Source organism: Scatophagus argus, chromosome 6 (assembly GCF_020382885.2).
Source record: "Scatophagus argus isolate fScaArg1 chromosome 6, fScaArg1.pri, whole genome shotgun sequence".
Classification (NCBI taxonomy): Eukaryota; Metazoa; Chordata; class Actinopteri; family Scatophagidae; genus Scatophagus; species Scatophagus argus.
Genome location: NC_058498.1, coordinates 11952733 through 12522189, shown reverse-complemented (window position 1 = coordinate 12522189; position 569457 = coordinate 11952733). Strand labels below are relative to the sequence as shown.

The 569457-nt window shown below is 40.4% G+C and overlaps 38 protein-coding genes, 1 long non-coding RNA gene and 1 other non-coding gene across 75 annotated transcripts; 22 read left to right on the top strand and 18 right to left on the bottom strand.

The window, feature by feature from the left end:
• The first annotated feature begins 2847 nt into the window (after positions 1 to 2847).
• prrg1 (proline rich Gla (G-carboxyglutamic acid) 1) lies at positions 2848 to 8110 on the top strand. The gene is made up of 4 exons (XM_046391821.1): positions 2848 to 2979; positions 3914 to 3954; positions 4817 to 4977; positions 5876 to 8110. The coding sequence occupies exons 2-4, from the start codon at positions 3945 to 3947 to the stop codon at positions 6338 to 6340; spliced, it is 636 nt and encodes a 211-aa protein (XP_046247777.1). The 5' UTR covers positions 2848 to 2979; positions 3914 to 3944; the 3' UTR covers positions 6341 to 8110.
• A 1620-nt stretch (positions 8111 to 9730) lies between these two features.
• On the bottom strand, positions 9731 to 12915 carry cpox (coproporphyrinogen oxidase). Its single transcript, XM_046391820.1, has 7 exons — positions 12216 to 12915; positions 11935 to 12078; positions 11702 to 11812; positions 11457 to 11598; positions 10339 to 10557; positions 9991 to 10095; positions 9731 to 9912 (listed from the first exon to the last, which is right to left on the bottom strand). The coding sequence occupies exons 1-7, from the start codon at positions 12781 to 12783 to the stop codon at positions 9828 to 9830; spliced, it is 1374 nt and encodes a 457-aa protein (XP_046247776.1). The 5' UTR covers positions 12784 to 12915; the 3' UTR covers positions 9731 to 9827.
• Positions 12916 to 13911: 996 nt separating this feature from the next.
• On the top strand, positions 13912 to 18756 carry ccdc181 (coiled-coil domain containing 181). Its single transcript, XM_046392849.1, has 6 exons — positions 13912 to 14125; positions 15404 to 15513; positions 15937 to 16953; positions 17085 to 17231; positions 17464 to 17621; positions 17897 to 18756. The coding sequence occupies exons 2-6, from the start codon at positions 15412 to 15414 to the stop codon at positions 18066 to 18068; spliced, it is 1596 nt and encodes a 531-aa protein (XP_046248805.1). The 5' UTR covers positions 13912 to 14125; positions 15404 to 15411; the 3' UTR covers positions 18069 to 18756.
• A 153-nt stretch (positions 18757 to 18909) lies between these two features.
• Positions 18910 to 72453, bottom strand: p3h2 (prolyl 3-hydroxylase 2). The gene is made up of 15 exons (XM_046391498.1): positions 71688 to 72453; positions 35329 to 35481; positions 34125 to 34314; positions 28454 to 28585; positions 26126 to 26253; positions 23763 to 23852; positions 23340 to 23380; positions 22626 to 22714; positions 22393 to 22520; positions 22093 to 22188; positions 21693 to 21843; positions 21235 to 21352; positions 21010 to 21085; positions 20557 to 20697; positions 18910 to 20250 (listed from the first exon to the last, which is right to left on the bottom strand). The coding sequence occupies exons 1-15, from the start codon at positions 72102 to 72104 to the stop codon at positions 20158 to 20160; spliced, it is 2043 nt and encodes a 680-aa protein (XP_046247454.1). The 5' UTR covers positions 72105 to 72453; the 3' UTR covers positions 18910 to 20157.
• A 2435-nt stretch (positions 72454 to 74888) lies between these two features.
• On the bottom strand, positions 74889 to 78695 carry LOC124061203 (claudin-7). Its single transcript, XM_046392840.1, has 4 exons — positions 78389 to 78695; positions 77657 to 77821; positions 76981 to 77059; positions 74889 to 76880 (listed from the first exon to the last, which is right to left on the bottom strand). The coding sequence occupies exons 1-4, from the start codon at positions 78588 to 78590 to the stop codon at positions 76718 to 76720; spliced, it is 609 nt and encodes a 202-aa protein (XP_046248796.1). The 5' UTR covers positions 78591 to 78695; the 3' UTR covers positions 74889 to 76717.
• Positions 78696 to 89593: 10898 nt separating this feature from the next.
• Positions 89594 to 108210, bottom strand: ccdc50a (coiled-coil domain containing 50a). Of its 6 annotated transcripts, none has more exons than XM_046391715.1 (12): positions 107888 to 108210; positions 104465 to 104527; positions 101972 to 102101; positions 99584 to 99674; positions 98741 to 98861; positions 95142 to 95966; positions 94314 to 94465; positions 93620 to 93664; positions 93108 to 93269; positions 92878 to 92960; positions 92665 to 92774; positions 89594 to 91908 (listed from the first exon to the last, which is right to left on the bottom strand). In XM_046391715.1, exons 1-12 carry the CDS (start codon positions 107940 to 107942, stop codon positions 91889 to 91891), a joined length of 1857 nt encoding a protein of 618 aa, XP_046247671.1. In that variant the 5' UTR covers positions 107943 to 108210; the 3' UTR covers positions 89594 to 91888. The 6 variants fall into 6 exon arrangements, with proteins under 6 accessions (XP_046247671.1, XP_046247668.1, XP_046247669.1 ...); XM_046391712.1 differs by having other exon boundaries at positions 95094 to 95966; positions 107888 to 108209; XM_046391713.1 differs by having other exon boundaries at positions 95094 to 95966; positions 98759 to 98861; positions 107888 to 108209.
• A 2501-nt stretch (positions 108211 to 110711) lies between these two features.
• On the top strand, positions 110712 to 112225 carry uts2d (urotensin 2 domain containing). Its single transcript, XM_046391719.1, has 5 exons — positions 110712 to 110811; positions 111050 to 111154; positions 111243 to 111280; positions 111556 to 111646; positions 111767 to 112225. Exons 1-5 carry the CDS (start codon positions 110712 to 110714, stop codon positions 111790 to 111792), a joined length of 360 nt encoding a protein of 119 aa, XP_046247675.1. The 3' UTR covers positions 111793 to 112225.
• Positions 112226 to 114467: 2242 nt separating this feature from the next.
• On the top strand, positions 114468 to 117935 carry LOC124061155 (platelet glycoprotein V). The gene is made up of 2 exons (XM_046392740.1): positions 114468 to 114565; positions 114867 to 117935. The coding sequence occupies exons 1-2, from the start codon at positions 114544 to 114546 to the stop codon at positions 116813 to 116815; spliced, it is 1971 nt and encodes a 656-aa protein (XP_046248696.1). The 5' UTR covers positions 114468 to 114543; the 3' UTR covers positions 116816 to 117935.
• Positions 117936 to 120746: 2811 nt separating this feature from the next.
• lrrc15 (leucine rich repeat containing 15) lies at positions 120747 to 125028 on the top strand. Its single transcript, XM_046391557.1, has 2 exons — positions 120747 to 121056; positions 122724 to 125028. The coding sequence occupies exon 2, from the start codon at positions 122732 to 122734 to the stop codon at positions 124442 to 124444; it is 1713 nt and encodes a 570-aa protein (XP_046247513.1). The 5' UTR covers positions 120747 to 121056; positions 122724 to 122731; the 3' UTR covers positions 124445 to 125028.
• Positions 125029 to 125378: 350 nt separating this feature from the next.
• LOC124060498 (carboxypeptidase N subunit 2-like) lies at positions 125379 to 132323 on the top strand. Its single transcript, XM_046391556.1, has 2 exons — positions 125379 to 126161; positions 126338 to 132323. The coding sequence occupies exon 2, from the start codon at positions 126347 to 126349 to the stop codon at positions 128987 to 128989; it is 2643 nt and encodes an 880-aa protein (XP_046247512.1). The 5' UTR covers positions 125379 to 126161; positions 126338 to 126346; the 3' UTR covers positions 128990 to 132323.
• Positions 132324 to 132551: 228 nt separating this feature from the next.
• Positions 132552 to 135659, top strand: LOC124060500 (carboxypeptidase N subunit 2-like). Its single transcript, XM_046391558.1, has 2 exons — positions 132552 to 132753; positions 132954 to 135659. Exon 2 carries the CDS (start codon positions 132963 to 132965, stop codon positions 134292 to 134294), a length of 1332 nt encoding a protein of 443 aa, XP_046247514.1. The 5' UTR covers positions 132552 to 132753; positions 132954 to 132962; the 3' UTR covers positions 134295 to 135659.
• Positions 135660 to 164702: 29043 nt separating this feature from the next.
• LOC124061276 lies at positions 164703 to 164865 on the bottom strand. The gene has a single exon (XR_006843722.1). It is a non-coding gene; the product is annotated as a U1 spliceosomal RNA (small nuclear RNA).
• A 5101-nt stretch (positions 164866 to 169966) lies between these two features.
• Positions 169967 to 250416, top strand: pex5la (peroxisomal biogenesis factor 5-like a). 3 transcript variants are annotated; one of them, XM_046391539.1, is made up of 14 exons: positions 169967 to 170723; positions 218182 to 218293; positions 223267 to 223476; positions 224633 to 224756; positions 225511 to 225604; positions 225887 to 225916; positions 228720 to 228815; positions 237939 to 238055; positions 239279 to 239422; positions 241154 to 241224; positions 242974 to 243192; positions 245182 to 245347; positions 246786 to 246943; positions 247732 to 250416. In XM_046391539.1, the coding sequence occupies exons 1-14, from the start codon at positions 170703 to 170705 to the stop codon at positions 247931 to 247933; spliced, it is 1764 nt and encodes a 587-aa protein (XP_046247495.1). In that variant the 5' UTR covers positions 169967 to 170702; the 3' UTR covers positions 247934 to 250416. The 3 variants fall into 3 exon arrangements, with proteins under 3 accessions (XP_046247495.1, XP_046247493.1, XP_046247494.1); XM_046391537.1 differs by lacking the exon at positions 169967 to 170723 and adding an exon at positions 207203 to 207303; XM_046391538.1 differs by lacking the exons at positions 169967 to 170723; positions 225887 to 225916 and adding an exon at positions 207203 to 207303.
• Positions 250417 to 253151: 2735 nt separating this feature from the next.
• usp13 (ubiquitin specific peptidase 13) lies at positions 253152 to 281998 on the bottom strand. Of its 6 annotated transcripts, none has more exons than XM_046391532.1 (21): positions 281574 to 281998; positions 279471 to 279596; positions 277451 to 277511; positions 275005 to 275126; positions 274024 to 274166; positions 273013 to 273197; positions 272656 to 272753; positions 272370 to 272560; positions 271652 to 271723; positions 270049 to 270142; positions 268367 to 268492; positions 266846 to 266999; positions 266251 to 266425; positions 266059 to 266147; positions 265378 to 265500; positions 262128 to 262151; positions 261638 to 261781; positions 258899 to 259068; positions 256866 to 257055; positions 256426 to 256510; positions 253152 to 256108 (listed from the first exon to the last, which is right to left on the bottom strand). In XM_046391532.1, exons 1-21 carry the CDS (start codon positions 281682 to 281684, stop codon positions 256012 to 256014), a joined length of 2580 nt encoding a protein of 859 aa, XP_046247488.1. In that variant the 5' UTR covers positions 281685 to 281998; the 3' UTR covers positions 253152 to 256011. The 6 variants fall into 6 exon arrangements, with proteins under 6 accessions (XP_046247488.1, XP_046247489.1, XP_046247486.1 ...); XM_046391533.1 differs by having other exon boundaries at positions 270070 to 270142; XM_046391530.1 differs by having other exon boundaries at positions 270037 to 270142; positions 281574 to 281997.
• A 1086-nt stretch (positions 281999 to 283084) lies between these two features.
• ndufb5 (NADH:ubiquinone oxidoreductase subunit B5) lies at positions 283085 to 286162 on the bottom strand. The gene is made up of 6 exons (XM_046392752.1): positions 286005 to 286162; positions 285519 to 285601; positions 284848 to 284914; positions 284656 to 284717; positions 284146 to 284252; positions 283085 to 283303 (listed from the first exon to the last, which is right to left on the bottom strand). Exons 1-6 carry the CDS (start codon positions 286120 to 286122, stop codon positions 283183 to 283185), a joined length of 558 nt encoding a protein of 185 aa, XP_046248708.1. The 5' UTR covers positions 286123 to 286162; the 3' UTR covers positions 283085 to 283182.
• A 199-nt stretch (positions 286163 to 286361) lies between these two features.
• mrpl47 (mitochondrial ribosomal protein L47) lies at positions 286362 to 289351 on the top strand. Its single transcript, XM_046392839.1, has 7 exons — positions 286362 to 286518; positions 287466 to 287614; positions 287744 to 287804; positions 287878 to 287974; positions 288069 to 288199; positions 288802 to 288897; positions 289025 to 289351. Exons 1-7 carry the CDS (start codon positions 286376 to 286378, stop codon positions 289134 to 289136), a joined length of 789 nt encoding a protein of 262 aa, XP_046248795.1. The 5' UTR covers positions 286362 to 286375; the 3' UTR covers positions 289137 to 289351.
• Positions 289352 to 289483: 132 nt separating this feature from the next.
• actl6a (actin-like 6A) lies at positions 289484 to 298464 on the bottom strand. The gene is made up of 14 exons (XM_046392837.1): positions 298296 to 298464; positions 297073 to 297149; positions 296019 to 296193; positions 294141 to 294241; positions 293712 to 293809; positions 293431 to 293525; positions 292862 to 292968; positions 292111 to 292200; positions 291964 to 292025; positions 291501 to 291615; positions 291265 to 291345; positions 291057 to 291152; positions 290747 to 290833; positions 289484 to 290311 (listed from the first exon to the last, which is right to left on the bottom strand). Exons 1-14 carry the CDS (start codon positions 298318 to 298320, stop codon positions 290231 to 290233), a joined length of 1290 nt encoding a protein of 429 aa, XP_046248793.1. The 5' UTR covers positions 298321 to 298464; the 3' UTR covers positions 289484 to 290230.
• aldh7a1 (aldehyde dehydrogenase 7 family, member A1) lies at positions 298446 to 302010 on the top strand. The gene is made up of 2 exons (XM_046392836.1): positions 298446 to 298582; positions 299980 to 302010. The coding sequence occupies exon 2, from the start codon at positions 299985 to 299987 to the stop codon at positions 301611 to 301613; it is 1629 nt and encodes a 542-aa protein (XP_046248792.1). The 5' UTR covers positions 298446 to 298582; positions 299980 to 299984; the 3' UTR covers positions 301614 to 302010.
• Positions 302011 to 308282: 6272 nt separating this feature from the next.
• On the top strand, positions 308283 to 326099 carry LOC124061201 (guanine nucleotide-binding protein subunit beta-4). The gene is made up of 10 exons (XM_046392838.1): positions 308283 to 308507; positions 314219 to 314433; positions 314857 to 314895; positions 315484 to 315590; positions 318268 to 318331; positions 318823 to 318985; positions 319534 to 319600; positions 320166 to 320367; positions 320938 to 321154; positions 321719 to 326099. The coding sequence occupies exons 2-10, from the start codon at positions 314377 to 314379 to the stop codon at positions 321823 to 321825; spliced, it is 1023 nt and encodes a 340-aa protein (XP_046248794.1). The 5' UTR covers positions 308283 to 308507; positions 314219 to 314376; the 3' UTR covers positions 321826 to 326099.
• An 801-nt stretch (positions 326100 to 326900) lies between these two features.
• Positions 326901 to 339422, bottom strand: mfn1b (mitofusin 1b). Of its 2 annotated transcripts, none has more exons than XM_046392148.1 (18): positions 339291 to 339422; positions 338576 to 338733; positions 338239 to 338374; positions 337491 to 337653; positions 336116 to 336240; positions 335819 to 335927; positions 334944 to 335051; positions 334586 to 334739; positions 334334 to 334401; positions 332388 to 332509; positions 331593 to 331719; positions 331188 to 331292; positions 330899 to 331001; positions 329851 to 330077; positions 329540 to 329719; positions 329199 to 329395; positions 328465 to 328599; positions 326901 to 327999 (listed from the first exon to the last, which is right to left on the bottom strand). In XM_046392148.1, the coding sequence occupies exons 2-18, from the start codon at positions 338721 to 338723 to the stop codon at positions 327930 to 327932; spliced, it is 2277 nt and encodes a 758-aa protein (XP_046248104.1). In that variant the 5' UTR covers positions 338724 to 338733; positions 339291 to 339422; the 3' UTR covers positions 326901 to 327929. The 2 variants fall into 2 exon arrangements, with proteins under 2 accessions (XP_046248104.1, XP_046248103.1); XM_046392147.1 differs by having other exon boundaries at positions 339215 to 339372.
• Positions 338855 to 343753, top strand: plaat1 (phospholipase A and acyltransferase 1). 2 transcript variants are annotated; one of them, XM_046392150.1, is made up of 6 exons: positions 338855 to 339013; positions 340630 to 340691; positions 341539 to 341588; positions 342037 to 342175; positions 342565 to 342833; positions 343585 to 343753. In XM_046392150.1, the coding sequence occupies exons 3-6, from the start codon at positions 341562 to 341564 to the stop codon at positions 343684 to 343686; spliced, it is 537 nt and encodes a 178-aa protein (XP_046248106.1). In that variant the 5' UTR covers positions 338855 to 339013; positions 340630 to 340691; positions 341539 to 341561; the 3' UTR covers positions 343687 to 343753. The 2 variants fall into 2 exon arrangements, with proteins under 2 accessions (XP_046248106.1, XP_046248105.1); XM_046392149.1 differs by lacking the exon at positions 338855 to 339013 and having other exon boundaries at positions 340287 to 340691.
• A 696-nt stretch (positions 343754 to 344449) lies between these two features.
• ftsj3 (FtsJ RNA 2'-O-methyltransferase 3) lies at positions 344450 to 351541 on the top strand. The gene is made up of 21 exons (XM_046392440.1): positions 344450 to 344678; positions 344822 to 344927; positions 345427 to 345473; positions 345667 to 345746; positions 345959 to 346058; positions 346352 to 346546; positions 346635 to 346750; positions 346980 to 347084; positions 347264 to 347364; positions 347490 to 347576; positions 347683 to 347826; positions 348169 to 348304; positions 348493 to 348686; positions 348807 to 348921; positions 349056 to 349137; positions 349266 to 349425; positions 349548 to 349642; positions 349869 to 349971; positions 350338 to 350521; positions 350671 to 350765; positions 350877 to 351541. The coding sequence occupies exons 1-21, from the start codon at positions 344612 to 344614 to the stop codon at positions 351139 to 351141; spliced, it is 2577 nt and encodes an 858-aa protein (XP_046248396.1). The 5' UTR covers positions 344450 to 344611; the 3' UTR covers positions 351142 to 351541.
• Positions 351542 to 352653: 1112 nt separating this feature from the next.
• On the top strand, positions 352654 to 358498 carry clcc1 (chloride channel CLIC-like 1). Of its 3 annotated transcripts, none has more exons than XM_046390961.1 (10): positions 352654 to 353117; positions 353238 to 353311; positions 354008 to 354118; positions 354378 to 354599; positions 355099 to 355239; positions 355354 to 355453; positions 355667 to 355764; positions 355942 to 356100; positions 356747 to 357298; positions 357502 to 358498. In XM_046390961.1, exons 1-10 carry the CDS (start codon positions 353006 to 353008, stop codon positions 357598 to 357600), a joined length of 1668 nt encoding a protein of 555 aa, XP_046246917.1. In that variant the 5' UTR covers positions 352654 to 353005; the 3' UTR covers positions 357601 to 358498. The 3 variants fall into 3 exon arrangements, with proteins under 3 accessions (XP_046246917.1, XP_046246916.1, XP_046246915.1); XM_046390960.1 differs by having other exon boundaries at positions 352654 to 353136; XM_046390959.1 differs by having other exon boundaries at positions 352656 to 353117; positions 353210 to 353311.
• Positions 358499 to 360033: 1535 nt separating this feature from the next.
• Positions 360034 to 374159, top strand: mcoln2 (mucolipin TRP cation channel 2). The gene is made up of 14 exons (XM_046390962.1): positions 360034 to 360185; positions 360824 to 360977; positions 361581 to 361754; positions 362208 to 362364; positions 362873 to 362951; positions 363051 to 363147; positions 363365 to 363464; positions 363865 to 363977; positions 364298 to 364447; positions 365923 to 366024; positions 366381 to 366503; positions 368932 to 369138; positions 370215 to 370348; positions 373694 to 374159. Exons 1-14 carry the CDS (start codon positions 360142 to 360144, stop codon positions 373728 to 373730), a joined length of 1671 nt encoding a protein of 556 aa, XP_046246918.1. The 5' UTR covers positions 360034 to 360141; the 3' UTR covers positions 373731 to 374159.
• Positions 374160 to 375998: 1839 nt separating this feature from the next.
• lpar3 (lysophosphatidic acid receptor 3) lies at positions 375999 to 385469 on the top strand. The gene is made up of 3 exons (XM_046390958.1): positions 375999 to 376268; positions 377385 to 378145; positions 381422 to 385469. The coding sequence occupies exons 2-3, from the start codon at positions 377398 to 377400 to the stop codon at positions 381748 to 381750; spliced, it is 1077 nt and encodes a 358-aa protein (XP_046246914.1). The 5' UTR covers positions 375999 to 376268; positions 377385 to 377397; the 3' UTR covers positions 381751 to 385469.
• A 1402-nt stretch (positions 385470 to 386871) lies between these two features.
• LOC124060413 (atrial natriuretic peptide receptor 2-like) lies at positions 386872 to 399861 on the top strand. Of its 4 annotated transcripts, XM_046391347.1 has the most exons (22): positions 386875 to 387173; positions 387449 to 387581; positions 388141 to 388264; positions 389284 to 389388; positions 390116 to 390218; positions 391168 to 391313; positions 391406 to 391478; positions 392067 to 392211; positions 392613 to 392699; positions 392819 to 392962; positions 393377 to 393498; positions 393662 to 393806; positions 393968 to 394016; positions 394101 to 394208; positions 394352 to 394471; positions 394664 to 394757; positions 395228 to 395315; positions 395499 to 395638; positions 395920 to 396072; positions 396700 to 396798; positions 397753 to 397844; positions 398734 to 399861. In XM_046391347.1, the coding sequence occupies exons 1-22, from the start codon at positions 387158 to 387160 to the stop codon at positions 398842 to 398844; spliced, it is 2397 nt and encodes a 798-aa protein (XP_046247303.1). In that variant the 5' UTR covers positions 386875 to 387157; the 3' UTR covers positions 398845 to 399861. The 4 variants fall into 4 exon arrangements, 3 of the variants coding, with proteins under 3 accessions (XP_046247304.1, XP_046247305.1, XP_046247303.1); XM_046391348.1 differs by lacking the exons at positions 397753 to 397844; positions 398734 to 399861 and adding an exon at positions 396924 to 397543 and having other exon boundaries at positions 386872 to 387173; XR_006843566.1 differs by lacking the exon at positions 398734 to 399861 and having other exon boundaries at positions 386873 to 387173; positions 395920 to 395996; positions 397753 to 397795.
• A 576-nt stretch (positions 399862 to 400437) lies between these two features.
• On the top strand, positions 400438 to 407860 carry LOC124060414 (afadin- and alpha-actinin-binding protein-like). 8 transcript variants are annotated; one of them, XM_046391354.1, is made up of 14 exons: positions 400438 to 400562; positions 402265 to 402379; positions 402846 to 402997; positions 403132 to 403335; positions 403501 to 403611; positions 403711 to 403846; positions 403988 to 404063; positions 404370 to 404550; positions 405203 to 405350; positions 405611 to 405747; positions 406006 to 406179; positions 406331 to 406448; positions 406664 to 406811; positions 406929 to 407860. In XM_046391354.1, exons 2-14 carry the CDS (start codon positions 402361 to 402363, stop codon positions 407074 to 407076), a joined length of 1752 nt encoding a protein of 583 aa, XP_046247310.1. In that variant the 5' UTR covers positions 400438 to 400562; positions 402265 to 402360; the 3' UTR covers positions 407077 to 407860. The 8 variants fall into 8 exon arrangements, with proteins under 8 accessions (XP_046247310.1, XP_046247313.1, XP_046247314.1 ...); XM_046391357.1 differs by having other exon boundaries at positions 402843 to 402997; positions 406009 to 406179; XM_046391358.1 differs by having other exon boundaries at positions 402843 to 402997; positions 406664 to 406742.
• Positions 407861 to 408223: 363 nt separating this feature from the next.
• LOC124060411 (vitellogenin-1-like) lies at positions 408224 to 417812 on the bottom strand. Its single transcript, XM_046391345.1, has 34 exons — positions 417673 to 417812; positions 417102 to 417122; positions 416714 to 416865; positions 416371 to 416622; positions 416134 to 416295; positions 415882 to 416030; positions 415644 to 415794; positions 415398 to 415555; positions 415170 to 415335; positions 414963 to 415088; positions 414650 to 414868; positions 414345 to 414562; positions 414163 to 414260; positions 413954 to 414078; positions 413776 to 413877; positions 413541 to 413660; positions 413237 to 413423; positions 412908 to 413001; positions 412645 to 412830; positions 412409 to 412550; positions 412110 to 412326; positions 411565 to 412034; positions 411433 to 411477; positions 411253 to 411333; positions 410942 to 411148; positions 410703 to 410845; positions 410483 to 410618; positions 410260 to 410383; positions 409645 to 409825; positions 409470 to 409564; positions 409198 to 409292; positions 408908 to 409073; positions 408570 to 408731; positions 408224 to 408479 (listed from the first exon to the last, which is right to left on the bottom strand). The coding sequence occupies exons 1-34, from the start codon at positions 417710 to 417712 to the stop codon at positions 408367 to 408369; spliced, it is 5103 nt and encodes a 1700-aa protein (XP_046247301.1). The 5' UTR covers positions 417713 to 417812; the 3' UTR covers positions 408224 to 408366.
• Positions 417813 to 421037: 3225 nt separating this feature from the next.
• Positions 421038 to 430768, bottom strand: LOC124060507 (vitellogenin-2-like). Its single transcript, XM_046391570.1, has 34 exons — positions 430635 to 430768; positions 430156 to 430176; positions 429856 to 430007; positions 429489 to 429740; positions 429239 to 429400; positions 428999 to 429147; positions 428740 to 428890; positions 428488 to 428645; positions 428240 to 428405; positions 428024 to 428149; positions 427712 to 427930; positions 427399 to 427616; positions 427211 to 427308; positions 426998 to 427122; positions 426595 to 426696; positions 426352 to 426471; positions 426068 to 426254; positions 425769 to 425862; positions 425469 to 425654; positions 425252 to 425387; positions 424941 to 425157; positions 424349 to 424830; positions 424226 to 424261; positions 424066 to 424134; positions 423766 to 423972; positions 423533 to 423675; positions 423195 to 423333; positions 422974 to 423103; positions 422701 to 422884; positions 422493 to 422587; positions 422277 to 422371; positions 421749 to 421914; positions 421358 to 421519; positions 421038 to 421250 (listed from the first exon to the last, which is right to left on the bottom strand). Exons 1-34 carry the CDS (start codon positions 430672 to 430674, stop codon positions 421138 to 421140), a joined length of 5100 nt encoding a protein of 1699 aa, XP_046247526.1. The 5' UTR covers positions 430675 to 430768; the 3' UTR covers positions 421038 to 421137.
• Positions 430769 to 433349: 2581 nt separating this feature from the next.
• Positions 433350 to 437887, top strand: ctbs (chitobiase, di-N-acetyl-). Its single transcript, XM_046391657.1, has 7 exons — positions 433350 to 433558; positions 435139 to 435277; positions 435521 to 435729; positions 435948 to 436119; positions 436218 to 436315; positions 436866 to 437027; positions 437347 to 437887. The coding sequence occupies exons 1-7, from the start codon at positions 433445 to 433447 to the stop codon at positions 437533 to 437535; spliced, it is 1083 nt and encodes a 360-aa protein (XP_046247613.1). The 5' UTR covers positions 433350 to 433444; the 3' UTR covers positions 437536 to 437887.
• spata1 (spermatogenesis associated 1) lies at positions 437664 to 443314 on the bottom strand. Of its 2 annotated transcripts, none has more exons than XM_046391654.1 (12): positions 443128 to 443314; positions 442949 to 443055; positions 442165 to 442270; positions 441892 to 441945; positions 441239 to 441641; positions 440760 to 440925; positions 440586 to 440646; positions 440183 to 440300; positions 439983 to 440108; positions 439604 to 439779; positions 439019 to 439117; positions 437664 to 438348 (listed from the first exon to the last, which is right to left on the bottom strand). In XM_046391654.1, the coding sequence occupies exons 1-12, from the start codon at positions 443185 to 443187 to the stop codon at positions 438199 to 438201; spliced, it is 1626 nt and encodes a 541-aa protein (XP_046247610.1). In that variant the 5' UTR covers positions 443188 to 443314; the 3' UTR covers positions 437664 to 438198. The 2 variants fall into 2 exon arrangements, with proteins under 2 accessions (XP_046247610.1, XP_046247611.1); XM_046391655.1 differs by having other exon boundaries at positions 438231 to 438362; positions 443128 to 443296.
• An 804-nt stretch (positions 443315 to 444118) lies between these two features.
• On the top strand, positions 444119 to 445570 carry LOC124060552 (guanine nucleotide-binding protein G(I)/G(S)/G(O) subunit gamma-5). Its single transcript, XM_046391659.1, has 3 exons — positions 444119 to 444339; positions 444543 to 444694; positions 445236 to 445570. Exons 1-2 carry the CDS (start codon positions 444259 to 444261, stop codon positions 444666 to 444668), a joined length of 207 nt encoding a protein of 68 aa, XP_046247615.1. The 5' UTR covers positions 444119 to 444258; the 3' UTR covers positions 444669 to 444694; positions 445236 to 445570.
• Positions 445564 to 448850, bottom strand: rpf1 (ribosome production factor 1 homolog). Its single transcript, XM_046391658.1, has 9 exons — positions 448481 to 448850; positions 447952 to 448008; positions 447774 to 447854; positions 447590 to 447685; positions 447134 to 447287; positions 446895 to 446977; positions 446600 to 446781; positions 446372 to 446498; positions 445564 to 446263 (listed from the first exon to the last, which is right to left on the bottom strand). Exons 1-9 carry the CDS (start codon positions 448736 to 448738, stop codon positions 446222 to 446224), a joined length of 1080 nt encoding a protein of 359 aa, XP_046247614.1. The 5' UTR covers positions 448739 to 448850; the 3' UTR covers positions 445564 to 446221.
• Positions 448851 to 451127: 2277 nt separating this feature from the next.
• Positions 451128 to 453832, bottom strand: LOC124060734 (deoxyribonuclease-2-alpha-like). Of its 2 annotated transcripts, none has more exons than XM_046391990.1 (7): positions 453733 to 453832; positions 453002 to 453099; positions 452684 to 452846; positions 452516 to 452594; positions 452251 to 452409; positions 451950 to 452141; positions 451128 to 451691 (listed from the first exon to the last, which is right to left on the bottom strand). In XM_046391990.1, the coding sequence occupies exons 1-7, from the start codon at positions 453748 to 453750 to the stop codon at positions 451351 to 451353; spliced, it is 1050 nt and encodes a 349-aa protein (XP_046247946.1). In that variant the 5' UTR covers positions 453751 to 453832; the 3' UTR covers positions 451128 to 451350. The 2 variants fall into 2 exon arrangements, with proteins under 2 accessions (XP_046247946.1, XP_046247947.1); XM_046391991.1 differs by having other exon boundaries at positions 452684 to 452823.
• Positions 453833 to 455067: 1235 nt separating this feature from the next.
• Positions 455068 to 459849, bottom strand: dnase2b (deoxyribonuclease II beta). The gene is made up of 6 exons (XM_046392668.1): positions 459691 to 459849; positions 459330 to 459504; positions 458775 to 458853; positions 458125 to 458286; positions 456935 to 457132; positions 455068 to 456092 (listed from the first exon to the last, which is right to left on the bottom strand). Exons 1-6 carry the CDS (start codon positions 459795 to 459797, stop codon positions 455758 to 455760), a joined length of 1056 nt encoding a protein of 351 aa, XP_046248624.1. The 5' UTR covers positions 459798 to 459849; the 3' UTR covers positions 455068 to 455757.
• A 905-nt stretch (positions 459850 to 460754) lies between these two features.
• Positions 460755 to 463975, top strand: uox (urate oxidase). The gene is made up of 8 exons (XM_046391666.1): positions 460755 to 460912; positions 461536 to 461748; positions 462253 to 462369; positions 462708 to 462786; positions 462868 to 463054; positions 463213 to 463336; positions 463597 to 463680; positions 463772 to 463975. Exons 1-8 carry the CDS (start codon positions 460892 to 460894, stop codon positions 463844 to 463846), a joined length of 900 nt encoding a protein of 299 aa, XP_046247622.1. The 5' UTR covers positions 460755 to 460891; the 3' UTR covers positions 463847 to 463975.
• On the bottom strand, positions 463973 to 468852 carry samd13 (sterile alpha motif domain containing 13). The gene is made up of 5 exons (XM_046391667.1): positions 468637 to 468852; positions 468104 to 468226; positions 466221 to 466263; positions 465013 to 465124; positions 463973 to 464924 (listed from the first exon to the last, which is right to left on the bottom strand). Exons 3-5 carry the CDS (start codon positions 466256 to 466258, stop codon positions 464781 to 464783), a joined length of 294 nt encoding a protein of 97 aa, XP_046247623.1. The 5' UTR covers positions 466259 to 466263; positions 468104 to 468226; positions 468637 to 468852; the 3' UTR covers positions 463973 to 464780.
• A 105-nt stretch (positions 468853 to 468957) lies between these two features.
• On the bottom strand, positions 468958 to 480799 carry prkacba (protein kinase, cAMP-dependent, catalytic, beta a). Of its 3 annotated transcripts, XM_046391663.1 has the most exons (11): positions 480455 to 480799; positions 477619 to 477627; positions 476315 to 476376; positions 475902 to 476030; positions 474688 to 474786; positions 474420 to 474502; positions 474090 to 474216; positions 473866 to 473961; positions 473066 to 473188; positions 472717 to 472881; positions 468958 to 472383 (listed from the first exon to the last, which is right to left on the bottom strand). In XM_046391663.1, exons 1-11 carry the CDS (start codon positions 480498 to 480500, stop codon positions 472258 to 472260), a joined length of 1065 nt encoding a protein of 354 aa, XP_046247619.1. In that variant the 5' UTR covers positions 480501 to 480799; the 3' UTR covers positions 468958 to 472257. The 3 variants fall into 3 exon arrangements, with proteins under 3 accessions (XP_046247619.1, XP_046247620.1, XP_046247618.1); XM_046391664.1 differs by lacking the exon at positions 477619 to 477627; XM_046391662.1 differs by lacking the exons at positions 477619 to 477627; positions 480455 to 480799 and adding an exon at positions 478593 to 479301.
• Positions 480800 to 482003: 1204 nt separating this feature from the next.
• On the top strand, positions 482004 to 546714 carry ttll7 (tubulin tyrosine ligase-like family, member 7). Of its 6 annotated transcripts, none has more exons than XM_046390757.1 (22): positions 482129 to 482520; positions 488130 to 488529; positions 488933 to 489064; positions 491027 to 491148; positions 493583 to 493650; positions 493935 to 494093; positions 497925 to 498141; positions 499939 to 500103; positions 503085 to 503243; positions 513259 to 513353; positions 515322 to 515469; positions 516605 to 516678; positions 519533 to 519668; positions 524709 to 524795; positions 527544 to 527772; positions 529806 to 530101; positions 531320 to 531454; positions 534848 to 534928; positions 536819 to 536979; positions 539261 to 539434; positions 544100 to 544204; positions 544811 to 545180. In XM_046390757.1, the coding sequence occupies exons 2-21, from the start codon at positions 488505 to 488507 to the stop codon at positions 544158 to 544160; spliced, it is 2724 nt and encodes a 907-aa protein (XP_046246713.1). In that variant the 5' UTR covers positions 482129 to 482520; positions 488130 to 488504; the 3' UTR covers positions 544161 to 544204; positions 544811 to 545180. The 6 variants fall into 6 exon arrangements, with proteins under 6 accessions (XP_046246711.1, XP_046246713.1, XP_046246712.1 ...); XM_046390756.1 differs by having other exon boundaries at positions 545038 to 545174; XM_046390758.1 differs by having other exon boundaries at positions 544100 to 544175; positions 545038 to 545157.
• LOC124060155 lies at positions 531354 to 532557 on the bottom strand. Its single transcript, XR_006843525.1, has 3 exons — positions 532440 to 532557; positions 532095 to 532274; positions 531354 to 531470 (listed from the first exon to the last, which is right to left on the bottom strand). It is a non-coding gene; the product is annotated as an uncharacterized LOC124060155 (long non-coding RNA).
• Positions 546715 to 569457: the final 22743 nt, after the last annotated feature.

The window sequence follows — 569457 nt, the reverse complement described above, 5'->3', positions numbered from 1 at the left end:
GCAGCAAGAGCTAAGGAGTGCAGCAGAGCATCATATCTGACCTGTTTAACAGACAGACGGGGAGGAAGGCCCATCCCTGATACACTCACAATTTGACTCCTGGGTCTCAGTTCAGGTTAGTGCACCCCCCCCCCCCCAAAAGACAACACGTGTTCTCTTCTGAATGGGAGATGAGGTAGTGAGGCGTGAGGCTATTCACGTACCTGAGTGTGTGATGTAGCTGTGATGATATTTTGGTTCATGGAGATGATGCTATTTATTTAAGTTTGCTTGTAATTTTTAAAGGTTTATGTGTCTGCGGCTTGTACACTGTGTACGGTGGACAATTGTGACTGCTGCTGTTGGACTTCTAGAGTCTACAAAACCTGCATGATAACTCTGTCAGCGACTGTATCTATCAACCTTATTAAAACTCAGTTTTGACTTCAAGGTTCAATGTAGACTTTGAGTCTCTGTCAGAGGAAGCTGTTGTGTGCTAATGTCTTTAAATAGTGCTGCTGCAAATGCTGTTTTAGAGGGTTTGCTGCTGCACTGAGGGGGGGGGAGAGAGGAAGCAAAATATAACTGCTAAATACAGCTGTCATGAGGCTAAACATCCAGAATTTATAGCATCGTTTATTTTTCTCATTTACCTTGCATCCACTGTGGGTAAACATTATATAGTGAGCTCACCTTTTGACTAAATTCTTGCTTTTCTCTTGTAGCACACTTCACCCTACTTCCCCTTCTCTCATCTGTCTCTTCAGGTAACAATTTGTTTAACACTGCATTTTCTTGTCAGTCAGTCACACACACACACACACACACTAAGGGAGGCTTACACTGCTCATTTTTTCCCTAATTGAACTGAGCAAATCCTCTGTCCTTAGGGAAGAATTTCAGAATTAATTAATTAATTCACATTGATTAACACACACACACTCTCTCTCTCTCACACACACACACACAGAGTTGTGTTTCCATCACTTTTGGGGACTTTACATAGACTTACATTCATTTCCTAGAGGCTTAACCATCACTTAACCATAACAATAAACTTACTTGCTTAATCCTACCCCTTACCTTAACCTGAGCCTAACATCAAGCCAAGCTAACCTTAAAGCAACTCTTCACTCGAATATTTAATGATTTATCTTGCGGAGACTAGGCTTCAGCTGCCCCGCGACTCTGACGGATAAGCGGTATAGAAAATGGATGGATGGATGGATGTTGTGGAGACTTGCGTTTTGTCCCCATTTGTACATTTGTCTCTACTATTTTCTACAGACCTGCTGCACTACTTACTGAATGACCAGTGAGAGACAGAGAGAGCGAGAGAGAGAGAGTGTGTGTGTATGTGTGTGGGTTTGTGTGTTTGTACCCACCGAGTCTATACTGATTACAATCTGTAATCATCAGTATAATGATGTTCAAAGACTTTGCCGCCAGGAAGAGTTGACCTACACTCCTGTAACTCAAAGACACACACACACACACACACACACACACACACACACACACACACACACACAGAGAGAGAGAGAGAGTCCTGGTCTAAACTCATCAGTGTTAATATAACAAAATGTTGTTGCTCAGACTGAAATGTTTGAATGGACTGACAGACGGAACCGTAAGTCAAAGTTTAAGTGCGGAAACAAACAACCGTCTCCTCCTTTGCCAGCAGTGACAGGCCGACAGAGCACCACAGCTGATTAGTTGATATGAACAAAATACAAAAATAAAAAAACCCAGCTTGATTGTGAGGAATTGGATTTTTTTATTTCTTCTCCAGGGCCTTGAAAATGTCAGTGGTTACATAAGCTCAACATAATGGTAGGTGATAAACTGTTGTCATGCCTTTTTAAGCCACCCAACTAAATGAGATTAGAGACTAAAGTAAATGTCAAAACATACAACTTGTCACCCTAAATAACACTGTGGCTGATTTCTACATGCCTAATATTGACATTTATTCACAGAGCATTCATAAAAGCCTTTCTGTACTTTACTAACAACAACAACATAATAAAAACATAACAGAATTTCTTTTATAATCTAACACAATCAAATGTAATATGAAATGTGTAAAATATAAAATATGCACACTATAGATTTAACTTAGTTTATATTATTGAGGATATCAACCTCACATGCTTATATTATTCCCTCTAAGGTGCCCTTCCAGTGGAAGAAATGTGATGCAGTGCCATATAGGATGCAATACAGACCATATAGGATATAATACATCCATGTGCCTCTAAATAAATGGTGCCAGATTTTTGCTTTTTTTTAAAGAGGCGTAGGAGTTGCATACTGGCCACCCCCCCACTGCATCAAGCTGGTGACTTTTTTTTAAAAAATCCTGCTCCTCAGACAGCCACTGGTGCCCTGAGGAAGACTGGCTCAAGTAATGTGAGTGAGGAAATTACCTGCACTGACCACACCCGGCTCAGCTGCCTGTACAGTTACATAACTCGAGGTAAAGTTCAAACCGTAAAAACTATGGTCTGTTATTTCAAAAAAAAAAAAAAAAAGTACAATTAAAATGCTTAATGTCCACATCCAGCAAAAGAATAAGCAAAATATGTATTTATCGTAGCTCTAAATTCTAATTAATCGAAATTACAACCCCGATTTCAAAAAAGTTGGAACGCTGTATGAAACGTAAATGAAGTCCATGCAGTAATATCTTTAATACAATGCTGTGTTTCAAGCGGTGATCCTCGCTTCATCTTAACTTGTGAACTACAAAGTCCGATCATGATACTCCCACCGGGCCAACCTCCCTCATAAAATCTGACAAATAACCCAACTGTAATACGCGTGGTCAGATTAAGCCGTGCTGATTGCTGGACTGTCCCTTTAACTCGGGGAAAAGGGGCAGCTCGTGGGACCGCTGTACGCAAACAGGATTGTGCGCCTGCGCACAGAGCATAGCAACGCTCAGGGAGAGCAGAGAAGACGAGGGATCGTTGATGCGCATTTTGGGGAAGAAAAGAGGTGAGCCGAATCAATTGAGTTTATTTCTGCACCGCCATATCGAAGTAAAACCCTGTGGTATTTATCTGAAGTCATTCTGTCCTCCTCTTTGACTGGTTATCGGCCCATTTGAATCAAGTGTGCCGCTCAGTAAACCGCATCCGACGCTGAAGGCGCACTCATCCTACAAATCATCCCCGCTTGTCAATACACTGGGCACTGACCGACACATAACGCTGCTCATACGAGACGACGAGAATAGAGCTTTAACGGTATCAACGAAGCCTAGCTAACGTCGCGGTTTTCCGTCGTCCTCCCGTTTCTCGTGATTTGTGTAACGGGGCGCTGGCGCTTTGTTTGGGATGTTTCCGGTGCTGGTAATCTATTTCGGGTAGCTGCGAGCAGGATTCCCGTAACACCTCCATGTGTAACAGTGACCAGCAGCCGCCATTGGTTACTGTCACTTTGGTCAAGGATGTCTCATGTTCACAACACAGCAACGCCCTTCAACGCTTAGTTGGTGAAATAATACTTGTATTCATTTGTTTTGTTATTATATTGAAGTTTCCCCAAAGCATGTAGAAAGATTGTCATTTTTTAAGGGACATGATGTTTTGATATGACTGCGCTACTGTCATCCTACTGTTGTTAATAGTTGGATTTTTAAATAAACTTTGTACTAGGAAAGTGAGAAATGTTGACAGAGAAAAGATATTCTGTCCTATATTAGGGGGTCATAGCTCTTAAAAGTGCGTGACACTACCTCCTCTCTCTCATTCTCTCGTTATTAGGACATTGTTGCTGTATAGGAATCCAACATTTTTTATTTGTGTTATTTCTAAGAAAGAAACAAAAAAAAGATGTAGTTTTGGGAGGGAAGTGTTGGTTCATTATTGTCTGACTCATGCTACAAGTTCAAGGCTGTACGTAAATGTGTGTTTGTTTCCTTTTACAGATAAAACACTCTGAACCGATTCACAGGAACCATGGGGAGTGGTAAGTTTACTGACACTATATTTGTGTCTTAGAAACACATGACCTTCATCACTTACAGACTTCAGAAACTCTCCTCCAGTTTCTTGTTTTTTTCTTTTCTATTGTGCTGATTTTCAGCATTGTTTGTTAAACACAAGGTGGAATGTGATTCTTCAGGTGTTTTGTTGTCTTTAGCGGACAATTCCCACTCTTTCCAAGTACAGTTTCCTGCTTTTCTGCTGTTTGCCCATTATTTTCTTTTGCTTTGCAAGTCTTGTGCTGATCACATCTCTGAATTTATGAGTCATGCAGACGCCATTACTCGTTAATTCGGCAGCACATCACACATTTCTGGACATGTTGTGACAACATGTGTGCAGTTTTTGTTTGAGAGTTTATGTTCTTGTCCTGGATGTGTGAGACAGAGGGCCAATCTGTCTCTCCAAGTTCATTCTTCCAGTTTCTCCTATGTAGCCCAGGGATGGATGCCTAAATCAAAGGAGCTTTTGTTTTTATGCAGAAATGTGTGGGCACTGGACAGCGCTTAGTTCTGCTCTACAGCCTTTGTTTTGGTCCCCTCCTCTCTCCCTCTTCCGTTTTTTCAGAATCTGCCCTCTTTTCCTCCTTCTGCCTCACTCGTCTTTCTTTCAATACTCTTCTCTTTGCTTATCCCTCCCCTTCGCTTCCCTCCCCCCATGCTATTCCACTTACTGACTCACCCTTACTTTCCTCTTTTCTCTCCCATTTACTCGTCTCTTCTTGTTACCTTAATTCATGCAAATGTTTTTCTCACACATCTCTCAATGTAACATCCTTTTCCCCTCTCTGCTCTGGTGTTCGTCCTCCCTCCACCCCACTCCTTCTCCTACCGCCCACCTCTCAGTGTTCCTGCCGGCAGACGCGGCCCACTCGGTGCTGCGACGGCTGCGCAGGGCCAACTTCATGCTCGAAGAGATGAAGCAAGGTAACATCCAGCGGGAGTGCCGTGAGGAGATCTGCACGTATGAGGAGGCCCGCGAGGCTTTCGAGAACGATGAGAAGACGGTGAGGGGATCAGAGACTAATCACATCAGACCTGCAATTCTTTGTTTCTTCAAGACTAAATAAATGTACAGATAAAAAAGTAGAACACATGAAAATACCTGCTGCGCACATGGCTACATATGGCCTCCCACACAAACCATATAAAAGGATAGTCATCTTTTTGTAGGTGATTTGAGTTACACGACAGTTTCAATGCCTATACAGGAATATTAGCTCCAGCAGCTTTGTGTTCAGAGATTTTCTTGCCAGCCTGTGACTGATTCAGCTCATAGGGGTAACTTAAACCAAAATAACAAGCAACAACCCAATAAGAAAAAAAACACACAATTATCCACAAGGTAGTAAAGAAACGTCATTATCTTTCTGCTACTTAATTCTCCCAGTTCTTATAGGTGTTAAACAACAAAATCCACAAATCATTATTACTGCTGCAGAATAACTCGTATCAACTGCACTATGTAAAAATGTACAACATATAACAGATATGTTGCACATACTATTTTGTATCCAGTAACCGTACACCAAGAATGGTAGCTTGTGGAATGTGGGTGTTTTTTCAGGAAGTGATGATTATCAGCAGGAAGAACAGCCGAGTGTACGCTAGAGAAGTACAACTATTGAGAGAAGCCAGAGAGCAAAGTCACATTGATGGACATGCACAGTCATGTGGTCACTCTTTGTTCGGGTGTTGTTGTCTGTTCCCTTTGTGTTGTTCTAATCCATATGAAAAGTATTTGTACAGTGAGTGTCCTGTGACCCTGTGTTTTGGAAACACTTTCGTGCTGCCATGTTTACACTGTAGCCTGTATGAATGTACCAGAGTCTTGTCCTGAAGAAAATGTTTTCGATCTTGTATTGATTTTGACAACATGCATGTCTGTCTTTTGATTGGCCGCAGAGACGGTTCTGGGAGGAGTATGTCCGGGAGAGCAGCCCATCTGGAGGACTGGAGACAGTGGTTGGAGGAGTCCACTCCCTCTACTTGATCGTGCCATTGCTGCTGGTTGTGTTCATCATCGCTGCCGTCGCCATCACTGTGTGGCGCTGCCACTCCCGCAAGCGCTCACAACGCAGCCCCAGCCTGGGACACTCTCATCACGATCATGTCCTGTCAGTGGTCTCTATGGACCACTGGGGGAGGGATTATCACCATGGTGACCAATCAGAACTCAGTGTCCACAGCAGTCCAGCTTATCCAGGCTCAGAGCTCACATCAGGGAGAGGAAGCGCTGGAGATCCGCCACCATCTTATGAGGAGGCTGTGGGCCATACAGACGTCCAAATCGAGACGGAGCCTCCTCCTCAGTATGACGATATAGTCAACACCAGCTCTACTAATGTCAACAGTGGCCATGGGAAGTAAACCTGTTTCTCATTACCAACTCAAGAAAAGTCCTGACCTACACGAAGACCTTCTTATCATTCAGCAAAGCCACTGATGTGGTACCACCAGCCTTGCCCATTCCACACACAGAAACACTAATAACTGTTTGATCAATAGACTAATGCAATCTTTGCTGAGCCAGCGCTGTTAAAAGTTTGCACTAACCTTTCTCCAGTGAGGTGAAGTGGTAGCAGGAAGGAGCAAATGATATTGCCATACCAAAACCAAACAACACCTCTGCTGATATTCCTGGAGTTGCTGTCCCACTGTAGCAAATTATTTAACTCAGCAGGCATAACAAATGATGCATGTAGCGTAAAGAAAAAAAGGGCTCCAATTGCCATAATGAAGGACGACTTCTGAAAGTGTATATGTGGTTGGACCGATGCTTTATTGAAGATTGGTGCAAATGTTTTTAATCTTAAGTTGTTAGTAGTGGATATTTTGAATCCTGTCTGTTAAATTGGACCTCCTTGGTGCCAAAATGGGTTGTTTCACCCAGATTTTTGTATATTGAAGAGTTTTGCAAAACATTTTTGTGTTGTGAGATTTAAAAGCAGCATTTGCTGTGCGCCACAAAATAACGGAATTGAAACCCAGTCAGATTAAAGTTGGCCTAAGCAATTTTGACCACCAGGGGAAAGAAAGAATCACAAACAAACTCAAAATCAAGCTTATCCCTTCTGGCTAACCTGTAAGAATATTATTAACTACTCACACACCTAGCAGACAGAGCGACACAAGGATCCCAAATGTTTAGGACAAGTTGAGTCCAGTATTTACTGGTGAATTTAGGTTTGGTTGACAAATAATTTTGTTTTTTTCCCCCCATGAAATTGAAAACATTTTTACCAGTCACTCTGTCACTTCAGCTTTTTGCAGTTTCGTACTGGGCAAGGAGGGGATGTTTATCACGCCTGGGCTTGGTAACTGTAAATCGTATATGAAAAGGAAGCTTTGAGAACCAAACATTTAGTAAACTTTCAGGATACAGATTTAAAACAAATCAACACTGACACAGCTGCGGAGTTCTGCTGTGCTGTTAACTCTCAGTGGGCACTACTGTCAGGTTTAAATAGTCAAGTTGCTAAATTAATGCATCAGTCCAACTTCAGTCTACACTTGTGAATGTTTTAAATTTAAAATATGTAAATTTCAATCAGTCATAAGGGGAGTGCTGAAAATTGTATTTTGTGTATGGGTGTCAGAAGTGTGTTTATTTTGGTAATGCATGCAGCTTGGTCTGTAATGTGAGGTCTGTACACCTGAGGCTGGAGCTGGCTCTGCACTGTTTGTTGACAGTTAGGGCTTCGATGGCCCATGTCCACCTCTGGGCCGTTGATAGTTGCTGAGAGTCCGCTTTAACTGTGAAAACCATTCTGTAACCTTTACCCTAAAGGAAAAAAAAAAGTAACCATGTTGGATATGATTGCAGAGTCTTCTGCTGTGCCACTTTTCACTAACAGTACATTGAGGATTCTTCAAATAAGTTTGCAGCCACACCATAAATGTGCATTGTGGAGTGACTTTCACAGGAATGTGGGACAGAAAGCAATAGAAACAGAAGCTGTGAGAATAGTTATCAGAAGGGAGAGATTCTGTATTTAACATAACTACAAACAGAGTTTATGTTTCGCATGTGTAATGTACCTGTATATAAATATGTATAGTGTGGAAGTAAGTTACAGTGAGATTGTTTTTACTGCATAGGAATGTGGTGAATGCATTGATTCTAGTGCAACTATTATACAGTAAGTTGTGAATAAATGAAGGCACTTTGTGTTTAAGCTCAAAATGAGCTGTATGGAAATTAGGACAGGTTTAGTTTGATTTGTTCAGCGTCTCTCAGCTGTAACGATGTCACTGCAGTCCTCTGGAAAAAAAAGTGCTCATACTCTATATGCAAAGTTACTGCGTACACTAAAAACCAAATATGTATGTCTGATATTCACAGACACTGATAAATGTCACATTTCTTGTCCACGCCTCACAGACTCTGAGCACTGATTATTACTGTTCTACTTTTTTGTGAGTTGACCTGTGAACTTCAGCACTTGCTATGACCGTGAACGGAGTTGTGCTGATGAGGGTAGCCATTTTGGTTAGGTCAGTTATTGTTATTTGGAGAGCCCTTTTTTTTTTTTTTTTTTCTTTTTTACAATGCCTTATCAAACAAACATAATGTTATATAACATTAAATGCAAGGGAACTTGTTATAAATCCTTTATGTGCAGAAGCTTGAATTAATTTGTAATAAAACATTAAAAATTTGCTGTGTTTCCTTGATTTCATTCAGTGTCTCGTGAACGCGATCCAGCGAGTGAATAGGGCTTAATTTTGCAGGTGTTCTGTGAACTTTTAAACTTGAGCTTTCATTGTTCTCACCTTCCTGCCAAATGCATAATACACTGCTCAGCCTTACTCAGTTCTCAGTTACTTGTTCTTGCTAAAGGACACTGAAGATTCAAAAGATATGTTAAAGGGTTAATTACAGTTAAAATGTGTCAAATGAAATTGAAAATGAAACCATTAAAATTGGGTCTTGGATTTGAGTATTTGACTCCAGTTCTGGAACAAACAGGATAAAATGTGATTCAGATTGGGGAAAAAAATTAAAGCAAATGTTATGTGAAATATTAAGGTCAAACTGTATTATGACCAGTATCTATTAATTATTTTTATTTATTTCAAATGGACATTTTGCTTTACAAACATCCTTCCTTCTTCAAATGAACCTTTTGGCTTGTGACCCACATTTATATTCTTGGTGAAACATGATACAAAATCCAAGTAATGTTCCTGCTCTCCTAATCAACCCATAAGTGAATCATTAACTACAAAAAAATGATGAAACCACAATGTAAACAGGGCTCAGGAGGGATCTGCCCATTCTTACTGTTTAGCTTTGACTGCGAGCAGATGCACAGTATCATCAGAGAACATGAACATCTGACGTGATTGGTGGCATATGCATGCATACAGTGGCTCAGTTTGTCCCTATTTTCCCCTTCAGGGCTTTCTTAAACAGGAATAGGAGAGTAGAGCTTTGACGGCTTCAAGCAGAGCAAGCCACATTTGGCCCAGGCACGGGAAAAAAAACACAGCTAGTGTTTGACACAAACACTTCTTAAAAGAGACCACATGATCAGTGTGAGAGGAGCTAAAAGCTGGTACACTGGCCATCAGTGAAGTTCCATTATTTGGTCTCCCTTTAGTTTGCCAGGCAGTAAACAATGGCAAAAGGCTTAAAAATACAGCATCTCATAATGAGTAGTAATGTAATCCAAATGTTATCAAGTGTTAATGCGACAAAATATAGCAAATAGGAAAGAGAGAAAAATACCAACACTGATTAAAAAACTCTTCAGACAAGTGCAAAGCAATTTCATGAAGTTTTGGTAAAGACAACATTAACTGCTGCTGATAATAAACAGGTCGCACCATTAGAAAACACTCAATACCCCAGTCACACCCACTCCTTGGGGTTTCGTAACACCTCCAGCATCTCCGCCTCCCGGGAACCTTTGGCAGGCTCATGCATGTATTCCCATCTGAGGATGAAGGGTGAGATCATTACCAGCTGCTCATTGCTATTATACAAGAGGCTCTTCACACCAGTGTTACCTTACCTGGCAGTGAGGGGAAGGGACATGAGAATGCTCTCAATTCTGGAACCAGGCGTGGCCAAGCCAAACTTCACTCCTCGGTCATACACCAGGTTAAACTCCACATATCTACGACATACACATCCGCTTTAGACACACAGCTAAATATTAACTGCGATGAACACAAGCAAATTTATTTAGTGTTTGTCTGAGAATATTTCTAGCTGAATATGTCAGGTAATTTGCGTGCAGAAGTCAAATGTGGCCTTTATTTATGAATAAATCCAAATTTTATCAATCTCCTTTTTTAAAAAGTATATAATACTCTAATGAATAGCCATGGTTTGTGCATCTTTTTTCCTTTTTACTCACCTGCCTCGTCGTACCTGCTGCCAGTCCTTCTCCTCATCAGTAAAGGAGTCATTAAGGTGTTTGTAGACAATAGGCAGGTAACAGGGTACCACAGTGCGGGCACAACTCTTGACGAAGTTGAATGCCTGTTCCTGGCTCGGGGGGGCCAGGTCGTCGAAGAAGATCCCCCCTATACCCCGAGTCTCTGCTCTGTGCCGGACATAGAAGTATCTGTCACACCTAAAAGTCAGGGGAGTGGAATAGGAAAATCATTCGGTTTCCATGTCAGGCTGTAGATTTATCTGTGAAAACAGTGGATAGAACAATCCACACGGATGTATCGCTACTTTAATTAAGAGAAAATAATAAAAAAAAAGAAACTGTAAAAGTGGATCCAAATGCCGGAGGGATGTTCTAATTTTTGTCTTCTTTATTTTTAGAACAGGGATGGACCTGAAAATTTTACGTAGATCTGGATAGATTCATAATATACGTCATATTATATAAAGACGATCATAACTAAGTTAAAGTACAGTTATGAAAAAAGGAATTGAAAATGAGTCAGAGGACAGAACATCTATAGTAACACTTTATAAAGAAATTTAAACGAGAGTTAAAATGCACTTCGCCCATTAAATATGAAGCTAAAGCCAGGAGAGTTAGCTTAGCTTAGCATAAACACTAGAAGCAGGTGGAAACAATTAGCCTGGCTCTGTTTGTGGGTTAAAAATCTGACAGATACGGGAGTGATAGCAGCCGTCTTGTCTGGCAAGAAGGCAAATATATTTTCTATTTTCTATTTGATTAAAATTTGATTTCAAATTAACGCAAAACTTGACAAAACTTACTTATTATAAGCCCCACCAGATAAACCACACCCATCCTTCTCATATCCCCAGTGGTCATTCACTGGCTAACGTCCACAACCGCTCAACGGTTTTTCCTCCAACTGCAGATTTTAGGCAGAGACTTCCTCTTATCATCATCTGACAGTGAGGATACACCCATTGTAATCCACACGTACTGACACACAGAAATCAGGCTCACAGATGCGTACGTGCTGAAGTACACATAAACACACACAAGCACACATGAGTGGGGTTTCAAAGATGCCAAACTAATATTCGGTCCATATGTACCATTTCTTAAAGTCGGGGTAGTACTGCGGGTGGTGCTTGTCACAGGCCTCCTTCAGGACGCTGTGGAAGTGAAAGGCATCTTCTTTATTGATATAAACTGGAGTCAGGTCTGTGCCTCCACCAAACCACCACTGCTTAGAGCCTGAAACACAAGGAAGAAGGAAACAAGGCTTATCATTCATTCAACAGTTCTGCTCAATAGTGTCACTGACACCATGACACCGCTGCTGATGTCACACGCTCACCATCTTCCTCTTCGACCTCGAAGTATCTGTAGTTGAAGTGAACTGTGGGGATGTGAGGGTTCTTGGGGTGGATAACAGAGCTCACACCCATGGCACAGAATGGCAGCTTACCTGAGAGAAAACCAAACATGAAACTTGATCCATTACAAATTACTTTGAATGTGGGGTTAAACACACCTCTTGCCAGAAGCTGAATCAAGCCTGCACACAAATATGAAGTTAACAGAACTTACCATCTTTCCCTTTGAGGACTTTCCCTCTGCTCCTCATCTGCTTGGCCGCCTCCTCTGTCAGGTATCCAGACACCACGGACACGTTGACCCCTGCCTTCTCAAACACCTTTCCATCTTGCATCACACAGCTGATTCCTCCGCCGCCTGACACACACACACCACCACCACAACACACACTATCTCGTTAACTCCTTATGTATTATGATCAGGGTGAACGTGGATCTGTTCTGCTCCACGTTGAGCTCTACAGTTTCAGTGTGATCAGGTGAGCTCCATCTCACCTTCCTTCCTCTGCCACTTGTCCACCTTGAAGGTCCCACCGTCCACCTCTTGCAGGGCTTTGCAAAACGCGGCCTGCGTCTCCATGATCAGCATCTCCATCCGAGTACTCATCTCTCCCTTCCTCTCCTGCAGCACACGGACGTCGGTCACCGGAGCAGACATGAAGCCCCGACATCTCTCCAAGATATCCCCCTCTTCCTCCTTCTCCTCAATGGGTTGGAATACTTTCGTTGCCATTTCAGCACGCTGGAGGTGGTGAGCGTTGGCTAAAAAGCCTGCTACTGCCGCCGCTGCCGTCACTGCTGCGGCTCCGCTGAGCGCCAGGGCTCCCCTTCTGGTTCGCCCGGCTTGTGATCTGCCTGCGGTCCCTTGGGACATGAACCGTACGCCGGAACCCTTGGAAAACCATCTCCTTCCCGGAAGCAAAGACGGCGAAAGGCTGTGAGTGGAGGGTAGCGACAAGTGCAGCTCTCTTGCACTAGCATGACTCTTTAAATGTGAAATCAAACATTGTCTCACGGTAGTTCCGGCCGTTTTACTTAAAGAGCAAAAGACGATGGTGGCCATCTTGGAAAAAAAACCCAGCTCTGTTCTCGGTGACAAGCAGCCGTTGACAGTTGTGAAGTCTTTACTCAAAACATTATCAGAAGTTGTGTCACCGTGCTATCAGTCACACTCCAAATGATGCACGTACATCATGGTGAAGGGGCGTGTATTTCCTCGGTAGTGACAGAGGCAACATGGGAAATGTTGTTCTTCGTCTTTTTGCTGTGCATGCTTGTCCGAGTAATGAAAATCTCCAGTGAACTTCAAGATCCAGACTGCCAAACTTCGCTTTTTGAACCCCAGTATTAAAGAGGGCGTATTTACCCTAAACATGCAGAACTTCAATTTTACTTTCGACAAGAATTTTCTTTAGCACATTTATTGCCTATACTTACAATATTAAACAACATTGTGGAACCTGACACTACTAGCTTGGTGTGGATGTCTTTTGTTGAACTTAAATGTTATATCGTATCTGTGTCATTTTCTTTAATGGACTAAAGGCCGAAATAAAGTCATTGTGGCCATGTGCTGTTAGGTACATTAAACATTAACCAGCAGGATTCAAACCAATAATATTGTGATAACGGTTAACATGAATTGATTAACATACTATTATTTATTTAAAGCTTTTGTTAATTAAATGGCAATGCATTCATTGTCTCTATTTTAAGCTTCTGTCAGCCTCCTTTGTATTTGTCTTTAATATTATTTTATCTGTTGCCTTAGTTTGTATTTGTCTGCATCTGGGCTGCAAGAGAAAAAGTAATGCAAAAACTCTTTGTTGAACTTCATTATTTCAGTTGATATTGTGCTTTAGTGATGCTCTTCCAAACATAGAAAACCACTTTTGCGGCTATACTTTGACCACCGAGTATCTTCAGCGAGCGAAGAAAACACTGGTCTAATATGAATGTCATTTCAAACCTGCCTCTAATGAAGCTACAACTGGCGAGTCGTGTTAAAATAACACAAAATGAAGGGGGTTTTTATATAGTGGGTATAACCTAAATTTTACGAGATTACAGTCGCTCTGTTTTCAGGTGAAATTTGGATGTTTCCTGTTGTTTACAGTGTTTACATGGAGATTTTGTTAGTCGTGAGCGTGTTTTGCCGCGCATGTGACCTTTGTGCGCATGCGCATGGAGTAAAGCGTGTTGTAGGTCTCTATGGCGACGGCCCTATTAAACCTTTTAGTGCTGTAGAGGGACCAGAAGCAGATTATGTGCACAGGTGTAGCTCCGCAAACCACCAGACATTATGTGGGCCGGTAAGATGGAGTGATAAGAACAAACAACCCGGCTGGATGTGCTCTATCACCCCTTTTAATTCAACAAGAATACTACGCAAGAACCTGCTGGTGGTGAGTTTACTAACAAACATTATTCCAGTGTAGCCCAAAATTTTGATTTATATTATTCCCAAGGGTGTGAGTTGTGCACCACAACTCATTCTCTTAGCTCTCCGTCTCCGTCAGGCTTTTTTAATAGCCTGCAGTTATAAAAACAAACTGGATAATATTCTGTGTGTGTTAAACTTTGTCTTGTAGCCGGTGAAACTGGCTCCGAGTAACAGCAGAGCCATAGCTACAGTAAACATAACCTACATATGAGCTGACATTGTATATCTGTGACCAAAAAAGACAAACAAGAAAAATAGTTTAGTGGTAACCCTGTAGTACAGATTTCTGTCCAGCAGGTGACGACCAATCCCAAACACAAGGACAGTACAGTTTGGTGTAACCCATATATCCACTGGACATTCAATATAGTGATGTAATGATGGCTGAGTAGGTATTAATAGGGAGGATTTGTGGACCCAGGTGCTCTTCATTCCATGTGACATAAAAACTATGGTGAATGTGTAAATTAGAATCGTTTGCATTTAATTTGGCTTACAATGTTCCTTTGACTATTAAGATAGATAGATGGAACCAATTTCATCTGGATTGTCCTGTAGACTATGTACTGTGTGTGTGTGTTAACATCCTCACACACCCAGTTCATATGATGTCTCGCCTAGCCACTCATCCAGTCTCTAACCTGCATATGTACATAATCAGCTACCTGTGTATGTATTATAATACAATACAGAACTGCATTTATATGGCTATATCCATAGTTATATGTTGGCCCTCATGCAGAAATGCAATCAGATATAGATGAACCAAGCACTTTGTACTAAATATTTGTGATTCTTCGATATAAGAGTGGGAAGAAAACTGCATGGGTGTCTCTCAATCCATAAATTTGAGATTAAAAAAGCCTCGTAGGCACAGGTCAACGTGTTTTGTACAAGACAACATGTTTCTGGGGGGCATTAAAAAAAATTGGATTTATCCCCTGCGTATCACATCACACTTATCCAAATTAGTTTTTGATAGATATTTTTAGTGAGCAAGTGTAGGTCAAGAGGATATTTTGACCTAATAGTGGAATCATAAACATCAAAATCATAAGGATACTCCCCAAAATATAATATATGTAATGAATGACTATTCCACAATCAATTCTCTTTTTTCTATTCAGTAGATGCTGAGTTATTTGCTCAGGACTGACCGACTGGTATCACTTTCCTTAAGTGTTGCTGCTGGTGTGGCAAGAATCATGATATCTGAAATCTGTCTCTTTTCTTCTTCAAGAGAAGATCATGAGTGAGGTGGTTTGCACAAAGTCCCAGGAGGAATATGAGGATGACTTTGAGAAGGATCTGGACTGGCTGATCAGTGAGGAAAGCCGGAGTGAGGATCAGGCAAGTCGAGCAGCACAACATGCAATTTATATAACATCACTGGACAGACTGATTGCATTTGCTATTTCTACTTTTGTACTTTTGTTTTTCTATCACCACTTTGTATTTTTGTATGAAACTAAGTTTAGAGTGCTGCTCTCCTTACTGCAGACTGGGTGCTTCATCTGTCTTTGACCCTGCACTGTGAAAGTCTAACAGTGAATAGTGTTGAGTTACCCAAGCTGGCACATCTCCCTGCTTGCATGTGAAACCTGTTCTCTTGACATACATTGACATACTTTCGCTGTGCTTTTGCTGAATGCAATATTGATGAACACACTTACACATATCTGTTATCACACCAGCATGCCATTGACATTGCGTATTCAGTTCCATTTACACCTGGTTAAATGAATGTAGAGTGTATGCCTTTCCACCCCACAGGGACCTGATTATGGGGACATAGAAGCAGAAATTGACAAAGAACTGGAGGAGGATGAGAAACAGCAAGAAATGAAACGAAAACTGAAAAGCCAGAAGGGAGATAAGAGAGGCAACAAAACAGAGGAAGATGAAGACAGGTGGCCCTCCCCTATGGAGCCAATAGAGTATGATTCAGACAGAGACAGCCCGATTAAGTCCACACCTTTAGTCCCACCTCCTCCAGAGATGGACGACCAGACAGATGAGGAGAAGAAGTACATTTTGGAGAAGATCCAGCAGGCTAATCGGGAACTGGAGGACCAGGAGGCTCCAGATATGACAAGGCGCAGGCGGCTGCATTTTAAAGAGAAGCTGGTGGATCTGGTGGTGCCTCCATTGCAGTTTGAGAAAGATGGCAACAGTGGTGAGCTGGAAAGGGGGAAGGGCAGCAAGGACAGAGCCAAGGATTCAGAGGCAGAGACTGAAGTTTCGGGGAAGCTTTCCGAATTAAAACTTTCCCCTCGGAATGAAAGTGCAGGATCTGGAAGGTTTGGCAGAACTGGGGAGCGTGATGAGGGAGGGCAGGGGGTAAAGGAGGGCAGAGTCCTTGTAGAAAAGGATGGCAAGTTTGACCTGGTTAGCCTGAACGAGGTGGAGAGTCAAGGATTTCTCCCTCCTATCGCAAACAACAGCGACTACTCACACTCCCTCCCGCATCCCCAGGAACAGACTGTGAGCTCCAAAAAGATCCACAAACCCTCCTCCTCCTCCTCCTCCTCCTCGTCTCCTCGTCTCCATGCTGGCTCTTCCCCCTTCCAGCAAGGCATTGATCACCTCCGTGCCCCCAGACCTCCAGCTCAGCCCAGGAGCAGGCCCAGCTCAGCCAGCCACAGCCAGAGAGGCAGCCAGAGACATGGAAGCAAGCGGCGGGTGCAGTCAGCCACCGGGACAACCTGCCAGGCCACCTACACCCTCTCCCCCCAGCAGAAACAACTGCTGCAGAGGATACAGGAGAGGAAGGAGAGGGTGGCCAGAGAGGTAGGAGGGAAGTACCAGTACAAGGAGATACTGGTCAGATAGAGGGCAATACATGCATTATATTTATGTTCTTATTTTAAGGCTTGTTGTTTGTGACTCACTACTTCAGTCACTCTTGTTTCCCATGTCAGGCAGAGGAGAGGAAATGTGAGGAAGAAGAGCAGAAGAGGCAGGAGAATGAATTGGCATTTAAGGCCTGGCTGATGAGGAAGAGAGAGCAGTTTCGGGAGGAGAAAAGAGTCCACCGAGCTCAGGAGATGGAGAGGATGAGTTCCAAGGTATGACCACAAGGGGGCACACCTAACAAAGATTGGATGTACAACAGTGGTGTACTGTACAGTAGCCCTTTTATTTAAGTTTTGATCAGACGCTAATATTGATTTTAGTGAGTGGTGTGCCACTTTCCAGTTTCTCGACACATTCTCTTCTGTTAAGGAAACTTCACACAACATCACTGTAATAAATGTTTTCCATTTTATTTCTGGATGTATTTCTGCGTTCCTCATGCAGAGAGACACCAGCGACCCAGAGGAGTCCTTCAGGCTGTGGCTTCAGAGGAAGCAAGAGCAGCAGCAGAAACAGAGACAACTGGAGGAGCTGAAGAGGCTCGAGGAGGACAGTAGCTACCTCTTACGTAGCCGCGAGGAGTGTGAACATGCCTTCAAACTGTGAGTTCAGTTTCAGCCTTTCATTCATTTCCAGGCCTGCAGCACCATAAGTGCTAGATAACTGCATAGCTACTCACAGTGCATCAAATGTTTTTAAATACATTCATATTTCAGTTAAATGCTGGGTGATGCCATAACATTACATGGAAATGATGACATTACAAGAAGTGACATTTTAACTGATAATGTAACTGGTATATAGCCTCTTGCATGCTGTACAAAAATGGGTATTTTGTCAAATGGCATCTCCATTTCCATCCTCCTCCCGCCCTCAGGTGGCTGAAGCGGAAACGGGAAGAGAAGCGAGTGGAGCAGCAGGCGGCTCGAGAGCGCTCCCGTAGGTTGGTGCTGGAGGAGCGAAGAGCGCGACGCATGAGGGACCTGCTGTGTACTGTCAATGAAACCAAGCCATTCAGATTCACCGAACAGCTGTCGTACCGCTTCTGAACCCAACAAATCCAACATGCCCGTTGAATTCACTCAACTCAGTCACCTCATATGACCCTCTTCAAACAAGCTGGTTTAGCTTCTATGTTGATGCAACTGTTAACCACAGACTGGATGAGAGAAAACTTGGTGTGGAGCATAAGAAAGAGTTTATTCTATGTTCAGTTGTGGCTACAGTTTTATCATGTGTTAAAAAAAAGTTTACCGCAGTGACCTCTACTCAGCGTGAGCACACCTGGGTAAATAATTCATCCACATTAACTTAAGGCGTGATAAAATGTATTTAATACATGATTTTATATTGTGTTTACTTTGAGTAGTGGCAGATGCACTTTAAACGGACTCTTCTTAAATACAAGAGCTGAATCACGCGTTACTGTATGCCTTTTGTCAGGGTGTTTGGTTCCATAGATATAGAAGGATATGTTCAGTTTTGAAACAGATAACTTGAATGGATGAAACTGTAAATGAATTAAACTATATATCTGTAAGAGAAAACAATTATTAGTAAGTATACCTGGCTGTTTGAGAGACATGAAACTGTTTCTTAAAAAAGCCATTTTTCTTTGAATCAAATGAATGACTGATATTTTATCTCATCCTGAATAAGATCCATCCATCCATCCATCCTTTTCTATTGAACTCTTGAACCCTATCCCAGCTGACTACAGGCGAGAGGTGGGGTACACACTGGACTAGTCGCCAGTCAGTCACAGGGCTGACACACAAAGACAGACAACCACACACGCACACACTCACACGTAGGGACAATGTAGAGTAGCCAATTAACTAAATTCAAGTTCAAAAGATGACAAGAATAAATAACACAAAAATGCACAGCTGAATATATATACTATTTTTAATTTATAGGCATGTACACATACATTTTTGTGTGCTACAGCATTTCAGAATTAAATATCAGTGAAACAGAAGTGGAGTGGCCAACCTCATAAATGACAGGATTAAGTTTCTGTTTAGCAGTTTGGATCTATCTTAAAAAAGGCTACTCTTTGTATGTTTCTTTACAATGGATTTACAGTGCACGACTCGGCCTATTATCTGTATTATCATTAATACAAAGATAAAGACATAAAAGACCGAACAAATATGTATTCCTTGAAACAGGAATGACTGACATCTTTTATGAATAAAAGCTCCTCATATTAAATGCAGACAGTTACAACAGCAGCTGTCTATTATTACAAACACATAAATAAAAGTACACCACACACACATACACCATGTTCTCATGTCAGTGAACACATAAACCAGTATTCTGCTCTGTGTGCCCAGAAGGGAGGGGAGTGATTCCTCGTGCCAACAACATGAGGAAAAGTGGACAAAAGCAGTGACAGTAGACATTTTCATTTCCAGGCTTGACAGACAGAGAAGGACAGAGTGCATGATCTCTAAGTATTCAGCATATTAGAACACATCTCTTTCTTAAAGTCTTTGTATGAGTTCCATTTGAATATCAGATACCCAATTAGAAAAGCAGTGCACTGCCTACATTTATTAAATTATTACTGGCACTGAAAAAAAATACTGAAAAACACAAAGTTGTTAGTAATAGCATATGTAACAGTACCATTTGTGAAGACTGAATGTAATATTATCTTATAAATAATGACCACTGAAAATAATATCTGTAAATAGTGTTTTTGTTGAATGAATTGAACATGTTGTCCAGAACAAGAACAAACATAAGTTAAAGTGAGAATGAAAATTGCCAGCCACCGTTCTTCTCTATGGCTTCTTCACAGTTTAGGGAAATTACAGGTCCAAGCAGTCTTACATGAAACTTTGCCAACTCACCAAGAAAAAGAGAACAAAGAGAACAAGTGAAACGGACAATTTCCTCTACCGGAGGCTGTCACTGGGAGGACAGACAAAGAACCGAAAACTCAAGTACTGGTATGTAGAGAAGCATGGAACAAAAACACAGGACCAACAACACAAAAATGACAATATTGTTAATCTTGCACTTCAAACAGTACAAAAATAGAAACGTTCTGATCCAAATGTCAATTCAATAAATAGTTAAAATATATAGAAGGACTTGATAGGAGGGGATGGGGTTTTTCCGCTTCTACAGTTCATCTTTAGGGTTGATGTTGAGGCCCTGACCCCACACAGACTGTGTGTCCAACGCCTGGATCACCTCATCTGCCTGCAGTCTCTCCTGGGAGAGGACAATGAGGAGGTTCAGAGTGGTGGAAGAAGATTTAGAAAGAAAACAAGAAACAGCTACAGTAAAGTCCTTTTAACGCAAAGTTCAAGTTCATATGACCTGCCTCTACCATTTTGGATTTTTAACGGTGGACAACATTGCCATCGTAAAAGCCACACAACTAGCATAGCTAATGATAACACATCTTCCCTGACTTCTTTAGCAAATTAGAATATCCTGTCACAACTACATGTCATTTCCTTTTAAAGAATAAAAACTTGTTGTGTTTCAGCTGAACTAACTGCAACACCAGTTTACCAGTTCTCTGAAGAGCGGGTCCAGGGTGAACCACAAAGCGACAGCACACCTCTGCCCGCTGGTGACGGCCTTCACTCCATGTGGATTTTCCCCCCCTGATGAGAAACCCACCATCCTGCCACACTTAGGCTTCACTGATGCCTGGAGAGGACAGAAGACACCAACACTTTACAAAACGTAACTATTTTACTGAATTCAGGCTGTTTCTTAAAGCAGGTAATTCTCCCCCCTGGAGGGTCAGAATTATCATAAACTGCTACTGTCAATATATCATTTAACCATCTCTAAACCTTCTATAACAGGAGAGCATGTGTGGTTATTTCAGCCAAATGTGGGGATCAGAAAAGGTTTTGTGCTTGGTTAAATGTTGGGAGAATACCAACTCTCAACAACCAGACCCAGGTCAGTTTTGTAGAAATAAATACATCTCACATCTCAGGAGAAACATATTACCGTGACTGTTTTGGCATCCATTTCTGTGAATATGAACTCCCCTCCTTCAAAATCTCCATTTAGATATAACAGTGCACTGAAAATAGGAAAAGTAAAGAGAAGAACAGCAACATTGTTATTGTTCATCTTTCACTGTGTAAAAGCTCCAGAAGCTGTGTGCAAGTTGCAGAAAAACAGGTTGCAGGTTTATCATTCCTAATTGTGTTGACGATGGTAGCCTCATACCTGTAGTCTCTGTATGTATATGCTGGTGGTTCCTTCCAGCACTCATTGGCCTCAGGGTCCAGCAGACAGTTGTCAGCATGGATGGGATGGCTCAGGTCATTCCTGTGATCTTGCTGGCCTGTGAATAGACAACCAACACACATAAAGTCCAAATATCTATCAACACAGCCTTTCAAATTCTATTGTAAATCAATAGAAGCTTTGTACTTTTCCAGGTTCTAGAGTGCTATGCCTATACTCATAGAATCTGGGGTTACGATACGTAACCAATGTTTTTCTTTCTGGGTGTTTTAATTTGAACCACCACCCTATCACGCAGTATGTGAACCATCACATTTATTAAAACCACAGTTAGTTGCAGTACTAAGGCTGATAGTAATTATGAAAGCACAGCCACTGAAGCTTATTCTGTGCCCAGTCTGTGTCATATGTGAAATATGTTTCTGTGTGTGAGTGACCTGTGATGGCTGTCCGGCACACCAGGTGCGTGTAGGAGAAGTGCAAGGTAGAGTTGAGCAGGAAGTAAGACTCAATAATCCTTCTGGCTCGTTCACTGATATCATAGAACAGGCGAGCGCTCCTCATCGGCACTCTGCCCTCGTAGCCATACTGCAGGGAAGAAAAAGATTAGCATGTATACCAATAAAAACAATAATTTTAATGAACAATGTATATGATGAAGATATTGACCTTGTAATCCTTATGCCCTGGTTTGAATTTTGACTTTTCAATTTCAATTTCAACTGCTTGTTTAGATGAAATATCAGTTTCTTGCAACCTTGACAACTACTGAGCAGAGGCAATCTTTGAAAATCATACAGCAAAACTGCATTTACTTATGGTCATTGGTTGGTGTACCTGCAGGGTTTTGAGTACAGTGGCTCCTTCAAACTTCTCATTGGGAGTGTGTGGAGACATTCTCCCTCTGTAACCATCCCCTGCCATGGTAACAGCCTGGGAGACAAGAACAAAGGACACAACTGATGTCGAAGTAAAGGCTCACACACATGAATAAACACTCATTTATCATCAATCAATTGTAGTTTTCAAATCTGACAGCTAAGAGTAAACCTTCATGATAAGATTTATTGCTGTCCCTGTTGATTCTAGTGATTTGATTTTGATCCTTCCTCCATCAGTGTTGTGCAGTGTCCTTACATGTGCCAGGTGTCTCAGGTCTGAACACTCCTCCTCAGTTATAACATGATCCAGCAGCACCCGCTGGCTCCCATTCAAGGCCACAGAGTTCTGCACCAGCTGCACGTTGTCATACAGCAAAGGGCCACCTACACAGATCACACAACACTGTTTAAAGAATGCACTGATGACTTTCTCTTAACACTCTAATTCTGCTCTGTTCTGTTTCACACCTGGTTGCAGTGAAAGTTTACCTTCTTTGAGTTGCGGAGCAGCGACAGCAACGTTCTTCTTCTCTGAGATGGGAACATAATCCATCCAGCCGTCGGTACCAGAGGGAATCCTGGGAGAAAGAAGATAAGGTGATTTGGTTATGAGGTGTAACATTCCGATTTTAAACTTGCAGTAACTACTTAGAGATGTAGTTATCTACACAACCAGCACAAAGCAACATAATCAATTATTTAGATTTACGTTTCTGGCCACCTGAGAAATTTAGGTCCAGTGTTGGCTCTTCTTTTAGCTGTTTTGATCTCCCCCAAACCAATATTTGGCACTTTAGCTGTTAAATGCTCCACTGTGTTTACCAGCTAGCTGCTAAATGCTGTGTGTTTCCTGTTTGGTGCTGAGGAGATAGCACACAATTAGTGTTGAGAGCTCTGATTTACAGCTGAAAAAGTTACAAGAGCTACGTGAATGAACTCAAACAGTTAAATTGCAGCTAAACGGTGAACCAAATATGCTCTAAATCTCTATGAAGTTCAGAGAAATGGCAGAGTAGGTGATTTGCAAAAATACAAAATATAATACAATACAAAAATACTGGTTATAACTACTTCAAATTTTTACCATCTGCATGAGCAACTTTTGCTACTACAGTGAAAGACACCTCAGGTAATCGGAAGACAAACTGTAATGTATTATATGAAAGAGTGCACTTTATGTTACAGATGCAGAGATCTCTTTACCTGTTTGAGTCATCTCTTCCACCTGTGCTGCTCCAGTAATTCTGCAACAAAGACAAGGGGAAATCTATCACCTATATGTGAAATATGACATCAGTTTGGACAGCAGGTGTCGCTCTTGCTTGGGACGATGTAGAGCTTGGTGCCGGTGCCAGACACCTGTTACCCTGCTTCGAGTCAGCCAGGCAGCAGGGGCACATTAATGGATTACACACCCAGTAGAAGATCTGCTCTGCATCAGAGACATATGGACTGGCTTATGCATAACCCATACCCATTAAATTACACTTTTTTTTCATTTCTGAACAAAACTGAGAATTAAAGGGCACTGGTCTGCAAATAAGTACTTACAGTCTGCTTTGAGTTTGTAGCTACACATAAAAAAATGATTAGGATTTGGGATAATGTTGTATTCTATCAACTCACCCCTTCAATAAATTCCACACCCATGGTTTTACTGCCAATCAGTAGGAGCTCCAGTTCCTGTTTGTGTCTCCTCAGGTACCAGGCAACTTCCTGTGAACCCAGACACAGCAAAGGTTTATCGTAAACAGTTTCCTGACGTTTTAAAGTGAATGTAAATGCATGCTTTTCATAGAAGGACAATACATTAGATATTTCACAGTTCCACAATAAACATAATATATTCATGACAATGTCTTTTAAATCTTTTCTTTCTTTATGGAGCTTTGGTTTGTGAGTAGTCAAAAAATGTTCTCATTCTCTGCATTTCTTTGCATAATTCTACAAAGGGAAGATATAAGGGAAATCTTTTTGTTTGCATGTTACGGTATTGTTTTCAAGCTCACACTTGCAGTAGAGTAAAAATAGTTTAATATTATCGTTCATGCATCAGAGTTAATCTCCATAACTTTTCACAACTCTAAAAGTGACACTGCGCTCCTGTCCTGACTCAGAAAGAGTTTCTCCTTCCTTCAGCTCTCCTTGTCTCAGTGCCAGGACTGAAGAGTGCGATGGCTGGCTTAAGTCTTTCTTTGTGTCCTCTCAGATTTGTGACAGTAAAAAAGATTTTTAAGACCCATGCTGATTATGAAATACTTAAGTTCAGAAAATATGACAATGATATTGGTTGTTTCATATATAAATACATGAATGTTTTTAACAAAGTTGTAAAGTTTTGTTTCCCAGATATGTAATGGGGAGGACACTTTATAGTGGAAAATTGAACTGGTCTCTGGGAGACGAGTTTAATTTTCCTTGTGTTTAATTTTTCTCTAGTGTGAGAGGGGGAGAGACAGTTGGAGGTGGGGCTCCCAGAGGGGGTGAGGCCGGTGATGGTGAGTGTTATGAAACCTGACCATCCAGTAGCATTTTTCTTGTAGTGGTTAAAAAAGAGAAGCCCTTTCCCCAGCACCCTTAATATAAACAGCCCCCAAATTGTTCCAGAGACTTCTGTGGGCACTCTGACATGACTTCTCTTTCTCCTCCTCCTCCACAGTTCCTGAAAGGCCGGATTCTTTGGCAAGGAGGCAGGTCGGGCCTGGCTCTGAGATCTAGTGCTCTGTAAATGAGCTCCCCGAGGCTGGAGGGAGAGGGGATTCAGAAAGGAGAGGCGATCTATCGGCCAATGACTCCACTGTAAACTGACGGGACTGGAAAGACTTGAGGGCAAGAAAAATGTAAGCTATGAGTAGAAAAACATAAGAGTGAGCTGCAACATGTCGGCTCTCAGTCACTCTTTATCTCTCCCTCTCTCTCTCTCTCACACACACACACACACAATGTCCGCCACAGGCGCTCACACATTCACTCGGTCCTGCTGGGAGCCTCGCTCACTCTAATGGGTACCAGGCTTTCCAGGAAAAAGAGGCTGTGTAATTGGGGACTTAAACAAGGAGCTGCTTGACTTTTCCAAGCAGCTGATCAGAGTTTAGGAAGGACAATTTCTCAATGCTGAAGTGGCTGACGAGCAGCCAGACTTAACAAATTTAATTTTCGATAGTGGGCAGAGATTCAGACTTTAAATATGAATAGCAGGGAAATATTAAAGAGCAGGACCAGAAAAAACTATATGTTGTCGTAAACACACTGACATAGCAAAAATTACTTAATACTTCCAGCTGGAATGAGAACATATACAAGTGAAAAGCAAACTTTAAGAGCTGCGAGTAGCATGTTCATCCAAGAAATACAGCAAACTGCCAACCTATTCCTGCTTTTCACTCAAATCCACACTTTTCCTCTCCTGTCTCTTTCCCTGCATGTGCTCTTCCGCTGCCTCCCCACATTTTCTTAATGCTTTTTCCAAAGAGTTTTCTCAGTCTTAAATCGATAGCCCACAACTCATTCAAATGTGTCATGCCAGACTTTAAACACTAAATGTTTTCCTCACATCACTGCAGTTTGTCATGTTTTTAATTACCTACAGAAGCAAAGTTACAAAGTATATCGTTGATGTTTAAAGTTCTCCAAACCTACCTTTAATGTGTGTGACTTAAATTATTCTTTTCCAATTCCCCTCCACCTGCGTTTTGTGGTTCTTTAAGTTCTTCTGTCTTACTGTGTTACTTTGTTTTTTTCTCTTTTTTGAACCAATCACACTTCCAGTTTCTTTCTCATTATAAACTTCTGCTTCATTCAGTCGGCCAAACAATTATTGATAACAGTAATGATGATACACAGACACAATGATCCATCCATCAAAATATCCTCATGATAAGATTGCCCCTCTAAGTGTATAAAACATCAGTAAAAACAAAAATCCATCCATTCCTCCATCCTTGTGTCCATCCACTCATCCCCAACCCATGACAACAGCAGATCCTGACCTCTCTCGGCTTGCCATCGTGTCCCAGCATCTCTCTGTAGTAATCCACATTTTCCATAACAAATTCTTCTCCCTCGTGGAATAACAAGTAGGTCAGAGCACACTCTAGCGCCTCCTCCAGCTTGTCCACTGCAGACAGAGACACAGAGAGACAGAAAGTAGTTAAAGCGGTTTAAAAATGGACACAATTAAAGGTAACCCATGGTGTTTTTGACTTTTAAAAGCTCAATGCACCTGTTCATTTATGAACAGGTATCCACCTTTCAAAGGATGGTGTTATTGGACCAAGAAGGATCAGGGATGTAAAGAATACAATATCTAAAAGGTTCATAAAACCAGCTTTTCAGAAAGAAATGTATCCAAGATATTTGTTCGACATGACTAACACACACGGTGCAGATGACCTGCCTTGGATTTCTCCTGTTTTCTACAGAGCTACAGGGCTATCTTACTGAATGCTGGAAGTGTGTGTGTGTGTGTGTGTGTGTGTGAGAGAGAGAGAGAGAGAGAGAGTGGAAATGTATCTATCACGGATAACATTCCAACACCATTACTACAATGGAGCAAAAGCTGCACTCTAGTTGACAGTGGAAAAACACACACACGCACACACAAACACACACACACACACACACACAGGGTCAGGATGTTAGTGATGAAGTGAGAGATTTGTACAGCAGGACCATCCTGTACTGTCTTCCTTCTTCCTCCACTGACAATTTCCACAAAATTGGCAGAGATTGCGATATTTATTGTCCTCTTACATCTGCTTCCAGACTTCACATAACCTCACAGACTAGCAGAGCCATGAACAAACCAACAGACAGCTGTAGACCACTAGATGGCTATGCTGATTCGACACATTACTTCATATGGCTCTTCTCTTGCAATGTGAGTGATAGGTAGCAATGTGGCAACTGATAATTCTGTGCTACAAATTAACTCTCTTTAATGAAATATTGTGTGAAATCGGATGGAAAAAAAATGGAGAAATTCATACGTTAAGTCTGGCTTAAGTCTAAAGGGCTTTTTGAAATTAAGAACAAAATTTGATGGTGCATCGTGACTGTTTTTAAACAGATCAAAATAAGCATGATTTGCACAAAACACACTATAAGATTATTACTTCAAACACAGATACACAAAAACACCTGATACACACTTTATGCCCTACACTGTTTCTACCAAGTGCACGCACATGTGCGCGCACACACACACACACACACACACACATTCTTTGCTCGCTTGTAAAGGCACAGGGTTAACCAAAGACTTCCTGTCTTGGCTGAAGCTGACAACATATCTGCTGCTGTCAGTTGTTCCCAAGTCAATATGAGTCTGGAGGTTTGAGCGCAGTCAGAGAGTAAAATGTCACTGGGGATTTATTTAGGAAACTTGAGCAGCTAAAGCACAATGAGAGGCTGCTGAGCGATGGCAAACGTCCACTGCAGCAGTGTGGTGTGACCCTGAAACCCTAATCATTTTATTTACTGATACATTTGTAAGCATCATTCCCCCACAGGGATACCAAGTATTTTTCACAATTAAATATAAGACAAAAATGTTAAGCAATGTCAAGTCAAGATGAGTAACAGTATAAAAACATGGATTTTCTGAGAGCACCCAGGTAGCATGTCACCTGATTTTACTTTATATCATAATGATACATACTTCACAATGCAGCAGAAAAACTAACTCGCGGAGACACTTTGTATAAACTCAAGTAAAAACAAGTAAAAAGAAGCTTTTATGGCTTCCACAGACTTGCAAACACACCCATCAGTGGCTGTTATGAATCAGCCTTCTCAGTGTGTTTGCACAGACCAAATGATCCACTTTGCTTTTTATTAGAGCCACATGCTTATGGGTCATTAAGTATAATCTGGTGATCTCACACCCATTCAACACACTGTCACACATTTTTCCCAACTAGGCTTTGTTGTTGTGCCAAAGCTCTTGTCTAGAAGAGCTCTTCACTACTTCATCAACAGCAGAAGACTTAAGGCTATCCATTCACACACACTCATGCACAGACACCCGAGAGTCCCGACTTCAGGCTGGATACACCTGTGTAAAGTCCCCCCCCCCGCGGCCACATTAATACTTGCGAGACAATGTGAATCTCCAAACAGGGTGCGGCCATCTGTTGACTCTGAGCTCTTTGTCGTAACTACGAGTTCTTGCGCATGCATGTGCGTTTGCGTATGTGTGTGTGCATGTTTGGGTGTATGACCTATGGGTGTAAGCATCTTCTTTTGTTTATTGCTACACCAAGCATACTCAGTCAGATGCCATGTTTGTTCCCTGCACTACACAGTGAATAACTTACCCTGAAAGTAAGCAAACTGAAGGTAGTCGTAGTGCAGAGGCAGGTAGTTCTCCATGGGTGAGAGGCGGCCTGGTCGGGTGGCCAAGTCTCGAACACACTCATGCTCACAGTGCAGCACCTGAGTGAAGTGATCTGCAACAAAATGGTTTCAGGTCAGCTTTCAGATTGTTAACATAACTCTAAGATAATAAACCACTTCTTCAATTTGGCATTTGTCTTCTTATTTAGTATAAGCTGAGAGATGGTTTATGAACTGGAAACCAGTGATACCATTACTGATACAACTGAGGTGAGGATACGATTTTACACACAACATATGTCTATTATTAAACTCGTCAAAAAAAACAAAAAAAATATTAGTACGCTGTAGTCTAAATGCTAAATCTAATCAATTTTTAGCATGATTATTGCCAGAATATTAGCAATCTTTCAGTCCAAAGAAACTGATACCAATATCCACCTACAGTAAAGTGATTACATCAAAAATGCTTAAGTTTCACTATTGTGTGTTTCAAAGCTGGAGCCAAAAAATAATCTTTGTATTTTGTTATCAAAGGCCGTATTACAGTAACTAATAGACTTCCAAAACTGTATATATTCTTATAAATAATAACAATTAGGCCTACGTATCTGAAATGGTTATTTAAGGTGAAATCAACAAATCTGAAACAGCATTCACCCGTTTAAACACTTTAACCTGTCATTTAAGTCAAGAAAAAAAAACCCTGCCAAAACAAACTGTCTGCTCTGTATTGTGCACAAAATAGACAGAAAACATTTTGTATTGCTTGATTAAAGTAAAACAATGGTTTGGTTTAAATCAAAAAATGATTTTCATCAAAAGAACAGTTACCGACTCCTATTACAGAGTAATTATACCCCCCTTTCAGTTTATTATATGTCCACAGTGCAGAGGCTGTTGATTCAGTTATAAGACTTTGTGTGGTCTGTTGCAAATTTAATGCACTGATGCATTATGGTCCTCACGCCCACAACCATTAACTCTACTGAGATCATCAGTGTGACCTCAGCTCAAAGTTAAAGCATCGCTCTGATTTACACGCTAATGAATTACTTGTTAGCATGACAGGCGATCAAATGGAAACAAACAGCAGCTGATCTCAGCTCAGGGCGGATACAGAATCATTTCCTTCGACTGTGGACAAGCTTGTTAGGACTCTAGGACTCAAGGCAACAGATACTCACAAAGCTACTTCGGTTGGCTGATGAAGTTAAATAAAATCCCCGTTACAAGTGAGAGCATATCATAATGTGTCCCAGTACTGTCAATAATAAAAACTGCATAAACCAGATGTTGAAAATGGCTCTGAAGGTGTATCACTGTTGGTAAAGGTCTCTTACTCCCCGTTGTTCAGTTGTTGAACACGTATTTACGGGGACTGAGTTTGACTTGATGAGCTGTAACAAATCAAATACAGCCAGTCCAACGTGATGTCGTTCCCTGGCGCTGTAAAGTACGTAGATCAAATACATGTTGTTTTGTTTTTCAACAGCTCATTGCTATTGTATCTTTGTTGTTCCTCAGGTGCTGATGAATTGTGTTTGTTTACTCTTCAGGGAAGACAGATTTCACAGGGTGTTACATATCATTTCCTTATGTCGATCCAGCAGAGTGGGTGATTGCTTGTGTGTTTGTGTGTGCGTTGTGAGCGTGAATGTACAATGAGGTCACTGTTGAGCAGCTGCATCACTACTTTCCTCACCCTGAGCCAGCGGAGTTGTGGTCTGTTTCAGGCTCTTCAAGAGTCTCAGAGGAGCAGAGGTCAGAAACATACTGTAATGCACAGGGATGCACTTTGTGGGTCAAAACGTATTTTCTTCTGAAAATTAAACCGCAGCATGACTCTTTGAGATTTTTTCCATTTTATTAAACTCATGTGACAGATTATATTACCCTCAAAAACTACACAAATACATCTTAACACATATAAACATCATAATCACAGGCTCTCCCATAGTGGGGCTATGGAAACTAATCCTCTGATTGTAATCAAAACAAAGCACAGCCAAAGCTAATTAGCAATCTTTTCTGCTGTGTTTGTGCAACCGGGTCATACATATTTGAGACAAAGCACACTTGTCAGCAATTAAGTTGTGGCTACTGCACAAAACACCCCTGAATTTCCAGAGAGAGAAGCCTGATTTGTATCAACAAAAGCACGACTGACCAAAGTTGATGTATATGTGTAACAATATAATGATATAATTATGATCCAGTGTGAGAGTTTTGTTGTGGATGCACACATCCCTCCACATCAAACATACTCGTATAGACTTCAAATGCCCTAAAGGCACGCTGTAAACAAAATAAAATCATAACACAGTGCAGAAAATGTGAGCTTATTTTTCAAGCTGTATGAGTAACGCTTGTGAAATGGCTGCTGGGCCAAGCTGTCTTATAGTGACATCTGCTGTTGAACTCCTCTGTCCTGTTTAGGACAAATACAGCAGCCATCTTTCCCACAGTTAACAATTAGTTATCTACCTTGGTTGGATTTGTGTTACCTTAATATTGTTAACACATTCTGTAAACTGTAACTGAAGGGCTGTTTTGAAAAAGTTGCCAGGTGATGTCTTCAAGAGCTCTAAATCCTGAAACAATCAATTTTAAGATTTTAAACAGATTTCTATTAATAAGCCATACGGCAATAAATAAATAAAGAAGAAAATACAGAGACTGCAAATAATAACATACTTATTAGTATGTTATTATTTGCAGTCTCTGTATTTTCTTCTTATCAGGTCTTATGTAAAGAAGCCTCTGAACCAGAAGTTGGGCCTACCCAACCAGAATGAAAAACATTTTAAACTTGAATTCCAAAATATTAATAAATTACTATTTATTAATAAATAATTTAAGAAGATGCGACAAGAAAAAGCTCTCAAGTTGCAGTAAAAAAAAATAAAAAAATAAAACAAAGTCAAGAGGAAGAAGAGGAGCCAGCCGGTGGTCTTGCTGTGACTAACTGGAGTTTCAGCTGCACTCAGACTGCTTTCCTGGCCTCGATTCAGGCTGTTTTCCTGCACTGTTGGAGATACTAATTGGCCACATCCACCAAATATCCTAAAACTGGAGCTGAACAAAGTCCAGCTCTCCGATTACAGCAGTAGAGAACATCACTCTGTACACCGATACATGGTACAGAGCCTGAGTCTGCAAGCAAGAGTCCAGTGTACTGATTCAGTTGACAGCTAATGTTACTTTCTTATCTGGTGAAGAGTGTTTGCTAAAGCACAAAGTGTTGATGAGAAGAGTTGGAGCAAGGAAGATTTCAAGAGATTAGATGATGTCTTACTGCACAGGTTACTCATTGAACAACTGGAATCAGATCAACGCAAGGCAACAGGTGCAATGCCATCTGGTTCTGCTTTTTTCCCTTCACGAGGATGTATAAAAGTTTGGAGATTTCTCCAGTTATGGCCATGACCTTTGTGTTGTTAAATGACTGGAATATGAGCCTAAACATTACTTTCATATCTCAAGTTTCTCACGGTGCATCCTTTCCATACAAGGACGCCTTGTCTCCTTCGCTGGTGACTGTCTACTCCTTATCTCCTCTAAGCCTCCTGACCCAGAGCATACAGATAACTAGCAAGTGAATGTAAACTGACACTCTTTGCCAAAAGGTTTGGCTGAGAGAAGAGACTATAAAATAAGTAAGAAGAAAAATTCCATCTCAAGTGGAACCTCAGTAATCCCAAAATCAATATATTGATTTGGTCAGTTTAGGTAAGCAGGTTCTGGTATGTGTCAGTTCCACAACATGGGATAACACATGTAAATGTTATGTGGTATAATGTGGTCTGTCCTAATAATGTAAACAATGAAATTTGTAATGTGTAGTGAATTCAACAGAGCCGATGCATTGTTTTTTCAGCCAATTTAATGATTCAAGATTACATTCAACAATGATAAACTCATGGAAGACAAAACCGTGCAAAATCTGTGTAGGGGTCCTGATATTTATGTTCCCTGCTCCGATTTGTACCAGTGAATCTGCTCTGACGCCTTTGCAGTTCAATATTTATTGACACCTTTCTACCTCCAAGAAATTCAAGCCAGTGCACTGACATATAAATCTTTGTATTTCAGCATGTGGAGTGCCAAGGAAAGCTTGGCAACTGAAAATAAAATACTGATGAATTAATTTGAAGCATGAGTGTAACTATATTTGCTTTCTTTTTTCAGTACGTTTTGGCATTTTTGAGCCCTTTTCTCAAGAAATGAAGGGGGGATGAGGAGGAATGATATGCAACAAATTTCCAACCAATATCAAACTGGGGAAAATGTGATGCACTGCTTTGAACGTGTTGCACTGATGTAAAAGTATACAAGTACAATCAGGTATTAAAAGTACTCAATTCAGAAAAATGTGCTCATTTTGCCCAAACAAATGGTATAATCCTCAACATGATCAAAAATAATATAAAACAGATGGGATATTTGATAAAGCAAGCAGGATAAAACAGGAAATCCTTTTGAATCTGGAACTATGAAATGCATGAAAAATGACAAAACAATTATCAAAATGGTTGTCGGTTAATTCACTAATTGTTTCAGCTGTTAATATGCGTTGTGCGCAAAAAATCTCAATCTGTAGAGCAACTGGCAAAGGACTGGGACAAAAACTACAATATTTTAACTAACTCATATTTTAAATTTACTTTGTTACATTCCACCCCTGGTTTTAAATGTGTTTTTTCAACAACATTATGGTCATGGACAGAACTCTAGAAAACCTACAGTACTACGGCTGTTATCACTCATCTGCTCTTTGACCCAGTGCCAACTTCCATCCAGCGCCAAGCCGCTGCCAGGGAGATTTGATCACCCAGTGGGCATGAAGGGTGTTGTTTGGCCTTGTTTAAGCCTCCCCAGGCTCTCTCAGCACAACAAAGTCCAGCTCGGGCTCAGGGCCCTGCAGGCCATTCAGATGTGTTGGTGGAACAGTCACGATCAGTTGACAACATGCTCCACACACCAAATAAACAGTCTCATTTCTTTCATCTAAGACTGTAATTGACCTCTGAGACTTGTCAGGATTTGTGAAACCATTGTCAGAGGGGATGCGTGTCTCAAAAATCATTTTAACGCGCCGAATCATGCAGGAGGTCGTTCACTGGATAGACATCAGTTCTCACAAGGTCTAAAATGTCACAATATGCTATCAGGCTACAGTAAAATTCACACTACGGCAAATCCCACTTGAGCCCGTGTCACGTCATCTTCGGTTTACTTTGCAACTGCACGTACATGAGCTTCTATATTAGTGCCAGCTGTCTTCTCAGCATCTCGTCAACATCAACAAGAGGGTCGAAATCATTTAAAACACACCCTAAACAAGAAAGTCCTGGTTCTAATTAAAAACATTCAGTGTAAATACTGAATAAATGATGAAATAAATGATTTTTCCATTTGTGAAGAACAGCTGATTACACCAAGAAATCACATCCAAAATCCACATACTTTTGATGTTGAAGCTACACTTTTAAAGGAGTATTTATTATTACTCTGGCTCTTACCAATGACCCACCTCGGACATTTAAGGTTACTTACATTACAAACACAACTCAGGGACAGGTTTTGTGCTGGTTGAGGATAAATGCAGGAGAAATGTTCAAGTAAATCTATGTAGATGCTGACTCTTACCTGATATGACTTCATGAAGGCTGTAGCGGTAGCGGAGGTAGTCGTAGCCCTCAAACCTCTGCGGCCATTGACACAGGACTCGACACTCCACGTCTGCCTTAAAGTACTCGACCAGAGCATCTTCAAACAGAGCGATGGCTCCCTCGTAGTCGCCTTGGTCGTATACCCTGACTGCTGCTGTGAAGGAGCGCTGAGATGGAGAAGAGATGGAAACATGAGAGAGAAAAATTATGGGATGAAAATTTTATGATGATAGTGTCAGGAAGGCTTTTTATGATTTGCTGGTGTATTCAGGTGTTTGACATTTTTATATAACAAACGTTTGTCATGCACCTTTAGGGTTAAAAACACAGCACCATAAGTAAGCCTGTAGTCAGTTCATTAAAGTTTTTTTTACATGTCCTCTCCCAAGCCTGTTTTATTAGTCAGACAGTTGCTAAAAAAGATTCCTGCTGTCACGTCTTTAAAAAAGATGTAATACTCCAGAGTCAAAGCCAAAAAACACATTAATTCAAAGGTATGTGTTTACACTAACAGAGTTCAGCGCTAACTAATGATAACTAGAGTGAAGTCCCAGAGATAATCCCATAAATTAACAGTCATACTTAAAGTTTAGGTGTGCTATAGCCGGCATGAGGGAGAGATTAAGATTTGTACTGAGTAGGCACTGCTGAAACTTGCATATGCTTAACTTGAAGAGAAAGAGAAAATGGATGGGTGGAGAGGGGAATGAAAGATGTGAGAATGGGTCAAAAACTATAAATAAATCAGCATAGAAAGGATCTTTGACATTCAGGGTTTAACCACAGCCTAAAAGGCCTAAATGAGTTTCCGGTTGTTAAACTGCAAGGGCCATTAACATAAAGCTTTCTTCTTACAGCTTTACTTTTCCCTTTGGAAAAGAAGTAAAGTAGACAACGGAGCCAAGTGGCAAGGACTGAAAAAAATGGCTGAACAACAGTTCACATTCATTACATCAAGGAGCATCAACAGGGATATTTTTTTTTCATTCTACCACATAACATATAGGATGCTGGCATATGCGCACTCATGTATCTAGGGGTCATATATCATGGCCAGACCATCACCTGGCCCCTAATCCATACCTACTATGGAAATAAACACATCATATCCAAAGAACTGGCACCGCACAGGCTCACTCATGGCCCCTCTGCAGCCTGCATATTAACATATTTTAAATCACCTGGTGAGGCCGGGCTTCTCGGTCCACAAAGTGGTCCTCTTCAACGCCCTGCAGGTCTTTGTACTGCTCCAGGTTCTGACCCATCTCCACATGTTCAGGGTTGGCCTGGAAATAGGTGTGAGCTGCTGCAGCTGCTTTGTCGGGCTGCTTCAGCTAAAGAAGGACACAGAGAGATGATATTAAAGTCTGTAAGAGTCTGTGTAGTTGATGAAATGTGTTATAGTCAGTCGTACGATTTCAAATCAGGGAATCTGGAGCTGCAAAAAGAAGGTGCTTGCTAATTAATCTTTCCGAAATACTGAAATAAGTGAAACTAGATCCTGAAAATTTAAACAGACACAAATGGACAGGTTTCCCTCATTAAAAATGGCAATAAAATGAACAAAGTTCATATTTAACTCTGAATCTTTACAAGTGTTTTTATGAGGGAAGGAAAAATCTGGAAAAGTTTTTCTAAAGCCGCTCCCGCAGGAGGAACTGACCACTCGCCAAAATGTGAAGGTGCATTCAGATAACTTCTGTACAAATTGATTTTTGGCAAGTAACTTGCAATCCACTTGAACTAATTAATACATCATGGTTCTTCTGAGCAGAGAGGAACTGAGCAGATTTACAGGGAATAACTGTTTCCATCCACATCTTCGGAAAAGAGACAGTTTAAAGTTGATAGCTGCGGGCCAAGAAGTGTTTGTTAATGAGTGATGGAGACAGAAAGATCTTTCTGAGGTTTCTAGCTGTAGTTTCTGAAAAGACTCTATTCTTTTCTTTTCGTCGTTACAGTTGCCGCATGGAGGCAGCACAGATGACAAGCAGGAAAGTGAGAATAGTTAGTTCCTCACCATGACCATCGCATCACACTAGACAGTACATGAGTTAAGATGCTTTCTTTAACATCGAAGGTAAACATGTGCTCTGGTATTACTCAAAGCCCAGCTGTCGTGAATCAGCAGAAAAACACAAAGCTCAATTCAGAGAGGAAGATCCCAGAAGTCTGGTGCCAACTAGTTTGTTGTTTCTTCCGGATGCTCTTTTATCCTTTAAAAACACGCCACTTTGGAAGAAGTCGACCATTAGTATCTGGCTCCAATCAGATAAGATCGTGCTCAAGCCTCGACATGGGTTTGGTTTCTCCCAGCTGTACTCTCACAGGAACAGAGCCACCTTGCACAATGGAACATCATCGTGTTTGGTTTACCGCAGAGGTCCATCAAGTCAACACAACAGTTAAGATAAAAACAGATGAATATATATATGCTGCATGTCAGTGCACTCTTTCCTTTTTTTTCATTAATTCGCTGTAGCATCAAGTACTAACTAACAAAGCACAGTACCGGCAAGCATTTATAATTTATAAACAGAACGATGTTGTGCTTAACGGTGACTGAGATGGGTAAAAAGTAGGATAGAGAGGAGAATTTTAAATGGAAGGAAACAGAAGGAAGATGAGAATATAAAAAACACATACAGGGAGGTGAGAGTAGAGGATGGAAAAGCAGCCTGCTCCCTTGTGAAGGATGAGATATCTCATGCAGCAACATTAACTCTGTCACAGTATAGCGCAGGCATCAGACTGCACTTGCGTAATTTCTTCATGATCCCAACAGGTGCAAACATAAAGCAGAACCCAGTGTTTCACAGCTTCTCTTCTGACAGTTGTGAAGGTCAGCCTTGCCTGGCTGCCAAAAACGTGACTGACAGAGCTTCTCAACACTCTTACCCCTCTGTTTTGCCACCCAGCACCGCTTTATGTTTGCCAGGAAAGACATTTTTATTACAACCAAAAGTGTAACTTGTGCTTCTTGTACAGTTTTTGTGAATTAGCAAGAAAAAGCTCAGAATTTCCCACATTTACCCAAGATTGAAGAAATATGTAGCTCAAGAGCAGAATGACTCCGATACAAAAACAAAGCAGTTTTCTGTGGAGGAAGCAAACAACTTCCACTAAGCCTGCATCAGTAATACATCACAAAACACAAGCAGAACTACACTGATAGAAGAAACAGAAATTCCCTTTTCTAGAAACAACTCACTTATTTATAAAGAATGATTCTCCTATCAGGCAAAATCATGTCTCCTCCATGTGGTGGCAGAAGAGACAGGAAAGAAAAGCCCAGCTGGACATGCTTGGTTACCCCTGAAAGGCCTGAAAAGACTGAAGTGGCACCGAGTGCATTCCTGGTCAGAGCACCAGACTGGAGCCACACACAACTTGACCAACCAACCAAGGGAGAAAGATTGTTACGAGCAGGTGAGTGGCACCTGTTAGGTCTTATATTAGGTTACTTATGTAACAACTGAGGAAAGACTCTAATTCTACATAAGAGCACAGAGTTTAGATAAAAAAGAAAAACATTTCTTCTGAGAATGATGCACTAAAGTACAGATGTAAATAAAAAAAAAGTGTGTCCTACAGGTAAAATCATTCCTGCTTTGCATTAAATACTTGCACTTGGTCTTCTTGGATCAATCGTGTTGCTTCATAGTGACATTTTTATTAATCACGTGTAAAATGTGATTCCATGCATCTATATTTACAGTGCAGAAGCAGATCAACGTTCAGCTTTCCTACACTCATGTTATTTGTTGGATTTTGAGGTCTTTCTCATAATATTCTGACAAACTGACGACAGAAAATGAAGAGAACAACTAAGTGCATTTGGAGACATGACCAAGTAACTTCGGCAACTAACTTCAGCAAGTTAAAATCAATCTGCTGGCAGGTGTCATCAGAGTTCACATGAAACATGTAGATATGAGTCACAGTCAAGTAAAGTGGAAATGGAATGAACAATGAGAAAACGTGAATACACCGAAACTCAACTGCAACACTCGAGCACGCAGTTAAACATGGAGTGCATTAAACACTGATGAAATCAGTGTATGTGTAACCAGGGGTGGATTCCACTGCTGCATTCCTGACAAAGTATCCCCAAGATATTTCAAGGAGAACATCCACCTTAAAGACACCATTGTTGACTTGGCCTTAAAGGATTTGATGATTATCTGTTGATATGTTTCAACTGGATTCCCAAGACTAAACAGCTAAGATGACAGTGGGTGTGATGTACAAAGGAGGGAGGAGGTGAGAGGAAAGTTTGCCTACTCACCTCCTCTTGCCCCGGCCACCCTCAGGCTCTTGGCGACAACCTGGCTCAGGCCAGAGGGTCAACTGGAGGAAGGGGGAATTCCTTCAATATGCCATCCCAGCATAAACACAGCTGTGGTGAGCCGCTGCCAGACCTATTGTCCTGAGTCTACACACCCCAAAGCCCAGGGAAGCCTTAACCATGGGAGAATCACTGCTTTTTTACTCTTCTATTATGGGGTTTTAGTGTCATGACTAACATTTTTAAAAGATGGAAAAAAGGTTAAGTAATGTTTCAGTAAGAATTCTTTGTTTAAAAGGTGAAAAAAATATTAAATGTGCTATAGCCAAAACCTTCAATTTCCATTTGAGAAGTAAAAAAAATCCTCTCCAGGAGTTATCTGGAACAGTTAAGACAGAAGAAAAAAGAATAACACGTGGGTGAAAATGGATTTGTTTTCATTTTTAACAGCACCTGAGTACACACACACAAAATGGTCATTACGACTTTATGGAGACAGATAACCCAGCATGGAGGATTTCTAGGAGTCTGAGTATTGTATCAAACTGCTAAAAACCCAAAAGGGTCCAAGCTAGTAGATTCTGAAATGAAAACACATGCTCATATATCAAACTGAGCCAAGTGAAAGGTTCAAACACCCCCTCAGGATGACAGAGTCAAATCAATCATGGGTTTAAAGTAAGATTGCCATGGTACTGAATAGTGTAATGGAAAACAATAAAGCTTAGAAAAGTAAGTCCTTTTCTTTAGCCTTTGGTAACCACTGTGCTTCTTTTCTCCCAAGGGCTTGAGATCAATGCACTTATTGATACAGTTCTGGAAAATGATGGTTAAAATAATCAGACAGGGATATCTGTTTGTGGCTAAATTCAACAACTGACAAACGAAGGTTCCATATCACATTGACGGACAAGTCCAACACAAATCCATTCACTGTTTGCTATAAAAGACAGTCCTGTCTAAAATGGTCCAATACAATCAGATTGTCCAGGAATGAAAGAGCAGGCAAACTGGCTGCTGGTGGTACCTTCCCTTTCACCATAAAGCGACTGAAAATGTTTAATCATTCCTTTACAGGGAAACTATCAAGTATATTAGTATGAATAATATAGAAATATCTTGGCTGACAAATTTACATTGTCTCATGGTATGGATCGTTATATCCTCCAGTCCTGTCTCTCCCGTTAACTAATAACTTTTTGGAAACTGTGTACACAGGAAGGACCTGGCTAGAAAATGTAACAGTTCTTGCATAAAATTAACACAGATTAAATGTTAGGTAACTTTTTGGAAAACTGTGGTTTCTAGCAGTTTTAATTGCTTTCAAAATGCAAGTAACTGCCCCAAACACAGACCCTGAAAAATGTTTATTACTGAGTACGACACACCCAAAATATTTAATCTATCAGTTAACTTTATCAGTTAAACAGACATTAAACTGTACAAGATTAAAATCACAGCAACACTAAGACTCTGCCATTAAAAGCAAATGCTTTGAACACATTCAGAAGTGTATATCTTGTAGTGCATGAGTGCATTTTTTCTCTCACATGAATTTCAAAGGAGCACCTGTTGAGGTAAATAGCTACCACTCAGTCTAAGCCCTCCGTTTGCCCTCCTCACCAAAGAGCAACCTGTGTTCAAGCTGCTGGACAGCGCTGCCAATCTGGGAGAACTGCTCTTGATGTGGGCACCGAGTAGTGCCAAGGCAAACCTACATATGCATGCCTTTCTCCTCTGGGCCTCCTGCTGGATTCATAGGTATGTAAATAGGCTTGGACTGGGGTCACAGACACAGAGATGATGTTGTGACAAAAAGCACGTATTCCAATGCCACAAACAAGCTTGGAAACAGTTAACACAGATGGCTTGTCAGAGGCAGAACTGCCACCCAAAAAATGTGAGAGAAGCTGGCAACAAGTGACCAGCAAGTGGTCTAATCTGCCAGCTGCCATCCTGTATACTTGAGAGACAAGATGTTAGTTTCTGCAATTCCTGAGAGGATAGGAAACTCTAGTGAAGTGGACAGAGGTCGATGTTCAGGTTAACACCAGATCTAAGAAAGGCTGTAACTGATCAGAGAGAGTCCACATGTGGTGAGGATTTCAAGGTTAAAGAGAGAGTCCTTCAGACCTCCTGGTGCCCCTCTAAAGGTGTCAGTACACTCCAACCAAAGTGCTGGTCGCATGGTTGAACAGTGTCTGGACCCAGATTTGGAGGGTCAGGCTAGCAATCTGACATTCACACCAACTTCATGGTGGAAGTGGTCCCATTCAAAGTAGCCCACTGCTTTGACACAGTGTGGGTGTAAGTAGATAGTTGAACATGGAACAACTTAGCTGAAAGGCAGTTCAAAACATCTGACAATATAAGGCAATGGTCAATCAAACGTGTACAATTACACATCCCTGGAAAATGATTTGTAAAGTAAAAAGTGAAATGCGATGTTTACCTCATGATCATCAAGACAGAGGATAAAATGAGAGTTCTGGCATCTTATAAGGCTTAAGACAGATCGACTTATTACTCAAATTGAACTTCTGCGATCTCATTTCGTATTCTCACTGGTGCCTGTAACAATATATCCTCATCATTCCAGCCATTTTCACTCCAAGTGTTAAATAATCATTTGGCCTGTTAAATCCTGACCTTTCCAGGAAAGGTGGATTAAATCAGTTACCTACAGTACAGTATGTTCTCATGTCACTTTGCATTGGGCATATTCCAGCTGAAACATCTGTGGAGGTGATAACAGTGTCCTTATACAGCCAATAATTGTTTTAAGGCCAGTGAAGAAGAAAGTGGTGCCTGCCTTGGAAAGGTTGAAGTGATATAGCTGTTTAGGAATGTACTGCAGGCGGAACTGTCACAAACAATATACAATGCAAACCTATCCATTACTGCAGGAGATGTTGAGGAAGGCATAAACAACTGTGTGTTAAGGATAAGTGGGCCAAAAGGTCTCTTCTTTCTGGTGATGTCTAAGGTAATACAAACAAAAAATGTCTTCAGTTAATCCTGAGCTTGGAACAACTCCTGAAGGAATAGTAAGGTGAAAAAAAGCTTGTCCTTAGATCAAATTACAGCAGAACTCTCCTTTGTATTGAAAAGTAGACAGACAATATTTAACTGCCAAGCGGGTTTACCTATCCACTTCTGGAACTATCAAGTAACACAAGGAAAGATATCTTAGCTGCACAACAGTACTCTAAATATTCCAGGCATCTGTTAGGGGAGCAGGGACTTTGTTTGCGGCTATCCGGGAAATATTTTAATGGGAAGAATATTTACTCCGCTGTAAACACAGTAGTCATTTTTCTGACCAGACCATTAGCAAGTTTACGGTCACTAAACCAATATTTGTGTCATGAGGCGGGGGATTTCGGGCAGTCGTCACAAGGTATTTATCCCCAAATGAGAAAGTAAACCACATAATCATCTGCCTTTGGTTCTGCGACAAAAAGTGCAGATGTTTTCGAAGAAGACCAAACCAAACATTTCATCAGTTCAGACACAACATTTAAGATTAGAGAGTTTATCAACTGGACTATGGGAAGAAACATCTTGAGTGAAGGGTTGTTGGGTTTGCTTGGCTCTACGTTTATTAGAACAGCTGGGTATCAAAACTCAACACTTCATTTGTACTGAGTAAGGTTCTTGTACAGCTGCTTATATTTAGACAGCATTTTAAATTTGAGAATCCTGCATTTGTTGAATAAAGAATGTTCTCAAAGTAAGGTATCAAAAAGGACTGTTTTATTTAAGCATCATTCTACTGAAAGAAAATGGATCAGCTGCTAACATTTTGAAGTTATTTTTCATGCAAAAATGATTCTCAAGATTCTCAAATGTGAGTCAGTGGTTTTCTTGGTCTTACACTGTGGTAAATATAATAATTTAGGGATTTTGACTGTTGGTTTAGAATAATTTGATGAGCATTTTCCACTTTTTTCTGATGTTTTACAGACCAAACAATTGATCAATTAACTGAATATCTGGCAGAATAACTGATTGTGAAAATCCTGAGTTGTAACACTAGTACCGGTAAATATTTTAAAAAGTCACTATCCAGCCCTTTTAAATAGAAAACTGACTGGAAATGCACAGTAGTCTTCTATTTGTTAAATTAACAATGGGGTCTTTACAGTTTCCCCTGCTGAGGTCCATTTAGTTAATGAGTTTCAATCTTGAGAAAACGTGGCAATTCAAAAAGTTGGCACATGGATGTGAGTATCTGGTTGTACAGAAGATTGAGACTATTGCACAACAGATGTAAATCATTAACAAATGGGAGTAGGATTGGGATTATATTTGTCTGGCGGGGAAGGCTGCATAACGCCACTAACAGAGCTTTTTACTGACAGTTATAGCTGCAGCAGCCATGCCTGAGGGAAGGTATTGGCACCAGTGTCTGGCACATGGAACTAGCAACAGGAAAGTTTATCTAAATGGCTGATTACCTCCCCATAAGGCAAGCGCCCCACTTCCTTCCATTCTGGACCATTTCAAAGGCTCACAGCGAATATTGTGATTGATGATTCAGTGAACCTCAGAGATTCTTGGAAGTCTGGAAAACAACTTATGTCTGTTTTTGAGTTGCTGACACTCGAAGATCTGCTGCAATATGTAGACCCCCTGTCCAACCAGGCTGAGGGGGTTTTGACAAGATGTGGACAAAACATTTTATTGGACACACATACTTGCACACGTGTCCAAACACAGGCTAAAACAGTTATACACAGAGGAAAATGGTACTTGTGATGTATGTGGAACGCTAATTGGACAAGAAAACATCACAGACTCTACAAATTAACCTCTCCATCATGAACCCTTAAGTCTTTCCTTTCATTAACTCGGCAGCTTCACACACTTACTATACACACAGGCCACATAATGTCTTTACAGTACACCGAAGGTGTGAATTAGTCACTTGATAATCTCGGCTAAATGAACCAGACAAGGGTTTGTTTTTGCTGTGCTGCTAAAATCAAATAACACCTTAACACAAGATCTGGACTGTAACTCGTATTTGTGCTGTACTAGTCAGGAAATCAGCCAGTTGGTCAAGGTGTACATTACATGGCTAACGCGTTAAACACATGCTGTGGAAAAAAAAAAAAATCTGTGCATATGGAGGAGCTTTTTCTCTTAGTGATGTCATGGGTAAAAGATGTCCACCTTGATGTCCTCCCTCCTTCTCATCTTTGCTCTCTCCATCACACCACCCTTCATCTGTCCATTATGCTGACAGCTCTACACAGTGGCCTCTTTCTGCCTGTCCTTGCCCCACCCAGGGCCAGAGCGTGTTCCTCCTATAAGGTCATGTCAAAGGAATGCCTGAAAAAGCCTCACCGCTGTCGCTGCTAAAAAGCCTCATTCATTACCCCATGAAGACACAAGAAGACATGACGAGCTGAGAAAACTGGCCTTCGCTCCTGCCTTTGCCAGCCTCCACCCATCATCTTTCTAAAATATTCAGACAGGGTAGCTTAAACGGTGGTAGAGTAATAATAATGCCACTGTATACAGGGGAAAACCCTGGCTTTGGATTAAACTTGTCCGAACTGGCTTTGATTAAGAGGGAAACAAAGTGGACATAATTGATCACAGTTGAGCTCAGAAAGAACCTGAATTAAAAACACAATTCATGGCCTTTATGACTAAACCCAGATCTTGACCTGAGGTGGTTCTGTCTGCCCTGTGGCTGACATCATTTGGCTGCTGAGGGAATTGGCTGTTTCCATTATCCTCTCCATCTCCAGTGACGGCCCAGTCAAGCTGTAACACTGAGAGACTACACAACCTTTTTCTCTAAGCTATCTTGAGGCCACCCGATACCACATCAGCTACTGTATCCTCAACCATCACACTCTTTCCCACGTCTGATCTTGCTTCCTGGGCAGTTTCTGGACACACAAGGCCAGCATTGTGTAGAAACTTCTAAAACACAAGGCGTGTATGTTTTAGGTAGTGCAGACTGAGTGGAAAATCACCTTTAATGTCTTCCTCCTCCCCTGCTGCCTTCATCCCCTCCTCCCAACAAGTCTCTCACGTTCCCTCTTGTCCAAAGTACAGTAACTTCACACACACACACACACACACACACACACACACACACACTCTCTCTCTCCCTCTCTCTTTCCTCCCAGGAACTTCTAAAAACAGGCATGGTTAAGCTACGTCTTATTTTTAAGTTACAATCCCATGATTTCACACTCCACCAGTTTCCATTCACATAAAGGTGCCTTTCTTAAGACTGGAAAAACACACTCTGAGTGGTCCCAAAAAATCTGAAATGTGGCTAACAGTTGTGTTTTGTCTCTTTGTGTTTGGCTGAGGATGTGGTGTGTGTATTGAAGGTGTATACAGACTGGAACTGGAGCCCACACATGGGATACCACAGATACTAGCAGTCAGGACTTTCCTCAGCAACGTCTACTGCTGTATTAGGTTAAGGAATAATTGGTCTTTTTGGGAAAAGCACATATTTACTTTCTTGCAAATAAGTCATGCTATGGCATGTCTACACAACATGAGCTTCAACTGTGTTTTTCAGCTGTTCTTCTCACGTGTCTGATGGAACAGACACGTTTCACATATCCAGCTGCAGGATGTGTGATGGTGCTTTATTTGTGCTACAAAAGACCACTAACGCAACCCAGACTGTATTTTTACACCTCAAGTCTATTTACTTCTGTTTTACGCACATAACCACAGTGATTACTGTGTATTTGAATGCTGCTAAAACCTACAACTCAAAACTGTGCCTGAATGCATGCTGCCCATTCTACACCGCCTGTGCAGACACAATCTTAGATGAGAAGATCAATACCACATTCTTGTCTTACTTCAGCTAAAAGACACGAGAAAAACATGCTGTAAGTGTGACAACCACAATTTGTGGTTTTATGGAGAATATGGGCTGCACTTGGGTACTGGTAGGTAGATTTTTTGTTCGTTTTCAGACAGTCAGGCTAGCTGGTTTCCCCCACTTTTAGTCATTACATTAAGCTAAACTAAGCTGATTGGCTGTAGCTTCATATCTACAAAAAGAAAAACCACAGAGAAGTATATTTAAAGTTAACTTGTGGATCTGCACTTCAAACAAACCGTTTTCTTTTTTTTCAGCCTGGGTGTACATTTCAGACGAGTACTGCCACATGTTATCAAGCAGAATATGGGAAACTGAGCTCCCTATATTGTCATTACTAAATTTGAATTCTTGCATGCTTGTTTCACAGATGGAGAAGTTTGTTTTCACTGCCACCACAATGAAACTGATGGTCTTTTTTTTTATTTGATGAGTTTTCACATGTCTGGATGACACTTATGTGCAGCCAGGAGAAGCATAATCCCATCTTAACTCTCAGCGAGAAAACAAATTCCCAAAATGTCAAACTCTTCTTTTAACAGGTTTGTCTCAGGAGTGACCACTATCACAGAGGAGATAACATGACACTAAACCACTTCAGAAATTTTGTAGACCTTTCTCTCTGTTTCCCCATAAAGCTCCAGAGACGAGGAGATTTCCCATCTGGGAGGCACATTACGAGGAACAGCACATTTGAAGGAAACATTTACGGGCACGCCACTCATGTCCAGGGGTCAAAGTTCACCCTCTCACATGAGCGTGGGCGAGTTCTGCTTTTCCACCCTGACTGTAGCGACTGGCTGAAAAAGTAAGAATGCATGAGCATGACCTGGTGTTTAAGTGTTAAATCTAAAGTGGACAAATGTTTTGTGCGAACACAACAGGGTCCTCAAAAAAGTACAGGGGAGGATGCTAAGGAAAGCTATGTGTGTGTGTGTGTGTGTGTGTGTGTGTGTGTGTGTGTGTGTGTGAGAGGCAGTAAGTATGTGTGTCCCAGCAGACAATGCCAGCATTCATCCAGCTACTCAGTTCTCACCCTGTCCGGCCCCCACATACCCCAGAGAAATACAAAATATATTTGTTCATGTTGAAATCAATCTGGTGTTGTAGCAATGAGCTGCCTTTAAAAGACAAAGGACATCACACAAAGCCCACAACTTCAGCTTTGTTGAGAGACTGAAATGCAACTGAGAGCCAAAGATGGACGCAAAGCTCACTAAAATGTAAAACTTTAAGAGGACAGTCATTAGGAAACTATTGGAAGCCATCAAACATGTGGCCTTTAAATATGACACAAATTTAAAGGACAAAAACTTCCCATGTCACTAAAGAATGTTAATTTGTAAAATTGACAATGAGAGTCAGCTGCCATGACAGAAACATCATCTCAAGGACTCTTTAACTGCTGAGTTATTTACCCCCCCATTAGAGTATGAAAGGTGCCCTGAAGGAGTATTTCCTGGTTCAAACTTCAAACAAAAACATAGATCAGCTTGACTCTGTGATGAGGTAATGGATACACCTTCAGTGACAGAGTAGTCCTGTCCATTGGTTTCATCACAAAATCAGCCCAATCAATCAAAGCATCACCTCCTGTGCCCCTGGAGAAAGACAACCTCCCCAGGCACATTTCAGACAATTGAATGGAGAAGGTCAAGCATTGGCCAAGAAAATAAGTGAAGAAAAAAAGAACAGAAAACAGTCGTGTGATTTAAGGATTACCTAAAGCAGCGAAGAATGCACCCCTTTAGTTTAAGCCGCTGGTGGTATGCAAGCTAAGCTAATAAGCTACCAGAGCCACAGCGGAGCATGAAGGCCAAAATGACAACCTGCTAGCTGCCAGTAGTCCACTACATGAAGATCATGTGTTCATTAATGATAAAGTGTTGCTGTAACAGGTTCCTGATGATAAATAAGTTTCATCGTTCTGTGCCCTAAACAGATGAAAAAGAAAGGAAAGAATTTACACTAAGTGTCTTTTCATTCTCCCCATGGTGCTATACAGTTTAGTTCACCACTACAGAGGATGCAACTGGATCCTTGTTTTCTCCCTCCGGGGCTAAACAGGCAGACTTTCAGGGGGGGAGACAAGCTTAGGGCTCAGCTGAAAAAGGCAGGTAATAAATGCAGAAGTTGTTCATGTAAACACTTGGGAGCCAAAAGGGAGATTCCAGTTCATGAAATTTAAGAGGTGTGACTTTAGGCTGTAGTGGTGAGAGATAAACTTCATAGTTCTTTAAATTGGATGGGTTTTTTTTTTTTTTTGCCCAAACAGTCTTGTTCTACAGCAAAATAGAGAACACCTGTTGTCTTCACCTTTTTTTTTTTCCAATCATCCCAACTTTATGAAGTTCAAGCCCCACTCAGACTCGACAGCTGGTCATCTGCATTGTTTCACAGATGAAGAGGGAGGAATGCATCATCAGGTGAGATTATTAAGGTTGTTTTTTCAATTACAGGGCAAACATAAAATTCGATTTTAGAATGGCCTCCACTGGTTTTCATAAATCTGTCACAATAGTGGGAAATTTCTGTTTCTAAAAAAAAATATCAATAACTATAACAAAAAAGACCCGTTTCAAGCGAATTGAGAAACAGTCTCTACTGTGATGGTAAACAAATTATTGCGCAGTAAACCCACTGAGAATGTAAGCATGAAACCCCTGATATAAAAGAACAAAGTGTCGGGTGTAAATTGCACTGACAGGCTGGGACTGTTATTGTGGATAGAAGAAATTTTTTGCATAGTTGGAAACCCAACTAACAACTGAGAAATGAGTCAAGGTCCAGCAGCAGATCTGCGCAAACACTCACACACACCCAACACACATTTATACATTCACCTCCTGGGAGATCTTGACAGACTGCACGCATTTGACAGCATCAATAACTCAAATTTATTGTAAGATCATTTTAACAGTCAAAATACACTCTGCACATAATGAGATGACACAGAAAGCAAATAATACATCTTCATTGTGAGTGCTGGGAGAAAAGACTGACAAGACCTCATTTCAGACATTTTCTCAGCCCATCGCCACTTCCCTCTGGGGTGCCGTTTCAAAATCCCGGCTACGCTGCTGTGTCACGAGGTCGACACACGGCTGCATTTCATCTGGCTTTCTGCACACACTCGGTGTGAGTCAGAGTGTATGGACGCATGTGTGAGAAAAAACTCCAGACTTGTGAATTTGTTTGCATATGTGAGAGGCCGTGTCTGTCAGCTGGGGTGTGAGCGAGCGGCCGTAACTCTTCTATATGAACAGACACACATACACACACGAGGAGGTGAGTTATTTACTGCAGAGGGGCTAATTGATGTCACTGTTCCCTTGGAGGGAGAAAAGTGAAATGTGAGAAAAAAAGAAGAAAGGGGAAGAGTATAAAGTAAATTGGACAACACTGCACAATATTTAGATTTTCCCAAAAATCATAATTATAAATATATAATTATACACACACACACACACACACACACACACACACACACAAGATGTCCTTAAATAAGCACGGCTTGAAGAGTGCAGATCTCAAGCTCAGGTTATCAGGTTAAACCATGTTTGTTGTGGAAAATTAAATCTGAAGAGAAAGAAAATTAAATTCTAAATTAATTTTATATTTATGGCACATACACATAAAACTTATCTTATAGGGATTTACATAGTGAACCCATCTTACTTCATCTCAGATGTGTAAGCACAAAAAGCAAGCTTCAGACCAGGCGTACACAGATTTGTGAAATGATAAGCTAGAAAGAACATACAAGCTGAGAAGATACCTTACAGCGAAAGAGTATTTCTTTTGGTTGTTTGCCAGTTGTTCCTGTGTTAATGCTCTTTTCATTTTCTCCCCAGTTATGAAACACTGGCTGTTATTAGCACCATGAATTAATCGTGGCTCATGTTTCTGACATTTAACAATGATGATGTCTTAGCACATACAGAAAAAGAAGTCAAATCTGCAGAGGAATAGTTCTTTGCCAGTAAATACATAACTGTTGGCTGAAACCCAGATATCTACAGCAATCAACCCACATTTTTAATGACTTTCTCTTTACCACCCGACATCCGATACGTTTATTACTTAATCTTACTTCCAAGTAATGTAACCTTCTCTTTAGCTTAACCGGCGAATGTAATTAAGAGGCCGTCACAGGGTGATGGAGGTAAATCTCTCCAAAGGCCTCTAAAAGTGATTTGTACTCGTTACATAAACATGACATGTTCCTGTTGCTGCTGTCACATTACACAAACCTACCACTCTTGACACACAGCATGCTGACAGTAATTCCAAATCCGAAAATACATCACATACACACACATACACGCTTCAGATCACATGATATTGATTAACAGATAATTTTCTAAGATCTAATAAGGTCTGAGGATTTGGGAACTTGGAGCATGTGTATGAGTGTGTGAACAAATGTGTGCAGATCTATTTAAACGCCATATTTGTAAGAGCAGATGTTTTCCACCACAGTAAAATCCAAATGATCTGTTTGTGCCGCGTTTGCTTTGGGGAGAAATGTTATTTGCACTTGGTTTAAGAGATAAACAAGTGCTATGTGAAATAAGTAAGTGTGTTAGCAAGCAAGTCTGTGCCTGTCCACCTCCTCTTGTCCATGGGCTATACCCTCTGCAGAGACAAGGACCCCCACCCCTCAGCCTTTTCTTTGATGTGACTGGTTGTGAGTGGCTGGACAAGGCTGACTGAGGCCAGGGGTCATGTGGGTGCCAGGCTGATGACTTAGCAGCGAGACTTCCCAGGAAACAGCATGACTCACATTCTCAAGCAGTGACGGAGGAGTGGTGGTGTCCAGACAAGACACAGTGCTGGAGGCAAACTCTGATGTGTCAGTTCAGCCGTCGTGGCTCCAGTCAAGTTTAGGCAATGTTGGTCAACACACCTCTTTGGTGCGGACTGCATATTTTGACAACCACAAGATGGATTGTCATGAAATTTTGTGCAGACATTCATGATCCCAACAAGACAAAACATAATGACTTGACTGATCTCTCGATCTCTGGACTTTTCCCCTGAAATGTCTCAAAAACTACTGGATGGATTTTCATAGAATTTGGTCCATTCTCTACTGACTCTAATTTCTAGAACCATCATAAAGTCAAACTTTCAATTCTTCCAGCACTTTGGTTTATGAACAAATACTGAGCTTTTCAGCTGTACTTTGTATCTGCTGATTAGCAAACATTAAAATGCTAACACACTAAACTGAAATGGTAAAAATATTAAACCGTACGCTAGCTTTACTTGTTAGCATTGACAAGGTTAGTAGTTTATAATGGCACACATGACTGTGGGGTCCAGGCAAAGCTTCAGAGATGTTAACATGGCTGTAGACTCTTATTGTTCTTATCTCATGTTTAAAAGACACTAAAGAAGCCTTACAGCCTTACAGCCTCACCTTGCAAGAGCTACAGACAGCTTGGATCTCTGCTGTGGAAAACTCAGCTCAGGACTTTCTTTCCTTCCTTTACTGTTGAAAATTTGGTGTGTTTTACTATACAACTAGAACCCTGGATGCAAAATAGATGTTATCAAAAGCCGTGGTTAAGTGTGGTTAAGAGGTGAGTAGTGACAGTGGTGCAGCCCAGTGCTGTCTCGCTCCATAAAAGAGACTGTTGGTTGTGCTGATCACAGGGTTGCTTGACTGCACCGTGTAATCTAGGCGGTGGTTTTGTACAACATGAATGAAACAGTAAGGACTTGGATCCTGCTTGTAATTTTGTTGCTGCTGGCTCGTCTGCAGCCCAGCCCATGCATCATTTTATGTAAAAGTCACTATGATGCAGAAGCAGAGGACACTGCAGTCATAGTCTTACCTCAAAAGACAAACATACAACACTCAAGCCCTGCTAATCTCTTACAATCATGAATTTTGACCTGGCAATAATGTGCTCCGTGTGTTTCTCCCTAGAGGCCTTAAATATGGTTTCAGCGAGGATTTCCATCCTTAATTATGAAAAGCTGCTTCCACTTTACTTCTGCCCTCTATTGTTCTTTGTTATAAGGGCAACCCTCGCATGCCTTGAGGTACTGGGACCACTCGCAATGTGGGTGAAGGCTAATGGAAACCAATTAACCCCAGCTGAGTCCAAGTCTGTTCATTCAGTTTTTATTCCATGCCAAATTAAAGACGGAGTAGAAGCCCATGTCTCCATGATTGGGCCTATTTAGAGAAACTGGATTCTCACAAGCCGCAGAAACTAAATCCAGACCTGAATTCTCCACAGTGTGATAGGTAGAAAAAAAGAGGGACAGAGCTGGTCCAGATGTGGGCAGCATGTTTACAATCTTACACTATTTGCTTGTCTGCCGATAACATCGTTTGGATTTTATTTCCTGTTGTAGAAAATCCAGCGAGGCCACACACTGAGGGGCCCAGTGTCCATGTGTATCTCTGTGTGTGTCAGTTAATGTGTTCATGTGATGGAAAAAATGTACATACTCTGCACTGTAGACTCAACAAGTTGCATTTTACCAAAGAAAATGTTGTCTGAAGATGAAGCAAAATATGCATGCAATCAGAACAGATTTCGATATAAGAATTTATCAGTAAAAAAAGGGAGCGACGGTCTCTAAACAAATAGACTTTACCCTAACGTTAAACATACACCAGCAGCTGAGCCCACTATCAGAGGATAGCGCTGGGGGAGATGAAAATAATCCCCTCCATCTCTCTGAAAAATATCTCATATCCTGCAGAGATGGAGCCTTGAACATGTCTGGACAAAAATGTTTAGGTAAATGAGGTATATGACTGACTTCAGATAGAATCAAACTCTTATGTGTCCTAATTTGGATGTTTTCACACACAGATCTGATATGTACTTTCTATTGCCAAGAACAGCAAAAACATGCAGTCCAAGACAATATTCTTCAAAAGACACAACATGTACTGGCAACCATGGCAGAAATCATTAACTTGAAGTGCAACAAGACAAAGGAAGGGAGGGCAAATAAACGGCATTTAGGAAAAAGGGTCAACAGGCTGATGTTATCATGTAACATTAACAACCTTCACCACCTTGTTTTAGCATCTTTGCATGGCAACATTTGCTTATGTGCACAAAATAGGAAGAACAGCTGTGAGTGTCTTCAAGTTGGGAAATATTTGGACAATTGAAATTTTTTCCTGATGATGCTGGTGAAATTTTAAGTGCTTGTTTGATCATCATCCTAAGGGCGACATATTTGACCAAACCCTTTTAACAGCTTTCAAGGCTTTTTTGCTCAAAACCACAAAGTCATGGTGGCACAAGAGTAAGTCAGGGGATCACCATACTCTGTAGGTTTCAATCCCCGATGACCAAGAATTTCTGTACAACATTTGATATAAATCCATCCAATACCTGAGCTGAGATGTTTCAGTCTGGACCACAGTGGTGGACCACCTTGAAAATTAGTCTTTTTAATTGTTATTCCTTATTGTTTTTGGTCCACACTGTTACCAGATGGATTTTAAATTTTGGGGTGAATATAAACTGTTTAAAAACAGCAAAAACAGTTTTAGTCTTAAAGGCTTGTTTTTTTTAAACCAACAGCATCACTGACTGATGAACGGGCCGTCAGACTGCATACCTACGGTGACTGAATGACAGCAGGCAATTCATCCTGACACTGTCTCGACAACAAAACCAGCAGCAGCACCCGACTCTATTTGAAATAAGCGTTTCTATATGTGTCGCCCCTGACAGTGAATAACTGAGAACATGCCTTTGTACCAGCCATCCTGAAACACTTAAAGACAGAGATAGATATACATCGGCATTCCCTCTTTCGGCATGGTGGAGTGGTCCACCTGGCAATGGTTTCTGTCACGGTCATGCTGGGTCACAAGCAATAAAATCGACACACTTTCTGCTGTACGATCGAACAGTGGCACCTTCCTCCAAACAGCACTTCAGGAAACAAAAACATGTGCTGAGATTCCCTTTCGAGGTTATACAGGAGTCACTATGAGCCCAGCGTGGGTTGGAAAGAGATGTGTGTGGGCAGGAAGATGTGTGTGTTATTGCATATTGATGTGTCCCACCTGCATCGGCTTCCCGGTCCGCGTGTGCAGTCGTGCATGCGTACACCTCAGGCAGAGGTTTGTTTGAGCATCTGTGTGCCCATGCATGAATGTGTGTATCCGCATGTCCAGCCATGTGAGCTCCAGTTTCCCTGCTGGGTTTGAGAGTCTACAGACTCTCCGGTCTAATTGAGCAGGGAAAATAAATAATGATGAGCACTGACCCTCGAAAAGTACACAAACTTTCTCTAAATTTTTTACACATTCTTCCTTCGAACATCTCGACCTCCCCAGCAGCACTCAAAGGCAGACAGGGACAAACTGTCTCTGGTTTTCTTCTGCCAAACACCACAACACAGGCACAAGCGGTTTTCTCCCTGCAAGAATCTCGAACATTCAGACTCTGGCAGCTCAGAAACTCTCCAATGCACTTGAAAACTTATTTTCAGGGCTGTGACACTGGCACGAAACAATGCCAGCTGCCACTTAAAATAGTTACCAGAAAGGCTTCTGGACCTCAGCAACTATTAAACCGTGTTGAGTATTTTGAGATGTTTGTTGGATGGGTGTCACTTGAAACTACAGAAGTGAGAAGCAAAAGGTCTGAAGTTTCAGGTCTGCGCTCTGCACTGTTAAACTACTGTGAGGAAGTGGTTTGGCAAAGAGGGACACGCAGGAGGTCTGGAATTAGACATCTGTTCATTATAAGAAGTCTGCTTCTCTTCTGCAGAGAAATCCTGGTAGCAGCCAGCAGACTGCGGTCAACAGAACCACCTTAACATCTGACTTTGTTTCACAAACACCTCTGTCCTGAAAACAGATCATGAAATAATCTATATAACGTTTAAAAACACAGGTGATCTGATTAGGAAAACATAAAACAGATGAATATCTCAAATGGTCTATAAAGACATTAAACAGATTAAAGGAGCTACATGTGCCACACATTGAAATCCACATGGAAATTAATTCATCAATACATCCACAAGAACGGTATTAATGTAGATAACTTTATGTTAAATATTGGTTACAAAGACTTTCAGAAACTAAAATTGGGGTCCAGAGTCCCCAAAAAATCAGTTGTCCTTTCAGGCCGAGGTGATAACAACTGTGGATGAACTGCATGCTGACATAATATTTCAAAAATGATTGCCCTGAAGTCAGTCTTCGTGATTTCCGCAAATTCAGGCTGAAGAATAAATATGTGTCTCTAGGAGTCTGATACGGATTAATTTCTAAATTCAAAACTCAGAGTCCTCACACACACATGCTGATCCCAACATCCCGGTCCAAACCTTAAAGTGAAGGAGGAAATGAAGAGAGGAAAATATCTGATACTAAACTTGAACGAGATTCAAACTATGAGTCAGAAGGCACAGAAACACAAGTTTAGTCATTAAACTGGAGTCTTTGGATAAGAAGATGGCAAACAAGGTGCAACCAGCCGTAACATTGATGTTGGCATCAAAATGTTTGTGCTCTGCTCTGCTTAACTCAAACGCATGTTTTTTTCTTTCAGCTTGTACTGGAAGCAAGAATTTCTGAACTTTATGTTTCACAGCATCGTTCACTACTGCATGAAAGCACATTTTGGGTGTGACTCTGCAGAGATAGTGTTAATAACAACCTTTCTAGGGAGGGATGGACTGATTAACTGACATGTTAACCCGTGTGGGCCAGAGAGGGCAAAGTTCACTCCGCCCAGCTGTTTACCAAGAGGCCCTTGGGTCTAATTTATATGTCGTCTTTTTTTGTGTTTGATGAGCCGAATTTACACCCGAGTGAATAAAGATATATTCTAGTTTACGGGATGTAGTCATGTTAACAAGTCTTTGGAGACTGTGTCTAATTTATCGGGATGGGGTATATGCTGAGAGCAAACAGGGATTAACTCCTCACAAAGGTCAATCCCAGGGACGATTTTGGTTTAGCGTCTCTAATTCACAACTAGCAAACAAGATTCATTAAGACAACAATGGGAGTATTTACCGTTTCTTCCTGACGAAACAGAAATCCACATAGATATACTGGGTACGATCAAGCTGAGCAGCTAACAGTTTTGACACAAGACTTTTGGCAGCAAATCAAAGTTTAAACATTGTAAGCACAGTATGAGCTTGTTAGTATCTAACCAGCTAATGAACAGCCCAGCCTACAGTATGTGGTTATCTCAAAGTACAGCCAAGGCTGACAGGATTTCATTTGCAAAGAATTAATTTTGGAAGTATACAGCTGCACACTGAGGGTTTGAACAAGAGGTTATTTTAGCTTGTTGATGTCACAAGATAAAAAAAAAAAAATACCAATTTCATTAGTAGTCATCCTCTGGGGAGCAAGAATGTTTTTATCTCAATTATTCCATGAATTTTCAAGATATTTCAGTGTGGATCAAATGACAGCATCAGTCATTTCACCAAGTGTCCCCAAAGGACATATTTTTTAGTGGTAGTAGAACTTATGACAGGAACAAAGAAGGAAGTCAGGTGTCCTAATTATAGAGAGATAAAGTTTTGGAGGGATTGATGTCATCCTACTGATATACAGAAAATGGTTCTCTGTGTAAACAAGTAAACTTGCCTACGTATTCTTTCACTACTGCCCATTGAGCAGGAGACATTAGTTGTAGTGTTGTAAAAAGACTTGTTCAGCTGTTTAGTGTCTAATCCTTAAGATTACATCTGACTTTAATTCCTTTAATTTCCTTGATATGTCCGTGAAGAGTATTTGCTCTGAACAAATGAACTATGATGAACTTCCAGTCCTCTGAACCTCTTGAACTGTAGAGATTGGTTTCAATTTTTCCATCCTCAAAAAGACATCTTAGAGCTGGTATATTAATTTCCCCTCGAAAAAGCTTTTCCTTTTGTCCAGACCCGAGTCATCCCACACACAGCTGCTAAAGTTATAGGAGAGAATGACTGATCCATATTTCATTTCCATTGAAGAATCTCAAATGAATAACTTAATGGTGATATTTCCTAACCTGATTAAATACAAGTGCAATGCTGCAAAACGGAACCAAGATATTTAGTGTGGGGTTTTGGATTAGAAAAATGCCTGCATCAATCAAATGTGGTCATTTAGAGAAAAGAAAAAGTCTAGTCACTGGAAGGAGCTCTTTCCACTGAGTCACAGCTCAGATAACAGGATATCCCCAGGGGAGCAGAGGAAATCCCCCACAACCAGGGAAAAACTCCAAAGACCTCCCAAAATAAAAGCTTTCTGGAGCGCTTGACCACCACCACTGCCGCTGCCATCAGGACTTGAATGAGGTGGGATTCCTGCTCAAGAAGTTTAAAAATGTATTTTTATATGGGCAGATGATGAAATGAGCTGAAGCAAAGAATGATTATTACTGGTGATGAATACGTGTGGGGGCGGTTCCAAAAATGTGACTCCCTAAGTGGGAACTGACCTCATTTCCTCCCTGTTCACAGCTGGCTCATACTGAGCCCTTGAGAATGAAACAAGCCATATCTTCCGTCGTACTGTCTTCCTGCCTCCGTTCACCCCGAGTGGATGAGTGACACAGCATCCGACCATATGACTCCTGTTTCCACTAGCTTCATTAGCTTGCAGAACTCCATCCACAGACACAATATTCCAATGACAGCTCTTTTGTTTCAGGTTTTGTTATAGGGCTGCGATGCCAGGAACAGCTGGGATCTAAATTACCTGTGGCACTGTGGGGAAGAGTAATAGCTGGAAACAGGCAGAAAATTAAATAATCATGATCATAAACCTGAACATTCTTCACCATCACGTCACTGGAAAAAGCGACTCACTGGATGGTTCTAATAATTCGAGGAGGCACATAGACTACTGAATGAACATGTCGGCAACTGAAAATGTCATAATAACACGCTTACGAAACAGGGGTAATTCCCAAAACAGTAAATTACAAAGCAAGAGATGTGCCTAAACTTTCTCTGAACAACCCACAGAGGATATGTACTGGCATTTGCATGCCACAAGTGTTGGAATAAGCTGCTTGTAAGACAGTTAATAATACCTACTGCAGTCTGTCCAAGACCCGCACGGTAAGTGAGGATGAAGTGTTGTTTTGAATGTAAATTTCTACACTAAGCCATGGCAGTTCTAAGCGGTGGGACTGACAAAAACAAACCAGGCATTTCCAAAGACCATAGGTAAGTCATGGAAAGAAAGAACACTTCTAACTATTCTTACATAAAGGAATGAGGCACAGAACCAGAAAGCCATGAAGGCCACTGTTCTCTTGATATGGGGATCTTGACGCGTGCCTGTTTGCCTGAGTGCAGATGACAGCTTGAAGCAAAGGCCAGAGTGATTTAAAGACAGGGCCACCATGAGTGAAAACACACAGCAGAGGGGTTCACTGGCAGACCACTTTAACCAAGGAGACAATAGCAGATCTGTACCAATATGCACAGAAGTGTTTTCCATTCCACTACTAATACCTCATATTCAGGCTCTGTCAGATCGTCGAGTGTCACCCATTACACAACACCAGAAGACATAGAATATGAATATGTCACGAGCACACCTCACATACAGCCTCTACAATTTCACCTGAAACTCCCAAACAGCGAGTATGTTGAGTCTGTTTTTCTCTGCTGTTGTTTTTCACATAAGGTCCATGTAGGTTTAAGTTGATTAAAGTTATGCTGGACAAGCAGCGCTCCACTGAAATAAGTTCTAACGTTAGCTAATGTCAGCTATCACGGCTAACATTATGTTTTATGTGAAAAATAAAAGCAGAATGAAACAGACTCAACTTGTACTTACAGTCTGGTAGTTTCAGGAGAACAAGCCTTTGCTGTATTGTAAGAGTGTGGTCATGTCAGATGTTCAACGCGGTCAAGCCATCAGCAGTTTGGATTTTGATGCGTGTCTATTCATGTGGTTACAGAACAGCTGCAGGTGCTGCCAAAAAGGTTGAACACTTCTACTATTGTTCCCTTTTATATCCCAAGTTAAGCATTATATTACACGTCATATAATGTTATACAAATCTTGTTGATGTGACCCAGTTCAAGTCCTGTAATGATAAAATTGTTTCCATATTTGGCTTCCTGAAAAGAGCCATGGATTTCTGATCAAATGACCATGCCTGCATGACAAGCATCATCCATTCCACATTTAAAGTCTACTGTAGCACCTCCAGCTGACATGAGCTCATGCTGTCCTGGCAGTGATACGATGTCTGAGGCAAAGCTATGCCTCTCGCACCGCACACGCAGCCTGAGCTGAGGCCTCTCGCAAGCTGACGGCGCACTAAAACCTCACCATCGGCCTCGGTCATAAACCACAATGGGGCTGTACAGTAGATGCAGAGCAGCTTCATGGAACACGGAAGCCTCACTGTAAGTACGACATGCCTACACGTTGCTGAAAACCGCACTGCAGCCGGCAAGTAAGAGCACATAAAGGGCTGTGTTATTGTTGGCTGCGATGGAGCCACTATGAGCACAGGCCCACACAAAGTGAGCAGGCAGAGGGAAAACCTGCTTCAAATGTACAGCATCTTTAGTGAAAAAGTTAATTAAAACACGCTCTTTACAAAAAAAAAAAAAAAAGCCCAGGATCCCTCCATGAAGATGTCCTGGTGTCTGTTTTTCATAACAGCAGACCAAACTAGTGCCAGCTGTGGCTTCATGTATATTAAAAGCTGTCAAGATAATGCAACACACTGCCAGTAGTAAAACCAATGAGACTTCAGAGACACTACACTATGGAATTCTAATAAGCCGTAGCAAGACTCTCCCCCTCAAACTGTGTATAACAAAGAATAGTTGTTTACTGTCCAACAACTACATGATGTCATGAAGCAATTTTCAGTACAGTACTACAGTGACTGTACTGTACAGAAAGTCATATTCCTTCACTCCCAATCTGAGTCCATATTACAGACTCTCTTGGGAAATTAATCACTCATTTCCTTAGAATGACACAGTCTCCAAGATTCAGCTTTCGGCCAAAACCATGTAAAAATTCCTCTTTGATGAAGAGATGCGATTGACCACCAAACCACAGAGCGGCAAGTCTCTCATTGGTTCTGTTTGTATCCCTGCTGTTGCTTAGAAACCAGCCCACAAGGTGAGCTCCTATGTTGCTTTTTTTTTAAATTAATAAGTAGCTTCTTTCCTGTGACGAAGCAGTAACAAAAGAATGGCAGACATGTTTCTCAACACTTTTGCCCAGATGACATTCAGCATTTTAATTCAGTGTGGGTCTGTTTGTGTGTGTTGCAGTAAAAGTGAGGAATTTACTTAATTACAGTACACAGTTTATGATTTATTTCAGCTGTGCCAAGACTCAAAACATCACACTCTGGCAAAAATATGCCATAAACATGTGAGATATTCTTAGACCTTACCTATAATTAACCAAAACCACTTTAACGACCAGGCACAGCCTGATTTAGACCATTAGAAGCAAACATTTGGGCCTTTCTTTACAAGAGCTTGGGGTTTGCTGGTAAAGCAACATGAAAGGAAGTATCTGAGTCCTAATACGTCAGCTCTGTAAACCTTCCACGGAAAACTGTATACTCCTCTGGGGAAGCCGGCTTGAGCTAAATGAGTATCAGCGATCTGAAAAGTACAGTATACTGAAGAGAGGTAGCCGTTTCATTGTCTGGTTAAATTTCAGAGCCATGAGGGCCCATCCACGAGTCAAGAGACAGCAGGACGTCTTACACAGAGTGACTGTTAGATTTACTTTACACATGTTCTGACAGAGATGCGCCACAGACGTGAATCTGCCTGTGCAAAACAGACGCATTGTTGTCAAAGAGCACAAACTCCCTCAGCACCACATTGCTGTCTGCTGCAACACTTAACAACACTATTGCGCAACAGTGCAACCATTTTACACAATAATGCTCTGATGGATGTTGCCAGTAGCATTTTGTTATGAATCCTCTGCCAGTATAGATAATTAAAAGTTCATCATCAGTTCTGAATGCAGAGTTGTAAATATTATTATTGAAAGATAACAGTTTTTCTGTCTGTCAAACAGAGCAAGTTTCTTAACTCTGTGTTTTGGCATCAATTTAGCCAGTGTTAAGATGATTCACTTGGCATCACAGTACTGCTACACCTACTTCAAAATACAAACGTCACCTCACATGAACTGACAATGTGGTTCTATAATGCTGAATTTGACAAACTAAGGAAATATTAACGCAGATTCAACTCTAAAACTAAGTGAAAGTCATGTCTGATCAGGTCGGTCCTATTTACCCCACAAAGGAATGAACTGCCAGGTTTAATATCATTTCAAGCAGTATGTCAACAGTTAAACAAGCACAAGTACACAAAACTGTAAGCAGGAAAAATCCAAAATTAGCAAAGAAGATCAAAAGCGAGGAAAAAAGCAAATGCCCAAACAAGTGGAAGTTTCACAGAGCAGAGGGAGGAAAAGAGGGCAGCATTTAATGTGCAGTAAGCTCTGCCATGTTGAGCATTACTTGGCCATGCATACAAAAGCATCCTGCAGTCCTTTTGTCCCCCTAGCATGCACTCCACTGCAAAGTCCTGATGGCAGGAGTTCAGACTCTTTGTGCAGGTCAGGAGAGTCTATGATGGCCAAAGGACTGGCATTCTGTAAATGCTTGGAGCTTCAGCTGAAGCACCCCAAGTATTTTGCTGCTAAAATTAAGAGGCCTGTCAAGTCTATTTTGCTGGCCAGTGGAAAATCTTCCCATACTAGACAACAATAAAAGAGGGTAATCCTATTTCTATTAAATTCTAATGAACCAGAGCTGTCACAGCAGACAAAAATGCTGGTTTTCCTCCAAAAGAAAAGACACAGCTGCCCTTGTTTAAATGGCATCTATATTAAAATCAAAATACTTTTCCTTAAGAGCCGCCACATATTTGTAGTGTGTTCCCACAGCTTGGTTTTCCTCACCCTCAGTTATTGTAGGGCTGGGAGACAGCTTTCTATAATCATCATGTGCTACCTTAAGCTCGACACAAGACTCAACTCAACATGACACAAAATTACAAAAACTTATATATATACAAATGGTCACTAGACACAAAAGCTGAAAATAGGGATTGAGTAAAACAAGAAATTCTGTTCCTTTTTCTTTATATTTTGCACAGTCTACACTATGAAGTACATTTCCCACCCTTTTCTTACTAATATCTACCATATTTATGACAACAGCACTCAAAAGTGTTAGCAAATGTGAACCAGACATGGAACAACAAAAGAGCATCAAGTAGAAAACAATAAATGTTTGTGACTGTGCCACACCATTATACAAAGCAGACATATTCAGGATGACATTTGATACACTTTGCATAATACCAAACAGTCTGTGAACTTTCTGCAAGTCTCCTTTGTCCAGAAGTGCACGGATCTCTGGCCTTGGTCATGTCTTAATGTTTATGATAACAGCGGGGGGAAGTGTTTATTTTCCTGTATTCCTCTGTCTCCACAAGTGAAATAATTACTTCTGCATGTAGACAACCAGAAAGACTGATGCTTTTCCCGTCTTTATTGAGCACATGTGGTCATAGAGTAATACATCGTCTTGAAGTGGCAGCGCTGAGGTTGTTTTCTCTCAAAATCGCAACTCAAGCCAAAGAGTTTACATTCTTTGTGGGGGCTCTCCCACTGGATGACATCACACTGCTCTCGACGCTTTTCACAAACTAAACTTCCAAATTTTCACTTTAATCATTCATTACCGAATTGGCAAACAGAGCTGAACATAAACACCGAGCCAACCGTTAAAAGCAGCTGTAAAATAAACTGCAATTTGGACATGAGGTGTTAGCTGACGGCAGGCATCAGGGATTTAATCAGACCTTACAGAGTTCAAGGTGAACCTTTATGAGTAAATTATTTCACATCAACCAGAACGTCTTAAGGTGTGTTTTTTACTTTAACATGCTGGTTTAAATATTTTTTACTACAGAGAAGCCATGAAGCCCTGATTTGCTTGTGTATCGTGTAGTTGTGGTTGATGCCTATCAGGGCTGTTGCTGCAGGCTTGTTTTCGTTCGGCAATGTACTCTGACAAACATTTTAAAACACCCATAGCATTCTTGAAACTGTGCTGTCAGTAACCGTTGAAAATCTGGGCAGGATACACAGCACAAACTAATAATCTAACAAAAATAATGTGAGTTTAACCGTACATGTACTGTACATTACTTAGCATTTGTTCCTATGATGCTTTCTGATCTTTCTGAAATTTTAAAGACATCTTATTGGCCAATCGTTGGCTAACATCACACTATAAATGCTGTATGTGCACACAGGCAACAGTATTCCAAGTTCACATATGAGAGGTGCCGACAGTGTTGTGTTACCACAGCCAGCTGTGTTAGCAAGTTATGGCGGGTTTAAGTTGGCACAGCAATCAGTTACTATATTAAACAGAATCACTGATTTGTCATGGTAGAAATTTGCTGCAGCTCTGCTTTGAGCAGATGGGTACGAACTTAACAGAAGTAATTTGTTTTTAAATGATTTATTTTCCAAGCCAGAGAACCGTCAGGGATTTTCAGTTCTGAAAAACTCCTCCTGTCTCACTTTTTGCCCTATTAATCAGTTCAACTAATCTTTAAAACGTGCTGCAGGAGGAGGATGGAAACTTTTTGTAGATGATATACTCCTGCTGCTCAGGGAAAAGTCCTACATTTACAGCAAAGGTTCTTTTAGGACATTTGGCTCAGGATGCATATGAGGCAACATCAACACATACAATCTCTCTGTTTTACATCCCATTTAATCACTTCACTCTCTCACATTCCTGACACACTGCTTGGATAAAGACCTGACTCCTTGTGTCTAATGCTGTTTAGCACTGTTATTAGCTGCAATTCACAGAGATCTGAACCAGATGTGGAGACGCTGCAAGGTCAGTGTCTACCATGGGGTCAGGTCAACATGGGATTGTGAAAATTACTTTCTCCTGTCCCCTAAATGGATGTAATACTACCTGTTTCCCTGCAGGGAACAACCTCTCGATGCGAGAAGATGCTGAGCTCTAGCGACAAAGATAAGCAGGTCACAGAACAGCAGGGGATAATAATTGGATATCCTGGGGTTACGCACTGCTAAGATGAATTATTCTTTGGCAGTTGGAGGGAGGATGGGGGGCGAGCTGTCATACTTTGTGATGTGCAGAGTTTGATGCATTCAGAGAGCTGTAATGTTGTCTTTTCATGGTGTGAAATAAAGACATCTGCACTGGAGTGTTTGCAGCACAAGACAGGCAGGACATGGCTGAAGAACATCTCAGAGCTGACCTGGCAGACCTTTCGATGTAAGACACATTCTGATATCAAACCACATGGTTTAGCTTCACACACACAGAGTACACACATAAAAAGTGCCACAAATGCACACGTTTACTACGAAGGCACCATGGGACCATCGTCCCGCAGGCTGACGACAGCAGACTGGGCCTGGATAAACAATCAACACTGCTAATGGAATTTTACAGGAAACAGCTGTGGGGTCAAAAAGGCAAACAAACCCCCCTGAAAATATGAATGATTCACACTTCTGAGGAGGATACTGGAGGATTTGGCACAGGATCTATGATTACAATTTTTCAATTTGATTGATAATCTTGTGCTGTCTAAAGAATATGTAGTAGGTTTGACTTTATCCTTTTATTTCTCAAAGACAACACACATTAATTAGCATCAATATGATGCAAATGTGCCAGATTCAGCTAAAAGGACAATTTTCATCTACAAAACACAAAATGTGAAGTTTACACAGTTTAACGTGACATAAGTCTGGCGCTGTGAGCAGTGGTTATCCATGTTATCAATAAGTCTGCTGATTATTTTCTTGTTATTCAGTCTGTCATGTCTGATTCATTGTTTGGGCCATAAATTGTCAGGACTGTAATGAATTCCCTCCACAGCTTCCTAAAGCAAGGACGATGTCTTCAAACAGCTCATTTTGCCAAATCAGCAGCCCAAAACAGCCTCGGACATATCTGATTTACTGGCATAGATAACCTACAATAAATCATAGTTAAGAAGCTATAACCAGGGAATGTCTGGCATTTAAAGCCTGAAAATGACTTTAACCATTTAAAGATGTTCTGACAATCAACTTATCGTTTATTCTACTAAGCATTACGGCTGTCATGTATTCCCTTCTAAATATGTTGTAATACCTTCTGCAGTATATTCTAAATTAGAGTAATTGCAGTCTAGGCTCATGATAATGCATGAGTTAATTTACCTTACTTAATCATAGTTTATATTTTATGTTTACTTTTCCTCTCAAATTGAATATTTTGTTAAATTATTCCATTCTTTCAGTATTCCTTAACTTTTAACGGCATTCAGTGTGGACAGCAAAGTAAGATCATCGTAAAGGGAAACCTGCTTCTTTACTGTGCATATGACAATAAACACTTTGAATCTTTGAGTATTGAATCTTGAATATCTGAACATCCTGCTGCGACGTGTCAGAATGTCCTCTTGTGAGGGTGCAGTGGAAATGATGATCACACGATGCCATGCTATGGCAACTGTGTGCTGGTTAAAAAAAAAAAAAGGACACAGGAGTCATGTGACTCTGACGTGGCTCTGAATAGGCTCCCTGCTAATGTGACCATAGCACAGCAGCCACATATCACATCAATGTGACCAGTCCGAGCTCTCAGTTCCATATATGATATACTGACCTTCTACACTTAAACTTGAAATGAAGCTACTAACTTAGAAAACTAAAACATTTTCCAGAGTTTTCCACAACAGATTTGACTTCCTGTTCCCCTCTCTTCTTCTTTTCTTTTTGTGTTTTCCCCCCTGAAGCATAGAAATGAGAAATGATCTGCCGGGGACAGAGGCAACTTGAGACATTAGGACAATTTATTGCTGACAGTTGTGCAGAACAAGTTGTGAGGTGGATATAGGACACCTCAGAAAACCTGAGGAACATTTCAGTCTTTGTGTGGACTAAAAGGTTGGCTTAAATCTGCCAGCACCTCGGTCAAAGCCAAATATGTTTAGCTACAGCACATTAAGATCCTGAACTGGCTGTTGGCTTTGGGTGAATAAACATTTTGTTTTAAATAACAATAACAACAACAACAACACAAGTCAGTGTACACCAGTCCTTTCCATCTACCCTGTTTTAACAGCTATGTATACTGCCACACACCCATGAGAGTGTGAATAAGTAAACATCAGAGCACAATGTATGTTTTTTTTTCTCTTAAGCATCGGCAGTACATCCTGACAACAGTCCACAGTCAACTTAGGTATATTTCTCTGAAAGGTGTAACAATTCATGCAAGCTCATTTCTACTCTGTTTGTGGGTGTCAGACTTTACAGTGAAATAAAGATACGACTTGATGACGCGATAACAAAAAAAGGGATTCTGTTTGCCGCGTAGAAGTTAACATGACACGCAACTTTCTCTGCCAACACGTAGTCCAGATCTACAGTGAAGCTGAACAGATCCCTGGCAAACTCTGTTTTTTCCATCCCAGGCCTGATTTCTTCATGCAGACACCCAGGAGTCTTTGGCCACTGATAATCACCAAACACAAAAAACAATAAACACACAACCACACTTTGTACACATAGATACACAATAAGTCATTGGTAGCAACAGCTGTCGTTGCTGCCAACCTTTCAGTTACTGAAATACAGAAATCCACATCCACACAAGTATCTAAATGCTGCTGTCCAGCTGGTTGGATCTGAACAGTGAATCCTGGTCCAGATCTTTCCTTTTGAGACAAGGGGTATTGTGATCTTCCATAAATTGAGAACACACGCTGGTCAGAACGCAGTCACTGTGAAAAATGGCTCAATTAATCAAGAGTGAACACTTAGGCCTTGAATGAAAAACGTTCCTGATTGATGATCCTCCCTCTGGCCGGTCTTGTGTCTGGTTTGGCCTCAGCCACACATTAACAGATGCCATTGCAGAGTCACCTCAGAGCCAAGTTTGAGTCCCCTCCACAACCTGCCTTGTCTCATCCCAGCCCACAATACACTGCTGACTTTTCAGCCATTTCAGTGATTGTTTAGCAGCCTCTTGACTCCCCCCCCTCGCAGCCATTTAATTGTTTATCAAGAAAAGCACAATATTGGTGAGTTACGCCACAGCTTGCCCCCGCATTCCTGTGGCCCATTTTCCGCTTAAATCCAGTCATGCAGAAGACCTCTGGCACAGCTAAGTGCCACAGCGTCTGGCTGTCTGGGCAAAGCAGGCCAGGCGAGGGAAGCCAGGAGAGTAGCACAGTGGCACTCCAGGTGTGTGCAAAGGAGAGGGTGAAGGTGATCATTCACATTTATTAAAAGACAGTATCCAGTGAGGCATCTGTTTACTTCATTTATCAATATGATTTAAGGCTGTGACACGCCAAGTGACGATTTTCTTGTCACGCCACGCTCCGTCTCGCTGAGCAACTTTATGTACCACAGACTCTTAACTGAGCTTTTCAGTGAGTCATGGTCTTCATTTCCTGCAGGCGAACGCACACAGAATCAGAGTATTTTGCAAGCTGGAGAGTCAGTTTCTATTGTCATCTACTACTACTACTGGGCTACTTCTCTCCCCTCTCTCAGGCTCCCGGTCCCTTTGCAAAACGGATAACCGCAGAACGACCCCACGGAAACATCAGACACATAAATCTCACTTGGCTGAGCACAACCTGCTTGCTTCTGAGCAAATGGCAGTGTTACTTCTTGCTTTCACCAACGCAAAGACAGAGCTCACTCCTACTCTGTCTAAACCTTTCGATCCCCTGCAGATGACAATAATATCATCTGTCATTCAAATCTAGCTTTGTCAGTACAAAATCATGCTGATTTTTCCCTCAAATGTTGGCTATGTTCAACATTCCTCACTGAGGTTCAAGCTGATGTGGGAGCTGGAAAGACATTTCCCCCCATGGTGCAGCCCAATTCTGTCAATGTCTCTCAATAAGCGGAAAAGCGAAGATGAAACAAATCAGAGAAGGAATGCACGATCATTACCGGACCCTCATACACACACACACGCTCAACTCTAGTCACAACCAAGGCTGCGGATTTCATCTAAGAAGGACTGTCCCTGAGCCACGAGCTGCCTGCTGTGTTTTAATCAAACCATTGTGTTCACAGTGGAATCCCGAATGCGTCGGACTTTAAAGAGAAAATTCCAGAGGAGCCTCACATCAGCAGGCTTCAGAGACTGTTCAGACCTCCTGTCACTTTAGACATCATGCTGGGCAATTCTCCAAACAAAATGACAATGAGATGGTTACTGAGTTATGTGTCCCCAGTTCCCAAGACAAATGAACTTAATCAGCTCATGAGAAAGCTGCGTCCTCCTCCTCCTCCTCTACTATGTCACTGCAGTTTGAAGGAGTGCCCTGTGTGTGTGTGAAATCATAGTCAGCTTACATTTTGGAGTTTGTAAATCTCAAAATCAGTCGCTCCAAATGGCCTTTGAACTGGGGTTAACCTGGGCACACAGGAAGAGCAAGTAAACAGGGTCACTACGAAGCATCACCAACCCCCTAAATTACAAAACCTGCCATCCCAAGCTCCCCTGGGAGACGGAGAATCATTATCTAAAAGGATATATTTGTTGGCAGCCTTGCAAAGCGAGCTGTCAAACAAACCCCATTATGGTCTGGTTATATGAGACGTAATGTCGTGTGAGATGAGAGAAAATACACAAACTAGATGACAGGAGGGTGTGTCTGTTTGTCCCTGGGCACTGCATTTCTCCACAGGGATTAATAATGGATAATTATCTGTGAAGAATATTTGTCATACCCTCAGCAAGAATTTGATTTTGGCAAACAGGGTGATGGATCAGAAGAGATGACACAGTGTTTGCAAGCCTCACCTTGTGATTTTCAGATTGTATCCTTCTCATGCTGTTCCAGCTCTTCATTTGAACTATACACAACTGTACTACACTAGTGTTTACATTGAGTAAAACATTCAAACCCAGGACTCCATGTTGTGGCCATATGTAGCCACATTGTTTAATCAAATGTAAATACTTCAGATGCTTTCTTCATCACTTCACACACTTTTCATAAACAAGGAAAATGTATACGTACATATTTTTTATCTTTGGAAACTTCAGTATCTCCACTACAAAGTTATGTGGGTTTGAAGAATGTGCGTCTGCACAGCACGAGTCTGCAGCGAGCGGCTCATGAGTGAGTCGTGGGACTGAAGATCGTATGTCTATGCATTGTCTTCCTTAGGCTCACAATGATAAACTGATTTTCAGGGATAAGACAGTTTAAACACTTGGATTTTATGTCGACATGTACCTAAAATAGGAAAAAATAGGGGAAATGCAAATCAGCTACTACTTATTTGCAAGTTCACACAAGTAAAATGAGAATAAAAAACCACAGCTTCCAACTTATCCAGTATTTTTCATCCTGCATATTTGTTTTATGATATTTTTTTACTCTGTGTATCATAGTTAAAATAAACACTGACAAATATAAAATAAAAATAAAATACAATAATAGCAGCGCTGAGTGAATGATCAGATTAAGGACACAGCGGCTGGAGAAACAACTTCTTCTGGCCCCTTGAGGGCAGTTCAGGCCCTTTGATCACAAACGTATAGCGAAAGCTGTGGCCAGCGGCAGGGATCACAGGAGGCCATTGGGGTGCAGCCCAGTGGCAGCTACAGAAGTCTCCCTTTAATACCTGCAGAAGGTAGCGTGTCTCTCTCTTTTTTTAGAAAAGCAAACAGCCCACAACAGGAAAATAAAATATTTGCCAGGCTAAACGATGGGCGAGCTAAGGACATATGGCCTGAGTGAGGAGTACAGTTGGTGACTGTGGCGCCTCTTTTGACAGGCCCAATGGCAGCATTATGCCAGAAGCTGTCAGGAGGTGGGTGTGTGACGCTGGAATGTTAAATACTGCAGGAATGTTATTTATTTTCACAAACACCACGGAGCACCCCCATACAGTCACACATGTGAGGGTGCCCGCAGAAGATTCAGACACTAATGTGCATATATACACACTGACTGCTGTGATGTGCTCTGATCAGCCTGGCCAATAGGATCGCCCCGGCTCTGCCTCTCCTTACCTGTAGAGTAAGATCAACATGAGAGCTCTCAGCCTTGATGTGCTGCCATGTAGTCAGTTCATAAAGACGTCAACACGCTATGAGACACGGAGCATCACAGGGAAATAAAGACCTGCTAGAACATTCACGAGAGCTTCAGTTTTCTGCTTTGTTCCTGTTTTTGCTCTGGGCAGATGTTAAATAAATCATAATTCTTTTCACAGAAGATTAGTAATGTTTATACAGCTGGGCACAGATCTGCGTATGAGGCCGTGTCTATGCTCAGTCTAGACAGGAGTGTGTGTTTTTATGAGAGGATCACATCAGTTCTTGGTCTTCCTCTGCTGATTCAGAGAAAAAGGGAGAAACCATTTGCCCACAGACAGTGACGGGACCGATTAACTTCCCACCACTTCTGAGCGGTGGAAGCTGTGTGTCATCACCCTGGCATTTTAGAGCTGGTCCGCAGTCAGCCGCAGTGGAAGTCGGCTGGGTCTCAGGTTCACGTGAGGAAATAGCGCCAGCTTCCCAAATGAGCTCCAACTGGGTCGAAATTTCACTCACATGAAGATAAAAAAGTCGAACAAGAACCAAACACAGCCTGAGGTAATTCTTTGTAAATGCCAACATGTACAATAGCTACACATGAAGTACCCGCCCCCTGAAGTGTCCTGAAGTTCACCTTGACCATGATGTTGAGGGACAGATACAGGATTTCCCTTCAAGAATCAATGTGTCACTGTTGCAGTCACATCTTAGCCCATGCATGCGTGTTTAAAGTGTTTGTGACGCTCATGTTCAATTCTTTCCATCTGTCGGAAGTCCAGTTTGGAACAGTCAGTCAGAGACATTTGTAATGTTCCACTTTCAGTTTTTCTTCCACATAAAACATGCAAACAAAAAAACTGCAGCATACTGAAGAGACACATTCAGCTTCCCTGCTCTTTCCATATAAAGAGTGTTGGATAAAATACACGTTTTTCCACATCGTGTCCTGCTCCACTTACAAAACATATGAGCAAAAATTCTTAGAAGACAACACAGTCAAACTTATTTGCTGTATTTGGGGACAAATACAGCTGACTCACAGTCTCACACAGTCTTGTCCCCTGCTCTCCTGTCTGATGTGTCTCACTTTGTTCCCACGCCCAGCAGGGCTCAACATCATCGCAGCCAAAAGATGGACCTCTTGGGAAATGTTGATCTGGACAATTGTATGAATGTAGACCACAGAACTAAGATTTCTAATGTGTAGAGACTGAGGAACAGTGGCAGTTTAGGATTGTTATGTGACTGCATGTTTGGGCTACACAGCGTCCTGTAGCATGCGAGTTGCCACCACTGTGATGAAGCAGGAAAAGGGAAAGAAAAAGTTGGAGTTGCCAAAGCAGAAAAACCCACAAACACTGGTTCAAAAATAACACAGTGAGCAGAGGAGCCATAAAAAAAAACAAAAACAAAACAAAAAAACAAAGCTCGGTTGTAAACATAGGACTGAAGCAAGTGCACACACATCTGTGGAGTCGACGTGCTGTGATGGAGCTGGTGTGCCTTTATCTACCTGCTGATAAAACAGTATGTGTGTGAGGGACAGAGACACAGCATGTGGTGTGTGTTACATCATGTGACTTCACTGCTCCATATGCAGCTTTAGCTTTACACAGATCTGGTGCGTGTGGTAGATTAGTTTAGTACATTCATGTTTATCCTGAATATAATATTTTAATGTTTGTTGTACATTTAGGTTTATATTACACACATTATAATATATTTTTTGCTCGGTATTTGTTTTTATGAGCTATTTACAGAAAATGTCCAGTTAAAAGCTCAACATGTTTAACTCTTACTCCAGAGTTTGAGAACAGAATTTGCTGTTCAACTTCAACATCCTGCTAAAAAAAAAAACATAGCTGAATTATAGCCAATATCCCCTGCAAGTATCCTTCAAATATATTACTACAAAAAGCAACTATTGGCAGATATATCAGTTTTTAAAAAGACTTAATTATCAGTATCAGGGCTTGAAAAAACACTGCACTTCTCCAATGAATCTAATTTTCAGAGGCGACAAAGACAGCCCCTAAGTCCCATATACCATACGCATGTATATTGCACATGAGTGCAGCTTTGTATGTACAAATCCTTCTCAAGTGGCAGTGTAGTCCCCAGACTCAGCTGTTTTCTGTCCTGTCCGGCCTGCCTGTGTGCTGTGCAGCCCCCCTGTCGCCGCCCTGCATCACCTTGCTGAGCAGCGGCTCATGCACCCTGCAGCAGGTAACTGCTGGCAGTGATTCACATGCAGATGCCCCCTCCCCCTCCTACCTTCTGATAAGCAAGCTGAAGATAGTTGTAGGGGATCCTCCTGTTGAAGTCCTGCACTACATCCTCGCTGACTTTATGCACGGACTGCGAGCCAAGTTTCTCCTCGCAGCATCTGTTCATACACGCTGCTCTCCGGAGGACCACGTCGAAGAAGCGCAGGTCCGAGAAGGTCTCATCAAACGGATGCTGGTCCTGGCACCTCAGCCGGCACCGGACTCTGGTGCGCCGGACTTCTTTGTAGCTGCTGAGCGCTCCCTCCATGTAGCGCACCACATTATTATAGTCTCCGTTGTAAAACGCCTGCACCGCGTTGTCATATAAGAGGTCGTAGGGCTTCAGAAAAGCTGTAGAGGTTGACCACACGACGGTTAGCAGGACTGCTGACAAGATCGCAGCCGGCGAAAAGTTCGTATCCATCCTCAGCCTCGGTTCAGACAGTGAGGAGCGACAGACGGAGAGCGGACTGTCAGTCACAACCACTATCAGCTCAGCCTCGTTTTAGAGTCCATTTAAAAGCTCCTCGCAAAGATAGGATACTCAGGACGGCAAAGGACAAGGGCGGAAATAGTGTTGCTTTTAGTCGGGGACACACATTTTGTTATGACCCCCTCTCTTGCTCCGCTAACTCCTCCCCTCCGAGAAATGAATGGGCAGAGAACAATCACAGCTCGAGCTCCTTACAGGCTCCTGGAGCGGCCGAGCCAAGGCCCACGGGGGGTCCTGATGGGGGGGTTGTGGGGGACACATCCCCTCCTGGATTCAAATATGCTCAAAGCTGTTACCCCAGCAGAAGTCATTGCTCGGCTGCTGTGGGTCTGTGCAATCACTGTCAAATTAACGCCCCTCTGTTTGAGTACTTTTCAAACACATCGAGAAAGTGGAAAACCAGAATGTAATGTGAGAGTTTTTATAGACTTCAGAATAGCAATGCCCCAGTGTTGACTCCACGACTGTGGTTTCCCTCCTCGAGATGTGCTTTTCTTTAAAAGTTGTTGACAAATTTTCATCTGCAAAGACTCTTCTGTATCTTCTAGCGACTACAAAAGGAACTTTGTTAAAACATTGACACCAAACACACAAAAAAGATTTTACTTTGCAGAACTGGCAGCAACAGATTAGGGCTAAATTTAAATGTGGTAGTTTGATTAAACAAGCCATTTCTTATTAATACAACAATTAACTGTGATGAGCTATGTCGGCCTACATGTGCAAATACGTGCTGTTTTGTCCTCCAGAAGGTCTGAGAGGTTCAGAGTGAGCAGCCTGTCAGGACAGATACGATCCACTAAAAGGAGACTGTCGCCCTCTGGTGGCGTGTCCATTTATAACAAGCTTCATCGCTTTACTGTTGTAAAATTCAGGACATAAATAAGGACTGAAATAAATGAATAGATAAACCACACTACATGTATATACACTTTAAACTGTGTACTTGAGCTTCTGTTGACTTTGTGAACAAAATCCCAGGTGTTTAATCTTTATTTTTTTTATTGGAAAGTTTATAGTTTGAGGACAAATAGTTATTTTCCCAACAGAAATATGTTTGGGTGACTGTCTTAGTCATCATGTCAAACAAAATCTTTTTTCAGTTGTGATTTAATATAGAAAATATAGAAGAAAATATAGAAGCTGCTACACTTAAAATGAGCCACTAGAGGGCAGTAAGTACAGTATTTTTACATGCAGATGAAATTATACACACAGACTTGCAGGGAAACCACTTAAACTTTATGGGCATCCTGAATAGTTGGCTGAGCTTTTACCAAAATCTAGTTTGTGTTGTGCACCATTTTGAAACGAGTAAGAGAATGTGTGGAATCACAAAAGACGATGTTTAATGTTCATATTTGTAAAAACTGTTTTTGTATCTGCTTTAATAGCAATGCACTAAAAGGATGAAAGTATTTTTGTGCAAAGCACACATAAAGAAGTTATGCTTCTTCACAATCAAATGTGGACGGATATGAGTTAACTGCATTTGTTCACAGCCAGGTTTGATTCAGTGGAAAAAACACAGGATTTAATGGACACAAAGGAAACATTTACTTGCGGTTCTTTGAGAGCTCAGGAAGGTTTGGCTGCAGTTTGTTGGTCTCATGAGAGACTGCCACATTAATTTACATCTGCTGAGAATGACAACACGGTCTCCTGCAAATTGTTTTGACTGAAAAACAAGGTCACTTTTTTCAGCAGTTTGGTGTTCAGGAAAACACAGATGATGGCAGCCTTTCCGGGAAGCCTGATAGGTATAACAAAGTCTTCTGCATTGCAAGATATTTAAAAGATTGAGTGATTTTATCAGAGTCACAGTTGTTGATTCCACCCACACACTTTAACCCAATTGTATGTTATGATTTGTGGTGATCTGAGCAAACTATTGCTGCCTCAGGGATGTGGAGGTCTTGGTGCCAAGATCTGTTGTCCTCTTCTGTTAGTCAGGTCAGAAAACACTGAAGCATGTTTTACATTTTTCATTTATTTATTATTATTTACTTGAACTTTACGTTTATCTTTCCTTTTGTTTGTTGTCTTCTTTCTTTTGTATTCTTCTTATCAAAATGGGAAAGGTATCAGTCAATTAGTCGATTCTAGGAACTGGCGTTACTTATTCAAAATGGTTTAATGCACTTGTTACTTTTCAGCAGTGTATGTGTCCACACTCCCCTTCCAGTCAGTTCTCTTCTCTACCCAGTTCACTATGGCAGCAGCAGCAATAACAGATGCCAGTAAACAGAGTATTTAGGGTAAAACGTCAACAGATATGAGAGGAAGGAAACTCTTTCAGTTTCAGGAAAACCCTAATTACTGCAGCACTGTTGGCCGTTTTAAGGCAACACAATCCTCTTTGTCACATAATCGGAAAATGAAGTCACTCCCTGTGTCATTCCGTTTTGATTCTGCACTTGAAACAGTAACAAGTACTGTACTTAAAGTATTCTGGAGTACTTATGCTGGAGTGTTTATTTACTTGCTTAATTAATTACTTTACTTTAAGTCACTTAGTTACTTTTCGGGGTCAGATTATTACTGCCAAATATAATAAATAAATCGTGGCGTATCAGTATATAAAGTTAAGATTAGCCCCATCATTAAAGCGATGCTTGCACATCAATCAATAATCACAAGCCGTTAATATATATTGTTCTGAAATAATGAAGTAACGTGCTTTTACAAGTACTTTGGAGAAATTCTGATGCTAATGCTGCTTTAGTTTTACTTTTGAAATTTGAATGAAGACAGTATACTTGCAACAGATTATTTATACACTTACAGTTTCAGTATCGAGAGTAATTTAAGTGGGAAGGGGTCATGAAAGCTGGGTACTCACAAGATAAGTTTACAGAGAAAACATCAGGATTTATCATATTATACATAAGTTGTCTAAAACCTTCACTTGCACCAAAAGCAAACATGGACTGAGTGGTTAAAACTTAATTCATAACATTTTGAATTTCCCTCGGGAGCAATAAAATATCTATCTATCTATCTTCAATGTTTCAAATGAGGACCGACTACACTGATATGACTGAAATGAATGCTGGAATATTAATGAGATCAGTTATTGTCAAATGTAATGCAACAGCATTTGACTGTTGCGTTACATCTGGCACATATTTATTTTATTCACATATTTAGAACCAAAACCATAGCTTAACACATAATCATAAAAAATTTGTACAACAGAGTTTACATGTCAAACAAACATGCTATGACTACATCATGGCAATATGATTACATAAATTGGATTGATAACATTTAATATTTTTTTAACATGTCAGCAATGATTTTCTTTGTTGCACACACACACAAAAAAAATAAGTTCAGTACTGTAGAATGTAAAAATGAATTTCATTTTTCTTTTCAAAATGTACATGCATCTTTCGCAACTTCCACATAACAATGAAAACAACCACACTGCATGAAAATATCACAAGAAAATATAAAACTTTAGTCATATATTCAAAAACATACACAAAAAACCTGTATGAACCCCAGTGTGAAACTGAGGAGGCAAAGGGAGTGATTTGTGTGTCACGAGTACAATGTACAGAATCTTTACTGTAAACTATTAATACAGAACAAATGTTCTTAAAGGTTCTTTGTGCAGGATTGATCTGAGGGCACAAAGTGAATATAATCATGTAATCACCTGAAACTGGAAAGTGTTGTGGTTTTGTTACCTTAGAATAAGGTTTTCATATGAGCAGAGGGGGATCTGAGTCATATGGGTTTTACCACCACCCTGCTCTTCTAGGAGACTCGCAAGAGGTCTCCGTTCCAATGGGAGCAGTGAATATGATGTGATTATGACCAAAGCACAGTCAGACCCATTTTTCACAAACCACACGTTCTGACATTAACATGGTACTTTTCAGCCGGGCAGTTCAGGAGGAACAACACACTCCTGTGAGATCTGGATATGCGTAGTGGGCGTATTAACAGATAAAAACTAAATTTAGTGTTGCATTGTTTTAAAATGCAACAGTAATATCCTTCAGTAATGTGTTCAGTTTTTAAGTGGCCAGTGGGGACAGGGGTGGGGGAGGGTTAGGGCGACTTTGGCCTTCCTCCACAGAGTCCACCATGTTGCACCGCCAAGTTTTCTACTGTAGCCCAGAAAGTATAAACCACAAACTGGGTCTAGAGAGGCTATTTCACTTTTTTCACGTTTATTGTTCTCACCCTCCCTTCTGTGGGGCAGGTTATTCACTCGGTTGCAATCTACATCCACACAGCTAGATGGCACTAAATCTTACACAATGGACCTTTAATTGCTACATGTGAAGAGAAAATTCAGAATTTCATTCTGATACAAACAACCTGACAGAGTTCCTTGTGTGTAAACTGAATCCTTAGTTGTATTTCTCTGAATGGAAGAAAACTGCTGAGCAGCAGCAGAAACAGCCACAGTGACTGATGGCACCTGGTATTAATAATCCAGCAGTGGAACATTTCCTCATAGTAGAAACAACAATCTGCTCCAGTTTGTTGCTTACTGACTGCATCAAATCCTCCCCTGTGATCCTCCTCTAGACATAGTTGGATGTTTGGTGGGTGTTGGGGAAGAGGTGGTTTCCACTTATGGACTCCGATTCCGACCGTGAACATCTCCGACAGCTCAGGAAAGCACCGCCAGCCATAGTGAGGAGGCCACCAGCCCAGCTGACAAACACCGCATTACCAAACTCAAAGCTGCACAGGAAAAGAGACGGATTTAAATGCAGATGCATGTACAGAATCAACCTTTTTCATATTAATGGCTGTGTGTGTGTGTGTGTGTGTGTGTGTGTACCTTTCCAGACGATGAGACTTATTAAATGTCTGAACAATCATCGTGACATACCAGGAGGTTATTATGATGGTCAATAAACCTGAACAAAGAAAGCACATGTTAATCATCAGAGAATTTAGAGTTCATTTAAATCCTGTTAATCTAATCTAAAGGCAAAAATTTGACTAACTTTATAGCGCTTCATGAAGTTTATGGAGAGACTGAGAAACTGGTTGCTTCCCCTTGCAGCTGTTCATGCCACATTTGAGGATCTTGATATGTTCATCTCTTTAAGTAATTGGTTGGTGTATCGTTTTGGATCGTCAGATTGTTGGATTCGGGTTGTCAGGCTGGTTTAAAGTGCCATTTCGATTGTTTTTAGGATTAAATATTTTACATGATCACATTAGAAATGTTATTCATGATTTTGTAATTGCATCTCTGTTCAATTCTGTTTTTTGTGTCGTATACCCTTTGCTGTTTGCCTGCAACTCTTTGTTACTGCAGCCCGTGTTGGCCACGACAAAGAGATTGAAAAGGGCTCTTAATCCCCAATAAGGCTTTTATTGTTAAATGTTAACGGTCAAAGTAAAAATGCAATCAAAGATAAAGACCGGGGACATTGTTAGTATATTATGTTTGACATTTTTCCAGTCTGAATGCCTGTGCAAGCCTGTCAGATTCTGCTGCGACTGACCTGCAATCATGAACATGATTCCTCCAATCATGGCGGTCGTGGATTTGCTCTCCGACCTGCCATCCATGAAGCGTGTGCACTTCATTCCCAGTGTGGAGACCAACACCGCCAGGGTGGAGAGCAAGATGCTGAGCAACATCACGGCCCTGGTAGCCTGGACCTCAGCTGGAGGAGCAGAAGTGGAAATGTTGGCACATCCAGTAAACTTCTCAATGACACAGTCAGACTGTTGGACATGAGCACCATGTTAGAAAACACTGTATTACTCATGTTGCTCCTCTCTATAAACTAAATATATTGCAGTTGTCTCTTTCTGGTTTACCCATGTTTACCCTGTAGGCTTAACCTCTGGACAGATGATAATGAAAAACAAAGCTCAAATAAAAGTTTTAATCATTGTGTGTTATAATAATTGTGGATGAATGAACAGTGTGTGAATGAGCAAAGCTGTAGCACCATGCCCAAGACAAATTTCCTCTAGGGGACAATAAAGTTTTTTATCTGTCTAGCTATAATCTACAAAATATATGCTACTACTAACCCTACGCCTAAAAAGATCAGGAAATTAAACCTCTATATGAACCTATATGAATATCAGACTGATGCCATAAAGTCAGCTGAGGTCAATCCAAAGATCTTTAGGTTAATTATAGCAACTTACTGTCACTGGAAGGTATCTCAACAAGCAGTGCCTGGTGTTTTAGAAGAGATGCAGATGCGATAAAAACTTACTTGGCAGCTTCAGGACGGACTGGTGAAATTCACAGGTTGTTCTCTCCCAGCCGCTGCAGGCCATCCACAAGCCCTCGTAGATGCGGTGCGTCTTTCCCTGTGACTGTTTCTTCCATTCAACCATGAACGTAGCGGCAACAGTGGCTGCGAGACCGACCAGTGACAGGAGGAATCCGAGGAGCTGCAGACCCGAGCTGGCCATCGTTTCCAGATGAGAGTTCAGTCAAAGTCAGAAGAAGCAGCTGAAGCTGGTATCGCTGCCTCCTTGCAGATCCTCAGACCGTTATGCGCGCGCTCAGCCGCGGTCTCTATTTAAAGGCGCGTGACGCACGTCAGTGTGAGTATGTGAGGTCTGTACTCCACCTGCAGCGGATGATGGGAAAAATATTCGTATGGGACGTGTTATCAGGAGGAGTTAATAAAGTGCCGTAGGTGAACACCATTTTCAAGAAAAACATCTGATGTATCATCAGGAAGATATGTGGTATTTAAAAATAAAACTTTGCTTTTGGTCGATTGTGAAAAAAAAGTGATAGTGTGGAGTTATGCCCACAGGATGCATTAACCCAAACAATACACGCTTGTTGCTGCACATGTGTTAGTAATGGGCTGACAGAGAAAAAGGTACTCAACTAAAGTTTTTTTATCTGCTGGAGTGAGCGTGGACTGACTGGTGAGAAGCACGGGGCAAATAATAGATGATAAATTTGTAGAAAGGGGACCCACTCATCATGCAACCAACCTACAAACACATGTAGGACCCACAGTCCCTCGTGGACTTGACGTGTTTGCCTGAAATTGCAATAATGTAAATATGCAGTGAAACATGCAGAATCAGTCCTGACAGTTACTTCATACAGGACGACTGCAAAATAACTCATTCGAGTCAGTTTCATTGGCATTTCTGATACAATATCAAATGCTTAGTGTAGCCACTATCATTCTTGAACATATTAGTCAACAATGTGCAGGACAAAACATATTACCCATGAAATGACTGATAAATTCATGAAAAAAGTTCCACATCATGATAGATTCACTTCATTATCAGCTTCTCCAGCAGCATAATGTTTTTCTGTGGCCTGCATGTGTGCAGTATGTTATGTCGAATCCCTCATTGTGGACACAGCTTGATGCAGCAGCGTCAGCCACTGCATATCGACTTTAACGTACATGTGAGCAACAACAGCAAACGACTAGAAACAAAACATCAAGAACGGCAGTGAGAGAGGAGGTCTCTCACCGAGCGTGAGAAGCTTCGCACGCTCAATTGTCATTCCTTTTCTCAGTAATTAGCAGCAGTGAGCTTGTGTTTATGTGACTAAACAGTCTTCATTTTACCCAGACAATTAACAAATTATTTGACCTTATTTGGTGAAGGGGATGCCAGTTTGTAAACAATCTGCATTCATCTGTTAGATTGGATCAGTGTCCGCCCTTTCCTTAAAGTAAGCCTCCATCAAAACATTTTGCAGTGCAGCTCCCTTCTGCATTTGCCCACAGCAGATCATCTGTATCCCTCCCTTACAAGCATTTGGTTTTTCACTGCTATTGTTTAGTATCACATTAAAGGGCTGCCTGGGTCAAACATTATTTTCAAGGAATTCCTGTTGTGTGTTTGAGGCTGCAGGCAGACCCAGATGGTTGGTGACAATATCAGGAAAAGCGCACAAATTTCCCTGTGATTCTGTAATGCTTCTGTTTCTTATGAAGCCAAAACCATCAAGCGTTAAAACAGAATATGAAGACTTCCTCTAGCTGTATGGTCAGGGTCAGAGGGCTGAGTAGGAGAGGTTAAGATAGAAAGGACATGTCATCTCCCGTCCCACCAATCTGTCCTCCCACATGGGCATGATGTTTGTAAATTAGCTCTTCTTCATGAGCGAGAGCGGGAGTTCTCTCCCCTCCACATGTGCAACGACTGAGTCACATCCCAGGAGGATTTCGTGAGAATAGTATAATATTGACGGTAAATTGATTTGAGTCGAGTAGCACATGTAACAGGTGCTGCTTTGTGTTGTGTGTGTGTGTAACAACTTTTACTCTTTTACTCTTTTGGATTTGATATGTACTTCCTGTTGGGACTTAATGTTGATCTTTCACTTGTGATAATTTGTTCTCTTTTCCTCTTGCTTTTGCTTTCGTTTCTTCTCAGCATGAGGGACAGTATAAATATGACAACGTTGGCCCACTTTATTTCATACTTTCGTGCCTCTTAATTTCACAGCAAATAAAACTTCAGGGGCTAATTTTTGTCTTCGTGCTTTATTTGATTTGCGTTTAGCTCCTCTGCCTTTATGTGACAGTGAGTGTAGAGACGGATGAAGGAAATGCAGGCGGGTGGGTGCGGTGGGTGGCGGGTTGACGTTATTGTTACATGTTTAAATATGTCTTTTATATTTCTTTGTTACAAAAAGAATGTGGAAAAGAACAGGAACAAAAACTAAGTCACAGTGAGCAGACTCAACTTTTTCACTTTTATTAATTGTCATTTATTATCAGTTCCCACTCACACCTATGGGACATTTATTTATTTAATTCACCAATCTTGCATGTCTTTGTGCTGTGAGAGGAAACTAATTACACTAAAGCACCAGAATTCCTCCTTTCTTGTATTCTTCATCTATATCCTGTGCTCCTGTACTGAATCAAGTCATTTGCTGTCACTGAAACAACCAGATTTCATGGCAAAAAACTCAACCGTTATATGCTATTTAATAAACCTTACGATTAACGATGTATGTCGATCTGTTGTTGTCGCATGTCTTTTCTGCAGGCAGTTGACAAGCACATCAGCGGTCACCAGCGTTAGTTGGAAAGTGGGATTATTTTGGAACATCATGCTAACGACTGCATCTATATTATCGGTTTGATTTTAATAATGCAGTACTTTGAATCACCATGACTGTGAATAATCTTGAACCATCATGTTGTGGGCTTTATGCGTTTCACAATCTGCATCCAAAATTAGGCCTTCACACTTCCCTTTCAGCTGCCAAAATCAGCTGTTTCCAATGATCCTCAGAGCAGAAGTTATGTGTTAGCAAACAGGGAGGAGGTCATGGAGTGTGTGTGGATGTACAAATTAGTCTGTAACATTACGTATGACACTTTTTATGGTGTGATTCAAAACAGGGAGGGTGGGCTCTGTGTATTTCTGCTCAGATGATGGACAAGTTGGTCATCGTGACTACGATTCAGATCAGCAGATACACCCACTCCCTATAGACAGTCATACAAGGTCAGAGTCTATCTGCCTAAAATGAAGACTAAAGAGACACACGCACAAAAAGGACCTCAGATAGCAATTAGAGGTGCCATGATCCACTTCTAATGATAAATCGGATTGTTAGAGTTTTATGAAACACATCAAACATGTTGGTAGTCTGCTACAAACACAGAAATCCTAACAAATTCTCTTGGTAGTAAACATCTTGGGTGAAAAAAGACATACAAATTGTCGGTCAGTCCATCACTTTAGTCCAAACCGAAATATTTCAATAACTACTGGATGGATTGCTATGACATTTTGGACAGGCGTTCATGTTCCCCTGAGTCATGACTCTTAATTACTTTGGGGATCCTCTGTTATTTCCTCTAATGCCACCAAAGAGGAAATCATTTGGCCTGCACATGGCTCCCTAAATGAACAATTAACAAACATTAGCCACTGTAAAGGTCTGAGATGACAACACATTATAACCCTTAAATTTGGAAAAAGCTACTCTAGGTCACTTAGGGAAAATAACAAAACCTTATCAAGCACACAACGACATTTCCCGAATTGACCTTCCAGACAAAGAAAGAGGCAGTTTTTTCTGTCTTTATCAAAAATCAACAGGCTGAGATGGTTTCCTCTTACAAACGATCGTCTGGGTTTTTAGGTGGATATAAAATATGAAATGGTCCAAAAGTTTAAATGTGATTTTTTTTGTTTTTTTTTCTCAGGGAACAAGTCCTTTGAGAGCTGTAAGCTCGTGCTTTCTATCAGAGTCCTGTGGCCGGAGTCAGAGTCCTGTGGCCAGTGCTGTTCCCCTAACATAACACCACAGCATACAGCTGTGGTGTTATGTTAGGGGAACAGCACTACTTTCAGTGGCACAGGAGCAGGATTGTTGAGCTGCAGGTCTTTTCGGACGTTTTTATGCACCACGCTGCACATTTCGACATCTTGTGTGGAATGTTTTTCATGTGTGATTCTGTGTATTCTGTCTCATTTTTTTTTCTTATGCATTAGTCACCAAACCAGTTATCCCTCTTTTGTTATCTATTCTATCACATGCACACAGTGAGGTGTCACAGGTTTGCCAGGAAATGAAGAGATCAACAACAACACACCTAACACGCACACACACACACACACACAAACATACACACACTCCGATTTTTAGATCCTTCTTGCAAGGTTGACGTTCTGGGGCCAAAAAGCGAAGCGCTAACAGAAAACTGATTTGATTGTTCGAACTGGGGAACAAAGCACATGTTCCCTGGAAGATCCAATCTAATTTACAATAAACCATCATAATTAATTCACTGTTATGTGAATTTTCCCGCCACTGCAGAAGAGGGGAGAGGTCTCGTCCTTCCCAGTGGTTGATGTTCCAGGATATCTGTGGGCTGATGTCAAAGTGTGAGTCTCAGCAACTGCTGTCTAATACTCTCCATCATCACACAAAAGGAGGAAACCGATCATGGGAAGGAGCTGTTTTACAGCATAATCTCAGTTCTGGGAATAGCGTTGAGCCATTGGAGTTAATTACAAAGATAAATGGTGCTTAATAGCATTAAAAGTGGTTCTTTGGCTCATACTCAACCTCTTTTTGGGGCTATATAAACACCTCCTGTTGTCGAGCGTCCTGTCAACTTACACTCATTCAAAGACTATAGCCAATCACCATGTCTCACCTTTTTCTCAACCTCCAATCATATTCCTTCTCCTCCCATAGAATTCATACTGGCACTGACATACATAGTTGAGCTTTAAAATGTAAAAAAGTATGGAAGTACTTGATCAGATGCAGTGATGTAACTGTGGCTTTTAGAAGTAGTACAACAAAATAGACAAAATGAGTGTGCAGAGCAGAGAATATCAGCCAGCTCATCACCACAGTGGTGACTGGAGACATGCTCCCTTTTAGCTTTGTGGAAAAAGGAGGAGGTCTCCACAAGCTGATGTCCTTTTGTTTTGTTGAGCTGGAGTGCAAACAGCTAACTACAAGAGCGGAGAAGAGTAATGTTATGAAGGAAGTGAGGGCTGATCTGCAAAGTAGGTAGCTAACAGGCTGCAACTGATGGCAGTGATGCTAGTGTTGCTATCGCTAACCCTTACCTGCATTTTTGCTTGGCTGGCTGTTCATTTCAGACTGTATCCTCACTTTATGTTTTTTTTTTAATGATAATTTTATGCAAATGCCCAAATGTGGAAATGACTCAAAATGCCCATCCTATTACTCTCATACAGGTTTTCTGTGAATGTGAAAGTTGCAGTGATGATCTTCAGGACATACACTTTATTTTAATGTAGTTTTAATGTAGTCACATGCCTTTTTCTGATGTCTGCATGCATGCAAGGATGTAAGGAGCTGGTTTCTCAGAGAGGACAGCTGCCCACACCCACTAATGGCAGCAAACTGCTGGTGAAGATGAATCCTACACTGGAAAATGTGTGAGGAAGATGCCATCTAGTGGCTCCTCTGAGCAGGACAACTGCCAGTGTCTGTACTTGTTTTCACACCAGTCATTTCTTTACACCTGCTCCATTGTTAATCTGCTACTTTAGTGCAGTCAATAACGTAGAAGATTGACCTGCAGATTTTAAAGTAAGTCACTTGGGAATTACAGAAAAATTAGCTGTTATATAGTGTTTTACATAATATTTGCATCTATTCTTCTGGATTTATTTGCAATACTAAACTGCTGCACAGACAAAAAGTCAGTTGATCAGTGTGTAACCACCAAACACACCTGAGCAGACCTGCTGTCAGAAAAGCTTTGACTCTAACTGTCGTTCTTAGCTCAGAAAAGTTCTTTTTCTTTTACTCTGATATAATGTCATAAGGAAATTAGTGTCACAACATTTCCACCCTACCTCCTGCAAGGAACTCCCACAAGTGTGTGACTGCTATGTACAAGGCAGAGTGAGGTGTAAAGTGCTTTAACTTTATGTGAATAGTTTTTAATTTACTGTGCAGAATATCTTTCTCCTTATTAAGTTCACCAGAGAGCACTATCAATCAATCAATCAAACTTTATTTGTACAGCACCTATCAAACAGGTTAGTGCAGTTGAATGTGCTTCACAGATGACTGTCACACATGACACAGTGAGACCGAGCAAGTTTAGACCACAAATAAAAACCACATTACAATAAAAAACTAGATGAAATTTAAAAGACAAAACAAAGCTATCATTATGATGATGACATTCAATAAAATAGATTGTAGTCATAGTAATAATAATAGACTTAGTGAAATAGAGAAAAGTCAGATAAAATAGATTCAAGACAAACAAAGCAAAACAAGTGAATTTGATGGATGGATGGATTAAAAAAAACTAAAATAATAAAATAAAGAAATGAATGCAATAAAGCAATGTCTTAAAACTACTGTTAAGTTAACAGGAAAGTTTTGTGGTTCAGATGCTGTCAGATCCTCAGGCGGACTCTTTCTGCGGCTCGGAGCACAGGAGCAAAAGGCTTTAGTCCTGCGCTTTGGAGCAGCTAACAGAGACAGAGAGAAGTAAGAACGCTTTTCGAGTAGACCAGCATGATACTCCAGCCTGCTCGCTATAAAGGCGTACATTACTCTCTCAGAGAGGGCAATCGTTACACGTCGGCACATTAGGTGACAAACCCCTCATGAGATTTAAAGTTCAGGTCTGAATCAACGGCCACGCCAATATTTCCTGCTCGTTGGCTTACAGTAAATCCAGGGGATTTTAATGTTGTGACCAGTTTCTCTCTCAGAGCTTAAGAAGCTATGACTAAAATTTCAGTTCCATGATGGTTGAGCTGTAAAAGGTTTTGTCACATCCAGACTTTCATGTCTAGAACTCATTTAACAAGTCAGTCACACAAGTAATCGTAGCCATTGTTTGAAGATAGTTTGCCTCTTCCTCTCTGATTTATCCATGCAACTCTGATGCTTGCTGGTGATTTCAGCCACTCGGGACAGGCGCTGATAAAACTTTTCTGTTCAAAAATATTGAAAACTCTGCAATGTTTTTTTAGAGACATTTTGGGCAGAAAAGAAATGACACGAAGCTCACGGAACGTTCCAAAAAACATTACTAATGCTGACAGAGGGAGGTGTTTAGTGGGACACCTGAGTGTCCTCTAAAGGACGGAGGTAAGGAAGGAGTGCCTTTAAAGCCAGCAGAACATCTGTACAGTACTGCATGTTCTGTTAACAAAGTGTTCTGGTAAGCCATGACATTGGAACAGCTACATACAACACCAGGGCCGTGTAACTGAAGCAACTAAATGAAATTCAGCCAAGTCATCCTTTTCATTGTTTAAGTTTGTGCTTTTCCTGCAGTGACTTGTCTTCTGTTTTACTCGCACAGCCGATCCAAGTGTAGATGACTGAAAGGCGACCAAAGTGTCCCTGAGACGTCTGAAACGTTGCACATTTTTACTGCAAACAAAATTAAACTCAATGTTACATTTAGTCTTTCATTGTTTTACTGCAACTGTTCCAGGAGAGTCAGGTCCGAAAATAAATTATGTAGTACTCTGTTCTTTGGTGCAAGCTTGAACAAAGCACCTGAGGATCACCTTGGCATGCGTACAAGGGTGACTCCCTACACAGATCGGTCTAGGTGGTGCTACAAACCAGTCAGATGTCATTCCTGCATCAGGCACAGCAGCAGAGCGCCTCGGGCCAAACGGCCTGCTTCATTTTTACACCTCACTATGAGAATGTTTGCTTTTGTCCTTATGCCAGCGTTCAGAAGCCGTCACCCTCTGCAGCCCCATTTCAACCTGTGAAGTATGACACACTTCTCAGAGGCTCACTCCATCAGGTTCATGAGGGAAGTTTTGAGCCATGAGTTAGTAAAAAATAAAATAGTGAATAGATGACTTGACCAGTGTGATTATGAATACAAACTGAACAAAATACGTTTGGTACCACAGGGCTCCCTGCGTTATCAGTGAGCTTAGTGAGCAATAATATTGGACTATGAGCTCTGTTCTGCGACGGCATCAGCGGTTGTTACTGATTTTGAAAAAGGCAGTTTGTGGGTGAAGGTGTGGCTCTGCTGATGCAACCCTGTCTGAGTCAAATTAATAGGTGAGCTGACACTTAAAGAGCGGCTTAGTGGCAACAAAGTGCTCCTTTTAAGAAACTAAACACGAAAATGCAATGTTTAAATACCTCACAGGCTGAACTCTGGCATAGGAAGCATAGTATTACGCTGCATATTCTTTGATTTTCCCATTTGAATGTGTGAATGAGTCCGTCACATTGAAACTACAGATGAAGGCTTTCCTCCGTTGAGGGTTGGATCAGTTTAAAGCCTGACAAAATAGTTCTCTGACCACCTCTACCGGTTTTTCCTGAAGATGCGCCCTGGGCTTCATTATGCAGACTGAGAGAGAGAGAGAGAGAGAAAGAGAAAAGAAACTAAGACAACAAAAATTTAAAATGACTGAAGCTTTTTGCTTCATATCAAAGGGTTTGGAGGGAGCTTTTCATGTTTTTATGTTCTCTCTCAGCATGATTTACATTTTGATAAAGATCATGATAGACAGAAACCTACTGTGTGCAGAGTTTTCCTGGCAGTCCCTCTCTCTCTAATAAGTGGGTGTGTCTTCGTGTCTCAACACGGCGTGCTTCAGTTGATAGACAGCTGCACTCACCTTTTTTACCTGCCAGGTGACACGCAGAGCAACATTCAGTCCTCAGAGCTAATTTCACTCACTGCGCCGAGCACAGCACCTTGGTCATCATTCTCTGTGACTGATTGGATGGCACGGTGGGCCCCGGACAGGTGAGTTAGGCTATACCTGAAAATACAAATCGGTCTGTTTTGTTTGCGCACTTATGCAACACTGTGAACAGGCAGCCTTGTTGTTATGATGGCATGTCAATGAGATCTTGTCAGTTTTCAGTGTAAACACCTGTTGGGCCTGACTGGTGCCTACTGCAGCACGCAGAGATGAGTCGAATTACAAGCCCTGATAAAGGGCCATAATTTGCTAATCCTTTTTTATACCTACACTGCTTTCAGTGCAGTGTAGGCATATCTACTGTATAAATTTATATTGTATAATGTATATTTGTATATTTAACCTCATTAACTTCTTTAGCTTTTACAAATATATGCTGATTCTGAATCTGATGCCAGCAAAACAATTTCAGACCGGTAGGGACAGGAGCAACAAAAGACTGAAAGTTGTGGACTGCTGAAAGTTTTCAACATCCCGCAGGTGAACAGGTGAACTGGTAACAGGTGATAGTATCATGAATGGATATGAAAGGGGGCATCCTCTAAAAGGCCCAGTCGATCACAGGCAAGGATGGGGTGAGGTTCAGCACTTTGTGAAACAGATGATGAAGGATAACATATGAACACTTTGTAAATCTGCTAAATCTAAATTTAAATTCTAAATTTAAATCTGGGTTGTAATAAGACGACATAGCAAATGACTTTGAGTCTGAACATAAGCAAAATTTCCTTATATTTGCAATAGTACAGGAAGAGAATGAGCACACATGCAGGCCCACTACACATTTCCATATTGTTAGAATGTAAAAAAATAACTCGTTGGTTCTCTTTGCAGGATTATTTTACAGATTTTATTTCTGTTACCCGCTCAGCTGGAAACTTTGCCTGGGAATTTGTGTGATCAAAAATTTCAGTCATTGTTTCTGGTCGTGTGTGTAATATGCACCCAAGGTCAAGAGGAGGTACCACAGTGGGGTTTTCAATGGAGACACTTAAAAGACTGGCTGCAACTTTCAGGCTGAGGTGCAGAGTTGAACTTTATTTCACCTCTAACAGCCTAAAACACTGTCGAACTCTGCTGTCTGGAAAACAAAGCCAAAAACTGCATCACTGTTGTAGATGTGGATGTACTGTCACTAGACTATCTGTTGGAAATGATAAGATGTCAGCCACGTTTGTGGGCTTCATGTCTAATCCTCTCAGTTTCAGCTGATGAGAATCTCAGCGGATGATTTTTAAAATTCACCAGACATTAAAGCCTTCATTCTCCCAACAACAGCAGCAGGCACTTGCATGGCTATGGAGGTATATCTTACTTTGGTTGTGACATATCCCACTGAGGCAGTGGTGTTACCACATGCAGATGAAGCATCAGTATGTCAGGTATGTCGGTGAACCAGCTCCACTTAGCAGTTCACAGATTATGGGTGTAACTCTGTACTTTTCTTGAGAGTGGTATGATTTATTAAATATGTTGACAATAAAAGACAGCCGCCACTGACAGTAAGCATTACACACAAGGAAATGGTTGTACAATGAGTACACCGAGCACATGACTGACAGTAAGAGACCAAGATAAAGATAAAATTAGCAATGGATCAAAGTATGTGTGTTGCACAAATCAGTTTGATTTCTGTGAATATGCAGGCGTGGTCATGTGTCTATTCCAACAAAAATAAAGATAAGCAACAAATGCTTGCATTGTGTATGGAGGTTTTTGTCAAACAGCTGGAGGTCTGCACATACTTCAGGTTTTCAGGTTCAGGTTTCTTCAAACTTTGTTCCGTTCATTTGGTACTTGGAGTTCACATGTGTGAATATTGTCTGACAGGTGAGTTACACATTTTTGGGAAATTCAGAAGAAATGTTACATGAAACTGGGTGTCAGCAAATTCTGCCACAATGTAAAATATGTCTTTTGTTACTTTTGCTATGCGAATTTTCCTCTGGGCCAAACATTTCAGCAGCAGGTCAGTAGCTACAGGGGGAGAGTTTGGAGCTGAAGACAACCCGTAAATTGTCTTTTTATTGGCTGCTGTGGGCAGTTCTTTTGTCTGTGGGAAACCTGAAACCTGTAGTGCAGGTAGAAAACGTTTCATCTTTGTGGTTAGGCGGCCTTCTAATGATAGAAAAGGTGGTAAAACCTAAAGAAACCCTAGGGTTATTTGAGGCCTGAAACTGTTTTCCTGACTGTTTCCGCCCTGATCGGCCTTATGCGTTTCATTTAACAAATGAGTCGTATTCCTAAACAGTGGAAATTGTTGATACAGTTTATTACCTTTCGTGATGCTATAGGTAAAAGCAACTTGTAATTTTACTTAAAAAAGTTCAGTTACAGCAAGTGCCAACACACATGTGCTGAATCATGATTGGTACATTGCATACAAGCCCTGGATCAAAGAAAAATAAAAAACAAAACACTTGATGTTCAATGTAGACAGCACTCGAATCCAAAGTCATGTCTGATGCACAACATCTAAATACACAAAGATGCATACTGACCAGATCATTTTTTATACATTTTCTTTCAATTCTCAACATGTCCACAAGATGGTGCTCTCACCAAAGAATAAATTACGAGTACCACCCTACTGGGTGTGGTAGCTCTGCTACATCCACAACCCTTAAGCTTTTCTCATTTTGAAATCCCTGATAAAATGACAAACATATGGCACAAATCTCATTCTGTCAACAGCAATTAGCACATCTTATAATTCAATAACACCTGCATGTTTGTCCTTAGCAATACAAAAATTTCACACTTGGGTGAAGAAAAGGGATCATTTTCTCCGAACGGTGGGGAATTATTTTTGGAGAGTGATTAATAATTTCAGTAACATTTATTACAACATAACGACCTGGAAAGCAGCTCTCAACATTCATTAAATAAATCACTCGGTGGCCATCACAAACATTTCAATAAACTCAAAAGCCCTAATGGTCCTTATCATCCTTATTCAATATGAACAAAAGTAATCCTGGAAGGGAAAAAACACTAATAGGTCCCTTTGAGCGATGATGCATATTTTACGTCCTGTGATTTCCCTCCATCCAGATGCATGTCCATTGTGGAGATATTTGCCTTTTGCTGCAGACAGGAAGTGCTATCTGCCTTTGAGTTTGAGACAAAGAGAAAACTGGAAGTAGAGGCAGGAAAGCTCAGGGGAATGGAAATTATAGGAACAATCTGAGGAAAGACCAACAAAATGTTGTATAAAAATAAAATATACAGCTCCCTTTCTGAACAAAGATGACTAGTGGAACACAAGATAAAAAGACTGGGGAGAAAAGCCTTGTATTTTGCACGATGGGGAACATGATTTGAAAGCACAAATTAAGAAAAAGGGATATTTACATTTAAATAAAACAAAGACATACTCAATCTCAATCTTTGTGCCATAAGCACAAGCATGAACACAGACAAGCAAATGTGCATGCATTTCATTTTGGTACTGGTTCTTTTATGGGCCAGTTTTGGTTTGTAAATGACAAGCCAATATGAAAGAGAAAGTGACGTATTGTACAGTAGTATATGAGTTGACACATTTTGTTCATTCATTAAAGAGAAAATTATTAGCTTTATGTGACTTTCTGACAATAAACAGTGAGCCGCATAATTTGATATAGAGCTGAAATGCATGTACACGGCTGTACACTTTCAGTAAGCATGCACGTAGAAACAGTGAGTCTAACACAGAACATTATCCATCTGTTTTCACTTTAAGGATGATGGTATTAGAAAGTGCCTCCCTCACAAGCAGAAAAAGACAGAGCCTACAGCTAATTAAATGTCCATGGATCATCACAAAGCTCCACCTCCTCCGCACTGGAACAAGGTGGTAAACATGTCAGAGCCAAAACTACCGGCGTCTTCATAAAGGCTTATCTTTTTTTTTTTGTTTGTTTTCTCGGAATACACCAGGCTACACAGACTGGGCCTGTGTAGCCTGGTTGGACAGCATGACAAGAGAACAGAACTGCGGCATGGGTGTACAAAGCAGCTGCCATGTTGGTATCTAAGACACTGTAGCAGCCATGTTGGAGCAGACAGGCACATCCCATGAGGAGTCATGAGGAAATCTGAGATTGCATGTTTATATCCAGCGGAGGCCTTGAGCCCTTGTGACGGCAGGGTCCACAGATGGGACGAACGTCGGCACATGATCACCACAGCAGGTGAGGAGGCGGTTCCTCGATTTCAACAGCTCAGGAATCAGGACACTTTATGTTACAAGGCTGATATTTTGGCTTGTCTTCATGTTGAGTCAGTTAAAGAAATAAATCATTTGAGATCACAATTTACAAATTAAAAAAAAAAAAATGATGATGATGATGAGTGGATTTCCGGCACTCAGACCCACTTCCTTAACTCTGGGCCCAAATTCAGAGGGTATTAAAAAACATCCCTTTTCCAACTCGTAAGACTGTCCCGAGGTTTTTGGTCAACAGAGTGCGAATGGTTGAAAACAAAAAGATAAATTATATATATATATATAAAAAAAAGGACGAAGGAGGACTGACAGCATGTCTGGACATGGTTCAGAGCCTGAGTCACCGCTTGTAATAGGCACCTGGAAAAGATGGACGAGACAGAGCGATCCATCAGCAGCTTGATAGACCACACTGCAGTTTACATTGTATTGTATTTGTTGTGTTTTTGCACAGCACTTTTCAGACAGATAGGACCGTTTATCCTTGAGTCTACATGGTTGTTTGTGCCAAATTTGAAGAAATTCCCTCAAGGTGTTCTTGAGATATTGTGTTTACGAGAATGGGATGTACAGACAACCTGAACACATACTGCCTCTGGCCACTGGTACAGAGGCATAAAAACCCAGAAAGTCCCGAGTGACTGGTGTTTATTCAAGGAAAATCTACCAAATACTGCGTGTTAAAACTGATATGAAAGGGTGTATTAACTAAATATAGGCTGATTATGTACGTATCTTAAGCAGTCATGAGGACATTAGTGTTGCAAAAATAAATCTGCTATTTTTATGAAACATAACTTGTTTCAAGCAAACATGCAAAAACAATTGTTTGTTGCATCCTAAGTACATCAAAAGAATGAGGATTTCCCTTTTAACACCAGACTCCTAAATAATGCCATTATCTGAAAGGCACAACTCACAAACCGAGATATTACTGTCAGTTATTGATACATTAAAATGAATGGTGTGTGAGCTGAGCAAATCTATTTGAAGATTTCTAGCTTTAGTAAATTCTTAATTACTAAACTTTCAGAAGTCAGGACAGTCATTCTGTCTGAATGCACACAGAGAAGAGTATTAAGTAAATACAGCCACGCTGTCACATGGACTTCATACCTTTGTAGGCAGCCTCAGGTCTGGTGGGAGCACGAGGGGGAACAGGGTGGTCCGAGTAGCCATAGCCAGAGTTCACATTCTCGTAGTCATGGGCACGAGGCTGAGGAGGCCTGATACAAAAACAGAGAGAAAAAAAAAATTTATGACATTTCTAATGTTTCTGCTTCTTGACTGACTGGAAATATCTGGAAACAGTCTCGCACAGTCGAGTACCTGGCAGGCTTGTTGTGGTTCTTCTGCCTCTGGTATTCATACTCATCTCGTGTTCTCGGCCGGACGACGTCCTCAGAATGTGGCTGGAAACCAACAACAATTATAGTTCCTACAATTATGGTTCTATTACCACAGTGGAAATACACTTTTTCTAAAATAAAGTCACAGACTGCAAAAACATTTCACTCCAAAGAACACATTTTAAAATGAGTATGGTTACAGAAAATTACCCTGTAGTCTCCTTCTTGCCGCCTCCTTTCCATTGCCATCTTCTCCATGGCCAACCTCTCTCTCTCCCGCTCCTTCTCTTTTTCCCGCTCTCTTTCATGCTCCCGCTCTCGAATCTTCCTGTACTCCCGTTTCTCTTGTTCCATCATCAGTCGGGCGATTTCCTGCAAAGGCGGGACATCACATTCACATTCCCACCTCTAAGCAATCCAAATCCACCATGATTCAGTGTGTGGGCGACACACTGATGGCGTTAATGTAAATACATATCTGTACACAGACACCAGATACTTAATATGTATCTAAAACAGCATTAAACAACCTTGATGTTACTTGTACAGTAGTAGATTACTTTTTACACAGTCTCGGGCCATAAGGATGGTTTAGAAGCGGCTTCATACACTCAGGGTTATATGACAATAAAAAGGATTCAATTGGCTGAGCTTAGGAAAAAAACGATATAAAAATGGGACAGACGCCATAAGAAAAGTTTCCAGACCTCATCCCCACTCACCTCATCTTGCGCCACTTGGGCCGTACGCACATGCATCTTACTTGCCTGAAACCAGAAAACAATGAAAAAGTCACCATTTCCCCCGAGTGGAACACATTGTTCCAACATTATATAACATAGGAAATGGCTGAGATTGAGGCCTTTCTGTATGTTAGTTTGATACTCAGGCTTCAAGTCACTTAAAACAGAGATGTTAAGAGTGGCTTTATGGGATCGTTTTCCAATGCGTCTGTCATACGAAATTAACTCCAGATACTGAAGCTGTGGTGACAGTACAGCTGCAATGCTGATGCTACAAGTTTTACTGTATATTGTTTTACTAAATCCTTTCATCTTATTATCATTAGTCCAACGGTGTGACTAACTGATATTGTACTTTTTACAATGAGCCTATTTTGGTATCTGACCTGACATTCAAACATCATCCAGAAGTTTGGTGTTAGCATTTGCTCTCTGTAACCTTCAGTGATACTAAGTTTAAGTGCTTAAGGTTGGGGTTTTGCTTAAAGTAGTTATGACCAAGTTTTAATGTCTGCATTTTTAACATGCACAACAGGAAATTCTGAGATACCTCAGCAGAAGTTAAGAGAGTTAAATAAAAGAAGATTGGTTTGATTTGATTTTAAACTAAATTGTTCACCTTTTATATTCACAAACAAACAAAATCTAACACATCTATTGTCTCCTTCCTCACTTTGATTTCCTCCTCTTGCAGTCTCCTGGCCACCTCCATGTCTTTCAGCTCCTGCTCACGGAGATCAAGCTTCGTCAACCCCTTGGTGGCCTCGCTCAGTCCATACTCAGTTTCTGCTACAACAGCTCCGCTCCCTCTGTGCACGATACGACCTGTGGCACATTATAGTGACAACAGATGAGGACTGCAACTGATGGCCACTTTCTTTATCAAATTCTCTTCATTTAAGAACCCAGGCTGACGTCCTCAAATTCCTTGATTTGTCTGATTGGTGTTTTTTTCCTTGATAAATGACCAAATTAATGATCAAATAATTTTCTTACTGATGAAGTCATTGACAAATTGTAGTTGAATCAAAGCCATAAGGCATCCTCAAAGGGCTGCAGTGCATCGGCAATGACTTAACACCATGTTTTGTTTAATGCCTTAGACACCAGCCCTGAAGCCCTTTGTGAATGCCAAAAATTTAACTCTGTTACACAAAATTCATGAAACTATTCTACAACAGAGAACACATTTCAGTGTCAGCACAGTGTATCCACTTCCTTGCTCAATGCAACAAGCAGGCGACAGACAATGCAAGAACGAGCGATCCCCACAGCAACAAATACAGCCATTTCAAACTATCGAGATCACATCAGTCATCAGAAAAAAATTTCTGTCTTCATTAGTGATTGCAATGTTAGATCAACCCACCACCTGAGATTGCCACAGCAAAAGAAGCAACACCACACCACACAAACGCCTCCGCAGAGCCCAGAGGGGGGCTCAGGGTGGTACCTGTCTCTTCGCGGGGGTGAGTTTGATAACGTTTCCTGCCTCTCTCACCCTGTTGGGTGTCCCACAACTCTCTGGGGTCCCCTCTCCAATCGTCGCTCCTGAGCTCATCAAACACCTCTTCAGGGCCGGAGTGGACCCGATGCCGGCCCATGGCCCTCCTCTCCCTCTCGCCATAATCCCTGTCCTCCTCCCAGGAGGCCCTGTCCTCCCTCAGATATTCCCTGCTGTGCCCTGGGTCCTCTTCGAGACCCCTCTCCCAGCTCCTGGTCCTCGTACGTTGTTTGTCTTTGTCTTTTTGTCTCTGCCTGTCTCTCTCTCTTTGTCTATCCCCACTCTGTACTCTATCTCTGGATCTTTCCCCATCTCTTCTGCCAGCTCTCACCCTCATGAGGTCCTGCTCTTTGTCTCTTCTTTGGTCTTTTCCGATACCCCTCTCCAACTCCAGGTCTCTGTCTCGGTCACGTTGCCTGTCCCTCTCTCTGCCCCCGGCCTTGTCTCTCTCTATGGGGCTCCGTGGTGGAGGTGGTCTGGCTGGTCTCTCCTTCCTTCTCACCACTCTCTCTGTGTCCTCCCCTGCTGGCCCTTCTGGGTATCTGTCCCCATGTTTGCCTCTGGAGGGCAGCAGGTGCTCTGGGTATGGATCTGCATGCCTGCTCCACCCTCCTTCTGCTGCTAAGTAGTGCTCAGGGTATCTGGACTGGCTGTGGGGGGCAGCAGGGTCCTGTCTTGGGTACCTGCTCCTTTTGGGCTCTGTTGAGCTATATTCTGGGGAGCAGTCACGATGAGAGCTCACTGGAGCGTATAAATCATATCGACTTGGGGATGCCGATTTGTGTCGGGTGTGTTTGTCCAGGTCAAGGGGTCTTCTTGCAGCTGAACAGGGCAGAGATGATGGAGTGAGGGTGGGACGTGGCCAGCATGGTGAGAATGATGAAGATGATGGTTGATGAGAACATGGAAACGTGAAAAATAACACAGACAGGCATTATATAATCTAAGATGGTTAGTAAGCACTCAGTTGTACAACACCTGTGACAAGGGTGATGGTCAAAAGTCAAAGGACATGCAGCAGATGCAAAGAGTGCACAGAGTGTTAGTTAGGGATGAGCATGTAGAACATCATCCTTATCTGTTCAGTCAACCATTTGAATCTCTATGGACACTTAGAGTGGGAGGGGCTTAAACCAGAAGCCACTCCCACTTGCAGTCCCATCTCAATTTCAGGCTTTAATCGAGTAAACACAGGTTAAGTCTCAGTCAACCCTAGTGTTAGCTGCACTCAAAATGAGTTGATGTTATTACCGTGGGAAAAATCAAAATAAGGTTAGGACAGTGGCTGGAATAAATAAATAAAATGTAATATCAATGCAGAACAGCCCTAAGAATAGAAAAGCTCCCAAACTTCAGACTTTTGATGGTGACATAGTGACCAAAGAGTATGTGCTGTCAATACTGTATAATAAACAGTACAAATTAAAAAGGGGATTAAATGAATGTGAGAATGAGAACAACATGTTCTTCTCAAAGAAAGCCGTCCTGCTGGGAGTTGGCCTCTGACTGCCAAAGTTTGAATGAAAACAAATGAGTTGAAAAGTACATAGAGGAAGCACACAGCAGAGACCAGAGGTCTGCATACTGAGAGTCAGCTCAATGGAATTCAGTTATCTAACCGGCAGCTTAAAATCTAATTGACAGCTCTTTGTGAACGTCTGGGAAAAAAAAAAGGAGGCAGGTAGAAAGAATGGTACCTGCTCAGACTGGGCTAATTTGAGTATTTGCTCTCTTCCGCACCATTTTACTTTCTTTCATGCTTTACGCAATTAATTATTAATTAATAGAGATTAATTTAATAATTAATTAAGACAAACACAGCCAGAAGCACCTCATTTCCTGTGAGGAAAGGCTAATTACAAGACCTGATGAAAAGAAACATGATTTCACAAAAGTGTTTATGTGCACATATGCAAAAGAAGCCTGTAAAAAAAATGTGACATGAAGATTAAAAAGGGAAGAAGAATGCTATGAAGAATATCCACAAGATGGTGAGAAATTTTTGCAGTCTCAAAGCTAAACACATCTGTGCACAGTGACAGTCTTCTACCCTGCATAAAATGTATCTGGCTACTCACTGGGATGTCAGTCCCTTACAACATTAACTGCAGGGTAAACAAAAGTGCTCTATCTTTGTTCTGCTGTGTGTACATTCACACTGCCACAGTTACACACACATACTGACAACAGGGACATGACAGGTGAGTGGTTACGAAACTCGCAAGACAGTATTGCAAACAAAGTGAGCCTTATAGTGGCTCAAATATTTTAGCATAAAGAGAGCAGTCAACAAGGACCGCACCTCACGCCGACCACCTGTAATGTGTCACATCTTAAGAGAGAGTTAATGCACTGCTGTAGATGGTGATCCTTACAGAGACAACAGGACAGGTAGACAGACAGCTGGAGACACTCACTCTTAAGTGTTTATGTCAACAAAGTGTAGGCACTAAACCCTGCCTCTATAGCAACAACCCTCTGTTCACAACTGAGCCTCTGTCCTATTTTGCGGCCCATGTTTAAGTTACGCACACATCCAGATAAAATAAAGGAGTGACCACAATATCCCTGTGGTTCAACAGAACAGTGCCCTGACGGTGAAAGTAAATATGGATTACTGCACTGCAGAGAATGGAAAGATAAGATGAAAGAAAGAAAGCTGCAAACATAAAAATAAAAGGCAGAGTGATTATTTTTGTGTTATACAGTTAACTAACCCCCCCCCCCCCCCCCCCCGAGAGGGGAAACTGAGAGTCAATCTGCATGGTTAGATTCAGCAGGCTGAGGAAGCTGTGCAATTAAAGAGCTGAGCTGGAGAAGGAACTCTAAATAAAAATGTGTGAAATGTACTTCCCCCTTATAGTTAAAGTCACACCTCAAAAACTATAACTGCATCGGAGCCACATCACTGAAAGACAGCCGGTACATTTCGGAAGATGCAACACTTCTCAAGTTGACAAACCGATACTGTTAAACCCGCAATTCTCATTCTCATCTGCACAAGTTACTTGACACGGGGCAAGAATTTACAAACATACAAACAGGTCACAGAAGGATGAGCCTCTGTTTCTTTGTCAGTAAAAACCGAATAGACCTCCAGTGGGATGAATCATACATGAAAAGACAGATTCCAATACGTCACACTGGTAATGCTCACCAAGCATAACAAATACAGATTTGTGGACAAAGATGGTTTACGTGGGCATGTGGTGTCAGCTGATAAATCTGATTACTTTTCATCAACTGGAGATTCGCGTAACATCTGAGTTAAACCCCGATATCAAAGCACATTTAAGATGTATATTGAAACTGGAGCAGTGCTAAACCCATTTACAGTGGTGTTTGTTCTTGAATGGAAGTGAAATTAGATGTTGTGTCTCTGTAGGAACATGTAAGCCTCGCTTCAAGGTTAATTAAGAGCTTATGAACGCATTCCAAAATCTTTGACTCACATCAGCAGCCATCTCCAATGCTGTGCGGTGTCAAATGCACACCCTCACACATCCAGAGATGGGAAAAAAAATAAAATCCCAGTCTACAGAAGAAGCAGCATATCTGTGTCATGTTTACACACACACACACACATTAACACGAACCAGTGGTGCTCTGCCCACCTCCGCGATCCTCAAAGTACTCCTCCTCAAAGTTTGCTTCAAGCTGCTTCTGTCTCCTCCTTTCCTCTTTCATCTCCTTCTCCTGCAGCTTACGAGCTATGGCCTACGAACAAAGAAAGCTTCATTAAACACATTGTTCCACGTTATTATGAACAAGTCTCAAGTTTAGGGCCGCTCTGAAACAAATATGTCACTTTGATTTGAGATGCAGTTTTTTTTCTTCTGCCAGTCAGCAGAAAACATGCAAACATATTAGATTATAGTGGTGAGATACATCTTTCCCTCATGTTTTAAGTTAAGTGTGTGGTGCTCTCATTCAGGCCAATTACTGCATACCATCACACAACTCCGGAGCAAAGAGACCAGTGACTCCCTCAAGTTAAGAGGCAAGAAATAATGGCAAATGGGATATTTTGAAAGATTTACTGGCAATTTACCATTTAGGGCGATTTGTGTAAACACTGGGTAGCTGGTAGATGGACCAAAACTGATCCAGGAAAACGCTAATCACCTGAAATTATTATCAGCAATATCATGGGAAAAACTTTTACAAAAACACCCTGATACTGTGCCATCAGAATATATTTGAATCTCTACTCCTGTAGAGCATAAACAATGTGATCATGATCGAGAGAAAAATACAGGTTAGGTCATTACGGCAGTTACTCCATTATTACAATGAGGAGGCACAAAAAAGGTGGTGATTCAAGTGGAATGACCCACCCATTACAATACATCAATACCAGAAGTCAAATCAGTGATGGGCGGATGTAACTAGCATTGTGCTTGAATAGGCAGAAATGTGTGAGTGTGTGTGTTTCTTACTGCATCCTTCTCTTCTTGCTGTCGCTGTTGCTCAGCCTGTCGAACCAGCTGATCCTGAATCTCCTGGGCGATCTCATTATCTTGGCGCTCACTGAGGTCCCCGTCGGTTGATGTGTGTTTGTGTGTATATGGGGAGGGGTTTGGAGAACATTAAACATGAATGAGGGATAGGAAACATACATGAAATATACTGTACAACTAAGGAGGAGTATGATGATACAGTCTCCATCCAGAATGGATTAACATAGCAGACTTAAGTCTTTCAAGGAAAATGAAGCAGACAGACTTTCACAGAAAAGTCAACGCCCCAATACTGCCAAACTTCCCAATTATAAATCATGAAAATGTTACAAATAAACAAACCAAGAGCTGCGCAACAGTTGGTATAATCATATTGTCACCAGAGAAACACAATCAGCAGTGAAGTCCTAATTTAACACTTCAAGCAGGAGCACGAATATCTTGCCTGTTGTGATGTTGATCTCAACAGCTTGCTTTGGCTCACCCACATCTTTAAACGACGTGATTTTGACAACAACACCATCTGCCTGGAGGGCTGTTATGCAAAGATTATTTCTCTGTTTGTGTGTAGACAAACATGAGTGTCACACTTTACTTAAAAAGGCACATCAGCAGCTTAACTACACTGCGCTGCACCTGTAATTGACCTGAGCATCTGACAGCTCAGGCAGACTTAAGTTGACAAATAAAACAGACTGTAGCACCCTCACCCATATGTACTAAGAAACAAGTGGTGCATTCTCCTGGATGTGTATGTGTGTATGTTTAATTAGATATCTGAGAGTGGGTGTATGTGCAGTGACTTCGGCAAGGTCAGGGTGGATGGCAGCGTGAGCTCCCAGCATGAGAAGAGGCAATGGTCTGCCTGCATAGATGGTGGAGCATCTGGTCTCTCCCTGGGGGTACGATCTTACTACTGGAGTTTTCTATGACTGTGTGGGTTTGAAACAGTGATCTCACTAAGCTGTGAGTGAGCAATTTTACTTGAAGAAAAACTGCAGAGGGAAGAGGGGTGGGCTTCTGTTGCAGCTCCTGGTATGAAGCGAAGCAGAGTCAACAGAACAGCTATGTTTGGGAGCCTTCACTGTAAGCTGCATAGCTTTTGATATGCAGCTGCAGTCAACCCAAACTCCTTAAAAAATATAATTATGCATCAAACTATGGAGATACCACAAACAGACCACAAGAACTGTGAAGGGTCTGTTTGTGTTTTCACCTACATGTCTATGATGCCAGTAGCAGCTGCAGATAGTGAAGATGACATATCAAACTGTTGAGAAGGTTCATATTCTGGTCTTTTTCAAAAAAGGTGGATGAATTTAAATCTTGCCTTTACTAGCACAAACCTTCTCCACACTGCAAAAGCTGCTCTGTATCACAAACTGAGCGCATAAATATAAAATCAATTAGATATTACACTGACTGTAGGACTAAGCAATCCTCCCCCCTTCGGGAATCAAAAAAACATGTTTTACTACTTAGTCAAGAAAGCCAAACCTTCACATTCATTGCTCTCTAGCATGAACTGAATGAAGAATCGTTTACAAGCTTATTTCTGGTTATGAAAACAAGGCCTGACCTACTAATTCACAACATTAAAAGCTACACTGAACGATAAATTAGATCAGTTGTCTGTGGGTTGACTGCTGGATCACCTCACTGGTGAAGGACAAATCTTAGGTATAAGGTAATTACACTAATCTAAAACAGATGCTATCGACACACGTTAGTGCAAGCTATTCTGTTGACTCGTTGAGGTGTTCAGGGGCCAGTGGGTATGGAGCTTCTTCCTCATCTTTATTCAAGCGAGGTCTTTCAATCCGAGAGGATGACTCATTTATTTCATGTTCAGACTTTGTAATGCTTTCCCTCAAAACCCTGCCCTCGCACTCAAATAGCCCCTGCTTGCACTTAGATTTGCTCTGCTTCTGCTCAGGCATTTCACTCAGATATCTTGCTGCTTACACAGATTTCCTGCACTCCAGCTTCGCCCTTCTCCTCTCACTCACGCTACTGTTGTGTTCTTGTGAAATGTCTTGTGAAATGTCTATTCTCAACTTCTACTCTCAGATTCTCTGCATAGTAACCTGGTAAATGTTCCCCAACTAGTAGAATGCTAGTTTGACTGATCCAATAGACTCCTGAGTCATGAAGGTGATGTTGTGTTCTAGAATAGCAACAGGAGGGTGCTATAGCTATTATAGTACAGTACAGGTTACGTTCTATATTCCCTTTATTCCTAAAATGGTAAAGAAATCAAGGGAAGTAGACATAAAAAAGCACTGGGGGTGATGTTGTTCTGATAGACACGTGTATAAAACATGTAAAGTGCGTGTGTGTGACTGCTTGTGTGGAAGAGATACCTACAGATCAACATGCCGTTTCTGGTTCTGGACCTTGGCCCAGTGATCCTCCTCCTCCTGCAGCTTCTTGGCCACCTGCAGGTCCTTCTGCACCAGACGGCTCTTATTGACATTGGATGCCAAGTGGCTCTCAACTGTAGACACAAACAGATAAGCACTTAAAGACGTGGAGTAGGTCAGTCAGCAATGAAGCCAGAGGACTGGGAAGTTTATTTACAGATCCATACTTTGTTGATGTTTTCCTCTCTGAGAAGCAGTGGTATTGTTTGTGCACAGAACATGATTAACGTTGAGAACACTTCGTGTCTGTGTTCTGGTCATAAACAGAGAGTGCTCTTAGTCACTGAGAAATTAATGTTCGCAGCTGAGGTGGCGTTCCAAGGTTGCGTGACGGCACATTGTGGGCCATAACAGATGACAGAGCTTGCTTGCTGACGCACTCGCCGTCACTTTGTGAGCAGGGAGAGCATCACTCACTCCCTCAGCTCTCTTTCAATGGGCTATTGATCTGTTCCCAGCTTTCGTGTGAAAAGAACCAAATTACGTTTGGCAATTTACCTGTGACAGGCTCCATAAAGTTTCTGTTTTCTGACAGGAAACTGAGAGTCACAGCTGTGGTAACTTGATAAAAAGTCAAGGGGTTGACATTGATTTTTTTTTTTTTTTTTTAGATGGCATTGATCAATTATTGAAGTTTATGACACCGTACAAAAAAATATGTGGAGGCACAACTGATGTCACAGCCCAAGATACGGCTATCATTTATCCACTACCACATTTTTCAATGATTCATCTTTCAACAGGTTGAAAAAAAAAAACACAACAACAAAAAAAAAATGAGTGGACATTGTGATGTTCATTCACTGAACAAACTCAGCCTTGAAGAGGTCTCACGTCATTCAGAAAAAGTGCAGTTAGGAAGAGACAGCTGGACAATCTGGACCTCAGACATATCAGTGTGACAGAGACAGAGAAATCACATTGCAGAAACAAAGACAACAAGCGCTGACACAGTCAAAAATAAAATAAATGTTTTCCATGCAGCAATTGGAAGCTTCACTGTTCTGCATGCTCAACAGTTTGAATGGAAATAAAAGCCAGCTGTAACTCAACATTAACTTCAAGTGAATGTGATAAAAAGCCTTTTTTTTTTTGGTTTGGCCATCTGTTGATGGGATCCAGGGAAAAATGGGAAGCTGTCAGGAGGCTGTGTCAGCCAGCATTCGCCCCACTGACCTCCAGGGTCAAAGGTGAAACAAACATTTTACCAGCTCAAATAAGATCAGTAAGTGATGCAACAAATGGAGCAAATGGAAATGAGCTTTAGTTATGGATCACTAAGGCTTTGAAAAAGGTTGACGACAACACAAGGACAGGCCTGCCAAAAACAAATTAATCACAAATCACCTTCAGTTCAGGTTTGGCTGGGAGACATCTGGCCTTTCTTGTTAAAGATAGCACCCTTTGACGGTGCCACAAAAACAAAAAAACAAACTACTGTGCAGAGGTAAAACAGGCTATGTTTCTTCATTTGTAAACTGAGCCGTCTTTTAAAAACAAACGTTCACCAAAGATATTTGAACTGCAACCCACTGATTTCCTGCATTCCTCTAAAAGCAGTCGCCTCTTTCTGTTGGTTCCTGTCATTTCTTTATGAATGAGTGCAGGTGGAGGACATGACGAGATGTGGTGGCCACTGACCATAAGTCATTTGTGTCTGATGAAAGGAAGGCCTTGTTATGTCTGGGTCTGTGTTTGTCAGCATCCCTTGGCAGAAAATGTCCTTCCAACCAAATTCAGCAGGAGGGGCCAGTCCTTCCTGAGAGCATTTCTACTTAAAATCATGAGATCATGTCATTTCAACAAATCATCTGTATGCACTTAATGCAAAAAAATGTAAAAAAAAAAAAAAAAAATATCAGATCAACAATAAGGGCTTCTCTGTGCTGCAGCTGCAGAACACACAAATTCAGTGCGATCCAGCCAAATCACACACTTCAGTCCAATGGAGTCTCCAGCAGCCCTGCCCTTATACAGTGTTGTTGTGGCATCCTGCATCATTCACACGGTGAACAGCGTGGCCGAAGCAGGGTTTAAGTAGGCTTAATCAGAATGCAGCCACTGACGCTGCAGTTTACCCTGTCGGCCTTGTGCAAAACAAGAATGAAGTGACCTACTACAGGAATGCAGCAGAGCAACTTGGCAACAACAACAAAAAAAAAAACGGTCCACAGTGACGAAATCTAGAAAGCATTCCAACGATAAATGACTTGAGTGTTTAAGCAGACTGTCTGGGAAAAGTGAATGGTACTATTTATTTGAACAGGACTCAAAGACAGCCAAGCTTTTCTCTTGGCCAAATCAGAATTGTGATAGTAGAAAAGCAGGACATTTCCCCCCCTTTAAAAAAAAAACAAGTAGGAGTTATCTCTCAAGGTGAAGATATGTGGGTTGGATGGAAAAAATAAATAATAATAATAAAAAAAAAACCACTTACTTTCTTGTTCCTGGAGGTTGTAAGCCAGGCTGTGGTCCTCCAGCACAGCAAAGTCTCGGCACACTGGAAAAAAAAAAAGAAAACAAAAAAAGTACTGAAATTAAAGAATACAGCCTTCTATTAGAAAGAACTTTTTACACTTTCAACTACTGTATCCATGTTGAATGAAACTCCAGTTTTACTTGAAGCAAATGAGAGGTTAGATCTCAATCTGAATTTCATGGTTTCAGATGTTTAACATCCGGCCCATCTGCCTCCACGCACCAATAAATAGAAAAATGTTTTAGAAACTGAACCACAATCTAGGACAGTTGGCCAAGTTTGATTGGTTAACTAGAAAGCACAAGCAGGGGATCGAGTGTGTCATCAATGCAACTTAGAGATTTAACTGATGATTTCAACGTATTTAAGCATGACTACTTTTCTCAGTCTACAATGCTTAGTGAGCTGGATGACAGCTGGGCGAGATACCAGAGCTGTTAAGCACTTGGGGCCAACTTATTAACATGATACAAGACCTTTAAAAAACTGTCCTTCCGTATTTTTTTTTTATCTCAGCCTTATTAAGGGTTGGACCACCTGGCATGTGGTTTGGTTATTTTCTGACTGCAGAGATGTGAAGTGAAATTGAGAATGAGGAAGTGTAATTCACCCTCAGCCTGAAGAAATTATGTTAGGGCAGCTTTTGAGCTTTTTGTTTTTTTTTTCTAAAGTTATTTAGAGGTGGAACAGGCCTTAAGAAGTGAGAAGTGAGTTTATTATTGACAAGCTTCCGTTTTAAGCCTTGACAACAAAATGTGATGAGCTGATAGTTACAGCGCACATGTGAAAGTAATCAATGTATAAGTAAAGAAATCATTTAGACAACTTAAAAAAAAGAATGTATGTCGATCAGCAATGATGGATTGATGTAGTTAAAACGCATTATCCAGCCACAAATTATCTTGTCACCACTTTAAATTCACTGAGGAGATTTTGACGGCATTTATTCAGTCTTTTCTCTTTTCAGCTCTAAGTTTGATGACTAAGACTGCACGTTTGGCTTAAATAATAGAAGACGATCATCATTTTTTTTTTTTTTAGAGAGTATTTTTAAACGGAAAAATCAATACTGCTCGTTTACCATCTCAGACGTACATCTTCACAACAAATCCAAACCACAGCAAACTTTCCATTTACGGTTTCAAGATTAGAGATACTGCCAAAATGCTGTGAACTTTCATTCTGGAAACAATTCTGCAAACTGCTGTAGGAGGGTAGTTTTACCGTTGCCACACATCCATCTGAACTGTTCTGAAATGAGGCAAATAGTTTTCCTTCCATTTTTTTTAGGAACCCCCACTCTTCAAACGCTGACACTTTCAGGACACACTCAAAGCTAAGGCAACACTTTATAACGGAGCATGTGTGTTGTGTGTCTGTTCTGCTGCATAGTGACCAGTCGCAGAAAAATATTCTTCTGCTGTAGAAAAAAAACTTGTGCACACATCAATGCATCAAATATAGAAGAATAAAAGTTAAGTCACGATCTCATCTAGAAAGAAGCCATTTTTAGTAAAGGCCAAACTAAAGAATAATTCAACCTACACAGTATTTCTTTCACCTACTCTTGTTATGGGTTGAGAATTACTCATATCATACATCATATATATTTAGCCCTTTTTATTTTTGACCCTGATCTTGTATGTTAAGCTCTCCTCCTCCCAGCCTTCATTACGGAAGCCAAGCCAAACTCGATGACCTCACACCGCCGGGCTCACGGCCCATCATCCGCTCTCACAAAGATTACCACATCCACATAAAAAAAACTTAACAACAAGCAACAGTCTATGACTATGTTTATCATGCATTAAAGTTAGCTCTGAGAAAACAAATGATTTGCCAATATTACAGATAAGCACAAAAACGCCTGGGACTTAAACAAAACTGATGATCGAGCCAGACTGTCTGGTTGTATTAGAAGGAGGGTGACTGGATGACTGGTCGGGTTTGAACAGATGCTGTGAAGAGGAGGGTGAGACCTCCTCAAAGTCCCCCGCACTGCCATGAAGCAATATGGGATTTGATTAACACAGACCATTTTTCAACCATATGCTTAATCTTCTTAGCCAAGAAACATGAGATTAACTCTTGCTGGTATAGCAGTACACACTGGTCGTTTTAACTATTCTAACAATTTATATTTGTGCTGCAGTTCCTTAAAAGGTTTCTAACAGTTTACATTTAGCAAAGTGCAGTATCAAACCGGGTAGTTTTCCTGACAACACCAAGCAACAAATGACATAATAATTACAACGGCAAAAGTTCTCACACAATCATTTGATCATTTTGAGCTTAACACCATGGTGATGAAGGCTGTGCTTCATGTGCAGTGGAAAATACCAACTCAGCTCATCTGTGAGTTAAAGCACAGTGAAACTAGACAGCTCATTATTTACCCATTTTTTCCCAACACATGAGAGATGAAGTTAAAACTTTTCCAGCATTTCTCTCAGTGTTTTCCTCTGCAGGCAAGCCAAGTAGTGGGAATGCACGTTCCCTCTCTCTGACCAGAATAACAAGCATCCTGCTGAGCAGCTGCTTCACACGAACAGGACGGGGTCCTTTCCACCAGCACAGCATCCCATCCAAAACCTGTTTCAGTGTAAAAGTCTCACTCTTCACCTGCTTTTCACCTTGACATCAGCAATACTAACAGACAAAGCTAAAGGTGTGTATAAAAGTCATATGGAAAGGATTTGGTGTTGGCTCTTTTTTTAAAAAAGTTCTTTCTTCATGGTCACAAAACATTTAAGAATGTTATTACAAAGTATAACCAGATATATCAGCTATGAAATTCAAAAGGAAGAGGCCAGTGGACACTTTATGTTCACTGTCTATGTTGCTTTCATCACAAAAACAAATGCATTTCGCCCTCAAAGCTCTATCTTACAGCAGGTAAACACGTTTAAGTGGTCAATTCTAAGGCTTACAAGTTATTTGACTCTGTTGTTAGCCACAGTTGGTGTACTGCCAGATTGTGTACATCCATTACAGTATTTACCCCGTTGTCCAATAAGCATTTCGCCATAAACCAGACACCAACGAATGTGAAAGGGGGCACAATGTGCCAACATCTATTCTCTCGGATAAAAAAAAAGGTTTCCCCTTCTAACCTTGAATGGAAACTTGTTTGGACAGGGATACAAAATCTGGCACGACGAGTCAGAAGAGTAATGAGTGCTGGCTACCTGACTTCAGAACCTGCTAGCATCCACTAGCAAGCTATGCTAACAACCATAATAACAGTGTGTGAAACCAATGAGAAACACCTGTGTTCAGGTGATTGACAACAGCCTCGCTAGAGCCATCTAGCTGGAAACGTGTGCTGCTAAACAGCTAGCTTGCTTCATATATAGCCGGTAAATATCTTATAGACGTTACCCTCTTTCACTCCAGGTAGGTTATTCTTGTCGATGCTAACGTTACATTCAGCCATGTTGTCACCGATAATAAGTCAAAAAAACCCGTTGACGTTGAATTACACTTCAGCGTTTCTTCCGAAGGTTACCCGCAGGCTGATTGATCGCCTTTACTCGTAAACCCGATTGATGGTTCAGGTGCTGGGCACGGCCCTTTTCATTAGTTTCGGTAGCTTCCCTCCCTCGATACGTCGCTGCTGTAATTGCTTGGCAGCTACTCTGCTGAAGCTAGTGTGTCGGGATTTCCACGACCGTCCCTCCCTCCCGATCCTTCCTACAACTCGCCAAGCAAGAATACATTAACACATATGTTCCTCTTACAAATTTCAAAATAAAAGACCTGGAAATTTCGCTGACATTAAAAAATTTCAAAAAATCATGGCAAAAGAAATGACAGAATAAAAAGTAAAAAAAAAAAAAAGAAAGAAAAAATTGTAGTCATTACTTGCTGAGAATTTCAATGAAAATAAAAAAATGCAGGACGGTGTGGGTGCGGTTTAATTTGATGTGATTGACTGTGAATGAATAATCCATGCGTGTGTGATGTTATCATGAATAAAGAAAATAGTTTATTCGTGTCAGAGCTTATTGAGGAAATCTTCATTCAAAATTGTCCAATTAATCATTTCATAATGTTACACCCTACATTTCAAATGTTCATATTGTATACAAGTCACATGAAAACGCTCATATAATGTGAAATAAGTGCACATTGGCTTTTGACTTTATTTTTTTTACTGAATGTTATTAGTTGACATTTAGCTGGGTGTTGACAGGAAAATGCAAATAGGGGTGTTTGTTTAAAACAAGAGTTGATAAAAGACAAAATTATCTCAAGATTAATTGCTTTTACAGTATTCATATCATCCAAAATAACAAAAGGTACAATAATAATTCACAATAACTGCAGCTATAACATTTATTACACTCACGGAAAATTCTAAGGATAGTCACAAAAAGATTACAGAAATCTATCGCCTGCCGTGAGCTTAACTTTCGATTTAAGTTTGAAGACTACATTATCATACTTCCGGTGTTACTCTGTCTTCCTTTGATCGACTTGGCGCACCACCTTCAAGGTTTAGTGACTGTTGACATCTGCAGCTGCAGCTGTAAGGAGGCTTCAGCACGAAGCTAAAGGGAACACACCTCCTTGAGCCAAAACTATGGTCCACATGAATAATAACGCCTCGAGGCTGTCTGATATGCGGGCTCACATTTCTAAACAGACAAAGTAGACTGAATACACACTTGCTTGTCTGAATGAAGATGACATGCATTTTTTAAGTTTCGGTGTGTTACAAGCTTTTTTATCCGCGCTGTTCTTCATTTACATGAACAAATGCACACATTTGTCACGTGATCTGTCAGCAGCTGGCATTGTAATCATGAGACGGTAGCCTAACTGCGCCCTCTAGTGTTCAGCAGCTCAAATTGAGAGCGTTTAACCTACCACAATTTTCTTTACTGACTGAATGCGGCAGTTATAATGAACTGGTAATAGTGGTCAATTTACTGACCAATCAATAACAACATTAATAGGCATTAAAAGACTGTGTACTTAATAAATTCTGGATTAAACTTGCTGATTGTTTTTCAGTTACATTTTATGAAGTCAACATGGCCCTGACCTTGTTCACTGATGATGCAGTGGACTGGCTGGGAGCAGAAACAGGACTGCGTGGCTTTGGCTCACAGCTCACACACATTTCTTACATTAGTAAAACTAGTTCAACCTTTTGCAAAACCACTGAACTATACTGCTTTTTCAAAGCAATGCAGCATGCAGCTGCCATTTATTTGACACAAGCAATTAGGGAATGCCTCCCTCGTTATTGTTTCCCTTTATGATTATATCTACTTTCCCTGTATACCTTATCGATACATTTATTTTTACTTTTATAGGATTAAAACTACAAAATAGTGAATGATCTGATCTTTCAGGTTGTTCCATGTTGCTAGTTTCATCCTCCATTCTTAAGCCCCTATGTTTTCAAAAGCTGAATGACTAGAGTAATGGATTCATGAAAGATTTTTGGATGCAATACCCCAGGCTCCTAAGTCAAGTCTGAAGAGGTGAAAGACAGCCTTTTTATGAGTCCCTCACCAGCCAAATTCAGTAGGTGACATCCAGCTCATTTCCCTAAAACTGCACAAGCACAATGGCTGCTCCTCTGGCAGAGGGTATGAGATTTGATTTCCTTGATGCACAAAATAGACCACAGTGACTTAACAGGTGTTGGGTAGTTGGCTTGGCGGAAATGATGGATGTTCCTTCAGCTCCAAATCAGTCCCGAAGCCAAGAGTCAAGAGCTCATCTCAGGCTATGATGCACTTAGAGACTGAATCAATTTACTTTCCCGCTCCTTCCACAGAGCAACATGCTCCCGTGTACTTATTTAAGGAAGCAATTAATGTAAAAGAAAAAGACTTGCAAGTGCCAAGAACATCTGATTCAGGACTCTCATAACCAACAGGCTGATTGATAACTTCCTCTCTCTGTTTGATTTGCCCCTGTCAGAGTGATGTAGGGTTACTGGCCTCGCCTACAACGTCAGATCACCGTTTTTCACTCAGAGGCTCCGTGGTCCATGCGAAAAGGTAGCCTATTGATGAAACCCACGTTGACTAGCTATTGATTTAGTACTCAAGGGGCTGACTGGCCCCTCCTCTTGGCCCCTAAGAGGATAAATATATTGACGGGATGGACCCAAGGCAGTGGATTGCTTGCCTTGCTTGAGATAGGGCTCAAAGTGCGGCATTAGTTTGGGACCATAATGAGTGCTATGAATAGAGTTACAGTTTTGAACTATTGCTTAGGTCTCCTGGGTTTGTTCCTGTTGCAGGGAGCGCTAAATGCAGAGGGAAGGAGCATATTAAACCCTGGTGAGTGTGCAAAACTTTTACTGATTTAGGTCTATTTCCAATCAAAATGCAGAGGAGGTTGCATACAAGTTCTGCCTCCTTTAAATTGGTTATCATTGCTGGTTTAAGGGCCAAAATGCAACAAGTTAGGAGAAGATGTGTGACTATGATATGGGGTGGATGTAACCTAATTTTCTGTTCATGTTTTATGATACTTTTGGTACTTTAAGTTGCATTTGTATTTACTTTGTGCATATAGGAAACGATGTTTTGAATCCAAAAGAAGACACAGAAACCCAGAGCAAGATTCTAGCACTGTTACTACACAAGAGCTTGGTTCCTGTTGAAAAGGATGATCCTCTCGGTAAGATATAGAAATAAAATAGTGGCAACTAATATAAATAACACACATGTATTCTCGCTGTGATGATGACTGGTTTTCCTGTCTGCAGGTCTTGAGCTGGCCAATAAATTAGCTGAATTAGAGGAGGTAAGGAGATATTTACAGATTCACCTTGAAGCAGCTTTGGAAAAAAATGTTGATTAGGCAGAAAAGCTGTCATGATTTACAACAATGCTGTGTTGGCATATAAATCGACTGTGGCCGTCTTGTCACAATTTCTCAAAGAAATGTGAATCAGTTCTCGGTAGACGGGAGGCTCTGCACGAAAAGCTGTTACACTTCCACCCGAACGGATGGTGTATTAATACTGAAGGCTACATATGCGTCTTGCTGTGTTTAATCACTCTGATCTCTGCTTGTAGCTGCGGGCTCTCAGGGAGGACCTGGAGCTGGAGAGGGAGATCACAGCCAATTTGGCAGAGGGCAAATCCATAACTAGGAAGAGGGGTGAACGTGAGTTAATTCTTGATTTTGATTAATATGTATCACACACAATTAATATTTGTAGTTCATCATATAATTTGCTGTATTAATATTCTAAGATGTGAAGACTTTATCTCCTTTGGCATGCAGCTTGCTTCTGGAAGTACTGTGTCTGACGCCGATGCAAAAGGAGAAGGAGCACTGTGAAATCTTGCTGCAAAGCCCAACTTAGCCTTAAGACCCAAAACACCAGTAATATAATCACACTGTATTTATCCCAGCAATATGGAGTTGTACCATAATCAAAGTCATCAATAAATGTTTCATTTCCACTGCACCGTGGTGCTCTCATGAGAGATGTAAAGAGTGTGGCTGTACACATTTAATCTGTAAATAATGAGCTACTCACTGGAAATACTTGAGGTTCAGATATGACAAAATGTACTTGATTGCAAAGACGTTTTATTATTTCAGCAGGGATTTTATTTGCTTGATTATGGCGCTCTCTTGTGGCAGAATTGGGAAAAACAATTTTTTTTTGTACCACTGCCAACAAACATCCCATATGCCTCTGCTGTTCATTTTACAAAAATAAATAAAACTATGATGTGAATCTGTACTTTTTGTTTTGTTTTTTGATTTTTAAAAAATCTAAAAAGAGAAACTGACTGAAGATGACTCAGTCAGTGAATAAATTTGTGATGTTTTTGAATAAAGATGTTTGAGGAAAAAGAGAACAAAAAATAGACAAAATATTCCTGACCACCCAAAAAAACAACGTTTATTCTTTATTTGCTTTGTCTGTCAAATAATTTAAACAGTGGGCACAGTATTTAAGTGAAGGAATGTGGCATGTGGTGCATTTCTGTGGTGTCAGGTGAATTACTGTCTATTGAGGGCGTTTGACTCAATCTTTTGGAGGTCTGTGACAAAGCTGAGTCACAGGCTTAGTCTGAATGAGACAGCCATTGTGAAAAGATCTGAATTACGTGGAGCACAATGAACACAGAAGGATTCAGGGAAACCAAACTGAATGTGAGTCTGAGCTGCTTTCACAGCAACATTTGAGAAAGTGTTGACTTTTGCTTTTGAGTCTTCTGCACTGATGTTTTCAGTGATTTCAGTGATGCACTTGCACACAGAAATAGCCACATACACATGACTTGTACAAATACGTAAACCTGGGCATTACGGCATAAGTCTTACAGTAATATCTAAGTATGACACATTCATAACACGTTCTTCTATGTAAGGAGGAATAGAATGTGCATTTTTTTTCCTCTTAAATTTTAATTATGAAAGGAAATACATGAAGAACAAGTTCCATACAGCAACAGACTGCTTTGTGGTGGTACATTACATACAGGCACACAGAAATAATTACATTTTCCCACTTAATTAATTAGTTACTCGTTCCTTGTCGGATCATTAATATGTCATATGAAGAAGTCATGAACAATTAACTTTTTTTTTTTCTTTTGAATACAGGATCAGGCTTAATTCAATCCCGATTTTACTACTACAGTTCAGTAGCTTACAGCACCGCACACTCATTCTTCACCCCCCTCTCAGGGAACTTTAAAGAGACGGAAATGAAAGAAATACTAGAAAAACATAAATGTATAAAACTAATCAGCAATGATTAGTTTTATACATATATATATTATAGTTTTATTACATGATTGTTTTGCTGCTAAATTAAGGGGGTTGTAAGCTGACTCAACATGCATCATTCATCCATTATTGCTGCACAAACATGACTAAATGCTCCAGTAAACCTGTTGGAATCATCACTGTCTGGTATTCAGTTTTAACTGAGTGAGAGGCCAGCGAGTCTTAAACATGAGTAGACGACTTTGGCTCAGTGTCAAATACATGTTCAGAGATGACACACTGAAGAAGTGCTGCCAAATATATTCAGATCTGAAACAAAGTGATAGCTGTACTAATTTTATTTTATTTATTTTTTCTAGCAGTGTGTTGTCAAGTTAACACATTCGTCCTATGGCTCTGTCACATGACAGCCTCCGGCACAACATAACACCACGACTGACTGGGCACAAAAGTGGCTGTTATCTGTTTCAGCTCAGTCCACAAACTGGCGGACATCCTGTCAAGATAAGTTGACAGGAAATCTTCTGTGTCACTCATATAATAGTAGTAAAACATCATGTCAAATAGTTTTGAATTTGGTTTAAAGACTGAAGAAACCATGTGAAAAGCAATTGAAAAGGTCAAAGAAGACATTAACATTTTAACATTAAGATGTCCCATAAAATAAGTTAAAGGAATTTGTCCAGTGAAAAAAGCAGAACAAAATAAATCGTCACATCAGTCCTCAATTGTCTTATTTTGTTGAGCTACAGAGTTAAAGATGTAATATGTAAAATTTCTGCGTTAAAAGATTTAAAAATGACTAGACCTTTGTTAAATATTTTGTTTAGGTGTATATTTACATCTTACCAGCTGTTTCCAACAATGTTGGAACCCAGAGAAATCCGAATTTTTTTTCAAGGTAAGAGTGTGTTTCATTTGTTCACTTGTCACTCTACTTGTCTTCCAGGAGAGAATCAGAAGAGAAAAAAGTGAATAAAACTAAAAAACAATTGCATAGTAAGTTTTTCATTTGCAATGGTGGTGGTGGTTTAACAAGATGGCAACTACCATGATCCTGTGCTGCTTCATTATGTAATCAAACTACATCTTTTGCTTCATTGTTTTGAATGAGAGAGCCCAAGCAGTAAAAATTACATATTGTACATTTAAGGTCACTGGGCGGGCAGGATGAAGGATGAGTTTGGGGTGGGCATTGAGCAGAGGGGGGCGGGTTACTTGGTAGAAAGACAGTGTGCCCTGCTCTTCAACACAGATTCAGAGAGAAGAGCAGCACACAGCGCATCAACATTATCGAAACATCAAACAATCCAATGATGGATTCTAACAACAGAGGTTGGTAGAAAATTTGACTTGTTTTGGTTGTTGCTTTTTACAAGTCAGATTTAGTCTTTCAAGTGTTCTTTAAGAGAAAAAAAAATCTTAAATGTTTCTACTTTGTTATTGTTTGAGAACTACAGTATTTCCTAAAGTAAATTCTAGATGAGCATTAAATGCTTTGATAAAATCTGAGTATAAAAACGTTGGCCTTTTGGAATAAACAGTGAAATATCATTACTATAAATTGCTTTTTGGGTGATATTAATGAGAAATATTTAATCTCATGTGTAAAAATGGATATTTATTTCAACTGCAGGCACCTTGTGGATGATGCTCATTCTCTTCCTACTGCCACACCCCACCTGCAGCATGTCCTGCCCCAGCAGCTGCCTGTGTAATTTTAAAGGTGCTGTGAAGTGTGTTGGCGCGACCATCACAGATATACCAAAGCAGCTGCCTGGCCACACATACATGCTGCAACTTGATGGCACAAACATGACCGTCATAAATGAGCAGAGCTTGGCGAACAAGGACCTCCTGCTGCGTTTCAGTCTGACTCGCAGCCATCTACACTCTATCCATCCCAGGGCCTTTCACATTGCTCCGCAGCTCAAGTCTGTCAAGCTGTCATCCAATGATCTCTCTAGCCTTCCCCCTGGGGTTTTCAGTTCACTGACCACACTGGAACAGCTGCATTTAGATGGGAACCAATTGGAGACCATAGCTCCGGATATGCTCGAAGGACTTGTTGGGTTGAGGGATCTGGATCTGAGCAAGAACAAACTGCAAAATCTTTCTTCAACAGTTTTTGATGGACTGAGCAAACTCCACTTTCTGAACCTTGGCAGGAACTTCATAAAGAGGCTTCCGCCTACCATCTTTCAGTCCTTGACTGAACTTCAAGAGCTTGTGATCTATAATAATGACCTACAGGTGCTAGAAGCTGGAATCTTTGATGGACTTGTCAACCTTGAGGAGCTGAAACTACATCACAACCAGATTACCAGCATTCCTCCTCAGGTGTTCTTGCCTCTGAGGAACCTTATGATCCTCACCTTGTCCTCCAACCAACTTGAGGCAATCCCCGAAAAGAGTTTCTATAACATGCCCATGCTGAAAAAGCTTACGCTCTACAACAACCCACTATTGTCTCTGCCAGACCAGCTAATGGGTTACATGCCTGACATGAGAGAATTTTACTTGTATTCCACTAACCTCACCACTGTTCCTGGAAATTTGTTTGCAAACATGTCTGGATTGCTGACCCTTAATTTCCACTTAAATGATTGGCTTCATGAGTTGCCTTCAGATCTCTTCTGCTGCCTTCCCAACCTTAACAAGCTCTCACTGAAATCTAACAATCTTGTTTATTTACATCCTCAACTGTTTTACAGACTAACTACACTGGGTATGCTGGTCCTTAATGACAATAAGCTGCAAAGCCTACCAGAAAATATCTTTCAGAACCTAAGAAAGGTTCGGTCAATTGACTTGAAGAATAACAACCTCAAGACTCTCCCAGGAGATATTTTCTTGTCAAATTCAAATTTAAGTTCCCTTACTCTGAGTGGTAACCCGTGGGACTGTACATGCAGTATTAGACATATTGCAAAATGGATAAAGCATAATGAGCATGTGGTCCTTGACAGGGATGATGTGATGTGTCATAGTCCAATGTACCAAATGCTTCGTACCGTTGGCTCTCTGTCTGATGAGGAGTTCAGCTCTTGCGATGCTGCAAATCTTTTTCCTATGCAAACTGGCTTGCATAAGCCAACAAAACCATCCCACTCCATTTTAACCAGTGGACAAACACCCTTTGCTTCAACAAGCGCACCACCCACAACAACATCAGCCATTACTCAAGCAGATACCCAACAAGTCATCATTCCAACTATGAAACCATCTGTCTTACATACCACAATCCCATCAACATCTCTCCAAACCCAGAGAGCCAGCTTACATAACAAGGAGCTTATTCTCAACACTCAGACTTCATCTCTACCAGCTGACATGTCAGTTCCTTTCTATGATAAATTGGTGGTTGAACAGGGACCCGAGTTTGTGCACCACAGCTTTCACAAGGGCTGGATCTATGTATGGGTTCTTCCCTCGAATACGGCCTTGGTCGGGTTCCTCATGTTTTGTCACATTCTTCTTGTGACCACAGGCTTGTTCCTCATTCTTGCTGCCATGTATCAAATGTATCGCCTCACGAAGATCACGAATGAGCTAGAGGCTGAGTGTGCACATATTCCAGGGTAACAAAACACGTTATCAGGCAGTGGTGCACAGGAGACCAAGATAAACTGTCCTTTTCTAGGGGCTGCAGTTTCTAAAAGATTATCTTCAAATGTTACTTTAGGCCAGTCAGACTTGGAATATGGAACCAAAAATGCTGTGATAAAATGAAAGCTAGAATTATTTTAAAATACAGTATTTATGTTATATAATACAGTACAGTAAATAATACAGTATGTAAATAAAATGTGAGCTATATTGATGTATGTTTTTTAACATTGTTTGCAACTGTTTGATCATAATTTTATATAATTTGATGTAAACTGATAAAGATGACTCATTGGGCTCCGGGAGGTGGTGATGGGTGTTCATGGGTGTTTCATTTCACTTCTTTTTCACTGCAGTTAATGGTCCAAGCAATTAATCAATTAATCAGGAACAAATTTGGAAGATCAATAATAGAAAAACTCACAAGAATGTCAGCTTTAGTTTTAAGTTTTGAACTAAACATGTATACATTTTCTTCCTTTGCTATCTCCTTTCCTAAGTTGCACAATAAATGCTATACATACCAATGTCCAACAGTATGTGTGTGTGTGTGTAAGTTTTTCATGTTCTGTTTAGTGTGCATTGTCACTGGTAAATAAATATATCAATAAATCTGCTTTTCTCTTACGAAAGCAAACCTTACATAGAGTGCAATGTTACACTTCATAAATCAAAGTCAGGCGAATCGAGTGGTTTGCTTCTCTCTCGTGGTGAAAACTGCACACTGCATGAAGAGACATCACAACATTGTCTAGTTAGATATTCCTGACTGTATGACTCATAAACCATCTTTATTATGATACTGATCCCGTAAGGTCTTGGATCCAATTGCTACAATGTAAGGTGTGGCCTTGATAGGATGCAGGCAGATAACAGATGTGGAAAAATAACCTTGTAATCACCAGAAAAGGCAGGAATACCATCATTGTGACATAGCTTGAGGGAATTTCTTTATTTTCATATATTGACGGATTACACAAAAGTTACAGCTTTTGCGTAATTGGTCAAAATGTCTCTCTTTCAGTGTTGGCCTATAAACAATGCTTGTTTGTTGAATACTTTATTTTCACACAGCTGAGGTATTTAAAAATAACTAGGTCATGATGATGTTTTTTCTGCCTCTCCCATCAGTAATTATAAGGTTATTTTTCTGCATCTGTTATTTGTTTGCTTCTGATCAAGGCTAAACCTCATATTGCAGTGATTAAATCCAAGACCTACAGTATCAGCATCACAATACAAGTAGTTTATTTATTTTTAGTTTATTTACAATTTTATTCTTTACTTTTTCCACACTTGTACACTTGCATTTTGTAAAGAGAGCTCAGTTGTTTGTTGAGATTTGGTCTTTTCAAGTCAGTATCATAAGTACATAAAAGAAACCTTACAGCCTTATTTTATGTAGCCTTGTTCAGCATTGCAGTGTTCCTCTGTGCAACAGTCAGCTGATGTCCACACATATCAGTGCTCTGTGCCAGTGAACCAGTGGTGTTTGAGAGGACTCGTTCTGTAAACATCTTTCATTTCTTATGTGAGCTTCTTATCTGCATTCATATGCTCTCTGTACGGGCAAGTGGGAAAACTGTAAATTCCCAGACTGAATCACATCTCTGATTCCCAGAATGAATCACATCTCTGACTCTGGGACAATTACACACAGTCTTGAAAACAGGAAGGTCAGACTCAGTCATCCTTCAGATTTCAAAAGGTCATGGAGCAAAATAACGTTTGTGATGGCTCTTTCTGCAAAACACTCACCCTATAATTTCACAACTTTCCATTATGAAACAAAACTGGAACGCTTTGTACCCAATAGTGATTCCCTTTTTTGAAGTGTTTCAGGATCACTTATAACATGACTTACAACATAGAAAACTCTTTATTTTTATTTTTAAGTTGTCAAACAAGTGTTTTTACATGAGCTCTTTGGAGAGGATTTTTAATGAAGCTCACACTGAAAACCAGCGGTATTGATAATTACAAACTTGACTAATAACACCATTAAATATTGCTCTTTGGAAGTGAAACAATAGAGAATATTCAACTGCTGGTAAAAAAAAACAAAGCTTTTAAAGATTTTAAACCTTCACAAAATGACCGCGGATGCCATAAATTCCATGAGAAGTGATTGGACTTAAAAATAAAAGGCAAACAAAAGAGGGTGAACTGATGAACAGCTCCCAAGTTCATTGCTATGACAACAGGTGATTAGGCCTTTCCAGTACACTGAGCTCACACAACAGTGGGCTCTGTCACACACACACACACACACACACACACACACACACACACACACACACACACACACACAGGGTGAGAGACAGGGTGAGCGTAGGGAGAGGAAATCCTACAGCAGAAAACAATTGGAAAGACAAAGACACTTTTACCTGTCTGTGATAACCTTATTTTAACCTGATGTTCAATGGGAATTTCCACAGCACATGTCCTACTCTGGTCTTAGCAGACTCCGGCTGAGCAATAATCCTCTTACTGCAAGTCCAGTAATGAACTGTTAGACATCATTTTGCCCAAGACAGCCACAACAGTGTCACTGGAAATGTGTTTCTCTTTTGTCTCTAACTGGTTTCTACATAAATGGAAGTTTTCTCAAAGATTTTGGCATGCCTAATTTAGCTATATGAGTGTTAATTTAGCACCACCACTTTTTAAAGTATGTTATTCTTACCCATCTAGTTGCAGCATAGCCAGAGAAAAGATTAAAAGCTACTCAAAGTTACTCAAAATGTGTGTTTATGTACACAGAAAAACCTGCTCCGGCTTGCTGAAAGAGAAGCTTCATGATATTTTAGTCAGCTGAAGAGAAGCTGTGCCTGTTATGAGACCCTGGCAGGTCCTGCAGCAGTTATTTCTCTGTATATTAATCTTTCAGTATCTTTGCAGTAATAACAAAAACATTTCATTTCAAGCCTGGATTTGGTGTGCGGCAGTAACTGACTAGTCTATATATTAACTCCACCCTCACTATCTGTTTTCTGTGGCGAGGAGGGAGTTCTTCATGTTACAGAACAGATGGATTTACTAACGGCAGCACAGGAATGTGAAGAACGCTCCCTGCTCATCCTTTTCCTCATTAATTTATTGAAGAATGAGACACATTTTCATACCAAAACTAAACCACACTGACAAACAAACTCAAACAAACTCTCTTTATAAATAAAGACCTTTTTCTAGACAATGTGGCGTTGTGTGTCATACTACTTGACTACTTGAATGATTTTTGTGATTCTAATATTGAAAAGTGTCATACATAAACATGCTGTGTATGTACACATACAGAATCTCTCTGCAACAGCAGAGAAAACCTCATCAAATCATTTCATCCAGAGTTATTCAATATTAACTGTTTTATTTTCCTCGATAGTGTGAAGCATAGTAAACAGAAAATACATTATTTCTGCATCACAAGTGAGGCTGAAAAGACATTTGCAGGTTGTTCAGTTGTTTTTGATCATTTTGCAGTATTTAATCCCATAGCACTGGATTACAGTGTGAAATTCCAAGGCCGCCAAGTGCACAAACAATTTACAGGCAAATCAAAGACATAATACCACAGATATGTTCAGCTGAGGCTTACATTTGCACACCCAAAGGAAAGGGACATACACACAAAACAATGTCACGAAACAAGATACAAACTCCATTGTCTGTAATCAAACTAAATTCTAGCCATCACTGTAAGCCATATTCAACACAAATATATTTCCTTTTTCTGAAAGGAAAACATGTAGTTACACCATTGTTGAAAACATATGTTAGTCCTGCACAGCTCACGCATTCCCTAACATGCATTCAGACAAGCACAGAAACTCATATAAACACAATTCACCAGAGGGAGGGACTTCCCTTTTATGATCACCCCACCACCACATTTAGCAAAAAAATGTGAGCGTGAGTGTGTGAGAGGAACAGAGGGGGCAGGGATGCTGAACATTTCCACTGAAACCTCAGAAACAAAACCTGTGGATTTCATGAGCTCAGGACACAAATTTACAAAAAAGAAAAGCCTGGCGAAAGGGAACTGAAGGGCAATGTTGACAAAGTGATGACGTAGAGCAGGAAAATGTGATGGTGTGAGAGTACAGTGCTGGAAACTTTCATCAGACAATTTGTGAAGCTGTGGAGGGAGGGAGGACGCACATAAAAGATAACCACACCAACTCGCTGTCTCTGTTCACTCGATCGTCTGCCACAACAGGGTAAGAATGTTTAATTCTAATTACTTGTAACATACTTGTCAAGGATAGTTTGACTGGAAGATTTCATAGTGAAATAAACCAGTTATCCAGTTATCCAGGCATAAATCTTAAATGAATCAAAAATAGATAAGGTAAGTAGGTAGGTAAGGATTATGATCAAGTTATAACAGCAATAAGTGTTATCTTAAAAATACAACTCTCTATACCTAAATCAGTCCTTGATTTTGTTTAATATGTGTATCCATCTACAATACTGTCTATAGGATACTGACTTACACAGGGTTTTGGGAATAAGTACATTTTTCTGTCAGAAAATGTGGTTTATTTTTGATAGCTTGTCTTAACACTATATCAGAGAGTGGTCACCAAAAACCTTTAATATAAAACTTCAGATAACTTCTGTGGCTCGACTCCTGGTGTCTTGCAGTACAGTTCCCCACTTTGTTTGTTCAGTCTTTTCATAACAGAAAAAGTGCTGATCCTCCAGCTATGGCAAGGGGAAAGAAAAATCAAAGCAATTAATGGTGAACTGGAAATGCCTTAGCCATTACACTGTACTGCAGAAATCCAGGCTGTCCCAGGCAAGAGCAGACAGTGGTTTTTGGTTGGATTGGGTTGTTCTAATATACACCACAGAGGAAACATGGTTTAGCTGTCAGATCTTGCAAAAACAGGAACATCATTGGCTTCATGAGGAGTTACAAAAGGCACATAGGTTGCACAATGTGCCTCTTGACAAATAATTTTGTGTTAAGAGGCAGTGCTCTTTGAATGTGTCATATGTCTACTAAAACTGCTCATGTCAACTGCAGATGCACGTCTCAGTAGATATCTGAACTTTATTTTTTTTATGGATATGCAACTAGAAACACATATTTTACTTAAATGTGAACTGATGTTAAATGTTCACATTCACAGCAGTCAAGAAAGGGGAAGTGGTGATAATGATGTAACAACAACAAAACAAAAAGGAAAGTTAAATCTAATATTACTAATGGAGAGAGTTAGTGATAGTAGTAAAGTGAAATAAAGTAGTGTTAGTAGTAAAGTAAGGAGTGCTGATGAAGTAGGAATACTGGGAGAGTTAGGAATAAAGAATACAGAAGAAAGCATATGTTTAACATGGCACAGTAACATGTATGAAAACATTCCTTTTTCTCACAGTCTTTAAGAGTTAAGAGTTTGTTTTTTCTTAAAAGGCAAGCATGCTGGTACACCAGTCAATACATCACTGGATAAATTTATGCAGATGTATCCTTTTTGGTTACAAGAATGCTGAAGCTGCAACATGCAGCGGCTGTTAATAATTACAGTTGTCCTCAATATAACTGCCCTGTTATGGTAAAAGTTTAAGTGCAGAGAATCCCCTCTGTGGCTGTTCTCTCAATGAAAGGAAAAAAAACAGACTACAGACTCTTCTTTTACTGGTCTGGAAGCAAACAACTATTGTACATTAAACTATTGTACATCATGTGCAAGAGCAGACCCTATTATTGTATGTACACAGTCAACAATTTCAATTTTTTTGTAAAATGACTGACATGTAACATTGTCCCTTTAAGAGTATAAAGTATGTAATGACCATGACCTCTTCACAAATCCATGTAAATCTGAAACAAGATTCATGACCAACCTTCACTGTAACATAGATGTTTCTACTGTTCTAGGGGAAATAATGGATCTGTGCCTGACCCTTCATGTGCTCCTACTTCTCTGTTCCCTCACCGCTGTGGTTTGGGCGTGTCCAGATGGATGCAAATGTCAAGGAACCAAGATCCTCTGCAGTGGCCTCTCAGACTTCCCCACAGCTGTGCCCTCATCTACTACCGCCCTTTACTTCTCCAATTGCAGTATACACTTTCTAAAACCAGAGGACCTGACTAATTTCTCTAATGCCCTGGGAATCTTTGTGATTAAAGACACTGTTTTGAGAGAAGTGCGTCTTGGCACATTTGATTCCACTACAAATATAGGTGCCTTAGGGCTTACAGGCAATGAACTGCAAGATCTCCCTGAGACTTTGTTTCAAAATCTTCAGAAGCTGGAGTCTCTGAATCTGAAGAGCAACAAACTCCTGGTGCTCCGCCCTAATTGGTTTTCCGGGTTGAAAGATCTGAAACTTCTTGACCTCAGCATGAACCTTTTCACTTTTGTACCTGTGGAAACTTTTCACCCTGTTGTTGAGCTTCAGTACCTTTTTCTTTCTGCAAACAATATCAGTCAACTATCTAAAGAGACATTCAAGGGTCTCTCTAAGCTGAAAATCTTACGGCTTAACAAAAACTCACTACAGGAACTCCCCATTGGCAGTTTTGATGACCTTGTAAACCTGGAGGAACTGTCCCTTCATGACAATCGAATCATTCATCTCCACCATGACCTGTTCTCCAAAACTGTGAAACTCCAGAAGTTGTTCCTTTCCAACAACAGGATAACATCTCTTCCACAAGGGCTCTTCTTAAACCTCCCCCTCCTTTCCCAACTCTCTCTGTATAAAAACCAGCTGGATACTCTGGAACCAGGGCTGTTTGGGCCCATGGCTCTGCAGGACTTGTGGCTGTATGACAATAGACTGACCCGTGTTGAGGATGATACATTCAAGAACCTTACTCAGCTGCGTCTCTTGGTGCTCAGTCGCAACCAGATCAGCTATGTATCACCCATGGCATTTAGAGGGTTAGTGCAGCTGGGAGAGGTATCACTTCACACCAATCTACTCACAACGCTACAAGCTGGGACTTTCCAAGGTCTGCCCAATCTGGTCAACATTTCCTTGGAGCACAACTCCATCAGCTCCCTCCCTTTGGGTTTTCTCCAGGGCGTGAGCCACCTGGGACAGATAGACCTGCGAAATAACTCTCTTCCCAACCTGTCACAGAAGAGTCTAGATGCCCTCACTGTAGCAACAGAAGTACTCCTGCAGCAGAACCCCTGGAGATGTGATAAAGACATTCTGCCACTTAGAGAGTGGTTGCGACAGCACCCATCTAAGGCTAATCAAACTCTTTTGGTCTGTGAAACACCCTTCAGTCTGAATGGTGAGGTAATTGCTCTGCTGACAGATGAGAACTTGATTCCTCTCAGCTCTACCAAGGAGCCTGTATTGACCTCAACGGAGAAGAGGAGAAAACCCAATACTCCTTCAACCAGACAAAGCACTTCCTCACCTGCTGTCAAGACCACCTCCACCTCAGAGTATGAGGAAGTCACCAGTGGTGGACAAAGGGAGAAGGAAATGTTTTCTCATGACACTTCGATCATTCTCATCATCATTGCAGTGGTGTCCACTGTCTTCATCAGCACTGTCATCATATGCTGTATTTGCTGGAGGAGGAAAAAGAGAGGCAGAGGAAACATAGGCCACAGAAATAAGAATTCCGTGCTGTAGACTAGATCACCAACATCCCAGTAACCCAAGAACTTTTAAAGTTAAGGGAAAATGCTCAATAATTACTATGGCTTACCTGGAAAATGTGGAGACTAGAGTTGTGAGCATCAACGGCAACAGAAATAATCATTTCAGCTCCATTAGAACAGACAACTTTTTAGTTCATTAGATATAAATTTTTAATGATGAAATTTACCAGCCAACATTGCTTACATATATGCTGTAAAAAGAGAATAGACCTTGTATGTACTAACTGTAAAAGCACCCACTTGGCCATTTTGAGGGAAATCAGGGTTTGGTGAATGTAACCTATGTAACTAAAACACATTTCTTATTGTGCAATCAAGACTGCTCTGTATTTTCTTTAAACTATTTTCTGTTTTCATCACTAATAATTGGAGTTTGACAATGGCTTTTGTGCTAACAACAATACATTTAGGAGACTATTGTACTTTTTTGCAAAATGGTGATTAAAAAAACAACTTTGATTCCACTGTAACAGAATTCATCTCATGGTTTCCACACTTACAATGCAAAATGCTATACATTCAATAAATGCTCTACTTTTCATGGGAGCAATCTTATATTGTGTCCATTTACTGAACTTTGTGGTCTTACAACTTCATCATGAAGCATTTTATGCTTTACCTACACATTGTTCAGGAGAGTAGAGGAGGAAAAAACTTAAAACATTTTAAGTACTTGTGAAAAGGAATTTATCCACAAATAAAGGTTAAGTGAGAGAAAAGGGAAGTAGCATTACACTGACATATTGTATTATACATTATATGAAAGAAAATAAAAATGAAAATAAAAATACATTAACACATCCAAAAGTACTGAGATTTTGTTACTTAAACAGCATATTGTGGCCTGTTTATCCAGGATGGTAATCGTACTGTGATCACTAAATAGTCTGTGAACATGATTTGTAATCCTAAAGGAACAAATCCAGTCCAGACTGAGGTAAGTTTGAAATTGGTCAACTGTGGACAACAAATATTTAGGGTTGCATCGACAGCCATCTGCATTTTTTTGAAAAATAAAAACACAGTAATGGAGCACAACTTCAGCCACTTATCTAGCCTATGCCTACTTTCATATTGATTAAAAACTGTAAATTATATACAGTCAAAAAGACTGCCATCTAATGGAAGGAAGCCAGAATAATGTTTGAAAACTTTGGCTGAAATCCAGAAATTCCAGATCTTGCTTTGCCTGTCATTACAAATATCAGAAAAAAATAATTTAGTCACAAATAATAAAGCAAGTCTTTTTGCATGAAAATAAGTTAAGACATAACATAATCAACAAAGCAGAACTAGAGACAAGTGAAATAGAAGAAAATTGTGGGTAAGTCTAACTTTGTTTCTGCTTTGATATGATATTTTCAAAATGACAAAATGTTTACATATTACACTATGTTCATGTTTATAGTGTGTGCATGAATGATGAATATTAAACCTTAAATAAATCTATTGTTTACATAATAGGTGAAGAATATAACATACCCATCCAGTAGCAACACTGAAAGCTTTCCATCCTTGCTCTTATCTCAGGCTGCAGACGTGTGTTACACCCCCCTCACATGTGATGCAACACACTTGAGGGGTGCTGGCTGCTGGCCTACACTGATACATAAGATAACCAACTGAGCTTATTCGTGTCTCCTCACTGTTGTAGCAACCGGCTTCATCCTGGGACAGGAAATAACAAGGTAAGCAAATGATCTCTTATCTCTTAGGATAAGTTGACATAGCAAAACTTTGTATGATGCTATTGATATGTGAGCACTCATATATTATCACCAGAAAGGCAAAAAGTCATATACCTTTTAAACTGTATTTGCTATTTGAAATGATATCTTCTATATATTTCTTTTTCTTTTTATAGTGAAAAAACATGTCGAGAGGACTCAGTTTTCTTTTTCTGTCTTTGCTGTTTGAGACTTCACTGACTCAAGACCAACAATGTCTAAAGGAGACAGACTGCTTGAAAGATGTTTTCAGTGGAACCGTAACAGAAATACCCCGTGTCTTGAGACCAGGTGTGACACAGGTTTACTTTCTGAGTAGCCAGATTAAAACAATTCCAAAAGCAGCCTTTGCTGAAAACCCACAACTTAAGAAGGTGGAATTCATGAACACTAATACAACATCTATTGAGCCGGGAGCTTTTGAAGGTTTGGTGGACCTCATTCAAATTGAGATCTCCAACACTCCATTATCATCAATCCCAGTGGGAGTCTTTAAAAACCTCAGCAACCTGCAGGTTATTATACTTAAGTCTAACAAGCTCCGTGGTCTAGAAGAAGGCTTATTCGAAGGCCTTAAAAAAGTAAAAGAGCTCCAGTTACATGGGAACGAGATTGAATCGATTGAAGATGGGACCTTTGATGATCTTGAGAACCTTTCACTCCTCCATTTAGCTAGAAACAATCTCTCCTCTGTATCCTCCAGCTGGTTCTCGAACCTAAACAAACTGCAGACACTGCGACTTTACGAGAATCAGCTGACCACCATTCCTGAAGAAATTTTTCAAAATTTTCCTAACTTGAAGGAAATTGCTTTGCAAGGAAACAAAATAGCAGAATTATCACCTAATCTATTTCCACATAAAGACAAACTATTTAAACTATATCTGGACAGTAATCTTCTGACTGGTTTACCTCAAGAATTTTTTGTCGGCTTTCCTCAGCTTAAATCACTGACCCTACAGAATAACAAATTAACTAGTCTACCACCAGTGCTCTTTGGAGAAATGCCTAAATTGACTGAGTTAAGCCTCAGTCAAAACAACCTCAGTGCTCTTCCTAAAGGAATATTCAACCCACTGAAGAAGCTCAAGAAGCTAGATCTGTCTAAAAATCACTTTTTCACCTTGCATGCTGAGTTCTTTGAAGGCCTTGAGAAGCTCACAGAGCTGAATCTACAGAGCAACAAGATAAATTCACTGGATGCAGATGTGTTTGAAAAGCTACAGTCACTGACCACACTCAAGCTAGCTCACAATGGCCTCCGGGGGCTTCCTCAGGATATTTTTCAGCCTTTAACAAAACTCACTAAACTTTACCTCAATGATAACCCCTGGGACTGTGACTGCAATCTGATATATCTTCACCTGTGGATGAAAGCAAACTCTGGCAAGATTTTGTCGTCTGTGGTCTGTGAGTATCCGGAAAATCTAAAAGGCCAGGAAATCCGATCATTGACAGAGGACCAACTTATTTGTCCAACCCCTCCCTTCACAACTACTCTTCTGACCTCTACCATAACTTCCACAACTACCACAACACTTCCGACTACAGAACCAACCACTATCATGCTCACCACTACAACACAAACCACCACTGTTCCAACCACCACACCCACCACTGCTCGTCCAACCACAGAGCCTAGTACCACAACACCAACAATCACTTTGTTGGCTACAACTCGAACAACCACTACTGTCTCCACCACAGCACTTGCCACAACCACAATGACAATACCAACAACCACTATAACAACAGCTGCACCAACCACCACTTTAACAACAACTGCACCAACACCAACAACCACCACTTTGACAACAACTTCACCAACCACCACTTTAATGACAACGACTTCACCAACCACCACTATGATAACAACTGCACCAACCACCACTTTAACAACAACTGTGCCAACCACCACTATGACAACAACTGCACCAACCACCACTTTAACAACAACATCACCGACCACCACTTTAACAACAACTGTGCCAACCACCACTTTAATGACAACAACTGCACCAACCACCACTTTAACAACAACACCACCGACCACCACTTTAACAACGACTGTGCCAACCACCACTTTAATGACAACAACTGCACCAACCACCACTTTAACAACAACACCACCGACCACCACTTTAACAACGACTGTGCCAACCACCACTCTAACAACAACACCACCGACCACCACTTTAATAACGACTGTGCCAACCACCACTATGACAACAATTGCACCAACCACCACTTTAACAACAACACCACCGACCACCACTTTAACAACGACTGTGCCAACCACCACTATTGCAACAACTGCACCAACCACCACTTTAACAACAACAACAACACCAGCCACCACCGCTATGACAACATCTGCACTTAGAACCACCACAACTATACCTACAACAGTCAGGCCCATAACCACGACTCTCAGAACTATCCAACCAGCCACCACCCAAAGAACATCATCTTCTCCACAAATCACTCCAGTGATCTTCACTTGCCCCACAGCTCCACAGATCCACACTGCCGTTCAGCAGTCATCGCCTTCCCTTCTGTGTCCGTGCAGAAACAAAGTTCAGCTGTGCAAAACTCAGATGATGATCTATACTGCATTGCTGGTCGTGGAGATCACATGTACACTGGCGCTGGCTAAGTTCACCCTGTCTCTTTACCACTTGCTGCAGCACAGAGAGAAGATATACCATAGGGTCAAACTTACCCATTTCTCTTACAGGAGAGAGGTCATCCTCCAGCCTCTACTAGAGGCAGAGACTCACAGACTTTAAAACAACATAACTGTCGGCATTGTTCACTTGTTCAATGCCATTCATGGTGAATCAATAGATTAGCAGCCATATTACTTGGCGAGTAATTTGACATTGTCACTTTGAACACCTGTTCAAATCAAACACTTCCCCTCAGTAGCCGGTGAGGATGGATCTAGTGTAGCTCCTTTTAGCCGGCCCCTGGTAACTCCCGAGCAGGCGGGAAACCGTGGAGGCTGGGTAACTGTACGAAGGAGGCATAGTCCTAACAACAAGCCCAGGGTTCACCCCCTACCTTTCCAACAGGTTCTCCCCACTCAGTGACACACCACACTGAGAAACCAACTCTTGTAATTGGCAGCTCTTTAGTCAGAAACATGACAATAGCGACAACAGTGAAAAACTGTACAGACTGCGCTGAGACTGGAGTAGGAGAAGAACTGGATCATTGAACCTCTAAGTGGTGGGCACATTCAAACACCATAAACCAAGAGCCATTCATCCTTTTATTTAGTACAGGGGGTGAGCAGGAATGGATGGATGGATGGATGTTTTTTTCCTTTTTCTGTATACAGAAATACAAACATAAATCATTATGTTGCCATGCCTGGCCTAACTAATAACAATGAATAAATCAAATGGGTGGGTGGGAGATTGGGCGGAAGGTTAAACAATGTATTACAAAGTTTAATTAAAGAGTTTGGTCTCTCTAATTGGAAAGTGTAATGAGATAACTTTTGTCATGAATTGCCACTATATAAATAAACTGAATTGAATTGAAAACATCCTTAAGTAAGATATTGAACCACTATTTACTCATTAATGCTAACATGTACATCTACTTAAGGCGCCTATGATGATTGTTGTTGATGATGATTGTTTTTATAATAACAATGTATAGATGACAGTGTGAAAAAAAGATGTGACAATGTGATTTTACAGAGAATTACGACCTGAATCAGCAGTTTCCTTCTGCTTTTCAGAGCTTAAGGGCACAGTCACACCAACATGAAGGTAACACTGGTGAACCACCTCCCATTCACTTCTGTTCTATCTGAGCAAAGAGGTGAAAAAAATGGAAGCTGTTATAGCTGCAAAAGCCATCTATGAATTTAGAATGTGATGTCATTAAAGTTCTAGTTGGTGTAATGTTTAGGTGCCCCAATACTTTTACCTATATAGTTTATTATCATCTTATAAAGTTTATACAAACTTGATTGGAAAATAGCTTCCTGTTTAAACATCCAGCAGCAATTAAGTCAGGTTGTAATTCTCTGTGGGTCTATCACAATGAACCACCCCTTTCACATACATGTTGTTATGTGTTCCACTATTAATGTAAAAATACTAATTTTGGTAACTTCAATAAAAATGTGAATAAAATATTAATTAAAGTAATGTTATATATTACTAATATTATGTTGATGATGACATGATTTAGCAGGTTGTACATATGCTGTAGAAATGTCTCATTCTGGTGCACAGTATTTCTAAAAACTAATAATTTGTTATAAAAAATAATGGGTTGTACAGTTATTTTAAAAACAATGTTTTCCTGGACATCTGTTCTGTGATGACAGAAATGCGACTTTTGGCGGGCACAGACATGCTTTTACAGCAAGGGGAGACAGAGATCCAAGAGGCCTAATTTTCTGTCTCAGTCATGGAAAACAAGAAAAGCTTAAGCTTTATCTAACACAACCTAGAAATGGTATGCATATGTCTGCAATTTAGATGACAACTGAGCAGACTAAATTAAAATGTTCTTTCTTGTGCAGTGACGAATTATAGATTTATTTTTTATTATTATATAATTTGTTTTTTATTTATTTTTTTATTTTTATGGGGCAGAGTGGAAACCATTGAGCAGCTGTCTGAGATTGGGATTTATGTTTGATAGGGTCATCTGCCCAATAACTAAAGGTTAAAAAAATTAATTATACCTTAATTAGATAGTAGCACAGGAAAGGAACAGTAGGTCAGATTCATTAACCCAGTCTGTGTGGACACGTGTGTGAGATTGCGCATGTGTAAGAGAGATAATAACAGAAAAACTAAAATTCATCTTAGACAGAACTGATGGCCTGTTGTCTGCTCTTACAGTACAGCACAAATAATGACTATGACACGGAACAATAACTCTAGGTCACATGTAAGCACCAGCTTCAGTTTTAGGGTTTTCATACCTTATATGTATATCCTGTATATCCCTAAACCATCCACATTCTGACTACTTTAAAACAGCTCATGTGTTTACTCATATCTGATGCCCATGTTATGGCTAACTAGGGTTCCCTGTCAGAGAACTTCTAACAGCCAACATTTTAGTTGTTTTATTTTTCTTTTATTAACCTCTCAGGTCAAAGCATATGCATAATGATTATGTTTCCACCTGAAAGAGTACCAGTCTGTACTCTCACAGGCCACTATATTTTCTTTATTAATGAGATAACGTTTGCTTACTGAACTTGTAATAAACTGTCCTGTTTTCATCTTCTGTGGACAAATAGTTTGGTTCTCATCTTTGCCTTTTACTAATTTTTGTTGTTGATGTGAATACATTTCCTTGTCTCTTGCTGTGCCAAGAGGAAACTCAGCAAATGCAGAGATGTAGAGATTTTAATCTGTTCCACCAGAGGGCACTTTTGTATTGAATAAAACTGCACAAAGACGATAGAAAAAGATTCAAGTGTTTCACTTGATTAAGTGACACAGATAAGAGAGTCTAGTTTATTTTTTCTTTCTTTTCTCTTTACACCTTTCTATTGATTTTTAGGAGAGTTATATAAATATGATAAAATAAACAAACAAATCTGCGTCGCTCAAACAAACCACATAGAATCACTGCAGTTAAAGGGGAAACTCCATGTAAAAGCCCTGGCAAAAATGAAAAATTAAATAAAATAAAATAAAGTTTGAAGTGATGACACTGTATTTATGAGTTCCATGATCTATTTCAAATTTCATGCAGAGGGATGAAGTGTGTATTTTTGGTAACAGATGTAAGAGATTCCACTATAGCACATTTTATCTCAAGGTTTCCACACTTGCAATGCAAAGCGCTATACATTTAATAAATGCACTAATTTTAATGGGAGCAATCCTATATTGTGTCCATTTACTGAACTTTGTGGTTGTACAACTTCATTCATCATGAATCTGTTAGGATTTTATCCTGTACCTAGACATTGTTCAGGACTGTAGCGGAGGAAACAAGTTTTTAAAAAACATTTTAAATGCTTTTGAAAAGGAATTTACCCACAAGTAAGGTTAAGGTTAAGTGATAGAAATAGGAAGTAGCTTTACACTGACATATTGTGTCATACATAAACTGAAAGGAAAAGGAAGAAGAAAAACACGAATGTATCTAAAAGTATTGAGATTTTGTTACTTAAACAGCATCTCATGACCTGTTTTCCAGGATGGTGATCCTACTGTGATCACTAAATAGTCAATAGATGGGATTTTTAATCCCTATTATTTACATACCTTACAGTATGTTCATGTTTAGAGTGTGTGCATGAATGATGAATATTAAACTTTTTAAAAAAACATCTGTTGTTTACATAAGTAGTTGAAGAATATAACATATCTAACTGAAAGCTTTCCATCCTTGCTCTTATCTCAGGCTGCAGAAGTGTGTTACACCCCGCCTCACATGTCATGCAATGCACATGAGGGCTGCTGGCCAGCACCGATACATAAGATAACCAGTGAGACTGAGCTTATTCGCGTTTCCTCACTGCTGTAGCAACCAGCTTCATCCTGGGACAGGAAATAATAAGGTAAGCAAATTATCTCTTTGGCATTTGAACCTAACAGCATAGAGATTTAAGGATAAATTAACATAGCAAAACTTTGTATGATGCTACTGATATGTGAGCACTCATATATTATCACCAGAAAGGCAAAAAGTCATATACCTTCTAAACTGTATTTGCTGTTTGAAATGATATCTTCTATATATTTCTTTTTCTTTTTATAGTGAAAAAACATGTCAAGAGGACTCATTTTTCTTTTTCTGTCTTTGCTGTTTGAGGAGACAGACTGCTTGAAAGATGTTTTCAGTGCAGCCACAACAGAAATACCCCGTGTCTTTACACCAGGTGTGACACAGGTTTTCTTTCTGAGTAGCCAGATTAAAACAATTCCAAAAGCAGCTTTTGCTGAAAACCCACAACTTAACAAGGTGGAATTCATGAACACTAATACAACATCTATTGAGCCGGGAGCTTTTGAAGGTTTGGTGGACCTCATTCAAATTGAGATCTCCAACACTCCATTATCATCAATCCCAGTGGGAGTCTTTAAAAACCTCAGCAACCTGCAGGTTATTATACTTAAGTCTAACAAGCTCCGTGGTCTAGAAGAAGGCTTATTCGAAGGCCTTAAAAAGGTAAAAGAGCTCCAGTTACATGGGAACGAGATTGAATCGATTGAAGATGGGACCTTTGATGATCTTGAGAACCTTTCACTCCTCCATTTAGCTAGAAACAATCTCTCCTCTGTATCCTCCAGCTGGTTCTCGAACCTAAACAAACTGCAGATACTGCGACTTTACGAGAATCAGCTGACCACCATTCCTGAAGAAATTTTTCAAAATTTTCCTGACTTGAAGGAAATTGCTTTGCAAGGAAACAAAATAGCAGAATTATCACCTAATCTATTTCCACATAAAGACAAACTATCTAAACTATATCTGGACAGTAATCTTCTGACTGGTTTACCTCAAGAATTTTTTGTCGGCTTTCCTCAGCTTAAATCACTGACCCTACAGAATAACAAATTAACTAGTCTACCACCAGTGCTCTTTGGAGAAATGCCTAAATTGACTGAGTTAAGCCTCAGTCAAAACAACCTCAGTGCTCTTCCTAAAGGAATATTCAACCCACTGAAGAAGCTCAAGAAGCTAGATCTGTCTAAAAATCACTTTTTCACCTTGCATGCTGAGTTCTTTGAAGGCCTTGAGAAGCTCACAGAGCTGAATCTACAGAGCAACAAGATAAATTCACTGGATGCAGATGTGTTTGAAAAGCTACAGTCACTGACCACACTCAAGCTAGCTAACAATGGCCTCCGGGTGCTTCCTTGGGATATTTTTCAGCCTTTAACAAAACTCACTAAACTTTACCTCAATGATAACCCCTGGGACTGTGACTGCAATCTGATATATCTTCACCTGTGGATGAAAGCAAACTCTGGCAAGATTTTGTCGTCTGTGGTCTGTGAGTATCCGGAAAATCTAAAAGGCCAGGAAATCCGATCATTAACAGAGGACCAACTTATTTGCCCAACCCCTCCCTTCACAACCACAGTTTTATCCTAAAACAATTCCTGCAACTCCCACACCTGTGATCTTCACTTGTCCCACAAAGCCTGCCATTCTGGAGTCATCACCTTCCATGCACAAACAAAGTTCAGTGGTGCAAACCTCAGATGATGATCTACACTGCACTGCTGGTGGTGGAGCTCATCAAACTCACCCATTTTTTCTACAGGAGATAGATCATCCTCAGGCCATTAGTAGAGATACACAGACTTCAAAACAATGTGGTAAAAAACAAACAAACAACAAGAAAAACATTTGGGAAGGAAATTTGCATCTTGGCCTCACGTGGTGTTGAGATTTGGTGAACTTTGACTGGTGAAGTTGCATCCCCAACAGAAAACAAAGATGTGTGTGTGGCTGACCTGTGAAATGGACTACAACCCAACACACATTGATTTCTGATTTGAATTGATTGATTTGAATTGGTGACATATATATATATGTCACCAATTCATAAAATTTATAAATGCTTGATTTGGAAAATAGTTGCCTCTTTACACATCCAGCAGCAACTAGGTGTGTTATGATTCACTATGTTCACCAGATAACTGCTGATTTTATTCATCTGTTGTTTGGAGCCACTAGCATACAGTGATGCTTTTTATTTTATTTTGTTTGATTTTTTTGTTGAGTGGTGTGAGTAAGTCAAAACAGTAAAGTTGAGTGTCCAAAACAATGATACTTTTCACATAGAAATTGTTACGTGTTCCACTATTAATGTAACAATACCCTTATGGTAACTTCAATAAAATATTCATCTAAATAATGCTGTACCTTACTATTAGTTAAAAGACTACTTTAAAGCAGCATTTCTGCTCATATAGTGAAACATAAACCTAGAAGTGTCACAACTATCAGAAAGGGAAGAAATGTGTCTGCTGCAGTTAAAGAAGAGAGGTGAAATGCTTGTTAATACAGACGTTTATGTTTAGGTCTTAGAGGTTGTCCAGCCCTCGCCTAAAAGTATGGCTGGAGCATGTAAGAGTCCTCATAATAATCACTCATGATGCAACACAGATTATTATTGAATACATTCATTCACCTTTTAAGTTATACAACCTTGTAAGTCATAAGTTATAATATTGCACAGACTGCTAGAGCAGAGAAGTCCTTCATACTATTGATTGTTAAGGTACATACAGGTGAGAATAGGCAGTCAAAATGTGTTGTAAACCTCATCAGTCAGCCTCTGTTTTGTAACTAGTCAGGAGGATCCATAACATACTTAAACTTGTAAACTTGTAACTTGTCATAGCTATAATTCTTTATTACTATTGATATAGTGCATTATGAAGCATTGTGTGTGTTTGTGAGTGCAGTCATAAAGCTTTATGAATGCATTAAAATGCATTATGAAAACCACTCTGTTACAGTACTCTTTATCCAGTTTATCTTATATCCCAAGAATGAGCCAAATTTGTTTATGAGATCCAGCTGGGGGGCCATAGAAAGGCCAAAGGATCCAAAACGAATAAAACTACATCATCGTTGAAGGCCAAGATCTTACGTGAAGTACCCAGAGATCTTACTGGCCGTATCTCAGAACTCATGCTTTTATGTTAAGCCAGGGGTGACAGCACTAAAGGAAAGATAAACAGCAAAGTAGGACTGCCAATAGAACATAAGTCCATTCAGTCTGGTCAAAATTCTGTTTGACATCAATGGAAATTACAATTTCCATGCTACAGCCAGGACTGTATATACATTATGTTGAAAAGTTACATGCGTGTATAATTTTAACAATGCAACTTTGGAGAGATGATCTGATTACATTTTGCTGAGTATTTTGGTTTCAAATGCAAGGACAGAAATACAGGAGGAGACAAAAAAAGGAAGAGAATCCAGTTTCAAGTCAGCCATGTGTTCATATTTAATCAAATGGACTCCAAACAGAGACTACTCCAGACAAGCAACTTACATAAATCCCTTTGGAGGAGTATTTTGTGAAGGAAAAAATGTTAAGAAGTTGTACCAGACAGCAAGAATAGTGAATGAAGAACCTGAATGAGGGTAGCATAAGTTTAAGCTTTATCATATTTACCTCAAGGCCACTCACACACACACAGCTAGAGACAGAGATGACACAATTACATCAGATACTGTAAGAGGGAAAATGATAAATAAGCAGCCACATGAGAAAGGTCAGAATATAAACCAAAGTTCAATATATTTGTTAATATCAGTGCTTTAATCAAATAAAAAGCATTGAGTACAAAATCAAACCTGCCCTAAATCAATGTGCAAGTAGATGACACCAACATCTTACAAAACTCAGCTGAAAGAACACAAGAAGCCCAAAGAGTTGTGTTACTAAATAATTCATCCTACTCTGAACTGCAGCAAAGTCTAAAGTACTGTTGGCTTTTGTTAAGTTCCCTCCTGTGATGTTGCATCACAAAGCTATTCTTGTCTTTGCATGAAGTAACCAGGCTGATGTTTTTATTATTTATCCAGATTTGTGTGAATGATATATTTTGGGCCACTCTACTTCTCCACTCTACTTGGTTTCTGCGTTCACAAACTGATGCAGTTTTGGAGATTTTGTGATTTTCTAAAAGTGCAGTCACAGTTGAAATCATCCAGCTTATTAACACTGCCATGAATACAATTCTGGGTGGGTGGGGGGTTGGAGCGGTGGAGGTATACTGAAGTTTATTCATTTGGTTTGGCATTAAAATGGTTTGTTGGTCTAAAACAAGTGAAATTTAATTACAGGAACCTGCTCACAAATACCCAGGTACCTAAAATGGAATGAAAATCGTAACTACTCAGTTGTAGTCTAACAATGATGGCTATGCTCTATGTCACTCTATGTCATTGAGCCCAAGATGATTAGTGCAATGAATAAGAAACATTACCTGTATCTTTTCTGACATCCCTCTAATTTATATGAGTTTTACTTTGGAAACACTAGATCACTTCTTTTTTGGCCTCAAATGAAAGAATATGATCAGAAAACTCTTTCTTTGCTGCTCACAGGTCATGTCCACAATAAGGCAGAATCTGTGATGAAGGGTCATGAGACTAGCTCAAAAGACAAAACGTTTTGGATCCACTTATGTACATCATGTTAGGTTCTTTAAATACAAGGACCCCAAAGCAGAGACTACTCACTGGTGAGAGGGAACAAAGGTTCTTTTAATAAACTCCACAAACTAAATACAGAAAACTAAGCAGGCTGTGGAAGCAAGGTGCTGGCTGACTGAAAAATAACCTCTATAGGAGGATCCAGGGTAACCTCTGATGCACTGCGTGCATAGGTAGAGCGAGCAATAATCTGGCAGCAAGCAGGAGTGGAGGCCAGGCTTAAGTAGAGGAGAGAATGAGCAGATACAACTCAGGTGTGTCTAAGCTGCCAACAGGAGGAGTCAGCCACTACCCCTGCCACCACAGACTCTGCCAAAGGAAGAGAGCACAAAGAGAAAAGCACAACAGAAAACACACAATGCCAAACCATAACACATCAGTTGTTCAGATGTTGTGGCATATCCTGAACAACTTTCCAAGATGAGCGTAAAAAGCATCACATCATCATCTTTCCTTTTATCTTCTGCCATTATATTTTAATCTTCTCCATTCCATAGTTCTGACACCACCGTTATTCACCAAGTTAAGTCATTCACTCTGTAAGTAAACATTATGATACACTTCCATTTAAGGTCTGCTTACAGAAGTGGTTTTAGTGTACTGGCAGCTCCAGTTGTGCATTCAAAATTATGTGCACCCACCATATCCACCCAAACCCCCAGGACAAAGCTCCAAATGTGACCCCCCTGGGCGCTTCAAACTCTCTGCACTTTCTAAACATTTCTTCAAAGAACACCAGGTCGCTGCAGCCAATTTAGTGTTTGATATTAAATTTACTGTCTCATTTACTTTTGATTTAAAAATTTCCTTGAGAATACCCTTCCAGGGATTTTCTGAAAATGATACCACATATAACTTAATATTACATTTCCCCCCTCCCCCTTAAACCTCATAGTGCAGATGTAATCAACGTTCCTGAGATTTGGAAGCCAGAACAACACAATTTATTTGTAAATGGGCCAACGAGAACTGACATGAAAAGGTCAGTTACATAAAGAGATGACCTTGCCATGAGGTAATGTGACTATAATGACTGGCTGGAGCGATTTGCTGACTATAAAGTTTTATGCCCTGCTTTGAAGGTTATCTACATTTAAATGTGTCTAGATGAATGTGATTGAGCCCCTGTCACACGTGTTTACATTTAACAATAAGCAGCTCACCTCTTTTATCCACAGAAACACGCAAAGACAAAGGGCAGAGGATTACTTGCTCATAAACACCTTGGAAAGGTTACATGCTTGTTTTCAAACCTCTAAAAGCTCTCATCTCATTTTATAAATATAGAGGAATCTGCAGGAAAAACCTTTAGTGCTACTATAATGCAGCATCAGCAGCCAAAATATGAAACCATGAGTTGATATAATAACTTGAAACCCTCAGTGATCGCTTCTGTTGGCACAAAGGTCTACCGTAAGGAAATGCACTCAGTTCAGCTCATTTTAACTTCCCATTTTGAAATTCAATGGTCTCACAGTTCTACGGTTTAGATGAGCCAAACAATCCTCTTCCAGAAGGAGAAGAACTTGTCATATCCCTTGAAGTCTCTGCTTTTGGGGAAGCATAAGCCTGCAGGTCCTGCTAATGAGCCTGAAATGGAGATGAGAAGGTAATTGTGTGTGAAAAGGGCAATGTGCTGAAGAACATGGGAGGCCATAAAATGAGGAGGAGCCCATTACAGCCAAACTAAGACATTTCAGCTGGAAAATAGTTTGCGGTAAGCTGGAGGATTTTCAGCTTGGGTGGTACAGCTGATTACCTGGGGTTAATGACCAACAGAGGCCTATTATAGAGAATATGTGGGACATATGATAGAGATGTGGCTCACTGATCTTTGAGCACTGTATCTCCCATTCTTCACTGTATTTACTTACTTTGAGAAGTCATAAGTAAAACTGAGAGAAAGTTCTGGAGGAGATTCAGCTCTTGGTCACATGGGGCTCCAGAATGGGTGAAAAAATCTGAGGCAAAAAGTAAATTTGAAAAGTGCTCAAAGTGTAGACCCACAATTGGGGTACTCAAAGGTTATCAAGGAATAATCAATTTCTGATTCTGATTTCCCCTCCGTAACTGTTATAAAACTGTTGTCTGGGAAATAGCCAAGTAGAAGTGAACAACAAAGGAAAATTGCTAACAACAAAACGTAACAATAAACGTCTATAACCAGATGCTCCAATAGCAGCGTTACAATTTGATAGCATATTGTGTAGTTGTGTATCGTGGAATTTTTACTTTTAAGCTTATAATATGAAGCATTTCCTTATTAAAATGTCCACAATTGACTGGACAATTGGTATGTTTTGAGGAGCTGTGTACTGACATTTTTACTTTAAGCTTATAATATGAAGCATTTCCTTATTAAAATGTCCACAATTGACTGGACAATTGGTATGTTTTGAGGAGCTGTGTACTGACATTATCTCAAATGTTTTCAACAATCTTCAAACCCAGAGAAATTATTTTATTCAAGGTCAAAGTGCCTTTGGTTGCCTGTCGCCTACAACTTCCAAAGAGAGTCAGAGAGTGAGGAAGACCACAAAAGGAACTAAACATAACCTTTTCATCGGCAATGGTGGTTGTTTAACAATGAAGACAACCAGGAAATGATTCCTCACCACCCAAGTCTTTTGGTTTATTTTTAGTACTAAATATCTAATCTCATGGGGAAATACTTAAGATTTTAAATCAGGTTTTCGGGAACAATAAAAGTACCACACAATCAAACACAAACAGCAAACTGTAGCTGTGTGCTGTTTTCACAGCATGGTTTTGGTTGATCTCTCTGTATGGTTGCCTACCAATGACTCATTCACTGCTCCATAAAAAACTGTCACTCTCAGCAAATAATACAACAAGGAGACTGTTGACTGTGAACTTTTGAAGAGAAATTTGACCCTGACATTTTTCTCAGTGTGCTGAGGATCAGATTGGACTTATTTGAAAGGCTGTGGGAAAGAGGACTCTGGCGAGGTGCCCGTGTTGCTCTGTTGCTTTGTTACCACCAGCCTTTAGTGATCAAATGCAGACATCACCTGAGCATAAAAAAAATCAACGTGATTTCTTTCCTATTTACCTTCATTTTTAGCTTTATTTCCAGTTAGTAGATACATTGCGCTGTTATTCCTGCTTTAAGCTTTAAATGACTCCTCAGCTAGTCGTGTCTAACACACAGACTGACAATCATCTTCTCGTAGCTCAGTGGACTCAGTCCTACAGCTGCCCTCCAGCCTCCAGAAACCCCCTGAGGGTACATCTGCAACCTGCACACAGATAAAAATGTGAGCAGACAGATACACACTGAAAAACAACACATTTTCAATAAATAGATAAATAAATAAATAGAGTATGTTGTCATGTTAGTGCCCTAAAAGCACAGATAAGATAAAATCAAGTACAATATTCAGGACAATCATTTAAACTGCAAATTGTTAATGTTCCCCCAACAGCTCTCTTTAGTAACAGGCAACAACCCCCACTGATTTGTTGTGTTCCTGTATACAGTGGGAACAAGGAGAGCCTGGAACAAATTGTCCAGTCATGAGGTCTGTCAGAGATTTTAAATTACTCTCTACCTGATATTGTCAGCATTATTTTTTTTATCTGTAAGGACTTAATTTGCATACAAAAAGTGTTCCATAAAGACAGTGAACACCTCTTAAATCAGCTTCTGGGCTTTTTGCTTTGACTTTTAATCTTGATTTTTCATATGCAAAGCCTCATTTTTCATTTTAGAAAAAGAGTGAGGGTATTGTTTCCACTTGCGGAGCAGCTTCCTAATCCATGTACAGTATTGTTTTGAGGTCTTCTGAAGCATAGTATAACACAAGAGCACATAAGCACAAGCCGTCTCACACAGGCAGACTGTGCTGATGAGCAGGCTTGGCCCCTGGTGCTGGAAAACACAGCCGCCTTGGCTCTGGTGTCTCACGCATCCATTCCCCCAACCAAACCTCCCACCCAAAGAGTCTCCAGCAATGCCAGCTGAGTCCAATCTCTCCCAGCCAGCTGCACCCCCCAGGCACACTGCAGCAACATGGAGGAGCCGGGATCACTATGACACCTTCTGTCTTGCTACTAAAAATAGAAACTGTCAGGTACTGAAACTTGTTATGCTACATGGTGGCACAGTGAACACAGAGCATACAAAATATTTTTAAAACTACTAATTTCCATCAACTAACTTCTACCAAATGATTTGGTTGCTCAGAGGCCGAACAGACTGTTAAATTGCCTCCAGAGATAATAGATAAAGTAGCAGTCAAATTTTTCCAGGCAGAATTTTTAACACCCTACTGTGCATGAAAGCTTGTAAATTTACAGATTTGAGTCTTTTGTCCAGTAGTTAGTTGGTGTGATCACCATGGGCAGGAGAATCATGGACCCACAAACAAGACATAGACTACAGTGGGACTCAATGCCTTAGTGTGAGTGTAATGTTGGCCACGTTCACTATCTTAGTTTACGCTGTTAGAATGCTAACATTTACTAATTAGCACTAGACACAGCACTGCAAGCATTTAGTTAAACTGAAAGTACTGGACAAATTCTAATGTTGACCAGATGGTGGCACCACATTAGTTCACCTCGTCTATATGCTGGAACCTGGGCTCAAGACCCTGTGCCCCCTTCTCTCTCTCCCCTGCCCCTCATGTCTCTCTCCATCATCACTATCTAATAAAAAATAATATAAAATAATACTTTATGATTAAGACATAATTAAGACTCCTTGAAAAGTCATGAAATTAAGTTTCAACCTTTAACTACAGCTTTCTCAGCATTAGTAACTACGGTATAGATTAACAGTCCCTGGAGAAAATTTCAAAAAGAGGAAGTGAAGAGAGTGATGAGAAGATGAATCTTGGATGATACTTTGAATAACGAGGGCAACGACCCAGCTGCCAAAACAAGGAGAAATAATGGCTTCAAATAATGACTTGTCGGGATTTGTATGAGGAAATGAGACAGAAATAGCCCTACTTGAAAAAAAAAAAAGACAGGCCTATTTTTAGCCTGTCCTCTTCTCCTTTGTCTAATTTTAGTTAAGAATTACTCTTCCTGGCTACCCTGGCAGGGGTTTCATCTATCTGCACCAGGGTGTTTCAAATATTAGAGACGCAGCTTTGAGAATGATGAAAGTCTCTGGCAATCACATTTAAACACCTGGATACACACACACACACACACACAAATGCTTAGCTGTCAAAGTCACATAATTGTGCTCTTGTCGAGGTCAATTTGAGACACTACATTGGAGAGAAGTTTGAGATATTTTGGGATCTTTTGGACTATGATGTCATTCTAACACACACATAATAGTGTCATTGACTTAATGAGATGTTTCACCTTTGCTATACCCCAACTAGATGGTGAGGCATTAGCCCAACATACAGGACACAAGAGAACACTTTGCCATTCAACTTCAAGATTCATGGGCGAAGCATTTGGCTCTTAATTGGCCGTTTGCAATTAGAGCAATTCTTCCTCCTCTCTTCTCCTACCCCACAGGACTGCTCTGTGGGTTGAAAACTGAACAAAGGTTTGGGGTTTAATGAGAAGAAAATTAAGTATAGTGCAGTTTTCAACATGACCTGTAGATATGCAACCATCCAGCAATTTCAAAGTGTGATAAGACAGACTGGCCAATGCATGACTGGATCATTTCATGCTGTCATACACCAGCACTTAGAAACACTCACTTTTAAAAAATAAACAACTCAAAAATGAATACCCATCATTTTTATTTATAGCAGGTAAAATGTCTGGTGTGTCACATTCAGTATAACAAAGAAAGCAGCAGACCATCACATTCCTGCTACAAGGGACTGAAAACATCTGACCGCATGCCTGCACTGACTAGATGAAACAGCAACAGAGGGAGTAAAACAAACAATTATCTACCTAAATTAAAAGATGTTGGACTCAGCAGTGATCCTGACAACTAAACAAAGAACCAGTGGTCAGTGGACTTAAGGGGTGTAAGAGAACAGTCGGGGGCTTTGAACTGAGGAACAAACAGGAGCAACAATGAAAAGCTGATTTCATGTTTGTAGTGCCTTTTATATACTTGTTTATATAAATGTATAGAAATGAATGTATACATCTATTACTCTGCTTGCTGATAATAAAGTACATATAAATAATTAACAGCTCTATTAATAAGGGTAATGCTACATCAACCAGCACTTATGATAATAATAACAATAATAATAATAATAATAATAATAATAATAATAATAATAATAATAATAATAATAATAATAATAATAATAATAATAATATCATTATGCATTCTATCAAACATGATAATGCGGCCTTAGAAGCCTTGCAACAGTCTGCGTTTGTCCTTATTTGCACTGTCCTTGTTCCATGTCTAAACTGAAAGCTGCATATTTTTAGATAAGAGTATCACCATTCTGTCAAATTAGAGTCAAACGTTATGAAACAGCAAATGAACTCTTACAAGCAATCCCACAACAAAGTCACATCAAACGAACTGCCTCGGATAGGACAGCCAATGCAGCTGATTATATCACCACAAACATGTAGTGGAGTTCAAAATCCCCATTCTCGTGTCTCACAACAGCAGTCTGGGGAAAATGGGAAGTTGGAAATATATATCAGTAGAATTTCTCAAATCTGTTAAATTTTTTAAATAGCAAAGAAAGCAGAGATTCTCACTTTGCAGGAACAAGAAGGAGGTTGCTTTATTTAGCAAAGGCAGCCAAACAAACTCAACTTAAATGAATGCTTGCGAGTTAATGTGAGTCAGTGGCCAAACTAACATGTGACTGCTGCAACACCCGCAACAACACCTTCATTTCTCATACCTGAAGTTCTGAAAATTTCATATTTGCATTTAGCCTGCTCACCAAAGTGCAGCAAAGTTAAGCTAAAGGTGGAACCTTTCTCTAGCTAAAAAAATACAAAAGCCATTTCATACCAAGAGCTGAGTGATGTTGAGCAGGTCTCAACTCCATCTTTTATAACGATAAGACTGCTCAAAGCTCATTTGTGACAATGCGACAAAGACATTTTTATTTTCATGATCTGTTAATATGATGCTTAATCTGAACCTGGAACAAGTCAATGTTTGACATCTTGGCTCAGAAATAGTAGTGGATTCATTTCCTGTCAATGGACTCAATCATTTTTAACATAATAATTTCACACAGCACCAACGGGCTTCCTCTACCTCTTCCTCTACAGCTTCATGTTATGGTTTTGATTCAAGTTGCACAGCTTGTATTGAACTCACGATGAAGCCATTTATCTGGAAAATGCAAGATTTGTTTTCAGGTACTTGTTTTTCTTTTATTGAATGAATCCACCTTTAGGCACGTATAAATCACCCAGAGCAAGCATCTTGGACAAACAATGGCGAGCAGTACAATACAGAGAGAGCCTTTAAGGTTATACAGGAAAGGAATAGATGACGCAGCAGCCTGAATCACAGCCTGTGTAGATGTGGTGAAGCGGCACTTCAGTCAGAAATAATTCGCAGTCGCCCTTCACTCTAGTCTTCCTGGTTGCTGCTCCCGCCTGCAGTCCCATAAACTGTGCAAGGACACAAAATGAGTTTCTGTCGGATACATGCCTGTAAATAATGACCAGATGATGATTATCCACAACATGATGCTTTTTAGTGATGGTACACAGAATATAAACTTATATAAAGGTATATAATCTTATACAGTAGTGTTGTGTGAAAAGCATGTGTAATGATGGAGACATCCTGTTTCCTGTGTGCGTTTCTCAGTGTCTCTCAGTCGCTGTGAGGTGATACTGCAGAGTGAGGTGGAACAGCAGGTGATTTAGAGCCCAGCATGCAGCCATCATCAAACTGATTTACACTTTGGACAATAACAGCAACCACATGATTTGTCTCTGCACACCAAATTCTCTGTCAAGGTCCCAGTAAATTGAGTGTGAATGTCAGATTAGCTTTGAGCTTTGTTTGAGGTCTCATTTCACATGTCAAAACATAAAACATCTGATCGAGCAATGTTCCAGTTCAGCTAAATTTTCAAGTTAAGTTGAAGAAAAACACAGTCAGCAGTAAATCTTGTTAGAACTTCCTTACTTAGTGTAATGTTAAGTAGTACTTTGATTTAGTTTTTGGAACAAAATTCAACTCGGCATTTGGAGAGATTCAGCCAGCATTTCACAGGAACCCACTCTATTAAAGACAAGTTAGTTAAAGATTTTTCCCCTCAGGGATAAATAAAGGAATTCTGATTCTGATTCTGATTTTAAAAACAGCATTGATGTGATGTGACAGTATAAACTGCATGTATTAGACATGAAAAAAGAAATAATAATACAGAATTCATAAACTTTTCATGTACTCTTTTTAATGTCAAATTTAATTTTTGCAGTGTAATTTTTGTTTAACCCCTGCAAAGTTTGAAGAATGATGATAGCGTTTCATGAAACTTGTTTTGACATGGTATTCACATGGCACGGACCGTAAATGGACCATATTTACTTAGTGCTCCTCTAGTCTCACTGACCACTGAGAGCCAGTATTTCACACACACACACATTAGCACAAACAGATGATAGATCAGATTTGGTTGCGGTGATCAAGAACACTGAGTACCATATTCCTTTTCTATTAAATGTACTGTATATCCAACATCATCAAGTGTTTATTTGAGTGGTATTTTTACTGTAGCATCTTACATGAGAAGGCAACATTTGATTAAATCAAGAAAGAACTGGGGAAACAGAAAAATGTTTCATTACTCATTGATTTCTGGTGCCAAATGTCAGCTCAGGAAACTGTGAAAAAGTCTGATAACAAGTGTCAACGCTGACTTGATGTCCTTTACACAAATGCTGTGGTAATCTGTTATCCTGAACTTACATGAAAACAAACTGAAAGGAGCCTCATCATTAAGCTTTCGATTTGTTTTGATCTCATAAATTCAGTTAGTAGCACATGGCTATCAGTTAGATCAATTAGTATCACATTTAAATATTGACAGCATGCCATTCAGTTTATTAACATATGAACTCAGTAGTCAGGCACCTATTTTACTCCTAAACGCTGCTAAAGTAAACAGACAATTGAGAGAATTAAAAAACAGCAGAACTTTGATTTAGTTCCTGATGTTAGTCGACAAGTGACAGCAGATTCAAATGAGATGATTTCAGTTTGATGATGATTTTCTGCTTTTAAATGAACAACATGTCAGGCATTTTAGTGGTAACATGATCACATCTGACTGTTTGTTACTTGTGCAACTTTCTTTTGTTTTGTTTGTTTATTACATCCGACTGAAGGGGAAGATGATATAAATAATTCTTGCCTCACTGCAAAAATTGACATATTAAAATTAAAAAAATAAATAAGCTGTGCTTAATGACCAGCTGCTTTTCAGTCTGTTGTTTCAAGAGTTGTCAACCAATCACTTCTGCCAGTAAATTAAACATGCACATATTAAAATCTAGTCCTGAAATATCCATTCTCTGTCCTCTGCCACCTTTGAGGACACACTGACACACACACACTTTTTACTTGACCCTTTCTTCTTCCTGACATTCAGGAGTCATCTCAGTGCACATATCAGCTGTGTCGACCCGACGAGGGGCCTGTCTGCTGTGTCAGGATGCTCCCCGAGTTAACTACACAATAAGCCACTGTGAGCATTAAGTAGCAATATAAATGGAAATTAGTCCGTTCATTGTGGAGAAGATAGAGCGCAAGGAAACAATATATGTTTTCCAGTTAAGTAAGAATGATAAAGATGCTACAGACATCACTGTTTGTTGTGAGGACATAATCCTCAGAGTGAACTCCTCATTTGAAACCTGTGCAGACATTTCTCGATTTATATGTCTATTTAAAGAACTCTATACTTTGTACTGTAGTGACTGATTAAGTTTTGTTTTTTTTGTTAAACCAGAGGTTGCTGCAAACTCACTCAATCACAGAAACATGTTTTTTCCCTTTGCTCAATTTCCAATCCTGATTCAATAAACCTATGAAGAAAAAAGTTTTTCCTTGATGTCAATTATCTAAATCAAAATCTAAAGGGAAAGTTCACCTCAAAATCGAAAATGCATATTTTCATCCTTTCCTGTTGTGCTATTTATTCATCTACATTTTTGGAGATATCACATATCTGACAATAGCTTTAGTTTTAATTAATGATTTATTATAAGTTAATCAATTATGTGTCTTATTTGTTGTCAGTAAATTGATGTGTTTTTTTTCTGACAGAAAAAACATGATATTGATATTGGATATGGGTATTACACGCCAGCCAGCAGCTGTACTGCTCTTTAAATGTGCGCATTGGTCATTGAAAATCATTCATTTGTCAACCACTACTTACAGTCCCGACAAAGCTTTGCACAATGCAAATCTGAGTAGGTAAAACGAACAAAATAATTAAAAACATGTGTGGTCATGTGGAGCCTTTAAACTCATATTTACTGACTTGATCTTTTGTTTTGTATGTGACATTAAAGTAAATAATAATAATAACTGCAATAGTTAAATAAATGTAATGAAGTAAAATGTACATTTTTCTCTGAAATGTAGTAGAGTATGAGCTTTTTTCCTGACCTTAAATAGCTCCTGGGTGTAAATATGTCTTGTGATAGACTGTCGACCTGTCAAGATTGAAACTTGCCTCTCACACAGTGTGTGCTGGGATATGCTCCAGCCCTCTGTGACCCTCTGGTAGAGAAACCTGGCAGATATGTTCGCTCCTATTTGTGTGTGTGTGTGTGTGTGTGTGTGTGTGTGTGTGTGTGTGTGTGCGTGTGCGTGCATGTGAGTGTGTGTGCTGGGGAAAGAAAGGGTGGGGGCCGGACAGCACTGGAACCAGCAGTTTTATCAGAGCTCTCAAACGTCACATAACAATCTCACATCTCAGCTCGCCTGAACCTGCCATATTTCATTTGATGTTTGTTTATCAGACTGGGGTCATACACCTCCTCCTCCTCAATCAAAACAACAAGACTTGTATTTTTCAAGACAAGGTACTTTGAACGATAAAGTTTCAACAAATGTCTTGCAACTGCTGCTTGCTGAATTGTGCAAATCATTCATCTCAGCAAGAACCAGGAACACAAGATGCATATAAATAGAACAAAACTGCTGATAGACTGAAAGAGGTTTAGATGTGAATAAACAAAATGGCTGTGTTTAAACAATACCCCAACAATTCCATCAACCAAAGTGGAGTTGTACACAATAGAAAAATAGTAATAATTTTCAAAGAAATATCGATCATCCTGAGTGCACTGAATGTACATTACCAAATGTGCCTAAAGATTTAGATGCATCAGTGTCCAGATGTGGTAACTGGCTTAAGAAGAGTCCACTAGGGATCACTAAATCAGTCACATGCCAGCCATTCACCCTTCACCCTCAACACTCATTTCCATCACACTCATGTTAGATTTCCACATCAGCAACTCCCTCATGTGACCAATTACCTGAGATGGTTAACAAGCTAGAATTATTGTCTCTACCAGTGAGACAAGTTGCAGCTTTCATCCATGTCTGTTCAGACCATTGACGTACACTGCATAAAGATGGAAGACGCATCTCCACGTCCTCCCACCGCCTGATCCAAGCGGAGCTCAGCTGTTAATCATGACGTTTCACCCACTTTTTATAACATCAAACAACAAATTAAAACCAGACATCAGAAAAATGAATGGTTTATGACCTGTACTGGAGTCTGACACCAGGGGGCGATCAAGATATTTTGTCTTCATTTTAGGGGAGCTCACTTATATACAGTCAATTGGCCAGACTCGTATCTGCTTCAGTGAAGAGGGTGATCAATAAAAAAATTTTAAGTCTAGTTCTTAGCAAAATAGAAATTATCACTGTAGTAACTGATTTGATTCCAGCAAATAAATCCTTGAGAGAAACATTCTATCTTCTCTTAGGGGCTGTTTTTACAGATGAGTAAGAATGATGAGTAAAGCACAAATGGAAACAGAGGTTACATACAGCAATGTAACAGAGAATACTTCAAAAATGTATTATCCATATTAATGCAGAAAAGTACAACACAAACAGCCTGATTGTATTAAAATTCGGTTTGAACTCCTCAAACATTATACTCTACCATCATCCTGCAGCTCAGGCACTGTGGGTCACGCCCATGCAGGAGTGATTACCCTGCTTCAAATGATCATACTGGACACCAAATTTCAGTCATTTTTAGTTCTACTCCATAACAATTTCTGATTGAGACACTTGCATCATAACCAGTAGCATAAGTGGCGAAGGTTTCATTGTGTGGGTTGCACTCATTTCCAGAGGAAAGAAAATGTAAATGAAGTGCAGCAACATCTTGAGACCTTTCAGGCAAGTGGCTACAAGGTCACACCTGCTGGAGGTAAGTGGCCTTCTTGAATTACCATGAAGTGAACTCATTTCATCCAGACTGAAAACAATAAGTACATGTGGGCACGCATAAGCTGCTTTCTGCTGCCTGTAAAACCTTTACAGATTACATAAATTCAGTTCAGTGGCAGAGAGAAGACCTGACTGTGCCCAGATAAACCGTTTTTTATCTGCATAGAATAGCTGTGTGGATGTTTGTTGTTGCTCACACACAGGAGACTTGCTCAAAATGAAGAAGAGAAGAACTGTGAACTCCCTTGGAAGTAATATAGTGGGACTGGCCGGTGTTACGTAAAGCAGCAATTGCTCCTTTAAAAGACACTGGACCCTCTGTATTGGCATTTTCCTGTATTGGCTGTGACTTGAAATACTATAAAACAACGGAATGAACAAGCCAAATTTGTCACAGATTTTCTCAGTTCTTAATAAAAGAACAAAAGAAGGACATTTGCTTTTAATCTTTAAGAGGCTCAACCCTCCTGCTGTGAGAGGAAGTAATGTTTAGAATCCATAATGACACAAGTTTATCAACGTTACGGATTAACCAGTGAAACATCCTCCCAACACTGTGCTTCATCAGAATCAATTCAGAATAAACGACACTAAACATGATGATGATGTAATGCAAATATGAAATTAAATGATACAATTAAATCAATCAGTGATGTTCAGTCCAGTGGTTGTTTTTAGGATGTCCGTCTCGATTTGTCTCATCTGTTTGAACTTATTCTTCCATTTTCTTAATTTCTAGTATTTCCCAGTATGTGATTAATGTGATAGTGGTTATGTACTATGCATGTAATAAAACAATTGCTATGAATAATTTTTTTCTGCCTGGCTCCAGGGTGAGGCCCCGGTAACGCCAATCCGGGCGACGTACACATCCTTGTTGTTTTATCATCCAGTCAGCTAGTTGAGGTGGCTCGGGCATCTGTTTCGGATGTCCACTGGACGCCTTCCTGGGGAGGTGTTCTGGGCATGCCCCACCAGGAGGAGGCCCCGAGGAAGACCCAGGACTCACTGGAGGGACTATGTCACTCGGCTGGCCTGGGAACGCCTTGGGATCTTCCCAGAAGAACTGGAGAAAGTGTCTGGGGAGAGGGAAGTCTGGATGGATGGATGGATGGATTGATGGAGTTTTTTCTGTTTTCCTGTGGATTCCACTGCTGTGAGAAGAGAAAGTCCAAGTCCTTCGAGATTCATATCTGACTACACCAAATCCCAAACATACTGAACCACAATAAAAAGATAATTATCCTCAACTCAGACCTGATTGTTGAAATAATGACTGGTCATTCAGAGTGTTTCTTCTCATGATCCTGCCTGGATTTATTCAAAGGGGACAGAAAAGTGTGTGCTGCAGTGTGTGTGAAGCCTTCACTATGAGGGTAATGTGTTTCACATGTTATCAGTGACAGATCTGAAATCATCTGCTTGGGCTGCGCATCTTTTCTGTGTTGACCTCCTCAGCACTGTCTCGATATACGCTTTGCCATTTGCGACATCGTCCTAAACGTACTCAGATATGCTCTGCTGAGACTGACACGTCCAATGCTGTTGGCTCAAGCTGAGTTCTTAAGAATCCAATTTGCTGACATTTGGCAGCAGCACTAACTTTTTTTGAACAATGGGTCTGGATAAGTGAAATGTTAAGCACAATACAATAACACACTTCACACTTTATATTGAGCCCTTCTGACCTATAATTTATAAAGTCATGCATTATATCAGTTTAAAGCAATTTGATGTAGGTGAAAAGCTTAAATAAAAGATGACTTTTATTAAATAAAATTGCTGATATTGTGTTCTTGTACTCAGCAGGTTTGCCCTTGACTTGTACTTGTATCCCCTCCAACCTCAGGGATTCCCGTCCATACTGCGATGTACCTTGCAGAATGAACTCACTACAGGCTTATGACCTGCAGAAATGAGGAAAATCTAATTTGACTCAGCTTGGCAGAGGTGCTAAACGCTGGGGGTACAGCTTGTCTCAGTGTGTGCTGCTGTTTGAACAATTCGTTCGGGTGCGCAAAACCATCATGGTCAATGCTCATCTTGTGACATCCTGCAGATATTTGCTGAGGTATACTGCTGGTTGTTGGTCAGACTACTTCTTATATGTACTGGTATAAACATAATGAAATATTTAACACTTGGGATGAACTTTGTATTTATTTTTTTACAAAGATGCTTGTCTTTTTTATTGTTACCTTTCCTTGTTTCGTTGAATGCACTGCAGGTGAATAAAGCACAGCCATAACCGTAATAATATATACAGAATTGTATCCATTTCTTCATAAAACATGCTCAAATATTTCCGCCAAGGTTCAGCAAATTTTTATTTCATTCATTTGTGCTTTTTTGTTTATTTCTTTAGAAGCAAACAGGGTGTTCGCTGTGCTCTGCTTTCCTTTTATTTTTAATGTCAGTTTTCAAAGATTAGCTGAGGTTACATTTGCCAATAATTATTTTTTACAGTGGGGTTTCGCTGTCCTGGCAAAGCAATTTGTTCAGTTTATATTTTTTATAACAATATATATATGGACGCTCATTTGTCCCACCTATATATATTATAATTACTGTCTTTGTTTGAGTTTTGAGTCATTTGTTACTTCTCCATCAGATTCAATATGTATTACATGTGAAACTAAAGCAACTGGAATCTAATAAAAAGCTACATAATTCATGCTCACCAACTCCATTCCTCATTGGTAATAAATGATAATAATAAATTAAATGAATAAATCAGACAAACAGAACATATTTCTCATATTCATTCCCTGCCCTCCACAGCCCAGCCCATGATAAGCTGCCTACAGGCCCAGATCGTACAGGTACAATGATGATTTCTTTTTGTATTGCTTTTTGCAACAGCTTTCTGCACCACTGTTCACGTGGCTCGGTCAGACCGTTATGCAACACAGTCCTTTTAAGAAGCAAACAGGGTGATCGCAATTTGTTCCTTTAAAAAACACAAATAGAAGAGAAAAAAAGCCTTATTCATCTAGTGTCTCCACACTTGTTCAACACAGTGATGACTGTAAGCTTTCAATATAGAGAAGAAGGCACAGCGAATGAGAATGTAATTTAAAGTAAGCAAATTTTTATTTCTAAAGAGTTAGTTTACTCACTGGAGCTGCACAAGGACAGAGGATTGAGTCACTGATGGACTCAAGGGGGACCAGGGGGCCATGTTTTAAAAAAACAAAACACGAGTGACCTTTTAGATGCTCTTGCAGTGGAGAAAACCTGATGCATTGCTGTATGTTCTGCATGCTAGAAAATCAGTTGGCCTCCATGTGCCTCTAACTGGTTAAATAATTAATCATTTCCGGTGTGCTTTTATTGCAGAAATTATTATTTTAATCTTAAACACAGTTTATAACTGCTTCATCATACATGTGTCATGACTTTCTGCACACTGGTGTCACACTGCAGAAATCTGGTGCCCTTTTCATTTTATTTTCCCTTGCCCCTCAAACAAACTGAGTCTGCCACTGGACTGAGTAGTTCAGCCTCACCTCATAGCATGAGACAAAGGGCAAAATCCTCCTACCTGAGATAGCTCTGATGTCAAGTTGAGAGGTCACTAAAGGTCACCACTAATTAGCCACTGATGAATTAAATGTTTTCAGACAGGTAGAGACACCAGCTAATCGGCATGTAACCTGTGAGTTTACTCAAGGAAGCAATCTAATTTTCTGACTGTGCTATAGTGGAATAAGATGTTGGTGGCATATAAATTAGCACCTGCATTGCTGAGTCACCTGGTGTGCAGACAATACAATGTAAAATGACTAGACTCATTTAAATAATGTTGTGCTATTTTTAACTTTTTCAAAAGGGGCAGCTCACTGAAATCTGAGAATTTTGTCTCTCCGGTAAATCACACGTAGCAAAAATTGTTCACAAAATGTGTGCGCTTGTGTGTGTGTGTGACACAAAGCCTTAAATGTTTATGAAGAAGGAAACAGGCAAAGTAAACACGACTACAAAAGAGTGAGAGGAAACAATATCTGCCCCTTTCCCTCTAGACTGTCACCTCATCTGTTTCCTAAAAGCAACAAGCACAAAAAATATCTCTGCCTCTATACCTTCTGCTTTTCCTTCTGCTCACCTGTCACGATGGTGACAAGAGTGGGCTCAGACAGGAGAAGACAGACAGCCGAGAGAGAGAGAGAGACTAAATAGAGAGAGCAGGTCTTTGCTACTGTGTTGGGCTTGCGCCCCATCATTTCTCCATTTCATTTAGTTCATCAGATATAGCCTGGCAGAATCACCCAACCTTGGCAGTGATTATGCTCACCTTGTCAGTCATTTTATTAGGATGTGTCTGAGGAATCACGTAAGAGTTTCAGCAACGCTAAGTATGGCACACTGCAAAGTCAGGCAGCAACAAATGGAGCTACATATAATATATATAATTCAAGATAATATAGCAGGGGATTCATTTGCAGGTGAAAATAATGTGTGTTCAGATATAGATGCAGCATGTCAGCGAAATAATCTCTGCTTTTCGGCATTAGGCCTGAAAAACATTGCACAGAATTGTTATTCCAAAAATATTCTGTGCGTGCAAATGATTTCCAAAACTGATGGAGCATTAAAATTTTGGGATACCATATGGTGAGGTGATTAGCACATGCTTAAGTGCATGTTGAAGTCCCCAGTGTCAATTTGTCCAAACAGCAGCCAGCTGTTCTATGTGGGAGGTCAGCACAGGATTGTCTCGACTGTGACACCACACAGCCGCAGAGTGCCAGAGTGGGTGACATAATGACACAGTTGGGATATGGTTTCCATCAGTGACTATAATGTCAAGATGCCCTTGAGAAATTATGAAATTCCCAGCAGACTTGCTCAACAGCCAATAGCAGCTGTGGATGCATGTAGACTATTGCATCTCCCAGCTGTGAATGTGTACCCTATGTGAAATAATGTAGACTAATGTGAAATAGTGTAGACCGAGATATGATTAATTTCTAAGATGATGAGCTACACATTCACAGTACGCAAATTTAATGATTAGTGATTTAGAGTGTCCTCTTTACAGCTTTACATGATGAGAAGCCAGTGTGTGTGTGTGTGTGTGTGTGTGTGAGCTGTTTGATTCTGAAAGAAACCAGGACGTTACATTGCAAACAATAAAACAATAAAGTTCTTTCAGATTTTTATCAGCACAAGTACATTTTAGACTCGACTGATGCAAAGCTTTTATTTGTTTTAAATAAGCAGAACTTTGTATATTGGTGTTAAAAAATCCACATTTCTATCTGGTACAACTTATCTCATTTAAGTCTATTTTTTTCATTTCACCGGTTACAACTTGTTAAATCATTTGTTGTCTTCTAATTTTTTCTTAAACTAATTGTTGAAAATGTAGGTGAAAATGAGAGATTAATAACTGCTACACGGTTCATAGTCAGTTCCAGCATAAAACTGATGGCTGGTTATTTGTGTGTGTGTGTGTGTGTGTGTGTGTGTGTGTGTGTGTGTGTGTGTGTGTGTGTTGGGGTGTGGCCTCCTTATTCCAGATACCTGCCTCCCTTCAACTCATCAGCCTTCACTCCATAAACAGCAGCTTAGTCTTTGCCCGATTGTTTTGTCGGCTAAGTGGTAGCTTTCAGTCCTTTACTCGGAATGTTTTGTACTTGGGTTATTTTCTGTGTGATTATCCAGTGTATTTGTTAACTTGTCTTTGTTGTCTGTAGAAACGGAGCCTGCTTTCATCGCCCACTCCACTTCCAGCCTGCAATCTCTGTCAGCCTGATCCATCCTCCATACCTCACAACCTGTCGGCCCTTGTCTCAGTTTGCCTGCACTCTGCCATCATATCTGTCTCTTACAATAAATGCTTCACTTACACTGATTGCCCCATGTCTGCTTCAAACCAAATCTTAACAGATTTGTAATCTGTTTACAAAAAAAATAGCAATTACAAAGGCAGACATAAAGATAACAAAGGATAGAATACAATGATACATTTTTACATATCACAAACAAATATAAAAAGATTATAAGAAGGCCTAAATACAACTGGATGTCAACATTAGTGAGCCAGAGAAGTGGATTATATTCAGTCCAAAAATTCCATAGGTTATAACTTTTGTCACATAAAATAAGACCTATTAGAAGAATATCACAATTGTTTGGAAATAAGTCTAATGAAGTCTTTCATTGAAGGAAACTTCAATGTCATAATTTTCCTTCCTATGTACACTATATAGACAAAAGTATTGTGATGGGGCTGCTTCTCAGAGGATGTGTGAAGGAAAATCTTAATGCTTCAGCATGCCAAGACATTTTGGACAAGCCTATGCTTCCAACTTTGTGGCAACAGTTTGGTGAAGACCCTTTTCTATTCCAGCATGACTGTGCCCCAGTGCACAAAGCGAAGTCCATAAAGACATGGTTGAATGAGTTTGGTGTGGAAGCACTTGACTGGCCCACACAGAGTCCTGACCTCAACCCCACCCAACACCTTTGGGATGAACTGACAGAAGATGTGAGCCACATCAGTGCCTGACCTCACAAATGCTCTACTGCATGAATGGGCAACAATTTCCAAATCTTGTGGAAAGCCTTCACAGAAGACTGGAAGCTGTATATAAGCTGTCACTATTGTCCATGTTGGTGTAATGGCTGTTGTCCCAATACTTTTGTCCATATATATGTAGCTGTGTGACTGTTTGCACTCTGGATTCAAGTTGTTCAGTTTCTTGAATTTAGGGTCATATAATTACATTTCAGCTAACTTCTCCCATGATTTCAGAGTGAGATTTCTCCATGAGCAAGACTGGTTTTTCACTTCAGCTGACCCTAACAAAAGGAGACATCTTTTTTTTCACCTAGTCAAGAATTCTGTGAATTTGCGTGTGGACATATTGAAATTTTACAAGACAAAGAGGATTATTAATTTGACTTTTTCTTTGCATATTAACCCACACAAACGCCTCATAAATCATCACACTAAAGAAATCTGTCTTTAAAAGTCACTCCTATTGATTGACGAGCACAAGAGCCGCCTGTAATAAGCGAACAACTGACAGAGCGTGGGGAGATGTGACCCTATTTCTGGTCTTAATGTGTAAGAGTGTGTGTGTGTGTGTGTGTGTGTGTGAGAGAGAGAGAGAGAGGAATGAGGAAATTAATGAGGCTTACCGTGGGTGGACATGTGTGGAATGATGTGGAATAGTGTGTGTAAAACAGGTTTGTGTGTGTAAAACACTTTAAAGCAGCACAACCTCCAAGTTCCTTCATTGACAGGTGGCACTGCCTGACACAAGGCGTTAGTGTTGAAGTGCTTAAGATGTTTTACCAGTCATTTAGTTCAGTTTTTTTTTTTAACAACTCTGAAGAGACTTTAAGTTTTCAACTTGTCAGGATCAAAGAAAAGAAGACTTGTTCTTACCGTAGCCATGTATTTATCTGAAGTGGTTTCCGTAAGATTTAGTGAAAACAAATCTTGACATGAAGTTTTCACGCAGCAACTGTGTGTGTGTGTGTGTGTGTGTGTGTGTGTCACTGTAAATCTATCCAGCTAATTATCCCATTGTGCTGTTGTGTACTGGGAGGTCACAGAAGTGTTATTGGCTGTCACCACTGACAGGCGGCACAGAGATGATCACACCATCTCTGTGTCAACCTAAAAGCCTGAACACACTGCAGCCAGTCAAAACACACACCGGGCATACAGCCAGCTCTGATGGGATTTACACAAGAGTAAATAAAAAACAAAAAAAAACACTGATGTCTAATCCTTTGTGAGCTGAATGTAATCATTTTTTGTCATGTAGCTTCAATATGAAGATATTTGTGTCACACTTTGCACAAATGTCACTTCTTTTTTTTTTTTTTAATCTAAATCCAGCTCAAAACGCAAAATGCTTGGTTATATAATGTTGTCATACTAATACACTTTGAAATAATTCAGTAAAATGACATTGGTTTTAATCTTGGTCACAATTTCTCTCAGATTTCTCTCTCCTATAATTCAGCTCTTCTGACTGACAGGCAAAAACAATAATGTCAAGCCGTGACTTTGGCCTATGTTTTTGACATAATTTACAAGGTCCTGCTATTAAAAAAGAACGTCTTTATTCAGAGCTGTAGTCGAAAAGGCTGCATCACTGTGTTGGCATCCTCTCTGACTAGGGGAGTGGACAGAGCAGACATTTTCCTAGGAACCCAGGACAGCACACTAGTGACGGATATGCATTAAAGGGGATTTGGAAGAGGATATACACAATGCCAACAGAAAAATGATTAGGTATATGCGGTAAAGACTCTATGGTTTAGCTCACATATAGCTCACACATCGAAACCAGCTGCAAATTGTTTTACTAATCAAAAGCTGTGTAGAACATCCAGTGTCCACTGTGGAACTTACATCTTCTCACATTATTGTTGCTCTAAACAAAACCCAGGTCATTCTTGGATGCACTGATGACTTGCATGATAGCAAACAAGATACAAATCACAGGTACTGATTTGAAGTAGTATTTGTCCTTTTTTGGTGGAGGCTAGCTTGCTTCCTGTTAAGGCAGGCTATGAACACATCTTGGACCAATCTACGAGAAGGCACAGAGATGAAACAGGTATTGATCACATCATCTAATTCCTGGAAAGAAAATAAAGAGGCATAGTTCCTAAAATGTTCTTTCATGTAGAACATCATATTATTTTACAAACTTGATTCCTGAAACTCGTGACATTAATTTGACACTTAGTCTTTGTTGTGATTCCTAAACTAACAGGGAAGCAGCATGTGACCAAAGGGTCACCAGTTCGATTCCCCTCAGACCAACAGGAAAAAATTTGGGGGTGTGCAGTGATTAATCAATGTTCTACCCCTCCATTAGTAACTGCTGACTTGCCCTTGAGCAAGGCACATAACCCCCCAACTGCTCCACCTGACATGGCAGCTCCTGTAGGTTTCACTGCATGTGATGGGTTAAATGCAGAGAAAAATTTTGGTGTATGTAAAAATATACTGATATACAATAAAGTGTGAAGTTTGAAGTTTAAACTATCACCAAATGAACTTTGCACCTGCATAAACGCCGCAGTATGTGGGAGTATGGATGTCTAATTAGAATCTGTGTGAAATTTATACAGTTATCATCCTAATGCAACAATTAACTGGCCTTAGGCTACACGCTCTGGATCCCTCCATTTGTCTCATATCTAATCTCATTATATCTCCATCCCTTTGTTCTGAAGGTGTCAGGTTTCTATTCATTGGTGTGAGCAAGCAGAGACTGGAAGGAGAGACAGAGATCAGATACAGGGATGACTAACTGCCCATTGTTTTGAACAGGGAGTTTGTTCACATGTGAGTCAACCTGTTTGACATAATAATGCCAAACTGCCGTGACAGCTTTCAAGTACAAATACTCAACGTGGTGCAGGAGTGATGGTACAATGTCACTGGAAAAAAAGGATGGATTCATTACTGACAGATTCCTTAAGCACATCATCTATCAACTTTTCAGATTCATTTAAGAGACTGAACAAAAGAACACACCATGTTTTTGATAAGCAGACCGATATATAACTTGTGGTTGCGGTGAATTTAAGTTTCCTCTGTCCTCAAGAAAGAGAGGCTTATGCTGAGAGAGGAAACAGCAGACAAGTCCTGTGATGTTTTGGCCACGAGACAAGTCAACCAACTTACTGGCATCATTTCCAATTTTTTTAATTAACACTCTGCATAAAAAACAGCCAAGGTGTTTGTAAGGAGTCAGCAACAACTGTCACGGGTGGCTAAATCACTACATAAAATATCAATACTACTATTATCAGCACTGAAGCCTTGTTTTGAATTTTTATTGTAGAGTCAATGGGTTTCATGGAAAAAAAACCAAAAGGAAAACTCTTCTGTGAGCATACACTCTTTGCTTCACTGCTAATGTTGTGTGCATGAGTATTGACATCTCCTTGTTATTTTAGATAATTCATACAATAAACATTTTTATTATGTATCATTAAAACTGTCCTGTGTTTCAACACGTGTATAATCAAGTCTGAGAATAGTATAAAGAAACAGTAAATGTCTGGCAGATCATTTGTTAATAGTGAAAAGTTAGCCAGAAGTGGCTCCAATGTCCTCATAAATCACAAAATATTGCTCTCCCTTGCATAATAGTACATAATAGTATAACATAATAGTACATTAGCTACTTTTAATAAAAAAAAAAACCTCAAAATCAATACTGGTGATTCTCTCCTTGAATTACTTGACATTGGAGTGAAACCAAATTATGTAGCAATTTCACTGCTTCACTGCAATTTCTTCTCTTGTTCTAAATAGCTTATCCTGTTCGAGGTCACAGGGGACTGGAATCTATCCCAGCATGCCCTAGGTGAGAGGCAGGATGCACCCTGTAGAGGTTGCCAGAACAGTATCAGAGGACTATCACACATTCACACGCACACTGGATGGTGGGATGAAACCAGAGCACCTGTACAATATGCAGCATGCTGACACGACAGGAACATGACCTCACATGCTGCTTAGCAAGAAGCACAAAAATAAGCATGAAAACAACTGTGTTTCAATCACAGTACAAAACACTTTGTACTTTCTATTTATATTGCCTTGCTGTAAAAATCATTAGTGCTACATGGTCTTCAGATACTGTTTTCTGCCACGCTGGAAGGAATAGAGCTCACCTTCGGCATTAGTTAAAGAGGATCCTTAATAAAGTACAAATAATCTCTATTGCTGCAGTAACTGACCTTATCACAAACAGTAAAGTGTATAGATAAAAGGAGAGCCACTGAGGGGTCAACATTGTTTGAAGGTGCTCACCACTCAGCGGGCTTGTGAACGCAACCTGCTTTTATCGGCCACCAAACAACTAAATGCCGCAAAAGCAGGCAGCTGTATTTGCATTCTAAACACTAACAATCAGTGGATAGTGATATCAAAGCACTGCAGACCCCTTGATCTACTTTTGTATTCATCAAGAAAATCCTGCATTTACTGATAAATATAAATACTTCTACATGAATATTCCTATTTTGGTTAATCTGGAGCACTTCAGCTGACATACAAGTATGTGTTTGCATTGGAGAAGAATGGGATTTCTGTGTACGCCTCTACTCATCTGAGGGAATATTTGAGAAACATAAATTATGAATCCCATGCCGTGCACAGATAACCGTGGTAATGAAGCCAGCACAACAACTGGATAGGCTACATATTTAAAGAGGCTACTTCCTTTGTGGACATGTCATCTGGGCATTAAAGATTCAGACATTGTGATAGTCCAACATTAGAGAGGACTGCAGGGTGAGTGGTTTGGAGACGAAAGCATTATCTGGAAATTACTGTGGGATTGATGCTTGGAAGAAACCAGAGCTTCACAGGCAAGGCGGACGTAACAAGACACAGCTTTAGACTTAAGTCTCCATAAAACCTCAGCAAACACTTTAAAATGCTAATGTTGCTCATTTAAGATGCTCATATGCTACATAAATTCAGCATTAGACAATATAGCCTACAGAGGCGCACATGTGGGGATTATTTATTGCTTCCCTTCACAGCATCTACAAACAACCTCTTTAATCACACCAGAAACAGCATTTAGGACATTCTCATACAAGCCACACAACCTTGACTCAGTTAGAATTAACCACAACAAATAACAAACTGCAGTTTCGGTGAGAGAGCTGAAAAATATTTATTTTCTCCAAATTAGTTTGTGTGTAATTAGCCTTTCTGCTACAATGGGACACGTCTCTGCCCACACTATCCAGTTTCTCTGCAACATTAGTCTCATTTGATCCTTATCCTGTCTATGATACCAGGCTACAGACGTGCATCAGGCTATAATTTACCATGGGAGAGAACAAGGCCTACGCATTCTGGTTAATCCTCAAATCCACCATAGTTGACCAAGACCATTTGTTTAATCAAACTCCAACTGGAGTCAGTTCACTGAAGACACTGATAAAGAAACAGTATACAACAGAGGTCCTGACTGTCATTAAAGCACTGAAAGAGTACGTCAGCAAAGTGAGCTCTTAGATCCACTCACTGCTAGGTGCTAATAGATGATTAGTAGCAACTTCAACTCTTTGTGTTGAGTAAATGTTTAAGGTACTGTTACATGGTGAGATGTAGTCCCAGTTTGTGCCACTGTGCTTTATCACAATGAATGTATTATTTAGGATACAATGGCAACACTCAGTCATGCATACAATTTTGCCTGGTGGTATTGTAGCAAAAAACTCCCCTGTGGTCCAAAAAAGTAATTTTTCCCATAGACCGCTATTACAAAAGAGACATCTGTAAAACTCTTGACAGGACACTTCAAACTGCAAACAAGGTCAATTATGACTCTTTCTGAAGGTTTCTTGTTTGTAAAACTTTCCTTGAGTTGAGAAAAGTGGTTTTAAAAATTGTGAGATCATCACAATGAATATTTGTTCAAGTGGGAACTCATAGGCAGGGCCTGTGGGACATAAATTAGTGAGCTTCAAAACCAGGAAGTAAAACCCAAAAGCCAGTAAACTTTTTTGTGTATACGTCAGCCAAATAGTTCTCATTGGACTGAATAGGTGCTAAGTTTGCATCTTGATTTGTGGACATCACTGCAATGCAACCGAACATCATTTTTCTTCCAAACAAATAAACACTTGGTGTTGTTTGAAACAAACCAAGATAGTCGTTTAACAACACTTCCAACTGTTCTGATGTATTTCCAGAATTTTCAAAGCTCTAATCATCTAATCATCTAAGCTCTAATCATCAGGATTCCATTCCAGTATTTTTTATCCAGTTTACTTCATACAGTCTCTTTCTGTATGTTTGGATGAGGAAAAAAATTGAATTCTAGAAATCCCTGACTGATGACTACGGTAATCAAATGACAGTTTATTATGCTAACAGAATGGTTCGAGATAAATTCTGCTGCTTTAATGATTCTCCATCTTTTCCACTACCACTACCATGAGGTTGACATTCATACTCCAGAATGAAATATGTCATCAACTTTTACAAAGGATGCCAAGAAATGTTTCTAAAGATATTCCAGGTCCCTATTGAGGACTCATTTTCTTAAAGACTTTGGTGATGCTCTGATTATGCCACCAGCAGCTCAGTGTTTTCACTTCTGAACAATCTCACATCCATACTTAATTTGGTTTATGACAAAATACCTATAAGTCTAGAGCTTTTTAGAAAATGTTAGTATGCACGCTTAACTAACACAGTAAGCATGGTCACCATTATGCTGAACACCAACATCCTAGCATTAGCACTGTGAGCATGTTAGCATCGAGCAGCTACAGCAACAAACAGCTGCTAGCATGTCTGTAGACTCTAACAGTAATCAAACTGTGGCAAAATGAAATCATGTAAATATAGAAATATGTCTGATTTTGAACATTTGTAAATTCAGTAATGTTATTATTATCACACTGTTTGATTACAAAATGGCTGGTGTAGACAACCCAAAGGACAGTGGAGGCTCAGCTGGTAAGATGTTTGTGTAAGTGTAAACTGGTACAAAGTATCTGCCACTGCAGATCATCTGACATAATTTGTTTGCTCTATTAACTTTTTGTCAGTCTCCTCCTCAGCGCTGTGTTTTGTTGGCTCACCGCTAATGACTTGTCCTCCACACAGCAGATTAGGTGTTAGTGTGGTAGTTACACTGTGTGCTGAATCAAAATAAACAACATTTTGTCTGAGGTGACCTGATGGCGCATGTAGTTTCCAGTAACTGGTTTTGTTGTCAAAAAAAAGGGAGGATATCACATAAAATTGCACTGTGACCGAACAGATGGAAGTACTAGAATCTGCTTTGTGATGCACAAGTCATTTGTATGGTTGATAAAGCAGAAAGATCTCTAAATATTACTGTGAAAACAACAATACTGAGGTCTGTGCAGGTACAGAACAAACAAACAATGCTCACCTTCTCTAATAGGTTTGCGAAAATACACACTGTTTCAGATTACTGAGTGACAGAGTCAAGGTCAGACTCCTCTCAAGTAAACAAAGCATGATGGTGACATCATCTCGGTCTTTTGCACCTCAAAAACAAACACACAAAGCCCAGACCAACAAATGGAAAGAACATAAGATGACAATGTGCTCAATCATTCATTGACGCATTGTGAGACCCGTCGCTGTTGGTTGTGCAACAACTGGCTGTCTGCAAATCACTTGTGAAAAAAAATGTCAGTTAGAGACTGAGCAGTATGTTTTCCCGTGAGAAATATGTGACTGAATTTATCTGACAAGGTGCTTATATATTCATGTTCAGCTGCATAACATTTTACAGCGTCTAGTCTTACCTCAGCCTGAACTGAACCAGCTGTGACGTTACATGATATACCTAACAGCTAATAGATGATACATGAGATAAAAGGGAGATTTTAATTTTTAATTAGCAGATTTGTCAGGTGACTTTAGTGTGTCTCTAATCATAATGGGCTCCAAAAATGTGCTACCTGCATTTTTTTTTTTCGTTCATCATAATCGGGCAGGCATTACTTCATTTAAAGTGCTTTGAAGCCAGAGATCACCTCATTTTGACATAGTTTTGAGATTTTTGGATTCCAAGGGCTTGTCCTGATAGACTGTTTCAGTAATGGGTATTACCATCTGTGATCCAGTTTTGAATGCTGACAGGTCATGGTCGTCATACATTGCTTGTATGGCAAAAGTACTAGATCTCATCACAAATTTTTTATTGCATCAGAAACAGAACTGCGGCTTATGATCGAAAAATAATTAGCATGAATACTCATTTGAGGTGGCACTTTGGTTGTCTCCTGAGGTGACTCTCTTGTCAAAGTAATTAAGTGAAGCCTGAGTGTCTTTATGCAAAAACTGTTCACGCATACTATAGTATTCCTGCTTTCATCTCTCTTGGACAAAAACCTCCCATGTCAAGATTTGGTTATTTTTAATGTTTTCAGACAAGTTAGCAGACACGAACGCAGTCCCCCATTACCAGATATTATGCAGTCGAGATTCCCACATTTGGGGAATTTGCAGGGGTCAGCACAACTGGAGTACAATGGCCGAGCCTCGCCCTGGGTGAACCACCTTCTTGTTTTATGCATGTGTTTCTTAAGCCACAGTGTGTCAAGCTCTGTCAGCCACCATAAGTTGGCCATCTTGTTTCCCCAACTGCAGAACCAATAAAGGCCCATCTTATCTTATCATACTGTACTAAATGTCGCACTGATTTTCAAACTTGGACATTTCACTGAGTGGAGTGGTGACTGAAAATAAGAGAAGATGGTTGTTTCTCAAGTAAACAGAAATTATGTTTGATAATTCACCAGATGTCTCACACACAAGAAGAATCTCTCGATTTCTGACAAACCATGACAGTATTAAAGTGCCCAAAAACCAAATGTCATGGTCCTTTTTACCTTTCTAATATGTTCAGCCTTGAAATCCATCATTGGCATGACAGATTTGGCACTTTTATTCTAGTTCTTTTCTTTCTCCACCGCTGGGGTAAACACAGCTTTACATAAAACAAACAAAAATAGATTCCGAGCTGTCTTGTACACGTTATAGATATGGCATAATATACACATGCAATTTGTGCCCACTGACTACAATTGTATGATTTTTCTCAATTTCCTGCTCAGCACTGATGAAAACTCTGTGCCTCTCTCATTCAGCTGGTACACTTCAGAGGCTGATAAAACATTTCAATTTGACAGAAATAATTTGTCCGTCAGAGAGCGCTGGCTGTCTGGTCCCTTGTACAGAGAGTAATTCCCATCATCTTAACATTAATTATGTTCTCCTCGTGTCTGTCAACACAGGAGATTGATGGCTGAGGGAGGAAGAAAAACACAGAACCATAGTCGGATGAATTCCAAAAATAGACTCAGAGGCCAGCATGGACATGTCTGTCATTTCACATCATCACGTGTGCATGAATGTGTAATTATTATTCATTGATAAAACACGGAGGTTCTGAATATGAAAGAATGAGGACCCATTGAAACCTGTCAAATTTGGGTCTGTGTATTTCTGGTAAACAATATATGTAAAAACACCTGGCCTAATAATCATGCTGACCTTTCATGCCTGTGGGCTGGGTTTGTTTCCATCTGGTGAGGACGAAAAATATGAAAACACAGCAGAGGGAGGGAAGAACTGCTGAACAGAATATAATGTTGACTACAGCAACAGATTGAAATCATTTACAACAGCAGTGCTTTAATTATATATTAGTATATATAGTATTTTTTCATGTCCACTAAGGTCTAAATACCATTAACAGTTAAAAGCTTCACTGATATTTTTTGTTAGAATGTGGCTTTAGGCCAAAAACATAAAGATGCTTTGCACTGTGTACAATTACATCACTTAATATGTTTTCTGGGCAACGAAGTTGGCATCATCAGTTGCCATGTGGTGCTGCTGGTGTGAGAAGTTGCCTAGTGCAGCTTTAATTCACACCCCCCTGTTTAGTGGTAACATCTGACCTGAGTACAGTGCCTCCTAGTAGCTGTCCAGATGGTGGTATATTGTGATCCTTTGCCACTCGGCTACACCTAACGAGCAGCTGAAAAGGGTTTGCATGAAACACATATGGTGAACTTGTGAAATTATGCATCGTTTTTACTGAGCAGAGGTAATACAAAAAGAAAGCGTGAAAGGATCATCACACATTCAGTGAGGAAAATAATAGGTGCAGGCCTGGATATATAATGTACAGGCTGAACAGCACATTATAAGCTCCATGCCAAATTAAAAGTGTCCTTAGAACAGCTATAGTTCATATTTTTTACAGTAACAATGTCAAATCATGATGTGAAAATAATGTGATGGGGAAAGGAGTTCTTCATAGGAATGAATCTACAGAAAAGCAGCTTTACAGCGCTTCAGGGAGTTTAATCTCTTTGTTTAACTTTACTGTTTTGGTTCACTCCCCAAGTGTCATTTTCTCCCAAAGCATTTTTTTTGTCTCATCAATTGCTGAATTACAATATGTCAGGCTGGTGCAATAAGGCCTTCCCATTTTGACAATGAGTCTTTCACCATGTGATGTATTTTTGCACTGTGTGATGCCATCCACCTTTGATCAGCTTTGCTACACTTTTCAGCTGTTCATTCCTCTAGGATCTGTCATGTCCAGCTTGTGCTGTGATACTGGCCAGCTGTGATAGCATTTACATGACATCTGTCTCTGTGTTGTTGTCTCTGTTCTTTATTGGGCTGCATGACATCCACAATGGGCAGTGTTTTTCCTGCTTCGTGTTCTGTTTTGCCATTTTAATCATATCAGCTGCAATGTGGAGTCAGTGACATCACACCAAATCTTTACTTTTAATTTATGAGACAAGAGTTTTGTGATCAGTGATGGCCCAGAATTGGTCCATGTCTACGAGGTACTTGAGGAAACTCTCAGAGGCCCATACTCCTGCTAAAGTTTTCTTCTCAGTTTGCACATGCATGGTTTCCATGTCAGTCTCCTGGAGCAATACGCAAGTAGCGTATATAATCTAATCCTTCCAGCACTTCATTAATTTTGCACTGGAACATCTTTGGAGTGGTGTTTATTCCAAAAGCCAGGAGCATGAGTTAATACCTCCCAAAATGGTGAGATAAACATTGTGAGGAGTCTGCTCTCTTCCTGAGACTGTGTCCAAAGATGTGAAGACAGTGGAGGCTTACGACTTGACCAGTGTTTCCTCTGTTATTAGCGATTCTCTTCTCATTCTATTGATATTCAGCTTTAGAGCCCTATAAAGACACACAGCATCTGTTGGCTTCATGATTGACAATAGGTCTGTCTCCGACGTGTTCTTTTTATCTGTAAAGTCACAATTCCGATAATTCTGCTTTTTCAGAAAGCAGAATTATGGGCTTCTGGCTTCTGGGCTAACTGTTGGAGAGACACTCTCTCATGCAGAGTTTTTCTTTGGTATGAACTATTCATTGCACTCAGCTAATGCCGTGTCATAGTCATCGTCTTCCTTGACCCCTTCCAAAGGCTACATCTCCAAGATGACCATTTTAGGCATGCTGTTGAAATATCAACTGCCAGACATGGAGGAGATGATAGCTGGCCAGTGTGCTGGAAAGGGTAAGTTATCAAGGCTGTCAGTGCATACCTCAAACATAAGAAAAAATGTTGTCTTTCAGATGGCTTAAGCCCCAGACACACCACAAAGACTAGAGCCAACAATGAACTAGCAAATGGGCTCAAAGTAGTCTGTATCTGTCTTTCAAAAAGGGAAAGTGGAAGAGCAAGGACTGCAGTTATACAAACTGTTGGTTTGATGATTAGCATCTGCCTACCATTTCCACACTCTCATTCACTACTTAAAAAGTTTCAGTTGGTCTTCAGTTGTTTTATTCTAGACGGCCATGTTGTTGTGAAGGTATTGGAATGATCTGTGTGTATCCCTGTGACTTTAGCAATGTGCTTATTCTCCTCACTTCTGTTTCTCTGCTTGTGTATTGAACAACCAATCTGCAATTTGGCTGAAAAGCTGCTGGCAAGGGTGGACTACTGTTGAGTCACAAAAACTTGGTCCATAGTAGCTCACAACCCACTTTGGTTGAGTTGGTTGTTATTTGTGTTTGACTCTCTCTGTATTTTGTTGTGTTGCATGTCTAGTCTCTGTTAAGTGCAATTGTTGTACCTCCAATGTTTGTAAAGACTTGTTTCAGTAGTTAGACTGTTCAGAAATTATCCTCGCTAACTAATTAGCTAGCCTAGCTAGCTTGTCTGTATTTCTGTACAGATATGCAGCCTTGAAGTGAGGATGGGGCGGCCGTGGCCTGGGGGTTTGGGAGGCGGCTTGTGGTCGGGGGGTCGCTGGTTCGGTTCCCCCACCGGATAGGCAGGAAAAATTTGGGTGTGGTGGGGTGATTAATGCGAAAAAAATTGCCCCCCCCCCTCCATTAGCCGGTTGATGTGCCCTTGAGCAAGGCACTTAACCCCCAATATGCTCCCCGGGCGCTTGATGCAGCCCACTGCTCCTGTGTGTGTTTCACTGCATGGAATTTGCCGGGTGTTGCATGTGTGTTCAAATGCAGAAGACAAATTCAGTGTGTGTATGTAAAAATATATATGCTGCCAATAAAGTGATTCTTCTTCTTCTTCTAGATTCTTGAGCTGATGACAGCTCAGGTGTTACTGTAAACCTTCCAAACAAGAGTTAATTATGAATGCAATCCATCTAAAACCAAAGATGCACAGAAGTCAACACCAAAGAAGTCAGATATCGATCCCCCTGCCCTCCGTCGCAAGGCCAAAGCAGTCAGCCTGTGGAAAATCATTGTGTTGGTCTTCAGGTGTTTCTCTCAGAACACTTCTCTCACCATGTCAAACAAACTGCAAGAGGACATAGCGTATTTATACTCAGAACATGTTTTATCAACTCAACAAAACAGCATCTCAGCATGAATGGTATATGAAGTGCAATTTAGCATTGTTGCTACTTCTAGCTTTCTGATCGGCCTGAGTGACCGTCTACATGTAGGTTTACCCGACATGTGCCTTCATGTTCATCTGAAAAGGAAAGTGAAAATGAGTTAAAATACTTTAGAGAAAAACACTGCCTTCCATTTTGCAAACTTAAAACATTTTAATCACAGTTTGCATTTCGTTCTCACAGCTGATGGTCATGATTTTTTAAGAGGAAAGTATTTCACCAGTTGATACGGTTTAATTTATTCTAGTTATTCAACACATTCACCTGGAAACTAAATGACTTCCATATAGTTTCAGTTATATACTGTAATTGTTTCTTCCACTAATTGGACAGCTGGGAACAACAGCTAATTTATTCATCACTTTTAGATATCACACCTTTTCCACACATAATATGTGCTGTGCGTAGTCTGTTTTTAGTATTTTTTAGTATTATGCAAGAGATTGCACAGTTATCTCAACACTGAAAAGCCACAAAAATATATATAAGGACATACAAAACATATATCCAAAATATATGAGATGTATATAAACATAACATAACAATAATAACATTGTTTTTTTTTGTGTTTTTTGTTTTGTTTTGTTTTGGTTTTTTTTGCTCATACTCATAAATACCTGCACCTTTATTTTTGCTATCTTTGTGCTGCTGTGACAATGTGAATTTTCCCAGTGTGGAACCAATAAAGGTCTAAATCTTATCTTATCTTATCTTATCTTATCTTATCTTATCTTAATGAAAGACACTTCTAAATAAATACAAATTTACTATGTGTTGTTTACAGGACAAAATGGAAAAAGATGCTTCTGGCATATCTACAGATGGATGAATGGACAGGCTAATATCAAAAATAAATCTATGATAAATAGGAAATAATGGACATACTCTGAAGTGCGAAATGTTCTTTCGTGCCTCCTTGTGGAGTACGTCAGCATTGGAGGAGGCACCAGAGGGCCGGGTCAGAGGGAATAGTTGGCAAATAGGAAAGAGGAGCGCACTATAAGTAGAGGTTGGACGCCGAGGAGCATCAAAACATTCTAACCACAGCCGAGAGAGAAGAGGGAGACAGAGGCGAGGTGAGAGTCACAGAGAGAATGAGAGAGACGTGGAGAACGACAACGCGTTCAGAATGAAGACTTAAGTCACCGTGATTGTATTCCTACATGGACACAAGGTTGCCTTGTAACAACCTGAAACGGTACGTGTAACAATCCGGCGTCAGCACGCGGCAAGGGAAAGGTAAAAGTGCGGTCCGACGTCGCACTCCTTTTGCGCCCGGCGCGCCTCGGTGTCACCGCGCAGAGAAATCCTGGACCAGCGCAAAGTGTCAGCTTCAGCACCTGAGGAGAGGACAGCTCCGCTCTGTGTGCCCCTCCGGACTTCCTATCCAACAAACTCTCTCCCAGCTTTCCGTGTTAACACTTAAAGGCTGACAGTCCGCTTCACAAGTCTGGAAAAAGTCTAAAGATCCACTGACGGAGAGATCCGCGACTGACTGTGTGCTCAATATGTACCAGGGGCATTTACAGGTAAGGAGGCATCTGCTTGTCTGTTGCTCATTTGTCCATGAAACGGAACTGTTTTAGTTGTTAAAGAATGGACTGGGGTGAAAGGGGCGCACGTCCACATGCACCCGAGTTCATGTCAAGGGCATTGTTTTACCCCAGGGCTATGAGGTAATCACGGTCAGTACTGAGGTAAGTAGAGATTTCTGCCATCAGACAACTGTACGCTGACAACAGAGACAAGCATGATGTCTTTGACAATGTGAAACAAAGGTGCTCATTTTCACTTCTTACCTAAGCGAGCTACGTTTGATCTGATTAACTAGAGCTGGGGCTTTTGGGGGGGGTTGAAAAAGACTGTTTAAATTGATGGGGAAGGGGTGACCTAGGGACTATATATGCACATAATGGTGTATAATATGCATTGAGTAAACGGAGGAAGAGGCGCTGTAGCGCGCCTGTCGCACGTGCAGTTGCATGACAAATGTAAACAGGAGGTAAGCCCTTATCGCTTAAGCAATGCAGCCGTGGGACACTGGGAACAACAAATGATCAGTTTCTCGACATGCATGCTTATGCACACGTGACGTCATGCAACCTGACGTCGCTTTTCATACAGCTAACTACAGTACTAACACTGTACTTGTAATGTTGCATCACCAGAAGAGACTGAAACTCAACTCAGACGTCACAGACAGGGACGAGAAAAGGGGCACAAAATAATCCAAACCTGCTGGAATAATGAACGGCATGATCACACCTCCACTGTTTTCCTCCTGCAGAAACCACAGGACTACAGTGTAGTGTGAAACGCTGCATGTTTGATGTACAGTATAATCACATGCTCTCGTTTCAGTTTTTAATCACAGCTAATAGCTTAGATGCATCAAGTGAAATGAATACTGTTTGTTGACAGAAATACTACGGTTGACAGAGATACTTCGGCTCCCAGACAGTTGATTATGTAATAAAATGCAACTCCTGACTCAGTGCTTGGGAACACTTAAGACCAAAATTTAATATTTCATGATATATTACTCAAGCAGCAGTATTCATTGGACATGCATGAAAAGGCGGTCAGCAGTCTGGATTGTGTTTACTGAATGAAAAGCCAGTGATACTGAGTTATGGTATGTGAAATAATCAGTCCTCTCTTTTCCATCTTTCATTCCATTATGTTTCCATTACCTCACACTTTTCATGTTTCTCATCTCATCATTGCACTGTGACTCATTAAGATCATAACTGAAACACAATACTCCTCTCTCTCAGTCGTTCTACTGGGCTAATTTAGCAGCTAATGTCCAGTAAATGGTGAAGCAGACGTTCTGTCTGTCGGTGTTGGATCGCTCACCGTGATGCTTGCTTGTGTTACTGATGCATTCATCTTAATGCTGACAACACTTTCTCCTTTAAGTGAAGTGTGTGTGTGTGTGCATGTGGAATCCGAGCTACGTGAGTTTGGGAAATACAGCAGGACCTTGGTCCCACTGAGAGTGGAAATCATGCATTGTCTGTATGTGAATGGGTGGGGTTTGTTACATCATGACAGCTACAGACAAATACACAAAATTTCCAAAATGTTCTGGGAGTGACTGATCACCATGTAGTTGTTTCTTTTAATATGAATGCTTAGAACACATGTTCAAACTGTTTCATAATTTACATATTATTGCGATGTTGGTGCACAGTTTTCTTTTTGAAAAGCCAATTTTATACTTTCAGAACAAGGGAACTTCCTCAAATTAGTGCCAGTTAGTTACAATTTGAATGCATTTTATTCAAGTCACTGTATATGATGCTGTAAAACACAGTAAAATCTAACACAAATGTTAAACATGTCATCTTAAAAAATTATTTCTACATAATTCATGGTGTGTGTGAATGCAGGCTTGGGGCATAAATCATTGAGAGTCTCCATAGCTTGGAATTTTAAATGAAGCTCATCCTTGTGCACGCTTCTTGATCTAACAGCAACGCAGCAGCCGTCAGTCACTCATAATCAGAGCTATCAGATTTCCTTCCACATAGCAGATACACTTGTAAGTCCTTCTTTATTACACGATTGTCAGTCAGAAAGATTTGTCAGCTTATGCTGCTGCAGCTCAGCCAGCTTGACTGTTGGAACAAGATAAGGACGTCCCATCTTTTCCTATTTTATTTTTTCCATTGTGTTTTTTGACCTTCTAATTTCTCTTCAGCTTGATGTATCTATACATGTGGGATGATGTGGAAGTATAATCCATGGGCCTTAAGGTATATCCGTAGACACACTAACATTTTTTGCAAAAAAATTAATTGCTGTGAATCGGCACAAGGTGCTACAGTATTGGGTGGATCAAATTTCTCGGCTTGAGTTTCACGAACAACGCTGCATCTCGTCCTCATGGTTGCCATGTGTAGATTGGGCTCTGCATGGATAATATGTGAGTTTGCTGTACCCAGTGCTGCCTGGCAGAAACATAATGAGAGACTCAATTAGTCTAATCATGCTTGATGTATCATAAAGATGTGAGTAAAGGTATTGTCAGCATCTTGCAGAAGATACCAATTTCTGTTGTGCATGAAACAAAGATTGTGCTCCTTTTGTTTGTGAGCAGAGGATCACTGTACTGTATGAAGTGCTGGGAAAGATTGATGCAGTTAAAACAAAGCAATTTAAAGGCGTGGACGTCAGCAGCATTGCTCTCTCTGTGAGGTGCGACTGAAGATGCTGCGAGTGGAGCTGATTCAGCACAACTGCTCATCTTTATCAAACAGAAAGCCAGAAGAGTTATTGCTTACGGCCAATGTACTGTATATTTTTGCTTTGATGTACTACATATAAGAGAGATTTTGAGCGTGTCTCTATCCTATACTCCCTCAGAAGGTGCTTTCCTGTAACATTTTGACATCACAGATTGCAGTGTAATTGCTGTAGTGGTTTCCCTGCTTTGGTATTCATGTTTACAGTGAATCTAATTACAGGAGTGGTTGTACTGTGTGTATAAAATACATCTTGGCTTAATGGAAGTGATGCTTCAAGGCCTTTGGATATTTGCTCTGTTAAGCACAACATGATTACATAATTTGATTACCATATTCCAAGTCCCCCAGGGGAAAACCTGGATGGATGCTATTGTTGATTAGAAGCAGATCAAGTCTGTTAAGATCTCCATCGTTCACACCATCTTTTTGTTAAGCTTTATTTATCCAGTTTGGTTTGTTGGGTGAGAGATTATTTGTTTAGAGGTGGTCCTCCAGCACTCTGCAAGAGTAAATAGGCCACTGATACAATATGAAAATCGCTGAGTTGTTCAGAAACAGTTTTCTGTATTTGCATTTCCTGTTTTCTTTTTTGTTTTGGCAGTGTGGATATTTGTGACAACCTAATACATCTCTTTTTGTGTTTCTCCTGTTTGTAGCCAAGGTTTGTCCAAAAACCTTTGCTCAAGGGACACTAAAGCCCTGACAGACCCAGTCTCCTCTTAATGTGACTTCACAGTTAGACTTGACACTGACACATTAAAATGCAGCTAACAAGCACAATCAGATCTGTTTTATGAAATGCAAACTAAAATGTTACGAGTCCTAATGATTTAAAATATGCTAATCAATGCCGAAGTAAATCATGTAGTGTTTAATGGAGGAAAACCTCTTGAAGAGATGTTGCAGAATAAACACAGGAAAAACAGAGCAGAGCAATCAATCAAACCATTAAGTTGACCGACAAGTCGACAGGGCACCACATCGCCAGTAGGAGTCTGCAAGCATGCACTCATCAATCACAGCTGCACAGTCCATCAGGCCGTCATTCTTGGATGTTCACTTCTAGTTCAAGTCCTCTAAAACTCTGCCTTTTATTCACTTCACCCACAGCTGTGGTGGTCAGCCACTGCCATGACTAAGGGGTCCTGAACACGTTTTTCCACCGAGACTGTTTTAAAGTCTCCTTGATTTAATGAACCGTGGTCTTGATTAAGAGTGATTTAATAGGCTTGACTATTTCAGGAGACAGGATAATGAGTGAAATCAGGTGGTATCCGGCTGGAACAAAAGCTCCACAGGCACCACTGCTCTGTTTGGTGGAGACGTGTGGTAGGGCAGGAAACGAATCGTCTGCAAGAAACGTAGTCTAAAGCTGTTCAGTGACTGTACTTTGGAGCCTAGAGTGAGGAAATTGTGAGAAATTAGAAACTATTTAAAATGCAAAATAGATTTACACACCAAATGATAATTAGAAGGAGAGGAGCCAAATTAAACATGCCATTGTTTGACAGCTGAGCTGAAAGGGATGTTTGTGGTTTTTATTGATGTTGGTATTATTTCCAAAGAAAATATCAAGTGTTGGCAAAAAGAAGAAGAGAAATTTCCTTTTTAATCTTCTTACTCAACAGGAACAAAATTCAAATTGAGAGAGTATGTTTACCTTTTGCTTTTTACTTCCAGTGAAGGGAAATCTTGATGCTTCAGCATACCAAGACATTTTGGACAATGCTATGCTTCCAACTTTGTGTCAATAATTTGGCGAAGACCCTTTTCTATTCCAGCATGACTGAGACCCAGTACACAGAGCAAGGTCCGGAAAGACGTGGTTGGATGAGTTTAGTGTTGAAGAACTTGACTGGCCCACACGGAGCCCTGACCTCAACCTCATCCAACACCTTTGGGATGAACTATAACAGATGTTGTGAGCCAGGCCTTTTGGTCCAACACCAGTGTCTGACCTCACAAATGCTCTACTGCATGAATGGGCAAAAATTCCCTCAGAAACACTCCAAAATCTTGTGGAAAGCCTTCACAGAAGAGTGGAAGCTGTTACAGCAGAATGTGATGTCATTTAAGTCCCTGTTAGTGTGATGATCAGCTGTCCCAATGCTTTAGTCTGTATAGTGTATATTATGAAAGTACACGTTCAGCACGCATTATCTCTGTTTGCCCTCATGTCACAAAAGTTTGTGATAATACAGTACATTTTGTTTTAAGTATTTACATAAGTGTGTCGTAGATTTTGAAGTTCTTGCAACCTTATGGCCTCGCTGGACTTAACATCAAAAGCAAAAGTTTAACATTGTGCAAAGGCCATTAATTCACTGAAGCAATCATACTGATTTTCTTTTGTAAATGAAGTTCGGCTTTGACCTTCACAATGTGCATCCAATGAGATTCTGGTATTGACAGGAGGCGGCAGTCATGACTGATTTTGCTGGAGAGAAGAATGTTTGAAAAGTTTTAAATCAGTGGAGAGGAGGAGTAAAGTGTGTTTTTAAGAATTGATTTGATTCTTTGGAATTAGATTTTCAGGAGATTTGATTCCCTGCATTAAAAAAGTGACAGAAGGAAGTGATGTGAGTGTTGTCTTCTACTCATCCTTGTGTATCTCTGAGTGAAGTTATGTACCAGGACTTCGGTAAAAGAAATCTCAAGCATGAAAAAGATGAGGGAAACTAGGTGAGAAAATGAATACTGTGATCATTTACATTCAGATGTTGAATGTAATTTCATGCAGATGGCTGCTTTGGAAAATTATGTGCTGCTCTACGTTTTGCAAACACCTTCGCACAAACCGTTTGACTGTTTGCCCTTATGAAATTTCATCAGAAATTGCTCTTCGAGTAACTCTCTCTCATTCTGTATTGTAGTAAATTACTCCCATCTACAAAACGTCTCTTTGTGCTCACTGAAGTTTGATGAGAAGAATAATCCAAACAATAAAGGATTTGTATTGTGTCACCATGTTCAGCAAAGTGTGTGTCATCCAGTCCTCGGCCACTGGCGGCTGGTGGTGGTGTGGTGTGGTGTGGTGGTCCTCCCTGGCTGTCGGGTCATTGAGGCTCTATGGAGGCGCTGAGCAGCTTGTGGAGCTTGTAAAGCGGACTAGAGGGAGACTAAGAGGGACTCAAGCGTACATCAGCAGCAGTTGTGCTATAAGCTGATTGAGGTTTTTGTTCTTGCCCACGTAGCATGAGAATTTGGTCATTTTGACATTCACTGTCATTTGTGCTTTGTGCTCTCCCAACACACACCCATCCAAATAAAAAAATGTGAACTTTAGGGACAGATGTGGATGTGACTGATGAAAGGAAACATGAGTCATGTGGGGCATAATTTATTGTCATGGTGCTCAGTCATTTTTTTAATGTTCATTTTTATATAATAATAATTTACATAATCTAATCTGTCCATCAGAGTCATAATTTCATATGATGTATTCCTGCAATCTGACTTTGATAAAATCTGGACCTCCAGGCTCCCCATCATCATGATACACATCATTATAGTCAAAGTTTGAGAGCAGGAGTGTGTGTCAGTCACTCTCCCCTGTTTGAGATTGTAATCCAGGGTTAATATCCTGATTCAGCCCTGGCAAAATAGAGCTATGAGGGGATTGAAATGATGAGATTGGGCTTCCTGAGCATCCCTGTACACTGTATCCCTCACAAAGCAAACTGTCCAATACAAAGTGTTTCTAGGCTGACTGTACAGACTTGTTTACATCTTCAAAGTTTTGACTGGGATTCATAAACACAAATTGAAGCCTTTAATCATTAATGTGAAAGGGAAACCAAATATTTTTCACCGAAATGTTGATGTTGTGTTGTCTATCTAATCTTTATAGTTTATGTCCACATGATTTAAGACCTACAATATAATTGCCTATTTGCCCTGTTTATTGTCAGTTCACTGATGCTCTGTTAAAGGTTAGCACCGTTCAATGGAGAAAGCAAATCTTAGCACGTACTTGATAGAGCAACTCCATTCTATTATTGATTTATTATGGTTTGTGTCAGATTATAGATTCTTTTCACTGCAATTCATCACCAACAGACAGAAGCCTTCAGGATTACAAAACATATATTCCAACACAATCCGAGCTATAGTAAATATTAAGGAAATTTGAAGCTCATCTCTTAAGTGTATGTAAATCAGTTGTTTGATAAATGACTGCTGCTGAAATGGCCTTGGGATTGTGATTCAAGTTTGCTGCATTTCTGTAGAGGAGGAATTTTATGTCAGGAGGGAGTTGATATGAACATGGATGAGTATTACTGGAGCTTCATAAAGAGAGTCACCAACCATAACTGCGGCACTTTAGGAAATGGTGTCAGCGTCTCTGAAACTAACGAACCAAGATCACAATGATGTAAACAAACACAAAAGTGATCATTTTCAGAGGATGTACCATATCTTAAAAAGTTGACTTACTTAATTTTGAAATGAAAATGTTTTCACCAGTGACAAGGTAGATCGCCAGTCTGTAAAAACCCTATAAAAAAGTTGATGGAGTACACAGAGAAAGTCTTTTCTGTATCTGTGTGGGGTTTGCCGAAACTCTATAAAAATCACACTTTTAATGATCTTTCTTCTTTGTAGTGTCATTAACGTCTGATATGTTGACACCAGATACCAGAGGTAGATTGTGAGACAGATGTGCAGCTCTAGCTCTAGACATTCCCATACCTGCTCGAAAAGTAAATGATGATGTGGTGCTCTAAGTAAGACTTGTGTTGCTTATTTTATGCTCAAATAAACTCGTGATTTTGACTTTTGGCAGAAAGGATGACAGAGAATAAGCGTTGTAGCAGCTCACAACGCTTGCACAACATTATCAGACTGACACATGCAACATGCACATAGAAAATGTCAACACATGGTGTAGCAGGCTTTTCCTCAAACAAGAAGCCAGTGTCTGAGAAAGTATATTATCGATGTAAAGCACCCAAATTCACCGCTCTACGTCATTCTCGCTGTTTGTAGATTTCCTCTGGGCATCTTTCCTGCTCCAAGTCGGTTAACACAGCAGCTCTGCCAGCCCCACGTGAAGAGTCCCCTGAGCTACTGTACAAAGCCACATTCTTCCTCCCACAAAAGTAGGACAAGCCCCAGCATCTTTGTTACTGGGAGCAGAGGGCTGTGGAGAAGAATGGGCAGCCCATCCATCTCTCTCGCCCAGCCCATTCATAACAGTCATTCTCCAACTGGGAATTAATTTGTTCTAGAAACCAGGAGTCTCGGCGTCAGAGTAGAGAGAGCATGTGTTTAGTCCTCCAGGGAGATGTGAATTATCGTGGATGAGAGCTGCTGATAAACAAATATGCACTTTGCTGTGGCAGATGTGAGCAGGATTTTCACCTAGGTATTTAAAGGGATTGCCCAGTGATGAATTAGTGCCACCTCCTTCTGGAAGTTTACAAAACACACGCATTGCGCTCTACATTGGTGTTTAATCAGGCTATTTCTTCTTGAACTGTACTTTTATGCAACATTCATCACTCACACATCTGTAATTAAAGCAATAAATGATGATTAATCTGCCTTTTTCATTTAAGTGATTAAACATTTGGTCTATAAAATGTCAGAAAACTAAAAAGTGTGAGGAACAAGCCCATTGCAATTTCCCAGAATACACTTGTAAAGCCTTCAGTTTCTTGTTTTGTCCAGCCAACAATCAACCACAGAATACACTGGATTTACAAAGAAGTTTTTTTTGTTTTTAAAAAAACAACAACAACAAAAAAAGCATTAAAACAGAAAAGCAGAACGAACCAGGCAGAAAGTCACATAATAAATTTTAAAAATGGGCAAGAAATATAGTACAGAGACAAGAGTCCAATGAAACAAGTGTCCAGTTTACTTTTCAGACACACTTGCAGTTAATTCATGATGATTTTTCTAATAATTGACAATTCATCTGCTAATTACTTAATAAAAATATTTATTAAAACTGTCGAATTCATGTCATCATTTGCTGTCTAATCACTCCTGTTTTTGAGCCAGTTCTGAATGTATTTCTCAAACCTCATGTAATGAATAAACTTAAAAACAGACAGACTTAATGTGTGTCATGTTTGTCTCTCTCTCTCTGTGCTTTTAAGAAAACCGAACCAACAGTAAACTAAGAAGTGATAGTGAGGGCAGATTCACGCACTAAAGTGAGGTATATCCAAAGGCTGTTCCTACATAGGGAACACATGAAACACAGCTTTCGTTCTCATCATGGCTCATTCTCATCTCTGCTTAGCTGTGAGAATCTGTTTTCATGCCTCAAGGAAACTCATCTTTTGATTTGCCGAATCCCGACATCCTGCCTCTGGATTTGAACCTAGCAACTCTGTCTTCACCGTCAGTCCTACACAATAGCTCTTCCACTCTGAACCAGTGATCTTGTCAGATAATTGCATAGAACGTTATGCAAAAAAAGGTCTGCATATTACCACAGCAATTAGTGTGTACCCACAAATACCAATTACCTCCCTCTCATGATGACCACTAATGACAATTCCAACGCTCTCCGTCACAGCCCTGTACTTACAAGTGAGCACTAACCAGCGGTTTACAGCAGGGGAAAGAAAGCTGTTTGCAGAGAAGTCAAAATAATGAAACGTAAACTGAAGCTGCTCTCATTTCCCTTAAATTAATTTCAAGAGCTTTTTGCCGCTTGAGCCGATCATTTGTCTCTCCAAAGCTCTCTTGCGAAAGGCTGGAATGGAAATAGGAATCTTTGATGTTATTTGTACACACTGAATGAAGGATGAAGCATGGAGGATAATGATACTGTAGCTGGAAAATGTGTCAACATTTTTTGCAAAGAGAGACAAAAATGTGTATATGAAATTTGTTTAGTGTTTTGAGGTGGATGGGTTTTCGACAGTTGTGCCTCTAAGAAAAGACAGGAGGAAGGAGGCAAGAGGCAAGACAAAAGGTCAAATTATACCTCTTTTCCTTCAGTTCTCCACTAAGTGTATCTTAAATCCAGTCTACTTGCATTTCAGTGTCTATGCACCATATTCTTTCTGTATGAATTTGTCTGTGAGAAGCGGCTAAGGGTGCCTTGCATTTCTATAAATACCTGAGAGACATGCAGTTAATGAATTCCCTGGCAGAAGTTGAGGGCTGGGCTGCAGAACGGAGCATAGAGAGGAGCAAGGCGTACAGATGGGATGTATGCAGAGTTCAAGGGTACGCCAGCTGAGAGGTCTAAAGGCACATAGGTTTCGTTAGCAGAGCAGGAACGACTGCTCGCCTGCAGCGGTCCCACAGGCCTCATCCTGACTTTGCATACACAGTTCATGCCTGTATGTGTGTGTGCACGTATGTTTTCCAGATGCACATAAAATACCTGCGTGCTGCTGTGAGCTTGTGTACATCTGAATGCCTGCGAGCATACGGCCGTGTTCACACAAGCACTGATAATGAGGCAAGGCATCGATGTGTGATTCATATTTCTTCACATGACAGGGGCTGTAGCAGGGTGTCAGGGAAGTGGTCAAAGGCCCTGCCCTCCCGACTTCTCTCCATACATGCAGGGAATGAACACTGCCATACATGTCCATATGACAAGGCAAGCTCCTGGGGTCAGTTGACCACCTCAAAACACATACATGTTCTATATGGACAGGAAAATACTGAAAAATGTCGGTCTTTTGCAGATGTGGAAGCCCTCAGCTAATCATGCCTATGATATACATTGCATTAGCTGGAAACAGAAGATACAAAGAAGAGCCTTTCAGTTCATTGAGATTTGTTAGTTATTTAAGATTTTTTCTTTTTAAAGAATCTCATGAGATCAAGATCTCTTTTACAAGGCAGACCTGAACACAAGTTTTATATGTACAACATCACATCAGGACCATCCCTTCCACACAGGTTTAGTAGAAGGGAAAAATAATCTGCTATGACTAATAATGTGTTTAACGTGGTTTTTCAGCATTAAAAGTGAGAGGGCACATATCTCCTCCTGCTCCTTTATGAAGAAATGGCTGATGTTTAAAACACAGGCCTTGCTCCCTGACCAATGCCGCTGCTTGCACTAGGTCGACTGATGAAGCAGCATGCATCGAGATGGCTACTTAGAGGAGACATCACTAGAGATTCAGCCATAACGGTTCATTAAAGTTCACAATCAAAATAACTGGTGTCCTTTCTTGGCAAAACTCTTCTGTGAAAAAAAACACAATCTTATATTCCACTTAGTAAAGTTATTGTTTTATTACCATTCGAAGAGTTCAATCAGAAACATACAAACAGCTGCTGGAGTTTCACAGCAATGTGGAGAGTGAGTGGGGATACAAAGGAGAAGAAACAATGTGACTGGATTGAAAGAGGTAAACAAATTCTTCAATATCATGTGACATTTAAGTTATTTGGGAACAAGACAGAGTATATATGTCAATGCCAAAGACAGGAAGACAGCAATGCAGACATCTCACTAGATATCCCTGAGTAAAAAGCCCTTCTACAGCCCTCATCTCTTGTGGCAAGATAAACGTTGTGTTCTTGTATCCTCCAATTCATTCCTCTTTCAGTGTAATCCATCACTGACAGAAGCAATGACAGTGTAGGGTTTTTTTTCTGTGACTGTCCGAGGAAAGAGTCGTGTGTGTCAGTTAGGGGTCTGTTAGCTATGGCGGCGTCGAGTTCAAGTCATATAGATACCATACTTTGTTGCTATTTTGGGCTGTTCAAGCTTTCTATCTGTATGTGTGGCATGTTTATGTTGGACCATCACACACTCTTAAGAGAAAGTGATTAGATCGATGAAGTTCGATGATGTCTCTTTGCCCAACATAGAAGCATGCAGATATTTCCGTATACCATGTACGTTCTCGGTATCTTTGTTTCCCAAGCTGTCGTCACAGCTGACATTATTCCCTCAGGGACCACTTTGTGTTGACTGGTCTGAAATTTTGTGAGTAAGGTGTCTTAAAATGCAAAGTAAACATTGTTCTACAGGCAAAATAAAGAGGGATAAGCTCTAAGACAGTGTGGTTCGATACATTTATTCAGGATTTATACTTCTGCGTTTAGGGGCTTATGTTCAGAGTGAATACAACATGAAGCCAGCACTGCTGTCTAACACAATGAACACACAGAATAGTCTCAGATTCAATTATCAAACAGGGTAGATGTTCATAAGATAAGATAAGATAATCCTTTAAGTTAACAATATGAATGAAATAATGTAAATTTGTTTACTGTGGGGAATCTAATTTAATCACATGCAAGTGTTGCAGTGGTGCTATCAATGGGTAAAATCAAAAACAGAGCTATAAATCCAAATCGACATTGCCGGTGTCTACAGGACAAGTGTTAGCCCAGATTTACCCTCACCTCAAATTCATAGCAACATTTCTCTGAGGTTTTATTGATGATAAACAACAGGAAACATGCAGGAAGCTGAGGTTCTGAGGTGTATACATCAGTCCAAGTTAAAAGGAAAACACTGCAGTGCACTCTTATCAAAAAAAGATGTTGCCTAAATCTATTGCACTCATTTGGGAGATTCACAGTATAACCACTGTCCTCCCCTGTGCAGTTTGGCTGAACCAGAGGGGAATTAAGTGCCTTGCTCATGTTGAAAGTGTTTTTAGACGTGAGGAAAACTTTATTCAGGCCCGACGCATTACTGTTAGAACCAGTGACTTTCTAATGAAAACAAAATGTCCTCTCCCCACACGAAGAGAAGCAGATGTTACCTGGGCGCTCCACTGAGAGTTTAATGTGTTATAATCTTTAGCATACATCTAATTAGTAACACATTAGGAAGCCATAAACATGTTCACGGGAAACAAAAGATGAAGCCATAAAATAAGACAAACCAGCACAAGGTACACACTGCTCCACAGCCAGCAGAGAGAGAGAGAATTAGCAGGTGGAACTGAAGGTGGTGCTAATATGGACACTTAATGCTGATATCAATACAGTTGGATGTAAACTTGAATGTCTTAAGAAAACTGCAGTCTGCAGTGATTTCACAGATTCTTCCCTCAGATCAATAAAGTTGATTATTTGTCTATCTAGAAACCTAATTGATTTATTTATGTTTTTTAATAATCAGGTTTTAGTTCGCACATCTTTATTTGGCCACTACGACCTTCTTTGTGACTAAATCTGCTCTGCCTCTGTTGCAAAGACAGAGATTTTTCCCTCTAAAATAGCCTGACCTCAGTAAGGCCTCAGCAGAACATCTAATCATCCTCTGTTAAAATGTCTCCTCGTGTTATTTGCTTGTTCCTCCCTTAAATGCACTCAAACGACACGCAAAACTGCAACTCCAGCCTGGTGGGTCTGTTTGATGAGTGCACTGCATCTGTTTGGGGTACACATAAAAAGCCTTAGTAAATCTGTCCCACAATGTTTAATCCTATTAACTTTCACAGTTAAAACTGCCTGCATCATCCCACACGCAGTCGCGTTTCCATCACTTTTGGGGACATTACATAGACTTACATACATATCCTGGAGGCTTAACCACCACCTAACCATAACAATAAACATTACTTGCCTAATCCTAACCCTGACCTTAACCTGACTCTAACCTCAGCCTAACCTTAAAACAACTCTTCACCCTAATATTTAATGGTTAATAATTAAGGCAGGCCCTCACAATGTGACTGTAAACAGATTTTTGTCCCCACAACTACAGGAATACACATCCACACACACACACACACACACACCTTCTCTGTTTTACTCAAATGTTAATATGCTTTATCATTCTCCAGTTTATTGTAGCATTAAGAGCAGGAGGATGTTCCAATTTAATTGAAAAGTTTCATAACACAGTTCCTGTTTTTCGTTATATCACTAACCCCCCCAGCATCCTTAAGAAGTGCAATTTTGACCTCTCTAACCTTAAAAAAGGGTTGGCAGTAACATTAATGTCAGACATAACCCACAGGGTCTGTTTGATGTAGTTGCCACATTCCCTTCAATAAAGTTCAACAGGAGTCATAAAAACATTTTAATGTTTACAAAAAAGAGAGGAATTTTTGACACTGACATTTGTTTTTTGACATATTTAAAAATTACCACCTGGACACAAAAATTCAAACACTGAACATTTTTTTTTATTTCACCATTAGTTATCCAACCAATTTTCTGCTAACTTCACTAACATGAATGTTGCTTTGTTGCTTAAAATTCTGCAGTGTGTGAAACAAATCTGATCTGACAAATTTTGGGATTGACAAATGCAACCATCTGTAAACAACCAGAGATCCTCTCCTGCTGTTTCAGCTTTCGTTAAAGTCTTGCACTGTAAGAAATTGACGTGACTCAATCATGTGGGCCTGGAAAAATAACTAAAACACATCAGTGCACACCATGGGCTGCACTACCTGGATGGATGGAAATAAACTTCCAGTAAAGATAATGAATCACAATCTGCTGCTATTTCTGGTCTGCCGGAAACTCTGCTATGATTCATCTCCCTGAACGATTGCTTTTGACTATAATCTTATGATGTATAGAAATTCATACACTGTATTTTTTTGGAAAAAAAAAACAGATTGCATGTATTTTGCAAATTCATGTAAGGAAGCGAAGTAACATTCACTCAAGTCCATTTGAAGTCCAGACAAGCCTAAAAAAGGTTTATCGTGTTCCTGTTTATGAATGATAAGTGAGGAGTTGAGATAAGAGTTGCATGTCTGGTACTTAAAGCATACCAACAGCCAGTGGAGTATTTTCTCAGACTTGTTTTTAACAGCTCAACAAGAGAAGAATAAAGTCCGAGGAAAAGGTCACAGAAAAGACTCGGGCTCAACTGGGTGCAGTCAGGCAGTGAAACACGGCTCTGCTGAATACATACAGAATTACCATCCCAAACTGACTGTACAACTACTCTCAAGTGGTCTTAGACCGCAGGCAGTGCAGCATCTCGCTGGGCAAGATTTTTTAAAAAATTCATACACAGCCTCATTTAAAAGTAAAAACAATGACCACATGACGCTGTAGTGGCACTGCTGGAAAAAAAGAGGAATGTTTTAATTTAGGGAGAAAAACTGGGGTGTCTCCTTTCACATCATTGTCATCATGAAGAGACCTTTCCAACCTTGAGCAAAGACCACTCAGTAGTGTAACCTTTCTGCTTTCAATGTTTCCCTCTACCTGCTCATCTCCCTCACCTCGCCCAACCTCAAGAATGCTATCGCGTCAATTAAAGCCTATCCTCCGGCTATCATATACCCCAGGGTAGTTAGACAGGCTGCCACAGAAAAGGTCAGTCACAGCTTTAACAGTGTTGCTGAGAGATATAAAGACACAGAGACGCTAGAGGAGTGTTGTTATTGGGAATGATGGACGGATCTGACAAAACAACAGCTTGTCGAACTGCTATTTCAGCAGGAGTTTTGCAAAAATTTTGCGATATTGTAACAAAGAATGTTAAATTGGTTGGGTCTGCTTTGTACCGTAAAAGGTTTGTAGTACAAATGAAAAAAACCCACTTTCAGTAAAGGTAAGATGGACGACCCAAGCTTGATTTGTTTGTTTGTTGTTTGCTGGTTTAAGGCTTGAGTGAGGTTTTGAGCTAAATTAATGTAGTTGATGAGAAAACAATTATTTTCTCTACTGATTAATCTTCCAATTATTTTTTCCATCAGTTGAATTATTTTTTGTCTGTAGGGGAAAAAGCTTTACATTTCTATGTTTACATGACCAGCAGAACTCAAAGATATTACGCTTACTATAAGAGAAAACCAGCATATATTAACATCTGCACTACACATACAGCACAGCAGAGGTGACAGTAGTTTATAGTTTTTTTCTTAAAAGCCAAAGTATTGGGGAAACTGTGGTGGCACTACAGGAAAAGTCTGTCGAAAATTTCATGGTAATTCATCAAATTTTGAATACATCTAAAAATACAGTTAAAATAACATGAGCATAACTTCTAGTATCAGAAATTTTTGGTGGACTAATCAGTGAATTGACTAATCTTTTCAAGAGAATATGTCCACTCATCTGTCCGCTCTCTCGTGTTGTGTGCACATCCTGTAACTTGTATTAAGAAGACACGGGTCATCTCTCAAAATTTGAAAATGCTGCATGTTCATGAGCTCAAATCCATCTTTCTAATAACAAAATTCATGCTTGGGTATTATACCTTATATCCATGAAAGACAGCAGCAAAACACTGTAAATTCAAATTAGCAACTCAGAGGTAAGACGTGCATAATGTAAATGAAAACACCAGAGGGGTCCAGCTCCATCAATCCCATTAGAGCATTATCATATAGAATCAGCTATTTTTTTGTTCATGTAAATGAGTCAGTTGTGCACTACAGAGGATGTGTTCATGCTTTGAAGGGCGAGATAATGCGTGGTATTTTCACCGCGCCGTTGGCAGCCTCCTTTATGGCCAACAGCATTAACTCCAATAACAGACGGAGACTGTAAGAGAAAAATCATATATTGAAACTATCAGAGATGAGATGGCTGCCTCTTCACAGCGTGTTCATTATCACAGTTTGTTCCTCTCTGCATTCATTTGCTGCGCAAAGTTTTCAAAAGGCAGTCAGACAGAGCGGAGATGGAAACTCTCCAGGCTGGCAGAGGTTAAGAGGTGGTCACAAACTAAGCTGTGTGACGTGATTACGTGCGCCTCACAGACCCTTGTGTAATCAGGCACCACTGCCCACATCTAATCTTGTGTGAAGAGCTCCCTGCCCACCACGCCACATCCCCGACACACACACACACACACACACAGACACGCATGCACATGCACTTATACATACATCAGCCCATTCTTCATTCCGAATTCCGAACTCTGTGGTGATTTGAGCCGGAAGTCTGATATTTATGAGGAAAGCTACAACAGCAGCTTCCATCCCTCATCACAAATAACAACTTGAGCCTACTTGAGTGACCTCACATTAGAAAATCACACTTCTTTTCTGCTTTGATGAAGGCAGCTCTGCACACTGATTGGTAGGTCACGTGATGTTTCCAGTCTGTTATTACCAAAAGTGCTTGGTCGATGTTTAAGGGTCCGAAAGCCAGATCAAGCAGGTCTTCTCACTGTGGCTGATGAAATAATGACACCAATGAAAAAAAAAGGATAGAGCCGCTTTGATCTTCGGTTGTAAAAATAGGAACTTAAATTGGCCACATACTTGGAAGCTATTGTGAAATCTAAACTCTCCCAACCAATCGATCATCTGGAACAATGCCGGCCTCTGTTCCAATGTTGTGGATGTTGTGCTGAGGAATCCCTGCCTTGTTCCCTCAGTGATTATCAGTTTCCATGCAGAAAACATCCTTCTCATTCTGATATCATTTGGGCAAGCGCCTAATAATTACAAATTACAAAGCCTTTAGGTTAACGGACATCTTTTGACTGAAAATAACTTCTCCTGCCATGTTCCTCTTCTATTTTAGCAGCCAAAGAGGAAGGTGTTGAAATAGCAAGTTCGACGTTACAACTCCTTTGTAGAAGGCTATGCAGCGGCTCAGTGAGACAGCCTGTCATTGTGATGCTTTTATCCTTAACTTTGTGGATTTTACTGCACAAGCACATCACCCTGGCTTAATCTGACATGGAAGGGCATCTGTTAAAGTAGGATTGTGTGTGTATGTGTGTGTGTGTTTACTAAAGGGTGAGACGATAATAGATTAGCCTAATTACATGTGATGCTAATGGGCTGACTTGCGCTGATTCACTGCTTGATGATGAATGAAACTAACGCTATCTTGGTGTGCTGGTGTGACAGTTCCGTTGTTTAGTTTTAAAAGTGACAAAGAGAAACGTCTCGAGGGAAAAGACAAAAAAGCACATGGTGTCTAAATCTGCTTTAAAAGCCATCAGGACAACAGCAAATGAAACCCCAGTGAGCCAGTGTGCAGGGAATTAGAACTAACTGGCAATAAAGCTGCCATTGATATCTCACCTTGCACAGCCACTCTGCATGAATGGCCATGGTCTCCCAAAAATCTGTTTTTTATGACACTTGGCTTAGTGCAAGCAGTCATATCAGGACATCAGCTTTCTTCCGATAAAGGGCTCAGGGGGGAAATCCAGCCTGGTCCGAGTTTTGCCAACGATAGAAGTCGTAACCCTGGCGCTGCTTTTTCATGCCTTTCATGCCCAGTAAATGGCATGAGGCCTCAGTGGCCCTTGATCAGAGCTTGATTTACTGTCACAAATTTCAAATGGGATCAGTGCTGATTTTAAGCAAAGACCCTTTAAAAGTGAGAATCCAAGACTGAACCCTGCATGGTAGTCAGTGATCTCTTGCCGCGTTGAGTTAAACGACATCCTGCTTCCAATGAGATCAATTGCACTGTGAGAGGGCATTTATCTTGTGACGGATTCCTTTTGAGTGGCGTGGGCTTGTAATGAGCTGTCTGTAGGTGTCTCTGTCTCTCTCTCTCTCTCTCACACACACACACAGGTGCATCAACATTAATCCACACAGCCCCTCCACTACCTTCAAACACACGCACACACACAAATACCCAAACACAAATATGTTGAAAGAGAAGAAATTCTTGCCCATTGCAAAACATTTCCACTATAGAGAACCATCTATAATAGCTGACAGTTCCCATTTAAGGCATGCTACTCTCTATGGATCATGCTTCAGTTTGATAGATATGCACTATTACAATATGATGATCACATTTGGACCATTAGGTGGTTGACCGCACCCTTTCTCAAAATGAAATGACTTTGCATGCCTTGCAGATACAGTCAATTCCGCAAATTCATTCAGTTCATTGTGTCCAGTGAAACAAGCTAGAAGTGATGAGCAGCTCTTCATTAAAAAACCCGAAATTTTCCTATTAAAATAGGATGTGAGGTCACCCGCTTCACTCAGCTGAACAACTTGCATTGACTGGCCTCAACGAACTTGTCTAGGAAATGCTTTTAAAACATCAGCAACCACAAATGATTTGTTAAGTGCACAGTGGATGCTTAATGGTGTCCCTGGATGTGACTTTACATTAAGTTTGCATAACGTTTGGGGCTTTCATGTCTTCTTGAAACTCAGTGATTATAAACTTAATTATAATTCCTCAAAGTTAATAAAGTGTTGTTCTTCTCTGAATTTTACTGGAAATATCTTCCATGAAACCTCATATTCGGTATTCAGCTCAGGTCAAATCTAGCTGGATCAAGAGTATATATCACTGTATATGTAAATGTGGCCACAGTCACCACCAGCCCATTAATTTTGTGCTCAAACACAAAGCACTGCTAAAAACAGAAACACTGTCCGACAGTGGCTTTCTAAAACATGTAATTCTTCACTTTATTGGAGTTAAAAGAGCCGCTTTTTATTTTAGTATCAAGAACTTGTATTTCAGAAAGGACAGTCAATTTGTGTGTGGAGAGGAGAGTGTGTGCTAGAAAGAAAAATGTAAAGAAGACGAAAGGAAAATTTTGAAAAAAGAGAGACAGAGAAGCCAATGCTAGCAGCTTGAAGTGTAATTCTGTCTTGTGTTTCTGTGGATTAGCTAATAGCTTTTTAAAATGTTTACTTAATCACTTGGATCTGTCTGTAAACTAGAAGTCCAAAAAGCTTCCTGGCTCTGTTTTACTGATAACAGTATCGGCCAAAATAGGCCCTGGTCCAGATGGTGTTCTTTAGACAATTCCTGACTCGAACAATCCATGTTAGAGTAGAATTACTTGCGATGCAAAAAACAACCTGAAATTAAGGATACTTTTTTAAGGTGCCAAATTTTATGTTTCATGTCATTTCAAGGAATTACATAAATGCTGCAATCAATGCAGAAAATGCAGACAGAACCACAAGAATCCTACCGCTATAACAGAAGCAGATCATGATAGAAAAAATCCTCCATGAATGACTGATGAATGATTACTGTCACATCTTAAAATCCTTTTATGACGTGTAAATGGCTGCATCTAAAGAGTATTCATTTCCTCTCACAGCATGGGTGAGCATCCTCAAACAATAAGCCATTACTGGCAGCCTATCTTGTTTGCACAGCGGGACCTCGATCCGTTCCAGTGAGGGACTGGTTAACGAGAGGCAGCCTGGATGACACCCAGGAGGTGGGGTTGGGTGTCTTCAGAGAGGCAGTGTGATGCTCTACTAATCAGGGTGGGGGTGGGCAAGTGTAACATCATTTCAGGGGACCTACACTTGACCTAGGTTTTCTCACTAGTGCAGCACACTGATTCCTGCTTTTACACTTTTTTCCTTCTGGCATATGGATCAAATTCAACCACAGGGCATTCATGCAATACCTCATACATGGAAACTTATGCAGCTCTAATGAAGAGCTTTGGAGCCCTTTTGGATTGTCCCTTGGCCTTCTAGTACTGTAATGCATGGCAAACGGCTAATTAACTCAGTGATGAGTATGTTGATGGGATATTGATCATTGCTGACTGACATGTAAAACAAATGTCTTAAAAGGGGGGATCTGGATAAACGTTGGTTATGATCAGCCAGCTGTAAGGTTGATGTGGTGCTGATGCTTGCACATAATGACCCGTTCCCTCCTCCTCGTCCTCCTCCTCCTCCTCCTCCTCCTCCTCCTCCCCCTCTTCCCAACAATTCTTTTTTCCTGCAGCTGCTGTTTTCAAAGGCTTTAATTGGCCAAAGTCACTCAAGGTAACAAGGGCCTCATGGGCCCGTGTCTGGGCAACCTGATTACTGTGGATGTGTTTGTCAGTGTGCGTGTGTATGTGTGTGTGTGTGTGTGTGCACTGGTTGGCTAAAGGTACCACCACAGGGGCACTAAGGATGACATGTAATTGCCTGTGGTGGTAAAAAGACCGACATAAGCCAACAGTTTGCTTTGATTTAAATCTGGTTTCACTGCCAAAATTGAAAAACTGATGTTGGATAAAATTCTACCCAGAACCAGCAAAGTATGTAAATCCAAGCATAGTAAAGAATGAAATTATCCTCAGATGATCAACAGTGGGAAAACAATTACATATGGTACTGCTCTGTGGCAGTTGGTCTGTCCATCAGTTGGTCCCTGACTGTTCTTTTAGCGCCACCATGAGGTTCACGTTTCTGTTTTTAACCGAAATGTGTCGACATTGGATTACCATAATTTTTGTTCATGTCCCAACTGATGCTGGACTGTTGTAACTTTCTGAATCCCAAACTTTTAATCTAGCAGCACCATCTTTGGTTTATGCACAAATATCTGCAAATCCAGTGACGTTCCCATCAGTCATTCTTTGCGTTTTGTGCTAATTAGCATATGCTAGCATGTCTACTAAGCCAGCTAAATGAAGATGGTGAACATGCAAACTATTGTGCCTGCTAAACCTCAGCACATTAGAATTGGGATTAGGAGCATGTTAGTATGCTTTAACTTAAAACATGAATGTGAATGAGTACATCCTCATAGAGCTATAGACTCTACAGCCCTGTTTTTGCTGAATGTCTGGCAGGCTCTCTGTCTCTCTCTCTGTCTGTCTCTCTCTCTCTCCATAAATAGCTCTGGGTCTATTTCAGTACCACAGATACTTGAGACAGAACAGACAAATGAGTGGGCCTGGATTGAGTTGCAGGTATCCAAATAATATGTTTAAGTCAACTCATTAAAAGGTCGCCCTGTGAAGAATATGCTCAGTTTTTTCTGCTGTTCGCATCTCAGCTGTAATTTCCAGTGGCATACTGTACTCAGCAACATCTTCTACATCATGCAGCTGGACCTACATCCCTTACTGCAGGCGGATAATTAAATCAAAACACATCTTGATCGACTGGAATAGTAATGCATGAAGAAGACAGAAAGCCACATTTTGCAATCAAAGCACTCAGGGGCAGACAGCTGCCCTGTGGTCGTGAGTTCGACAGCTCCTTACAAAGCACAATGATAAACTCATCCACAGAGAGTGCGCAGCCGCCGGGATCTAGGACAGTCAGAGGCTCAAAGTAAGAGACAGATCTGCAGCAAGAATGTAATGCCATTTTCCAGGCAGCCACTAGTAATCAGGTTACTGTACCCTCCTGCTCAATGCACAGAGGGGATCTTCTTCCTTTTGCTGCTATCGCTCATCATTAGCAGCTGCAGGACAAGCTGCAAGTAGCAACACAACTATAGTGTAAGTAATGGGGCTGATTCTGCAAGAGGGGCTCAGTATTCTCTTTCTGCACAGTTTTTTTTAATGGGAAGGTATAGGAAAGAGAAAATTGGCCATCGGTCCTGTCGAGGGCTTTCATTCTGCCAGGATATGCCTCCATCTTTCATTCAGTCGTCTTGCCATTGTGGCCAGTCCTGTCACCTGTCAAATTCACTCTCAGACGTGTATGTGTGATGTCTGCAAGAAGGGAGGATCTGAAATGACTTTGACATATCAGACTGTGTTGGTTTTGTTTTGAGATATTTATAAGGATTTTGACATCATACAGCAGGCAGAACCCTAACACTGAATGGGCTGACTGAAGCTAAAAAGTCTCCTACGAACTTTGTTTGTTTACTATTAAATTGAAACAGAAGCACGTTGTGTATTATGTCATCCAAATTATGTCTTTTATCAGTGTAATGAGGGAAGGTTTTTATTGACCATACAGTATCTGCCACATCGCAAAATGTTCTTTCTAAACGTTTTTGCAAATGTTGACGAACTGCCCATTTCAACTGTTGTTCTGACTGCATCCACTCATAACAATACAACATCCAACTACAACAACTAAGGCACAATTCATATTTTTTTTATATGTAGGTCCTTAAAGCATTTGGTTAAGAAACTGAAATCTATCCACAATCAGTTAATCAGTGGACAATCTCCCTTTGCTAAACCCCTTCCATCTGACAGCTGCACATGTTGTGCAGAGAAACACGTAGCAGAGAGCCATTTCCTGGTACTACACCCCTTCTATAAATGCATGATTGTGTCCTGTTCTGTCCTTTTTAATTGTTTTGAGCTCGTAACACCTGGTTGGTATGAGGGCACATGTGGGGACTGGCACACTGGTTTCGATTCTTTTGATCGCTACGTCATTAACAACCATCCATACATGTATGATCTATTACGTAACACCACATAATAAAATACATAAAAACAACACACCTGCTCTTTGAGGCTTTCAGAGCAGGTGTTTGTTTAAAATAAAACAAGCCGACACTGCATATCATTAGTCTTCGCCGACAGAGTGCACTGAGGAGCAAAATGAGGAATTGCTGAATCGCTGGTATTTAGTTCACCACTTCCTTCAGTAGCTCACAGAAGGCTTATGTGTTTCTGAGCACTGGTCTGCAACCCCTATTCAAAGAATGATTAAGGACAGAACCAACTCACTGATATTTATTTCACAGCTGAAATATAGACTCTGCTTCACGTTCAGTTGTGTCAGGCCTTGCTGCTGGGTCATTTGGGCTTCTGGGAAATGCACAATAAACTCAATATAATAACACTGCCTAAGCCAACGCACCTTTTAGAAGGGTTTCATTAAGTACTGCGATGATGCAGGAGAGGAAATAAGCATTATATAAAAAACTATTTTTGCTTGATCTTATTTGTGGCAGTACTGCAATTTTCCAGGGAAAATCATTTTACTATATACTTGCCATGATGCTAACCCGAGCCCTTTCAGAGTAGATTGCACACTAACCGAACAGGTTCTAGTTTTCGCAGCTCCATCCTGTCACCACAAAAGGTCTGTAGTCCTGGTTTGTGTAGCTAAGTTTTGTACCTCATCAACACGCACAGCAACATGTAAGAGCATTTATGGTGGAGGGAATTAATACTGTGTTGATCTGAGTGTAGTTTTCAATGAATAGTCTTTTTTTGTAGGGGTATCATATTTCAATTTGATTAAAGATTTAAACACTTTCTTTCAGCACTGCCTGCTATGTCATTGTTAGACTATTATATCTGGATTTGTAAAGATCAACAGATTTTTTTTTCCATGTTTTCCCCAAGACCATTGTTTTTTCCCCCTTGAGTCCAGGTTTCCTTTTAATCAACTAATGAATTTCCTTGTATTCTTTTCAAAAATGTATTTTAAAACTCTATAACAGCCTTACATCAATCAGCTAAACCTATAAAACACTGTATACTCTATACTTCAGTTGCCTTTCATTTGTTGTCCAGCTCTGCTTGTCCAGGTCAGTGTCTAAAATCCGCTGGAAACAGTAGCTGAATTAAAACTAAAACACACTAAAATATGTTACAGCTTAAACTATACAAATTTCCTCATGATTCACGATTAAGAGCACTATGGTCTGCACAGGTTACCTTTGCAAGCCCTTCATCAACTTTAAAGTGACACGTTTACCGTGATAATTTCTGACCCTTCCCATACTGGTGATACAAATGTGACATTAAGGCTTGGCTCTGGCCTTGACCGTAACCATAAACATGTTGATGACTGGATGCACACTACCATGAAGCTGCAGCAGCCTAATAGCAGAGAAAGGTCAGGTTGTAGGACATTAGCTTGAAGAGTCCAGATGGCAGCAAGGAGAGACCAGAGGCCAAATAAGCATTGTTTTGTTAAGAACAAACCTTAAAGCTGTTTGGCTACACTGGTTGTCATATGTTGGAAAGTAGCATAGTCTTGTCAGCAAGAAAGGAGCATTCATCAAGTACTGATCTGAGGCTAATGTGAACTATTTTTGTCTGGCATAAAATAAGCATTATATATTTTTTTTAAATATCCCTCTCATTGCTGCACATGTTCAGCATTCTCTCAGCTTTAAATGAGCTTGTCAATCAAAAGGAGCAGTAGCCACTGTCTAGAAGCTGTTCCTGATGTGTTGTTTGCAGCCATTGAACACAGGCAAAACAACAGCAAGGACACACTGAGAAGTTTTGAATTTATGTAGCTAACGGCAAGGTGACACAAGTAGCTGCTGCATACTATAACTGCAAATTCAAGAAGTATCCTATGGCTTTAATGATGAATAGCAGGGCTTACAAGGTTGATTTGTTTTTTGTGTTGACTATATGATCATGGCCTCTTGCATGAAAGCCTGTTCCCTGTCCTTGTGGTTGACATGACCATAAAGAACCATCACTGGGTTCTCCCATAGCAGGACCAGTGCTGTGAGCTGTGGATGGAGTTCACTTTTAGGCTTTACAGTTTAATCTCACTCCTTTAAAGACTCCAAGTTCTGCTAAGAAGTCAAAGCAAAGCTCATGGTGGAGTCGTCTCATAAGAATACATACAGCTTTGGATGGAGAAGAGGAAGGAAGAGCATGTTGAGAGAAGTGTAAACACAGCATAGTGAATCAAGGGTGCAAAACGCAAGCTTGAAAATATGAGTACCATGGCACTTGCGTTGCAAATAATGAGACAAAAGCAAGCAAGTGCATCTAAAACAATTGAAGCCATATGGATTCAAAGAATGTTGCTTATATCTGAAATGTTATTATTATTTAACATAAATAAGGATGCTACTAACCCACAAATGCTTGTCATGAAAAGACACATCATAAATGACATTTTAATTAGTTTTATATCTCATTATCTTCTCCATAAATGCCCCTCATGTAGTGTACCTCCAGCCAGATCTGTGTATGCTCTCTATATTAGTAGCCTGAATTACACAGTATAAAAAATGTTAATATATGCAGTTATAATGAGAAGCAAGAATGCATTATCCTGTACTCAGAGCGCTCAACCAAGCACACCAGAAACCTCAGCAAAATTCTCATGTTTTTCCTGCCAAATCGGATTCTGGTTAATGAAAATTTTAACTGCCAAAAAAAAATATCTCATTGGGAGGGACCTAGAGCTGTCTGTAATGAATATCACAGGCCGCTTTTTACCGATGCTTCCTCAGCTGTCCCTGTCACTGGTTCACAAGTGTCTTCAGACAAGTGGATACAGTGTCCAGTGTGCACACATATTAATGATTAAAACATACATCCACTGGTGTAGGGTGTCAGTTGCCCCTAGATTCAGGTCTTTGTATAACCTAAGTTGAAACTGACATGCTTTTTACATGCTCTGTGATCCTGTGTTAATATTTTATAAACTGCAGCCTGTGTTTCATGTTCATGTTTCAACATGAGCTTACGGTATCCGCAGGGATTACACACAATTCGCTCCCATCCCTGGAAGGGTTAGTACGAGTATCATGTCGTGGTCTGTCAGCTGGCTGTTTTTTGGTTCAGCTCATGTCACTTGGTGGGAGTTTGTATGAGACAGGGGATCTTCTTGCGGTGTCCTCCTGACCCTCTGACCTCTGACCTGCAGTAATATCTCAGCCAAAGAGCAAAGATGACTGTGCCTCTGAAATGTTAACTCCAGCATGAACAGCCCTATTGATTGGTACAGTTAAGAAATAACTACAACACCACCAACTAGTGATGGTAGTAGAATAATTATGTTGATATTTTGTTGCTTCGCAATAAAACTGCTTCGTGTGTTCATCAGTTTTCACACTGGCTGACAGCCATTTTTACATCCATTGGATGCAAAAACAACATCAGAACAGATTAATCTTTTTTTGCTCTTGTTACAGAATATATGCTGTCTAGATTTACAAATATGAGCTGGGCTCATAAATCTGCAGTATTGCATTAAAATTTTGTAGTTGAATGAAAAATGTAGTTGAATGCTACACATCATACAATTTATGGAAACTAATCAATAGAGGATGATTAATAGTGAAAAGTGACTAATGGAGAGATTATTGCAAATGAACAGTGATGGCATTAATCAAGCATAAGTCTTATATTACACTGGGACAAATGGATGAAGGTTTTCACGACCAGGCAGCTTCTCTTTGCATTCATTTGTCATCTTGAGTTCAGTGGCTCAGCATTCAATCAGACAGTTTTCAGGTTTGGAAAATGGCTGAAATCATTCATTTCTTTTAAGGGGCATGCTGTTGAATTTCTTGTCAGACTTAGCACAAAATTTTGTTTGAACCACGTCTATTTCAAGTGGCATTTTCAATGCTTTTCAGGGGTAAAAAGCAAAGAAAAAGAAAAATTATTATCATTATTATTATTTCACATAGTTACATTTTGAAGAGTGTTAAATCTTCATGGCATATAAAAAAAATGCAACATCAGTAACTTAAAATGTTTTTTAACCTACTGAAGGGGCCCAAGGTCTATAAAAAACAGCGGATTGTACTTTTACACAATGGGTTTTATAATCCCTCCTTTTTTTAATGGGCACGCTGAGGATTATTTAATATCTTTGGTTTTAATAAAAGCATGAATAGTTGGGCAACAACAGCGTATGCTCAGACTTAGCAGTGGTGATGGCAGAAGTCCAGGTGTTCGTGTGCACCAAACTTACAATGAAGTGCTCAGCACACTGCATTGCTCCACAGTATGTAATGTCAGCTCTTCTGGGACGCATTCATATTTTTCAAATATAACTGCTTTTAAAAAGGTCAGAATTGCCCTTGGCTGGTGTACTTTCCTATGTTGATCAGTGCTTCCTTTATGGCTTCTTCTCTTTTTTTTAACACAGTGAAAAATCAATTAAGTATCTTAAGAAGTTATTAGCCATTAAGACAGTTGACTATTTTTTTAAAAGAAAACAACAGATGTTCAACGCTTCTATTAAGGTTTTTTGTTGCTGTTGTATGTGAGAAATTTTCTACTTGCAAATTTTCTTCTGATGGCCTGAGGTTCAAACAGGCAGCCAGGTAGAATAACACCAATATACCTATGCTCAAGGCTACTACACCCTCTGTGTGCTCCAGCCTTACATCCTTCCATATCACATCTGTTGTAGCACAGTTTTCCCTGAGAGTAAGTGTTTTGTAAACGATAAAATTTGTAAGCCATTTTTATCATGGGTTCCAGTTCTCATAACCTGAAGATGGCTTCTAACTGAATCTCCAGTATCTCCAAGAGTCACAGCCTGTAAAACAGCACATGTTCACCAATGATGTGTTACAATTTAAGATCCATATTGTGCTGAAAATTAAGTTCAAATTAAATTAAACTAATATTAATTATTTGCCATGTTGGTGTGAGCACTGAAAGCATAGTGAAAATATTTGACTTTGTGTTGCTGTCTGTACTAGACTTTCTGTTACCCAAATATACCATGAGAATTAAACTACAACACACAACCAAAGAAATGCAAACACCGATCAGCCACAACGTTAAAATCACTGACAGACAGGAAGTGAATAACATGAATCATATGTTTTCAATGGGATGGAGATCTTGGGTTGTGGCAGTTATGTCGATGTTCTTTGTCACACACCACCTGCCTAAACATTGCAGACCAAATATACTTCATCCCATGGCTCTTTCCATCAGCATCTCAGGAATGTCTCAAGGACCACAACAGCATCCTGCAGACTCCCCAGATCCCAGCCTGTTCGAGAATCTATGAGATGCACCGGATTAGGCCGAATCCACCATCCCTCTTGGTCAATGCATGGGACCCAAAGGATCCAACATTCTGATGCCAGTGACCACAAAATACCCCCTTAGGTCCTGTGTCCCTTCCCCTAACAGGTCAGACTAGGGCCTCCAGGTTGGAGACATTCCTGAATTGTCGTTTGCTTTCTTTTGGTTCCCGCCTCCCCTTGAAATGGTGCAACATCCATACACATCCATTCACATGTTGCAACAATTATCCTTAAAGCAGACAAAGCAGCTCAACACTCATTGTCATTAAAAAATAATAATTAAAAAAAAAACTTCTGCAGGTGTGCAGAACAGTTATATGAAGTTTTTGCAGTACATGTACATTCATATTGCTTTACATGGTTTGTACTCACTCACCTACTTGCTGTAGTTCTCCCACAAGCCTATAAGGTTAGGGGTATTCAGTATTTTGACATAATTGATAAATCTGATGGATTATTGTCATTCCCACTCTTTTTGAGTGATGAACTGAGTGGTTTACCACATGTCTCACAGATCAGATCATTAAGTATGTGGGTGTGGTGACCACTTTTAAACCTTTGGTCTGGCGGGGAAATGATTGCGATTGAAATGTTGTCTTTTCAAATCCATTGATAGACTCAGTACCAATTTCCAACGAGTCTTGCACCTACCAATGATGTGTACATATCCCCATCCCTAATCAGAAATGTCAGTTGTTGATCATGGCCCCCATCCAGGTTTCCAGCATGAAAACAGCAGCAGCCAGTGGTGTCCTATCACTGCTATACGTCCTGCCAATCACTGCACTGGAACCTGAGCTAAAGCAAGCAGTACATCAGTGAGGTGAATCTTAATGGTGTGAACTCAGAGGTGGGTTCGTGAGTGTTTGGGCCATAATAGGTTATCACACATTAGGCTGCCTGATGCCTCTGCGTTGATTTCTTTTTAAGCCGTATTTGCTCAGCTGTCCTACGGAGATGCAGCCTGTAAACCCTGAGGGACAGTTTTTTGCCATCTATCCTCATTATAAGGCATTACAGTCCTCTGTCGCTTCATTTTTGTGAAAGCTCTGCCATGGCACATCCTCTCTGGAGTGAAATATATTCAGTTTTGCTGTGTTGAAATTAGGTTTACAGGGAATCAGTGGAATAATTATTTCCCTGTATATAAATCTACAAGCAGACAGTTACTGTGGTTCTTTGTTGATGAAAATCTGGTTAATTAAGTCTTGGTTAATAAATCGAGGAACGTAAGTAAGATTACTACTGTCTGATTCTTCATAAGTTATGAAAAGTTGTTTACTGCAGATAATACCGTAATCTTTTTGCAGCTGTGTGCACAATACCATTTTGTCCGTGGATTTTGTTCCTATGCATCCTGCTGACATCCACGACAGAGCAACGTTGAGCAGTATTTTAACATAATCCTTAATGTTTGTTTTAAGCTGTGGTATGGAACACCAGGAAGTCAAGGTTTTCACTTGCAGACAATTCAGAAGGTGTTAGTATTAATGGCAGTAAAGACACTCAAAAGCTAAAACTCAACAGACTTGCATCTGAGTCACACTTCACCTAATGAATCAATGCTGAATGTACTGACATGACACACAGATGGTTAGACGTAGCTAATCGTAGCTGGAAGCTAATAAAAAGAATACAGTTTTACGGGATCTCTACCCAATCATTAATCAGGTGAGTTAATCAAACAAATTAATTAAATGGTTGTTGAGAAGTGGACTATTATGAGTTCATGGTATATAGTCAACAAAATGTTAACAGAGCTGATAAACGCTGGCAGATAATTAATGTTGCTATTGCTTTCATGAGATATTCATTATAGTGGGTATACGATCAGTATGCTGCCTGGAGAATGTGATACCATGGACACTGAGTTCAGTCAAAACAATCTCAAAAGAAGAAAGTTTCATCACTTAATTTCAATTTAAGAGCTGCTCTAAATCATAACATGAAGGGCGAAAACAGCTTTGGGTTCAACTTTTTCAATACTGATTGTCTCATCAATTCTACAAGGCCAATCTCACCTATGTGACACCTGAGTAAGCTGAAGTAAACTCTGAGAAGTATTTGTCTTGGGTCTGATTCACAGCATAAGCCTGACCTGGCCTCCAGTAGTTTAAATGCTGCGGGTGCAGAAATGCTGCCACAGGGTGGCTTTCAGCAAATCGCCTGAAACCTCTTTTGTTGACTGAGGGATTTAAAGCGTCACCAAAGCTTAAATCCATACAGACTTGTCTGTCACAGTACTATGGTAGACATTCCTGACAGGCAAACACTTTTACACAGATCACCGGCTAAGCGCTGCAGTCCAAACAATCTGTTTGTGAAAATCTGAGCAAATGAAATAAGCTGATTCACTTTAAAGTGGCTCAAGAGCTGACAACAAAGTGGATGCAGATGTGATTGGAGAGCTTTTGGTCAGATAGATTTCATGCATTTACATTGTGCTTCTAAAGGTATTTATTTGATTAAAAGCCACAACCACGTTAGTGTAATCTCAGTTTTGAGTAAATCAGGCCCTTCATGATATTTGAATTCAGAGGAGGAAATTCAGCATCAGAGAATCTTTTATTTGCTGTTCTGCTATTTTGCAAAATTGTGGTTAGCCACTGTTAAAAGAAGCAATATCAATTGCAATATCTCTTTCAGTTCAGTTCAGCCTTTTTTGAAATATTCTGGTTGCTTTTGTTCTTAGTAAATGCAACTGTGCTTCACTTGTTTGAATATTTCTCGAAAACAATCCCAATAATAATAAAGTACTAACTTTGGCCTAACTTTGCCTCGAGCACTGTGGTAAATATTTCCCTGTGCTGCATTATGCTGCATTCGACGATATTATATGCACACCAGAGACAATTAAAAACAGACAAGTTAGCTGCAGCTTCCGATGCCTCTAATTAGTTCTGTGGCCTTAATTGCACTTTTATTATGTAGAAAATAAGGTAACCAAGGAGTCAAAAAACTGATTAGAGATGAGAAATAAATCCACCGTGCTGTTTTTCAGGGTTATAATTATATTCACATTAGAGTAATTGCAATCAAATAAGATAATTTGCCACGAGCAAAAAGGAAACTTGCTTCACAAACAAAAATGTTCCTGTAATCTTGAATGTGCTTTTAAACTGTTTTAGGCTTTGGGAGTTAGATCATGTCTAGTGCTCAGGCATTTTTATTTGGCTGGCAATGACTTATTGTCACATTTTTCATGTCTTTGTAAACCGCTCTGGGAGTGAGTGGGTACTAAATGTATCCTCAGGAGAAAGGACTTGTTGTAGAGGGCAGTTATTTGTACTGCAATGTAAATTTCCCTTGGCTGCACTGCAGGCTGTAATTCCCAACATGATTTGTATTAGCCATCATCGACCAAGAAATCTCTCATCTTTGACATGACACTGTTGCAAAAACTATCAGAGTACAGGCCAATAGTTTTGGACAGTGATGTATGAGCAGCAGTAAGCACAATAAATTCTTCTAATAGTTTTTCAAGACCACATCAGGTTGTGGTTTTTCTGCAACATATTACGTGAGCTGTCACCATACTGCACTCATTATAAGAGGTAATCGCTATAAAGTGTATGAAAGCCAATAAACAGTGGCAGAAAATGTCACTCTGACAGGAAATCTCCCTCAGTTGAAATGGCAGCAATAAAACTGAAGACCCGGCGGTAACATTTATAGGTATTAACCTAGCTTATCCTGCGTATTAGCACTATTGGAAGTCAGTTATTGGCTTTAATATCTGCAGAGTTCAGGAGCCTATAACACACTGAGCCTCAGCACCAGAGTCATCCATCGTGTGTGTGTGTGTGTATGTCCACTGTGATTAAAAATGTCACAGTGCGTAATTCTCTCTGCCTTTCACAATTTCCATGTGAATGCACAATGTGTTAGAAATCGCAGTGGCCCGTAATTTCCTACCAGCAAAGCCAGCAGAAACAGTAACTGAGCCTTTTTTGTGCCTTTTTGTAGCTACAAACAAATCTGCTTGCTTCCCAGGCTGTAATTAAAGAGATCTGGTGCCACACTGAAACTCTGTCACTTGTCTTTGAGCACAAACTTCCCCGCTTGTTTCTGAACTTTGCACCTCGGGATCCCATAAAAAGCACGACTTACTTGCATATCTAACAACTAGGAACAGACTCATCAAAGACCAATTTTTTTCCAAGGGTTTTGTTTTGATCATGGCCCTGAAAACACATAAAATTATCCATTAAGTTACCCAAAAAAATCATGAGTCTGTGTCAGTAATTTCTATTTAAAGACAACAAAATGCTCCATCATCATTTAATTGTCATATTTAAAAACATTATGTGTCCCTGTCTTGATCAAATCCAGAGGGAACAATGTACTTCTTTTATTGATACAAGTATAGAATAATAACTGGAGCGTTTTACTGAGTCTTTAGGAAACTCTCTTTTTCCAGTTTGAGTTTCACCATGACTGTCACAAAAGTGTTCAGTAACTGCCAAAAATCATCTTTGAGTGAAGCCACAGTGAAACATCAGAGCACATCACTGCCAGACGATTACTGACTGAGAGGTTCGTATGAAACTCTGTTTGGTAACTACAACTTTGGCCTCTGTTGAGGCCTCTGTACAGAGGACCTCTCTTATCAGGACTCTTTTTTCACACAAGCTCCCTCAGTCCCACTTAGGATGTCTCATTATTAGCCACTGTCTATCAGCTCACTGTGGCCAGTAGTATGTGCCACACAGAGTATGTGCTCATCCCTGACTGTGATAAATTTTCCATCTGTAGAGGGGCACCCCAACTATTGTTTGTGGCATCCTTTTGAAGCCAAGAGCCCATCATACAAGAGGTGAGAGGTCTGCAAGGAGTGCTGAGAGAGATACATCAATAACAGCTCTGGGTTATCATGGGCAGCTGAAGCTGTAGCAGTGTAGCACACATTTCTGGCTCTGAAACAGATCTTGTAGGAAAGGATCTCATGTTATAAAATGCAAGACTTAAAAATCACCAGTTTAACAGCATAAAACAGATCACCAGAAAGGTGTTCTCATTTTGAGCAGCAGCAGGTATCCCCTCATGAAAGTCATCTTTTGCATGGACAATGAAGAATAGGGGGTTGATGTCCACTGAGAAGAGGACATTATGTGTTGTCCTCACTGAGATAAGACACAGTACAGGAAGAGGAAGCATTCATTCATTCAGCGTAACCCCTTCCCACTGAGGCCCTGACATGTGCCAACATATAATAAGGACGGTCCCATATACAGCTACCTGTTTTGACCCTTGGACTTATAAAAATGTTGACTCTCCTTAACAAACTGACTTGCTGAATGACGATGATTTGCTACAGATTATTTCATTACTTGTGAATGTCACAAAAGATAGTCCAATATAGGTGGTCTGCATTAAAAATGTAATTTTACTCCTCATTAGTCAGAGCCATCACGCCTCCATTGTTTGGGATGCATTACAACACAGAAGGGATTTTTACGCCTGTTACTAATAGGCTGTAGATGGTTTCAGTCTCTTTTTCAATGGAAAAAAAAATCAGTGCAGGCGTTGCAGTGTGGTGTAATATGATCTTACAAAGATTTCCAATTCATGGTCTTTTTGACCTTCATCATATACAAACTGCTTGGTGTGGATACCACAGATCATCAGATTTAGTCTTACACAGCTGCATAGTCTGTGATACCAGAACCCCGTTAAAACCAGGTCACGAGAAAAGCCGCCATCTTGGTCAGACATGACAAAAGTCATTACTTTGACGGACAGATGAAGCCAGCAGAGTTACTTTTTCTGAGTCTGAAAAGGGCTGTAAAAAGTTTAGAGGTTCATTTGAATTTGCTTCGAAATAGATAAACCCAGGCCTGTTAGACAGAAAAATGGCTGAAACATTCTTTTAGCATTTCAAAAACAGTCTGTCATTAGCTTCTTAGCTCACAGATTTATCATTGTTACTTCTTAAGGACTCTTGACAGAAACTTTGAAAACAGCAACTCAGACAGGAGCAGAATGGAATAGCTGACCAATGAGACCATCCATCTAGTAAGGCTGAAGTCACCTTCAGACAACAACAAACACACGTGTGTATGTCTCTCTCTCTTTTTCTGCTACAGCATGAAAGCCAAATTGCCATATTTTGACTCCTCTTCACTTGTCATTCCTCTTCTTGAGAAGCCTGTCTAGAACAACAGCCTCCCAGCAAAGGAATTAGTTTAGAGTGATGAACATGCTGTGGTGGTTGGGAGATTGTAAACTGATTTTTTGAGCCTTGAGACAAACAGCAACATCTATGTCTTCTCCCACCAAAAGCACCTATTTGATTAAACTGTTTGCATGATGCCGCAGTTAATAACATCTGCTAAGAATAATTTGTTCCAGAACAGGCCCATGGTGATCAAATCTTTAGTCAGAGGCTGATTTTCCAGGGAAGAATACTCAAGACGCTTAAATCAGATGCTTTTAAACAAAACAATTAATAATTCGTATCTCTGCCAGTTTGCATGCTCAAAAAATGCCTTTGTCATTTTTTGCCAACATATAATTAACAGCTGTGTTGCTCAGGAAAACAAAGTTTTAGAAGACTAAGACTCGAGTTTCTTCACAGCTACCCACCGCAGTATGCTGCCAAGCATGTCTTTCATTTATTTATAGAAAAATAAAAGCCACTTAAGCAAAAGTTGAGAAAACAGCACAGCAGGCCAGCAAAGACTTGTAAACCAGTACAAACTGACTGGTTCCCTGGTGGAAGATCCTCGACACTGTTGGCTCGCACAGTACCTGCACATACGGCACAGAAGGAACACTTAGCGCTTTTCAAACTGCATCATCTTCCATTCAGAAAAACAACTAAATAATAATGTTTGGAGCTTTTCTGAGCAAAAGCCACTTCGTGCTTGGCATTGTGTTCGCAGTGGGTGCTGTTCATTTATACTGACTGAATCTGAGCCAGAGAGACAGAGCAGTCGCAGGTGGCTTCTGGGACTTCATTAGGAGCATTAGGCTTGCAAGGAAGCTCTCCCTCAAGGCCAAGCACCTGCATTTTTGTGATATGATCAGTTGAGGAAATCCTTGGGAGAAATGCCCAATTCATTTTTCTGGCAAATGGAAATATGAAAAGCCCTAATAAGATCCAGCTAAAAGGCTTCCAGGCTGCTTCGTGCTCAGTCTGAATAGGCAGCTTCACTGAGTCTACAAAATGTAAAGAGGTCTCTCTATGGTCAGCAAATTTGATTGCAGGAGGATGAGCTCTTCTCTGAGATGAAATGTGTAGTCTTCTGTGACAGTTTTAACTCTGCGACATCTTTGTGTCCTAAAATAATTAATTAGTGCACAACACGATGTATCTTGTGGCTGTTGGTAAAATGTGAAGTGAATGAATGCTTTAGGGAAAGCCGATGGTTTCTGCTGTCCAGCCTCTGCCATAAAGTCAAGGTGAAAATGATGACAATAGGCTGGAGTCATCAATTTGACCTCTTACATAATCAATTTTTACTGTTATGTAATGTCGACTTGGCAATTATCAGACAGGCTCGGCACCATTTTCTTCCTCTGAGTGGCTGTGGGTGGTAGATGGAGGGAGGAGCAGTTTGTGTGTGCTCAGAGGGTAAGTTTTGGTATCGTGAAGGTCACATTACAGTGCATACATACTGTATCACTTTTGTTGACCATAAACCTTGTACAATATCTGCAATATAGCTGACCATTTAGTTTACTGATGTTAGTTTGACCAGCAAACATGTAGGATTATTTCTCAAAAAGTACAATGTATTACTTAAAATGACTTCTTTATTTATTTAGTTCACAAGTTGGTGATAATTTTGATTAGCATTATTAGCTGCCTTTGCCTGTGCTTGTCTGTATTTGTTCAGAGGAAAAACACATTTATCAAACACACATTTATCTTTACAAAACTCTCATTGTTTACACCACTCACAAGTGAACGCACACCAGTGTTAGCTTATTTTCTTTGGTCTTCCTTGCCGTGAAGCTTCACAGATCCGCCGAGTCCGACATCATGAGAAGTTTACACATGACGTTGCATTGCAATAAGTACTGAAATTTGAGGCTTTTAATAATATTGTGATTCCAACATACATAATGTTGTTTCACAGTCACCACAACCAGAGGTACATTAAAACTGTCAGCTGTCCAGTAGACGTGAACATTCATCCATACATAATTTTTGGTAAATAACATGGTCTGTGTAATGAGCTCTGTACAAAATTCTGTCATAAGTAACTGCTGTAGACAACCGTGCCCATCACTGTCTACAATCAACCCTCCACATTGTGCAGTGACCCTCTTTTCATTGCCATAGTCTTGTGGAAATGTCTTCAGTCGATGTTGTGTTATCGTAGACAGTCCCACCTAGTATTTCCATCATCATAAGGTAAAGTCTTTTCTGTAAGATGCCCTGGATGAGGGCAAAAAGCACTAAGTTGTCAAACTGTCCTGACACAAGTCATTGTTGATCTTACTGTTGTAGGGGAAAGACTCTAGGGCTGCAGATAAGACTGTTGCCATGGTCCTGAAGGAGATACCAAGTAAGGCGTCATCAGAAGGGAAGCCCCTCCTCACAGTGACTACCAAGGTGGGCAGAACCATTTCAGAACACCCCCCCAACTCCCCTCGCCTTCCCCCTTCCCACCTCCAGGTGGGACGTCCTGCTGTGTTGGTCGTACTGAACAATAGCAAAGCTTTGAGTGTCCTATAACTGATCTCCACTGCCTACAAACTCATTACTTAAGCTTTATGACTGTTGTGTCTGACACAGAGGTAACAACAATTCATTTGGAGCTGCTTTATGGGGTATAAAACCCTTCTATTACATCACCATATTTACAGATACGGTAAATAATATCTTACAGTCAATAGTGGCAGACTCAAAGTGCTGCAATTATGGGCTACTTTTTTATCTGTTCAGATTAGCCTCTGAAAGACTCACATTGCTCTTCTAGTTCACATTTGTTGTGCATGTAGCCTGTGTATCACGGGGATTAACCAGAGGGTCACACAAATTTCCTAATCAGGTCAGAAAAACTTTTTACACCTCATAAGCAGCTAATCCTCTGCACACACAGTGTATGAATGCTTCTCGAAAATGCTATGCCACCCAGCATGGCATTGACTGAGCTCTCTGTGTGCAAAACACTGCAGCAAATTACTGTTTACCCGCTGCTCAGCTTTTCATTTCTCTTTTGCTTTTTAAGTGTTATAGCGGGATAGAGCTGGTGCTCCAGATGCCAGTATGACTTTTCCTGCTCTGTACTTGATTGCTTCTGTACAGTTTGTGTGTGTGTGTGTGTGTGTGTGTGTATGTGCACTCGTGCGTGAGTGTGTGCATGTGTGCCCTCTTGTATATATCTGTCTGTGCTATAATAACCTGTAGCATGCTTTAGTTTGACTTTCTAATACAATGTCTGGTTTGATAAGCTGTCATATAACCAAGATAATGCCTCCACTCAAGTGGAAGGGACTTAATTATGCCTCAGCATATGTGCTGACAGATGGAAGCTGTTGAATTCACACTAACAAGATATGACTTGTATATTTTTTATAAATGTGTAGTTCATTTTGTTGTAATGTTTGATTTGTGATTTCTCATAATTCAAATAACCATATACAATGGCAAGTCAGAACAAATTTCCTCTACAACAACTTAACTGGTTAATTCCCTGCATGTCAATAAAGCTGCTTATTACATACAATGTATTGAATAGATGCAATAGTTTATATTCCCTTAAAAATGCTGCAGTTTCACCGAAATCAATATCATGCAGACAACAGGTTGACATCCTTGACCTGTTTGTAACCTTTTATTCACTGCAAATATCGATACCTTCATCCTCCAAAGAACACAGTGACAGGATAAGCTAAGAAAACACACACAGGTAGTAAATGTGTTCACTTTACCGTACTGTGTGTGATTCTTACAACACTTACAATAGTGACTGAACCATTATCCAGATCACGAAAGGTTTTCATCAGGGTGTTTTCCCAGGAAAAACCCTTTTGTTCACAGGACTTACATTAATGAATTTCATTTTTTAATTATGAAACAATGGTTTGTTCAAAATGAATACATTTATTAGACACAGACTATCCTGACAGACATAGAGAAGTAATAATACCACCGAACATAAAAGTTAAAGTGACATATTTTGTCATTGGAGGGAACTCACTCCAACGAAATTTGTTCTCTGCATTTAACCCACCCAAGTGACGTGCACACACACACAGCAAACCCGGGGCAGTGGGCGACCGCGTGCAGCGCCCGAGGAGCAGTGGGGGTTAGGTACCTTGCTCAAGGGTACCTCAGCCATGGACACCGGGACGGGGAATCGAACCAGCGATCCACCGGTTACGGGTCCGACACCCTAACCGCTGATCCACGACTGCCCCAAAGTCCAGATTCGAACGTGCAACCCTGTTGCTATGAGGCGACAGCGCTAACCACTGCACCACCGTGCCGAACAAAAATTTGCGCCCAACGTGGGGATAAACAGTGTTTTATGGGGCATGTCAGACATTTATATATTGTATGTTAAGATGATATACCACTAGGGCTGTTAGAAATCACATCTATCAGATTGTTAACATTTTGAATTTGCTCACCAACTCATATCTGCTTAATTTTCTCCAACCATGCTGTAATCAAACAGCCAACATCACAAAGGTTTAAAAACAATAATTGTTATATTTCATCATTATCAAATCTGATCATTTTTCTTTATAGAGCCTTTAGATCACATAAGACAGGGGACTGTTGGGGCTCTGTACATTAAAGACTGTAATTGTACAGTAAAACAGCACTACCAGTTTAAAAATGTGTCTACAAAGGTCAGTATTTTAGAAATGAAGAAAATCAGTCTTTTTTTAAGACTGCTAACAAGCCTTTTGACATTGTTAAATAGGCTTCAAGAGTTTCACTACTCTGTAGACTTTATGAAATCCTTGAGTCTGAACACATGGAAATTAATGGCAGCTGCTGTTGCGTGATTACTCAAAGCAAACTAAGGAAGCCTCCATAAAACCATTTTTCAGAAAAACCAAACAACAAATCGAAATAACTGCTGTCAAGCTGATGACTTGACGTTGTGTCTTTTGGCCGGACACAGCTCATGATTGCTGTGCTCTCCAGCGGTCGAGGCTGAGAGTCATCGTGTCCCAGCTTGATGTCACTTTGCGAGTGACAGAGGCTAAGTGACAGACTGTGGCTCCTCATGCCACATGTCAAGTCAAGCCAAGTCTGTTTTATAATGTCCAACATAACATACAATGTCTCAAGGGGCTTCACAGCATCATGGGTCCCAGGTCAGTCCAGGATCTCTGAGAAGATAGAAAGATATTAGTGTGTATAAAGCTGATCTGCTGCTTGAATGACAACACTGGTGATATTCTGTATTTTTCTTTTTGTCAACAAATCTCATAAAAAGCTAACAAATTCATTCTACCAGCTGTGCAATCAAAACCTGATATAGCTTTTTTTCCTCTAAGCTCAGAAGGTGTCCAAAACCTATTTAAAGCACACCTTTACACACAGTCACATGTTTCTTAATTACAATGTCTCACCACATCGTTCTGGTACTACAAAAGCACCAAATATGTCTTTACCCACTGCTGAAAAGTCCCCAGCAAAGACACCATTTACTCCTGTCTGAGTAAGGTTTGCAAAAAGCTGTATTACCCAGCTGTTTCAGAAAACTACTGAGCACTTTTTTTAAAATTAAACTATGTATTTGAAACCTGATATTAAAAACTGACTTCTTAAAAAAAACAGAAAAAACTTCACTGGGAGTGAATGAGCTTCATCTAAATGAGATGAACTATTGCTTTCTTGGTTTTGGTCTTTTCGTTAAACAATACAGTCTAAGAACAGTCTTGTCTTTTTATAAATAAAATGGTCGGTAGAAGAATTTGCCTTAGCTACACGTTTTCACAATGTTTTTCCAATTTTGTAGCCTATGGCGAATCGTGTAAAACCATTATGATGAGTCATAAAAACCCCACTAAGTAAACTCCAGTGTGCAGGCCTGTGGGAGTACATGGAATAGTTTGTTGCCACCCACAATAACAGCTTCAGCACAACTGTAATGAGTAAACAACCTGATGCATTTAGAGATTTACAAAAGTATATCAGAATCACAAAAGCACAGTTTAATATTGAAGAAAACAGTTGCTGAACAGTTGAACAACATGATTTGTTATCACAACAAAATCTATATGTGAGCTGAACATACTGAAAGATGTTGGCTGTAATTATTTTTTCAAGACAACCATCCTTAAGATTGCCTCCAGGCTTTATCTAACAACTGCTCTTTTTATTCATTCTTTTCTTTATGTTTTCCATCCTCTCCACCTCCTCCTGTCCTCCCCTCAACCTCCCCACCTTCAAGGTTCAAGTTTAACTGGTACACAGTTCCCTTAACAGCAACATCTGAGAGATCTCTTGGAGTCAAGCCCAAGCGGCACAATTAGCTGAAGTTTTCCATTACATAATTTTCTAGATTACTCCTCGCAGCACTTGTAAACAAAGTGCCAAAGTACTTTGCATAGGAGAGGAGCAAAAAGGTATAACAAGAAGGAAAAAAGGCAGTGAGGGAAATGGTAACCTCCAGATAGTGAGAGTAATGGGCAAACAGCACAGAGAGCTGCTCTCCTGGGTTAAGAGTGTACCTATAATTGGGGTCTGAATGTAACCTGCTACGAAAGTGCCTGCACATCTCCTCGGATAAATGCGGTGAAGCTTCTGTCCCCATTTTCTGGATGATTAGAGGAGGAAAATGCAGCGGTCTCATCGTCTCAAAACCATTATTTAAAATTGGCCCCAATGGCAATCACAGGAAGTGCTTTGAAGAACATCTACAACGGTCATGTTGTCTGTAGTGCATTAGCTTAGTGTTCTCCATTTGACTGCAAGCAGTGATGTACAGCCGCATCCTTCAGCTCCAGTTTTTTCTTGAACTTTCAGGTGTATCTGCTCAAAACTGAAAGAGAAATGTGAGCTTAAAAATCAGGCTGTCAGTTTTGACATTGTAAGGCCAATAGTGAGTACAAGTCACTCATTTATTCAGTCGCTCAGTCTGTCATGTATGATGTTAACCATTTACTGTGTAGCATGTTGCCATGCTAACATTTGTAAATTAGCACTAAACAGAGAGTCATTATGGCATGAGCATAGTGTCGCAGGTATTTGGTTATGAATAAGTGTCAGAAGTTAAATTTTGAACACGAACATCTAAACCAAATTCAATTCCATATTCCATCTAACAATCGTGCACAAATGTCAGCCTCATGATGGCGCAGGAGCAAAATTCTGGGCATCAAGAATGAAAGGACAGGTTTACAGGACAGCGTTGAGACCAGCGATGCTGTATGGTCTAGAGACAGTGGCTTTGAAGAAAAGACATGGGGAAGAGCTGGAGGTAGCAGAGCCGAAGATCTTGAGGTTTTCTTTGGGCACGGCCAGGATGGATAGGATCAGGAGTGAGTACATTAAAGGGACCACTCGTGTGAGATGTTTAAGAGATAAAGTCAGAGAAGCCAAGTTGAGATGGTTTGGATATGTTCAAAGGAGGGATAGTGAAAGATGCTGATGGCAGGGGCTCTAGAGGAAGACCAAAGAGGAGGTTTATGGATGTAGTGAAGGAGGACATGAAGGCAGTTGGTGTTAGAGAAGAGGATATACAGAGGATAGGGTGAGATGGAAGCAGATGATTTGCTGTGGCGACCCCTGAAAGGAACAGCTGAAAGGAAAAGAAGATCAACAGCACTGAGTGAGAAGAAGAATCACTTTATTGACAGTATATATATTTTTACATACACACACTGAATTTGTCCTCTGCATTTAACCCATCCTTAGTTGAACACACAACACCCAGCAAACTACATGCAGTGAAACACACAGAGGAGCAGTGGGCTGCATCAAGTGCCCAGGGAGCAAATTCGGGGGTTAAGTGCCTTGCTCAAGGGTACATCAGCCCACTAATGGAGGGGGAGAACATTTTCCCCATTAATTACTACACCACACCCAAATTTTTCCTGCCCATCCGGCGGGGGAAGCGCACCGACAACCCTCCGATCATAAGCCGCTTCTCCAGCCTCTAGGCCACGGCTGTGTGGTGCACTGAGGAGCTGAGTGTCACCGCCATAGAGCAGCTAGAGTGGCTAACACCTGCCAAAACTGTTGTATCTAAAAGTTATTTGGTAAAGCAGAGCTGTATGAGAGAATCCTCACTGAGTCAAGTGAAGGCCAAGCCAGTTTCAGTTTTATCACGAACAGTGTTTTTGTTTTACAAGGAAATGTCATATTTTCTGAGCAAAGTTGCCGACTGTCAGTAGTGAACATGACTCAGCAGGACTGTCAACATCTCTCATTATTCTCTGAAAACATGAAGACTATTTAATGAATCAAATGTATCTCTTAAACATTATGGTATGTTATAAATGTCCAGCTGCTCCTTTGACAGCACTGACCTTCAATCAGTCACAAAACAGTGCTTCAGCCTGCAACCAGAGTATGCTTTTATTGTTTAAAAAAAAATACAGAATGGAGTAATCCAAGGTCATCTATTGTTAGGGAAATCTTCACGCAGACTACAGAGGATTTATCAGAGCATCTCTGTTTAATGCAGACGGTAACTCTCGGATATCCCCAGTAGTTGCTTTGCAGGCATCGTGAAAGTTGTTATTCACTGACAGATGTTTCTCTGGTTATTGTCCACTCAGCCACTGCGAGCTTGTGCATTTATGAATGTCATTTCCATTGTTAAGCCCCCCCACGTCCTCAGGTCCCATGTCTCCTCTGAGTTAAAGAGTGCACTACATTTATACAGTGCAGCTGGCATTTATGTTGAATACCTGAAAAACAGCTTTACAAAGAATCCTTAACAACAAAACAGAGGGATTTCTTAATAATCCGTCGTTTACAATATCACTGATGTTCTGTAGATATTCATCGCATTTAAACATTATCTCTCTGTGCTAACTAATACAGCTGCAATAATTAGCCAATGAATCCAATAATAGCCAGTGATAACCCATTCAGTTACCAGTTATGACTAATATGCAATGCACTAATTGGTAAATGATAAAAATGCATGATATATAAATAGATGCATGACTGATAGAACTGAATACACTAATAAAGCTTAATAAGCTCACACCTTTTCTTTGTTAAATCATTCTTTCATGATCATGCTGTAAGGGAAACTATTGACTATTTTTTATCTAAAGGGCTCCAATAGTAGTTACTTTCACCACTGAATAATTTAGTGATTATTTATTTGATCCTTTATTGACAATATAAAATGCCCTAATGATCTTAATTGTTTTAGTGAACCAGATCTATATTGTGAGATTTGATAGTTAAAATATGTGAAAAAAGAAAGAAAAAGAAAACATAAATAAATTTAAAAAATCTCAAAAATATACATATTACCTTAAACATAACATAGTAAACCAGACCACTTTTCCTTCTCCCACCAACAACAAACACACACAGGCTAAAAGGGGAAAATGTTTTGATGTGGTAAATAATAACAGCAGAGTGGATGGATGCTGTTTTTGTGTTCTCTGAATGACAAGCAGAGCTTCTCTCTTCTCTCTGCCAGGGCTGAGTCTGTCAGTTTAATAATTACCACATATGTTTCATGTGGTATTTTAATCAGGTAGCGTTTCAGTTGAATATGCCTAAAAATCATCTAATTAAACCAGCAGAAGCCATTTGAGATGATTTGTTTCATCTATTAAAGGCCAATGGTTGAGCGGTTATTATTTCAGGTTTATGACATTTTGAAGACAAGTTGAAACGAGGCATCTACTTTCTCTCACAACACTCAGCTGTAACTGAGTCAGCGGTTGCTCAGCCTTCACTTAGACTCACTTCAACTTTTTCTCAACAAGCACAAATCACTGAATAAATTCCACCTTTTAAAACAAGTCTGCCCCTGTCTATTCTCATCCTATGATTTGTTGTTGTAAACCAAAATTGAGGGGAAATGCATGGGCTGGCAGCAGCACAGGATGAAATCAGGTTACTTCACACTGTGAGGCTTCCCATGAACCAAAGCTTTATTCTGACACCAGAACTGCACAAACTCTAATTACCTGTGCTGGGTCAGCGTTCTTGCAGTGCAGCACAAACTCTCAGCCCACAAAGTAATGACCCCTTCCTCTGGATATTATTTATGTAGTTTTTTCAGAGATTTCTGTTTGCTGTGGTGTCTCTTACTTTTGTGCAACGACTATTAATTCCTATTCCACATTAGTTGAATGACAAACTGCTTGTAAAAATAATATATACAATATATACAAATATAACATCTGTGTGTTGGATGTCATTATTAATCACCAACTGAGACATGTATGCATGAAGCAAAATTCAGAATATTGACCTCATAAATTATCACTTTTCTCTTTTATTGTGGCTTATCATGCTCTTTGTACATAAGAGGTTTAGCAGGTAGTCAGACCTTACTGGTTGATCCCAAACATAAGTAACATCACCATGTAGGATGTTCTGCATTGCTTTGTCTGCAAATGACTAAACAGGTTTATTGGGTACACCTGGCTAAAATAAATGTAGTCTAATACGCCTGTGAATATTCTCATTCATCCAGGTCATGGTCATCTCAAGGAAATTCAATCGAATGCAACTGGACTTAGTTATTTGTCTTTGAAGACGTTTCACCTCTCATCCAAGAGGCTTCATCAGTTCATGCTCGCTTGACTAGGCTGGGACTAGTCCCAGCCTAGTCAAGCGAGCCTAGTCATTCGATTGAATTTCCTTGAGGTAGTCTAATACAACAATTCTACAAAAAAATCACACATGCAGTATAACAATACAATAAAAATAATGAGGGTTATAAAGTTTAGTTTTTGTTGAAACTGTTTCAGGGAGGTTATGGTCATTTTAGAGGCTGCAGTCTGTACTGCATTATGCTGAAAGATGTTTCGGTCATTTTGCCTGCCCCATTTCTATCAATGAGAAAATGGGAAGGATTCCCCTTTGCCAATACTTCAATACTTTCAGTATAGAATATACTTTACAGAATATACTATACAAGTTGGGTTTTAGGAAGGTCAGATTTCACACAAACTGTACACTTACAGCAGTGAGGTCTGTGAAATCCCAAACAATGAGGGTATAAAGCCAGTGTCATTGGAAGATGGCTCCTAAAACGCCAGTGTAATAAGGGAAGCACATACTGTACATGTATAGTTGTAAGAGTAGGTACGGTGAAGATATGCAATAAAAATACCCCATCAGGACCTTTGATATGAAGCATATGGCAGGTTGTATGTCGCCCATTCTTGCTTGGTAATTAAACTTTTAGCATCTTCATTAAAATTCCACTTGCGATCACAGCCTGAAGAGCAACAATAGCAAATGTCATGTTTCCTCACTGCCAGCATTAAACACTGCACACTGGTAGCTTACCCTTTCTATTGGACGAAACTGATTTTCGTCTCCAAATTATGTAGCGCTGGTCAGCAAATTGCAGCCAGCTGCACCTGGTGTATGGAGGCTTCAGGGTACCAATAATGAATTGGATGTAACCTATTCTGCAGCTGCACTGGCAGGCCTACAAATTGGCTCATCACAGGCAAGGTGATTTGCATTTTCATGGTTTGGAAGGTGAGATAAGCAATAATGGTTAAGCAATTATTTTTTGGGACACATCCATTGAGTTTCCCTCAGCCCAGCTCATCTCAGTGATGATTAAAGGACTCATTCAATGAGAATACATGCACCGTAGTAACCTGGTCATTTTCTGTACTAATTTGATTTCTTAAATACAATGCGAATGAGACATCCAGTTTCCCTAATTGAGTACAATTACCCCTGTTTGTAATGGAAGGTTTTACACTACATGACAAAAACTAACAGTAGTGCAGAGGGTTTGTAGCCATACACATCTATGTTTTCACTTATCATGCCCGACCAGACCTCTTCTGAGGGTGTGGTCACACCACATTTCACTTCCCATTCATTTCAATGATGAACAGGGAGAGAAGTATCTGCCTCCCATCCTGAACACAGACTGACTGAAATTGCTCTCCACCATCCAGTCAGCTAGAAGGATGGTGTGGTATTGACCTCTCATTTGGAAAATATTGATTGTTTGTATTCTCATTTGTATTAATAGACAGCAAACTGAAACAAGCAGTAGAGAAGGATGGATGCTGCTTGGCTGTAGTAAACAAAAGGGCAGTAAAGGAGGTTAACGACAATAAATTGTTTGATGAGACATTTATGTTCACAACTCTGCCCATACTATTTCCTGTCCCGCATGCTTTTTTGCCACACCTCATGAAAAAACTTTAATGAGCTTGTGTAGTTTTTCCAATGTGTTGTGTGTGCATGCAAACATCATAATGTGACTGTGTGATGAATATGATTCTCCATCAGCCAGTGGTCAAACATCAGCTGTGTTTTTCTGTCAGTTGGGTTGGGCAGTTGGGTTCATCATCTACCACTGAAAAGTACCAATTCTGCACCAGTAGCAGCAATAAAATCATATGCCAGTTGCAAAACATCACTGACACAAGTAGCTGGGAATAAATCTGCAAAGAGCAGCCACTGGGCTCAAAATATACAGTACATGATTGAATGTTTTTCAAGAGAGTGTATTGTAGGATTTCTGTTGCATATCAATATATTTCTGTCCCAAGCTGAATGACACATTTGGAACCAGAAGCAGGAAATGATGAAGAGAATAAAAAAATAACAAGAAGAAAAAAACAGAACCACAATAAGAGGTAAATAGCTCAACAAAGAACTGAACTCAAACTGGACTAAAATACACTCTAAACTGATGAGAGAATGAGGTGCAGGTGCAGAGATGGGCGGAGTCACACAGGTGAGGGCAATGAGATAAGAAAGAAAGAGAAGCTGATAGAAAGAGGAAGACACTGGAGTTAGAACAGAGCTAAGGAGGCTGATGCAGTGCAGGTGTGCAGTAAGAAGGAGCGTGAAGGAAGGAGGCCACGCCCACAGAGAGAGACAAACAAGCGCTGGGAAACACAGGAAACGCAAAGAAAAGCACTTCAGGCACAAATGTGACCGTGACAATCTCATAAAAATAAAGTTCAAATACTTAAAGTTTCTCCTTCTCTCCACTTGTACATAACCCAAGTACAAACTCTTAAAAAGGTTGAAACATCTATTACCATTTGAGTGGATCAGCACACATTCGAATCACTTCAGTGTATCTATGTCGACCTGCTGTGAATAAATGATGAGCTGCGAAGGAGCACCAAAGTGTGTTATCTTCCTGAAATGACACACAGACATGTCGAACCCCTTTTGAAATGCAGGGATGAGTCAGTATGAGACCACACCAGTGTCATGACCAAAGGGCTGAACTTCACTTAATGCTGACATACCAGGGACTCTTGTAGGCATTGTGATAGGAGTTTCAAGCCAAGTTTGAGCCTGAACTGTCGTGTCTGTTTGCCCTTACAGCTGGTGAGTGAGCAACAAGAGAGCCGACCGCTTCTAAGCCCTTCCATCGACGATTTCCTCTGCGAGACAAAGTGTGATGGGCTTTCCCGCCCAGTGACTTCCAACACAGCTGGTACGGTAAAGTAATTTTCCACTCAGCAAAAATCTGTTTAACTGATGACATGCAAGCATACATAAATTACTCTATAAATGAAGTAATATAAAACCAGGTTAAAATAAAATTATAGAATACAAATGTAAATTATCCTGCAGTATACAGAGGAAAGGCTCACTGACACCACATTGTGAAAAGACGCATTAGATGCTGTCTCATGCTAGCATATTTTTATCAGCCATGGCAACAGTACAGGACAGGATGGTTTTTTTTTTGGTTTTTGGTTTTTTTTTTGTTAATTCGGTTGCTGTATCCATTAAATCAACATCATAGCCATGACCACTAGCGACACAAAGATTGTTTCAACTGAGGTTTAGAGGCAGAAAAAAGCTCCGCATTAACAACCTAAGTTTGATATGAAAGCAATAATGCATGACCGCCTGCACAATAATTCACTTCTGAAGTACATATTTAAACAGGTGTCCTGCCATTTATGTACTCAGTTTTAAAAGGGGTCATCAGTGGATAATGCAATACCAATTCTAATGGAGGTTTCTTCTTGTTTCCTGTTTGTCAGCTACTAAGTGACTCTGGGTCTGCATGCTCTCTCTCTTTCTCTCTCTCTCTCTCTCTCTCTCTCTCTCTCTCTCTCTCTCGCTGTGTGTGTGTGTGTGTGTGTGTGTGTGCGTGCGCGTTTGGTTATATACTAATGAAAGATTCAAAGATTTCAAGTAAATGTGGAAGTGAACTGGAGCATTTGAGCAACTAAAAATCAACTAGGTCAAAGTAGGTGTTGAGAAATTGAATGTGCTGTCTTTAACAGATGCATAACTAAAGCATCTTGATTTCCACATGGATGGGACCTTGATTGCTGAGCTCTACTGTCTTTTGAATGATGATTTGCACAAGCAGATTGCACAGCTGACATGTGTCATCTCCATAGCGGCCACTGACTGTGCTGATTCAGCTGGGCAAAGTCTGGGGCTGTTGTAAGAAACCCTCCCCCCCTTCTGTCTCCGAAATGCCTCCTGCTGCTCCAGCTGACAGCAACGTTTGCCTGATATAATTGGTCATAAATCTCAAAATTCCCAAAGCGGTCAGATTGTGTGCAAAATGTGCAATATTTTAAAGTCACATGTCCTTTAAAGATTTTGGATGTGTTTTTTTTTTTGCACACATGAAATGATCAGTGCCAGTTGAAAGTCTTTGGTCATTGGTCCTCTCCACACGTTCAGTTGCGTTTCCTCCATCTGCCCTGATTACCTTCTGCAATCTATGGACATGCAGGTGAAGTGAATTTCAGATGTGATTGTCTGCCAATCTGTTTTCACACTACGTTGGACTGACAAAGATTCCAGCACTGAATAACTGAACAGGACTAAACATGCAAAGAAAATCAAGGATGAACCATAATTGCCAGCTCAAATATGCTGATCCACATGAGACCTGCATCATGTTGTGCTTTTGCATGCAGTTTTACAGTGTCTGATTATAATGTTTATGTTTTGACTGTTTATGTAAGTTTAAAAACCATTACAAAATATAAATTGGTTACATGGGTATCTGGGGTTTGGAAACACTAGTAGTCATGTGTCTGTGTAAATTTTCAGTCTAAATAAGAAATTGGAGGAAGTCTGAAGCTATAAAGAAACCCAATCAGCTGGACCGTGCAGAGAAAACATCAGTCTATCACTATTCATTTTTCTATGAAAGCCTTGCTGCATAAAATCCCCTCTCTTCAGTACTCACATTCTTTCATTTCTTTTGCCAGCACTTTGCTGTAACATGCTGGTCCAATTGTCAGAGGAAAAGTTATAACATTTCTCACCTCTGAACTCTTCACAACTAATTGATTGAAACATTGGTGATAGACCATCACTTCTCTCTTGAAATGTATTATTTGCTAAATGTAAAATTGTAAATCTAAATCTTTTTGTATTAGGAAAAGAATATTAGGTACACCCTTTCCAAGAACAACAATGATCCAATAATAGCTTCGTGACCATGGCTAGAAAACTTTGATTTTCAGTTTCAGGCTGCTGATCTAGTAAGCATGATAAAACAGTCTTTTTATCACTTAACCAAACCAAAAAGACAAAAGAAAAATTGTAAGCTTTACACTGTGTTTATCTGTTTCATGACAAGCAAATGTTAGCATGCCTGTCCAATTTACTTACTATTTAGTAGTAGTATCTAGAGTTCCAATGTGAAGGAACATCTTGTGACTAACTACATCAAAAGAAGTCCTCTTTAGGACTGGTATCTCTCGTGGGAAATACCATGAGAGCTGGTTCTGTTCTGGTCTATTTTAGGGGGATTTATGGGGATTTAACACAGTAACATCAGCTGAGTTTGTTAACAAGATAGCTTTACTTCTGTCAAACTTACTTCCTCATTCTCTAACCCTTTTTCTCTGTAAAAGTGAAGCATACAGTTTTAAAATAAAAGTAGAATAGATTATATGTAACTTGTATAGTTAGCATCCAAGCAAGAATATGTTAGAATGAATTTACGTTTTCATTTTTCTTTAATTCTGCTACTGGGCTAATCGGGGGTTTCAGGGTTCATGGTTTTAAACAAGTAAACCAGAGATAGCATTATAAACAAATTCTAACTTTAAGGGGCAAGCTATTAAGCTAGTTGGAGCTGATGAGCAGTGTTTTCCACTGGTGCATAAGCAGACAGGGGAGGAGGAGACACAAGGGAGACTCGGTGACAGGATCCCCCCGTCATCGTGTGCCTCCTGGCACCTTACCAGGCTTATCAGGGAATTCACGTTAAAAAAACTCAGATGCAGGTGTCCTCGATGGGAAATAAGAAGGAGAGAACACTTATTTTTAACCTATTATGACGTTGAGACTGCGATACTCTATGCAGGGACAGAGGGAGTGATCAAAGAATCTCAACAGAAGAAGAGGAAGGACAGATTAACCCAAGTGCCAGAAAGTCGTAAATATATTTTTTTCATGGCCTCTTTTTCAGAATGGGAAAAGTTATACAGATGAGGGACACCAGGGAGGAGATCAATAGCACAATCATAAGGCTTATGCGGATATAGGGAGAGACCTGCTGCTTACTGAAGACCTCACCTCGGTCATGGTAGACGGGAGGCACGGAGGAGTCCAACTTAAACTTGTCTGAAGATTTCTTGCTGACTCAGTAATGCATCTAATCTGATGGGTTTGACTTTCAGGTTATATTCGTATCATTTCGCCTCTCACTACCACATATTTTATGTCCGTCTTCATTATGTTGTAAAGCTAGGAAGCTCAAGACTCCAGTAAAATGGTCAGGGATCAAATTGATTTGCTCAATATCAGTCCATTGACCACCACAGAGCAAATCATTATCCATTAGACAACTATACAGTATACAAGCATCTGGTTATAATATCCAGATGAGCAGGAAGTCTTACTTGTCTGCAATTGCAATTGTCTTCACAGTCTCATCATTTCAAGTAGACTCCAGGGTGCCAAAACATTTTTGACATCATTGCCTTTTCATGAACAGCGTGCATTTCTTTTTGATGCCGAAAATGCTTCAGGCAACTTTCCCCAAGAGTGTGTCTCCCTTGATTTGTAATTGTACTTGTCATCTAAAGAGCGCAAGGCATGGAAGACAAGCATACTCTCTAATTATGCAGAGATTTCAGTCAACAAAGGCTCTCAGTTGGTTGTCATGAAACAGCAGCACGCCAATTATGCAGTTATGTGTCTCTAGTTTTGAGTTTGCATCGCACAAAAGACAGTCAGGGTCCTTGGAAAAAAGTGAAAAACTTTGTAGGTTCATCAAATAACCAGTGCATAAAAAGTCTTTTTTTTGGTAAGTGGGGTTATGAAGCTCTTTCCTTACCATGTGCTTGGTTTCTTCAGACCTGTCATCACAAACATTATTGCGTGATAACACAGAAAATATTGTATACAATATGTGCATTACACTGACAATGTAATGTGACACTAAAATTGATTTAAAATGCATTTAATTAGGAACCTTTGTATGCATTTGACACTATCTGATTTTACTGTTTTTTTACTCATTTTTTATTTACAGTAATACAACTGGGAAAACCAGGCAGCATCACATCGTCCCGTTGTCTGCTGCACAAAATGATTCAATGCACCAAATGGGAAATAAAAGCTGCTGTAAATAGAAACTAAAAAAATCAGAAGTGGAAAGTTTGATTTACAACGAATGTCACTTAGTACACACAACAGGCTCCAGGAAAAGAATTCCCAACACACAAATCAATACTCTATGGAGCTTTAATGAAACCTAGCACAAAGTTTTAACCTTGTCACATAGTCTTTAACCATGAAGCTGGACGACAGCACAGACAAAAGTTGAGCCCCTTGACAGAAGGCTCTGTCCTTCTTTGCCGCTCTACCAACCAGAGATTGAATTACTTAATTGACCAAACTGGGGCTCCTTCAGGGGTTTCCTAATCCTTATCAAACTATGCAGTGGCCTGTAGTATATTTAGATTCTCTAAAAAAGAGCAGTGGCAAATTATTAGATGTCCACCCAGGAGGCAATACGTGACCGCTTAAGTACCCTTGACAGCTCAACTGGCCATGTCAGAAAATGTGTAGCTCAGAATCAAAGCTTCATGCAGTACAATAAGTGAAACCTGTCATTTTATCTTATTACAAACAGAACCTCAAAAATAAAGCAGAACTATTGAGATTTAAGAATACATTATTACTAATATTAATGTCTCTAAATTTAAAGCAACAAAAGAATAGAGAAGAACAGACTGAAATCATGTTTTTTGGGCTGAATACTGAATATTGCAATGCGATACAGTGCATAAGTCAGTCATTCATGCTGGATATTGGTAATAATTTTAACTAAAGATTTTAGAAAGAACTTTCTTCATGTGTAGCTGATTTAGTCTTGAGCTGAGTATCTATGCATTGCATAATTTTTCTGCTCTTCCATGCATGCAGAAGATGTGAGAGCGCAGTTATGCAATGCTTCTGTGTCCCTTCCAGTTCTATCTTCAACACTGGACCTCTTGGATCTCAGTGAACCTGGCGATAGGAGGAACGGCAAGGACAGGAAGAGTCCTTTGTCGTCCCTGGGAAATAGCCAGAAGAACAACCCTCACAGGAAGAAGACGGATGAGACGGAGCTGATCCAGGTGGAAGTTGAACAGACGGGAACAAGTATGAGAACCCCAGAGAGGGCATCGCTAGACTCAGGTAGGCACTGATTTTTTTTGAATTTTTTTTTTTTAAGTATTTTCCATCTGTAAATTGTATTTGAAATGTGATTGTATTTTGAATAAAGAAGAACAAAGGAAAAGCAACCTATACACAGAGATTATAATCTGCATTAACTGGTATGAATTGTGTCTGTCACCAAGAACTCAATACTGTCAAACACTTAAAAGATGTAAATATTTGGTCAGAGTCTTGTTTACTTTTCTTTTTTCAGCTCTTGATTTCAACCAAAATTTTCTTATTTGGGGCCAAGTGCCTTGCTCAAGGGCACATCGGTGGGCTAATGAGGGTTGTTAGAAAAGTACTGTGAGTTATAATTCGGTGTATGAGTATCATAGACTAGCATACACAGTGTTTCATACACAGAAATGTTTACCTTTATTTTCTCTCACTTCTCACCTAATCTGTTCTGTAATGTCATAGACATAGCCTGCTCTACCTGCTACCTCACCTAGTTTCTCAACATCCATAAAACTTCCACCACTCCGCAACCGCTCACAACTGACCTTGCGCATGTTCAAGATAGGCCAAAGAAGGATCAAGCCAATTTACTGTAATGAAAGGGATCATGTTAAAAGACATTAAGACGAAGCAGCCAATTGCTGTCGTATTTGCCAGTTGAAAAGGTTAAAGACTTCAGTGAGAATTAATTATACAGAGTGAGTCAAACTGCAGTGTGGTGAATAATTCATGGGAGTGAGATTTACTATAACTCTAACATTAATGACCAGCAAAACTTTATTTCTGTTTTTTTTAGTTTAGGCACCCACAGAACTAATCTGTTTTTAGCTCACCTTTCAGACTATCAGAGATCTTCCATTAGTTTTTTGTTTTGTTTGTTTTTTTTTATTTGTTTGTTTTTCAATGAGGGCAAAACAAAACTATTTAATTTTTAAAATATTGGTAATGACCTTGCAAAACTGAAGTGTACCTGCATATGTTTTTTACAAAGTTAAAAAATGTACGCATTTGTGCTAACAGTAACAGATTGTGAATCATAGATTCACTCATTTGATCATTCATTTGATCAAAGTTGAAAGCGTTTCAGTGTGCAACAAATCTACTTCTCTTGATTCAGTCTTTGATTTTATTATTCTTATTATTTTATTCTTAACTGTTTCATCACTGTCACTAGTCACCATTGGTTCACCGCTGGATAAATGGGAAGAGCTGAACCCCAACCCTGAGAGGAATGGCAACAGAAAATGGAAGTTGGAGAGACGGCGTTCTTCAAAAAATTCATCCAATGAGTTTTTGTGGTGGGTAGCGTTAACATTTAGTACCGGTATATTTTGTAGGGGTATACATAGTAATTTTATCCATATTGGACAATTCGAGATGTCATAATTTACATCCTGTACAAATAAGGAAGTTGTGTACCGTACCCTGTGTAGTAAAATACACATTGGTGAAGGAGGTTAGGGTGTTTGATAAAGGTGCAAAGTATCAGAGTCAGTCAGACAAAAGTAAGCATCTTGCTGGTGAACATACTGGAGCATATAGCAGCTAAAGAGTCAGATATTTCTTGAGTTGAAAATGAAAGTGAATGTTGGACCATAAATCATCAGAATCACATCTCTAAATGACACTGATGTTGCTCCAAAAATTTGAAAAATGATAGCTAAATCAGCTTTCTAAGAAAGTTGTGTTTACAGCTTGGTGTGCTGCCTCCATGTGGCCAAAGATACTAGAGGTTTAAACAAGTGTTTTTGTTGCCTGGTCTTGTTCCTGTTCTAAGGATAGTTAATTACCACTGTCTACCCCAACATTTACTATAAAACAGTCACCGGTTACCTGGAGGCTATGATTGTCTGTACTCATGTGGAAGCCCCTGGATTTGGGGTCAGAAAAGCCAATAAAATGTCTTTGAAAATCGGTTGACAGACATCGAAATGTTTTGTGCATACATTTGAGATACTTTAACTCCTAGATTATAAAAAGTACCACAAATGTTTCATTCATATCAAATTGAGTCCGCATCATGTAAATCACCTGTTTCTTTTTTTACTTTAGGTCCATAGACTGTAAAACTCAAATAGAGCCATCGAATAAAAACTCCATGGAAGTAAATACCAAAGTCGAGCCTGAGTCTGCCCTAGCATCTCAAGTAAGTGCTCAGTATGACACGAGCAGGCAGTAATCATCATTATTGTATGTGCTGTCTGCACTTGAAATCAACATTCTTTTCAAGTTGGAAAGCTTCACAGATCTCTTCTGATGACTAGGTTTTCATGATAATTTCATGAAAATGAATTTAACGTATTCAGTAACTGCATATTAATGCATGACTATGTCGCCTGAATATTAAATTTTGTTTTTTATCAGACACCTTGTTGTGCTATTGTTTACCCGCCATTTTGTCCTAATACCTACAATTCTTCCGTTTCAGCTCAACAGGCAGTATATTAGTGGAAGACATGTAAGCCTCCCTATGCATCCTTTCATATAATGCTGAAAGACTTCTACATTTGCACCGGGGAAAAAAAGCATCACATCATCTCTTAAAATTTAACTTACAAAAACAAAAAGAGGAGATTACATTGATGCCATATGGCACCTTTAAGGAAATCTAGATATACTGTTGGCCTTGAGATTGTTCCTTTGTGGTGCTACAAGGTCCAAATGTCAAGCGCTTTCCTCCTGAGTTGATGTCTTTGTTTAGGTCTGAATAAGGGGTCTTGTTTCCAGACGCCATTATTAGATTAATAGCCTATGAATTATTCAGCAGCCTTACTCTGAGCCCATTAGTGCTGATCTCACCAAGCTAGCTAAACATACATTACCTTTTCAGCACTGTGATAAATAATAGATTTGGGATTAAAGATAACTGTCTGAGATGGAGGAACATTATTGGCAAAACACACTATATATGTTTTGCTCAGGAGTTACATAATAGCTGACAGAGATACTGTAAAGACTGATTTTAGTTTCCTACTTGGCAGGCACCATACACACACAGATGAGCTGAAAATGCATGCAGTGAATGGAGAAGTGTGTTGTTGCGAGTTTTAGATACATTAAAACAACATGAGAAAATGATCCAAAAGGAGGAGCGACTAATTGCTGCATATTAATTGATCATGGAAGTGGATTCTAGACTTCCAGATGAATCTATGATGTGACAAAACAATCTCAACTCAAGGTCCACTAGCTTCAGCTTTTTGTGATCTATCTACTGCATCTTATTAGCACTTGAAATTGGTGTAAATTTAACTGTATATGGCAATATTTGGTCCACACGGTCAACAGTTTACTAAACTGTAATACACTTCTATATACACATTGCTACATGTAACACCTCTGACACGCCCACCAAGTGAGAGAGGACACACCTTAAAGCTCACATCACTGCACACTATTATGAGAACACATAGTTCAACCTGGAAACCCTGGCAAAACAGTCCGAACTGTCTTCGGGGTGAATGTGCACCAGGCGTGTCAAGCTTTGGATTTTTGTTTTTTTTACAAATGTTCACGCAATGTGTATGGAGCTGCAGTGTAAGGAATTGATTAAGTGGTGTGTTTATCTCCACTAACATTACCTGCAAATGTTAGCATACCCAGCAATTTAGCAGGTTACAGTAGTAGGTCTACTTCCAAGGTTCCAGGTTTGTTGGGGTCACAGTTAAGACAAAAAAAGCCCTTTTCACAACAGAAAGTTTAAAAATAAACATACGATGTTTGAAACACAATCAAATATGTAAACTAAACAGTTAAATATATTTATGTTGAAACCAAACAACAACTATGAGCTAACTAGTTCATCAATGCAATACAAGGACAATGAACTGCTTTTTTTTCTGTTTTTTTGCATTTTGCATTTTGCATCTTAATATCTTCCAGCTACATGAATCATCAACTGGTCAAAATGCTAACTTTTTTCCAGGGACATGCAACTTTGGTTTCAGTCTTTTAGTCTGATATCATATATGTCACCATCAAGTGCATATTTGAATTTTTTACAGAATTCTTATTCTAAAACAAGCCAGATGAACAAGTCAGCTAGAGAGAGTACCAATTCATCTAGCTAGCGTTAGCTTCATTAGGTAGCCAGCAATTGTTATAAAAATTATGCCTGCCAGTTTGTTTATCTCTGTATGAAATCCGGGATCCATTGTTTCAAAATAGCAAATTGTTATTTTTTGTTACTGCCATTGTAGCTTCAATTTGTGATTTCCTTCTTTCTTCATTCCACTACAAAGAGACCAGACCTGAACCAGGTGCTATAAATCAAAGGTGGATATACACATATACAGTACAGTGTTATTTATTTTATGATCAAAGCAAATGTCCCTGATTCAAAACACATTAGGCTGCTTTAGGGCAAATTGGTGTCACTGCCTCTTTTACATTGGTTTTCTTCCTGTAATTAACTGAAAATTAAAAACAAAGTTGTCTGGAAAGAAGCCCTCTTTGTTTCTGAAACACTGGCACCGGAGCCTGATATCAAGCACTGACATTTTCTGATATACTGCAGTTTCTTCACACAGCACAGCAAAGACTATTGTTAATGTGGTGTGATGTTCTTAACACTGCATGAATTTTGTGCTTGTAAATAAAAAGTGGTTATCTACAATAAATGGAAGAGGCAGTTTCCATTAAGACTGAGATCAAGTAACCTCAGTTAATCTTGTGTAATGGCTGTCTTCAGAGATATGAATTACACAGGTACTGAGTGACCTCACAGCCCTTTCTGGGGGAAACCCTGGGATACATATAGTCATTATACACAGTAAGTCTCTTCCTATACTATATCTGAGCTTGAAAGGTTATGTCAAAAACATTTCCCCCTCACAGTTGAACGTATAGGTGTAATGTGAACCATGTAAATTTCACCACGCTCTCATAATGGTTTACACGGCGGAACAAGGCTTTATGTGCAACTCTGAGAGACTACAAGCGTATTTCAGAGTTTGATATTGCATGTCCAGGTGCACAAGAGGGGGTGTGAAACTGAGAGAGACTGGATGAATGGCATGGCATTCAAATGAGGGGTGGGGCGAGATGCTGACAGTAGTGATACTGCTGGCCTTCCTAAGCATGTCAGAGGCTTTGTCAAGGCAGGGATATTTACTCGTCCCTGAAAGAGCAGAGACGGCTGACCCTGCACACTCTCCCTGCCTGTCTCTCCCTCTGGTTGATGGCGTGTGTGTGTGTGTGTATTGTGATGTGCTACGAATTTCTGTTTTTGCATATATGTATATGTTATGTGTGTGTGACAGGCTCATCTGAGCAAGGAGCAGCGGTGGGGCAGCGCCCTCCTGTCCAGACATCAGTCCCTGGAGGAGGAGTTTGAGCGAGCCAAGGCTGCTGTTGAGGTAAGCAGAGTGCTGCTTAGTATACCTTACATCTGTCTCTTGTCAGCTGAGAGCCATCTCCACCGTACACTTTTGATAAGATTTAGCAGGAAAGTTGATTTTTGAGTATTAAACAGCAGAACTTTGTGCACTGTCCTTGTCAGCTTTGTCTGGGTTTCTGAACTTTTTTGGAGCAGGATACCAAATCCCAGGGAGCTCATGTGTTCTTATACAGATCGTCCAGACTCTAGTCCTACTTGCTTAAGGAAGCAGCTGTGAACTGCTCCTTAAGTTAACGGCACGTACATTTTTTTAGCCTTACCTTTTCGTTTTAATCCATGAAGACTTTTCTCTTTAGATAACGCATAAATCTGACCTTTATGTGAGTCTAGTATCTACTTTGCTTATATCTGATGTACCAAGCTTAAATAGACCCATTACTGTCCCCTGTATCAGACAGGGTTTGAAAGAAAAACCACCGTTATAACTACCATGTTTAGGGAGTTATTTTGATAATCCGCCACAAGGAGCAGCAAGGACCACATTCTGGCCACACCCAAAAATAAACATGGGTAAGCCAAATAAAGCTGACATTTGTGCTGCTGAAATAGTATGTTTCAATTTTACAATAAAAAAAAGCTTGGACGATAAAGACTTATTGGTTGGTTTGGTGAATGCACATGCACTTAACATCCCCACCACCAATAAAGTGCATCGTACAGCCTTGTTTCCTCTTGTCTTGTTTTGTTTTCTACCGCTTATTCGGGTCCAGGTCACAGGGGCAACAGTCTCAGGGGGGAATTCCAGACCGTCCTCTCCAAATAAGTGGCATCCTACAGCCACTTATGCTGTCACTAAACATCCATCATTCAGAACTGTCTCCCCTTGGACTGTCCCAAATGGGGATACCTCATTCCAAAGGCCTCAGAATCAATGTTTTGTCAATAATCTTCTGTATCTCATACATATGAGCAAGGTACCCTTTAGTGTATGGATGAAATGTCGGGTCGCACTGGGCTTTAATATACTTCTTATGCAAACAAATCTGGATCAGTATGAGATAATCAAAGTAACTGCACAAAGTAGTGGGGTTTAAAAAGTGATTAAGTCCCAAGAGACCAAGTAGTCTGTGCCTAAACTTAACCAAAGTGGTGTTAATCTCATGTTAGAAAGGCTTTGGGCATCACACACAGATGCCAAAGGCAATGCTTTGCCCATCTGGCAGTGACACTCAAGGGTGCCTTGTGAGATATGATGGCTGAATGACAGAGCGACAATATCTGGCGAGCTGGGATGACAAAGCATTGGGATACCTGGGAGACCAACCAATGTTGATCAGAAAATCTTTACAGAAAGAAATTGGTAATATAAGATTTTTTAATTCTTTCCTTTAGTAAAGCAGTTTAGTTTCTTTCCCTCAGAAGAAACTCCAGACTTGCCATTAATCCTGGACTTTATGAGAAAAACTTGAATTCTATGAAAATTAAACTGAGGTAACTTCTACAACAGCACATTTCTAACGTCATTGTCTGTGTTGCCTCATAATCATTCTAGCAATTTAAATACCTGAAGCCCTGTGGAGCTGATTGGCACTTGACTCCTGTAGCCCTTTCATCTCTTTATAAAATGGTCATTTTTGTGCTTCCTGCTATGTATTTGCCCCCGTGGTGCTTTCGGACATTTTAATAATTGATGCTTTATTCGCACACTCAAGTTCATGGGGTGAGTGGGTTCACATATAAAGATATTCATGTCTCTTTGCTGACTAACAATAGAAAGGTAAACTGCTTTTTGTATTTTATTTCAGATATATCAGATATCACAGAAAATGGTGAAGTTACAGTAATTAGAATTCTTTTGAAGAATGGCTGAATTCTTTCTAGGACTATGTATCAACACACTGCATGTGTTGTGAAGTATGCCTGACATTTTTATGCTGTTGGTAAAGTGTTAGGGTTTGCCACAATGACAACATGGAAAATTACTTGAAAACTTCCTACACCCAACAGTAGATACCTGGGTGACTAGCGAAGTTTCTATACTGCACAGGGGTTAGATAACCAGGAAACTTTTGTTTTTAAACCACTACCATCACTCAGTGGGCATGTCCCTTCGCAGATAATAGGAGTGAACTTTGCAGTATTGAGTTGAGTTACACAGGTTTACCGTAGGATACAGTAGACTGTTGCACAGTGAGCTTTGTGTAATGGTCAGTAAATAATAGAGCAGGGACAGGAAGACGGGAGAAAGTGAGATAAGCATCTTCAGAGGAGTGGACCGCCCACCTGGGGATTCCTTCCCGAAGTTAGCTATGATGTCACATGTTGTTGTATAAGCCCTGAGCTCCATCCTCCCAAATAATTACACAGTTTGAGTATATGCGTCAGCCAGAGGGCAGGTAAGTGATGAGATTCTGAGATGCTCCCAGGCAAGCATCTGAGCATGGAGCATTGATTGGTAACAGTATCTCACAACTTCGATCGAGCAGTTTGAGTGCCGGCGTCCACTCTGGAGGAGCTCTGATGCGAGTGGTCAGCCATTTTGGCTTCAGCTGCCAATGTCAATGTCCACAATCAGATAATTTCCATTTAAGTAGCTGTGCAAATGCATGCTTTTTCATACTTATAAAGACACGGAGGTAGAGACGGCTCAGATGGCAGAGAGAGAACATTAAATCAGCACACCGCCTTTCTGCCAATTCATTCAATTACACGAAGCAGCCAAATGTAAGAAAATCAGGACCAACAGAGGGAGTAGACAAGGAATTAGACTCCCAAATATAATCCATTTTACAAAGCTGGCACTGATGAGAAAGTGTAGGTTTTATTCCTTTACATGTAAAAATCCTTGAAAAGAGAAGATTAAATACCAGTGGGCCAAGAGAAGGAATTCATTTAGAAAGAGACCAATAAAGAGATATTTTCTAAGCAGGTAAGTGACTTCCTATGTCACATGAGGATACCGTCAATTACTCTGAGCTGATGACAATGTAATACTTTTATTAAACAGAGAAACACTGGAACAGCTGCAGGGTAAATTGTGACTTCAGGGAGCAGTGTTTTTGTGATGGGACATGAGAAAGCACTCCCATAGTAGCAATAAAGACAAGATAAGGTGACTGCGGACTGTTATTTGATTAAAACAGCAGCAGGACAGGTTTTGTTTTATCTTGCAGTATGTTGGTCTGAGGCACTTCTGCTTTAGTGAGAGATTGCAGAGGCAGTGCAGATGCCTAGAGGTTACAGATGCAGACTTGTGATCAAAAGGTCAGTGGTTTTAATCCATAGACCTGCTGGGAAAATGCGGATGGGGAAAGTAAATGAGCAATGCTGTCACTTCTTTCAGCAGCCTCTATCAGTGTTCCCCCAAGCAGACCACAAGGCATTTTTTTTCCAGTGGAATTTCAAAGTTTTCAACACTGGAACAAGGACGTACAAACTCTGCAAGTGTATTTTCAATCTAAACTTTATTATCCAGACAAGGAAATTTATTTGGTCGGCGATGCATACAAGGGTGAATACTGTGCAAAATGGTGCCAGTGCAGAAAACGCATACAAACATCTTAAAGTAAACAAAAGCCATCCATACAAGAAATGAAATCAGAGAAAAGATGCATCCAGTCTTCTCAGGATTTGGTGTCTGGTGTGTTGCAAAGCCCTTGCTTTTGGGTGCTTTCATAGCTAAGTTGTTAAATTGGGCTCAGAGGAACTCTGGTGTGTTTGCTCGTTTGGATCAGTACGCCTGGACTGTTGAAAAAGCTGTCAATTGAACTCTGTTACAGACCAAACAATTGCACAGAGTTAAGACATCAGTGCTCAGCTGTGTCCTCTTTGTATTTTGGCAGTTCCTCATTAAAAAGTAGTGAAACACTGTTCATTTGTCATAAATTCACAGTCGATTGTAATTTTTGTGCTATAAAGGAGTAATGCCTCAGCCACAGTAGCTCTGATACAGAGCTACTGCTAATGCACTTTGTCCGCCAAAGTGCATTCATAGCATAACACTTTATTCTTCTCTGAGTGACATTATCGGGACTCCAGTTTCCTACTTTCATCCTGCTGACCAAGGACTTGGTCTGCACTGCAGAGCAACGGGTAAGCCATTAACAGAAGAGATGAAGTTGCTCAGTGTCACTTGTAAATAATGAGACTTTTTTTTAATCTAGGACCCCTGGTCAAACTGACATAAACAGAAAAGATAAGTCCACATGAGAAGCACTCACACACATGGAAAATTATTTTAAATATTTTTTACTGAACACCTTGCTATAGTATCTTATTCTGGAAGCACCAATAATTTAAAGCCTTACTAAAGCAACAAATTAATCGAAATTCTTATATCCCTAGCAATTTACTAATTCAACAAAAGAGAGCAGCTTTAATTTTGAGATCTTAACAATGTTCATTTCAGCCATACAAACACAGAATAAGCGGATCATGAAACATTAGTCACTTTACTTGCCTGAAATAGCATCTTTGATGCTGCCAAAAGCTTCAAACCCTATAGACCTACATTTCCCTTTATATTTATTCATGTGCAGAATGGTCCACAGATTTTCATAACAGAGTGCTGTTTGACTGACAGATTTCTACAAATGGAGATATGGTTGTCAACTCAAGAAAACACAGGATAAAGCATGATGTTGCTGATATTTTATGTGGGTAAACTGAACATCAGAGAGGCCTTCTGAGTGCCATTAATTACAATCCTTATTTTTAACAAAACATGTCTATTATTAGAGTAAAAAAATACATGTGTGTTTTTTACAATCCATTGTGATTTTGTTTTTCCAGTCAGGGTACAATTTTCACCACTCTTTTTAGGAACATCAGTGTCTGTGTTTTAGCAGACCTAGCATGAATTGTTACTCTGCAAATTACATTCCCAGCAGTGTAGATATATTTTCACTTTGTCTGTTTCCTCGGTCCAGCTGTCAAAGAAGCACTAACTGGATTCTACAGGCGAAATATGAATATGCCTTTTCTAAAAGAGAGCAACACCAGTAGCAGAGGGTATGTGTAACCTCTGTAGGTGTTACCATTATTATCTACATTGTCAATAATGTGTTCAGGAAGTAACTAATGAATCCCCAACCCTCCTTCAACCCCCGGCTCCAAACAGTGGTGACACATTTGGCGGCAGGAAGCGCTCTGGATTCAATCCATTTCACGTAACACTTCATCAGAGCTGCTGAAATTAGAGTCACAGCTATGGGTTCGCTGCGGTGATACACAGGATATAAATTACCTTACTGTATCTTTGCCTTGTTCCACGTAATTAAACTGCCAATGTCATTGTAAAATATGTCCTTTACAGTGTTACAAAGAAATACTGTATGAGTAAATTTCTGAAAATTTAAAAACACACACGTCTCTTTACTCCATTTCAATTCTGCAAATAATTTGTTGTCACCCTTGGTGCAATAAGGGGGAGAATATGTTAGACACACAGATGGGATGTCACAGTGTAAATAACTGACTGTCTATGAGACCTAAATAATGAGATGACGGACTGGGTCACATACAGGCCCACGACACAATGACAAATAATGAGATTTTCGATGATATTATGTAAATGAGCATAAAGGCTGTATCATGAGAGCCATTCACATAAGCATAAAGCTGAAGATTGCATTAGGCCAGGAGCAGTGCTGGGATGTACAGCAATTTTGCCACAAGGATAATAGTGGGGACTGCGGGTCACATGACTGCTCTGCTTATATTCATGCTTACATGGTTACTTTAAGCATGTATACTTACCATACACTTACCATTCCCATCTACTCATTTGTATCTCATACATCATTAAAAAAAGATTACATTTACAGTATACAGGGCTGCTAAAAACAGATAAAAATGATACTAATTTTCTATTTCTCCCAGATACCACACAGACACAAGTTTTTTTCTTCCTAAGGAATACAGCAAGTTGATTCAATGTAAAGAGGAAGTATGACAGCTCCAAACTGAGCACACATCAATAGATCATTAAGAACAAATTTTTCATAAATGCATTAGTAATAATCCAATAAAATTATATTGGTAAAAAGCTTCAAAACTATTACTTTAAAATGGTTATTCTGCACATGGTGTACTTTTACCTGGACACTTTGGGTACATTTTGCCTTTGGAGTATTTTTACATTGTAGTGTTGATACTTTAAATCACTACCTCAAAAGCAATACCACTTGTATCACATACACTGCAAAATTTGAATTGTCACAGATTGAATTATGAGAGCCACTGTTTATTAAAAATCATGACACAATCTTCATGACATTCATCTGTGCAGTTAATAGATGTTGCCTGTAAATTTATAATTGAAACCTGAAAGATTACCATCAGAACCAATCAATACCACATCATGACTATTGGACGTTTAACTTCACTTCAAGTTCTTTTCATGTGTGACTTTTCCAGCCGCACCGCGACCTCCCTCCATGTATTTCCTCCACCTCAGGAACTCTGATTGTGCTTTTCCTCCCAGAGCTAGCAGTAGAGACTCAACTTCAAGCAATTTGTTTGAGAGCCAGCAGTCAGCAATTACCCACCATCCTTCACCGTCAGGGGCCACAGTGTGGCCTCCATGTCAATCACAAGTCTCTAAGATGGGGAGATGAGAAGGCCTTAGACACAGATGCACACATTCTTACAGCAGATCTTCTTACTTTCTGACCCCTGTGCACACACTTACTGTATACAGTGTTGTCGTATATTGATTAGTTTCTGGCTGTAGAGGACTCAATAATAGGTTGTTCTGCTCTTTTTGGCATCATTCTTCCCTGTTTGCTCTGCCTATGACAGAAAGACGAAGAAACATGCTCATCCCACTCCACTATGAATGAATACTAAATTTTACATGAAAAACAGATATGACTTCACTGCATCTGTGGAATAAAGCTGTATGGTAGTAGTGGCAAAGGCATAAGTTATGAAGAACTGTATGTACATATCTACCACTTTAGGCAGAAATGAAGGGGGCACACCCCTCTATCATCACGGACACTGGCGGTGGTAACAATCTGGATGGTCCTTTTCCTCTTTATCCCAGAGCACACAACGTCCATGATTTGCAAGAACTATTTTCCTTTTACACTTCGTAGCAACTTTTTGGAATCAGAGTTCTAAATATCTATGTTTATAGAAATAACCATTAATCAACCTTTGAATCAACTCTAAAACAACCAGATATTGTACAATGAGAAGATGGAAAAACAGTGTTGAAGAGTTTTAGTTAAATCCCTTGATGAAGCTTTTTGAACCAACTGAAGCTGTTTCAGCTGCTCTTGGCTAAGGCAGATAAACAGAGTGTTGCACTAGTCAAAGTGAGAAGAGATAAAGGCACATATAATCCCCTCTGTATCGCTAAAATTCATGACGGTTCTAATTTTAGCTGTGCTCTCAAGATGGAAAAAACACAGTTGAGCACATTATTAGCATTTCTTTTAAATCTACTGCATGAGTCTCATCAGACACCTTCACCTTTTAGAGGCAGAACGGGATATGCATTTACTAAGCAGCAACAACTGGACTCTGTTTGGAGGCAAAACAAAAAAAAGTTTTCTCAAAACACATGGATATTTATAATCATTTTAGTTAAGCAGGGTGTCATCTGCATAACAATGAGAGCACATTTCATGTTATGTGATTAAATGAACTAAAAGAGTACCTAAACTATCGTCACTGGGGCATAAGATAAAAGAGCAGTAATTTCCTCTCAGGTCAGTATAAAAATAAAATTTTGATATAATCAATATGCCATATTTGCTGAAAATAAGAATTAGGAATGTGTTAATTGCAATTGTGTTAATTATTGTGTTAATTTTGATGTTGGTGTATTTTCAAACCTTTCAAAAAAGTGCAAATGAGTTGTAATATAAGCCACTTCATCATATAAGTTTTTCCACAAAACTCCTGTGCCATCTCAATAAACAAGTATATTATATAAGTTGCTCTTCACTGTTTTTGCTTTTGAATGTACCTACTCATCCAGTCTGATCTGGATTTCAGTACTGCATCTCTCTCACTAGTATTAAGTATTGAATTACATGCACAAGCCTCCCTTACATCTAACTGAATGTTGGGTTTGAGGCAGTGTACAAATGAATAATTTTCTCAATGTTCATAAGTACTGAAATGTCAAGTGGTGCAATTTTTTCTATGCTGGTGATCATCATACAAACATTTTTTAAATCAAGTGTAAATGATGTTTCTTTGTCAGGAATTGAAGCCCCTTTTTAATGGGAGGAAGCAGTTCGTTTCAGCCGTTTGTTAATTATTAGAAGTAGTATGTTGTTTCATTATATCATATTCCGATGTTTTATACTTTACAGGAATTTGAGACTCATTCAAACCTTAATGGGTGTTGTTCTTAAATAAAAAAATAAATGGAAGATGCTTCTTTCTAAGGTTCAATATGCAGGCTTTAGGTTTTCTCATGGACAGAGAAAGAAAAGCTGCTCCAGGAGGTAGATTAGCATATTTAACTGTTTGGTTATCCATCTATGAAAATCTTCCAAAGATTCAGTCAGCTAACTGAAATGCCAACAAATAGCAGTTCAAATGTCAAACTAACAGAGAGGTTTAAGCCCCAGCTGACCCCAAAAATGTGTCGATAAATGCATGATTAAAATCTTCTGTCTGATCTTCTGTCTAATATTCTGTTTTTGTGCATTTCTGAACTGATCATATATGAAATCACAAGCCTGTTCTCCTACAAACATTACCAACAATGTGGTTAAAATTTACCTTTTGGACATCAGAAAATGTTAATACTTCAGATTTAATTACTGTTAAGTATTAATTAGCATTTTAAAAGACCTGTCAATCAATCTAAATGTGGAAGTAGGCTCTAATCTTGTGTATTGATTTTCTGTGGTGAAGCCACCCTTATGTTTCCATGCAAAGTGTGGATAGCTCCTTTTGGCTCTGATTTGACTTGCAAATGCAATGAGTCATCAGAAGTGTGAAGTCCATACATTACAGCCAGCTAGTGAGCCGGACAGATGTGACATTTCCAACAGTAGGATGATGGGAAATTACAAGAGCTGTTGTTCTACCATGCATTAATCACTCAATTTCTCCTCTGCCCCTTCCCCATCTATCTATCTATCTAACCCCCCCACCCACCCACCCACGTCTGTAGTCAGATACCGAGTTCTGGGATAAGATGCAGGCAGAGTGGGAAGAGCTTGCCCGTCGCAACTGGCTGACAGAAAACGAGCAGGCCCAGATTCCCTCAACTGTCTCTCCACATGAGAAGGTCACTATGATTAAAATTTTGCAATCGTCATGTGATCATCGATTATCAAATTGTGATATGAAGCATGTTTACTGTGCTTATGACTTTAAGATTTTCTGTCAAAATAGTAGAGCAAAATGCAAAGTAAAAACGGAAGCTGCTGTGGTATTCCTTGATCAAAAGCATGATAGAGCATTCTGGGTTTTCACCATGATTCAGACCCTAATATATTAAAGGCATAACATGTAGAATATTTTGGTTGCTGTGAGTGAGTGAGGGACAGAGAGAGAGAAAGAGAGCAACCTCTCAGATTTTGTGTGAATACAGTCAAAGCGCAAGTTTAATCATTTCCCTGTGTGCCTCTGCTCAGCCTGCCTGCCTTTATGTAGGTCATACAGATCTGCATCTCATCATGACAGATGGAGGGACAGAGACACTAAATTTGGTTGCTAAATTTCTATACTGTCCTGACCTCATGCCATAATGCATGGGGTCTAAACAGCGCAGCACGAAGGAAGAAAATAGGAAGAAAATAACGAGATACAAGCAGAGGAAAGAATCCCTGCAGATACAAACAGGACCACACACTTACAGGGTCATAAATGACGACTGAGAGAGATTACTTTTGTTTCAGTATAAATTACTGCATATTATTCCTTTCACAAAATCACTTTCAAAATTGGCAACTATTTTTGAATATTAAAATTTCCATTTTCCTCAATTCAAAACATTTTAAAACATTTTGGAATGGCACACAATATAGTTTATATTTTATCCTATGTGTACAGCATCACCAAGATGTGAAGGTTTTCCTATATAGAATATTTATGGGTTTCAGAGGGCATTTCAAAGCATATGGCTGAGCAGTATAATTTACATATTAGATTACCTTCTTCTATAAGGAAATCATACAAGATCAGACTGCTGGGCTTCCTGATTGATCCCAGTGCAGAGCTAAAAACAGTTTCAAAGTCATCATGCTCAGAAGCTGTCAACAACACACCAGGGTAATCGCACTTTGAAAATGCAAAGTTTAACATTTAAAGAGAACAGATAAACCCCACGGCACTCAGCCCAGGTTTGATGTGAAGCAGAAAAGATCAATTCCTGCTGCTGGAGCTTTGCTTAAATATACAACTGCACAGGGCAGCTGCCCTGATTTGCATTTAAATATGGAAGAGAGAAACTGACATTGTTACTGTTCCTATTCCTTTCTTCTTCTTTTTTTTTTTTTTCGCTGACAGGGTTACTACTTCCACACAGATAATCCTTATAAGGACTTGCCTAACGCATTTGAAGAGGGACTAAAGAAGTCTCGAGAGGGAGACCTGCCAAACGCTGTGCTTTTGCTGGAAGCAGCTGTCCTGCAAGACCCTCATGATTCAGAGGTGAATTCATTTAGTCGGCACATGCACATACGTGTTAACACACACATTGTATTTTTTTTCAGTTAGCCATAGAGATTCTTGTGTTTACAGCTGAAGATGCATTTTCAATAAGAAGCTAGAGAGGAAGAATGCCTCGCTGACCACAGGCTCTGTGAAGCCGATGTAGTAGGCAGCACCCATAGGCAAGACACTGATTGCCTATAGAGGACAGAGAATTTTTTTTGTTTGTTTGTTAAAAAGGTTGTTTACTGTAGCAAAAATACTCAACTTGTTCATACTCTTGATGAAAATTTCCATTTGCCCAGTGAGCTGAATAATAGCTCATTCCGCAGGTTTTTCGTCTTTTTTGTACTCTCCCCGCCTCAAAAGAAGTGACCTCTTTGCAGGCTGAAAGCGCAAAGCCCTCATACAAAGTACTTGAGTCCCCTGGAATATACAGAAATGTGCCAGTTTTTCTGAGGAGAGGATTATCCCGCGGTGTATGGAACTAATACGATTCCTAAATTCCTCCGAGGATGCTTAGTGGCTTATTGCCCCACTGTGAAGACCTCTGAATCATTCAGAAATAATTTCGTCCCTCATTTCACAGAGTGCAACAAAAAAGTATCTACAAAGATTAGCTTTAGTACAGGTTATTAAGCGTGCCCTTACAGGCACAAAATACAGAAGAGTAATTTCATAATCTCTTTTTGATTTGAGGTTAGGTGTCTCATTGTCTGCCTTCTTGTGCTGATCAAGGGCTCTTTCCATTTGTGTGTCCCTGCTGAGAACCAACAGAAGATCAGCTGCAGAGCGAGGCTCAAGAACTCAGCAAACATATTGTTGATTTAACTACTATAACTATGGCAACCATTTGGATGAACGGTTAATCATTTAAGTTGTGTTTCAAGCAAAAATGCCAAACAATCATTTTTGGGCTCTGGGAAACTTTTGTAGACAAAACAGTTAATCAGTTAACTGAGTACATTACCATTAATGAACGTAATCATTTGTTGAAGCTCCAGTATTCACGTGTGGTTGCCTAAACGTATTTTCCGATAAATGTAAGACTGCAACTAATGATTATTTTCATCAGTTATCAAATTCCTCTGACAATTAATGAATGGTTTTGTCCATAAAATGTCTGAAGATTGTGAAAAATGCCCACCACTTCAGAGACCATGATGACTTCTTCAGTGTTTTGTTTTGATCTGGGTAACAGTCCACAACACAAGAAATTTCAGCGCAAATTATCTCAAACAATACGTCCATTAGCAGAATACTACCTGATTCATTTTCTATTGACCAACTAATCAACTGTCAGGCCTACATAAATAAGTCCTCACCTTAATCATTGCCGCACTTTTTCAGAAAGTCATATCTGAACTTCTTTGAATAATAAATGACTTCCTAATGCTTGAATGATTTATTGAAGTATCTGAGAGTATCTAAGGACAACCACAAGGCTGAACACTTTGCCAATTTTTAATCATAATTGCATGCACCCCTATTTGACCTTGTGAAGGTTTTATATCCTGTTGAGGTCTGACTGTTTAAATGCAAGGCAGCTCCTCTGTCGGCATGAGTCTGAAACACTGGCATCATTGACTGTGCTGAATCCCACTCATTGTACCTGACAGAAAATACTGAGCCACTGTAACTGTTTCAGCCCCTGGAGAATACCAGCTATGGAGTCCAGGTTTCCACCCTGCTGTTTACTGTTACCTGTATTTTGTCTGCTTTTGTCTGCAGGCTTGGCAAGTGTTAGGGACCACGCAGGCTGAAAATGAGAACGAGCAGGCTGCTATTGTCTCCCTCCAGAGGTAAGGAGAAACAACTGCATCAAAATCCCCATTTAAAATCAAAAACCGCTCTCAGACTTGGTGACGCTGACAGCTGTTACTGCTCGGGGACACCATATGTTTGTGCAAGTGGGATTCTGTGGAAATATCATGTCAGAAGATGAAGCCCGGTGAATGAAATTTGCCTAAGAGGTTTCAAGTTTCAAGTTTTTGTCAGCAGTCTTTTCAGCAAGTCAACTCAAAACGGCCGTTTTACTTTACCTACCAGTGACTGGAAAAAGAAATTCTGTGATTTTTATTCTTAAAATAGAGACACCCCACATGGGTGGTGATTGCACAGAACCGGAATATCAACAGTCCTCATTGGGAGGTGGCCCACTTTCATTCATAACACTGCTGAAGCCAAAAATTGCACCTATCTAGGAGTGTGAATACTGACAAATCAACTGAAAACGAAAGACACAGCCAGTCTAGCAAAAAGCTTCCCAACTTTTTAAAGTGTAACACATGGTCCATTCTGTGAAATAAAATAAGAAAATTTAAAAAGATGAAAACATTTAATTGCTGCTCTATGTAGATGGGATTAAAAAGGATGTGAAGAACTGACTTTTCAATTCCTACTAGAATCTCACTTAATCCAGTATGCATATTCAGAAACACCATTCAGACCTCGTGTAGTTTGCGTGGTGCACACTTTAGTTTGTTTGTTATGTAATAGCTCCATCTGTGAGGGTGAGTGTCTGAGTATGAAGTGAGATTAGATGTTTACCTGGCATTAGTCCTGTAGTTGCTACACTGGCAACACTTCAGTTGGCACCATGTTATCCTGCTCTATTCTGGGTTTCTTCACCACTTCACTGAATAATGCCATAGAGAATTTGACTTTTAAAAAAGCATCATATAATATTGAAATGTTTGGCCAAAATCTTTTTTTTTTTTTTTTTTTTACAAAGGACTGTCTATCTTGTTTTTTCTTTTTTATTCACCTTTGATGCTAAAATGAGTCCAACAACAAATGGTGGCTATTTTATGTTGTGACTCTGTCCTTGAGAAAAATATGGATTTGTTGTATTTCTCTTTTCAATGTTACACGTTGCGCCCATGGGAAGCAAAACATCTTGTAAAAAGAACACATCCTTGTACGTGCAGGATGGATTTGAGTGACCTTAACTTTATGTAATCTTCACCTATAGCACACTGAAGTGAGGAACTGAAATAATTTGGTTCGACTGAGATTATGAGGGTTTTAAGGAAGTTGGAACATCAACTGTAGCAAATCTGGTCAGAAAATTATCTTGATGAAAGCTAAATCTTGGTTTGGCCTCTCCTCCAGTCTCTTAACTAATCCAAGTTGTTTGTCACAGTGCTGCTCTTCTCCTTTTTTCAGTTACAGAGGCCAGCATAGATCTTAGAGGCAGTGGTTCCAGTGATATAACCAGTGATGTAACTTACTAGCATGCAGTACAAATACACTTTCCATCTCTAGCACTGGGACAATTGCCAAGGGCATTTTTTCTCAACCAAATACAAACCCAATGCAAATCACCTAATCCGGCTGCTGAAGGCAGCATGCAAACCTGCTCCTCTGCAGCAGTTGCAGAGCAAGAAAGGTGCAACTCATCCATACTGACCAAGAAATCATTAGCCTCCACCTGATGTTCCCTTGCCTTGGCCTGTCCTAATTAATGCCTGTCAAGTCTAGATTTCCCTTTGAAGTGCACACCTTATACCATCTCTTCTCTCCCATGCCCGGGTCCTGTCTCCATCCAGATGTTTGGAGCTCCACCCAAACAACCTCGCGGCCCTCATGGCTCTGGCAGTGAGCCTGACCAACACTGGTATGCGACATGATGCCTGTGAAGCCCTGCTCCGCTGGCTGCGACACAATCCAAAGTACAAGCACCTGCTGAAGGGCAAAACCCACCTGATGGGATCCCCAAACTCCCAGCGCAGGATGTCTCATGCTCCCAACATGGGCCGACATGAAAGGTGGAGTACTTAGACTGAATAGGCAGACAGTTTAACAGTACCTTAAGAAAACAAAAGAATGGAGCATTTAGATGTTTTTAGGTCATTCAGATGTCAATAACTGAGAGAAAATATTATAGAATTTGTCACTATCTGTGAGTTTTAATACTTGTAAACTAACATTAAAATGCCAGAACTGAATTTCAACCTTGTACCCAGCCCAGGGTCATTAAGTAACTGACAAACATATGATATATCATGCGCTGCATGTTGCACACTCAAAAACAAGATCTTACCAGCTATTTCAGACTCTCATCCATTTTACTTAAACTGCTATTAGCTTGTCAGGGAGGGCAAAAGCTTGTTTCAAGGTCTCTCAACCACAGCTGGTATTGGTGTAATTTCACTGGCGAGACATCATTTACATGGGACTACACATATCAGTCTTGTCAAACACTCACACTGCTGTAGAATGTCGACCATCTGAGTTATCTTAAGCCAGAATGATGATGAAATGAGATTGTTAGGTATATCGGATTGAAAGGACCTAATTCTGCTCATGATAAAGCAGCACTTTACACCGTCAGTGTGAAGAGATACAGGTACATCCCAATTACTGTGGTCTCCCCTCTAATCCATGCAATATCATCTTTCATTTCTGCTGATTACTCCATCACTCTCTCTTTGCACTCCTCTCTACAGCTCTCCTGACTCATTTTTCTCTCTCTGCTCTCTTGGTTAGGACAGGTCTAGTGGAAACTAAGATGTAAAATGAAGTGCAGTGCCTGTCTTTGTCCAAAAGCGCAGCAACAAATGACCACTGAGGGAAAAGTAGCTGTCCAGCAGTCACTTATTTAATTTTTCATTTTAGAGCATTGGTTCTCAAGCTGTGGGTGTAGACCCTCTGGGGGGGGACGTAGAGCCATTCCAGAGTGGACATGAGAGAGGACAAAAATGTTGAGTGGAACATTAGACAATTGACATTGATTATTCTGTACTATTCCCCCTAGAAATATTAAAAAATAATACAACATGTCAATTAGACCTGTTTTTAAATTAATATTAACACCACTAATGAAGCTTTACTAACTTGGTGACAAAGATGAAAGTATCCCACCCAAGTGTTTAATGTGAAACAGTAGGAAAGGTTACAGTTTTTGCAATAGCAGTCAACTAACGCAGCTCCAACACAACTGAAAGCAATCAGTGAATGTACAAACAGGAACACAGAAGTGGAACTGAACTCCCGGCCACAGAGATTCAGATAGAAGCTACAAATGTACTGAGAGGTGAACACAAAGAGACTCCAAAGAGCTTTCCCTCTAGTCTCAAGCAGACACGTGAGTTTAGTTGCCAAATATAAAGCTGAGGGAGGAATACCACCACGGGCCGACTCTAGTTGACCCTGCTATCAAGCAGGACCACAGCAGTGTGGCTCGCAGCAGATATCGACCCTCTGAGTGACTGTAGTGGAGACATATGTCATCGTGGCTTGATGTGACTAAAGTGGACCAAACTAGGCCCATGAAAAAATGTTTATTATATTACTGTATACTTGGTCTGTTTTGGTACTCAATCATGGAGTACCCTAATGGGTTAAAGTGTTGACATTTGTCTATGGATCCATGCTTCATGTCGCTCCTTTCATGGCTCTGCTGCTCCATAAAGTTCCAGTGCTTTAGTAGTGGTTGTACAAAATTCAAACAAAATACAAAATGAAAAACAAATGAAACAAATGAAAAAGACCCCCAAACACTGTAAACCACGTCTTTCTGTCACAACCAATGAACAAAAACAAAAGTGAATACTACTGACCTTTCATAAACTGAACTCTCTTTGCATTGTCCCTCTTTGTTATACTTTACATTCTCTCATTTTTTTTACACTCTGAATAAGTGTTGACATGCAGTACAGTACACATCATAGCTGTGTGATCCTAAGAGTGCTCATTCAGTAGCCTAGTGTCTCACCAATTCTTATGTGTGTGTTTGTCTCTGTGTGTGTCCACAGCTCCCTGCAACCCGAGGTCAAGGAGCTCTTCTTGGAAGCAGTTCAGCAAAACTCTGACAGTATTGACCCGGATTTGCAAACGGGCCTCGGGGTGCTTTACAACCTCAGCGGAGAGTTCAACAAAGCTGTGGAGGCTTTCAATACGGCCCTGTCAGTGCGGCCCGAGGTAGGAACACACACACACACACACACAGTTGTGTTTCTGTCACTTTTGGGGACATTACATAGACTTACATTAATTTCCTGGAGGCTTAACCACCATCTAACCATAACAATAAACATTACTTGCCCAACCCTAACCCTTACCTTAACCTAACCCTAACATCAAGCTAAAATGCCAGTAATTAAAAATATATATATACTAGCTACCTTCTACAGCTGGTCTGTTGGATATTTACCTGGTTTCACACACGCACACGCGCGCACACACATACAAAACTAAAGTTCACGCTTGAAAACCACGATCTGTCACGCACCACACGTTCTCATGCAAACACATTCAGCAGACATGAAGCCCTCAAGCTGGCACACATCCTTAGAGAGATGGAACCGCAATTATCGAGGGGGAGCTCATACAAACAGATGCAGTGAAGCACATCAGACTGTCGCAGCAATATGTGAAGCAAGGAGCTGGCGAATCTGGTCTCATGAACTCTTGACTGGCACACATAACGGTCCTCCTCATGAGCAGAGTGAGATCTAGCGCACACACATTTACGTAGAAAACTAAACTTTGACGCATATTTCATACTCTGGAATGCATCCATTTACACAACAAACAAAATAAACACACAATTATAACCACAAACCTTTTCTCCATCCCTGCATCTCCTGCATGCAAATCAATCTCTGTCCTCCGAGCGCTGTCCCAGGCCGGCAGGAATAGTACTCACTGTTAAATCCAGCCTCCCCCATTTGACTTGGTAATATCTGCTCCCCTGCTGGAAAAATAGCTCAGAACACAAAGCCAGATAATTATATCCCGCTGCCAGGCTTAGCTAAAGATGAAGGACCCCTACACTGTAGCAGACCATGACCTCTGTGTGTGTCTGTCTACCTGCAGGTGGGAAACAACGACAAGGGCATCCTGTGTGATGTAACTCAGCTCTTCTTAAATTACCCTTGTTAGCTTACTTCATAGCAGGGAGTTGTGTAGCTCTCCAAACACTTCCTTGTTTTTTTGTGCATCGAAGAAGAAAAAAAACAGCGAGTTCTAGCTCTAACACTGCTTTGTCATGCTGTCACAGCAGACACGGGGCTCAATGTTGTGTCGCAGCCCACATTATTCAACTCTATTTCACGTGCTTTTTTTCCGCTAAGGACATTGTCAGCCACTTGATGAGGTCTTTCAAAACATTTAAGACTTAATGCTGTAACTGAAGAGCTGCTGCTGATGAGTTTTTAATTCAAGCTAAAAGGAACTCTCCAGTGTGTTTACTAATTAAATACATCCAGAAGTACAGTATATTTGCGAGACACATTATTAAGGCTGGCAGCATCTGACAACCCACATCTCAGTGAACTTCACTAATAACAGATCATTCATCTTCATCCTCTGAAACTGCTTATCCCTCAACCATCCCCACCTCTCACCCTCCATCCAGGACTACTTGCTGTGGAATCGCCTGGGGGCCACGTTGGCTAACGGGGACCGGAGTGAGGAGGCTGTGGAGGCTTACACGCGAGCTTTAGAGTTGCAGCCAGGGTTTATTAGGTCCCGTTACAACCTGGGCATCAGCTGTATTAACCTGGGGGCACACAGGTGAGTGACCGGCAGTCAAGTCAATTACTTAGGGTTGCGCCAATGAGGAAACATCAGTATTGATAATTTACAGTTATTTCTTTGAATGTTGTCACGGTATGCAGATAAATGTCAGGTTTATTTTTGTCAGGCCAAGTATTCAGATGCTTGACCTATTCAAAAGTCCAAGAAGTGGAACAGCTCTATTAACCATCACATATGACAGGGAAAAGCATTAACTCCTCACATTAAAGAGGCTGCAACCAGAGAATGTTTGGCGGTTTTTCTTAATGATTAGCTGAAAGAATCAATCTATTACTAGTCAAAAACAAAACTTTGGATTAATTAATGTTGGGTAATTTGGAGCAGGCTTTCTCTGTGCCTTTAATGTGATATTTTCACATGCTTGGCTGATTCTAGAAAGGCGTAAAGAAGATGTTAAAAACCTAACTAAAAACATCCTTAACCTATGGTTAGCACACAGCCCAGCCTGAAAAAAGCAAGTGCCAGTCAGTTGCAATTTTGAGCTTGTTCGCATACTGTCATTCACTTAGACTCCAGACTCTGAGTTCAGATGCTTGGAAAATTAGTCAGCGGGCTAAAAGAGATTCAAATAAAATCAAGTCAAATTCTCACTTTGTTGTTAACAGAACAATAAGTTCACATTATTTGAAACAGTGATAGCTCTGCAAGAGAAATGTAAGAGGATGACTAATCAGTCCAATTAAATGAAAGCATCTTCCTCAACCCAACATAGCATGTCCTAAACCGAATTCTGATTCTGATTCTTATCATTCTTTCTTTCCCAGAGAGGCAGCCAGTAACTTTCTGACAGCCTTAAGCCTTCAGCGGAAAAGCCGAAGTCGTCAGCAGTCCCACCAGGTGATGTCTGGAAACATCTGGGCTGCTCTGAGGATAGCTTTGTCCATGATGGACCAGCCCGAACTCTTCCAGGCTGCAAATATCGGCGATCTGGACCTTCTCATGCGGGCCTTCAACCTAGACATTTGAGGAATAGGAGTTTTAGTGACAATAGCATCTTCTCCTTCGATTTATACGCAACAGCCAAAAGCCCAAAGTGCACACATCAGAATGGATTGGATCTGATGTTAGAGACAATTGTGTGGTTTTATGCACGTCAAAATAAACTGCAGTCATCAAAACTGTCGCATTTTTCGCCGCGTACCTTGGAGCAGTTCTGAGGACAGGTTCTTCCAAGTGCTTGAAGTGACTGCTTTGTGATGGATTTGCACTGCAATTTGTGTTTTCCCTGAAGAGCACAAGGACGGGGCAAAGATTGTACGAGTAATGCCTTAGAGAATACATCAATTAAAAACTGACTCATCCAGTGGAACAGAGCTAAGCCAGGAGAGGCAGGCAGACAGACAGTTTGAGAATCTCGCAGAGGAACTTTCACATGGTGTTTTGCAGAGAAAAGACGAGGTCTTGAGGAAAAAAAGGGGGGTTTCATCATCCAATTACTTTCAAAGACTCAAGACTGCCTCACCCTTCTGAAGGATGGGTTTAGTGAAAATGATAAAGACTGTACCATATGACCTGGAACTCCAAATTGTGTTCCTGGCTTGTTTTCATCCTCTGTCAATGGAGAATAATACTTACTGCATGACTAAGCATTTTCATAAATGGATTCTCATTTAAAACTGACTTACTTTTAGAAGTTTTCCCTTTGCACTTCAGAAAAACAAATAACTTCCTCAACCCAAGTGGAATGTGCAAGCCAGGTTGTAAAGCCTTACTCAAACGCATGCGAACAACATTTATTTATACTATTTTTATGGCAACACAAAAACACTAAGCCATTTTCAGACTGGTTTTGATTTCTTTAAATAACTGCCATCTTCTGAACTTGAAAGCTTTCTGAGCCATTCATTTTTATTTTGTTGGGTTTATCCTTTTTGGTCTTGGCTCCTAGCGTTTCTTTGTTCCCTTTATGCTGACTGGTTTGAGAGATACACACAAAAGCTGGGCAACACTGATTTTTGAAACCATCATTAGTGTGGAATCTTTCAAACTTTCTCATAAGAAAAACAGCCTTTTTCAGATCTACAAATGACTCTTACGTCTTAAGCTCCTGGGATGGTTTCAGTAGCCCCCACATTCAATGTACCCACCATACTCTAATTTTCCTGACTGTATTCATTTCAGTACAGTCTAATAACATTACAGAAGAAATATGTGTAGCTGCAAGCCATCACCTAAGCGAGCTTGGGGTATTTCCTAATGCAGTCATTTGTATCTTTTCTGAACCTCCACAGGCAGCGAAGCTCATGCATTTAATTTGTTTGTCTCAGCCATCATTTAAATATTTAGGTAAGCTTGGGCAGAACGCTGCACCTATTTGAAAAGCTGTTTGTTGTACCATTTGCATATTTTGAATCCCGTCACCATAATACAACACATGAGGTCATCCACTAAACACATGACTATAAGGAGCGAGCTATTCCAGATAATTCACCTCAGAAGCAAAGCATAACATGCTTTTTGACGAAGAGTTTTGTTTGTATCACTGTTGCTAGTTTGAAAGTCACTTTGTGACATGAACACTACGCTCCTCGCCATGCAGCGCAGTAAATGATAGATAATCTGCTGTACTGTATGGCTCAGCACCTTGGTGTTTAACAGGAGTGTCCGTTGTTTGGCCGTGCTGTAGAAAGCAGGTTTTTATTCTCAGATCCTATGCAAAAGGTCGTGTTTTATGTTGCTATTCTCAATTGTCAGTTTGTCCCTTTCTGCCTCAGTTTACCAAAATGAAGTGATGATTCTGTGCTTTGAGAGAATGCTATCAGGGGAAAGCAGAGGCCAGTCGGAGAACCATTCATCTTCCAAACTGTACAGCTTTGATGTCATGGTCTGTATGAGAAGAAGTATTCCATTAAGAAACCGGGGGAGAACAAAAACAAGTGTTCTTGTCCAAGACAGGAACATACAGACACACACACACGAACACCATCCACCTATTGTGTAGCCTTCAGGATTTATAACCCTTTGTCTTTGACCTCAGTTGCACGCCCCGAATTCACTGCCGTACGTTAAGCTTTGCTATCTGATACATATTTTACTTCACCGGTCTGTTGCATATGTCAGATGAACTTGAAAAGAAATCTCTCATGTTTAAGTGCACAGCTAGAAAACTGTAACTGTTGTCGAACCAGTTACATCAATATGTTCTCCACTAATACTTTGAACATAACTGGTACATTGATATTTCAGGCTGAAGCAGATGACCAGCTACTCCAGTCAGATGCTTAAAAATTGTTGGCATAGAGTCTCTGTGGCCAACTGTGATGTTTAATAGATCAAGGAGCTGGAGGAACCCAGAGAGACACAGCACATATATGCATGTAACAATCTGCAGCAGAGTGGGGGTAGACAGTGGACTGCACAATGGCAAAGGCAATGAGGCCAAAGCAGAGGTGGACGACCAAATGTATTCACTGTCCTAGAGATTTTATTGTGCTTTTAAAAAACAAAACAAAAAACTGGCAGCATAGCCTATAATCAGGATGATAGATATCAGTGCTACCTTGTTGAATATTTCATTATTGCTGAATTACTAAATAAGTTATTTTCAGCCGTGCTGACACCATAGCTTTACAGATGGAAATATCTGTTTGTCTGTTGGTCTGACACGTTGGTTAATACTGGAATATCTCAGCAGCTGTTGAATGAATTGCCATGAAATTTGATACAGATATTCAGCCCAGGGGAGGGGATCAGGGTGAACAGAAATCACTTTAATGATCCCCTTACTTGTCACCTGGTGTGATAAAGGATAAATTTGTCCAATAATTTGGTTTCTGACTGAATACATGCAAAAATGACTGTAATTCTCAATATCTTCAGTTTTTAGACCCCTAGACGTGTTTGCGTGCTAGAGCAGGACAACTATATCTGTTTCAGCCAAGTGTTTGTTTCTGTTGACATCCACCTCACTAAGTTATGCTGCACATGCTCATACTGCCAGCCAGAAACTCACTGGGCCAGCATGTTGGCCGCCATCCCTGTGGGTTTTTCAATTGTATCAGTTCAGAGTCTTAGCACATCCAAGACAAACTTCCATTCCCTTTTCTTTCCATAAACCATAAACCCAATGCATTTGTAACCGAGAGAGACTGAAGAGACATGAGAGTTATTCTTCAGGCCAGTATTTCTCCATTTTCAATACAAACATGTTTTGTCCTTGGTCCTCCCAGTTGTCTTTTGTGTCAACAGTGAACTATAGAAACTCAAAACATGATGTCTGTTGAATTGTGATTACCAAATCAACTCTAGTTTTCTTATGAGGTTGTAGGCCTTTGCTTTTTTTGCATTTCAAGATACTGTAGTTATTAAAAATGAAAAACTTATTTTTTTAAAGAGACCCTAAATTGCTGGCTTAATGTCTAAACTTCAACTGTGTATATCATACTGCAATGCGTTGAGATAGGATGCCTGGTGACACTTTTCTTTTCATAGAACCTATTTACTACTTTACCTTCTCAGGTGAACTGACCCAGTTTAACGCATGCTCCTGAGGAACAGATCAAGGTTGATCGCATGCTAGATCCTACATTTATTTTCGTGAATGTTGTTTTCATTCGTATGCATGAAATACATGGAAATGCTTTCTTTCTCTCCCACTAACATATAAAAATAAAATACATCATGAAGTTTCCTTGCAATATTTCTACAATGCACTTTTAAAATCTGTAACCTTGACAAAAAGTGATGTATATATTCAGTATATATTCTACACAAGATGCTTTTTCTTGCATAGATCTAGCGAGTGCGCAGAGCTCGAGCAGAGATACTTGAGCTTGAATACTGGCACATTGCTACAACTGGCTAACGATAGATATATTCCGTAGAAATTTTGTAATTGTGACTTCTGCAAATTATAAATGTACTGAAAACACTTATGAAGCCATCTATCAAATGCTTTTTAGTGTTGAAACTTGATCATGGTTAATGTTATAACAGTAAATCATTAAACTGTTTAGCACACACTCATGAAGCTGTAAATCTATATCTTAAAAGCTTTACTCAAAATGCTTTATAGAGGGAGGCCCAAGGTGTTAAGAATTAGATAGATAAATATTATTGCAAATAGCATGGCAGGTTTGTGTCTGTTTATAGTCCACTCTGAGGGACTAGAACGATGAATGAAATTTAGTGCAACTGGTCGTCTCAAAAGCCACGATTTTGGAATGATGCAGAGTTTTAAAAATTAAAAATTAATTGATTTATATTTATATATGTTTTATGGTATTTTGACTGTATTTATTCACAATATTGTTTATTTCACATCTTTCTGAGCTTCTGCAAGGCTGACTGTGTTAAATTTAATACAGATTCACAATCATTCCGATCAAAATGTCAAAGTTTGATGGGAAGCCACTTCAGAACAATACGGTGTGGACTTATTATATGATATTTTATGTCAGATGTTTGTGTGTCCACCGTTAGCAGTAGTGACAGTTTTTATCGTGTTTGGAGTGGCTCTGTTGTTGCTGCCTAAAACAATATCTCTGTCACAACAGTCCCACTTTTAATTTCTAAGTGGATAACATCTCCTGACACCCCGCGATCTGAAACAGAAACATTTCATAATTAACATAACTGAATACAGCAGGCAAGAAAAACTACTTTAGACTATTTAAGCAAATTAAATATAAGACTTTTTAATTAAAAGGTGCTTTTCATGACCTGCACATATCCTGCGTTTATGTATTCACTCTGGAACACTTTGGTTCTTCCTGTTTATAAAGCATTTGCTGTTGCTTGGTGAGTGTGGCGATAACACTTTAAATATGTGTTTGGTCTTCTTTAAGGTTCTGACACTAACAAGCATTTGTAAGAGATTATTAATGGCATCACTGGGGCTCATAAAGGTTATCAGAACATGTTGTGTTAAGTTTCTTTCTTCACTCCTTTAATTCAACATGTGTACAAAGGCAGTTTGTTCTGGTTTATTCATCAATGCATCAGACATGTATGAATTAAATATTTTGATGAATTAACTTATTAAATTATATACTTTATATACAGTAGGTCTTATTCATTTATTGAAACCTACTATAATGCATATTACTCCACCTGTGTAACCACAAGGAAAACATTAGCACCTTTGAAACGTACAACATGAAAGTAATCTTTTAAAATAAACTGTTGTTATATATTCTATGTGCTTGTGTCTTTATTTTTGTAGAAGAAAAAGCCACACTTGAAATGCAGTTTGTTGTCCCTTCTCAAAGAAACCCGGTCTCAACAAAGGTGTAGTTTATTAAATTATCCAAACCTCTTAAGTAAACAGTGCCATTGAGTATACTGTCATTACTCTATTCACATACACCTAAGCCATATTTGGATAAATACATTACAAAAGTCAACTTAAAATCATCCCTTCAGGAAAGCTATGTAATGAAAACTACAGGACTGGCACAAACTTGTTTGCAAAAAAGGCAACAGAGTAAAAACAAGTGAAAAACCTTTTTGACATTTAGTTAAATGAAATAAAAAGGAGAATAAAACTCACAAAAGTACAACTGTACCATCCAAATGACTAAATGTCAACGTCTAGCACACATGCTGACAGTGAAAAAGGTTGTTTTTTTTTTTTTGTTTTGTTTTTTTGGTGACAAACTGAACCATTAAGGTTTAACAATGTAGAGGAGAAAGAATGGAAGAGACCAAACTGGAGGGAAAGCAGAAACAAAAAGACAAAAATACAAAGAAGCAAGGTGTGGAAGAACAAAAGGTGCTGAGGAACAAAATGAATTACACAGAATACCTGAAGACATTTATGACTAAACATCTTAAGTTTATCACCCATTTCCTGATGACGAAGAGCAGAAAAACAGATTTTTCGACCACAGTTTTACATGAGGACACATTTAGTGTCTAACAAAACACTTTTTATGGGAAGAACAGCAGAAACACAAGACTTGCATAGAGAGACCTTTTAAATTCCCCGCTGCATAGACAATGATCACTGCAGCAGTTTATCAAGTAGTATCTGATGAAGCCGAGGGGTCGAGATTGAATAAAACTTAGTGATGTCTAGGCACAGTGTCGTTAAAGGGGAGCATCACTCAAAGATGGACACTTCCATATAGATATTTTTCTGGAGACATCAGCTTGCATTTCAATAAAGACACTATGACTTTCCTGAAATGCAAATGTCGAAGGACATTTTTAAGGACAATCATTTTCCTTCACCATCTTCCACAGTTTTTGATGTTTAATAGAGATGCAATAAAATATACCATCTCTTTTCTTTCAGCCCTCTCACAAATATCCATTTATTGTCAAAGTATTCCCCTTGAACATCACATTTATGACTTTGCAGAACACTGTAAACTTCAGAAAGTCCTTTTAGCAGCAGAACTCCCCTTTAAAATATGCACCCAAAAGTGCAAAATTGAGTGAAAGACAGTTTCACAGCATGCTAGAGTCACCAAACTGGAAATTAAAGTTTGTGTCATTGAAATGCCAACACTTTGTAATATTATGCAGCAGATTCAAACCCGGTTCTACGTCGCGTACAAGTAGCTTCAGTTTTAAAGAGAGAACCTCAACAAGAATGATGAGATGTTTGTGACGATGTGTCCGACACATTATGAACGCAGGGAGGAGATAAATGAGTATGGAGTTGATGGATAATCCAGCATGAGGTTACAGTGACCAAACAGCACAGGGCCGGTCTCCTCGTTCACCGCGGTTTCTGAGTATTAAAACTGAACAGGAGGTTTTGGTTGCAGTGAGCACCGTGAAGCTGTACAATCACCACTGCAACATGTCTGATAGTTCAAGAATGCACATTTTAGAGAAGAAGCAGCTCATTGTACACTGTTTATCATACAGCAGGTTCAAGAGTAGATTTGGTTGTGATGCATATATTGCTTTACGTGATGCATAACTGAATTAACTGACCTGTTTTTGTTTTTTGTTTTTTTTAAAGTGACAACAGGTCAAAGAAAACATTCATCCTAAGTTTTAGGTCATAGTCTGAATCTGTCAACGTGATAAAGGGACCAAACTGGACCATCTGCAGCTGAGGGGAAAAGTCCTGCCTACTTTGCAATTATTTTGCAATTCAGGCATTCATAATTAATGAAAGAATTTCACAGCAGGATTAAGGACTCCTATATAACTTATGTGTACACTGGTGATTTGATGGCCATCTTACAGTAAACACAGCTTTGTCTGCAATAGGCATCATTAATACTGTGATGTTTTTGGACTAATGACCAGCTCAGCTGTACTGAAGATGGAGTTTAAGATATCACATTCAATTGCTTACAGCTGGTGAATAAAATGTCCACATCAGCCGCATCAAGTGCAAAACATGAACTGGATTTAGTCAAAAAGTGCTTTCAGGGAACGAAAAATACTTGTTTCGCGACAACTCGGACAGTAAAGTTGGAGGTCGTCGCCAGGTAAAACTGGGACATGTCTGAGCCACTGTATTTTAACACCAACTCGTAGCTTTCCTGGTGCGCTCCTTCAAGAATGTTGGTGTCCTATCAATTTCCTCTGCATGAGAAACATTCTTTTGCATTTCAATGTAAAATGCAAAACCACCAGCAGCACAGTCATTTCTTGTTTGTTTGTTGCAATTTCAAAGCATTTAAGGGCTGGCAGTGAAACACTCCTGTTTCGATATGAATTTATAAAAAGTACCACTTTGAAAATCCTGGCACAGTGGCTGAAGGCATAGAGAAGGAACAATGAGAGTTGATATGCAACATTATTTTGTGTACAGAGCACTCCAGAAGTAGAAATTGCACACATCCCTCTGAATCTCCACAATCCAGAAAATGTCTTTTCTTAAACATAAATACTGAAATATACATTTAAAGCATGACATAACATAAATGCACAAAAAAGCACATCGCTTTCCCTTTCTGACCAGTGATCCCGGCTGCTCACTGAATGACGTCACGGTAAGGCGAGCAGCCGGTCTGAGAGGTTCTTTCCATCATTTCCGCTGTGGCTGTTATTACACTTGTCTGCCAGTCTTCGGAGTGAAAGACTGCGGTTCTTTAAAAGGTTGCACTGTGGAGGTGGTGGTGGGGGGTAACTTTAGTTTAACTGCTAGACAGTCGATGGTAAAAGTAGATGTAGCCCAAGTCTTTTGGAGGCCTTTCTGACAAACACACTTTGTGGTCGTTGTAGATCACCCACCTACAAAATAAATAAATTAAAAAATATATATTTTTATTGTAGAGTGAGACAGAGACAGAGGAAATAGTTCAATTTTTTTCTATTGTGTCTAAAAAAAAATAGATTTACTCAAGCATTTTTGGTGGTAAAAGCTTAATAATGATAGTAAAATAATTGATTTTTATTCATCACATGCATTTCCTAAGACGACTGATGGTAAAGTACATTAAAATCAGACATTTCTGTGACTAACAGAAATTGTAATCTACAATATGCTGTCAGTTTTGTACTGCAATGAACTGAATGAATAAGGTGCAATTACACTTTGTGCAACTCACCTTCCCTCCTTTTTGATGTGACAAACATAATGACCAGACATTGTTGATGCTCCCATGTGGCTGATGAAAGCAAAGAGCTCATAACCTGAAAAAGCAAACCGATTTTCACCAACAATGTTGTATGGTGGTTCATCACATAAATATACTGTGCATATTACCTGTGAGGAGCATTAAGAGTTAAAAAGCATCCGGCAGCACCAGAGTACACCATGTATCAGCATCAGACATTGATTGGTAAGGTAGGGGTCAGTCTTTTAAAAAATATGTATTAATCTCCTGGATCTTCCCATTACGAAGCTTACTATAAACTGTAAAAACGTGACTTGTAATTCTACTGATTACCAAAAGAGGCTGATAAGTCAGTTACTAAATATTTAATGCACTATTGAGGACCAACAGTAAATAACGTAAAGACAAAAATGGCAGCAGGAGTCACTCACGTCCTGGTCCGTCTTTGATCCGCGGACCCGTCGTGTCTCTGTCTGGGGACAGCGTGGAGTCGCTGTGTGAGTTTGCGTTGGAGAAGGCGTTGTCGTTGGGCTCCGTGTCAGCCATGTCTGACAGGGCGTCACTCTCCTCCTCCTCTGGGTGGGTGAAAATCCAGTCGAGTGCTCGTTCGAGGTTATTGTTCTGGAAGAAAGTTAACAACTATAACCAAACCAAATAACCAAAATGCCTTTAATGTGCTAATATTTAAAATGTTCATATTTGCCACTTTCAGATATGTTGTACAAATACACAATATACAATTTCTTTCTACTGCTGGAAATAAATCAGGTTCCAGCCAGGCCACAAAACTGTTTTGAGGATATACTGTGGGAGGATTTCAGCTTTTCCAGAGAAAATCCCCTGCTGTGATACTAGTAGTAACAGGAAGTATCAGCACTTAGAAAACATATGGCCAACAGGTGCAGTGCATACGAAGACAAAATCACGGCTGAGGAGAAGAAATTTCCATGTCCTATCTTGTTTTCCCTCTCATTTCCTTGTTTTGGTATATTTAGGTAGCTTATTAAAAAAACATTCAGTGCCACAAATAAGCAATCATTTATCTGGGAGGTGGCAGGTGTCCATCTGTGCAAAATTCCCCCTGAGGATGTTTACTTTTAATCCAAAATAGAGGTGTGATTTCTGGAGAATGTGTGTCTTGGTTGGCAAGTGAAGCTGCCTGCTTTTTCTGTCTCTCCCAGGTCAGTGAGGCTGAAAAAAAAAAAAAAGTCGTTCCTGCTAATTTTGGGCTAATAATAAGCCAGTCGTGAGACCCCACTCTGCTTCACACCTCTGGCTTCCCCTCATGAGGAATACGTGTTCATTTTTCTTCACTTCAGTATGGTGGCACTGAGGAAGGTAAACAAGAAAGCTTGGCGTCGCTCTCTGTGTCTTAATAACAGTCTGCTGGGCTATTTTTACTGAAAGGGGCAGTTTGAAATATGAAACATGCAACGTGAGAACCAGGGGCCATTTCAAAACAGGGGAGCTCACACAAATGCTGCAGCTGCGTTCCTTTTGATTCACATTAAAAATCAACTCTTTTCTACTGTGCATTTAAAAGTCATTGGTGAGATGTGATGATAAAATGGCCTGACATGTCACTGAGGTGGATCCTGTTCCTAAAGCTGAGCAGTGTACTGTTTGTAAACACCACGAGGAGCAGACATCTTTAATCACTCCGACATGTAGGACCTATTAAATTTGCAGTTTGGAAAGCAAACAAGTAGGACAGCCAAGCCAGTTTCTGATTGATAGAGCTTGGATTTGACCGTCTCACCCACCTGTCTCATGTTTGCTGTCTTTTCAAACGCCACATCACTTCAAACCTCCTCCTTTGTCGTGAACTTGCGACGCTTTTGTTTCTGTTGACCACAACTGTCTACCTATTTCTGTGTCTGCGTCAGGTGGTCCCAGAGTCACTTATCAAACTGTGTGGGTGTTTTTTTTTATTTCCAACTACAGATTTTCTCATGTCTGTCTTTGTTTTTCATACATTGCTTTATTGTCTCTGTGAGTCACAGGCTAACGATTATGCACCACCTACATAAGTCTGACTTTCTTTAAGTGGTGAACTTTGCTTTGTCACTTCAGTTATGGCGAGCATCACTGCACAGAGCAGCTACCCTTATATTTTCAAGACATTCAAAACAAATCATCGTTATGACAAAATCAATAAATCACTTTGTACGCTGCAAAGGATGTTAGTCTCAGAGGCAGAAGACGTATTAGACCCGCGGTGTCTGAGTGGATCTGCAGCGTCTGACTAACAAATGCAGAAGCTCATAAACTGAGGGTGACAAACAATAAACCCACAGCTCGATATGAACTGACATTGAAAAACACTCATCTGAATTATCAGCTGGCTGAAACTTATTAGCAGATGAAAAAAAGGTGCGTGGAAAAGAAGTCTTGGTGTCAGCTATTGGGGGGGAAAAAGTATTTATTAGTATACAAACATGAAGAGTGTGGGCAGAAGACTGACCGTGGCTTTGAGTGCCTGGATGCTGTGAGTGCGGGGGAAGCCCATGGATGTGAGGATGGCGATGCTCTCCTCAGGGGGTGAGCTGCCAAACGGGGTGGCACCCATGGGGCTGTCGCTGGTGGAGGGACCAGGATCAATCATAGAGGGCAGAGTGAGAGGTTCTGCAAAGTCTGAGAAAATAGAAACGAGAGCCAGAACAACCATGAGATGCTAAACAACAGCTTTTGTGTTGACAATTAAAGTTTAAATGTGAACACTGAGACCAAAGCAATAAAACACACAACTCCTACATGTGATCTGATATGCACAGGTTTGAGGATGGTTTGAGGGAGTAAACAAAACATCTGGACAGATGTAACACTGGTCCCTGATATTACTCTTGTTCAGAGAATACATAAAGCAAGAACACTGCATGAATTTAAATCAATTCAGGAAGCATCCTCGAGTAAGAACACAACTAAGAAAATAAAGTTTTTCTACTTTCCAAGAGAAGTGCAATGCTTTGTGAACTTTCAACAGATTCAAATGAAAGTGAAGTGACCCTCAACCTGGGAACAAGGACACTCCTACTTTAATTACTCTACTGTTGGCAATAAACAGAGCCCTCATTACTGTGATAGCCATAAATGAAAATGCGTACCACTTATTTCCCACTGCCGTCTCTATCTCAGCCTCCTTGTCTTGTGTCCTTTAGATGGCCCAAAGCGCAGCTGTTTTTATGTGACAGGAAGAAGGCTGTCTGAACAGCGCATGCTTGCACGTTGAGTTAAATTACTGTTAAACGGGTTGTTATTGCTTAACTTCTAACATGAACTTTGACAGATCTCATTATAGCCTTCATTAAGGATGTTTATAAAGTTTGCATGAACTCTGGCCTTGCGCAGTAAGTCTCTTTTTTCTTTAGCTTTTACCAAAGTCATTGTAAAATAATTACAACAAACCAGTTTCCCCGCTTGCTTTGAAAATCCATTTTACTTTTGAAAATGCAGCTCTCTAAGGTTCATCCCAAAGACATGTTCTGATTAAGTGAAAAGTTTAGTTGTTAAAAAAAAAAGAGAGAGAGAGAGAGAAGAAGACAACAAAGTGATGCTAATGGGAAAGTAATGAAAGCAAACAATTGTGGGGGAGGCGGATGAAGAAGTAACCTTTGCGCAGCAGGCAGGAGCCATTCTGTTTAAAATGATCTTATTGAACGCAGCCCATTCTGCAGATACATTAGACCCATTTCAAAACTAACAGGCTCGGCAGGCTGCTCTAATTTCCCTCCACTGTAGAGGCCCTTTAACAGCCAACCAGGGAAATAAAAGTGACACGAGTCAGCACCCCAGGGGAACATCTCTACTGCTGAGAGGCTCCACAAGAGACGAAGTCAGCTCTGTTAAAAGTTTCTGGTGAAGATCGCACACGCAGACGTGCGAAGATAAACACCTGCGACACACAAAGCCATGAGAAGCCTGACACATGACTCAGACTTCTCTCTGGATTTTCGCATCACATCTCCACTTCGTCTCTCACTTTGAATCACCTTTGTGTTTTAAGGGTCTCATACAAATACACTTGGCTTGGTTTGGCTTGGCTCTGCACACTTGCTACAGAAATGTGTTCTGACAGATTTGCAGAGACACAGACAAAAAAAAGAAAAGCACAACACAAGCTTTCCATGCGAGTCGACTGACTTGCCAAAAAAAGCAGCGTGTCTGTTTGTTTTCCTCATTCACTGCTTCGAACTTAATGTCCATATCTCACGCTCAACTCCTGAAGTCTGCAGACTCAGCTTACTGAAATTAATGGTGAACTGTGGCTCTTCCAGTGCACCTGTTTCTCTGAGTATTTGTCACCTGTATTTTTGGTTTCTCTGTGTTACAGCTGCCTCTTTAACCCCAAACGTTCATTCAACACACACACCCAAAGCCCTATTTCTTACCATGACTATTTAGTCACCATATATTTTTTTGCTATGAATTTAGAGATAGTTTAAATTGAATACTGAAATACAGTTACAGTTACAACCTTTTTAACACTACTGTCATTCACACTATATAGACAAAAGTATGAGAAAACACCTCTTTATTATTGGATTCAGGTGTGGTATGGGACTGTTTCTCAGGGGTTACTTCCAGTGAAGAAAAATCTTAATGCTTCAGCATACCAAGACATTTTGGACAATGCTATGCTTCCAACTTTGTGACAACAGTTTAGTGCATGTCCTTTCCTATTCCAGCACGACTGGGCCCCAGTACACAAAGCAAAGTCCATAAAGACATGGTTGGATGAGTTTGGTGTGGAAGAACTTCAGGGCTCTGTGCAAAAAAATTCCCACAGAAACATTTGGGGAAAGCCTTTGCAGAAGGAGTGAAGCTGTTATAGCTGCAAAGCTGATGTGTTTAGAATGCAACGTCATTAAAGTCCCTGTTGGTGTAATGGTCAGGTGTCTTTCTGTTGTATTGTCATCCTGATATCTGCCCTATCTGTGTATGACTATTTATGTTCATTTTCACTGTACAAGCTGTCCATGAAAGGTCTTTATAAAGTTAGCATCCTACAGGCTGAACAGTGGGTGTTCAAAAGTACTTTTCGTGTCCCTCTCTCTTTGGACTGTCAGTAAACTCAGTATCAACAAATGTGGGTATTGTGACTTGGTAATCTTTCTGTTGCAGTAAAGCTGTGGCCTTGCTGCAAAGGTGCTCTTGTATATTTCTCCACTCTTTTGTTCCACTGAATGCAGAGATGCTCTCTTACCCGGCTCCTCCATGTGGGCTATGATCCAGTTGAAGGCCATTTCGGGGCCCATGTTTCCTGTGTAGTAGACCGCCTTCCTACAGGCCTCCAGCGGGAAGCCCATCTCTGCCAGCTGCATTACTGCCGTCTCGTCTATTTCTGGAGCTGGGGACACGTCAAGCCGACATCAATAACTTAAACACAGCAGTTGCTGATTCCACACTACTGGTAGCCTTCTAGTTTAAACGACCAAACAAGACTGTGCGATGGCTCTCTCTTTGGGCTTCATTAAACAGAGAGACCAGAAGCGAATCGGCCCTGGGGAGATTTCTTTATCAAAGGATGATTTATCAGGGAACGAAAGGAGTCAGCCTAAAATTAATGGAAGTATAGAGCAGCTGCAGCACCTGCTCAGGTATACGTGGTATCCATCATCAACGCTTTGTTCCTCAAATACATTTTCTTGCAACAACTTATACATGCAGTAGTGAGTAGAAAATGAAATACTTACAGTCGATGGAGCTCATGGAGTTATCTGAAAGAGGAGAAGAAACTTTTTTTCAGGTGAAGGCACATAATGAGATCACAGACTGTAAAATGTTTCACATACTTTCACTTTTAAGGATGTAACAGATAGAATTTACAGATAATAAGAAAACCAAACTATAGAAAATCTTCCAAACATTTTACAAACAAATAAACCACAAACATTAGCTGCTGGGTCCATATTAACTTCCCATACTTCCCTCCTCTCTGTGTATTTTGTTCATCATTCCTATGCTGAAATATTACTATTAATTAACTGAGGAATATGGGAATATGTAAGCACAAGATCAGCTGAAATAATGAAGGGCTTAAAAGTAGATTCTGACCAAACTTAAAATGAGACTATGTAACTTCTGAAGGAAGGAACTGATTCTTCTTCTTACAAATGTAAAGTTGAATTCGTAAGTAATAAAACTCACTCTTGCTTAATTCAGTCGATGCTGCAGCTTTATGTGATGCTTTAATGTTAACACACTTTGAACAGATACGTCTATAAAATGGACACTCCTGAATCAGTACTTTGGATCAGGACTTTGACTCGTCTCTACTTATGCCGTAGTTGCTGCACTCTGTTTGAACATTTATCATCATCCTGTAATCGCCACAGGGGCTGCTGTTAGTCAGAATTTATATGGCTGCACTTTATTGTGCAACGCTGATCATGATAGGGATGTCCTTTCAAAGACGGGGCCAGTTTTAAGTTAGCTGCTAAAAAATGTCAAGTTTTCAAACACTTCCTGGGGGCTTTGTCACTGCCTGCAGTGAGGAGACTGTCCCCCTCACCGTTCCCAAGTGCCGCAATCAAAAGGAGTCCTGCTCCTGGTTCAGTTTTTGAGATGCTTTTCCAATTAAGTTATCCTAGACAGTGAAATCTTAGCAACGTCAGTAATACCCACCAGGAGGAACGTCCATAAATTATCTGAAGGTGTTGGGTTAATAGTTTTTTGCACTGCTTTCTCATTCCCAATCTACTTTTACTCTGTGTGGACATGACATAGTTTTTTGCTTTTCATGTTTTTTTTGTCTTTATCTGAGGCCATTTTTAGGCACTTATGTTTAAAAAAAAATGACTCATTAAAGTCAGTTGGTGTTTATTTAATTTCACAGTCTTGTCCCTTCCTCCCTTTTATAGATCATTGATTCTACATACACAGTTTCTTCAGACTTTCAGGTTAATCGTGAAGGAGACCAAAATCATAAATCTCTATCTGTATGGTTTGAGCAGTTTTTAATTGGTTGTTTTGTGCTTACAAATGTCAGAAAATGGAAATAACAACAAAAAAAGTGTTTTGTTTTTTTTTGTAGTCAATTTTCTTAATGGCCTGAAATGACTGAATGCATGCACAATACACACAGACCAATGAGAAATAATGTGTTTCAAGTTGGATACAGGAAAAGACATTTGTGCTCTGCTGTGTAATCAGTGAGAAGCACTGAAGCCTTCTGGAGGCACAAGGGTGACCAATGATTAATCACTGCCGATACCAGCTGGGGGATAATGGGCCAGTGGTTCATTTGCAACCGACAAAACTCATCATATTAATGTGAAATAAATAAATAAATCGCAAAATGGAGTGAAAGCAGCACATTTCACAGCTTAAACTGCATGATTTACACACTGGTACTTGTTTTAACCAATCTGTAGAAAGAGAAGCTCTGACATGGGACAAGAATAAAATAAGTCTTCTAAGATAGCTGCGTAGTTTGCTGCTGTCAGACGCAGATACGCAATCCCACCTAAGCAAGCTAGTTTCAGCTCAAAGAAAGGAAGTTTTTAATGTGTGAGACTGAAGAATTCTGAGTGGAATCTGCACTCTTCCAAGAAGCCAATTTCATGTTTTTGTAGGTCTGAGATAGCAGGTACAGCACATAACATTCAGTCCTGAAATATTAAGACACACTCAGACAAACATGTTCAGATCCTCCGTTTCGCTTCCTGTCCTAAAAAGCAGCTGGTTAAACGATTCTGTAAAGCTCTCAACAAAAAAAACCCCAAAAAAAATGTCTGAGTTTGTCAATGTATGAAGCACAGCAGCAGATGTTACTGTGCTCCTTGGACCCCTTTATGTGTTTGGAGCTTGAGATGGCACAGAACACTTTGTGCTTCACGCCTGCTAAAATATTAAGGAGGACACTGATAACTTGATGTAGCTGAACTTTGTGTAGGAGGAACAGAGGAATAAGAATTACAGACACAGAAAGACAAATATCACTAAGCAAACAGCCCGATGTAACTACATTTTGAGAGGCAAAAATCCTGCCTGTATTCTAAAACACACTCTCTAACTTCTAGTAGGTTAATACCAGAGCTCCAGGAAGTGCATTACAAGGGGATCTCATAAAATCATTATAACTTATTAGGCTCAGCCACACTGTGAACACAACAACCTTTCAGTAATTGATTGAGAATGCCTTTCCCGTGGGATTCCATTCAATATGCCCCGAAGAGAAAACTTAGGTGGCTCTGAGCAGAACATCATATTACAGACAATTTCACGGATCATTTGTCTCTGTCACAAAAACACCACACACCTCCCGAAAAGGATGTTAGGTGGCCGCTCTGGAACAACACACACATATGAGTCAGTTCTTATCAAAGCAACTCACCAGTTTGTTAGGGGCAAGATGGCATAAGCTGTTACATATTTTGAGAGGTTTTTCTAATATTCTGAATGCTTAATTTATATCAGAGTGGACAAATTTTGTTTGGTTATGTGGATAAAAACACAAAAAAAATAAAAGTGCTCACGGAAAACAGTGACCTTTAAAATTAATAAGAGGACTGTGAAGCTGAACATGAACGGCCAAAAATGCCCCCAGTGGTTAAGAGTGCCAGTGGTATTTATATTCATGCATGCATACAAATACCCCCGTAGGCAAGTGTAGGTGAGTCATGAGAGTTTAGGACCAGCGGATCGTTCTTACTGAATTCTGGGTGAGAAAAACTAATCACTCTCTGATCTGATCTGAACCGAATGTTGGCACTAATGTTTATATGTAAATATGCAGGAGAAATTAATAACAAAATGTCATATCAGATCATCTTTTTTTATTATCCTCGTTGCAGTCACAGCGTTCTGCCTTGTTGAAAAGTATCACAAAAGTGTGTTGTAAGCTGCAAGCCTGCATGCAAACACACACACACACACACACACACACAGCGGAATAATTTCCCTGTTAAACCACTCTTGGCATAAAATGGACCTGCTCTGTACCTCTGGTGTCTTCTGGCAGCACAATGGGAGGCATGAGATCAGGCAGCTCCTCTTCACCCAGCTGCAGCCCTGTGGCCCGCATCCGGCTCAGATCCAGAAAGTCTGGGACATCTATGGCCAAGTCTGTGCACGAAGAAGCAAATATAAAACTCCAATGAGAAATTTATCCACACACAAAACACTTTGCTGTAAGGGAGATACAATGATTTTAGCCTAAAGACTTAGGGCGGGTAGCAAATCCAAAGAAGTACCCCTTTTCCTTATAAAACCTCTTATGAAGACAAACATTTCTTAATGTTTCTTTTATCCATAGGTTGCCTATTGTTGTGTTTTAAATGTTGGAGTTTTTCATCAAATCTAGGTCTGCCATTGTGTTTTTGAGCATAGGTGGTGCCACACCATGCCACCATTTTTGAGTCTCAAAGTTCCCACTGAGGAGTGAAAAGATATGTGGGGACAACTTGACTAGATAATAAGTAGGGACTCAGGCCTATGAAGATGCTACCAAACTTAATACACTGACACTGTTATGAGGAGTGAGTTGGAACTGAACTGCAGTTTGATGGTGCCCTCTGCTGGGCATTTAGAGCTCTACACTGAGTCATACTCACAATAACTGAGTAACAACATTGATGGGACATTTTAAATCCCATTCACCAGTGAAGGGTGAAAGACAGTTACCTAATTTCTTTGGCACCCAGTCAACCCCGAATGTGAATTTCTTGATCTGCACAACCAAATACTCTGGGAAGGAGGCAAAACGGGACGTTCTGTGGAGGAAAATGACAATTTTGAATAAAGTGGGATTTAACAGAAGCTGGTTTTAATTTAAAGGTGCGAGGCTGAGGTGTAAACGGGTGGCCCTATGCTTACTTGACTCCAGCTGACTTGGCCTGCAGCGCTGAGCTCCAGAAGTCGGGGACGTTTTCCGGCTCTGTGAAGGCCTGCACACATGCGGTGAAGGGGATCCGGGCCCTCACTGGCTCAGGAGGAGCCCGCATGTTCTCCTCAGCATCCTTCCGCTTGGCCTCGTACGCAAGCAGCTCCTCTGGTACAAACAAAGACATTTTGAGCAAATCTCTTCAACAGCCAAATCAAGGGTGAAACAATTAGTTATTTAACATGTTCATGTACCATTTAAGATGGATGCTGACAACACTGACATCATATTGATATTGACCGTGTGTGTTTTGTCACGGTTAATATATGTCACTGTTGTTAGCTATATCTTTTAAAGAGTGTGAAATCACATAAGCAGTCGTTTTTCACTCTAAACTACACTGCTCACAGTCAGGACCTTCTGTGTCACATCCAATGAGTGTGTTCCGTGAAGGACCTGCTGATTCTCCGAGTCGCTGGTGCCACCTGAGCCCAGCGTCATGCCAGCTGCACCAACCAGAGGCGGCTGTGGCTCCTCAATGACAACAGTAAGCACAGAACATTTTTGTATGCGTGCATACTCCTTTACCGCGATTGGTGGCCGCCTCTATGGGGGCTGGCAGCTGGATGCAGTAGTCCACCCGCTGAGTGTAACGAACCCGACGTGTCTGGCAGCACTGAACTCGCTCCTCCACCAGGAAGCGGAAGACATCGCTTGGATTCTCGGAGCCCGCGCTGTTCCTCTGTGAACACAACAACATACAGGGAAGATGAGAGGGTGAGTTCAGATATTAATCTCAACCTCACACCACGTGATTAAGCACATATTTCATCTTGATAACATACGCTTTAAATATAGACCAGAGATTAGATCCAACCTTGATAAAATATGATATTTTCTTCATCTTTAATGGATTCTTTGCACATACCATTTTTTTTTATTTCATTTTTATCACAAATTTATTTTAGTCTACTATCAGTTAATTTTTCTTTACATGAGTCAAATGAAATCTTACAGGCAGACATGTTGTTGTTGCTTGAGGTCTGAAATGTAACTCTATCTATAAGCTATTCTTTGCTGTGGTCTATTGCAGTCTCCTGGCATGACTTTGACACAACTCGTGTTTGGCCCAGATCTCTTAATACAGTCATTCATAATGTAGACGCATCTCCTTAATATAGGAACCGCCTCAGTTGACCGTATGCTCCACAATGGAAAGGTGTTGCATCTTTTCAGAATCATAGGCACATTAATCATCATCACTGATCACTGCCTCTGTTTCTGCTATGAACAGAAGGGGTCGCTGAAGTTTAGACTGTGTTTATTTGAAGACTGTGATGAAGGATTGTCTCACAACTTAACACACTTTGCACTGTAGCCTTTCTGCAACCCAGCCCTTCTATTCTAAGGAGCAACAGAAATACACAAGTTATAATTTTACGCAGTCCAAGTATGCAGCCTGACATCGACAGAGGAAAATGTTGCTGATGGTGGTGGCTTCAGTCACGTTGTCTATGTCTGGATAACTAAATCAGTATCTAGTTCACAGACAGCTGTAGAGGTGAGTAGAGTAAAGGACAAGAGGACAGTACAAATCAGGTTCGAGCACAAGGCCTTCCATAGATTATACAGTGAATATGGTGAAAGTGAGGCTCAGAGAATCTCAGCTGAATGTTATGTTGATCAACCCAAGATGAGGCAAAGGAAGTGTCGGGTCCAAGTCAGGTCATGAATCACGGCTGGCGCAGAATAAGAAGCATTATCTCCCCTCCCTGTGTAACAGATAGCACTGAGCTATATTTACCCTGGTTGAGAGAGAGACATGTCAGAGCACCCCATTGCATATGTACCAACCGAGGAGATTGGTCCTCCCCTTCTGTCTGTCCATGTGTGTCATGGGTCAGGTGCAACACACCCATTTTGTAAAAATATTATTATTTAATACTATGATACTATGGATAAAATTCTATTTTACAAGGTACAGTCAGTTCTGTGAAAGGCAGTATCCATTTCTTTTGTGTGCTGATTCATCTGTGAAGGTATATTCACTTACAATCACCTGTTTGTACATTTGAATATATTTTAAGCCAGAGGTTTAGCTTCACTCACCTCCACCAGGTTGATCATGTGCAGGAAGAGCTCGTGGGCATCTTGTTGTCTGTTAGAGGAAAACTCTGGATGTCCCCTGCTGACCAGGGCCTTCAACATGCGTGGAGAGATGCCCTTCTGCTGGTGCTGGAATGAAAACATTTGGGCATGAAACACGCGGACTGTGCATGGGCACTCACCTGACTCAAAGGGAAGCGTAAGATAAGACATCGGACCAGAGTTGAATGTTACAGATACACACTTGAAGCAGCACCAGGGTGGACTCTCAGTGCCAGGATCTCTACAGGTGAATTACCAGTGACAGTACAAGTTTTGCATGTAGAAACAGATACAATAATGAATAATCAATCAATCATTCACTGCCTCGCAAACGGCTGCTACAAGTTAAGCTACAAATGTCTTCAAAAAAAAAAAAAGATGCAATCCTTCCCTGGTAAATGGCTTTGAGGTACAGAGCCTGCTAAACACAGACAAAATATTAAAAACATAAACAAAAATGTGTCTGGCTTATTGGTCTGCCACTGAAAGTAATCTTTATTATGTCACCAAACGGTGGAAATGATACTCTGCACCCCAGTGGTGTGAAAGATGCACAACACGCAACACGCAACTATTCGAAACAAAGATCCCCACAAAAGAAATCTTAATGCAGTCGTGATACTGGCAGCCTGTCACAATAACAACAGTTTTTGTAGTGTAAACTGAAGGTTTTTTTTTTTTTTCAAAAAAGGCATGACATTTTTGGAAATACATTCTCTGGTGGACTCAGTGGATCAGTGGATGATAGATAAGTCCAATGTGGAGCAATTCCTACAACATCATGCCAGTATGCAGGCCAACGTCTTGGCAAACAAAGTATCCAAATTATTTGCAGGGGATTAAACTTAAAAAGCCATTTTAATGAGAGCATGCACTGGGTAATATAATGACCTAAGCATGCCAACTCAGGTCCTCCAATATCTTCCCACCCGTCAACATATATCCAAACCTGACTCCACCATCACATGTGCAGGAAATGCAGGATCACAGCTCTGCCCTATCAATTACTGTGGCTGCTGAGGCTTAAAAGAACCATGGAGCTTGCAGACCTAGTGCTGCGTCCCATTATGCTTTAATGGTTTTCCTCTCCTGGTTTCCAGGCAGCTGTGTACTGTGTGGTTGGAAAAGGCAATGATTTCATATCATGTGCATACACTCCCTGTTATTTTAATTACCCTGTTCAAGAACCTGAGAGATTGCAGGAATCGCAAGACAATCATTAAGCACAGCTAATAACTGTGAAGATATTAAGCAGCAACGTGGGGATTTCAAAGCTAAACGCAGAACTAAAGTTGTGCCTGGAGCTGCGTTCATAAACAATCTGAGCCGCACATTTAGGACTGCAGCCAGCAGCTATTTTCAGACTAAGCGACAAAGGTCAGAGCACTACAAAACTAAAAATCACGTCCTTTTCTTTTTGTTTCAATCAAAATCTCTCCAGCTGTCACAGTCACAAAAAAACCCTCAAGTGTTATACTGCATTACAGGCGGTGTTTCATGTTTAAATTGGGAAAACGTCAAACAAGGAGCTTAAACTTGAACCTGACAACCATAACAGTTTGGTCACTAAATGAACTCAGTTATTAACATGCTTCTGTCGGTTATGGACCCAGTTTGGGAGCTGGACATACCCAGTTTAATACCTTCTGTTCTTCTTTCATCACCTGTTCAATGAGCTCAGATTTCATGGGTGGTTTGGCGTACTGGCCTGAGAGCAGTCCATGTCCCAGTTTAGCCCTGTGGGACGAAAACAAAGGCATAAACACTACAGCGTTTCATCAGGTTTTCAGTATTCTTGGGGCAGTTTCTTGGAAGACAGACCCTGAGGGCACGTCGGTCTTTACTCATCAGAGCAAACGTTTCAAAACCGTCACACACCTGGGGCCTGTTTCACTATTCTGTTTCACAAAGCTGACTCCAGTAACAGACCTTTCAGGAATACATCAAGTTTTATTCTCTGTCTTATCCTAAATCCTTCCTATTCTTCACATTCTTACAATTTTGTTCATCATTGGTTGCTCCTGCAGATGTGGTATCTCAAATCCATGTTTCTCCTTAACTGATAACAAAAATGTTTGTTATTTAGTCAGATTACATACAGTATAGCCTGTATAGAAAAATCACTTTTAATTCACCATACCACACATTAACCGTAGAGGGCAGTATCTCAACCCATTTCAGTACCATGAGTTTCAAGTGTCACTTGTGTCAGGGTCTACAAAAGCTTATATTAACATTCATATATATTTTGTATTCTTTTACACATTTTAAGAATGTATGAAAACAAAATATAAGCAAACTGGGCATTGTGTTGATTTTCACTGTAAAACACACACAGCATAAAAGGCTCTCTAAATATCATGATCCCTTTCATTATATTTTTTCAAGATACCCTGGTCAAGAAACCTGCCATTTTATATTATTTGACATTTATTTAACCAGGAAGACCTCGTTGAGATTAATCTCATTTTACTGGCCAAGACAGACCTTTAGATAGTGTCAGCTGTCTATGTAAAATTATTATACAAGAACTACAACAAAGAAGACCAACTTAAACAATATGTGTGAACAGGGGGTTGCATCAATTAAAACAATTAAAGTTTTAAAAAGGATAATCAAATTATTAGGATGATTGGGATGATTTTCACAATCATAACTGTGAGTGTGGCCTTTATAGTATATTTTCTGAATCTCTCTCAGCATTTTCTTATTTATCCACTGTGGTATCAACTGCGTTAACTACAGGCCACAGGGCAATATATTTATTTCATTAGTTTAATCCCACTCTGCCTTCAGTGCTTTTAAGGGAGGGGTCATATTTAATCAATAAGGGCCCAATGCATTAGCACATGCAGATTTTCATTCTTAATGACTGGATTTGTACTGACAGGCTAAATTATAAACACTAACAGTGATGAATACAAACACATTTTTCTGACAATTTGAAACATTTGTTGCTTCACATAACTGATGCTCATCGCCTGCCTGGCTAAGACTTGACTCACCTTTCAGCATGTCCACTGGCCTGTTGCAACACACCGGCTTACATGACAAAATGCACCAAGTATTTACCACAACATATGGGGAAAAAAAAGGCTTTCAACCCAACAAAATATATATTATTTATTACCATTGCCATTGATAAGATACAACATAATCTCCCCACAGGGACAGCAGGAGTTGGAGAACACCTTAACTTGTCTTGTGTACTTGAACACTGCATTAGATAACACTGGAGTCACTTACATTTGTGTGGCAAAGTCCTGGCTGGGGTCAAGTGGTGAATAGTCAAATATCCTCTGAAGATTTCCCACATACCTAAAGATCAAAATACATGTCACCCACACAGACACAAGACCCTTGGGAACACATGATGTTGTACTGAGAAGACACTAACACCTTCCACAGGAGGCCATGTCAGTTATTTAAATACCCAAACATGTTTCCAGAGAAGTATCCGTTCTGTGTTACTCTGCATTTCAGCCAAAAGTGTAAGACAGTCAAAAAAAACAAACAAAAAAATACAGACTGCCTTCAGTAATTATTGAGTATTGAGTTGACAGAATAATTAATAACTGACTTTAACTTGAAGTTAGTGACTAAAACTGACTAAAAATGTGGGTCACATAAGGATGTCCATCATGTTCATATGAACTACTTTGCTTTGCCAGCGATTGCTGTACTTTGTCATTATGTGATATTTACAAATTGCAATCATTTGAACCACTGCAACTCCTTTCCTATGCTGCATACGGACTATAATCTGCTTATCTCTGATTATTACAACACTGACGGCCAAAGACACAGTATTCAGTATTAAATTAAAAAAGCCCATGAAATCATGTTGTGTTCTTTCTTAATGACACCCAAAGTCATTAAGATGCCCATTTTGCGCTAAAAGTGCTATGATGTATAGAATATGAATAATAAAAAAGTGAGTGAAGTGTTGTCACAGTATACTCACGTTCTCTGGAAATCTGGGATGCTGAAGAGGACCTGCATCACTGTGCTGAGGTAGCAGCTGTTTCCCAGGTTTTTGATGCCCGTGTACCCAGAACCAAACACCGCCTTCAGCTTCATGCCCGACTCCTGGATCACCTCCCATTCACTGACCCGCAGCTGGGAGCTGTTGTCTGTGTGGTGGCCATTCTCTGTCTGAAGGCAGGGAGAGAGCTCAGTGTGAAAGCTGTAGCTGCAGTAGCTTCACACTTTGGTTGTTGTTTGGATCGTTCACAGCCAGGACAACTTACTCTTTTCTGCATCTGCAGCATGTCTATTCCAAAGTGTGACAAGTGCTCTGATATGTGGGGGTCCAAAACAGCTTCCTCCTCCTCAAACGAGTAGACATCTGAAACCAAATGATCGGAGATAGGCCTGATTTTTAATCTGACATAAGATATTTATTACATTACAAGCACCACCACGTTATTAGGTAAAAACGCGCAATCTAATGCAAGCCAAAGGTGGTGCCATCCTTGCAGACTTAAGTGAGATAAAGGTTTATAATCACCTCTGAGTACAATGTGATTAATACAATAAATATGATCATATAAATATGACTACAGATTCATGTGGCAGTTTAGATAATCACGTCATGTGTCTCAAACCTGCTCCATCTGGTGTGATGGTGTCCAGTTTGACAGCCAGGGGGTAGTTGGTCTCTTTGTAGTGCTCCAGAGCATGGCCGTTGCCTCCGCTCCCATCAAAGAACCACTTCCCACAGAGCACTGCACCATCCGTCAGGTTCAGCCACAGGTTTTCTCTCATCTCGCACTTCTGACACTTCCAGCCGCTGAAAGCAAAAAAAAAAAAAAAAACAAAGACAGAGACTTTTGTTATTGTTGTGTTGTTTTCATTTTTTATTGTTTTGTTTTTTTTAATCCTGCCGTCATTCAAAGATTCGGTGAAGGACTGAAAAAATGTGTTCTGCCCCTCACAAGCAGGTGCAAAGGATAAGACTGGCAGTTTGAGTGTTGACTGGATGGAAAAAGACAAAGACACAAAGTACTGCAGTTATCTCTTGAGTTGCGTATCTTAAAACGTATCATGCGTATCATGCCAAGACAAAAATTTAAGCCTTGTAGGAAAATGTAGTACACTGCATTATTCTTGACTGTTAGGCTCCAATGACAGATGGGCACTTCAAGGTGACAGGCAGTGATGAATAGCGGAGGTGTTTTAAGTATCCTGATGGTTTGCTTAAATTAAATAAAGGTGTTAAAATCATGATTCCTTCTTGCATCATCCAATATCATCATTTTGTAACAGATTACCACTGTGTTTGCTGTCAATTAATCTCCATAGGTTTGGACACACAAGCACAAGTGCTGCATGGCTCTCCAAAAATGTAACTTTTGCATACAAACAGAAACCAACTTTGACAATTATTTGAATATTCTTTCTTACTGCCTCTGCTTTCCTGCTTTGGAGTAGATATAATTTAATTTCTAATTTTTGTGTTTTAACATTAACAAACACACTGCTTAGAAGGCTAAACCTGCTGAACAAGTAACATAACCTATCGCTGTCTCTAAAGTGGCTTGTGGTTACTCAGAAATTTAAGGCTTATTGTATAAATGACACAGCGTTTTATCAGTGTGGCTTGGTGCCTTTCATACCTGGGAGGGATCCTGACCCCATTATCCAGCTGTCTGAGGCTCCTGGCATGTCTGGACACCTGGATCTCCTCCTCCCAGGATTCAAGCTCCTGTTTCTTGTAAGCTGATGGTGCATTGAGCACTGCGTCACAGGCGATGGTCACCTGAACATCACATGAAAGAGCAGAGACAGAATTAACTTCTGTGAAGCAGATGCGACTGAAGTCACCCTGAAAATATATCAAGGACCTTTTGGTGCATTTGTCATATATATAAATATGTTTTTATTACCGTAGAGACATTTGTCTTCTATCAGTGAGTCTTAAACGTCGTCAGTAACAGGAAATAGAACGGACAGTTGTGGACATGCAGGATCTATGCAAGACGCTGTGAAGTTGTGCCACATAAAGCAACTGATACAGCAGAGGAAGAACGGCAGTATGTTGCTGCTGTAGTGCAAAAACAAACCATGCAAAACAAGAAGTAACACCACAATTTGTACATTCACAACATTCAATGACTCATGCATAAAATAATTAGAAAATGCAAGCCCCTACGACGTGCCAAAACCAAGCCTTATCTAGTGTAGCAGCTCATATGGCTCTAAAATCTAAACAAACAGAAGTGAAATGTCAACTCTGCACTCCTTGCAAGCAAATGACACACGAAGTACATGTCTCACAACTGACATGCACACCTTCACAGAAAGTGCATCTAGTGATTCCCCGGAAGCTTTTCTTTGCACCTTCAGTAACTTTTAGATCAGTTAAGAGCTACCAGAGGCGAGGGGAAACCCCGAGCCTCCACAAATGATATTCTTGAGTGCAGAGTTTAAAATGTGTGACCATAAAACTCTCACTGAAACCCAAACAAATTATGGGATTCAGGCTTTTAAGAAAAGAATGAGCAGCATGTGTGTTCAGTGACAGGGAACCACTGAGAGCACCCTCCCATTGACATGCATGGATACACACAGAGCCCGTGCAGCAGCGACTCACTGACCAGAGCGGGCAACTCCTCAATATTTGGCAAGGGGATCTCGAAGTGGTCTGGAAAAATGACAAGCTTGGCCTCGTCCTCATATTCATAGTCCTCTCCATTAAAATCACGGTTGAGCTCTAAGTCTACAGAGCAGGAAGTAAACATCCAATGAGCTGTTGTTAGACAGTGACTGCTGGCTGACGTTAGCCGATAGTCGTGTTGGTTCTTGGTTATTTTTATTACATGTTTGAGTGTGTGAGGTCTGTTCTTTTTAAAAATCCTGCAGTCATTCAAAGACTCACTAAAGAATACCACAACAGTTTGATGATGGTGATGAATCCTTGAGCAGGAAAACCATCAATGGCATCTTTTCTTTCTTTTTTTTTTTTTTTGACAGTGACAGGATGACTTAATACAACGCTGATGCCTTTTTTGCACAGACACAATACATGTGAAGTTATAATTAGAAATTCATCACACCCTATTATCACCAGCAACTAATACTGAGGAGTCCTATGGATGGTGTAGCTGTGCAGCTACTACATGCTCATTTCTTTATTCATCACATTATCTGAACTAAAAGATGCTGCTTGGCATTGGTTTGACTACGGTAACTGTCTGGTCTATGAAATGCAAGAAAATGGTGATATAGTGCCCAGCAAAATGTTTCTAAACCCCACAATGACATCTTATTTTGCCCAGTACCAAAGACATTTCGTAGATTAAAGAAAATGCTCAACTTTTTTCAGAACTGATTCAAAATTTCAGTCTTTCATTTCTCCTCCTCCTTTTTCTCTTTAAAGCATTGTAAATGTATTAGCACAAGGTATGTGAAGACATCACTCTGGGCTATGGGAACTTTCAGTGGTTATTTTTCACAAAATTTTAGACCAAATAACAAAATCAGTGAACAAAAAAAATAACCTCCTGATGAATCGAAAATGAAAATAATTAGTTTCAGGCATTGATTACAGTCAAGTAAGACAAAGAGAGGTGTCAAATTCTCATAAAGAAGAAGTTGGAACCAGAATAACCAGATAATCAATTCTAGATAGTCAATCAGCTAGAGGATTAATCAACTAATAATTTCCGATCTAATGAAAATGTCCAGTCCAGAGAGAGCTTCTCCATATAGAGCTGTCCGTTCTGCACTCCAGCTTAAAGTCGTGTCATGACTCACGAGAAACACGATCAGGTTATCCCTGACATTGTTATTGTGTCCACTGGTTTCATGGTAACATCTGACATCACAGCCTAGCAGCCTGATTACATCATCGGTCTGGTATGGAGATGATGGCGGACACATACATGCCCTCTTTTACTTCAAAGATCCAAAATGGACAACAACAAGAGCCATCCCAGAGAACAAACAAACAAATTTCTGTTAGGAGTCAGACGTTGGCTAGAAGGGAGATCGAACGTACATCAGTCAGATTGAGGGCAGTGGATAGGAAAGCCAGTTGAACTCTGGATGATAAGGAAAACGGAACATCAATTAGACAGAGGCTGAGTGGAAGGAATTCCTCCCCCGCCGGGCCAGCCGCGACCGAGAGACACCTGGTCCTCTCCGAACAGCGTCATAGCTGCAGTAGAAGTGTGTCGGCGTAGAAGGGAGGTTGACAGGTGGCGGCAGCTGAGAAGCCAGAGACCAACCACCCCCTCCCCACACAGAGGAGGAGGCCGGGGTTTTATTTCAAACAGTTACCAACCACATATACAAATAAATGGGCTATATTTGGCGCACGGGGGGAGGAGGAGGAGGAGGAGGAGATGGGAATCATCATGGGAAATATCTGACGCTTTGGGTAAAGGCCGGCTCAGGGGGAAGCTGGCAGGTCACCACAGTGTAACAAACAATAGCACCAGCTTGTACTACAAGGGGTCCTCTCACTGGAGAGAGGTGTTTCTGACAACACAAATCACACTTACTTTGATATTTAAAACACCGGCTTAATGCAAATAATCAGTTTGATGCACCCCTGGCTATAGTTAGTACTTACTTGTCATATTAACATTTTAATTTAGAAAAAAAATGCTAATTGTTGGCTTCATTTAAATAACATTTGCAGGCCAAAAGAGGTAAAACGTTCCAATATTGTCCCCCGCGTTGTGTAGCAGAATTTGTTTTTTTTCATCCTTTGTGCACCAGATTATTTAACACAAACTCAGATTTATCTTGTTGGAAGTAGATACATTTAACTCCACGTCGACCAGCTACAACACGGAATGTTAACTAATTACACATTGTTGTATCAATGTTAATCTAATGATGTTCTACATAAACAGTAACATATAATCATATATTTTACTTTTTGATACTTCTGGTATATTGTTTCTAATAATACTTGAATGCAGAATTTTTACTTGCAAGTGTTGCAGTGTAGCTATAGTGGAACCGCTGCTTTTACTGAAGCAAAGGAGCACTTCTTTCACCACTGCCTCTCACTGACAGTCAAGCCCAACTTACCAAGAAACACTTTTCCATTTCTTCGTCTGGGGATGGCGCCTCCTGCAGCTCCTGTGGCTTTCTGTGGGGAAACAGGAAGAAAGAGATTAAACTGGATCAAAGAGCCTTCATCACATTAAAAACACCTCACATGATTCTCTTTGTAAAATGCTGGAAAAAAAGAATGTTGTGCTTTGCTGTGACAGCAGGTCCACATGGCTGTCATTTTGTTAGAAATAGATGCTGGATGTTGCAGTTGCCAGGTCAGGTTACAAGGCGAGGGGAAAATCCCCTCCATGTCATGGTCAAAATTAAAGAATGACAAATGAAACTGCTTCACTTGTACACTTTGATTTGTGGACTTGGAGAGATATCATTTACAGTATGTTAACCGTCGTGTCTGGGCCTGTTTTGGGCTTGCAGAGTGTGCCAGCATCTTTCTTTTCTATACTACACACTTAAGAGTTATAGAAGCCTTGGATAAAAACAATCTTGAATGGACTGGTAGATCAACATTTTTCAATCACCAAACAAAAGTAAAGCGAATCCACTAAAATGTCAATCTACCGGCAGTAAAACAACCAAGTGCCACCAACTGGTTTCCTGTTAATCCTCTCAAGTTCAGGTGACTGCTTCCCGTTCACTCAGCAGGCAGACAGACAGAAAGACAGAGAATGCTGACACACTCACGACCAAGTGGACTCATGAGAAAATAAAAAAAAAACAGCAGACACAGGAGCCTGCAGAATGTGAGCAGCTGTTTCTGACCACATCCAGGCATGGAAATAGCAGCTCTTTACAAAGCAGAGCTTATCTGAGGGCAATTAGAGCCAGAGAGAAAACATGGCAGCAGCTAAGACCTTTGTTGTTTACCATCAGCTTTTTAAAATGGGTTTGTCTGGGGTCCTGCGTTGAATTATTATTTTTTTATTCATACAGGGATGGACAAAATAACAGAAACGCTTTACAATATAATGCAATCCAACATACCGTAACACTATCAAAAACTTCAGAAGTTACTACCGAGTTCAAAGTTTGCTTTATAATTTCCCAGCTGCAATTTCCCAGCCTGGGATCAATAAAGTATATCTATCTATCTATCTATAATTTCCAAAAATGTCTCTTAGAAATAACTATATATGGGTGGTATTTCTAGCGAAAATAAGAATTTCCTTAAGAAAAACACTAAATATGCTTTCATTATCATTGGTTATCTGAAACTGTCTTTATATTAAATTGCACACTTGAAAACAAATTTTATATTTTTGCATGTCCAGTTGACCTGGTTTTGGGGTTTTGCTGGAAAATAATTTTAATTAATGATTTAGAGGCGTTCTATGTTAAAACTATCTCTAATTTCCACATAATCAGTACCAATTCACCAGGTTATTTCAGGGTAACAATTCAGAAACAATTAGGAAATGAGGCAGGAGAAAGCATTACCAATACAGCCACAAAGAAACAGTACGAAAGGTTATGGTTGTGATATGGAGAGTACAGAGAGACAGATACAGAGCTGAAAACACGCAGGTCCAACGAAAAGGCTTTTCATCTTTCAAAATTAAATGTCGATGGCCAACAATCTTAACTCCAAGCATATGCAGGGCACACAGCGTAATTCAGTCAGCGATATTCAAAATCAGGTCACGCAGTGTACTTTGTTATCTAACGCTCCTCACTGTATCGCACACTTACGCAGCATTTAACCTGTAATCCTGACAGCGAAAATGACATGGTCTAATTACTGAAAGACACACAGGACAAGTGGTTCTTTAATAGTGGAACGGGCAGCACTTTACTTTCAGTCTTGTTATTTAGCTTTTAGTTTAAATTTTGTTTTTTGTTTTTTTTAAATGTATTGTATCTGACTTTCCTGTTCTATTCTTGAATCGTATAATCTCATATTAGTTCTCTTTTGCGTATGATTTTTTTAATTGATTACAAAGCCCTTTAAAACTATAATTAATAAAAGCAATATATAAACTGCGGTGCCACTAAAAATAAGTACTAAACACAAATACAGTGCAGGCGTAAAACGTACCTCTTTGACATGTCGTTTGAGGTGCATGTAAACGCTCTGTCCTGTTTTGCGATAATGTCTCTCCACGTGTTCTCGTCCAAAGCCCAGGAATGTGTTCATACACACATACAGGCCTCCCTCTGACTCCTGCACGCAAAAACAAACAGCAACAGTGAACAGGAGCACGAGATGAACAAGCATCAACACAACAGCTCATTTCACACATTGAAAAGTGCACATTACACAGAAATTCTCTTATATCACACAGGTCTGAGTCTCTATTTTGTCTAATTTCAGAGTAGCTACAAGGCAGGTTTATTCTACTTCCAGTGGCTCCTATCTCCACATATCTATCCTAATCCTTCTACTACCTGGCTCTCTAACGCTAAACATTTAACGCAACATGTACAACAGCAATACAAGAGAGAGATGTGTGCTGAAGACTCTGTGAACACATTTTCAAAAAGACCATCTTGCATCCTGTCAAACAGCCAAAAGTATGTTGCAGCACTCTTTCACAGAAAAAAATAAATCTCACTTTTATGGAGAAAACGCCTGCTGCTGAAAAGCTTGGATTTCACTGTAAATCCATGAAATCACAGTCACATTTTACATGTTATTTTAGCTGAAGAATGGCACAAAAATGGGATTAATCTGTGATATCTGGCTTCATACAAGGAATTTGATAGATTAATTTGGCTGCTCCTGTTGTGTGACATTGTGACAAAATACTTTTAGTTATCTTTTAGGGGCACTGGGGACCTGCAGGTTTTACTGAGGTTTAAAAACTCACTAATCTTATTCCTCATAAAACTGTTGGTGAGAGTCTGTGGACTGAGGCCCACACATGTCACATCTGGGTTGGCTTACTGTATCTAAAGCAGCTTGCTACAAGACATAAAGGCACATTCAAAAAATATCTGCACGTGACCAGTGATGCACATTTAAGGTGTTTTAAACACTTCAACTTGAGGACTGTCAGACACCAAATATACCAAGAACACCATTGACAACTAACCTAAATCTGCGATCAGTGGAGGCCTTATAGACCCCTGTGATAAACCTTTAAGTGGCCCAGGGTGACACATGAGCTTCAACAGCGCAAGGATAAAAATAAACCAGTCCTGGAGCTAACATGATAAACTCCAGACAGCTGAGTCACCTTTAAAAACGGTTTCAGCCAAGAAAGTAGGGTTTTTTTGTTAGCTGCTGAATGTGTTAAAAGCCGAGAACTCTTTTCAATTTCTGTTTGCCTTTAATACAAGTGCAGGAAAGGTTGAACTGTGCGTCAAATGTAAAAGCTGTAAAAGTTTTGAAAAAAGTAATACACCTAAATAGTCACTGTTTTGACACTCTATCACTATTAATGGTGGTCATGGGGTCATGATAACTCTCTGGGGAACAAAGAAGACAAAATCAAACTTATGTTTGTTTGCTCATTGTGAACTCACTACTGGGCACAGCAATGAATTTTAACTGCATAAATAACATAAACTGATTATTATAGGCTATCACAGACTAAAAATAAAAACAACACAAAATTAAAAATACTATAAATTAACTTTTGTGAGCATAAAATGATGGGTATATCGTATGTACGCGACAAAGACACTCTTTAAGTTCATTTTTAAGACAAATTATAAATTGCAGAAACACCATGAGGTGAATGCAAAAGCCTCGCCGAGCGGCACACAACAGCTGCTTCCTACCACACCGCGGCCACAACCTGACATGGCTGACAAAGCAACGCAAATTAATTCAAGGTCCACGGCAGGTGCGTTAGCTTGTCTCGTTTATGAGCGTTAATGTGGCCTGAACTCCCCGCACAAAGGGGAGTCCCCCCTCCTCCTCCTCCTCTTCCTCCATCCCTCTCGCCTGAGATGTAAACAACATTTAATTATTTATTTTCTTTCAAGTTGACGGCCGCGGACACGTAACACACATTACAGCAAGATTCGTGTGGGTCCGTGCCAGGCTGTCAGCCCGCTTCCGACGCACATCAGCCCCGCAAACATCCAGCTCGTGTCTCGGCGCGTGTGTGTGTGTGTGTGTGTGTGTGTGAGGGAGAGAGAGAGTGAGAGAGAGAGAGAGAGCGAGGGCGGAGGAGGGAAGGCAGACACTTACTGGAGAGTCGAAGGAAAAGGTGCACTCGCTTTTGAAAACCCTGTCTCCTGTCCTGGGCACCCTGATGGTGGGCATGAACGGGACCAGCAGCTCTCCTAGGTCTGCAGCCATCTTCGCATTCCTGCTTCTCGCACCACAGTGCTGCGGAGCCACCGGAGCAGCGCTGTCAGAGGAGAGGATGCTATTTTTAAAGCGCTCCGTCTCTACATTCCTCCAGCCAGCGGGATGTGACGCTGAAAAACATAAAAATAAAATGACAGAGGGGTGGAGGGCTGGCTGCTACACAGCCTGCAAAGCTAAGGCCATGAAAGCTAATCTTGCTCGTTTGTTTTGGTTTTTCTTCTTCTCCTTCTTCTTCTTCTTCTTGTAGAAAGCAGCTATGCCCTGCGCAGATATTTCAAGTCTAATGTTGACTGTGGCGACGCTCTGTGCACACTGGGATATTTTACCAGAAGTGCCCCTCCCACCTCTGAGGATGATTCATAAAGCCACCCACACTTACTACAGCACGTTTCCCCTTCAGGGATTCAGGGAAAAGCATGATTGTGAGGTGCGCTTTGAGTTTTAATTAATAGCTGCTGATTGCAGTGTCCTTCAAGCACAACAAAAGACTGTATTTACCTGCAGAAGCTTTAAGATTAGGACTCGTTTAAAAAATGTCTCGGAACGTTTTTTGGTTTGTAGTAAATAAATGGGTGGAGGTTACGTTTACCAAGAGACACAGCAAAGGGCAAATTTCGGGTACCGTACAATATATGATCAGTATGTTATTTCCATAAGGCCCTTTGTCCATCCGACAACATAATCCTGTCTGCACAACGCTGCCACCTGGTGGGCATTCTCATTAACTGCAAAAAATGTATACAATTAAAACTGATTTGCCAATATTGTACCGATTAAATGCTTATTTTACAGTATAGATAAAGAATGTTGTATAGAAAACAGAGACAGATGTAATGTATCTGGGACAGCTGCGCTTAGGCTCTTACATAGAGAGGAAATGAACAGAGCAAAGCACGATCACCCAAACTCATGGGCCTGTGTGTGTATGTATTGTACATTACAGTTACTGGCATAAAGTGTGTACATGTGTACAACTGGCTGACCCATTTCAAATTCAAATTGTTGTTTCAGTACTTGGAGAGGAAAGGAACCCATCCATTATCTGCGCCTCTTAATCCATTGCAGGCTGGAGAACATCCCTGCAAATACTGCAGGGATAAGGTAAGTAGCCAGTCTGTCACATGGCTGACAAATGTAGACAGATGAACAATTAGGCAATCTACAATCTCCAATTCACCCAATGTGGATACTATTGGACTGTGAGAGGACACAGCACCCAGAGGAAATCCATGCAAACACACAGAGAACATGCAGACTCTACAAAGAAAGACCTTGAACCATTTCTATAGGCAGCAATGTAACCTAATCCACAAAGATTTCACTAATTGTACTCACTCAAAACATTCCTTACAGCATGATACCAATAAAGATACTGGAAGCCAAAAACATCAGAGTACATATAGATACTTTATTTACGCAGGGAGGGAAAAAATGTACAAACAGTGAGATTGCCCAGGATGATGGACCAATGGCAGACGTGTCTGGATTAATTGTCAGGTGTTGACTTGATGCTGTTGTCAATTAGCTCCTTGTTGAGACTTTCTACCTGGAACCAGGGGCCGTCTCCCCTCATCCTCATCTGTCTCCGCGCCTCCATCTGCAGCAGTCTGTTGATGACAATCAGGCAGCAAATTAATAAAATCATAATTCAGAAATGGAAAAAAAGAGAGTGACTTGTGGATCCCAGAGTAATGAAAACAACTCCCTTCACTCACTTTTCACAAAGCCTAGAGAAAGAAAAAATCACGACATCTTTCTTCAGAAATATCCAAATTTCCTTCCTGCTTCTTCTGATTCTCATTAAACGCCCTTGTGTGACTGAACTAGACTTAGTCCAAACAGAATCTAAAAATAAGTGTGTTGTGTATGTCTCTGCAGCCCATATTTATGTCAATCCTGCTTCGTGTTCAGGTGTCTAGAGACAGGACTTGAGGGATTTCTTTTTTTTTCCTGCACCATCAGAGTCCCAAAATTAAGGGTTAAAGGAAAACAAACAGAGAGCAGGTGCTGATTAATTTGAGATTTGTTTCCATCATGACAAGAGTTATGGAGAGAATTTAATTTTCCTCAGTGATGCATCAACAGGCCGACGCTCTTTTTTTTGCATGGTCAAATATCGAACAACAAAAACTGTTGTGTGGAGTCAGATGACTAGATCAAATTCAATCAAACATGCACAAGAATCTGGTATGGTAAGGTGTTCAAAGAATTCAAACCTTCAAATTAAGCAGTTCAGTAGTGTTGAAAGAAATATCACAAAATTATTGAACTGATCTCTTAAAACACATAAAAGCTTAAAGCAAAGGCATGACTGACTGTGTTAATAAAGTACCAAACTGCTAGCTGTAGAGCCATACTGCTGCTGCTGAAGTTTAAAGACAGTTAGAAATCGTATTGTACCATAACTATTTTCTGTCCTACGACATTACATACCAGAACTAACACTCACCTGGCATCTTCCTTCTCTTTCTCTATTTGGAGTGCAGCCATCACCTTTTCATAGTCCTTTGCAGGATCATCATAGATGTTTCGTGCAATCCACCTGCTGATGGGGTGCTGCAATGACACACAAGACAGAAGTCATTTTTAATTACTTCAGGTATTTGAGCCAAATGAACAATCATTTCTTTTAACTGTAGTCATCCTTCAGTTGTCACTATTATAACACTAGATTTCATCCTTTTACAATTCTCTACATACTACAACATGAATGAGAACTGTACTCAGATTCTTCACTGAAACATATATAATCATAAAACTGTTTGGGTCCAAATAATACTTAAAACCGTGGTCTGAAAATTCCACATAAAACATTTACTTGTATGTGGTTGCAAGCATTCTGGTATGCACACACTGAGCTACTCAATCCCAAATTTAATACATGCAGCCCATCTTTCCCTGAATCAGGGTTCAGATCAGTGACACAAAAGTACACTGAGACAAGATATGAGGTATATACCTTGTAGTACTCCCAGTACTCAGGTTCATAGCCGTCTGGAATTTCAACCAGTTCTGCCTCACCTTCACAACACAATCACATTCAAGGTGAATTCAAAGTAACATGTTTTTTTCTTTACTCATTAAATCATGTATTTAATTGACAAAATAAAGTATTAAAAACAAAAACACTTTAAAATCTATGGTGACTTACCAATGAAGAGATTCACACATGTGACAACGATAACCACAGGAATGCCAGTCAGCAGGACATAAAATCTCTGAGGAAAAAAAATGAGAGGACAAAAGGAAATACTTAAAATTGTAACGTTGTTCTGCATGAGGACTGATCAAAACTGGAGGTCTCACCAAGCCACCAATAGTAATTGCTGACATTTTAAACGTGACTTTTATTTCATTATGTCGCACCTCTATATCACAGAAACTACAAGCACAGAAATAAGAGATTCTGTCCACGTCGGTTTGAGGCGTGCTATTGGCTCAATGTGATATTAATGGCTCAACTGTCTAATCCTGAGCTAAATGCAAGGCCTTCTGAATCAGTGCATTTTCATTTATGAAATCTAAATATTAATATGACATGAGAATGTCCAAACATCCTCTGAAATAAGGGCCATAATGAGCATGGTTATTTATTAGGTTTGAGTAACCTGAGTAGCATTACATTCTAGTGTTTTAGTATATTTTTTTCAAAATTCAAAAGTGCCACTCAAATGCCTTGGCTATTCAAATCCAGCTCCTTAGAAAAACTGACTGCTGCTGGCATCAACCCTGTTACCTATTTAATGCAGCTCCCAAATTTGGCTTTGGACAACCCCTTCAATTGCCATGATCACAGACATGAGACAATCTTACAGTACTCACCAGTAAGTTCAGAAATCGCTTGTCATAGAATTGAGGGGGGTTGATGACAAACATTTTCTTTCCATGACCCCAACGAACTGCCACTGCAAGACAAGACAGGGGATCATGAAAATCGTGTGAAAAAATGTTTAACGTGCAACTTGCCAACTAAATAAAAATATAACATTTATGGGTCATTTTGTCGTGGTTAAATGGGGAAAAATTATAAATTTCCATCCAAATGCAACAATAAATCTATTATGCCGACAACCAAATACTATTTGCGCCACTGTTTAGAGTTTATACTGTCACTGGCTGACAAAGAAAAGCGAGCAACTATTTGAAACTATTGAAGTGCTAACATATCTTTTTTTGTTGACAGCAGGACAAACGTTACTAGCAAGCTAGTGTTAGCCAGCTAACAAGTTCCAGCGCAAGGTCAAGAGAAGAGATGTCCACCTTTATGGTCAACTTTCTCAATCTTTAAACGACCAGGATGTTTCTTACCTTTATCGGTCCGCGGGATTGTGCGGGTGAGTAAATTTGCCACATTATTTCCACATTTCAGAGGACCAAGTCTGGCTGCTAAAGCAGCAGCAGACCTGAGAACACTCATTCCCACCATCGCTACTGTGGGAGGACGTTCCAATAACACGATCTGTGATTCGTTGATGAAAGACTGAAGCGCAAATCGCCATATTTGAAAAGGGCAGATATGTTCATTTATATTTTAGTTGAGTAATGTCATATACAAGTATATGATACTATTAACTATATATACCATATAGGTTTATATATGTCATACATAAATATTTTGGCTATACATAAAATATATATTTGCTTCAGAAAAATGCATGACGGGTAATGTGGGGAGGTCCATGACAAAAATGGCGGCGTCCTCATCAGCAGGACGCGTTTTGACTCTTTGCAAACAGTTTCAAAATGTATTTAGGATATCTTCAGCAATAAATACTCCGCATTGTACTGCTAATGTAACCAGGTTCCAGCCTTGTCTTTACAGGTAAGAAGCTTTGCAGTGTATAAAACATGATATATAAGCGACATTAAAATCAACGTGTTCATAGCTGACACTGCTCCTCATTGACGGGTTGGTGTAAAAGAGTCATTTGTGCTCGTTGACTACGAATATAATAGTGTTTCGTTTAAATTATGATTTTTAGAGTTATAGGTTGGACTTTTTTCAATAAATGACCCTTTATTAACTTTATTTATAGACAGGAAATCAGCAAAGGCTACAGGTAAAACACTAATCTGGCAGATCAACAATGCAGCTCCCAGGTCCTTTTTCAGGACAAATCTTTCTCAGATTACTTCTGATGGTATCGACTGGTAAGATGGCAGTACCAGCTTCAGGCTCATTTATCAGATATTAAAATGTTCAGTTCAGATTGTCTTACAGAGTCCAATGTTTACTCTATAATCTGTAAACGTTTCCATAAAATTGAAACTCCCAGTTTCCGACTGTTAGTACAGTAACGGAATAGTATTAGTAATAGTAGCATTGGATTAGCACAACTAATTGCATAGTTGATGTCTGCTGTTTGTTCACCTCATAATAAGCATCTTAAGTTTTTGCCTGTTCAAGGTCAATGTTTTTGTATTGTCTGTACAACCATGTATGTGTGGTAGATAGAGCAATGAAACAGCCTTCTTCCAGGATGCTACTCCATGATTCTCCATGATCCTTCGCCTATGTTTTAAATTGTCATAACTGTTGCAAGGATTGTTGTTTTATCTTCTGTTTGGTGTTGTGTACATAAATGAGTAGTTAAGAATTCTCTAAAATCAAAGATGCACACAGCACTTCTTTTAGGATTATCTCGGCTGCTCACTGAAGGAGAAACTTGCTGAAATTCCCATGAGGTGCAGTCCGAAGGAAGGAAAATTACATTTAAAGTAAATTATGCATTAAAGTCTTACTATGTGAATTTATTTTGCAATCACTAGGGAAAAGTCTCCACTTGCTGCCCTGTCTTGCTACGCCTCCAACAGCACTGTGGGTCAGTTTCGTGCCCTTCACACAACCATCAGCAGAAGAGGGCTGGAGGAGTTTTTTGACTACCCTGAGAACTGGGGACTGACCACCGTAAAGTCAGGTAAAACACCCAAGTATTTCACATATTATGTAGCCAAAGAGCTGTGCAAAAGAACCCGCCAGGCACCATGACAAGCATTTCACACTCATATTTTGTACTTACATTCTATATATTGTTATAATTTTGTAGGTGCACCGTGGACCGCAAAACAGCTGAGAACAAAGAGCAATGAAGATTTACACAAACTGTGGTAAGCGCTGTGAACGCTGGTTCTTCACGATGTAGTAACACTTGCTGTGTGTGACGCTCTCATTCTGTCTCAGGTATGTGCTGTTGAAAGAAAAGAACATGCTGCTCACACTAGAGCAGGAAGCAAGAAGGCAAAGGCTTCAGATGCCAAGTCCAGAAAGAATAAAGAAGGTCACTTTTACTGTTAAATGAATTACATTTACTTGTACATTTGTGGGTGTTGTTTATGTTAAATTATGTAAATCGCCCTGTCGTCCTCCTCCAGGTTGACCGTTCGCTTGTCAGACTGGAGACAGTGGTGAAGGAGAGAGAGACTGCACTGCGTCTGCTGCAGACAGGACAGGAGAAAGGCAGACCAGGAGCCTGGAGGAGCAACACATTGGGATATGTCTACTGGTGAGGGCAGAGCTTCTGTATACATTATGTCACACATACACGGCTCTTAATTAACACTTTGCTTGTTTGCACGAGAGCGCAGGTGACATTCTACTGATGTACAGGTGATGGCGGTGACACACTATGATATGCTGAAATGTACCAGCAAAGGTGGGCTGGAAGAAGCCTGCAACTAGCAACCGCTGATGTAAACAATGCTGAATTTAAAATACCTTTACAAAAGCGGCGTTGTGTATGATTTGTGAGGGCTCAGTTGTATTCAACAAGTTTGTTTAAACCCATGGATAAAAACAATGTATTTTGGTGAATAACAGTAAATGTGAACATATTTTTTGTTTATTTTTAATGAACTTGACCAGGATACTTTTAACTCAACCAGTATAATGGCTCATGCAATAGGGATCATTCTTAATGCAGATTTGAGTCAAATTAGTTAAAAAAATAATTAAACCCAAAATTAGATCTGGTAATATTCAAAAGCTCCACAGCCCCACATGCTGATTTGGCTTGCTTGTAGTATCTCTTAAAGAAGAAATGAAATGAAAATGAAATGAAAATGAAATTTGGCACGACACCACTCACATTCGTTTTCTCTCTGTCAGGTATCGATTCAAAGAGTATGCTATTCCTTGGTACATGAACAGAAGATACAAGCGAAAGAAGTTCTTCACACCCAAATTTGTCAAAGAACACATCAGGTAAGATAAGGACATTCGGCACACACAGTATTGTGCTGTTTTACTATATGTAAAAGATTCACATGTAGAGAGAGACGTTTCAGAAATCTAAAAGTCCTTGTTTTTCACATATTTTTCCGTCTTGCAGGCTGCGCATAGAGAAGCATCTTCGAGAGAAGGCCAGGAAAGCCAATTTAGAGAAGGAAACTGTGGCCAAACTGAAGGAGAAGATTCTTGAAATGAAAGTTCCCGCATCATGAAATTTCAAATGCATGTTTTACAGATGTTCTTGCCAGCTGTCAGCCAGGCGTCTGTCCAGACACAACGTCCTTTCCAATTTTATCAGAGTCAAAACATCTGAATCAGCTCATATTAATTACAGGAAGACTGTCTGAAACTGTTGTCCTATGTGGAGTATGACTGTACTTGTCCAGCTGTTATTTGATCTTATAAATTATGCTACATCAACTTGAAATGTTTTGGTTGTTGTTTTCATACGTAATATTAAAACACATCTCATGAATGGTGTTTTCCTCATGTTTTACAAGGACATAAGATGAAGTTTTTGACATTGTGTGACTGGAATCACAAACATTTAAAGAAATCATTTAACAAAAAAGGGCTTTATTTTTAAAAGACTGCATATAGCCAATTACAAGCAAAGTGAAAATTAAATACAGGTTAATTTGAGCGGACACTCACACCGATGAGCATAGGCAACCACTGACTGGCCTATGAGTTTACTTACTACACAGAAGAGAGAAAGGCTTATAGACAAAAGACATTCACCTCAAATTGTTCAGGTTCCAAATACACATAACCCATATTTGACCTTTTCAGTATTCTACAGAAACCTTGCAGAAAAAACTGGTTTTTACATTGTGTTTTTCCCCAAGTCTGATCACAAACTTTAGGACCAACATGCTGATATTTAATTGCCTTGAGACAATGCCAGACTCTGTCCAAAGTGGGAGAAAAGGCATGGACAACAGGAAGCAAGCTCACGCTTTTGTCAATCCCAGAAAAACTTTTTTTTTTTTTTTAAAGATGTAGGTTTTCAACTAAACGCCAACAATCCTAACGATAAGGCAGCAGACTGATGGTTATGATATACAAGAAAATTAAACCTCATTTCATCATGATGCGGTTTCCTTTGTAGATGTTTGTGTGATTTTCACTAAAAAAAAATCATAGACAGGTGGCACATGGACAAACTAATTTTTTAAAACAAATCATACAAAAGAGCAATCATCTGTAAGTGTTCCTGAGTCCAGGGTCAGAGGTGAACGACTCGTGATGTTGAGCTTCTGTCTGTGACAGTGACAAGGAGGGTAGCGGTGGCTGGGTGTTGAAATCAAGGGCACTTCCTGTCCACACACTGCTTTCCACCCTCTTCGTACTCCTGTTTGGAGATCCACATCTGCTGGAAGGTTCCCTGGCAGACAGAGAAAACATTCTTGGTTTGAATACATCAGGAAACAAATTGCTTTGGAATAAATAAGACATAGATATACAACGTCAGACAGCTGTCATCAAAATGGATGTGTACATGAAAACAGTCAACCTGCACGTATCGTAAGTTTCAATATTTTATCCTGACTGAAAACACAAATACATTTATGTAATATATCACAGAGGTAAAATACAAAATATCCCTTTAAATCTTCGGGAATCACTGCCATAGTGCTACTGTGCAGATCCCTCATTATGAAAAATATCAGCGATGAATAACAAGATGATCCAGCTCTGCTTGTTGCTTTAAATCCCATCATTGTGTGAGACATAGTTTCCTGTCAGAAAGTTTTTTGGTTTTTTTTAAGGTTTTAAAATATATTCCAAGGGCACAATTTTTGCTGCTGTGTGTTCTTACAAGTGAAGCCAGGATGGAGCCTCCTATCCAGGCACTGAACCGACGCTCTACGGTCGTGTTGTTGGCTATCAGCTTCAGCCTCATGCTCTGCAAATCGGGAACAAACATCAAAGTCAGGCAACAGATCAACGTTCACTAGTGTCAGAAGACAACACCATGTAAGAAATTAATAATTTTGTGAGCAATGCCTTTCTAAGATGATAACAGCAAGCAAGCAGCACTATATTCTGAATTTGCAGCCTGTTGTCAGCTAAAGCCTAATATAGTAATGCCAACCAGAACAGGTGAAGATGTAGTGGGATTAACTCACTGGAGGGGTTTTCTGGGAGAGTTCTCTGTTCAGTCGGTCTGTGAAGCCCTGAATGAGTGTGTTTCCTCCAGTCACCACCACACTGCCATACAGACCCTGAAACACAAGCAACGCTGAAGATTTAGGGGCAATTTGAACTCAACGGTCTCAAAGAATAGGCAAGATTTTTTAACCGCCAAAAAAACTGAAACAATTAATAGATAATCACCGGCCGGATGTCGATGTCACACATTCCCACGCTAGTTGTCACCACATGGCCAACTCCCAACATGGTGTTTCCAGACAGGCCCTGAAGTAACCAGAACAAAAAAATATTCATTTATGTCAGTATTCAGCCATGGAGTATGTTTAGCAATCTTTGCTGCCCAGTTACCCAGTTAAACTAATGGTCCATTAGAGTGCACCCCCCACACCCCACACACACACACACACACACACACACACCTTGGCATTCGAGGGGTCAAACAGCCCCTCTGGGATCTTCAGCCTCTCGGCCCCAAAGTCACAGTTGTAGCCGTTGGGCAGCTCATAGTGTACAGTGGGCATCTGCGCAGCAACCCTGATGAAAGACAAGGAGGCTATCGGTTAGTTTATTTTGTGATGAAACTGACATTTTAACCTTTCAGATGATGCATACTTTTAGCATTTAAACCTCCACGGAAGAAGAGCGTTAAAGTAAAGGATCATGTACATCAAGTTGTACCACACACGCTTACGTTTATGTGCACACCAAACTGTAAGTTTTTTTTGCATAAACTGAAATCCATGTGGAAGGAAATGTTTGTTGTAGGAACCCACGACTCAAATAACTGCAGGTTTCAATACTACACACCATACTGCTGTAATCCCAGACATACAGAAGTTGAATTCAGACAGATTCACATTAAATTGCAAATAATGCTCTTACTGTTCATCATATGGCGAGTCTGACACCTGCAGCACAGATGCCTGGAAGTCCTGGATCACACACTGGAGACAGAAAAGAAAAGCTGGAACACATGCAACAAAAAGATCATGCATAACAACTAAATCAAAGCAAGAGTTTCCTGCTTACATTACACATGTAGTTGTGCCATGAGCGAGTCACTTGAGGTAGTTTCTCCTTTTTCTTCCAGCTGGCTGGAGATCCCTCCCGCACAGCATCCTGTAACGACAAACACTGTGGTTCACATTTTCTGCTGTGAAGGAATACGACAGTTAAGACCAATACAGTCCGTGTAGGTACATAATGTAAATAAAACACTCCAGGGTACACACACTGAAGAGTAAAGTTAAACCCCCAGGTCAGCTGTACTCCAGGCTACAGGCTGATTCTTTATGATCGGTCAGTCCTGACTGTTTCACATGCACGTAAACGCATGAGTCAGTAAGCTAACATTCTGAGCAACCGGTTTTAAAAATGGCTAATAGCTGAATTGGTTATAACAGTGATAACATAACAGGGAAAAAAATGTCTACAGTATGAATGTTTTTAGCGTAACATTCAAAACACACCTTGAGTTAAAAACCGCATTAGCACATACATGTTCATCCAAGAGTATTTTAAGACATCATCGTCACCTGTCCTGCATGACGGGTGACAGGTATCTTTGTCCACATACTGTTTAATAGCATGAAAAAGCTGACTTGAATTCCACATGCATGTGCCATAAATAAAATATGAAGAAACTCATTCAGATTGTAGGTTTCACGCTCTAGTCAGATGTGCCAAATACAAGATACTCGAATATTGAAAATATACAATTTCACCTGTGAAACACCAAAAGGAAATTCTTTAACATGAGGTTTCCACACAAAGCTCTTACCTTTGATGCAATCATGTAAGGGGGGATTATTTCACAATTTAATTCTTGAAAAAGCTCCCTACACTGCATGCTCATGAAGTCTCCAGCCAGGGGTGATTTGACAATGCCTGTCAGAGAGAATATATAACAAATGTCTTGAAGGAGCGCAGTAGATTTGGACCATGTTTACATGAAAGTATACAAACTCCCTCAACTTGATAAATCACTATGACCACAAAGTGCCCTTACTGACCCCTAATTCCTCAAATTAGCAATTTGCTGACTCACTCACCTGCAGAAAGTACTATATTAGTGTTCTACAACATGATTTTGTCTGATCCTGAAAAGCAATTTAAATCAGGTACTTTTTAAACATACAGTGTAGTACAGCTGTCTTGATTGCCAAAGCTGAAGTGCACTCGCCAACCAGCAGATGGCACCGTAAACAGCAGAGGACAGGAGGATTTTGGATAATAAATTTACACGAATCTCCTCAGGTGATGAATCCCCTCCCTGGTTTATATGTAGACCAAGTAAACTCTGCAGGTAGATTGTCAGCTTATGATGAATGATTTATGGCAATTGGTCACCTTGCTGCAGGACGTAGCCATCATGCACTGGAATCGCTGTGGTGTGTGTGGCTCCACTGTCCAGAACCAAGCCTGTAGACCTCCCATTTGCAAAGCTTAGATACTCAGAGTAAAGGAAATGTAATATAATTCAACATATAACAGATACAATATCAGATCAACGGACTTGACTGAAGAGAAATGATACTCTAAGACCATTATCAAACAGTAAAGGGGCAATTAAATGACCCCTTCGGCTCTGTCCCACCCTTTTCTGCATGAAGCGACGTAATAAAGGATACGCAGAAAGCACGGCAGATTTGCAGAGAAAGAAGGCAGGAATGTTGTAATGTTCAAACATCAGCTCTGTTAGTTTCTCTCGTTTCGCTCGTGTGTTCCACTGCCAAAACAAAACAGAAAATAGGCCCTTTAAATCAGATTACTGTCAGCGCAACACAAACTATGAAGTTTCTCAGTGAGGACCAGCAGAGGAAACAATCTTTACTACAAATCCTCACTTCACAATACCTTAAACAAACAGTATCTCCAAAGGTTACCTGCTACTATGAGTAATTAGCAAGTTATTATTTTAAGTGAGAACAAGATCTGAAAATACAAACTTATAGAGAACTCAAATCTTATAGCATTTCAAATTATATATGAATGTCATTTGGCCTTAGTACAATCACAGTACCCTGTGTTTTTCAGACTCAAAACAAATGCTAACTCACCGATGCCTCTGACATGAGCACTGGGTGCAGGCTGGGTTCAGACTTGAAGTGCATCTTGTAGGTGTGATCCAAAATGGCCTGGAAACTGTCCCAATCCTCAACTGTAAACAGAGCAGAAGAGCAATCAGGGGCAGGGCTTGTTAAATGTCAAACCACAGTCAAATTACTGCTGATTAACAATATTTGGCTATTACAAATATGAGAATAAAGGACAAGATCAACTATTTGTGCTTAACATTAGATGGCCAAAGATGTTCAAGCTGCTCATGTAGTTTTCAGAAATAGTGTGTACTTATAGGTGTTTTTAAAATGGAAAAAATGTTGATTTTTATCACAGAGAACAATCCAAATGCATAGCAGCTATATTCTCAAGGTATGTCTTTATTCTCCACAGGCCTACAAAAAAAAAAAAGAAAAAAATGTGCATCTTTCATCATCACCATTGCTGGGTCAGATGGAGGAGAAAATAGAGCGATGATGAGCTTTTTTAGATAATAATTTGAGCACTAGGCACCAATGTTCCAGGTCAGCCCTCTGAGGGAGCCTGTGGTCCCATGGTGCTGTTCTGCTGCAATTAAGATTGGTGTCACACTCGTCTCTAAATAGCCTCACAGCCAAACTCCAATGGACCAGATTCTGACAAGAATCATCAGCTAGGTCAGTTCACCGGAGCGCTTCTTTCATATCCGTCATCACTGATTTTACCGAGGCGACGGAAACCAAACACACCTACAAAATGTAGCGGCTTTAGCCGAGAATTCAGACTTGGCAATAAATCCTTTGGACAAAGTGATGCAATTACCTGACTGGTCAATAGTCAGGAATCAATTGACAATAATTTCTTTGAAGCATTTAAGACAAAGGTCAACATTCACTGGTTCCAGCTTCACCAATGAGGATTTTAATATCACTGTAAAATTTAAATTATTTGGATTTAAATTATTTGAAAATAGTAATGAGCATTTTCACAATTTTCTTTGACATTTTAGGCTAAACAAATAATTTATTACTAAAAAAAAAAAGAATAAAATAAAAATATAAAAAATAGCCTATCAATCAATAGTTGTTGTTCTGTTTTGGATAATAGTTGTCAATTTAAGAAACAATATAGTTTTAGTTAAATAATGTTGAATAAATGTGAGGAAAAACCACACAAAATTTACAGGAAACAGAGCAATAAAAAAAATTGGGAAATCTGAGGGCAAAACTGAGCTTCAGACCAAAACAGGGGAAAGACAATGACTTATTTCTAGTTCAGCACCAAGAACAGCTGTGGACACGCGACACACATCAGTTCGAATGTTCAACAGATCCACGATTTAGGCACAAACCAATCATAAGAGGAAAATATGATCAGTGTCAGCCAGACATGGCGGTAAGCCAAGGACGGAAAGGGGTTTGCCTTCCATCAGAAGGACACTAGACATTCTTCAAATAATCTCATTAATATTCAGGATGAACAGCAGTTATCTGTATGTCAGTAAGGGCTGTGAGAAGTTCATCTACAAATTAGGGTGTCAGACCAAACCAGTCTAATTATGGACATGGATCAAGCAGACAGGATGATAAATATTCACTGATGAGTCTACGTCACAGACCATGACAAAAAGAAAGTGGAGTGGTCTCACACACCATGCTCTCTCTCTCTCTCCTCTCTCTCTCACACACACACAATGCATGTTCAAACAGGCTGGAAATTGCATCATTTCTCTGAAGATTTTTAAAACAACCCGGTCGATCAATTACATTTGGATTACAAACTGTATTGTGCCTGTATGTGATATTAATGTCCTCTCATCCTCAAAGAAATAAAACAAAATGTTCTTTGGATTTTAATACATGAAGAAGTAAAGGAAAAAAAAATCGGTTGCCACTTACTCATGCCATTCTTGAGTGGGGACATGACCTCCATGTTCTCTCTGGGTACCCTCAGTTGGTTGGTATCAATATAGTAGGTAGTGCCACTCTGCTTGCTCTTGTCACCGTCTGTCTCCATAGGCGTACTGCCATCCTCTCGGTCAAGGGTCACACCGATCACCGTGGGGAAGTCCGCCTGATCCAACAAAATAGGTCAAAACATTAAAACATTCTCGCACACTACTTGAAAAATATCAATCAAAAGAACAAATGAGAAGATCAACCCCATCCTAACACTGAATTTAAAAAAAAATCCCATTTTTGTGAAACTGTGAAGGTGAAGCAATGCTCTGTTGACTTCTAAAGACAAAGATTAGAACTATTTTGAAATGCTCAAAAGTACCTGATTTCATTTTGACTTGATTGTACTGACTCATTCATTACCTCAACAATGTTTGTACATTGAAACTCAAAGCCAGAAGGACTTGAGTTATCCAATAGGCTTCTTTCACATCAGTGAATTGTCATAGCAGGAAAAGAACAGATGGTACTAATAACATCAACAATAACTGTTCTATTCAAGTGTTCCAGTGTCACAGTTACATCATGACAATGAGCCAGCATGCACAGCACCTCGACCTGAAACAGATACAGCTAAATGATTGTGCATGATGTATACGGACAACATCTTATTTTTGAAAACAAACAGGAAAGTAGAAGTATGGGAGGTTGTGTGGCAAGATTTACCAAAAAATATTTTTACTACAGATGACCAGAATTCTTTAACATTTGCATGAGGCCATGATTACATAGATCAATGAGAGTACAGAAAATCAGTGTCCATCTCTGACACTTCTCTTATTGAACTCATATTTACACAATAAAGAACTCCAACTAAAGCACAAATACATCAAAACCAAGCAAGCACTCCAGAATGATCTGAACTCAATTTATGCTTTCTGTCTCCAGGGCGACGGCCCTCATTTCCTGATACTGACGTACCCCCAGAGGGAAGATGAAGATGACAGAAGAAGAAAAGACACATAGTTAATCAGGTCATGAGTGATCCACTTACCTTGGGGCAGTCTTCTCCTGCATAGCCAGCTCTTACAGAGTATGAGCCAATGTCAAACACCAAAGCTCCCACCTCATCTGCAGAAATGAGATGACTTCAAATTTGATTTAAATTCAAAATGTAAGAGTAATTTTAAAAAGATGATTAAGCTAGGGATGCAATGCCATCACACATTTTTAGTCATATTTGCACTCAATGTACTTGCTTGTACTCCATGTATTTGCACTCATCTGCTTTCTTTGGTAGTAACTGATCTCAGTGCTTTATCAATTAAGACTTCTTAAAATAAAAAAGCTTAATAGTAACTTGTAGTGCTAAATTAATTTGTGAAAGCAGACACAAATGAAAAAAACAAAGTTAATCAATTATGACTTTAATTATACATTTATAAAGTACAAAATTCCAACATACTGCTCAAGATTGGAGTGGATGCCAAACTACTTATTTATTTATAAAAACTCCTCTGCTGATACTTTAAATTGATATGTCCATTGTACAATATCCATTTGAAAATAAAAAGTTGAGAACAAGGCATGTAGTGTAAAGGTGCAAAGATGCTACACAGGTTGTTGTACAGCATTTGTGGTGTTTCAGTGACATCAACTGTGTTATAACGTTATGATATTGTAATAAAGGTCACTTATGGCTTGCACAAGGATCCCGTTGCTAAATTTAACTGACACAAATATTATCGTAAATGTCAATTGCCAGGAGGAAGTTATCCAGATCTAATTAATAAAGCAGTTATCTCAATTGTGAAAACCATTTACAGTTTTTCTTAGCTGTGGGAATATCAACAGAGTAAAAAAATAGCAGGTTATGTTTAATATAATGTTCTCTATTTTCGCTAAATCACGTAAGAAAACTATACTTAAGGTTAAAGTTACACAAACATAACGGGATGTGTTCATGAGTTCGGCAAACCCCCCTTTCATTCATTTCCTTGCTAGCTAGCTAGGCAGTGCCGGGGTTGGTTTACATGGTCGTTACATTAGCAAACTGCGCGTAGGCAACTGCACGACGCATTTAATATGATACCAAGCGGATGGATTATTAAATTCATGACGACTGATAATGCTAGGAAAAATACAACTTTAATTTTTATGGAGACGTTAGAGGTTAGCACAGCTAGCACAGGCAGCTAACTGCAAAGCTGGCTAAAGCTACAGAACGGGACAACGTGGATAAGTTTTGCATTATTTGAATCATAAGATCTCACTCACCGCCTCCATACACTCCGCCACTCATCGTCTAAATAATCTCAACACCAACTTTCTTGATATAAGTTACTATTGCAGAATCACAACCGCTAAACGGTTAATCACAACAAAGGAATTTCGTTAGCATGGATCAATCTAACAAAGCAGGCGCCACACTGCGCAGAGCCAACTGTCCAATCAGAACGTAGCACTGCATTAGTACTTCCGTTTTCAGCTGTGACGGAAACATAAGCAACTGCAAGTACTTCCATGCTCTGGAGTGGACGTGGCCCTACGAACTTGATATCGACGTGAGTGAAAAATTGATTGCAAGTAACAGAAATGTACTTTTACTCATTAAAAGCTGACGCACTGCGAGTGTAAGTGCAGGCTTTATAACAGCACGGTAATGTTAACAAGTGCAAACTATTGGACCTTGAGTCACGGTCGTTTAGACTCAGCAAACTCGGCGACCATGTCATGTCATGCTGCAGAAGTGGCAGCACCGACTTTATGACATGCAGAATTTGGGATTTGAAAATGCAAACGTAATTATTTATGGCTTTACTTTCAGCGTTATATTATAGCGTTAATTGTCTAATTTCTTCAAGAAAATCGTGATTAAGTTCTAGTTTCGTCAGCCTCGTGGTTTTGCAAAGGTGGATTAATGGCGCAAGCGCATAGAGTGGATCTGTTTGACTAACTGCAGGTTTAGTTTAGGTATGATAAGGTATATGGTTGCCCAATCCATAAAATATTTTGAATGAAACACCCACAAATGCCATTAGGTATAATGAGCAGTGGTTATCTAATTGTAACTAAGTACATTTATTTGAGAACTGTACTTAAGTACAAATTCGAGGTACTTGTACTTTACTTGAGTGTTTTCATTTTATACATCTTTACACTATTACTCCAAACATAATTAATTTTTTATCCACAACATTTGCATTGTATTGTTACTTTCACTCAAGTAGATAATTAGTGTACTTCTTCCACCACTGCAAACCATTGTTTAACTTGTGGCTTCTGCTCTATTGACTTTATGCTTCTGTCACAATTGGTTTATTGAATTTCTTAAAAACAGGAAAAGCCCAGTGAGACATCTTCAAATTACTTGTTTTATGCTAACACACACCCAAAGCAATTCAGCTTCATATCATAGAGGAGGAAGAAAACCCTCACTCGTCAGGAGATAGAACCAGATAATTTGGCCATTTTTGCTTATTAAGATAATAAACAGTTAATAGACTGTCAAAATTAATCGTTCTTACAAAATATTTACTTCAGGCATTCATAGAGACAAAGTTGGAACAAAAAGCTCCTATTTTTATACCAGCATTCTCTGGTCAACAGCTGTTGACTGTCACATTGCCTGTAGCACATGTTCACTGTATGCTGCATTGTAACGCAACTCGACTGACGCAGCTTTTTCAAGTTATTTATTGATCTTGAAATTCAGAGTTCATTTTTGACCTTTGAAACAGCAGAACAAGACCTTATAGTTTGGAGAATCAGTTAAACTGCTGAGGAAAATTAAACATTGTCTGGTTCAAATGTGAGGATTTTTATTTTGTTGATTTTAAACTATTGTAAACCAAATATCTTTGAACTGTAGATTCAAGAGAAAACATTTGAAGACAGTTATTTAATGTTCTTCCAAAATTTTTAACTTGTGAAATTAATTTTTAACTTGGTTTGCTTCCAGCACTCATGCAGCGCTGCCTTACTCTGACCCTTGCCCAGCACAGCAGGCTCCTATTGAGAAATAATTTAGGATCTGTCCGCTGCCAGCAGTCAGCAGCCATGTCAGGTCTTCTCATCAACCAGGCCAAATACTCCTGGCTGAAAGAGCTGGGTCTGTCTGAAGACAACCCTGGTGTTTACAATGGGAGCTGGGGAGGCAGCGGAGAGGTCATCACATCATACTGTCCTGCCAATAATGAGCCGATTGCCAGAGTAACTCAGGCAACTTTGGCGGAGTATGAAGAAACTGTACAGAAGACAAGGGAGGCTTGGAAGATGTGGGCAGATGTTCCAGCTCCCAAAAGAGGGGAGATTGTGAGGCAGATTGGAGATGCACTTAGAAAGAAGATTAAAGACCTTGGGAGCCTGGTGTCTCTGGAAATGGGAAAGATCTATGTTGAAGGAGTGGGAGAGGTTCAAGAATACATTGATGTCTGTGATTATGCCGTTGGTCTGTCTAGAATGATTGGTGGTCCTGTCCTGCCATCAGAAAGACCAGGCCACGCCCTGATTGAACAGTGGAATCCAGTTGGTCTTGTTGGTATCATCACTGCCTTTAACTTCCCCGTGGCTGTTTACGGCTGGAATAATGCCATCGCTCTAACCTGTGGCAATGTCTGCCTGTGGAAAGGAGCTCCAACCACACCTCTCACAAGTGTTGCAGTTACCAAGATTGTGGCTGAGGTGCTAGAGCAGAACAACCTGCCTGGCGCCATCTGCTCCATGACCTGTGGAGGCGCTGATATCGGCACAGCCATGGCGAAGGATGAGCGTGTGGATCTGCTGTCGTTCACAGGCAGCACCCACGTCGGGAAGATGGTGGCCATGATGGTGCAGGAAAGGTTTGGCCGTAAGCTGCTGGAGCTTGGTGGAAACAATGCCATCATCGTGTTTGAGGATGCTGACCTGAATCTTGTGGTACCCTCTGCTGTCTTTGCATCTGTGGGAACTGCTGGCCAGCGCTGCACCACGACCAGGAGGCTGATGCTGCATGAGAGTGTCCACGACGCAGTGGTCGAGAGGATTGCCAAGGCCTACAAACAAGTCCGCATCGGAGACCCCTGGGATCCCAACACCCTGTATGGGCCTCTGCACACCAAACAAGCTGTGGAGCAGTATCTGGCAGCTATTGAGCAGGCCAAGCAGCAGGGTGGCACTCTTGTCTGTGGGGGCAAGGTAATGGACCGCCCTGGAAATTACGTGGAGCCTACCATCATCACAGGGCTGGCTCACGACGCTCCCATTGTCCAGACCGAAACCTTTGTCCCCATATTGTACGTCCTCAAGTTCAAGACAGAAGAGGAGGCGTTTGCCTGGAACAACGAGGTCAAACAGGGCCTGTCCAGCAGCATCTTTACCAAAGATATGGGCCGGGTTTTCCGCTGGCTGGGGCCTAAAGGATCAGATTGCGGCATTGTGAACGTCAACATTCCTACAAGCGGAGCTGAGATCGGAGGAGCCTTTGGTGGAGAGAAACACACAGGAGGCGGAAGAGAGTCAGGCAGTGACTCGTGGAAGCAGTACATGAGGCGTTCAACCTGCACAATAAACTACAGCAAGGATCTTCCTCTGGCCCAGGGAATCAAGTTTGAGTGAAGCCTTCAAGTGGTTTGTTGTTCAAAGCATTTGATGAAGCAGAAAGGACAACACTAAATGGTTTAGAGGCAGAGTGTTGTTGTCTCACAAATTTTAGACATGTGTCATTGCATTTTTACAAACAGTTCAGTTTGAATTCTAGCAAAAAAAAAGAAATAAATTTTGGTTTGGTTTAATTTTTCCTGTATCATATCTACATACTTCTGGTTATTGCTTTAGTTGTTATTCTTGGTTTTGAAATAACTCTTTGAAATTAGTTTGTGAAAGGTCAAATACTGTTTCTTCAAATGGCTGGTTTGCACTTTTCAAGCACTTAAGAAAGTGAGTTTGAGCGCTGAATAACTGTACCAGATACTTTGTACTTTATAAAAAAATAAACCTTACATTTATTGTGAAAGAAAAACTTGAGTGGACGTTATTACCGTGTAGATCAAATCATTGCAGTGCAAAAAGAATTTCAAACAGACACTCTTAAGATGTCATCAAGTTTGTTTTTTCTTTTTCTTTATGTTTTTTAAATTAATAGATTCAAGTCCTGGATGTTTGCATCTCCTTTACAGCATTGATTATATGGTGCTTTCCATCTAAAGACCAAAAGAGTTACACATAAAACAACAAATAAAAGGCTTTATGCTTGTGTGGACTGCCTGTGCTATTTTTTCAAAAAATTTTACAGAGAAGGGAAGATGAAGCAACAACAGTCCCTAAAGACCAGTAAAACTCAAAAACTTAAGAACAGTCAGACATGCCAACTGTTTCATTGCAGGCTGGTCATCTTTATAATGTTCAGTTGTTCTGTGTGTCATTTAAATATCACAAGCCACAGATTGAGGCAAACTGAAAATTCCATGTACCATGTACTCTAGGTTAATATGAAGACAGCATTACAATATGTACAGGACAGAGTCTATATTTTATCTTTCACTTTAATTCTGAAGAAATAAACTCTGTCCCTTTAATAGAAATACTACTCCATCTCCCATCCTGCATGCCCCCCATATGCTCACCCTCCCACTCAGCAACTCTCTACCTCATACTCCAGTTCTGTCTCCCCCTCCATTTACTGCTCCTCCCAGCAGCATCTACGCTCTCGGCTGAGAGGAAGAACTGAAACGACAGCGCTCGGTAGTACGACTCTCAATCAGTGCCATTTCGGACGTATGCAGAAAACGTCTGCTTCCTCTGCTATTCATCTGCACTGGACAAAGGTAGAAAAGCTTTAACTGTTTTTGGTGTACATTAGTGTGTACATTGTCTGGTGCTTCCTCTAGATTCTTTTATCTTGAGATTTATTGTTACAGTGTGTTACTGCCAGGCTAATTCTTATATTATATAGTTTGGTAAAATGTCCACAGAGAGATATCCCTACAGTTTTTTGTTTTTTTTGTTTTTTTTTTAAAAAAGTGCCTAAAGAAGATTTTAAATCTGCACTAAAAGCTTAATTTGAATTAAAATGGAGATGGTTATGGAGCCAGGACTAACAGAGGGAGCACTGGTGACTGTTGTGTTTTGGTTGTGGGCTCATCAAATCGATCTATATTTCTGCCATCAGGGATTCTGTCTGGGTTTTAGGCAACCAAGAAGTCATACCGCTGGCTCATTTTGTGTTCGAGACCTGTGGTGCCCCAAAATGTCAAGTCAAAAATAAATGAGGGCTCTTGGTAATAAATTAATAATTATCTGGTGTCATGGTGTTGCAGCTGTAACTGGAGTCATTTGAAAAGGATTGCATTAGCACATCAGGGTTGTTCCTCACTTCCTTTAAATCTTTTACCCCCCATACATGACTTGTGTGATTCACTTCTTTGGAAACTCAGAGCATGTTAGTTCATGCTTTGTGTTGCTTGTTGCACCCCTGATTTACAGAAGTGTCTGGGATTCCCCTGGACTGAAACGCTCTCACTTCTTCTCGTTGCACATTTCCTCTGCAGTTTCTCCCTGAAACAAAAGTTACAAGCTTCAGGCCAACTTTTCTGGTGTTCATTAACCCCTCTATGTTCATTGCAGACATGTAACGTGCGGTTACTTGGAGCAACTTACAGTATATATAATATATATGTTAATATTTATTTTTAACATACATGTCATCAACAAATAACTTGTTTCTAAAATGACCAAGTAATCAGTGTTGTTGCATCTATCTCCACCTCTGCCCCAAAATTAATACCTTGTCAATTCTCCATTGCATGTACATGACTCTGTCCTAATGTATTCATTTGGATAGCAACCAGATTATTAACTAATCAACAACAACAACAAAAAAAAAACCCATTGCCCATTATTTTAATTATTGACTAATTGTTTCATCAATTTTCCAAGAAAAAAGTCAAATATTTGCTGGTTCTGACATAGTGAATGAAGAGTCTTTGGATTTTTGATTTTTAGATGAAAAAAAGAAGCAATCTGAACACATCACTTTAGGCTCTCAGAAATTGTGATGAGCTTCTTTTTTTTTTAATCTTTGGACTAATTGAACCTAATTTGTAAATTTTGAAATGAACCATCCGATTAATCATTGATGAAAACAATTGGCAGTGGCAATCCTACTGGCAATAGTACCTGGCCTTTACCATCAGGCAACCTGACTTCACAATCGGTGTCTTGACTGTTGATAGTGTGACTCCAACACAATGCGAGAAGCATTATCAGAGAAACAATGAGGGCTCTTCACTGAGCTGCCGCTGTGGCAGTCTCTCATGGGCAAACAACAGCACTGAGATTAGACAAGAACCCAACACAAGGACAGAGTATGCTGCTGGTAGTTATGCTCTGGACTGACACACGATCTGAAGTGATCACTTCTGAGAACCTATGCATGAATGTGGTTGTGTATCCTTCTTACACAACCAACCTGCTGCAGATGGTAATGTTCCTAATCTCTCTTGCTTTGGTTTAGATGGGTTAGATGAAGTGCAGTTAGTCACACATTCTGATTTAAGTACAGCAGAGGAAGGTTTTGCTTTCACATTGACACACAGCAGTACATATACTCCAGCCTACGGGACAAGAGTACTAAATATTGCCAAATGGCATTATAATGATCCAACCCAGGGAAAAGGACCATAATGTGAGTAGATAGTTCATCAGCAGTGTTTGACACAAGATGGATCATTTAAATTGGGCCAGTCAAGCCCAAGCTGTGGCAGTCAGCAAGTAAAACCCTGAAACTGTCAACAGCTATTTTCCTCATCACACTGAAAAAGAGAGAGAGAGTGAGTGAAGTGTGGCGAGCTCAGCAAGGCACGCATATTTTAAGTCACTTTGCACTCTTCAAGAGGGCCCTTTTTTCAATAATCCATTATGCATAGCAGCTCTGGCTCTCCCTGGTATTTCTCCTACCTTCTTGACGTCAGTTGCCATTTGTGAGGGTTACCCTGGCAACGGCCAGCCTCCCTGGGAGATGTCTGGTGGATAAGACAGCCCTGATAAAGCCTTTTAAGGTTCTACTGTTGCTACACCTTTTAATTGCCTTTGATACAGTGGAAGTATTACATGGAGGTTGTTGGGGCGCTTCGCCACATGTGGGCAAAAAATGGGAACGTGCAGATAAAAATAGACATTGAGAAGCTACTTCAGATTGATGTCCCATTATCTCTACTTGATTTGATCACCCACGTATTGGGCTCATTTTTGAGCGGTCCTGTGATCCATCATATTAATTCAGTTTCACAGAACTGCTCATTTTTGAGAGGTTCTCTGAAACTGAATTGATGTGATGTGATGGCTCTATTCTTGGCCATGTTGTGCTCTACTCCTACGTTACAAGAAAGACGTGTGCAACCCATTTTAACAATGTTCCATTGTAGTGATGAGGCAGTATGTTAAAACTATATACAGCACACAGCTTATCATTTTGCTTCTGAAAAATAAGCAGATGTAATCATGAGATAATATCAAAAGATCAGTTATCATATAAGCTACTCATGTAAGCCATTAAATCCCAAATCCTCTCAAGCATGGAAACTTCCCCATGCAAACTATTGATTGTCACAGTACATTCAAATGCATTATTCCATTGTAACTTTGCATCTTTCCAAAACATCACATAGCCAACACTGCCTACATGTACCAACCTGTTGTTAGTTTAGAGCCTTTCCTGACACAGTCATAAAGGGATAGTGCAGTCAGCTCTTGTTACTCCTCCCTAAGAGCTGACACCACCCTCACATTCAAATGATTTTATCCAGTTGTCTGACTGTTACCTTAAACTCTGATTGTTGTGCACAACCCATGCCAAATTTGCACTGAAACAAATATGCCTCATTTGTAGGCAACAATAAAGTTGAGATGTACACGATCCTCGCTCCAGGCTCCAGGAGGCTATTTATAGCCTCAACAACATGTGTGTCTTTCTTTTTTCTAGCCTACTGATGTGCTATTTTTACAGTGTCAATTTGCTCCCTCCCTCTCCTTTCAGTTGCCAAGCAATAGGCCAAGGAACCTGATTGGCCAAGGATGTGCTTTTGGACACCTTGACTCTGATTCTCAGCTGGCTAATGAATTCTATCTCTTCAGTGAAGGCACAGGGCAGTGGAGTTGACTATTTCTTATAGTCTTGTGTAAAAGTCAATCTTTGACCCAAAAATGACAAAAGAAATATTATCAAAATGAGCTGACCGTTTGTGACTGAAGTTGAATTGTAGTTGCACTGGACTAGCACGATTTATATCAACCTTTGAGCAATCATTTATGAATTTGTTGAGTAACTTCAGACATGACAAGACAGAAATCCTGAGATGACGTGAGATTATGTCATCATCTAAGTTATGGCAAAAACCTGTTATTGTGTACATTTTGCAATAAAACTGTTCAGGATTTTCAGTACTGATTACAGTGATTATTGTATGTAGTTGTCTCAGATATAGGAGCAGATTTGTGGTTATGATTTTGTACGTATGATCCAACTTCTCGAAATCATATGTGAGGACATTCAGACCTATGCAGTGAGTTATAAACTAGTATAGAAGAATTACCTAGTTCTCATTTTGAGTACAATTGTCCAGAAACATGAATAACACATACATACCTGCATTTGCTAATGTCTTATATTTTAAGGATAGTCTACCTCTAGGCTGCACTTACAACAAACCAGCAGCAGTATACAGAATGCTTCTGTTAACAAGCTAATCTTGAACTTCATCATGTGTTTAGTGGGAAATTGGTCTGACACACCTTAACTGCTACTGTGTGTGTCTTGGCTGTCAGTTAGACTTAATCTGACCCCATGCCACTCCAAAAGGAAACCAAGGGCTGGGCAACTTTCATCTTGCCTCATTGATTGCAGCTCGTGCAGAGATATGGAAAAGCCTATCCCACTGCTCCCTTTCATTGGCCCCATTAAAAATTCATCCTGTCCTAATGGAGAGAGATCCTTTTCAATGAGCCCACTGCAGGCCAACTGTGGTGTGCCGGGATGAGACTTGGCACAGCTGTCTCCTGGCCCTATCCAGACCTTGCACCTAATTTGGATTTTTATGCTTTTTTTGTGGGAGCAAAAAAAAAAAACAAAAAAACCCCCCCAAAAAAACAGATTTATCTTCACTGTTCTGTATTCTAAACTTCAGCTGTGTTATATATAGAAAAAATATTTCTGTAGTAAATTGCATCTTTGTGTCATTTGTTATTTATCTTGATGTAAATAATCAGTTTTCAGAACCCATGATAACATCAGCAAATATTTTGCAAATGTAGTTGATTTCAACAACTCAAAGACATTCAGTTTACCATCACAAAAGACAAAAAACAGAAAACATTTAGTTATTTTTGCTTACAAAATAACTTCAAAATGAAATGATTATCAAAATAGTTGTTGATTAACTATTTATTGCGAAATTACATAATTTCTTGACTAATCTTTGCAGCTGTATATTTGTTCCATACCGAATTATTTGAAGACTGTGACTAAAAATGTCTATACTTTCTTTACATAATGTCAGAAAACAGCTAAATTGCCCATCATAATATCACAGAGCCCAAGGTGATTGTTTTAAATCACTTACTTACAGTCCAAAGCCCAAAGTTAATTAATTTAGAATTATCTAAAACATAGAAAAGAGGGAAAACACACATATCTGAGAAGCAGGAATATTTTCATACTTACGAACTGTTTCATATATGCAAAATAAACAAAGAAAGAAAACATAACTTTAGAATAACGCCCACAGTTCACAAAGTAAAGTCACAAATACTAATAGGTTATATTTATGGAGTAAATTTAAATAATACTGTACTTCCCTCACCTCCAGTTGTCATGCTAATACTTAAGATGCACGACTCTCCTGTTTTTTTTCAGTGTATTGTTATGTGAGCAAGTCAGAAAATGGAATTTTTAAGCAAAAAGTGATTTTAGGTGAAAGTTCATTCAAATCACAACTACAACTACTACTACTAAAGGCTTTATAGGTCTAATATTTTCCTGTATCCCATTCGGTTCCTTTTTGTCGAGGGGGTTGACAGACGGTACCATTTTTCACGTAGGTTACACAACTCATTTCAGGCATTTTCCCAAGCTTAAGTTAAGCGTTATTACCGATTGTTTTAAGTATTTCCTGTAACAAAACGAAATTTTGTAAGGTTTAGATATTTTATAGCTTGGTATATCGATTGAAATCTATAAATATCAATAAATTCAACTCCGCGCACCCCTCAGCGTAGGTTGTTGCCATGTTCCCACTTTCATGGGTGTGGTGATTAGCTTGCTTGGTGAAAATTTTAGTCTAATCCGACCTGAGTTGCGCTCGCTTCTGCCCCTTTAAACCCATTAAATTGTCTTAAAATTAACTAGACTCCCTTTACCATTTCTGTCACAGCTGGGACCATGGTTGTCGTGTGAAAACGGACCGGTGTGACTTGTATAACAAGGACGGACAGAGCCAAAAAAAAAGCCTGTTTCAGGTAAGGACGTGTAGTCTTGTGTTGATATTTTGGTGCTTTTATGCTATTTCCTGCTTTGCTCACGGCGGTTGTAATTTGTTTTCTACTGAGGCTGAGACGCCAAAAATATACGTGGGCTTTATTACTGTCGGTGCTGTGGGTAGCAGTGTAGCTCTCTTGACATAACTGTTCCCTGGCTGCTATTGCCTCAATGCTGTTTTTTTTTTCCTCTAAACCAAGCTTTCCACTGCTGAAAATTCACTGCTATCCAAACGCGGCCTTTTTACAGGCTGTCAAATGACTCTCAGGCGGAACTCTGGAGGAGGGTGGGGGTTTCACTAGAGGGCACATATTCATCTCTTCTCATTTCATACATCCGTTTTCTCATTTGTGGTTGCACGACACCCTGCGTATATTTTTCTTTGCTATTAAATATGCATGCCAGTCTGCCCTCATCTGAGCGGCAACTGGTAGCGTGACGGGGCGCGCGGCTTATACAATTTGTTGCTCGTGACAGAAATGTATTTCCACTTAGATCAGTTAATGAAGATGGTTAATATAGGTTAATTTCATTTAGAGTCTGTACGTGTCCTTAGGATGTAGCCTAGCTAATGGTTTCCTGGCTTGGTTGTTGTTGACTGACGCTCAGTACGTCAGGACACTGGATTCCTGCTGATGTACGATATGCAGTATGAAGTTATAGTTTATACATAAAATGGGCAAGCAGAGAAATATACAGTAATCATTTAGAATATTTATATTACTTAACTGTAATAAACCCTTTAATGCCAGGTAAGGCTGAACGGGTTAATGATAAGTTGATCGACAGAAAATTAATTTGCAAGAATTTTGGTAGTTGCTTAATCATTTAAGCCGGTTATCAAGCTAAAATGCCCAAAACTCTTTGGTGTCAGCCTCTCAAGTGTGAAGATTGTATATGTCCTTTTCGGAGTGCTGCTCAGATAAAACAAGCAGTTTGTAATCGTCACCTTGGGTTCTGTGAATTTGTGGCAGCCTATTTCACATTTTTTTTGTTGTTCATCCAATAGATGAACAGATAATAAAAATAATTGTTAGTTGTTGTCCCACAGCTAGGAAAAGCGAACACTGGAAACATTTTACAACGATTTGGAAGATGAAAGACAATAAATAGTCCTCACAGAAATACTGTTGTGTATGGGCTCGTAGGACTGGGCTGCTAAAGTAATGGTTGTGTGAATATAATGCTTTATTGACTTCCATTTAAATTGTATTGCACCGAGAAACACAAGTTTACGAAATGATAACACGATGTGTGACATTCATATCTTGTTATTGTTTTGTAAAATTCGGTTCGGAACAAACTAATCGAAAATTAACAGAAGGAGATAATGAAGCTTCTGTTTTACGCATATCGAGAGCTAAAAAGTGCATCACAAAAATATTCACGTATTATTGTGACACGTATCGCCCCAGTGCCCTCAAAATCTTGAAATTTCGTGTAACAGGATCATGGTTTGCAACATGGACTAAAAGTGTCTAATTAGGTTCTTGTAGTTTTGTTAGGAATTATGTGTGACTGTGTTATGTGTAATTCTGCAACTGTCTGGTCAAGGTGGGGTAAACCTGTGATCAAATAGGTCATACAGTCATCACACATTCATTCACTGTGTTCATGTCAGTTCTCTGTAATAGCAAGCAAAGTCAAACTTGTTATAATATTGCTGACAAGTAGCGCCATGATTTGTCTCTCATCCTAAGCTTTATCTAAGCCGTTTTGTTATTTAAATGTAATAAGATTTATGTTATTATTCTGTTGTCAGTACTTTCATTACTCACACAGGCCTGAAATGCACATTTGGCCCATTCACATTTGTTGTAATGGAGAGATGTCAAAGTGACGGGGCTGCCACATAGTCGGTTTTCAAAGCAGTTGTGGGGTTAGTGCTTTGCTCTAGGGCACCTGGGCCGTGTCCAGAAGGTACAGTACAATATACAAACATGTATCAGGTGTCAGAAGGAAGATATGTGGACTCTTACCTTACCGGCATCTCAGCAGGTAGTTCCTCCATTCTCCAGATGTTTGGAATAGTCACTGGGTTATCTGAACACGTTTACACCTGGTGGAGCTGCCCTGTTGCATTGAACTTTCACTTTAACACTCTAAACCATAGTGAGCTTCCAGCTATTTGTCAGTGGAGCCTATCGGTACAGGAACTCAAAGGGCAAAATTGGACATAGGTATAGGCTTTTCTTTTCTTTTTTTCTTCCTTTTCTTTTGCACAAGATGTATAGCATTTTTTAAATTTAATCTAATGAGCACATACAACATCCTCCAGCAGTTTATATCATAAATCAAAAATGTGTACAATTGATGATGAATTGTGTAGAAACTGATTTTTGTTCAAGAAAACGACTCAGTGTTGGTTACTTAAGCCTTTACATTGTATTTATTATAAATTGAACACGTTGACAGCAGAGCTGATGAAATATTCCGATCAGCAAAATATATTAAAGGAGCAAAGTGTATAAATATGTCCATCCATCCATCCATTGTCTATACCGCTTATTCGTCAGGGTCACGGAGGTGTATAAATATGTGCATAAGGTAAATCGATTGCGACAATTACATTTTTTAATTCTGAAAATCATAAAAACATAAAAAAAATACTTGTCTGACAAAAACAACATTATTTAGATATTGATAAATATTAAAATTTTACTGTAAACACTGGTGCTCACAGTTGTTTTGATCCGGCTGTTCATAATGTTAATTCCTTACCTTCCTGACCAGTTTGTGTTGTTGGGCCCCTGTGGCTCTGGGTGCAGCTGCACTGCTTGCACCTCCTGCTGCTCTGTTCACCAGTATTTGTCATAATTGAGGCAGATGTGACTGACCTTCTACTTATTTCTACTGTGACCCAGAAGGAGCAGAAAGTCTTATTGACAAATTTAAGGTAAATACACAATATGTTAATAGGAGTTAGGGCAGCATAAGATTTCCATCTAATATGAATCTTCTTCAGGTTTGATGAATCAAAACACTTAGATCTGCTTCTGGACTTAACATGTCCTCTGGAGGCACCTGCTGACATATGGTTGTAGATTTCCTGATGAACGTGAACTTTGACTGAGTCATTTGGGTAGCACAGTGAAGGGACAGTCCCCTGTAAGGATTATATTGTCACAAAACTTTGACAGCTGAGCCAGGTGTGAAACATTGCTTGCATAAAATAAAACAAACTAACAATTTAATAAATCATTTATTATTTTTCATTTAATTGATTAATGAATTCAATTCAGTAATCTCAAAAATTTTCTCTATTATTTGTATGGTCTGTGGATGCTTGGTGGATAAAATAGCAGTGAGTTAATAGTAAAAATAAAGTGATCACTTGAAACCACTTGGGTTTTCAGATCATTTGTCCAAAACCCCAAAATATTCAGATAATTTCAGAGAAAGCCAGAAAATATTCAATTGTGAGAAGCTATAGGCTGCAAATTTTTACAATTACTCAGTTATTAAAAAAAAAAAAACATTTTCATTTAATCAGTCATTTCAGCCCTACCTCAGACTGCATATATTTTTTTCTTAATATGTGAGTGAAGGGATTTTGTGTACGCAATATGATTGTTTTTATTATGGTTACTTAAAAATCATTTAAGTCACGGTTTCAGTTCTCAGTTTGTTCTGTGTATTTTATCTGTTTTAGTGAAGCATTTTGTAATTTTTTTGATGAGAGCTTTACTTGCTGCTTTAATTACTCTGCGAAGATGCCTATTTCTGCCTTTGCGTATTTGTCTTGAACGTACAGTTCAGATTGTGCAGACGTACGTGCAGATTGCAGCTATTTGGTCACATTTCAGACATTCAAGTCTGTTGATAATTGCTGGGATCTTTCAGCTTCAAGCTGACCAAGTTGGATGGGTGGTTGGGTGGCTGGTTGGTGTCAGAGGGCCAATAGCGATAATAGCCTCCCGTCGACAGTCTCAGAGCCCCAACTGTGGTGGTGCCAAGCAGCACTATCTACTGTAGCTGGCAGCCACATACTAAACAATGGGCAGCTCCGACACACAGCTCCGTCTTTGTCGTCCTGATACTGTGCCATCCTCTCAGCCTCCTTGCTGACTTCATGACTCCAGCCACAACTGGAGGAAACACACACAAGTGTGCACTTGAGGTTTACGACTATAAATTGTTAAAGGTAAACTTTAGCCAGTCTTCTTTAAAGGACGATTGATCTGAATGACGGCTTCTTTTAGCTGCAGTTGAATTCATTTAACACAGTCAGGAGTGGCTGTTTTGGTTTCTAAATGACTTCTATTTAATATCTGTGTGTGAACAAGATAATTCATGTGGCACTTTGGCAAATCACTACTATGGTATGTCTGAAATCAGAGCTGCAGGTCTTATCCAGACTTGCGGGGAAAACACAATGACACATCACGTTTCTCTGCATCATCTTCCATTATACCTGCATTATTTTTCACCTCATCTCTCTTTTGTGTTCAGTTGCCTTTCACGTCACAAGCCTCAGGCTGAAAACATTGAAAATATATATTTAGCCGAGTGTAGAAGGTCATATCGTGTGTATTGGTAGTCCACAAGGCGCTTTGTGTGACGTGGCCGATTTTGGAGGCGTACAGTATAATGGATCTATGGCAGTCATAGAGCAGTACCACATCGCAGGCGAGCTGACGCTGAGAGCCTCTCTTCAGGGGAATTGCGTCAGCCGGAGGAGAGAGTGACGTCTCTCCTGGGCAGCTGAAAACATTGCAACGCTCACCATCCCTGATGCCTCGTTAGTGTCAAAGGCTTCTTTGGCTGAGACCAGAGTTCATGATGTGCTGTTAGAGGCATCCTCTCCTGTGTTAGCAGACCAGACCAGAGTCCAGAATAGCTTTACACACACAGTATCTTTGAAAGGCAATCTCGGTGGATGGATATCAAATTGTCTTAGATATGTATTTGCTGAGAATAATGACAGGGTTTTATTTTGCAGTGTAACTGTGCCCCAATAGTTTTAAAGGCTCTGCAAAATTAAAGATAAAGCATTAACAACCTCTTCTTCACATTAACATGTTTGTTGTGGAGAGGAAGAAATGGACTGAAAAGGGAAGTGAAATTTTAATCTCTGAGGGTTACATTTCTGGACAGCACACTGTAAAATGAGGGGTGAGTAGGGGATTGAGGTGTGGGGGGGGTGGTCCAAACATTTATAAGGAGTGTCTAAGTGCTTTGTGACCCACATTCAGGCTCCGCAAGGTAAAGGAAGTGGAAACTTGCTCACGCATACCCGCACACACCAGCATGCACATACACTTATCCCAAACACACATTTAACTAAATGCTCACATAATGTACACTCAGATAAATAGACTGTATTTCTCCTTTGGCCATATTGTCTAATAAACTATCCATATCTGCCTACAGTATACAACACACACACAAGTACACACAATTTCAGGGCATTTTGGGGTGGGCTGAGCAAACAGCACAGCTCAACAACACAAAAGGCTGATTGAGTCAGGAAAGGTCAGAGCCTGGCTCAGATGGCTTTTTGAACCAGACTGGGGGTGTTTGAAGAGCCAGGCCACCCTCCAGGCCCCCACCCTGCCCCACCCTTTGCAGCACCCTCCTTTGGTCTGAACCCATACACACAGGATACCTGTGTTTGTATGATGGTACTTCCCATTTGTCGTTCTCTGTTTGCCTGTTATACTCATAGTATTTCTGTCTCTCTCTTTTGCAGGTGTCAGCTGTGTGAGTGTGTGGTTGTGAGAGTGTGTGTGTGTGTGTGTGCGGGCGTGTGTGTGAGTGCGTGAGCGCGTGCGTGTGCAGGCACGTGTGTTTTCCCAGCTCAGTCAGTATTTGGAGCGGAGTGTGGCCTGAACACATCACAGCGGGACAATGAGTGAGCTAGAACAGTTGCGGCAGGAAGCTGAGCAACTACGCAATCAGATCCGGGTACGGCAACATTTTGTGTCCACGTTTTGTTTATATTTGTGTGCATGTGTGTGTGTTGTACATGTGTTTGCACATCACACGTGTGCCACTTTTATTCACTGCAAACTGTGACTCACGCAGTTTCAGAGAAGACAGTGACGTATTCAGAATATAACTTGTCAGTCAGCAACTTCCATTCTTGCGCACAAATTGGAAATTGATCTTTAAATGTCAGTTGCTGCTCAGTGATTATTCTGTTTCCACTGAGATATTCAGCTTTTGTGATTGGCAATAACTTATGACACATGTTTAAGCACTTATTTAGAAGCAGTTTTTGTTATTTATTTGTTTTAGGTTTATTGTTACTTTTAGCAGTTCAGCAACTCAATAAGCTGTAATTATTCGGTAACCAAGGTGTTTATTAAGATTTTTGTCGTGTTTCAGGATGCCAGGAAAGCCTGCAGTGACTCGACTCTGTCACAGGTAAGATTTATACACAGAACGTTGTGTAAACAATTCATAGTGTATGTTCCTGTGTAACGGTACAAATTTTCATACTCACAATCAAGACTTTCAAATTAAAAACAACATGTCTTAATAACAAGCTGAGGTTTTCCACACAAAAAAGCATTCACTTGACTGAGCTGATCATATACCTATTAATTAATAGTAAAGTCTCTTCTGTTCTGTAATACTTTTAGCCACATGTGGACAATTTTCAGTCTGGATAAGACAGTCTCACTTGGGAATGCCTGCTTTTTTTTTTTTTTTGAGAAAAATACGCTCAATGCCTTCAGTGTAAGTTAACTAATCAAAGTAAAAATGTCAAAACAGACAATAGGATTCTTGCTCGGGTGGCCATCAACCTGTCAGTATATAGAAACACAAATATTACAAAGACATTATATACCAGTAAAAGCTCCACTGTTGGACGGCATTGTCCATTGTTGAGAGATTCTGGCCTATTTTTGCTGCCTCAGCTAGAGTCCACTGTCCAGTGATGTGTGTGTTTGTGATGATAAGGTAAGTGTGTGAGTGTCACTGCTAACGCTTCTTCCTGTGTTTTGGCAGATCACAGCTGGTCTGGACTCAGTGGGCCGGATACAGATGCGGACTCGACGCACTCTCAGGGGCCACCTGGCCAAGATCTATGCAATGCACTGGGGGAGCGACTCCAGGTAGTGTACTTAATCTATAGACAACACAATTACTAGTGAAGAGGACAATAACAAATTAATCTTTTTTTTATTCTGCCACTGTTTTTGTCTTTTATTTTTTAAATCTCTTTATTGTCCTTTATTTTTTTAATTGGCATTTTTTATAAGTTAAGAGGGTACTGAAGTTGTAGTTTTATACCGTCATCAACATAATGTTTTTGAGGCAGTGGTTGGTCCAGGTTTGGTGTTTTCTTCTGCTGGTTATGTAATGTAGGTTTCTGCTGATTTAGTTTGCTTGCTGGGTTGTTTCTATTCAAAAAAGGCTTTTTTACCCCCTGGACACAATGGAGCAAAATTATAAGTGGTCTGTAGCTTACATTCATTATCTATGGTGACCCATTGGGGAGAAGAGTCATAAAAATTGCTAACAGCTTTAAACAGTTGACCACAGTTGAGTCCATTTTCTTTTTTGTGTGAAATTTGTGATTTTTCTCCTAAGCCAGTGTTCATTTTTGATGCCTCTCGGAGACTGTTGAATTTCTAGACTACCAGTGACAGCACAGTGACTGTTGACACTAGTTTAGATTAGTTTATTACTAAACAGCTTGTATCACTGTTATTAAACTTTGAATTCTGTGTTTAATATGTCTGTGTCACTGTACCTTTTTCTCTGTCCATCTCTCTCCCAATGCAATGCACTGGGACAGTGACGGCAGTCCCAGGTGTGGGGCTATACTACTACTAGTACCACCACTGCTACTACTGCTACTACAACTACTACTACTACTAATATGACTAATACCACCATAACTGACTGTCACTACTGCCACCTCCACTACTACTGTACAACTGTCTAAGTGCTAACCCTCACTAAGAGCACAGTAATGATATTCACTGGGCACAGAGACAGACAGCTTATTTAATATTTCTTTAAAGATGCAGTTTGTAAGATCTGAAAATTGTCGACGGTTTCCGAAATCATTATGATTTAAAACTAATCTGTTTTTCTTTCTCCAGACTGTACTAAAACTGTGGCTGCACAAGTTAAATTTTCCCCAAATTAAAACTTACAAACTGCTTTTTTAACTGTTTGCTGCAATCATGAGCACCAAGAACTATTAGTCAAGATTGTGTTTTTCCAATAGTATGCATGCAGCACACTGATCTTTATCCATAGAATATGAGCTGGGAGATGATGCTTCAATAATTAGTTATGTTTTTCTGGTAGTTTTTGTAGTTTTTAGATAACATATAAACCTCTGAAGAGTGTACTACGAAACAAGTTCAACATAGCCAGGCTTTCTTTGTGTCAGCAATAATGAGAATCATGATGGTGGTTATCAGATTTCTTCATTAGCTCCAGCTTCCTGCCTCTCAATCACGAGCTGCCCACTTCAGTCAAGGGGAACAGGTTGTTATAATGTAGAGCTATGAAGAATATGAAAGAAGTATTACAGCAAAAAGCGGCACTGTTTCTGGCAGACAATTGTCGATCAAATTTGTAAGTCAGTGTACTACTTTTACCACAAAATGCACTCTCAGTACCTCCTGTTTATTTCTTATTTTTTTACCATTCAACTTGATGCTGCATAAATGATAAATACCAATCGGTATACCAATACCAATAAGTGATAAATACCAATAGCCTAAGAGATTTTCTAATTGCTGTTCTACCTATATTAATGTACATCTCAGAAATTTTGTGTATAGAATGTATTCCCTTAGCTAAGAATCCAGATTGCTCATAGGGAATATCAACAGGAAAAGAAATGATAGAATTGCTGCTTATAGCCGAATCTCATCTGAACCTCGGAACATAACCTCCTCCAGACCAGTTTGGGTGTGCAGGTGACACTGAAAACTCTGGCTTTAGACTCAGCACACCTCACTAACCCATTAATCTTGTTTCGTAGGACACTCCTCTACATCCATCTTCTATTTAAGCAAATTAGTTTTATCTTTTTTCACCACTAAAACCAGCATTTGAGTTTAACTATGTTTGATTACAAAGCTAAGTAGTGGTATTACCTGCAATTGATGATGCTGTGTGTGTGTGTACTTTTGCACCCTCTGGGTGACCCAGCAGGAGGCCCAGTGTTTATTTTGTATACAGCCACTGACATTTCAGCGTGATGGCTCTCCTCTTGATTGTAGCATAGCACCAACAAACTATTTCCTGTCCCCGGAGAGATGGAAACACCCAGTCAGGATGGGAGGGGAGGGGTTCCAGCTGTTCCTGCATCTGTACGACCTATAACTCTCGCACTTCACTGACTGTTTCTACTTCCTCTTTTCTGCCTCTGTCGTTTTACTGTCTTTTCTTGGTGCCACGCCTCAGCTTTTATTCTTGTGCTTTCCCAACCCCTCAGGCCTCCACCTCCCAGCTGACAGCAGGGACTTTTACATAACTGGGCTAATGAATATTAGATGGAGTGGGACATTAAAAGTGGCTTCGCTGGATAAGAAGACTTCCACTAGGATGGGGAAGATGGAGGGAAATGGGCATAGGGAGAGATTTGACAGAGCTCTTTATACTCATTTAGAAAGCATAGGACAGTAGTCTTCAAGACGGCCAGCTCTCATTGCTTTTAAAGATTCAACTGCATGTACCTTAGATCCTGTTTGTTTGGTTTTTTTTTTGGTTTTTTTTTATGTGTGTGAGCCTAATTCGATGCTGATGTTTTTAATTTGTTTTCAGGTTACTTGTCAGTGCCTCGCAAGATGGAAAGCTAATCATTTGGGACAGCTACACGACAAATAAGGTGAGATCATTGATAATCAATCACAGAATGTAAAATATGTTCAAGAACAGTTGCATTAAAATCCAGCCAAGTTACTTCCCTGCCATCAGATTTCATTTCTCCTTGAGGAAGCTTGACAAGCTGATATCAGCTATCCAGATGCTCCTTTTTACAAGCTGTAATTTATGAATTTGCTTTCTTAAACACAATGCTGTTGTAAATGTGTTGGAAACTGCAAAAAGTCACCTCTCAAATGGCTGCTTTGTGGTTTCCTGGAGGTTCTTTAAAATTTATAATATAATCTGGCTTAGAAAACAGTAAAAGTAATCGCTGTATTTCAAAATCAGTTTACCAAAGAGTACCACTCAGCAGACGTACTGAGGAAATGGCAGAATTTTGTCAACTGATGACTTTTTGGTTAAAATTCATCAGTTTATCTTGAAAGCCTTTGCCTTAACCTCAAAACATTCCTTTATTGTATTCAACAAAGAAACGAGTCTCCTCTTCCTCAGATGCATGCCATCCCACTACGCTCTTCCTGGGTGATGACATGCGCCTACGCCCCCTCTGGGAACTATGTGGCCTGCGGAGGCCTGGACAACATCTGCTCCATATACAGTCTGAAGACCCGTGAGGGCAACGTGCGCGTCACCAGAGAGTTACCCGGACACACAGGTGGGCACGCGGCCAGCCGAGAAATAATGCAAATATAATAAAAATATGATATGGAGACAAATGCCTGAATGTGGAGGGAAATGCTGTGTGTTTTCAACCCCAGGGCTACAGTGTTGAATGAACATGCCCAATACATACATTTTTTTTTTTTTTTAAACAAGTTTTTATTGTGAATATGTAAATTATAGATGCACTCAGCTTTTTGGGCACAAACAAACAAGAAAAAACCCTGAAAGCCACAGGCGTCCAGGAAATGATATTGCTTCTGTTTAGACTTAGACTTAGACTTAGACTTTCTTTATTTGTCATTTGGATTTTCATCACAAACGAAATTTCGGTACAGTGGCTCAAGCATAGCAGGAATTACCGACATATTCTTTTTAAAAGAAAAAAAAATAAAAAAAGTAAAAAATATAATATATACTGCCTTGTTTAAAACGTAAACAAGGCAGCACTGTGAAGGATTGGCACAGTGGTTTAAAAAAAAAAAAAAAAATTGACATGGCAGAGCTTTTGTTATCTGACGTTAAACTTCTGCTTATCTCCAGGTTACTTGTCTTGCTGTCGTTTCCTGGATGACAACCAGATACTGACCAGCTCCGGAGACACCACCTGGTGAGCGACGACACTCAGCTTCCGTCTGCACACTTTAAAGAATTAAACTCTTTACTTGATAGAAATATTGTGCTGATATTATTGTTTCCACACCAACACGGTAGACTGAAGACGCTCCTCCACATTATATAAACATTGCAAGGGTTTCTCGCCAGTATCCCTCCTCTTACTCCTATGATCTTAGACTTGTGCTGTTACTTTTAAAAGCCCTTTATTTGTATTTTACCAAAACCCTTTGCGTTGTCTCTGTGCTACACTTTATAGCTCTGATACATTAGATACACATGACAAAGCAGCCATTGTCAGTCATACACGGGCATAATTCTTCTGGAGTGTTTAGAGATACAAATGGAAAAAGGCTTGTAATAACCCCACTGAAAAAAATTATTAATCCACATAAATTAATGTATATTAATACTGTAAAGTGGTTGTTCAAATAAAAGCATTTGTTGTCTCTCACACACACACACAACCTCCCTGCACTCTCAATGTCCCATCTGTGCCTTCATAAAAACTCAGGGGTCACTTTGTACCTCATACCTCACAAACACCTCCTTTCTTGCAGTGCATTGTGGGACATAGAGACAGGCCAGCAGGCTACCACGTTCACTGGCCACACAGGGGACGTGATGAGTTTGTCTCTAAGCCCGGACTACAAGACCTTTGTGTCAGGAGCCTGTGATGCCACCTCCAAGCTGTGGGACATCCGCGATGGCATGTGCAGGCAGTCCTTCACGGGACATGTGTCCGACATCAATGCTGTCAGCGTGAGTACTTAGCTCACACGCTGCAGAAAGGACGAGCATAAAGGATTAATGGATGGACAACTGCTTATTGATGATGACTCTTGGAATTTAAAAATCTTTGATGAGATAGAAAACTATACTATTAAGAGTTTCATTTGTGTTTCTTTAGAACCCAATAAAATTACTACGTTGTTAGAGGATTTTATTTTTATCTGATTGTAGCAGCATCTTGAAAAAAGTTAAATTATAAAGTACAAAATGATTGAAACCCACTGTACCTTATTTTGAAGGGAGGACTTCTGACTTTTTAGGTCCATAGTTGTCAGATGATGTGAGTAGAGTCAGTGATAGAAAATTTAAAAATCTCTTTGGTGTTTGTTTTGTTGTTTGTTTGTTTTATTGCTTTGTTAGCTTGATATTTGGGCGATTTAAACTGGTGAATGCGTGATAACATCTGTTTCATGTAGCTACACCTTTAGCTTCATTGTCCTCCCACAGGAACAAGTAACACAACTTCTTCAGGCCTGTATTTAAGAAACATGATGATTTCACAATACTTTCCTTACTTCTGCTTGCTTTTGTCTCCTGCAGTTTTTTCCCAATGGAAATGCCTTTGGCACTGGCTCAGATGATGCCACCTGCAGGCTGTTTGACCTGCGTGCTGACCAGGAGCTGATGATGTACAGCCACGACAACATCATCTGCGGCATCACCTCCGTGGCTTTCTCCAAGAGCGGCCGACTGCTCCTCGCCGGCTACGATGACTTCAACTGCAATGTATGGGACACTCTGAAAGGCGAGCGTGCAGGTAAGAGATGTCCGAAGTTGAGTAATTTGTTATTTTATTCTTTTTGTTTGTTTGATTTAAGTGTCAGATGAGGAGGATGTTTTTATTTAAAGAATAGATTAGTTTATGTTAGCTTGTGGATGTGATTATCAGTCATTTTAAATATCAGAACTATGCACTTTAAGACTTGATTTCTTAACCTACATTTACATCTTTGGACATTTGGTATTTCCTTATTCTGTGAGGAGCAAAATCTTTCTTTTTTCTCTCTCTTTAATGTGGATTTGGACCACATGTACCTTGAGGTATAAAACTTGACACAATTTGCATTTGACCACTTTGTTTTCCAAAGTTTGTATTCAAGAAAAGGTGTGTTGTCTTTGTTTGCTTATCTACTCACTGCTGCGAGCGAATTTCACCTACACTTGATTGTGACTCCATTTCAATTCAGTGAGGAAACAATGAAATCATTTAGCCAGTTTCTTCTCAGATATAAAATCAGGATGAGGTTTGGCAGAACTTACACACACTATACGCTGTTGTTTAAGGTATCTTTGACTCTGGTTTATTTTCCTTGACGTCCAGGCGTGCTAGCGGGCCACGACAACAGAGTGAGTTGCTTAGGGGTGACAGAAGACGGCATGGCTGTGGCCACCGGCTCCTGGGACAGTTTCCTCCGGATCTGGAACTAAACAAACCACTTCCCTCTTGTACTCAATCACTGCCCGCCAACTTCCTCCCCGCAACCCCACCCTGCATATCCCAACTCATCTGCTGGGCTGGACCTGCGGGGTGCGCACTATGTCAGGCAAAATCCTCTCACATCATCCCCAGTTCTCCTCTCCGCTGGCGATCTGCCACCTGTGGGAAAGTACTAACTCTTTCTACTTTTCCAAGTTTTTTTTTTTTCTTCACCCAGCTATTTCACAGAAACAGAAATAAGAACCTTCCGGTAGAGTTGTTCATCCAAAAGAATAAAAAAAAAAAAGAGATGAGCTATGAAAACATAAAAGATTTCGCCCAATTATACCAATTCTTTTGAAGGTGATAAACAGTGTCTGTTACATGACTAACAACAAGCAACATGAGCATTATTGTGTAATATGTAAATGTATATATAAAGACAGTATATATATATGTATAGCATTATGTGTGTATATATGCATCATATATGCATATATAATGTGTATGTATATATTTTTGTAGTTCATTTCCCACCCTTGCATTTTTTTTTTAATGATTTTGGGGGTTTTAGGTTTCATTTGAAATGTACATATTCACATTACTACACAACATAATGCCAGAAACACTTATTATATCCTGTGTGGGTACCAGATTTAGTGTGAGACAGTTAAGACACAGCAATGCGACATGACTTTATCTGAAAACGTACTGATTTAGTCAGACCCACTCATCCAGCAGCAAAAGAGGATATAAAACAGTTTTCAACATTATAATTTGGCCCAGTTAAATTCACTTTTCCCATGTGTATGTGTTTGTGTGTGTATCATGGTTACATGCAGTGGGAATATTTCATGCATCTTGTATCTGCACACATTGTGTTCATGTGAATGATGGCTATGATGGTATTTTCCTTTTTATTTTTAACAGCGTGACCCCTGGCATTCCTCACCACAGTCTTTTTATTTTTGAAAGAAACTGTCGCACTGCCAAGGTAGTTATTAGAGAGAGCGCTTCAGAACCAACATGCAGTGTTTTTAAGTCTTTTTTTTTTTGTCTGGATTCAGCTTTAGCTCCAAAGTAGAAACCAGTGAATTTTAGGCTAGGATAATAAAAAAGAAACAGACTTTACTGGAGGCGCTGCCTTTGCCTCTAGTCACATGGATTGTGGTTTCAAATCATCGCCTGCTGAGTATCTGAAGACCACATCCATTCCATGCATATCAACAGATGTGTAATACGATCAATAACCCAATAAAGGTCCTAAACAGAGGCTTTGCATCATAATATTCTCAAGGCCCAGAGAATCTACACTTTTCCTTAAAGTCGAGACGAGCATCTTCAGTTGCCCATACAAAATGAGGCTGATGGAGAGAAGGGCATTGCAAAGAAAGACACATTCTCTGCGAGCAGAAGCCGTTTACGACCGATGAGCCCGTAACGGTGCCGAGGCCTGCATGGACAAATGGTAGAGTGATCATGCGCTATGTGAGGATATTAAAGGACCATAAGGGACAGCAGTGACTGTGTCAGTGGCCTCTGAGGACTAGAGAAGAGATGAAGAGAGACAGAAATGTCTGTCAGAGCTTGCCATGTCATTTTTATCTCTTTTTTTTGTGAAAAGAAGGATCAACAAGTCCTTTCCATCATCAGCACGTTGTGAACTGAGTGTTCGCATTGAACTGAAATCATGTCGTCCACTCAAAAATCACACCAGTGCCACTGCAAGCCTGTTTAAAAAAAAAAAAAAAAAAGAAGGAAAGAAAAAAATGATTTTTTTTTTTTTTTTTTAAGGGTTTAACACTTTCAAAGATTTTTTTTTCTTCACCAAAAACATGTTATGAACTGTTAAATAATGCTAGAGAAGAAAGTACACTCAGTAGAGAACTAGAAACGCACTCACAAGCTGTAGTACAAACTTAAACCATCAAGCACATGTGACTTATTTAGCCCTAGAAGTCGTATCTCTGATTTTGAGTACTTTCTAGTTATGCATCTTCAATTATCTTGGTTCCTCTTAAGGCTTAATTTAAGAAAAAAAAAAAACATAAAACAAATACACACAATGTATGTGAGTTGGACCTATCCATCAGCTGTCTCAGGTGCCTATCTCTAAATATATATAGATATATATTTGACCCACATGGGCTGGATAAAGGAGGGTTTGTGCTCCTGTGAGATGTGGCACTATTGTGATTCCATTCTGCCTTACGATACCATTCATGATAGAAGCTAATGCTAGCATCAACTACAGTAACGTTTTCCTCTTGCTATTCCTTTTTAAACACCGATCAGTAAGAAAGATTGATAATTATTTTTTTCTTTTTTCGTATAGAAGCACATTCTGATACTAGTGAACACTAAAAAAAAAGAAAAAAGCATGCTTACGGGAAAAAAAACACCACGACCACATGCAGCTCCACACTGCTTCTGAAAGCAAGTCTTTTACATCACTTTTTATACAATTCTACTTTCTACTACTACCGTACAGTTTGTAGTATTTATTTAGGTTCAATCAGCTATCGATGAAACCCGTCTTTGGCATACCGTGATTCTCGTGACCTTTACTCTCTTAATGTTTTAGCTGCTTCTACCTGAATTTGCATTAATGAATCCATTTTTTGAGAGAATGTTAAAATTAACAGTTATCGTTTTTAGCCTGAGAATAACTTTGGGGTGTGTAGGATGCGATATGTGTTGCATATCAGTGTTGAGGCGTGTGTGTAGGGGGGAGGGATGGGAATGGTAGGGGAAGGGAATGGGAGGGAGGGAGGGAGGGTGATTTGCTTATGTATGTGGATAACATATAGATAAGTGTTACTTCCTCATTTGTGCCAATGTTATCCGCAGACCCTGAGCTGTGAACTGAAAACTAGTCAATGTGACAAAAAAAAGTTTGCTCACTTTACTCAAGTGCCACTGCCAGCCTTCTCCAATTCCATCCAGTCACATCTGTATCTGATTTCATACCCAAACAGGTGTTTGCTTATATCTGAAGACGGACTTTTGTATCCCAAAGTGTTTTTAAGTTGACAGTGCTTATTAGGCTTAATTTTGTTTTTCAGTCAGTAGACTTTAGACATTCAAGTGTACCCCGTACAAAATATATTAAACTTTTTAGTTTGATGTTTTGGATGAAGATAGGTGGACATTGTTACCATTTGATAGAGCCAAGGTAGCCTTTTCCTCCCATTACCCATCTATGAGCTAAGCTAAAATAGCTGGAAGCTAGTGGTAGCCTTCTAAGCTAACATAAAAGGTATTTTTACTTTCCCACAGTGTCTAATTGTTCCAATAAACCCACCCTGTTCTTTCATTCAGTTGTGAGCTTAAATTAAAAAACTAAAAAAAACACCAAAGCCCTTAACAGCTGAAAAGGGGACTGTGTGTATTACCGACAGTGATATTCAGCAGGCAACCATTTCCTCGCTGTAATTCAGCAGTATTAGCTGCTGGAACCTGGAGTAGTAACACTTCTACGTGCCTGTGCAGTTCACTCATCTAAGTAGTGCTATAGACTCACTAATCCAAAAAGGTGCTTGACTTCATTTAATTTCACATTATTGTTGTGTTTACCTGAAGTCTCCTCCAGTTTATTCTCTCAACTACATGACTGATTGAATCAGCGGTTACAAAAAGAAAAAGAAAAAAAGAAGTCAACATTTTATGAATTTTCCAGTACCAAACTCACAGTCGTAGATACTCAGTTTTTGAATAATTGGAGTGCTTTGTTTGGCGCCATTTTGACAGTCAATCTAAGTTGCCACTGTCACCACAAGTAACAGCTACTAACTTCAAGGAGCAGATGCAAGAATTTCCTCATCTGCACCAGTTCAGGCAGTATCTTCAGGATCGCATTTGCACGACTGTCCAATTCAATATCAGAATATGAGGAGCTGTTTTAAGTTTGTGATAAACATTCAACATGGAGTATAAAAATTTAAATGACACCCCACGACTTGAATTGATTATGTTGCATGATCACCACCACCACCACAGCACCATCACAAAATCAATGCACTGCCCTGTGACTCTACAACCTACTGTTCTGACCGTATGTTTCATTTCAGTTTTATTTATTATGTTTTAAGCCAGTAAAGACCAGGGACTTGGTGCCATGATAATTCTCTTACAGTGCTATTGTGTGAAATTATAATCACTTGTTATGGAATAATTTTTATAGTCTTTTTCACACCAGACCTTTTTTTGTATTTGTACAGTGGCTTGGTGATACTGATATGTTGCCATGAGTTATTGTAACCAATAAAAAGCTTCTAACCAAGAATACACATCCCGGCTGATTTCCTTATACTACATATAAGTGTGTAAAGGACTCAAGCTCTTTTTCAAGTTCATTTAATAACTGTGGAAGACATTCAAAATCACCCATTTGATGAGAAAATGGACTCACTGGCACCAAATAAGACAAAACTGGTTATGGTGTAAGTTCTCCTGTTGGCTCTTAATATTTAAAGAGTAAAAAAAAATAAATAAATTGTTACTGTTCTGGACAAAATACTATGTTTGCGGTTATTTGTCTCAGAGTTTTGACAGCAAAGATTTTTTGACCGATGTGTAGAAAGAAAAAAGAAAACCAAACATTTGTTTGTTTTTAAATCAAAAGTTGATTTATTAGTATTATCTACTGATGCTCCATTTGATCAATTTGAAAAACAATCAAAATAAATTAGATGTTTAATGTTAGAGCTGTAGCAGTATTTATTTTGTTCATTTGTTCTATTAGAAGGCCTACTTTCCTTTCCCACAGGTGGAACATTCAGGCAGATACATGACCTGAAAAAAGACAAAAACCCAAACAGCTCATCACTGATGATGAGGTGGAGAGCTAAAGATTTACACGCTTTTACATGAGGTCACTTTAATGATCAAAAGACATATTTCTGTGATGAGACTAAACCACATTCTGGGTTATTATGCAAGTCATAAAGAGAGACTTTAACTTATAAACTATTTTGGATGCCCCACATTATTATTCAATTACCTGAAGCAGCATTTTAAAGTCTTTAGAAATGTGGAAAAAAGTCACATTTACACTCAGTGTCTTTCAAATAAATGCGCAAGTCTGTTTTAGATTGTAGCAGATTTAATACAATCGGGCAAATCTGGAGGTATTTCAACACAGGAAAAAGATGACAATTTTTGTGACAAGTCTTGTGGGTATAAATAAAACAGTATATTATAAAATATACGAGGATTTTCAAAGCCTTTGAGTTATACAGTTTGAATTCTTAGAAAATAGAACATGAACGTTGAGTATGTTGCAGACATGCATTCCCTTTCTACTCAAATGATTTCTCTCAGTGCACTAACTAGGTCCTTATAATTCAGAAAAAAACTAACCTGTTTTCTTTCAACACTAAATATATTTATTTTTTGTTGCTAACATACAGTAGATCATCTGTCTGGACAGATACATGTACAGACACACAAAACTTCATTTGCTCCACAAAAGTTCATCCAAAAAAGGCATATTCACAGTTAGCGTCAAGTAATGTGGTGTTGAAACTTAGCACCCGACCGGTAGCCTTCACGCCGACAGAGATCATATCGCCACCTTGTGGAGTGTCTTTGCACATCGTGAGTGCACTTTTTTGTTTTATAGTTTCGTTGCTGTTTCTCGCGTGGCTGAATGGCTGAAGAGGTGGAGGGGAAATACTGACATGTCCGGGCCTTCATGCTCCTTTGTCCACAAGGAGTGAGACTAAAGATTTTTTTCTATATAAATTAATCTTTTTTATTTTTTTTTAAGTAATCAATCAGTAAGCAAAATGTTTTAAAAAAAATACAAGCAGTCGTTAAGTCTTCAAAATGACTTTTTGATGTGGAAAAAAATCCAAACAAAAACATACAATTTTCAAAAATTTTCAAAATTTCCCCTTTGAGAGGCTTCAGGAGTTTGTTAACTCTTGCCTGATGTATGACTAACATTTCGTAGATTATCAAAATACATTTCTATTCAGCTGGCAGACTAATTCAATTGATCTTTTCAGCTTTACCGTCCACACAGAAACTGCGATGGTGGTAGTAGTAGTGAGGCGGTGCCTGGCTGAGGAATGACTGGTTCAACAAGAACCAAACTGTGGGGAAAAGCAGCTCACTGCTGAGGCTGCAGGTACTGGTCTGTGAACGCCTCCAACTGCTTCTCCAACTCTGTCGCTTTATGTCTGCAGAGGAAACACACACACACACAAACACACACATCATGATCTGGACCATGATCTGGATCAACTAAACCACTTGTCAAGTAACACTTCTTGTAACTTAATTTATTTCCAGTTCTGTAACTTGTGAAGTGACATCTAATCTCTGTCTGTCTGGTGCAGTTGTTTGTATAACATGACCAAACAGATGATTTTTTTTGGGCCACACGTGTCCAATATGAGCAGTTTCCGAACCTTTCAGGAACAGGAAATAGAAACATAAAGGCTGCATACAGGGGTTCAGCACTGCACTACATTCTGGCCCAATCGATGCTCTGAGAGGAAGCTGGTTTTGCTTTGCAGTATCATTCATATCATCCAGGATATTCATTTTCCCCAAATTCCCAAACCATTCTACTATCTACTCCCTCCCCTACATCTCCACTTTTCATAACAGTCCCAGTAAGAGAAGACCGTTGGAGGACTGACCGCAGGCTCTTGGAGCGGCTCTGGACCGTCTCCAGCTGATCAATCTTGGCTGTCAGTCGGCGGATTTCAGCCTCCAGCTCCTTCTGCGTCTGGTCCACCTGCTGACAGAGCCGAGCAAAGGTCGTAGCCATCTCCCTGGCAACACAGAGGGCACAGCGTCTCAGTGCTTATTTATTTAGCCCTGCTACAGAGGGGAAGGCTGGGTGGGGCACGGAGGAGGGTGGGGCAGGACAGGGCTGTGTGGGTGTGTGTGTGTTTGTGTAAATTAGGAACATTATGGGGAGTCTGGCTTTGTCAGTAGGTTAAATACCACCCACAGGAAAGAAGGAAGGGTGCAGAGAAATGAGCATTTTAATGTCAGCACAAACATTGTCAGATTGATTGTGCTGCACACCACCCACAGTTAATCAAACAATAAAGCTGTAAAACACACACCCCATAAGAATACCTGTAAGCATCACGTTAATTTAGTGGCACACACACATGTAGTTACTGTCAGTGCTCCTATGATGGGGCAGTGGTGGCCTTATTAATTTCCACACTCAGAAAGTGATGTGTTGCTTTTAGCCTGGATTACGAGTTTAACTTCTTCTTCAGCCAGCAAACTTGTTACTTTGTAACTGTCACATACTATATGGAGTATTTGTGAAAATACAGTTCAAAACACACTTCACACACACACACTACTTTGTTCTACTATCAGAAGACAGAAACAATACTGTGTCAGGACTTACTGCTGGACCTGGTGGCTACAGTTTGCACTGGTGAAGCTGACGATGAGCTGCAGCTTCTCTGTGGCGTAGTCCACAAACTGCCGCTTCAGACTTCGCTCCTTTGCCTTCGTGGTCCAGGTGAGTCTCTCGTACAGGTACAGCAACCCGTACAGTGAGGCTGACAGGGCAATCAACCTCCAGCCAACTGCTTTATACACCTTAGAAAGAATTCAATCAAACAGAAGCTGATTTAGCACCCTCACAGTTAAACTGGCCTTAGAAGGAAAACATATTCAACAACAAAAAGAAATCCAGGATGCACGTTCATCCTGGATACAGAAACATGTTGGAGAACGACATACCACTCCTCCAACGACGACAATACTCATTGAGGTGCGGGAAGTGAGGGATGCCACATTGGTTGCCATGGCTACCATCAGGTCCTCCTGGGTCATCAGGGCCATCTCCTTGTTGGGTGGAGCTACCATGGAGGAGGGTCCTGAAGAGGGCGTGGGTGCCAGGGGCAGCGCCGGTCGAGAGGCCTGAGTAACAACAGCAGAGGTTTTAAAATCCTTTTTCATTTTATACGTTTATATTGCATCTATTATTACTTTTATTGCCATTAAATACCACAATGTGAATCAAAGAAGTTGGCCATCTTTCCAGTCTGTACCTGCAAGTTCTGGTCCACCAGTTTGAGAGCTCTTTGTGCGTTGACGGATCCCAGAAAGCGGTGGACTAACGCTGTCCAGCCCAATGAAAACTGAAACTCAATGTTCTCCTGGAAGTCACTGCAAAGTGTGGCGCAGTTTAGGTCGTAACTCAGGTCAAACTTCCTGCTGGGAACCAGCATGTGGACTTGACTCTGGACCGAAGAGGGGAGCAGGGGGAGCATACTCTCTGGGAAGAGATAAAACATAAGAGTGTGAGACTTACAGTGAGACAGATGGAATTCAACAGCAGTCATGGGATGGTTTGTAGGTACATTTGTACTGTAAACATGCACTGATGCAGAAAGGAAAATATGTCTAACCCTTTAAGAGACTGTTATTCAAAATGAGCACTTGGACTTTTTTTTGTTAAATGGCAAATATTCTTTTTTGTCACTAGAGGGCATAAAATAACAAGATGACAGAAGCAAACAATACCCCCACATTGTTACAAAAGGCCAAATTTGATGTGAATTTCCCCGTTTTTTGTTTTCTCTCCTTAGGGGAGGAAAAAAATAAAAGGAAATCAGACCACATTTTCATAACATCAGCACCTGAGTCCTTTTCATCATAGGGCACATTAACACCTTTCCAACGTCACTGTCACCGAGGACAGCTTGCCCGCGTGGATGACACAGTGACGCACTTGTAGCATAATGGGGCATGGGATGATGGCATTCAGCGAGGAGGGTAAATATAGCAGAGCTCAGGGTGTTGCAGACCATAGCCCAAGTGCCCAGCAGGAGTTGACTAAGTTTAGCAACATTGTCTAAATGAGAATCTGACTGAGGTATTTGTTCTTTATTAAGAGGAAGCTCTAATCCCTCACTATGTCATTTAAATTCACTTTGATTATGATGAGGTAAATAACTGGGTGCATATTCAAAAGTACTGAAGTGTACCTGATACTAATACCAATATTAAGTATCCATCTTATCGGTTTGTTCCTGGCAAATCAGTACCATAAAGGTCATCTCATTATTTGCACAGTAATGTCTGCAGTTTAAGTACCCATCATGTATCTCTGAGAGGACTGGACAGAAGCGTTGACAGCGCTGGAGCAGCGGTAGGCCAGGTTCTTGCCCATCCCCTCCTCCACATGAGCCAGCAGCTCCTGCCAACGGCAACAGCGGTCAGAGGAGAGTCACACGGAAAGCAGTCAATAAAAACAGAGACCAGATATGTCACTCTGACATCTAGTTTAAGAGCTGTCAGCTGGCACCGCTGTTTTGTAATCGCATCAGACCGTTGCCTAGGAAAGCTGTGATCACAAAACAATTTCAGCTGTGCTTCAACTTACAGACTTGTAGATCTTTAGGACATGTGGAGAGGGGTGGAAGTCGGCATGGAACTCGTCGATGATTACGTGGAGGCGGCAGATCTCTTCTTCCATAGCGCTGGATACCTGTAGGAAACATAACTTATCAGTCAGCTACTCATGTGTCACATCAAATAGCATATTTTAGCTTTCTGATGAAACACAACTACTGTGAGACTACTTATGTTGTACTTAGTGCATGTCTTGTTTTCTGTCTACCAGTACCAGAGGTATTTACATGGGGGTTTTTATGGTCTTCTCCGATGATTAAATGACTATCTAAGGATTTCGGGTTATGTGAAGATGTCCGCATGGGGTTCTAAAATACTGCAATAAAACCAAGAAAATAATCAATGTAATGAAATTCATCAGTGATGAAAACATTACCTTGGACGCCACGTCCTCACTGATGGCCTTGATCTTCTTCTTGATATCGTCAATCAGCAAATTGAGCTGATTCTTGACAAACTCCAGCCGGTCAATCTGATACTCTCTGTCCTCCAGTGCTGCAACTCTGAAGTCCCACCCCACCAACAGGAAATAAAGTCACAAGCGCAAACTGGCAGCTAAATGTTTTCTCACCAAGAAAGAATCATGCAAACACACACAAAGTGAAACACAGTAAAGGGCAGAAAAAAAATCTCCTCAAAAGTTTCATAAACCCCTTTTCTATAAAAATGCATCTCCATTACAACAGGGATACCTGCTTGAAGGTGTGTCTAACTGAGGGCATTTAGAAGCAGCGCCCTCTGTAGTGCGGTTTACTAATGCGTGTAACTGTGCAAAGGCTGTAGGTAAGCAACTACTTATCATCATGAATGTTCAGGCTGTTAAAAGCTTGACAGCTACCACTTGTTGCTTGAAAAATGCAGAAGGGCTGACACATTGTTTCAGGAAGAGGAAGGTACCATTTGGGCGCATGCTTTGACACAACTCCAGAAATGGTCTGTCTTGGGCGCAATTTGCACAATTTGTGGGTTTAAGTTGGTAATGGAAATGCAAATCAATGCGGCAAGAGTGCCAATGGAAAAGTTCTAACAGATTACCTCTATTAGCCCTTCATGGCACTGGCAAAAGGAGACAACATCACTCTGACAATATCAGACTTTTATCTCTATTAACATACTCCAACTAACAGAGCAGGAGGAGAAAAAAGGGAAATAGATGGAGCGAGATTCTCACCTCTTTTCCGCCGCCTCGATGTTGATGGCGTCCATGATGCTCTTGACTTTTTCTGTGATCTGCTTGGCCCTGATAGTGTGCTGCTCAAACTTTGTTTTCACTGCTGACTGCGAGATACACTCCTGCGAGGCCATAACACACCAGTTACTGTGACAGATACGGGGGCTGCTGCTGGATAGGGTGCAAGAACTCGCACGCTACCAGGGATAAACACATTACAAGATAGACACCTGCTACTGTAACGTAAGAGAAGAAAAGCAAGGGAAACACAGGTGTGAAAATGACAGCAGCAGAGTGTGTATCTTGCATCCCACAGCCCACATATTGGAAAGTCACAGTAATGTGTTGGTGAAGCCTCAGCAAAATTATAAAAACACATCATACAATCAAGAAAGCAAGTGAAAGAAACACACACACACAAAAAATACTGCAGCATGTAGGAATTTTGTGTTGTTTTGGGATAAATTATATTATCGCATGTTTGATTACAACACGTCTCTAGTTTGACTTTATTTAAACCAAACTAACAGCAGCCCCATTATTAGTTCCAGTTTTATTCCATTCAACTCTTCACTTTCAGTAATAACATCCCTATATAGTTTTGATTGTTGGTGGAGGGGTCCGTCCACCATTCACAATCACGAACTCGATTCAAATTGCTGTTGCCGTGATGCATGCAAGAAATTCACTGTAGTTCTGTCTCATCAGTAACAGGCTCAATAATTACTCTTCAAAAGCACAAATTACTGCTCAAACTCAACATTTCCTACCTCCACTGCCTCACATTAAAAGTTTTCAACAGGGGAAACCCGAGGTGGTTTTCAACTGTAGCAAGCAGCAAGCAGCAGAAAACAGGATAGTGCAACCATGATAGTTAAAAAAATAAACCAATACACAAAGCAACAGTCATTTCTAGCACTTCTTCGTCAGTGTCTGATGGTCACCACTACGCTAACTGTGCCACGGGCGTTCGGCGTGGCACGAGCGTGTGTTTCCTTCCTTTATATTGTCCTTGTTCTGTTGTATTTCTAAATAAGTAGCTGCCGTTTGCTGCTCCAGGAATTATCAGATGTGTAGTATTAAACCGCATCAGCAGTTACCATGGTAACCACAGGTGTCGCAAAATCAAAGCCTTTTGGATTAAAATGATAATTTGCTCCCAGCGCAACACATTTCCTGCTAGTTAAAATGAAAACATCTGATGATGCAACAGAACACAACAAATGCAAAGAAAACTCAACAATCAAAACCGTCAAAACAAAACAAATTCAACGTCGAATGGAAACAAACGGGTGCCCTCGCTTAAGTGAATCTAGACTTCAGCAATGAAGACGCAGGTTGAATGAAAAGGCACAGTGATCGGGTCTAGACGGTCCCGGGGCCGCCAGCTTCACGTCACACGGCTGGCGGTGAAACCTATCCTCCGTGTCCGTTTCGACAAGTTGACTGCTCAGGCTAACTGTTACCGTTAGGAGAAGGACTCCGGTGGTTTCATGTTTTATTCAATTTCTTTCACCATGTAATAATCCCAAACACATGCACGTACGCACCCACACACACACACACAAGGTAACTGAATGTCTCAAAGCAGTATCTGCCCAAGCAGTCTGTGTAACTGGAACAATAAACTAAGCTCTGGTTCACGGGCTGATAAAGCAGCCGCGGTCTGCATTTCCTGGCCTAAATTCATGAAAAGATATTCTCACTTCTCCGAATAATGATCCCCTCTCCAGTAAGAACCCGCAGCAGCCAGACAAAAGCATCTGCTTAGCCCCGACCGCAGCTTTATCGGCATCTGTCTAACCTGCTGTTCTCGGCTTGCTATGACTCGACGCTGATTTCACCTCAGAGGTTTACGTGTTGAGATGAAATGAAGGAAGAGTGGCGAGGACTCACACACACACACACACACACACACACACACACACACACACACACACACATACCTCAAACCTCCTCTCAAAATTCTGAAACTCTTTCAGTCTCTCCTGGAAACCCTCAGCCAGAGCTCCACCTGTTGAACCAAATGATCACGTTGTGAGTAAAACACTTCCTATTATCGCACAAATGCGCAACTTGGACCATCAGAGAGACCCTGTTCTACACCAGGTGTGCAACACATGAATGTTTACTGAATGTATGAACACCGTTTCTCCACCCTCCACAAAAGCACCAGCAGCCATAATGTGAAGCCCCACCTGTTTCCGGCATGCCCTGTGCACGCTGCATGCGGGAGTTGAGCACCTCTTTGGCGGAGACGAAGAAGATACGATTGGGCGCCTGATCGCGGTCCACAACCTTCAGCTCCTCTACCAGGAAGTTCACACAGCGGTCTGTGTGCTGCTTCCTCACCTGGAGGAACAGGTGTAACTTATTAGTGTACAATAGTTTTTATTTTATTTTGTATTAAGGAAATCTATTTTTTTTAAATAAAAATACTGTTTTTATTTCAAACACTGCAATTTAGTATGTTCAGTTAAACAAAATATTAAAAAAGAATGCGCTTTCTTAAGTGCTGAGGTCAAAAACATTAAAACGTCACGACGGTTGACTCACATCCTCCATGTATTCTGGTTCATTTGCTGAGGCGTCCCAGCGGTTGTTGAGGATGAAGATGTTGGGCTTTGACAGACGTTCATTCACTTTGTGGAAAAAGTGTTTTTCCTACATGGTGGAGGAGTGAAGACAGATTGGCAAAAGTGATGTTAAAGTTTGCTCAAATCTGTGAAATAACAAAAAACAACATTTAATACCTCCGTTTTCCCTCAAACAGCTGAAATTAAAAAACTTTTTTTTTCCTTTCTCTGCTTCAGTCGGCAAAGTTGCTGATCCAACATGGATAAAACTGTTCACTTTTTGCACAAGCAGCCAGATTTCAGGCTTTCACTGACACATGGCACATTTTTTGCTACTAGATAATCTCACATTATTTACATAATGCCTGGGTTCATTTCCATTGAATAGCACAGAGGGGGAACGTGTGTTTGCTTTCCCTTTAAGAGCTGCTGCCGGGTTAAGGAGCTCTGCGACTGACTGCGTCCAGCTTCACATTACACGAATGCCTGAGCCAAGAGAAAAAAAGAGTGGGGCCCTCAGTGGCTGGATACAAACACAAGCAGCCACGTTCTCCAGTCTGTCATCAGCTCAGCAAAATAACATTCACACCGACCCTCATTCAGTACACATCAAGGGCCGACATAACTAAAAACTTACTTTGCTGCTGTAGTGACTTATTATTAGTTCTAACCATTTAAATGAGTAACTCATGTTGTACTCATGCTTTCATACAACTCATGTTGTATGAAAGCGCGGCATCAGATAATCCCTGATGCAGAATAACAATCAGGGCCAAACCTAACTACAAACGTGAACATAAATCCCACAGGATATCGGCCAGACGTGAGCTTTGTGAGGCTCAGAGGCATTTTTACCGTGTTCATGAGTGTGGATTCAGAGTTGGCCACCAGCACAAAGACGTCAGCATCCAGGCAAAACTTGTCAATCCAGCTGTCCAGCTGTGTTGTGACATCTGTCCCCGGGCTACAGAGTGGAAGACAGGTCAACAGATCATATGCATGACGACTAAAAAAATATGCAAAATAATATGAACATTTGAACTTGATTTTTCCTCTGCTGGCCTGAATTGCATAAATCCCACTTTTTAATGTCCCAACTGGTGTTTACAAATTTGGCCAGAATCTCCAGATGGGTTTGACAGATCTTGTTACCTGTCTACAAGCACCAGGTCATCTCGAAGCAGAGCACACTTGGTCTTCGGCCAAAACACACGGACGAGACAGCCAGCGTCCAGACTCTGATCCATGTGGAGCGCATGAGCCAGCTGGTTTACAGTCTGCAGAAGAGACATAAACACACTGAAGTTTCAGTTGTTAATGTGATAACCTCCTTGTGTCAGTTCATCAGCTCATCTGCTTGCCTTTTCACTATTCATTGAGTGTAATTGTCCTTTTTGCCCACTTACAGACAGACAGACTTTCTCTCCACCTACATACACTCGTATTCTGAGTGTAATTCAATTGGCAAAAAAAGACAATACACAACAAAGTTAAAGATGAATTTGACTGATAGAATTTAATTATTTATTTTCGAATTTTCTATAAATGTTTCTTTTCGTCGTATAGTGAAAACCTGATATCCTGACAGCCCCATTACGATACCGGGATTTCCTATACTATCAATACTATATACTATATCAATAGTATATAGTATTACTATATCAATACTATACTATCAACTTTTCCTTCACTTTAACAGCTTTTAAAGCTCACGACGAATCTGCTTCTTGTCTTCAGTGAGTTTAAGTTAAGAGCGTGTGAAGTCTCCCACATTTCTGATACCTGACACCACCAAGAATAACCTGCATACCTGTGTCTGTTTACATGACCGTAGGTTCAGGTAGCATTCGCTTGGTTTGGGTTTGGGGAAAAAGATGAGCCAACAGCTGAATGGAAACTAATTTTGTGCATTTCGGTCTATTTGTAGATTTTTGGTAAAAGTACTCATTTCATATCTGTCTGTTCTCATCCCTCTTCTTTATCACTTTTTCAATACACCTTACCTAACGACATAACCACCTTGAAACAGGCATTGAATGAATAGATTTGATTTACCGGTACTGTTATTATCAAAAACAAACCGCTGCTGATAAAAGTATTTAATGCTACCTGTAGATGAATCAGTACAAAGATATGCTTGGCTTGGCTTGGCTTGGCTTGGCTTGGCATGGCAAGCTCTTTCACAAAGCTTGGCTCAGTTATCAGAATAAGGTAAACCTTAAACAATGTGACCCAGTCAGTCAACAGGGGAATGTGACAAAATGCATCGTCACTGCTTCGATTTCCAGACATGCATTTCCAGTGTCATTGGGTGACATCTGATTGAAGGCAACAGATGGTCTGATAAGTGAACACGGCCAGATTCTATCATGTGTTGTTGTTGTTTGTCCACATTTACTCAAGGAGAAGCAACAAGTAGCTCTCAGTACTTTCCCAACAAGCTTCCCAAAGGAAATCCCACATATCAACATGTGTGCAGACAAATCGTGCTGACCAAACTTGACTTATGAAATGCAGTACGTTTTACCTTGATGCTCTTCTCCTCATCAGAGCCCTCCGTCTTCAGGTAGGCCTTGTCATCATCGGTGCCCTCCACACTCAGGAAGCAGTTAGTTGTGTGGCCGATCCCGCTGGGCAACACGCGGTCCCTCAGCATGGCATTGACCACTGTGCTTTTACCGTTACTGGTCCTAAAAACAAACAAAACAGACACCCTAATGTGGAACCACATAATTTACTTCAAAAATGTAAAGGCCCAAGATGTCATATCTGAATCTACTCTTAACTGTTAATTCAGCACAAATATGTGGCTACAAGTGGGTCAGACTAAGCAGATTATTTACTTGCCGGCAACAGGTAATGATTTCTTTGTAAAGGAGGTTCAAGAAGCTGCAGTGAATCTCAGTGCTGAATCAAACATACAAAATGTCTGGGTTTTTCCTTTCTGACACATCCCCCTGTTGTGTTTGGGATTTAATGTCTTTTCATTCCATCAGTTCAGAGCACAACATGGTTCAATTAACATCCATTAGAACTCAATCATGCTGAATGGATTTTAACAATAGAAATGAGTGAGGTGATTAAACAAAGTCACTTCAAGGATACTCATCAAATTAAAAGAAAATAAAAGTGAACGCAAAAGTGTCACATGAACTATTTGGTGAAATACCAGTTTCCTTGCACATCAAAACAATTACGACAGTAAAGGACGCTCTACGGCAAAACAGAGACAGAATCGGAATGTAAAATTCAGGTGTTTGTATTGCTGTTCTTACCTGCCGAAAAAGGCAACTTTCATGTGTCTGCGTGCCAGCACCTCCTTAATGACAGCAAGTTTTTCAGCGTACGTCTGAATCTCCAACTTCTGATCCTGACTGGCGATGTTCTCCAACGCTTTATTCCCACAGGTTTCTGTCCAACCCACAAAGACCACACAACACCGACTTCATAAGCCAGAGAGCACTGACTGGAGATGATGCACATGATGTTAATGTAGTAACTCCTCTTCAGCATCAAATGATCCTGCAGCTCCTGGTGTTATAAACCTGTTCAGACAACTGAATTGCAGTATAATAAATATTACCTGCAGGAGCTGACTGTCATACATCTCACCTTCGACAAACTCTGAAGTCTCTTTGACATAGTTCAGTAGTTGATCAAACACATCGCTTATCTTCTTCTTGGCTACAACAAAGTGCTTCAGAGGAGAGAAATCCCCCCGGGCAGAGTCTGACCGTATGAGCGGAGGGGCAGCAGCCATGGTGTTCCGTCTAAACACAGAGAGGGGTCAAAGGGGGCAAACACTGTCACGTTGGTGGACATGAATATTGGTGGTTAACTGGATGGTCATAATATCATGTTTAGAACAAGTTAGAGTTGGTCATAACAACTTTTCTCGAGACGTTAACTGAAACACCGCAGACTAGCAGAAGAAGCACGTTAGCTAGGTTAACGCCAGCTCCTAGTGAAGACATAGAAGTTAGCTGTGACACCGCGCAACTTTAATACACCACGTGACACGCGAGAATAACCGGCAATATCTGAATTACGGTAAATTATGTAGAGATGTATACACACGTCTGGCTGCTCCTAAGTATTTATGACTTATGTTTGAAAATCTTATGTTAAATGAGCGGATGCGCGTGGCTGCCAAACAGGCAAACAGACTGAGCTATGTTAGCTAACGTTACAAGACGCAACGCGGTGGTCAACTAGCAATAAAACAGCTGACTAGCGGCGTTGTTTCCTTACCACCGTCCTAAGACAGCCAGTGTCCTCTTCTCATAACACAAACAGTGTTGATCCGCGGTAACAATACAAACAATACCTTTCCTCGCTCAAGGATTACTTGCTGTCAAGCTGGCTAACCTTCTGTTTGTATCGTCTGTAAAGTTAGCTGCAATATGACATAGGCCTCCGGAACAAAGTTCAAAGTAAGAGTCCAGTTGACTTGAGTTTCTGGGTGTAACATTGTGCCACATGCATAAATGTTAGAATGTGATCGGATAAGATTTTAGTTTAGTTCCACCTGACTTTCATATACTTTAAATTGCTTTAGCAGTTATCTTTAAGACTCATCTGTTTGTTTGTTTTTTGAAATAGCCTACGCAATTTGACTTCAGCAATTTTTACCGTTCTTACCACATTAACAACAACATGTCACTCAGGTAGTACATTTTCAGAATTGTTCATCAAACTATTAACACTGTTTTTAACTCACAAGTTTGTTACATGTGATCCATTCCACCAGTCACTCCTGACCCCTCGGTTTCATTTACTATTATTATTTTATTTTGAAATTAAAAGTGTGTAACTTCCTGTTCTTTTCAGTCCTACTGTCATAACTTTGCGTAAAGAGGGGGCGGAGACAAGTGACTGAAAGGTTGGCGTTCAGCAGCCAATCACCAAGCAGAGAAATCATCCAATCCCTGGGATCTCCTCTACTGTAGCTGACACTCAAGTGTATTTCGCAACCATCAAGGGCATATTTTATTTCACACACACACACACATTTATTGCATGAAAAATAATGTCAGAAGTTATTGTAAATATAGTAATGTTGCATATAATAATTATGTATGATGGGAAAGGAAGGGAAAAGAGTTTTTATTTTACAGATTTTTACTTTCTTCTCTTGGAAAAGTTTAAGAAGTTTCCAGTAAAATAATCTCAGGGTTAACAGCTCCTCAAGCTTGAAATCGTTAGTAGACAACTTTTGCCAAGCCAGACTGGAGTTGTGCACACTGTATGAAAAATAATTACATTCATTGGTTATATTTTGAAGAAACAGCAGACACATTATAAGTCACATTAAGGAATATATGGGGATATGCATGAGCTGCTGCACTAATGTCACCTCTCAGAGATGAGACACCATTTAAATGAAACTGTTGCCTTGGCATGTCCACAATACATGTTATTCAGAAGAGCAGCCTGTGGATGGGACACAGTAAGAGGAAACGCCCCTTTCTGTGTGTATGTGTGTGTGTGTGACCTTAGCAACTGTGGCACACTGTCATCATTCACAGCAGCGCACACTGAAATACCTCCACCAGGACCTCTTGCGTCTGGTTTGTCTTTGGGATCTTCGGGAACCCTTTTTTTCATTGCAGAAACTTGGACTCGATCTCTTACTGCCTCTCTTTTCTTGTCGGATTTTTTCACAGTTATGTACAGAGTTATGATGGAGAATTAAAATGGTGAGGAAGAAAAAGCTGCTGGTGTTTGAGTAAGTATCACACTCGCTCTCATTGTCACTATAATAATGCCATAACATAACACATAGCACTTTAAAGGTGTCTCTGGCTCTTTTCAATTTTTATATTTTATGTGGTATTTCTACAGAATGTTTTGAATATCTCTTAAGAGAAAATATTTAGACATAATTTCTATATATGAGAAAAACAAATTACAACTAATTACATAATGTCTACGCAGAGCTGTCAGAGTTTTGTTTTATTGACAATGCTGATGGAGTTTTGGTTTGGTGACCCTGTGGCTTTCTTTTATTCAGCTTGGCTTCGACGTCATACATTAATGATGACATAGAAATGTTCATTGCTCTCCTGGGCAGATATAGATTTCATCCTGTCCACGTGCCAAACTCTTGCCTCTGTGGAATTGACAGAAAATCTTAATTCATTATTATCTCATGTGACCCAAAGCGCTTTTTAAAAATCACTATGTAGAAGTCATGAAAGTGGTGTAAAATCCCATTTTATGAGTGATTATTTCTGGGCTCCAACTATTTTTTTTTTTTTTTTTTTTCTGTCAGCTTCCCCATTGTGTTGATGCTATTGTGGCAGGTGACACAAGAGCTTGTGTGGTGTATTGTCTGTGTGTGAGCTGGTGTGTATTGTCAGTGTATGTATGTAGGGGCACTCTTTACATTGTACCATCCTATCTAGCATTCTCTTTCTCTGGGAATTTAGTTTGGACTCTTGCCTTACTATATAGTAAGTCAAAAAAAATCAATGTGCGTATTCGACTTCTCCGTTCTTAGGTTAACGTTCAGTGATCTGTCAGTGGGCTAAAAACTAGTTTTGCTGCTTCTGTCTGTTTTCTTTCCCTTTTAGAATTTGTGGAAGCATGATGTGGGATGGATAAACAACAACAAAACTCTACTGTGAGTCGACTGTGTTTGTGTGTGTGTGTTTTTATGATGGCCGAAAGCGGACGCCTAATGGTGGCGTGCGAATGACCCTGTTGACCTGTGTGTGAGTCAGTGGTCAAGAGTCTGATTATAACTGAAGTTTTCTGTCATTCTGACGAGCAATCCGGCAGCCATGTTTGATTTAAAAAGGATTATTAGTAAAGTCAAATTTGAATTTATTAATGTGTGTGAGTTTTCAGGGCTTGTCATGCTGTATTAGAAGTTTTTTGACTATAGCATGGAATAATTTGAATTCCTAACTTTTAATATTTCCAAAATGCCAGTTATTCTATCAACCAAATATCTTTAAATATCTTAAGCAATGTCATTTTTTATATTTGAAGCACAAAGACCACTTCAATTCACTTCATTGTGGAACAGTTAGATGGATTTGTATCTCTTGTTCTGTGTGTGCGTGCAGATGGCCTCTAATGACCCTGACCCTCCTGACCTCTCTGCTGACCCCCAGCCTGGTGACCTCATTGAGATCTTCAGACCGGCCTATCAGCACTGGGCTCTCTACCTGGGAGACGGCTACATCATCAACTTAACTCCCGTCGGTCAGTCCCAAGCGACGAGCGTAACATGTCGAGCTCACTTTGACTGGGTGATGCGTTTAATGAGTCTGCACATGAAATACACCGACTGGCCTTAGGGGAGGGCTACAATAACACAGCAGTCAGATGCAGATGAATTTGAAGCACTGTGACATCTTAATGCAGGTTGTCCTCCACCCCTTTGAACACAGTAATGATTTGTCTGCCCAGCATCAGCCCAGCAATCGTCCTCATATCCTCCTATGAAATCTGATTGTTGCAGGTTTGCATTGGGCCTTGTGGTCGGTTTTAAACTTGTACTAGGATCATATGACTTGACATTTGATTTCTTATTGGCTATTTAGAAAAATAATCTTCTTGTTGCATGCTGAAGCTCCCCTCTTTCTCTCCAGACGAGAGCCCGGCAGCCGCCGTGTCCAGTGTGAAGTCCGTCTTCAGCCGGAAGGCGGTGGTGCGCATGCAGCTGCTGAAGGAGGTGGTGGGAAGCGACTCGTACCGTGTCAACAACAAGTACGACCACAACCACACACCTCTGCCCGTCTGTGAAATCATCCAGCGAGCGCAGGTCCTCATTGGACAGGAGGTGTCTTACGACCTGCTGGGGAGCAACTGCGAGCACTTTGTCACCCTTCTGCGCTATGGGGAAGGGGTGTCCGAGCAGGTCTCTCGCGCCGTTTATGTTGTCTCATGTCTCACGTGTTATCAGGACAAAATAGTACAACATACCACAGAGAAGGAATGGTGACTCCCAAATGTCACCACTACTGTCTCGCTGCCTGTGAAGTACATTTTGAGAACATTTAAAAGTGAAATCTTCTGACACAGTGGAGTGGTGAACCTTAACATAAAATAAATCTGCGTTACTTTAAGAGTTGTTTCAAGTTGTAAATTTCAGCCTGTGCAGTTCCTAGGCGACCTCTGGTCTGTGTTTAGGTTAAAAATAGTGTACTAACCCTGTGGACTAGAACCTGAACGTTGTCATGACTGCACACACGATACCTCAGATTCTGGTGTTGGCTGTGCTTTCTCTTCTTCTTCATTAAACTGGGATGAGTTTTACTTCTGCCCATAGCTTTGGCAAAATTAGAGTAAAGGACTATTCCACCCAAAATCTATTTTCAATGTCATCCACTTTGAAACAAGCCTTAAAATATTTGAAAAATCTTGAACTGTCTCTCTTCAATCACAGTAGCTTTCTTATGCTCTTATACTTTCATAGATGTTACACAATTTTTGATGTTGTTCACCATTTGAGAGCTGATGACTTGTACAATAATGCATTTTGTCTTTTATCTTCAATATTATGCAGGATCGTAGAAAACCATAAAGATCCTCTGTGCTTTGTTCTAACTTCTCCTGTTCCTTTGCTATGATCCTCAGTCCACCTCCTCCTCTCCCCCTTGTCTCCACAGGCCACACGGGCCATTGGGGCCATCAGTTTGATGACGGCAGCAGCCAGCGCCTTCTCCGTCCTGGGACTGATCAACACCAGATCCAGAAACAGGCCTTTCTAACAGCTGTGGTGTTCACTGAAGAGTGTTGTCTCCCAGCATTCATGCGGCTGTGATTAAAAAACATCAATAAAGTATTCATGAAAAAATACAAATAAGTGTGTTTCTTTTTTAACAGCTATTCTCATGTAGCTTACAACATATGGTTTGCGTTTGCGTGTTCTCCCTGTGCCTGCGTCGATTTTCTCTGGGTACTCCGGCTTCCTCCCACAATACCAAAAACATGCACATTAGGTTAATTGGCTACTCTAAATTGCCCCTAGGTGAGAGTGTGTGGTTGTTTCTCTTTCTGTGATTGACTGGCGACCAGTCCAGGGTGTACCCCGCCTCTCGCTTGTAGTCAGCTGGGATAGGCTCCAGCTCCTCCGTGACCCTGACGGATAAGTGGTATAGAAAATGGATGGATGGATGTTAGGAAAATTTAAGGACCCCATGATTAATAATTTTGAAGCTTTGCCCCATCTTCAGTGGCATTTACTCATGACTAATACGAGGATTATCTTATCTTATTTACTTCCTACTGTACTGGGGTGTTAGCAAAAGTCTCGCAGATAGATATCTCAATATCTACACAAATGCAAAAAAACTTGCATGGCTAGATACCACTGGGCAAGAGAAAGTAGGACCTTTTTTTTTTATCTTTGATTGTGATGAACAGCCCTTTAACTCTCCCTGAAGGGCTGTGGCTAATTAAATAGCTTCTATACAATTTAAGACGCTCTGCATTCTGTGGTCTTGACAGCAGGTGGCAGCAACGATCCCTTAAACACCGGAAAGACATTCAGCAGAAGAAGACCTGGAATGTGACGCTGAATCTCTGTGCCGAGACAGTCGCACGTGTTGTTTTCATGGACGTTTAAGTGATTCAGTTTCTGTCGTAGTGTGATATTTCTGTATTCGAGTAAGGCGTAAAAGTGTACCGACAAATATGGGGAAGAAAGTCAAAGTCGGAAAGACCAGAAAAGATAAATTCTACCACCTGGCCAAAGAAACAGGTAGCGTAACCCTCTTAGAAAAGTGAAGTTTGAGACTGTATTGAGCTATAGATATTAGCATTAGCAGGTTTGCTAGCTGTCTCGCAAACGCAGATGTGTAGATAGGGATTTTCGAGTGTTTAATAGGGTCTTGTCTTTTTCAGGTTATCGCTCTCGTTCTTCCTTCAAACTCATCCAGCTCAACCGTAAATTTCAGTTTCTGCAGAAAGCCAGAGCTCTGGTCGACCTGTGTGCTGCGCCTGGTGGATGGTGAGCTGCCTGTCATTGCCCCACGCTCATATTATGTCGAGGGCTAAAAGCAACTGTTTTCCATAGAGAGTTACAAATTTAACCTCATTTGGGGACCCTAGTCGGTGGAATAATTTTATATTGTATGTGTATTCCATCCTTTGAAACATACATCGTAGATGTTCATTTATGTGTGTATAAACATCATTAATCGCGTTCTAAATGTGTTCCTCGGACACTTGGATAAAGATGAACAAAAGTACAGTACTATCACTGGACAACATAACAGTAGCAGGAACTTTCCAAACAGATTAGGTGTGATACTGGTATTAGTCCAAAATGGCACTTAACACCTTGTACTGCAACCCTGGCACAACAATATCCTGCGGGGAGATCAATAAAGTTCTTATCTTATCTTTTGATTATGTACTTGTATGCTCTTCCCAAAGAGACAAATTTGCTGTCATGCGTAGAATTAGTAGCCCAGTACATACACTCATGATGCAAAAACTCCTTGCAGGTTGCAGGTGGCGTCCAAGTTTATGCCTGTATCAAGTCTCATTATTGGTGAGTGTAAAGTCATCTGTTAAAAATTCATTTCAAAAGTTGTCAGTTATCTAGGAAACTTGGAAAACTGGCTTTTAAATTCATCAGGTTTTTTCTCATCTGTGAGATTGGAGAAGCCAGTTTTTCAGGTGCTAATTTTGATTACTGAACTGCTGTGAGAAAAGTTCTTTCAGTAAGTGTTTCCTCCTGTCAGGTGTTGACCTGGTGCCCATCAAGCCCATCCCCAATGTGGTGACACTGCAAGAAGACATCACCACTGAGAAATGCAGACAGGTGAGTAAGCTGCTGCAGAGTTTAGTGCTGCATATACTGATACACACACAAAATAAATAGCTCAATAAATAATTTGTCATTAGAGTCATAGATGGTTTTATCATGGCGTTAGACAGCTGCACTGTTTAGCAATCAACATATTTCTCTAATAAACTACAGGACATTTCTTAAGATGTTTTTTTAAAGTGAAACACTGTCTGTCCCTTGTGAAGGCTTTACGAAAAGAACTGCAGACTTGGAAGGCTGACGTTGTGTTAAACGATGGAGCCCCCAATGTGGGAGCCAACTGGCAACATGATGCTTTCTCACAAGGTAGGTGTCACTTGAGGACAAATTTCAAGATATTAGACTGAAATTTTAAACACACTCAGTCAGTATTAAGCAATTTTGTCCCTTAATATAGCAGTAAGTAATATGATTATTAACAAGTTCCGTGTGTCCAAAATTATTCATGCATAAAATCCCATCTTGGTACAATGTTTGCATCTAGTTTGAAAGGAAAATGAGATTTGTGTCCCAGTCACATATGTGTGTATTTTATAAGGGGCACAGCCACCTGTTGTAATGTCCCAAAAATCTCACTTTGTTCTCCACTTCATCCCCAGCTCATTTGACCCTCATGGCCCTGAAGTTGGCCTGTGAGTTTCTGACCAAAGGTGGCACTTTTGTCACCAAGGTCTTCCGCTCCAAAGACTACCAGCCGCTGCTCTGGATCTTCCAGCAGTTCTTCAAGAAGGTGCAGGCCACCAAGCCGCAAGCGTCTAGGAACGAGTCAGCTGAGATCTTTGTTGTCTGTCATGGTCAGTGGCAGCTACACATAGCCATTTGTGTCGAAAAGGGAAAAAAGCACCCTGACATCTGAAGCAAAGTTTTTTCTTTCCTCTCCAGGTTTTGTTGCTCCAGACAAAATCGACAGTAAGTTCTTTGACCCCAAGCATGCGTTCAAAGAGGTGGAGGTGCAGGCCAAAACTGTCAAGGAGCTGATTCCTGTCAAGAAACCAAAGGCATGTACACTGTATGGTGGAATTCTATATGAAGTGTTTAGTATATCATTTCATGTCAGCTGTTTAGTCACAATAGGAACACCAAACTCAGCTCCCTCTTGATTCCCTGTAATTACTGCCATGGTGTGATAATTCTCACTCTCAAATATTATGATGTTTGCTTTGGACTCAACATTTGACTCCAGATATTGCACGCATTGCTGACTGAGCAGCTGCTCCTCTTTTCCAGGCGGAGGGATACGCAGATGGCGATCTGACACTCTTCCACAGTTTCACAGTGACACAGTTTCTGAAAGCTGAAAACCCTGTAGACTTCCTGAGCAAAACCAGTGAGGTGAGATTTCTGCTGCTTCAACCTGTCAAAGATGTTGAGGAAAGTAAAAGAAGGATCAGGATCAATCATCCTGGGCCCCATTAGTTGACATTACAGTTAACGGTACAATGTGCAAATATCAAAATACACAAAAGCATTCCTGATTTATTTATTTATTTTAATTTGTCCTCTTCATTCAGATCACCTTTGACAACAAAGACCTCGAGTCTCACTCGGCCACGAGCGCTGAGATAAAGGAGTGCTGTAGTGACATCAAAGTCTTGGGCCGCAAAGACCTGCGGTAGGTCTTTTCCATCGCTCACTGCTGAGGTTTAGGCATAGTGTGAACAAGTGTTGGTTCGAACAACAAACATACATGATGAGTGATTCTAGCATGATTCAAGCACTCCATCCTCATATCTGCAGCCTGCTGCTGAACTGGAGGTCCAAGCTGAGGAGATATTTGGCAAAAAAACTGAAGACGGAGGCCAAACAGCTCGACCAGGAGATCAAGTAAGTTCTTTACAGCAAATCGACAAATAGCCACTGAAATAATTTTTGTCTTTGCAAGACAGCAGATTTTTTTTCTAAAAAATCCTGCCTTTTTTTTCTTTTTAAGCTTAAGTTCTGATGAAGAAGAGGGTGGTTCAGAGGACGAAGCAGACCATAAGAAAGAACAGAAGCAGGAAGAGGAGGACGAGGAGGCAGAAATGGAGAAGAAACTGGCCGAACTGAAAGCCGAGGAGGTGGCTGAGCTCAAACGGTGCGTCGCAGGATTAGTTTTCTTTGTACTGAGGATTTTATTTTCTTCTGTAATTTCATGTGTACATTTGTTGCTTGCTTTATGAGTTATGGTGCCTTCTTGTCTTGTGCTTTTTGTCCTGAATTTCCTTGAAAACCTCTCCATGCTCACATTAAAGAGCATCATTGTAGTTTTATGTTAGTAGTATAAAGTTGCTACATCCCACGCAGACAGCTTTAATAAGTATTATTGCTGACAACCTGTCAACCTGTTTCTCTTCATGTGGCTTTAGTGGGAGCTGGGACTCGTTGTTTTCACACTTTTTAGGAAAACAGAGTTTGTGTAACTGTGGTGCTCCATCAGGAAGAAGAGGAAGCTGCTGAAGGAGCGGAGGAAGCAGAGGGAGAGGGTGGAGCTGAAGATGGACCTACCCGGCGTCTCCATAGCAGATACAAACGACTCATCCTTGTTCTCCCTCGGCACCGTCAATAAGCAAAAGGTGAAAATGACAGACAAGCAGATATCAATCACTCACTTGGTCTGGGCTGGCAAACATTTGCATATGTAGATGTATTTCTGTAGGATACTTAAAGCTGTTAGCTGAAATTAGTTTGCAGTTTCTGGGCTGATCAATGTTTATATTAAGGCCAATTTGATGTTCCTTTGATACTCATCTCCCTCCATCAGGTGCTGGCTGATATTTCCAAGGGGGACATGCAGGCAGCAGACACCCTGGTTGATGGAGACGACGACCTCCACCTATCTGACGAAGAGGACGACGATTCAGATAAAATGTCCCTGGCCTCCGATTTAGATGATGAAGACATGGAAGAGGTGGAGGAGAGACAGAAAGAGCTGGACAGGAAAGCACCAAAGAAGAAGTAAGTGGCCATTCAGACCAAGAAGCATCCTGCTGTTCAAAAATGTGGCTGGGGTTGGGGACATCTTTTTCAAATTGTCTTTTTGAGTTCTTGATTATCTACTTATTTGTGTTATTCCAGAGTAAAATTCACTGTTGAAGAGGAGCAGGGTGAAGGGGAGGAAAGTGGCCTGCTGGTGGAACTGGAGGGAAAAGATGAGAAGAAAGAACGGGAGACCAACCTGTGGTTCAGCAAGGTATATCATACAATGTTCAGGTTGACAGTTAACACAAACTGGTTTCATTGCTGATCTCCCTCATGCCTTATTACAAGTGAGTTTATATCTGTGCCACCTCTGACCTTTGATCCCACCGTCCTTTGCCTCTGCAGAGCATCTTCTCTGAAATCAACCTGGAAGGAGACGCCGACAGCGAGCTTCGACAGACCGAGTGGCTTCAGAATAAACAAACCGGTAACCGTCTGCTCTGTTTCTCATTCATCTGTTCACGCATTTTCATCTTAAAAAGACACTTTAAAAAGGATAGTAGCTCTCCTAAAACTGGGACTAACAGAAAATGGCAAATTTGGACCCTTTTGTAGAAAAAGGCAAAAAGAGGAAAGCTGAAGAGAAAGAGGAGGAGGAGGAGGAGGTGGAAGGCCAGGAGGAGTCTGCCTCACCAGAGGAAGGGAAGGCGGGACCCTCACAGGAAGCTGCAAAGGAGAGTGACAGCGACTCGGACGACAGCAGCGATGATGAGAAGTAAAACCTCATTCACTCTTTCCTTCAAAATATCATATAATGAATCTGCTTTGATTCACATTATTGACAGCTAAACAAGTCTGTAAGTAAACGCTCAGTCAGTATTATGGTGCTTGTTCCAGTGAGATCACGAGGATGAAGCAGGCCAAAGGGGCTGGTGGGATGTTGGGAGCAGCTGATGACGATGACTTCCAGGTTGTTCCTGTTGAAAGTACCAGTGAGTATGAGAGACATTTTAAATTTCAGGTGTTTAGTTGGTGATCTCCATCCTGAAGAGGTCTTAACATGTGCAAGCTGCTGAACTCATAACACCAGGGTTAACCATCTCAAAAGCAGATTAAAACTCTTGCGTGTGTGGAAATGCAGCCAGTAGAGGTACTTCAGCTTTGTGTTTTTGCCTAACTTTGTGGACATTTGTGGTGTGTGTGTGTGTGTGCGCTCAGGTAAGAAAGCCAGGATCCTGGATGCAGAAGGCCTGGCCCTGGGCTGTCAGATCGCCACATCCAAGAAGACAGCCAGGGACCTGTTGGACGGCTCCTTCCACAGGTTTGTTTGTGTGTCTCAGTTATAGTCATTAGAGGGTGAAGTGGTGGTGAAATTTTCTTAGTGTCAGTAAATTCAGTGAGGATGAATCATGTATTGATCCTACTTAAAAGCATTGCCTGTGTTGCCTAAACCTGATGTTCAGCTCAGTCTGTGCCAGTGAGCTCCACTGTTGTCAAAAACTAAGCAAAAATCATACCATAAATGAGCCACACAGTTGGACTGAGTCGCGTGTTCCTTTATTACAATGAACAGTGAAAGAAGGTTTTTTCATATTTTTGCTGTTGTGCAGGTTAGTCAAAATACTTTCCACAAGAAGTAAAAATGCATTATGTGCGTGTGCCGTATGCTGACTGGATGCTCCTGCAGGTTTGCGAGCTCGGAGCAGCCGTGGGAGGTACCGGAGTGGTTTCTGGACGACGAACGGAAACACCGGAAGAAGCCGGTGCCGGTCACCAGGGAGATGGTGGAGGAGTACAAAGAGAAGTGGAAGGAGATCGACGCTCGACCCATCAAACGAGTTGCTGAGGCCAAAGCCAGGAAGAAGAGGAGGGTAAGAACAGAGAAAAGTGTAGTGGTGATGAAGAGTTTAAGGTGATCCGACGTTAAACTGAACTGGATTGTGATTGGAATCATTGCAGCTGTTTTTAAGACCAACAAAATGTTTTTGTGAATTTCTTGGTTTCTCTGTGACTTTTCCAGATGCTGAAGAAGATGGAGCAGGCTAAAAAGAAAGCAGAGGCGGTCGTCAACACAGTGGACATCTCAGAGAGGGAGAAAATGGCCCAGCTGAAGAGGTATGACGTCACATCTGTAGGAAATGCTTTGCATCGTATCGGCTGACTGACGTACCAGCAATAATACAATTTCAATCACTTTGTCTTGTCCCCCCCCCCCAATTCCTTCAGTATCTACAAGAAAGCAGGTCTTGGGAAGGAGAAGAGAGAAGTGACATACGTTGTGTCCAAAAGGGGAGCTGGCAAGAAGGTGCGACGGCCCCCTGGCGTCAAGGGAGCCTTCAAAGTGGTGGACAGTCGCATGAAGAAAGACATGCGGGGAATGCAGAGGAAAGAACAGCGTGCTAAAGGGGGCAAGGGAAAAGGCGGCAAAGGAAAAACAGGACAGTCGAGGGGTGGAAAAGGAGGGCTGAAGAGTGGTAAAGGACGGAAATGAAGATATTTCTGAATCCACAAAAGTATCACAATCCTGCATTTCTAACGTTATTACACATTGCCCGGTCTCAAGTTGCAGGCGAGCATTTATTCAGCTTGGTGAGCTGAGATTCCTGCCGCTGTTCAGGCTCCTGTGCCACGTACACGAGCCAAGATGAACTTTCACAGGGATGCTCTCTTTTTAGCAGCCTTTGGTGAGGTTCCTTAAACTCCAGGACACTTGAGACATCTTCTGGAGGTATTTAAATGACAGTGAACGAAGAGTTATTGAACGGATGAATTGCAAATTGCGGTAAATCAAGTGAAACATAATAACAAAACATTGTGTTTTCTAGAAACGTTGGTATCAATATTGTAAATATTATATACACATCTTTGCAATAAATGTTTTGTTTGAATGAGTTGTTGAATCAGTACTTGTCTGTTTTAGTGATGGAGGTGCAGGTTAGTTTTTGAGAAGCTTAATTTCCTGCCAGAGGATATTGATTATGCTTTGTGACTGAAGTGTCTGAGTCAAGTGATGTGAGTTCTGAACTGCAAAAGTCACTTTATATCTGGAAAAGAAAATGAGCAGTGAAAAATAATGGTTTACTCTATGAGACTCATTGTCCAGATGCAGCAGTCATGAGGCAAATTGTATGGCTCCAAATGTGCAAATCGTCACTTTTCATCTTGTCAGGTTTCAGAGTAAAGAGGATACAGGGTGCATATATTTACTGTTACATATTTCTACGTTGAATCTATAGTTATCTGTAATCTTGATGTTAGTAAATTAGGATTGTGGTTGTTTGTGATCGTGGTAGTTTTAGCAGTTTAGGCTGATCCTGGAATGCAAAAGTCAAATTCAAAATTGTTAAATTAAAAGGCCAAAAAATATTGATCTCACAATCAGACCAGGTTGACAGCAAACAACTGAATCAAAGCGTGGCATTAAGCATTTAGAAATTATAGCTATTTTTATACACTCTCTCATTTTTGGTGATTCATAAATGATATAACAAACAAACATAATTACAAATATTAGATGAACAAAACAAAACTTGTTGCCTAACTATTTAGCTGAGTGACCTACAGTTCTTAGGTATTTGCATTATGCTCGTGTATTTTCGTTGCTATTCTATTTGCAGATTAACATTTTACTCCCAAACATATGATGAGCTCCTAAAATACGATGCACTGATTAAACTACAAATTCCTACTACTACGAGTCAGAAAAAACAAATAACACATTGATACGGTGAGTTTTTCTCTAATTCTTTAGCAGCTACTATAATATTTAGGATGCTTACTTTTCTTGGGTACCGAGTATTGTACTTGTACTGGCTAGAGTCTGTACCGTTGGTTGAAGGGAGAACAGACTTTGGCTGCCGCTTCTGTGCGCCTCTTTCTCTAAAAACTACATTTCCCATGAGGCTTTACGGAACGTTAGGTTGCAGGTCGTGTCGTAAAGCGGCACATTTTAGGTACGTTCGATTTAAGACAGATCTGCGCAGGCGCGGTCATCGCATATGATGCCGATTATGCTTCTGTCAGACCCGATCTCGCCTTGCTCTGATGTTATGCTACGGGCAACGATAATCCGGCGAGGTCGAGACGCAGCGTGCGACGCGTACGAATCGAAAGAGTGCAACATTCATCGTATAATTCTCATCTCACAGAATCCAAAAGCTAGGTTTGAGTTGGTGGGTTTGAGGTGATAGCACAGCAGCTGACGTTAGCTGCATTTCAGTATTTGCTTCACTCGTCCGGTGCTCTTCTTGTTGTGGGAGTCCACCGCTCCAGCTAGCTAACTAACTTGAGCGCTGGACGGTTAGTCGGATGAAGTGCCCTCCTCTCCCCGCTGGGATGCTCCTCACTGTGCTGGTATGCTACTTGTCGCTGGCTGCCACGGAACAGCAAGTGGAAGACGACTGGATAGACCCTTACGACATGCTCAACTACGACGCAAGCACCAAGACGATGAGGAAGCCCGCAGAGGTTCGACGTTACCCTGACCGTATGGCTTTTACTAACAGCGCTGTCGTCCTGTATGTCCCGAGGTAAAAACATGTGTATTGTATGCCTTACAGCCAGCAAACTACCCCAATGTGCCAACAGTAAGAAGAGCGTATAATGAGGACTCCAGCCAGCAGACGCCTTGTGAGAAAGAAATAGTGGATCTACATAAAAAGGTTAGAGGTTAAAGGGTATATTTAGCATTTGTTAGAAGTTCTTCTGAGGAAAGCAGGTATCGGAATACAGTGTATGTATAGCTATACCACACGGTGTCCTGAGTAGATAATGGCAATTAAATCCTTAAAATCTTTCATTTCTGGCTGATTCAAACCGTAATGAATAAATGTAATTTTCCTCGCCTGACCTTGTAAGTGGTGATGCATCAGTGGAAGTCACTGAATTGACTCAGTTTTTTAAACAAATGTTTATGCCATTGATTTTACTGCATACATTTATCACCCGATTTTGGACAATTTTATCTTGAAACATTCAGGAGTCATAACACCAGATATGAGCAGATGGCAAAACTGACAGCATTTAAGAGAACATTCAAAAAATAAAACGAACAACACTCACAGAAACACAACATTTAGGAACATTTCTCATCCAACGCATCTCATTGTATTGTTTACCCGTGTTGACTTAACCATATGACAAATAAAGTCGAGTTGGCATTGCAAACAAGACGTCTGAAAGACAGTTTGTTCTTCATCCTTCTGTCAGAAAGTCCAAGCTCGAGTCCTCTTGAAAACAAACACGTGCTCTGCTTATTGCACTTTAGCAATGTGCTGAATCCCTGCACGGCAAATGAGAAAACCGCCCTTCACAGCGTCAGTTAAGCATCATGGATGTTGTGCTTTGCTTTCGTTCAGATTGAAGAACAAAATGAGAGAATCAAGCTCATCTCACAGCAGCCTACGTGCTCTCCGGTGTTCAAGCGATTTCTTAGCAGACTCCTGAAGGAAATACAAAGAGTTGGTTTGGTACGTGATCATTTCACATGTATTATGCTGTGTTGTCCCTTCTTTGAACACATCTTTACTAATCTTAAACGTACTTTACTAAATCTTTTATATAGTCGTCATGTGGCCTTGCTTTGACATAGGCAACATGCTCTGTTTTAAATGTGATATCCCCATTGTTTCAAGCTCTGTGTAAGCTTACAGAATTGTGGTTCAGTGTTAAGACAGGACTCAGGTGCACTGAACACCATTATAGTGCGGCTTTCCTTTTCCTCCCCAGCCCAGTGACTCTGCGGACGTCTTCTATGATGCTAAAGTCAAACTGTCCAAACAGTCCACGACGGAGATTCAGACCCTCCTGGATGGTGAGGAGAGCTGGCGAACTGGTGCTCTGGACAACGCCATCAGTCAGATACTGGTGGATCTCAGACCACATGACTATGTAGCGTGGAAGTGGCGTTTTGAAGACACCTTTGGCGTGGAGCTTGACACAATATTAAAAGTAAGCTCATTTATCAGTCTGCAAAAGTAATTTCTCTCAGTCAACACTTATGAGGCTCTAGAAGTGTGTGGTGGTGTTGGTATCCACAGTGAGCCTGCCCTCTGCCAGTATTTCCTTATTTTCTTAGTACTTTGCTGTGTTGGGATGTTCCAACCTTTGTGCAGCACCTCAGCTACCTGTCTAGCTCACTTGACCGGTTCTCACTCTTGTGTTGAGCTGCACACTGAACTGGGTTACAGTCTCAAACATCATGTAAAAGATCATTTTAGGCTCCGTAGGTGTTAGGATTGGAGATAAACAAGCTACTTATTTTTAACACCTTTTTTATATTTGTTTTTATATTTTAGACATATTCTAATTTCTATTTTTATTATAATTCTTTGGCCCACAGACTTCTTATTACCATAAAAAAAATGCTTTTTCTGTGGATTTTGTGTTCCAGGTGCTTTTCTTTCTTGTGTAAGCAGTCAAGTTATACTCTGTTCTCGCTCTGCTCCAGATGGGGATCTTTGTTCTGGTCGTAGTGGCTATTGTATGCACTCAGCTCTGGTCAGTGGTGTCCTGGTTCGTGCAGATCAAGAGACTGTTAATTGTTGCCTTTTTGACCAGTATTCTGTGGAACTGGTTCTACTTGTACAAGGTGAAGAACAGTTCCTTCATTCCCCTTGTTCTTGTTTTGCTGTTATTCTAAGCTTTTTTTTTTTTTTAAAGACCAGTAGTATGTTAAACCATTATATTGTTTTTTTTTGTCCAGCTTGCCTTTGCTGAACACCAAAAAAAGATGGTGGAGCTGGATGGCATCAGTGAAAAATGCACTGGAGTGAAGAAAATTGACTGGAGTGATAGCTTGAAAGGTGAGTATAATGCACATCATCGCTCCTCCTGTATCTGCTCTAAATGTCAGCTTTGCGAAAAAGAAAAACCTCTTGTGGTCTTTGAGGTTTTCTTTGTTGTTTCTGTGTGTCTGTATGAAGTCATTATGTGCTAGTTGTTAGAATACTGACATTATTGCATTTTTTTGTGAACAACATGATGTGATTCTCACCTACTACTGTCTTATCTTGCAGAGTGGATCAGGGTCACCTGGACTCTTAGAGATGACCCTTGTCAGAAATACTATGAAGTCCTCTTTGTCAACCCCTTTCTGCTGGTACCTCCAACCAAGGTATGATGGCATCTGTGTGTTTTGAGTTTATATTGTGCTTTGTATTAATTAATTTTCCTTTTTTTCCTTCCCATTCATTGTCAACGGTCTTCCTTAACTGCACTACTTTAAAACCGGTTTTTAATATCTGTATGGGTGTGGTGTTGGCACACATTTTAATCATTCCTCCCTGTGCAGGCGATCTCGGTTACCATCGTCACCTTCATCACAGAGCCAATGAAGCACATTGGTGAGGGGATCAGTGATTTCATCCGAGCTCTTCTTAAAGATCTGCCAGCAACCCTTCAGATCCCAGTGTTTGCCACTATTGTGCTCTGCATTGTGCTCTTCATTGTGGTAAGGATCCTACATGAATGTGGTTTTCTTTGTGTACCAGTGAACCTCTTCTGAATGCTCTTTTTTCACAGATAGTGCGATTACTTTTTAGAATCTTGTTAAGCTTTTAGTTTTAACCATCAGGTTGTTTTATGAGTCACTTTTGGACTAAATTCAGCTGCATCGGCTCTGTGTGTGTGTGTGTGTGTGTGTGGGGGGGGGGGGGGGGGGGGGGGGGGGGTGTGTGTGGGAACTGGAGACTTCGGTATTCACAGTTAAGGGAGGACATTCACTGCTTGAAATCAAAACTTTGGGAAAAAGATCAGCTGAACTAAAACAGTGGCTTCGTACCATGAAAGCAGATTTTCTATTTGTGTTCCTCTGATATTACTTGCGAGACGTTTTCTCATTCATCATTCCATCACACCCAAATTTTTCCTGCCTGTCCGGTGGGGGAATCGAGGCGGCAACGCTCCGATCTCAAGCCGCTTCTCCAACCTTTTTTTTTTTAAATGTTTCCACCTCAGAGCATCTCATAACTGAGGTTTATAAAGACGCTTTATAAATAAAGTTTACATATTTGATAAATTGTCAGTGACACTCATTCCAATAAATAAAATCAGATCATGTTTCACTGTAACACCATATTAATTTCACTCTTCTACAGGTTTTCACTTATGGAAGTGTGCAGGCAGCATTCCAACATGGCATCACCGCTCCTTTCCGCCGCCCTCGAAGGGATCCACCTCCTCGCCAGCTACCGCAACCACAGCGTCGCCTCCAAGAGATCGAGGACTATGGCCATGTGGGGGAGGGGGACGCACCGCGGTACCTAAACCAAGGCAATGGTGGCAGAGGGAACAGAAACCTGGTTCATCAGAGGCCACTCAGGAGAGAGCCACCCCAGATGAACAGGGGGACATTACACACTGGCGAGCGTCCCTTCAGCGAGGACGAGGCGGATGCTCCGCAATGTATGGCAGTGCAGAATCTCTCTGCTCAAAATGAAAATGTGCAAGACACAGAAGAGGAGCCAGCAGGAGCAAGTGCAAGCAGTGCTGCTGCTAACACAGCCCAGTCAACAAGTAAAACCAAGAAATCCGATTCATCTCAGTCAAAGACTGAACCTCTGAAAGAGAGTAAAAACCTTCCTAAGGATGATGGCAGAGCCTCGAAATCTCAGCAAGCAAAAGGGGGACCATCAGAAACTGGTGTTCAGGTGAGTTCCTTTTAAAATGCATCAAACCTAAATGAGATTCATTTTACCGATGCACAACTTTAGACATATATGTATATATTCATAACACATCTTAAGCCTGTTAGATTTCAAGATGTGTGGACATGATGATGTATGATTTATGATTAGTTTGAGACGTATTTGAGTGGTTTTGTGTAATTCTGATGTAAACCCTCTCACTGCAGGACCCCAATGCCTCAGCGGAAGACGCAACCTCCTCTCATTCAATGACACGTGTTGAAACCTTAGGAGTTCCCGTTCAGGAGACACAGTTACTGGAGTAGCAGGAAGATCATCAATGTTTGGTGCTCTTGTTTTTGCCACAGAGGCAGTGTTGCCAGGGGGAGTTAATGGCCCCACCTACCAGACTTATGTTGTTTAAATGTGACTCTGTCTTGCTGCTGGGCTGTCGGTGTGAGTGTGCCTTTTCCTGGGCGGAGCAACTAGCACAAGCTTCGCTGTATTTTCTGTATTTAAGAGCAAGGCTAAAATGGGTGTCAGGGAAACTGGATTATTTATCTGATCTGGTGTTTGGTGTCTTGCCCATCGGTAAGAATCATGATCTTACAGTTTGACTGTAACAGTATTGAAATACTTTTTAATTATTACAATGAGCACATTATGATGTTTTCACAATTAGAAATATAAATTTAGATTTTGTAATTTTGTAAACAGTTTCTCTTTTCTGCTTTTTTTTTTTTAATACAGTAAACTATTTTTGTGGCTACGAAGGGTTTGTATGTGGGGGGATTTAAAATAGTGATGCTAAAGTAAATTTGGCTGTGCAGCAGTACTTCCATTTTTCCCTGAAAGGGCCAAAGTACTTGTAAATAGCACAATGGGATTCCCGAGAGTATCGTGGGAAAAACTGTAATTAGTGAATTTCATAAAGTTTTGAATCGCTACATCAAAAAATCATTGATTTAGTCTTAAATCACTAAGAAAGAAAAAGAAAGGGGTGGCCTCGTCAGGTCAGAATAACAGGTTAAGAGCCAGATGTTTTCCTCTGAATTTGTTGAGAGATAATTTGGACTTGTACTCATCATCATCATCATCATCTCAGTGTGAAGGACAGAAACATGGCGCCAGATGAGACACTGTTGCTTCATGCCTGTTGAATGTGTAAACAAACAAATGTTTTACTCAGGCTTAAAACAATAATAAAGTGGTCATACAATTTTATTTTGTATGGACATCTTATTCTCATTGCCCCTTGTGCCAATTCCACTATATAGACAAAAGTATCCAGACACATCTCTTTATGGGGAAATCTTAATGCTTCAGCATACCAAGATATTTTGGACAATGCTATGCTTCCAACTTTGTGGCAACAGTTTGGGGAAGACCCTTTTCTATTCCAGCATGATTGGGCCCCAGTGCACACAGCAAAACTCCATGACGACATGGTTGGATGAGGAAGAAGTTGACTGGCCCACACAGAGTCCTGAACTCAACCCCATCAAACACCTTTGGGATGAACTGGAATGGAGATTGTGAGCCAGACCTTTTGGTCATCAGTGTCTGACCTCACAAATGCTCTGCAGCATTAATAGTCAAAAACCCACACAGAAACACTCCAAAATGTCGTGGAAAACCTTTGCAGAAGACTGGAAGCTGTTATAGCTGCTGTGTTGATTTAGAATGAGATGTTATTAGAGTCCCTGTTAGTGTAACAGTAAGGTGTCCCAATACTTTTGTCCTTTTGGTTAATCAGTGTTTGGAAGTATTTCACAAGTTACTACAAACTGTGACCCTTGGAAGAAAATTGTTTTTGTCATTGAAATAACATTTTGTTGTAAATTTGTTGTCTGTCCAGCATGAAGTCATTCAGCTAAAATCAAACATCCACCCTGATTTGGTTTTTACGTCTAATAAAAATGTCATGTTTATCAGGCACAACTCAGAAAATATTCATTCCAAATTTACAACTGCATTAAACCTGAGCCTACTGTTGAGTATCTGTGACAACTTTTGAGTGTTTTGACACAAAGCTTATTTACACAACCAGCAGAGCCTACAGGGAGTGTTTGTTGACTGTGGCCAGGATGAAAACTGTGAGAAAAAAAAAAATGATTGGGAGATGAAATGAAAGCCATAACTTGTTTTAAGAAGGGCTGAAATGAAAGCACTCCATGATGTTGATGTTTATGCTCTTTATTATGTAACCACCGACTGAGTGTCCTACTTAACCTTTGGTCAGTTGTATCATTACATGTGATTGAAGTCTGGTCCCTTAAAGAAAACCCTACGTGCTTGTCAACGCAAGTCACAGGCCGCATTTCCTCTAAAACAAAAATGAAAGGTTGATTTTGACGTATCAGCCCATCTGAGGGTTTTTTTTTTTGTGTAAATATGGTGCTGGATTACATCTGATGGTGCAAATATTGCGGGAGTTGTTGCTAACGCAGATGAGTTTACATTCCACAGTTAAAGACAAACACTTGATGAATATAAAAGGCAGATTCCAGTATGTCTGAGTGTATTTGAACACAACTTTTTATAGGCTAACGAAATTAAAGCGTTTGGGGAATTAATAAAAAAGTCAAATAATAACAGTAAAGAAACTGAATCTGTATGTTTCATCTGCAGGACATATGGATGAGTCAAGGTGTAATCTTAACTATAATCGAAGAGCCTGTTGGCCCGCGGACCGTGGATTGGGAACCTGTGCGCCGCCCAAAACTCATTTCCTGATTGGCTGTCCGCGCGCTGCGTGCTGACAAAACCCCGCTGAACGGACTTGCGTTTGCTGTCTGTCTGTCTGTCAGCCTTGTTAACAGCCACATAGTCCATTAACCGGTGGATCTCCACGTGGATAATCAATCATGGAATTACTGGGTCGATATCTGGAAAGGAGCAACTCAATCAGGTGAGTTGGAATTGAAATGACGGGCGTTTTAAAGCTTGTTTCCGACGTTTTAAAACTTGCTTCAGTGTTCAATAATTTAAAAAAATGTATAGGCTACAAACTGCAAACACCGGCTGATGTTGCTAAAATAACCCAAAGCGAATTTACTAAATATATTGTTGTCAACAACAGCACCACTCATTTGAATTCATTCAGCTGAAAATAAATGTGTCATTCAACAAAACTCCTTATAGTTTACTTAAACTGTGCAGTAGTTTAAAAAAAAAAGAAAAGAAGGAGGGGAAAGAAGAAAGATCCTTTCAGGAAACTGTTGGGGAAATATTGAAGGAGCCCTGAGCCAACCTTTGGACTTAAACTCAGGTAGCAGCATGAATACAGGCAGTGTGCTCAGTACATGGAGTTCTTCCTGTAAGAGATGACCCATCTGGTGCACTGAAAGACACAGCTATTGCTCAAGTATCATGAAATAACTGCTCTCACTTCTGTTTTCCTTTTTCTCATCCTGTTGGAATCAACTCAAAACTGAGGGCAACTTTTTACAGTTGTTTTGGTTTTTTCTTTGTTGTTGTTGTTGTTGTTTTATTTGTTTTTCATTTAGGTATCCCAGCTCTTGCATGATGCTTCAATTTTTGTTTCAGCTCGGTCATGACTCAAGATGTTATCAAAGAGGAGAACCTGAGAGATGACCTGAAGTATTACTTCATGAGCCCGTGTGAGAAGTACCGAGCCAGGCGACACATACCCTGGAAACTCGGGGTGCAGATTCTGAAAATCGTCATGATCACAACACAAGTATGTGGTCTGGGTTTAAAGTGGATTAGGAAAGACCTGGAAAGAAGATCCACCCATATAATAGTTCCTGGAACAATAATCCACCCAAGGCATATAGCCAAGAGCAGTAAATGTATGTGTATGAGCGGTGATATTCATGTGGATTACGACACAGTGTCCTACAAAACATCTGAGTGTGTCAGCTTATGTCAGACGGAAGATGATTGTTTTAAAAAAAGAGAAGTACACCTATTTATCTGAACCTTCGTTTCTGTGCTGCTCGTTGCTTGCTGACAGTGAAGGAATTTCTAATGATTTTCTTATGTTGCAAAAACCAGACCTTTTCAGTACATATAATTAACCCGAGAAGTACACTGACCACTTTAAGTCCATTGTTATATGTGATCTTTAAATAGCTGTGAGGAAAAAATATCACCTCAGTGTTGTAAATTAAGCGAAATGCCATTTGATGCAGTCCATAATTATTTCACCTTTAGTGAACAATATTATATATTACTGTTACTATTGTGATACTGCTGTTTCCAATTGAAACTGAAACTGAATCACTGCAAGCATTGACGTTAAATACAAACGTTCCCCTTTTCTCTGTTCTTTCCTCCATAGCTCATCCTGTTCGGCCTTAACAACCAGCTGGTGGTGTCCTACAAGGAGGAGAACACGATGGCTCTCAAAAACCTCTTCCTGAAGGACTACAGTGGGGTGGACGAGGACGACTACAGCATTGCTGTGTACACGCAGCGCGGCGTCTATGACAGTCTGTTTTATGTCCTGGATCAGGCAAGTTCAACTCTCTGAGAAAGTATGAAGAGCAGTAATTGTAATGTGGAGTTTATGGCACTATAATCATTAAATTTAGGCTTGATTAGTCTCGAGAACATGCTTGCTGACCTAAGGCATCCCCACTCTTACTTTGATGTTGATATAAATGCTATTTACAGGTTGGAAACTGGTATTTACGATAACTTATCTCTAATCTCTTGAATGCAACCTTGAGATCTGAGTTGAGATTTTCCCTTTTCTTGTGTTATTGGGGTAGAAACTTTGAAAACGTGCTGAGTTCTTCTGGCTATCTTGTGAAGCGGGCTGCTGCATTTTCATAAAGCACTTTATGTTTTACCAGACTTTGCATTTGTGTGTGTAATATGGTGGCTTGCAGGGTCTTTCCAACACAATGGAAACAAGCTTGGGATGGTGTGTTTTTTTTACCTGAGGCTTCTGATATATTTATAGTACAGCCAGTTGAGCCAGCTCTCTGTGGGTCCCATCAGCTATGCTGAGGATGAGGACGGCAAGCTGCTGCCTCTCGTCATCTGTAAAGAGTACTACAAGAGGGGCAGCGTGGAGCCCTCAGACGAGGCCTTTGACATAGACGCTCAGCTGGAGACGGGTGAGAGCCACCGTTTACATTTTTCCTTAAATTATCAGCTGACCAGTAAAATCTCTGCTTATTTAGACAATCAACATCTCAGTCACACTTTGTTGTTGATCTGCTCTGAATCTTTCTCTGTTTTAAAACATCTCTGTAGTTTTAAGCTACGTTGCAAACTCAGTGGCCTTTAAATATAAATGTGTATATGCAGTATGTATAAAACAACCAAAAGTTCTCGTCACATGATGCATTCAAGGATTCAGATTCACAATGTTACATGTGAAGGTTTTCGCAGTCTTTGCAATAGTAGAACATGAATCACCAGTATTATGAGAAGTAAGATTACACACTAGTAATTCTGTTCCTCACTGCATGGTTATGGGCATGCAAGCCTGAGTCTGCACTTTACTGCAAAGCAGAAGTAACCTACAGAGGCAGCTTTCCTGTCGAACATATTGAACAGTACTCATGTAAAAAGAAGATCTAAATGTTCATTTTCTCACTCTGTTCATCTCCTCTCGCTCAGATTGTAAGTCACATGACCCAAAGACTGCAAACCAATGGAAAACCCAGAATTCATCCTTTTTTGACCTGGACTTCTACAGGTAGCCGTCATCCGTCAACATGTTGCACAGGACTGCAGCTGACATGCGTGGTTTTAATTTTCTCTGAAGTGCATGAAAATCCTCTGCTTCCCTCCTCAGGCTTGTTGACATCAAAGTCACCTTCCAGCTGAAGGGAGTCAACCTTCAGACGGTGCGTTCCCGAGAGCTACCCGACTGCTACTCTTTCCACGTTACGGTATGGTTCAGCCAGATTTTCTGTCGTTATGAAATGAAGTGTACGCAAGCAGGTGAAATCCAGATGAACATTTTGATAGCGAAAACAAAGTCAGAAAAACCGACTGCTCTTCCATATGTTCTGCTGTTAAAATGTGTCGCTCGCACAGCACTTAAAAATAAGACAATTACTACTTTCATCGTTCTACTCGTCTGCTATCCTTTCTTCCTGTCTCCAGATAACATTTGACAACCAGTGTCACAGTGGAAAGGTGAAAATATTCCTGGACATTGATACTGAGAGTACTGCATGTCGAGACTTGAAGATATCCGGAACTGGTAAGGTATAATTATCTAACCTGATGGAGAAATTAATTAATTGATTAAAAGCAAGACATAAACATAAAGACGGAAAAACGGAACAGATTAAGAGCTGTTGGTTACATTTTGTCACTCTAGTGTACAGAGGTTAGTTTGCAAATGCATATCTGTAATTTTTACAGATTATTGCAATAAAATTTAAGGTTATATTTTTGTTTGTTTTTTGTGGTAAAGTACCAGAAAGTAATATATTCAAATTTCCCTCTGTGACATGTGGTAATTTGCCCCAACCTGCGAGTGCCTTACTACGGTTAGAAAGGCGTTTTCCTGTAAACTTGTGGTTATCAGCGGAGTGTCTGTTAAGGGTTAGGCAAGTGCTAAACCCTCACACGCATTCATACTTTATCTCTTGTTTCAGCTCAGAAGAACACGCACTATCTTCTCATGTTTGATGGCTTCGTCATTATCGTCTGCCTTACGTCAGCTGTGCTGTGCACCCGCTCCATCGTACTGGCTGTCAGGTTGCTTCAGGTGGGCCGTTCAGTCTCTGTTCACGCTGTATAAGATCACACAGACGGGGAGCTTCTTTCAGGAGCTTCTTTCCCTGTTTCTAGTCGTCGGGCTGTGCTTTTTATTTAGTTCTTGGTTGTTAAGAATTTTTTCAATGTTTAATCACCTTCCTCTTCTTAAGCCAATTTCACAACAAGTGACTTATTACATTTAATCCGTTATACTTATTTATTACATATGACGCCATTTCAACAAGTTCCTGGAGGATCAATAAAGTTCTTATCCTTATCTTATGTTGATTGTTCTTTTCAGAGACTTTATTTGTTTTGGGGTATTTTCAGAGATTCTCCAGATTCTTGCATGAGAACTACAATCGTAAAGTGTGCGAGGATGACCAGAAGGAGTTTCTGAATGGCTGGTATGTGCTGGTCATCGTCAGCGACCTCTTGGCCATAGTTGGATCCGTACTGAAGATGGAAATACAAGCAAAGGTAAAATTAATCATGTTGTTCTGTCTGAGAGAGAAGGTTACTACGCACTGCCTTGATTATATGTCATCACCTTTTTGTTTTTTTTTATATCTTGTGATCTATTAAGCTATTGGGAAATGCCACTTTAGGATTATCTGTGTGTCTGATGGACTTTGGAGTGAAAAGACTCAGTGCAGACACTCTAAAGTTCTGTTTATTTTAAGCCGGGTGTTTCTCCTTTTTAAACACCATCATGAAGTTTTTACCCCAAGCTTGCCAGAAGTAGAAATAAATGTCTCCTTTATGTGAGATTGAGCCTTTTTTTTATTTTACAGGAAAGTGCTTCTGGTCTTCTGTTGTGAGTTTTTGGTTTGCTGTTGAGGATGAATGTTGACAGTGAAGTGTGTGTCTTCAATGGACTCTCTTTTTTTTTCTCTCTCTCTGCAAATATTTAAATATACACAGGTACAAATATTAACAGAAAAAAAACATTCCAGTGAGCATGTGCAATAGCAGCACCTGTTAACTAGCTCATCTTTATCGAATGCAGCCGTCATCACTGTTAGTCTGCCAATGAAAAGTCGCAAGAGGGTCTTTAGAGTCTTGACAAGTCTGCTCAAACAGGGTAATGAAAAATATTATCAAAACAAGAAAAACTGGCCTCCTTGCACAAATAATTAAATATTTATTCAAGGACCTAAGTAGGATGTTGCTGTATAAGGACTCAAGAAAGGAGATATTTACCCTGATCTAGTTGTAGAAAAGAGAGGTTCAAAGGCAGGTTTAAAGAACTTATTTGCACTTGAGTAAAGTTTACTTTTAGACTTGGAAATCTTTTGATGTCCTTAATGAGGTATCTGCATTTGAACCTGGAGCACAAGAGCGAAATGTCACGTTATGTCACACATTAGTTAACAATTGACAGGATGTTTCTTTGCTTCAATTCCACAGTGTACTTTAAGCCCCAATAAAATAATTCCCACAGTTCAGGTTGCATTTTACCACCTGTTACATCAGAGTTGTGTCACTCTAAATAAACGATCGAATCCCGGTCTGGGCCCTTCTATGTGGCGTTTGCTTGTTCTCCCTTGTTTTCTCTGTACTCCGGTTTCCTCCCACAATACCAAAAACATGGTACATTAGGTTAATTGGCTACATTGCCCCTCGGTGTGAGTGTGAGCGTGTGTGGTTGTTTGTCTTTGTCTGTTGGCCCTGCGACTGACTGGCGACCAGTCCAGGGTGTACCCCGCCTCTCGCCCGTAGTCAGCTGGGATAGGCTCCAGCTCCCCCGCGACCCTGACGGATAAGCGGCATAGAAAATGGATGGATGTAAACTTAAAGTTCTGTATTTATCCCACATGATGCAGCAGAGGTAGTGTTGTTCCAGCTTTGCTAATCCCACAGGGCTGAGTGAAGACCAGGTCCTAGTAGGATCTAACTGCTCTACTGTTGCTCTTCGTCATTTTCTTATTTTTTTTTTTTATTCTCTTCTGCAGAGTCTGACCAGTTATGATGTGTGCAGTATCTTCCTGGGAACGTCTACATTAATGGTGTGGGTCGGCGTGATCAGGTACCTCGGATACTTCCAGAAATACAACGTGAGTGTGTGAACCTTTTCTCATGGCTTTTCCTTGCACTCAACATTGACTATCAAGTTTGTTAGTCAGATGTGGATTGAAATCTCTGGATGAGCCACAAAAACAACCATCAGTGTGTAGACAGGAGTCTTGATGCATTGTATAGATAAACCACAGCTGAACAAAGTGAAGTCTGTATGTTCGAGTTAATAAGGCGTTGGCATTTATTGGAAATTTAAGATGCACAAATACTGATTAAAATGTACTTTTTCCACCCCCCTTTCAGCAACTTAACCAAATGTCTTCAACTATTCTTGTATGATTTTTGTAGTGGCTTCACAGTTACTTCATGACTCCATCCTTTCCTGTATGTATAGGTGTTAATTTTAACCATGAAAGCAGCCTTCCCCAAAGTCCTGCGTTTCTGCTGCTGTGCTGGCATGATCTATCTTGGCTACACCTTCTGCGGATGGATCGTACTGGGACCATACCATGAGAAGGTAACTGTAGCTGCTTTGAGGAGAACAGAGAACATCTGAGAATAGAGAAGATGGTTGGCGATGGTACAGTCACTGGTCTGAATCACGGTGTAGTGAGGCGAGTAAAGGAACTAAGAGGGCTCTTTTAACTGACTCTGCTCTTATTTATTTTTTCTTTGCTGCAGAACTGCTGAGGCAACAAGATTGAGGTTGCATTAGGAAGCTCCGAGTTACGCATGTCTTTAAATTGCACACAACCTTTAAAAAAAAAAAAATATCTGTGACTTCCATAAATACTCAGTCGGTCTTCATAGATTTATACGTGGTATCCATACTGAGCGATATTGATTGCTGTGTGTTCTCTTTAGTTCTAAACATCTGAATGTCACAGTTACTGAACGCAGGTGTTCTTTACCTTGTTTAATCTGTCTAAAAGAAATAATCCTACAGGTTTTCTGCAGTAGGAGAAAGCTGCGACGTGTCAGACTTTCTCCTTTGGTTTTTTTAGCTTTTTAATTCACTGTTTCTAGCATTGTGTCCTGCATATTCACGATAAACTTGAAAAATGGCCTTTGAAGGCATACAGCCACTAGGTGTCAGTATATGTTCTGTCCATGAAATCTCCAGCTTCAATGAAAGCAGCTCTCTGTCCTTCAGACCAAATTTTGTGTCCACTGGGACACAAGTTTTTGTTTTTTGTTTTTTTTTTTTTTTGTTCACACTCAAACATATCAACTTGGAGTCTTGTCTCTGTTTGAAATTATGGTGTTTTTTTAGAATTTTTAGTGGGATTTTATGTCCCTTTCCTATTAGACGAGTGACGACATGAGGGCCGAGGGCTGCAAATGAGCTGCACAGGTTACAATAAATGATGTGTAAATTTTTTTTAAGCAGTAAGAAAGATGCAGAATGTAACATGGTGAATGTTTTGTGCGACACAAAATCAACAGTTATTTTAACTGCAGTCAGATGGAAATCCTTGACCAACAAGTGCAATCTGGATGTGTGTGTTTAGCTGTCCTTGCCCCTTAAGATAAATTATTTACGGAAGTCGGAGCGTGCAGTAGGCGTCTAAACAAAGCAGTGCTCGTACTGTGGGAAAGACAGATGCGAGATAGGATGAGCTCAGTCGCCCCGGGCCAAATGTCTCGCTGACCAAATACAAGTTTGTTGATTAATCTCAAACTAAGTGCTGGGCTGTAGTGTGGTGATATTTTTCTGGTCAGTTTACTTATTAAATACACTCATATCTAACTCATAAGAAAAGTTTATATTGTAACTCTAGTGGCACACTTATTGGCTCTTTACTCAGTGAAAGTGACCAGTAGTCCTCCTGCGGCTGCAGCTGAAGTCGAACAGGTTTCAGTTCTCTGTGTGTACAACACCACAGTCAACTGATACTTGCTCAGGATATTTACATTGCGGCTGGGGGAGTCCCTTGTAGTGTGCTGTCGGCCCTTCCAGGCTCCTCTGTGTATTTACTGAAGGAGTAAACAGAGGATGTTCCAGGACTTGCCATCCCACACGTCTTCAAGTGTAGTGCCCTGGATCCATACTGCCGCAGTGGGATGTTGAGTTAAGATATTATCACATTCTGGGGAAACTTTTTTTTTTTTTTTTCCCCCAGTGTTCATGCATGGCTTTCAGGCTCTACTTCTTATGCGTCTGTCTCTTTTGTTTGCGTTTCGGTCTCGATCATTTCACCTCTATCAACCATCATGCTTCCGTCGGTCTTCTGCACCTCCGTCTTTGTAACCCTGCACCAACGTTTATGCCAGACATTATGTTAAATCTACTCTCAAGGGATGATTATAAACTAGCTGTACATGTTGTTTTTTTAGAACACATTTTTTAATATGTTTGCATGTCTCATTTATTAGTAATCTGAAAAAACTCAGTTACACTGGAATAAGCTGAGATAAACGGTCATCTCTCTTTGTCTTGTGTTCCCCAGCATTTTTTTGGCTGTTTACTTGGTTGGAAAAGTTCATCTGATCGTTGATCAGTCGTTCATCTTTAAAAGCAAAAAGATCAAAAATTTCTTTGTTCTAGATTGTGAAAATGTTCTGCTTTTGTCTCTTATCTTTAGGTTTTAGACTGTTTTTGTTTTTAGGTTTTCATTGTGCAAAACATTTTATTGCCCAAGTGATTATTAGTTACCTGAAATGGCTTAAGGCTCCGTCCCATGTCTTGTGGTTTCCAACCTGTTTGTTACTAGATCACGTCTTTTTTTGATTTGTGTATTTCATGCAAAAATGTCATTCCCTTCACTTTTGTAATGTTTTTTGACCTTTCACAGGACAAATGATTAATAGGGGGGGAAAAAAGCACACTTCCTGAAATGACGCTGTGTCTACTTGTATGGGCCTTCTTTAACTGCTGTAAAGTGTTGTTTTTTTTTTGTTGCACACTTTCATAAAATCAAGGTTGCCTCTTCCATCTCTTTTAGTTTGAGGGCCTAAGTCGTGTGGCGGAGTGCCTGTTCTCCCTGTTGAACGGTGACGACATGTTCACCACCTTTGCCCAGCTGAAGGACAAAAACATTCTGGTGTGGCTCTTCAGCCGAGCCTACCTCTACTCCTTTATCTCCCTGTTCATCTACATGGTGCTGTCGCTCTTCATCGCCCTCATCACCGACGCCTACGAGACCATAAAGGTACTTAAAATCTCCTTGTGTAACAGAAAATATATTTCATCAGACTCTCTTCATTGTGATGCTGATCGCTGGGATAACCTATTATGAATATAATATTTCCAATCCAAATTACAGCTGAAACAATTAGCTTTATTTTCTGTTAGTTAACTTTGAAATATGCTACCTCGAGCTTTGGGAAATTGTAGCTGGCATTTTCCACGGTTTTATTTTTACATACAAAATGATTAACAAATCTAGAAAATAATCAGCAGATTAATCAGTAACAAAAGTAATTCTTGTTAATTTAGTTGCTATAAAGTATATGTTGGTTAACTTGTGACATTATGTGCTGGCTTCATAAATACACTCGCCACAGCTTCTCCCATAAGAACGACACTTATGTGAATGGCTACTACAATAAAAGGGCATAAACAGAGAAAATAAGCATACATCATTAATCACACTTATGTGCAATTTACTAAAAAATACATAAAATACACAATGCAGGAGTTATCACACTGCCATAACATGGAGAAATAACATTCAGTAAAACAACTAATTAAGATAGATACCCTGGTCTGAGGCTGTTTTGCATTCCACACAGACGATTTGACCGACGAACTCTTACAGCAACTTGAGTGAATTTAACAGAATAAAACTGAATACTCGGTCTCGTAGACGCCCAAGAAGGAGTAGAATCAGTGAAAGAACAAAAGTGTGTAAAAGCCCAGAAAACTGCACCAATGAGTAACATCTTCAGCCTTTGCTCGAACCAGATGTTTTTTTTTTTCCCTCCCCTCTTCTTCAGTATGAAGAGTTGATGGACAGGTGAACACAGATTCCGATCGGTGCAGATTGATCCTGGCACTTTCAGACCAGGACTGTGCATATATTGACTGGATGACCTTCTGGACAGTTGCAGTTAGATCATGCTAAATGTTCAAAGAGTGATAGTGAGCAAATTTTGGAAAACTGTCCAAAAAATATCTTAAAGCTCTCATGTGACGAATGTGTAGGTACAGAAGTACTGAGAACATTTTTAGTTGTTCGTCTTGTCTATGTTCATTGTTTCATTTCTTTGTGTGTTTTGCCAACAGAACTACCAAAAAGAAGGATTCCCGTTGACGGACCTGCAGAAGTTCCTCAGAGAGCAGAGAGATCTTCGTGTTGCAGAGGAGAGCAGTCAGACAGACGTTCACTTCAGATACTCGCTGTTCCACTGCTGCCAACGGTATGGTGATGTAAACAGTCACACTATGATGCTAACCTTTATTCGCACGCCCAGCTGCACAGACAATCGCACCTGTTAGTTGCTCTGTACAAACATGACCTCTCATCGCTGAAACGCGACAACTACGATAATTTAAATACCTTCCTCAAGGGCAGCGTGTCAGCTTGTAACACGTCTCACTCCTTTACTGGATTTGACAGCCTGCCCTCGAGAGCAGTTTCACATCCGCTATCCTGTCGCTCCACACAAAAACATCTCATTGCGCTGACTTTTATGACGCTCACGCAAGTTATTGATAAACTTAGTAAAAGTAAATCAGCTTAAATTTACTTTTATGTACTTTAACCAAGAGGGTAATTAATTAATTGACTAATTGTTGCATCTCAACAAAGATGTTCTAGGTGTTTTAAGCAGGATTTAAGAATCAGAGGTATAGTAGTCAGATTTTTATTTTATTATTTATTTATTTTTTTCTAAGCAACGTCACACAGTGTTATGTTAATGTCTAAATCACCCAAAACAAATGAAGAAACACACAGAGTAACAGTTCTGTGTGGGAAAAGTCAGCTTGCACCTTGTTGCCACAGCAGAATATTGTATTCCTCTATACGTCCCTGTTTTCTGCTCATTCCTTCTGTATGAGCCAATCTCTATCATCAGCAGGCTGGAGCGGAGTTTCCTCCACGCTGAGGTTTGGCTCGCTCTTACGTGGTCTGAGAGCAATGAAATTAGTGGTGGGAGCTATGCAGACACACCCAGTGATGGGCTGATTACAGAGAAACTGAGGCTGTATACTGGGAACCCCCCCCCCCCCCCCCCCCCCCCCCCCCCCCCCCCACGCCAACCACCTAAACAGACCATGGTTAACATTCAGTTAACACAGTTGAGCCAGAAAAGTTTTGTCAAAGCTTAGTAACTAATTAGGAAGAGTTATTTGATTTACTTTTGATGGGTAAAAGTTTAACCTCAGTTGCCTTTCATGTGGCGTTCGATGGAGTGGTTTTGTTTTGACTTAATGTTTTCTCTCTTTATCTCCATCACTTTCCTATCCTCATTTTGTGCTCTGTTCACATTTCTGACAGTTATTCCTTAAAACTCTCAATAATGAATTACTACTTAAAAGTTTGTGTTTTTATTTCAGTGTGTATTTTTAAGCTGCAGTGTAGAGTTCATGTGCTTGTTCCTCTTTAATAGTCGGTCTCGGCCCAAACGTTACAGAGCTCAACCAAAAGTAGCGCTTCACCAAACTGCTGCATCTTACTTTGGCTTTTGGTTCTGCTTTCATAAAGATTCCTAAAACTTCTTTGAATAATCTATTTTAAACACATTATTCAGTTTGTCTGTCTTGGATTGGTTAAGGTTTAACTGCAAACCCACACCAGGCTTGGTTTCTGTAGCCATCACTGTCCTTTTACATAAAGAGTCCATGAGAAACAGCTATCACAGTAATTCGTACTGCACTGTGTTTGCCATCAAACTATTATTTTCTCCAAGAGCCAGTCTGTTTGTTCACATAAAAAAGTATATAATATATAATTCTGAGTCATGTAATCAATAGAAAATAACATTTTTTTTCTTCATCATTCTTGACTCTGCAGTCTTTCCTGCATGCTGTGTTTTCTAACACGGAACCATCACGGATATTCCAACTGTCAATATCTTCAGGAAGATTTGTCTCCGTTACAGAGCCATTATGTAATGTGTAATGGTGTGACTTAATGCATGACTAACTGTGGCAATAAGCTTGGAACTGGGCTGACTTTCTGTCATTAGGAGCACTCTTGTCAAGTTACATACATTCTGTAATTGCAGTCATTTGCAGCCTCCAACCTGACCAAATTTCATTTATACGAGAATCTTTGTCTCGCTGTGCTGACAAAAATTAGATCAGGGTTCTCGGCAAGCATTTTAATGTCTTCTTACTGGATGAAATTTCATCTACATACAATTAACCTCTTCCTGCTGTTATCTGCATTAGCTGCAGTCACTAAGCAAGCAAGCAAATTTAGGGGGAAGAGTTGCCCTTTGGATTTAAAACCAATACATCAAGTTTGCCAGTTGAAATAATATATTATGACTCAAGAGTCTCATGAACTGAATCTTGAGTGTAACCAATTAGGGAAAAGGTTTTAACTGTCAGTGAAATGGCTATTCAGATCCCCACAATGAGACAAATACCAGTATTAACCTGATGAATGTCTTGAGACTTGAATGCATCTGCATGCAATCTACAGTGTGATTAAGCACTTTGGCCAAATGGTGAATCTTGTGCTTGAAAAAGATTTGACAAAGGGGGCTGCTAAGCCGCACATCGAAGCAACATATGAACACAGTAAAACCTAAAGCTGAGCCATTTTTGCTTTCCATGAGAGCAACTGAAGAAGCTTGTGGAACGGAGAGCCTGAGACTTGCTCTGAAAACTCAGCAGTAAAATGTTCTGCAGATCATAAAGATGAAGGAAGGATGTCTAATTGTTTCCACATTTAATGTAATGGAAATGTAATTGGCTGTTTCTCTTGAGAACAAACAGTCAAACAAGAAGTGTTCAAGATGCATGGTGACAAGGCTATCATTTTCTAAGTGCTTGTTTGAGGGATTCATTCTCAGATGGCTTACGAAGAGTCACCAGAAACCCAGACCTCTTCATGCGTCCCTTCGTTGTCTGTCTTTGCATCAGGGCCAAAGCCTGCATGCAGGTGGAGGAAAAGAGAAGAGGCATACTTTTGCTGGTTTGAATTGTAGGAACTGAGCATGAGTGTGTCTGGGATTATCTGAACAACAGTTTACTAATGCAACAAGACCTCAGAGAAACCACAAAGATCTGAACAAGCAGCTGCTGAATTCCTGTTAACCAGTGTGATATGTTGGACACAATCTCAGAATGACTCAACATTGAAGTGCAATGTCAGTCTGATGTTACATACTTCATTATTTAGAAGTATATTCATAAAAGTCTGATCAGGTTTGTTATGTTTTCGCTTTCAATCAAATCTTCTCAAACCAAACCCTCACAGTCCTGAAGTTTCACAAAATCTGCAACAAGCAAGCTGCAATTTGCATTATTAAAAAAAAATTTCTTCCACATAAAATTTGACATGTTTCATTATCAAAGCAAATATCGTACTCATGACCCGTGCATAAGCATGCTGGAGCCCCATGGAACACATTAAATGTCCTTTGTGCCATCATTTGGACCTTAGTGTTTTTAGACTGTAGATCAGACTGCTTAGATATTTGCTGATGCGTCATTTAATCGCTAGTAGAAATCACGTATGTTTGTCTTTACCTGATGGTGTTGAGACATTTGGGTGTCCTCATGTGTCTTTTTGGAACTTGTTGTTGCAGTGTTCCTGAAAATGACGACGTCGTACTGATCAGCTGATGGCTGTCCCACCAGCTCAGGGAGGAGGACCGCACTGGGAACAGGACTTCACATGTGTGATGCAGACTTGGGGATGGACCGATCCTCTGCAAAATCCGGGATCGAGTAAAGTTTCCATTCCAGGAGGGATATTCTGAGAAGTGCAATATGCAAAACCAAACAAGTTCCTTCGCTTGAACATGAACCCGCAGTTGTCTGAAGAGTTGGAACTATTAACATTGCAGTTCAGTATGCTGCTGAAAAGTTTACAGGACCTTTTTAAGGTCTGCACATGCATTTAGTTGCCAAAGGACTGGAGTCTGTGTTTTTCTGTATTTGACTGTTGCTGCAGACACTGGTGCTATGCGGCCACATTATTCAGCGGTGGATGTAATTTATTTGTCAAGCGTTGTAGTAAAGACTGCAGTAAAGATAATTTTCTCATTTGTTCATGGTTGAGTTATGTTTCAGTGTTCATATTCAGCTCAGAAAATTGAAAGAAGTTGTAAACTGATGATGTACGTGGTCAATAGAAATACGTAAGATATTAACATTACAGTACATCGGATTTCTTCTGTTCTCCAAAGGTTTCTCTCAGTTGCTTAAGACACTCGGAGTCTGACTGAGATTGAGTAAACTGGGAGTTTTCAATGACTACCGCTGAACTTACAATATGAGTCAGTTTCATTATATGATCTACCAGCAAGTTTAGAAGTTGAGACAAGCTGGAGCACGACTTCTCATTTGTAGTGAGACTGCTGTAAAATCAAAGAAACATGTTTCGTTGAACCCAAACAACATGCTAGATCAAATTCAAGGAGTTGCCTTAAGTGAGACCTCTAACGTCCAGCTACTTCATTTTAATGTGTTCCAAATTACTGCTTAATAAACCGAAGCCTGGATGTGATTAAAAATGCCCCGAAGCAAAGGTGGATATGTGAGACAATACATCATTACGTGCCACCCCGTATAGTCTGTCTCCTGTGTGGCAATATTGTCCTCATATGATTAATACTTGATTTCAAACAGAGATAAGTTCAAGTCAGAGTTCATCTCAGAGCAGGTCAAAACCTTTTCACAAACAAGAAGAGGATATTTACTGTAAGGACTGCAGTGTAACAGATTGTAAAGCTGTTTAGCTTGGATCAACAAACGTCACAGTTACTTCTCAACACAATGCGAGCTAATAACAAACGTCAACATACGTGTGTGCCATCGCGAACAAAAGACACATACTTGTGGGAAAGGAGAGTGAACACCGCATTAAAGACAGTTGAGCAGCTCCAAACTTAGAACCCTCAGCTCCTCAAATGTATCAAGTTGCATGCTTTGAAACACACAGAAAGTGTTTCAAAGCATGCAACTGGTGCCCTATCAGACAACCTGAAACCTCCAGTGGTTTTCAGTGCCTGCACAAACACTGAAGCACATGCATTACAGGCGGTGGGTGATGGTGAGCACAGGTGACGAACAACAAACTGCCCAGCGACTCCATTACAGGTAAACCCGGCCACGGCTACACTTACCCTTCAAGGAAAAGAGTAATTGCTTTTCTCAGTAGTGGAACCGGTACTTGTAAAAGTTCCAATATAACAGCATATAAACACTCTATTAATTATCCCAAAGGTCCTGTATTCAAAATCTGACTTTAAGTAAGAATACATAACAAGAAATTAGTCAAAATTATTATCCATTATTATCCAATTATTATATCTGTGTTATCAAGCCTGAGAGGTCTTGGAAGACCAGAAAATAATAAATAAATATAAAATTCCACAAACTACAATTTTGTGCTTGTCTCTAATCTCTTTGGGTCTTCATTGGTTGATTACTGAAATGAAACCAGGTAAAATAAATAAATAAATAGAATTAAAGAGGAATTGAGGAAAGAGCAATTGTGACCAATTCTCACTTATGAAACCAATGCCAAAACAACTGGGGAATCACTGGTTTGATCTTTAGGTTATCTGTCATCTTTTTCAATTTATGTATATATGTATGTATTGTGGTTTTTATTCTATATTCATTCATTTTTATCAATCTGAAAAATAACTCTGGCTTTGATATAAATGTGTAGTGGAGTGAAAAGCACAACATTATCCTCTGAAATGTAGCGTTAAATGGAAATTAAGTGGACAAACACTTTACTCTCCAGGTGAACTGAATACTTGTGGAGGTTCTACAGCTTAAATAAAATACAAATCGAACACCTGTAAAAGCGTCTATTAATTGTGAGAGGAATAAATCCAGTACTACATCGTTATCAATACCGATCAGTGTCAGGTCCTCGCTTCACTACGAGAGCCACCATTTCTGCGCCTGGTGCGGTCCACCGGAGGAATGCACACGTGACCTCTGGTGGCACACGCCCTCTACGTCACCAGGCTGAAGCCTCAAAGTGAAGACGTTTAACTTCTCTCCCTTCACTCTGTCTTCTCCGGTGCTGCTGTCACGTCCCCCTCCGTCCACCACTGCGGGGGAAACATGCTCATGAACTCGGCACGAAACATTTCGAAATTTGTAGTCTAGTGACGCACCACGGACAGCCCTTCACGGCAGGTAAACTCACCTGGTTTCATTATTCTTCTGTGGGAACTCTTCGTCCTTCCTTTTTGGTGTTTTTAACTGATGTCGGCAGCGTTGTTTTGTTTTCGGATTTTTGCAGAAGTTTATTTGTCTCACAGTCTCTCTGTGGGAATTCTTCATCGCGTCTGCGCTGTTTGTTTCCAAGCCAAGTCGGCTGAACGAAGAGTTTTGGCTCCTGTTTTAATGTTCCTCTGGACCTTGCTGTGATTTGAGGTTTATTCAGTGCAGCTTCTTCCAGTGAATCGGTTTCGAAGTGTGTATTTATCTTTTTCGTTAAGTCACCATTGATGGAATGTCATTAAGTGCCTTTACTAAAGTACTGTACATTAAGTATAAATTTTAAGTGGTTGTACTTTAGTCTTCCCTTGCCACTTTCTGCTTCTACTCCACTACATTTAAGAGGGAAATATTGTACTTTTTACTACATTACAATATAATAATGACAGATTTAGTTACTTTTTACTTTAATTTTGCTTATAAAACTGCATACAGACCTACAAGTACAGATGATAAATCAATTAATTGTCTGACAGAAAGGTGGTCTCATGGTTTCAGCTCACACAAATCAGGATGAGCTACTTTTTCTTTGAATTATTTTATTTTGTTTTTAATAATGTTTAACAGCATTCCGAAGGCATCACTTTAACTTTAACCTCTGTTTTTTTGTAATATGCATATTCTTAAATGTAGGGCAACAACAAACGATTGTTTCATCATTGACAAATCTGCAAATTTATTGATTATTCGCATGTTTGGTCAACAAAATGTCAAATAAGCATGAAAAATTACAATCCTAATTTCCCATAAACCAGAGTGATATTTTCAAATGTTTTGTTTTATCCAAACAGCTGTCAAAAACTCATAAAGATATTCGGTTTCTTCTTATATAAGACCAAGAAAAGCAACAAATCCTCATTTAAGAGGCAGAAAAGAGTGAATTTTTTCAAATTTTCTCTTGATAAATAATGATTTTCTGCTCTGATCTGATTGAATGACCAGTTAATTCTCAAGTCATTTCAGCTCTTCTTCAACTGACAAGTGATTGAGGAAAGTATCTGTTTCTGATGTTTCCTTATTCTCATTTCACAGACTCACCATCAAAATGGCCGAGCTGTATGAAAACCGCACCTGTCATCATAATGAGTCCATGGGCTTCTTCTACAAGAACATTGGTGCTGATGATAAGTGGGACAATACCCAGCTCATCATGGTGCAGGTGGTGGGCTCTCTCTTCTGCTGTTTCATTCTGGTGTCCAACGCCATGGTCATAGCTGCTGTCATCACCAACAAGAGGTTTCACTACCCTTTCTACTATCTCCTCGCCAACCTCGCTGCCTCGGACTTCCTAGCCGGCATAGCATACGTGTACCTTATGTTTAACACGGGGGAGGTGTCACGGAAACTCACAGTTAAAGGGTACTTCATCCGTCAAGGTCTTCTGGACATCAGTCTCTCAGCCTCGCTGGCTAACCTGTTGGTAATAGCTCTGGAGCGTTACATCTCTGTCATGAACTGGAAAGTCCACAGTAACCTGACAAAGAGGAGGGTGACGCTGCTGATCGTGCTGGTGTGGGCCATCTCCATCTTCATGGGGGCTGTGCCGAGTCTGGGCTGGAACTGCATCTGCGACCTGAACGACTGCTCCCAGCTGGCTCCCATCTTCAGCAGGAGCTACCTGATCTTCTGGTCTGTGTCTAACCTGGTGGTGTTCCTCGTGATGGTGGGCATCTACATGAGGATCTACGCATACGTGAAGAAGAAGACGTCAGTGCTAACGGCACACACCAGTGGCTCCATCAACCGCAAGAGGACGCCCATCAAGCTCATCAAGACAGTTATGGTTGTGCTTGGTAGGTGCTAATCCTAAAAAATAATGCGTGTGTGCAGCAAACTGTTGATGCAACAGTGAGTCAGAAGCATTTCCAGCATTACTCTGCTGTAAGTACTGGATTTGTGGTGACCAGCTGTGAGGGTTTAAAGAGATCTCAATGTCTAAGAAATTAAATGAGTCACTGCTGAACACACAGCGTTGTAACCTTGAGCGTAACAACACAAACATTTATGTTTTCAGTAGGCATATTGAGTGCTTGCCAGTGATTTCTTTTTTTTAAGGAGTTCAGAATGAAAGCAAAGGAAGAACCAGCAAAATGCTTCTTTTATTTCTCTGCATAATTTGTCACAGAGTTTATTTTCTGCCCGGTGACTTAAATTCCCACCTACTCATTACTGCTTATTCTGTCATGTAACTGTTACTTATCATAGCACTGCCAGCGCTTTCCTTTAAATATGTTAAATAGGAGTGTACCAGTACATTCCACTGGATATTCTCATGCAAGCATATCACTGTTTGTATGTAGTAAGTTGGCATACTATCAAACTCAGGCATTCTTTTCTCTATTCAGTCATTCCTCATGCAGACGTCCAGATAAAAGCATGCATGACATAGTTGTAGTGGCTTTGCACGGTTGCCCTGCAGGATAAAAATCTGTCATTGTTCTTTGTCTCTTTTTGAACTTTGTATGTCTGGCCAGATGGCTCGATACACTATGTAGCAACTCAGCTTGCAGCCTCTGCGGACACTTTACTCCAGAGACTGCTGTGTAATTATCTCTCTCTCTGCAAGGACACTGCTCCTCAGCCTGTGTGGCAAACCGTCCACATCAGACCACACTGGCCTTCAATGAGCGTGGTCACCTCCCCATTACCCCAAAAGAAAGAAAAAACAAAAAAGAAGAAAAGGAACCTATACTTGAGTACTTTCAAGCTTTCACATCGCTTTCACATGCTTTGTATAGTCCCCTTAAGTTTGTGGAAGTTTTAGCATAAAGACAGTAGAAGTAGTAGTGGAGGTGGTGCAAAGAACATGCATGTGACATCTGAGATGAAAAAGAAGGAAATATTACGACACGAGGTCAGGTCCACGATCATCTTGCCACATCTTATGAGAAAAAGAAGCTGTTCAGGGTGAAAAGCAATCTGCTGAGGCAGAAATCTCAACTGGACAAACCAGTTCAGAGACTCTTAAGCCACACATGCTTTGTTGCAACCAGAGTGAAATGAATGAATGCTTAAGCACTGAATAGGAATACATTTGGATATTGTCACTGGTGGTTGCTTGTACCGGCAAACAAACACCAAAGAAGTACAGAGCAGATTCATAGTTGTTACTTAGATACTTTGATTTCCACCAAACAAGTATAGGGAGGGACTTCTCTTGTGCTGTCTTGCTTATATTTGTAATTCAGTCCTCATGGTACTCATGGTATAATATAATTCTTGTAGTTTAAGAGGTGGCAGCTGTATGTCTGAGAGCTTTGGGGCCTGTTGGTTATGTGAAGCTTCAAACTATGCTATGCAGCTTCAGGTTTTGTTTTGCATTCAGTGGAACCACCATTGTCAAATGAATCGCTGACTGAGAGAAGACAACATATGCTTGAAATGTGTGTCCCAAAAACCTTCTGTTTTTCTACTTTGTCAAAGATTAAAGAGGAAGAGAGTCCATATTTAAACTTCAAAAAACATCCCAAAAAAAATGCCATTGGAAGGCAAAATAGGAATTCGCTAAAAAAAAAAAAAAAAAAAAAAAAAAAAGGCCTAAGAGCAGTTAAAAAATATAAAACACTTCCAGAAATCAATACTTCCAGCATATACTGTGTGTGTGTGTGTGTGTGTGTGTGTGTGTGTGTGTGCGAGAGAGAGCGAGCTATGGAATAGGACTTGTTTTTGTTCTGCAGATGTACTGCCTGAAGAGATGCTGGTAGTGTCAACACTGCTGTTGGCTGACAAGTTGCAGCTTGTAGCTTCCCTTCAGTTCCAGAAACTTCTTAGTAGCTCTATTTTGTGCCCAAACATGTTTGAAATAGGTGGCTAATTAGCTCCTTCACTGGCCCTGTGACCAACCATATTATTTTCCAAATGCACAGCATTAAGTATTTAATACAGTAATGGCATTGTGTTCCCAACCTGTGTCTGCTTGTATTGCTCGGTATTAGAATCGCTTTATGCCCCTCTGAACAGTAGGAAAGCCTCTAGGAAACATCGTTTAGTCACTGAATTAAGACTAATGCTGAAGTAATTAATCATCAATCTACAGAACTTTATTCAGCAGCTTTTCTTTAATCATCAAGCAAAAAATGATTCTGAATTAATGATTCTGATTATGAAAAAAGATTCTCAGGATTGCCTTGTAAATTGGCAATCTTACGGTACGCTTCTGGTACATTGGCACGCTTCCATTGTTGGAAGAGCAGAGCAGAAGAGCAGTGCTGTGTGAAAGAGTGAAATGAAAGTTAATTGCAGAATTTCTTGAGCTTTTAAGTTGTGGTTAAATGTTTTACTGGTCAGACATAATATGTTGTATTGCATGAATGCATTTAAAAAAATTTTTTTTTCAATTTTACTAAAGGATCCCTCGAGGTGGGACTGTTTATCCTTGGCTAAAGTAATTTTTATGTTAATGAAACTACAGTACAGCCCCTATACTTCTTGAACACAGTTGCAGTGCTGTACTTCTATTAACCACTTTTGGTTATTTTTATTGAATACTTTTATTATATTGCATGATATGGTTTACCACTGCCAATATGCCTTAAGCTATTGGTCAAAAATGTGGGCTCAGCTTCAAATTATACTTACTATGTTGCCTTCTAAGAAATTTGTGACAGATTAATAAAAAAAAAATGTAATTTATTAACATTAATACATTTTGAAATAAAAGAAAAGTTTGACAAAGTCAGACAGACATTGATACCTCATGTCTGACAAATATGAGGCAACCGCGACCAGTCGGTTAGGTTAGCTTAGCATAAAGAACTAAAACAGCTAACCTGACTCTGTCTAGAGAAGAACAACGGGTTTTGTGTTCAGTTGAGTATGTGTGCCGGACTATTTCTTGGCCTGGTGCAGTCACTTCCTGGAACCTCTGCTAGTTGCCTGGAATCTCATGGCGACAACAAGACTGCAGAATGTTAGTACTTCCAGACAAGAAACATTATATAACCATTATATCACTATAAAGTACCCTTTTGTAAGTTGGAACCTGACCTTTTGAGCAAAGTGTAGCCTACACAAAGAGGGACCTGAGAAATAAGAGTGACAACAACCAAACTGTGTGTGATTTGCTGTAGGGGCCTTTGTGATCTGCTGGACTCCCGGCTTGGTGGTTCTTCTGCTGGACGGTCTCCGCTGTACGAGTTGTAACGTCATGAAATTAAAACGCTGGCTGCTGCTCCTGGCTGTACTCAACTCAGTAATGAACCCCTGCATCTACTCCTATAAGGATGAGGAAATGTGGACAACCTTCAAGAACCTCATGCGCTGCATTGGGAACGGCACACGACGGCAGCGGTCCACGAGGGCTAACGCCAGGCCGCTCAGCTCTGGTCAGGACACGGCCAATAGTCAGCTTCCCTCAGAGGAGACAAAAAATGACAGTCAGGACATACTCAAGACCTGACAGTGGAATTTGTTACGCATTTGGTGGAACTTCTGTCCAGCTCTGACTGAACTTATCTTAAGAAGACACAGATGGGGACTGACTTGAAAGGGAAGCCACCATTGTCTCCAGTTGGTCTCAGGATTCGTTGTTGATTCGTTGAGATTAAAAGTAGTTTGTTAAAGAGACACTGCACGCCATCTCTTCCAGTATAAAGCTGGCTGAGATAAGAGACACTGATGCACTAATAATTCACCAAATGGATTCATAGATGTGCTTTTTCAGGTTGTTTTTCAGGGTTTTAACATTTTTTGTACACATAGCTCTGTTTCATCCTGCTCTTTGTGTCTTGCTCATCACATTCCTGTGGGTTATTTAAAGTTGGAAAAAATGCGGAAGAAAGAATCCAGTATGAAGTACAAAGAAGAACTTTTCTACCTTTACCTTTTTAAAAGGGTAAAAATCATGCAAAAGGTGACTTCAGTTTGTCGCTAATATTCATTTGTGTGCCTCTGAATTATCCTGTAGGTTTACTTCTTGTGTAGTTTGAGGAAGCAGTACTGCGGTGCATGATCTAGTCAAGAAATGTAACAGTGGTTTATGGTTTAGAGTCAGGTACTGTAAAACTGTACATTTGCTTGAGTAGGCACAGTTTTAAAGATTATTTCCTGTTTTTAAAGTAAAAGTACTGTAAATTGCTGTACTATACATATCTACTTGTACATCCTGTAAGATGCTTTCAGGAAGAGATAAACTGTAATTTCACCCAATTTTAAGTGAGTTCACACCCTGCTTTTCTAAAGCAGGTTTGCCTCTGGAGAATAGATGACAAGGTCAGCCCTTTCTTGTCCCATCGTCTTTTTTCATTTCACCTAAACAAACCGATAAACTCCTGCCTGCAGCACCTCACAGAGGCAAACCTGTTCCCTCTGTGGAATTTTAACACATTACATCAATTCATCAAATGGCTCCAGGGGCTGTGATGAAACTCCTGTTCACCTCACAGTGCAAGGGTTGTAAAATGATTGCAACACACTGGAGATACCTGTAGGAACCAAATAGGATATGACTGAACAGACGGTAACTACCCACATGTACATGCAACACCCCCCACCCCCTCCACACTGCTCTGACAACTTCATTGTTAAATCATTGACTGGGTTCAAATGACTTTTCCTCAACCTGCTGTACAGTATTTATGCCACTTCTGCTGTAAAAGGACATCGTGAAAGCTGATTTGTGTTCATCGTGGGAGTTCAAGAATGCCACAAATGAGGTTAACAGGTCCAGTCACGTTGTTTCTTTATTGATTTTAAATTTCTGTGTGGCATTTGAGACCATTGGACTTTTAGAATCATCTCTTTTTTTGTTAATTAACAGCTCTTTTTTTGTCAAATAGCATACATAAAAATGTGGTCAATATGTCTATTTTTCCATAATGAAATGACAGGATGGAGATGACACAAGCAGCATAGAGGTTAATTTCACAAAAGTGCTTGCAACCATGTCACACTAAAGTAAGTTTAAATTTTACTTCAATGTGAATACCAAAAATAATATAATTTAGAGACTGCGACTTTGGCTTAAAATTCTTTCTGGATTCTCTAGCGTTTGCTACATTTTTTTTAGCCATGTTGGTGGTAATCCAAATCCTTATGACGTCACTGTTCCCTTAACCTGTCTAGTCCACTTGTAGGTCAAAGATTCACTTAACTGGTGAAATATGTCGACATGTACTAAATGGATTGGCCCAACGTTTTATAGGCATTTCAAGACAACAAACCCCAAACACTTCAGGGATCCGCCAGTGCCACCGTGCGGTTTATGTTTTGTGGCTTTGAGTGAAATGTCTCAATGACCGTTGGATGGATTAACATAAAATTATTTGAGACATTAATGATCCCCTTACTTTTCCTGCCATCGTCAGGTGATATCACCATCAGCCTCAGGTGAACTTTGTGTGTCCTACTAATAAGCAATTCTTGTCATAGAGCATGTTAGCTAAGATGGTAAACATTGTACCTGTTAAACATTTCTAACATTGTGACTGAGAGCGTTTTAGCACCTACTTCGATCTTACAACACAAGAGTGGCTGTAGCATTCTACACCTACTTGGTGCCTTTGTTAGCCAAACCGTAAGGTGACTTGTAAATCCTGTTTGACTCAGACTGTTTCCTGATTTTAAATTAAAATAATTGACACTGATAATACCTGCTGAGTCTACAATCTTAAAAAAAAAAATGAAAGGATAATCTGATACTCCTATTACATGCCTTGTACTGCAATCAGAAGTTGAAGTACTGTTTCTTAAGCTGTCTAGTGCTCAAGACCTCTGGGCCACTTTAGGATGATTTACTCTTGTCACACCAATTAGCAAGTGACCTGAAATTTCCATTCAGTCAGCTGAAGAGCTGCAGAAAAACAGAATTGACTCTTAAGTGGGAAGAACAAGAGCACAAAGCACCTGCATCAGTAAAATAAAACAAACAGTTGCGGGGTTAGCTGATACTATTTGAATTATCCCGTAGCCTAGATGTCAACATCTGGAAAATGTTGTAGTGAAATACGTTTAAACATTAAAACATGTTTAGTAGGTTATAAACTGCACAATGTAAGCATCTGTCATTTCTTGTAAATGTTTGCTGTTTGATGCTACATACTGTCTATGTCCTGTTTCTGTTGTCCCCAGAAAGCCTTTGAATCATGTTAAAGTTTCAAATCTGCCCTCTAATTTACTCAAGTCAACATGCTTGAAATGCAAGCCCATTGTTCATAACCTTTCACTGTTTTTAACCATAAAACCCACAGCTGTTTATTTTGCCCCCATTCTCTAGGTAACCAGCTTTTGCAACGTTCTTAATCCCATGTTATATTTCTTTTGTGCAGTAAAATCCCACTCAAAATTTAATCCCCTAAAACACGTCCTTTGACAGCAGAAAAAAAAAGGTTCAACACTGTACATTTTGCTCATAGAAAACTACTCAGGGGTGTAAGTGACATTCAGGTTGAGGTTTGACTTGAGTCAAGTCATTTGGTCTTTATGAAAATTTGTGCTGTATGGTAGCGACGACTGTACGTCCTCGGTCGTGACTGCTGCCTGCCACTCTGGTTTTACATTCCCAAAAACATGAACTGTAAACTGTGTGGTGTGGCAGTCTTTTTTCTACAGCTGTGCTGTAATTATGCATTCTTGAAAAGCCAATTAAATTTCACAGATGTTCAAAAATGCTGTCTTTTGGTTTGGTTTTAATCTCAGGACAAACAGTTGGAGACAGAGGGATGGAAAACGCTCATCAGTATGTTATATAAATATCTCTTGTGCCATAAATGTGAGGAATCAGGAAAGTTAAAGCTTAAATCATATATAATTTACATAACTGACTGGTTTGTCCTATAGGTCTCAGAATACATGATCATCAAGTGTGAGGGATTTCAACTCGATACAATATTATGTCTGAGAGGACAATGTGCAGTAAAAGTGATAGTCAAAGATGAGATTTATTACATACGTGTAAATGGTAAACAGACTGCATTTGTATAGCACTTTTATCATTATACAGAATCAAGGGGTTGACACAAATCTCCAGTGTTCAGAGAATGGCCCAAATGTGTCAGTGGCACAGAGGATCAACAAACTACAGAGTATTGAAGTCAGTCATCTGGTTTTGTTGATGTTTGTTTATTTCTGTCTTCTCTCTTTCAGTTTCTGATTTAAACCATAAACTTTTTTCTGTGGCTGCTTGTGCGTGTTATCATATGACCAAAGTTCAGTACTTGGATCAAGTAACACCAGTGGAGCTAGCTCCATCACATCTTTTGGGATGACTTTGATATGTGGCTAGAAGCTCCAGAAAATGATAGTTTACTCAGAAATTTGACATGTTTTGTCGGGAAGAAAGCAAGGTGCTTTGTTTTATTTGGCTGTCGTAATAAAAAATGGAGCCAACCATAAGGTCAGTCGTCTGGTACCTGCAACCTCAACAGCTAATGTTTCCTGTGACATTACCTTGAAGAAGACCATGACACTCACACTGTGTTGTTAGCTCAGTGTTTAAATCAGTTATGGAAATACATTTACTGAAATTCTGTATTATACTGGAATTTGCTAAATAAAATGTACTAAATTCTAAATTTTTGTTCATAGCACTTAAATACTTCATAAGGCTTTAAATACAGGACTTTTACTTCCAGTTAAGTATTTTCAAAATGTGGTATTAGTACTTTTCCTTAAGTGCCTCCGGTCATGTCTACCAGGGGCAGATTTTCAAATTAAATATCAAGTAGATAGAATTAAACTTTACCCTGGTAAATCCTACCAATTTAAGACAGTACAGACTGTTGAATCTTCCAGACTTAAAACGGTAGAAAAGGTGTTTCGATGCAGCAGAGACTTCTGCGTGATTCTGACCTGTATAGGACAGTGAAGGTGAGCTGAAGCACCTTGTGAGCGAGTACATGATCAAACAGTGATTGAAGAGCCTCTTCTGCTGATTGGACAATTAGGGACAAGGAAGAGGGTGGGCCTCAAGGAGGAAAAAAATACATTTGGGGATGAGTACGGGTTGCACACGTGCGTGCACACACACACACCTCACCACACCACACCACACACACACACACACAGATTTGGTTTGGTTATCCAGTCAGCAAGTCAGTTCATGGCAGGTCCAACCACAGCAGCAAACCTCCTCATGGCTCTCCGGACAGCAGCATCTTTCTTCCTGTGTTTCCTGCTGGTAAGTTCTCACATAGTTGAGACTTTATAAAAATAACACTGCAATGGATTTAATTCCATAGAGGAAATGTGGACTGATAAATTTAATTTGTTATTGGACTTCACAGTGATGTTTACTGAGGGCAGAGGAGTCTTGTACAGAGGAAGGAACATAAACTATTGTGTAAACTGAGTGTATAAAATTGACATTTTCGTGTATTGCTGAGGAAACCCCCTTGCTTTTGTTGTCTTGTCAGAAACACTTGTTGCTGCAGGCGTGTGGTCATGGGCTTGTGGTGTGTGTTGCTTGCCAACTTCTTCTAGGGTTGATTTCCTTGATTTTTAAACATTCTGTAACTAGTCTTGACCAAAAGATAATATGTAATGATGCTGTTGATAATATTCACGGAAGTGCTTTGGCTAGTCATGCTGGTGTTGTTTGATTTTACTCTTTATCATTCTGGCTTAAAGCCAATAAGGCTTTACAGAACTAAATTGTGTTTTTAATTCACTAACATTCTCACGTAGCCAGCCCTGACTTATTGATAAAACACTTTACACATCTTAGGCTTTTCAAATACGTTTACACACATCCGAAAAATGCCTTTACATGAAAAAACGTCCTGTCTTTCTTGCAGGGAGTAAATTGCTGGCATGATCTGGACAACACAGAGTACGACTGCTGGCCGATCAGCAGTCCAAATGACTACAACATGATTAGCTGTGGTGGTGAGTTTTTATACATTTACTTGTCTGTTTCATTGCAGTTGAATCAGCCTATCATTAGTTGTTTCGAGTGATTTATGTGCGAATATTTACTGTAAAATCAAACGATTTTCCTCTCTGGGCCTAAAGAAGGAGATAACATGTGTAGTCCAGAATGAACTACACTGACTCAGTAGGTGGGGCGCAATAGAATTAATTGCAAATACAGCATACAGCATCCGTTACTGCATATGTCAGTTGCTTGAATGTGTACGCTGAGGTGACGGGTGTCGTCGCAGGTCTGGAAATGGCCTGGGTGCAGCGTCCTCCAGAGAAAGTAACCAACGGCGAAGAATTCAATGTTTCATACACAGTGACAGCTTCAGATTCTTTTTACGAGTATGCAGTCAGGAACCAGATTTTCCAGTTCAGGTGAGTATGTTACACACCTGGAATCCTGAACTTCCGCCATGCCTAGTATACACACAGACACATGTACACACACAAATGCAGCCACACATTTATAAACACATATTTGAGATAGATAAAAAAAAAAGAAAAAAGAAAGAAAAAGACACATTTCCTGATGAGCATACAGTTACTGAAATACAATATATACATAAGCACCCATACACAAGTGTTCTGGCATTATGTTTCACCACCACAACACAGGAAATAGTGTGTACGTGCTGGAAATGATCAGAAGTAAGCATTCATAAGTAACTTAGTATTTAGTCTCACTTTACAGAAACAGAAATAAAGGACAGTTTCTATCGGATAATACACATAATCATTCACTTAACGCGGACTGATGCATTGTGCAACTAAACACATCTTTTAGCTTATGTTCGGCTAAAGCCTGCCTTCATTTTGATGCTTAAGCTCAAAGAAAACCAAGCATCAGGTTTGTGTCTGAACCTCCAGTGTAAATAACATCATGTGGTGTTGTGTTAATTAATGCGTTTGTATACCCACACTCGTTCCCTTGTAGTAATGCGTCAGAGGCAAAGAGGTTCTGTCATGAACACGAGTGCCCGACAAACTGGAACAACGCCAATGAAATGAACTGCTGTGTGTATCACGCCAACATCCACTCCTGTCCTCTCGGTCTCATGGTGGGTGCCTGGCGGTGTGTCGCACAACACTGGTTTCTGTCTCACCAAACACATACAGACCACATTCTCCTCCTCATAGAAAAAAACTAAAGCAAAGCAACATGTAGATCACATTGAAGCTGTTGTGTTACCTTTGACAGTAAAGAGTCTAATATATTATACTGTGTGATATATTAATATTTCTTTGTTAATTAAGCGTTTCACATCTGTTAAATCTTTGTGCACAGAATTTTGCCTTAACTCAAAGAAAGTTCGCAGCGTAGTAAATTAGTAGTATCAAGTGATATTTTTAATAGTAAGTAACATCACATACTCCATATCTACTCATTCCAATTCCTCACTGTGCTTGCTGTTTATGATTGTTACTTAGAGTGTTAAATGTTGAAATACGTGGCACAGTATTTTTGTGGCTGCTCCGTCACACCAAGAGTGGTATTGAGAAATACTGAAATCCTTTATTTAAGCAAACATTCTTATACCTCAGTGTGAAAGTACTCCACTACAAGCAAAAGTTCTGCTTTCAAAATCTTACATAAGTAAATCCATCATCAGCAAAATGTACTTTACTATCAACAGTAAAAGTACTCATTCTGTAGTATAATTGTTAGCAGAGGTGTTTTTTATCATGTATAATGTTTTTGGATTACTTGGATTGGACCACCCTGTGCATTAATGTGCTATAAATCTTTAAGGTTGAGCTAATTTAACTACTTTATTCTCTATACTGACGGGAAATTTAACATATGGCACGTGAAGTTTGAAGATTTCCAAAATGTTAACCACCCAGCTTGTGGAAAAAATATTACCTGAAAAATATAAAAAACTAACTTAATGTTGGTTTTAGTAAAATTTTAATTAACTTGTATTCAAACTTTCTGGACAAGCAGAGACACAGCAACACAGCTTTTTAAAACCTAAATAACAGTTAGTCAGTAATAACAGCCAACACATGTCTGAACTGTCCAATGGACACATTTTGAAATAAAACCTCTCCAAACTGTTGTTTTGCCTCCTCGCAGAAACAAGGTGGAATCTGTGGCCCCTGGATTCCTGACGACGGTAAAATAGTTACTCACACCGTATCCAAAGCAGGCAAGATGACCCAGAAATACTGGACTTCAAAGGTGAGCCGAACCGAATGTAATTTCTAACATGTGTTGAGGTTTGGAGACTATTTCTTATATCACGTCAGTGCCTGCTAATATTTAACATCATGTATTATTATCAATATTATTATTAACACATAAAGACTCAAGTCTCTCAATAAAATCACCCTCTACTATCAAAACAATTCACCAACTACATTTTTTTGACAGTGTGGTCCAGTTCCTTTTTTGGGGAGTAAAAGAGTCTGAAGGGGATTCATTTTTCTTCCAGCCAAAACATAAAAGTCATGATCAAAGTGATGAGTCTTTTGTGAAGGCTGCAGTCTGTTATGCTGGTGTGTCACGATACAATGTGGCAGCAGGTTGTAATTACTTGTCTCTTAGCGGGAAATTACAAGGGTCAAAACCATGCTTTGGGTTGCGGCTTATCAAACAACTGAGTGTATATAACTGCTTAAAAGATAAAAATGAATTCCTGCAGCAAACAAGACCAAATAATTCCTTATACACCTGACACATCCACCCACAGCGCTGATTGTCTTCTGATTGTTTGGAATCAGTTTTAAGTCTTAAGTAAAGTCTAACAGTTTTATCAGGGTGGTTTTGGTTCTTTTTTTGTATATTGTTTTCAGTTATAAAAACCGTCTGTGGTCTAATTTACACGACTGCGTCCATTTCAGTTATTTAGTGAGGAACAGTCCATAATCATTTTGTCTATTAGTATACATGATGCTTTCTCCTACAGGTGGTGCTGATCCATGTGGGAGTCACCTCAGTCATTGCTCATATCAAAATAGGGCAGATGCACGCAGCACTGGAGTCCAAAGTGCTTGTCGTCAGTGCCCAGGGTCAGTCTGCTAACACTCACGAAGTCTCCACTTGTTGATTCCTGAATCCTACAGTTTCTGCTGACTAATGCCTGTGTTGCTCAGACCTGACCCAATAAAACCACATTTGTTTAAACTTACCATCTTTGAGCTGCTGAGCAAAGCAGCGCTAAATAATTAAGCTGTTTTATGAACAGCTAAGAGCACACCTTTGTTTACATCTTGAACCTGCACAGAAACATTCACAAAAAGGTCAAGTTGCGTGTGGCCATGCAGTAGAAAGGCTGCCATTTCAAAACAACTTCTTCACTATCAGCAAAGTTACAACAGTAAAATTTATTTTGAACCTGCTGGTAGAAGATAGCCAGGAAAGACATATGCGTACTATGTAATTGTCCTCAAAACATTAAGAGTGATTTTTGCCATTCCTGTGAAGTACATTTTAATTAAGTCACTGGCTTAAGCGCAAACAAGTAAATTTACTTAAGTACTACAATTTACAATTTTTCTATTTTCTGCTATTGTACATTTCTATTCTGCATTTATTTGACAACTAGTTACTAGTTGCTTTCCAGATTCCGATGAATACAAAACTGCATCAACAAACACATGGATTAGTATTATCTATTAATATAGGTTAAGAACTCCTAAAATAAGACTTTACTGATCCCCAGTTGGAAATTCACAAGCTACCCTGCAGGTTAAACTCAAATCGGGCCAACCTTTAAAGCATCGTGCACATTAATGTATTAGAAATTAAAATCTATTAATGTAATATTCATTATTCTGAACCATTCTACATAATGAATACCTTTGGTACAAGTACATCTTTGATGCTAATACTAATTGTACTTTTACAGAATTTTGACTGCAAGACTCGTAACAGAGTACAGTATTTTTTCTGTGTGATTTTGCTGCCGCTTTTACTTAAGTTAAAGGCATGAGTGTAAACTGTGTGACTGTGTTTCAGTGTGTGGGGATGATATCTGCGAGCTGGAGGAGAACTGTCTCAACTGTCCTGCAGACTGCGGCATCTGCCCGATGTCCATCGCTATCAAGGTGGCCATTGGGCTTCCAGTCGCTCTCTTCAGCAGCGGCTTCATCCTGACCTTGGTGGTCAGTGTGTGCAACACACACTCACTCACACGTACTAACAAACACAGGAGATGGTTCATGCACTGATGTTTATCTCAATTTCCTCCCTGCAGTGGCTTCAATACCAGAAACAGAGGATGTTTTGGGACGAAAGTTGGATCATCGACTACAAGAGCATAATATTTGGTAAAATGTCTCACACTGGAGCTGTTAAAAGACACAATTTACAGTCAGATGTATTTCTACAGAAAACGTAACTCAGATGAAAGCTCTAGACTTTCTTTTACGACTTGATTGTGCTTCAAAAATGGATCATTTTCATGACTTCTTATAAATCACTTCTCAAAACCCACTTTTATAGACTGGCTTTTATGTGATGTTGTCTTTTTAGCTCAATGGTTTTAAATTGTATTTATTTCATTTGCTGTTCTTTTCCATTTTATCTTAAATCTTCAACCTTGTTCGCCAATTGTCTGCTTAGATTTTGTTTATTGCCTTGCATTTACATACGATTTGTTGGTTTTGTTTAGTTTTAATTAATAAGTTATTAATTGCAAAAATATGGCTGTTGTGCCAGAAAAAATAATACTGATGTTATCAGTTGTTATAGGTTGAAATGCTCATATTACATTTTTATGTAAATAGGAGTGCATTAGGGCTGACTGATGTTACCATGTTTAACTCGCAGCTGTAGAATTTCTCAGATGTGCTTTTGAACTAACAGTCGGCTGAACTCATGTCTGACACGAGTCCCTAACTGTCTGCTGTCTGCAGGCAGAGAGCGCAACATGGGCCTTGGCAGCACCACCAGCTTGCAGCACATCAAGAGTACCTCCACCGTCAGTCGAAGCACTGATGTGACAGTGTGCACCAGAGTCAACACCTCCTTCCAACGAGGCTTCATCCAGTCGGGCATCTAGTGAGAAATGGCATTATTAGTTTGTAGGAATATTCACAAATCACTAACATTGTTTCATTTAGACACACCACCTCGCTCTTTATTTTTTAGCAAATCAATATAATACCAGCTATACTATTATACTATAGTCATACATAACAGTGATATAAGTGATATTGGCAACATACTACTACTACTAATAATAATGTGCATATTGTACTGCTTTCTTCATTTCATTGATTGTTTATCTGGTTTGGAAAAAAAAAATCATTTAAAGATCAGTGGATCATTTTAACCCTTACTTCACTTGATTCTTTATGACTGGTTCTGCTACATTTCACAAGTGTATGACAAAGAATATTTTTTTCATGTTCTACATTCAAGTGGATAAGTCTGACTTGGTGATCTTAACTTTGCTGCAGTGATGGGAGGACGGTGGCAGTGAAACACATCCAGAACAAACATTTCACCCTCTCCAAAACCATCAGGAAGGAAGTGAAAGAAGTGAGGTGAGGAAAATTTTGTAGAGGAAGAAAATGATTTCAGTGTCGTAATAAAGTCTTGTATCCCAACGTGAAAGAGCAGCTCTTGCAGTTTATGTGTTTTTTTTTTTTAATACTGACTACAGGCAACTTGATCACCCCAATCTGTGTAAGTTCATCGGTGGTTCCATCGAGGTCCCGTATGTCAGCATCATCACGGAGCACTGCCCCAAAGGAAGCCTGTCTGATGTCCTGCTGAATGATGACATCCCCATCAACTGGGGTTTCAGGTGACAAAAAAAAAAAAAATAAATAAAAAATCACATACCATTTCACTTTTAACAACCTGATCTTTTTGCCATTGTCCTTTTCTTGCTCTTATGCCTCTGTCATCTTTCCTCTTAGTCCATACTCTAAGATAACAGTCACTGCTTGCTGTTGATTTGATTTTGTGGCCTGTGATGAAATGTAAAATGCTGAGTAAAAACCTCAGCAGGAAATGTTAGATTTTGGCCTCATCCCCTCTGAAACACAATCACACAAAGCAAACATCTATCTTAATAAATACTAATTTTCTCAATAGACCATAAGGCGATGTGAGCTACAAGACATACAGTATTATATTTTTGTGTTTTGGGTGTGGCATGATCCAATGTTAGAAGGCACAAACAGTAACATCTAAGAGTCTTTATTCTCTCGTGCAGACTGTCCTTTGCCACTGACATCGCCCGCGGGATGTCGTACCTCCACCAGCACAAGATGTTTCATGGAAGACTTCACTCCAGAAACTGTGTTATTGATGATCGCTGGGTGTGCAAAATCTCAGGTAACAGTACATTTTCCTCACACATTACCTGAGTCTGCAGGTCAAGTCACTTCTCAGCCACATCCTACACCAGCGGCAATATTGTTATCGAGGCAAAGTAAAAAAAAAAAATCCAAAGCATTCTTTGTGTCTAAACTATATATTTTTCTGTGTTTGGCCTCAGATTATGGCCTGGCAGCTTACAGAAAGGAGGACTTTGAGGTCGTCAGTAATGGCTTCACCTGTGGAGATGTAAATCGTATATATTGTGCCCCAGAGGTCCTGCTGGGAAGCACCTCCAACATGACACCAGCAGCAGATGTCTACAGGTTTTTAACTTTGGACCACATGAAAATTTGATACAGTTAAATTAAAGATGTGGAAACAGAGTTACGGCATCTGTCTTCGTACATATGAGAAGTGTTACTGTTGAATCAGTAACTTCATTGGAAAATAATATCCTTTCTGCACTTTTCCCTCCTTTCCTCAGCTACTCCATGATTCTAGTTGAGATTGCAACTCGCTCCGACCTCATTTCAGTGAGTATGACAGCCTTCTCAGCAGATTACAACCTTCGGCTTCCCTTTGATCTTTGCTTTGTAACCAGCAGTCCTCTCTTACAGGACCAGGCTGAGGGAATGAGGATGGATCTCATGTGGCGCCCCCTTCTGCCTGAACTCAAAGCAGGGAAGGCAGATACTGACTGTCCCAGTCAAGGAGACTACTGTGAGGTCTGCAAATTGTGGAAAAGTTGCTAGAAATGTATGGGGGAAATTATAAGTGTAAGATTAGCCTCTGAAGTCGTAGGGGCATATTGCTATATCAACATATTAGGCAATGAGATGTTTCTCTTTTTTCTGGAACACTCGAGCAGCTCATTAAGAAGTGTTGGTCTCACAACGTCACCCTGAGGCCCACGTTCGAGCAGGTGAAGAAGATGCTGGACAAAATGAACCCGCACAAAGTCAGCCCTGTGGACATGATGATGAACTTGGTAATAACACATTGAAATATGGTACAATAGTATGGATTGTCATTCCAGAGACATAGTATGCAAAGAAATATAATGTGACATCATTTAGGTCAAAACCTACATCTCAAAGACAAAATCTGAGAAAATAACTGAAATGCTATTTGTGCCAACTGGATTGTTGTGAATTTCAGACAAAAGTTTTTTTAACTGCAGATGGAGAAATACAGCAAACATCTGGAGGCCATAGTTGCTGAGAGAACACAGGACCTTCTTCAGGAGAAGCAGAAGACTGATCGGCTGCTGTACAGTATGTTTGGAAAACAGTGTGCAGGATGTGAAAGTGTTGCATGGCTCTAATGATTGATCCACAGCTGAATCATCAGCGCATTACAGCTTTCACGAGTCTTGTTGACGTTGCAGAGCTGACAATGTTATATCTAGTACAAACAGCACTGGATTTGTAGTTGATTATGTAAGGGGTGAGGAAAAGTAAACCATAAAATGTTTATACACGTTATTAACAATATGTGCATGTCATAGTACAGCATATGGAAAGCTGCTTAATCGAGTGTTGATACTGCTAATGTCTGTTAATCATTCATATTAGTGACTGACACTTGAAGTCTAAGTCTTGAAATATTTAAGGATGCAATCAAATGTGCTCACTGCCATCTAGTGGTGCAGGAGTAGCACCTTCTTCATTCCTCCTGCTTGCCTCCCATGGACCAAGTATTTTTCGCCAGCAGACATATTTTAAGTCATGAAATTCTTGTGCAGGTATGTTACCAAAACCGGTGGCTGATGACCTTCGTCAGGGTCGAACAGCAGAGGCCCAGAGCTTCTCCAATGCCACTGTTTACTTCAGGTTTGTGTTGTGAAGTACAGAATTTAGTTTTAGTTTTTTCTCTCAGTAGAGTTCAGCGTAACTTTTGTTGTTTTTATTTCCTCTAATACATTATTGTACATGTAATTTGCTCATTTCTTCTCAGATTGGGTATGCACATGTAGAACTAGACATGACTAACTCTGCGTTACTCTCCTGTCACAGTGACATTGTGGGCTTTACTCAGCTGTCGGGGGCCAGCACTCCCCACCAGGTCGTGAACTTCCTCAACCAACTCTACACCACCTTTGATGACATTATTGATAATTACGATGTCTACAAAGTGGAGACAATAGGCGATGCCTGTAAGGATGATAGACCCATTTTAAATGGGACAAAGTCATTTTGACAAAGCACCATTACAATGAAATTAACAAAACCAAAATAAAACATATATCTCAGTTTTAGCAAAATAAAAAGATTATTGATTGATTGATTATGTAAAAGGTAAAAAAATAATAACTGATTTGTTGAAGAATCTGAAGAGTATCTGCATGTTTGTTTATTATCTGTTCATCTCTCTCACCCTTTTCCTTGATTGTCTCTTTGTGTATGTATACATAATGTATAATGGCTGACCTTCCAGACATGGTGGTATCTGGGGTCCCACAAGAAAATGGCATCAGTCATGCTGGAGAGATAGCCAGCATGGCTCTTGATCTGGTCAGTGTCTGCCACTCTTTCAAGATCCCTCACAAGCCCAACACACAGCTAAAGATACGCGCTGGCATCCACTCAGGTACTGTGGACACTTACCAGTTTATGTCCCAGTCCAACTGTGGTCAAGAAACATATATATAAAAAACCTTATATAATGTGAAGGTCAGTCCAATCACTGAACATATCCTTATAACTTCACAAATACTTCACATTCGGTTCACATAGCAGAAAGATAAACTTTTGTCACATATTTTCCAAAGGTTAAGATAACATATGGCTTTCAGAGAACATATTCATGGTTTTACAATGTTCAAAGGTTGCAGAATGCAGCAGAGTAATCTTTAACAACCTGTGTGTGTATATATATATATATATGAGAAGCTCAATGTTAATAAGCATTTTTGACAATGTTCTGCTGTCACTGTGTGCTTGTACTGCTGTCATTTCTCCTGATTAATTCTTTTTTACATCAGCTCCTCACTTAACACATTAACATTATAGTTTTAGTTCTCTGGGCTTTTTATTTCTTTTCTTTTTATTTTTTAGCAGGTTCTTCATATTTACAACCATTAATTTAACTGCTTCATATATATATTTAGAGTGTGCCCCTTTTAAAACAACCTCCCAGGCATTGTCACGATTAACAATGTCATATTATCCACCAAATGTGTTGCTTACAGTCACTGATGTTTTGTTTTTTCCTCAGGACCTGTAGTGGCTGGTGTGGTTGGCACGAAAATGCCTCGTTACTGTTTATTTGGGGATACTGTAAACACAGCATCACGGATGGAATCAACAAGCGAAGGTAATGAAGGATTAGACCCGCTGCCTTTCATCCAATTAACGTCTCAAAGTGGAACAGGTTGTTTTACAGCTGTGCTATATTACCGCTGTGTGCTCAAGAGTTGTTCTATGTGACTTTATTGGCAGTTCAGAACAAGCCGTTGACTCGTGCTGTTGCTGCTGCTGTTGTCGGAAACAGGGTTATCTCTGTGCTTGCTCACCAGCACAACACATTGGAGTTAACAACATGGAGTGCTGTGGCAATGTACTCACCAAGCACTTAATCCTCTGCGTACAGCCAGTGGGATAAAGCACATGTTGACTACAGGTTCAGATTGTAGGCTCAGAAGTTAAAAAAAAAAGAGCAAAAGTATAATCTTTAAAAAGTATAGTATAAAGTTATTCTAAATATGAGATTAAAAACTTGACCAAATGAGCTTTGTAAATCCACCCAATTGTTTTTCAGGCACCATAAGTTAAAGGATAATATACGTTATAAAAAGGAGAATTGCATACTTGGTATATACTCATGTCTTAACAGAGCCCCTTATCACCTTGTACTTGCATGTATTATGTGACTTACATGTAATAAAGTAATCAAGTACTGAACTATAAATACAAAGCGTACTGTATATTCTAAGTATTGTATGAAATCTGCAACTACATTATACACCATAATGCAATATATACTGTAAATTATATCAAATAGATACACGTATCTATAATGAATCCTTTTTAAACTGTATGGATCAACTGTAGCTATTAGATTTTCTGCACATCGTTGTCAGTTGGCTCATCATAATGTTGTCAAACAAATAATGTTGACTGAATTGAGAAATGACCTTATCAAAAACATGCAGTACATTTTACACACAGTGATGCACCACGGTCATCCACAAAGATGAAACCGCCATGCTTTGTTCATATTATTAGAAAATATGATGCGCTGTGTGTTTCTTTATAATCATGCCCGTAGCTCTGAAGATCCAGGTGAGTGGTGCCACAGCTGACCTGCTTCACACACTCGGAGGTTACCGTCTGACATGCAGAGGAACACTTAATGTGAAGGTATCATTACATTCATTTACTGTATATAGCTTTCTGCCTGTAGCTTTTCAGTAAAAGAAACAGTGTGCAATACCACATAGGGGGCCCTTCCAGCAGAGAAATGTGGTGGAGTACTCTCTCTTTCACTGGCTTCGGCCTGTCCTTCAGTGTCCAGTACGTTCTTGGCTCTGCTGGTTGCTTTGGTGTTTGGTCCTTTTACTGTGTTGGAAAGCACATTTCATTGCGTAGAGCTGATACACACTTAGTTGCCAGTTTGTTAGGTAAATCTAGCAAAAACTTGCAGTAAAATACAACAGTCCTGCAATTAGTCTTATGTCCATGAAGATTTTTGTGTTAATATATCCCTCTCGTCAATGAGGGCTGGTTAATAACAGAAATTAGTTTGTAAATCTTTGTTGTATATAACGTTATGTGCTGTTGTGTTATTTTAAAAGCCAAGTACACGCAGCGATAAGTACATGCCATCTCTGACACTAGCTGAAAAAGACAAAGGAATACGAGGCTGAGATTTGAAAAGATCACAGGAAATTCAAAACTCCCCTCCCAGGGAAAAGAGACAGGGCGTGTCTGCTATTTTCTCCCTTTTCATAGAAGTATTGTATTATCCGTTTGAACTGGCTTTTATTCACATTGCAACCCAAGACCTTTTTGGGTGGTGCAAGTGTGATTATCGGGGGGGAGGGGTTTGCTTCTCAGTCCCAGTGGACACGACCTGCATTGCTGACACTTATGCGGTTCCTCAGCTGCTGCTCTCTGCCCCCATCAAAACCTAATGGCTTTATTTAAAATTCAAAGGGACACATGCTTTGCAATATGACTCTCTTCTCTCTCTCTCTCTCTCTCTCTCTCTCTATCCTTCATTCTTTCTCTCCTTTTTCTCGACCCTCAGGGAAAAGGAGACATGACGACATGGTGGCTTGAAGCAAAGATAGACGATCACGCAGACCCACTGCTTAGAACATCTGAAGCCAGAGGGCTCCCAGTGCCAGTTAGTGACTAGATCTGTAAAATGTGAAAGTAACTGTATGTAAACTGGTTTTTTTGTCGTGCTGTTGAGTTGTACCCAGTGAACTATGTTGGAGTTAAATGTGCAGATACAATGATAGGATGAACAAATAGCTGATCATGAATTTAAATGTCATACTGAACTGTGACTCCAATAGATGTTACCGGTAAGTATTAAAATAGTGTTTGTCATTATTATGGTATCTTTGCTGTGACCAGAGATATTGATGACAAGCAAAATCCCACTGATGATTATGTTGATTAGTTTTTTTTTTTTTTTTTGCACATGTTGGAAAGAATGTGAAAAAATATGCAGAGAAACATGCCAGAGTTGAGGAAATGCTATTTTAACCAAACATTGATATATATTTTTTTCTCATATCTAGCTTTATTTGGTTTTTACATCCTGAGGCACTTTTTTTTCTGAAAAGTTAAAAGGAGATATTCACTGCCTGATTAAGAGAACCCACTCTTACAATAAGTAAATACATTCTTTTTAAAGAATTTACTCCATAAACTATATTTAATTCCTTTCATTTTAAACTAATAACTGAGATCTTAATGGGTGCAGACCTTTCACACAGCAGACAGTACACGTCATAACAGAATTAAACAACCACTCTAGACATGTTTTAAGCCTATATAAAACATCATACTTTGTCTAATAATGTGTTTCTGGTATGTTTTTTCTACAAAGTTGTAGACACATCTACCCCTTCTTCCTCATTAAAAAAAATCCCAAATTTATGATTATGCAAATATGTTTAATTTTAGTTTAACTACTTTATTGATAAGCAAATTGATGGCTATTTATTTTTACTAAGTAGGGCCCTGGTATTGTACATGATTGCTCACTGGTGTTGCTTCTTTAGAAATTAAAAAATTATGTTAGTTTACATGTATTTTTCTGCTATGAGAAGTCTCTGTAGCCTAAAAAAGTCTATATTCCTCAAAATGGGTGTACAAGTACTTTGGAACCAGCATTTCAATTAAAACTACTTGTGATTTAAAAGTCGTGTAGTCTGCTTTTAATTTTCAAAAATAAAATAAAATAAAATATAAAAATGCCTTGTTGCAGAATGTACACTGGTCTATTCTAGTTTTTGTAAGGTATTGCTGACTGTGCAGTGCAAAAAGGTGTTTTATTGTAATGATCTTGTATTCAGTGATTGTATGAAGTGCATGAAAGTTACTTTGTTAAATATTTATTAAATATTTATTTATTTTTTAATACAAATGCATGTTAGCAAAGATAGTACAGACCATAACTTTCACTGCATTAGCCTCTTTTAGTTTATTGACATTTGACATTTTTATGTCTTGCACCTTACACATTCATGTGACTGTGGCTGGTAATTATATATATATATATATATATATATATATATATATATATAGTGAATAATAATTTATTCTAATTGTATAAATAATACTTAAATTAAAAGCGGTCTTACGCGTTATTTATAACATTAGAATAATTAAAATTAAAACGTCATTTTTTAAATTAATTGCTGTTCAAAAAACACTTGAAGAGACTCACAGCCACGGACCAATCGTATTAAGCCGTGCTTGGTTGCTAGACAACGAGTCGACCAATTAGCGAGCTGTTTGGTTTGCGTGCAGTGCTGTGTACTGCCCCTTGGTCGACGGAGCTGCTGTATCGTAAAGGAAGGAGCAGTTGGGAAATGCTCTAGAAACGACAACGTTAAGCAAGTATACGAAAAATATTTCTAGTTTCTTTTTTATAAATTAAGCATTTTAAAAGCCTGCTGCCGTAGCTAGGCAACTTGTTCAGGTAAGGTAGTCAGTCGTTCGGCTTCAATGTCAGATTGTTTGGGGGTGGTGGGGTCGCGCACTGGATAACGCAAGGTTAGTTTAACGGTAACTGCTGTGTGAAGGAGCTGCAAAACCTTTGCCTTGTTTTATTTCATTATGAACCAAACATGACTTGTTGAGTGAACGGTGTCTTTGAAATAGCTAGTTTACGGCTCAGCGCCATAAGTTAGTGTTACATCTGTATGTAGCTTACAGTAGCGTACGTTTAAACGCTAGCTGAAATATCCTGACACGTTTAGCATGTGTTTCGCAAACTTACCTGGCAGATGACATTTGGAAGTGATCAGACTTTGATATTCTCTGGTCACCTGGGGTACACGGTGTTTTTACAAGCTTTTCTGACCACCTTCAGCTATGACAGAGTTGTTGAGATGTCTGTTTGAGTACACTTTAAAGTTGCATTAACTAACTAGACACCACTATGTATAACAAATGCAGTACAAAACAACAGTCCTGAGATAAATCTTCCCTTCTTGATCAGCCCAATATTTAGTTTTTGATTCAACTGTTCTGACGAGATGTTTTTCAAGCTTTATACCCATTTTAGTGTAGTTGTTGTACTTAACGTGTACTGAGAAGTGTGTCTGTTTTGCTCATTGCATTTACCAGTGAGGGTGACAAGATTGACTTAATAGAAACTGAGCACGATGATCTTCACTGTGGGGGGATTTAATGCTATTAATGATATTTTAGACTGCATTACTTTTAGCTAGGTCTGGCTAGAAGATGAGTGTATACAGATCAGTCTGAACTGTCCCCTGTGATCCCATCAGCACTCATGTTGGAAAAAGCCTGTTTAAAATGTCATTCCGATATTCTTTGAATGCACCTTAAAATCCATTCTGTAATTGCTTGTGAAGAAATCTCTCTTTGGAGATTTTATACTGTAAAAAGAAGTGCGACTTATGGGTTAAAGGGTAACACTCATGGAGCAGACGGTCTAAGCAGGGTCTAGGCTTGTTAAGCTTTGTAGCTGTGGGCTTGCCATCTGTCTCATTAGGCTGATTAAATATCACTAAAACCAAAGGTCCTGTGAGTTGATGATGAGCCACATTATTCATGACAAAAATCTATGACAGGAAAGTAATAAAAAAAATAAAGAAATAAAACTAATTTTCAGTCTTATATATTATACTCTGTCCCAGTGTTGTATGTGGTACTATAAGTTTTCAGTAATATCTGTATATAGTAGGTCAAATACTCTGTTTGTTAAAAAATGCATTATCCCTAAAAGAAGAATATGTTTTTTTAGCTGTGTTTTTGATTGTATGGTTCTGCAGACAAGTCACCACACTGTCTATCTGGGATTAGTCTGATCAGCTGATGATAAGAGCATTGAGATAAGATGCTGGCCTGGTACCATCGTGCAACCTGTTAAATTCTCCTGCATTGATAGCCACAACAGCAGCAACAACAAGATCAATATAACAATCTTAAAATGCATCTTGAAAGATTGTCCTCACGCTCTGTTATTTAGGTTGCTGCGTGTTACAGCCCCACACCGCTGCATGTTTACTTCCACTGCCTTGTAATCCAGGCTGTGTTGAATGGGTGCCATTAATCTGACCCTCTATTTCAGGAGTGGAGTGCGTAGGTGGATCTTGTGGTGAGCTTTGTATATCCTGCACATGTAGTAGATGATCCAGACACGTAGCCTGAAGGCTGCACTGCAACAATGCCAGAGTCCTCCCTGGGTGAGTTCAGATTTTAACATCTTTGAAGACCAGTGAATATGCACTGTCAGTGAGACATGTTGAACAGCTGGCTGTTGTACTCAGCAGCGGCTAAGACAAACATGAAATTATTTAACACTGTTACATGTTTCATAAACAGTACAAAATTTTTTAATATGATTTTGTCAGTGTTTGAAACTTCATTTGTTAGACTAACTGAAGTACCACACTGTAGTCATTTGTCTTCAGGAGTTGTGTGTAGGTCATTATGTAATTTGAAGCTCTGTCTTGAGCTTTGTATCAAACCTTGTGAGTTAGGATTAAACTAATGCAAATGGACTATACATGCTATTCTTGGTTTTTGTACCCCAATACCTGTCACATTTACTGTATATGAAATCTTGTCTAGCATTAACAAATTAACACATTTATCTATACAAATATATTTATGTATATATTTGACCTTTTTCCCCCTTTCCCCCAGAAGTCAAGGACATTTGCAGCAGCTCCGTTGAATGTAGAACACCCCCCTTGAGGCAGTTTAGCCAATCATCGCTGCCACTGCACAGAAAGTCCTACATGCTCAGTACCTTCTGCACAGAGCACAATGTGCAAGAATGTCTATTGCACATCAGTCAGGTTGGCTACCTTACAGATGTTTTTGATGCCTTATTAGCACAGTTATTGATATTCAAAATAGTCTGGAAATATAACTGCAAAGTCCTGGGTTTGAGTCTGGCTGGTCCTCTACATCTTTTCTCTTCCTCTTACAGGAAGTGTCATCTCTTGGCCTCCCACCAGTTTGGACGGAGTCTGGCGGCACTTCAGAGTTAGATGTTGTGGCTGTGCTAAATTGCATGTATGACCTGATTCAGCTGCACCGTAGGGGCCTCCGAACCCTGGAAAACATGGAAGTGGAGCAGCTCAAATCCAGCAGCAATGTCGACCACCTGCAGCTCACCAGCACTCGGCTAAAAGTACAGCAGTATTTGAACCCTCAACCCCGTTAATATGACAGTATAGATCACAAGTCAAACATCGACCCAGCACCTAAGTACCTCAAGAGTTGCTTGTTAATACTGAAAATATTTACGCTCATATTAAATGTACATGTCGATGTCAATGTTATTCTGTGATCACAGGAGCAGCTTGAACTGTCCAAAAGGGAAAACAGTGGACTCCTTGAGAGAGAGCGACAGCTGCAGCTGAAAGTGAAGAGTTTGCAAAACTGCCTAAAAAATGAAAAAGAAGAGGTACTTTCTTTGTAGTTACTGCCGCTGACAGTAGTTTGTTTTTTTGTTTTGTTTTTTTTGTCTCGTGAATAAACACCTGTTTTATTTCCCTCCTGCCAGGTGCAAAAACTTCAGAACATAATCGCAAGCCGTGCCAGCCAGTATAACCATGAGATGAAAAGGAAAGAAAGAGAATTTAATAAACTGAAGGAGCGCTTGAATCAACTTCTGGTTGACAAAAAGGAGAAGAAACAAGGTTAAATAGAAAAGCTGTTAGCTCCCACCTCGCCTAATCATTTGCCACAATATTAATCAAATTTAACATCTTATTGCAGAAGATTTAAATTGATATGCCTTTTGAGACTCTTATACTCTACATTTGAATTCTTGCCTCTAGCCATTGATGTATTAAACAGCATTGGAAGAGCTGATGGGAAGAGAAGCCTTTGGAAAACTGAAAAGACAGAGGCAAAGTAAGTTCACTTCTTATGGCTTTTTTGTCTCATCATTTCACTGTAGCTCTGAACTTTGTTTCTTAAGACACGCCAAAGGTACTACTTATCTTATTTTCACATCTGAAACAAGTTGCAGGGCAGCTACTTTGTTTTTGTTTGGTTTTAGGTGACACAGATTTATTTTGGAAACATAGAGTTCAAAAACGGTGGCACTGCTGAGTCTTGGATGTTTCTGTAGCTTTAATTAATTTCCTCTGTAGGTATGTCATTTACATGAGTCTGTAACCAATGAATAAACGTAGATGATTTCTTTCTCATCCCAAGACATGAGGGGGAAATGTATAAGACCCTGCTGAGTGATTATGACACCCGACAAAGGGAGTTGCTGCTGGAAAATGCAGAGCTGAATAAAGTGTTGCAGCAGATGAAAATAGAAATGATGTCCATTCTGAGTTCAAGGAAACCAACCATGAAAGGCGACAAACATCAGGATGATAGCACACAGGTAGGACAAGTTGTTTTTGTCTTTTCTCTTGCTTTAGCAATGGAACTTCATTGCCCACAATTTTTACATTTTGAATATATATAATCATTAGTAGAGTGGCACGGCAAAAGGGTTCCAGGTACGAATCCCGGGGTTTGCATGTTCTCTCTGCCTGCGTGGGTTTTCTCCGGGTACTTCGGCTTCCTCCCACAACCCCAAAAACCTGCAGATTAGGTTAACTGACTACTCTACATTGTCCCTAGGTATGAGTGTGTGAACGTGTTGTTGTCTGTCTTTGTGTGTCTATCCCTGACTGGCGACCAATTCAGGGTGTACCCCGCCTCTCACCCATAGTTAGTTGGGATAGGCTCCAGCCCCCCCGCAACCCTGACGGATAAGCGGTATAGAAAATGGATGGATAATCATTAGTACGCAGCATGTAGACTTTACCCAGTATATATATTTTGTTCACAGTATTTTAATAACTAATAACTTAAAGTTAACAGCAACGGTTCCTCAAAACATTACTTGTCTCATTATTGACCGAATTACCCCAGCCAAAATGTATCGCAACTTAACTGACATCATAATCATCCTTACGCTTTGAATTTAGGTTTTTAGTCATGTATGCCAGCTGTGGTACGAATAGATTGAAAAATATTTTCATTGGCAGGCTGACTCACAGGAGGAAGAGGAAGGGTTTGATTCCAGCAAAGAAAGTGTAGAGCTGTATTGTGTTCATGCTCGAGAGAAGCTGACAAACAGTATTCGCCTCCAGTGGAGAAGACTCAAGAGCCACGTTGAAAGACTGGACAGCCAAGGTATCTTCATGCAGCATATTATCACTGTTTGACATGAGGGAGTGTAACTTTGTGTCATGTAATGTAATTATATGTTGAAGCCACCCATCTGATTGCTGGTAATATGCTTTATGAAACTGTTAATGGTCAGTTCTGTCCGTTAAAAACACAGAAAAGTCATATTTGTATGGAACTGACAACTAATTAACAGACTGAAGAATCCAGACTGGGTCCTGTTATATACAGTTAGAAATGTAAAATTAGATTTTGTTTCTCTTCAGCGTCTTTGGCTCAGCTGGAAGAGAGTAAAAATGCTAATGCTGTTTCCCGTGAGACTCATGAGGAGGAGATGGACAGACTGAAGCTGGAGATCCAGCAGTGCAAAGACTTCATCCAAACACAGCAGCAGCTCCTGCAGGTAAGGTTGAGGTTATCTTCAAGTTTTAGCCATTAAGCTTCCCAAGTCAGAATGAGAGCCATATAGTTGATATAAGTTTAAAGATTTTACAACTGTTTCAGCCAGTTTCAAATATTGCTCTCTCTTTTATGGAGTACTTTAATTGAAACTTTGTTTGCAAGTTAGAGGAAAGATACTGTATTTTCTTTGTTGTAGTATCTACCAATTTTTTATTAAATCCTGACTGAACAAACTGTGCCTGTTCTGTTTTTCTCGTAGCAGCAGCTGAGCTCTCCTTGTGATGAGGAGACGACATCCCTGCTGAGCGACTGCTACATGCTGCGGGAGAAGGAGAGCCTCAGAGAGGAGTGGAAGACCCTGGAGGAACAGAGGAAGATCTTCGAGAGGGAGAGGAGGAACTTCACTGAAGCAGCTATAAGACTTAGCCATGAGGTGATTTATTAAAAAATATTCAGTTGGTGTGGAATAAAATTTCAGGAACAAAAGCAGATTTTGTTGTGTGCCAAGGTGCCTTGTTTGTGTCTGTGTGCTGGCTTTAAGTGTGACTGTTTTTGAGATGGCTTGTATGCGGTTTAACTTGCAGAGGAAAGCCTTCGAGGAGGATCGAGCAACCTGGCTCAAACACCAGTTTTTAAACTTGAGTCCATTTCCCGACTCAAAGAAACCCCCAATGTCCAAGTCTAAAAGTGCCTTTTTAATATGTGAGTGTCTACTGCTTAATATTGTACTCACCCATTTCACCACTGTCTTGTAATTAATAAACTCAATGATAATGATACTTTTATATTATAAATAGTCTGAACAATACATTGGCCTTTATTTTGTACAGCAGTTGTAGTCAGTGTTGTTTTTATTTATAACTAAACTTGGTCACTTTCCTGATGAGGATCCATAAAGTTTCATCTTACCTCCTCAGCTGAAACAAAGGCGAGTGCTGCGTTGCCTCCCGACAAGCTCATCAAATGTCTGTCTGACACAACCTCCCCCACGCCCAGGTGTGTCCCAGTCACGTCACCATCAACAGCCGACTTGTATCATACACTTTGCCTTATCCCAGAAAACAGGTACATTATCTTTATTTGCACAGTGACTGATAAAATAATGCTAATAATGACATGATGTACCTCTAAAAGAATTGCACTATTGCAAGAATTGACTGTTGGTCAAATTTGAATTTTCAGCTCCACCAAACCAAAGGGAATGACTGAACACCTTGAAGAATCAAGCTTCTTTTTTAATGGAAATGCTGGAGATGAGCACGAATATCAGAATGACAGGGAAGACCACAGCAGCCACGCGCTCACAAAAGAAAAGAACACATCCACATGAAGACTTAAAACTTGAATAATTGTTAATGTTCGTTACAGATGGATGATTTGCGGTATCTCAAAATACACCTGAACTGTGAACACCAAACACTTTCAGGAAAGACTGCGAACAGTCAAAGCCAAACTGGTTGGCTGCTGGTATTCTGTGCTCTGTGTGATTAAGAGAGAATCTTTTGTCTGATTGTTTCTTTTTTTTTTAATATCTTGCTGTCTTACTTTTAGACTATGTGATAAATTATTTATTTATGTGGTACCGTAAATCATGTTTTGGCAGTCATATCTAATATCTAGTATTTTAATGTGAGGCTGGAATTTTGTGACCACCCAGGTGTCTCACAAAAGATCATGTGTCCAACTAATGCTCAGCTCTTCTTGGTGGATGCTGGTGCGCCTAAACGTGCGGCAAATGAAATGTTGCCATTCACGGCTTTTAAACTTACGTTACCGCATTAATGCTGCTGCTGTTTCACTGAATGCAATAAGAAAACTAGGTAGGACGTTAAGTATGTATCTGTAGTGTGAATGTGCTTGACAGCACTTTCTAGTAACTGTTACAGTTACATTAGCAGCATGTGGTGTGTGATGTCGCTGTTAAATAGAAAGGCTGTAAAATTTACTACAAATTGCATAATGTGTAATAGACCCTGACACTGAAGTTAGACCACTTTGTGTTTATTTTAGTGGCTTTATATGGACAGATTAGAATAATTCATACAAGAGGAATGTAATGTGTTCTAGACAAGCTTATATTCCTGAAACATTCATTATAAATTCTTGAAACACAAGTTTCTTGTCTTTTGACCTTTATTGACCTCTATCAGAAACAATTCTAACACTGATCTGTGGAACTGCATCTCCTCTCTCTTCCTATTGATTTGTGTCAACTTATCCAAATGGACATTACTGGAGTGAACTGCTCAGTAAGTAAGTAAGTAAGTACTGAAAAATATATTACTCCTTTCTCATTTGCTTCCAACTGGACAGTCTCGCTCTTGTATGTTTCGGAGCCGAACTGTCTTGCATTATTACTGTTGATTAGTATCTCTAGTACTACCTCCTCAGTCGATTCTCTGTTGTGTTTCTAGAGCTGTAAACTATATTATCATGGAAATGTACTCAAGCTGGTCACAGAGAGCTGTGACAGCAAGCCTTTTAAGTATTCCATCACTGCAGCTCTGTGAAGACAGGATAATTGAAACAGCTTCCTGAAAGCTTATTCTGAGATGCAGTTTATTTAAAATTACATTCATATCATACATATTAGGTAGGTGACTGACAGGACAAAGTGTTATTAAGCACACTGAGCAGTGCAGCTGCATGCTAGGTGGGCTTCAGCTGATTCCCTCAGGTCAGTACTTTCCTCATAGATGCTGCTCTGACCCTCAGAGTGGTTCAGATTAAAATCTGCAGAAATGGGCAGATAAGTTAGGTGCAAGATAAATTAGGTGTGGAATGATTAAGTTTTGTGAACAAACTCATTTCTTGCAAACTCACCGGCAGGCACGCAGTGGTAGCCAACAGTGATGGCGGTGGTTTTCACGGGGAAGCAGCCGGGCAGGCAGCGCAGCACAGGCTCAACAGAGAAGCATTTAGAGTCCTCACCATGGAAGATCATCTGCTTCTCCAGCTGCACAGACTCAAGTTTCATACGGCACTCTGTAAGTAAAAGGTGTTGATATGTGAGTGTCTGATGTATTCAGTGCTTGAGCTTTAACCAAATGCAGTAATATAACTATTGTTTTGAAAATAGGGTGAAAGCATTTTTTTTTTTTTTTCTTCTTCTGAAAAATATGTTGTTGTAAAACTAATTCCATAAGGAATTAGTGTCTCACCGGTGGTGTCCCTGCAGCTCTCAGCTGGCAGAACCCAGGAATGAACGTAGCTGACTGCGTTCTTGGTCACACGTCCATTGGGTGTGCGATACTCCTGTCTGACTTCCCCATCAGCCCTTCCACAGATACCACAAGCCTGTCCTTTCATCCAGTCCACAACTTTAACCTGCAATATCAAATGAGACATTACAGCCTATCTCTGTCCAATCTGTCTTTTCTAGTTTTTAAACCCTGAAATATGTTAATTTTTCATCTATTCTTAAATTATCCATGATTAAAATTTCATTTACCTTCCATGAGGACTTGTCAAAGTAGACTTCATGCAATCCAAGGCTTGGAGCGTATACAGAGATTCCTTCACCGTTTGGCCTGATCTGAATTTTAGCTGTAAGAACAAAAAAAGGATCATAATCATTTGTTCTCGCCAGTTTAAGTACATGCAAAAATAAATAAATAAAATAACTTTGGGGTATTTGGACTATGATGTGTAGTTCGCAGTATTTAACCGCAGGTTGCTACTAAAGTGCAACATCTTGTAAGTGGGATGAATGTGTATAGAAACCTGTGGGATGCTGGTATGGCAAGTTGCTGATTGGTATTTCCCTTCCATTGACCTTCACAATCACGTCATAGTTCTTCGGGTACAGGTCAATATCACTACAAGTTCAGGAATAAAAAGTGTTGTCAGCTTGTGGATGAAAACCACAGTTTCATTCTTGCTTTTAATGGACACTCACATGTCAGCAATTTTCACATTGATATGGTTCTGTTCAATGTGGTCCTTCTTCAGCAGAACAAAGAATTTCAGCTCATCAGTGCAATCCTGTGCCAGAACTTGGTAGCAAGATAATGGCATTTCATTCTTGTATCTCCTGTTGTTGAACGTGGTCAGTGTGCCTTTGCTGAAGCTACATTCGGCTGTGAAGAGGAATAAGTATTTAATTAGCTGGCACACAAGACAAGAGACCAAATTACACCTGTTTAGCATAATGTACACTTAAGAATTTATTTGAAGATCTTGCTGTTGAATTTGTTTATGGCCTGTCTCCATACCATTTATCTGAACTGTTAGCTAACCACAAGCCCATACGTAGTCTACCTTGTGGAGAGGTCTTTTATCTGTCTCTTTTGGAGAGCTTTCCCTCATTTTATGTGATTTTTGTCGACTGCCCTTAAGCTCGGTTTAATTGTTGATTTCTTTATTTGCGTAATTTATGGATCTTTACCCATAAAAGGTCTTTTTGTTCTAGGAAGCACTTTGTAACATTGGCTGAGAAATAAATAAAGTTATCCTTATAATAATAATAATAATTATTACTATCATTATTACTTAGAATAAGATCATCCATTACCTGCACCAGCCTTGGCAAACAAATAGTGGGCTTTATCTGCAAGGCCATCGAAGGGGGTAAGACCTCTGATCTCATCAAGAGGGAGAGCGATGGGAAGATGTAAAGCCAGCTTATAGATGGTATGCTGTTGATAGAAAAATTCACCATTTTTAGAAACAATGTGCAGAAACTGTAAAAACAACTATAACTTTATATTAAAAGTGAACAGCTTAATTATTCATACTGTTGGTGTTTTCCAGATGAGGTCGAGGGTCCTGTCAGACGTGGCAACCACTGTAAATGAGAGTTGTGAGACGCTGTTTTCATCTTTTCCTTGAATTAAGTCAGCCATCATGGAAGCAGGAATGTAATCATACATCCTGCAAAAGAATTACCAAATATCATACATGTTAGTCTATATTGCATGTCATTAGGCTCAAGACAGTCTGTATGAGCTTTCATACTTCTTGGCATAGCGTTTTAAAGCAGAAGGCAGTTCATTCCAGGCTACTCTGAGGCGAGCTGCCGGACTTGGACCAACGAGACCAGTCTCTGCTGTGATCATGATGTCATACTGCTTGCATTCTGCTCCCCAAGCAAACTTAGCCTATTGACAGACAGTGGATGTGACAATAACGCAGCTGATAGTTAATTGTGCCTTTTATATTATGTCCTAAGATTTATAAACAAGACAGTGACTTACTGTGACTTTGTGCTTGCTAAGCAGAACTCCATCAGCGCAGAATTTCCAGTTGTTTTCAGCAGCCAAGGCTGCCAGAATAATCTGGAGTCTGGTGGTAGGTTTGTCCAGATAGACTGCCAGTTGGTATCCCTGCATCTTTCTGTCAGCTCTGATAGCACGGAAGATGATGGCAACGGTTGGAGCTACCTCGTTGCCAAGGAATTTGTTCTGTAGGAACAATCAGGGTTAATTCATATGACTTCACTAACAAATCTATCAGTGAATAGATATGAAAAATGATTATTTCTGTAATTAAGATGACTGTGATTCACCCGTCTGTAGATTGCCTCAAAGCTTGATGCGCTGCTTCTGCTCCTGGAAAATGCTGCTGAGGTGGCTTGAGAAATTAAAGCCTACAACAGTAAAGTGTGGAAGCTAAAGGCTAGAATAAAACAACATAAGATAAAAAATTATTTCAACTGTACAATACATTGTCACTGTTTGAAGTGTACCTGCTTCTTGTGGTTCTTCTGGAACTTGTGGCGATAAATCACTCGCTGTTCAGAGGAAATATTTTTGAGATCCCATGCTTATTGTGATATGTAGATAAGAAGAAATCACAAAACAATCTTCAGTATGTTTACCTGTGAAAGATGTGCACTGGAGCGAGAAGAACTTGAGCTGGCACTGAAGAGTGATGCCAGGCTAGATGCGGAGCTGGATGTGGAGGATCTGCTCATAGATCTGGAGGAACTGAGTCTACTGCTGCTGCTACTGCTGCTTCTGCTCCTGCTCCTGCTGCTCCTGCTGCTAATGCTGCTGGTATAAAGTCTTGTGGTTGGAACAGCTACATCAATGGCCTTGCTGCTGACACGAGCTGAGGAGCTGGAAGAAGACCTTGAGCTCACCCTTGAGGGAGAGCTGCTGGAGCTAGAAGGGAAGGGTGAGGAGCTATTCCTCAGACCAGGAGCCAGGATTTTCCTTAGCTTCATCAAGACGGGCCTTCCCTCAACAACTTCTTCCTCACTCAGACTGATCTGTTTAATGAGCTTCTCTGCCGCCTTTGGTCCAACTTGAATCTCCATCTCCAGTCTCTCAATGACTTCCCCTTCAACTGAAATGTATCATTAAGTAATGACATTAACAATCGCTTTGTGCACACTGCAAACATTGTGCTCTCAATACTCACTTGGTGTGAAAGAAAGAGCAACTGTGTGTCTTCCAGCCATTTTGTACAGGGCAATGTCCCTGATGAAAGCGGCATTTTCAGTGGCAACCTTTAAACAGCCCTTCAGTCCAACGGCTACAGCTTTAGCACAATACTTCTTCTCAAACTGAGCTGCTTTGCGTTTTATAATGGGCTTGGCATCTGCCACGACTTGGTTAACAACCTCTGCGGATTGTGGCTATGAAAAGAAAGATATATTGATTATATTGTAAATGTAGATACTGTTATAGCTATCTTAATAGACAACATTTAATGCTCACCAAACTTGCAGCAGCAGATGAAGTAATCTTGGATGTGAGAGCCTCCAAAGAGATGGGCTGCATGACCTGGGCAGGGATTATGGGTGTGATTCTTGCAGCAGCAAGATCCTCAATATTTCTTGCTATAGCTAAAGTCTCAACGCTGTGGAAAGAAAAAAAAAGCTTAATCACGAAGGATCTTAAGATAAATGCATGTTAGAAGTTTCGTATTTTTGAGTGAAAAAGGCCAAGCTTACTGCACAGCTGCAACATGTTCAGGCACATAAACAGGCAGGACGTCAAACTTGAAGTGGCCCTCGTTGACATTAAGTCTTGCAGCGATTTTGGCTGGCACAATGGAGTTCAATTTAGCTCTTGATAGCATGGCAGCCTGGATTAAGGCGGTGTTTACCCCCATGACAGCAAATGTGTTCACAGCAACACTAGGAGGACAGATTTCTATGTTACTTTCCATGATGTGATATATTTTGCGCTTTATTTTAGTTTTAGTTGTACCTACCTTGGTCTGATCTCAGTCTCGAGCTGAATGTCTGTCTTCAGAAGGTGTGCAAAAAGAAAGTTTTCTGGCAGAGCTGGTGTTGTGGTGGCTTTGGCTAAGAGAACAAATAAATCCATGTGTCACCACTTACCATAATACTTACTAATTTCTTTTTTCATGGGAAAACAGTGATATGTAGACATGACACTTTTATGAGTTTGCAAAGAATGTGTTTGGTACACATGTTGATATTCAACTTTATAAGGTAATATTAAGGTAAACTAGATGAGTGGGTTAAATTAGACCTGATACATGCTTAATTTTGGCTGTGTTTTTCAGTTTCTGTTAACCTTGAATAGCTGCGGCTGCCACGGCAGCAGTGTACAGGCTGAGCTCCACTGGAAGACCAGCAGCAGTAGGCAGGATACGCCTCACCTCAGTGGCCAGGACAGGCTTAACAAAGTGGAAGGAAGCACCAGATAGCAGAGCCCTGATGGCGTTCTTACCCATTGTCTGAATGGAGGGACTAGTGGCAAGCTGTAGGGAAAAATTTATCATGACTATTGTGCCTTGAAAAAAACAAACAAACAAACAAACAAAAAAGATAAACAATTTGTTATGAAATTGGTCTTAGAGTAGACATTTGAATCCTACTGCAATGGCCTGGTCAATCAGGGCTTTGTCAATGTTGGCAAAGGCAAGTTCTTGTCCAAAGAATTTGACATAGATAGAGGCCAGAGGTGTATTGGTGGGCAGAGATCGCAACTGAGAGAGCTGTGGAAACATGAGCACACAATCTATGTTATTGATAACTTGCTGTGTTTCATTGTGTAGTATTGTACGCTATCTTGTCCTTGTATTTGCGACTTTGTTGTGTTTCATTGCTTACAGCCTTAATGACACGCTTCATCTTGGTCATCCTGTCAGCATTATCATTGAGAGCAGGGTTTTTCAGAAGAGCCTCCTGGAGTCCCTCAGTTCTTACTCCAAACTAGGAAAAATTCAACATAATTAAATTTTCAAATGAGTGATCGAATACTTTAGAGGACCGTTTCTCTTTGTTTTACCTCCAGAACATCAGCAGCAGCTCCAGCAAGGTATACGCTCGTCTTGGCTACAACAGCTCTGGGCAGAATGGTGGCAGCATCATTGATGTAAAAAGCGCTGGCAGCAGCACCAAGCATCAAGGGATCTAGAAGAGTTTGATGAGATGCAGTTAGGTGATGTTATGGGAAAAACAACTTTGGTAACTTAAACCAGATGACATTAGCCTTACTGTTGTAGACATCCATGTGGATGGCTTTGCTGAAACGCAAACTCAGTCTGCCTAGTCTTGGGCTCAAGAGTTTTATGGCTACGTTGCAAGCAGCAGCGCTGCAATGGAAACAATAAAGAGCTGAATAAGAAGACATCAGCAGATGGACTTGATGATTATTGGGGATCAGAGGGTGCTCTTACATTGGGGCATGGATAGCTGCAGTGCTCCTGGTTAGGGACTTCATATGAGAATAGGTGAAGCTTGCTACCTGCAAATTCTCCTCTCTCTTCACAATATTGGCAATGGTTGTCACCAAACCAATTGCAGGCCTTGTCTCAAACAGAACGATGCAGGCAAGCATGCGAAGCTCTGGATGAAGAGCCTTGTCCATGTAGAGCTGAAGAACCAATTCCTGGATCTAGTTTACAAGAGAAAGCAAACTCGCTTTGTAGTTCTAAGTAAAAACTAGAGTTGTTTGAAATACTCTTTTGTGTTGAGAATTCACCATTCTGGGCTCCTTCCTTGCAATGCTCCTCAAAGCCATGATAGCATCAACATGGACTCTGGTAGGCAGAGATGCAGCTGCAGTGCCATGTATGGGCAGGATCTTTGTTATTGGCTTGAGGCTAGTAGGATGGCCAGCATTACCCAAAACCTTAAGAAACAGGATGATGTCCTGGGTCTCATCTTTAGCAACAGCCTCTGCAAGGAGGTCCTGTATGGGCTGTTGGGGGAAATGAGAAAATGAAAATGAAACATCCTTTTTAGAAATGTGCAGAAAAGATTCAAATAATTCAAAAAGATCAAAGTTGTATCACCCTTATGAGTTCTGCAGGGCAGACAGCCATCTCAGCGCAGTATTTTGAAATCATTGTACCATAGCCTAGGAGGATGATCTCACGCAGAGCTGGGTATTCCGCTACTTTGCTGTTGACTGCCAGGGACTAGAAAAGCATGACAATCAGATATTTGCCATATCTCCATTCTTCTTACTAACAGAGTAACTTGCTTTGTGGTTTATGCACCTCAATGAGCTTGATGGCCTCAGTGTTTGCTGTCACCATTTGAATAGAGGCAAGGAAAGCTTGAGCTGCCTCAGCAAACGTCAGGTCATCGACCATGAATTTCTCCTTGATGAATCTCAGAACAGCAGGAGTTCCGATGGCAGGGATGGCATCCAGGATCCACTGCCTGTAACATGAAAATTCATTGAGTGAATTCTATGATTCAAATGTTCATATACTCTAACTCACCTGTAGGCAGCTTTGGTTCTGTATTGGCTCCAGAGCATTTCCAGGTCCTCAAAACGAGCTGCACGGAGGAGCTGAATGAGTTCCAGAAACTTGAGCGGGGCATCCTCATGGACTCTCTCCATATTATGGGTAACCATATGATTCAGAATCTCTATAATCTAAAAGCATGGGATTGAAAGAAAAGTCATTTAATATAGCTAGTCAGTCATGACTTCAGTGATATTTTGAAGTAGTCTGAAACATTACCTGGGCCTGTACATTGTTGATCTTGATGAGCTGAATGGGTGTCTGCAGAAGCTCAGTGCTAAACTCATACTTCAGAGATCCACGGTGAAGGTACTGAGCTTCAATGGGTAAAATAGGGGCCCTCTTAATCTCAAGGAATACCAAGGATTGTCTTGAAAGTAATGTGAAAACAGTTAATTTGCAGCTCTGTTAAATTCAAACACTGCCATTATTCCATTCTTAGTATCTAATGGCATACTTTGTCTGCATTTGAGCAGCTCCATTCATCTCAGTGAAAGGTGAGAACTGGATCAGCTCATTGACAGCTGCCTCCAGGATCAGGACACCACTAGCAACTGGCTTCAAGATGTAGTTGTATGATGTTGCTCCTTTCAGGTTCTTTGAATCCTGCAAAGGTGAACCACATACCGATAGTTACTTAATCACGCAACACTTTCTCCTTTTGTAGATGTATGTCTGACACAAAATCACAAAATGTGTTTGAACCAACCTGCTGGCATTTAGCACATTTTTCAGTGTATGCCAACCCCATATCCTTCATGATCTTCTCCTGACAGTGGTTCAGGTCCCTGGTCTTTGTCAAGAGGATGCGATCAGTCTTTTCATCTTCAGTGATGGCATAGAGGGTCTTGCACAAACCCTGAGCTCCCACCTAATGAGAAAAGCATATGTTTACTCAGGATATTCAACTTTCAATTTACAGTCAATACTGGACACTTTGACAAACCTCCTGCAACTCGTAGACGTTCTGTGTCTTCTTGATGTTGAGCTGAAGGACATTCAGGATACCTCTGTAAATGTTCAGCACCATTGTTGAGATTCCCTCAGGGGCGAACACTTTTCCAACAACACCACTGGCATACTCAAACTTGATGGGAGTCATGAGCTGAGTTGCAAGGGCTGTAGACAGCTTGGTTGCTGGAATTAAAGGGTCCTTAGGCCAGATGCCACTGAACTCGTAGAGCTCAGGTTCCACAAGCTGAAGTGTAAAATAAAATTTATTATAGGGAAGTTTGCAAGTGAAAAGATCAAGTCAAAAGTTTCTTGAAGGTGATTTTTTTTATCCTTACCTTCAGCATGTATATATTTTCAGCTGCAGTACTGATGAGAACTTTGCTGCTAACTTTGAGCCCAACTTTTGCCAAACTTTCCTCTGGCAGGCCACCCAAGATCAGTGTCTCATACTTGTACATGTAAGTCTTACCAGCAGTAAACTCTGGAACTGCAAGAATAATTTTACTTTCGTTTCTAGAGAGAACTATTCACTTATCACTAAAACTGTCTGAGGTATAAATGACATCATAAGAACCATAAATTATGAAATAGATTTTATTAGAATAACTCACAGTCAGGCTACTTAAGCTGGTAAATATCGCAATGTGTACCCCATTATTTATGGGTTTCCATACTGATTGGAAAAAAAAATCCTTTAAAATTATGATAAAGTAGTGAACTTACCAAGGTTATGATGTTGACCAGCTGAAATTAAATTAAAAAGATATGAATAACCCATCAAGTAAATGGTGAAACTATCAAATATAGTTTTAAACATTTAGAATGCTTTGTTACATTGCAATGCAATGATATTCTATTGTAAATTCCCTAAAATTAGAAAACGCAATGAATGCACAGGTAGGGTTAAGAACTGAATCGTTTATATAATGTATGTATGTAATATAGCAAGCTCTCAGGTCATAATCTGACTTTTAAAAGTAGGATCACTGGAAACATTGACAAGTTAGGCTGAACTATGTGCTATTTGCTATATTGCTATAGTTCCAGAATAAGAATAGTCATTTCCCTTATATCTAAGTAATGGTGAAGTAAAGTCTACTGTCAAGTAAAGTACACTTCTCCTCTAAAAAAGAACACTGGTAATGGAAAAAATATGTGATATGTTATTTAAATCAAAACGTAGAAAAGTAATATGGTAACCTCCTTGATCTAGTGTGTCACAATCAACATTTAACTTTAAGTTGTTCCTTTGAAAAAGTCATTTAAAATTCAGTCACCCAAAAGCCATACTCACCCACAATGGCTAGAGTCAGGGCAAGCACAACCACTCTCATGGCTGATGGGGTTGTGAAGGTCTGCAGTCACAGGCAGCCTATTCAAGAAAAATTTCTGCTGACAAAGTCAACAAGGAAGTCATGAAGGCTTATATAATCCTCAGCATGTTTGATCGGTTAGCTTTCATCTAGTTTATTTCACCTATTAGCTTAAAGCAAATTGTGTATGGGTGGTGGGATGACAGAGCTCGTATCAGTGGATTAAAAGTTAGTGTCACCCGACCTTGTTCTCTTCTGACATGCCAAGTCAAATTTAAGCATTGTGTTTCAAAATGTTTGCTGTCTCTCACAATTCATTTTACAACATCGTAATAAAAGAAAATGCTCTTTTCCTACAGCAGTCCTTACTTTGTTTGAAAATATCTCCCTTTTTTGGCATTGTTCTTACTTGCAAATACATCAGTATTATTTGCTATGTAAAAGAAGCCTGTGAATATTCTCATTCATCCAGGTCATGGTTATCTCAAGGAAATTCAATCGAATGCAACTGGACTTAGTTATTTGTCTTTGAAGACGTTTCACCTCTCATCCAAGAGGCTTCATCAGTTCATGCTCGCTTGACTAGGCTGGGACTAGTCCCAGCCTAGTCAAGCGAGCATGAACTAGGCTGGCTGTAAAAGAAGAAATGCAAACAATTTATCAAAAGATAAAAACAAGATCATTTTACCTACTTCTTAAATATTGTGTATCTTGGAAGTTTTCCACACAGTCAGTAACAATAATTTTGAAAGCAATAATAACATAAACAAACAAAGAACAACAACAAAAACAAAGGCAGCTCAGGTCAACAAAGTTACACATACAAAAAGGAGGTTACAGGAAATAGACCGCAGGTAAATTATAGATTATAAGAAGTACAGGAGACTAAAATAATAGAAGAAGAGATAAATAGATAGATAGATAAATAATATAATAGATAATAGATAAATAAAAGTAAACAAAAAAGGTAAATTTCAGGAGTTAACTCTGGAATAAATTTTTATTTTTTCCATCCTTTGAGACATTTTTTCTTTGATCCAAAGTTTATTGGACCCCACATTTTTAATTAAAGGGAAAAAGTAATAACACAATTGTTATTTAGGATATTGGATAATTTTTGTTTTTGCAATAGAGCTATGCACTCATTGTGAATACTGCAAATGTCCTTGACTTCTCCTCATCATATTATTGAGATGCCAGTTCAAAGTTCACACAAGAGGGCAGCATGACTGTGGCTGTTTGCTCCCTTTATTTGTTGTGGTCACGGTGACCACTGATGTTATGTCATTTCTCTTTGAATCAGCTGTGAAATGGAAGTGTTTCAACTGTTTGCAATGAATTTGCAGTGTGGGGCAAGTTATCATTAGTAAACTAAATAATAAAAATCAATTATTAACAACCATTTCTCTTTTGTACGAATGACTAACACTGAATCATGCTGGCCAAACTCTAAGAAAACTGCTAAGAAAACATTTTTGGTTGCACAAATACAAACCAATTTAGTCATTTAACATCCACTGTCATGCATGACTGTGTTTCTGTGTATTTATTTCTCTAATTTTATTGTTTAATGTATTTTAAATATAAATAGCATTGTCGGTGTAAATTTAGAGAATTAAGCATCTCATTCCAGACACTGTACATCTGGATTTTGCCATTGTTTTTTCACCCAAGTGAATCATAACTCAAGTTATTTATTTCTTTATTTTTTCTGCACATATACAATACTGTGCAAGTTTTAGGCAGGTATGAAAAAATGCTGTAAACTAAGAATGCTTTCAAAAATGGAAGTGCTAATAGTTTTTAATTTTCATTAATTAACAAAATGCAGTGAATTAACAGAAGAGAAATCTAAAATCAAATCAATATTTGGTGTGACCATCCTTTGCCTTCAAAACAACATCAGTTCTTCTAGGTACAATTGCACACAGTTTTTGAAGGAACTCGGCTGGTAGATTGTTCCAAACATCTTGGAGAACTAACTAACTTCCTCAAATCCTTGTGTCTGTTCATGTAATCCCAGACAGACTCGATGATATTGAGATCGGGGCTCTTTGGTGGCCATAGCATCACTCCCAGGACATTGGCTGTATGTTTGGGGTTGTTCTCCTGCTACAGAATAAATTTGGTGCCAATCATACTCCTCCCTGATGGTATTGCATGAGGAATAAGTATCTGTCTGTATTTCTCAGCATTGAGGACGCCATTAATCCTAACCAAATCTGCATTTGCCATTTGCAGAAATGCAGCCCCAAACCTGCAAGGAACCTCCACCATGCTTCACTGTTGCCTGCAAACACTCATTACTGTATTGTTCTCCAGCCCTTCGGCAAACAAACTGCCTTCTGCTACAGATAAATATTTCAAATTTTGACTCATCAGTTCGGGGTACCTGCTACCATTTTTTCTTTCCTATGTTTTCATGCGTAGTTGAGTCGCTTGGCCTTGTTTCCATGTCGGAGGTATGACTTTTTGGCTGCAACTCTTCCATGAAGACCACTTCTGGCCAGACTTCTCTGGATAGTAGATAGGTGTACCTGGGTCCCTCTGTTTCTGCCAGTTCTGAGCTGATGTCTGGTGGTAGAAAGATACTTCTGTATCGCTTGCCTGACGGCAGCACGGTGAACAGGGTGTGGTTGGGATAGATGTTCACTTTTGTATCCTTCACCATGCCACACTGATGCTCTGTAGGTGGGTACCAATGATGCTGTTTTAATCACCTGCTGCAGAGCCCTTCTGTCCTGGACTGTGCATATTCTGTGTCCCAGTTTGTAATATTGCCAGTCAGGATGCTTTTACCTTGCTCCCTGGCATGGGGATTTTGGGGGATTTTTTTTTTGTTTTTTGAGTTGTTTTTTTTGTTAATCTGTACAAAAATCAAAGCATAAAAATGTAAAATATGTCCGTTGTACTTTTCAATTTAAACTAAACTGCCATCTGTATCTTCGTATTTGATGTACAGACATGAATATCGCTGCATTGTCTAATATTCTGACTTCAGGGCTTTGTAATGCTGTGCTGTAGTACTGTAATACTTCAGTAGAATTTAAGGCATTTTCCATTGAAACCACAACTACTACCCTCTCCTGTAACATTTGCTCTTATATGATTGATTTTAACAAGACTCAAAAACATTTTACTTGCCATATGATATTGATTCTTTAACGCTCTGGGCCTACTCTGAAGAATCAAGACTGCAGTCAGTAAAATAAATAGGAAGAAACCGACTGACCCTTGGATTCTTATTCTATTTCAGCATGTGTGGGAATGAGCATAATGGCTCTTCCATTATAAATGACCTATTTATTATTAGCAGCTGCCTTTGCAAAAAAATTCAGTCACCATATGCTTGTGCTCCTGATATTTATTCAGATTTACAGTTCAAACAACAATTAACAATGTTTTTATGAAACAAATACTAAAACATCATTGAAGTAATTAAGGCATTAAGCGCACTGAGCAGTGCAGCGACAGGCCAGGTGAGCTTCAGCTGATTCTCTCAGGTCAACACTCTTCTCAAAGATGCTGCTGAGACCCTCAGAACGGTTCACGTTAGAATCTAAAGAAAATGGAGAGAATAAAGCAGTCAGGCACTGCCCAAAGATCAGAAGCCTGATGTAGCATGATGTAGTTTTGTTAATCAGCTGTGATTTCTTGCAGACTCACCAGCAGGTACGCAGTGGTAGCCAATATAAACGTTGGTGGTCCTCACTGGCACGCATCCGGGCAGACAGCGCAGCACAGGCTCAACAGAGTAGCATTTTGAGTCCTGGCCATGGAGGTCAATCTGTTTCTCTAACTTCATAGACTCAAGCTTTATGTAACACTCTGGAAAAGGTTGAAAAAAGAATTTAAGCACTGAAAATGTACACATTTACTTACAGCAGTTCTTAGCCGAAACCAAATTCTGGTATTCATGGTTTCTAGACAGTTGTTTTCATCATTAATATAAAACCAAATGTTGTGTGTTTGTTATCATCATGTGAATTGCAGTATTTTGCCATTATGACTGTAAATAATATTTGAATAATGATGAAGCAGATACTGTAAGTACTACCAGAAGCATCACGGCAGCTCTTTCCAGGCAGAACCCAGGAATGAGCGTAGCTGACTGCGTTCTTGGTGAAGCGTTTGTTGGGTGTGCGGTACTCCTGTCTGACTTCCCCATCAGCCCTTCCACAGAGACCACAAGTCTGTCCTCTCATCCAGTCCACAACTTTAACCTGAAAATAATCCCAAACAGTTAAGAGGTCACATGATTGGGAGCCTCAGAGGACCTACCTGTACCTCAGAGAGATGAATGCCTCTGTTCAAATGGCAGTGTGCCAGGTAGAGGCACACCTGGCTTTTAAAGGAAATGGGAGATGATGCTCATTGGCCAAATTAATGTTATACCCAAAAACACACCAATGATGTATTAAGAAACCTCTTTGCACCTTGTGCGTTCATTTGCATCCAAATTATGCACCATTTAACTAGCAAAGGGGATTTTGATGCGCCCTAAATGCTAAACTTGCCCCATGCACTTTAAACCAAGCATTATATATAGTTTGAAAATGCTAATAATCTTCATATCTATAATCACCTTCAGTGCGTTCAGATCAAAATAGACCTCCTGAAGACCATGGCTGGGAGCATGGAGAGTGATGCCCTCACCTCTCTGTCTGATCTGAATTTTGCCTAAAATGAAGGTAAATAAAGAGTAAATACAGGTAAATATGGAGAATTTTTTCTTTCAAACAAATTGAATAATCTTAGCATAATAATTACATTAGATTAAATAAAATTTAAAAATAAAAACCTGTGGGATGCTGATATGGCAGGTTGCTGAGTGGGATTTCGACTCCATTAACCTTCACCATGACAACATTATCCTTCGGATACATGTCAACATCGCTGTTGAAAAACAGTTGGAATGCATGTATGAAACTTAACTTTCCGCATTTAGAATTTTGTCTCTCTTTCTTTGCAATTCTGAAGATTTACATAAAAATACTGGTTGTTTTTACATGTCAGCAATCTTCACATTGATCTGGTTCTGTTCCTGTGTTTGGTCCCTCTTCAGTAGAACAATGAATTTAAGTTCTTGGGTGCAATCCTGAGCCAAAACCTGGTAGCAAGAGTGGGGCATCTCGTTCTTATATTTCCTGTTGTTGAATGTGATCAGTGTGTCTTTAACCATTGTGCACTCAGCTGGAGTGAACAGAAAAAAAATCAGCAAGTTAGCTGTTTGTTGAGCTATGTGACTATTTAGTAATACCTGTTCCTTTAAATGTTTTTACCTGCATGGGCCTTCGCGATCATGTAGGAAATTTTGTCAGCCCAGTTGCTCTGGTATGTTTCCATTTCGGCAGCAGTATCCCCGAGTGGCAGAGAAATTGGGAGACTCACACCAAGTTTGTAAATGGTCCTCTGTAAATGGTTATAAGTGAACATACACAAACTTGTGAAAAGTATGATGCAGATATTTTCTGCATGTAAATAATGGGCAATAAAATCATACCTTTGGTGTCTTCAGCACAACATTGAGGCTTGTCTCAGAAGCAACAGCTACACTCAGTTTGATCTGATTACGAGCATTCTTGACCTTTACCAGGTTTACTCCAGTTTCCCAAGCAATGCGAGAAATGTACTCAGAAAGCCTAGGCAGACATAAAGATTAAGGTTATATTTAAGTTTTTAATGAATGTCAAATTGAGTGTGGTATAATGTGTAATATGCGGGTAGGTAAGTGAGTTGGAAAATGACATCATGAAAATGCTTGACAGAGGTAGCTGCTGGTGTGAATTATACAGATGAAAAATGTTGAAATCTACATCAATAGTACTATTGTGACATTACTGCTTTGCGTAGCGTTTCATGCTCTTTGGAAGTTTGTCCCAGGTCAGCTTCAGGCGTAACGCAGGCTCTTGACCAACAAGACCAGTCTCAGCTATGATTTCAGTCTGGTATTGTTTGCACTCGATGCCCCAGGCAACCTTGGCCTAAGATAATTTAAATTGATTATAATCTCAAGAATGACACAAATTTCTAGCAAGTGTTGCCAGATCAATTCATCAAATCAAAGCTTGTACCATCAGTTTGTGGTTGCTCAGCATCACACCATCAGCGCAGATTCTGAAACGGTCGTTCTCGGCCAAGTTGGCAAAAATAACCTGCACTCTGGCAGTAGCTCTGTCAAAGTAAGCTGCAATCTGGTATCCTTGAACCTTGTGGTCAGCTCTCACAGCACGGATGAGAATGGTCACAGCAGGGGTGACAGCATTGGCAAGATATTTGACCTTAAAATGCAAACCAGAGACTGATGTTAACGAAGGTCTTGTTTTTTCCCACCGAATACAGGAAACTTGAAATGGCTTGGTCTGATGACTTACCTTGTTGTAGATAGCTTCGAAGCTGTAGGCACTGCTCTTGCTGTTGGCCCGTGCTGTGGAGAGGGCATGCTGTGAACAAAGAAAACCATTCATTTAGCCTGCTGAAAAAGAGTACATGGTGTGTCTGTCTCATGTTTTTGCAAAACAGTCTGATAATTACCTGATGGATATGGTTTTTGATAAACTTCATTTCATACTGTAATAGAAACATTTGTCGATTAGTCCCAGCACATAGATTCTACTCTACTTTTTAAAAACATGTACATAGGTGAATTTAGCTCACTTTGGACAGGGCACTGGACCTAGAGGAGCTGGAGCTGGAAGAGCGGCTGCTGGAAAGGAGAGATGAGCGGCTGCTTGAAGCACTGCTGGAGGAGCTCTTTGAGCGAAGGCTTGATCTGCTGCTGGAGGAGCTGCTGAAAATGCTGCTTACTCTCTTTGATGTCTTGCTGACGGCAGCAACAACATCAACCATCTTGCTCTTACTGCGAGAGGAGGAGCTAGAGAGGGATGATGCAGCAGAGGAGAGGCTTGAACGGGAGCTGCTGGAGATGGAGCTAATGGAACGAGAGCTGCTGGAGCTGGAGGAAGCTGATGTCCTGTTCTTCAGACCAGGAACCAAGATTTTCTTGAGTTTCATCAACACGTTCCTGTCCTCAAGAATTTCCTCTTCTTCGCTCAGGTTAATCACCTTGATGATTTTTTCAGCTGCTTTATCTCCTACCTGAATCTCAATTTCAATCTTCTCAATGACTGGTCCAGCCGCTGGAATGAAATAAATAAACAGATACATTACTTTTTTAGCAACTTCTTAGAAAATGCCTTGTATCAGTTATTTATTAATATAATTTATTTATATTATCAATTTCACTTGCCTGGAGCAACCTCAACCGAGACAGCATGCTTTCCAATAATGGCGTAGAGTGGGCAGTCTCTGATGAAAGCGGCATTGCGAGATTCAATCTCAGTGCATGCTTTGATTCCAAAAGTTTCAAATGCTGCACACATTTTCTTCTCAAAGGCCTTGGGGACTTTCAGTTTGTTCATAATTTTTCTTGGCAGGTCAATGGGAATGATTTCAGATGATGCTGACTGTAAAACCATAACAGAGGTCAACACATAATTTTGAAACAGGGCAGATATCTGTGATGGAAAAGATGGTTAAGGTCAAATCAATCAAACTAACCATTTCACCAGCCAGAGAGTATGCCATCCTAGAAGCTGCCCTTGACAGCTGAGTTGCAGGTTCTGTTGGAATCACTGGTGTGAACTTGGCAGCTGCCAGGTCTTCCACATTTCTTGCAACAGCGAAAGTCTCAACGCTGTTGGAGGATAACAATTTTAAGAAAACAAAATTTGAAAACTGGGTGTTATGTGTTGCTTGGTGACAAAAGAGTACATACAGTGCAGATGCAATCTTATCAACGCCCTGAACAGGAAAGAACTGAAACTTGAAGTTGCCCTTGATCATGTCAATTCTTGCTTCAATCTTTGCAGGAACGATTGTGTAAACTCTGGCTCTTGATAGAAGGGCAGCTTGGATGAAAGCAGTATTCACTCCCATAACTGCATAGGTGTGCATGGAGACACTGCAAAGTACAAAAAACATCAACTTTAAGAGTGACATTATTTTTGGTTTTTGATCATTAAACTGATGGTGAACGAAGCTTAATTAATTGTTAAGTAGGCTACAACTGGACAACCTTGGAGAAATGGCAGCCCTCATGCTGATATCAGACTTCAGAAACTGGGCAGCATGGAAGTTCTCAGGCAGAGGTGGTGACACAGTGGCTTGGACTGTGAAAAGCAGCAAATTTTCAATTTCAATTCAGTTTCTATTCATTTCAGTTTATTTATACAGTGCCAATTCAAACATACAAAAGTTATCTCATGACACTTTCTAATTAGAGCACATCCAGACTATACTCATTAATTAAATTTTGAATCAGTGTACAAAATGTTCTCAAATGAGCAGGACATAAGTCATGCCAGTGGAACTTACGTTCGACAGATGCAGCAGCCACTGCAGCAGTATAGAAACTGAGCTCCATGGGCAGACCAACAGCTGTGGGAAGGATGCGGCGAACCTCAGCAACCAGCATTGGTTTAGCATAATGAAATGCAAAACCAGACAGCACAGCATCCAAAACCTTCCTGCCATAAGTGTGAACTGCTGGTCCACTGGCAAGCTGGAATCATAAAATTCCGAATTAGACTTAAGATATTCAGTTCATAACAAAAAGGTTGCTTAAAAGCAAGACATCTGTATCGTAGAAGATGTTGTACCTCAATAATCTGATCAACGATTGCTTTGTCGATGTTGGCAAATGCAACTTCCTGTCCAAAGAACTTCACATACACAGAGGCCAGGGGCGGGCTTGAGGGATTAGCCCTCCACTCGGAAAGCTGTGCAAGGAAGAATACAGTAAATTAAACACTATAACTTCAATAAATATGCTTTAATTACATGCTTTTCATATTAGTATACTCTAATATTAATATTTTTGATTAATACTAATGACCCCTCACAGCCTTCATGACTTGTTTCATCTTGGCGATCCTGTCAACATTCTCATGAGCTTCTTGGTGCTTCAGGAGGGCCTCCTGGACACCCTCAGCTCTCACTCCAAACTGAAACACAATAGCATTTGAAGGATAGGTGGGTTTGACATTTTCACTAAAACTATAGCAATAAAAAATGGTGTGAACTGATTGATAATAGATTGAATAATTATAAATGTATCTAACTAACCTTAGGATACTGGGCAACAGTAAATAGCTTGAGATGTAGACCTTAATTCCATAGGCTAGCTACTGATATGATTTGATATAGTGCATTGACCAAAAGTGTATAAGAATGGGGGCATATTCCAGATATTCATTGTGAGTATTTAATTGTGTTAACTAGCCATATACGACATGATTTTCATACCTCAAAAACATCAGCATAAGCTCCTGCCAGGTAGGTGCGAGCTTTGGCCACAAAGGCTTTTGGCATAACAGTTGCAGCATCATTAATGTAGAAGGCACTGGCAGCAGCACCCATCATCCAGGGGTCTGCAGGGCAAAATATAAGAACAAATCAATTAACATATTTTTAATCTAACATCTTTAATGACAAATTATTATTTTGTTAGACTCTTACTTTGGTAGGCATCAAAATAGAAAGCTCTGCTGTAGCGGTAGCTCAGTCTGTCGAATTTGGGGCTAAGGATCTTCACAGCAACGTTGCAGGCAGCAGCACTGGAAGTAGAATATTAAAATAAATAAATAGAGATTCTACATGCTGACATATTTGAAAAAAGAAAAACACAATATTACTTAAGTTCTTACACAGAGGCAAAGTCAGGGGCAGTGTTCTTGGTCATGGCCTTCATGTAAGAGTAGACAAAGCTAGCGACCTGCAGATTTGCTTCTTTCAAGAGGGCATCAGCAAGAGTAGTCACCAGACCCATGGGCAGCTTGGTCTCAAACAAGATGATAGCAGCAGCCATACGGAGCTCTGGGTGGAGAGCCTTGTCCATGAACAGCTGAACAGCTATTTCCTGGACCTAATTCACAAAGATGAATTTTATTAATAACACTTCACATTACGAAACAGACATTAAGTGTATTTACCCTTAGTAATAAGAAAATATAGTCTCACCATCTTGGGCTCCCTTTTGGCAATGTTCCTCAGGGCCAGGGCGGTATCAATGTGAACTCTGTGCGGCAGACTGGCACCAGCCGTGCCAAAGCCAGGAAGGAGCTTCATGATTGGCTTAAGGCTAGCAGGATGTCCAGCATTTCCTAGGACTTTGAGGGCGAGAACGAGTGCCTCAATTTCACCTCCGGCAACAGCCTGGACAGCAAGTTCATGGATCGGCTGAAGGAGGCAAAAAAAATTACGTAATGTTAATACATACAATGTCCAAACTGAATTTCAGTCATACACAACACATGTACAAGCGATACGTACCCTCACTAACTCAGCTGGGCAAGTTGGGTTCTCTGCACAGTACTTAGCAACCAGGGTACCATAGCCCAACATGGCAATCTCGCGCAGAACTGGGTTTGCTTGGATCTTGTGGTGCATGGCCAGGCCCTGAAGAGTAATAGTAGTAAAAAAAATGACTGTGTGTTCCAGTTCTCACATCATAAAGAATACTCAAGAAAACTTTACTGGTTGACTTGCCTCAGCAAGCCTGATGGCCTCCAGGTCAGCTGTCACCATGTGCACAGATGCCAGCAGGGCTTGAGCAGCTTCAGCAATAGTCAGCTCACCAGCAAGGAACTTCTCCTTGATGAACCTCAGAGTAGCATGAGTACCAATGGCAGGGACAGCATTCAGGATCCAATGCCTGGGAAGCAGAGTTATTATATTATTGTATTATTTACCTCACAGATTGTCAAAGTGTTTCTCTGAATGAAAGTTGCAGTTACCTGTAATCTGCTCGTGCTTTGAACTGAGTCCAGAGAGCCTCAATACTCTCAAATCTGGCCACACGCAGCAGCTGGACGAGCTCAATAAATTTCAGAGGGGCATCTTCATGGACCTTGGCTAGATTGAAGGTCACCAGGTGGTTCAGAATCTCAACAATCTGTCATAAGACAAAATATTTCCCCTGCTTAAGTTTCTTGCTACAAGATGAATTCAACAAAAATCTGATTAAGAGGGAGAATTTCCTGAAGTACCTGAGCCTCAGCATTGCTGATCCTCAGAAGCTGGATGGGTGTTTGAAGGAGTTCACTGCCAAACTCATACTGCAGGGATCCACGATGAAGATATTCAGCACTGATGGGATGCACTGGGGTCTTCACAACCTCCACAAAGGTAAGGATTTGTCTGAAAATATATATAAGCACTTCATCAGTCTACACTGTCCCATTTTGTGTTGACAATAGTGCTTACACCACTGTTATTGCTCTCTTCTTTTCCATTTAAACCACATACTTAGCCTCCATCTGGGCAGCGCCGTTCAAGATGTTGAAAGGTGAGAACTGGATGACCTCTGTAGCAGTTGCCTCCAGGATCAAAGAACCTGTAGCTGCCGGTTTCATGATGTAGTTAAAAGCAGCAGCTCCCTTCAAGGTCTTTCCTCTCTGCATTGACAAGACCCACAATATTATCACACCAGCAATACATCATAGTGTACTGTATTAGAGTATGACAAGGAAAAGAAAATGCACTTACAGCCTCACACTCAACACATCTCTCTGTGTAAGCCAAGCCAATGTCCTTAAAAATTCTCTCCTGACAGCGGTTCATGTCTTTGGTCTTGGTCAGCACGATGCGGTCAGCCTTTGCATCCTCACTGATGACGTAGTGGGTCATACACACACCCTGAGCTCCAGGCTAGTTCACAAAAATCAAAATACAGTTTAGGTGTTGTTACATTTTGCGTATAACTCTTTGAAACTCTATGAAAAAAAGTTCCTTGTACCTCTTGCAGCTCATAGACATTTTGAGTCTTCTTGATGTTCAACTGGACGATGTTGAGGATTCCTCTGTAGATATTCAGCACAGTTGCAGAGACACCAGCTGGTGCAAACACTTTGCCAACAACACCATTAGCATACTCAAACTTGATTGGGGTCAGTAGCTGAGCAGCCAGAGCTGAGGTGAGCTTGGAGGCTGGGATGAAAGCATCTTTGGGCCAGATACCGCTATACTCAAAGATTTCAGGCTCTACAAGCTGAAGGAAGAGCAATAATTTGAATGCACACTTGATGTTTTTTTAAAAAAAACATTTCGAAAATCTTTATTGTTGAATCATAAATAACTAACAAAGGCCTTTTAAAGGTCCTAACCTTGAGCATGAAGGTGTCAGCAGATGATGCACTGATGAAAACTTTGCTTCGAACTTTTACACCAGCACGTGCCAGACCCTCTTCAGGCAGGCCGCCCATCAGAAATGCTTCATATTTGTACACGTAAGTCCTTCCAGCAGCAAATTCTGGAGCTGCAATAATAGACAGGAAAAAAATGAATTAATGAATTAATTAATCTGTTTGCACTGCATTTTTGTAATTTTTCTATATACATACCAGTTTTATTTATTTATTTATTTATTTTAAGTACATTTTCAATGTGATAAGATAAGAACTTACCAAAGCTGACCTGGTTACCCGCTAGAAAATAGAAATAAATTATTATTATTTTGGTGTTCATCAAGAAAAAATAAGGTATGTGAAAAAGAATTTCAAAAATCATGAATTTGTAAAGGAAAATGGAAATATTACAGTGTACCAATTTTTCCAAAATATTTAACAGGCAAAACAGTTGATAAAATAAAAAACTAAATGTCTATTCTTTCTACTCTAGCATTTTTCTATATATAGATGTTATTACACTGTCATCACGTGCAGTATTAGTAGTTCTCTTCACAACACAATTCTTTGCAGTCATCTTTTTATTTATTTGCTTATTTTTGTCCTAATAAAACACAAAATCAGTGTAGTGTTGCTGCCCTCATCTACCTTGCATTTCCATTACCTCATTCAACAAAAAGCAACATTTGCAGAAAATTTGTTAAATTTTAAGTTACATCTAAGATGATTTAGTTGTAAATCCCCAAAGACATACTCACCTGTAAGGGCCACAGCAAGAGCTAGTACAAGCACCCTCATGGCTGGTGAATGTGAACTACACAAGCAGAGGCTCCCTTTTAAAGCCACTTTTTGGTGACTGCATGGCCAACGAAATGTATCATTAACTAAATGTCATCTTGCACTGTCACTGATATTACTGTGCCCTGATCATGCAGATTAGGTAAACTTAGGTAAACAGTTTAAAAGACAAATGACAACTGTTATGTGCATAACAAGTTATCTTAACCCGACTCGTGGCTTACCTGGCACAAGCAGCCTGATCGCAAATCCAAAGATGTTTTCTCTCCTATGGCGAAAGCAGATGAAATGCAGTTCTAATATTTACCTAACAAAGTTATTATTATGTAATTATTTCCACTACATTAAACTAAATTAAACTGTGCAAGTTTTGAAGCATCAAATTAATCTAAATTATTCGCTCATTAAGTTATTAAAACAAAAACAATTATGGTGACACAATATAATATAAAAACATTATCACAGAATGATTTCAGCTGCACAGACATGGAGAGGTTCCAGTTTTTCAATAAAATGTCACTGTGTCTTGACCTGTAATTTTGTCACTCTGATATAGGAGCTGTTGACTCTCCAAAGGCAACAATCCAGCACATTTCCTGAACTTTCATCATTACAGTGTGTCAAAAAGTTGTCAAAATATACTAAATCAAATCAAAATTTATATGATGAAGATGATTCCTTTTATTAAATAGCCTATGCAAAGATTTGTGCCTTGCCAGGGCTTACAAAACACCACAAATGAATACAAACCAGACCAGAATGTGAATGTCAGAATCAGAATCAGAATTCTTTTATTTATCCCCGAAGGGAAATTCTTTAAATCCTTAATGTATCAGGTAAAAAAGTAAAACTGGGATGAGAAGGTGAAATAAAAAATTGTTAAATTATTTCAATTGCATCTAACTATTACAAATTAACATTTGATACCTCTAGATGTGTTAAAATCCATGATGAGACCTCTGTTTTTACCTGTTTTAACTGACTTGTTTTTGTAACTTGTATCTTTTTACGAACAGTATATAAATATTTGTCATTTTAACTGTAAAGGTGATCGCGTCTTTGCTGTGCTGGCCCCAACTCTTTGAATACAACTTTCCCAATCCTTTCCCAAACTTTTTCTTTATCTCTCCACAAAATCATTATAGGTATTTAGTTTGCTGGAAAGATGCAAGTCCTGAAAAAACATACAAAGATATCTGTACATAAAGTTAAAAATGATAAAATGTGTAGAAGAATTTAACATTTTCAGGATTATTTGATCCTTAACTTGAAAACCATTCTCAATGTTCCTTGTCTCACATTTTTCTTGTATGTTTTTTTCCCATGCCATGTTCTTATTTTCTTGTTCTTTGAGATCCCGGAGCTCCCACCTTCTGTTCATCCACTTAGCATATCATATACTGGCCATGGTCAACTCATTCTCCACCAGATCATTCATTTTGCTTCTTCTTTACTGTTTCAGTCAGCCTGAATCTCTGCCTGCCACTTTCGACATCTGCTCACTGCCCTGGACATGATGCCCCAACTCTCCTGCCTGCCTGCCTGCCTGCTTTTGACCTTTGCCTGTTTTCAACCTTGAGTTGAGCCTTTCATTTTCTGGCCATGTCTGAATTGTGCTTCTGGGTTCAAACCTGCCTTCACAAAAGCACTGACTTGAAAATAATATATTTACTAATATTTCTAGATCAATATCAGGGTTTTTCCTTTCATTTCAGTGCAGCATGTATAAAAATTTAGTATCTTAAAGCATATTGGTGATGGAATTGAACCAAGAGGGCTACCACGTGGTCTGGATTGGTGAACTAAATTAGTTGAGTTGAAATTTTGCTTAAACAAATGCTGTTCAGTAGCAAGAACCTGATATTATAGAGAGCAAAGCATCAGGTATGTATCAGGGAGCTTAAACACTCTCAGCCTGTGACTGTAGTGTAGATAAGTACATGTTAGAGGTACTTGTGCTTCAAGTATTTCCATTTTTTTATTTCCATTCTTGGAATAAATAAATCATTTATTATTTAGGATTAGCTGGAAAATGCATTGTCACAAAGCTAAAAATAGGGATTTTTCTTTGTGCTCAGGAAAAGTTTACGAGATACATTTTGCTGACAATAGGCTGCTTTTACTCTAGTACTAGTTGTGATTTTGAATGCATTACTTTTACTTGTAGTGGAGTATTTTCACAGTTTGCAACTGCCACATTTAATTAAAGGACGTGAATTTCTTTTTAGACCTGCTGGGTCATCTTTTTAAAATGGACACTGACAAAACATAATGGACCCTCTCAATATGTGTCTTTACAAAGTAATGAAACTCCTTTATAAGGTTTAGATATGATTATTTATTGCATTTTTATTATTAAGTACCAATCATCAATTTGGACTTAATTTCTCTCTCTCTCTCTCTCTCTCTCTCTCTCTCTCACACACACACACACACACACACACACACACACACACACGTCAATATTTACTCAAAGTTTTGTTTGATCCCTTCTGCCAATCTGATCCTTGACTTAAGTTCATATTAATGTTTAATGTGGCTGTAACTGGAAATGTAATATTTTAAATATTGACACTGTTAAGGGGTACTTTTGTTTACTAACTCTATGCTAACCGGATGAAGTTTGTACCATGTCAGGCACCGTACAAAAGCGACGACGCAGAACGTCTTCGCAGTGATTGCACGTGACTTGTTGCCGCAGTTCATCGGCCGACTGGACAGAGTGAGAGTAGCTTAAACTTCCTTCTGATCCCCCTTCCCCCTAAAAAAAATGTCCTGGCTTCTTCTGTTTTTGTCGTCGACAGTCCTGGTGTGCAGGGCTGCCGTCTGCCCGTGTGAGAGGCCGGAGCTTTGTCGACAGATCCGCCAGCAGAGAGACTTTGAGGTAGTTTACGTCAGTTAGCTTATTAAAAACACGACGAACTCGCGCCCGCAGCACGTAACATGTCCAACACGTTACCGACAGTTCGCTTCGTATTTAAACATACTGCCAGAGCTGCTAAGGATTTATAGCGATTGAGTCGTGAGGTGACAAAGTGCAGCTAAAGCCCACACCTGACATGTGAACCTTATCGTTAAAAATGTGAAATTGTTTACTCCATCAACAAACTCCATCAAACTCGCACTATTAAAGTTTGCTTTGATAACCATGTCGCCAATTTACTAAACTTTTACCGATAACTGGCATTATCGTACTCTGATATAGTTACTGAAGTCTCAGAGAAGAAAACAAATATTTAATTAGGTTATTTTGCTGTTCGCGTAAATGAAAGAAAATCGAGGGGAAAGTCTCCACTGGGTGCTTAAAGTGATTTGACAAACCTCTTACATAATGCTTATGTCTCGTGATGGAGGTCTGTGAAAGGTTATGCTTTCGATAGTGAGCATTAAAGTGGCATCTTCACCTGCGACGCTTTGAATGGATCATAGCTTAGCCCCAAACAATCACAAACTAATTCAGAAATCAAACACGATGACTTAAATCTGCTCTAGTCTTTGCTCCGGGGAAAGTACAGGGTAAATAAAACGTCTGTAGTCATTTCATGACAGAAGACTTTAAACGTCACATGAAAAAGGAGATGCGCTGTGCTGTATTTGGTCATAAATGTACTGTCTGCATGCATCTGCTGTAGGTCCTTTTTGTAAGTTTCAAACCGGGACTGCTGTTCCTCTTTGTCCATGTTGTATGTCTGCGTTTGGTCTGTTGTCATGTGATATTTCAGATGGTTCCCTCTTTTGAACCACATTTGATCTCATGTCTCCAAAATCACATATGAAAGTGTTAAATGTAACTATGTTTTCTAGCTGTTCAATCATCAGTGATCAATATTTTATAGTTGGAAAGCACTACTAATAGACTCCTTTTCACAGCAGTGAGGCTCGAGAAACAGGTGTAGTCAATGACATTAACAGATGCACGTCAGTCAAATGTACAAACTTAATATCTTTAAGAACTTTAAAAATGTTTCTTTTTTCCTGACACAATTCTCAAACGCTCATGAAAAGGATGTGGTTCTTGGCCTGATATCTGCAGCTAACAGATGCAAATATCATAAGTAAAAAGGATGACCATCCATTAATCCACCAGTCAGTCACTAGAGAATTGATCAGAGCGAGTCTCAGTAATATCTCTCTTTTAGCCAACTGTCAAGTACCACACGTTGCTTGTATTTTACTTTAATGTTTGTCAGTCAGTCTGTAGTTTGAAGAAATCAGTTTTTGCTTTGGTATACTACTTTGGTATACTAAGAAAATCATCAATACAAACTTCGATAATAAAAATAATGATTAGTTGCAGCCCCTTTGCAAGCGGAGCTGCGAATGAGGGAAAAAATGTTCCTGTCTCCTTCTTCAGCCCTGATTTGTTTCTTATAGCTTGGAGTTCAGGAGTTCACGATTGTTATGATATGGAGCCTGACTCTTACACTCTTACCTGGAGACTTACACTCTTTGTGTTTCTTTCAGGTGTTTGTGTTTGACGTGGGTGGAAAGACATGGAAGTCCTACAACTGGAGCATGGTGACGACGGTGGCAGCGTTTGGAAAATATGATCCTGATCTCATGTGTTATGCTCACTCTAAAGGAGCAAGAGTTGTACTCAAAGGTAGAGTAAATTTCTCTCTTCACTGTAGTGTGACTTGATGTGGTTGAGTTAATTGTCCTTTCTTTGATCAGTAGTTTTCCAAAAGCTAGTCACAGTACCGACATGGAGGTAACATCTGTTGTTGTAAATGCTCCCACAGTTCATTGTTTCAGTGAGTGATTGGCCCTTGACTCTTGCTTCTGCTGTTAACAGTTTATTGTCCACATAATTATGTCCACCCCCTTTCCTTGTTGGTGTTAAAAGGCGACGTACCCCTCTCCTATGTGGTGGACCAACAAAACAGGACAGCATGGATAACAGAGAAGGTCAACTTGGCTAAGACTCAGTTTATGGACGGGATCAACATTGACATTGAGCAAGCAGTGGAGGAGGGCTCCCCAGAGTACCATGCTTTGACAAACTTGGTCAGAGAGACCACTGAGGCCTTCCATAGGGAGATCCCAGGTTCCCAGGTGAAGAGCTTGTTTGGAACAAGGCTGGATTGGCCTTGTTCCTTTTTGTTTTTTATAATTAATTCTTGGAAAACCTCAAATCCCGCCATTACCCTAAATAAGAATAAACTAGACAAGAAAATGAATGAACAAAGTGCTGTAAGGCTTCCTCAAACCTGGTCTCGATGTTATGTTTCACACATCAGTCCCACCGATATTTATCTTATCCTGATCTCTAGGTCTCATTTGACGTTGCCTGGTCACCAAAATGTATCGACAAACGTTGCTATGATTATGTTGCCATCGCTGAGTCCTGTGACCTGCTATTTGTGATGTCCTATGATGAACAAAGCCAGATCACGGGCGACTGTATCGCAATGGCAAATGCCCCACTCTCTCAAACACTGAATGGTTTGTTGTCTAGTCCTTTAGTAATGAGTGTGAATGAATCAGATTTTTCAGACATGCTTATCGCCACCGTATAACATGCCTGTTGTCTTTCTTTCAAGCATATGACCAGTATTTGAACCTGAACATCGATCCAAAGAAGCTAGTAATGGGATTGCCATGGTACGGCTATGACTACCCATGCCTCAACCTTTCTCAGGTAAGATATGGTTCTTTTTAAAGCGAAATAGTTCAGATGTTGGTGGATGAATGTTTTTTAATTGATAAGACTGGTAATGACCTGTATTTTCACTGGCATGGCTGGTAATATCTAGGCAATATCTCAACAAGTGTTGGATGAATTATTGTGAAAGTTTGTGCAGACATTCAGGAACCTTAAGACTTCAATAATCCCTTGATTTAGCGTCACTGGCAGGTTGACTTTCGGAAGTAACTTACTAAGTTATTAATGACTTTCCGATCTCATGACTTTTCTGCTGGCGCCACCATGAGGTTGACGTTTGTGGTTTCAAATGAAACATTTCGGTCTGCTTCAGAATGATGAAGTATGGTGGTCCTTTAAAGTAATTTTTAACTACTACCATTTTCTGGTCAAAAAATTAATTTGCTTTATACTTAAGCGAAATAAAAATATGATGATGTTACTACTGCTATTATTTATTTTTACTTATTTTATTGTTGCAGTAGGTTGTAAGTTGTTGCATCTTAATGGAAAGGAAGTTATCCCTTTGTGTCTTTTCCAATACCAGGAGGGAATATGTTCTATAGCCAAAGTTCCTTTCCGTGGAGCCCCCTGCAGTGACGCAGCTGGAAAACAGAAAACATACAAGTGGATCATGCAGCAGGTCAACATCTCAATGTCCGGCCGGCTCTGGGACAACAAACAGCAAGCGCCTTACTTCAGTTACAAGGTACATTGTCCTTATTTTACAGATTAAGTCTTCATTCTGCTTTAATTTGCCTAAAAATATACAACTTTGTTTTGGTTAGATGTTCTCTTGTTTAGTAAACATCTAATTCATGGAATATTTGTCTTTCTGCCAAGTTCAGGCTTGAATGTTGTTTGTAATTTATTATGCCTGAACAAATCAGCCAGACATTTTAAACAGGGGCTGTTTATCTGAGGCGAACTACCGCAGTGTCACGTGTGTTCTCGCCCCATAAGACGGTGCCATTATCTGTTCTCATTTTGCCCATCATCTGCACTGTCTTTTCTTTTTTTCTCCACAGGACCCAAAAGGACAGATTCATCAGGTTTGGTATGATGACCCACAGAGTATTTGTCCCAAGGCAGACTATGTGAAAACTAAAGGTCTGAGGGGCATTGGTATGTGGAACGGCAACATCTTGGACTACAGCGATGAAGCGGTAGCCAGGGAACAGACCACACTGATGTGGAATGCACTCTTGGGATGCTAGCTGGGAGGCGGGTTAACACTGCTGCAGACTTTTACATCAGCTCTGAGCCTGCTGTTTGTTGCTAAGTCAATATATCCCTTTGTAACAATAATGGGGTGTTACTTCCCTCTGAGTTCAGGGATGCATACTTGCACTTCAGAGTTTATTGTGGTTTTTATTGCTGTTGTCTTTGAATGTGGTTACGTCTCAGACGTTCCTCTCTGCCAACTGAAAGAACTGCGATTCTGTGAAAAAGGCAATGAATCTCAATGTGATGTACACAAAGACAGTATTTGTGATTCATACTGAGCTTACTGAGATCTGTGCACTTTATATTTTATATAAATAAAACATTTTCTGGTCAATCTGTAAACCTTTTTTTTTTCTCTTTTTTTAGGTTTAGCTTCCTTCAGCACCTGAGAATATTTGGGGAGTTAACACTATCAGCACTGTGAACACATCAGAACCACATCAAACATTGCATGAAGTAATAAAGAAATGCAGAAAAAGCAACAGCATAAAAATACAGAGCTCAGGTACAAAACAGTTAGAAAATACAGCTTCATAAAATCAAATGTATAAAAGCAAAAGTTTTAGTCATCTTTTCAATTACTCCTCTGAATACAACAAATATTCCAGCAGAGGTGAAGGACAGACAGTCAGTCCGCTGCTCTGTGTGTTCGGTTACGTGGAAGTGCTTTGAGCTTGTGCTCTGTCCCGTGTGGTATTTCCAAAGCCTAGAGAGGCCGTGGGAGCAGGATTAGAGGACTGGCTCTTCTTCTGGGCCAGCTCAGCCTTTAGGGCCCTCAGCTCTGTGGCAGCCTGTTTCCTCAACTACACAGCACGTCCAGGACAAAAAAACACAACATGGATTATTAATAAAGTACAACAGATGGCAAGCCACCAAGCCGGAGTGAAAAAGGGTTTCTTGAAATAAAATGTACATGTGTACAAACTGGGTTAATATCTACTTTGTAATTTTAGAAATCATTTAAATGAGCATAGATAATAAGTTTAAAGGTAGTAAGTTTGAAGTGGATATGTGGCTTGATATTAATCAAATAACTATATATTTACCATTCAAATATGAATAATAATCATCACTAAATAATATGTAGACACATAAAAATGGATGATGCACAATTTTCATGTTTCAATTGTTTATCCATTACATTTTCCTGTACTTCCTTACATACGTCTTTCCTAAGTAGTTATTCATTAACACTTCATTCCATAAATTAACTGTTGAGTGCAGCTGACTCAGTAAGTGGGTGTCACTATCATCATTTTAATTTTTTTCAAATTAGTTGAGCTACTCTTGTGTACGTCCTGGTTGGGAATCACTGTGTTAGCTCACATACCAATGGAGGATGTTGAAAGGTGGACACAAACGACGGCTCTTTTGCAACTTTTTCAATTAGGTCTTTTGACCGACGAGTTAAGTTTGTTAATTTTGCTCATCGGTTACACAAACAGTTGGACAGCTTCACGGAAAATCGGTTACCTTTATCTCCGTCACCAGCTTCATCCTGGCATCCTCCACCTTCCTCTTCAGGTTGTCAATCTCATGGCTCTCTGTCATGATCTGAATGATGAGCTCGTTCTGAAATTCATGAAATTCTTCTCAGTTCATTAATTTATTAACTCTTTATATTTTTTTAAAACTGTTTGGCACACTTTTGCAGTCTAATCTGTTCTTGTGGGATCAATAAAGTTCATAAAGTTACCTGACTTTGAAAACTGAAGTTTGAAAACAGCCTCCACTGTGCTGGTGACACTTTGAGCCAATAAGTTCTTTGATAGATCTTTTTCACGGCAGACATTTTGACAAGTCATTGCGCTTTTTGACCAGCTTGGCACAGCCAACTGTGACATTTGCATTAATTTTCTGATTCCATGATATTAACTACTCACATTGAAAAAAAAAACAAAACAAAAAACATGCTGTGTAAGAGGAATATCAGCATTTTGGACTGCTGAAGAACAAAGTCAAGGAATCTTCAAATAAATTATTCCTCCAAATGCATACTTTGCCTAACTTTTAATATTAGCCACACAGTGCATAAAATCAACATAAATCAGAGTTTACCTTTATGGAAGGTCTGCCCTGTCGTCTTGGCTTCCCTCTGTTATCTCGGGCCTGGAGCTGGTGTAAGAGCTTGTTGTAAAATGTCTCCAACTCTTGTCGTAGGTTTCTCAGATTTTCCTCGAGTGGTGCTGTGGCCTTCTTGGTTTCAAAATATTTCTTCTTCCAGCTGTCACGCGCTATTCAAACACACAAAAGCTGTTTTTTTAAAAAACGACTGATTCCGTCATTACGGTAACACTAATATGTTACAGGTTTGTCAGATTACTTATGGAACAATTAAGATGATCGTTCTTGTGTTCACAGACTGCTGGCAAAGGTCAGAACTCGTAATAATTACTTCTAAAAGGTTAGCTTTTGCTAAACAGTGTCCTCTGCTCACCTTGGTTCCTGCGGTGTCTGTTTTGAGACAACAAATCTTTCCCCCTCCTCAGCAACTCTTGTCTCGTCCACTCCAGCTGCTTTCTCTGATCCCTCGCCAGCTTGATTTCCTCAATCAGTTCCTCTCCTGACAGAAAGAAATCATTTCATTTGCACTTAAAGTAAAGGATGATTATTAATTCTTGGTTTCTGACTGCTTACTGTTTATCTGAAAGACGGGAGAGACGGCTGCTTTTTGAGTCGCCGTGGCCAAGTGGCGACCTGGAGGCGGGGAGGTGCACCGAACGGGCAGAGACAACACCGCTGGACTTTCCGTCACCTTAAAACAAGCAATAAAACACAACAAACGCGAGTCTTCATCTGACTTGACTTTCATTTAGCTCTGTGCTCACTTCAAAGATCTCAAACCGTCCACTAAACCCGCCTGCTGACAGTAGAATTTGGACTAATCACTACGCCAAAGAACCGCACACTTCCTGCTTGTTTTAAAGCCCTATTTTAAAATAACCCTCAAGAGCACCTTTCTCAAGAGGAAAGACTTCAAGGAGACACGCTGAGACATGTTGTAAAGTCTCATCAAACTGTAATACATATGATACATTACCCCACTTGTTGGTTTATTCTTGATGGACTGCAGTGCTTGTGAATCTTTTGATTTCCTGAGCCTGCAAACAGACACACTGTTAGAATAACCAGCACCAGTAGTACCAGTATTCACTGCAGAGTACAAATGAAGCTCTCGGTGTTGCTTCAGCTTGGCGTGCCAGCTGTGCAGTACCTGTCTGTGAGGGAGAAGCCTGAATCTCTGTCCTCCAGAGACGGGGCTACTCCTGAATCTCGGGCCGCCCTGTTCGCTCCGCGGTGATGTTTCTTGTTTCTGCGGGCTTCTTCCGTCTCTGGAAAATCCTTCACCCGAGCTGAATCAGCTTCACGCCATCGTAAATCTGTAGATATAAAGAGAGATCCTAGAGCTGAGATGTGAGATCAGAATGCCAGTTTCAAAAAGGCCTAAAAAACGTCACTGCTGAGATGCAGAAAGTGACCGGTTAACCACACCATAAACGGTGACGGATCAATTCTAGAGGTGTTTAACGCGAGGCTATTCAGGCGGTCAAAATGGGAGACCTGAGCGACAAAATCTGGTGTAAAATATGATGAATATCAGCTGCACTGTCACCACATGGGATAACCGCACGGGAACATTTGTACAACCACAGTGGATAAATCATTCTTTGTCGGAGAGAAAAGGTCGTATACCTTTATTCTGCGAAACAGGCTGAGGGGCCCTTTGATTGCTTGGCTGCCTTGGGCAACATTCCTGCTCGTCCCACTCCAACTTATTGGAAGAGAGACCCTCCTCTTCGTTTTCTCCTTCTGTCTCAGAAGAACTAAAGCTTTGCTCCTCATCCTCCTCCTCCGCCTCTTCTTCTTCTTCCTCCTCTTCCAGGCTGTGGGTGGGAGGTGGCTGATGGGAACACTGGGGGATGAGGGGGAATTTAATAGGCTCCTTTGTTCCTGCTGGCAGGCTGCACGTCTTGGGAGAGTGGTAATAGGTCTGGTGGTCTGGGGAGCTGCTGCTGGTTTCTGGAGTGAGAGACTGGGAGCAAACACTGCTGTCGATCTCCGCAGTGGGCAGCAGGTAAAGCTCAGGCTGCGGGGCCTGCCGACAGGTGACAGCAAGACATCAGCGGTGCTTAATTGGTAGATAATACAAGAAACAAATCAGAGCAGATCAATCAGTACATACAGGAAATCAGTGATTACATAACAAACTTTAAGAGAGTCACACAAGTGGAGATGACTGCTGAACATACATTTGTAATCCATTTCGTTTTTGTGTTTGAAAAAGTATATCTTTGCAAAACCGTTAAAAATGTTACATGCAATTAAGGAACATGAATTCTACATACGTATGGCGGAACGAACGTTTTCACTTTCAGATCCCTCTCCTGTCCGCTCTTGACCTGTAATACAAAGGAATTTGGTAGCTGTAGGAGGCATGATGGTAAAAAAAAAAACCCTGTGTGCTCACTCTCCCTCACACACACACATTACACTCTTTAGTGCGGCAGCTTGAATAGTGAACTTGGTAATCAAACTGTCTGCATTGTTTGTCTCTACTGTCTGCCCAGTGAAACACAACCAGCTATAGAAAACCACACTAAACAGCCAGCTGCGCTCACCAGTGCCAAACTGCGGCCAACACACTTCAGGAAGGAGAATTTCTCAGCGCCCAGAAGAGCTCCCAGCTCGCCTCTCAGAGCTTTCAGAGTGACATCGGGATAAACCCTGGCATGGCGGCGACGAAAAGGAGATGTTTAGATGACTGAACTGTAACACAACATGTGATCACATAAGGCCGACTCATGCTGTGTGTTTTCAGCACAGGAGAAACTCAGATAAAACAGGTTGTAGTCCAGGTCTCGGTGGATTTTACAAATCAGAGGTTTGTCCAAAATAAACCAAAATCCAAAAGTTGAAATACCATTATGAAGCTTTAAAAGCAAGTATGACACAAATGGAAAGTAAGAAAGTGCGTTTACTCATGTGCTGCTGTGTACGTTGAGAACTTCTTGATACTGACATATGGTAAGACTATTGTTTTACCATGAAGAAAAATATTCTACTTTTAACCTCGCTTTGTTTGTCTGACAGCTGTTCTTATTTTACAAAATAAAATTCATCCAATCCATTTCTGTAGAAGTAACATTACTCAGCACTTTGACGAGCTACAGCTTCACACAACAACAATTTAGACACTCTGAGAGTTTTATTGTATTGCTACTTTACTTTTACTTAAAATCAATTAAATGCAAAAGTCAGGAACATTTTAAAATTTTACTTTAAAAGAAGAACTTAAATGCGGTCTTTTAAATAACTCTTTACAACACACATTTAAATCCTTCGGATGCACACTACAGTCTAATACAAATTATTATCCTCTTCTGAGTTTCCAGCAGTTTTTACCTGATGAAGCCGGCAGATATGAAGCTCTCTATGGCTGCAGCGGGGACTTTATTGAGCTTCACATCCCACTGGTCATCCGGCACACAGAGCACATGGAGCTCCACAAACTACACACAAAGAATATTAACAACAATACGCTTCAGTGAGGACGCTGCATTACACCGATTCCCCCAACATACCTTGCAGCTGGTCGGTCTTCTGTCCTCAGGGTGTCTCAGTGACTCACACGACAGCTCCATTATGTGTCCAGCTCGGCACAAGCAGCAGCAAACCGACAGAGGATGGATTCCCGTTGGCTTTATTCGCAGGAAGTCTTCTTCTTTTTTTTTTTTGGCGCTGTGAAGGCGTGGTGAGCCAGGTAACAATCTGGTGCAATCAAACACAGTCAGTTTTATGAGAGTGCCAGAAGGGGTTGCTGTGGTGCTGCTGATGATAACTGCTCCACAAAGATGCGGATTCCTTATGAGGTGTCTTCCAAGTTGGATGCTTAATTATTCTGTGAATTTAATTTTAACTTGTGAATGTTAGTAATGTTAGCAGGTTCTTTTTTTGTTGATTTGTTTTTACATTATTCTTGCATTTAAATGTCTAAACTGAGGGACTGTAACAGGTCTAGTTTAAGTAGCTTAAGTTAAGGCGACACTTGATATGAATTTTCGTTTTACTCACCATAATGAAAAGCTGCGTAACTGTTTCATTTTTTATAAAGTGCGTATAGCGTGATGAGGCATGTTCACCACTAGAGGCCGCAATTTACGTTCGTCTTATGCTGATTTCGTGTACAGTGGAAATTGTCGTAATTATTTCAGTTAAATGAGAAATTGTTTGGGGTTTTTCCTCTAGGCACAGCAGTGAATTTGATGCCATGTTTGGAACTATCAGACAACATAAAATCACGTCAATAATGGATGGCAAAGCTGTTGTATAACACAACTTTTGGCAATTAAATTAGCCAAAGCTCAAATAAGGTGAAAACTATTTATTTCCCATTTATTTCGCTGAATTTAAAGTGTAAACAATTCTGCTAAGTCCTGACTAAACTGAGACTACTTTCACGACATGAAGTTACGTATTGTTTTTTTGGCACATTTATTTTCCATCTAAAACGTATGTTTAAAATACGTTTAGGCGAAGGTGGTTAAAAAAAGAAAAGCCTGTGAAGGCAGCACCGCTGACACTCCTTAAAAGAAAAAAACCGGAAACGCGGCGATGAGACAGAAGTAGTTAGCAAACTAGTTATCAACAACGAGTTCTTTGTAAAAGTTTTATATTCGTCGTTATTAAGACTACGGTCCCACAAAATCTTAAACATGTCGGGATCATCCAGCATCGTAGCGATGAAGAAAGTCGTCCAACAGCTACGCCTCGAAGCTGGCTTAAACAGAGTTAAGGTAGGTTAACGGTTAACATCGCTACGTTACCCATCAGGGCGTGTGTTGTTTAATTTGTTGCCATTTTATTTATTGTCGTTATTTTCTTGTTTTAATAAAGGCGGTGACACCCAGGAGAACAGATCAGATCTAAGTTTAAGTTACAGAACAGTGTAATAACCTGAGCTTAGCTAACTTTGTAGGACTCGGTTGTTTTCCCACAGGTGTCCCAGGCCGCGGCGGACTTGCAGAAGTTTTGCCTGCAGAACGCCCAGCAGGACCCTCTGCTCACCGGCGTGTCGTCCAGCACCAACCCGTTCAGACCGCAGAAAGTTTGTTCCTTCCTATAGCACCGACAGTCCCAGTCTGTTCCTTTGTGAGTACGACACAAGCTGTGGTTTTCATGACATTGTGTTCACACATTTTTAGATCATTTTCATCCAGACTGACATCTCATTCGCGGTATCGTGCAGGAACAATTACTCAACTGTAAAGGAGAAAAAAAAAGGTGCAACAATATATTTATAAACTATACATTTTGACTTAAGTTCAACCTCTTAAGCTCTTGATTTTCTCCCCAAACTACCTTAAAAATCCGTCCGTGTCCACTCTGGGCACAGAGTCAGTTGTCAGCTGGAAATCTTGCTTATCACAAAATGCTTATCATTTTATACATATTTAACAGTAATTGTCCCTGACCTAATATCTGGGCACTTTTGGATCCTGACTTCAGTATATAAAATGTGGTTATATGTATTCAGGCCATGTTTAGCTGCAAAACACAAAAAGTAGATCCCCTGCCTTTGACCAGCATGAGCTAGAAATACAGAAAGATAATCAATTAGCATATCAACTTACATTCTTTCCTGGAAAACTCTGCTGTCCGATTCTGACTGATCTGTGTAACATTTCTGCAGGTTTTGGACGTAATGTTGTCCTGTAGAACCGGGCTGCAGGACCTGCGCTGTGGACTAAAATCGTCTCAGGAGTGTTTCCAAACCTGGGGGGGCGGAGGACAAGCGACTGGCTTAACAGTTTTGTTTTTGTTTGTTTGTTTGTTTTTACTATTGCCTTTGCAAAATCTCAACATGGAAACATTTCCAGATGCTCTCATGTGGCACTGTTAATGTCTTAGCCTTCTTGCTTAGAAGAAACTAACTCGTTTCAACACACACATTTGTGCCTTTTTTGAACTGTACATTTTTCATGCCTGATTTTGAGAATGAATAAATGGTTATTTCCACATTTTAAACTTGGAGCTACATGCTTTATTAAAACAAGTATATATACATTTAGAAATCTGTGAAACGTGTTCAGTGTGTCATCCATAAATATTATGACTGTCCTCTCACACGCAAAAGAAGCACTTAACCACTTCAAGATCATGGCTACTGCTTCACTTAATGAAGAAAGTATGTTTACTCTCTTTATATTGTTCACAGAGCAGGATTTATCAGGTGTAATTTCTTAAAGCACAACAGACTGTGACTAGGGCAGACTCACACCAAACCTCAGATTAATTCTGGACCACATTCATACAGTAATGTGAAGAGAAATTTGATAGGTTCTGATCATGTGCCAATACAACTTTGCCAAACCCTCACAGGTCCAAATTTTCAGGTTCTATCTGCTTGTCTCCCAACAACAAAGAGTAAAAGTCCGTGTCTGGAGCTCGGGACCCTTGTCCCACACTTGGTTGAATGTGAATTTGCAGAAATTCAATGTCATATAATCCAGTAATGTGTGTTGAAACGACAAACGTTCACTCTTGCCACCGGTTGTCCACAAATAATCCATATATCCTGTATACAGTCCATTTGTGCAAAGCCACAAACAGCAGCACTGTGTTGGATAAGATGTGACTGCCCCTGGCTGACCACAAAAGCTGGTTTTTATTTTGCATTCAAAGCTGGAACTTCCGTCTGCAGGCATCCATCTCATGGCGCTGGAAACAGAAAAAGTGCATTCATTAGCTTTACGGGAAAAGCCCGGGAAATAACGCCTCCACTGGTTTCACCACCACAAAGTAAAGTTTAAGTGCTGAGAGACTCACCTTAAGGACCCACTCGTACTCCCCAAACTTAGAGTCAAAGGTGCCTTTCTGTAGCGAGCGGAGTTTGAGGGTGAAGCGGGGTCCCAGCTCTTGAATACCAACTTTCTTCTCATTCTTGAAGATGTACCTTAAGAGATCAAATAATTTGTTTATTTAGCCTTCAAAATTTAAGATAAACCTTTGAGAAGCACGTTGTGTAACAAGGCCTCACATCCAGCTCACGCTCACCTGTGGAATCTGAAAAAGATGAAGTCTCTCTGGTTGTGGAAGGTGACGACCTGACGCCCCACAAACTGAGGGTCTTGTGGAAACAGAGCGGCGAACATCCGGCCGATGCTGTGGCCCAGACGTGTGCTGAAGTTGTTGAGGATCACCTCTGGAGAGTGTTCAGTTGGATCTTTGCCTCGTCTCTGCAGAGAGAAAATACCACCATTACGACAGGGTCACACTGCTAAGCTCGGGGATGTTAAAGAGTAACTCCATAGTCTGTTGTCGTGCTTTGGATTTGGATTTATCAACTCGCCTTCATCTCCTTGCGTAGTCGAACATTGCTGATCTTGAAGTGTGCAGTCGGCCCATCAGGTAGATGGCAGAGAACCATACCATCTTAAAGTCATGGTTAAGGCAATGGGTGTGAAGTGACCACTGGATTTAATCAAACAGAATTTTCATTCATTATCCACATTCCAGCAATGTAATAAATACTGCATAACAGAATGCAGTTTTGCACGATTCTCTGGACACGGCTGCCTTTGAGGATACTGGGCACTTTGCGATCCTCGTTAATGACAATGAGGTAGGTGAAGTTCCTGGCGACACACTGAGGAATGACCCTCTTCAGGGCCAAACCTCTTCTGTAGTACACATGGGCGTCTGGGATCACTGTGGCCAGCTGCTCGCAAAACTTCACAGTCCTCTACAAGACACACATCAGAGAACGATCAATACGTTGAACAGACTCCAATTAATGACCTCAGGACATTTCATACAGTGCCTATGAAATGCCAAGTTTTCAAACCTTATTTTGGCACACAAAGCAGACTTAAGAAAAACACTATTAATTATTTCTGAAGCCAAAAAGTTTTAAGCGTTACACAAAAACAGCCAAATCAGATTAAACGGAGCAGTCCCCAGCAGTCTTATTCACATTGTACAACTTTGATGAAATGGAGAAAAGGGTAATAAAAATACATATTATGCCAAGTAACAGCCACTCACCCCTCTCGGTCTGTCTGATGTTGTGATGAGCACTTTGGGGTTTGTCAACCCGTTGAAGTAGGCAGAAAACTCATCAGTTCCCTCGTCAAATGCAACCTGTTGATGACAGGAAAAAAAATGTTCATGTAAATTCATTACACATAAAATCTGAGATAGTTTGAACTCAGCCAGACTTGGTCCATACCTCTTCATCTTCTGGGTCAACCGTTGTCTCGTCGTACACCCTCTGGTTTTCTATCGTCTTTGGGACCTCTTTTGGCGGTGCCTACAAAGGAGGCAGAATAAATGAAAAGAATTTATTCCCAGTATTAATGCTGTTTGACTCATGCTGTCAACATATAAAACGGAGAACGTAAACTCACCTTGTCACCTAGAGCATCCCTTTCTTTTTTCTTCTTTTTCTTCAGCTGCATCTTTTGCTGAAATGTCAAGATATGTTATTAGTCGTTACCCAAAAATATTTAAACATTCAAATGCGAAAAAACTCAGTTATGGGTAACTGGGATATTGTAATGTGTATCTGTGAGAGGAGAAAGAAAGCTGGATTTGGACATCCCTGAGTTTGGAAACCTTTTGTGTCACTCGGCTAACTGACTAATAATTTCAAACAGGGATTAAACTTCATGGCCATTTTTGGAGTCTGTAGCTTGTGTTATACGGTGGTGAATGTTCTCATATCGTTTACTTAAGCCAAATAAGTAAAAAATTGTTATGAAGTAATTTACAGTGCATTTCAAGCATACCTGAAGGGAATTCCCTATCTGAAGGGAGGTTTTATTACAGGACTGTAATAGTACTAAACTGCGTTACTTTTAGCTAGGTGTACCCAGTGAACTGGCAACAAGGCGCGTTGTACTTGACAGGCCTACGGACTTTATTTATCTGTCTTACCTTTCTTTTTTCTTGCTTGAGTTTCATGAACATGAGGTGTCTTCGCTGTTTATTCTTGATTTCGGACACACTGAAGGTGGGGGGGAAAGCAGCTGCTGTTGACTCGCTCTTCTCCATCTTCTCCTCCTCCTCCTTCACAACACCGCTGCCTTCCCCACTTCCCTCCTCCTGACCTACGCTCTTCTTCTTCTTCGGCTTCTTGTTCTTCTTGTTCTTACCTTTGTTGTCCTGACTCAGGGGAACTTCTGTGATGTCCATCTTGTGCTGTTTTGGCTGTTTCTTTTCTCACGTGTGTGGCACTGGCAAGCCTGTTCGTGTGCTCCCGACCGGGGACAGGAAGTGACCGAGTTGTGGTCTTCGATGAAAATGTGGCGACACGTAGCGGCGAGGAGGTGAAAGAGCAGAGTCCAACAACCGCCTATTTTAGTTCACTATGTACATTATACTGACAAAAGTGTCGCGATCGGTTTGTTTTTCAGGGGTTGGGCTTGGCTCGTTAAAATCTTAATGTTTCAACATTTTGGACAATGCTATGCTTCCAACTTTGTGGAAACAGTTTATGGAAGGCCCTTTTCTATTCCAGCATGATTGTTCCCCAGTGCACAAAGCGAAGTCCATAAAGACATGGTTGGATGAGAAAGAACCTGCCTGAACTTGACCCACACAGCGCCCTGACCTGAACCCCATCAAACACTTTGGGGATGAACTGGAATGGGGATTGTGAGCCAGGCCTTTTTTTACAATATCAGTGCCTGACCTCACAAATTCACTCTACTGCATGAATGGGCAAAACCTCCTACAGAAACACTCCAAAATGTTGCGGAAAGCCTTTGCAGAAGAGTGGAAGCTGTGGAAGCCGCAAAGCTGTATATGCATTTAGAATACAATGTCATTAAAGTCCCTGTCAGTGTAATGATCAGGTGTCCCAATACTTTTGTCTATTACAGTATATCTTTATATACTATATGAGAAAACCCACGCAGGCACACAGGGAGAACATGCAAACTTGCAAACATGCAAACCACATAGAAGGGCCCAGACCGGGATTCGAACCCTGGAACCCTCTTGCTATGAGGCGACAGTGCTAACCACTGCACCACCGTGCCGCCCTATATCTTTATATATCTGTCATATATGGCTAACTGAATTCAGAGCATCTCTTCTTTTAAAATACATTTTTTGAAAAAATCTAATCTAATAATCTAATCTAATAGCAATATTTAGCTTTATTCACCATCTCCATTTTTCTGCCCTTAACGTGAGATCTTCACACTGAGGTTCCTTCCTCAGACATGTTCTTAAAGAGAAGCACAGAATTAATACTTTTTGAATATTTGAGAAACAGTTGAAGTAGTCATTATGAAAGTAAAATGTGGTTTAACAAAGAGCATATACAGTCTGAATTACTGCATCTATCTCGCACTTCTTCCTATCTAACTAAAATCAAAAACCACAAATCTAATGTTCATGTACAGTAGAACGCCCTTTAAAAGGACATGATACACAATGGAGTTACTGTATTATTCTCATAGTTCAGTTTTGATAGAAATTCTACATGAAAACAATATGCCTGGTTGAATTGCTCCTTCAGTTTGGCGATCTCAGGACCTCAGAACAGATGATACTAAAACTTACTTTCTGACTGAAATGATGCATCCACAACTAAAACAAAAATGACAAATTCCAAAATAAAAAAGTGAACATTTTGACCTGCAGAATAATAAGTTGGTCTTTTTGTCTCAGTGTGCATGAAGGTCGTATTCTGACCTGGAGAAAATGGCACAACAATACAGTCATTTTCATGATCCAATCATGATGTTAGTGCTTGCTGTTGGATGGTGCAGGTCAACTTTAAAAACACACTGGAGCCAGGAGTCTTTTCATGTGCAGCATGCAGCAGGCAGCATAACAATGTCCATCACCAGCACATGTAAAAACTATTACTTTGTCACTTTGCAGTGTGAGCACAATACAAACTCAAAACCGCTTAAGAATGTTGTGTGGAAGGACGCCGAGCTGGTGCCCTTAAGCTCTTGATTGGCTGAACACAGCAGATGTAGTTTCTCAGGTGCTGCTTCAGGGGCTTCATTGTGGTTTTTGTTATGTTATTCCAAGGCAGCAATATTTATGCTCTAAACGTCTGCCACAGTATATTGTATTGCGGGGGAAATTAAAAAAAGTGTAAATACCAGATGGCAAAAATGATCAAGAACAAATGTAATCATAACTAAACTGGCCTAAATTGTTCTTATTATTACCAGTGGCTCCAGTGTGTACTTCAGGTCTGCATGCTGTACCAGTGGTCTTCCTGTACTCTTTGGTTGAATCCTGTAGGTTGTAACAGTCAAACACTGTAGTGTCTCTCCGCTTCTTTAGTGTAAAATTTATTTTAAAACTGACACCACAAGGTGGGCCCTGATTACCTGTCCTTGAGTCTTTGTGTTGAAGAGGGTCCTCATGTCAAAATCAAGTTGTGAGACCTTAGTTATTTTAGTTTTGTGCTTACATATATTCCAAAATTAATGTGTTAAAGTAGAGCCAGATAATATCAGCGCAGAGAAACAGTATGCACCGCACAAGGAGAAGGAGGATCCATCCATGACTGACACAGAGAGCTAATTGTCCATCAACAGAAAAATGCCTTCAGTAACATAAACATGTTTTTTAATTCTTATTTACTCATTCATTTCAATTTATTTCACATGGAGTAAGAGCACTCTGATTGGTGGTTTTCATTGATAAAAATAGATAATACAGAACACAAGACTGCAAAATCACAAAGTCTGTAAGTAAGAAGAATTTCCTATCAGGGATAAATAAAGGATTTCTGATTCTGATTCTGAAGACACCAAATTTTTGTGTATAAAAACTCACATTTTCATTTGTTCACATTTTTCATGGCTTTTCACCAGTGTGCGGAAAGCCTTCCAAACCTTATTATCATTGATGCATATTGCTCCTCCACCTCTTTTCATCTGACTGCATTCCCTGTTCATATCAGCTATGCAGGTCCAATTACCTTTATGTGATACACACCACTTGGAGTGATCTACAGTAGTACTGAAACGCTGCTTTCCCAGCTTTACTTCCTCCACATTGTACACATGGTGAGTGATGTCACAGTTAGAAAGCAGAGGTTCACGCATCTTTCCCCAGCTCTTAACATACATACTCTGCTTCAGTATTTTTACAATAAGGCCAGAGTAAAGATCTGCAAGAGAATGGAGAACAAAGCAAAACATAACACAAAACCATTAACGATGAAAATTAAGAGTAAACAGTGGGGACAAAATATTAGAAATACAGAAATTTCATATACACTTAACAAGAATACAACTGCAAACAAAATGAAATGGTAGAGATAATCAGAGCACATTTTACTGATTTCAACACTTAACATACAAAAGTGTTCTGAGATTTGCTCTGTTAAAGGAGTTTAATTATAAAAATATATGAAGCAAACACTCACCGTCCCTAAAACGTGTGTATTTTGCAAAGCTTGCGAAGTGTTGTCCCTGCACTGAAGTCAGCATCGTCACCCTAGACCAGGGTGCTTTCTTTGGGTAGGACCTTCGTTGTGCAGCATCTCTCAGCTCTTTATGAAAGGTTTTTGGGATGTCAGAATCATATGAATAACCATGGATGTACTTGAGCTGCAATCCTGAGAATTTATTCAGATAAAAAAATCAGTTGCATTATTACACATATGGCACATAAGTAATAAAATAAATAAATAAAGTCAAAATAAAATGGCACTGGTGTTAACCTACCTACTTCTTTGAATTGCTCATAGGGGTAGGTCACACACATAAATGTTTGAGCATTAAGAGTTCCACTGTCTGGCCAGAAGTTTTTACTGCGATATGTTGGAAATTTTGGTGTACTGTGTGACAGCCAAACTCCAGTTTGTCTGTCCAACATCAGGACTCCTGAAGGAAGTCAAAAGGGAGAAGAAAAACAGAAACAGAACTTTGTTACAGTGTGATGTTTTTGGCTTTTGACAAAAGCAGTAATGCTGAACTTTGCTGCACCCACCTTTACTGTGGCCAAATGATGCAGGAGCTGCTTTACCTGGAGGTTGATCATTATAGAGCAGGTATCCAAAGCCCTCAGTCTACAACAACACAGGAAGATAACAGGAAACTCTGTAACATTGTCCTGAATTAAACACTGTGCTGTGCAAGAGACCCTTTCCTATGTTACCTGTCTCTTGTAGAAGTCAAGTAGAGGCTTCAGGGTGTTTGCCAAAGCGCCTGATTTACTGTTGATATCGTTTTTGCTCCGTTTCCATCCATTGGTGCTGCTGTCCATGTACAGGTATGCCAAACCATTATCACTCTTTTCTGGAAGTTTGTATAAAATATACCTATTAATACAGAGAAAGATATTTGTAGTTTTTAGTGTTTTTCAGAAACAAGCAAAGCTACTTATGACATATTCTGTTATCTTTCTATTATGTGTTCAGCTGACACTGAGAATAAGTGGAAAAATAATTTGCCACAGGTCAAGATTTCCACCAACCAGTCCACCTCGGTTCCATTGTCGTTCCTGCAACGCACACTGGAATCACACCCTTGAGAAAGGAGCCCCACACTTAGGAAAAGTCTTAAAAAGGTTCTCTGAAACAATCAAACATCACGTCAGAGTAAAATTCCACTGATTAATCACCAGCTGGTCTTTAATACATCCAGTTTTCTGAAAAATGTAGCAGGTCATTTTGGCAGTGATGAGATGACGCGACGGGTTTACACTCTTTACACAAAATTACATGGCTGTGTATGGACTCTGTAAGTCCCTGAGCCCTCCTGGATAGATGAACACCTTTTTTCCACATTTTTCCAAACTCTATTGAACTGGGTTATAATGTGGTGACTGGCACTCATCAAAGCATGTCATGACAGTGTGAAGTACATATACAAGTGACTGTTCAAAAGTTAAAAATCACGTCATGTAAATGTAGAGGGCTGCTCTACATCTGCACATTTCTGAAAGCTCTTTTATCCTTTTAGGTTATAGAACACCCCCTTTACAAACAGATATTATTTCACGTGACAAATTTGAAAAAAAAAGAAAGAAAAAAAAGTACTTTGTTGTTGTCCATGGAGAACAAAACAAAGTTGGTTCAACCAGACTGTCAGGTGAAAGGACAGAAAAATATTTCCTTATTTATCTGAACATCATCATTTGTTTTACACTTTAATATTTAAAAAGATTATTTTTAGCATAATTTTAAACATGAACATTTTACTTACATATTGAGCCATCATCATTTCTCTTCTCACTCACTTGTACTTTTCTTTTGCAGAGCAGGTTTTCACTGCTTTTATATCTCGTTGTTAAATTGAAACTGAATCATCACTCACATTCCATTTATTTCCTTCTACCTAACAGTGAAACTTATTTACAGATGATTCAGTGCTGTTACGCCTGAGATCAGAATGTTGATAGAATGTTGATCTGCCTGTTTTATAGACCAGGGACAATGTGTTTTATCTGCCTTTTTATCACAACAGTAGTTTGACCAGCTGTGTCAAAGAATAAGAACATGACATTGACAAGAGTGAGATCCTTCAATCCAAATAAACTTGTTTCATAGATTAAGCATTAAGTTTTAGTTTTAGAAAAGAATTAACATCAAACATATTCTTAAAGTTAAGCACTGAATTAATACTTTTTGAGTATTTGAGAAACAGTTGAAGTAGTCATTATGAAAGTTAAATGTGGTTTAACAAAGAGCATATACAGTCTGAATTACTGCATCTATGTCGCACACAGGCTATTAAAACAAATAAAGGCATACCTGCTCACTACTACATATATACATAAGTGCAGCGACATCTGACCATTACATTGCTCTCTAAACGTATCTCTCTCTAAACACACTGACATTAATATGGACCTTTTGGACGAAAAGGCTAGCAATCTCTGTTCCACCTCATCCCAAAAGATGTTTGATGGGGTTGAGGTCAGGACTCTGTGTGGGCCAGTCAAGTTCTATCACACCAAACTCATTCAACCATGTCTTTATGGACTTTGCTTTGTGCACTGGGAAACAGTCATGCTGGAATAGAAAAGGGCCTTCACCAAACTGTTGCCACAAAGTTGGAAGCATAGCATTGTCCAAAATGTCTTGGTATGCTGAAGCATTAAGATTTCCTTTCACAGGAAGTAAGGAGCCTGACCACTGAAAAACAGCCCCACACTGCACCCAAATTCAATAATAAAGAGGTTTGTCCCAATAATTTTGTCTAGTGTATGTTCACTTGGTTAAGATCCACAGAGAAAATACTAAACATAAAGATTCTTCAGTCTGACCACTGGGTGACACTGTTTACCCAAAACTTTGTGTATCTAATTTATTCATCAGTATTCATCAAGTACACCTTCCTGACAAGTTAACAACTACCCAGACATGGTGATGATGATGATAGCGCAGTCACAGCCTCCGCTGACATAAAACAGAACATTCGATAGATACAGACTGAGAATGAGTTAATGACACTGCATTGAGCGACTTACTTTCTTCTATCAGCAGCATCCTCGCTCACCCCAGTGCAGCCACAGCCTGAGTTACAGCTGGCTAATGGGGAAGGTCCAGTGGAGAAGTTTGGGGTTAAGGGACTTTTCCAAGGATAAAGCTGGGGTGTTAATGAGGCGGGAGTTCTTCACTGCAGGTGCTCCTCTTTAACTTCACCCACCCATTTATGTCCTGTAATACTGAACCTGGACGTTTAAAAAAAAATGATTTGATTCCAAATTAGATGTATGTACATCTGCAGTTCCTTAAAAAAAACATAAAAGTAAAGCAATAAAAGTTCTTAGACTCAAATAAACAAGGTCAAGTTGGTGCAAATGCAATGATATTTTTACATGGGAGACAGTGATGACACTGAAGCACTTGTTTCTTACATATACATCTTCACAAGATCAGGTAAGATAAGATCAGCCTTTATTTCATCAAAGATATAGTCACATCAAATGGCTTAGGTAATGGTCCACATACATACACACACACACACACATATATATATATGTATGTATATATACACCAGCTGGATCAAACTATATGATCATATGCAATCACAGCTTGATCCCAGTATCCATCACAGAGACGCCTCTGTGTTAAATTCACATATATTTTCCCCAATGGCTAATTTCATACTGGCCTGATGTCTGCCAGCCGCTTTAACCCGAACAGGCGCTTCCTCCATATTTAGTCCCATGAATATGAAACAAATTCAGACACCGTGTGAGACAATTCCAATCATCTTGTGTTTTCAGCAGCCAATGTACCAGTCCACCACCTGTCTGAAGGCCTTGTAAATCAAGGGGTTAAAGGAGCAGACCAGCCCCCCTCCACGTACCATTTGGGCCTTCTCCCTGTTCAGATCCCCCAGGCAGGTTACCTGGTCCTCATAGAGGCGTGACACACACCACTTTGAGTGGTCGTAGTGGGACTGGAACAGGACTGGTCCGGGAAGCTTAATCCTCTTGATGTTCAAGGTGTGTTTGGGCAGGGAACAGTTGGAAGGCAGTTCGTGACCTTGTGTCTGCCAGGTCTCCACCAGCAGGTCAGCATCCAGAGCCTGAGCCACCCAGCCTGTGTAGATGTCTGAATGAATGCCAGTGAGAGGTTTAGTTCAGTTGCATTACGGCATAATATATAATACAAAATTAAGCACATATTTAGGTAAGCTCACTTGTGTACTAAAATGTGCTAGAACAGGGCAAATGTTTTGAATAATATTTCAACAATCTTACGTTGTTTATGTGTCCCTGGTGTCATTTCCCAAATGAGATAAAACTGAAGGGAATCGGCACACACTAAGCTCACAAAAACATTTTTTTGGCTGTATGTTATGTTAAGATTAATCTTTTAAAATGCGCTCTGTGATGTTTTACATAAATATAACCTTCATGCCCTATAATAGTGACCCATACATAACATAAAAAATGTACATTTTACTGACTTCTAAACTAAGTCTTGTTTTTTCTTGCTTAAAAAGAAGGAAAAAATAAAAAGTGACGCCCACAAGTGCCCACACTGAGGCTCATTAAATGTGAATATTAAGTTTCAAAAGCAGGCACTCCCTCACTGTAGGTCAGGTCACAAGTCAGTACACAAGAGAGTACTTTTGAAGGCTTTGGGTGGAGTATGTTCACATAATTTGCTGTCCTGAGATAATAGTCTGTCTGCACCTGATAATGAGTGACTGTGGCAAATAAAACAGTAGAGGACAGAAGTTTTTGCATTATTGATACACTATGTAGGCTTTCTGCAAAGCAAATGATTTACGTGTTACCAGCAGCTGTATTCCATCGTCTCCCAAAAAAACAAAAAAGGTACTTTGGTTGCAAAACATTTATATATAAATCTTGTGCAGCAACAAAGGAGTATGTAAATGTCTTAAAATAAAATATAAATGACTGACAGTGCAAAGAGAAATATCTTACCATCCACAAAGCGTTCAGATTTGACAAAATAGACAAACTTGTCCCCCTGGATTGAGAAAAGCTGCTCCACTCTTTTATCTGAGGCCAGCGGTAATTTGGTGCCCTCACACAACTGGGCCAACTGTGGCAGGTCGGCCAGGAATGTAGCAGGGACAGAGCAGTTATAGAAGCGTGGGTAAAGGTACACCATCTGCTTCGCTGGAGGGGGAGAAGAGAGCGTCACAAAAAAGAGAGAAATAACAGATACAGTAAGTTAGAAAACTGAGGCTTGCACGATGGGCTGCTGCTGCATAATCCAAAAGAAAATCTCAGCTGACACACACAATTTTAAACCCACAGCAACTTTAATAAATATAACACAACTATACCTCTCTGAAATATGAATGTTTCTCTGTGAGAACACAGCTAGACAAGAAATTTATTCATTTCATTATTATTTATCTAAGTGCCTTGCTGCTTTCCTTTACCAACACAAAGGTGTAGTGGGCCAATTTAGAGGAACCCTCAGAGGTCGACCTTACTGTGTAACTGAGGTCAGTCTCATTGATGAAAATGAATTTAGTTTGATCAATGAGGCTGACCTTGAAGCTTCATGTTATTGTGTGTTTGATGGCAGACAAGTGGATTTCCCAAAATGTGGACATGTTCCTTTAAAGAAATACCAGCCTTTTAAATGTTCCTTTAGCTGGTAGAACTTGTAGACATTGATTAAAGCCACAAAATACAGACTATCAGAAAATAAAACAAATAGGCTGTCAGCTGTCAAAACTTCACTATAATGAAATTGTATAGTGCAGAAACACTGTGGACAACATCCATCACTAGCATTGCTCACAGTGCTGTTATGATTCTCACTGCTTTACCACATTGAAACTCTGGATATGTGACAAATAAAAATAATCTGAATAATAATTTGTGTCTGATATGGTTATTTCACAACAGAAGTTCAGGTTTGTACATCACACTTGTGTAAGTACCATAGTAAATCCCAATATTTGAGGGTGAATGGAGGTGGGGGTATAATCTCGCACAAACACTGCAGGTTAATGAACATCTGGAGTCACGTCTGTACGTACTGTAGGCACCGGCTAGACATGAGGCCAAATTATTGTGCAAATGTTTTTTGTGCAAATAGAGACTTTTGTAAGTGGAGTAAATGAGGCCCTGTTACATCATAAGTGTTCACTCACCTATAAGCAGAAACTGTTCATACTGGTAGGTCACGCAGAGAGCAGTCTGGCCATTGACTTTGCCGGAGGAGGGGTAAAGGTAGCCTCTCTCCGGGAATGAGGGGAAATGGGGAACGCTGTGCAACAACCAGAAACCTTGAGAGCGGTCGAAGAGCAGTACCCCTGTATGATGCACACAAACAGCACTCAATGCATGCACAGCGACTCACTCACGCATACGTGTAAACCAGCATGTGTGCTTCAAAGACCACCATCAAAGTCATGTTAACGTGGTCGATAATCCAGTGTCAACAGCAGTTATCAGAAGGATGCCCTTTGTCCTTTCCTTTCCCCGGACCAAAACCACAGTGACTAACTCTTGCAAAATTATAGCATTGCAAATGATGAAAGGCAGCATGGAAATGCACCCGTCATTAAAAAAAGTATTTGAATGCACCACACTGCAAAGGTACAAAAAAGAAAGCCAAAACTACTGTTCTGTCCAAACACACGTGTGACTACACTGTACTGCATGTCATGTGATAGTCCACCTTCTGTCAAATTTTGGTATATTTTCCGTTGAGAAAAGTATGAGTTCCAGGAGTCTTTCCATACAGCGATTAACCAACCAACTAGAGAAAGCAAAGGCCACATTTCATAATCCGATGTACCTTTAGTGTGTCCATAACCACGGATGTAATCCAGGATCGGCGGTGCATCATTGTAGAGTGCGTAGACTGAACTGTTGGACTGGGGGAAGTACTTGTTTTATACATACAGTATATGAAGATGTACACTTTTCAGTAATATAGGCTACGGCCCTTTTAATTTTTTTAAAGGAATAGTTCAACACTTTGGCAAACACTCTTATTTAATTCCTCGCGAGAAGAGTTAAATGACAGGAAGCAAATCAGCCATCTGATGATTAGCTTAGCTTAGTACAAAGACTGGAAAGAGGGGGAAACAGTGGTGTCTGACCAAAAGTAACAAAATCCTTTTGCACAGAGATTGATCTCCTGGCAATGAATATGTGCAATTGCCTGCAACACAAACTAAATGGCATGAGGTCGGGGAAGCTTCTTAACACGCGGCTTCAGCTCAGTTCCCCATCAGAGTGTCTATCTATTCAGCAAACTGACACCAGCGTCACCTCTGTTGAGTACGATATAACTCACAAGGTTCTATCTTCCTATCCACAGGAACCCACTTCAAGAACATAATCTCACCTTGTAGGCTTTTCCCATATAAAGCTGGTTCAGTGTGTTCCCTATAGCTCCTTGACTGGTGTTAACCATGAATTTACTCATCTGCCAGCTCCCTACTGAGGAGTCCAGGTACATGTAGTCTACCCCGCTGCCAACCTCGCCAATCTTATATCTGGGCAGTTTGTAGATGATAAACCTGCAGTGGAAGGTGAGAGAAATATAATTTTTTGTTTGCTTTTACAAAAGTAGACATATTGGGGGGAAAAAAAATCATGGCCAAATGTATTAAAAAACAGTGTGAACACCAACTAAAAGCTCTGCTGTATGGTACAATCAAAACTCCTTTCTTGACAGTATACTGTAATTTATCATATCAACTCACCAATCAACAGGCTCGCCAGCTTCATTTCTACAGGAAATGTTCGCACTACACACTGTGCAACACAAAGACATGACAATTATCTGTGAGCATTTAAGCAGTGTGGCCATCCTGACTCCTCCAGATGAAGTGAGCACAGCTGAGAGCAAAAAGGGAATTTGAAATGTTTTGTTCAGATGTGCGTTTCATGATTGAGTAACTTTGAAAGTGAATTCAGTGCAGCTGCAAATGCAAAACAGGAAGTCATGAGATGGAGTCACATGATAGGAGAATAGTGAAGGAACTGGGAGAGCCTGTAGGGCCAAAATTAAACATTTCTACGCTTTCACTGGCTCTCAGCCATTGAGCCCATGTAGCCTGGCTGCACCTTGATTCAATTCTTCAATCCATAGATAGTTTTTTCTCTTCCTCCCATTCAATATTGCACCTGCTTCTTAGTATAACCAAAGCCATCTTTTATTAGCAACGGGACCGCTGATCACTGAACTGGAAACCATCTGTCCAAAGAGCTTTTGACACTGTCAGAAATGAAATTAAACACTTTGGTTTCACTTGGCAGTCTATTTTTTGCACACAGCAAAGCCCCATAAAGAAGTTGACTGGCCCACACAGAGCCCTGACCTCAACCCCATCCAACACCTTTGGGATGAACTGGAATGGAGACTGTGAGGCAGACCTTTTTGTCCAACATCAGTGTCTGACCTCACAAATGCTGTACTGCATGAATGGGCAAAAATTCCCACAGAAACACTCAAAAATGTTGTGGAAAGTCTTCCCAGAAGAGTGGAGGCTGTTACAGCTGCAAAGCTGTCTGTGTATTTAGAATACAATGTCATTAAAGTCCCTGTTGGTGTGATGGTCAGGTGTCCCAATACCTTTGTCTATATAGTGTATGTTTTTAACTCTGTGATCCTGCATAATATGTAGGATCACTTAATAAGAGTCAAAAGTATGTGTTTGTGGGCATGTCTGCACAGTTCCATCTGTAGAGTGTGTATAATTACACACACACCCCTGTCTGTAGAGTGTGTGTAACTACAGGTAAAACAGGTTGAACTTCATACAACTTCCAATAGCCTCAGTGCAAAGGTAGCACCACCCTCTCTACAAAATCACCCTTCATCAGCAGAGACGCTTCCCGCTGGCGACGGTGCAGGGGCTGAGGACAGGCGGACGGACAACAGGTAAAGGAGAGGAAGACACCATGTCAGCTGCTTCAGATCAGGTAACTGTCATCACGTCATAATATAAAATTCTAAAACATGCAACAAGATTTTTAGAAGGAAATGACTCAGCAGTGGAGCTCAACTTTTTGGAGTAAACAACCACAAGGTCAGCCGTGGTCTGCAAAAACAAGCCAGTGCTTCATTAAAATAAAAAAAAAAACTTACCTAAATCAAAAGCTGTTGTCAAACCCTGATGCTGTTAACTAACAGTAACATATTTCTCTCGATGCATATTGATTTATTGACTTCAAATTTCTTATTTTCACTTATGGATAACAGATTATCACAGTGAGACGACTGGTTTTAATTAAAATAATAAATGTGCATATATTTTGTTTCTACAACAATATTTATTCAAATTTAATGAATTTTGCAACTTTTACAAACACATTACAGGTACCAATGAATGTTGGAAAAATAATTGTGCCATTATGGACCATTTAGTTAGATATTAAATACATAAAACACACTAAGCAAAATCAGCTAACTCTAAATGCAGAACATTTTAGATTCACAGTTTATTTCATAATTTTGTCCAGCAAAAATGGACACTTATTGACACCAAACACGTTTGCTCAGTGGAAACATGTCGTGTTTGTGACGTGTTTCTTATCTTGTGCAGAATGTCGAGTTTGTGCGAACAGGCTACGGCAAGAACGCCGTGAAGGTGCTGGTCATCAGGAGACAGGGGAGCCACCACTCCATCATCGAGCTGAAAGCTGACGTGGAGCTCACACTCAAATCACGCAAGGATTATATGAGAGGAGACAACTCAGACATCATCCCCACTGACACCATCAAGAACACTGTCCATGCCCTGGCCAAGATCAAGGGGGTAGGATGACGAGCACAGCTACAACGCAGCTATAAATCACTACACCCAGCGCTCTCTGCACTGATCACAACACTTCTTTAACTCCACTGCCAACAATCAAATTTAACTAGCTGAAGCTACATCAAACTCTCATGTGAAAAGAGACTGTACGTCTTGTTATTGTGCTTTTTAAAAAGGTACCTTTGTAATAAATACATTGCATGAATTTTGAATTTTATAAAGATTCCCCTTTGTTAAATAAAGAAATTACATTCAGTGTCTTTGCCCGGGTTAAAAACCTGTTAATACTATTTGTTCATTCATGAAACTTCTAAAATTGTCATTTTTCCTGCCAAGCCACAACACAAACACACGCAATCAAGGGTAAACAACAACCTCTGTTGACTTTTGTTTAAGTTTCTCCTCATGCATCTGTTGAATAACCGTGTTATTCTCTAGTCTTTTTTGAGATGGTTTTGCTTACAGCCTGTCACTCTGCTTTTCACGTCATACACATCTGTCCAGGTAAAGACCATTGAGCAGTTTTCTCTGGATATCTGTCATCATTTCCTGACTTCTTTCAACCATGTGCTGAGGGTCAAAGTTCAAATGGAGGAGGCTCCGTGGAGAAGACTGGAGAAGGTAAAATGCAGTTTTCAAAACACTTTGCCTTTTTCATGGCAGATATTTTAGTTCTTAAAAGCATAAGTGGAACAAATGATACCATACCAAAGAATAGCTGAAGTCTTTTTCACCTCATTCAGTATGCTTTGTATCATCAGAGCACAATGTTACACCACTGGTGGGTCAGCAAAAACAAGAGCTGATGAAATCCAGCCATCATTATTAGTAAACAGCTGCCAAAAACACCTTCAACAGATCTTCTTCACGACATCATCTGCGACCCCTCACTTGTTCAATTTTGCAAAACACCCACAATAAAACATGATTTTCACCCAGTTTGTCATTTTTGTTCTCAGAATGGGATGGAGCACGCTCACGCATTTATCTACAGCCCAGAAGCTTGTCGCTTCTGTGACGTTGAACAGAATCTCAACGGTAAGCACGACAGATACACACTCACACACACACACACACCCTAATGCTCCTGATTACTCACCGACTCTGTGCCCAACACAGGCATCCCAGTGGTTCACAGTGGGGTGAAGAACATGAAGGTGCTGAAAACCACACAATCCGGCTTTGAGGGTTTCCTGCGAGACCGCTTCACAACTCTGCAAGAGAGCAAGGACAGGTGTTTCTGCACCTCTGTCTACTCTAGATGGCGCTACAACAAGATTCTGGATACCGACTTTGATGCTGCGTGGTAATTATCTGTTGAAGACATATGAAGAACACTGTATTCATGAAACATTTTAGTTGCAGATGGTGTGATGGAACCTAACGTTATCTGCCATACAATGTTCTCAACATAGAAGCTTTCATGAAAAACCTCACAATGACACACTTTGATCATCCTTACAGGAAGTGTGTGAAGGAGACGATTATTGAGAAGTTTGCTGGCCCTTATGATCGTGGAGAGTACTCACCTTCTGTGCAGAAGACCCTTTATGAAACACAAGTTCTGGTCCTGGCCAGAATTCCTGAAGTAAGTCCACATTTTAGAACAAAAGATTTACATCTGGCTAAAATCTGCTGGTCATTGCATCCAACGTTTCCTACAAATACTTATGACAAGAACATTGTTGGCTGACAACTTGTCAGCCTTACGTTTTTTGTTTTGTTTTTTTTTTGCAAACACTGTATCATGCAGATGAGGAAATGGAAGCCATTTCTTTTAACATCCGATCAAACAACCTGAGTTGAGACTGTTAGGTTACTTAAACTCATGAGCATTCTGTCTTCTAGGTGGATGAAATAGAGATGGTCATGCCCAATCAACATTACTTCACCATAGACATGACAAAAATGGGCCTCATTAACAAAGATGAAGTAAGTTGTGCTATTACAACTAATCTTTTACATCCTTTAGTAACATAACTAATTACTAGGTTACTGACGTGTATTTTGTTCCTGCTCACAGGTTCTTCTTCCCCTGGACAACCCCTCAGGCAACATCACAGGGACAGTATGCAGGAAACAGCAAGCCAAGCTGTAGATGAAATACTGCTGCTGGGATATATATCAAATCGAGAACAAAGTTTTGACCATGGAATGTGTATGTGTAATGCAATTTAAATAATGAACAAGAGAAAACAACCATAAATAAATTCATAAACTAAAATTATTCTTTGGTGAGAAAAGAGCACCATTTATTGCAAATCTTTGAATCAGATATTCAAACTCCAGTGTTATGTTGCACATATACATTAGTCATACACACTTCAATACAACTGTCTTTGCAAAAATGCTGAAAGCACCACAGGTAAGAAACATATTAAGAATATATACACATAATTTTTTTTCATATCAAGAGCCTTGAGCCTAGATAATGAAGGTGTGCAGAACAAAGGTTGGCTCCTTGTGTCTGGGAAAACAAAATGCTTCATTGTTACATGCTAAGGTTGACTCATGGACTCAGCTGCGCAGTTTTGAGCATAAAAACTGATTTTAGGGCAAAACAGGATGCGGCAGAATAATTTTCTGCATGTGTGAAAGTGTTCAGGTACGACAGAACATACACAGTTTTCAACTATATATCATCTTATATACAAATACCTTTTTTCTTTTTAAACCAACATAGGTTAATTCACTGTGCACACACACAAACACACACATATGCACATGAACACACACGCGCACACACACACACACACACACACAAATCACATCCTCCTCAAATTTCTTTCTTTTAAATAAAACACAAAAATACATATCTCAAGCAGCAAAAATTAGAATGGCTGAAAGGGTAAACAGCTGAGTGGACTCCATGTGCACCCATTTTTGGGGTCCACGTTTATAAAAAACATACAGCATTCAAATCCTGTTAAGGTGCCACTGTGGCCAGAGGAGTCTTTGTGAAGCGGCATCTAACCTGTGGTCTCCTGACACGATGATTGTCACTGAGGTGGGTGTTTTGATGGCCCGTCCTGCTACGAGGCGTTGGTCTTCAGGTGCTGAGTTTGCAGCGGCTTCACGTGATACTCATAGATTTTCAGTGCAGGGCCGAGCTTTATCGACAGCCCCGTCAGGACGTCGTTACGTGTCATCAGGAGCAGGGATTTGCCATCGATTTCCTGTCAGGTGGAGAGAGACATATTTGACTGACATCCTAGTTTGTTTTCACCATGTGACAGGAATTCTGAGCAGAAAAAACAATGCAACCTGATCCTGGAAAGCTGTGGCTTGCTCCTCGAACCCTGTTGCTTTGAAGTAATTGACGACATCTGCGACCCCCCAGTTGGCAGGGTCCGGCAGCTGACCGTTCTCCACTGGGCTGCGGGGTCACAGGCAACGGATGCATCTTAATGTGAATGTACACTCAACTGTAACAACTGCTGGGGATATATTATGAATTAAGTTCAATATAGTCAGGCTTTCTTTGTTGAGTTGGCCCAACAAAACCTGAAACCCCAGTCAGCGATAACGTGTATGACAACAGTGGTTATCAACTTTGTTAACTTAGGTTTTCTGCTTCAGGCTGTGTGTGTGTGTTCCCATAAAAAGGAGTGTTTGGTGGGTCTTCTTCTGCACAAAACAGACCAAACATGTGCTGCCTACTGCAGTCAAAAGGACCAGGTTGTTATAATAGTGAGCTATGAAGAATATATATTTAAAAAAAACAAAAATACAGCAAAAACTGACTGTTGTTGCAAATAAGGCACGAGAGGAATGCTGGCAGAAAACTGCTGATTGTGTAAATCCAAAATGATCTTTTACCACTAAATGCACTCTCACTATCTCCATTTATTTCGAACATGAAAGCTACATATTGTAAAGCTTTTAAACTTGATACATCATGTTTAAACGTAAAAAAATTGCATTAGGTCTGATACGGTCCCAAAATGACAGATGCACGGTTGTTGGTCGAATCAAAGTGAAATAAATTTGATTGATTTAATATTTTTTGTCAGAAACACCAATATGCTATTCAATTTTCTAACTGGTGCAATGACAACAGTGTAAAACAGCATGGACCAACAATAAAAACAATGCAGTTATATGGCTTTGTTTAGAGACACAACATGCGTTCAGCTCAGCAAGTTTTCATGTATATATTCCCTCAGCTGGGGATCTATAGCTCTCATACAGAATATATTAGGAAAAAAAATTAGTGAAATAGCAGCAGTGCAGTTTACAGCCAATTTGAATCCAAAATTCTGAACATAAAATCCTCTGGACCCAGTGAGGTGTGCAGTATAAATTATCATGGTGATCCAATCAGGAAAACAAACACCCTTCTTGATACTGAAAACTCCGGCTTTAAGCTTTAAACTTAACATACCGTGCAAACCCATTAATCTTGCTTCGTAGTACACCCCAAACCTCAATAAACAATGTCTTGGAAATGACAATGAAACTGGAAATGATACCTTTTGGTGTCAACAGAGCCATTTGCCTTGTCTTCCATGCCGGCTGTTTAATAGAAAAAAAAAAAAGAAGAGCAATAAGTTAATCAATACAATAATAAATAATCAAATTAAAAGCAGGCATTGCAACATTTAATAACTTCAACCCAAATGTTTTTGGTGTTTATGAATAATGTTATATACATATTCCAATCATTCAACTTGACATTTGTCATATTAAGAAACTTAGAGAAGAATTCAGATGATTAGGTGATCAATTGGACAATTCACAGAAAACAGAACCGATAATGAAAAAAATTATTTTTGTCAATAAAAGATGTCAAACACTGTGGTGACAAATTATCAAACGCGAGGAGTTTCTGATTTCACCGGATTATATAACACATATATTTGGGTTATATTTGGACTGTTGGTCAGACAAAACATTTTGGGGTGGTCACCTCGGACATTTTTTCACTATTCTGATCATGATTCTGAAGATTGTTATTATTATAATTATTATTATATTTACACTTAACACTTAAACATATCCGAACATATATCTGGTTTGTGACTCATTTTATACAAATTATTCAGCCTGTCAAGTATTCTAGACATACTTGACATAGAAAACTACAAAACATACAAATACTTAAAAACATACGCATCTTTTACGGTATATTCATCTCTATCTAGAGTTGTTGTGTTAATTTAACCAGTTCCTGGTCACAACATATGAACTATCAAAGGGTCTGAGGGACAGTAAAATGTAAACTGTATATGTATGCATTTAAAAAACTCAACAGAAAAGGCTCTTTCCAGAAATCATGACCTAATTAAACAAGATAATGTAAAGACATTGTAGTGAGCGGTTTCATGTAGACACTATGCTTGTTCTACTGCGCTACACTGTATCACCACACAGAAGGAAATATGTATCTACTGATGGACAAGATGCTCACAATCACGACAGGGCAAGATGTAAACTTTAATGGTGTCCTCCTCAGTTCTTACATGAAAAGGCCCGAGATCTGTGGATTATCTTGAGAAACTGGATCATGACTTCTAAAGAGACATTGTTGTTGAGATTTTCCAACATATCTGTTGACACTTTGAGCCATTATATTTGAAAGAAGTTAGACATCTCTGCAGCTGATACACTATATAGACACAAGTATTGGGACACCTGATCATTACACAAACAGGGACTTTAATGACACTGCATTCTAAATACATAAACATTAATAAGGAGTGAGTCCCCCCTTTGCAGCTATAACAGCTTCCACTCCTCTGCGAAGGCTTTCCCAAAGTTTCTGGAGTGTTTCTGTGGGAACTGTTGCCCACTGATGCAGTAGAGCATTTGTGAAGTCAGGCACTAATGATGGAAAGGCCTGACTTACAATCTCTATTCCAGTTCATCCCAAAGATGTTGGATGTATTTGAGGTCAGGGCTCTGTGTGGGCCAGTCAAGTTCATCCAACCATGTCTTTGCGGACTTTGCTTTGTGTACTGGGACACAGACAAACTACCACAACACTGGAAGCATAACATTGTGCAAAAAGTTTTTACATGCTGAGATATGCATTAACATTTTCATTTACTGGAGATAATACCACACCTGAATTCAATAACAAAGAGGTATGTCTGAATAATTTTGGTCTATAAAGTGTATCTCAAAAACCACCAAAACAATCTAAACTGATAAACAGCTCTAAAGGTAAGAGGAAAACCAGGTTCTTTTGTTTATTCCGGGGTTGAACTGATCCTTTAAGACTTTTTGATTATACAAGCTGTGGATACTTCCAAGCAGAAATTATGTAAGTATGATTGCTTCTGTTTTTATAGAACCCTTGCGATTTTGGGGGGAACCAGTAATTCATTTATAATGAGCTAGATAAGTTTCTTACTCAGTCAGTCACGTTGCAGTAAGTTTTCATCAGATGTCTTCTCTCGGAGAACTCAGTGGGTTGGCAGCTCAAACATCATCATTGTTTCTCTTTGGTAGTCTTGACATTCACCGGATGTCTTCGCTGCAATAACAGTAAAACAGCGTGCGGTTAATAAAACAGTGTTTTAAAAAAAAGAGCATCTACAACCACTACATCACCCAAACAACAAAGCTAACCCTAATACCATTTTAATCACTGACAGCGGTAAGAGCTGCAGTGCGTGTGTGTAAAAATGACGACCTCAAACTCACGTTGTTTGTTAACTGGATTAAAAATAGCAGAACAACATGACACACAACTTGATACTGGCCTAACTGACCCACACACAATAATACAATATAAAACAGAAATTAAATACTGCACAACACAGCACTAACGTTAAGCTATTTGGCGACACCTCATCTTTAATAGCTAACGTTGCCTCCTCGTATTTCGTATTAAGCTAACAGAAACAGTTAGCTGGCTTCGCTAATACAAAATTTAACAGTTACCTTATTTAAGATGATTCCCGCTTAGCAACGACAGTTCATCCACGCTATACACGCACTTTGCATAACAGAAAGCTATTTATCACTGAGATATTTTACAATTACAGAAACGACGATGCGAATTTACTAAAAATCAAGATTTAATCAAGCAAACTAGCCCCACTTCTTCGGTTTAGCCTCCGTCGCCCACGTGACAGCGGAGCATCATGGGAAGTTAAGTTTTTTTTAAAAACCCGCTTTAACCTCGTTTGTAGTTCAGCACCATCAGCCACCTGCTGTACATCAGTATAATGACTACACATACAGCAACATGAACACCAACAATTATAGCTTTCAATAAAAAGAATTTATTATAGTGACATATCTTTTGTTACATAAAATCTGCTACAGCAAAGTATGTTCCCCTTGCAAACACAAGTAAATACAGGTGGGAAAAAAAAAACAAAAACAAAAAACGTGTCAGCCTTCTAAATGATGTGCAAAATATCCCACAAACTAAATACAGACACATTTCAGATTATTGATCCCATACTGGCATGTGTGACTAGCTATGAAGAACGCATAAAATGATTTCCTTCAGTCAGGAGTGTGAGGTGGCTCAGGGAAAAGTGCCATCATTTACATCAAATATGACAAACATTATTACACACATGGGGGATAAATGACACATAAGAAGAGCTGTGGATTTCCTACACACTTTCTGGAAGATTTACACACAGGCAGTTTGGACTGAAACATGCTGAAGTCCCTGGTGTAGCTTACAAAGTTTGTCCAAATTAAAAAAACAAAACAAAAACAAAAACAAACCCTCATTGATTCTGCAATTGCATTCTGTTCACCCCTTCAGATTGTGAAATTTATGTTGGATTCCCTTTTATTAGTTATTTACCTAAGAAGAGAAATAAAACAAACTAGGAGAAAAAAAATAAGTTAGATCAAAGGCTACAATTTTAAATAGGCATGAGAGGCATCGATGTTTATTAACGGTCTATAAATGTTCTATTTTTAACAGGGGCGATTGTGAAAAGTTGTAAAAATAAATAATCCAGTATATTGACTGTTTATAACACTTTTGTGACCAAAACAATTGGAGTTTCATATATACTGACAACTATGTAGGTTTAAACATTTAAAATAAATTTGTTTAGACATCTCTAATATAAATAAAATAGCATATGAAACAGTTGTTCCTTTTCAAATGAATCTGGGGCTAAATAACATATTACATCATGTGCTTAATATATGAAAAAAAAAAAGTTCAGAGTTCAGGCAAAGCCAATATCCATATACAGTACATAAGTACTTTAAAAAACAAAAAAACAAAAAAACATTCAGTCCCCAAAGCTTTTTCACATTTGGTTGTTTAAGATTGTTGAACTTGATTAAATTGCATTTTTCTTATCTACAAACACTTGAGCACCATGTCAAATAATGGTCAAAGCTTCAGAAGACTTAAGAGGTTGAAAGACTGTCAACAAATGCATTATTGTATCCAATAAGACATAAAATGATTGGATCTTCCCCACAACCCTGAGTGTCCGACCTGCAGAAATGACCTCAAACTCTGACCTCCAAGTGGACGGCAGAAACAAACTTCACTTCTAGAGAATCAAAGGATTCACAGACACAGGAGCAATCGTGGCTTTTCTGACATCTGGAAGTGAAACAAGTGGACACTTTGGCCTTGTAGGTATTGAATCTTTGATCACTGACCCAATCGCACATCCCAAACTGTCACGCTTGTGAGGAGTTTGTGGAGGCAGGGACCACATTTCAGCAGCGAGGACAGGAAATGTGTCACAATTCAATGAGAAATGAATGGTGCCCAGTACAGACAAATCCATCATCAAACTTATATTTCTTATAAGGGAGAAAATACATAATAAAAATGTGTAGACAAGAACTTAACAGAAGGTTAACAATGAAAAAAATGTTCTTCAAAGTCAAACTCTTGACCTTATTCCCTTTAAAAATCTGTAACATTTTCATCCGTCAACGTTCTGTGACTGACCTGACTTTGCCTGAGCAATTTTGCGAGGAAGAAAGAGCAAATATCGCTCCATCACAGTGTACAAACTGGTTAAATAAAGGATGCAAAGAAACTACAAGCTATAGTTGAGGTAAGTCTATGTTTCAACCAACAAGTGACCAAGATGAATGAATACTTTAAGGTTATGATATTTCAATTTTCTGTTATTATTCCAAGGTTAATTATTTCATTTTGCTTTAATGTGGTTATCCAGAGGAATATGTTACTCGGTTAAAAAATTGTCTATCTAATGTATTGGTGTCCCAGGTTTTGAAACAATTTAAAAGAGAACAGAACAAAACCACAAAAAAAACCCAAAAAAAACCAAAAAAAAGGGAACACTTTCAGGGAACTGTTAGCTCGGTGTGACATTGCTGTAACAAACATGCAAAATGAAAATAAAACAAATATGGCAGTTAAACAATGACTTCAGGGTGCTTAGCTGAAGCACAACAATTTCAAAACAAAATCGAAAAGCAACTCCAAATTGATAAAACACGTCCACGTGATAAATGCTGCTTCGCGTACTCAAAAAAAAAAACAAAAAAACAAACAATGCAACAAACTGATCTTTCTGTTATTCAAAAACGCATGTCAATTCAAATTCAAACACATTTTTGTCCAAAAACAGATGAGCTGTTGTTTGGAGTGACATACTAAAACCCCTTCAGTCTTCCCCTCTTGTGAAACAGAGGTGTAATTGAAAAATAAACGATCTCATTCCATTCACTGAATACCACAACTAGTCTGAGGTAAAAGGAAATGTCTTGTGACCAGATATGAATAAAAAAATGCTTCAGTTGATCAGTTAATACAACACTGACAAGTTTCTGCTTCATACAGATGACACTCGTCACTGTTGATCACATGTGAATGAGTGCTAAACTCAAAAGTCATTACTGTAGCTTTTCCTTCACTAAACCGCTTTCTTTGTTTGAATTTTGGTCATGCTTTAACAACACAAAGTGTCCGAAAATCGTATGTCTCATATACGTATATTTCTATATGCACAAACACACCTTTCCTGATGAATAATGGCTAATGTTAAAGTTTTCATGATGAAAAATTAAACCCTATAACACACTCAGGTGTTTAACAGACAGATAAACGGCAAAACTCAATGTTAGAAAAATTCCAAAATCCCTTCTATTTTCCCAAAGCTTAAATCACAATATGTGCAATACCAGCTAGTACAATCAATCACTCTTTGTGCCATTTGAAAATGGGCATAATATTAGTTTTCATGTTGCTTTTAATTATTTGATTTGAAATAAGGAAGAGGGAGGCTTTTCAAAGGTGGGGAAATTTAAAAAAAAAAAAAAAAAAAAAAAGACAAAAAAAAAAAAGACAAAAGATGAAAACGTGGTCTAGTATTTTTGTGTTGCAGCACTAGGGGTGTCTGCATAATGTGCCTGTGTAAAGGTTAGTGCTAACTGCACGTAGGATCATGGCAAGAAGGACCTCATTCAGCTGTGTGGAATGAAGGAACGAGGCTTTTGTATTGGACACGTGACGGACTCTGTTCCACCTTAACCCTTGGGAGAGTGCAAATATCCCAAAACACGTGAGCCTTGATGGGGACTCTTGCCCACTCACTAGAAGTCAGCAAACTCCTTTGCACACTTTTCTGTTTGTGAGATATGGATGTCCTCCTCTTCATAGTCGTCAAAGTTGCTTGTGTCTCCTGGTCCTCTGCACTTTGGCAAGAAGGGGGCTTCAACCTAAGAGCAGACAAGAAAATAGGTATTTTTTCTAATTACTTATTTATATATATATGTTACATGTTTTGTTTAAGTATTACAAGTTGTACTATTTTTTGTATTCTACTTATTAGTGTCAGTGTTCTTCCAATATGGCAGATCTCAGGATGTAATAAGAAACTGACTGTAAATTTCTGTCTCCTGACTGGTATTTTTTACTAGTTTGGAGGTGTAGATTTTGAAAATAGTGGTTTATGATCTTATAATGACTTTTTAAGAACAAAAACCAAATGATGGACAGTAACAAACATGACATAACGTGTCTCTGGTTTCAGTGACACAATAAATGTCTACCTTTCTCTCGTATATGGCAATCCAGTCTGTTGAGGAGAACCATTTGTGATTTTTTATGTCATTCACACCGTTCTTCAGGTTGCCAAATCTCTTTGTCAAGTCCACCTGGAGCAGATTTTTCAGCAGATCTTTCAGGTCGGAGCTAAAGTGAGAGGGGAATCGTACCTGAAAGGAAACAATGGATTATCATGCACGATCAACACAAAGTCACGTTTTTCAACCACTGAATTTAATATGCTTAAAAGCCATAAGAAACACTGCACCAGGCCAAGCTGATGCTTGTGGTTGACAGGACAGAGCATTAAAATGTTTATAATAACCTCCAAGACTTGTGTGATTATGTGCATACCTTGCCAGACACAATCTTTTCATAGATCTGGATAGGCTGATCAGCAAAAAAAGGAGGGTAACCAGCAGCCATTTCATAGATAAGAACTCCAAGTGCCCACCAGTCCACAGCTTTGTTGTAGCCCTGGAAGAATCAGAAAAAAAATCCCTTGTTCTTTAACGAGTGACTTTCAGCAAACATCTGAGTGGCATAGTTAACAGGATGTCTTTTCATAAACAATCCCCCAGTTTTAGGACACAAAAAGGAATTGGACAGCTTAACATAATGCATAATTCAAGGTAATTATTTAGTCGCTAATCCTTTGCTTTCGATGATGTAAATGACCCAAAGATATTAGCTCAGACAAATCTTGTCCGATGATGATCTACTCAGCCTAAACTGCAGCCAACTGCAGTTCTTGCTCTTTTCAAAGACTTTATGATTTAAATCCGGTCTCTATGACAAGTGAAATATGTTCTCAGATGAACTGTGGTCAGGTGATTTAGGAAAGGACAAAATTTACCTTTTGACAACAGAAACTTACTGTTTGTTTTGTCAACCCATGTTATGTCTGAGATGACCATGTTTATGATCACTGTGCTGCCTGCATGCATGCTACACGTAAAAAAGGGCTACAGTTCTTAAAGCTGATCTTAAGATATGAACGTGAATACCCTCAAAGGGGGTCAGCACTCACACCACATTGTTTTCATTTAAAATCCAGTGTGCTTCAGCACAGAGCCAAAATAATGAAAAAACGTTACTGTTCTAATACTTACTTAGTTCAATGTAAAAACATGTGTTGTGTATAAAAGGTTCACCTTGCTGAGGATGATTTCTGGAGCCAGATACTCAGGAGTTCCACACAATGTCCAAGTCCTGCCTTTTACCCTTTTGGCAAAACCGAAGTCTGTGACCTGAAGACATAACAATAACAGTGTGTTAAGAAAACCAAGTACATAAGGGTAAAGTTATCATGTGCTACACGTCAAAACCATTAACAGAATTCTAGGTCCTATGTGTTAGCTTCACGTAGACTGTGTACCTGGATATACCCATGTTGGTCTATGAGCAGGTTTTCAGGCTTCAGGTCTCTGTAGATGAGGTCCAAGGAGTGAAGATACTCAAAGGTGAGTATTATCTGAGCTGCATAAAATCTTGCATGGTTTTCACTGAAAAAAGGGAGGGCGGAAGGTCAGACATTGGTGCAATATACGAAAACAAGTGCCTCCTTCTGCAGCCACCTTACAATTATGACCACAGTGAGCAACTTGAACATTGTGGCAAGTTCTTATCCATTTATTACTAGCCGCCTCAGCATTCCAAATATTGAATACAATACTTGAAATAAAATGTAAAAGTCGAAATACTATACCTGAACCTTCCAATACGTCTGAGGTGTGAGAACATCTCTCCACCAGGCACGTACTCCATCACCATGTAGAGGTTTGAGTTGTCCTGGTAATCAAAGCAAGAGACCTTTAAGTGGGGGCATTACAGTTGATCACATTTTAACTGATATGTGCTCTTCTGGATGGGAAATAAAACCACCCGGTCAGATGAAATGTCTTTGGTGAAACATACAAATGCTGGTATTGTGGTAACCATGTGGTTGGTAGTAAGTGGTGGGTGCCAGCGTGTACCTTGAAAGCGTATTCCAATCTGACGAGGAAGGGGAAGGAGACAGCCTGCAGTATTCTCTTTTCATTTAGTGTGTGTTCTATCTGCTTCAACTTCACCACCTGAAAATAACAAAACACAATAGAAGGATTAAGGGTGTGTTAAGCATAGTATGTTACTTTGAATGTTACAAGATTTTGAAAATACATCAACTTTTTCTTGATTTCTGAGGGAAAAGTCTGCCAAATTTCAAAGCTACTGCAAAAAGAGGGTTCTTAAATGACAGCATTATTTTTCATTTATGTGTTTGTCAGTCAGCTTTTGACTCCCATTCATTTCAGTAAGATGTGAAAAGCAAATTCCTCAGACTTTAAACTTGCTCAAGATAGATATTCCATCAGAGTGAACATCGTACTACATCTGTTTTATTTTTGTCAGCATTGCTGTCACATGGTTGAAAGTGCAATTCATTTGACAAGCCTGCCAATCTGGTGCATTCACGAGTTGGTGAAAAGCTCGGACACACAAGACTTGAGAGTCAGGTGTTTGACATCATTGCATCCATGAGTCAGACGACTAAAAATAACCAAACACAAACATCACAGAAATAAAAGTCCTAATTTGCTAGAACCTTGGTTTAAAAAGGCTCTTGAGACTGAGAAGTCAAAGACTCAAACAACCACATCGGCTTTATCTGCATTACCACACAATGGTAAATTTTAAATGGAAAATAAAGGCTACTGTGAGGCAGTAAAAACACATGCATAAAACTGTACATGTATGGCATGTTTTGGGAAATGGTCGGCAGCAATATGAAATATACATGATTAGTAACATTTGGGATCCAAAAATGCAAGAACACAGAAAAAGTTCAAAAAGTTCAGCATACAAAGTGTTAAGAAACAGTTAAAGGAGCCAAATGAATAGTAAACTTGGAAAAAAAAAAGTCTTTGAGCAGTTCAGCTGAAACAGAAAGTCAGACAGGTTTAGCTCTTATACCAACAGTGTGAAATTCAAGGCAACAGAGTACTGCTACAAGAGCAACTCTTTGAGGACACACTAACCCCCCTCCTACGACTCTCATATCAGTATTTACAGATCGAAACTCTCGTGTAAAGCGTCTCTGAGGTTTCTGACGATAACATGCTGGCAGTGCACGGGAGGAAATGTTCCATTTCCTTTTATGAGACGCACCGCATTCATTTAGTTACAGCATTTTGTTTTTTCACTTGCTTACTTTTTGTTTGTCCAAGATCTTCATGGCATAGAACTGGTTCGTTTCTTTATGTTTGACGAGCATAACTCGCCCGAATGAGCCAGTGCCCAGAGTTTTGAACCTATCGAAGTCATCCAGGCCTGTTGTGCCCTGTGGAAACACATTATCAACAGAAGTGAGTGAGTGAGTGAGCGAGCGTGTAACTGTAGCTCTTTTAGGTGCCACAAGAAGGACATTTTGTCTTCCTGTAGCACAGAGTAAAAACTCAACAAATGCCTCTTACTGACGCAGTACAGTTAAGCAATTAGTTAGCATTCAAATCAACAGATCTGAGGCAGGAAGTGGCTAAGCGCTATCAAACAAAATGCCTAATCATTTTATCTCAAAAAATGTCCTGAGCGTAAAGGGAACTTAAAGAATCTGGAACAACTTACCTGTGGCGGACACTCCCATTTTCTTAAAAAATCTTCTTTGGCTTTAGCTAAGAACTCTTTCACTATAAAAAGAGGCAAAAGTGTGATTTCACAATTGGCATTTTGGTACTCTTGTTCACATGTTGAGGGAAATAATAAACCGGGGCAGTTTAACGTGTTCAGGAAAATAAATAAAGGCAGTTCACATGTTCAGGGAAATGCACTGAGGTCAGGCAAATGTCAAGTAGTGGGGGTGCAGGACTATACTAAGCAAAAACAGTTTAAAATATCTCCTTAAAAAAACAACAAACAAAACAAACAAACTCAAAACCACACGTCTAAGCAGGAAATTCTAATTAATAAAGTGATGCAAAGAGCTCTTGTGGACTTTACAGAGCTGGCCAATTCAAAGACAAGCTATTCTGCATCTCTTTCAGGAGTAGGTGGGAGTAAGGGGGGTGGGGTCATAATGGGCAGAGAAACAAAGACAAAACATAGAACACAACTGAGACTAAGGTGCAAGCATTGGAAAGACAGTGCATCGTGAAAGTCACAGCAGACATGAGATGTCAAAAGTCACAGAGTCACGTCTAAGTGGTGTTGCACTTGGTATGCAGTTGCTGATTTAAACGCATGCCTAGCACTGAAGGAGAGCTATATACACTGTATAGACAAAAGTATTGGGACACACTTCTTTATGAGTTCAAGTGTGGTATGGGGTTGTTTCTCGGGGGTTGTGTTGGGCTCCTTACTTTCAGTGAAGGGAAATCTTAATGCTTCAGCATACCAAGACATTTTGGACAATACTATGCTTCCAACTTTGTGGCAACAATGTACAAAGCAAAGCTCCATAAAGACATGGTTGGATGACTTTGGTGTGGAAGAACTTGACTGGCCCACACAGAGCCCTGACCTCAACCCCATCCAACACCTCTGGGATGAACTGGAATAGAGACTGTGAGCCAGGACTATTCATCCAACAGTGCCTGAACTCACAAATGCTCTACTGCATGAATGGGCAAAAATTCCCACAGAAACACTCCAAAATGTTGTGGAAAGCCTTCCCAGAAGAGTGGAAGCTGTTACAGCTGCAAAGCAATCTGTGTATTTAGATGTCATTATAGTCCTTGCTGGTGTGATGGTCAGGTGTCCCAATACTATTGTCTTTATGGTATATGTCAAAACTGCATATTAGCAGACTATCCTGATTAAACTCAACCTTAAAAAGCATTTAGATATATGATAATACAAGGCTTGTTTGCCTACACAGCAGAATAAGTGTTCTCTCTGTGACTTAGGATGGCTCATGCAAAATATAAGCATACCAAAAATCTCTACAGTTCACCAAGGGTTTGCAGGAACATTCACCCACATGGATGGAAATGATGGAGAAGAGAAAGAGAGGAAGAAACATTTATGAAGTGCTTAAAACAAGAACGTTTGAGATTCAAGTGGATTAAATGCAACACACAACAAAATGACACTGAAGAAGACAACATTAGAAAACCTGACAGAAGCTAAACCTGATTCAAATATTTTACACTAAAACAAAAAGACTGTTTTAGTTAGAGAAATTCTTTCTGCCATTCTTCCAAAATATGTAAAACAAATAGTCAAGGGTATTTATGTACTGCTGGGCAGCATCTTCATCAAATATATTTGTGTTATATAGTTACGCTATATACATACAATATTTCTGTTCACATTCATTTGATTCTGCACAGCATGTAGTTTGGTTATTTTGATTCAACTTTTTGATTCAAAGAATATAAAACAACAGTGATTGAAAAGACATTGTAAAAAGCACACATAAAAACATTTCAAATTTGAGAAACAGTACACAAAATGACAGCACAGAGATATTAACATGATGTAAGCGACTGAAGCGCCACAAATGGCCTGTTCTGCAAACTGTTATGCCTAAGCTGCTTTTACTGATGTGTCTGGTGGATCAACAATGCGTGCAAATACAGCAACTGTGAACCCGATGAGGAAGGTGAGGAGAAACAACAAAGATTGCAAAACCAGGCTGCTGCTTTAAGTTTTAAGACCTGAAAAACTAGTGATGACCAACTGAACAACCATGTACATGAGCCAAAAAAACAAAACGCAACAAAAAAAAACCCACAATCAAACTTAAAGACTTCCCAAGCCCATTAAAAGACTCATACAATTCAGAATGCCACTTCATCTAAATCAGTTTTCCTGCGAATAATGAACTGCAACGGCAAGCTCATCCTGCTTGCAGACTCAGGGTGGCCGACACATTTTAAGCGTAAAAACAAAACACTGCACTTACTGAACTTATCCCACTCGATGATGAACTCAGAGCTAGAAGGCGCCTCACTCTCTTGTCCTTTGTTCTCTTGGCTGTTCTTACAATATTTGTGGAAAAAACGGCTGGCAAAGGAACCCTGGGACATTTTGAGACAAATTTCTCAATGTGTGAGTGTACAGGCTCTCAGGAAAATAACTGTTTTTTTTCATCTGAAGACCAGTGAGTGATACTAGCTTCCTGTATGCAGCCAAGTGCACTGCAATACTTGGCTAACCACATAAAGTCAAGCTTCCTGTTCAAGTCCTCCTCTTCAGTTTCAACGACATGTCTACTTTTACTGTATTGTGTCTTTTGAAAACACTCAGTAGTCCCCCATGTAAACGGTGACATTTTGACAAAAGGTATAAAAAGTAAGCAAAGCACACACACATATGCTAGCCTTGTAACATTATGTCAAAAAACTTGCACAGCTGTGGTGCATTCATGCTCAGTGCTGATAAGAAAACTGTACGCCTGCTAACACCCACTGACCGACTTGGAGAGAAGTGATCTCCAGGTTATCATGCTCTCTGCTGGTGATGTTGAACAATGCAGTTCTTCCTGTGTGCTAAAAATCACCCTTACACATTGACCCTCACGTTGCATGTAGTGTACTACAGAAGCGGGTTTGTTTAAGAGTTACGACAATTTGGGCTGCTCTGGATATTGAAATACCTGTAATGTAAACAAAAATCTAAATGACAAAATAACTGTACATGTATAACAACAATGTGTCTCTGCAGCTTGCTGCCTGCGTCACAGTGTTATTGTACACAACCCTCAGCCCCTCCCTGCAGAAACTACAGGTGGCTTGAGTCACAGGGCTGCGAGACTGTGTGGACTACTGCCAATCAGAAAGCAGGTCAAGATCAGTGCTATCCAGACAGACTACTAGGCATGGTACAGTTTAGTGGATTACCTCGGTCATTACTGACAAATGCACCCTAAACACAACATAGTTCCCTGTGGGTACTGCTTTCAGATTACTGATGGAGCACTTCCAAACTACTGTTCAACAGGTGAAATCTGACAAGGAGGGGAGCTACCTTTCCGTGATGTCACAGCATCAACACAACAGCTTCATGTCATTGTAATAAAGCAGTGATAAGATTTTGATTTACGGTTAACTCGTTGACAGCTCACTTCACACATCAGTGTTAACCAGGCTGGATGAAACTGTTGCTGACAATTTTATTGCAGAAACACCAAAGCAACACTAGAAACCAAAACCACTTGTTTATTACCACCAATAGCCTGATGTAAGCACATCAAGCAACCTCCTAGTCAACTTGTATGTTAGTCATTATCAGGTACCTGTTGTTAGCAGTGACCAGGCCTTGTACTGCAGCTTTTGTAGAATCCAGTGTTTGCTGATGTTATCTGGTTTAAAGCAGCTGATAATGACTCTTTGGAGATTAAACATGGTGCCTTGGTAAACTAAGGATAATGTGACAACGTTAAAGAATTAGAAAAGCTTTCATTTCGTTGAGTCGAGGATGTTTCATTGCGTTTACTGCTGTGGGAAACCTTAAACAAGGAGATGAGGACCAGTGCCATCTGCCCATATGTCCCTTTCAGTAATTAGCTAGCTTCCTCATAATCTGTGATACAGTTTCCATGAGACATTAGCAAACAGGAATCATTACGAGGGAGCAAACACACCTTGTAAACTGCCCTACCAAAGATGGTTCTTCTCTGCAGCCCATGTTCCTGTACTGTCTGCCCATCCTGGACAAAAACTGTTAAAGCTGCTCTCCACTGACTTGATCATAAGCAAGCTAACGCTGTACAATAACTAACGTTAGAAGGCTAACAGGCTAGCTGGATGGTTTTCAGGTACTCACCGCTTTCTTGCTCATTGCCTTTCTTGGCAGTTGCTGTGTTTCCCATCGTAGCAAGACTGGGCGATGCACAGCTGGCTAGGAGCGATGATGGTGGCGGTTAGCTAACAGGGTCCTCCGTTAGCTTGCTAACAAATTTCAGCTTGTGCTAGCTGGTTGGCTAAACACAACATCAATGTCTTCTCTTTGTGACAGAACCTCGACGTGCTCTTCTAACCGCCCTGTTGATCTTTATTTACAAGGTCCTTTGCCGTTCAAGTGTGCCTCCGCTGGAATGAAAACATGATCCAGACTTTTCACCTCTGCCTGCTGTCGTTGGGTGCTGCGTTCACGTCATATGGGAATACCCACAGAAAACACTTCATGGGTGAAATGCTGCATTCACGTGCAGGTTGCAATTGATACATTACATTTATTTAATCTATTAGGGAAAGGTGTTTTTTTGTAATTATGTACATAGAAACTCATATTTGGTATCCATCCCTTTGACCCATGATCACTCAGTGTCTAAAATCTTAATTATTATTGTTATTATTAACATTAGTGCCACGATGATACAGCGACACTGAATATTCATCATACAAAAGCTAATGGGTAAACTTCTGGATTATTTGCATTCATCCAAATGTGATGCTAAGAGATTTGATCAAAGAAAATGGGATCTTAACATTATAAAATGATTAACAACACATTTTATTGCGATCTAGATATTAAGGCCATTTAAAGTGTAAACGTTAAGAACACAGATTACAAAATAAAGTTATGAAAATCCTTAGTTTTGCAAGCGTGAATTGTGTTTTCAAGTAGAGGGTTTCTGTATTTCCAATGAGACACAAATGCAGCAGTGAGTACACTTACAAACTACATGGTGGATATTATCCTTCAAAGTCAAGTGTATTTGTCAGAAAATATGCAGACTTTTGACAACACACAGTTTGGATTTGCTGGATCTGAGGACATGGAAACATTGGGTAATAATTTGGTAAATCTTTGAGATGAGATACATAAGCAGTCACTGTTCATTAATATGATAGATGCTTCAGCTTCAGGTTTTAAAAAAGATCAGAAGAATTTTTAATCTTTACTTACCTTTTGAGCGTAACTGTGATAAAGTTGTATCTGCAAGACTGCAGGTGACGTATTAATAGCTCATAAATCGTCGCTTAAGTATTAGCTAATTACACAAGTTAGTCAGAATTCTAATCTTTTAAAACTCCTGTAAAAGTAAGCTAAAAAAAAGTAGTAAACTGTTATTTGACAAATCCAGTCCATCCATGAGAAGTGAGACAGTCATCAATGTAGGTTTAACTTAACTTTGTAGTTGACCGTGAACTCTGAACTCAAAAAACAATGACATATATGTATGTATATATGACTACTTTGCCCTTAAACGATCCGGGTAAATCTAAGTAGGAAAGCAGGAGCCTTTTGAGGAATGTTTCAACGTTACTACAACAGGGAAATGGGTAATAGGAAGTGAATAACACGTTAATGACCTCTGAGAAGGTCGCACCCATAATCGACAGAGTTGTTTTTTTAGCACCACGGTCAGCGACACAGTTGCTAGGTAGCTTGCCTGTGTTTGTGTCAGCGAGTTGTGGAGGAAGAGCTGGACCGAAACCTGCGTTAAATAAAGACCTCCAGGTGTACAAAATATAGCTCACATCTGTGGTAAGACTTTTGTTTTCACTCACAACTAGTTAGGAGTTAAAAAATGATACGTGCTGACTTTAGATGTACGCCCTATCGTACACTAAACGTCACGTTGGTACCAGATTGAGAATGCACACTTCAGCACTTCTCACGGCTTCCCCCTATCACAGGCGCAAATGGTTTTGCCCATGGACTCGCTCCAGCACTCACAGCACACAAGAGGTCTACAAGATACTGATTTTTGGAGTCAGTGAACGTCTTCAGTAGTAACGTCATTATACATGAACACTGTTATAATCTTAAAAATACGCGCGGGACAGGGCGGTTTCTCTGAGGAGACATCCGTGTCTCAAGCACTTTGTCGTTCGGATGAGACCAGCAAAACTGCTGCACTGCCAGTGCCTGGAATAAATAAGGTAACGCTATTGGTCTCGCCTCTCCATCCTTTGCTAGTGCGGCTATGCTAGCTGAAGAGTAACCCAGGGTCATTGTGTCTCTTTTTGACTGTCAGGCTGCATCTCATTCAATAATTTTTATTTTAAAGCAACGTGAGATGAAAACGTCCTCATTCCCAGGGCAGTTAAACATTAACGCTGCTGTGTAGGTACACCTGATTGCAGTAAGTTAACTGAACAGCAACAGTCCCAGATTGTTTCCCTGTTTGATCATTACAGATTGCACCTGACATACAAGTGGCTAGCAACCTGACGCTAGCTACTGCTCGCTAGCAACTATTACATAGCAATAACACACCTTCTTAGACTTTGTTACATTTAATCTGTGAGCGTAACCGATTTCCTGAAAAACCATGATACTCAAGATATTTCATGTGAGATTTAGGAAGTGTAGTTTACGCTAATCCTGAAATACAGGCAAGATCTGTAAAAGGGGATGGCCTACTATCCTTCCAGTGATCTGGAAGATACCATATTGACTGCTATGCCGTGACAGGCATTAGTCCCCTCGCTCCTCTTAGCACTGTAGCATCTTAGCTCATGCTAGCTTTGCAAGCACCCTGGCATGCAACACTATTGCTGACGTTTAGCTTCTGTTGCTCAGTGTCTCATTAATTACATGAGGGATGTGGCGAAGAGTCATTTGATTTAGTCTGGTCTCTTTGCAGTCCAGTATGCCACTTAGAGACCACATGCTGACAGGGCACCCTGAAGCTGACCATTCCCAACAGAGCAGATGGATTACATAATAATAACAGCATAACATATGAGTTCTGGGTGGCATCCTGCCTTCTGGATCTATCCCAGAGATTAAGCTATTAAGACGGATATGATATGCGTAGTCTTCTGTTTTCATGCAGGCTACAGTTGGCATTCTGAAGGTTTTGGTTTAATATAGGATATTTGTTGCAGTATTGCAATTACAATTTTAAGTGATTTGTCTAGACAACTTTAAAGTAAAAGGACACTAAACACACAGGTGGGTTAGGACTATTCACCGTTCGTGAGGTTTACATTTTTATAAATATATGCCATATGCACACACAGTTCCAAAATACTGTGCTGAAATTAACCTCTGATTTTAAAACCAGTTATGAGCTCATAAGTCTTACATGTTATATAAGTTCACGTATTATCTGTGTCAGTAGCTGGTTTGTTTTTTCCAGATGATTAATTCACCAGTTGATAGGACATGCTTGACAAGGGCTTTCACTTTGTAATGTCTTTTAGTTCTTTCATATCTATAGCCATTACCCATATTCTACGATATTCATTTGTGTTGGTGATACACGTCAGTACATCTAAAGCTTACTTTGTCGCAATCGTACAGTGCTTTTGAATATAACACTTCTTGTGTTCACACACTGCAGCAACCATCAGTTTTTTGCTCCACTTTGTCTCACCACAAATAAGGTCAGACAAGATTGTAATAAATGCATATGTTTAATAGTACTTCTAAGGTAACAGCTGAATTTTACATATGACCATTTTGCCCATTTTTTGTGGATTCTCTCTTGTAAAGTTAAGCTTAACACTCAGCTGTTTCTTGGTGCATTTCAGTACGCCGTGGGCTGATAGCTCCCACTCTTGTTCTTCCTCATATCTGGAAGAAGGCATGAAGCCAGAGTTGGGTCACTTGTTCCAGCTAATTTTAGATCCTCTGGCATTACTAAACCAACTACTTTTCTGTGAGAGTAGACAGTAATTTAAGCTAGAATTTTCCCTGGGAGGACGATGTTGTGGTAGTGGACAAATAGATACTGATAGAAGTAGAAATAATTTTTACAAAAGGGATCTTGCAAGTATCCTGTAAAATGCTTTTCACTATATATATGACAAAAGGTCCATTTTTTGCTAGAAAATTCCTTTGTTTACATTTGCTTTTCAGGCAAGAATGTGTAGTAGTACAACATGTCTCCATTCTTAGCCAGTGTGTCCACCCTTTTAAATGGTTACACATACCCCCAGGTCCCGGCACTGCTGTAATGGCAAGACTGGGACATACGGCATGTACAGAAAAGAACTTGTGCCCGCAAATCCTGCACTTTCAGCATAATATGAGGCTAAGTGGTGATTCCCCAAGCCTCTCTATTGATTCTGCGTTTCAGTACTGCTGTCATGATTTAGTTTCATGTAAGGCAGGGAGAACATAAAACAAACCCCTCAGGGATGTGCCGCTCGTTGTTGAAGGGACTTAATAGGTGTGACACGGCTTGTCATGAATAAAAAGTCTCCTTCTTTGTTTCAGGTTTTCCATTTGCACACTTTTTGTGAATCTGTTTGTACTGTCTTCTTGGATTTGCTTTTGATATAAAAAGGGGCATCGTATTTTTGAAGTGCTCTTGTCTTATGACAGCGTGTGTGAAGATGAATTTTAGTTATTTTACTTCCTGATATTGTTTCAGAAAACGATTTTGAGTGCGTGTAGACTTAAGTCTGCAACAAAATATGTGTTGAGAATATGTGAGAGAAGCATGACATATGTGACACACACATTACCAGCCTGTGCTGGATAATTCTGGTAAAATTCTGCATAAAAATGCACTGAACAACAGGCATGCATTTGTCATGCATTTAGAGGCCGTGAGGTGATGCAGTTGAGCAGCATGGAGAGCTGACTCTCCACAATGAAGCCTTTCTGTGTTAAGTGCATGAGATCAGCATCCATAGGAGTTCAGCACATTCAGCTTCACTTTGCTGTGGTGGCTCTCTGGCTCACTCTGTTGGAGGAAAGGTGTCATTGCATCAGAGGATTAGGGCTAGATACTCTATTTAGTGGAAGGGATTTAGTTAAGAGTTTGTTGTTAATACTTCATGGAAGGATTAATTGTAATGATGCCAGATAGAATATAATGTCAAGTAATGCTTACAAAGTCTGAACCTGATTTTGTGGATATTCTCATGCTGTATTCCCCAAATTCTTAATGACCAGAAGGTTGATAGAAACTGCAAAGAGACGGACAGCAGCTCACAGATGCTTCAGCATAATAGTAGACTATATATAACTGTATTTAAAGATGGCATTTTCTCTTGCTTGTAATTCATTAGACAGGAAATCTTAAAAGATCTTAACTGAGGTGACTCAAGCTTATAACGTGACACCAGCTACTGAGCTCAATTCGAACCTGTTCCTCAGTACGGTGTGCTGCTTGTGTCAATGATAACAGTGTTATCTGATGTCATGCATCATGTGAATGCAAGTAAAACTGGGCCATCTTGTGGTTGATAACTGCCAATACCACCAAGGCAAATGAGGAAAAAACGGGGCACAGCCTCTTTTTGCCGGGTCATCCACCAGTGTGATAAGTGCCTCAACAGTAACCTTATGGTAGTCTGGAAAACAAGTTGAGATAGAATTCTGTGGAAGCATTTGATACTGAGAGGTGCAAGGAAAGAAATGTAATCATCAGACATTTTGCAAGTACTTACAAATGTGCTTCACGCTATGATAATATGATTTAAAAGTTTTGAGTTCAGTTTTAATGGAAAAATACCAGTACTTTGAAACTGAAGATATGAAACAGCGGGGGATTAACACCATTAACAAATGTTAATGTTGAGATAAATAGCAACAGATATTTAATTTTACATTGTGTACAGTTAAGATGCTGATATTCAGTGTTAATAAAATACAGAAAGATTTAATTTTTTGTAGAGAATGCATTTGTGTCTTTTAGGTGTTTATTTGCATCATATGTGCCCCCCCACCTTCCCACCTTATTCCTGAGGGTTTACATGACACCAAGATTCAGTGCTCCTACAGAGACAGTGTTCCCTGGCCTCTTGTTCAGGGAACCAGTACACCACTGGGAGGTGGGGGAAGGTTGTCATCAGCACGGCTTGCCTCACTTTATCACTTTGACTCTTTGTTGTTGCTCTCCCCCTCTGCTCTGATCTCATTCTAGTCCCTGTCCTCCCCATGATCAATGTCTTGCACTTACCACAGGATGACCAAGAGGCTCACTATTGAGTGATCAAGTAATGCGATTGGATTGTTTCCCCATTCTAATTTGTCTAGAGGTGATCGAATCGATGGGGTTGCTTTTCAAGTCAGCGTGTGTGCATATTTTTTGATGCGTGTACATGTGCGCCTGCAGGTGTATCTGTGTAGGTGTGAAGTAAACCTTGGTAGATAGGCAACTGGTTTTTCAGTATATTTTCACCACTAGAGGCTACTGTTGATCTCTGTATGAAATGCAAAAAGAGGGACCGTAACACCGTAAGCCAGTGTACTGTAGGTATCCGTGGTGATCTTTTTCAACCGTAGGAAATGGATGAGCAGGAAACAGTCTTGTATGAATATGCATTCAATATCATACAAGATAGTACAAGAGGGAGTGTTTGGGTAGTTGACTCGAGAGGACATGTTCATGATTGTATAATTTTCCCCTTATTTTATTTGAATAATTCTTAGAGGCTTGTATGGTTAAAACTGTCCAGCAATTCACAAAAAAGATCAGAGCAACACAAATAAATATACAACATTTTGAGTAGCAGAAATATGTTGTTAATCCCCTGTTAATCGTCTCACAACCCTTCAGATTTATCTTTCCAACCCCTTGAGGGAGGGGGAAGGCTCTGACCTCTTAATCCAGTAAAATGTATCATTGTTGACTCAAAATTAAGCAGCTTCATGATTAAGCAGCTTCATGCGCTATTTGACTTGCAAGGCTCATGAGATATTGGATTTGTTCCAAGCATGCTGTAATTTGAGGAAGCAGTTTATGACTTGCCAGTCCATCACTGGATGAAGTTACACAAATTCAGACTCATGGGCAGTTTGGAGTCTCCAGTCCACCTGAACCCTGCTTTGTCTTTGAAAACGTGAGGAAATCTAGAGCACCCAGACATAAGAACCCACAATGACAAGAAGGACAACATGCAAACCACTCCTGAGACAGACAGACAGACAGAGACTCTTGCACTGTCCCATCTTGCTTTGAGGCAGCAGTGCTAGCTATTGAGTCACTCTTTAGCCAGGAAAAAATCAGATGCGACAGGACATCTCAACATGGGTGTATTTCATCCAAAAGTGGTGTGAATACACAGTCTGAGACTACAGTCAAACAGTAAACAGGATCTGGCTGAAGTTAATTTCCCACACTGTTCATAGCCTGAAGCATCCTTTTAACAAACCACCACAAAGATGACATCTGTTTGAATTAAGTGACCTCTCAGCTATATAGTAAAACCCAGCTGACACAATCAGGAGATGCTGCAAACCCTTCACTTGACAAACACATTAATATTTCACAATGGTTCCACTGAATACCAATTAGTCAAGTGGACATCACTTTATTTCATTAGTAGTACTGCAGTGTCACAGCCGTACAGAGTTCTCACTGAACTGTTGCACTCAGTGTCAGATTGACTGATGAAGCCTGGGATAGGCCTGTGTGCTGCTGTTGCTGCTGCTTTACGTCAAAAGTATATCCAGACCTCCAGACCAGTGAAAAATACATGCAGATCTACAGTGTGCACTGGGGTCTTCATCTAAGCAGGCAGCCTTCTACTACTGTTCTGCAGCCACTACTACAGCTGTAAAATATCAGTTTTCTCTTCCTTTACAGGCCTTCCTATCCATCCCTCTGTCCAACCCCCTCCCCCCTGTCTCCTTTTGGGTCTGTAAATAAGCTGGGTCTGTGCAGACCCTTGAGAGGCCCTCCCCCTCCCGCTCTTCCCCATCACTACTTCCCTCTTTGTAACTCCCCTGCCCACTCAGACTCTGCTGCTGCTCGTTATGCTGCTGAAGGGCGCCAGGGAGATGCTCAGATGATCCATTGGGCCATCCTGAACCACATCATCCATACAGCCCAAGACAGGAAAGACTAACTACTGCGTGTGTGTGAGAGAGCCCTTGGAGGGTGCCGTGAGTATCCTGTGAGGCCCGCCCGCCAAGCCTGGAAGAAAGCTTGGCTTGCCCCTTCACTCCTCCAGCCCCTGAGATGCCCTCCCCTCCCAATGAAGGAGGTGAGTAGAGAGATCCAGCTCTCTCCAGACTGACAGGCTTGTTCTATAGGATGTGATACATACACGGTGGCACTCATAAGCACATGCACACACACACACACACCTAGACACCTGCTCATGTACAGTACGTGCCCGTCTGTCCTCTCATTACTACTGTTGTCTTCCCACCTAAAGCCAAACATGCACACACTCTCGCACACAGAGTTTGATAAAAGGGATCATGATGCATGCAGCTATAACAAACTAGACACGTAATTCATTTACACCCTCGCGCCATAAACAAACTCCGCTAAATCCCCTGCAGTATTGAGGATAATATATTACAATACTTCTGCTCCCCTCCCAGTCTGAAGCACAAGCTGTGACTGTATCTGGTTTTGTTGTATGCTTTCTCCTCCTCCAGAGAATCAAGGAGCGTCCCCCGTGAACAGGCCATCTGTGGGCTCTTACCAGAGCAGTGGGAAGAGGAAGGTGCGCACCAAAAAGAAGAAAGGCACGATCAGCGCTAACGTCGCTGGCACCAAATATGAGATTGGTATGGTGACATATTACTACAGTTACAGCAAAAGCCCCTTAAATGTTCAGTAAAGATTTTAAAAGCAAGCTTGAAATAAGATGAACAGATACACACAACAGAAATGTTAGTCTCAAAGGTAAGATATGTTTTGATCAAAGAGGTTGACTTAATGGAGAAACTATTGTAGGATGAAAGGAGGCTTTCTTTGCTATTGCTGATGAAAACATTTCAGTGATGTACATTATCTTGTTTTTTACCAGAAAACATGCCTGAAGAGTAGTTTTGGTTATAGTAGTGTTACAACTTTAGGTATTCTTTTATCTTATAAATTACTTACACTGACATGTTGGATGCCCTATTAATATTAATTAACATACAGTAAATGATCATTGGTCTTGTCTGGTAACCTAATTTTATGTCCAATCTAGCTATATTGTGCATAAAGTAAAACAAAGCCTCAGATTTCAAGCTTCAGAATTTATATTTTGATTTTCTTCATGAAAATTTCATGAGTGAGCAAGGCCAACATTTAGGGTGGTCCTGCAGATAAGATTAATGTACCGTGACACAGTGAATTGTATATTAATTTTGGAAACAGCCCTCAGTATGGCTCAGTCAGTCCCTCAAAACACCGCAAATCCAATCACAGTGTCGTCTCAACAATAAAATCTAATTTGCTGTGGTGGATTGTTTGAAGGAGGCCGTTGTTATTTAATGTCTTAAATTAAACCTAATAGAGTTGCAGCGCAGCCAGACAGTTCACACGGAGACAGCTTGGCCTTACATACATACATAAATCTTTATTGAGGTAATTTAACTTGGCAGTGAGGTCTTTTTGAGAAGGACCAAAAGAGCATAGTAAGCACTCCTCACATGTTCAGTATATTGTGTGGCAGCACAGCTCTCAGGGGTGAACTACAACCTTTGAAACTAAGGAGTCAGCAGCAGCAAGTAGAAGTTGGGAGGCTGCCGGGATCCTGTAGGTAGATGGGAGTCTAGCTGTGAGTCAGTTTGCTGGCTGTGACGAGACTCTCACAGTGGCCATTCTGAGGGTAGTGCAGAGGTATTTTGAAGGAAAATTAACACTAAGGGCCAGATGGATGGCTCATTTTTGTCCTTACCTTTTTCGCAGCTGTCTTTTTTTGTTTCAGAATTGATAGCAATACAGGTAAGGGTTAAAGGTCAAAGAATATGGCATTGGAAATTTGCTTTACACCCACTGAGAAGGGAACGTAAACTCTGGCCCTCGGGATGTCCGTTTGGTGAGATGTGTAAGAAAGGATTAATTATAGCTTTGTAGTCTAAGGCCCTATTGGCAACTGTAAGCAAAGGCTAGCTGTGATATAAACCCCCCATGTTCCAGTTAGCAGAACAGTTAGCCTCTACCACCATGAAGAGATGGATGAAGTTCCATTGGAAACACCTTTTTTTTCCAATTCAAGTGCCAGCATGCAACATTAGGCAAGCCTTTTCCAGGTTTGTGAAGGCTCTCGAGAAATTAATTAATACCTCATTTCGTTAGGGCATATGAATCTTTCATTACTCACCAAATAATGAATAGTTGTTGGATTAAAGTTCAAATGGACTTGCCACCTATCTCTCATACTATGGGGTTTCCAGTGGGATTTGAATGCATCACAGACAATTAATTTATCTTTCTGAAGAGAGGCATCACGATTGGCTGCTCTGCAACTATTCCATGAATGGTAAATACTGCTGTGAGTTTTTTGATTATAATCTGCTCGACTCATTTCTTGTTCTTAGCGTATGCAAAAACAGAATCTAAGGCTAGCAAAACATCTGAGTGAAACATTGATCTTGAAAGCAGAAATGTTTGATTTGTGGACCCGCTCACATCTTGCTCTCATATTTTGTTTTGTCATCATGAATGTGGCTACTTGATATCGTTGCATTAAGTTTACGTAAATGACTAATTCTGTTAATGTAATACAATCTAAAGTGAGTTTTTTTTCCCTCTAGTTCGTATAGTAATCAGTGAGATGGACTTCATCAAAACCCGGGATGAGGACGAAACCGCCAACCTGATCTGGAATGACTCGGCCGTGCAGCATGAGAAAATCGCTGAGCTCAGGAATTATCAGGTACATGGTACATGCACGGCTACCATGTCAAGTCAGCACACCTTGTATGGTAGCCTAGAGGTTAGAGAAGAGATCTTAAGAATAAGGATGTCACATCCAATTGCTGCACTGAACAGAAAAATCTGGACCTTAACCTTTACAGTATGTTCCAATAAAGCTGCTCTGTGGCCAGCAGCCAAACACCATGACACTGATAAGCTGCCAGTGGATGTATGTCACTGGTAATGAAAAGTCTTGAGGAGCAGATCTGAAAAAAGATCACTTGTGTTCAGTGAACTTTAAAGGTAAACTAAATGTTAAAACCAAAATAACCTGCCCATAATAGTGTTCATCACCAGCTGGTGAGGTGAGGGAGGATCATCCACAGTGATTCCTTGAGAGACAAGGTGAAAGAGACATGTCTGAAATTAAACAGAGCGGTGCAGGAGAATAAAGGGATTTAAAGGATGAAACAAACATGACAGCTACTTTAACACTCACATGCTTGGAGAATTTTTTTTTCCTGCACTAAAAACCAAACCCTCTCCTTCAAAGACTCCTTTGCTTCGAACATCTGACATACATGTTACCTATGAGAACAATAAGGCCTCACATAGCCTGCTTACTAACCTCAGCAGTGAGCGCACGCCACATGCCTTCAAAATGATCTGTCAATAAATAAATTCTCTTTGTAATCAACGCTTGACAAATCTCCTGTTCGTCTGGTCTGCAAGTCATGAAACTATCACAAAATAACTGACCTTGTGAAGTTTCAGTTCCTCTACGTTTAAATTAAAACAACACAATGTAGGCCAGGAAAAAAAAAAACATCTGAGGACTCTGTCTTTGTTTATTCCTTACTCACAGTTATAACAGTATACAGAAAGTATTACACACAGTGCACAGAAATGGAGCCCTTTCAAGGCCATGGCTCAGGTTGCTGAACTTGATGAAACTACATCAAGTACATCAGTTTCTGTGAAACGTGGTATCTCTGACTCCAACTCTGCTGCCACACTGCTGCCTAATGCTTTTGCACACTACACTGCCATATAATACATTTTCCAACCTGCCTTTAGTGGAAGTGTAAGAATGGGTAAAGGAAAATGTAAGGAAAAAAAGCAAAGGGAAAGCAATGTTAAGTGAAGAATATTAAGTCTGGTAAATATCAGAATCAAATAAGACAGAATAGTAAGAAAGGAAAAAAGTGAAGATGGACAGAAGACTCTGAATCTGTCCATCTGCTTTTTTTCAGATAGCAAATGGGAGAGAAGGTTGGACAGAGTGAGAGGGAACAACAGAGCTACAGAGACTGATGGGTGGATTGACAGGTAGATTGACAAGTTGTGAGCAGCAGGGGGCGGGAGGGAGTCAGGTTTCAGATGTCACTGTTGATGTTGACAAGACAGGCCTAAACAACAAGTGTTGCTCTGAGTTCTGTGTACTGGTCTGAAAGCGATCTTACCTCTGATTGACCTCCCTGTCCTGCTGACTTGCTGTTGCTGCTCCGAGCGTTAGTCATCCATCTTCCTCCGTGCTTATTTGATTAGACTGGGCACTAATGATTGATTAAATCATGAGCCAGAAAGAGTATGGCTTGTTAGGACGGGGCAGCAAGAGTTCAGCTAAGTAGATTGAATATTACAAATACTGTAACAGCTTAGTGTGCAGCAATGTGGATAATGTTTCACATGGAACTGCTGATTTGCTGTCAATTGTTTTCACTCGCTGCTGTGGTGTTTCATGGGATAATTTCTCACTAGAAAAGCACAAGTCCCTCAACAATTGGTTTTGATTTCCCGTCACAAGCCACGTCGTCTCGCGGCATTGGTATAATTGTGCAATCTCTTCCGAATCCCTAATTACGTCTGTCTCGTTTGGATAATAATCACGGGATCCTTTTACACTCTGCGTTCTTTTTTTTTTTCCTCTCTCCTCTCGCTCCCTCTCTCCCTCTTTTAATTCTTTTCCTTTTAGTGCTGTGAGAGTTTGTTGTCAAGTTTCAGTTCATACAAGCCTAATTAACGCCCCTGTTCAGGCTCATTTGGTCAAAGAATACAGAAAACCCAGAGTTTTTCCCTTTACCCCCCACCCCCCTTTCGGCGCATTCAAAGCAATTCATTCAACTGTCACTGCAGGAGCTTGCGATGCAGAACCAATTACCTCGGCCCCTCAGAGTTGAGATTGATCTTTTTTTTCCCCCCTTGCCTCTTCCCTCCCCAACCTTCAAATAGAATAAAAAAAATAAAAAAACACGGTAAACTAAATAAGGGTTGAGAAAGGTCTCAGCGTCACCTTTTTGTTTTGAGTCCGTAATTGGGCATAAATGTCAGAACATTGTAAGCTCACTTCAGGTTGCTGCCTTTAATGTGCTCATTTTTATGAAGGGGTAGGGGTGGAATTGAGTGGCGTAATGGCCCTAACAACATTATTATGTCTGCCTGTCCCTCTGCAGAGAATTAACCATTTCCCTGGCATGGGCGAAATCTGCCGGAAAGACTGCCTAGCAAGAAACATGTCCAAGTAAGTTGTCTGTCTCTCTTATCACACAGCATTATGGTACTTTGGTTCAGCTCCAGATGTGCAAAAACAAGAGCATTTCAAAACTCAGGATGTAGCCAGCTGGCACTCTATTGAGTTACAACTGGGGACTGGTAACGCTCCACTATTGCAACCAAAGCAAGTAGTAGAGACTGCTGTAGAAGCACAAAATGACTTTTTACTTTTGTAAAGGCAATTTATGCCTTGAAACAATGCAAGATTCCAGAGTAAATGTTGCCACTCACACCCTTTCCTTGTTTCTCCAGAATGATCAAGTGCCAGCCCCAAGAGTACAGCTTCATACCCAAAACCTGGATCTTCCCCGCCGAGTACACTCAGTTCCAGAACTACGTCAAGGAGCTACGCAGAAAACGCAAGCAGAAGACTTTTATCGTCAAACCTGCCAATGGAGCCATGGGTCACGGGTAGGTCAGAGGCTAGCAAGTGCCCCACAGCAATCTAAAGCACTGAGAGCAACGAAAGGGCAAGAAAGAGAAAGAAAGAGTGAAAGAAGCAGAAGATAGAAAGTAAAGAGAGTGAGTAAGAGGACGACAAAATTAGCAGTAGAGCAAATAGAGGACAAGCACAACAAAACAAGGCAATAAAAGGTTTGTGACCCTGACATGGGTGTCTATGGAAATAGCATTATGGCTGGGACCAGATTGAGTATTTGAGCTGAGGGGGTGTGGTGAATCTCATTGTTGGCCTCATTGTCCTCGATGGTCACACTCTCCATAAATCAGAGGTTATCGCTGCCAGTGGAGGATACACATGTGCTCCTTGCACACACACACACACACACACACACACACACACACACACACGGTGCCTGGCAGTTACTGTATTTCCTTCCCTGAAGGTCCCTGCATGTGATTATTGGATTCCTTCATGAGGCACCATCAGCAGAGACCAGTCAGACTAGAAAATGGACCGAGATGGCTGCTGCAGGGGGAGTCTGTCTCTCAATAGTGTCTCTTTATCAAAAGATGAGCAGGCTGTACCTGTATGCATATTTCATACTTGCAGTCCCATCGGGTGAGAGCCTATCTCAGGTTGCAATGTCACATTTCTATAGTATGTCTCCGCTATCATGACAGTTGCTTTCATTAAGTATTTAGAGAGACCCTATTTTTTCTGCAAGCATGGGGACATGACTCCTCTACTCCTAAATTGACCGATTTATCAGGTGTGCTTGCAGTTTCTTTGGCAACCACATGTAAAATTCCTGCAATAAGTGCACCTTTAGTGAAGCTGTTGTTTTTGTTGCCATGTCAGAGAACTGTTGATTCATCAGTTTGGAACCTGAAGTAGTGTTGCAGTTGGTATTTGGTCACATAGTAAGAAAGCTCCCTGAATCTGGGAGGAGTTTCACGTTCCACTCACTAGAAGGAGATCTTAGGGCAGAGCCACGACACCCTGGAAGAATTACTTATCCTTCCCAGGAGTTGATGAAAATAAGGAATAAGTCATTCAAAATAGACAACTGCAGCACATGTTTTAATATTAATAATTAATAATTGTGTGTAAAATAATCTCAGTAGCTGATTCTAATGTTCTATATATGAGCCCAACCCAATTTGGCACTCAAAACAAAATTGTGACCTGTGTGGAGGTCAAGTACAAGAACAAAATAAAGTGAAAATGGAAAGTGGTTTCAAGTGTGGTTGGTTTTTGGAAATGATTCTGCTTCATATGATGAAATCTAAACAAAAAGGCAAGCCAGACTGGATAAAATACACAAGTGTTTTTTGCTCTTGAGCATTTCAGAATATGTTGAAGATTCTAAGATTGTGAAACATTTATTTATTTTTCTTTTTAACTACTTCTTTGGAAACATCCCCCACATCCCTGAACTGCATGAATGAAGAGTGCATTCATCAGTGGCTCCAATAGGTGGGGATATTGAAGTACAAATAGCTCAGTGTGCTTCACTTCTCCCTCTAATTCTCTTTGAATTTGTCCTTTCTGGTATAATGTGAGCATTACTTATAACTCTGTGCTGCACTAAGCCCTTATTTATTAAAGAATAAAAGGCAGCAAAGGCTGAATTATTGCAATACATTAAGAATATGAAAGATGATGAGTTTAGCTCGTCCAGTCAACGGCAGGCGGCTCACAAGATTAGATTTTTCTCTATTTTTTGTGCATGGTGTGACGCGGCAGGAAATTAAGTTATATCTACTCCATGTAATTTATTTTTCCTTCGGCCAACTAAATGAAGTTATTGTTTGTGTCTGAAGCACAGCTTGTTATAAGGGAAACAAAATAAAAGCGCGTGCAGGGCTTAAAAAGGCGAGATCCCCTCCGGTGCCAAATTAAATAGGCAGGGGAGAGTGGGCCGTGATTATCTGACACCACAGCTCATCAATCATGTCGTCTTCTCCTCAGCTACTCCTCCTCGACTAACTAACACCGTTAACCCTGTCCTCATCATTCAGCTTGCTGTCTGCCTGTTAGAAGGGCCCCTCACATCGTCGGTCAGGCTCCCATCAGCTTATCCCTGTTCTTTTCCGTCCAAGAACTGCGATAAGCAGACCAATGAATTGCTCGTCTATAATATGGCAGTATTTTAGTTGGCAGGGGCGCATGGTGATGAAGTGTGATTGATAAACCTTAAAGTAAAGCAACATTATACTAAAAAAAGCAGCCGTACAAGCTGGAAAGCTTTTACCAAACCTTTTAAGTAAGACTTTATTTGATTGTAACCTGAAGGCAATACATGTATCCCAGTCTGGATTCACATTGAGAACCTTATTAACAATGATCCATTGTTTTTGCTTCATTTGAATTAACTAAGCAGGTGCATTCTTTGGCTAAAATGAAACAACACAGACTGAACTGTTCCTAAGACAGTTTATGTTGTGGCTGCGATTACAGAAGCCACAAAGCAGAACAATGTTTGCCCTCTGGTGGCTTGGTGCCACAATATCTCAATATCTCCAATGGTACTTTTTGAACAATCAAGTCTTTACATCTTGGCCAAATATTGTGTTTCTGTGTGTGGTATGCGTGCCTGCATGTGTATAATGGAGCCTTCCAGCCTGTGCATGTAAGCAATTTAAGTCTAGTCTGCCTTAACTATGAGTGATGGTGATATAGGTCAGTTGCGATGCTTGTACATAGTGGGAGATTGTTTAACAACGACCCCCTCACCCTCCCTGCACACATACACACACCCACACATGTACGAATAAACATACACACTTTCACATTCACAAAGTTTTGAAAATATTACCCCTTACTCTTGTGTGCACAGCCACATGAATGCACCCAAACTAACACAACTCATTCTTGAGTCCAGCGAGCACCGGCCTGCATACTATAAGGCCTGAGTGCCAGTGACATGAGACCAAAGCAAATGAATTAGAGTGGAGGTTGAAACAGAGCACAGTGTCTGCTCTTATTAACCTGCCCTCAGCTAAAAGACCCTGCTACAGCATTTGATGTACTGTGCCACTCAGACAAAGTGGAGTTGGGCTTCAGAAAAATCACAATTTTCTCCAGATGCTCGCAGAGTATTACTCAGACAAGCCAGTGTTTGTTTTGTACCAGCCATTTTTTTGTGCATTCACTTTTCAACTGTTATGTTATTTGGATGGCCAGGTAATGAACAGAAAAACAAAACTTTTGGAACGTTCGATACCCCACAGAGCCAAACAGCTTGTCCTGCTCAAACTAGACCTGAGGCATACTGCGTGCACTCATTTACATATGATTTCGGGAAAAGTTCTGCAGCAGCGGAAGGTCACATAAATATCATCCGGGCACCGTGGCTCTGACCCTCTCACTCTTGAGAGGTTGAGGTCTTCAATGTACATGTCTTTTGATGCACAGCAAAGACATATTTTCTCCTTCTGCATCTGTTGCCCCTTTAAAACATAATATGTATTATCCATTGCTTTGACAAACAGAGACAGGGCAAAGTAAATCTCGGGATGTGGAGATTTAAAGTATCACCATAAGAGACAGACGTGGCATCCCAGAAATATGACCCTGACTCTCCCTGATGACTTTGAAATAAATTATGATGTTGATACTCATAAAACCTGTATACTGTTTGGCTCTTTTTTTTTTCTTTGCTCCAACATGTACATAAGACAGTACCAATGTCATCAATCATGTTCACGGTCCCTGCTATGTGCCCATCTATCACTTTTTAATTATCTTTTTTGTCTTTACTATGTCATATTTTATTATGCTGGTGACGACACCCCAATTTCCCCCCCTGAGGATTAATAAAGTTTCTGTCTTTCCAGGATCTCACTTATCCGTAACTGCGAGAAGCTGCCAGCCCAGGAGCACTTTATCGTTCAGGAGTACCTGGACAAGCCTTTCCTGATGGAGGGATACAAGTTTGACCTGCGCATCTACATCCTTGTCACTTCCTGCGACCCGCTTCGCATTTTTCTCTACAACGATGGCCTAGTTCGCATGGGCACAGAGAAGTACCACGCACCGAGCGAGGCCAACCTGGTGAGTCACACACTGTAACACTACAAATAGTCATAAGAACAGACATTATTTGTGTATCCGTTTCCAAAGCAAAGTTACAAAGTGCTTCACAAACGTTGCACATAGACTTGGAAACACACATAGTAGACACATACAGCATAACTAATAACAGTACATGCATCTTTATCTGAGTGCCATCTGTGCACAAGGCGACTTTGATGAGTTGTAGACATACACACAACTGTTCATAGATTACTTCAGAAGGGACATACTGTACTTCGTGCGTGGCCAATCAGCGGAGTCAGAAATGCACCACACACAGACAGATAGTAAAAGTGGATTCACAGAACAATGCATTTGCTGTGTACTCCCATAAACCGGAGACATTGGCTTGTGCAGCTCAACATAATCAAATTGGACACAGGAACCCACAGAAGGACAGAGGTTTGGAAACACAATGTAATCTCCATATGATCGCAAAAACATTGCAAGTACTCATTTACAGGGTAAACAGTGCCCCAGTGCTGACAACTGTAAGGCTGTTATTTCCCTCTCTCTCTCTCAGATCCACGCACACGCACACGCACACAGAATGTGCAGGCATACTGTATGAACACAGCTGAGCGTAAATGTCCACATGCCAGATGTCTCCTGTAATATCAAGCCGCTCATATTTGCCTTCAGGTTCTGCACCTGCTGAAGCACAGTCTGTTGCTGATGGTGGGATGTACACTCACTCACACACACACACACACACACAAAGCTTCCCATCAAGCTTGATGCTTATCTATAATATGAACACACGCACACATAGACAGCCTGGACGCCTCCTGTGACACAAGTGTGTATTGTCTTACCTCGTCTGTGACACATGATGGAGTGAGTCATGCCATGGAGATGGATGTTCAATCCCACAGAGAGTGGCTCCCAGACAGCCATCAGGGGCTGGAGTGGCCTGCAGCCACAGCGTTATTACCATGCAGGTTAAGGACAAGGATGTATTGTCTCCAACACTGTTTAAAGAGAGGGATACAACAAGGGTTTCACAACAGTTACTTACAGTCAGCCACTCAGTGATGAAATGCACCATCTTTAGTTGTTGCCAGGAGACTTTTTTTTTGTTGCTTTTATTTTTGTCTAACCATATTACTTTGGAGGAAATAGTTTACTTTAAAACATGAAAAGCGTGCACACTCTGGAGGATGTTCTTTGCTGAGATAATTATCATTGTTAACAGAGGTAAAATTACACTAAAGAGAACTGTCACAGGTACTATCGCTATTTAAACACAATATACAATTTGAACACAATGCATAAAAATCATATTTCATTGCATGTGTTGTTGCACTGCCAAGCCCTTGTTTGTTTTTTTGTAGGCATTAGTATTAGATTATGGTTGCACTGGACAAGTCTCAGAACGCACCAAACTATGGAGTGGAAAGCATGCAGGTGAAAAATAGCTTAATTTCTTCTTCAGCTCAATAAATAAAGAATTCAGGAAAAAGATGAAGAGAATGATTTTAAAGCAACAATAAATAAAACATGCCATCTGGTGCAAATATGATCTGCTGTTGCTGTGACATTGTATTTTTACTGTTTGCAGAGTTTATGAAAAGAAGTTGTTTTACAAGCGCACTGCAGCCCTTAATCTCAGCTATATACCACATCTGGTCAAACTGTCATTAGATATTCTGTATTTTTTTTAAATTTTAAATAAAACGACCAGTAATGTGTGAGCATCAGTATATTCAGCTTTCAAAATTGTTCCTATTTTTCTCAGCTCTGCCTTCCCTTCCTTACTCCGTTTTGTCTCCGCAGAGCCAGCTCTACATGCATCTGACCAACTACTCAGTGAACAAACACAACGAGAACTTTGAGCGAGACGAGACGGTGGACAAAGGCAGCAAGAGGTCCATCAGCTGGTTCACCGAGTTCCTCCGCACCAACGACTACGATGTGGCCAAGTTCTGGGGAGACGTCTCTGTACGTTGAAAATCCACCCAAACACTCACAAACACGGAAACGCAGTTACGTACAGACATAGCGTGATGAATGTGTACTTGCACAAACAAAAGGATGTGTGGTATGATAACAAAACACACCACAAATGCAAACAACACGTGCATTCATCCATAAGTGTAATCTGTAAGTGTACACTCACATATACACATGCTCCTTCTACTAACAGACACAGATTTCACATAAAACACATGTAGACAAGGAACAGTTTGATATGATTTGTTGTGACAGTAATTCAGTGAGCTTTGGAGCTTTGTTTAACTCCAGGAGGAGCTCAGTGAAAACACCATTCGTGGAGGGTTGAACTCTCTTCATCTGGCCAAACAAACACGGTGTTCTTTTTCTTCCATCAAAGTCTTTTTAGAAGATTCTTTTCACTCTTGCTTTATTAATTTTTTTGTACTTATAGCCGTCTATCCAAACATACGCCCCTCTGTCTTTCTGCTACTACTCTGTCTTACTTTCTTTTCTATCCATTTCTGTAGCTCAGGGTTCTGTTAATGTTCTATTTCTATTCTTATTTTCTATTTCATTCTTGACCTCAGCTTTTTGTCCCTCTTTCTGTAGTCATTTGAGTTGTACGGTCCCTCAGTGCTTGTTCTCTGTTTTACCGTCTGTTCTCATGCTACCAGCGTTAGACCCCAGAATCAAATCCCATTGGTTATTATACTCTCCTCAAGGCAATCTTTTGTTTCTTCTTTCCTTCAACTTTCATTTTCCTTTATGCTCAGGTTAAACAAATTGTCTTTTGAGACTACTGTAGGTTTTGTGGCCAGCACTTTAACTGTTTGGCTTAGTTCTTGTTTAGGTAATGTTTCCCTTTCTTTATTCTCCTCTCTTATCCATTTTGTGTGATCTCTTCATGAGCTCCATTTTGTCCAAGTGTTAAAGTACTAGTCCCCCTCCTTCTCTTGTTTCATTTTCTTTCATCTTTCTTGTCCCTCAGTGACACACCAGAATGACACCCTCTGACTCAGACAGACTGTCCTCTTCTCTTGCTCTCTCACCATTTGTGTTCCTCTGCTCTTTCTTCAGAAGTTGTGCCACTTTGGTGTTAGTGCTGTCCGTTCGTCCTCACACACTGTGTTTTGTTTTAACTCTGTATTTACCCTCTCCTCTCTCCTGCTTTGTGCATCTTTCCTTTTACATTTTTGTTCCCCTATAGACCCAGCAGCCTGCCCTGATTCTTCCTGCTAATGGTCATGGTCAGAGTCAGAGAGTTTGTTTGCCCAAACATTGTCTGTGGGGGTTCAGAATACATTTTTTTTTTTGTGAAACACTGACATTTCTTTCATATTGAGGTATTATTGATGTGCTGCATGGGGCAGAGTGTCCAAGGGTTGACCAGCAAAACCACAGCTTTTTTATGTGCATGTAATATTGAGAGCAGCGTCTGACTACTAATGTGCTAGTTATGGAGTCCGGGGCCGTACCACCTTACCATACTGCTCTCCTGCACCCAGCAGTCAGACTGGACTGAGCGAACTGCAGACCAGTTGCACTGCAGGAGGCTCGACTGGTGAGGGGAAGCTTTGCGAGTAAGTGGGTCATAGTGAGCATGTAGTTAGTTACACATTGTCCTCTTCAGACATTAGACAGACATTAATGCTTATTTTTCTGATCCATTAAGGTCTGTTGATTTTGAAAAAATAGCCTTTTCCAAGGGATCATCTTTGTACTATAGTAGACATAGATTACCATTTAAAATGCAGTTTCAGATAGCTTGGTTTGATCTCACATGTTTTTCAGTTTTATCATACTGTTAATTGAACCAAGGAACCAGTTAGGAAAAAACCTGCTGTCTCTAGCATACAGAGACGGGAAGTGCAGTGATGCTATTAAAACAGAGATTAAATAAATAAATTTTAAATGAAAACATAAAATAATTGAAATAACTTTTTGGAAAAAAAATAATCAAAAAGGCTTATAAAACCATTTCAGCCCTACAAAACACAGGCACACAAGCTCACACATGCACAGTGCTGGGGGCTCAGGATAAGGAGGGAGGTGATGGGGGCAGGGACAAAGACACACGGCAGCCAGTACTGGGGACTTCGGGCATAAACAGTGGTAACGGGAGCAGGTGTTTGTGTTGGGCAGCCTGTGGGTCAGACGGGCGGATGGATGGACAGATGGATGAAGGTGTGTGATGACAGACAGATAGAATAGAGGAGGGGGGGCTGCTGCCTTATCAGGCCGGGGCAGGACCACCATTCCCCTCTCCTGCACCCAGCAGTCAGACAAGGGCTGAGAAAACTGCAGGCCAGCAGCACTGCATGGGACGTGACTGGTAAGGGGAAGCTTTGTGCACAGTGTGTGCATGTGTTTGTTTGTGTGTTTCAGAGTGAGCATGTTTACCCGAGTTGCACAGTGGGAGCAGGCGGGCAGGTAGCAGCCAGAAAACATACGTGCAAAGACACACACACACACAAACAAAGGTTGGAGCCACAACCACACACAGATGGGCCACCACCAGCATCGGTGAATATCTGTTTGTGAGTGAAATTAAAAAGGTTCAGTGCCAGTAGCGCTTTCTCCTCAGTTTTTAAACAATATCTTGAGACACAAGAGAATTGAGGGTCAATTTGGATTGTAGCCTTACCTCTTTTAAGAAGCTGTGGAGGTTACGGGTCTGGGGTGTGTCTGATTACTCCATTGTCAGAGTGTAATCCTAAATCTAAATGTTCAAGCGTTTTTCTCCAGTTGTAGCCTGCAATTAAAGCAGGACTACTAATTGCGCCATTTTCAGTTTAAGAAGACCTTTAATCATCTCCCGTAAAAAATAAAATAAACCTCCAGCCTGTGGTTTTTTTTTAGGATGAATGAAACTAAACTAATGACTAAAAATGAAACTGACTAAAAAAATAGGCTGGATTTGTGTTCTCTTTTTCAGTTAGGTGATTCTCTCTTTCTGTGTGTTTGTGTGTGTGTGTGTGTCCTGCCAGGAGCTGGTGGTGAAGACGCTAATTGTGGCTGAGCCCCACGTGCTGCACGCCTATCGCATGTGTCGCCCTGGCCAGCCACCAGGGAGCGACAGCGTCTGCTTTGAGGTCCTGGGCTTTGACATCATCCTGGACCGCAAACTTAAACCCTGGCTACTGGAGGTACGTATGTGTGTGGGTGTGTGTATGTGCGTGTGAGCGTGTGTGTTGATATGTGAAACCATGTAAGCTTGTTTCTTACTTTTTCCTAGTCATTTTTACTTGTCATTTCTGGCAAAAAATTTATTCCAACTACATTTAAGGAGTGTATTTACTACCTCATTTAAGGGGAAAGTTTCCTTCATTCATTTGTTTTTTTTTTAAGTAATTCTCATACACTTTCAAGTTTTACCTTTATGTAGTATGTGATGTACAACATAATAACGTTTATAATTTTTAAAACATGAAAAAATAATGAACGCGCTGTGATTCAGGATTTTTTCCTTTAAGGCGTGTAAGTGCGTGTTTGTCAGTTAGAAAGAGGAAGGCTGCAGTCTGTGGAGTCTCACTTGTCTGTGCTGCGACTGAAGTGACAGCAGCTCCTAAACTGAAGTACTGTGGCATCAGCACGAGAGAGGGAGATGTTGCCCCACACTGACAGAAAGCATAAACACACACTGATTTTGCTTACGTGCTCTCCCCCCCCGGTGCACAGAAACACACACAAACAGCCACACAGTCTCATGTATGTATTTATGCACCTCCCAACACCAGGGTGACACATTCCCATGTTAAATGAAAGGGTCGTACACAACCACAAACATTCCCACACAATTACATGCATGTGTGCATTCGCGAAACACGCGCACATGGGGAAAGAAACGCCTGCATAGACAAGAAAATGACGCCCCTTCCTTATACGAAGACGCACACGCAGAGGCTGTGGAAATATAGGTCAGCATGGCAGGTTGACTTGCAAGACACACGCCCTTCTTTCTCTCAGTGTCAGTCTCTCAAGTGTCACTCATTCAGGAGATGGATTCGAGTTCAGATTCCACTCCAGGATTTCTGTCTCGCCGTTGTGATGTCAGCCAGTCAGTTAAAGCGTGACCTAAATCCTTTAACCCAAAGTGGCGGTGTGCCTCCCCCCCCCCACCTTTCCCACAAATTGACTCAAGGATGGGAAATGCCTCTGGGATAATTGTTTGTTTTTCCCCCATCATGCCAACCCAAAAAAAACCTTGCGATTTACAAAAAATGTTTGATATGAAAGAAAAAAAAGTGACATTTTATAGTTGGTTGGTGTTTTCAGAGGAGTCATCGTGGAATTAGGGTGTTATAATTACGCTACCTGACTTTTTTTGTGTGGTTGAGCAGTTGCACTATATGACAAAAGGGATGTACAAGAGAGAGCAAGAGGATGGTGTTCCTTTTGACTGCTGGTGCACTGTGACAGTATGTATGCGTTTTGTGTGTGTGTGTGTAAAATTGTGTATGAGACATGGCAAACAGCCGTGAATGCAGTTGTTCCACTCCAGCAGTAATGATCCCCCCTGTGCTACTAGCAGCTCTCTATAACTCTCATCAATTAACATCTCACACTCACACACACACATGCACACAACCAACCCTGTTTCTTTTTCACGCAACATTTACAGCAACAATCATTTATTTCCAAAATTCATCTGATTAGTCAGGGGATAGTTGCAAGCACAGAGACCCCTTCTCACATCCACACTGTGTACGCTGTCAAGCCTGAAAATAACTTCATTACCACTTTTTAGCCTGTTGAGGTTCATTCCTATTCAGTAAGGATGCTACACGCAGCCGGGCCCATAGGCTCGTTGCCACGAACGCTACCCTATGGCAAGCCCTGAGGTCCAAATTTAATGTTTCAGGAAATCACTTAGCAACATTTGTGGCAATCTGAACCTATTTCACCCCATTTCACCATTTTTTAAAATTTTGCCAACTCCCTGAGTACCGAAACAGTAAAAATTGTGTCAGGAATTGAAACACAATCTAGGTCTTATAGGTTTGTTTTGAATTTGTGGACTTCACCTCTCAGGTTTCCTTATTGGTGTCACAGTGAATTACACGTGCCACGGCTCGTTTGGGCTTCACCCAGACTGCTGTTCCGACAATGTCTTCCTCTCTTACTCTTTAAAACGTCAAAGTTGGTTGTTGGACACGCAAACTCGCAGCCAGGAAATGAAAGTTCAACCTGTGTAAACTTCAAGCCAGTCGGATACCTGAAAGCTAGATGGTATCATATGGAAGAAACTGTCAAGTGACATTAGTCCTGCCCTTTTTATTTGTATTTTTGTCTGCTGTTTTCTGACTGTGTGTAGGAGGCTGGGGAGGGAATAGGAGCATGATTGCCTCCAATTACACCCTCCAGAAAATAGCCTTTTTTGGGGGGGGGGGTACAAGTATTCAAAATAGTGAAACTCCAAACTCCTGTGATTAGAGGATATGTTTGCCTCTATCTTGCAACTGCAAGAATACCACTGTGCAAGATACAATACACCAGCTCTTTGTAAGGAGACAAGCACAAAGAGAAATCATTGCAAATATACCGATAACGAATTCGGATACTCAAGAGGAACAATCCACAGACCAGAGCACACCTGCTAAATAGCTTGTCACAGGGGTGAAAACAGAGAAGGCAAGAGTGATGCTGCATAAACCAAGGCCAGGCATCAAACAGGAGCATTGTGCTCAGAGCAAGTACAGAAAGGGGAGAAGAGAATGTAAAAAAGAGAGAGAGAGTCAGGCTTTTGTGTGATCCTTATCTTAATTCAGCAGGGTTTTCAACACAAGTTTTACCTCCTATTGACGTTCGAACATCAGCAATACATAGATGCACACACACACACATACACACACACTCTCTCTCTCTCAAATGGTGTAACCCGAGACGTTCACTTTCATTAAACCAGCCCAGACAGCATCTGTGTCTCGTATAGGAAAGGCGTTTCATTGAGCCGTGATCTTCTCTTCACACACACACACACACACAGTACATATTCACACACAGTCTGCTTAGACTGTGGTTTGTGTAGTCAGTTCCAAGGCTTTGGCTTTAAGGGCTTCATTGAGTGTTTTCTTTGTCTTTTGAAAGCGGGAAAAGAAAAATGCAGGAAATATAATCGATGGATAAATGCACATAAATTTGGTTTAGCTAAGGGAGTGCCTCATGACGTGGGCTTTAATCATAAATTCTGCTAGCAAGTGGTGGTGTCTTCAAATCTGGGTGCACAGGTCAAAGAGGAGTGCGAGTCATAGGGAGTACATTTCCTCAGTGGCAAAATATCTTAAGTTTATCCAGAGCCCATGTGCTGTAAGCCAGCATGACAAATAATGTCAACCAGACTGAGAAAAATGGAGAAAATATTATTAGAAGTTTAGTGGGTGACGGGAGAGGACAAGAGAATATAAAAAAAAAACTATTCCTTTTAACGCTCCACCCCTTGTGTTTGAAACAGAGAGCACAATTTATCGTTGGCATGAGGTCCTGATCGGTGCTCGTGGACCCCCAACACAAGGACGAGTGGTTTGAGACCCAGCCTCATTACAGGCTCTGGCTCGCATCTTTTTTTTTTTTAACCCCACATGCAGAAGAAAAAAGGGTCCAGCTGGTCAACTCTAAATAAAAAGAAACAATAATTAGAAACCTGCCTGGTTCATGTGAAGTGTCAGGCTCCAGACAGCTCAAAGGCTGGTCGGCCTGCTTGTTAGGACCACAGTCGCTGTGTGTGCGTGCATGTAAATAAATGTTTGTTTGTGTTTTCTTAGTGTGTGTGTGTGTGTGGTGTGTGAATGAGAGCATACAGCAGGTAATGTATGTGTGTTTGTCTGCTCTATGAACATGCATATGCACTATGAAAGCCAATGCAGCTGAGGGTGTTTCTGTGTTTCTTGTGAATATATCTATTCCCATGTGTGTGTGAGTATCTGGATGTGTGGTCTTAGTGCCTCCGGGAATACTCCTCTGTAGTGTGTGTGTGTGTGTGTGTGTGTGTGGTTAGCTATTCTCATCAGCCTACCAAACTAACTCCAGCCCAGAACCCGTCCTTTTATCCAGTTGGACAGGCAGGAATTCTCCTTCAAACACAAACCAGATCAAATCAGTGAGTAAGAGAATAAAGAGAGGAGAAGGAAACCTTGTTTCCCAATTTTCATGGTCTTTAACATGTAACTGCTCAGTATAAAAATGCCATTGCGCACAGGAGCTTAGGCCTTGTGATTATTGATGGCTGCAACTTGACGATCATCTCCTCATCCATCTCTTTCGCTCTTTCTAGCCCTTCTGGTCTGGTTTTGCAGAGTGATTGGCAGCTAATGAGGCAGGCATGGTTCGGTCAACCATGGCGTGGGTTTTGTTTGTGTCTCAGTTTAGGTGTGTGTGTGAATGGGCATTACGACAACAGACCAACAGACTGCAGCTGGACTGCATCCCTAAGGGCGGTGATTCTTCACCTCAGTCCTCCCTCCCTTCACCCCTTCCTGAAACTTTCCTCTCTTTCTGTTCTCTGTCCCCAATTGTTTCAAGATGAGTTTGGTTTGCCTGTCTGTCTCTCAGAGCCAACATAATCCAGACTTCCTTTTCTTTTGAGTGTGTGTGTGTGTGTGTGCGTGTTTGTGATGGGCGTGTGTTTGTGGGAAGTAAGCCGCGCTGGCAAGTGTAAACAGATGCCACGATACACACAAACAACTGGATATTTTTTTAATTTTACTCTCCCACATGCGCAACACACACAAACGCACACTGCAAACAAATTAACTACTGAAACTACTGAAAATACAGCTAATTTCCTGTGTGGAATAAATAGTGCCTCACACTTAAATAAGCTTTCAATTGAAATTCTGTTTCATCAGTGCAGAATGAAATGAAAATTGTATGTTCTTATATCTCTTCATTAAAGTCTAAAGAGTAGACATTTAAAGCATAGCTGTTCTCCTCAGAGTTTTAGGAGAAGGATTTAGAGTTTAGCCTGCCTTTCAGATATTTCCTCAGGAAATCTGAGTGTTTTCTAACCCCTACAACAGCCGGGTCGAACATAATTGTGTATTCAAGGTGATTAAGGAGGAATTTACTTGCTACCTGTGCTCTCTAAATAATCTTCATCCCCCCATGATTGAATTTTCTAGGGTGAAAAATGATAGAAGGAAATACATACAGTTTGATATACTCAATTATCTCTCAGAGTCTTCTCTTCCACAATTTCACCTTTCATTCTCCTTTTGCCTTTGATTAATCTTTAACTCTAAGCATGATTCATTCTTATTTAAATGTACATGGATGTCGTCCTTAGCTCTGAGGGGGTGTCCCTTCTCCCTGTGAACCCTAGGTGGCAGTAGTTACCTGCGAGCCGCTCTCTGGCTTATAAGAGGTTTATTAAAGAATAATTAGAATGATGTATGGGACTGTCTGTCTCTATCCACATCCATTTTCCCCCAACATGACTATTTCATGGAATAAGTATCAAATTAGGAGCGCACAGGCTGCGTATGTGGGGCAGTTGAAAACACACCCCAACATTTAGTCATTTATCATCAGGCATGTATGGCAGCAGTGACTGTGTGTGTTTGTGTGTGTGTGTGTGTGTGTGTGATTGAGAGGGAAGATATATATTGCATGTTTATGGGTGACATATGGAAGTGTAGTGTGTGTGGTTGAGTGTGCAATATTTATGACCTCAGGGGTGTTTCGTTGATATATTCTTGCATGTTTATAAGTACTTAAGTGGGAAATTAGGTTTGTGTGTCTGTGTGCAAACTGTGTCCACTCTTCCTCTTTTCGTGCACCTTGAAAGCACTTTTTTTTAATGTCTGTACCTGATGGCATCTTTGTGTGTTTTCAAAAAAAATTAAATAAATAAATAAAACAAAGGAAAACACACAGAGAAATAAAAAATAAAAGCAACACTCCCTGCACCCTGCCAGCCAGCCAGTCAGGCAGGTCAGGCTGACTGGTGGCTAAGCTAAGCACTGGCCTGCTCACTCCCAGGACCTTTACTAGCAGCTCAGCACGCTCAGCTAGAGTTTCCCCGTCTCTGACAGGACCACTAAAAACACCGCAAAAAGAACAAAACAGTGATTGATAAGACGGCTGAAACAAGAGAACGACTTAACATGGCGGCCAGCTGTCTGTCTTTTTGTCGCTCTGCTACTCATGCTCTCCCTCTCCCTCCCTTTCTCACTCCACCATTGTGCAGCATACACTCCATTCTGACAGCAGTTGAACTGTGCCGATACCCTTGAGTGTGCGGGGCTTGTCAAAGCAGTGGTTGTTTACACTCTGCCAGGAATAATAAGAGGGCGTCGTTTTTCTGAACCGATTAATCACGAGCAGCCCTTGCACTTGTTTGACGAATATTCCAGAAAGAATAGATGCCAATGGGGGTAAGCAATTTGTTGTGGAAAGAAAGCAGCTGATTGTTGCTGATCCATTGCCGTTGCTATGTTATTAGGATCGTTATAACACAGCAGAGGCCACAGACACGAACTGTTTTATGCCCACAACATTTTAAACAATGAGTGAGTCATATAATCATTGATTTTTTTAAATTTATTTATTCTTTTTTTTTTAACTGGATTTATTCATAAAGGAAATATTAATAATGAATTGCCGGAATCTGAGTGGTTGGCATACCGTAATATGGACTCACATTATGAGACTGACCCTGCATCCAGATCGGAGGCAAAAGAGAATTTCCCTCCAGGAAGCTAATCAGCTACAGCAAATAAAATTACACATGTAAAATTGGCTGGTTGCACTTCTGCCTCTCTGTTGGTACTTTTAACAGCTGCAATAAAGATCAGTAGTCAGGTTCGCAGTTCAAGGACAAGTCAAACCAAATGGGTGTTTGAAAAAAAAAAAAAAGAAATGCAATAAGTTTTCCCTACCAGAAGCTTTATTTCACAGCTGCCTTCATAAACACAGGCAGGTTACTTATATGTCTCAGTCACACACTTCCAGGTGCAGAAATTGAAAGAGTTATGTGCCCCTGTTCAGAGTTGAGTATGTTAAGGGTTTGCAGCTCACCCTCTGATCTTTGTATGCTTAATTGGATGATCAGATGAAGATAAACCTGTCCTGTGAAAAATTACAGACCGATATGTTCTTTTCCCTACATTTTCATTCGACTGTTTGACCAAGTGATATTTAGGTTGTGTTGATGCAATGCTGATGCTGAAACGAATCAAAGCATGAGTAAAAAGGAGTTTCTAATCTTTTCATCTGACATTTTTATTGAATGCGTCTTGGAGGAACTGAGGGCTCCTTTAAGACCCTGCCAGAGTCACTTAAGGAAATCAGAGTGGGGGTTTTGGGAGCCTACAGGGGTTCATTAGGACCAGACTGGTCCAACTTCCTCTGCCAGGGAAGGAAAGGAGAACACAGAAACACGGAGAGAGAAATGAATGAGAGAGGTAACAACCAGAGAGCGAGGGCTAGTGAGCGGTGGGGGGAGTGAGTGACCAGACGGAAAAATTGGGCGAGAGACAGCAAGAAACAGAGCCAGAAGAGAAACTAACCAGAAGAAGTGTGCGACAGGCGGAGAGTAGAAGGAGAGGTATGAACGATTGAAGGAGAGCAAAGAGAGAGACAGTGAGTGCCGCGATGCCAGTCTACTCTGTGACAGCTTGACACCGCAAATCAAACTAAGAAATGAAGACAAGTAACGAGACAACCGTCGCCAGGATCACTGCCAGTCTGGCTGTTACCTATAGGCTACGGCGCTCTAAAGCCATACTCTTTTCATTGTGGCTGTCATGTCGGGCAGTGCTCTAAATGAAAACAGACCTCTTCCGTCTTTTTCTTCTGTAGAGTTTTTTTTTTCCCTTTAGGTAAGGTACTATAGGTTGAAGTGGAGCTCTATCCCTCTCACGGAGAGATGTACTGTAGACATCATTTTATTGAGTGAAAGACTTGGATAAGGTCTTAGGTCCTTTTTTTCCTCTTTTTGTGCTGGGAGACATTTATCACCTAGCGACCCCCCCGCCTTCTGATAAATAGCCACTGTGCAGAAAAAGGCACTGACTAAGGCACATCCATACACCCCTACATCATGTTGGTGTAGATTTAGGAGCTCACTTTTTTGGTACTGGTGGATCCTTTCTCAAAAGTATTCGGCAGTGAGGGCCCAGCAGGCTCAGAGAAGGTATAGAGTTGCTTCAGGCTAACATTGACAGTTACAGCTCAGGATAAGTTCTCTTATCCTTGTGCGCTCTTATTCATTTATGTCTGGCTTTACACAGCTACATGCATTTCAACATGGGAACTTCCTTGCACAACTAACCAGAATTTGATCTAAATGGACAATGTTTCAGTAGTGACTGCTCTTTTTCTGGGCTACCTGCCCCATGGTTGGCAACACAGTCACTGCCCTGGCTCTCAGTCTTTCTTGGAGCCCGGCTGTGATGTAAATCTTACCTTACAGCACTGTTTCCAAATCTGCCACACAGCAGTAAGCATCTTTGTGTCTGGATTAGTAATGGCTACTTCAGAAGAAGGGGAGAGAAAGAGGGATGGAGTTTCTGAGTGCAACCCTTGCAAACCTTGAGATACTTTGCACATCTCTGTAAGGGAGCTTTTGCTCATTTTCAGCCAAAAATCTTCATGGTTCTGAATGGCCTGCTGCCGCACACAAATCTGTTTTCTCATTGGCTTCTTTCACTGTTCTTTACACCAAATTCCTGATTGGTGGATACAGTGAAAGTGTAATGTGCTCTAGAACGTCTGATTGGCTCAGCGTTGCTCCGTTACTGAAATCATGATTTGTGATTGGCCGTTGTGCTGCTATGATGAGACTGACTGTATCTAGTTGCTTTTTTTTTTCTCAAGGAACAGGACGAAAAATGCTTATGACATCAATACTCAGTCTGAGTGCAGATTAAGGCTACTGCTAAAGATGACTTTCCACCTAATTGGTAACAGCGATTTTCATTAGATTTGCTGATTTTCTCCAGCAAATTTCGCCATGTTGAGTCACAGTACAACAACAGTAATAACATATATTTAAATCATTAATAGCAAAAGCTAAAATAGTATGCTACAGTGCGATACACGGGACCAACATGGACTGTATGTGTTTTTTCTCCTAATTTTATCAAGCTAGTGAGCGAGGTTCTCTCCAGCACACCTAAGTCAGATATGCGTTTCTTCATTCTTCATTCATTCGATTGACAAATGCACCTTCATTGAAGCTATTACAAAGATGACATTAAAAAGGTGCCAGTAATACCACATGAAAAAGAAAATAGGTCTTTGAGCATTTAAATGACGTCAGGAAGACACCTGCCTTTTGATGAAGCATCTGCTGCATTGTGAATCGAAGTCACCTCGTAGGAAGAAGCCATTCCAGTCATGGTCACAAGTTCCCTCCATTTGCTGGTCCTTTTGTCGTCTCAAATAATCTCTTTCTCATGAGACAGGAGCAGCGTAACAAAGACTAAAAGGGGGAGAATTGAGATTTGTTGTGTCAGGTGTAATAACTGATATCTGAATACCTTCCACCTGTACTAGAAATTGTTCTGTTAAGAAAGGTAGGCAGCTCTTGAATTTTTCCCTGGGTGATGCTGGCTTTTGTTCCTCAAACCACAGATGGCTTATTCTGTTCTCGCTCAGTTGACTCTTTCTGAGCACTCTCTGACTGTATATGATGCCATTGAGCTGAGTGGTGGCAATTCCCTGATGCTCACAAACAGATTATTGGTGGCAGCGGTACGGAGAGGCGTTGCAGTGCCTGGCATACTTAGGTTACAAACTCATGGACCGCTTGCTGTGATTGACTGAAAAGGGCAAGGTCGCCAATCTGGTGGCAGTTTAACCTACACAATCTGTTCGTGTGCATGCACTCATACACACATATGCTCTTATTCTTCATACACAAGCATATCAATGTCAGACAGGATTTATGCCTAGGCAAAGGCTAAAAGTTCCAAAGTGTCCTTGGAAGAGAAAATAAACCTTCCCTTCCCATCTCTTTCTCTCATTCTCTTCTCTCCTTTTGGTGGGAACAGATCTCTTTCTTCCAAAGATGCCCTAAATCCACTCCTGTAATTGCACAGCATTTCTGTCTTCTGAATTGAGACAAAAGGAAAAAAAAAATGAGATGAAGTATGAAAAAAACTAAAAAAAAAAAAAACCCAGAATATTCTTTGAATGTTTCTCTCCTCTTCTCTCTGGCAGATCAATCGAGCTCCGAGCTTTGGGACCGATCAGAAGATTGATTACGATGTGAAGAAAGGGGTGTTGCTGAATGCGCTCAAACTCCTCAACATTCGGTACTGTTCTCCACCATGGTTATACACACAAATCATCCTGCTCGCAGATAGACAAGCATGAATTGTGTCTAGAGGCCCATTAAGTTTCAGATGCACAGACAGGCAAAGCTCCCGTCAAACCTTATTTTCTTATTTATTATTTTTTAATTTCTCTGAATGTTTGAGGTTTTCAATCAATTCTTGGCAGCCCTGAAAACTTTGGAATTACTTTGATTCACTGTGAAATTGAGCCTTCATCTTGTTATGTTTTCAAACTGTTGACACAGTAGGGACATCACTCTGAAATTAAAAAAAATACTTATGTATGTATGTGTTGGTCCCGCTTTACTGGATACAAAGACAGACAATACCCATGGTGCAAAGCCTCTATTGTTCACTTTGTGCACCCTTCAATCAGAGACGCTATCTCTCTCTCTTTGTGTGTCCGTGTGTGTGTGTGAGATAGAAACAGGATAACAGTTATGCTATCTGTGTGTACCCTTCTTTGTGTATTTACATTTAAGCTTCCTGTGTTGCTCTTTTACTCTGCTTTTGCGGGTCTATCTGTTTGCCTTATTTAGGTTATGCATACTGTCGTTGTTGTGTAATATATTTTTATAATGTATTTTTTTTGTGGTGTGTGTTTGCTGGTATGCTTTTTTTTTTTTTTGTCCCCTGGCTACAGTAAGTCTGTCCACTGATTGATCATCGTACACTAGACCTCTGGATCCCTGCTCTCTTTTTTCTCCTTCTCTTTTTCTCTTTCGTTGCTTGTCCTCCTCTTAGTGCTCTAAATATAGTCTGAAGTCGCAGACACGCGCACACGCACATGTGCACGCACGCACACATGCACACAATGGATCAATTACATGCAGCACCACAGATCTAGTTTGGCCAAGTGTGGAGCGTGGTGCAGCCATCCTACATAAAAACTCACTCCATCCTCCCGCAGAGCTTCAGTCGGCACAAACAAATCTCTTATCAAAATGATTTGTTTCGTTGCTGTTGTTTGCTGTGTTCCCACAGATTATAAGGGGAGATTTGATTAATTCATGACAAATAAATCGTAGGAGGCCTCGGAAAAAGCGGTGGGGAGCTCCTTCCACTGGACAAACTGCTTATGTTCATGCTGGAGTGAATGAGGGCTTTGTTCTACCTCACTCACTTTTTCCTTATATAGAGATGGCTTTGCTTCCCAAAAGGGTGGTGGGGTGGTGGAGGGGTGGTGTGTAAGGTCAGCTCTCAGCTCTGCTCACAACACCAACTGTATCAACGTGGGATCAATTGAGACCCGGTCGGGCATAGACATTGATAAACCTCAGCCCCCCAACAGCACTCAATATCCAATTTAAAGGGCCAGCGATTGACTAAAATGAATTGCCCTTACTCCAGACCGCAATGGCCCACTTGTTCAGAATTAGCTGTCTAGTCCTGTTCATCCTGGGTTTGTCGGCTTGTTTGTGTCTTAGCTCTGCCTCTTATCTCGGTATTGTTGAATGCTTTGTGAGGGATTTTTTTTTTTTTAGCAACCACAATGATGTGATCAAAAGGTAAATCCAGGTCAGTCTAGCAGCTAGTGATGAAAGTTGCATGCTGTCAAACTTCATCAAAGTCTACAGAATTCAAGAAACCCTCTTTCTGCTTATGGTATCTGTTCTTAGCAGAGTAAACAGTGATAAAGTCTTGTGTATTCTGAAAGAACCATTATAGTACGTGGTCTAGAAATCGAAAGGAGAAAGGGAAAGACCACTCAAAAAGAACAAAACAACAGTATTTCAGTCATAAAACATTTGTTTCTCAACAGCAGCTAAAACTGTGACAGAAAACTAGCGGAAAGATGCAAAGTATTATTGGAAAACAGCAAAAGTAGTCAGAGCAGCAAAAACACACTGTGACATTTGTATTCTTAGATAATGTACCTGAAGGGTGCTGCACTCTCTTCTTAAATGTGCATTCTCTTGACTCTGCACTTCTTTTGTGTTGATTCAGAGCCAGTGACAAAAAACGTAACCTTGCCCAGCAAAAGGCAGAGGCTCAGAGGCGGCTCTATGGACACGGCTCCATGAAAAAGCTCTCAGCTGCTTCTTCGGACTGGGAGAAACAACGTCACACACTGGAGCGAAGGAGAGAAGAGCTGGTGAGACACAAACAAATTATTAAACTATTGCATTTAGTTTAAACCTTATTATTCACTATATAAAAAAAGATTAGCTTTGCAAAATTGTGCTTCACATTTATATGGTTAGAAATATTCCCACCTGGGATCTACCTAGTAAAACGATCATTTTCTCTGCTGGCAACTGAGCAACTGCAGCGGAGCATCTGGGATGCTAAACACCTGCATAAGGTGGTGCACTTTGACTGTGGTCGAGGGAGTTAAGAGCTCATTCATTTCCACCACCCAGACTAAAACAATGACCGTACAGTCATTAGTCACAATCAGGAGTCGTGAGACAACCTTTAAGCCTCTTAGGCCACACCAGACTTAGCACAAAGGGTGGCATGACTTCAGAAATTCAGGGACAGGTGCTCAAAAGACAAAAGAAAGAAAAATATAATTAGAGGCATTTATTAAACACATCAGTCAGGTAGTAAATTAGAAAGAACATGAACACTTAAGTGAACGACTGAACAGTACACTTGTGTGTTTCCACAGGATTGAAACATGAAAAGTTGAAAGCCTGAGCATAAACTCTGTTTCACGTGCTTTTTACTCTGTCAAGAGCCAAAGTTTTCCGAGACAAGCATACTATGTAATTATTTTCTCTTTGAAATGAAGGAGTCAGGGAAGCTTTTCTAATCTATATGGGGAAAAGTGGCAGCTACTAGTACTTAACGCCTCCCTCCCTCTTTGATTAGCCTTTTGATCAGCCACAGCAGTAATCAGTGGGAATAAGGAAGGATGGTGCAGAGGCACCATTTTAAAAAGGGCAGAACCTCATCTTTAAGTGCTGTTATGGCTGAAGTGGGAGACCAAGTTCAGGTCTACCGCAGGCACATATTGTTAAGAGCTCGGTGATACTGCAGTGCCAGTAGTGGAGTGAGTCCAACCTCCTTGCAATATGGCAAAAGGGCAAACTGAGCTCAATAATTATACTTTAGATGGAATAATGCCTCCAAATTATTGGAATCATTGTTGGGTGTGACTGCATTTTGTTTTTTAAAAAAAACATAATTGTTTTTGCTTTATTTAATAGAAGACAAGTAGAGGTGGCAGTGACTTTCACCCGACAGATCTAGTCAATTTTCCTTTGATTTTCTCCTGTTGCTAGAAAGAGCGACTGGCACAGGTCCGCAAGCAGATCTCCAGGGAGGAGCATGAAAAGCAACATCTGGGGAACTACAGGTAAGGAAAAGGCAAACAGCCGGGGAGAGAGGGGGGGGGCTCTCCCTACAAGAACTCCACCCACTATATTGGTGCCAGCTCCGCTTACATTTATAGGGTCATCTGCAGAGCACCAAACTCTCAGGAGAATAAATAAGGCTGCTGCAAAGAGAACAAACAAAGGAGAACATCCAGTGTTTGGAGAACGCAACTTGGAAGAATTAATACTGAGAGAATATGTAAAATGGAAAGTCAATCAGAGGTAGTGTGTAATGGCTCAAGTTCAAACTGTTACTCCTCTATGCACAGCGTTACCTTTTTGGCATTTCAGAAATTCAAATTAGCATCTATACTTTGCCTGCAGACTGCAGGCCTTTAAGCATCTCATCTTTCCCCCCACACATTTCATCTACTCTTTTCTCCTGTAACTCCACCTGGCACTTTAGAAGAGACTGAGCATGGCAATTGTGAACAGTCACATCATAGACGGAGCAGATCCTTAGAGCAAGACTCAGCAACAAGTTCTGATTTGCCGCTTATCCCTTGCAAATTGTTAATGCTTCTTCACCCCTCAGTTTCTCTTCCTGCCTCTTTCTATTTATCCAACATGTACACAAACACACACACACACACACACGCCCATGTCTTGATTTTCTGCACACACAGCCAGAGACACACACACGCTCTGCCCTTCTTGCTGTCTCCCAAAGTGACTGCTTGACTCATCACTTGACTGAATGGCTAGTCAGAATGCTGATCCCAGCCCACATGAAGTGCTGTCACCTCCTTCCTCTTTTCCGACACGCAGCCAGACAGTCAATCAGACAGGCTGAGGTCTGTCTGGAGCACCCCTAATAAAGACCGCTTAGCATTCAAATGGTGTCCCCGTGCTGCACTGGAGTCTGATTAACACGCTGCTTCTCATTAGATGAGTTTGGGTAATGAACTTACTCACATTTGGCTATTAGAGGAACCTTGCATCGCGAACAGACAAGCCAGGACCCTGTGGCATTAGAGGGAAACCCAGCTGGTCGATGCCATTGTTGATGTTCAGTGAGCTTCATTTGAGCAGTTGGAATCAGGAGACTTTGAGGGACACTTGAAAATAGTTTTAAACAGATGTAAGTGGAATATGAATTAGTTTCCCGACTCGGAGCACATGAGAGGAAAGCCAGCCCCAGCATGAACATTTTATTTGAAAAATATTGTAGGGTCACTCCCCAAATAAAATGTCCATATGTTCAGAGACAGAGGGTGCCAAAAGGAGGCAGCAGTTAACACCCACTATTAAAGAGCTGACCTTATGCTTTTCAGTCAAGTGATTTATGTTGTTCTTTGAGGACAGACAAGTTCTGGCTCTTTTCATATATTACCTTTTCAATTCACTTTACTTGCATGTTTCGAAGAGACTTTTTCCCACATTTCTCTCTCAGGAAGAGGAAAATAATCTGGTCTGCATACCTTTAAAGGTAGTTAAAACGTAAGGCAGTCACAAAATCTCATATAGGATACAGCGAGGGGAGGAAATGAAGTGGCCAGTTCAATTCAGGTCTCTCAACGTTCAGTCGTTGCTTGATTTGATTTGCGGTAAGTTAAGTAATGAGTAATGAAAGTAATAAAATTGGGTCAACTTCTCAACGATGTGGAAATCATGTACTCAGAACAGCATAAAACAGTTAAATGGCAGATGGGATGCAGTAAAAGTTTTGATGTTGAAATTGTACAGTGTTAAACTTTACTTGACATTGTCCCAAAATCTACACTTCAGACACTGGTATGTGTGAATAGCTTAGTAGTTAGAGCTCAGTAATCAATATTTACAAAAAGTCTGCCAGTCATCTTGGTCATTAGGCCAGAACATTTCCTGCTGCATAAACATGACATCCTACTTTATATCTTTTTTGCTTTTAAAAAGGAGGTCTGTGCTTTAACTTGGGAGCAACGTGGCTCTAAATATGTCAGCAAAATATTTCCCTGCTTTCAAACTCCACTCGGGCCAGTGTTATTTTGATTAAAACACTGTCATTGTTTTGATTTGTTGGTTAAAGCGATGACTTGAGTGGGTGGGGGTTGGGGGGTTGGAGATGTATTATGAGGATAACCAGGCAGAGGTTTATACATTTTCCTAATCCCCTCAGGCCAAACATAAACACTGAGCACTGTTCAAACTAAGCAGAATTATGGGGAAAGTGCGAAGAGGCATATTAGCAAAGACTGCGACAAGCCTTGAAGTGCACATTTCAGTGAGTCTGTGACGTGTGGGGAAGCAGACTGAGTGAAGTTCGGCAACTCAAGGTCTCCATAAATACTTCTTTTATTGTCGTTTCTCCTTGCTCCCTCCTCCTTCATTCCTCTTCCTTGGTTCTGCCACTCTCCTTTCTTTTGTGTCCATCATGTCACAGCTCTCATTGAGATACTTATAATTCTCTGCGTCTGTGTGTCTCTCCTCCCGCTCACCTACTGTGCCTCGACCTCTCTCCGTCTCGCTCCGTCCACTCCTCCCTCGTCCTTCATCAGTCCCTCCATCTTTGCGTTCCTTTTCTATTTCTTTCTCCCTCCTTTTCTTCACCTTTCTTTCTTTGCCAGCCCTCCCTCTCCTTTTATCACTGACATTCTTCTGCCTTTTCTCCATCAGTGCTCCCTCCCTCCCAGTTCTGCCACCGATCCTCCTCTCACTTCATATCCCTCTTTTGCCGAGCCCCAACTCCATTTTCTGTTTTTCTATAATTTCATCATTTCTTCTCTTTGCCTTCTCATTCCCTTACTCCCTGCATTGATGACCCTCCTCTCTTCTTTTGCCTTTTTTTCCCCTCCCTTTTTCTCCACTCCTTCCTCACTCTCTTTGCTTTTCTCTCTGTGTCTCTGCGGCCTACAGACGTATTTACCCCCCAGACGACAAGCTGCTGTTGGAGAAGTATGAAAGCCTGCTCTCGGCCGCCTTTCAGACCTTCCTTGCCGGGCGAGCTGCTTCACTTCAAAAGGAAATGAATAATCCTCTGAAACGAATGAAGGCACGTACATCAGTGGCAGACTGTCACATGCACGCATGTGCGCACACCCACACACACACACGCACAGGCACATCATAGAAACCTGCAGAGATCCACTCATAAACATATATACACACACAATATGCAGACATTTGTGGACAGGCACATGCCAAAGAAAATAAACTCACACACATTTCTATTAAGATTCTGCCCACAGAGACAGAAGAGGATGTGAAATAATGCGGAAAGTGTGCCGCAGTCCTTCATATTTGTTAGAACATCTGACAGAATGTCCTTCTTCTCCTCTATCTGCCTCCCTTTCCTGCCACCATTCACTCTGTCTCACAACAAATATTTATTGTGTCATGTTCATGAGCCTTTAAAAGCAAATCAAATCCCACAAAACAATGTCATTTTTCTTTACTCTGTTCTGTTTCCCCCGTCGTCTTTCTGTATCTCTTCTCTGTCAAAGTCAGTTGTCAGCAGGCTTCAAAGTTGATTGCTGTTACTGCCAACAGATGCAGCTACACTTTCCTATAGGTTAATGATTTCGTGACAAAGATTCAGGAACACACATTTGAACATGCACGTGTGAATGCATGCACACATTCACACAGAAATGTGTGTGGCCGTGCAGTAAGATATGTGCATGTTTGCACAAGAGCTGAAGTCATTGTATGCATACAAATGCCAAGCCCTCTCTGGTACCAGGAGGAATGTAGCTCTAGCTAAACTTTGAAGTTAAAGGTATGAAGAGACTTTGCAAAGCAGAGAAGTTGATTTCCATACCACACAGCTTTAACTGCAGAGGGGGGGGGGGGGGGGGGGGGCAGAGGAGAGAGAGAGGTATGTGGAGTGTTTAAATCGTGATGAGGGAAGGATGAGAAAAATAGTCATAAAGTAAAAAAATGGTGAGATGCTGATAGATACAATTGTTTTGCCACTTTTGTGTTTTTGTTTTTTTTGTAAAAAAGCCAAGTGTTGTGACAAACTTCCATTACAAACACACTCTGAATCAGGAAGACTTGAGTAGAGTACAAAAACTAAGCAACAGAAAGAGGCAATTTTCTGTTTTCAAGACTGGTTATGCATTCAGAAAGAATAAATGAAAGAAACAAAAAGGCACAGAGAAAGGTATTGTGAGGCATTAAAACACATGGAAGGAAGCAGTATTGGTGAGGGGGAAAAGCACAGATGAAACACAAAAACTCAACTGCTTTTGGAAACTGAATAGTAATAGTGAATATGGATATTTTTATATATTGACAGTAGTGTTAACATTACAGATTCATATCAAATATCAAAAATGTGCAACTGTTGCAGCTTCTGTAGAAACAAACCTACTTCAAGAGCCTGTAGACCTTCACAGTTTGTTTTTCAGAAAGTTTTTGCGCATACTTTCAAGAGTGGAAGATCTGCAGAGACTTTTTATGGAAATGTCAATCAATGATCAGACAGAGGCGAAACACCAGGCCGAGGTTAGGTTTAATTTAGTCACCACACAGAGATGTGGCTCTCATTCAAAGGAAGAAGAGAGATAATAAGAACAAAGGATGCTCTGGAGTTTGCTATCTAATAACATGATCATGAGTGACAGCTGGACAAAGAGACAGAGTGAGACGTTAACCTTTGTGTTGAATTTAATATTCATCAGCGCACATGTAATCCATTTAATTGAAATATCTTCCTTATGTTTTTTTTAACAATACATGTGTATTTCACGTGTATCTGCTGCCTAAAAACCAAATGTGATTTCAGTAACTTGGATGGATGGTTTTGTTTTTGTTCCTCAGCTTTGCTTAAACATTGTCCACGACTGCACACACTGACGGTGGAAATTGCACCATTAATGTATTTGAATTAGTCTGAGTGCTGTTGGTGCCTGTTGAAGTCGTTCAAGTTGTCTGCTCAAGCGCCAGAAGTTGTTTTGCCTTTATCGTTCCCCACTGACTGCTCACAAAGAGCAGCTTTTAAACTGGTTAGGAAATTAGCAAGCTAATGTTAGCATTAGCTGTCTTGCAATTGGTCATTTGTAGATCGCTGTACTTGCTACATGAAAGTTTAAACTGCACAAGTTGAGCCATCTTAAGGTTTCTAACTAAACAATTCATGAATATGAGAAAAAAAAGAACATCTAATTTTGTACACCAGTCACAGTGCCTTTAACCTTGTTGGGATCTATGTTTAATCATCTGACATGCATTGACTGTTTGGCTAGTTTGTTTTCATGTTGCAGTTGACTGGAGGTTATTTGCCAGCATGCCATCAACATACCTTTCAAGTGTGACTCGTTCTTGCTGCCTCTGTGGGCTTCTCAGGGCCGTTGAATTGAAAAATGTTATGGATTGCCACACTGTCAAAGAAAATAAAACTTGTGTTGTAATCTTGGTGATAGCACATCAGCATGTTATCACCAACATTGCTGAGCACCCTTACTGGCTTCACTGCTGTGCTGCAGACAAAGCAGCCATGGGTTACACTGGCTGCTACAGGGTTTGCATCACCCGTCTCCCCACTTCCATTATGGTTAGGTTGACAGGTATGCCTCACATTGTTAGTTCTGTTGTTAGCGATCAATGTTTTCCCGCCCACTCAGCTGAAGTTTTCCCATTCCTCCATTTTTCTCACATGAATACTGATAATAAAAAAGAAAAATGCTGTTGAGCAGGTGCATGCTCAGCTGGCCAGTAGTTATATTATGGCTCTGCCAATATAATAAAATAGCACAAGTATACAAACTGCAGGTGTTGTCTGGGAGCTTTTGAGTCAGTCAGTGTACAGTCAGTGTTAAGCAAAGGGATATGAACAATCTGTCAGGGTCATTTGTCTTTTTTAGTTTGTAGGAACAAAACACCAAAGAGCTGCTGGTCATGTTGCACATCAGGCACATGGTTTTTTTATGATCAGAATTTTTTATGAAGCACTTTGCTTCACATTGACGTAAAGAGCGAGTTAAAACATAAGACCTGCACAAAAAGTTACTGAAGCAACATTTCAGAACTGTAGATTTACACCACGTACAGGCAACCAAGGCAATGAATGTCTGAACTGAATAAATGCTGTTTGTTATGTGAGAATATTTTAAAACTTGGAACATATTTCCTGCTGAACAGTGTGAGTGGAAATGTTGTCATCCATGCTTTGTCCACCAAGACCACCTTTGCCTTGAAGAAGAAATGGGGAGGTTTTTTTTGTCTAGAGGAATAAGAACAGTTTTAGCAACAGACATTGTCTGCTAGCACAGTGGTATTTTTTTTTCCCAGCCATGGAGGAAATGATTTCCTAAGCAGTGGAAAGTGTCTGACTACATTACCGCAGAAATGAATGGGACTGGGTCATCTGTCAAACAGCCAAGAGACATGCAGTTAGAGAAGGGCATGGTAGCAATAGAAAAAAGAAATATTTTTCGACAAAAACGGATAAAAATACAGCATAAGCTTGCTCTGAAGACCCTTGGAAAGGACTACACACTTTTCTCCTTTGGAGCCAAAAAATACAGTGTTTGGACAATTTGAGCTGACATGTACAGACATCAGTGGTGATAGCACGGAAGCACAATAGGCAAGTAAATATGACACAGGTTGACACACACACAGAGTATAAAGTATGTCACCTGTAAAGTGATCATTAAAAAACATCATCTGAGAAAGTCTTGAAATACTTGGCAGTGACAGCGAAGCCAGTGAGTGACTAAATAAGAGCTGCATCATTTGACTCACTGTATTATAAACACTTTTACTTTACTTTCAGTCCATCTTTAATTTCTATATAAATGTGTCAAGTTTGGCTTTCTGCCATGTTGTGAAACAAGTCAAAACATCCATATAATCTGCTTTGGTGCAATTTAAGAAGGTAATGGGCCTCCAGTGGTTTTTAAACCACTGTGGGTGGGGAAGCTTTCACCTCCTGAAAGGTGACTGAGTTGGGAGATTTTTTCCAGAGTAAAAATAATTCTGATTTCTAATTAAATTTTTCAAAGCATGGCAGAGTAAAGTTTTCTCGTCACTTTTAATTCATCAGGTTAAATAAACATAAACATTCAATTTTTGGTTGTTGGCTCCTCAAGGCCACTTCAATCCATTTAGTGCATATTATGTTACAGAATCCTATCTTCATCTTAATGAATGACAGTGCACAATGTGGTATTTTTAACTCTTATTGTCTTATACTTACTAGAACAACAGTCAACAGTTACAGTCTTAAGGAGGAATATTGCAGGAGACAGCTGCCACATTATGTAATACTGAAATTATGAAATACTTATATATCCTCAGACTCGGTGTGGGTTTTGCAGTGATACACCCAACTAACTCACTCTGTATTGACCTGTTGACTCTGATTTCTATGTTTTCTTTTGTTAAATTTATTTGACTTCTACATCTGACACTATCTCAACATAATCACAAACAGAAATGCAACATCACATTAGCACTAATTATAGTAAATAGTATAACAAATTGTCTTTGTCCATGAATGTATACTCTAAGGCAGAAGAACAAAGACTTCCTGATGTGGAAAACTGCCACTGTGCACATATGTACACACACATAAATGTTCATGCACACACCAACACAAGAGAACCAGGGGCATGGTGACCTTTTCATGGACCCCAGAAAGCAGCTTGATGGCTAATCTGAGAGAAAACAATCACTTTTCATCTGTATTTGAGCGGCAAGCGGGAGCTTTTTAGGTCTCAGATGTGAAGCAACATTAATCACCTTTGCCTGCATTTCAGCAACGGCCAAATGACCGAGGCCCAGGCTTATTGGCAATGGCCGTGACGCTGCGTTTTCCAAATCCAGCCTCTATAACTGCTGCCAAATAGCAATGCTATGTTCAGCCAGGAACGTTTTTTTTTTCTAACACCCCCCAGATGAAGCACATATGCCTGTGAAGTCAAAGCTTTTTTTTCCTCACCCCTCACACCCAACACCTTAACTTCAAAGTAATTAGAGATATGAAACTTCAAATAATTTGATGCTTCATACTGTATACAACAAAAAACACCACTTTTGGCATATTCTCATCTTCCTTGTGTTTTTGTTACGTGTTGGTGTGCAGGAGGAGGACATCTTGGATCTGCTGGAGCAGTGTGAACTGGATGATGAGAAGCTGATGGGCAAGTCCTCCAGGCAACGAGGGCCCAAGGTGGGTGAGAGTGAGAGAGAGAGAGAGGTAAGAAAATGCAGAAACCAAGAGAGAGGAGGGAGAATAAGGGCCACACAACTCCAGGGACCTAGGAAGGTGTGCAAAGAAGAGTGTCAGGGAAAGAGAGAGAAGGAGGCAAGTAGGCAGATGCCTGGAGCTAACGCCCACAGAAAGCATATAGGATGTGATTGAGAAAAATAAAGAGGGGTAGCAGGTTACGCGAGAAAGCAAAGAAGCCCAAAGAAGCCCAAAGAAAAGACCCAACTCCCCTAGGGGACAGCTGTCAGGCTGTCTCTCTCTCGTGCTCCCAAAGCTGTCTTTCTTTCTGTCTATCTTGCCCCCTTTCTCTCTGTCACATACACCTATATACCCCCTCGATTTCCCACGACAGCACATTACTCCCTCCATCACCTTGCTTCACTCCCCCTCCCTTCACCTCTCCATGCCTTTTTCTTTCCCCCAGCACATCTACATCCATCCCTCACTCGAGGGCTAAATTGGCTGGAACACTCAAAGAGTATGTTAGGGACTCGACAGGGCAGTTCAGCGCTGCATTAGAGGGGCCTTAGCTGGAATGAGGACTTGTTCAGACACAATCACTGTTGTCCAAATTAATTTGGACCCCGTCAGTTTCGGTGTTGCTGAGTATGTGGGGAGAGACATTGAGAGCTTGGGGGGTAAAGAAAGAGCTGTGAGGGATAGATTCACTCCTCGGGGTGTAGTGCTCACAAGCCATCTGGTGAAACAGAACCAACGAGTGTGCGAAAGCTAGAAGAACAGGAGTGAGGCGGAGGGATTAGAGACAGGATTTCGAGGGAAGTAAGGGTGACGGTTTGTCATTGCTGAGGAAATGCTCAGACGGGTGGTAGGAAGTGAAATGATGAAGGGAGGGAAAGCCAGCGAGTGCCTTGTTTCGTTTTTCTCTCTCGTTTCATTATTTCTTTCATTGTGTGCCCCTGTCTTTCTAACGCCTACCGTTCTGATTACACCTTTGACACGTTTGTTCCTTGTGGCCTCTCCCCGGCTCCACATTTAGCTTGATTTCAACCAATCACTCTCACTCTGTCTTCACTCCATCTCCCCTCATCTGTTCAGTGTCTGGCCTTCTCTCTTTGCCTTGCTCGACACTGTTTATCCACTGTCTGTCTTCACTCTTATGTTCCGTGTCCTTTTCTCTCTCTGTTTCTCTCTGTTCATTTCCGTTCTCCTTGGCTATTCATTGCCTCCTCTCTACTCCCATACTCAAGACTCACCTTGTCCTCCTCTTTATTTCTCTCCCCATCAATCTGATGTTCCCATCTTCCCTTTTATTCGCCTCTCATGTATTTAATCTCTCTCTGTCTCTATTCTCCTCCATCACTCACCCACACAGCTACCCAGCGGCAACTGTGTAAGCCCCATGATCACTTCCTGCCCATTAATTTGGGTGGCCTGACAGCACTGCCTGAGCTAACTGTTGAATAACAGATGTATAAATGCTTTATTAATGCTATCAGATCGTCCCCTTACAGGATGTGAAATAGACACTCATCTTAATGAACTCCCGCCTTAAAAAAATGCTTATGTGTTTGTGTTTGAGGGATGAACCAGATTACTTCATGTGTGCAGAAGTCAGCCACTTGTACTTAGCCAAGATTAAAGATAAAAGTGTATGCAATAAATACGGTGTGCACAGCAATTGAACTATTGAGAAAAATGTTTTTAGAGGTGCTTAATAAACATGAACCCATTATTAAATTCACTCATAAAGAAATAAAGGCACTTTAGCTTGGAGAAGAACTGAAGGTCTCGAGCAGTGAAATGAAAATTGTGTCAATTAAGTCTGGCCATACAAGAGACTGGAAATCATTTAAAAAAGAAAATTTGGTATTAGTACAATTTGATAAATAAAATTAAAAATTAGGGGCATAAATTGTGTATTACTGTAAATGAGATCTATCTGGGGACAATACATCCTCGTTCATAGCCTTCCTCACAAAATCTCAATTCAATTTCAATTCAATTCAATTCAGTTTATTTATATAGCGCCAATTCACAACAAAAGTTATCTCATGACACTTTCCAGTTAGAGCAGGTCTAGGCCAAACTCTTTAATTAAACTGTAATACAAAGAGCCCAACATTCCCCTTGAGCAAGCACTTGGCGACAGGGGCAAGGAAAAACTGCCTATTGCTATTGCTAACAGTGTTCAGTTTTACCTTTAAATATCCGGCCTCATCCAGTTTCTTCAAGGTATTGAGAGACCCGTGTCCTTATGCATACTTCCATTCAGGTTTGTAGAGTGTGTAATTGTGTATCTGTACATAATGAGCCAGCAGGCAAACATACACACATGTGCACGTGAACATGGCGTGTCACTGCCAGGTGTCCCAGTGAGAGGTGGTAATGAGCTGAGGGTGAGGAGAGGCTGAGGAAGGCCAGCAACATCTCAGGGTCTTTATGTGCAAGTGTCTCTGTGTGTTTATTCTTGTACTTAATGACCCTACAAAAGGCTGTTGGAGTTTTAGACCTTTGGGAAGGGAAAATCTTTTCAACATGAGATCATTTTGAGGGAGCGAAAATAGTCAGCGGAAGGTCCCATGGGGATAAACGCAGAGATGTGCTTATGTGAGTGTGAGGGAAGAAGAAGAAGGAGCATATGAGTATTATCATCTTGTGTGTATGTGCATCTCCTGTAGGTTTGCACATTCTGCTCTTAACAATATTATTTGTATGTCTTATGCACATATGTGTCTGTATCTGTGCCAGCCTTTGACCTCCATGCCAGAGTGCAGTCAGACACCAAGACGTCAACGACCCGACTACCTGGCTGACTTCACCAGTGGCAGCAGCGCCGATAACTCCTGCTCCTCCTCGGACGAAGAAGAGGAGGAGAGGAGGAAAGCAGGGGGAGGAGGAAGAATTGGAGAGAAGAGGGAGAAGAAAGTTTCCTACGATCTCGGGGAGAGCAAGGAGAAGAATTTGGCCGAGCGCTCAGGTGAAGCTGCAGGTTGTATAAAAGTGTGTTTTTATGAGGAAGCTGGAGCATTCGAGTTTGACACAGGCCCCATTTCTTGCAGTCTTTCTTTTTTGCTCTCTTTCTCCTCATTTTGCTTGTTCTCTTTCTCCTCTGGAACTCTGACTAAAAAAAATGACATTGCTACATTGCTGTACTACATTGTTAACTTGTTTTCCAGACGTGTAAATGTGCACAGTCAAACTGTGTGAATGTATTTGAAGATGCAATTGGGAAATTGGAATCGTTCCCATGATCCTTCAAGCACATGACATACCCTCCAGCTTGGTACACTGTTACACACACACATTGCCACACACACCAGTGTGGGGCAGGATATGATGGTGTGAGGGTTGAACAATTATTCAAAATATTATCATCATCCCAGTATGGCCAAATGCAATATTCAATTCACGGGAACTGCAGTTTTTGATAAAGGTAAAACGTGTCACCACATGCCCTTAAAACTGAGGCATCGTAGTGCTCCAGAGATACCCTGGCCTACAAATCATATTCTCCAGATGTAAGGAATGTGCCTGTTTGGCACATACCATCATCATCATTTTTATATATTTTTGTGAAAATAAAATGTAAAAAATTATCTTAAAAAAAAAACCCTAAAACTAAAATCACACTTAAATTGCTATATCTGTCAAAATAATTGCTTTTTTTTTTGTACATATTGCTCAACCCGAGTGTGAGAGAGTAGGTGCTACATTACATGATTAAATAGTAGTAAATCCTTGGGTTTGTTTTCAAGTGTAAGGCAGGGTGATTGTAGCCTATGAGCTGTGGGACGCAGATCTTTGTTGCTAAGTTTCTATGTGAAGGATTGTTTTAGCTTCACATGCCAGTTGGACGGACACACACACACACACAGACAAATGCTGAAAAAGTGGAAAGCACTTGAGCAAAGAAAAGTGAGAAGAAATTTTGCTAAAAGAGAAAAGGAGACCAAAAAAAAAGGCCCATTTGGTTGTTTACCTTGAAAGCACCTTGAGCTTCATGCTGAAATATTCCCTGTTTTATTGCTTGAGTGATAAGTGTCAAGCATTCCAACAAATAAGTCACATACATCAACTCACTTTCAACTCTCTGAAGTGAGAAAGAGCACCCTTCACAGCTGCCGACCTTGGAAAGGAAAAAAAATTCTCCGGTTGCATTGTGGGCCGTCTGTTTTACTGCCCAATAGAGTGAGCTCACTCCATTTGTCACCAAAGAAGGGAGAAACCCATGAAAAAGCCCAAATTTTGGAATATGCATCTCTCTCTCGCTCTGTATGTGTGTGTGTGTGTGTGTGTGTGTGTGTGTGTGTGTGTGTGTGTGTGTGTGTGGAGAGAGATGGCAACCTTGCCAAGCCCTACTCCATACCAAGCCACCAAAGAGCTGCTAGGACTAAGCCCCATAATGCTCTCATTTGGCAATGGCCAACCCTCGGAAGGTTCAGCAGCCACACGCACATACGCATGCACACACACACTCAGACAGGCCGACACATATAATCACGAGTGTGCACGCACAATGCCGCACACACTGCACAAATAACACACACTAAAACACTGGCTGTTGGACAAGTTGGAGGAGAGTCAAGGGTGATGGAGAGTGTCAGTATGGGTTTTCAGCTTCATTTTCTGTGCATTTGTGTGTGTGTTTTTGTGTGTGTGTACGTGTGTGTGTCTGAGACAGAGAGAGAGAGAGAGAGAGAGAGCACTGCTCTTTAATCCAACCCCAAACCAGACAAGACTACTGTTTAGTTTCTGGTTTCGACTACACATGCTGCGGTCGTTAATAACATACAAACACTGGGCCGCCGTGCCAGAATGTGCAGCAGTGGGACTTTTTATGCCACACTTCATCTCCAAAGCCACCCAGCAGTGGATGGAAAGCAGAGAGGAGAGCTTTACAGTGACTGGGGCACTGAGACAGGATCAGGGGGAAAAAAAAAAAAAAAAGAAATTGAAGTGTGACAGTGAGCCAATGCACACCCCCCCACTCCATTTTCTGTTTCTCTGCAGGTCGCATGCACTGGAAACCTCCAATCAAGTCGCTCAAAACCAGTCCCGCCCCCTCCGCTTCTCCAACACTTTCTGGTCCAATCAGGCGCTCCATCTCCTGCCCTCGCTCAATCGCCTCCCTCTCATCACCCAGTGAGGTGCGAGCGTTGCCCACCAGGCCTTCTCCTACTGTTCCAATGGCCACTGCCCTCGTCAGGCCGAGCTCCGCCACGTTACGCTCTCACTCCCTGAATCGCAGTGGCTCCGCCCCCCGCGTGCCTCACAGCAACAGCCTGGGGACCATCCACTCCCACATAGTAAGATACTCAACACACGCACACACACACAAAGCGCCTCTTTGTGTGTCAGACACGTTGTCACTTACAGAGACAGAGGAACTATGCTAAATTCATTTTCAAATAGTCAAGCTGTCATGTTGCTCAGTGTGGCGATCCTCAGCTCATCCACTACTCCAACTAGCTTTGAAATATACAATCAAGAATTACTGTCCAATTCTATTTCACCGGATGCACAAATTTACTTTGTCTGCCACCATAGCTTTTACCTATCCCCTTTGCTTTTCTGCTCCTGTGGCACATACTGTAGTCTATTGTATCTAGGCCACTATGAAGCAGCTCCTTCAATACTGTATAGGCCTACTGTAGACCACCACAATGAGCTTCCATTATGCTGCCATCTGTTGCTTTCTGCCTGCCTCCTCCATTCCTCTTCCTTCTTTACAAGTACACTGGTAACCTTTGGATACAGTGGAGCAAAATGAATCGGAGCAGAATGTTTTTTTTAACGTTGAGAATAGAACTGAAGTGGAGAACCTTTGTACTGGTAAAGGCCATCGAGTGCACTGGCTGCATGCTTGTTTACCGAGAATTTCCTTTTTTTTTATTTATTGATTTATTTGTTTATTTATTTTTTTACATTCTTGCACATTTGACTTCCCTGTGGGAACACACACACACACACTTACTTATGGGGATAAGTACGTACTGGTACAGGACAAAAGGTTCACCAGTGAGTGCATATCTGTAGCAATAATAAAACAGCTTTTTGTGGATGTTATTTTTATACAAAGCATGTTACTGCTCTTTGCTAACTGCTATGTAAAGAAAATAATGATCTGTGAGTATAAGAGGTTGTAGGGTCGTAAATTAATGAGGCTGTGAAATTTTAAGTACCCCTGATAATTTGAAATAATAATGACTAATATACATAATACAGTAATAACATATTACACTCTGTTCACATAGTTTTGATATATTAACGATCCCTCGTGCGAATACAACTTTTTTTTGCTGTGGAGGAGCTTCCTGTAAAAATGTTCGTGGGTAAATGTTCTCTGACACAAAAAAGCCCTTTTTGCAGCTGAAAATACCATTAACTGATAGGTAATTAATCAAAATAATCATTAAATACAGCTCTTTAAGTCATTAAACCTGAAATGTCCAGATTATTAAATCAAGTTGGTGTGGTAAAGACTCAGCTGGTTAATGTGTGTGTGTGTGTGTGTGTTTGTGTAGGGTGATCCACTGATAAACCTGAGGAGTAAAGAGCAGGAGGCCGAGCTGGTGCGTCAGACTCTGGCCGCGCTCACCGCCATGAGGATCAGGTTTCCGGGTAAAACCGAGGAAGAGGCCGAGTCCGTGCTGGATGAGGTGGGTGCACCTTTTCCTATTGTTTACAGTAATACAAATATTATGAGCATCAAAATGGTTCTGTTTCACTGGCAGAGACAGTATAACAAAGTAACTTTAAAAAAAAAAAAGACTGAACTAAACAGAGACAAGAATGTGAAAGTGCAGACGTTGAACAGAAATCCAGACCCACTGTATTCCCTTTGTGGCCAGGTGCGGTCGCTCTGCAGCCTAACTAAAGGAGACCTCCTCACCTCCCTCCACAATAGCCTGTCCACTCGAGCTTGGCTCCCATTGTCTCTCAGGCGACCCCGGTGACAAACTGTGCTATTCCCCACTGCTCCCTTGTATTAGTCAGTGCCTTTTCTATTTTTGGTCAGACCTCTGTGTCCTTTCATTTGGGGCTTGTATGTGTGTTTGTAAAGCCATTTCTTAAATCTATGCTTTTTTTTGTAAAAAAGCACTGTACAGACATTGAAGAAATTGGAGCCTGTGGATGTAAATAAGGTTATATATCTACTGTTGGAAGCAGGCTCCCTGTGTTCAGTTAATTTATTTTAAAAGTCTATATTTAGTTTCAGAAAAAGCTGAAATGGATATTATATTTTGTCAAAGCAATAAGAAAAGAAAACAAAAAAAAAAAAGAAAGGCAGAGGCTCACCTTGTATTCACAAACGCAACAGCAGCACGGAAATACTATGAAAGCATCCATCCATCCAGTCCACACTGACTCTGACCTCCGAATCGGCCGTCGCTGTCCTCAGAACCAGCTGTCCTTTCAGCACCACAGCTCCCACAGTGCTAAAGGGCAGCAGCTTGCAACATGTTTTCACCGGGCTGACTAATGACAGAAATACCACCAAAACAACATCTTCAATAAAAAAAAAAACAAAATCAGTGGGCTACATGAGGAGTATACAGGAAGAAAACTGAAGCTGTTTATTTTGAGGTCGAAGTCCCTCTCTCACATGGCTTCTTTATATCAAAAGGCCAATGGGTAAAGTACCTTGGTGAGTAGAAGCCTTGCAAAGTTTTGACTCTGCAGCATGTGAAGGCAGCGTCCACAGTGGATGTATGGTGGTGCATTTCAGCAGCAATCGCCGGATGCAAGCTGCTCAAGGTAGTCTCTGGTGGCCTGAGAAACGAAGAAGTAGTTTGGTCAATGTAGAATCAAGAGACTGAACCAGCAACAAGTTCAAAAGCAGTTTAGCTGACTTTGTTAATTTGAAGCTGACATTGACTGTGACAGACTGACTGTCTGCTGTTTTCATCAGTTAGTTTTGTAGTTGGTCAGTTTTGAGAAACTCACTGTTTAAGGGAAAGCCCGAAAATCTTCTTGTTTAACCTTCATAATCTTTCAAACATAAAGGTAATTCTTGGTAATTAGTTCGGGACATGTTCATCCTTAATTATTAGTGCAACAAACATGTTATTACAAGGGCTTTAACACACATAACATCCTTGGAATTGATTTGATTAGGAACATTTAAAAAAAGAAAATTCAGATCAGTTCTCAGGTATGTAACGGTTAGGGTAAAAGAAGCAGTTGTTATGATGCCACCAAGTAAGTAATGTAAGCCCATAGAACGTCCTCACAAGTACAGCAAAAACAGCTTGTGTGTGTCTGCGGCATCTGGGTGTGTCGGGGTCGCGAGAGACAATTACCAGCACACCTGTACTGTTAACAAAGCCTAATGAGAGCACCATGGAAACGCAGATGAGCGACTGCACCTGAACTGTTCACTCTTTGCCTCAGGAGAAAAGCAGTGTTCACTTGGCATGAAAACAATCTTTGTCAATTTATGTTTTTCCCGATTTTATGTTGAGGTCTAATTGGGCTAATGATGTATTTCTATCTGTCTAATTGTCCCCTTTATTATTCACTCAAAACGTGCTTTTTCCGTCACAGTTGGAACCATTGAAAGGTGAAATGCTCTGAGTGCATTTTGTTGTGCTTTAATTGAAGGTAATCTGTGTACAAATGAAACAAATGTGACAAATGAGTGTGCATCTTAACAGACAAGGTCCTTAATGGGAGAGAACACTAAACAAGTAAACACGTAACTTTCTGAAAAGCAAATTAAAGCGTTCAGTGTATAACCTACCTTAGCACTGTATCTGCGATTCTTGTGGACTGTTTTTTGTTTTTTTTCTTTCTTTTTGGATGCGTGTGTGTGTGTGTGTGTGTGTGAGTAAATATATAAAGTTTACACTGGAGCTTCCCAATGGGAGCACTGTTTGCAGGGGATCTAGCATGCGACGTGAGAGGTTTATGTGCACCAGAGGGGAGATGTAGACTAAGTCAACAGAGCAACAATAACAGTGCCTGTAGGTACACAGCGCTGTTGGCACCAGGAGCAAGTCCATGGGAATATCCAGCATAGCTTTTGAGCATAACGACACATGCCCTAAGGATTTTTGACACCCCTGAAAAACATGGGGTTTTTCTAGTAAAGAACCTAAGATCACAACCTGATTTTTCTCTTATCCATCAGTTGTACTGCATTTAAATTCACCGACGGAAGAGATTCTACCAAAAAAACAAAAAAACAAAACAAGTCTGTTGCAGACAAGCAGCGTATGAGATAAATGCTCGCTACATGATAGATGTGGAAATCATGCTCAAAAATGAGCTTAAGTCAAAGCACTTTGGCAGTCCTTGTACTTGGAGCTAATTTTGCTAGTTTTACAAATGTAAATAAAAGCAGTCATGTTAAGTTAAGTTAATTTTAAATTAAGTGATGCCTGAAATTCTCCACCTTGATCTTGGAGGTTCGTTGTTGTTTGACCTGCATTAGTTTTAAACTGGAATGGAAATTGGCCAGAACTACTTTTTTTACACTGAAGACAAAATAACCAGTGTAGTGATGTGCTGCAGTGAACAATCTCACCCCTCACGCTGCATTTTCTGTGTTGCAGAGTATCAAATATGGCATAAGCCTCTGCACGTAATGGTTCTGTCACGTTCCTCTTCTATAATGGAGACACGTGTGGGAGCCAAAAAACCCACAACAGATGAACCCAGCAACGTTACAGATCTCTCATGTCTGGGCTGAAGTGTAAAGCAAAAGGCGAGTGTGTGAAAGTGGGAATGAGCTCCTGAATTCAAATGTTCCTCCTCTATTCCTGACACATGGTATGATCTGTACGAGAAACCTCTTTGACCCATCCTTTGCTAAAGTTTACAAGATGTATTTGTTCCCTCCCACACCTTTTTTTTTGGTCTGATTTGTTGATTTTATGCTTGTTGTTTTTGAAAGTGATTAACCTGTAAGCATACTGTTTTAACTGAGGCTTGTCAGAGCTTTGCAGAGAAACAGCAGCAAATTTCTTAGGGTGTTTTTTATTGTGATTCTAATTCTTAATGAATAGAGATCTATATCAAAGAACTGTTTCTTTACATTTCTTCTGCAGATCCTCGACAACTGGAAATACCATAAATCAAAGGTGGCCTCATATTGGCTAGTGAAGCTGGACTCCACCAAACAACGGAAGGTGAGTCTTATGCTGGAATTAGATTGCAAGATATCTGAGCTAATTTACATCTGACGTGCCCCTCAAGAGACAGTTGGGCTCCAGGTCTTTGGCAGCAGCAAATTTTGAGCAGAACATTTGTGTAAAGTTTTCACACACTCACATAAAGGGACACCCAATTATTTCAAACATGCTTGATATTTGGAAGAATCAGAACCAGAAGACTCCTATTAGATTATAACCCTGACAGATAATGGGAGACAATTCAGCAAAGAAGAGGAAAATAAGAGGACTGACAGAAAACGCAGAAGTTGTGTCCTTAATGTTTGAAGGACAGCTGTAAAAGAAATGCCGGTGAAAACTGATCTGCATAAATGCAAAAAATTAACACGTCCTCAACTGTAGAAACAGAAAAGATCTGATAGGTAACTGTGAGTGTGAGTGTGAGAAAACTTGAGCATGACGATTAACACATTCATTTTTGGATATGTTAATTGTGGAAAAAAAAAACTGGTCCATATTTTTATAACCTGCCTTCCTTTGCACTTCGCGCTGTCTATACAGAATGGACGTTGTTAAAATCAGTGAATATAACAAAATATCAGCGCTCCAGCCTATCCCCTCTAAGACTTTTGAGCCACTTTTAAGGAAGGAAAAAGTAATCCCAGAATCAGACATCAGAGAAAACATAGAAAAATAAGACAAGCATGAAGATCATTATAATGTCGGGCAGTGAGAGGTAGAGAATCCAAATAGGATGTAAACAAAACAGAAGAAGGGACAAGACGTGAAATGGCATCCAGTAGGCGTGTCAGTAATGATATGATCTCTAAGCCGCTGCTTTCGGCACAACTGTGCCCGGCTGTGCTGTGGGCTTTGGCGATGCGAGCCGATGTTTTATTTGGAGGGGAGCAGCCTAATGAGCAGCAGGCAGAGGTCAGGAATGCAGCGCCCAACGCTCTGCCATCTGATTACCATACCAAAACATATCTGTGTGTGTTTACTCATCTATCAGTTTGTCTGAGTGTGTATGCACGTCTCGCTCGCTTCACATTGCTGTAGGGAAATCACATACACACACACACACACACACACACACACACACACACACACACACAGTCAGAGAGGCACGTCAGTAATGAGGAGCAAGGAATCAAAGTCAAAAGGGCCACAGTGCTGCACTCTGAGCGGGGCGAAAAGAGAGAGGGAAAAGGGAGGAAGAGAAGACAGTGAGGTGGCGAGGGATGGGGAAAACAAAGAAGAGAAGATGGAAGGCTGGTGCAGGTGTCCTCAGACCGCCTGGGAACTTCTGACACCGTCTCTCCAAGACTGACGTCGGTGCAGCAATTAGTCCTCTCCTGTGCTCTCCGCTGTCTGCCCCGGCACTTTTTGTCCTGCACACACCACACGCACACACTCTCTCTCTCTCACACACACACATACACACACAGGCTGCATGTCTGTGCATGGGAGACATGCACAACATGAACGCTGAGGTAAACCAGCTCAAATCGTCACTGTGTGCGAGTTCTGATTGAATTTTTCAGGATGTGTGTGCATATACTACATGTGCTGGTGTTCTTCTTGTGTGTGTGTGTGTGTGTGTGTGTGTGTGTGTGTGTGTGTGTGTGTGTGCATGGACCTGCATGTTTATTCATGAAGGTGAGCTTGCTCTCTGTTAGTGAGTGAATGAATTAACCTCTGTGATTGCTAATTTTATGGCAAGATTTAAGAAAAGAGGAAGAAATCTTGCAGTTGGAACAAATGCCAACTCATGCATATCAATTAGAAATGCTGTCACCTGTACCACCATTAATTTCCTTTATTATCTCACGCTTGATTTAAATCTTTGTCGCGCTCTCTTTTTTCCCCCCTCCCACCTTCCTCGCACTTTCTCTGTCACTCACTCAGGTGTTGGATATTGTACGCACCAATGTACGCTCAGCGCTGCAGCGGATCTGGAGGGAGCCAGACGTAGAAAGTCTCCACCTGTACCGGCTTTTTAACCGCGTCTTCAACCGGCTGCTCTGGAGTCATGGCCAGGGCCTGTGGAACTGCTTCTCCAACACCGGGTAGGCCAGTCTGAACGCGGCTTTGAGTTGAGGATTACAGTACGCTCGAAACTAACTAGTTGGTACGAGCTGATATGTGCAAGGTGGGAGTGATGATGTCAGATTTTAATTTTCAGAAAGTTACAAAAATTGTTAGTCATAGCACCTCCTAATTACAAACCCTGAAAGGTTCCTGATTCTGTTCAGCAAGTAGTACGCTTTTGCACATACTGATGCCACTCTGCACTACAAGAGAGCTGAACAAAATGATCACAGATTATGTCATTTCCAATTCCTTTTAGAATGCATTTTTCAGAATATTTTACTAGCTCTGGGGATGTGAAACCTCACCGGGAACCATCAAAATTCAGAAAGTTGGCAAAAAACACAATCAGCAAACTCTAAGACCCGAAGCACCTTTGACAACCTTGATTTTCATGACCAAGACCAACCAACAAAGATCCCCACCACCACCCCATCCGCCAAACACAAACAAGCACCGCAGGCCAATTACCAACGGCGCTCTTTCCATAGTTCACGCTCTACGCAATCTCCCCATGTCCTCAAGCCCAGTGTTCGTCAATATATCAGTTTCAGTGACAGCAGGGACAATTTGCCTTTTTTTTATTCGGTATATGCGTGGAAGCAACAGCAGCTGAATGACAGCGAATGAGTGACAGACCAACCAGACCCTGCTGCACTTTCCTGAAAGCTCTCAGGGATGAAAGAAACATGTTACTCTGTGGAGACAGGGTGCAAATTAAGGTCACAAATCTGGGCTGTTAATCAGGGCTTTTTCACAGGTGAGAGCAAGAAAAAGAGAAAGGAAGGAAAAAGGTGAATGAAGGCTTCTTAGTTCTTTTACTTTAGTTTGTTATCAGGTACTTTGAAGTTTTCTTTTTGGGTTTTTTTTTTTTTGATGCAGCAGAAAGTGACTTCCTACAAGATGAGTCACTGCAGTGACAGCCCACTTGATCATGTCCCTAAAAGAAACCCCAAAACAGCAGACAAGACACACAAAAGGGCGCACACACACACACACACACACACAGACACCTCCCTCATATTTTTTTTTCTTTTGCTTCCCTCAAAGGCAGATGACAGAAACACACAATGAGAGGTCTTTAGATGCGTGAAGCTGGGTTCCACACATGTATTTCTTGACACATTAGCACCCTCAAACAGAGCAAAAGCGTACTGTATACAACCCTGATATGCACACAGCTGCTGCACTGATAGCTTTACATCTTGGCTGTGATAAAGGTGTGACCTTCTTGAATCTCCTCCTCTCCATCTTCTTCACAGTTCAGTTGTTCAGGGGCCGTGTTTCCCTCGACACAGAGGGCTCAGAGGGTGTAACTGAAGCCCACAGCTCTCCATTGTCCTCCTCTCTTACGTCCTTGGCAGTCGCCATCGAGAGAAAGTGAGGAAGGGAGTGAGTGGGTGATGAAGATGAAGGGGAGGATAATTAGAAGGACGGGGTGAAATCTGGTGACAGAGGAAAAAAGTACCGAGAGGAGAGTGAGACATCATAAAAAAAATGGTGCAGCAGTAGATGTCTGGGAGGATTAGCCTAGCCTAGCTTCAGCTACCCCAGCATGCTGCACCCCATGCAGCTTTTGTCTGATCACAGCCTGCCCTGGAAGATCCAGCTAGCTTGCAAGTCTGTGGTCTGGCCCTTCCCCACAGCGGGCCCAAACAAGGACGAGGCACGCAGCATACATAGAAAAGCACACTCCAAAAGCAAGCGCCACCCTCCTGCTCCCTCAACCACCCCCTGTGCTCCTCTTTGTCTCTTGTTTGATATTTTATCTAAGGGACTTAACAACAATCAAATGGCCTAGAAGCTATTGTGGGTGATGAAGAGGCTTTGAAAACAACTTAGAGGAAGAGAATGGAAACACACACAGTTGTGAACCCTTTCAGAGGAAGCACCCCCAACCTCCCAAGGAGTGAAAGGGGGTAGACATCAAACGTACCCCCTGGAGTTGTGTGTCTCAGCTGTTGAAGCTCTCTCACAGTCAGGGGTATGTCCAGGGTTGTAAAGGGGGTTAACTGTGCTTGGATTTGTTTCATCCTTCCTCTCTCTGCATCTGTCTTCCTGCATGTCTGTGCGTGAGACAGTAAATGAATATGCAGCACACGTGTACAGTAAAGGCCACACATTAGGCCATACATATGAATGTACATCATTTATTCAATGTTTATGTACTATATAAGTTTAGGAAATGATGAATTTGTGACGATACTAATCCATAACTGCCACTGTGTGTGTGTGTGCGCTGTCTCATTTGCACTTCAGTTCATCGTGGGAGACCATCTTCAGTAAGAGCAGCGAGGTGGTGTCACCTCAGGAGCTGCAGTGCTGCCGCCGGCTGGTCCAGCTATGTCGAGACTGCCTGTTGGTCGTCTACAAGTTTGTCTCAGAGTCCCGTGGCTCTTTGACCGGACTCAGCCCCGAATGGGACGACACCAGGTGAGAAGAACATCTAACCCTCTGGTGTGTTCCCACTGATCTCTTTTTTATTTTTATTTTTGAAAGAGTCTTATAGCTTTCCTGTTGCAGCAGATCATTATTCATTACACAATAGGGTGAATGGATAAGATACAAGGACGAAGACTCCAAGATGGGAGTCCACTGGTGGGTTACAGCTGTCATTGTGCTAGATGCTCTGAAAAGACAATGTTAAATGCCATTGAAGGAAATTGCAGTGTGCAGAGTGCACATCTGCACATTTTCTGCTGCAGATGTCAAAGGTTGACTATAAGTAGATCATTTTCCACAGTTTATGTTGTTTACATTTATACATTAAAGTGGTCCATCATATGGTCATAACAGTGTCAAAATACAACATAGAGTACATATCAGGGGCAGGAAAATCAGCCCACCAGGGTACCGAGTCTGCGTTAAGATTAACAGGAGTCATCCTTATGTATTTATTTTGGTGTCTTCCTCCTTTTACGCCCAGATGGAAACTGGCTGAGTTTGTTGAAGCAATCACAGAGAAGCCTAGTAATAAACTTTGTTCAAACTCCCTTTAGAATAAAGGAATCTAAACTGAGTAAAAAAGAGTAAAGAGTAAACACAGTGTGACATACAGACAAGAAAACTTTGATTTGAAAATTTCAACAGCTATCATCATTAGACCTCTCTCAGGAAACATTTCCTCTCTCTCCTCCATGGAGCCTTGGAGCCATCATCATCATTGCACAACCCCGATAAAACAAACAACAAATCAGCCTCATTCTATTTTTAAGGTTGATCCCCGCAGGAGACAGCAGCTCAGGTTTGTAGTGAGCAAACTTTTAAAAAACACATAAGCTTTGGGCTGGCAGACAGTGAGGGAGGGGAGGAGGGCGGGGAGAGGGAGAGGAGTGTGCTGTTAACAGGAAATAATGGCCCACAGATTAGCACTCAGGTTAGCCCGGGGCCCCCTGAGGCCTGCTTAATTCAATTAGAGCCCAGATGAGCCTGTGCAGCAAATGACCTTATGAGAGAGAGAGCTCCTTTTTTCCTGGGGCCTCGCTTTACATGATTCATAACTCTTGCGCATATTTTAACAGGCTATCACTTTGTGCCTACAGTATAAAAACCTCAGCTGTTTAAAAAAAAAAAAAAAAAAAAGTATGTGGGGTTTGTGTACAGTTATGGAGCTACTTATGTCCTGACTTGTTGCTATTGATTGTTTTATCTTGAGCGTATTTGTTTTGAGGACAAATTCAGTAATATGAGCAAGATGTAACTGTAATTGGATTGAATAACTCAAGCATGCACAAAATGATGCACTAGTGTATCCACATTTTTGCAGTAGGTACCCTTGAGAGTCCATTTAAGCATGCATTGGTTTGTCTCTCCTTATTTTTTCTGTGTCTATATATGTCTGTGTAAAAAAAAAGCTTACCATTTGCTGCTGGACCAGCCTCTACCCATGGCTCCACCCCTGCTGCTGTCGCTGCCGCTTCTTCCTCTTCTTCCTCCGTCTCTTCGCCCCTCGATGCAGGTCTCTGCTCGGTTTAGTTCTGCTAAACCCCTCCCTCCCCCCATCTTCCAGCACCGTCCCTGTTCCCTGCTTTCTGCTGCTCCCACCACCTCACAGCTGCAACTAAGGCTTGGTCTCACCTGCCCAAAGATGATTGCTTTGGCTGCACAACCAACAGTCTAGCATGGTTTCCTCTCCTCTTTCCCAGACTAATATTCAAATAAGTAACGTTTGCATTGACTTAAACAACATGAGAATGGGCCGCGTTTCGGCCCAAGACTGTAAACGATGTGTTGGAATGGAAGGAGACAGGAGAAGGACGCATATTAAGACTGTTTGGAGCAATGTTAGTCAACACTGCAACCATTCACAACCACCTTGCTGTACATCACCAGCCACTCACCCTGCTGCCACATGCTAAACAATGCCTTTCACTCAATGCTTCTCTCAAGAACATCTTACCCTGAGAGCATTTTCAGTACGAGTGGCTTCAGCGGGAGCTGAGCACCTCACCTGCACCGCATCAGCGACATGATCAACCTAAGCACCGCTCTCTTCTTGTTTCAAGAAGACAGAAAATGGCCCAACTCTGCATCGTGTGGTTTGCAGTTTCACAACACAAACTGTTTCACATCTCTCCATCAGGCATGCAGGGAGCAGTACTTCAGAGAGCTGAGAAGCAATTAGGATTATTCTCTCATTGATACACAAGCTTTATATGAGAGGGAAAACTGTGTGTGTATGAGAGTGTGTGTGTGTGCGCATGCATGCACCACATGCCACTGCAATGCAACAATCATTTGTCCATTTCTCAGTTAACCTCCCTGACAAGTAAATGTGAAGGATAAGCTCATATTTTTAAGTCTGTTTTAAAAAAAGACCCACGCGACCCAAGCTGGTAAACAAATACCTTTCACTATTTTAATTCAGCTTTTCCACTTGTGTGTGTAATCACAAGCACAAAACGACTGTTTGGGACCCCAGTTTGGCTGACATCCACATTGTGACTACTTCAACGATTTCACACTTTGAAATCAAAGATCATATATGCATGCAAATTTGATTCTGCTCTGTCCTTGTGCATGTACACACACATACAGAACGCATACAGCTGCGGAGCTCTTAGCAGCCTTTTGGCACACATCAAAGTGGGTCTGTTAGTTGGGGTCTTCAGGGTCTCCATTGTTGACCACACCTGCCCACTCTTGTTCAAGTATCCTTCCTCTGTGGAGTGCCCTGATCAGGTGTGTCAACAGCCTCATAAGTCTTAGAAAAGTCCTTCAGTCTGTGTGGGCAGATGAGAGGAAGTAGCCAAACAGCTCCACTAATGACTTTCTTGTTAAGCCTGGAATTACTGTCACTACCCAAAGACAATTTTCCCATGATGACAAAAGTTTCAGATTCTATTAACTTTCATCTGTCTGAAAAGTGTGGCAGTAATTAGGGTTAATTGGGGTGTTGAGCTGAATGTGGGCTGCAGATAACCTTCAAGCCTCTTTGTACCTCTTGGTTTGTGATTGCGTCAGCTATCATGGCAGTCTTCCCCTCAATCCTTAGTCATGGCATTTCATCTTGTCTGGTCTCCTCTTAATCTGCTGTGGCAGTTGCATCTTGATGGGAGACATAAGAGTAGAGCGGAAGGCCTGTTAGTAGGAACAGTTGCAGATTATAGTCTTGCATGTAAGGAATGGAGCAGGAGAGTATCTTTGTGTCTCCCCGTCAAGTGATATGTACTGAAGCAAAGCAGATGCCTCCCCCTGGCTTTCAAGCATGTACGCTGTTGCCAAGACCTTCTTCATGATCAAAAGGAGGGCGAACCTGGAAGATGCTGAATGAGGGTCCAATTAAATATAGCCTGCAGAGACAGCGGCCGCTTGGACGTGAGATGTTCCCCCCCACACCCCACCCCTTGCCACTACCAACGCTGTGATTCTTTCTATGGGCAGAATATTCTCAAAGTGAATAGCAGAAGATCTCTGAAGAACACACACCCGGCCCCCAATGAATGTTCAATATTTGATTTTCTTTAGTTTCTTTTTTTTTTCTCCCTGCCATTTCCATGCCTGGGCTTGCAGTTCTCAGTGAAAACCTTATGGAAATGGAGGGGAGAAAGGAGAAATCGCACCACAAATCCATGAGGGGAATACCAATGGATGTATGGTGGTTCTCTGAGCAGAGTGCAATGGAATAAGGGCGGAGAAGAGAAACATAAGAAATGTATCCGAGGGGGACACAAAATTGTGGTATGAAACCACTATGTCACTTGGAGGACTGGACTTTGAGCTACCCAACAGAAGCAAATGTGAGAGGATTAAAGCAAGGCAGATCCTGCCCTCCTGTTCTCTTGAGTTTGAGCACAGGAGTTTACAAAGTAGTGCCGGACTGAGCCCTCACCAAGTCCAGTCAGAGGCGAAGACGATGTGCTGGAGGGATACCTACGGCCCACTTGAAGCTGTTTCAAGGACACTCTCGTTGGACTAAATGGAGATAATTTGAATCCCTCGTAACTCTCCTGGGTCTGGGGCTGTGCTGAAGCCGACGCCCTCAGCGACATGTGCTTTTTTTCCCCCCTCTCTTTTCCGGTCGACTTTAGAAGATGCCGCTGTGCTAATTTGTCCAAGAGCTATTTCACAAGGAGAGAGAGAGCTGTCAGAGAAAAAAGTATGCTATCTCTGCACCCAGCTTAAAAGAAGATATTATTTCTTCATTCTGTAATCCTCAGCCCCAGTGGCTTCCTTTTGATTAGATTGTCACATCTTAAACACTTCCACAGGGACTATTTCTTTTGACCATTGTACTCGTTTAACTAAACGAGTATTAGATGTATTTTTATTACCTAAAGATCCTCGCTGCTGATGTAGCAAGAAGGTCATATAATACAGAATATCACAATATGACAAGTGTGCTGCGAAAGCCCATAAATGTAGGTCATTCTTCCAACTGATCAGTATGGAAGAATTCAAACTTCCTGTGTCTCATGTCTTCTGAACCGTACCCCCGACATTTGCATAACCTTCAGTTAACCTTGTCCAGGATTTGATCATCTCATCTGACATCACTCTGACAACCATATCTGACTCATTTCCAGTAACTAAGGAATATGGGAGCAGGGTTCATCCCCTCCTGACTCTATCTCAACCTGACGCTGGTCTCATTCTCAGGTACTGGAACGCTGTTAGCAGGAGCTGCCTCACTGCTCTGTCTCGGTGGAAGGTGTCATAGAAAAGTCTTAGAAAGGTACTGACGTCTATGCCTCGGAATGATAGGTGAGGATTTTACGTTCATGATACCAACATCTAAGGGTAAAAGTTGAAAATGCAGTTGTACTGAGAAAAAACAAGTCTTCTGTCAGTATAAGGTCTGTAATTTGCTATCCTGTGAGCAGATACACTTAAACACATATAACCTAAATAAAGAGGTGTGTAACTGATGACACCATGTATGTGGGATTTTGGATTTGGTACATTACACAAAACTAAAGCTGCAACGACAAATTCGTTTTCTATTTGGATAATCAAATAATCACTCAAGTCAATCTTTTGAGAAAAAAAAATGACATTTGCTTTTGTTTCCAGTTTCCGAAATATGATAACTTGATGCCCGTCTTTTCTTCATAAATGACAGTATGTTCAATACATTTGGGTTTTGGGCTGTTAAAATAACAAAATAAGGCATCTTGAAGTTGTCACCTTGGTCTGCGGGGGATTTTAACTAAGAAACTTTACACACAAAATCTTGAATTGATTAATCAGAAAAGATATTACTCAGTGATGAAAATAATTGTATGTTGCAGCCCTACACAAAACACCCCAGATCATATGGATTTCACAGTTTAAGCCCCAACCTTTTTCTCTCTTCCTTCTCATTTTCAGGGGGAGGGTGATATCTTGAAATCACCAGGCCATTATTAAAGTTGAAATCTGCAAAATGGAGAAGGCCGTAAATGGCAAAGTCAATATAAGTGGGCAATCTCTGGTCTCAGTGCTGAGCGCTAATTCTGCCCTGACCTCTAAATTGTGACCTTTGCATATCTAATCCTCTCATTATGTTCATCCTTTCCCCTAATCCCTCCATCCCTCGCTCTTGTCCGTCTGTCCAGGTATCTGCTGCCAGTGACCTCCCAGTTCATCATGAAGTGGCCTTCGTCCAGCTTTGGCCGCATCTCCTCGGCCGTGCCACGCTCACGCAGCCTTTTCGCCGCCAGGATGGGCCACTTCTGAGGTCACCGTGGCAACCCTGGCTTCTGACACCTCGCCTCTTGACCTCAACGCCTCCCCTCCCCTGACTCTCACACAGCCAAACTCCAATCTCAGTAAGTCCGGCATGGATCGGACTAGATGGAGCCTCAACCTTGGCCAAATCCCCCGGTGGAAGACCAACAAAGAAAAAACGGATGATTTGGGGTTGCTAAAGGGCCTTGTTTAGATTAGTTTGGACCTGCCTAGACCAGCAGACCACCTGCACCCTCGACCCCTACCTTTACCCCCAGTACCACCAGACAATGGGTTTAACTCCTCTTTTCTCATTGTAATTGCTTTATTATACCTACTCACTGTACAGTTACAAGTCATGGTACTGTAAAAGGAAAAAATAACAAACACTAAACAATGCAAGGATTATTTATTTATGTACTTACTTATTTTGTAAGGTATTCCATGAATGCTGATGCAGAATGCAGATATGGAATGACATCAACAATGCTGTCCAAGTGGATGTACAAAAAAAAAACAAAACCTATTTTTGCTTGCTGTAATCAGTTATTTTACTTCTGAATTTTATTTATGTCTTAACTTATATCAGAGGTTTTAAGTTTCTAAATGTTACAACAGTCACTTTATGTTCTAATTTTTACAGAAGAGAGAGATGGTGCCCAGAACTCAAAATGTTTAACTTTTGAATGCTAATGCTTCGTGTTTTACCTGTGTGATATTAAGTGCGGCACTATTAAGCGACACAACGTGTAGAATGTCATTGTACTAAAGCCAAGCCTCTTCGCCTCGTAGAGAATGATGCCACAGTGCAAAGAGCCAAACTTGAGTCTCAGAGAGCACCCACCTCCTAATATGCACTCTGCAGTCTGTCATGGAACGGGAGATGTGGGTGCACATTTAAAGTAGTGTTTGCATGCTTAGATTTTAGTCCCTCACCCAGATGTAGTGGCTAGACAGAAGAGCTGCATTTGGAATATACTTGAAGTTTTGTGTTTGTCATTAATTACTTGTGTCTTTGTATCGGCTGCACTCAGAAGAAGACACTTCACTTGTAGATTTGTCGCTGCAGCGTGTTCAGGATAATAAAGACCCCCCCCCCAACCACACCCCCTCGACCCCCCAACCACCCAGTAGGTACAAGTGCCAGGGACATTATTGATGTGCCAATAGTAAGCACATCTACTTCGTGTCCATTTGGGATTTATTTAAGGTTAATATGTCAGAAACTACCGTAGGACCTCAGTTAAACACAGTATTAAATGTTGATAGGGAGAAACGCAGTGTTACATGTTTAGTAGTTTACTTGGCTCCGTGTAGTACACCATGAGATGACAGTGACTAGACTGCCTGTCAGCAGGCTGTACAGTACAGCACAGTGTGCATTTTATAACATCAATTCTGATTGTGCTTAATCTGCTCAAAATGAACTCTCCCCATACACTGAACATCAAGTCACAATGCCAAATATTTTTATTTTGCCTCATTTGATTTGTGTTATTTAAGAGTAGTAATTTTTCATTGGAGGTATGAGATTTTTAATTTTACAGAGCAATAAAATGTTTAAGCAAACACATTTCCTCTTTTTGTTATTTGTTCTGTTAAGGCAGAAGTCAGGCTCAAAGCTCAATTCCGAGTAAAAAAAAAAAAAAAAAAAAACTAGAGAAAAAACAGAATGAATGAAACAGAAGTAAAAAACTGTTTTAGCAGACAGTATATTGTCTGTATTGTGGCAAAATTAAAAAGAAAAAAAAATAATTTCTCAGTCTTAAAAAGACAATTTGGCAGAAAACCACGATAGAGGGGACGATGTTGTTATGTGATATTTATTTTTATTATTATCATCATCACAATATTAACTGATTGCTATTGTATTGAATTTATGGGTCTGAACCCTTGATGATGAGGAACAACACGATACAGATGGGGCCAAGTTCAAGTCTAATAGCCTTTAAACCTCTGGACTTATTCAGCTTTTTGCTGAATTACATGTTTTCTTTGCTGCTGATTAGTAGCTGGTATCAGTCGGGGGGTTTGGGAGCTTCATGTCTCATTTTTTGACTGTAAAAATACAGATTTTAAATTACAATTCATCACCTAGCTCTTTGACGGGGCAAAATACTTTTTAGGCTGTTATTTTTATTAATTACCTGAGATAGTATCAATGGAAGTAGGACCCGTGAAGTAAATAAGCAGGCAAAATCAAACAGAACTAACTCTAAACACTGAATTTAAGTGCTGTCGAACTCTAATGGGTTTTAAACTTCCTGTCCCCCTGATATCCATTACTTGAGCAGCTCTCGGGGTATGTGGGTCAGCATCTGAGTGATATTGCGTTTCACACCAGAGGCCCCTGTGGACAGGTGACACTCCTGAACTGTCACTCGCCTCAGAAATGAGTGTGTGTGACCAGCAGCCCTTCCTCGCTCCGTCTTGACCCGAAAGTCGCTCTGGATGCGTGTGTGTGTGTGTGTGTGTGCCTACAAAGAACGAAGCGAGTTTTATTTAGACCAGGAACAGCAGCACGGCGTCCAGCTTCTTGTGACCTTTCCACCCCTCCTTCCTCTGTCCATCCCTCTCTCCCTCCCTCTTTCTGTCAGCAGAGGAGGTGTGGAGCGTGACCTTGAGGCTCTCCGGCCTCCGCCTTGGCTGCAGCAGAGCAGAGGCTGACAGTCTGGCGCTGCGACCCCAGCGTGCTGTCCAAAAATATCTCCCCCAGCAACGGGTCTGCGCTGTTTCGTCCTGACCTTTCCACTTGTCACTCTCCTCGGCCCCATCAATTGCTCCATCCTTTTCTGCCCTACCTGTGTGTGGTCCAGGCAGCTTTGCAGTCAGAGTCCAGCCTTTTTTTTTTTTTTTTTCTCAAAAACCAACACCCAGATGACCCAGTTTCAGGGCCCTGAGCCGACCTATTCAGGCCTGGAGAGTAAAAAGGCAACTGGAAGCTGTATGAGAGGTGGATGGTTCAGATGAGATAACGAAGCAGGCGCACACACACACACACACACACACACTGACCGTTGCTCAAACGCATATGGCCGAGCTTCAAAAAAAATTTTTTTTTTTTTTTTGCTCTTAATCCACTATTTCAAATAACATGGAGGGAAAAGAGCAGTGTGATTTGTTCTGTAATTATGACTGCTCGACTGAAGTGTCCAGAGGTACAGCTGACCTCCTTTTCCTTTCTAGTAAAGCTTTAAAAGTGGAGCCTGTGGTGGTTTGTGTGCTTTCAAATGACAAAAGTGACCTTTCTTATCAGAAAAATACTGCCTTTGTATGAAAAAGTGGGTGCGGATTATGTATTTCTCCTCCCCACTGTGTGTGTAATGGCAGCATGTACTGCGCTGTGTGTGTATGTGTGTAGCATGTTCACATATGTTCACTGCTATGCTGTATTAGTTTTGCAGGCTTCTGTGTCCTGACATTTGTGTGTGTGTGTTTTATGTGTATTCTCAAAGGGACACGTTCAATGACACCCGCTGCAATACATTATCCGTGTGCCTCGTTTACAACATCTTTGCTCTCAGCAGGGGTCCTGCCTGTAACTGACACATAAACCAACAGATAAACACATGCACACTGAGGAGCCTGGATGGTCTTCACTCAGCTTGTGCCAGCGGCTCGGGTTATTTACCGTTTCTCTGCAACACATTCAAGCTTTTCGGACAAACTAAAAGTTTAAACAACATTTCAGAAGGATTCACCTGGTGGCACATTTGATTTAAATGAGAAAGTAACATAGTTAAGGGATTCATTAAAAACGAAGCAGTTAAAATAGGCCTGAATTGAGCGCCGGGATGATGAGTCTACAAATTCATTAGAGGATGATCGAAAAATTAATCATTAGCGTGTTTTAAAATTCATCCACCAGTCATGTATCAAGCTAAAAGTGACAAACTTAATCTGGTTTTAGCTTCTCATATAAAGGCAAACAAAACAGACATCAATCTGAGATCAAGATTTGTTTTACTTATCCACATGTTGTATCAGCAGCTTAAATACAATAAATCTTTTTTAAAACATTTTATAAAAAACATGAGAGATCCCACCCACCCTGTGCTGGTGTACTTCAGAAATGTCACATCGTGGACTGAAGAAAGAAAGGAGGTTCTCAACTTTCTCTGAACTCAAATTTGCAAGGACTCAACAGATTTCGTCTTCTGCCATCCTTATCACCAAATGACCTGAAGAATGTGGAGGAATCCTCCAAAACTTCAACCATTGGTGTCCTCAGTTACTGTGCTGTTAGAACACAAGTTGAAGTGACACAGCGGAAGACATGATCCTGTCCCAAGTTTTTAGGCATTAAATTCAGAATGAGTGTATATGCACAAAAAACAATAAAGTTTCTCAGTTTGAATATCGTGTGTCTTGTCTTTATACTGTACTTGACTGAATATAGGATGGATGGGAATTGCAAACCATTAGTGTTTTTATTTAAGTTTTACACAGTGATTGTGTGATCCAAACACAATCACACAAGGCTGGTTTGAAAAAGGGAAATTTTGCTCGATGAAATGATTGTTGTGATTCGCACACACACATCCACACATCTCGCAAACCCCAACCGTGGTGACAGCATTCGTCTCTGTGACTTTAATGTTTTAGCAGGAATGCATGGTATGTGTTTTTTTTTTTTTTTTTGTTTCCAACCAATAACTGCTTCTGATTGCCAATATCGAGAGATGATAAATGATAATTTCACATTTTGTATTTTAAGAAGTTCATAACCTGTAATCTACACTACGATCTACGCCTGAGTTGTAAGAACGGCTCAGATGAGCAACGATGGATGATTTAATATCCCATAACTCTAATAAGATTTGTTTTGTTTAAACTCTTTCCGAACACGTACTGCATACTGCGATCAGTCCGTCTACCTCTTAACCTGCAAGAAACATCCACAGTGTGAAAACATGTTTGGCTCTCTGGTCTATGCTGTGTGGTTCCACCCTGGTGCAAACATTTGACTTCGTAAGCGCGACAACAACGTGCTGTGCTTGTTCTTCTGTTCTCTGTGTGGATACTGCCACCTACTGTATCGGAGTGCGCAGAAACGATCTGACTTCATATCATTGGCCGTGTTGATCGGTCAGAATTTATTGGTTGATGATTTATCTGCCCGACAAATATCGTACATCCCTGTTTTTTCAGCTTTGTATGCACACGCAGACACAAAATACTGGATATGGAGCTAATTCAAGGTGATACGTGTTTAGTCATGCAGAGGTCACCGTGTTTGTTGTCTATCTTCAACAGAAGGGTACATTAATCAACAAACTAAGTCAGAAATGTTGCATCCTGTGTAATGGAAAAGAATAATCTTCCATTATTTTGTTTCATGGTCAAACACGCACGCACACCAATCACTGTGCATCATTCTCCATACCCTTGGTTTGCCCTGTTTGAATTTTAATGCTAAGCTGTTGTTGGTTCGGAGTGCCTGAGTGTGAGTCCACCGCTGTTTTCATCTTTGATCCACCCATCAGCTATCTTTTTTTATTTTTTTATTTTTACCCCTCTATTTATCAGGGGAATCGGGTTGTGCTGAGCGTGCATGCTTTTCCAGCTCTGTTTTGTTTCACATTCACATATTAACAGCCATTCACACCTAGCAGCTGCACGTCGTCCGCTGGCTGCAGAGCAGTCATGTGATGTTTCACAGTGGGCAGCCAGTTAGTCATTCACCTTCCCTGCCAGATTTCCACACGCACGTATGAATTTAAATTTCAACCAGCGACCCTCTACGCGTAAACCCACTTCACTAACCTTTATGGACCCGCTGGCCTCGGCTGGGCGTACTTCTACGCAGAGCTGCTGAATCAGAGTGCACTGCACCACTTCCAAATGTTAACCTTGGTTTCAACACTCAAGGAGTCTGCTGTACTTTGTTCCAGCCACGGGGGGTTATAGATGAGCGCAGTTCTGCATATGGCCATCATTCACAGCCCCGGGCTCCCCCTGAGTGTGTGTCTTGAGTGTGTGTAACAAATGGAGTCGAACAGTAAAGGTATTAATGTGAGGGAACGAGCCCTGTGGTGGAAGTACAGCAGGAAGTCACTTTCTCTCCCATCTGGCCCCTAACAAGACGGAGAGGAGCAGGCAGGTGTGAGTGGTGGTCTGCACCTCCGCTGGCTTGATTAGCACTTCTGATGGGAGAGAAGAGAAGAGGACAATCCTCGGCGTAGGCTGTCATTCCCCCCCCCCCGTCCCCCCGTCTCTCCATCCCCTCCCTCATACGTCTCCTCGCCTCCTCTGTGATCACTGCTCTCTGGCCCTCACTGCAGTGAGTGTGAGAGGGGAGACTCAAAATGAGAATAAATGAGGTGTGGGGAAACGGGCAGTGTGCCTGTTTGTGCACACTTGTGTGTGTGCGTGTGTGTGTACCTGCCTTCTATCGGGTTCAGATCTCTTCCTCTGCTGCAGTGTCTAGCCGTGGAGCCAAAATACTGTCCGGGGACTCTTCATCCACTTGCCGCTGAGCGCCCCAGGGGACGCATTGAGCCTTGCAGGCTGGGATATTATCAATACAGCCCCTCCAGGCAGCCTGGGAGACAGGAGACGGAGCCACTGACTCACTCTGCCTATTAGTCTACTGCTGAGCATCAGTGTTAGGGGGGACCAGCTGGTTTGACTGAAGCCTGTGCCAACCACCTCCATCTTCGACTCATGCTTACCTGCTCAAAGTCTTTCTGTCTCTCTTCATGGATCTGCCTCAGTGTCTTTTTTCACCTTCTTTGGTTTTCCTTCTTCCTCAACCTCCCAGTTGATAGTCCCTCCCCTGGCCTTGCTCTTTGGCTCCAGATCTCTTGATAATCTTCGCACAATTATTACACTCTTTTCTTGCTCATCCCTCTTCCTTCGACTGTGCCAAGGTGCGCCTCTACTTGAAACTTTGCTGCCCACTCCTGTAATTACATGTGCCCTGCTTTGCCGCTGGTCCTCTTCCCATACTCACATCAGTGTCACACCTCTGTATTTTAAATCTCCCCTGTCACTTTGTGTCCAAGTTGTTTGATTATCCTATTTGTGCAATGAGGAGGCCTGACCTTGTTTGAGCATTACTGAAGACGGCAATGGAGTTAAACCATCCACCACGTGCTGAACGAAAGCCAAAGACCTGAATGTGAGGTTTCTGTGGGAAATGGCTTGCTGTGATTTTTTTTTTTAATACACTCATTGTGAATTCACTGCACTATGTGCTCCAAAATCTTCAACAAAATGGGAATGTCAATGGGTGACCATACATATTTCAACAAGCAGTAATATATAAAATATGGCCCCAATAAAGATTTCAGGTGCATGGATGTGTCAGTCAGAGACTAAGAGTCTAAAATTCAGTCTTTGGTCATTTTTAGCTTCTCCCCTGCTGTTGCTGAAAATGACACAATTGCCAAATCATTCCCAATCTTCAATTTAACCTTGATGATTCACAGGGACAGATCTCTCTCACTCTCAGCTCCTGCGCAAAGGAAACTGGAGAAACCCTGGAAAAACGAAAAACAAAACCCCACAACTCGCTCTCCGGAGCCAGCAGTCATTTCTCAGATGGTTTCGAACAACCGAAATCGTGACCTCATCTTTGCTCAACAACGAGAGGAGCTTAAAAACGGTGACAACACAAACCCTCCCACCACAGTCTCATACACTGTATATGTCTGCAGTCACATTATGTTCCTTATTAGTTAGTGTAAACGCTGAATATTTTGGGTGAGTGTTTTATGTTCTCTTTTTAGAGACAAGACACGCTGTGATGTTCTGCCTCGGTGCATTTTGCTGACTTAGACTGAATGCAGGACTTTTTAAAAACAAAAAAAAATGAAAAACTGAAGAGGCTAAATGGCACAGTTTGGTTAGATTAGACTTCCCAGATTTAGTGAGACTGAATGCATGATGTGGTGTGTGTGTGTGTGCTCACTGTGTGTATTGTGCATTCAGGTAAATCAGTGTTTGTGTTTCTCTGGCAGTGTGGTAATTTTGCATGAAATCACTTCAGTAAATATAGCTGTTACCCTGCTCCCATTAAGTCTCAGAAAGCCAGTCTTTTGAAGATGACATTTTAAATATACATACCCACAAGAAGACGCGCACCACTCAAAGTCCCTCAAACTTCGGTTTCCTTTCAGCGGCGGCAAAACCCATGCCGCAGCTGCTTAAGATACTTCTGAAGTTAAGGTGCTACATCAAAGTAGCTTACGTAAATGGATGACTAAAAAACAAACTTTCTTTCAAATGTAAGGCTGACGTTAATTATCCTAGGTACTCAATGGGAGCAAATTGTTCTAGAGTATCTGCAGCTTTTCAGCAACTGAACAAGCTCAGTTTTCGATAATTAGTGTAGCATTCTCACCGCCTCTGAAACTGGAAATAATTGGCTTCTCAGACTGCTGGTGTGTCTGTAGCTCTCAGCTTGTACGGCTTCATCCTTGAACCCGGCGTCTCACCTAAGCTACGCCGCGTCTATGCTAATTGACATTATCAACATGAAACAGTGTGCACGTCCACACCTGAAGAGGTTCAGCACAATTAGATGAAATCAGCCACGTGAAGGTGTTTCTATAATGTCCATCAATGACACATAATATCTAGTTATGCCTTTCATGCTTGGTGAATCTCTTTGGCTTTGTACCCAGTGGTAGAAAGTAACTGAGCACATCATAACTGTGCTTGTCTGTTTACATTTAAGTTACTTTATACTTCTACTCTCTACATGTTACTCGTCATCTTATGTTAATAAAACACAAAACATAATCGGCTTGTAAAAAGTGCAGTCTACATACAGTAGTTAAAATTACTCCACCTCAACCAACTATGACAAAGTATAGCTTTCATCTTGATACACTACATAGGCAAAAGCATCCAGACAAACATCTTTATGGGTTTGTTTATCAAGGGGTCGGATTCGGCCCCTGAATTCCAGTGGTGGGAAATCTTAATGCTTCAACATTTGGGACACAATGCTATGCTTCCAACTTTGTGGCAACAGTTTGGTGAAGGCCCTTTTCTATTCCAGCATGACTGAGCCCCAGTGCACAAAGCAAAGTCCATAAAGACATGGTTGGATGAGTTTGGTGTGGAAGAACTTGACTGGTCCACACAGAGCCCTGACCTCAACCCCATCCAACACCTTTGGGATGAGCTGGAACAGAGATTGCGAGCCAGGGCTAAAACTTTTACTTCAAAGTGAGTCTATGTACATTTTAAAGAATATAGAACTTAGTCTTCTTACAAATGAAAAGTTTATTGTATACTCAATAAAAATGCATCCCTGTTCAGTTCAATTCACTCCGTGGTTTTGCTGCCACAGCCTCATTTGGCTAAATGACACACAAGTTAAGACTTTTCTCTTCTAGCGAAAGTAGAAGTTACATAGGATCAAAAATAAACTCAATTAAGTCGAAGCATTTTTATAACACGGTCTTACTACTATAACTTAAGTACTGTAAATGATCTGAACATCTCTCTCAACACTATACATACTACAAATGAAGAAGTGGACCACACATGTACAGACAACACAAATAAAAGTGCTTTAAATAATAACTGGTTCATGCTTCAGCTTAATGAAAATTTGCTCAAATCAAAATTAAGTCATGAACTGCACTTTCAAATGATTTCATCTCCCCAATAAAGGGTGTTCAACACGCCTATCATTTTAATTACTTCAGAGTCAATCTTTCAAACGAAATCAACAACACCAGAGCAGAGTGACTCTGCTAATTACAGACATAATGGACACAGGCTGTATTTCAGCCTTCAAATGAACTGTCACACGCACCGAAACTTATAATTAAGCTGATAAATTGAAAACATTTCTGTTTTTGTAGATGCTGAATATTTTACACCAGTAATCTTGTGTCACAGCTTAGTGAGAGCCAGTGCAGATGCAACATATTAGAGAGTATTAAAGGATAACCCTGGTGATATTCTATATTTTTCTTACTGTCAACAAATCCCATGAAAAGACCAAAATCAACAAAGGTTTTCTGTGTTGTTTTAGACTCTGATATGGCTTAGTGCTCTGTGCCAAAGAGCCCCACTGTTGTCCAAAAACTGTTAAAAACAGGAACACACACACACAGTTGTTTATTTTGGATCGATCCCACATGCACGGGACAAGTTGCTTTAAATACTCACTCGAGGACCAAATGTGAAATAATCCATGAGTAAAAATAAATGCACTATTTACTCGTGTTGGAGCAACACTCGCTGGAAGCTAAAGTGTCCAGCTGCTGCATAAAAGATGAAAAGTACACATTCAGTGACTTGCTTTCTTAAAATGCAGCATTTCAGAAGGAGCCACTGAGACAGTACTGAGGGACAGACTGTCACACTGTTGGTTTTGAGTATCAACGTAACTTTTTCAATACCACACGTTCAAAACAATACGCTATCGTCACCTGACAGCACTGACAAACCGAAAAAAGGTCACAGATGGTAATATTATTACACAATTCTGTTGTTATAGCGACTTTTCTTGTCAAAAGTAGCATCAAGGATCCTTTTTTTTATCATATTATTGCAAAGTTTAAAATTCAGGTATCATGACAGTCTCAGTTGGTTTTGAATTTTATTTGATTTGTTGACAATAAAGTATCCATCAACTGACACTGGGCTCACCCTTTAAGAAACAACAATGTCGATACTTGAAAAATTAACCTCAAACCACCACAGTTTTTACAACCTCCTTTCCACCGCTGGCTCACAGAAGAACATTGATAATATTTATTAAACATTGTACCGTGAAGCCGTCCCTCAAAACCGGAGATGATTGGGCGTTTAAAATCTTCTCGGCACTACAGGAATCCACAGGGACGCGATACCAGGCTAATGGGTAAGCGTGACAGAACAACTACAGCCTGGGGCATCTGGAGCGAGCCTCCATCAGCTGTAGGTGCTGATTTCTTGCTTGAGTCTGTCACTGGAGGATGAATGACCGGATTAATAACCTATTTCTGTTCTCTTTTGTCATCGAAGAATATATGCACTTGGGCTGTAGGCTCTGCAGCTTTGAGAAATGACGGTCCTGGTTTGTGGAGTTTGCTGCATCAGAGGAGACGATAAGCAGGCGAGTTTTCACTGCAGCCCAGAATCTGAAATGCAGACTGGTGTGAAAAGGGGGAAGAGAGGAAAAAAAAAAAGATTGCAAAGGCAAAAACTTCAGCTTGATTTTCAAATGAGCGTTCGTTTACTGTGAAATAATTTCAAAGGGCCTGGTGCAGATATAAACTTCACAGATCATCTGAGGTTTTCAGGGGATTCACACTCACTGGATGGTGGAAGGCAAAAAGAGAGAGCTGCCTTGAACCTTGAACTGTAATATTCAAAAGCTTTCGACGATGGATAATAAATCACAGCCCTCTTCTTTCTTTTTTCATCTGTTTGAATGACCAAATACATTCAGCAGTTTCACCATTTAAGCAGGAAAAGAAGAGACTCAGAGGCACAGAGTTGGCTTTCTCTGACAGACAGACCGAGAGACAGATGGGGAGCAAAATTTTTTTTTGTTTTTTTTTTTGTGGGGAGGAAGTAAACACGCCAATACACAAGTAATAAGCATGACTAGTACCCTGAAGAGGATGCCAGCACCAGATTCTGAGCGTAAAACCTCTCTTTGGTGTGTCATATTTAAAAATCAAGTTGCCAGTAAGAAGCATGCGAATATCTCCATCTTCAGAATCACAGTGAATGACTCTCAAAAGCGGGCACCGAAAACCTCCTAACAACAACCTGACGGAGCTCCGACACGCCAAACGGCGAGCGGCTGCCATGGCAGCGTCCCACTGTGCCGCATCCTCGAGGTGACAGGATGGTGACTTCCCACCAGCCGCGGGATCGCTGCCACGTGTCATGTTGTGTGTTTTGTGAGCGTTGACTTGGTGCTTCGTGTACCGAGCATGTTGCTGACCTTCCACAGTGTCAGTCAAGCTGGGAAACACGGAGGGAGTGCGAGGGACAGATAGACAGGGATGGTCTGAAAAGCTGGAGTTAAGGGTCATTAGAGGTCACTGAGGATGTATAGCAGAGCATTTAGCACATTAATGCCAAAATCTTCTACTGATTACGGAGTTGAAGCGAAATTTTTGCTTCGTCTGAATCAAGTGTGTAAACATGCAGGTTTTACAAATACTTCTATTTAGGCCAAAGCTGAATTTCTGGACAACAGCGTGGCAGAGTGGGAGCACTTTCTACTCTTATTCATTCCTCGTGGGAAATTCCCGTTTTAAACCTTAGAGATAGGAGAGTCTCCGAGACCATTTAACATTACTTCAGGGTTATGTGGTGGGCATCAGTTTTAGATATTTTAAACCTCTAGTGAGAAATCACATTTTTTCTCTTCACCATCAGTCTGGTTTGGCCAGTGATGAAGTGAAAAAGGAAACAACCAAATTCATCCAAAACCGATCACAAAACTGAAAATTACCATCTTTAACTTCTGCTTAAGCAGCAGAGATATCAGGTCATCCTGATAGTGTGCATGTGCAATAAATAATTAAGGTTTTTACTTCCAGAACTGTGGACCCTTGAAATGATTTCACCCACTTTGCAACACAGTGAAGTTCTGTCTGAATCTCAGGTCTATACATCATATTTATTACTGGATATTTAAAATCCGGCATTTTGTCTTTTTTGAAGTCGAGGCTGTAGATTCTTTTCAGAGTCTCAGGGGACGAAATTTAAATCCCTCACTACTCGTCGCACAAAACTTTTAAACTCCACGCAAACCTCTGCGAGCTGCAACACAGTGGAGGCATGTGACTGCTGTCTTGCCTGTGGCTTGACATTAGATGTGAATGTTGTATCAATGTGAGATTGTGTATGTGCGCTGAATTTGCATGTATATGAGCGTGTGTGTGTGTGTGTGTGTGTGCTGTGTCACTGTGTTTCTGAGAACAATGTGCCCTCACAGAGCAACTCAAAGTGGATGAGCCAGAGGGGCCCGTAGGGGTTGGTAAAAATAGCCCTGAGGCTGATTAGGAGCGAGGCGGTGGGGGGATTTTAAAAACCTGCTCATTACAGCACCTGTAAGGCCCTTTTTAAGTAGCCCTTCTGCAGAGCCCAGCTGCTCACATCTGCCAGGAGTTGTTCGCCAAGCCCGTAAACTCCTCTCACGCATCCTCCAGGGGCGGGACATCACAACGCAAGACAACGACGACGGTGGGTAAAAACTATGGCCTCAATACATCCACAAGCACAAAAAAAGGAACTTTATCTATGCTAAAGTGGCATGCTGCTTGAATTTTTAATAACATCCTCGTTTTGCTATTACCATTCTCCATATGGAACAGGAAAGCTTTCAGCTTAACCTCCAAATTAAAAACTAGCTTCATCAAATAGGCCTCAGTTGTCCTCAGTTTCTCGTATGGAGGCCACAAATGTTGCAAAGGACGGTTTTATGGTCAAATGCATTCCCCCACGTACCTAGATTAAAAAACTGACGCAGTCAAGAAAAAAAAGAAATGACTTACTGCTCCTTTAAAACAATAACACAAACAGCTCAACCATGGTTGATTAAAGTTGTCCTCTATAAAGGGTATACGAACTCCCCAAGAGCGGAGCTTGGCGCCGTTATTGAACCAGCAATCTGTGGGGTCTGAAGAGGCTACGCCCCTCTGTCAAAGTACTGCTATGAAGTCTCAGCCTGCCCTGACCCCGGTTGACTCCCATCAGCCCTCCTGCTGCGACAGTAAAACAAACGAACCCCCCGTAGACAGGCTGTTTAGAAATGCGCTGTACTGAAGCCTGTCCCTGGATGCCTCTTGGAGGCAGAGACACAGGAAAAAGACAGATACAGAAAGAAAACAGATGGACACTGTGATAGTTGTGAGTAAATGAAAAACAGCTTTTATCAGCGATCACAAAAGTTAAAAATGTTTTCATACGACTGTGCCATGATGCCAGACGAAAAGAATGAAAAAAACACGGAGCAGTGGGTTTCCTGTGTTTGAATTAGCTTACTTTGTTAGGATAAGTTCATCAGTGATTTTGCTTCTGATGTTTCGACGTCGGCTGATGTCAGCTGTGTAAGTGAAATAGTTGGATATTTGGTTCCTGGCATGAGATTTGGCAAACAGCTGGGCTTGGCTCCAGTTCAGGATGTGGTGGACTAACTGACGCTGCTGCTGTCTTTTCTACTGTTTGGCTGCTTTTTTGTGTTTTCATTTCAATTTTTCTATTAATTACTCCAGTAAATATGCTTATCTACATGTAGGCACACCCCGTCTGAAAGTGAGGCTTAAGTATTACTTTAGCTTGTGATGAAAATACCACATCCTGACAAAATTCAACACCTAAAGTATGTGTAATATGTTTAAAAATATTCACATTGTCAGCATCAAATTTCTGACTAACATCTCAAAAACAAACAGTAGGCTGTACAGATATGATGCAACACTTTACTGCTACATGTTGTGTTTAGAACACAGGACAAATGGCCAGTAGTTTTGCGCTCGACTGAACATCATTAGGAAGGCGCATGATGTACATTTGTGGGTTTGCACATACACGTGTCAGCTCAGACGTACGTGAATATTTTCCATACAGTTTCCCATGTTTACATACACCTGTATTCATCCAGTGAATGTCACCTGAGCACACTCGCCCTCCTTTAGATTCACACTTCCACACACTCGTGACTACCCAGTGAAATTACAGTCTTTTTCTGTTCGCCAGCGACTGACCTGACGACCCTCCATATGTACACGTATGCAGGGCACATACATGCAGCTCCTGACGTACAAACGTCAAACACGATATTGCAATCCTCCAATTTAAAACCCATCTTTTGATGCTTTGTATCACTTCCTTCTCCCTCACACACACACACACACACACACACATGTTCCAGCCACAGCTGTAGGTTTTCACCTAATCCCGCTGTCCTCTCATGTTGTAACAGCTCTGAACTCAAGCCCTCAGAGAGAGGGGGCTCGCCCACACCGTGTTTTCACAGACTGCAGCATCTGGACCTGTAGACGTCACTCCTACAGTGTCCTGTTTGGGGTCAAGGACACAGGAGGATCAAAAAACAGTCGCCATATATCACTTCTTAAAGATAACATACTTGGCGAGAAGTGGATGAGAGAGTGATAACAGAAAGACGAGGGAAGGGACTGAAGCTCTGCAAGGCATCCTGGCACCTTTGTTTTCACTTCCTGAATATTAGGTGTACGAACAAATGCCCAAAAATCTTGATTTTGCTGATCTTAGCATCTTATGCTCTGCACACACACACACACATACTTTTTTTTTGCCTTTTCTTCTGCAATTTATTTTTCTATTTATCTCCTTATTTCATTGCCTCTTTCATCTCTCTTTCTCTCTTCTGGATCACAGCCCTCCTGACCTGCTTTGTCCAGAGCACACAAACATATTTTCTATGATGTCTGCCAGCTGCCTGGCTTAACTTGGCTCACCCCAGCTCAGCTAAGGCTCCAGTTTTTCTGTTGACCACGGCTGAACCGTACAAGGTCCGCTGAAACAATCGGACGGTCCCCAGCCCTTTCCAGGCATTTCCTGGGTCACCTGAGCAGCATGCAGCTCTCTCTCCCCTACATCCTCCTGCTGCCTGCCCCTTTCTGGTTTTTCCTGCCTGGTTTAGAAGGTCCTGAGAGGGGTCAGAGTGGCCTGGTGCGCAAGTGGGAGCCATACGGTGGATATTTATTATTTCATTTAAGTCCTCCCCTTTGCTCTGGAGAGAAGAGAGGCCACTGATGTCTAAAGGAGGTTGAAGGATAGTTCACAAGGTGACCATGTGAACTGTTGAACCCCAAAGCAGAGCTGGGTGTGTGTGTGTGTGTGTGTGAGAGAGAGAGGGAGAGTACGCCGAGTGCTCTTAAAAAAGGCCCCCTGAAGAGTTTAGCAACTATGAGTTTATGTGACATGATAAATTCAGAAGAGAGCAGCCACACACAAACACAGACACACATGTGGTCACAGCTGTGCTATTTGGGAGAGGGATGTGCACTGCCTTTTAAGTAATTGCAACATTTATTTTATGCTGTTTGGCAACAGAAACACGCACCTTCACACCCACTATGTCCACCCTCAAATCACAGTGTTATTAAAGAGAAATTACAGGTCCATAAAACTACGGTCTTATTTTAGCAGTTTCTGCAATCATTTCTTACTGGGATAATATGTTTGCTCACAAAGTTCATAGCTCTGAAGTGGGAATCTGGTGTCAAACATTCAACAGGGCGACATGAGCGGTCAGACGCTTATTTGGAAGACAAAATAAAGTTGGGCAGTAAATTAATTATGCCAACTGTCTGTTGTAAACAGCCATCGCAGCTTAAAGCGCCATCAGCTGACCCAAGGTTTTCTGAGGATTCCAAAGAAACATGTTGTCCAGCCTTGTGCATCAAAAAAAAAAAAAAAGCTGATTATTTGATCCAACTTCCTGTGAGGAGGCGGATTCCTCCCAAAGGGAAGAGGGGAAAACAAAGAAGTTCCCATCCCATCAGAAACCCTGCAAACCTCTCCAAACAGCCTGGAGAAGCATTCCCCAGCATTTCTGGACTCATTTTTCAACCGTGTTTGCTGTGCGTGCGTCGTGTTCCTGTGCAGTGTGGGATTGTTACACAGGGCTCAGCGCTAACTTTCAAAAGCAGTTTCTAAGCTGGTAACCAGGCATCAGCTTTTGGTTGTCAAAACAACCAAAAGAAAGTAGCAGTTTTAGCAGTTTTTAATCACCATACATTGTGACTAATTAAAATACTGTGCATTTATACATATTTAATAATGAAAGGATGTTTAAAAGCTTTATTACAGTAGCCAAATATCAGTGAAGGAGAAAAACTTGAATTCAGAAAGTGTATCCTTCTGATAAGTGAGGAACAGTGTAACAGTGTTTTTTTGACATTTTGTGAGTTCATTTTGTTTACTTCTTAGACTAAATGCTGAGAGAGCTTGTGAAATGCGGCAAACTCACTGCGGGTACACATCTCCGAGCTGAAACTACTGGAGCTATCAAACGATCGCATGTACTACAAAGCGGTATGGGCCAGGGTCAGGGTCTGGTAGAGTGCCTCACTGATATGTAGGAAATCCCACACTGTGCTTTCTACTAGATTTACTTCAGCTCTCAACTTGTGTTAAATGTTAAACTGACGATATGTTTAACGGACTTGGTGTGACTCTGTCTCGACGAGAGATGACAGCACCGTCAGCTCAGCAGGCTGTTCTGAACTCTGACAGCTGGCATCCCAAAATTAACATAAAATGTCATCAACAACAGACAAACGTCACTTTGTTCACCGAGTCTGCATCTCAAACACAGCTCAGTCCAGGCTAGCTAGCAACATTTACCACCCGCACGCCTGAACCGCCAGCTTGTCTGTAGCATCAAAACTGATCCGATCTCCTTTCGAAGATCCAGCAGGTGAGACAAGGATGTGAAAGGCTCCTGATTTTTCAGAGCATAACACGCAGTGGCAAAAAGTTTTGTCAGTATATCCGAGTTGACAGCATTAATTTCACAATCGGCTGTGTTCATTGGCCCATTACTGGGTCTCCCAGCTCTTGAAGCCTCCATCATTATTTTCTTAAGCTGCTCACTAATGTCTCTTAAAGCTCCAATATTTGTCTTGCAATTTATTTTGAGGTGCACGTTTTGCTGTCTGCTGTCCCTACTTTTTATCACCTATTACATGCATTCACTGTTGGTTTCACCTTCAAATTACTTAATTTTTTGTTTGTTTGTTTGTTTGGGGGTGGGTTGCCATGTGCCCACATCTCAGCAATCACTTTGATAATTACAGTGTTGTCAAAATGTCTATGAGCAACAGCCACAGAGACAGCAAAATGAAACCAAAGATATGAACCAAAAAGTTAGGAGTTTTCTCTTCTTTAATCTCAGCACATATTTAAAATCATTTAACAAGCAGCAGTTCGTCAGAAGGTCAGTCATTACAAACTCATGCTGTGCAGCCACACGTCGTTCAGAGTTAGAGTTAACAAGGTTTCCAAACATGTCAGGCTGAATTTTGGGGAAATGTCTATTAAATGATGCACCAGACATCTAAAAGATTTGCATTTGTTGTAATGGTGCAGCCAGAGAAAAGCATCCTTTTTTCAGTGCAAACTGAGTATTCAGCTTTTTAAACGTGTCATTTTAAATATGTGGGACTCTTTAGAATTAACATACAATTTGTGAATGTCTGTGTGAGTGTATTTGTCTACACATCTCATTTTAAGTGTGTGTGTGTGTATGTACATTTTCATTATGTGTGTGTGCAGTGTGTACTGGAGTTTAACCTGTTAGGGGAAGTTTCAATGCAATGCAGTCTGGCCAATATCAGTTTCTCCCCCAAAGCCAAATGGAGGCTGGCTGGGGAGCCGGAGCCCGACAAACCAAAGCAGCCCAGAGTCCTCACATCATTATAGGGCTGAGAGAGGCAATAAAGCCAAGTCTTGGGAGATTACCTCTGCTGCAGCCATTGTACAAACCCATTGCTTTCTGGTTTGTGTGTGTGATCTTTTTGTCCGGTCTTGTACGACATCATGATAGATGATTTTGTCTTGAGGGTGCATGTGAACTCATCCTGGTTTTCATCACCTGCAGAACCCTCTGATGCATTGATATGTCACTGCCTATTGGGAGAGCATGCTACAACCTTGCAACAAAAGAAAGGAGTTTTTACAAGAGTGACTACAAGCTTTAATTTCACATTGTAACATGTCAGCATGGATGTAAGCTGCTCTGGTACCGAGACGTGATGGACGAAGGTATCGCTTAGTGAAACAAGACAGGGATGGATACCATCTGCAACCAGTTGCTCCTGGGGCAGAATGAGATTAATGATTTTTGCAAACATGATGAATGGCTGAGATCGGCGATGACAGGCTTTGAGTGACATGTTACAGGTGCACATCGTCCCAATTCCCAAAACTCTTAAACTCAAACCCCACCATCACTCCACTCCTTTCTTTTTCTGAGCAAACTAGTGCGACAGCCGCTCTTGTCCGCCTTCTTTCTCCAAGCCAGCCGCGAAGACGTGGCCCGCGTGAGGTTATTAGGCACCGCGTGACCCCTGACCCCTTGTAATAAACACAGTTAGTCGGGTCTATGAAGTCTGGCTGCCGGCAGCCACCAGCTGAATCCCTGGGACTTTGCTGCTTGTTTGCTGCACTCAGTCTTTGCCAAGCAGAGAAACAGTTAAGCTGTCACACATCAGAGAGGACGAGCAGCAGCCTTTTGTGCAACACAGTACCAGTTGGCCTGATTGTTGAGGGGAAAAAAGTAAAATCAAAGGGTTGCGAAAACAGCTGCAGATGGGGCTTGGGTTACAAAATAAAGATGACGAGGAGCAGGCCAGACTGTGGTCATTTGTGCGAGACTGACTGTCGTAGTTTTACAGCCATTACAGAGGGGCTGCTATTCAAGCTTTGACAAGATGTCACTTTCACTAAGTTTTTCCATCGATGCTGCTTCTGATCTGGAGTGGCATCAAAACCGAGGCGACGACTGAGAACACACTGAAACATTATTAATGCATTCTGTCATTTCATTTATCGTCGTTCCTGGATGCAAACATTCCTGCTGTTTTGACTTGCTCTTTTGCCACGACGGGTGCACACGTCTTTATGGTCAGGCTGGAAGACTGGTTGACACAAACAGCCGTTAGACGTGCTGCTTTGTTTGTTCATTTATACAGACATTATTTAAGGCTGAAACAAATGATTTATTTTTTTTTTAATTGTTTTCCAGATTAATAATGTGATATATAAAATGTCAAAATAGAATAATGATAAATGCCTGTCACAATATCCTAAAACCTAAGCTGACGTCTTCAGATTGTCACTCAGAACATATTCAGTCTAATATCACCTGAGACAAATAAAAGAAAGAAATACTTTAAACCCAGAAACTGGCATTAGGACATGTTTGGCATTTTTGCTTGAAATCAGCTTTTACCAATAAATTAGTAAAAAATCTGCAGCTTAAATTTGCAATTCATTGATAGATCAATTAATTTATTTACTTGTATTAATTTCACATCCTGCTTTTCCCTATACAATGAAATTAAATTTCAGCAGTTTTAGCTGTAAAAAAAATTACTTCAACTAGGCACAGATTTTTTTCTTTTACTGAAATGTGATGCAAAAAGCTTCACAAATGATTTGGACATGTTGGTGGCATACACATGGCTGCCACATATTCATTTGTATGACATTTATAGAGTCAGGAAGGGGTGGCTGGAGGATTAAGAGAGCAGAGCAACGAGTGGGGACTGGCCCGGTGAAAGGATCAGGTAAAAGTGTAAAAGCTGTCCTTCTCTTTCATGAGTTCCCCTACAACGGTCCTCTACACATGCCGCACTTTTCCTCCGAGTCAAAATGAAAGGCAGCAGCAGGGAGCGCGCAGGGCTGAATCATGCCGTTCTGTAAACAGACCTGACAACCGCTGATCTCACATCCTCCTTTTCTTCGTACGAGGAAGGTCCTCATTTTTCTCCCCGATCGCTCAATCTTCCCTTAAATCCTTCTTTCCATGCAGAGTTTCTATCCAGAGGGTTTCTAACCAGATATGCAGGCTGTTAATACTATCAAATGCACTCACAAGATCACATTACAGACATCAAAAGACAAGTCATAGGCGTAACCTGTAATCTATATGGACAAAGGTTGTGAGAAACATCTGCATCTAAAAAGAAAGCCTGTTCTTCCTTCTTTCTCTCCTTTTCTTTCCATCTCTCTTTCTGCATCTGTAATGACCAGCAGACAGTGAGTAATATGGTAGGGGATTACACAGAAATGTCCATTTTTCTTATGTGAGAAGATAAACTTGTGGAAAGTAGGGCGCTCGCGATCACAAATGCCCCCACGCACTCCTAGGAAAAAAAAAAAAAAACAGAGAGGCAACAGTCACCTTGGATACAGTGAATCTTACCCTCCAATTTCCTGTTACAATCACACAAACGCGTACAGAGACGGGCGCGCACACTCCTGCAAACACAAACACGCTCAAGCAGAGACAAGACTTGCTCTAACTCAAATATACTTTCTTTCTTCTCCGTGCACGCACGCACACACACACAAACGTAAACACAAACACCCACTGGGAGGCTTTACAGAGTGCCCGCCTCAGTGTCCAACCTCGCTGTAGCGCAGAGCTCATGAAATCTGGCTGTCATGCGTCCGCCTGACAAGTATCCTTGACAAAGCAAATCCCAATCTATATGCAGCGTGGCAGGCGAGGACCTTGTCAAATGCTAATACCAGGGACACTTTAGAGGTTGTTGCCCTCTGTGGCTATTTTTATAAACTCTATATCTCCCTGGCCTTCTCGTTTGTTGGAGCAGTACTGGAGCGAGCCAGCTGGTGGCGGTGTCTGCACTTGCTTCATCAATCACTCCCTTTCGCCTTCTCTCCCTCTGCCCTCTCTTCTTGTTATTCATTAAAGCGCCTCGGAATAATAAGTCCCCAAGAAACTGGGAACATGTGATGAAGTCGTAGTTAATAATGTATACGCCCCCACCCCTCCCTCCCTCCATCCCTCCCTCCATCTTTTTATCCCCACTTCTCCCTCTGCCTCTCTTCCTTAACTCTCTCCCCATTCAGCCCCCTTCCACCACACAACTGCGTGCTCCACCACACTCAGTGCGCTCGTGCCCTTACGGTGAATGGGGGTAAACACGCATTAACATATTTATATCTTAAGTCCCCATCCTTTAAAAAAAAAAAAAAAAAAAAAAAGAAAGAAAAATTGTGACAACAACGCTGATGTAAATGGGCTCATTTGAAAGCCTTGAGAACAAAACTCCTTTCACACTTCAACGCTGCTGCTTAATTATGCTGTCTTAATGTGTCGATGAACCCTAACGTGCCCAGAGTCTGCTCTAGGACTGGTCACTTGGATGTTTTGGCTGTTGTGGTCATACACACAAACACATTAGTACACACGATCACACTTGCTCAGTCTGTCATGTGGTGTGTGTGTGTGTGTGTGTGTGTGTGGAGAAAGAGATTAAGGTGCTGTGATCTGCCTGAGAGGCCCTGGTGCACCTCTCCACGACACTCTCGGTGACGTAGCCACGGGTGCATTTGTGCGTCCCATCTCACCTCACCTCACCCGGCACATTTTGAGCTCCACGCAGATCACATCCGACATCATAAACTTCAAACTGAGCAAACAAAGACTGAAAGAAAATGTGTTTAAGCCATCGAGGTGCTGCAATTTTTCCCTCTTTCTCTTTTCTGCATTTTCTCTTTAAGGAATGAAACCTGAATCATAAAAATATCCAGGTCTTAATCAGCATGCAGGTCCCATGGTTTCAGAGGGGCAGACCCAGGGATTGTCCTCTGTACCTGAGTCACAGCTCATACATATTTTGCTGATCTAATGGTGAACGCCACTCTGTTCTTAACAGGCTTTTTCCCCCATGAGCAGGCCTTAAGGGAGATGCACTTTCAACGGCACAAATGGGAACAATGGGGACGTCATTGTTCTGCATTGGCGGCTCAATTATTGAAGCCCAAGAATCGATATTGTAGCTCCGGAGTATTTTTATAAGGAGCTGAGTAATGCATACTGCTCATGACACTGTCACAGGAAATGGAGGATAATACTATGTACACTGTGGAAAAAGCAGGCTCAGGAGAATCCAAATCGATTTAATTCAATTTAGGTCAGCCTGTCTTATTTCAAGGTGGGCTTTTTTCATTTATGGGCAAGAAAAGAAAATCTGGACAAAGTCTCTCTTACACTCCCGTCTGCCTCCCCGATTCTATTTCTCCCCTTACAAAAAAAAAAGCAAAAAAAAAAAAGACTTAGGTCACAGTATAAATTATTTATTTCAAAAACTGACTGCATCCTTCACGTTTCTCTCTCTTTCTCTCTCCGTCTCTCATAAGCTCCAGATGCAAATGTGACTGTGTCCCTTCCCTATAAATAGCAGTCGCCAGAGGGTTTCTTCCAGGAGTCAGCCACAGTTTCTCTACGGCACCAAAATAACCAGGGGAGGAGAGAGTGTGAGGAGAGCAACACTGTGGCAATTCAGTCATTCGCACATTCAGTCAGAATACTCCATCAGCATAGAGATAAGTAACGAGAGCAGAATGACGAGGGGGGGTAAAAAAAAAGTTTGGAGTGATTCGTCAGCATGACCCAGAGCGGGCTCCTGATAGGACGGCTGCCTGTCGGTGCTCCGTCTTTGATTGGCTGTCGCAATGTGCCCCATATTGGTGCATATCTTTCCCTCACGGTTGGAGACTTCAGTTTAATGAATCTCACAACTGTCCATGGTGTTGATAATAAGAACTTCACAATTAGCCTTTAAATGATGGTCTTGTGTATTGAAGTGTTATAAATACAGTGCCTCGCAGAGTTATTGGCACCCTGATGAGCTAAAGAGGTTTCAAAAGAGAGGCAAATTTAGAGAATTGAGAATATTGCATTCTTTTGTTTGGTTTTGATTGCTCTGTAAATTTATTTTAATTTATTTGTATTTGCGCCGCAAGAACATTTTTGCTCTGAAAATGTGTCAATTACTGCTTCAGTGTGTAAAGTTTTGTATGTGCTGAGTGCCTCAGTCGCACCTCCACTCCAGAATAATCAAATGTATTTCAGTGGGTTTTCAGGTATACAGAGCAGGTCTACTATTAATGTTCATTGCTCAGTACGTAATGTTAATCTGTCAGCCACCAAGAGTAACTGTCTTACTGTGACAGAAACACAGATGGTTTGTGTCCTCTGACTGGTCGATCTTAAAGAGAACCTCAGCTAAACTGTATTTTAATAAATTGCAGAGTGATATGATGTCTGTCACTTTAGCACCATAATTGGCGAAGCGGATCAAATCAGCTGCTACAAAAGCTCAAAAGTAGCAGTAAAAGACTAAACTGAAATCTTAAATGCAGAGCCGAGCATTAAGCTTGATGAAAGTAGAACAAAATAAGAGGTTTATTTCATCCAAAAGTCACTGGGTATTTTATGGACACTTTGCTTATTGTGGCCATCTTTTTCTTTATATGACATTATTCTGAATACTGCTGATCACAAACCAGGACAAAAATAAAACTTCCCAAATCTGACTGTAGTGACAGCAACTCACTGAAAGGATTAATTTTTATTTTCATCTTTTTTCAATCTTCTTTAACCAAAACGCTAAGTATTTATTATGTACTATTAACTGAAAATTTATTCAGATTAATTTTTAAAATTTTAATAAAAATTTTTAATTAAATGTTAAAAAAAAAAAATACTCAAAATCATTACGCATGAATCTTAACAATGCTTCACTTCTACTGTCTTTCACCGTGAACATTCATGATAATTAAACTTGTAATCTTTGAAGTGACTTGGAAAA

Coding starts and splice junctions, on each gene's coding strand:
- prrg1 (XM_046391821.1), top strand. Junction 4,978..5,875: donor TCGAGAACGATGAGAAGACG/GTGAGGGGATCA, acceptor GATTGGCCGCAG/AGACGGTTCTGGGAGGAGTA.
- cpox (XM_046391820.1), bottom strand. CDS start 12,783: ATGGCCACCATCGTCTTTTGCTCTTTAAGTAAAACGGCCGGAACTACC. Junction 11,813..11,934: donor AGTCCTCAAAGGGAAAGATG/GTAAGTTCTGTT, acceptor GTTTTCTCTCAG/GTAAGCTGCCATTCTGTGCC. Junction 10,096..10,338: donor CAGCAGGTACGACGAGGCAG/GTGAGTAAAAAG, acceptor TGTATGTCGTAG/ATATGTGGAGTTTAACCTGG.
- ccdc181 (XM_046392849.1), top strand. CDS start 15,412: ATGAGTGAGGTGGTTTGCACAAAGTCCCAGGAGGAATATGAGGATGAC. Junction 15,514..15,936: donor AAAGCCGGAGTGAGGATCAG/GCAAGTCGAGCA, acceptor TCCACCCCACAG/GGACCTGATTATGGGGACAT. Junction 16,954..17,084: donor AGGAGAGGGTGGCCAGAGAG/GTAGGAGGGAAG, acceptor TTCCCATGTCAG/GCAGAGGAGAGGAAATGTGA.
- p3h2 (XM_046391498.1), bottom strand. CDS start 72,104: ATGGATACGAACTTTTCGCCGGCTGCGATCTTGTCAGCAGTCCTGCTA. Junction 21,844..22,092: donor CTGTACTCAAAACCCTGCAG/GTACACCAACCA, acceptor TCTTCCCTGCAG/TATGGCTACGAGGGCAGAGT. Junction 20,251..20,556: donor ACCCGCTCTTCAGAGAACTG/GTAAACTGGTGT, acceptor GTCCTCTCCCAG/GAGAGACTGCAGGCAGATGA.
- LOC124061203 (XM_046392840.1), bottom strand. CDS start 78,590: ATGGCCAGCTCGGGTCTGCAGCTCCTCGGATTCCTCCTGTCACTGGTC. Junction 77,822..78,388: donor GTCCGTCCTGAAGCTGCCAA/GTAAGTTTTTAT, acceptor CTGCTCCTCCAG/CTGAGGTCCAGGCTACCAGG. Junction 76,881..76,980: donor AAGTCTCATCGTCTGGAAAG/GTACACACACAC, acceptor TTTCCTGTGCAG/CTTTGAGTTTGGTAATGCGG.
- ccdc50a (XM_046391712.1), bottom strand. CDS start 107,942: ATGGCTGAATGTAACGTTAGCATCGACAAGAATAACCTACCTGGAGTG. Junction 104,528..107,887: donor CCTACCTGGAGTGAAAGAGG/GTAACGTCTATA, acceptor TTTTTTTTCCAG/TGTGCCGAGACTTTGCTGTG. Junction 95,967..98,740: donor AGGTGGGCAGAGCACCACTG/GTTCGTGTTAAT, acceptor TGCCCTGTTCAG/CTGCAAGAAGACCCCTTGAC.
- uts2d (XM_046391719.1), top strand. CDS start 110,712: ATGAATAGAGTTACAGTTTTGAACTATTGCTTAGGTCTCCTGGGTTTG. Junction 110,812..111,049: donor AAGGAGCATATTAAACCCTG/GTGAGTGTGCAA, acceptor TTGTGCATATAG/GAAACGATGTTTTGAATCCA. Junction 111,647..111,766: donor AACTAGGAAGAGGGGTGAAC/GTGAGTTAATTC, acceptor TTTGGCATGCAG/CTTGCTTCTGGAAGTACTGT.
- LOC124061155 (XM_046392740.1), top strand. CDS start 114,544: ATGATGGATTCTAACAACAGAG. Junction 114,566..114,866: donor GATGGATTCTAACAACAGAG/GTTGGTAGAAAA, acceptor TTTCAACTGCAG/GCACCTTGTGGATGATGCTC.
- lrrc15 (XM_046391557.1), top strand. CDS start 122,732: ATGGATCTGTGCCTGACCCTTCATGTGCTCCTACTTCTCTGTTCCCTC.
- LOC124060498 (XM_046391556.1), top strand. CDS start 126,347: ATGTCGAGAGGACTCAGTTTTCTTTTTCTGTCTTTGCTGTTTGAGACT.
- LOC124060500 (XM_046391558.1), top strand. CDS start 132,963: ATGTCAAGAGGACTCATTTTTCTTTTTCTGTCTTTGCTGTTTGAGGAG.
- pex5la (XM_046391537.1), top strand. CDS start 207,235: ATGGTCCTGAAGGAGATACCAAGTAAGGCGTCATCAGAAGGGAAGCCC. Junction 218,294..223,266: donor AGTGACTTCCAACACAGCTG/GTACGGTAAAGT, acceptor TGTCCCTTCCAG/TTCTATCTTCAACACTGGAC. Junction 224,757..225,510: donor TCATCCAATGAGTTTTTGTG/GTGGGTAGCGTT, acceptor TTTTTACTTTAG/GTCCATAGACTGTAAAACTC.
- usp13 (XM_046391530.1), bottom strand. CDS start 281,684: ATGGCTGCAGACCTAGGAGAGCTGCTGGTCCCGTTCATGCCCACCATC. Junction 272,754..273,012: donor CATCACACCAGATGGAGCAG/GTTTGAGACACA, acceptor ATTTGGTTTCAG/ATGTCTACTCGTTTGAGGAG. Junction 270,143..271,651: donor CAGGACTTTGCCACACAAAT/GTAAGTGACTCC, acceptor TTCGTCCCACAG/GGCTAAACTGGGACATGGAC.
- ndufb5 (XM_046392752.1), bottom strand. CDS start 286,122: ATGGTGGGAATGAGTGTTCTCAGGTCTGCTGCTGCTTTAGCAGCCAGA. Junction 284,718..284,847: donor ATGTGTGAATCTCTTCATTG/GTAAGTCACCAT, acceptor TGTGTTGTGAAG/GTGAGGCAGAACTGGTTGAA. Junction 284,253..284,655: donor AGTACTGGGAGTACTACAAG/GTATATACCTCA, acceptor GTGTCATTGCAG/CACCCCATCAGCAGGTGGAT.
- mrpl47 (XM_046392839.1), top strand. CDS start 286,376: ATGACAAAAATGGCGGCGTCCTCATCAGCAGGACGCGTTTTGACTCTT. Junction 287,615..287,743: donor ACTGACCACCGTAAAGTCAG/GTAAAACACCCA, acceptor ATAATTTTGTAG/GTGCACCGTGGACCGCAAAA. Junction 288,898..289,024: donor TTTGTCAAAGAACACATCAG/GTAAGATAAGGA, acceptor TCCGTCTTGCAG/GCTGCGCATAGAGAAGCATC.
- actl6a (XM_046392837.1), bottom strand. CDS start 298,320: ATGAGTGGCGGAGTGTATGGAGGCG. Junction 293,526..293,711: donor AAATCTGCCGTGCTTTCTGC/GTATCCTTTATT, acceptor TGAGTATCTAAG/CTTTGCAAATGGGAGGTCTA. Junction 291,616..291,963: donor GACTCGCCATATGATGAACA/GTAAGAGCATTA, acceptor GTCTTTCATCAG/GGTTGCTGCGCAGATGCCCA.
- aldh7a1 (XM_046392836.1), top strand. CDS start 299,985: ATGCAGCGCTGCCTTACTCTGACCCTTGCCCAGCACAGCAGGCTCCTA.
- LOC124061201 (XM_046392838.1), top strand. CDS start 314,377: ATGAGTGAGCTAGAACAGTTGCGGCAGGAAGCTGAGCAACTACGCAAT. Junction 318,986..319,533: donor AGAGTTACCCGGACACACAG/GTGGGCACGCGG, acceptor GCTTATCTCCAG/GTTACTTGTCTTGCTGTCGT. Junction 320,368..320,937: donor CCGACATCAATGCTGTCAGC/GTGAGTACTTAG, acceptor TGTCTCCTGCAG/TTTTTTCCCAATGGAAATGC.
- mfn1b (XM_046392148.1), bottom strand. CDS start 338,723: ATGGCTGCTGCCCCTCCGCTCATACGGTCAGACTCTGCCCGGGGGGAT. Junction 334,740..334,943: donor AACCAGAATACATGGAGGAT/GTGAGTCAACCG, acceptor CTGTTCCTCCAG/GTGAGGAAGCAGCACACAGA. Junction 331,720..332,387: donor ATCGAGGCGGCGGAAAAGAG/GTGAGAATCTCG, acceptor GTGGGACTTCAG/AGTTGCAGCACTGGAGGACA.
- plaat1 (XM_046392150.1), top strand. CDS start 341,562: ATGGATAAACAACAACAAAACTCTACT. Junction 342,176..342,564: donor CATCAACTTAACTCCCGTCG/GTCAGTCCCAAG, acceptor CTTTCTCTCCAG/ACGAGAGCCCGGCAGCCGCC. Junction 342,834..343,584: donor GGGAAGGGGTGTCCGAGCAG/GTCTCTCGCGCC, acceptor TTGTCTCCACAG/GCCACACGGGCCATTGGGGC.
- ftsj3 (XM_046392440.1), top strand. CDS start 344,612: ATGGGGAAGAAAGTCAAAGTCGGAAAGACCAGAAAAGATAAATTCTAC. Junction 346,751..346,979: donor TTCCTGTCAAGAAACCAAAG/GCATGTACACTG, acceptor CCTCTTTTCCAG/GCGGAGGGATACGCAGATGG. Junction 348,687..348,806: donor AGGAAAGCACCAAAGAAGAA/GTAAGTGGCCAT, acceptor GTGTTATTCCAG/AGTAAAATTCACTGTTGAAG.
- clcc1 (XM_046390959.1), top strand. CDS start 352,959: ATGAAGTGCCCTCCTCTCCCCGCTGGGATGCTCCTCACTGTGCTGGTA. Junction 354,119..354,377: donor AAATACAAAGAGTTGGTTTG/GTACGTGATCAT, acceptor TTTCCTCCCCAG/CCCAGTGACTCTGCGGACGT. Junction 354,600..355,098: donor AGCTTGACACAATATTAAAA/GTAAGCTCATTT, acceptor GCTCTGCTCCAG/ATGGGGATCTTTGTTCTGGT.
- mcoln2 (XM_046390962.1), top strand. CDS start 360,142: ATGGAATTACTGGGTCGATATCTGGAAAGGAGCAACTCAATCAG. Junction 363,465..363,864: donor CTTGAAGATATCCGGAACTG/GTAAGGTATAAT, acceptor CTCTTGTTTCAG/CTCAGAAGAACACGCACTAT. Junction 366,504..368,931: donor TGGGACCATACCATGAGAAG/GTAACTGTAGCT, acceptor CATCTCTTTTAG/TTTGAGGGCCTAAGTCGTGT.
- lpar3 (XM_046390958.1), top strand. CDS start 377,398: ATGGCCGAGCTGTATGAAAACCGCACCTGTCATCATAATGAGTCCATG. Junction 378,146..381,421: donor GACAGTTATGGTTGTGCTTG/GTAGGTGCTAAT, acceptor GATTTGCTGTAG/GGGCCTTTGTGATCTGCTGG.
- LOC124060413 (XM_046391347.1), top strand. Junction 387,582..388,140: donor AACCAGATTTTCCAGTTCAG/GTGAGTATGTTA, acceptor GTTCCCTTGTAG/TAATGCGTCAGAGGCAAAGA. Junction 392,963..393,376: donor CCCATCAACTGGGGTTTCAG/GTGACAAAAAAA, acceptor TCTCTCGTGCAG/ACTGTCCTTTGCCACTGACA.
- LOC124060414 (XM_046391351.1), top strand. Junction 405,351..405,610: donor TGAAAGACTGGACAGCCAAG/GTATCTTCATGC, acceptor GTTTCTCTTCAG/CGTCTTTGGCTCAGCTGGAA. Junction 406,180..406,330: donor CTATAAGACTTAGCCATGAG/GTGATTTATTAA, acceptor TTTAACTTGCAG/AGGAAAGCCTTCGAGGAGGA.
- LOC124060411 (XM_046391345.1), bottom strand. CDS start 417,712: ATGAGAGTGGTTGTGCTTGCCCTGACTCTAGCCATTGTGG. Junction 416,296..416,370: donor ACGTCTACGAGTTGCAGGAG/GTTTGTCAAAGT, acceptor TTTTCTCATTAG/GTGGGAGCTCAGGGTTTGTG. Junction 411,478..411,564: donor CCAGTGCACATCTTTCACAG/GTAAACATACTG, acceptor TCCTCTGAACAG/CGAGTGATTTATCGCCACAA.
- LOC124060507 (XM_046391570.1), bottom strand. CDS start 430,674: ATGAGGGTGCTTGTACTAGCTCTTGCTGTGGCCCTTACAG. Junction 427,617..427,711: donor CCAAAAGGGAGCCCAAGATG/GTGAGACTATAT, acceptor TTTGTGAATTAG/GTCCAGGAAATAGCTGTTCA. Junction 424,831..424,940: donor CTCGGTTGAGGTTGCTCCAG/GCAAGTGAAATT, acceptor ATTTCATTCCAG/CGGCTGGACCAGTCATTGAG.
- ctbs (XM_046391657.1), top strand. CDS start 433,445: ATGTCCTGGCTTCTTCTGTTTTTGTCGTCGACAGTCCTGGTGTGCAGG. Junction 433,559..435,138: donor GCCAGCAGAGAGACTTTGAG/GTAGTTTACGTC, acceptor TGTTTCTTTCAG/GTGTTTGTGTTTGACGTGGG. Junction 436,120..436,217: donor ACTCTCTCAAACACTGAATG/GTTTGTTGTCTA, acceptor CTTTCTTTCAAG/CATATGACCAGTATTTGAAC.
- spata1 (XM_046391654.1), bottom strand. CDS start 443,187: ATGGAGCTGTCGTGTGAGTCACTGAGACACCCTGAGGACAGAAGACCG. Junction 440,647..440,759: donor GGCTTCTCCCTCACAGACAG/GTACTGCACAGC, acceptor GTCTGTTTGCAG/GCTCAGGAAATCAAAAGATT. Junction 438,349..439,018: donor AGCTGGTGACGGAGATAAAG/GTAACCGATTTT, acceptor CGTGCTGTGTAG/TTGAGGAAACAGGCTGCCAC.
- LOC124060552 (XM_046391659.1), top strand. CDS start 444,259: ATGTCGGGATCATCCAGCATCGTAGCGATGAAGAAAGTCGTCCAACAG. Junction 444,340..444,542: donor CTGGCTTAAACAGAGTTAAG/GTAGGTTAACGG, acceptor GTTTTCCCACAG/GTGTCCCAGGCCGCGGCGGA.
- rpf1 (XM_046391658.1), bottom strand. CDS start 448,738: ATGGACATCACAGAAGTTCCCCTGAGTCAGGACAACAAAGGTAAGAAC. Junction 447,855..447,951: donor GGGATGCTCTAGGTGACAAG/GTGAGTTTACGT, acceptor CCTCCTTTGTAG/GCACCGCCAAAAGAGGTCCC. Junction 446,978..447,133: donor CGAGGATCGCAAAGTGCCCA/GTATCCTCAAAG, acceptor CATGACTTTAAG/ATGGTATGGTTCTCTGCCAT.
- LOC124060734 (XM_046391990.1), bottom strand. Junction 452,595..452,683: donor TTGACTTCTACAAGAGACAG/GTAACATAGGAA, acceptor GTGTTGTTGTAG/ACTGAGGGCTTTGGATACCT. Junction 452,142..452,250: donor TGAGCAATTCAAAGAAGTAG/GTAGGTTAACAC, acceptor ATAAATTCTCAG/GATTGCAGCTCAAGTACATC.
- dnase2b (XM_046392668.1), bottom strand. CDS start 459,797: ATGGCCACACTGCTTAAATGCTCACAGATAATTGTCATGTCTTTGTGT. Junction 459,505..459,690: donor GCTGGCGAGCCTGTTGATTG/GTGAGTTGATAT, acceptor CTTCCACTGCAG/GTTTATCATCTACAAACTGC. Junction 458,854..459,329: donor ATATGGGAAAAGCCTACAAG/GTGAGATTATGT, acceptor TACTTCCCCCAG/TCCAACAGTTCAGTCTACGC.
- uox (XM_046391666.1), top strand. CDS start 460,892: ATGTCAGCTGCTTCAGATCAG. Junction 461,749..462,252: donor CCCTGGCCAAGATCAAGGGG/GTAGGATGACGA, acceptor ACATCTGTCCAG/GTAAAGACCATTGAGCAGTT. Junction 463,681..463,771: donor GCCTCATTAACAAAGATGAA/GTAAGTTGTGCT, acceptor TCCTGCTCACAG/GTTCTTCTTCCCCTGGACAA.
- samd13 (XM_046391667.1), bottom strand. CDS start 466,258: ATGGAAGACAAGGCAAATGGCTCTGTTGACACCAAAAG. Junction 465,125..466,220: donor GGCTCTGTTGACACCAAAAG/GTATCATTTCCA, acceptor GTGACCCCGCAG/CCCAGTGGAGAACGGTCAGC. Junction 464,925..465,012: donor CCACAGCTTTCCAGGATCAG/GTTGCATTGTTT, acceptor TCCACCTGACAG/GAAATCGATGGCAAATCCCT.
- prkacba (XM_046391662.1), bottom strand. CDS start 478,716: ATGTCCCAGGGTTCCTTTGCCAGCCGTTTTTTCCACAAATATTGTAAG. Junction 474,217..474,419: donor AGACGTATTGGAAGGTTCAG/GTATAGTATTTC, acceptor CCCTTTTTTCAG/TGAAAACCATGCAAGATTTT. Junction 473,189..473,865: donor CAGAAATCATCCTCAGCAAG/GTGAACCTTTTA, acceptor TGATTCTTCCAG/GGCTACAACAAAGCTGTGGA.
- ttll7 (XM_046390755.1), top strand. CDS start 488,505: ATGCCCTCCCCTCCCAATGAAGGAG. Junction 498,142..499,938: donor CACCGAGCGAGGCCAACCTG/GTGAGTCACACA, acceptor TTGTCTCCGCAG/AGCCAGCTCTACATGCATCT. Junction 530,102..531,319: donor GGACCATCCACTCCCACATA/GTAAGATACTCA, acceptor GTGTTTGTGTAG/GGTGATCCACTGATAAACCT.